We start from the raw sequence: 576,716 nt of genomic DNA, 5'->3' as shown, positions 1-576,716 counted from the left end.
GGAAGGAGATCAGGGTGACTGAGCCTATCAACGAGGTCTGCAGAGGAGGCAAACGGCCATGGCAGTCAGCATCAGGGTTAGGAGTAGAGCGTGTGTTAGTTTCCTAGAGCTGCCATAGCAAAGTACCACAAACTTGCTGCCTTAAAACAACAGAAATGTACTCTTTCACAATTCTGGAGGCTGGAAGTCTGAAATGAATATGCTGGCAGGGCCGTGCTCTCTCTGAAGGCTCTAGGAGATCCGTATGTGCTTCTTCGTAGCTTCCTTGGCATTCCTTGGCTTGTAGATGCCTGACCCCCATCTCTGCCTCCCTCATCACACAGAGGTCTTCCTGCGTGTGTCTGTTATCTCTTCTTATAAGGACGCCCGTCATTGGATCAGGGCCCACCCATCTTAATTAATTACATCTGCAAAGATCCTATTTCCAAATAAAGCCCCGTTCACAGTCCTGGGGGTTAGGACTTGAATGTATCTTTTCGGGGAACAAAATTCAGCCCACAATAGAGTGCTCTTTCTATCTTTCGTGTTTGTCAGCAGAAGAATCTGCCGAAATGATCTGGCAGCTAGGACAGAAGGTGACCGAAGTGACTGAAGGAAGGTGAACTTGTGAGGAGGCAATGTCCACATTTCTGAAAATGGGGCAATGGAGGCTTTGTGAGCCAACTGAACCTTTAATATCCTCCCCCATCCCTGGCATAGGCAGATTTTCAAAACTGCCATCTGAAGTATAGGATACTTGCTAGTCTTCATCTGACCCGTAACTTCAAAATAAATCCTGGCAAAGTGGCCCCTTCATCATTCATAAGGTGCAGTTTCACCAGCTAGTTAACATTCCCTTCCCAAGTAGACGTGTGTGTAATTCATTCCAGTATTTGAGAGAGATCTCCCAGAATTCTGCTCAGATTTATTGTCAAATAACTGTTCGGTAAAACTGCGTCTTTTGCTGACTCGGGCCTGGCAGGAAGAGTTGCCACAAGCACGGAGCTCTGGCATCGATTTGTGACTTCCCCGTGGGAGAACCTCAGGGGTAGAAGCCCATAGGCTTGATTGCCTTCTTAGATTAATATTTAATAGGATGACCGCCCCCATCCACCCTGCCAGCCCGGATCAGTGCCACAAGTCAAGGCTTGGCCTTGCTGTGCACAAGGGCTGTGAGGAAGATCTGGCAAAATTTTAATTAACTGAAGATAAACATACATAGGGAGCGTTAGTCCATTAGCTGGCACCACCACCCAGAGAGAAAAGGCCTCACTAATCACATGCCACAGCAGGTGAAATGACCTGCAGACCTGCAGCGTCCATTTGCTTTCAAATTAAAAAACATATTTTCGAAATAAAATACTCATGGGGCCCTGCTCATCATGTCGTTTCCCCTGAAAAGCAGGAAATCTGGGATGCTAATGAGCAACGCTTTCAATATTTTCGCCCAAGAAAGCTGAAAACACAAGTGCAGCAAAACAAGGCTGGGATTGCCCTTCCTTTGGAGGAGGGAGGAAAGTTGGACAGGAAACCAAGGAAAGGCAATCAGAAATGGAGGACTCAGCCCTGTGGAAAAATACAAATAATATAGTCGGCCTAGGAAGAAGTAACTGGATCTAGAAATCAGGTGTGGCAGAGGTACCCATTTGCTCAGAGGCAAGGAATCAGCAAAGTTAGATCGTAGAATAAGTCCGTAATTCACCAACCTTTGGATTGCAAGATGGCCAAGAAATAAGGATAGAGCTTGAGTTTACAATATTCTAGAAGGAAAATTTTATACAATTTGGTCAGAAAGTGGGTACTTCATTTGCTCATTAGGCTATATATTCATCACTTAATATGTAACAAGTGCCATTTCAGGTCTGGGGAGGTAGCAGTGCAGGAGACTTCACAAGTCTCTGTTGTCATGTGGCTTACTTTCTAGTACAGGGAGACAGACAATACATACCCAAGAAAATATCAGGTGGCATTTAAGTCAGAGACCCGAACGGTGAGAAAGCTCTGGCCATGCAGAGATCAGGGGAGGGCATTCTAGGGAATAGCAAGTACAAAGGCCCTAAGGAAGGTAAGAGCTCGGCCTGTTGAAGGAATGAAGTGTGGCTGGCGCTCAGTGAGAAAGGAGAAGAGGAGAAGAAAAGAATAAGTGGGGCAAGGTACAGGATATTGGCTTTTATTCCAAGTGCACTTATTCATATGAAACTTGTCATTCCCACTAGATTACAAGCTTCAAGAGAGCCGCGACTCTCTCTTACTCACTCAACACCTAGTCTGCATTCCAGGGCATCTACTAGCTGCCTTCTCTTTTTCTTTGAGGCTGGTCTTCTTCTGGCCCTTCTATAGTATGGTGAGCCAGCCTCCAAGATGACTGCCAATGACCCTTGCCTCCTTTTGTAATCCCCTTTCACATTGAATCAGGGCTGGACCTTTGTGGCCAGTAAAAGAGGGTAGAATTGATAGTGTATGATGTTCAAGGCTAGGCTATAAAAGTCATTCCAGCACCCACCTTGGTCTCTTGGATTTCTTGTTCTGGGGGAGGCCAGCTGCCATGGGAACACTCAGGCAGCAATGTGGAGAGTCCCACATGGAGAGGAACTGAGTCCCTGGACAAGAGCCAGCAACCAATTTGTCATTCATGTGTATGAGCCACCTTGGAAGTGGATCCTCCTATCCTAGTAAAGCCTTCAGATGATTGTAGCCCCAGCTGATATATTATTGCAAGTGCATGAGAGACCTTGAGCCAGAACTGCCCAGCGGAGACCTCCTTAAATTCCTGAACAGCAGAAACCATGAGAGATAGTAAATTATTATGTTAAGCTGTTAAATTTTGGGTGATTTGTTACACATCCTTAAGAACCCAGAACGCATAGTATAAGGTCATGTATGAAGTAATGGGATGAAAACGACTATGAGAAACTGCTTAAAAGGGATCCTTTTCATATGGGACAGATCAGGGAACTCCTAAGACAAGGGGTGGGCTCACATCATTCCTTGGGGACATCTAAGAGTCAGGTCTGAATGAAAGATCATTGGTGAGGTCATTTAAAAATAAATGTGGCCCTTTCCCCTGGCTGGCAGTGCAGAGGCCACACCATGCCTAGAGTTACTGTAAAAGACGTGCACCAGCAGGAGTTCGTCAGAGCTCTGGCAGCCTTTCTCAAAAAGTTCAGGAAGCTGAAAGTCCCCGAATGGGTGGCCAAGCACAAAGAGCTTGCTCCCTGTGATGAGAACTGGTTCTGCACACGAGCTGCTTCCACAGCGCGGCACCTGTACCTCCGGGGTGGTGCTGGGGTTGACTCCATGACCAAGATCAATGGCGGACGTCAAAGAAATGGCGCCATGCCCAGTCACTTCAGCCAAGGCTCCAAGAGTGTGGCCCACCGGGTCCTCTAAGCCCTGGAGGGGCTGAAAATGGTGGAAAAGGGCCAAGATGGAGGCTGCCAACTGACACCTCGGGGACAGAGAGATGTGGACAGAATTGCCGGAGAGGTGGCAGTTGCCAACAGGAAGCATTAGAACAAACCATGCCAGGTTAAATAAATTGCCTCGTTTGTAAAAATAAATAATAAATAAATAAATAAATAAATAAATGTGGAGGGCAGAATTTATCCATTATTATCCCTTGTGAAGGAGACAAAGCCAGGGGATTCAAAGTATGTAAGAACCTAGAACCTGTGTAACTTCCCTAGGTTTGTTGTTTCTGTTACCCCGGTCTAGTTATCCAGGGTGAAAAGCTCTTGAATGTTTGTCTGGGGTAACAAAGAAAAGGGGAGAGGGTTTAGGAAATAGGAATTGCCCCACTCCAAAGCTGCTTCAGCGGGTAGCTACTGGAAGAGGAAAGTAGGCCTTGGGACTTGCTGAGGGAATCAAGTTGAAGACAGAGAGCCTGACTGGGCCTGAGGCAGGCCCCCAGGCTAAGAGTTGAAAGGCCACTGCCCAGTGTGTTGAATAAATTGAGCCAGGTTCAGTCATTTCCTGGGGCATAGGCATATCTGCCACCTTCCAAATCTGTCTTCTCCAAGAGAATCTTCCTCTTGTCGGAGCTGGTACCTTGCAGGTGAAAATGTGAAATAATCTCCAACAGCTGTGGGAGGTGAATGTCTAGAAAAGTATTTATCGTCAAACAACCCCCTCCTGGAACATTTGTCTGGCTATGTATTTCTGTAATTAATTGATGTTGTTCAGTTAAAGTCTATTAAATTCTTGTATGAAAATAAATGTTATCTAGAACTCCATGTGTTAAAACAATAAAAGCAGTGCTGTTCCAGTTAAGGTGGGAACGGGAAAGGGGTGCTGAGTCCCGCTTCCCCTCAGCTTTGCCTCATCCACCCACCCCACTTAGTATCCCCAAGGCCTTTCCTAGGAGCCCCAGCATTCTGAAAATCATAGTTTGAAAACAACAGATTGAGGATATTATGGCACCTGCTACATCGTTTTATAATAATCTGCTATTTATGATTATTTATGCCACTGTTTTCTTCCACTACTGCAAATAAACAGATTCATCTTCCTCAGATACCATCTCATCATGTATTTCTCATGCTTAAGGCCTCTAGGAAGATTCTACTTCTCAGAAGTTGAAGTCAGAGGGGCTTAAAGATGGCTGGTACTTGCCTCCTCCATAAAGAAGAACCTAAATAGTGAGTAGATAATCACATTTCAAATAGGTCAACCAAAAAAGAATGCTGGAATTCAACAGACAAGTGTCAGGAAACACCTAAGGCAAGGAATAAAAGGGAAGCAAGGCAGTCTCCTCAGCCAGGATCAGCTAGGCGTCTGTAGAGACTCCCCAGTATGGGGAAAAGGACAGTGAGAGATGCCTCATGGTCCATATTCTTACCATGGACTCCTGCAGTCCTAGCCATGGTACAGCCCCTGACCCACGGGGGCCCTGAGACTAAAACAGAGAGCTTCCTGGAGACCACACAATGGCGCTGCCCCAGAGAGGGAGTTCACACTGGATTCCACACACCCCTAAGGCATCAGCAGCTCCTGTAAGGTGCTATTTTGTGAGCCCAACACCAGGCAAATGGCACTCTCCCTGGGGCCCAGCAATGCCTGCATCTCCATGGCCCTAGTGCCCACTGAGATTCCCCACCTGCAGCTACCACCACAGCTGGCTGCTGCCACTGAGGCTGAAGTGCAGGCCACTGGCTGTGACCCCACTCCCTCCAGAAGCAGAGCCACTGCATATTTTCACACCCCCAGACAGAATCCTTTGCCCATAGCTGTTGTTACTACGCTGCTGGGGCTAAAGTGTGAGTGAAAGGGTTGCTGCCATTAGGTCTGAAGCATAAGCCAAGCTCGCCTACATATAACTACTGCCACTGAAAACAACTTCGCCCTTCCCAGGAGCAGGGCCATAATGCAGTTGCTGCTGCCCCCAACCTAAGCATTCTGCTGGGGGTCTGGGGATCACTCTGTTTCTGCCTACCACACCAGTGCCAGTATGCACCATTGTTGTGGGGAGCTGACTACAAGCCTGCTCAGGCTGGCTTTCCCCTAATCCATGCCAGAGCACACTGTCTGTGGGCCTCAGGTTCATCCAGCCCAGTCCACTAGTGTCAGCACCTGAACACTCCTCCTGGGGGCCTGAGGTTGGCCCCACCCACCCTTCCACTACCACCACAGCTGGCACTTACTTGCACACAACACCTGCAGACCTGGAGACTAGACTGCCCAGCCCATTGCAGCCACTGCCAACACCACTGCATACTGCTTGGGACCCAGAGAATTGTCTCACCACTGCCACTGCCACCACTCACAACATGCCTACTGTCCAGGTTCCTGAGAAGCCTGGCAGCCAACCAGTGCCAAGAGCATACGAACAAGCCACCTGGAAGCCCAAGAATCAGCATGCTTGGACCTGCTAACATTGGTGCCAGCATATGCCACCTTGGGGCTTAAGGACAGACACACTCAGCCTACCACTGTCACCATTAGGTCCCAAAGACTGGCCCACCTGGGGTCCCAGTCCCCAGCAATTCGTCACCACAGCCTCCACTAATGACCTCATCCTAAGCCACTGAAGAAACGACAGACACCACTAACACTGCCTACAGTCACAGAAATCATACACAGACTACATTACTGAACACACCCCCAAAGTTCCCTACACACATAGATACATATTCAGGAAAAAGTCCTCCCCTATGAAAGCAAATTCAAAAACTGGAAGAAGCAACTGTTACACCAAATGCACAGATGTCAATATAAGTACACAGGAAACATGAAAAAGCCAGGAAATATGACACTTCCAAAGGAAAATAATAATTCTCCAGTAACATATAAAAGAAATTTATAAAATCCTAAAAAAATTCAAAATATTGATTTTAAAGAGGCTCAGTGAGATACACGAGAATACTGAAAAATACAAAGAAATCAAAAACAATTCAAAGTATGAATGAGAAGTTTACCAAAGAGATAGTTATCATAAAAGAACCAACCAGAAATTATGAAACTAAAGAATTCATTGAATGAAATATAAACTACAGTTGAAAACTTCAACAATAGACTACATCAAGGAGAAGAAAGGAGCTTCAAATTTGAAGACGGGTCTTTTGAAATAAACCAGTCAGACAAAAATAAAGAAAAAAATAATTTTAAAACATGAGCAAAGCTTATGTGACATACAGGACACCATAAAGTGACCAAATAGTCAAAATTTCAGAGTCCTAGAAGGTGAAGAGAAATTGAAAGTTATTTAACAAAATAATAGATGAAAACTGTCCAAGTCTAGCAAGAAAGTTAGACATCCAGATACAAGAGACTAAGAAATTCCCAAATAGATACAATGCAAAAAGGTATTCTCCACAGCACATTACAGTAGAACTGTCAAAAGTTAAAGACAAATAAAGAATTCTAAAAACAGCAAAAGCATCTAGTCACTTGTTGGGAACAGCCCCCCCCCCCCCAATCTGGCCATAAACTGGCCCCAAAACTGGCCATAAACAAAATCTCTGCAGCACTGTGACATGTTCGTGATGGCCATGACATCCATGCTGGAAGGTTGTGGGTTTACGGGAATGAGGGCAAGGAACACCTGGCCCACCCAGGGAAGAAAACCCGCTTAAAGGCATTCTTAAACCACAAACAATAGCATGAATGATTTGTGCCTTAAGGACATGCTCCTGCTGCAGACAACTAGCCAAACCCAACCCTTTATTTCGGCCCATCCCTTTGTTTCCCATAAGGAATACTTTTAGTTAATCTATATTCTATAGAAACAATGCTTATCACTGGCTTGCTGTTAATAAATATGTAGGTGAATCTCTGTTCGAGGCTCTCATCTCTGAAGGCTGTGAGACCCCTGGTTGCCCACTCCACACCTCTATATTTCTATGTGTGTGTCTTTAATTTCTCTAGTGCTGCTAAGTTAGGGTCTCCCCAACCGAGGTCGTCTGGGCAGTCACTTATAAAGGAACTCCCATCAGACTAACAGCAGATTTTTGGCAAAAACCTTACAGGCCAGGAGAGAATGGGATGATATATTTAAAGTGCTGAAAGAAAAAAAAAAAAAGGTCAGTGAAGGATACTATAACCAGCAAAGTTATCCTTCATAAGTGAAGTAAAAATAAAGTCTTTCCCAGACAAGCAAAAGTTTAGGGAATTCATCACTAGATCAGTCATAAAAGAAATGCTTAAGGAAATTCTACACTCAGTAGTGAAAGAACTATATCTACCATCATGAAAACACATAAAAATATAAAACCCACAGATAGAGTAAACTCAAACAAGAAAAAGACTCAAATGTTATCGCTACAGAAAAACCACCAAACCACAGTGATAAACAATAAAAGAGAAATAAAGGAACAAAGGATACACAGAATAACCAGAAATATATTAATGACAGAAATAAGTCCCCACATATCAAAAATAACTTTGAATGTAAATGAATTAAACTTTTCACTGAAAAGATATAGACTGACTGAATGGAGAAAAAAACATGACCCAACTACATGCTGCCTAAAAGAAATTCATCTCACACACAGACACATGTAGACTAAAAGTAAAGGAATGAAAAAAGATATCCTATACAAATGGAAACCAAAAGTGAGCAGAAGTAGCTATACTTATATCAGATAAAACAGACTTTAAGTCAAAAACAGTCAATAAAGACAAAGAAGATCACTGTATAATAATAGAGGGATCAGTTAAGCAAGAAGATATAACAATTCTAAACATATATGCACCCAACACTGGAACACCCAGATATAAAAACAAATATTATTAGATTTAAAGGGAGAGAGAGATTCTAATACAATGATAGTTGGGGATTTCAACACTTCATTCTCAGCATTAAACAGATCATCTAGGCAGACGATTAACAGAAAAAAAATTTAAACTACATACTAGATCAAATGGACTGCCGGATATTTACAGAACATTTCCCCCAATAACTACAGAATACATATTCTTCTCAACAGCACACAGAACATTTTTTCAGGATAGATGATATGTTAAGACATAAAACAAGTATTGAACATTGTTTCTTTTTTTTATTGAGACAGAGTCGTAATCTGTCACCCAGGCTGGAATGCAGTGGTGTGATCTCGACTCACTGCAACCTCCGCCTTCCCGGTTCACGCCATTCTCCTGCCGAGTAGCTGGGACTACAGGCGCCTGCCACAACGCCTGGCTGATTTTTTGTGTTTTTGGTAGAGACAGGGTTTCACCATGTTAGCCAGGATGGTCTAGATCTCCTGACCTCGTGATCCGCCCGCCTCAGCCTCCCAAAGTGCTGGGATTACAGGCATGAGCCACTGCGCCCAGCCCGAAAAATTTTTAAACTTCGAAATTATATGAAGTGTCTTCTCAGACCACAAAGGAATAAAAGTAGAAATTAATAACAAGAGGAACTTTGGAAACTGAACAAATACATGGAAATTAAACAATATGCCCCTGAATGACAACTGGGCCAGGGAAGAAATAAAAACATTTCTTGAAACAAATGAAAATAGAAACACACACAATATACCAAAACCTGTGGAATATAGCAAAAGCAGTGCTAAGAGGGAAGATTATAGCAATAAGTGCCTATAGCAAATAAGTAGAAAGATTTCAAATAAATAATCTTATAATGCACCTCAAGGACTAGAAAAGCAAGGACAAACCGAATCCAAAATTAGTAGAAGGAAAGACATAATAAAGATCAAAGCAGAACTAAACACAATAGACACAAAAACAAAACAAAACAAACAAAAACCCAAAACACCAAAGGATCAATGAAACAAAAGTTGTGTTTTTGAAAATATAAACAAAATTGATAAATCACTTGCTGAACTAACCAAGAAAAAAGACAGAAGATCCAAATAAACAAAATCAGAAATGAAAAAGAAGACATTACAACTGATAAGACAGAAATACAAAAGGTAATCAGAGACTATTATGAATAATGATATACTATCAAACTGGAAAACTAAGAGTAAATGGACATATTCCTGGGACACATATAGCCTACTAAGAATTGAATCAGAAATGTTAAAAGAGAAACTTCAGCCGAATTAAATTTAAAGGAGTTTAATTGAACAATGAACAATTTGCAAATCAGGCAGCCCCCATAATCACAGCAGATTCAGGAGACTCCAGGGATGCCTTTTGGTCAGAACAAATTTATAGACAGAACAGGCACAGTGGCTCATGCTTGTAATCCTAGCACTTTGGGAGGCCAAGGTGGGAGGATCATTTGAGGTCAGGAGATTGAGACCACCCTGACCAACATGGTGAAACCCCGTCTCTACTAAAAAAAAAAAAAAAATTAGCTGGGCATGGTGGTGGGCACCTGTAATCCCAGCTACTCAGGAGGCTGAGGCAGGAGAACCACTTGAACCCAGGAGGCAGAGGTTGCAGTGAGCCGAGATTGTGCCACTGCACTCCAGCCTGGGCAACAGAGGAAGACTGTGTCTCAAAAAACAACAACAACAACAACAAACAACGTACAGACACAAAAAGGGAAATGACATACAGAAATTGGAAGTGAGGTACAGAAGCAACTGGATTGGTTACAGGTTGGCATTTGCCTTATTGGAACACAGTATGAACACTTAGCAGTCTATGAGTGGTTGAAATATGTCCACTGGGATTGGCCAAGACTCAGCTATTGTTACAGGCACATACTCCTAAGTTAAGTTTTCAATCTTGTCTGCCTATTAAGCTAGGTTACAGTTCATCCACAAGGACTCAAATATAGAAGTACGGAGTCCTTTTCAGGCCATAGTTTGCTTTAACAGGAAGAAATAGAAAATCCTGAAGAGATTAATAACAAGTAATGAAGTCAAGGCAGTAATAAAAACTCTCCCCACAAAAGAAAAAGGCTCTGGACTGAATGGCTTCACTGCTGAATTCTACTAAACCTTCGAACAGAAATTAACACCAATTCTCCAAACTATTTCAGAAAATTGAAAAGGAGAAACCTCTCCCAACTAATTCTATGAATCCAGCATCACCCTATTACCAAAACCAGACAAAGACGCAACAAAATTAAAAAAAAGAAGAAAAGGAAACTATGGGCCAATATATCTGATGAATACAGATGCAAAAATCTTCAACAAAATATTAGCAAATTGAATCCAAAAGCACATTTTAAAAAACACACTATGACAAAATGGGATTTATCCCAGGGATGCAAGTATGGTTCAACAAATGCAAATCAATAAATGTGATACACGACATCTAGAGTGAAGGATAAAAGCCATATGATCATCTCAATATATGCAGAAAAAACATTTGATACAAATTCAATATCTTTTCATGATAAAAACTCTCAACAAAATAGGCACAGAAGGAACATACCTCAACAAATTAAAGGCCATATATGACAAACTCACAACTAACATTACACAGAACAGGGAAAAGCTGAAGGCCTTTCCTCTAGGAACTGAAGTAAGATGAGGATGCCCACTCTCACCACGCCTATTCAGCGTGGGAGTGAGAGTCCTAGCCAGAGCAATCAGGCAAGAGAAAGAAATAAAAGGCAACCAAATTGGAAAAGGGAAGTCAAATAGTCCCTCTTTTGTAATGATACGATCTTATACCTAGAAAAACATAAAGACTCCATCAAAAAACTCTTAGATATGATAAATTCGGTAAAGTTGCAGGATACAAAATCAACACACAGAAATCAGCAGCATTTCTATACAACATTAATGAACAGCCAAGAAGAAATCAAGAAGGCAATTCTATTTAAGATAACTAGAAAAAATAAATAAAATACCTAGAAATACATTTAACCAAGAAAGTGAAAGATCTCTACGAGGAAAACTACAAAATACTGATGAAAGAAATTGAAGAGGATTGAGAAGAACAAGATAGCTGACAAGATGCAGCCAGGAAATGCCTCTCCCACTGAGAGAAACCAAAATATTGACTAATCCATCATACTTCAAACAGATCTTTTGAGAGAAAATACAGAAAATCAATAGAGAGGCGACACAGACACTAAGGTTGAAGAGGGAGGAAGCTGGGAATACTTCACAGAGTCGCTGAGCATCAGTACCAGCTCCTGGCCCTAAGCAGGTCCTAAGGAAGAAATTTAACTACAAGAGATTCCATGACCCCCATAGACATTTGAATTGGCAGGGGAACAGCCTGGAAAGTAGGCAGAGGCAGAACTCCAACCTGTGCTAAGCCCAAAAGGTTTTGCATGGGGGACAACTGCAGCAAAATATGACCATAGGTGTCCATCCTCCAAGGCTCTCCATTTTGCTCTGAGTGACTCTAGCCCTTGCTGACTGCCAGGCTGGAAGAGAGCAGAGCTGTCTTTCCTGCAGTACTAGGGTGCATCTGATCTGCACACCCCGCTATCCACTGGCTCCTCCTAAGGCCCCTGCCTGGCTGCTTGAGCAAGAGCTTGCACACAGCACAACCTCCACTGCCCCACCTGATTGCTTTGCTGGTGGCCTCGGAACAATTCAGCCTCCCCCATCCCTCAGCACAGCCAGTGCTCAATCCCAAGGAGCCAAAGGACAAAGCCATGGGCCAGGTCCCAACTCCCCAGGGTTTGAGCACATAGCTCAGGGGTATCGAGCTCAGATCTGTGGCCTAAGCTCAAGCAGGTGAGGAGCCCCTACTCTCAGAACATCTCAGAAGAGTGAGGTGGAGGTTCATGCACTAATGGAATGGGATTTGGGCATGCCTCCCTCCACACGAATCAGTCTGGGAAAGGTGTATCCTGTTTAACAGCCCACAGCCTCTGCCCAAGGGAGCCCCACAGCCCAGAACACCTAACAGCCCAGCAATCTGGGCACAGAAGGCTTAGAACAAAACTAGCTGTTTGGGCCTGCTATGGGGGCAGACACCAGAAGGCGACTCAGTCAGGCGAGCACAAGCTGGGTAGTCCCCACAGTTTTCTGCTGAGCAAAACACCCCAGTCATGGGTGCTGCACCAGCTGTGCACCCTTGACGACACCGCCCTGCCTGAGGATCCTCCAGTCTTGGCCCACTGCATCTAGAGACCATCTGCAGACATACTCCATAACCCACTCTCTCTATGTCAAACACAGAGGACCAGTGGGTCTCAGGGGAGCTGTGGGTCTCCTGGCAACCCAACTGTTGGCTCTGGCCACCCAAGAGAGGTGGGAGTGTAGCCTGACAGGGGCCCTCTTGAGGCTAAGGAAATGCAGGCATGATGCCAATGATTAGAGGATGCTCCTCCAAGGCCTAGAAACAAACTTGGGATTGTCTCTCACCCCCGACATCTCTCCCTCCACAGAGCACTGCTATGAATGCCCTGAAATATAAAAGAGGCACATAGCTGAGTGACAGCCTATTTGCTGGCCTTTACTCTTAAGCTCCATCTACTGGAATGCAGCCTGAGTTAAACCACCAATTAAAAATTCTTTAGCACACATTGACTGTGAAACTCAGTATAGGAATCTAGCCACAACTCAATAACCCATACAGAGCCTTGGCCCTCTGAAAACACCCAGAAATTAAGCCAATCAACTATACACAATAAGCACCACAGTCAAAGCCTCAAGAGAACAAAAGCATATATATATATATATATATATATATATAAAATTAAAAAGCCCCATCCAAATAAAAGCAACTTCAAAAGGATAAACACCAGCCCTCTCAGATAAGAAAAAATCAACACAAGAACTCCAGCAATCAAGAAGGAGTGTTTCCTTACCTCCAAATGGTTGCACTGGCTCCCCAGCAATGGACCCTAATCAGATTGAAATGTGGCTGAATTGACAGATACAGAATTGAGAACCTGAATGGCAAAGAAACTCAATGGTATTCAGGAGAAAGTTGAAATCCAATCCAATGAAGCCAGTAAAGTGATACAAGAGTTGAAATAGTCATTTTAAGAAAGAACCAAACTGAACTTCTGGAATAGAAAAATTCACTATAGGAATTTCAAAATTCAGCTGGAAGCATGAACAACAGATTAGACCAAGCTGAGGAAAGAATCTCAGAGCTTGAGGACCAGTGCTTTGGATCAACCCAGTCAGACAAAAATAAAGTAAAAACAATTTTACAAAATGAACAAAACAACTGAGAAATGTTAGATTATGTACAGAGACCAAACCTACAACTCATTGGCGTTTCTGAGAGAGAAAAAGAGAGAATAAGCAACTCAGAAAACGTTTGAGGATATGGTCCATGAAAATTTCCCTCCCCAACCTTGCTAGAGAGGTTGACATGAAATTCAAGAAATTCAGAGAACCCCTGTGAGATACTATGCAAGATGACCATCCCTAAGACACATAGTCATTGCACTTTCCAATGTGAAAGAGAAATACCTTAAAGGTAGCTATAAAGAAGGGGCAGATCATGTACAAAGGGAATGCTAACAGGCTAAGAGCGAACTTCTCAGCAGAAACCTTGCACGTCAAAAGAAATTGGGGGCCTATTTTCAGCATCCTTAAAGAAAAGAAATTCCCATCAAGAATTTTATATTCTGCCAATCTAAGCTTCATAAGCAAAGGAGAAATAAAATCTTTTTCAGAGAAGCAAACATTAAAGAGATTTTAGGTCTTTAAGGGAATTCTAAACATGGAAATGAAAGAATGATACCTGTGACCACAAAGCACACTTAAATACATAGCCCATAGACCCTATAAAGCAATTAACTACACAATCAAGTTTGCCAAACAACAGCTAACAGCAGAATGACAGGATCAAAACCTCACATATCAATATTAATATTGAATGTAAATGGTCTAAACACCCCACTTCAAAGGCACGGAGTGGCAAGTTGGATTAAAAAAACAAGACTCAACTGTCTGCTGTCTTCAAGGGGGTGTCTCACATGTAAAGACACCCGCAGGATCAAAGTAAAGGGATCTATCATGCAAACAGAAAACAAAAAATAACAGGGGTCACTATTCTTATATCATATAAAACAGACTTTAAATCAACAACAGTTAAATAGACAAAGAAGGGCATTACATAATGATAAAAGTTTAATTCAACAAGAAAACTTAACTATCCTAAATGTATATGTACCCAACATTGGAGTACCCAGATTCATAAAACAAGTACTTCTAAACCTACAAAAGACTTAGACAGTCAGATAATAATGGGGGGGGGACTTCATCACCCCACTGACAGCATTAGACAGATCATTGAAGTAGAAAACTAACAAAGAAATTCTGGATTTAAACTCAACTCTTGATCAACTGGACCTAACAGACATCTATAGAATACTCCACCAACAACCATAGAATACACATTCTTCTCACATGCACACCAAACATACTCTAAGATGACCACATGGTCAGCCATAAAGCAAGTCTCAATACATTAAAAAAAAATGTAAATCATACCAAGCATATTCTCAAACCATGGTGGAATAAAAATAGAAATCAATACCAAGAAGATATCTCAAAACCACACAATCACATGGAAATTAAGCACTTACTCCTGAATGACAGATAATGAAATCAAGGCAGAAATAAAAAAAATTCTTTGAAATTAATAAAAACAGAGACATAACATACCAAAGTCACTGAGCTGCAGTAAAAGTAGTGTTAAAAGGAAGTTTATAGCACTAAATCAGAGCAGAACTGAATGAAACTGAGATGCAAAAAATTCTTACAAAGGACCAACAAAACCAAAAGTTTGTTTTTGAAAGGATAAACAAGATTGATAGACCACCAGCTAGATTAACAACAACAAAAAGAGACAAGATCCAAATAAGCACAATCAGAAATTACAAAGATGACATTACAACCAATCCCACAGAAACACAAAAGATCCTCAGAGACTATTTGAACACCTCTAGGCAAACAAACTAGAAAATACAGAAGAAATGAATAAATTCCTGGAAATACACAACCTCCCAAGACTGAACCAGGAAGAAACTGGAACAGGCCAATATCGAGTTCCAAAATTGAAGCAGTAATAAAAAACCTACCAACCAAAAAAAACCCTGCACCAGATGGATTCACAGCTGAATTCTACCAGACATACAAAGAAGAGCTGGTACCAATCCTACAGAAACTATTCCAAAAAATCAAGGAGGAGGGACTCCTCCCTAACTCATTCTATGAAGCCAGCATCATCCTGATACCAAAATCTGGCAATGACACAATGAGAAAAGAAAACTACAGGTCAATATCCCTGATGAACATAGATTCAAAAATCCTTAACAAAATACTAGCAAACTGAATCCAGCAGCACATCAAAAAGTTAATTCACCACAATCAAATAGGTTTTATTCCTGGGACGCAAGTTTGGTTCAATATACACAAATCAATAAATGTGATCCACCACATAAACCGAATTAAAAACAAAAACCATATGATCATCTCAATAGACACAAAAAGCTTTTGATAAGATCCAGCACCCTTTATAATAAAAACTCTCAAAAAACTAGGCATTGAAGGAACACACCTCAAAATAATAAGAGCCATTTATGACAAACCCATGACCAACATCATACTAAATGCACAAAAGCTGGAAGCATTCCCCTTGAGAACTGGAACAAGACAAGGATGCCCACTCTCACCACATAGTACTGAAAGTCCTAACCAGACCAATCAGGCAAGAGAAAGAAATAAAAGGCATCCAAATAGGAAAAGAAATCCAACGATCTCTCTTTACCAATGATATGATGTTATACCTAGAAAACCCTAAAGGCTCCACCAAAAGGCTCCTAGAACTAATAAACCTCTTCACTATCGTTTTAGTATACTTTAAATCAATGTACAAAAAAAATCAGTATTATTATTATTTTTTTGATGTAGTCTCACTTTGTCACCCAGGCTGGAGTACAGTGGTGTGATCTCGGCTCACTGCAACCTCTGCCCCCCAGGTTCAGATGATTCTCCTGCCTCAGCCTCCTGAGTAACTGAGGTGCCCACCACCACGCCCAGCTAATTTTTGTATTTTTTGTAGAGACAGGGTTTCACCATGTTGGCCAGGCTGGTCTCAAACTCCTGACCTCAAGTGATTCACCCGCCTTGGCCTCCCAAAGTGCTGGGATTACAGGCGTGAGCCACTGCACCTGGCCTAAAAATCAGTAGTATTCTATATACCAATAATGTTCAAGCTAAGAGTCAAATCAAGAATGCAATCCCATTTACAATAGCCATAAAAAATACCTCAAAATACATCTAGCCAAGGAGGTGAAAGATCTTTACAAAGAGAGCTATTGAACACTGCTGAAAGAAATCAGAGATGACACAAACAAATAGAAAAACATTTCATGCTCATGGATTGGAAGAATCAATATCATTAAAATGGCCATAATGCCCAAAGCAATTTATAGATTCAACACTATTCCTATCAAACTACCGACATCATTTTTCACAGAATTAGAAAAGAGTATTCTAACACTCATATGGAACCACAAAAAAAGCCTGAATAGCCAAAGCAATCCAAAGCAAAAGGAACAAAGCCAGAGGCATCACATTACCTGACTTCAAGGTAATATACTACAAGACTACAGTAACCAAAACAGCATGGTACTGGTGCAAAAACAGACACATAGACCAATGGAACAGAATAGAGAACCCAGAAATAAAGCTGCACACCTATAGCCATCAGATCTTCAACAAAGTCAACAAAAATAAGCAATGGGGAAAGGACTCCCTATTCAATAAATGGTACTGGGATAACTGGCTACCCGTATGCAGAAGAATGAAACTGGACCCATCACCATGTACAAAAATTAATTTATGATGGATTAAAGACTTAAATGTGAGACCTCAAACTATAAAAATCCTAGAAGCAAGCCTTGGAAATATACTTCTCAATATTGGCCTTGGCAAATAATGTATGGCTAAGTCCTCAAAAGCAATCGCAACAAAAACAAAAATTGGTAAGTGGGACCTAGTTAAAGGGCATCTGCACAGCAAAAGAAACTTTCAACAGAGTAAACAGACAACCTACAGAATAGGAGAAAATATTTGCAAACTATGCATCCAACAAAAGTCTAATGTCCAGAATCTAATGCGAACTTAAATCAACAAGCAAAAAGCAAACAACCCCATTAAAAAGTGGGCAAAGGATAAGAACAGGCACTTCTCAAAAGAAGACATACTCACAGCCAAAAGACATATTAAAAAATGCTCATCATCACTAATCATCAGAGAAATGCAAATCAAAGCCACAATGATATACCATCTCACATCAGTCAGAGTGGCTTTTACTAAAAAGTAAAAAAAATAACAGATTTTGGTGGTGCTGCAGAGAAAAGGGAATGCTTGTACACTGTTGGTGGGAATGTAAATTAGTTCAGCCACTGTGGAAAGATGTTTGGAGATTTATCAAAGAATTAAAAATAGAACCATTATTAAATCCAGTAATCTCATTATTAGGTACATACCCAAGGGAAAATAAATTGTTCTACCAAAAAGACACATGCACGTGTATGTTCACTGCAGACATATTCATAATAGCAAAGACATGGAACTAACTCACACGTCCATCATTGGTGGACTGGTTAAAGAAAATGTGGTACATATACACTGTGGAATACTACACAGCCACAAGAAAGAATGATTTGATAGCACAAGGGGGAACTATTAGTCAATAATAATTTATTGTACACTTGAAAATAACTGAAAGAGTATAACTGGATTGTTTGTAACACAAAGGATAAATGCTTGAGGGGACAAATACCAAATTTTCAATGATGTGATTATTATGCATTGCATGCCTGTACCAAAATATCTATGTACCCCATAAATATATATGCCTACTATGTATCACAAAAATTAAAAATAAAAAAATGTAAAAAAGAGGTAAATGAAGAAGAAGAAATAACAAACTTATGTCTTTTGTAGCAAGACAGATGGAGTTGGAGGCCATTAACCTGAGTGAACTAATGCAGAAAGAGAAAATCAAATACTGCATGTTCTTGTCTATAAGTGGGAGCTAAACAGTACACATGGACATAAAGATGGGAAAAACAGACACTGGGGACTACTAGATGGGGGAGAGAGTGAGGGAGGCAAAGGCTGAAAAACTACCTATTGAGTACTATGCTTGATACCTGGGTGACAAGCTTCAATCATACTCCAAACCTAAGCAGCATGGTTTGTAACAAACCTGCACATGGACCCCCATATATAAAAGTTGAGAAAAAAGCCAAAAACAAAAAAGAAATTGAAAAGCACACAAACAAAGGGTAAGACATCCATGTGCATGGATTGGAAGAATTAATATCACGAAAACGACTATACTTCCCAACGAAATCTACAGATTCATGCAATTCTTGTCAAAATACCAACATCAATTTTCCAGAATTAGAATGAACAATCCTAAAATTTATATGGGGAAAAAAAAAAAAAAAGCCTGAATAGCCAAAGCAATCCTGAGCAAAAGAACAAAACTGGAGGCATCATAGTATCTGACTTCAAAATATATTACAAGGCTGTAATAACCAAAACAGCATGGTATTAGTATAAAAAGAGACATATAGACAATGGAACAGAAGAGAGAATCCAGAAATAAATTCAAGTATTTACAGTCAACTGATTTTTGACAAAAGTGCCAATAATATACACTGGGGAAAGGACACCCTCTTCAATAAATGATGCTGAGAAAATTGGATATCTATATGCAGAAGAATGAAATTTCACTCCTAACTCTCAATATATACAAAAAATAAAGACTTCAATGTAAGACCTCAAATTATAAAACTATCAGAAGAAAACACAGGGAAAACACTTCAGAACGTTGGTCTAGCAAAGATTTTATGGCCAAGACCTCAAAAGCACAGACAAAATGTACAAATGGGACTATGTTAAACCAAAGAGATTCTGCACAGCAAAGGAAACCATCAAGAGAGTGAAGAGACCACCTGTTGAATGGGAGAACACATTTGCAAGCTATTCATCCAACAAGAGACTAACATCCAGAATACACAAGGAACTCAAACAACTCAACAGTAAAAATAAAAACAATCTCATCAAAAAGTAGGCAAAGGACATGAATAGACATTTCTCAAAAGAAGATGTATAAGTGGCCAACAGGTATATGAAAAAATATTCAACATTACTAATCATCAGAGAAATGCAAATCAAACCACAGTGAGATATCTCACTCCAGTTAGAATGGCTATTATTAGAAACAGAAAAAGTAGCAGATGCTGCTGAGGATGTGGAGAAAAGAGAACTCTTATACACTGTTGGTAGGAATGTAAATTAGTATAGTCATTACGAGAAACAGTATGCATATCTCTCAAAAAACTAGAAATGGGCTGGGTGTGATGGCCTATAATCATACCTATAATCCCAGCACTTTGGGAGGCTGAAGTGGGAGGATCACTTGAGTCCAGGAGTTGGAGACCAGCCTGGGCAACATAGGGAGACCCTGTCACTACAAAAAATTTAAGTTAAATTAAAAAACTAAGAATAGAACTACCATATGATCCAGCAATCCCATTACTGTGTATTTACCCAAAGCAAAATAAATCAGTGTATCAGAGGGTTACCTGCACAAACATGTTTATTGCAGCACTATTCACAATAGCACAGATATGGAATCAACCTAAGTGCCCATCAACAGACGAATGGATAAAGAAAATGTAGTATATATACACAGTGGAATACTACTCAGTTATAAAACGAATGCAATCCTGTCATTTCGGCCGGGCGCGGTGGCTCAAGCCTGTAATCCCAGCACTTTGGGAGGCCGAGACGGGCGGATCACAAGGTCAGGAGATCGAGACCATCCTGGCTAACACGGTGAAACCCTGTCTCTACTAAAAAAATACAAAAAAAAACTAGCCGGGCGAGGTGGCGGGCGCCTGTAGTCCCAGCTACTTGGGAGGCTGAGACAGGAGAATGGCGTAAACCCGGGAGGTGGAACTTGCAGTGAGCTGAGATCTGGCCACTGCACTCCAGCCTGGGTGACAGAGCAAGACTCTGTCTCAAAAAAAAAAAAAAAAAAAAAGACATCCTGTCATTTGCAGCAACATGGATGGAACTAGAGGTCATGATGCTACATGAAAGCCAGGCACAAAAAGACAGATATTATATGTTCTGACTCATGTGGGAGCTAAAAAAGTTGATCTCATGCAGGTGGAAGGCAGAATGATGGATACCAGAGGCAAGGAAGGGCATGCGGGTGGGAGAGGGGTAAGAAGAGAGGTTGGTTAAAGGGTACAAACATACCGTTAGATAGAAGTTATAATGTTCCACAACAGAGGAGAGTAATTAGCAACAATGTGTTATATATTAAATATTTGAAAGTAGCTAGAAGAGAGGACTTGAAATGTTCTTAACATGTAGAAATGATTAATGCTAGGCCGGGCACGGTGGCTCACGCCTGTAATCCCAGCATACTGGGAGGCCAAGGTGGACGGATCACCTGAAGTCTGGTGTTCCAGATCAGCCTGGCCAACATGGTGAAACCCTGTCTCTCTACTACAAAAAGTACAAAAATTAGCTGGGTGTGATGGCATGCACCTGTAATCCCAGCTACTTGGGAGGCTGAGGCAGCAGAATTGCTTGAATCCAGGAGGCGGAGGTCGCAGTGAGCCAAGATCGCACCACTGCACCCCAATCTGGGCAACAGAGCAAGACACCGTCTTAAAAAAAAAAAAAAAAAAAAAAGGATTAATCCTCAAGGTGATGGATATCCCAAATGCCCTGACTGGATCATTACACATTCTATTCATATAACAAACCAGGCAAGTCTAGCTTTGGTGTTTACAGCAGTGCATCTCTGAGCAAGTCACTTAGTCTCTCTGAATGTTGACCTTCTGGTCTGTAAAATCAGGAAAATACAAGGATTGGGAAAATGTATGTAAGGCATTTGGTATATATAGGCACCCAATAAATGGTTGTTATTTTGCAAAAATCACATCACTCATTTGTTTCCATTTTATTGTAAATTTTTCAAACACACAGCAAAGTAGAATTTTACCTTGAATAGCTGCATACTAACCACCTAGATTCTACCATTAGCATTTTACTAAAATTGCTTCTTCACTTATCTGTCCATCTCTCCATTCTTCTATTTACCCATTAATCTATCCTATTTTAGTGATTCATTTTAAAGTAGACTGCAAGCATCAGTACATTTTCCCCTAAATACTTTAGCATGCATATCATTAACTACAGTTCAGTATTTCGTTAGCTTTTTCATTTCATGTAAAATTTAGATACAATGAAATGCATGAATCTTAAGAATACATTTGCTGAGTTTTGATGAATATAAACACCTGTGTAATCCAAACACCCATCAAGAAATATACAACATTTGTATCACCACCGAAAGTTCCCTCATGCTGCTATAGCAAGATGTCCTAGACTGGGTGAAAAGGAGAAAAGAAAGAACGTTCCCTCATGATCCTTCCCAGTCCTTTCCTCTTTCACCCCTAGAAGTGACCATTGCTCGGATTTGTCCCTCTGTTGATGACTTATTATAGAATGTCATTTAAGTAGGATCGCATGCAGGACAGCTGTTCAGGTGGCCTCGGACTGAGCCTGTTATTCCCCTTTTCTTGCTTGTAGTGCTCAAGGATAACTGTAGAATATGCTGCAAATGCAACATCTTGACATAAGGGGAAGCTGGCCAGAACAACCTGGGCTTTGTGCCTGTTCCCCACTATCCAGAAATAGGATTCCTTCAATACTCTGGCCCAGTGTGTCACAGTACCCCTGGGTCTAAAACCCAGAGCAGGCTGCTTGCTGCCTTCAGCTGCAGTGCAAGTAAGGCATTCACAGTCAAACTCATCCACCCCAGGCAGTTTTCTGAGCCTTGTGGGACTGCATCACAACGAATCCTAGGCTTCTGTTATCTGTGCTGGGTTATCTGTAAGGAATAAACCCACTTTGTGTAATTTGTATGTGTGGCTCTTCTGTCTTACCAGACTCAGACAAGCAGTGTACAGTGAACTTGCTTCTCATGATATAGTCTGTACTCTTATGTAAGGCTCCTTTCACTCAGCATGATGTTTTTGAAACTCATGTGATTAGTGTCCTTTTTTTTTTAATTGCTAAGTAGTATTCTATTGTATGAACATGCCACCATTTGGCCATTATCTTGCTATTCATTTTAAATAAATACCGGTTACCTTCCTTTCCTGATGGTGGATCATCATGAACAGTATCAACTGCCACGAAACTCAACCAGAAGGGAATCGGCATCCCTGAGAAAAAACACTGAGCTAGTGGGGGACAACACTCCTTACACTGTAAGATCTTCGGTTAGTTCTTTAGATATAGCATGATCAGAAATAGATTAGATTTTAATTTCCTCCAGGGAGATCCCTCACTTTGTCTTATTTTTATTCAGTGCATTTCCCCAGCTTCCTCCACCATGAAATGACTTGGAGCCAATTAAGAGCCTTCTGCTTCCTCATCAGTAATATTTACGACTATGGAAATGTTTATGATGCATGGACAGAGCTTGGGTCAGGTAGGAGATCTTGCTGTCCTTGTAAATGGGACTTGTCTCCTGCTTGTTTTTGCCAGAGTTGTAAAATGGAAGAGTGCACATAGTATAGTCTAGGGTTGCTTTTTTTTTCCCCCCATCTAACCTTTGCATTCAGGCTGTGGATTATTACTGATCTTTGTGCTTGGAATGAAGGAGGCATTTTGGTTTTCTGGAGACTTTGGTTGTGTCACCCCCTTTTTCTGGGCCTGCCACCAAACTCCCTGTCCAGGCTAGAGCTGTAACATGCTAGGGGAAGACCTTTTCAAATCCAGTAACAGAAATTTCTGCAATCTGTATGAGGCTTAGGGGCTGCTGGAAGCCACCTAAATGCATAAATGTGGAACGGCTAGAGTCATTTTGTGTTTCTGGTAAAATTGCCAGGGAAGCAATTCTCTCACCCCAGTATCCATTTTTCTTTATCCTCCCTGCATGCCTTTATTCCCATCTCTCAGGAATTTCCTTTCTCCAAGTCTAAGGCCTCCACCTGGACTGGAAACCCATCCTCTGCTACTCAGACCTGGCCCATCTCTGTTGCTAAGAACTCCATTGTAAATGTGGCTTCTCCCTTCCCCCTTCCCCCACCGCCCCCAAACACTGTTTGCATCTCTCCTGTAATACTAAAATATGTTTATAAAAATAAACATTTGTATCAGGAACTCATGTATCCAAACAGATCTATTTAGGAATGCCTCCTATGTGCCAAGTCGCCCTTTCACATGACTGCCCTCTTCTCTTCGCTTCTGGAAGTCTTGAAACCTGCACGCTCTGCCGTAGTTTCCCCACTCCTTAGTCCTTCGCAGCCTTGTCCATTCTTACCACTCTACTGACAGAGTCCCAAAGGTTGCCATTGGCTTCTCAGCTGGCAGACAGTGCAGGCTGTCCTCAGTCTTGCCTCCTTCTGGTCTCGATAACCCTGTCACCTTCTGAGATGCAGCAATATCCCATCACTTCCCACAACCCTACCATTCTGCCTTTTCCTTTATTGGATTTTATTTTTCCTCCCACATCCTAAAGGTGGTCATTTCTCAAAGTGATGCCCTTGAACCGATGTCATCCCTTCTCCAACCACAATTTCAGCTCTCCCTGTGGGCAGCTGCATCCTGAGTCTGTGTCTAGCTCTAACCTCCCCTTGGATTTCAGACCCTAATTCCAAGTTGCTTTCTAGACAACTCTTTCTGAGTCACTTTACCCCTAAAACCAATCTTCTCTCCTAAGTGAAGAGGTATAAAACATGGCTTCTGCCCCCAGGAGCTCATAATTTAGTCAGAGAGACACACATGCAGATTTTGAAATGTTCTGTAACAAACCCTGAGAGCTAATTAACATGAAAGGTGATGTTATAATGAGAGTCATGCCACATGACAAAATGTTAAGGAGTGGTACTATCACCCTGTTCTTACTCACAGTAGAGAGAAGTTGTGGGCTCCATTGCCCAGGAATGGTCTTCTAGAATCTGGGTCCCATCAGTGAGGAGGAACACAAAGGGGTGTTCATTCCAGAGATGCACGGGAAGGAAGGACCTTTCAAAGAACGTTCTTTTAACCTACATTCAGCCACACTGGGCATGATGCTTCTTGACCTGAGGTAGAACTGCTCCCTTAGGGAGATTTTGGAGGCCCTTTTGTTGTTAATTGTTACAACGACTGGGGGGATGCTAACAGCATTTAGCGCCTGGAACTCAGAAATGATAAATGTCCTGCAATGAGCGGGTTAGTCCCATGTCCAGCCAGTAGTGCCTAGGTTGAAAAACAACACATGTGGGGTAATGGGAAATTGACTCTTCCCTGTCCTCTCCATGCTCCCAAGAACTCCATTCTGGCTTGTGAAAAACCAGTCATGGAATTACCCATATATGAAAGTAACTAATGCCCAACAGACAAACCAAACAGTTGCCTAGGGCACTGGCAAACTGAGAGACAGAAAGCAGGGTAAGTTCAGCTGTAATGAGCTTATTCACAATTTTGCAGGCAGAAAATCTAGAAAGTCGCTTTTTAAAATTTTAGCATAAACTTTAATGTTAAACCAAAAAATAAAATTTTATTTTGAATTTCATGTGCTGTAAAATTGTATTTTGAATTTCATGTGCGAGTCCCTGTAAACTTGTCAGTGCTTAGGGCAATAAAGACATTAATCAGGTTGTAGGAGTATCCCATAAAAAAGCTATAAATGTGTGATTGAGGAGTTGCTGGAAATATTCACGATGCTGACGAGGCTCATCTCAGGAAGGCAAGACCGAAAAGGAGTGTAATTAGGAAATCTAACCAGGGGAGCTCTATGTTGTCTGGGGGAAGACAGTAAACAGATGATGAGAGACCAGTCACTGGTCTGTTGGTCAACAAATAATTATCCACTAACTACGGTGTCCCAGGCGCTGGGCTGGGCACGGGGATACAGTGGAGAACAAGACAAGTCCCACCCTTCAGTGTGTTTATATTCTGGGGTGGGGGAGGGGAAACAGACAAAAATACCACAGACACAGACCCATTCATACACACCCAGACAGACATGCAGATGATCACAGGTCAGCAGAAAGCCTAGAGAACAGTGAGTCAGAACCATTTTGCAGGTTTTTCCATTCCTCTCAGGGGAGGTCAGTGGCCACTTGATGATGGGATCCCTAGGTCTCAGCAGGGTTGGTGGAAAGGAACCTTGAGGCTACCTACCTTCCCTTGTCCCTGCACACCGGGTCCTAGCCCAAGGCGCTGAACTTGGCAGCGTCATTCTGTGTGGGACAGCATGGTGGGGGGCACCCAGCGCTAGGAAAATCCCCAGGGTCAGAGCTGGGAAATCTGAGCCCTACTCAAGTCTGGGTGGCTAGGAGCAGAACTTGACCAGGGAGACGAGGCCTAGGAAGATCCTGACTGCTCACCAGGTAAATGGCTGGAGCATGTGTTCTTGCCTTATTAGCTGTTGGGCTTGCAGGGGTGTGGTCTGATTTAAAGGAACTGGGAACTATTTTATGAACAATTCAGCCTGGTGTCAGGTGTGTGACTCACAGTCCCAACAGGAAACAGATGTCATACTCATTAGAGTAACTCAAGGAGGGTGAGCTGAACAAAGGTGCGGGTGAAGTGGTGGGAACCAGAAGGGGTGTTGGGGTGTTTCTGCACCCCGTAAGCTGAGCTGTAACCACTCCAGGCCCAAGTGAAAGGGGAGGGAGTGGACATTGAAATGAGGAAGTAAAAGAGTCATGTAGAGGAAGGTAGAGATGACAGGGTTACCTTGAGAGAGACTGAGGGGCAAAGCTAGCCTTGGGCCTCCTCATGGGGAGGAAGGTCCTCATGGGGGACCTTGTTCCTCTGCTCCGCAGTATTCATGGGCTTCCCATTGGCCAAGCCCAGTGAGAAGTCAGAGGACAGAGTGAGCAGAAAATAAGCAGCGCATGGTGACCAGTAGCCAAGGGTGCAGACAGTCCGGTAACACCATCCATTGTAAACCAGGAACCCAGTCTCCCAAGAGGTTGGCTAGCTTTAGGAAGAAAGAGAAACTATGCACCAGCCTGGCACCTGCCCTGATGTGACTCTATCTTGCTTACCTAACTTCATTAGGTACACAGTGTTCCCCTTTGGAGCTGTCTACTTCTTTCTCTCCATACCACACTACCTGTGGCCCCCACCTTCTCTAACAGCTTTGCCATCTCATCCAGTAGTCTCTTGACGATGCAACCACATCTTTCCAACGTGCTGGCCTGGGCCTATCATTTCCTTCCCTAACACCACCTCACCACAGCATCCAAATGAAATCCACACAGCTTACCATGGCTTATGAGGTCCTTCATGGTCTCGCTCTGGTTTACATTTCCAGCCTCATTTCTTGCCAATTCTCAATCTCCCCTCAACAAATGCCCCTCCTCAAATCCATCCCACTATGGTCCAGCCATACAGAACTGCTCGCTGATCTCTCTTTGACTCCAGGGCCTTTGCACATGGTATTTCTCCTCCTGAAAGTCAGGAAGTCGATTCTAATCTAACTCTTTCTCATTCCTCATTCCTCATTCCTCTGTTGCTGGTTGGGCTAGACAAGGGTTCTGTGCTGTTCTTATATGCTCTCAAAGCACCCTGGCCCTGCTCAAATAATAATTTTTAAAAATTAATTCAATAGATATTTACTGAGTACCTGTAATGCACCAAGCCCTTCCCACCTCAGGGCCTACTCCCATGCTGTTTTTCCGCTTGCACATTCATCCTTTTACTCTTCATCTAGGTAACTCTTACATATTCTTTGAGTCCCTGCTGAAACGTTATTTCCTGCAAGAGGTCCCCACCCCTTTTCTCTCCCACAGCATCCTGTATGACTTCGTTTATTTGATGTCTGTCTCTTTCTCTCCACATGGGAAGGGGCCAGCTCTGTTTTATCCATGATTGTGTTCCCATCCCGAGCTCAGAACCTGGCATGCAGCAGGCACTGGTTACATACGTGGTAAAGGAGGGAGGCAACAGGGTTCGCCCATAGACCATGACAAGGAATAAAGAATTGTATGTTCCAGGGGTGAACTCAGGTTTTGCGGAGCCTGAAGCTTAGACAATTTGAGGGTTCTCTTTCAAGAAAAATACAAAATTACAAAAACAAAATTAGGCAGAAAAGTGGACCTTTATGTAGATTGGGGAAAGAAATAATAAATTGTAAAGCCTTTAAAGTGGAAAAATACTTCAAGTATCACAAAATACAGAAAAATAATGTTTTTGTTAACTGCCTAGCACACTGCAATAAGTCTTTCTCCACATTTGTTGGCTGAATACTACTCTTTTATTGCCTCTCATATGCAACGATTCTGTAATATTTTCTATATAGAGAATGGAATGAGAATTAAGTCCTCTGGCACAATGATAATTATATTTATGATTGACGCGATGCATAAACACATGGGTGGCCACAGCCAGACATATTTGTTGTTTGCAGGACCACTACAGTTTGTATCCTATAAACACAGGAATTCTGATAAATTATATTCGGCATTTTAAAAAGGGGAAAAAAAGGACAGCACGTAATTGTATCACCGCAGTACTCTCTCTCTATATATACCTAAGGTATATGACTATGTATCAGTGAGAACTGGATTCTGCACTTACAATCTTACACATCTGATGATTGGAAGAATTTCCTACAGACTAGCTTTTGGCTCTATACAGTTCAAATCCTGTTTCTCCTCTATTACCCACATGCTTCCAGGGCCAGGTTGCATAGGACACTCGCAAATCTCATATGGTCTTTGGCCCTGCATTTGAGTGTCATAATGCCAGGTAAGTTGGCACCATGGGCAGTGAGCGTGTTTCTGGGAGCCATTTCTGCACTGAGACGGCTAGCAAAAACCAACTCTACACAAAAGTGACTGCAAACCACCTAGATATGTCCCATGAAACAACTGTATCCCCAACTTAACTTCTCCCTAGCCAGATCGCAAAAATGTCCACGGCCACTTCAGTTCTGGGCAACATGAGGGGGAGTGTGACAGAGGGGAAGTCTGAGTGGAAAGGGATAGCAGTCTTAACTGAGTGTGGTTCAAATAGCTGACTTCGGCAAGTTTCACAAAACATGTGATCGCCACAAACACATTACTAGGGTCCCCTTCAGAACTTGTCCTAACGGGCGGTCCTAAAGCTTAAGTTTTATTAACTTCATGGTAAATTTGCCGCTGCCTGTATCGTATTATTATGTGTGACCCCTGGCACCACATCTGGCACATAATAGTTGCTTAATGAATATATGCTGAGTAAGGAAAAGTGTTGCTTGGCCTCATTACCCAGGAGATAGTCTCTTCCCCCAGTAGATCTCATCCCTTTATTGAAAGCTGGTGCTCAGAATAGTTGATAGACTTACTGGAGGCACTGGGAGGAGAAAGAAAGGGACCTCTTGGTGGGATAGGCTTTCCCATCTCCCCATCACCAGGCAAATAAACTGACTGACACCAACACATCAGCTGCCCTCATCAGCAGCGAAGCGGCCCTGGCTGCCCTCTTGGGGTCATTCTAATTGGCTCTAATCAGGGAAAGCCAGGTCTGGGCTTTATAAAGTGACAGCAGCTCTACTGTTAGAAGAGCAGGTAGAAAGATCACACTGGAAACACCATTTCCAAGCACAGAGTAATTACAACTCATTCTGGCTTTCGCAGCTATGCTGAGGAATCTTTATTTGTCTAGCCCTGCTGATAGTGGTCTTCCGGCTTCCTGCTTCCATTTTCTTCCTTGTTGTGAGGCAACAAGGGATCCCACACACTTTTCTTCATGGCCTTGGGTCTAGCAAGAAGTCTGGATTCCTAAGGGGATGACTCTAGGGGTCTCCGGTGCTGAAGAATTAGAGTCTAAAATTCTAGGGTAAGGAGAGTAGGCTATGTTCCAGACAGGCGAGACTCTTCGGAGGACCGTGGTTTAAATGTGTTGGTGACTGAGAAGCAAATATACTTCCTACTCTAGCAGCCGCTTGGCATGTCCACATTGTATGCTGCACTCTCAGCAAAACCTTCCCGGACCCCTGGGCAGTGAGCCACTCCTCTGGGCTCCCACAACATTGGGCCCATGTCTCTATTACACGATTCACTGCATTGTCTTTCATTTACTAGCTTAGCCATCTGTCTTCCAAGATGGACTGCCAGCTCCTCAAGGGCACTAACCAAGCCTCATTCATATTTATATTTTTGGTTTATTCCCTCGCACAGAGCCTAGCACTTGGGACATATTGACTGACTCCTCAAAGGAAGGGAATGGAAGACACTGGTAGTAAGATGAACCAGGAGCTTCCAGATAGCTGAACACATGGAGGGTGGTGCACCCGGAGAGGACACAGAAGCTCCATGCTCCTACTCCCAAATCACGCTCTGTGTCTCTTCATCTGTATCCTTTATAATAAACCAGTAAACATAAGGTCTATAAGAAAGTAATAGGGTTAAGTGAGGTCATAAGGGCAAGGCCTTATCCCGAAGGACTGTTGTCCTCATGAGAAGAGGACAAGACACCAGGGAACCTTCTCTCCACACAAGCATAGCCAAGAGGCCATATGAAGACGCAGCCAGAAGGCAGCCAACCACCATGAGGGAAGACAGCCCTCATCAGAAACCAACCCCAGTGGCGTATTGATATTGGATATAGCCTCCAGCAGTGTAAGAATTTTTTTTTTTTTTTTTTTTTTTTTTTTTTAAAGACGAACTGGTGTGGGCATAGAGTTTTACAGTAGAAATAGCAGGTCAAAGAGGTTAAGTTTGGTCTTGGGAGTAAACTGGTTCAAATTCCAGTTCCACCACTATTTTAATGAGGATTAGGTTTGGCTATAAATGACAAACCCCAAAACAATAAGCAGCTTAAGCAAGTTAGATGTTTACTTTTCTCTTTCATGTAAAATTTTGGAGGTGGCCAACTCAAGATTCCCAAGTTAGCTCCAGCGTGTCCTCAGGGACCAAGGCTCCTACTCCCCTGCGGCTCTGCTGTTGATGGCCTTGATCACATCATGGCACTGGCTGGCACCCTCTAGCTCAAGCTGTCATGTCTGCATTTCAGCAGCGGAGAGAAGGCTGAGAGTTCCAGGAAGCTGCACATTCCGCTTTTGCTTATATCCTATTGCCCACGATTTAGTCACAAGGACACCTAGCTTCAACAGTCTGGAGAATGTAGTCATAACTCCAGAAGGCCACATGCTCAGCTAAAAATGAGGGTCTATTACTGTACAAGAAGGAGAAATTAGATTTTAGAGGAAAATAGTCTCTCTCATACTAGCTGTGTGACTTTGGGGAAATGAATGAATCTCTCTGATTCAGTTTCCTTATTCAAGAGTTAGAATAATGCAAGCAAACACCTTAGCAAAGTGCCTTGCATTGATGAAGGGTTGAGCTATTATTTTCCTTTGGTTGTGGCTAGGCTGGCAGGTGGCAGGATCCCTCACAGGGAGCGTGTACACGTAAGCCTGCCCAAATCTGAGTTTTTATTCGTGCCACTTACCAGCTCTGTGACTTGGGGTTACTTGACCTTTCTGAACCTTAGTTTTCTCATTTATAGAATGGAGGCAGCAATAATCCTTTATAGGGTTCTTGTGAGGATTATTTGAGATATCATATGTAAAGCATTTCGTAGAGTACTAAGCAAGAAAGACTCTATAAGTGCTGGCTTCTTTTATTATTACTAGTCAAGATAAGCCCTGAGTGACCTTGAGATTGACCATGAAGAGGATGCTGGAGAAGGTTCCATAGGATTCTGCCTGGCCACCAGACTCCAAAATTCAACTCAGTCAAAGGGGTGGGACTGAGGCTGTAACCAGGAGGCAATAAATTAACGTGGCCTCCAGTGACTGTATTAGGACGCTTGCATTCTGAATTCTCTCCAAACACAGCTGACCTTAAACGCAACGGGAACATCCTCTGCCTTCCTGCACGTTTTCACTCCCTCAAACTGTCAGCAATTCTCATCTACAGGGTGCCTTTCCCAAAGGGCTCAGGCAAGAAGCACCAGGATGAGGAGTCCTAAAGCCAGAAGGAATTTCTGGTCCCAGTAGGACCCGGGGGGCTGTGCCCAGGCTGTGTATAGGCTGGGACTGCCTGTCCCCTCAGGCAGAAGTTGCAGAGGAGCAGAAAATAAGCCTGGATCAGGTGACCCAGACTTCAGCTTGATGAAACAAGCAAAACACACTATTTCTTTTTAGCTCGGCTCCTGGGATTAGCGGTTAGGTCCCCAGAGTATACTGGGTGTTTATTCTCGGAGACACGAAGCTCCAAGGAGTAGCAAGAGTCGGAGGCACAGGGCCTCCCCAGGTAGCTCACTGTTCTACTTCTTGCAGAAGCCAAATTGGGATCATCTGCCATATACCCTTCATGTTCACACGCTGCTTCTCAATTCAGCACCAGCTGAGCAACTGCCAGGGGTCCCTGAGAGATAGGAAAGACTGGGTGGGAAATGGACGACTGCGGCCCTGCTGGCTCCCAGGCTTCCAGGCTCCCAGGGCACCCTTCCCACTCAGTCCTACTGACCACCATAGTGACTGCTCCATCAGTTACCATGGCCGCTCGGCAACTTACCTGTAAACGAAGCCACTGTTTGATCCCAGAAAACTCCCAGTTAAATCACAAATCTGCTGTTTTTCTGCAGTCTGCGAAGAGGATGTATCACCTGAAGCGAAAAATTGTAAACAACCTAAATGACTAAGGGAAAGGGATTGGTCGCACAAACGATGATTCCATCATTTCAAGTAATATTAGGTGGCCATTAAAAAATATACCTCATTTTTCTGAGGATCCAGCAAGATGGCAGAGGTACAGCAGAAGAAGCGGACCTTCCACAAGTTCACGTACTGCGACGTGGACCTCGAGCAGCTAACACAGCTGTGCAGTGCGCCCAGCGGCTGCGGCTGAAACCTGGCCTGCGGCGGAAGCAGCATTCGCTGCTAAAACGCCTGCGCAAGGCCAAGAAGGCGGGACCGCCCATGGAGAAGCCGGAAGTGGTGAAGACTCACCTGCGGGTCATGATCATCCTGCCCGAGATGGTGGGCAGCATGGTGGGCGTCTACAACGGACCTTCAACCAGGTGGAGATCAAGCCGGAGATGATCAGCCACTACCTAGGCGAGTTCTCCATCACCTACAAGCCCGTGAAACACAGCCGGCCCGGCTTCAGGGCCACCCACTCCTCCTGCTTCACCCCCTCAAGTAGTGGCTCAGCTAATAAACGCACACATGTCTCTAAATAAATAAATAAATAAATAAATAAAATATATAATCATGAGGATATATATATAATTATGAGGAGATATATATATAAAAATTCATGAAGATTATGTGGTTACTTGGAAATATGGTTATATTATGATGTTCAGTGAAAATATAAAATCTCATCTCTGCCATGAGTGCAGTGGTAAAAACTATGTGTACATCTGGATAAAGAAAAACACACCAAAAAAGGGAAAAAATGGGGTGGGAGGATGGTGGGTACAATTTCCTCTCTCATGTATTTTGGTATCTATTCCTGATGTTTGTGCACTAAATAAGAAAATCGTTTTAAAATCTTGCTCACTAACCTATCATGCACTTTCACTTTCCCCCAAAGAGGAAAAAGCCTCATTCACTGAAATGTGCTAGTGTAGCTCCTTTGCTTATTTTGATATCAACTTTTCAATCAGTATTCTCAGGAAAAGATATGACTATGTTAAGTTGAAAGCAAACCACAGATGAACTCAGTTCCCTGGTCAATTCTCCTCCCAGTAGGTGGTGACAGTTAAAAGCAGCTCCTTAAGGGTCAAAAACAGCTCCTTAAGAGCCAAACCCTGCAGTGTGGCCAGTAAACAACTTAGATTCTTCAGGTGCTCTCAGCGTTTGAATTCCTGGATCACCTGCGGCAGGCTCACCTGAAGTAGACATTAGAGGTGGGGCTGTTCTGCACCAGGAACAAAGCTACTCAAAAATTCTTGGCTCTTTGAATTTGGCTGAGTGAACAGGAAAAATAAGAAATCATCACTTTAAAATGACCCAGAATTTCAGGAGCCACTTTAATGCCATTCCTGCCACCAACTCATTGTGTAAGCCTAAGCACATCACTCAGCCACTCTCCAGACTAAGGGAACAGATTGTAGCCTGCCTGTAAATGGCTGATGGACAGAAAAACATGAAAATGATGGTGCTAAGCACTTTGCAAATAGGAAACAGAGTCCATTTGAAAGAACCTGGGATCTGGAGTCAGAAAGTCTCCAAGCCAAGCCAAGATCTGCCACGCATGAACACTGGGATGTTAGGCTATTCGTTTCTGAGTCTGTTTCCTCAGTAAAATGGGGATAATACTCTATGCAACTAGATTGTTTTGACATTTAAGTGAGTTTATGAGAAAAAGCTTTGTAAATTGTAAAGCACATGTATTAGTTTTTAGGACTGCCATAATAAAATTCCACAGACTGTGTGGTTTAAACAACAGAAATTATTTTTTTTTTCACAATTCATGAGGCCAGAAGCCTGAGATGACGGTGTCAGCAGGGTTGGTTTCTTGTGAGGCCTCTCTCTTTGGCTTACAGACAGCCGCCTTCTCTCTGTGTCTTCCCATGATCTTTCTTGATGTGTGTCCGTGTCCTAGTCTCCTCTTCCTGTAAGGACACCAGTCATATGGAATTAGGTTCCACCCAAATGACCTCATTTTAACTTCATTACCTCTTAGAAGACCCTATCTCCACATACAGACATATTTTATTTGTATTATTTTACTTGGCTTTATTATGCTTCACAGAAACTGCTTTTTTCATAAATTGAGGGTTTGTGGCAACCAGCATTGAGCAAGTCTATTGGCATCATTTTTCCAAATACATGTGCTCACTTCATGGCTTTGTGTCACATTTTGGTAATTCTCATAATATTTCAGACTTGTTCATTATTATTTCTGTTATAATCTGTGATAAGTGATACTTGATATTACTATTATAATTGTTTTGGGGTGCCATGGACTGTACCTATATAAAATGGCAAACTTAATTGATGAATTTGTGTGTTCTGATTGCTCCACTGATTGGCTGTTCCCCAGTCTCTCCCTCTCCTTGGGCCTCCCTGTTCCCTGAGACACAATATTATTGAAACTAGGCCAATTAGTAATCCTAATATGATCTCTAAGTGTTCAAGTGAAAGGAAGAGTTGCATGTCTCTTTCCACCAAAAGCTAGAAATGATTAAGCTTACTGAGGAAGGCATGTCAAAAGCTGAGATAGGCCAAAAGCTAGGCCTCTTGTGCCAAACAGTTAACCAAGTTGTGAGTACAAAGGAAAAGTTCTTGAAGGAAATTAAAAGTGCTACTCCAGTGAACACACAAATTATAAGAAAGCAAAACAGCCGCCGGGTGTGGTGGCTCACACCTGTAATCCCAGCATTTTGGGAGGCTGAGGTGGGTGGATCACGAGGTTAGGAGTTCAAGACCAGCCTGGCCAACATGGTGAAACTCTGTCTCTACTAAAAATACAAAAAAATTAGCTGGGCACAATGGCAGGTCAGGAGTTCGAGACCAGCCTGACCAACATGGAGAAACTCCATCTCTACTAAAAATACGAAATTAGCTGGGCGTGGTGGCACATGCCTGTAATCCCAGCTACTTAGGAGTCTGAGGCAGGAGAATCACTTGAACCCGGGTAGAGGAGGTTGCAGTGAGCCAAGATCGCGCCACTGCACTCCAGCCTGGGCAACAGAGTGAGACTCCATCTCAAAAAAAAAAAAAAAAAAAAAAGCCAAACAGCCTTATTGCTGATATGGAGAAAGTTTGAGGGGCCTGCATAGAGGATCAAACCAGCTACAACATTCCCTTAAGCCAAAGCCTAATGTACAGCAAAGTCCTAACTCTCTTCCATTCTGTGAAGGCTAAGAGAGCTGAGGAAGATGCAGAAGAAAAGTCTGAAGCTAGCAGAGGTTGTTTCATGAGATTTCAGGAAGGAAGCCATCTCTAAAACATGAAAGTTCAAGGTGAAGCAGCAAGTGCTGATGTAGAAGTTGCAGCAACTTATCCAGAAGATCTGGCTAAGATTATTGATGAAGGAGCCTGGGTTAAACAACAGATTTTCAATATAGATGAAACAGTCTTGTATTAGAAGATGCCATCTAGAACTTTCATAGCTGGAAAGGAGAAGTCAATGCCTGGCTTCAAAGTTTCAAAGGACAGGCTGATTCTATTGTTAAGCCCTTAATGACTAAGCAGCTAGTGACTTTAAGTTAAAGCCAATGCTTATTTACCATTCCAGAAGTCCTAGGGCCTTTGAGAATTATGCTATTCTACTCGGCCTATGCTCTAGAAATTGGACAACAAAGCCTGGATGACAGCATATTTATTTATAGCATGGTTTACTGAATACAGTTGACCCATGAACAATCCAGAGGTTAGGGACACTGACCCCCACCACAGTCAAAATTTGTGGATAACTTTTGACTCCCCCAAACTTAAGTACTAATAGTTTACTGTTGACCAGAAGTCTTACCAATAATATAAACAGTCAATAATACATATTTTGTATGTTATATGTGTTATATACTGCATTCTTACAACAGAGCAAGCTAGAGAAAATAAAATGTTAGTAAGAACATAATAAGAAAGAGAAAATGTGTTTATTATTCATAAAGATGGAAGTGGATCATCATAAAGGTCTTCATCCTTGTTGTCTTCATTTTAAGTAGGCTGAGGAGGAGGAAGAGGAAAGGTTGATCTTGCTGTCTCAGAGGTGGCAAAGGTGGAAGAGGTGGCAGAGGTGGAAAGTGAGGCAGAAGAGGCAGGCACGCTCAGTGTAACTTTTACTGAAAAAAATCCATGGATAAGTGAACCTGCATAGTTCAAATCTGTGTTGTTCAAGGGCCAGTTGTATATTAAGCCCACTGTTACGACCTACTGCTCAGAAAAAAAAGATTTCTTTCCAAATATTACCATTTATTGACAGTGTACTTTGACATTCAAGATCTCTGATAGAGATGTACAAGGAGATTAATGTTTTTATGTCTGCTAACACAACATCCATTCTGCAGCCCATTGATCAAGGAGTAATTTTGAATTTCAAGTCTTGTAATTTAAGAAATACATTTTGTAAGGCTATAGCTGCCCCAGATAGTGATTCCTCTGATGGACCTGGGCAAAGTAAAATTGAAAATCTTCTGAAAAGGATTCACCATTCTAGATGTCACTAAGGACATTTGTGATTCATGGGAGGAGGTCAAAATATCAACATTAGCAGGAGTTTGGAAGAAGTTGATTCCAACCCTCATGGCTGACATTGAGGAGCTTAAGACTTCAGTGGAAGAAGTAATTGCAGATATGGTAGAAACAGCAAGAAAACTAGAATTAGAAGTGGAACCTGAAGATGTAACTTGAGAAAAGAAAAACAGCTCAGACCAGAAAGACTTACACCTACCCATGCCTGGGGGTAATTGTTGAAAGACATTTGTTTCTGAGCAGCTGCCTCACCCATGATCTTCTTGTTCCTGGAATTTGTGATACAAAGGACAATGTATAGCCAATGAATAGCTTATGTTATTTTAATGTAAATTCTTGGTAAACACCTTTGGAACTTGCTCTTCTTTTTTCCTTTAAAAACCCACTTATACCTGCTGCTAATTAGAGCATATGTTCACGGCAACTTGATTCTATGCTCCCGTGTTGCAATCCTCAAACTTGACCCAAATAAACTCTCTACTTATACTAATTTTGCCTCATTTTTTTCCTCCAGGTTGACATTTTGAATTGCTGCAATTTTATGATAAAACTTGAATGGATGAGGAGTTGCTTATCATGGGTGAGCCAAGAAAGTGTTTTTTCATTTTTTTTTAGATGAAGTTCACTCCTGGTGAAGATGCTGTGACCATTGTTAAAATGACCACAAAGGTTTTAGAATATTACATAAACCTAAAGCACTGACAGGGTTTGAGAGGACTGTGTCCAATTTTTTTTTTCCATCTGTGGGATATGATGAGGTTTCTCTTCAAATAATCTGATCGATCTTTTATTCTTTAATTCATAGTTACACCCCCCCTTTTTTTTCTCCTTTTTTCTCCTTTTTTCCTTTTTGCCTTTGTTAGGTACACAGGCATGCCACAGTACCAATCGTTATCAGTACCAGCTCACATTCCTTTCCTTATTTGGAAAGAGGACTAACTTTCTAGCTCATTACAGACATCCTTTCCCTTCCTCTCTACTTTCTTTTACGTGCCCTTCCTATCTAAAAAAAATCAAATGTTTAGCCAACCGGGATTAGTTTAGATTGGACGACCCGACCCCGGCCAATGAGGAAAGGGCACAGGGGCAGGACTTGCATCAGGAATAAAGGCTCTCGTGACCCTTTGTTCAGGTGTGCTTTCATGGCAACTGGCCAAGGAGGCACCCCTCTGCACAGAAGTAAAATTGCTTTGCTAAGAATCCTTTGTTTGAGTATTCGATTTCCTTAGGATTTTAAGCCTTATTCCTAACACATGCCCTCAAGAATTTATCCTTTGAATTATAAAAACAATCCAATAACACTCTTTACGTTATTTAAAAATGTACAGTTCAGCCGGGCACAGTGGCTCATGCCTATAATCCCAACACTTTGGGAGGCTGAGGCAGGTGGATCACCTGAGGTCAGGAGTTCTAGACCAGCCTGACCAACATGGAGAAACCCTATCTCTACTAAAAATACAAAATTAGCTGGGCATGGTGGCGCATGCCTGTAATCCCAGCTACTTGGGAGGCTGAGGCAGGAGAATCACTTGAACCCAGGAGGCAGAAGTTGCAGTGAGCCAAGATCACGCCATTACACTCCAGCCTGGGTAACAAGAGTGAAACTCTGTCTCAAAATAAATAAATAAATAAAAATTTTAAAAATGTACAATTAAGTTATTATTGACTATTCTCATCCTATGGTGCTATAAAATAGTAAGTCTTATTCATTCTGTTTTTTGTATCAAATACTTATCAACCATCTGCACCTCCCCTCGAGTTTCCTAACACCCTTCCCAGCTAGTAACCATCCTACTCTCTGTGTCCATGAGTTCAATCGTTTTGATTTTTAGACCCCACAGATAAGTGAGAAGATATAATGTTTGTCTTTCTGTGCCTGGCTGATTTCACTTAACATAATAATCTCCAGTTCTATCCATATTATTGCAAACGACTGGATCTCACTCTTTTCTTTTATGGCTGAAGAGTACTCTATATGTATATGTACCACATTTATTATTTATTTTTTATTTTTTTGAGATAGTCTTTCTCTGTCACCCACGCTAGAGTGCAGTGGCATGATCTTGGTTCACTGAAACCTCTCCCTCCTGGGTTCAAGCAATTCTCTGCCTCAGCCTTCCAAGTAGCTGGGATTACAGGCATCCGTCACCATGCCTGGTTAATTTTTTTGTAATTTCAGTACGGACAGGGTTTCACTATCTTGGCCAGGCTGGTCTTGAACTCCTGACCTCATGATCCGCCTGCCTCGGCCTCCCAAAGTGCTGGGATTACAGGCATGAGCCACTGTGCCCAGCCCCACATTTTCTTTATTCATTCATCTGTTGATGGACACTTAGGTTGCTTCTAAATCTCAGCTATCATAAACAGTGCTGCAACAAACATAGGAGTGCAGATATCTCTTCAACGTACTGATTTCCTTTCTTTGGGGTTTACTTTCAATAGGATTGCTGGATCATATGATAGCTAAATTTTTAGTTTTTTCAGGAACCTCCAAACTGTTCTCCATGGTGGTTGTACTTACATTCCCATCAACAGCATATAGGGTTCCCTTTTCTCCATGTCCTTGTCAGCATTTGTTATTGCCTTCTTTTGGATATAAACCATTTTAACTGGGGTGAGAGGATATCTCATTGTAGTTTTGATTTGCATTTCTCTGATACTCAGTGATGTTGAGCACCTTTTCATATGCCTGTTTGCCATTTGTATGTCTTCTTTTGAGAAATGTCTATTCAGATCTTTGGCTCACTTTTTATTGGATTGTAAGTTTTTTTCCCTATAGAGTTATTTGAGCTCCTTAGGTATTCTGGTTATTAATCCCTTGTGGGATGGGTAGTTTGCAAATATTTTCTCCTATTCTGTGGGTTGTCTCTTCACTTCGTTGACTGTATTTGCTCTGCAGAAGCTTTTTAACTTGATGTGATCCTACTTGTCCATTTTTGCTTTGGTTGCCTGAGTTTGTGGGATATTGCTCAAGGAATTTTTGCTCAGACCAACGTCCTGGAGATTTTCCCCAATGTTTTCCTATAGTAGTTTCATAGTTTGAGGTCTTAAATTTAAACCTTTAATCCATTTTGATTTGATTTGATTGGTGGATATGGTGAGAGATAAGGGTCTAGTTTCATTCGTCTGCATATGGATATCTACTTTTTGCAGCATCATTTATGGAAGAGCCTGTCTTTTCCCCAGTATATGTTCTTGGCATCTTGTCAAAAACGAGTTCACTGTAGGTGTGTGGATTTGTTTCTGGGTTCTCTATTCTGTTCCATTGGTCTATGTGTCTGTTTTTATGCCAGTACCTTGCTGTTTTGGTTACTATAGCTCTGTAGTATAATTTGAAGTCAGGTAGTATGATTCCTTTAGTTTTATTCTTTTTGCTTAGGATAGCTTTGGCTATTCTGGGTCTTTTGTAGTTCAATATATTTAGGATTTTTTTTTTTCTATTTCTGTAAAGAATGCCATTGGTATTTTGGTAGGAATTGCATTGAATCTGTAGATTTTTGGGGGTAGTATGGACATTTTAACAATATTGATTCTTCCAATCCATGAACATGGAATATTTTTTCCATTATTTTTGGTGTCTTCCTCAATTTCTTTCAATTGAGACCAATTTTGAAAGACGTTCTGGTTAAACTGGTATCAAAGCCCGGTGTGGTGGCTCACGCCTGTAATCCCAGCACTTTGGGAGGCCAAGGTGGGCGGATCACAAGGTCAGGAGTTCGAGACCAGCCTGGCCAACATAGCAAAACCCTGTCTCTACTAAAAATACAAAAATTAGCCGGGTGTGCTGGTATGTGCCTGTAGTGCCAGCTACTCCGGAGGCTGAGGCAGGAGAATCACCTGAACCTGGAAGTGGAGGTTGCGGTGAGCCAAGATCGCACCATTGCACTCTAGCCTGGGCGACAGAGTGAGACATTGTCTCCAAAAAATAAAATAAAATGGTATCAAACAGCATCTCATGCTACAGAGAAAACTTTCGTGAAAGGAAGAGTCAATCAATGAGACAAACTTCACTGTCTTATTTTAAGAAATTGTTACAGCCCAGCTTTCAGCAACTATGACTGCGATCAGTCAGCAGTCATCAATATCGTGGCAAGATCTTCCACCAGCAAAAAGATTACAACTCCCTGACAGCTCAGATGATCATTAGCAGTTTTTAGTAATAAAGTATCTTTTAATTAAGGTATGTTCATTTTTTTCTAGACATAATGCTGTTGCACACATAGTAAACTACAGCATAATATAAACATAACCTTTACATGCACTGCAAAACCAAAAAAAAAAAAAAGTATGTGACTGGCTTCATGGTGATATTTGTTTTATTGCAGTGGCTGAAACTGAACCAACAATATTTCCAAGGTAGGCCTGTTGAGTCATGTTCTGACATATTGGGGTTTAGGACTTCAATATATGAATTTGGAGACACAATTCAGCCATAACAACACAATATAAATATTTTTCTGGACTTACCTGGGACTTCTCATGATGGGCATTTAGGACACAGTAGGAAACAGCTTTGTTGACCATTTTTCCACTACACCATCATGGCAAGAGGCACCAGGAGAGAACTGACAGCACTCTGAGCTTACTCTCTAGCTGCTGTGGGGCCAGGATCTTCTGCGACTGTGGGCCTCCAGTCCCACTCAGCAAATAAATGAGCCATATTCCCTTTGGGTTTGGAATGCTTTTCTGTAGGAAAGGAGTAATCAAATACTTAACAGCTACTAACTGTTAAGTATTAACATGGGGAAACAGGTGTGCATGGGCTGTGGGCATTTGTCTCTGTTTACATTTGTGAGTGTCTTCTGGAACAGCCCAACCAGGCCTTTTAAGGAGCTTTCACCAGCTAAAGGAAAAAGCTACCAAAGGGGAGGCCAGGTCATTTTCTTCCAAATTCTTCCCAAATTATTTACTTTCATCTGCTGGGAAAAGACCTCAACAAACATTTATCAAGGACCTCTTTTGTGCCTGAGGCTGTGCTGGGTCTGGAAGGAATGTACTGCTTCACTGGGCCTGTTTAGTAAATACAGACATTGCTCAACCCACAAGGAGGAAAGAGAGCCCGTGGGTTCAGGAGCTGGGAATGCACTTGTGCCAGCAGAATGGAGGAGGGCCCTGGTCAGGAAGATAGGCTATTTAGTGCTGCTATGTTACTTTTTATTTTGCCTCTTTACGGATGTAAGGAAGAGACATAGCCACGTTACCTGCGAGCCATCCCTCCGTGTCACAGAATCCCATCCTCCCAACATTGCTGCGTCCCAATGCTTCCAAGGTGGTGGGGGTGAGGAGAGGGTTCAGTGCTTTTCATGGAATCTGGATTTCAACTTAAGGCCAATAGATTTGCCCTCTTTCTGAATGTCTAGAATTTATCCTAGCAGAGAGAGGATCTGTGTCAATTTATCCCTCTCCAAAACGGAGCTCTCCTATCTGCCAGAAGCAAAGGACATTTGTTGTTTTTGCCTGCCCAGCTTACCTCCCACTTCTCTTGGAAATAAAACCATACTTTCCTTCCTCGAACCCATTCTGTGTGGTTCAGGTGGGGCCGACCTCACCTCCCGCAATGCAGGGAGGGTGCCCTGTCTTTAGTCTAGCCAACAGGAGTAGTCCTCTAGCCCTTGTCACAGTGATCGGCACAGAGCTGGGCACATGACTCAAGCACAGCCAATCAGAGCCTGCTTCAGGCATTGATGTGGCAGCCGGAGGAGAGCAGTTCTGCCCTCCTCTTGGATAATATGCTCTAAGGATGGCTTGGAGCTGCTCGCAGCCATCTTCTCCAGTGGTACAGGGGCACAGAGGACACTTTCATCATCTGGAGAAAATGAAGTCAATGTACAAAGAGAAATCGCAGAGAGATGGAAAGCTAAAGGCAACCTTAAAGACAATGTTTGAGTCCCTGGATCCATCTCTTCTCAGGAGCTAATACATTTCCTATGTTGCTTATATCCCTTTGAGCTGGGTTTCTGTCACTGGGATTGGAAAACTGACTGTCGCAGCAGCAGGGTTTTGTACTGAGCCTCCTCGGAGACAGTCAGCATTTCTCATGCTCGGCACATGGTGTTTACCCTTGGCTGGAGCCCTGATTCTCATTAAACTAATTATGGGCAGAGTATGGGGACTACATTCACTCAGAGATCAGGGCACAAAGCATTGCAACTTTATGCAGAAATTACTACTGAGGACCACTCCCCTTGGAAGTAAGCTGTGGACTAGAGAGTCATTTCACAGTTAAACCCTTGCCTCTTTGTCTTTGGCCTTTAAACTCTGGTTTCTATTCTTTACTTTCTGAGTGTGTATTTTCAAATCACCCCTCTGTGGGGAGGTCTCAGGAACATCCCAGACTCCATATCAAATGCAGGAAGGTATTTAACTTGCATGACGGTTTCCTATGGTTTGGACTGCAGAGGAGTACTGCACTGCAAGCATGAGCGTGGATGGTGGGGTCAGATGGAATGAAGATCTTTGGCTTTGAGGCAGTGTAACCTGTCTGCCTTCCTCTGTCATTGTGAGTTCCTCAATTCACGTTACTGTCAACCTCGCGCTATGTCTCCAGATTACCCTGTGGTCCATTGGCCGTTTTATATGCATGTCATTCTAGCCTCAGAACATACCAGCTCCCTTCCCCTAATGTCTTATTGTCTCTATGAATCTAAACTTGAGGGAGTCTACTGGATTATCTTACCCGTGACCATAGCAGTTTTCTTGTTTTGTTTTGTTTTGTCTTTTTTGTTTTTGTTTTTGTTTGAGGCAGAGTCTCACACTGTTGCCTAGCTGGTGTGGTGTGCAATGACGTGATCTTGGCTCACTGCAACCTCTGTCTCCTGGGTTCCAGCGATTCTCCTGCCTCAGCCTCTGTAGCTGGGATTACAGGTGCCTGCCACCATGCCTGGCTAACTTTTTTGTATTTTTAGTAGAGATGGGGTTTCACTATGTTAGCCAGGCTGGTCTCGAACTCCTGACCTTGTGATCTGCCCACCTCAGCCTCCCAAAGTGCTGGGATTACAGGCGTGAGCCACCGCGCCCGGCCGACCACAGCAATTTACATGTGAGTTTGGTTTGGGATTGAGGGTCAAGATCCACTGAGGGACATGGCTTCTCTTCCAGTATTTACTTTTGTTTGCAAATGAGTACATATTCTGACTCCGACTCCGAAGTCTTATAAAGCTTTTCTAACTCAGTTTTCAGAGGTAACAATAGACACAATAGACTCAACCTGAACATTTGATTGGCAGTATCCTCTGCTTCCTTTTGCACAGGATACCTGTGTCGTTTCTCCTCCGCTAAGTAATTGCAGCAGCTTTGGTTTCTCTCTGCTATGTGACACAGCATGAAGGTTTGGACAGGAGTTTAACTATTACCCTTTAATGTTTTTGTTGTGTTACTGTCAAATTCTGTCTTCTTAAAGGTTACTTCCTGTCCTGTCTTAGGAGCAGGAGAAAAAAGTGTCTGTGTGCCTTATGCCCTATCCGTATAAAATGCCTTTCATTATTGATAAAGATACACTATTCCAGGAGACTCACCTATTTAACCAGGTCAAGAGCTGGAAACCTTTCGCCAGTCTGTGTTCAGCCTCTAGCCCCACAGTGATGTGAATACAAAGCAGTCTTCCTTGCAGGTGTTCAGCACACAGGCCATAAGCCAAGAGCAGTGGATGGCACGCAGAAGGAAGAGGCTCCCTTTCTGCTTTATCATTTGGGATTCGAGCGGACCCAGAGAAGGAACGCCAAGGAGAGGACCTAGACTCGTAACCCCCACATGCCACCCTTTTGTTTCTCCTAAGATTAAAAATGCTTATCACTATGTGAGGTTCTGTTAATGTGCCAGATACTTCCAGTGCTTGAGATATGTTATCTAAACCTTAAAATAATTTTATGAGGTAGAGAATATGATTCCCATTTTATACATAAACAAACTCAAAGATGTTGAGAGAATACCTGAAGAAGTTAAAAGGCTGTCATGCAGCCAGAGGTGACCCTGGGCTTTTGAGGGCTGGCAGGTGGCAAGCACCCAGGTGAGAGCTGTGGGGTGGCCTGCAGACCCCGAGGAGTTAGAAACAGAGACCTTGGGACAGGCTCCAGGAAGGTGGCCTGTGTGAGAACCTCTCTAGTCCCCAGTGCTCCTGGGAGAGGCAGCTCAAGTGCAAAGCCAGAGGCACCCCCCAGTGGGGTGAGAGACGGGCATAGATCACCTTCCAGAAACAGCTGCCAAGTGGATGTTAAATTTTGTAGGTTTTCTTGATTCCATTTGTTAATATAATCTTGTGCTCATGGGTGTTAAAAGACGTGGGCCTGGCCGGGCGCGGTGGCTCAAGCCTGTAATCCCAGCACTTTGGGAGGCCGAGACGGGCGGATCACGAGGTCAGGAGATCGAGACCATCCTGGCTAACCTGGTGAAACCCCGTCTCTACTAAAAAATACAAAAAACTAGACGGGCGAGGTGGGGGGTCCTTGTAGTCCCAGTTGCTCGGGAGGCTGAGGCAGGAGAATGGCGTAAACCCGGGAGGCGGAGCATGCAGTGAGCTGAGGTCCGGCCACTGCACTCCAGTCTGGGCGACAGAGCGAGACTCCATCTCAAAAAAAAAAAATAAATAAATAAAAAAAGACGTGGGCCTGAGGTAACACTCATTTGGTTTATTGTAATAGTTACTGCTGGGGATTACACATGCTAAACGAAGCAAAATATTCACCAAGCTCTCAATCTGAGCTCCTTGGGTCAGTAAGCAGAGGTCACCATCTTTTCCTAGTCCCACTGGTGAGTTAAATTCTGGAATGGCTCTGAATTATCAATATGTCAATAAAATGTCAGTAAGCCAGGGCGACATGCTGTTGCAGTATTGACTGTCGGATCCTAAAGCAAAAACATGTTTTAATTGTTTTTTGCCAAGTGTAGGGAAGCCAGTAAGTAGAGACCCGGATTGAGAGGGTTAGAGATTGCCACCGATCTTTATTTTTCAGTTTTGAGAGTCTTGTAGCGTTGTGGAATCCATTTCTCATTTTCACCCACAGAATTTATATCAGAGTCAGAAACAGGAATGTGCAAAGGGAAATATCCGAGAAAACAGGCTGTTCCAGGCTTACCTGGTAGGGTAGGGCTGGTGCCCAGGTACAATCATTGGCCAGTGTAAACATATTTGAGTCAGCTAGTGGTGATGACTTTGAAGCATGGGAGGAGGAGATGGGTGCCGACTTAACCTCCATAAGCATTTGCTTTACCTGATTAGATTCTCCAGGTACAGTGTGGTGAGGAATGAGACTAACTGCAGCCAGACTGCAAAGCTGTGGGTGTGGTATGTCTTCTGGAAAGACCTCCTTATCTTTCCCCATAGAGCAACAATGGTTCCCCTTTTTCTTTGCTTTAGCCCAAAGGTGGGTCTCATCTTGGAAGTCACTTAGGGTTCTCTTTCTCCTGAGGGACACACATGGGCAAATATTTGAATACGTCTGCGCCCAGGGGCTTTTCCATCCTAAGGACCTTGTCACCCTTTGTGCTTTGCCTTGTTTCTCTTTTTCTTTTCATTCTACTCTTTTTTCTTTCTTTTTTTTTTTTTTTTTTTTTTTTTTTGAGATGAAGCCTTGCTCTGTTGCCCAGTCTGGAGTGCAGTGGCACGATCTTGGCTCACTGCAGCCTCCACCTCCTGGATTCAAGTGATTTTCCTGCCTCAGCCTCCCAAGTAGCTGGGACTACAGGCGTACACCACCACACTCAGCTAATTTTTTTTTTTTTGTATTTTTAGTAGAAGCGGGGTTTCACCACGCTGCCCAGGCTGGTCTCCAGCTCCTGACCTCAAGTGGCCTCAAGAGGCCCCCCTCGGCCTCCCTAAGTGGTGGGATTACAGGCACGAGCCACTGCATCTGGCCATCTTTTCATTCTATTCTTAACTCTCACCCTAACCCACAGGAGATCTTATGTGAACTGGAAAAAGAACGCCTCTCTGGGCAGGGGTAGCCTGTACCAGGCTGCATGGCTGGGTGGGCAGATGATGGGCTGGATTTGGGCCCCCAATTTTCCCCTCAGTGGGTGTTCTTGTGCAGTGAACACTGCATAGCTGAATGTGGTGGCCCTGTTAATGCTCACCATTTTCTTACCTTACACTACAAAGGTAAGCTGCAGAGCCCTTTTGGGGCAAGGCAGGTGTAAATGAATTAAGTATTAATGCGAAATAGCTGAGTAGGCTATTCCCCCACTGTTAACTTGGGAGGGTAGTACCAGGTGGGGTCCCACACACCTGGTGGGGGAGTGGTGGTCACCTCTGGAGGAGGCTTCTTTAGAAATACAGATATGCTTTGTGGGGTGAGCTGAATGGAAACTGCAGCCACTACTGGGGAGTAAGGGTGAGTCTAGGCACAGGCAGGAATCAGCATGGATTTTGAGAGGCATAGATGGAACGATTCTGGAGTAGAAACAGTGATGTGATTTGATGCTGTCAGATGGCAGCTGAAAGAGACAGCAAAAGCTGTCATTAACTGGTCAGAGCCAATTGCAGGAAGAAGATAAGAGAAGAGAGGAAAGCAGAGCAGCACAGAGGAAAGAAGAGAAGCGGAGGAGAAGAGAGAGAAGACAGAGAGGGGAGATGGGGGGAGAGGAGATGAGGGGAGGGAAGATGGGGGGAGGGGAGAAGACAGGAGAGGAAGTGGAGAGAAGAGGAGAAGGGAAGGGAGAGGAGCATAATAACATTTCCAAGGTCTGAGGGATTCAGTTTTACTCATGCTCACTCTGTTACAATTTATTACCTCCTCCATTCAGTACACATTTATCAAGCTTCTTCTCTATGCCAGGTACTATGACAGAGAGATGAGCACACAGTCCAGTGGGGAACACAAACATTGAAAGCAACAATTACTGCTTGCTAGGCTCTAATGGATGATGTTATGGCAGTACAGAGTGGGCTTAGGAGTTAATAATGGGGAAAAGTGCAGGATGGCACCACATTTCTGTTTTAAGCGACTGCATGGATGGGAGTGCTCCTGGCTAAGATATGAACATAGGTGCCATGAACTGGGATAAAGAACATGAAAGAAGCAAGTGTGGTGGATGTAAGAATATGAGCCCAACATTCGACATGTTGCATCTGGGGTGGGATGACACCGACTGATGACCGGGTAGATAGATAAGCCACTGGAAGGCAAGCTCCAGGGTGACAGGGCTTTCAGCCTACTCCACCTAATACTGCATCCCGAGGACCTGCAAGAATGCCTGGCGCACATGAGGTGCTCAGTACATATTTGTGGAGTGGGTGCGTAGCTCGGATGTGGAGGCACCCCTGTGGAAGTCCTCACTGGTTGCCCACATTCATCTTGCTGCTGCACTTAGTTAGCATTTTATTGCACACCCTGCCACCCCCAACCCCAAAACAAAGCTAATATCCACAATGCATCAATGAATTGTGCCTGTCACATAGGAAGTGCTCAATAAATATTTATCAATGATAACTCTCATATTAATGTTAATTCAGGATCGACAATTATATTAACATAGAAGATATTATAATAATAAATGTAGATTATATAGAGATGTATAGATAACAAATAATATGCCACAGTTCTCGAGGGGAGTTTGGGAATAATAATGACATTGCCCAGCAGATAGCAGAAACCTAAATATGTCTTCTCTCCTGCCAGTCATCTTGGCTCTCCTCCTCTTTCTTTATGTGACCTCTGAACTCTCCATTAACTGAACTGTTCATCTTTGACTCTTGGCCTGCATGCCCCTGGGAGCATAACAAAAGCCTGGCATTCACTCAGCAGTGTCTTGCAGCCTTCTCTTTGCGGGTACTTCATTCATCCTACCACCAATGATCTGAAGCTCAGGCAGCATCTAGGAATGCAGATTTGGGGGCCAAGGGAGTGAGTGAGGAGGTAGAGTGTGAGGGAAAGAGGCTGAGGTGAAGCCCCTGTGAAACACTGAAGACTGAGAGATGGGGAGAAAGAGGAGTCTCTGCAGAGACAGGAGCTTGTGCATCCGCATCCAGCTTCCAGCCGGCTTACCTGTCTAGCTTCACAGCAGGGTGTGTCCAGCCCATCACTGCAAGAGTCAGCTGGTCATGCACTATCAGGAACAAAGTTTGCAATAAATAGTTTTTGAATGAAGAAAGTTCCTGCCACTCTCACAAAAATGGACTCTCTGCTCTAGTAATTCCAAAATAACTTCAGTTCTCAGAACACGCCCTGTTCTTTTCAATCTATTTTTAGCCATCCATTCACTCATCCATTTGTTCACTTAACAGGCCCATTTCCAAAACCATTTTCCCATTTTAGGTTTTCGTTATGGCAGCACCCCATTTCTAGGGTGCTAGGCCTGTACCAGCTCCCCAGACGACCACTCTCACCCTAGTACCATGATACATTTTCAGACAATTTAGCCAAGTTGGCAGCTAAAGAAGCAGCATCATTGCAAGGAGGTGAAGGTCAGAAACAAAGGGAAAAATAATGGCTCCATGCAAATCTTGTAAGGAATTTAAAAGGATACAGGAAAAGGTTTCAGGAAAGACTCCTTCAGGAGCTCAGAACCAGGCCCAGGATTCTCATCCAGATGCTGTTTTTTAAAAAACAGCATAATTTCACTCTTGACAACTCTATGAGCCCATTCTTGCATTGCTATAAAGAAATACCTGAGACTGGGTAAAGTATAAAGAAAAAAAGGTATAATTGTCTCACAGTTCTGCTGGCTTTGCAAGAAGCATGGCACTGGCATCTACTTGGCTTTTAAGGAGGTCTCAGGGAGCTTACAATCAGGTGAAGGATGAGCAGGATGCCACATAGTGAAAGCAGGAGCAAACCAGGGGTGGGGAGATGCCACACACTCTTAAATGACCAGATCTTGTAAGAACTCACTATCACAAAAACAGCATCAAGCCATGAGGGGCCCACCTCCATGATCCAAACACCTCCCACCAGGCCCCACCTCCAGCACTGGGGATTACAATTCCACATGAGATTTGGGCAGGGACAAATATCCAAACTACATAATTCCAGCCTGGCTCCTCCCAAATCTTGTATTCTTCTTACATACAATCATGCCTTCCCAACAGTCTCCCAAAGTCTTAACTCATTCCACATTAATTCAGAAGTCCAAAGTCACATCTGAGACAAGGCAAATCCCTTCCACCAATGAGCCTGTAAAATAAAAAAACAAGTTAGTTACTTCCAAGATATAATGAAGGTACAGGCATTGGGTAAACATTGCCATTCCAGAAGTGAGAAATCGTCAGAAAGAAAGGGGCTACAGGCCCTAGGCAAGTTCAAAATTTAGCAGAGCAGTCATTAAATCTTAAATCTCCAAAATAATCTCCTTTGACTCCATGCCCCACATTCAGGGTACACTGGTGCAAGGGGTAAGCTCCCAAGGCCTTGGGCAGCTCTGCTCCTATGGCTTTGCAGAGTTCAGGCCCTGCAGCTGCTCTCACAGGCTGGAGTTGAATGACTGCTTCTTTTCAAGGTGCAGGTACAAGCTGCCAATGGATCTACTATTCTTGGATCTGGAGGATGGTGGCCCCTTTTCACAGCTCCACTAGGCACTGACCCAGTGGGGAATCTGTGTGGGGCCTCCAACCCCACATTTCCCCTCCACGCTGCCCTAGTAGAGGCTCTCTATGAGGTCTCTGTCCCTGCAGCAGGCTTCTGCCTGAACACCCAGTCTTTTCCATATGTCCTCTGAAATCTAGGTGTAGGCTGTCACACCTCCTTCACTTTTGCATTCTATGTGTCTGCAGGCTTAACACTACATGGAAGCTGCCAAGGCTTATAGCTTGTATTCTCTGAAGCAGCAACCTGAGCTGTATCTGGGGCACTTTGAGCAAAGCTGGAGCTGGAATGGGTGATGCAGGCAGCAGTGTCCCAAGGCTGCCCAGGTAGTCCCAAGACTGCCTCAGGCACTGGGGCCCTGGGCCTGGCCCCCACAACCATTCTTTCCCCCTAGGCCTCTGGCCCTGTGATGGGAGAGGCTGCATGAAGGTCTCTGAAATGCCTCTGAGGCCATTTCCCCCATTGTCTTCGATTATTAGCACTTAGCTCCCTTCTAGTTATGCAAATTTCTCCAGCAAGTGGTTGCTCCACAGTCAGCTTGAATTCCTCTCCCGAAAAAGTATTTTCTTTCTCTGCTACGCAGTCAGAGAATTTTCTAAACTTTTACACTCTGCTTCCTAATGAATTTCCAACTTTAAGTCATTTTTTTTTTCCTGCATCAAAGTGTAGGCTATTAGAAGCAGCTATGCCACTTCTTGAACACTTTGAGGCTTAGACATTTCTTCTGCCAGATACTCTAGATCATCACTCTTTAGTTCAAACTTCCACAGATCCCTAGGGCATAAACAGAATGCATCCAAGCTCTTTGCTAAAGCATAATACATGAGCTTTTGCTATAGTTCCTGATAAGTTCTTCATTTTCATCTGAGGCCTCGAAAGCCTGGACTTCACTGTCCATATCACTATCAGCATTTCGGTCACAATCATTTAACCAGTCTCTAAAAAGTTTCAAACTTTCCCTCATCTTCCTGTCTTCTTCTGAGCCTTCCAAACTCTTCCAACCTCTGTCCATTACCCAGTTCCAAAGCTGCTTCCACATTTCCTGGTATCTGTATGGCAATGCCCCACTCCTCAGTACCAATTTTCTGTATTAGTCCATTCTTGCATTGCTATAAAGAACTGTCTGAGACTGGTTAATTTACAAAGAAAAGAGGTTTAATTGGCTTACAGTTCTGCAGGCTTTACAGGAAGCAGGTGCTGACTTAGCTTCTAGGGAGGCCTCAGGAAGCTTACAGTCATGACGAAGGGGAGCAGGCATGTCACATGACGAAAGCAGGAGTAAGCAAGAGAGAGTGACAGGGAGGTGCCATATACTTTTAAATGACCGAATCTCATGAGAACTCACTATCATGAAGACTGAGCACCAAGCCATGAGGAATCCACCTCCATGACCCAAACACCTCTCACCAGGCCCCACCTCTGGCATTGCGGATTACAAGTCAACACAAGATCTAGGTGGGAACAAATATCCAAACTATATTAGCAACTGTCCATCCAGTGGAATTTTGGTGGCTTCATGGGGAAGACATTCCATCCCTCTTCTTTTCCCATACCTTCCTTCAGATGACCTATTCCATTACCTTCAAAGAACTGCACAGTCACAAAGTTATTCCTTAGGCATAAGACTCTTTGGCTCCGGGAAAATAGAGAATCTCTGGAAGGGATGGTCTAGGTCTTATCAGAGTCAGGGAGAATTGGTGTATGCAGTCCTCTGCTGGGGGCAGGCTTATATGAGAACAAAAGAAGAGGAAGCCACTGTGAGGCTGTTCAGAGAAGAGGGTAGAGAAGATGGTGGTGAAAGGGGAACAGTAGGACCAAGGAGCAAAGACAACCAGTAATTTGGGGATTTCAGAAACTCTGACATCCTGTCCTTTATAATTCTGGGGGTGCTGCTGAGCCCTGCTGCCTGCTCTGGAGTTTCTTGGCATTTGCTTTGCCTGTTTGCTCATTTACTATCAGCAAAATAGCCGGACATTTCACCAGTTATCAAGGACTGTGCTAGGTCGGGCAGCAGCAGAGGCTACGGACACACAGCCTCAGCTGCAAGGGCCAAACATCATCACTCCAGAGATAGAGGTCAAGCTCCAAGCTGGCCTCACCCGCGGCTGCCTGAAGATTGGGAAATGCACAGGCTTTCTAGTGGGAGAAAGCTGAGTTCAAACCTGGCCCCGCTCCTCTAGCTGTGTGGCGGAGGGCGTTTATTACCCTTTCGGAAGCATAGCTTTACCATGTGTAAAGTGAAGATCATCATACCCAACCCAGAGGGTTGTTAGGAGAAAACATGAAAGAAGTTTTGTAACATACCTAATGCAGGGTCTGGGACACAGCAATTGCTCAAAAACAGTTGTCCCCATCCACTTCCCTCTTGGCTCTGTCTTCCTGCATTTCATTAGTCAGATCTCTATGGTTTTCCTAGAACATCTCTGACTGCAAACCATCAACTACTGAAAACCCTCGAGGAGAGGTAAAATGGATAATAGGAATTTCTAGGGACATAAAAGCGATATCATGTTTGTATGTGTAACTATCAATCAGTTTCAGAGAAAAGCAGGCTTGCGTAGCTGAGCAGACACCACCAGCTTCCTTCTGCTTCTGCAGATTGAATTTTATTTTATTAACAGCAGAACAATGGGCCTGATTTTCTTCTTTGGATACTAAAGAAGACAAATTAGCCCAAAGGAAATTCTGCTGAAACTGTATTTAGTATTTGAGATCCTAAGCCCCAAGACAGAGCCTCTGTGTGACCTTGAGGAGCTGTGTGCATGCTCACTGCTGGATCCCAGCATGATGTGGCCCTGGCTGGGTCAGGAGCACAGGAGGCTCGAGGCCAGTCCAGGCCCTGGTCAACAGAGCAGCACATGCAAAATCAAAGTGACCCTGGGTCTTGATGAGGGACACGCTGCCTTCCTGAGCAGTGCATGCTGCATGAGTGTAACTGACTACCACATTTTTAAAATAAAAAAAATGAATTTTCTTAACCTTTTTCCTTTTCCCCCACCTCCTACTTAGCTCTTTAGGAATGCAATTATAACCTTTACCTTCTCTCCACCAGACACTCCCTGCACGGCAAGCTTATCTAACTATGTGTTTACTTAGAAGTTCCAGAGGCTGAACCTTGAAACACAGTAGGCACTTCTGGAACTCTCTCCTGCCCGGAGATTGCCTCAAGATAACAGTTAATTTTCAACCTAAATTTTGCCCTAGGCAAAATTAAAATCGTCAATTTACAACATGGCTCTGCCCACAATGGTGCTAGCCAGACCACTTGATAGATAAGACACAGGAAGCAAGTCACGTGGGCCCCACACCTCCTCCCCTACCTCCTACGTGAGGTTCACCCCAAGTCCCCCTTTAAAAGCCCATGCTTTCTGCCCTGAAAGCTGAAGTAATACCCTTAAGGCAGGAGCCTGTACTTCTTCCTCTCAGCTAAGCTCTGGAATAAAAGTCACTTTCTTTCCACCACAACTCCTTCTTATTAATTGGACTCTGCAAGCCATGAGCAGCTGGATCTGTGGGACTCACTGTCACAACTGGTTGTGGGGACCGTCCCCCACACTGGCAAGTTCAAGTCAACAAACTATGCCAGGCAGTGTTAGAGGTAGAGGGTGAAAAGGGACTACAATATGGTCTCCACCCTCCTGAAATATCAAACACAAGCTAGGCCAGGGAGTCTTAACTTTTTTGGTGTCATTGGAAATCGGAAGTATAGACCCCTTCTCAGAATAATGTCTTTAAATGTGTGAAATGAAATGAGATCACAAATGAAACCAACTCGATTGGAGCACACAAGGTCTCATGCACACATGGAGGGATGTGTTATTGCTAATTTAGAGGTATGAGCAGATCATAATGGTCAGAGGGTGTCTGAAAACTTTATGGATGAGCCGTTCAAGACTTCTACACAGAGAAATGGGGGAAGGCATTTCATGAGCAGGGAACAGCATGAACAATCGCTTGGAAACAAAGACTTGCAGATGCATTAAGGGAACAGAATAATCAGGTGAGGCTGGGGCTTTGCAGGAAGCACCCAGTGCTTATGTCTGGGTCCTCTCTCTGTCTCTTAGAGTCCTAGCCAGTGTGAAAGGAAAATAAATCTTGGGGTCCCCAAATCACTAAGCTAAAGGGAAAAGTGAAACTGGGAACTGCTTAGAGCCAACCTGCCTCCCACTCTATTCAGTCACCCCATATGCCCACTGAGATTAATGCATATCTGATTGCTCCTTTGGAGAGGCTAATCAGAAACTCAAAAGAAGGTAACCATTTGTCTCTTATCCACCCGTGACCTGGAAACCCCCTCCCCACCTTTGCTTCAAGTTGTCCTGCCTTTCTAGACCGAACCGATGTTCATCTTACATATGTTGATTGATGTCTCATGTCTCCCTACAATGTATAAAACCAAACTGTGCTCTGACCACCTTGGCACATGTCAACAGGACCTCCTGAGGCTGTGTCACAGGCATGTGTCCTCAACTTTTGCAAAATAAACTTTCTAAATTAACTGCGACATGCCTCAGATTTTCGGGGTTCACACAGGTAACAGATGTGGACCGAGCTTGCACTTGAATTGCCCGTGCTTCTGTCAGTCAGGCCACCGGCAATGGAAAGGTGAGCCTTTGGCATCTGTCCACTCAGCAGTGATCTGCTAGGAAGGTCAGAAAAGCAGGTGCGGGTGAGGGAGACAAAAAACAGCCCAGGAAGAGGGTGCTTCACAGTAGCTCTGTTTTGCCCCAGGAGGACAGCCACACTGGGAGTTGGACCTGCAGGGGCAGACACCATCAGCCACTGACAACCCACGTAGGCAATGCTCACTCCTCTGCCAGCCACTCTGTTACTCTGTTGGGACAAGTTTCGGGCAGAATTGTACTCAGGAAAAAATTTAATTCGACATTTATTCTATGAACGTGTCAGTCCTGTGTGTTTTTGTGTTTTTTTGTGTTTTGTTTTTGTTTTTGTTTTTGTTTTAGGTTCTACAGGACACCCAGCTTAAGCTCCTGATTAAATTTGTGCCTAAATTGGGGCCATCCTAGAATCCAGGCCCAGAGTGACCACAGGCCTGGTGGGAGGTGGGCCTACCAGGGTTTATGGAGCTGACTGGGGAAAATGTACCTCAGAGGCAGGAGTCCAGCACACCAGTTTCGTCCAGACACAATGGCCTAGTCAACAGGAGAGGGTGATTTTGACATCTTCCCTTAGGTGGGCCTCTGAGGCCAGGCTGAGGGGCTGCAGTCAAAAGAGCAGGCGAGAGCAGCCACAGCAATAGCTCACGTTCATGAAGCACGCATGCAGCACTCCGCACTGCGCTAAGCACTCTTCACGCACTCAGTCATTAAATGGGTAACCCTGCCAGCTATGGACTGGTGAGATCTCCTTTATTCAGATAAGAAGACAAGCTTACAGGGGTTAAGCTGCTTGTGCAGAGCCAGGTCAGTGCCTGGCCCCCTCTGCCGGACTCCAAGTGTCAGTAGACATGAGTACGGGAAAATAAAATATAAAGAAACTGGCCAGGTGCAGTGGCTCATTCCTGTAATTCCAGCACTTTGGGAGACCAAGGCAGGTGGATCACTTGAGCCTCAGAGTTTGAGACCAGGAACATGGTGAAACCTTATCTCTACTAAAAATACAAAAATTAGCTGGGTGTGGTGGTGCGCACCTGTGGTCTCAGCTACTCAGGAGGCTGATATAGGAGGATTGCTTAAGCCCAAGTGATCGAGGCTGTAGTGAGCTGTGATCACAACGCTGCACTCCAGCTTGGGGGACAGAGCGAGACCCTGTCTCAAAAAAATAAAAATAATAAAATGTAAAGAAACAAAATACGAAACATGAGTGTCACCGGAGCCAGCAGCTTCTAGTGGTCAGGTTTTGCAGTGAGGGAAGAAGTCAGGACTCCGGTAGCCTTGGTCAAGGCAAAAGGTGACCACCCTGGACTCTGAGCACTGGCAACAGTAACCAGGTGCTCCCCACAGTGCATCTGAGCATGGAGAAGGGACCATGCAGATGCCTCACAGCAGCCGAGAGGAAGCATCTGCACCTGCAGTGGGCAGACCATTTGAGACACCACCAAAGGATGTCCAGGACCGCATGGAAACTTATGCTGGGTAAGCCCTCCTATAATCAAAGATGTGTGTATTGGAGAAAGCTTGTAGGTGTAGGGGAAAGGTCATGCAAGGCTGCTTGATCAGGTGGGAGTGATTTCCAGTAGATCACTGAATCTGAGTCTGTTCTCTCACCTATAAAAGGAGCATAACAATGTTGACTTCACCTGTTGACTCTAAGGATGAAACGAAGTGACATAATAAAGCAGTCCAGTATGGGACTTGACAAACCATGGGGGTTCAATAAATATATGTTTTCCTCCCTTCTCCTTCAGAAGAATTTTTAGAGGCTGTGTAGGCTTTTTGAAGCTTTATGTAAATTTATGTGAAGTGACATTCAGTGAAATCACTCATCTGTATGATCCCTTTAATCCTACCTGCAGCTTCAGTAAAATTGAAATTTAAATCATACATTTTATTTAATGGCACAACTTAGATGCCTGGGGAGGGGGGTGGGGAGGAAGGAGAGAGAGGAAAGAAAAAAACCTGTATTAGAAAGAAAAGACCTTGGCACTAAAAATATTCCAGGGGTGAAAGAGCTTTTGTTAAATGGACTCTTACCTTTTTTAAAAAAAGGTCAAATTTTAATCCAAAGATTTAGATTCAAATCAGGCTTTGAAAAAACAAGGGCCTCCATATGAAGTTTGCCCTTTCAAATTAAAATCCATTCTTTTTGTCTTGTGATTTTTTTTCCCCTGCTATTCCTCATGCATCTTACTTTTTTAGTTGGTCTTGTCTTACTACATGAATACATTAAAGGCTATGTATAATGATAAATACTACAAAGCAGAATCAGTGGACAATTCTGGAAACATTATTTTGGGCTTTAGATTTTAAGCACTAAAAAAAGATGCCCATCCACATTTTTTTAAAAGCAGGTTTTAAAAAACTGACAATGAATTTAATGTATTAAAAATACTTACTGTAAAGAGATAAAAATTATAGAAAACTATAAAGAAAAAATTAAAATTGTCCCAAATTCTACTACTCAATGATAGCCAAATTTTATAAATTTGTAAAAGCTTTTGGTATATTGAGGATATTAACCATATGCAGGTTTTATACGTATATGTGTGTGTGTACATATATGTATATTCATAATGTGTCCTCTATCATTCAAACCTTTAAATGGTAGTTTTTTGGTGAGAAAATTTAATTTTTATATTGCAAGATGTACCAATAATTTCTTTCTTTTTCTTTCTTTTTTTTTTTTTTGAGACAGGGTCTTTCTCTGTCACCCAGGTTGAAGTGTGGTGGCATGATGAGGCCTCACTGCTACCTCTGCCTCTCAGGCTCAAGAGATCTTCCCACCTCAGCCTTCCAAGTAGCTGGGATTACAGGTGTGTGCCACCATGCCCCGCTAATTTTCGTATTTTTACTAGAGACAGGGTTTTGCTATGGTGCCCAGGCTGGTCTTGAACAACTGACCTCAAGTGATCGGCCCGCCTTGGCCTCCCAAAGTGCTGGAATTATAGGCGTGAGCCACTGCGCCCAGCCTTTACCAGTACTTTCTATCTAAATTTTTTTGTTAGAAAGATTTTTCCATCCAAAAATTATGAAAATTTTCACTTATTTTTCTACCACTTTCACAGTTTCATTTTTACATACACTTTTGGTGATAATTCTGGATTTTACTTTGATATAAAAATTAAGGCTTGGATCCAGGCTTACTTCTTCCAAATGGCTAGCCAGTGTTTTTCACCATCATTTCTTGAATTGCCTATGTGTCTGTACTGGTTTGAAATGTTACTTCTCTAATGTACCTATACTTGGCACTATATGAGTATTATAGTCTCTTCCATGATCTGTTCATCTAATTTCATTGCTTTGGTGACTAGGACTTTTAAAGACATTTTAAATATCTGATAAGATAGTTGTTCATACTATTTTTGGGGAAAAATCAACATTTTTAATGAACAGAGCACTTTATAAAACAATATTTAAAAAGTCAAAAATAACAGATGCTGGCAAGGTTGTGAAGAAAAAGAAACACTTATACACTTACACACTGTTGGTGGGAGTGTAAATTCATCCAACCATAGTGGAAAGCAAATCCTTTTGGGACGATACGAACATTCTAAAATCGGATTGAGGTGATGGGAAAACTGTGTGAATTTACTAAAATTATTGAATTGTACATGTAAAAAGTGATAAATTTGTGGTAAGTAAATTTACTTCAATAAAGCTGGTTTATAATACCAAAAAATATTTAAAAATCAAATACTGTACACATGAAGAAAGAGAGAGAGGGAGAGAGGGAGGAAGAAAAGAAGGAAGAGAGGAAAGGAGGGAGGGAGGAAGGAGGGAAAAGGAAGGAAGGAGAGAGCAAAGGAGAAAGAAGGAAGAGAAGAAAAAGGAGGAAAGGAGAAAGAATATTTCTTTTTGTATGATGAAAACAATGAATGTTAAAAATACTGCCTTTAGCTATTCTATATCAGAATTAGTAAACGAAACTAGCTCAAAGCAAAATCAAAACAAGGGAAGAAAGACAAAAGTCGTGTAAGTTGAAATATAATGTTGAGGAATTACCACAATTCTTTCCAGAAGAAAATTGTCACCTCTGAAAATGAAGGATCCAAGTCTCTGTAAGAGTGGAAGATAAACAAATAAATAAGATTACACCACAAAGGAGAGTCATTTAAGAGGTCAGTCTCTTTCCCGGGGTCTCACGCCTGGGACTCTCTGGACTGATGGCACTTCTGTTACTCCTTGCCCAGCCCTGGGTGTGTGAACGGAAATCTCATTCTGTGCAGCTGCCTGTGGAAAGCCTCACAGCACTGCAGGCCCATGTGGAGCGGGTCACCCCCAGCCCACACCATGGAGACCTGAGCTTGCGCAAGCTCCTAGAAGCTAAGTGCATCCAGCTCTGATCCCCTGGGTGTGGGAAACAGCCAAGACTTAGGCCTGCAGTTCTGTTAGCGTGGCCAGAGAGTATTGAACTCCATATTTGAATAATTAACTCAGCAAGCAGCCTCGAACGCTAGTTTATCTTCTCAAATAACGGATGATAATCTTTCCTCTCTAACTCATTTACTTTTAACTCAAAAATGTCAAAACGGGACCCGGCACGGCAGCTCACGCCTGTAATCCCAACACTTTGGGAGGCCGAGGTGGGCGGATTACGAGGTCAGGAGTTCAAGATCAGCCCGGCCAATATAGTGAAACCCTGTCTCTACTAAAAATACAAAAATTAGCCAGGCATGGTGGCGCGCGCCTGTAATCCCAGCTACTCAGGAGGCTGAGGCAAAGAATCGCTTGAACCTGGGAGGCAGAGGTTACTGTGAGCCAAGATCGTGCCATTGCACTCCAGCCTGGGTGACAGAGCAAGACTGTCTCAAAAAAAAAAAAGAGTCAAAACTGAATGCAACATTTTCCTTCTGTGTGAAATGGAAAGGCTTCATAGCGTGTGTTTGGATGCAAATGAGGTCTCTGGTTGGGGCATGCTCATGATTCCCTGGCAATTGTTAACAGGAAGATGTGCTGATGGCAAGAGCTTCCCATTTGAACTCTAAAGACCTCTGTCTACACCCTCATGGACATGACAGGCTAGTAGGAAAGGCAGATGGTAAGTGAGTAACTAGAGATGAGATGGGAGCAGAATTACGAGGGAGGTACAAGGTCCTGGAAAGCATACAATTTTATAGAAATCAAAAGCGTGCAAATGGCAAAAAGTTCCACATGAATAGACAACAAACTGTTAACAACTATCTATGAGGTAGAATAACAAAGGCCTTTAACTTTCTCAGGTATATGTTTACGTATTATCCAAATGTTTTACAACCAGAGTATACTACTTTTGTATTTATTAAAAAAAAGATATTAAAAATTAAATTAATTTTTAAAATGTGTTTACAGGTTCTTAAGAATATGAAACTATTGGATTTTTCTTTTCTTTTTTTTTTTGAGATGGAGTCTCACTCTGTTGCCCAGGCTGGAGTGCAGTGGCGAAATCTCAGCTCACTGCAGCCTCTGCCTCCCAGGTTTAAGCAATTCTCTGCCTCAGTCTCCCAAGTAGCTGGGACTACAGGCGTGCGCCACCACTCCTGGCTACTTTTTGTAATTTTAATAGAGACAGGGTTTCACCATGTTGGCCAGGTTGGTCTCGAACTCCTGACCTCATGATCCACCCACCTCAGCCTCCCAAAGTGCTGGGATTACAGGCGTGAGCTACCACGCCCAGCCTTGAAACTATTGGATTTTGATGTTTTGTTTTGTTTTGTTTTGTTTTTGAGACAGGGTCTTGCTCTATTGCCCATGCTGGAGTGTAGTGATGCAATCTCTGCTCACTGCAGCCTTGACTTCCAGGGCTCAAGTGATCCTCCCATCTCAGCCTCCCAAGCAGCTGGGACTACAGGCATGCACCACCACACCTGGATAATTAAAAAAATTTTTTTCAACCAGGCTCGGTAGCTCATGTCTGTAATCCCAGCACTTTGGGAGGCCGAGGCAGGTGGATCACCTGAGGTCAGGAGTTCAAGACCAGCCTAGCCAACATGGTGAAACTCTGTCTTTACTAAAAATAACAAAAATCAGTCAGGCATAGTGGCAGGCACCTGTAATCCTAGTGACTTGGGAGGCTGAAGCAGGAGAATCGCTTGAACCAGGAGGTGGAGGTTGCAGTGAGCCAAGATTGTGTCATTGCACTTCAGCCTGGGCAACAAGTGCGAAACTCTGTCACAAAAAAATTTTTTTTTCTAGAGATGAGGTCTATGTTGCCCAGGCTAGTCTCAAATTCTTGAGCTCAAGGGATCTTCCCACCTCAGCCTCCCAAGTTGCTGGGATGACAGGCATAAGCCACCACATCTGGACTGAAACTATTTTATTTTGAACCTGGACTTTCATGTTGTAATTTATTTTTTGCTGTGGTGACTTGAGTGAGGAAGGTAAAGATGAAGCATTTCAGCAGGAACCATGAGTGGGCAGCCCATAGTTTAGGATCTGCTAGTCTACAACAGCAAATGTGAGTCTTCCCTTATGCAGCAAGGGTAGCCCTGTGGATTGAAGTGTCCACTGAAAACCGCACGGCATCTTTCCACATAGTCCTGAACCAAGACTGGTGAGGCCCGACACAGCAGGAATAACAAGCAGTTAAATAGAGCCAGTAAGGAGAGGGCATTGACGAAGCAGGCAATGGAACACAAATCAAATGGCCATTTTCCATGGAGAACTGGTGCCAACTTAAAGGGAATGACTTGGAGCCTCCTTCCCTGTTCAGTAAATGGCTTTTCTTTATCCGTAGCAAAGTTCTGCAAGGTCACCGTGTGCAATGTGGAACTCTTCCCGTCCTCCGTTCCCAGTCAGTGCCCGCTGCCCACGGTCAGCTTTTGTCAAAGGCGTGGTGGAGTTCGCAAGCCGCAGCTCTTTGTTTTAAAATGAGTAAGCCAGGGCTTTCCCCCTCCTTCGTTTTCTTTTCCTGGCTCTGAATAGGTCTGTTCGTACACAGCAGATGGCTTTCTGACGAGGCCCAAATTCATCCAGTCTTTGGGGAAAAAAACTACAGCAAGAGGGACTGTTATTCCAATCTGATAAAGTTTTCTATTTTCAGTTAGAAAAATGAGTCTCCGTAAGTAGAAAAGGAAAAAAAATAATAGGAAAGTGAAAGGAACAAAAGCAGTCGATACTTCACATGAGAGATGGATTTGGGGAGTTTTCAATTATGTAGATCCTATCTATCTCCAGACACCATTCTCGCCTGTGGCTCAGAAGCTCCAGGGAAGACAGCTCCAAATAGTAAAGGCCTGTGTGTAAAACATACACCAGAAGGTGGGAAGGTCATACACCAGCTTCCATACAGTGGCTGTCTCTGGAGAGAGCTGGAAGGGATCAGAAATAAGAAGAGCTTAAAAGGGGGTTTCAACTTCTTAATTCTTTTTTTTTCCAGACAGAGTTTCACTCTTGCTGCCCAGGCTGGAGTGCAATGGCGTGATCTTGGCTCACTTCAACCTCCACCTCCCAGGTTCAAGCAATTCTCCTGCCTCAGCCTCCCGAGTAGCTGGGATTACAGGCATGCACCACCATGCCCGGCTAATTCAACTTCTTAATTTTTTAAAAAATTTTGTTTTCTTTAAACAGTAAACACAGGTAGTAGTGGGTACCTGGGCATTGTTGGTTGTGAAGAGCAAGGACTATGGAACCACCCTGCTAGGGTTAGGATACCAGCTCTGCTATTTACAAGTTGTATAACCTTAGCAAGTTACCCAACTCTGTGCCTCAATTTTCTCATCTTTAAGATGGGGATAATAATAGAAGATATTGTATGGGGCTATGGTAAAGATCAAATGACCTCACTTATTCATTCCCTAAGTATTCCTGAGGGCCACTATGTACCAGGTACTGTCCTAGGTGCCAGGGACACAGCAATGATCAAAGCACACAAAGGTATCTGTTCTGAAAAAGCAAATATTCTGGAGAGAGAGCAATAAGAAGCTAGATAATGAAAAACAGCATGTTAGATAGAGAGGAACAATACGCAGAAAAAAATAAAGCAAAGATAAGATGGGTCAAAGAGGCTGGCATTTTAGGGAGGGTGGTCAGGGAAGGCCTCATTGAGAAGGTACATTATGACAAATGAGTAAAGCTCGAAGGAGGTAATATTTACTGCAGAGCTCCTAGAAGAGTGCCTGGCACTCAATAAATGTTAGTTGTTTTTTTATTATCTATGTTTGAACTGTATCTTATTTTTCTATTAATAAGAAAACATTTTAATGACCAAGAAGAAAAAGAGTACATGGACATATAGAAACGCCTGGAATCAGTAGCAGAATCACCACAGCACAGTGTTTTGGAAACACTGGTCAAGGAATGCTTAGTTGTGTCAAGAAACCTTGCCACCCAGTGATACAGACCTACAGAGGGACAAAAACGTAGCCAAGAGACAAATAATTCAAAAGTAATTTATATTTTAAAGACAAAGACACAAAAGACTTCAGTCATCTTTCTTTAAAAATGAGAACAGAAAACTATTGAATTCAGTAAGACTGAGAATGAGCAACTATTCAAAATACAGAGCAAAAATGTAAATGGTAGAAGAATTCTGTAGTATAGCCTTATTAAAGAAGAGAGAAGGGTAGAAACACCATGAGATGAAGCAATGAAAAGGAGAATGAAAGAGATACATCGAGTGAACAATAGAAATGGACAAGCTGACACACATCCAAAAACAGGCACAGAAAGAAAATATAAAAAGACAGAAACACAAAAAGATACAGCAAGGAAAAGACACTGAGTGAATTTCATGGAATCTAATCCCATCTTTTGGCTTCTGTGATGTTATCATTAAAAAATAAAATTAATACTTTGTGTTTTGTGACTTCAGGCATTATGGGGTACAGTATTGGTGGTGAATTCTTTGCTAGAAGAATAAATGGAATCAAGAAGGGACCCCTGCTCTTGGGAAGGCACTCAGGCCCTTATCTATAGTCAGGGTAAGCTAGAATGTCCTCAGGAATTCTTCATGCTGTCTGGAGCTAGGAGAGGGTGAGCCCAAACTGCCCAAGAACCTCCTCCCTCATTGCCAAAATATACTCAAGCCAATAAATTTAGACTGAAAATTTTAGCAGCTTGAAAAATAAGAGTATTTATTGCAAAATGCTGCAAAAAATTCACATAACTTGTCTAGATTTTGAACTTGTCAAGCTCTCTTTTTATTGAGAGCAGACCAGTGAAATCATAGGCAGATTTAGTCATGCAATTGCCTAAGAGATTCTGAGATACAAATAAGACTCAAGGCACAAATCTTTACTCTACCAAAAAGTAGATGAACAGAGAAAAGATCACAGCCTAAGCTGCAGAGGTAACGGCTAAAAAGCAAAGGACTAGCATCCCGATGAAGGTTCCTATTCAGAAGAGCCAAAATGGAAATTCAGGCTAATGCAAAATGCAAAACAATATTGGAAAGGAGCCCTGAAAAGTGTTTCAGAGTACATTTTGATCCTGGTGAGGTGAGCTCAGAGCAAGAAGCTGATTCCCCAAAGCCTGGAGGAGCTGTGTGGGAAACAGCAGCCAAAGAGAAGCACAATCAAACAGAATTGAGGATGATTGTTCAAGGAGAAATGATCTAAAAGAAAGGGGAGCATCGGGGGGATGGCAGACTCATGGGGAGAGGGACGGGTACACCACCATAACTGTCTGGGGTGACATAAGATGGACGACCTTTCAATTTGTACAAGTACCTACGAAGAGTCTTTAAATTGTTCATATTCTTAGGTTCAACAAGTCTGTATTTAATGTTTTATCTTAAGGAAATAAATAGTATAGGCAAAACATACCTAAACAAAAAGGCTAGATAAATCACGTCACATCCATATACAAGAGTTCATGCCGGGCACAGTAGCTCATGCCTGTAATTCTAGCATTTTGGCAGGCCAAGGTGGGAGGATTGCTTGAACTTACAAGTTTTAGGTTACAGTGAGCTATGATTGTGCCACAGCACTCCAGCCTGGGTGACACAGCAAGACCCTGTCTCTAAAGAAGAAAGAGAAGGAGGAAGAAGAACAGGAGGAGGAGGAGAAGAAGAGTTACTATGCAATCATTAAGAATATTGTAAAATATTTCAAATAGTGTATGACCAGGTATATGGGCACTCCTTCGTTAAAGATGGCAAGTTGAATCCATATATTTACCTCTGCCTGCTAGGAAAACCCTACAAAATTACATTAACAGGATCACAAAGGAGAAAGCTCCTAAGGCTTAAAGAACAGGAGTGCAGACAGCTGCATATTAGATATGTCAACACAATTTTAGAAGCTTGAAAGCAAACAGATGAGCATTCACCAGCTTGCCACACCAAAAGATGGCCTCTGAGGCATGGCGGCGCAAGCCTGTAGTCCCAGCTACTCAAGAGGCTGATGTAGGAAAATCGCTTGAGCCCAGGAGTTCAAGTCCAGCCTGAGCAACACAGTGAGACTCCTGACTCTTTACAAAAAAAAAAAAAAAAGAAGGTGACTGCTAAATGCCTGAGGGCAGGGGGCGGTTGGGGAACTAGGAGGCCAGCCAGTTTGCTCCTCAGAAGCCTAGAAAGTCTCAGGAAGATGAGCGTAGGAACGGGCAAGGCTGAAAACAATGGATTGCTTGAGAGACTATGAGAAGCATCTAGACCTCAAGATGCCTTTCCCCCACCATGGGTCCCTTCCTTCCCCACTCTTCTGCCCCACAGGAGCCTGGAGGGTCCCTCTCTGGAGGAGTATGCGGCGGCCACCCCATGAAGCATGGCTCACTAGGCACTGCCAAGCACAGAACTGTCTTCTGCGTTTTCCCTTTTCTTTTCATTTTCCTTGTTTTTCAAATTATCTACAATAAACATATGCTACTGGTAATCAGAAAAAATATTTTAAAAATTACAGCAGTAACTTATGCTTAAAAGAAGATTTGAATAATGCAGAAGAAAGCAAAGTTAAAGGCCCCTTCCTGCTCACCCCTACCTCCACAGAGATAACCCCAATTTAGAGTTGCTTTGTATATCCTTACAGAAAAAAATCATAAAAATACAATGAAAGCAAAATGGAAAGAAAAATAAAAAGAAGTAAAGTGAAGACCAGGAGACCACAATTTTGCTAAAACTCAGAAAAAGGGGCAGAGATGAACACTTCCCTGGAGAATCCAAGAGGCTCCTAAGCACAGAGGAAGAGTAGGCAGGGGAAGAAAAGGAGAGAGGAAAAGAATTGTGTTATCTTTAAAGATGTTGGCTAGCATAAAAGGGCCTAAATTCTCTTAATTTAACAACATGGTTCTATCATTAATAAAACAACTTTTGGCACAAAAATAAAATTAAGGAATTAATGAGTAGTTCATCTCTTCCCTATGATTCATATATTTTCCCATTAGGCTCTAACTGCCTCAGATTTTTTGTTTGTTTTTTAGAAACAGGGTCTCACTCTGTGGCGAGATCATAGCTCACTGCAGCCTCAAACACCTGGGCTCAACGATCCTCCTGCGTCAGCCTCCCAAGCAGCTGGTACTATAGGTGCATGCCACCACTCCTGGCTAATTATTTTATGTTTTGTAGAGATGGGGTCACGCTATGTTGCTCAGGCTAGTCTCCAACTCCTGGCCTCAAGTGATCCTCCCGTCTCGGCCTCCCAAAGTGCTGGGATTACAGGTGTGAGCCACCACACTGTCTTTTCCCGGGATTTAAAATAAAAACTCTGAATGTTTCAGTAGAACCATGTACTTTGTTAACAATTTGTCTGTGTAACTGGCTAATGTCACAGGGAGAGAGAGAGATCCTAACATGCTTTAAAAAATTTTTCAATTTATGATAAAAAAAATTGTGCTGTCTCTATTTCTAATAATTAAATTTTGGAATTGTATCCAGCCCATGTTCTGCCTCCACAGTAAAATCACAGCTCTTCTTGCCTTATGCAAATACATAGATTTGCTTTCATCTGTGCACTAGCTATCCGCACAGCAGTATTGTGCCAAGGTGAATAATCTTGATTACATTAAGCATTTCCAAGGTCTTTTATGTACTTAAGGAAATATACCACATATTAAGTGGAGGTTTGATATGTCTTCTACATAGGTTACCCAGGCTATTTCTTAAATCAAATTAACAAATTTAAAATGCTTTATTATGCCAAAGGATTCCCAGGGACTTCTGTACTTGAATCATGACATTTTGTTACGAGGAACTATTGGACAGACGTAGAAGAAAAAATCCTATTATATGCTGAGCTGTACTTTAAAAGATCATTTTTCTTATAATGTTCTTGGGAAGTGTTTTAATATACTCAAGAACCTTGAGAGATTATGGAAGATAGAGAATGCGAGGCTTACCTGAAATTGCATTAATGGCTTTGCTGTTGAATGTAAAACAAATCCAGCCAGGGGAATCTGGGGGCCCGTTAAACATGTTTGTGTTTTACCAGAAGGCAGAAAATCCACTCACAGAAAATCTGCAACAGAAAATCACCGAGAATGCTCTGTGGTTTACTTCGTGTGTTTTTGTCTCAGAATTTCTGAGGTGATGAGGTTTATTGCCGGCCAATACACTGGATTTTAAAGCTCTTCTCTTCAGAATTTATTGCACAGACACATGCTTTTGAGAGTCCACACACACTCGCATGCACGTGCAAGGCGGAAGCCAGGGCCCTGCCGGTGAGCTGGGGGGATGGTGGGCGCGCACTTCACTGACCCCAAAGGTGGTCCACACAGGGTCCTGCTTTACCTCAGGAGACACGGGTGCACTGCCAGCTGCTCCTCCTGCAGATGTGAGAGCTCTCCTCCCTTCCACCCCCAAACATTGCTTCTTTAATCCCTTTTACACAGTTTGGTAAAACTTCCTCCCCACTCTTTTCCTGGTACCTAAGAGAAGGCTGCTTTTTGTAAACTACCCCAAGTCTGGGAAGGAGATTAGGGCCTCTTTGGTCTAGAGAGGTTTGAAAGAATCAGAATGAGGTTAGACTTAGCAATGAGTTCGGTTTGCTTGTCTTTTAAGTACTCCATTCTGGAGCCAGATCTCTGTGATGGCCTCTACCCTGCCTGCTTCCAGCTTTACCATCTGAAGCTCCCTTACATCCCCCCTCCCCATCCAGCTGCAGCATTAGAATTTGTTAAAAATGCCAATAACTGGGGTGAGAGCCTGGGTGGAGGCGGGGGACAAAGGGGCTACAAATATCTAAGAGTTTGGAAGAGGGAAAGGTGAGAGAGTGGTAATGAAAGGGTGTGGCCATGAATAAGGGATGACCCTGTGGTGTCCACCAAGAGTATAGAGCTGGAGTCCTGCCCCTGTGTACAAAGGGAGGGCCCAGATTAAGATGCACAGGAGCCACTAAAAGGCCCCCAGTACCACCCTGTACAGACTGTGTCAGTTGGAGAGGTGTATAGGACTGACTGTATGTTCCCCAGGATTCCATGTACATGCTCAAGCAACTAAAAGTGAGACCTTTTTTTTTTTTTTCTCAACTGTATGCCCTTCTTTCTCTTTCCATGATAAAGGATATAGTAATGATGGCATAACACCAGTAATACAAGTTACCTGCAGCAAAGTCAGAAAACACAGGTGAGCAACAACAACAACAAACCATATTCTGAAATCTCAGTATCCTGTGAAAAAACCACAATTTAAGACTTTGGTGTGTAGCTTAGTAGATCTTTCCTATGCAAATGGGTACAGAATCAGCCTAGAGGATAGCAAGTACAGATTGGAGCTAGAGGGCAGAGTTCTAGCAGAGATGTCACTTAAAAAAATAGTAACTGATGAGTTTCCTAATGTGGTCAACTGCACTGAGAAGGGATTTATAGTTCTGACATTGTTGGAAAGAATTGGTACTAGGTAAAAAGCAAACCAAAGCAAATAAAATGTGAGGGAATTTTTAAATCTAAGGGAAAAATGTCACACAAGAAAGGAAATGTGATGATCATACTCTATGTGGCTCAGCTGTGAGCTGTTTTTCAACTTCATAATGTAAACACTAAATATTGGCTTTTTAAAATGTTTGTTTGGAAATAATTATAGATTCACAGGAAGTTGCAAAGATAGTACAGAGAGGTCCCATGTACCCTTCCCCCAGTGGTTACATCTTATATACCGAAAAAAAATACCAAGCAGGAAATTGACACTGGTACAATGTGTGCAAGTTCTATGCCATTTTACCACATGTGTAGATCCACGTGACCATGACCATCGAGGCAGAACCATTCCATTACCACAAAGATGTCCCTTTGCTACTCCCTTATAGCCGCATGCTCCTCTCCACCATCCCTAATGTTACCCTGGCAACCACTAATCTGTTCTTCATCTCTCTAATTTTGTCATTTCAAGAATGTTATATAAATGGATTCATAAATAACGTGGCCCTTTGAGTTTTATTTTTTTATTTTTTATTTTTTTGGAGATGGAGTTTCACTTGTGTTGCCTATGCTGGAGTGCAATGGCGTGAACTTGACTCACTGCCACCTCTGCCTCTCGGGTTCAAGCGAGTCTTCTGCCTCAGCCTCCTGAGTAGTTGGGATTACAGGCATGCGCCACCACGCCTGGCTAGTTTTGTATTTTTAGTAGAGATGGGATTTCTCCATGTTGGTCAGGCTGGTCTTGAACTCCCGACCTCAGGTGATCTGCCCACCTCGGCCTCCCAAAGTGCTGGGATTACAGGCGTAAGCCAGCATGCCCAGCCTGAGATTTTTTTTCACTCAGCAAATGCCATTGAGATCCACCTAGTTGTTGCTTACATCAAGAGTTTCTTCCTTTTTATTGTTGAGTGATATTCCAACTAAATATTCTGTTAAACAAAAATTGCAATACAACACATGACCAACTGTGACCAGAATCTGGTCATAGCTCTAATAATGATAGCAGTTAACAATTCTTGAGTCCTTAAGATTTGCCAGACACTGTGCTTGGTGCTTTTCCTACCCTATCTCATTCAATCCCCACCACAACAACTTTCATTATCTCATTTTATTGATAAGGAAACTGAGGCTCACAGAGGTTAAGTACTTTCTCAGGGTTAAGCAGCTACCAGGTTGATCCTGATCCACCGCCTAAGCTCTTAACATGCACATGTGCTGAGGAAACAGGACACCATTTTATTCATAGGCCTCAAAGGGAGAAAAGCCATAGGCTAAGTCCCTTCATGAATGTCGTCTCCCTGGAGGCCACACTAGCTGTCCAACCCCTCTTTTAAAGAAAGGTTGAAGAGCACAGACTCTTTCTAAATACTCAGAAACTCAACTGCTGGTGTTAAGTCACTCAAATAAGATTTTACCTTTACAACGGAATTAGATTAACTTACAACTGGCTTCTTGTTTTTATAACTTCTACCAGCGACTCCAGTATCTTCCACTCAGTAGAAACCATTAAGAGAATGTAAGTGACAATATAAGGATTTAATATGCACAGAAATACAGAAATCAGACTGAGAGCCAATTTTGAGATGAATGCCTTTAGGCCCTAAATATGCCTGAGTGATTTTTATAAAGCCTTATAAAATTATGTTCATTGTAAATGAGCAACCAACTGTTCTGACAATAGGGTTAAATTAATTTACTGACTTGCCAAAACCAAAGGAAGAGTAAATATGTAGCTAATAGGAGTTTCCAAAGAAAGGACATCTTGGATCAGAGCTGTTGCTCAAAGGGCACCACGGAATCCTTTCTGTGTCCAACATTCTTCCCTGGGAGGACGGGACTGCCCAGGCCTCCACAGGCCTCTGGCACTTGCCTTGCTGTGACTCCCATGGCTGACTCCTGTGGGTCTTCCCAGGGCCCTCTCTGCAGAGCAGATTGTTGATTACTGTCATAAGCATCAGAAAAAAGCTCTATGCAGAGGGATGACTATCTTTTTTGGGAACAGCTCCACTGATGGCTGCAATAAGCCTGTGGTAATGACAAGTGATAAAAACCCAAACCCTGCTCAGCCTCCTTGTGATGTGTTCTCTGGGCGCCGGTTGAAAAATCCTCACTCTAACAATGAAAATAAGGATACCAGTTCACCTCCATGAAAGGCTTACATGTCAGGCCCCTGCCATGTGTTATTTCCTTTAATCTTTATAACAATTCGGAGTTGGGTCATATGATCATTCCCATTGTATAAATGGGAAAACAAATTCAGAAGGATTGGATGATTTGCCCACAGTCACGCAGCTAGCTGATGGTGCTCCTGGGGTCAGCCGGGCAGGCTGACTTTCCTACACGAACTAAGCCTCAGGGTCACCAAAGAGCTGACAAAAGAAGTTTCCCTTCATAGGAGTATTGCAGCTAGTACATGAAAGAGGAATGATATCACCATTTTGCAACTCTCTACTGAATTAGTAGAAGTGATCGTTAAGCAATGATCATGAATAGTTTCTAACATTATAAAACTAGAACCTGAACCAGATCAAACATTTAGATGTGATTACCAATGTACTGGAAATAAAAGGGACAGAATAACAGGTAAAGAAACTATGGCGTGCAATCAGCAAAATCCAAAATGTGGGAAATTCTATAGGGTAAACAGTCCAGTTTCTTCAACAGAAGAATGGCAGGAAAAAGAAAAAAAGGGAGAGAGAATCTATAAGTTAAAAGACACTTTAGAGACATATGAAGCAGTAGCAACGTATGAACTTCTTTTAGAGCCTGATTGAGACAAATAAACTATTTTTAAAAGCTATTTATTATCAGACAATTGGGGATGTGTGAACACTGATTTGATGCTATTAAAGAGTTGTTGTATTGGGGGAGTGTGGTTGGGTAAATTGAGGTTCTGATTTTATAGACAGAGTCTTGCAAAAACACACAATGAAATTCTAACCGCTGAAACGATGACTGGGATTTACTTCACAATCCTCTGGGAGCAGGGAGGTGGGGTGGGGGATGTCTAGGGCAACTGAGATAGGCCACAAGGAGATCATTGTCAGAGATTTGGGACAGATATGTAGGCCTTCATTGTACTATTTTCTCTGCTTTTATGAATGTTCGGAGTTTTCCATAATACATTTTTTTTAAAGGACTCTCAGAAAGAGCAGCTATAATGAAAGAAGAGGGGAAAACCCAGGCAAGTGTCATATCCCTGGATGCAAGGAAAGAAATGCCTCTAAAAGGAGGGCGTGGCCAGGTGGATGAGATGCCGCTTAAGCACTGAGCCTGTCACCCGGTGTCTCCAGGGAGGGACCCACATCCCTCTGGCCCCTCTCACTTCAAGGTGTGCTCCCTGCCACCCAGGAAATGCTCCTGGGCCAGGGATCTCCTTGTTCTCCTCACTTCCCAGCGTCATCCTTCGTTACTCTGGAACATTAGCAATTTTGCAAGTAGGACTCAGAGCCTCTGAGGATGGCAGGGAGGTTATTCTGCTTCCCTTTCTAATTTATGCTGTGCCAGGGTTCCGTTTTAAAAGATTTGTTGACACAGCGTTCCAGGGGGAATTAGTGAAGCTACCAGCATGATGCAAATTTAGTTTCCAGAATCTAGACCAAAGGTTACTGACTTGTTAATTATGACCTCATGAAACCCTCTTGTTGTTTCGCAAAGATCACCTCAATCATTTTGTAGGTTTTGGTAGTGATTTGGTTTTGCCATAAGAAGGGAGGAAGTTTTCCGGGGAAGATATTAACTGCTTGGGCCACAGTTTGTCAACTCTAGCTGTACTCTTAAATGATCTCTCTCTCTCCCCGTCCCTCTGCCCACCTTTGTCTCACCCATTCCACATCCTCTTCTCTTTCTCCTTACCCTTTTATCTCTCTCCCCTACCTACCTACTGTAGGCAAGGAATATGGTGTCTGGAAGTTACTGGTTTTCAGCCCCCTCTGCCTGGCTTCTCTGGGTGAGCCAGGCAGCAGCCTCCCAGCATGGGCTTTCTGTATTCCAGGTACTGCCTGAAGAACACGGCCCTGGATACTCAGAGTGATGTGTGACTCTCACCTCTCCTCGCCATCAGCCTTGCTACTTGTTTTGTTTATCATCTTCCCAACCCTTCAGATTTGATCCTTTCTCTTTAGTTGCCAGTGATAACAAAGGCCTGGTTTCCTTTCAGACTGGCCTGCCTCTGCCTCTCTGTTCCAGCAATTACGCCCTTGGAATGTGGGCCATCATCTGGATGGATGGCAGCTCCACCTGCCTCTCCCCAGCCTTAGGTGTGAGGCCAGGACAATTGCTGAGAAACCCCTGGAGGCCAGAGATTTTTCAGTGATGTGTGGTGCATAGCGAAGGTGTGTGTCCACCATTTTCTGACCTTAGGTGGAGTCCCTGATGGTGTGAAACAGTGTTCAGAGCTCCTCCAGTGGGCCTCACTCACCTCTGTAGCGGAAACAAGGCATCCGTGGAGCTGCATTCTCCAGAGCCATCAAGAATGGTTAAGAAATGAGTCTTGGTCTCTTGTTTGGCTAATTTTTGTTACTGTCTGCCTCTAGCTCCCATGGGAGCACCTGTCTAGCTGTGCCTCTTCATCAGGCTGTTGTAGGACCTCACGGGAATGATTCCATCCCCCTCCCCAGGATGATCACACACACACACACACATACAACCGGAAGTTGTATGCCTGTTGTAATTGCTTAATTAAAAAGGAAACTTAGCAGGACTCAAGGGCTTTCTTCTGATTGTTTCACATTTTCATTGAGTGGATTCTTCATCTTTGCTTCTGTGTTGGTGGATTGATTATTCAAGCTATAATAGGATGTGGGTCCTGTATTTCACCATCACTATCAACTATTGTCCTTTTTCTCATGCACACTTATCTTTTGTGTTAAATGCGAGTCTAAGTGTCTTCATTTCAATATCCATTATTTCTCTTGTATAGTTAAATTGCTGGTGTTTTTTTGCTTTCATAGGGTCCAGAAAATATAGGAAGTTACACTAACAACACGGCTCTCAAAAAATTAATTTTTATAGTTAGTTTCTTTCCCGTGGCGGACACAGAGACTCACTCAAGTTGCCTAAGAAAAATGGTGTCTAGAGTGAAGATGCACATGGACAAATCTCAGCATTCTCTCCTCTCCATGTCGGCCTCTGCCTCAGAGCATTGCTGCCTCTCTCTGTGCATTTGCTTCCTTCTCTTTCGTCTACCAGCTTTCTTAGAGAGTCTGCTTCTTCAGCACTTCAGATGGCCCATGCTACGGCGTGGCCTTATGGGACACAATTCAATTCTACTTGTGAACGTTCTCTTTCAAAACCAGCCCTAACCACTTTGCCTTGTTTCCCAATTCACATTCTCCAGAGTTAGGATCAGCTAAGTACAGCTTGTCTTTTTATCATGGTCACTGGCCAGTCTGGTTGGCCTGGGGTCAGGTGCTGCACTCATTCTACCACATATGGCGCGTGTGATGTGGTGGATCGTGGTTAAACAGGGCAAAACATGGCCACCAAAGAAGTAGGGGCTGTGGTAGCTAGACAGTTTCCCTCAAAGGGGGTTGTGGGCAGGCAGGTACCAATGGATATTGCTAGTGCACTGGTTAACTAACAATCTCATTAACTATTGGCCTAGAGAATCAGAAAGTTAAAATGGATGTTATAAATTCCATTCACAAAAACCCATGTTTCCTTCTCACAAGAAATCTTCTCAGCCATTTGATGAGTATTTACTCTTTTTTTCAGGCAAAATATGCCTGAATATCTGGGTTTCACACCCACCACAGGTTATAAATAGCAAAACTAAGGGGGCAAAGAAGCACTAATACAGACAGACACTAATAGCATTGAGAGTCAATAACTGAGAGGCTGACAGCATGGCAGAAAATCTATGAGAAGCAGACATAAGAACTCAAATAGCACAGTAGTCTGGGACCACTTAAAATATAGGTTAAAAACAGTCCTGTGTACTTCAACAGTCCCCGAAGGCATTGCTGTCTTACAGCCTCGTTCACTGTAGCTAATGTTCATGTTGGTGAACCTTGAGTATATAAGGAAAGGCTAGAGGCTAAATTATGTTTAGACTATCCAGCTTAAGAAGGCAAAAAAATTACATAATACACTTAAGAAAAATTTCCATACACATTTAAAAATTGGTGTTTAAATGAGTAAACCCTAAGCTTTCCAAAGCAAGTCATTTGCTAAGTGTTCCAGAATAGCCACAGTCGTAACCACGTGCTCTGAGTTTTAATGTTGGCTATCAGGAACCAGGGTGGTAAAATGTCCTTGCTCCTGCAAGCTGCTCAGGGAAGATCACCCTGTTAAATCTCCCAAACCTCTCTCAGGAGGCAGAGAGGCATGGCAGCTGAGAGCATGTGCTCTGCAGTCAAGTCAGTCTGGGTTTGAATCCTGGGTTCCTGAGCAGTCTCTTGACAGGCCTAAGCCTTCATTTCCACATCAGGAAAATGGACACAATAATATGTATCACACAGAGTTGTGAGAACTTACTGTTCATAGATTTTTTTTTTTACCTTATTTGGAATTTTTAATTTTTATATAGTCTTCTAAATAAACAAATATAATCCACTTGCTTTGAATTTATATGGTTCTCAATTATTATTTTTTTCCTATGGGGCAGTGGCTCCTAGTAGGAAAAGACTAAAATAACACCTCAGCTTGAATCAGTTTATCGGATTAGCCAAGGAGTCATGCAGTTTTTCTAGAAGGGTGGGATAGAGAAGTCCTAGAAGGGACTGGGGAGGAAAAGGATGGCTTCAGTGTCTACACATGAAGACAAAGGGTTGCTTGCAGGGAAAGGAAGTGAGAGGACAGTGGGATGTTTGAAAGGGAGAAGGGGCCACAGGACAGCAAGCAGAGAGGTGCAGAAGAGAATTATAGTTACCTCTACGACATTCCCAGGATTATTCCTTGGTTAAACTATGCTTTTAAAATGTTCTAAAAAGGACAATTAGAGAATTTCGGTCACTGTGACTTTTTCTTTCTCTCTCCACCGCACCCCTTTTCTACAGGTAATTTGCTTGAAAGCTGAAAAGGCCACCATGAAAGAATAGATAGATGAGTGTGAGGTCTGCAGAAACCTTGCAATCTTGGGTTAAAAACTATCTCAGTCATGTGGTCTGCCTGCCTGCCCAGGAATTCAATCGCCTCAGTCATTTTCTTCAAATAACCGTTATTACATTCCTTTTAAAAATAAACAACTTTAGGCTTCCCAGAATCCCTTATAGATGAGAGACGAAGTTTAGCTGTCAGTTGTAGGTGAAGACATCAAATTCACAAACAGAAAACTGAAAAAGAGAGGGCATATTCACTTCATGTTCTTTCCTAGACCTGTTAAAATAATGTGCATTGAACAAACATCAAAAATAATATAGCCAGGCGCAGTGGCTCACTCCTGTAATCCCAGCACTTTGGGAGGCCGAGGCAGATCGCGAGGTCAAGAGGTTGAGGCCATCCTGACCAACATGGTGAAACCTCGTCTCTATAAAAATACAAAAATTAGCTGAGCGTGGTGGCAGGCACCTGCAGTCCCAGCTACTCGGGAGGCTGAGGTGGGAGAATTGCTTGAACCCAGGAGGCGGAGGTTGCAGTGAGCTGAGACCATGCCATTGTACTCCATCCTGGGTGACAGAGTGAGACTCCATCTCAATAATAATGAATAATAAATAATAATAGTAATAATAATACATGTACCAATGGGCCCTTTCACTGTGTGTTCACCTCATCAAACCGAAATCGAAGACCCTGCCTCTGAACTATCCCACAAAGCTGGCAATCTTCAATCACCGACTGGACTGTGGGTTCATCTCATCATAATTATCTTTTTGTTTTTTTTTTTTTAAGAGATTCTTCCCTGTTTTTTTTTTTTAAGGGGTTAAACATTTTTCTTATATACCAGGGATTTGGGTTTATCTGTTTTTAATAAAAGTGGTTCTTGGCATCTACAGATTGCTATTGTTGTTTTATGGCCAAATTCTCAAAAACCATGATAAAAGCATGTCCACCGTGTTCATCTATGAACCTAATACAACAAAATTTTTGCAAACAGGTTCTGCAAAGCCATACATTCTTTTGTGTGCACCTGATTAAACAATAGTTAAATCCTTCTGTCTGGGGATGAGCCAGTGAAAACCAGTCTCAACTCTTGCAGAGAACACTGGGGTTGGCAAAGTTATTTCACATTGTGTGCCAGCCCTGATCACTTGGTTTTCATGTTTTGCTGGGAGCTTTACTGAGAAGCATTTTAAGGCAGGATTCTTGCTCATTCGGAAAAGTTCTATCATTAGTGATGTCTGCTTAGGTGCAGAGTAGGAGAGTCATGCATGTTTGCCACTTACTTACCATTTTTATAGAAAATCTTTGACATTAAAAAATTCAGACTTTGTGGTTTTGACCACTTTTCAGCTGTCCCGAAAGTCCATGATGTATGGGCACAGGGAGAGGAACATCACACACTGGGGTCTGTCAGGGGGTGGGGGGCTAGGGGAGGGATAGCATTAGGAGAAATACCTAATGTAGATGACGGGTTGATGGGTGCCCCAAACCACCATGGCACGTGTATACCTATGTAACAAACTTGCATGTTCTGCACATGTATCCCAAAACTTAAAGTATAATAAAAAAAGATTTAAAGTAAAAAAAAAAGAAAGTCCATGATGTATAGTAATTTGGAAGTTTTATTGCAGATATTTATTTATATACACATAACATATACATAACATATATCTAACAGATAACATTTATATATAATGTTTTATATATATAACAGATAATGTGATAGCTATATATATATGTGTGTGTGTGTATATATTTGAGGGAGAGTTCCTATTCCATGTGTATCTTGATGCATAACAATTACTACAAATTGTGTTGCTTAAAACAATAATTTTTTAAAAACATTATTTATTTTATTATACTTTAAGTCCTGGGATACATGTGCAGAATGTGCGGGTTTGTTGCATAGGTCTACGTGTGCCATGGTGGTGTGCTGCACCTGTCAACCTGTCATCTACATTAGGTATTTCTCCTAATGCCGATAATTTTATTATACTTAGAGATTCCATAGGTCAGGAATTTGGAAAGAGCAAGTTGGGGACAGCTTGTCTGTGCTCCACAAAGTCTGGGGCCTTCTTTAAAAAGACTCAAAGGCTGCGGGTGACCCGACGGTTGAGGGCAGAGCCATCTAAAGGCTTGTCACGACTCACATGTCTGGCAATTAACGCTGAGGACCTAACGATGGGACTTCAACGCCTCATGGGGGACTTTGGCCAGAACATCTACATGCAGCTGCTTGTGCTTCCCGATGTTCCAAGAAAACCACAAGGAAGAGGAAGTTATATGCCTTTTGTGGCCTTGCCTCAGAAGTCACATAGTGTGCCATGGCCATAAAAACCTGCCAGATTCAGCTGGAGGGAACATAGGCCCCACCCTTCAATGGGAGGAATGCCAAAGTCACATTCGATAAGAGCATGGAGGAGGAGGATACTGATGCATCCACTTTCAGAAAATACAGTCTGCCACAGTCACTGGGTGAATGAGCCAGTCATTTCATTTCAATACACTTTGTAGTTTTTTCTGTTCCCGCAGTAATTACTTGCCTAGATTAATAAAAACTTGATTTTTGTGTGAAAAATGGTTAACAGTAAGAAATCAAAATCAAACTTCAAGGAAAAGTTCAAAAGTCTTAAATTATGGTATGAAAACCTGTGTAGTAAACCACTGATAAGGAAATAAAATTCAGAAGAAAGTCATTTGCCTTTATATTCATTTTAATCTTTACAAATATGAGGTTTTGCTAATGGTTTGTTTCCCTGAATAACACCGTAATGGTGACAGACCAGATATATCCATCTAACTTAGGGCTTCTCAACCTTGGCACTATGATTCTTTGTTGTCTGGGGCTGTCCTGTGTTACTGCAGAATATTTAGCAGCATCTCTGGTTTGTATCCCTTCCCCCCGTCGTGGAAACTGAAAATGTCTTCAAACATCGCCAAATGTCCCCTGGGGTGCAAAATCTTCTTCAGCTGAGAATTGCTGATATATGAGGCTGCAAATATATTCTCCAAAATTTGTTTCCTAGGACACTCTTAAGAGGTTTGCATAATATATTTTTTGAAAGTTTGCGTTGCCTGATGCTATAGGAACCTCTATAGTTCATAATCATTTAACATGTGCCATTCGTTCAAGATACTAAGTCTCTAGTAAACTGAGTCTTTTTCCTGTTAACAACATTCATTCTGCAGGGCAGAGGCCCCTCCTTTACTGATAAGACTGGAGGATTAAGTCAGGCAGAATAATTTAAGTGAAAGAATAATGAGGATATTAATGTCTTGGCTCATCCTACCTGAGAATGCGTGGGTGTGCCTTTGGGGCGAGTCGCGGGTGCACACACTCTTCCCCATCACCCACCCATCACAACCTACCCCTCCCACTTTCCAAGAAGAAGGTGTGAGTGGAAATAAAAAGCAGTGCGGTGATCACTTTATTTCTTGCATTCACAATTTGCTAGGGGCTGAGAGTGAACACTGAGAAGGTGTGAAAACAAGGAACAATTTCTGCACTGGGGTGTTACAACATTCAAGCTGCAAGGTGCAGGGTAGAGTGCAGAATCACTGCATGGACCTTAGGTGGAAACCAAACCCTTTCCTGTAGACTCACAGGTACTTAAACTGGTTGGAATTTCAGGATTGAGTGGCAATAGGGATGGCATGGATAGGCAGTTCTCAGTTTATAGATAAGTGGATTCTGAAAGTGGCTTAGTTGAAATCAGTAATGCATGTTGCATAGGAAAGTAATGTTATAATATGCTAGTTATACCCCTAGACCAGTTGAGAAAATCCTGCTTAACTTCTTTGGGGCAGTGCTGTGGGTCTAAAGAACATAATCACCACGTCTAACAGTGCTTCTCAGGACAGTTGCATTCAGATTTCTAACATGGGATGCCAGAAGTTGGAGAGAGAACCTGCTGACTGGCCTGCAGCCCATGCTCATTGCAGCCAGCGCTCATGGCAGGCCAGAGCTCCCTGCAGGCCAGTCAGCAGGCTCTCTCTCCAACTTCTCTTCAATTCAGCAAGCTTTACCTGAAAAAAAATAATGTGCCAGGCAGGCTATAGGTGTTGGGGGTTACAAAAAATGTATTCCTGTTTTTAAGAGGCTGAACTGCCAGCCTGTGCCATTCTTCCTTCTTGTACACACGAGAAAACAAACTCCCTTTCAAACCTGGAGGTGACCTCCAAGACAGCCTGGAAGGTTGGAGCTCTTACAGAAGGAGGTAGTGAGGGACATGGATCTGGGGACTTCTGCTTTTATTTTCTGTTGTTTGTCAGGGCCTCTGACTAGTGTTCCTGTCCTTCCTAACAACCAGCTACTGCAGAACAGAAGGTAACTTCACAGTTTCTCCCAGTCCTCTAGTTCCTGAAAAGTATAAATATTTGTGGAAAGCTGTTTTACCAACCCAGGGATGGGGTAGATTTTGATCCTCATTGTCTCCATTCCCTGCTGCCTACTGAGAATAAGCAAGAGGTGGCTTAAGGTTCAGGAAAGTGTCATTGCAAAGCTGATGCCAAGTTTTTAGGCATTGTAGTGTGGAAATTCCCTTATGTAATGGTACTCTTCAAGTACACCACCAGGTAAGCTATTCCAAGGGTCATAGAAGGGAAAGACTCACAGGTCAAATTAAGATGATTCAATAACGGGGTTTATTAAATCCATTTAAAACTTACAGCAAGAAGCAAGAGGAAAGAAATGAGAGGTTAACACTCAGGGTGGGGTACACGTGGGTAGGACCACACTATCTCATTCCTGGGTTGTGCGATGCTTCTGCCTTCTGTCTCTTTTGCAGCAACATCAGACTTGCCTGATAATGGGGAGGTTAGAGAACTACAGTTGAGAGAGGCTAGTGATAGTTAATCACATGGGCCAACTTGGTTAGGCCACAGTACCCAGATGTCTGCTCAAATACTATCCAAGATATTTCTGTGAAGGTATTTTTGGATGGGATTAAGATTCAAATCAGTAGACTTTGAGTGAAGTAGTTTGCCTTCCATACTGTGGGTAGGCCTCATCCATTCGATTGAACGGAGTCCAGAGTCAGTCATTCAGGTAGAATGCCCTATCTCTGAAGCGAGCTCTGACAGCAGACTGACTTTGGATACTTCCCTGGGTCTCCAGCCTGCTGGCCTACTCTGCAGATTTTAGGCTTGTACAAAGCCTCCACAATCATGTGAACTGATTCCTTAAATTCCCTCTCTCCCTCTCTCTTTCTCCACATTCTCCACATTCTGTGGGTTTCCCTCTGGTGTCACAATTCTCTCATTTAGGTAGGTCTGACATCAAGTACTCTTCATGCAGTCATGGTGGCAGGGTGGAGCGTTAACAGTCATGGTGGTAGGGTGGAGCATTAAGGAACAGGACAGAAAGGAAAGGGCAGCCTGCCTTCCATCACCCACTGGGAGAGGGAGAGATATCCTCTCAAGGGGTCTCTGCCCAGGAGATCTAGGCACAGATGTGGGCAGAGACATGAGTGGCAGAAGAGGCACCTGCCAGGTGGATGATTCGGGGGTCATCCCTGGGATAAAGGGAGACAAATGTCCTCAGTCTCAGAAACAACAAACCTGACTATATTAGTAACACATTTTGAGTTTCTCCTGAAGCTAGTTTACTTCCTTTTTGCTTCCACCTCTGCTATGGTTTGATGTGTCCCTCAAAGTTCATGTGTTAGAAGATTAATCCCCAGTGCAACAGTGTTTGGAGGCGGAGCCTAGTAAGAGGTGATTAGTCATGAGGGCTCTAGACTTCATGGATGGATTAACAACGTTGTCACAGGAGTAGGTTAGTAATCAGAAAAGTAGGGTGGTTATAAAGTGAGTTTGGCTCCCCTTCCTGTCTTGCTCTCAAGTGCTCTCTTGTTCTTCTGCCTTCTGCCATGGGTCGATGCAGCACAAAGGCCCTTATCAGATGCCGACCCCATGCTCTTGCACTTCCCAGCCTCTAGAACTAAATACATTTCTGTTCATTATAATTTACCCAGTCTGTGGTATTCTGTTATAGTGGCAAAAAAAAAAATAGACCAGACTAAGACAACCTCCCAGAACCTGCAAGAAAAAGGAAAAAACACAAAGCTAATAATAGTTGGTCTTAGACTATACAGAGGGCTAGAGTGAGATTCATCTGAATATTTGAGGAAAGTTCAAACTCAATGAGGCTTCAACGCATTTTTGGCACAGAAACAAAATGAGGCCTCACCTTGGTGGCCTTCCCCTCCCCTCTTGCTGCACAGGTCCTGTCTCAGGTGACCCAGGCCCCACTAGTTCCCTCCCCTCTGCTGGAGTAGAACCCTATGCTGGTTTCCTTTATCACATGCTGTCACTGCCTGAATCCTTAGGTGCCTCCCCCACTGCATTGTAGTTTATTGAAGTCAAGGAGCAGGACTTTTGCACCATTGAGCACAATGCTTAGCACATAGTCAGCACTGAAAAGAAATTTGTTTAATGAATAATTGACCCAGCACCAGACCAATCTAGAATGAGATGGGAAGCAGGACCTAAGGATGGGAGCCCCAGGCAGACTGAAAGTCAGCTGTCAGGTAAGGAACAAAGAGAAAAACATCACTGTTGGAGACAGCTGAGGCCACGCAGCTGAACAGCTAGTTTCCGTGAAGGTAACAGGCATATAAAGTAGGGGGCAACCTTTATTAGAAAAGAAAAATTTCTAACTCGTATGCAGAGAGGCAGACAATCTTATCAAACAACCAAATGTCAGATCTCAAATATTTACACACTATCTTGCCATGGAACATGTTTTTCCACCAGGGAAACTGGTGAAACTCCATTCTACTGTGTGCTGTTGCCAGAGTAATATTCCCAAAACCTGCTCAAGAGCCTTTCATGCAGTGTTTGCTTACTGTTCGTGGTCACAACATTTTTGAGAATCTGATGAAAGCTATGGTCTTCCTAGAAAAACATACCCAAATTTGCATTCAATGATAGGGGGCGGTGGTTTAGCCCACCCCCCTTCTGGTGATCTCCCATTTCCTCGAATAAAATCTATCCCTTGCCACTCTGCCTCTTCCCCACCCGGCTTTGGAGTGACACTGTCCCATCCACTCTGCTCTTTTTCCCACGCCCCAAACACACCATGTGGCTTTCCCACCTTTGAACTTGGAGTCAAACGTCCTAAAGTTATTTTAAGGTGCCCTGGGGACAGGAGCTGGGCCCCCACAGCCCACTCACGGCCAGGGCAATAAAAGTAAAGGGAACAGTCATAACCTGTTCTGTAGCACAGTCCTGGCTGGCCCCACCCATCTTTCTGTGACTCTGGGCAGTGCAGGCTTCCAACTTGCTGTGGTCTTTTGGCCTCTCTGACTCAGATCTGTCCCTGGACTTGCAAATCCTGCTGCTTCCAGAGACTCCCTAATGGCTCAAACTCCTAGAAATTCCTGATACAGAGCCTACCAGATTTGACCCCAGGAGAGTGCTCATGCTTTCCACCTACTCATTCAATAAACAATCAATCCAGTATCCATGCTGTGTCATGGAGTGCTCCGGAAAGCTGTGGGAGTATAGCTAGACCCAGTTCCTGCCTCAGGAGCTCAGTCTTAGAGGGGCGGCAGCTACACACAGAAAGGCCTCCACAGGGATGTCATAGAGAAACAATCACCCCTGGTGTTAGCAGGAAGGAGGTGACTGCTAAGATGAGGCCTGAGGAACAAGGCCTGACATGTTCCAGGAAAAAGAAAAACATTCAAGGCCAGAAGAAAGAGAGGATGGTGTGGGAACTGCAAGTTTTTTGGGATGTGTGGACTCTGGAGTCCCTGGAGGGAGTGATGAGGCTGGGCAGGTCCGGAGGGCCAGGGAGATGAGGGGCCCTTGTGAGTAGGATTAAAGAGACCCCACACTACCCCGAGGGTGGGGGAAGCCATGGAAGCGGGGTCTGGATCAAATGGTCTCTCTCAGGCTGGGGCAGTTCTCTTGCTCCAGTTGCCCTGGGCTTGTTAATGCTGCCACCTCCTACTCTGTCCCTTAGGGCTTTTCTGAGTCTGAGCATTACAGAACCACAAATATGACACACACTTTCATCTCATTCCTCTTTTTTGCCATTGAACTTCAACCAGCACCTCAAAAACAGCTGGTCCAAGATGGAACTCAGGGTTCCTGTGAAGCCCCTCATCCTCAGGCCTGCTCCCATGGCACTGAGAATAGGACACAGCCCTCCTTTCTCCCTCTGCCCCTGCCAGTGAGGACACAAGTCCTTATGATTTCAGGGGTTGGTGTTTATTTTTTAAACTGTTAATCCCTAAAAGGAGCCAGAAATGGATATCATAATAACCTGAGGTATGGATGGGGCCTGTGGTGGAGTGGGAAAGGTTCCAGCACCTTCCAGTACCTTCCATTCAGTCTCTATCCTTAGTCCTGACTCCCTTGGTCATAAAAGTACTCCCTTGTGTTTTGTTCTTTGGATGGGCTTAATAAACACTCATTATACCTCAATCTTCCCTACACTTGAGTAGTGGCTCATATACTTCTTTGACCACTAACCATAGAAAGAAAGACACTTTATATCATGAACCAGCACACACACACATGTAAAACAAATTTCCTGAAATAATATTATACTTTCTACAAATGATGCCCTCTGGTATTTTAGTCCAGTCTTTCCCTCCCTCCCTCCCTCCCTCCCTCCTTCCCTCCTTCCTTCCTTCTTTTTTTCTTTCCTGGTCACAGCCCACCAAACTGATTTCAATATCCAACTAATGGGATGCAACTTCAGTTGGAAAAGCACTGCTCAGCAGAACATGCAGAGACCTTCCCTAAGAGTACCTGTCTCCAGCCAAGGCAATCCAGATGAAGTCAAAAGTGCCCCCTATCTTAAAGGTTCTTTTGAGTTTTGAGCTGCTTCCTGGGCCTCGGTTAACTTAGAAATGTTCCCTTTTGGTAACTACCTTAAAGAGTATGGATCCTAGAAGAGTGTTAGGTCTGTGTGTTGTTCCACCCACAGTCTGCTGGCAAGTGAGAATGACAGAGGGAAAAGGAGCAGAACATGTTGTCAGTGTCTGGTGATAATAACAGCAATGATAATACCAACAGCTATCGATCTTGGCCAGACACTGTGCTGGGCTTTGTCTCACTCAGTCCGCACCACAACCTCTGAGTTCAACATTACCCCCATTTTACAGAGCGTCAAAGGGAGGTGCAGAGGATTCACCCAGGTAGGTACTAGCAGAAGACCAAGTTGGGATTCGCCCAGGTCTGCGGGACACCAAAGCCAGGGTCTCGACAAACCTGAGTGTTCTGGGTGTACTCCGTGGTCTAAAGGTGCTGGGGAGATTGGTCACCTCTAATTTCACATAGAGTGTGTGTGTTCCATATGTTGCCCTGTCTCAGGGATTCCTCATTGGAGTTGGTTTCATTCCCAGAAGTTTCATGAGCCCTTGAAATGGTGAAACAAGACTTTGAATGCACATTTTTCTGGCTACCCTCTCAAAGCAGTCCTTGACTCACTGACCCATCTGGCTGAGCTAAATGATCTGAATATAATTACAGTCAGCTCTTTGTATCCACGGGTTCTGCATCTGTGAATTCAACCAACCACAGACAGAAAATATTTGATAAAAAATTGTGGTTGTACTGAACATGTGCAGACTTTTTTTCTCGTCACAATTCCCTAAACAAAATAGTATAACAGCTATTAACATAGCATTTACATGCATTAGGTGGTATAACTAATCTAGAGATGATTGAAAGTATAGGGGTGGCTGTGCATTAGTAATATGCAAATACTACACCACTTTATATCAGGGACTTGAACATCCATGGATTTTGGTATCCACGAGGAAGTCCTGGAACCAGTTTCCCCACTGGTATCGAGGGACGACTGTACATTTTGGCAGCAACGATCGATTCAAGTATGTGTATGGTTGGGAGGGGCCTGGCTGTTGGCGATCAGTACAATAAGAGAGATTGTCTATTTGTAGGTCCCTGTGGGACAGGAAATTCATGTGGGAAGGAGATGCATGCAACTGAAGTGGGTGGGTGTTGGGGATGTTCCTGCCCAGAAAAGGGGAGTGGAGGCTGGTGAGAGCACAGCTTCCTGGTCTATAAATGAGGGATTGTTCTAGACTAGGTTTCTGAGAGCCCCGCAGAGTCTGCAGAGATGCCTTGAGGTTGAGGCTCTTCTGCTATTACCTTAGGCTTTAACCACAGCTATTCCCTCTTTCTGTTTGAGGGAGAAGGAGGCCACCTCTGCTACTTTTAAAAGGAGGGGAAGGAGAGAATCTCAGACAAATCCCAACTGAGGAACGTCATACAAAATGCTCAGCCAGCATGCCCCGAAACTGTCAAGGTCATCCAAAACAAGGAAAGCCTGAGAAAACACGACCGTCTAGAGGAGCCTAATGAGACATGATGCCTAAATGTGGCCCTTAGTCAATAATGTATCAAAATTGGTTCATTAATTGTGATAAATATACCAGTACAAGATGGTAATCATAGGAGAAGCTGAGCATTGGGGACACGGGAACTCTGTACTCTCTTTGCAACTTTTCTGTGAATGTAAATCCATTTTAAAATTTAAAACTATTAAAAGAAGGGGGTGCTAATGACTAGTTGACCTCTGAGGTCCTTCCCAGCTCTGACAATCCCTGAGTAGTCTGTGCAGTGGCCTGGGCTGGGGCCCTGGGGGAGAGGGGGTTTTCCAGAGGTGCTGAGCATGGAATCCAGGGGTGTGAGCTGCATCTGAGCACCCAGATGTTTTGGGGGAATAGAATTTCAGCTTGAGCCTGGGTCTTGCCCTTTGTGTCTGGCTAGAAAGCTGGCAACCTTTGCGTCCCAGAGCCATAGATGTGACCCACACTTTGATGTCTTTCCTCCTTTTTGCTCTTGAACATCAACAGTACCTCAGAGACATCTTGGTCCAAAACTGAGCTCAGGGCCCCCCGCCCTGCTCACTGCTCACCCCTAGGTCTGCTTCTCTTCATGTGTCCTGGGCACAGCACCACTCTTCTCCAGTCACTCGTGCAGTGACCAGCAAGTCATCCTCAACGTCTCTCTTCCCTCCTGCCATGCTCAGCCAGTCATAACCCCCTAAGGATCCCTGTCCCTGGTATGGTGGGTATACACAGACCCTCCTCATCCTCACTGCTACGGTCTTAGCTCAGCCTCTCCCCACTGGTCTAGCTGGTGTCCAGCCACCAATGCTTCTAATCTACTCTTTTTAAAATATTATGATGAAATGTTTCAGGCAAACCAAAGGATGCAGGTAGTAAATGAACCTACTACCAAGCATAAGAAAGACAATCTTACTGATGCAATTAAGGCTCCCTGCATTCCCTGTCTCATTCCCCACCCTCCAACCTATTTCTTCCCATTCTCAGACCTCTTATGTTGTTCCTTCTCAACATGGTCTACTCTGACCACTCAATTTAACATTGCAATCCAGAGCTCAGCTTTCTCAGCACCACAATCTCTTTTACCTCTGCTCTTTTTTTTAAAAAATGCATTTGATCACTTTTTTCAGGTTAAGGAAGTTCTCTTCTATTTTTAGTTTTTATCATGGAAAAAGTTTGAATTTTGTTGAATGCTTTCTGTGCATCAGCTGAGATGCTCATGCGCTTCTTCTCCTTTAATCTGTTAGCACGGTGTTTTGTAGAACTAGATATGCTGGCGTTCCTGGGATAACAGTTCAAGGTTTTCATCAGGTGATTAACATGATCTGCTTTTCATTCTAACAAGTTCACACTGGCTGCTGTGTGGAGAATGCATTGTGGGGAGCGAGGGTGAACGAAGGGAGATTAGCCAGGCGGCTAGGACAATCGTCTGGGCCAGAGAGGATGGGAAAGTGGCAATGGAGATAAGTGGGAGGATTAGGAAGATGTTTTGGAGATAAAACTGACAGAGCTCACAGATGGATTAGAGGAAAAGGGAAGAGCTGAGAATGATGATTAGGTTTCGGTGGAGCAGCGAGGTGGTCCCACTTTTCTTAATGGAGAGCACAGGGAAAGTCAAAGCAGGGAGGGCAGGAATCAAGGTTCTTTTCTAGATTTGTTAGGATTCAGATACCTGTTAGACTCCCAAGGGGAGGTATGAGCAGGTGGTTGGGTATTTGAGTGTGCAACTCAGTAGCAAGAGAGTTATCAGTGTACAGGTGGTGTTTAAAGCCACAGTCACTGATGCGATCCCCAAGAGGGAGAGGGAGACAGAGAGGATGAGGCGCAAGGCCAAGCACAGGGCTTTCTAGCACCAGTCAGGTAGCTAGTAAGGGCCAGCGAAGGAGACTGGATAAAGGAGGCTGCAAGTGGGAAGAGAAACCCAGAGAGGAGGAAGGTGAAGGCAGGGCTAGCCAGCCATGCAAATGCTGTTGAGAAGTAGAGGAGGGTGAGGGCAGAGAAGTGTCCAGTGGTGACCAATGAACTTCATTAACTTAACATTCCTGAGTTTTGTTATTTTCTGTGCTCAGTTATGTGAGGAAAACACCAAGGACCATTTATTTGCACGCGGTACTGAATAAAAGCAAACATATCCTCAGCCCTCTTTCAGACGTTTTAGGGACAGGAAGGTGACTTTTCTGAATGTCTTCTTCTCAAAAGACCAGCTCTGGATTTGCCTCTGGTCAGCAGCTCCCAGTGTTTTTGTAGCTGTGACACTCCACGTTGAGTTTGATGTTGCTGTCTCCTAAGCTTGACTCACAGAGCTATAAATACAACTGTTTCCACACACACACTGAACTCATTCTCCACATAAAGCACCCTAAAGGGCTGTGGAGTTCACAGAGAGGAGCACTGCCTCACCCCTGCCCTGAAGGTCCATTAAAAAAATGAAACTGAATTTAAATTACCTTCATTTAGGCAGTTTCATCACACACCCTTTGAGATAACATTTACACATAACACTGGGACTCCTTGCAGTAAGATGTCAAAACAATTGTGGCTGGGGTTTAAGGTATGCATGTAGGTTCCCAGAGTCTGGAAAGACAGCCTTACCTTAACCCGGTGGCATTCAAGTTTAAAGTTTCCACCTTGGGATTTATGTTTGGCCAATAAAGTGGTAAGGGCCTCCTCTTAGCCATCCTCATTTAGTCGTTCCTATTTCAACAAGCCTTCCCTTTCTTAAACAACCAAGATTCTTCTCAACAAAGGTAATTTTCTGCTTCTCTGGTTCAATTCAATTTATCTTTAAAAAAGTAATTAGTATCCCTTTAGAGTTCCTTTATGCCCGACTAATTGCACCTTAGTTCAGGAGTTAAAGCTTCTCTCTATCCATTTAGGCAACTACAACAATATCTAGTTAAAGTCCAGGCCAGACAAAAATGCCGATTTTGGATAACACAGTCTCCTTAGCTTTCTAAGTATTTAAATTTCCACCAGTCGGGGAGAGGTAGGGGATCCATTTATATTGTAAGGCATTCCTGAGAAGGAGGTATTTCCAATTAACTGAGCATGGGAGGAATTGGAAACTAGCACAACTAGAGGACTTAAACATGCATTAAGAAAAATTCCACTACTCATTTGAAACTAGTTGGTAGGCCGTAAGTATCAGCAACACCGTGTAGCTTGTATTTTTCCTTTGTAAACCAACACTACTTGTTTACTTAAGCCTGGTAAGTCAATCTGGACTTAACCAACACAGCGACCCGATTAGACAGATCTTTTTACAGGGTAGATAGCTTTAGAGAAGTGCCAGGTGTTACAGAAAAACAGGTGGCCCTGCTATGTTCTTTGTTTCCAGGAGAGAGACCAGTTGAAAGAGAATCATAGAATTTTAGAGCTCAAATCATCTTAGAATAGAGTCATTCAAGATTTTTAGTCCAACAAATTTATTAATGGCACTGGCAGGATTTGAAAATTGTTAATTTTATTCCCAGCCCTTTGGTCTTTCCACTAGAGAGGTGGTTCTTGACTGTGCAACATACTGGAATCAACAGGGAAATTAAAGCAAGTGAAGACACAAGAAAAAGCCTTCCACAGAGATGGAGATTTAACTGATCTGGGGAGCTCTCTGGGCATTGGGATTTTTTTTTTTTTTTTTTTTTTTTTTTTTGAGACAGAGTCTCCATCTGTTGCCCAGGCTGGGGTGCAGTGGTGGGATCACGGCTCACCACAGCCTTGACCTCCCTGGCTTAAACGATCCTCCTGCTTCAGCCTCCTGAGTAGCTGAGACTACAGGCACATGCCACCACGTCTGGCTAATTTTTGTACTTTTTTGTAGAGATGGAATTTTGCCTTGTTTCCCAGACTGATCTCAAACTCCTGGGTCAAGTGATCCACCTGCCTTGGCCTCCCAGAGTGCTACGGTTACAGGCATGAGCCACTGCACCCAGCCAATATTGAGATTTTAAAATACTCCTTCTCCCACCCTCCCACCCCCCTGCACCCCACCTGCTCTGGGTACTAGAGGGAGCAGAAAAGGCACCTGAGTTGCAAGACACGTACTATACATTTGCAAGGTGTTTACTGTAATCCATCTGACCTCACCTACCACTGGCATGAACTTCTGAATTAAAAAAGCCTCTTTTTGAAATTCAACCCCCAGACTTTCTTTTTGATTTACAATATATAGCATTATTTTCTTCTTCAGTGGAGAGGGCCAGGAACAGATTTCCATTTGGCTCCTGGACTGGTGTATTTATTTGGTAAATAGAAAATGGCCTTGCAGAAATATAGAGGTTGTGGGAGCCAAAAGAATCATTTCATCTCCTAGGAACCAATTAGGATCCTTAAATGGCAAAACTCCCATTAAAAAAAAAAAAATTACAAAGCCCTCCGAAGAGGCTCACTATTAGAATTACCCCGGAAAGTTTCCATTAAACTGGCAAAGGAGCGAGGCTCTGGGACACTTTGGTAGAAAGTTAGGCAGCAGTTTGACACAAAGCAATTAGGCAAGGACACGGAGTGTCAAACCTGCGGCAGGCAGACATACAAACAAACATGATGTATCGATTTTGGCAGTGGTTCCCATGGCTTTTGTCAGAAGCCAGCCACATTGAAAAACCATTGGCAGCCTAGGTCAAAAGCTGAACTGAGAGCTGGGGTCCAGTGGGCCTCTGCTCAATTCTGTAGCCTTGCATCTGTTTTGGGGGCCTCATGTCTAGCTGAAAAGATGCTACAGCCGTGAAACCTAAGCCCAAGTTGCTAACCTTTCTCAACAATCCCAAGTAAACCATTCACCTAATGAAGCTGAAAGTTTCGTCTGTTCAACTGAGTGGTAAGAAATAAAAGGGAACTCCCTTAACCTGCCCAACTGGTTCTGAGGCTTGAACTGGGTCCAGCACCTTTATATAACATAGAACCCAGGACGCGAGTTCCAACTCCACTCCGACTCTGATCACAGCAACACCCCAAAACCTACCATATACACCACCTCCCCGTACAGATTTCCCTCTCTGTAACAAATCCTAAAAATTTAAGTGTCACGCATTTGTCTTGAGGATCCACAGGAAGGCAAATAATTTTAAGAGAAGCATTTTGTGGTAACAAAGAAGAGGGAAGAATGCCTGAGTGAATGACAATCGTAGAAACAGCCAATTAACTGGTAAATCCCTGTGGTCTGCAAGCTGAACCAGGAACAAGTGCGGGAGGAGGAAAAGCAGCTGCAGCCCAATTAAACTCAGTAGCTCAGATACCTCAGGAGGATTCTTACTACTGGTTTACCTAGACAGACCTGCTTTCTCAGAGATCTTAGGAGACTGCTATACAGAAGCACAGACTCTGATGATTTCCTTCTTTATTATCGTGGGCAACTGAGCTAAAATATGCATATAAGCAAATTAAGAAGATGAGAGGGTCACAAGCCTCAGAAAACATACTTTTCTTGTATTGGGTAGAAGAGAGAATGCTAGACCCTGCAATAAACCGGATTAAAGCAACTGTATACACGCACAGTCCAACAGCTGGAGGAAATAATTTCAGAACTGGCATCCATTTAGTAAGTCTTTGAGAATCCAACTGATCCTTCAATTAATAAGTTCAGAGAATCCAGAAGACCCTGTTTTGAAATGGGCTCTCACAGAAAGACGATGTTATAAAACCCTAGGGGTTGGGCTTCCTGGTCAGGCCCATGAAATATTCTCTTTGCCTGTTTTTATCATGTTTCTTTTTTCCCCATATTTCTTTCATACGGACAGAATTTTCCAGCTTCAATTCCTGACTGAAATACAGACTTCATCTTCATTCAATAAATCCCTATGAAGAGCTTGCCTCCTACCCAGAGCACTGTTCAACTAGGGCAGATTCTGTCAGTCTGGTCCTGGACTATTTGAGTCCAGGGCTGAATTAAGCCACGTGGGCTCCTTGCTTAAACGACCCCTAACCTAGAATTAAACCAAAACACATGTGCTAATCTTTTTTTTTGAGATAGAGTCTCACTCTGTCACCCAAGCTGAAGTGTAGCAGTGTGATCACAACTCACTGCAACCTCGACCTCCCGAAGCTCAGGTGATTCTCCCGCCTCAGTCTCCTGAGTAGCTGGGACTACAGGTACACGCCAGCACGCCCAGTTAATTTTCTGTATTTTATGTAGAGATGGGGTTTCACTATGTTGCCCAGGCTGGTCTCGAACTCCTAGGCTCAAGCGATCTGCCTGCCTTGGCCTCCCAAAGTGCCGGCATTATAGGCATGAGCCACTGTGCCCGGCATTGTACCTATTTTTTAAAATAAAAAAAAAGTTTTTTACTATTTATCATGAATGTGTTTAACCATTAGAGAGACTAGTATATTATCTATTAGAGAGAATAGTATAAAGAACCTCATGCACCCATCATTCATAACTATCAACATCCTGTTATTCTTGTTTCAATTCTACCCAGCTGTACCACTTTTTTGGACGCAAGAGTACTAGAGTATTTGAAAGTGAATTCCTGACTCTCATCCTCTTATCCTTTCATCCATTAGTTCTTCAGTGCATTTCTGTAGCAGATAAAAACTTTTTTTTAAACATAATCGCAATGCCAGCATCATACCCAATATTAACTATATTTCTTAATATTAATTATCAAATTCTCAGTCTGTGATCAGTTTTCCATAGTAGTCTCAAAATGTCTTTTTGCATTTGGTTTATTCAAATCAGGATTCAAAATGATCCATACATTGTGTTTGTTTGGGATGTCTCTTAATTTATAATATTTCCATTATTTTAGTGTCATTTATTTGTTGAGGAAACTGTATCATTCCTCCTGCAGAATTTCCCGCTTTCTGGATTTGACTGATTATATCTTCGCAGTGCTGTTTTTAACATGTTTCCCTATCTCTCTTATTTCCTGTAAGCTGATGGTTAGAAGTTTGATTAGATTCAATTTTTTTTGCAAGAATATTCCACAGGTGGAGGAACATTATGCCTGGCTGTTTCACTTTTAGTTAAGGTTGATCAGTGGGTTCAAGTGTGGTCAGCCTGATCCATCCACTATAAAGTTCTCCATTAACATTTTATTTAATGGCTCCGGCAGGCAATTTGATCACCGCCTGGTTCTACTATTTCATTGATTTTCTAGTTCTGTCTCTCATCTTGCATTTATTAGCTATGATTCTTCTAGAGAGAAGAAATTTCCTTGATAAAATATTTGGTTACCAAGAAATTCAGTCTGTACAGGAAAGGCAAGATAAAAGCTTTATTTTTTTCCTTTTATTTATCATTTTCATATTTATCCAAATGATTGATGCCCCAGTATTCCCCAAAGACGACTGATGAAGTTTTCTTTCTTATAGGGGAGAGACATTATGAGCTCATAATTTTAACATACTTGATGTGTTTTAATCTATTACAGTCATTACTCTTTTTCATGTTCAAACTTGGCCAATGGGGGCCACTTCAAGTTGGCTTCTCTGTTTGTCTTTTTAACATGAACTCATAATCTCCATGATTTTCTTGCTTTCAGATATGGAAAGATGTTCCAGGCTCATCTATTGCAGATCTGTAAGTAGCCATTTCTCCAAAGAACCCTGATTCTGTTTAGTGGGTCATGGTCCTTAGAGATTATAATCTGGGCTCTAGGGGTGCTCACTGCTCATCAATCCTGGACATTTTCATTGGATAGAGCTAGGAAATATGCACTATTTTAAAAGAGAAAAAGTAAATTATGAGTTTATACTTATATTTCCAATTCAAATAAAGATTATATTTTTATATACTTTGGTTTTATATTTTTATTCCTTTTCTCTTATGCTGAAAAGCTTGGCTCCTAATGATATTAACATAGTTATGTATTTTCTCTCTTTCTCTTTCTCCAAATTGGTACAAAATACCAATATTGAAACTGGCATAATAGTACTGAAGGGAATACAAAATTTCTTTGTGTGTCTATTTGTCCTCAAAATATATATGTGTGCATATTTGTTTCAAAATCACTTAAAATAATTCTGTTTATGTTTATAGAATCAACTTGATATACAGCTAGGTTTATTTGCTTTAGATTTTATTATAAACTTTTTATTTCATATGTACAGAAAAATGATGAGGATAATACAAAGAGTTCCCATCTATCTCACACCCAGTTTACCCTATTATTTACATCTTATATGAATGTGGTGCTTTTGCCACAATTAATGAACCAATATTGATACATTACTGAAGTCCACACTTTATTCAGATTTTTTTAGTTTTTACCTAACGTCCTTTTTCTGTTTGACATTTGGAAATCATGTCTGCTTAGGCTTTCCTTGGCTGTGACGGTTTCTCAGACTTTGTTTTTGATAACCTTGACAGTTTGAGGAGTAGTGGTCTGGTATTTTGTCAAATGTCCGTCAATTGGTATTTATCTGATATTTTTCTCATGATGACACTGGAATTACTTGGTTTTGGGAGGAAGACAACAGAGATAAAGTGTTATTTTCATAACATATCAAAGGCACGTAGTATCAACATGACTTATCACAGTTGATGTTGACGTTGGTCACCTGGCTGAGGTAGTGTTGGTCAGGTTTCTCCACTGTAAAGTTACTCTTTTTTCCCACCCTTTCCATATTTTTTTTTTTGCGGGGGGTGAAGAAAGTCACTATGCACAGCGCACACATAAGGAATAGGGAATTATGCTCCATCTCCTTGAAGGTGGATATTTACATACATTATTTGGAATTCTTTTGCATGTGAGATTTGTCTCTTATTTATTTAAAAATTTATTTATATCAGTATGGACTCAGATATTTACTTAATACTTTGAGTTATAACCCAATTCTATTTTTATTTATTTTATTGCTCAAATTGGTCCAGCATTAGCCATTGGGGCTCTTCAATCGACTTTTGTGTTCTTTATAGACATGCCCCCTTAATTTTTTTTTCTTTTTGAGCACTGTCTTACTTTCTGGTACTACAAGATGCTCCAGGCTTATCTTGTAGTTTTTCTGACCCAATCCTAAAATCAGCCATTTCTATAGGGAGCTCTGGTTCCCCTCATTGGATAATGGTATTAGAAACTAAGATCTGGGCACTAGATGTGTTTGTTGCTACTGGGGTGTCATTGCTTCTAGCTCCTCTCAGCTGACAGGCCAAGGAAATATATGCATGTAGACTAACCTGTGCATATATGCGTCTCTCTAAGTATTTCTATGTGTAAGCATCTGTGTCTATATTCAGCTAAACACGAGTTCATACTAATGTCTCCAACTCTAATCCATTGCTGTGTGGCTCACTCTCTTGCTTATCGGTAACCTCCCACCCCAGCAGTAGAAACCTGGCTGCCAATCATTTACTTGATTGTTTAATGCCAGCATACATACACAGCTGTTTCCATTTGTTTTTAATGTTTTCTTTTGATTAATTTTGTTTTTGATTTATGTAAAATACTTGGTTCCAAAGTCAAAACATAAACCAAGATACATTCAGGGAGGTCCATTTTGACCCCAGTTCCCTCCTCACTGATTTCCCCTCCATCATAGACAGCAATTTTTGTTGGTTTTCAGTTTAATCTTTCATTGTTTCCTTTGGAAAACACAAGCAAAAGTATAAATAGTCATATTCCCTCCTTTCTTGCATAAATTGTAGCATATCACACACATTTTTCGTTGTTTTTGGTTTTAATTATACTTTAAGTTCTAGGGTACATGTGCACAACATGCAGGTCTGTTACATATGTATATATGTGCCATGTTGGTGTGCTGCACCCGTTAACTCATCATTTACATAGCATATCTTCTAATGCTATCCCTCCCCCCTCCCCACGACAGGCCCCAATGTGTGATGTTCCCCTTCCTGTGTCCAAGGGTTCTCATTGATTCAATTCCCACCTATGAGTGAGAACATGCGGCATTCGGTTTTCTGTCCTTGTGATAGTTTGCTGAGAATGATGGTTTCTAGCTTCATCCATGTCCCTACAAAGGACATGAACTCATCCTTTTTTATGACTGCATAGTATTCCATGTGTATGTGTCACATTTTCTTAATCCAGTATATCATTGATGGACATTTGGGTTGGTTCCAAGTCTTTGCTATTGTGAATAGTGCTGCAATAAACATCATACGTGTGCATGTGTCTTTATAACAGCATGATTTATAATCATTTGGGTATATACCCAGTAATGGGATGGCTGGGTCAAATGGTATTTCTAGTTCTAGATCCTTGAGGAATCGCCACACTGTCTTCCACAATGGCTGAACTAGTTTACAGTCCCACCAACAGTGTGAAGTGTTCCTATTTCTCCACATCCTCTCCAGCACCTGTTGTTTCCTGACTTTTTAATGATCACCATTCTAACTCGCTCACACACATTTTTCTTCACCTCACTGTGTTTACTTACCAATAGATCCTGGAGATCATCCGGAACAGCCTGTAGTGATCTTTCCTCATCCCTGCACCGTCCTCTTTTATATGGATGTACCACAGTTAACCAGGCCTGTACTGATTGACATTGACATATTTTCCAGTCTTGCACTTTTATAAATAGTAAAAATAGTAAAGAATAGCTTTGAACACACAGCATTTCAGATTTTTGCCTGTGTATCTTCAGGATAGATTCCCCAAACTGAGACTTCTGGGTCCAAAAGAGTGTACATACAACATTGCTGGATGCTGCCAAATTCCTTTCCTTAAGTGATGTATCATTTTGCATTCTCACCAGTGATGTATGAGAGGTCCTTTTTCCCTATAGCTTTGTCATCAGACTTTTTTTTCCTCAGATTTTTGCTTATCTGGGTGGTGATAGTCAGTCAGTGAGATGGTGCATGTCTCTTATTCTAATGAGGTCTAGCATCTTTTAGAACATTTAAGCGTCATGTACAGTTCTTATTTTGCAAACTGTCTGTTTCTACCTATGTGCACTAAAGTTTGAGAGCCACTGCCCTGGTGAATATAAGAAGAGCATGGAACATACACCCTTATTCTGGAAGGAACGTACATGGGCTTGCCCAAATCACATGCCCAAAATGACAATAGAGAAACACACATCATGACTTTAACTTTTGAAGTCCTTGACACAGATGAAATGTTTTGAGAGTTCAGAGAATAGAGATAACTGTAGAAATTAAGGAAGGCTTCATAGAAGAGGAGGCATTTGAGCAGATCTGAAAGATATCTGGGATGGCATAAACAGAAGACAGGGAGGCAGGAAGACATGCCAAAAGTAGGCTGAGAGCAAAGAATATATTAATACAAGGAGAGGAAGCAGTATGCTTTGCTCTGGAGTCAGACTTCCTGGATTCCAATCACAGCCTCTCCATTTTATTAGCTGGTTTCAGACTCTGCATCTGTAAAATGAGGGTAATAATAGTACCAATCTCAAAAGGTTGTTGTGAGGATTAAATGAAAAACAAAAAACAAAAAACAAAAAACAAAAAACGCCTAGCACGAAAACACAGAGGACCACCTGACTGGAGTCAAATGTTCTCTTTTTGGAATTGTGTTGAAAAATATAGACGAGCTCAGATAATAGAGGACATCAAACTCTATGCTCAGGAGTCTGGATTTCATGTAAAAGTGAAGAGAGAGGCACTGAAGGGAGCTTTTAAAGCAAGAGACTGACAAAGTGAAGGTGTCTTCAGCTGTGTATAACCAGAATGTTGAACAAGGAGGACTCAGTAATCAGAAAGAGACTTTATTTTGGACTTCCACTGCATCTAAAATGGGGCAAGTTCTTTCCCAGCTCATCGTTTTAATTCAATAGTTAATAGTGTGCAGGGCCAACATAATGATCAGAATTCAAAGCTAGGCCGGGCACGGTGGCTCAGGCCTATCATCCTAGCACTTTGGGAGGCTGAAGGAGATGGATCACTTGAGCTCAGGAGTTTGAGACCAGCCTGGCCAACACGCCACAACCCTGTCTCTCCAAAAAAACACAAAAATTAGCTGGGTGTGGTGGTGCATGCCTGTAGTCTCAGCTAATTGGGAGGCTGAGGCAAAGAATCAATTGAACCCGGAAGGTGGAGGTTGCAGTGAGCCAGGATCTTGCCACTGCACTATAGCCTGGATGACAAAGTGAGACTTTGTCTCAAAAAAATAAAATAAATTGAAAGCTAAACCTTATTCTATTCTCTATTAGGTCTTTCTGCAGGTGGGAGGAAAAGGAAGGCTGCAGCTTCTCTCTCACTTGCCTGGCACATCCCCTCTCCTCAACCTTCTAGCCAATGGGGATTTCTGTCCTCCCTGTGGCTGAAGAGGGGGAAAGAAGAAAGCAGGAAAGTTCTTATTTGACTAGTACTATCCCAATACTGCTTCACAATTTGGACACCTATTTTAAAGCTGACCTATGGGCTTTTCTGTACGTTCTTGGGAGGCTCCACTGGTAACTTTCAGCAGCATTTCCTGTGACGCAGTTTCCTCTGAATGACACCCTCCTCAGCCCCAGTTTCCCAGCAGCCCTCTCTATGCAGCAGCCTTCTTTATGCAGACCTCCAGGTGGTTCTGACAGGCCGACTTCAAAATGGCTCCAGGCCAGCTCTCATCCTGACATGATCCACATCCATTCCATGAGAATTATCATCACATTGTTTTGTCTCCACAAACTGCGTGTGCGGGCTTCCCAGTGCAAACTATGCTCCTCCACCCTGGCCATCAGAACAACTAGCCAGCCCATCTCTACCTTTTGGATTTTCTAGTCCAGAGTCAGACACCAGTCTATGAGGTCTCCCCAACTGCTGGTGCCACACATCAAGCTCCCCACATGATCCCCCTGAAACCCATCTCTATTGACTTGAGGAGAAAAGGGAAGCAGCCCTCCCCTACGCTTGGGAGGAACGGCATTCACAGCCGGGTCACACATTATCTTTGCTCCTGTCTCACTATCTCCAGTCTCAGGTCTTTTATATTACAGTGGAGTCTTATTGGGCATTTAAGGATCTCCTTGGCCAATCACTTTGAAATTTTTGCATGGTAGCGTTTTTAAAATGTAGCACCTATTGTCTGCTTGTTTTAGCAAAACGGAGATAGAAGAGTCTAATTTTAGAACTCTGTTAACGTATCTTTCTCCAGTACACGGCAGTGCCTAGCCCTTGGTGAGTAGTGCCTGGTGCACTAGGAGGATGACTCTAGCTCAAGTTCATATGATAGATGAGTGCATGGTAGAAGGAAGACCAGTTTGAATCTGCTGGGATCCAGAAATAAGACAAAATTTGTGTAGATTAGGGATATTTCACCCAGAAAAGAATACTTAGAGGGGCATAGTAATTCTCAACCTAGGTAAAGAAAATGACAGTCATGTAGGAAGGAGGAAAGACAATTTCATTTTATTGAAAAGGAGGAGTTAAGACAATTGGGTAAATGTGGACAGAAACAGAATTGAATTCAATACAAGACTTTTCTGATATCAATGGCATCATAGCCTGTCCTTGTAGTGAGTGTCCCGTCATTAAAAGTGTGCAAGCAGAGATTTGATTTTCTATTTCCAACAACCTATCCCACCCCAGACTATTCCACCTCAGGAAATAACATCACTATCCACCCATTGCTTGAGCCAAAATCTAGGAGTCACTCTTTTTTTTTTTTTTTTTTTTTTGAGAGGGAGTCTTGCTCTGTCGCCCAGGCTGGAGTGCAGTGGCCGGATCTCAGCTCACTGCAAGCTCCGCCTCCCGGGTTCAGGCCATTCTCCTGCCTCAGCCTCCGGAGTAGCTGGGACTACAGGGCCCGCCACCTCGCCCGGCTAGTTTTTTGTATTTTTTAGTAGAGACGGGGTTTCACCGTGTTAGCCAGGATGGTAGGAGTCATTCTTAATTCCTCTTTTTCCTTTATCCCCATGTCCAATCCATCAACAAATCCTATCATTTATACCTCAAAAATATTTTAACGTACATTTGTCCACTTGTGTCCACTTACACTATGCTCAGCCATCCAGGCTGCCGTCATCCCTCAGCTGGACCCCTACCTGCCCTCCCTGCATCTTCTCATGAGCTGCAGGATTCATTCTCCATGCACTAAGCAGCTAAAGTGATCTCATGAAAATGCAAAGCAGGCCAGGTGAGGTGGCTAAGGCCTGTAATCCCAGCACTCTGGGGGGCCGAGGCAGGCAGATCACTTGAAGTCAGGAGTTTGAGACCAGCCTGGCCAACATGGTGAAACTCCGTGTCTACTGAAAATACAAAAATTAGCCGTGTGTGGTGGCACGCACCTGTAATCCCAGTTACTCGGGAGGCTGAGGCAGGAGAATCACTAGAACCTGGGAAATGAAGGTTGCAGTGAGCCGAGATCACGCCATTGCACTCCAGCCTGAGTGACAAGAGTGAAACTCCATCTCAAAAAACAAACAAACAAACAAACAAAAAAACAAAATGCAAAGCAAATCGTATCACTGTCTTGCTTAAAACCCTCCTATGGCTTCTCTTTGAATTTAGGATAAAACTCTGATCCCTCAGCCTAGCTGAAAAAGCCCCATGTGGTTTGGCCACAGCTGCCTCTGGAAACCCATCTTTTACTGTTATCCCCTTAGCTCACTGCATTCATAATATACCCATCTTTCTTGATTTCCCAAACAAAGCCAGGTTCATTTCCACATAAGGTCCTTCACACCAGATGTCCCTTGCCTGGTGTACCCTTGGAGCCTGGCATGATTGTCTCCTTCTGTTCATCTGGGTCTGAACTAAATGTCACTTTCTCAGAAAGAACTTCTCTGACTACTCAATTTAACAAAGATTCCATCCTACCCCCTCAACCATCTCTTTCCATGACATTATCATATGTTGTGCCTACCAGTTTTTGCTATCTGAAGTTATTTTATTTATTTTCATATTTGTTGTCTCTCTGAGTATAATATTCACTTCATGAGAGCAAGGACTTTGTCTTCTTTGTACAGCACTCTATTCCCAATATACTTAATAGGTACTCAGTAAATATTTGTTGAATGAATAAGTGATGGAATGATCTTGGCTGGGGACATTAGAGAGGGAATTCTAGTCATCAGAAGAAGATGAGGCTAGACCTTTGAGGTCACTTCAAAGTCTGTATGTTGGGTGGATGAGTCAACAGGAATGAAGGAGGACTGTATCTGAGATGAGCTCATCACTGAAAAAGTGATGACATATTATAGGAGGAGGCTGAGAGCTGAGGATAAGAAAAATTAACTCCACAGTTGGAATTATGGTGGACTCAAGAATGGTAATACTCACAGAAGTTTGGAACCTGAGAAGGGGTCTTTGCAGAAACATTTTTAAGCTTGTTTTTGGACATGGATGATTTTAGGTTGGAAATATGACAACAGAGTCTGAGGAGAGAAGTTTGGGCTAAAGGCGTGACTGGGGAGTCATACACTGATAGTTGAGATTTAAGCTAGAAGACCACATAAATTTGGGAATAGTTGATGGCAGGAAAAGTAGACAAGCTCCGTGAGGACCAGGCCAGGCAGCGAGCAGGAGCTGAGTCTCAGTCAGTGCTCACGATGAGGGACTAAGAGAAGAAAAAAGAGCTGCAGAGAGAGGAAAGAGCATGGTGGCCACAGAGATAGAAAGAGACTCATGAGCCCTCAGTGTTCAGCAAATTCAGAACAAGAGTTTCAAATGAGAGGTGAAGGCAAGATAAGGAAGAAGCTCTTGCTGGTTACATATACACACACAGAGATTCTAACAAGAAGGATAGGGCAGAAATGATGGGTGACCTTTAAGGGAAATTTCAAATAATGTGATGCAACAAAAATCATATGGCAAGACATTCGGGAGGGAACACGTGGTGAGAATACGGATGAGCAGACGCAGAAAGTGCCACTCACTGAAAGGTATATATAGGAGAAGAGACATAGGAAAATGGCTGGAACAGCTGCATCACACAGCATTTTAAGGTTTAAAATTGGAGATCTGTGCATATTTAAGGAGAACAGGAAGGAGAGTGGGGTTCAGTGTGGCAGATCCTTCAGGAAATGGTAAAAAATGGGGCCTACAACTTAACTGCTGAGGTTACTTTTAGAAAGGAGAAGGGTTTCCCACCAAAGCCGGGCCATCTGTGCTGCCAGAATCCTTCTCTGTTCTTGTCCCAAGGCATCCTGTTCCTCTCAAAAGATGTTCTAAACCTTCTCTCCTCTCCTCAGATCCCCTTGCCCAGCCATCCCTCATTCTCAGCACATGGCTTTGTTTCTCACTGCACTGAGGGTGATGAAGGCCTTGAACTCTTCCCCTTCAGCTCACTCCTTCTTGCTTCCCCCCACACCCAGTTTCTCCTGAGGTCTCAGTGTTGACAGCTCACCTCTCCACTTGGGCTCACAGCATTCTTGCCTCTTCCCTTCTTATAGTGCCAGTGTTCAAGCCTGTCACTGCCTTCATTAAGGGCCACCCAATCCCTTCAACAACCAGATGGGATAAGAATGAGTTAATACATTAATAAACTGAAAGTAAGTCTCACCATCTCCAAAAAATTAGCCTTTACAAATCTAAATCTGATGGTATATTTTTCTACTTAAAACTGTCCACAGCTTCCATCTAGGCTGGAAGCAAACCTCTTTTTCGTGACCTATAAAGCCCCGCGTGATCCTGCCCCTGGCTCCAGCTCCAGCCTCCTCTCCCACCACCTCCCACTTGCTGGCCACACTTCAGCTGCACCAGCCTTCGGGCTGCTCCTCCAACACGTCAAGCATGTTCCAGCCTGAGGGCCTCAGCACTTAATGTTTCCTCTGCTTGGTGTGCTGACACCCACATCTTCCCTCCATTCAGATCTGTGCTCAAATGTCCCCTCCTCCGAGGGGCAGGACCGGCTGCAAAGTTTGCAGAGCCCAGTGCACAGTGAAAATGCAGGGCAGGACCCCTTGTTCAAAAAGCAGGAAGAAAAGCTTTTTCCTTTCTTCTGTGGTCTCTCTCCATCCATAATGGTGTGTTTTATTTGTCATTTTATATCATGCCCCCTTGGGCACAGGGATACTCATAAGTGCAGACCTTCATAGATGCCCCCACACTGGGATTTGGCCCACAGGGTGCGTGCATCCCACCCTGACTCTCCCTTTGCCCACACCCAGAGCCCCACTGGGGCTGACAGTGGCAGAAATTGCTTGAGTGGTCTGGGAGCGGCCAGCCAAGAGCCCAGTGGAAGTGGGACCACATACACGCTGAGGCTCCGAGCTCCTAGCCCATCAGGCTTCACTTACAAATCACAGACTCAGAAAATTTGAAGATGACTGCAGAGCATTAAACCCCAATCACAGGGTCACCTTCTGAATGTGGTGGCTTGTGGGACTGCACTGGTCATACACTCACTCATGAAGCTGGCCCTGTAGAGGGGACGTTTTGACCACTATATCCTAATAGGATCTCTCTATCCTCATTCTTATCTTTTCCACCTGAATCCACTTTATTTTCCTATAGCACTTACAACTACCTAAAATTATATGTGTTTATTCTCTCTCTCTCCTATTAGAGTGGAAGGTCCGTGAGGATAAGGACTTTGTCTGCTTCACTTGCTGCTGTAGGCCAGGCATGTAGCAGATGCTCAATAAATAGTTGTCAAATTAATGCATGAACAGTTCACAGAATCAGTTCACACATTTGGCCTACTTTCAGTCACCCATGGCATCACCTCATAAAATCATAATGCTTTGCTTATAAAATTCACCTTGGCATATTTTGCTGCACTTGAGCTAAAGATGAATTTTTAAATTTTCAGATCTAAAATATGTTGCATCTTTCCCAAGCCCTCATTTTCACCTTTCAAAAGAGAGATGAAAAACTAAAATCTTGTTTAAGAGAGGAAATAATAACAAGGACGATCACATTATTTTTTGTTTACTGAGCAGTGACGCCCCTCTCCGCAGACAAGTCAAGAAGAATGATTCTCTCTTGCTCCATGACATTGCCTTGCTCAGTTTTGCTTTTCCCTACACCACAGCCAGGGGCTCAGGGTCAGGCTCGAGAGGACTCACCCTGCTGGAATCCATCCACAGTCCCACAACACATTGTCGCCATTATAGCACATCCCATCTAGCTAGGATCAGACGACTCATTCGTGTTTCTGGCTCCCTGCTCTAGTGGGAGCATTTGGAGGGAGAGACCAGAGCTGCCTCCCACCTCCCAGTGCAACCCCATCCTCACTTAGCTAACTCTGATTTATCCTTTGGTTCTCTCCTTAAACATTACTTCCTCAGGGAAGCCTTCTTCAAGTGCTCAGAGCAGACCTTCACCACACTTTCTCATAGCACCTGGACATCTCCATCAATTTACACGATATCAATGAATTACTTAATTGTGTGATTATTTGTGTAATGACTGTCTCCCTTACAGTCTACAAGTTCTATGAGGGACGGGATCGTCTCACCTAGCACCTAGCCTACCGCCTGACAAAGGGCAGACACTCAGCAAATATATGGTGAATGAACATGCATCTCCTAGTGCCTCGTGGTGGTGTTCAACAGAAGTCTGACAGGTGTTTGTTGAGTTGTATTGGAGAAATTTTTTTTATCTCACCAATATGACTTGCTGAGTTGTTTTTCCTTATTATCAAAATAAAAGACAGCTTGTATAATTAAGCCATTTTCCAAAGAATGGTCTTTCCTTACTAGAAAACCAGGCAACTAAACCATTTAGAGGTAATAAATGAGCAACTCCTTGGAAACATACAAAACTCAAGGGTGGACTCAGGTGAGGGCATTTCTCTTTCTCTTATTTGTATCATCATGGACTTTCTTTTCTCTGCTTCCAGGCACAGCCAATTGCATACTATATTTAAACCTATTATCTATGGCCAAGCTTTGTATCCTTTAAAATCATTATGTTCTGGCTCTTCGAGCTATTTGATACTAAAAGTAATTATAGGCAGACTTGCGGACAAAAACCTAACTCCTTTATGGTTTCTCCTATCATAATAAAGACTCTAGAGGTAAGGATTCAAATAAGACTGAAGGTTGCAAATTGTATTGCGAGGAAGGATAAATCATTCTTTGTCAAGGCAGTGGAGCTCATCCTCCTTCACAGGCAGAATCAATAGTGACAAATGGCGAGGCCGGAAACAAATGCTTTGCTCCAGTGGCCAGGAATCATGGTAAGTCCTAGTAGAAGATTTAGCTTTATTTGGTGATTGTTATTTCTGTGAGTCTTTTATGTTTTAATCCATTGATTCTCTATTTACAAATAATGGAACACGAGACTGATAAATATGTCAACAATATTCAGAACAGAGGTTAACATTTTTCTGAAGTGTTGGATAGGTCTTTTTTAAAAAATAAGCAAAGCAGGTGTTGTCCACCAGTCCTGAAGTCTGAGGGTCCTGGCCCCTTAGGGCCAATACTGCAGAGGCTGCTGTCACCATTGTCCCTGTGTCTCATTTGCTGCCGCTTCTCCCTGCCATCCCTCCCACCGCCATCTCACCTCTGTCATGCTTCCCTGGTGTGACATTAATCACAGCATGCCTAGTGGCTTTGTGGAGAAACCACATTCTATGAAATGTAATTTATGACCTTAATACTGTTAACTGCATGGCATCTTTTATATTATTACAACTGATTAGGCAGTAGCCATAATGAAACTGTATATAAATTTAAAATATACATAACATATATATACATTTAAAAATATATCTTAAATATATATAAATTTAAAATATATATACATAAATATGGTGTGTGTGTGTGTGTGTGAGAATCATTTTTTTTTTTTTTTTTTGAGACGGAATTTCGCTCTTGTTGCCCAGGCTGGAGTGCAATGGCGCGATCTCGGCTCACCGCAACCTCCGCCTCCCGGGTTCAAGCAATTCTCCTGCCTCAGCCTCCTAAGTAGCTGGGATTACAGGCATGTGCCACAGGCCTGGCTAATTTTGTATTTTTAGTATAGACGGGGTTTCTCCATTTTGGTCAGGCTGGTCTCGAACTCCTGACCTCAGGGGATCCGCCTGTTTCAGCCTCCCAAAGTGTTGGGGTTGATTACAGGTGTGAGCCACTGCGTCCAGCCAGAATAACTTATTCTCATTTGAGTTTCCCTTTTATCAAGGCAAAATGATCACTGCCTTCCTCAAATGCAATTATGTTCTTTTTTTTGAGACAGGGTCTCACTCAGTCACCCAAGCTGGAGTGCAGAGATGTGATCACAGCTCACTGCAGCCTCTACGTCCTGGGCTCAGGTGTGTGCCACCACACTTGGCTAATTTTTCTGTATACTTTTGTAGAAATGGGGTTCTACCATGTTGCCCAGGCTGGTCTTGAGTTCCTGAGCTCCACCAATCCACCTGCCTCAGCCTCCCAGAGTGCTGGGATTACATGCATGAGCCACCCTGCTCAGCCAATATGTTTTTTTCTTTAAGACATCTAATCAAATTTTCTTCCCTCTAAAAGTCTCATTTAATAGTTTTCCTCTGACTCAATATCCAAATAATGAATCCAGAGCTGAAAGGCTCAAGGACCTCGGAGATGGTGGTTGGTGATGAGAGAGATTGAATCTAAGCTCACATCAGCCTATTACGAGAACCAGAAGACTTCAGTAAACATCATTAGCTTTGTTTTATCTGTTCCCTGAAGGTGACAGTAGAGGCAGTTGACAACAAGAATGTAATGCAGTCTGGGCTGGAACAGGATCCTAAATGAAAAGCATTGATGTGAAAACAGGTGATGCTAAGTCCTGTTTAGAAATCAGGTTCAGGTTTAAAGAACCCTCTTCCCCACTGTAATAGACTTAGGCTGAGCACATCCTTGAAGCCTTGGTCCAGACACCATTCATAGTGCAGATGACAGTCAGTTTTTCCACTATGCTTATTAGCACTTACCATCTCAAACTGTACTCATTTGTGTTTGCAGTCACTCTGCTCCCACTAACCTTTGATATCTGGGAAGGCACAACCCCATTGACCATAACTTTATAGCCTAGTTTAAAGCCTGGTATACAAGGTGCTCACATAGAAGCCACATGTTTTATTGGTGAGCAGATAAGTAACTCAGCAGGGTTTCCTAGAAGATTTAACCTTCTTTTACATTTTTTTCCTCATTAAGAGAAAGCTTTGGCTGGGCATGGTGGCTCATGCCTGTAATCCCAGCACTTTGGGAGGCTGAGGTGGGCAGATCACAAGGTCAGGAGTTCGAGACCAGCCTGGCCAAGATAGTGAAACCCCGTCTCTACTAAAAATACAAAAATTAGCCAGGTGTGGTGGCAGATGCCTGTAATCCCAGCTAATCAGGAGGCTGAAGTGGGAGAATCGCTTGAACCTAGGAGGCAGAGGTTGCAGTGAGCTGAGATTGCACCCTTGCACTCTAGCCTGGGGGACAAGAGCGAGACTTCATCTCAAAAAAAAAAAAAAAAAAAGAAAAAAAAGAAAGCTTTTTTATTATGGAGAATTTTGAAAATACACAAACATAGATTATTATAATACATGCCAATTTACACATCCACCAAGGCTAAGCCTGACCAATCCACATCCCATCTTCTTCCTCCCTCACATTGCTTTTTTCCCCATAAGTTACTGGGGTACAGGTAGTGTCTGCTTACGTGAGTAAGTTCTTTAGTGGTGATTTGTGAGATTTTGGTACACCCATCACCTAAGCAGTATACACTGCACTACATTTGTAGTCTTTTATCCCTTGACCCCCTCCCACTCTTCCCCCCAAGTCCCCAAAGTCCAATGCATCATTCTTATGCCTATGTGTCCTGATAGCTTAGCCCCCACATATCAGTGAGAACATACAATGTTTGGCTTTCCATTCCTGAGTTACTTCACTTAGAATAATAGTCTTCAATCTCATCCAGGTCTTTGCAAATGCTGTTAATTCATTCTTTTATATGACTGAGTAATATTCCATCATATATATTTTTCTTTATCCACTCATTGATTGATGGTCATTTGGGTTAGTTCCACGATTTTGCAACTGTGAATTGCCTCTCATTGCTTTTTATTTTTATTTTTTTGAAGCAGGGTCTCACTCTGTCACCTAGGCTGGAGTGTAGTGGCACAATCACAGCTCACTGCAGCCTCTATCTACTGAGCTTAAGCGATCCTCCTGCGTCAGCCTCCTTAGTAGCTGGGACTACAGGGATGCACAACTACGCCCAGCTAGTTTTTTTTTTTTTTTTTTTTTTTTTAACTGTATTTTTTGCACAGATGGGGTCTTGTCACGTTGTTCAGGCTGGTCTCTAACTCCTGGACTTAAGTGATTCTCCCACCTTGGCCTCCCAAAGTGCTGGGATTACAGGCATGATAAGCCACTGCACCTGGTCTGTTCACATTGTTTTGAAGCACTTACAGATACAATATGACTTCATCTCTAAATATTTTGGTTTGGGTCTCCAAAAGATAAGGACAGGTTTTAAAAAATGGCCACAATAACCTCCATCATCACATCTTAAAAAAAAAAACCCTACAATTTTTTAATAGCATCAACTATTGAGCCAGTGTTGAAATCTGTAGTGTCCTGTGTTTTTGTAGTTTGAATCAGGATCCCAATAAGATGCACAAATTGCAATCTTTTCTATTTATTTTATTTTTTAACTCTTTGAGATAATTGTAGGTTCACATGCAGTTGTAAAAACGAATGCAGAGAGATCCCTATGCCTTTCACCCACTTTCTTTCAGTGTTAATACCTTGCCAATAAAAGTACAATATCACAACCAGGAAATTGACATTGATACAATCTTCCAACCTTACTCACATTTCAACAGTTCTACACATGCTAATTTGTATGTGTATTTAGTTCTATGCATTTCTAATCATGTGCAGATTTGTGTGACCACTACCACATCAAGATACAGAACAGTTCCATCACAAAGGTCCCTCCTGCATAGCCACCTTCTTCCTGCCTCTCCTTCCTAACCCATTCACCTGTTCCCCATCTCTATAATTTTGTCATTTCAAGAATGTCATATACATGGAATCATGCAGTAATCTTTCAAGATGGACCTTTTTCATTCAGCATAATTCCTTGAGATCTATCCAAGTTACAGCATGTATTAACCGCTTGTTCCATTTGATTGCTAAGTAGTATTCCACGGAATAGGTGTATCACAGTTAAACAGTCAACCATTCACTCACTGAAGGACATCTAGGTTGTTTCTAGTTTGGGGCTGTTATTAACAAAGCTGCTATGAACATTCATGCATAGGTTCTTGTGTGAACATAAGTTATTATTTCTCTGGGATAAATGCCCAACAGTGCAGTTGCCGGGTTGTTTGATAAGTACGTATGTTGTAAGAAATTGCCATATTCTCTTCTGAATGGGTGTACCATTTTATATTCCCACTAGTAATAGATGAGTGATTCAGTTTCTCTGCATCCTTACCAGCGTTTGGTTTTAGTATTTTTTAGTTTAGCTATTTTGGTAGGTGAGTAGTGATATCTTGTTGTAGTTTTTTTAATTTTTAGTTTTAGTATAAAAGCTCACTTTTGTCCTAATAGAAAAGCTTATTATAAAAAACATAGATAACAAGACAATCATAAAAAGGAAAATAAAAATCATCCATAATTCTCTCCATTCAGATATAACTACAGTTAATATGTTAGTACATATTTTTCTAGTATTTTTCTGCAGACTTATCTATTCATCTAGCTATTAACATTTGATAAAACTAGAAACATAAGATACAATTTTGCATTCTATTCTTTCTCATAATGTCATGTGGGGAATATTCTTATGTATCATATGGAATATTATTTGAAAACATGTTTTTAATGGCTGTATGATACTCTATTTTATGGGGCTAATTTTTAACTATTATTTTTGGACATTTATGTTATTTTCAATTTTGATATTATAAATATTTCTTTGAATGTCATACATATACGTGGATTTTTACTACGCTCTTTATAATAGATTGTTAGTTCTTTATAATAGATTGTATAACTGGGATCACAGGTCAAAGCATATAAACATTTTTAAGACTTTTGGCACATGTATACACATATCCAAAGTGCTTTCCAGGAAGATTACATTTTTTACTCACCAGAGTGCATATCTCACCAGATCTTCAATAACAGTGAACATTTTTTAACTTTGTTTTTGTCTTTTTAATTTTTGTTTTTAATCTTTTTATCTTTGCCAAGTTGATAAATTAATCTGCATCGTTTGTTAGTAAATGAAGTTGAAATCTGTTCATAAATTTTCTTAGATATTTGTATTTCTTCTTCCTTCATTATCAGTGTTTGCCCTTGGCCTGGTTTTCACTGGTATGTTCATCTTTTTCTTATTAATTTGAAAAAAAGTCTTTATATATTATGGATAGTAATTATTCTTTTCTTGTATTTGTAGAAAATATTTTTCTTTTTTGGTCAGTTCCTATTTTTTTTGACTGTGAGATTTTTTCACTCATTTCTTTATTCTAGAAGCATTTATTAGATGTATTTTATATGTCAAAGAGTGTGCTAGTAATGGAATTTTTTTTAAAACATTGAATATCAAAGTTCACATCCTCAGGGAATTCAGAATTCCCTGAGAAACACACACATATAAATAAATGTTTTCATTATGCCTATTTCAAAAGGAATAGATATGGAATTCCATGGGACACAGAAAAAGGAAATATAACTGGGCAGGCTTCTTAGAGGAGGGAATATTTCAGTTGGACCCAAAGAATGAGCAGGAACTGGCTAAGTGCAGAGGTGGGAGAGGAAGTCCCAGGCAGGAGGAGCATATGCATAAAAGCACAGAGTCAAGATGGTGCCTGGTGGAAGCAGTGTAGCTGGAGCAGGGATGGGAAGTGAGATAATGAAAAAACTCATCTTGTTTCTGAAAATACAGAAACTAAACATATTGGAGCAAAACAGGAAGTTATTCCACATCAAGGATCTAGTCAGGGTCTGTGTTTTTCATCTGTGGAGTAACAAGCCCAAGGGAGACTTATTGCCCAGGAATAACCCACTTCTGCACTTACCCACACACCCCACCTTAGCCAAGGGGGTCAAGGGCTGAAAAGCCCCAAAAGATGTTGCTAAAATCACAGCAATAGGCTCTGCTGCATGGCCTTCTGTTTCTCTCATGGTTAAGGGATTTGGGATAGACTGGAAGATGGATAATGGGAAGGTGAAATGGAATCTGGCTATGGGTTTCTTCTCGAATGTTCCTACTCTTGGCCACACACCTGCCTTGAACTCAGGCTGAAGAACCCTAGAGGTCGCTGATCTTCATAAATGCAATGAGTGGCAGACATGCTCTTTCTCTGGTGACAGCTGAGACTGTAAGCAGCTAGGCTGTCTTAATCCTCATTCCATGGTGAAGCATTCTGGAGAAGGCAGGACATCTGAGGGGCGTGACATCCTTGCCTGCTTGTAGCCTGAAGCTCAAATAGGTAGCCTGATACCGAAGATGTCAGCATTCCCTCTTTCCTCTAAATTCCTTTATAAATCAAGATGTAGCAGGTTCACATTGGCAGAAACAAAAACTACACTGACCTGAGGTTGTTATTCTATATGACCAAACATAAAGGGTATATTCAAAGTATTAAATACATACAGTATCTATCTCTGCTCATTTCATGCCTTTGTCCTCTGTACTCAGAGATGTCAATAGTGACAGCATTCAGAATGTTAATTAAGAGAGCCAGGAGAGGAAAAGGTGGATCAACTCTCAACAATCCACATGTTAGAATCAACAGTCCTTTCCTGACCTCCTTGTCTCATCTACCTTTTAAAAATCTTCAGGATTCACCCAATCCACTATCCCAGATTTGAAGGTGATTTTTTAAAAGTTTTATTTTTAAAGTTGCCCTTTCTATGCTTTTTAGACATCCAAGTAGCTGCAACTGCTTCTCTGGTGATTTTTTTTTTTTCCTGTGGCAGTGGTCACACACTGATAGACTGGTTCTTGAGTGGGCAGATTGCTGAGTGGTATTTACCTGCCTGGTGGATGATTCTAATGTATTTTGCACGTACGTCCCTTGGGAATCTGGAACTCAATGTATCTATCAGTGAAATAGGCTAGGGGAGGGGAGCATAATCTCTAAACTCACCCCCGCACACCCCCAGCTTCCCCAGTTCTAACCATTCTCAGAATCTGTGAGTCTCAGTGATGGCTTTTTCTGGGAACTTTTGGAAACATAATGCTATCTCACAAAAGCCTCCAGGGATGCCTATTGGAGCTCCTTCACTTCAAAGGAGAGGTCCTTGGTCATTTTGATAACAGACAGTTGAAAAAGCACACACCCAGCAGTTTCAGGCTTTTCTCCTTTATGGTAGTTATGTTTTTAGATCACTATCCTTCTCAGAAATTTAAACGCAGGATGGTGGAATAGAAAGACAGCTGCATTGAAATCTGGGGTTTGAAAAATAATCTAAGGTCTTTCTCTCTCTCTCTCTCTCTCTTTTTTTATGTATTTGAATTTTCCCCTGAGAAACCTTGGCTTTTGAAAATAAGGCTCCTCCCATGGAACGTTGCTTCATAGGTGGGATGCAGCCCTTATGATTCTTCACTGAAAACATGGAAAGCAAATAAGACAGTCCCAACAGCTCTGAATTGGAAACAAGAATTCAATGTGTTGGTATTTCTGAAGCTTATGAGAAAGAAAATCTAGGCTGAAGGAAGAAAAGAAATAGGATGAAAATAATGGTAAAAAGTGGGGGAAGAACTATCCGCCAGTTACTTCACACCAATTATTTCTGTTTTCCTTAACATCCTAGGAGGCAGGAGTGATCCCCATTCCACAGAGGAAGAAACCAAGGTTCCAAGAGGAAAACTTGCTCAGCATCACACAGCTGGAAAGTGTTGAAGTACGCCTGGAACCAGTCTAATTAACACCACAGTCTCTTTCCATTTCTCTCTGTTATCTGTTTAACAACACCACATCCAAAACTCTGATCTGAGGAAAGCTATTTTTTGCATATGTGGCTGCGAAAGCCTAGGAGCACGCTTGTGAGTGCGCTCTCTCTTTTCTCCCCACCGTCACTGTGAATTTGTCATCAAATTATCCTGGTAGGGATGCTATGAATACTTGAATCTGTTTTTATTTTTCTCTAGATTTCCTGATTTATTTATTTTTTTTTGGCTGGAGTGCAGCAGCATGGTCATGCCTCACTGTAACCTCAAACTTCTGGGCTCAAGCGATCCTCTCATCCCAGCCTCCCGAGTAGCTGGGATTACAAGTGCACACCACCATGCCTGGCTAATTTTTTTTTTTTTTTTTTTGTAGAGATGAGGTCTCACCATGTTGCCCAGGTTGGTCTTAAACTCCTGGCTTCATATGATCCTCCTACCTTGGATTCCCAATTCCTGATTTTCTTACCCTGATGGAGACAAACTATTTCACTTCTGTTCCTCTCAACAACAACAAAAAATCCTGAAGACTAAGAAGAGGGCCCCAGCAATTTCCCCCTAACTGTAATATCTGTAACTATTCCCCCTAACTGTAATAACTATAATGTAATGTCAGGGAAAGGTACCTGTCAAAGCTAAGCCACTTTTATTTGCCCTAAGCTATTTTGGGGACCATGTGATTGGTTTACTGTTAACTTTAACTATAAAAGAGCAATTAACTGTAGATATTTATAATCTTTTCATCTTCAAAGCACTTTACAGTATTAATTAATTAAATCTTAGCAACAACTTTGATGAACTCCTTTTCATGGATGTGGGAAAAGTGGCATGGAAATAATAGAAAATGCCCTTGGCCATGATGGAATCAGCATTCTAAGGTAGGATTAGAATTCAAAATTTTCTGTCTCCACCTTTCATGATAAAACCAACAGATCAGTCTCCTGTTCTGATGCCTTAGTGGAAGAACATGATTTGACCAACTCATTCTTTACATTATTTTAAGAAAATAACTTTCTGTATTTTTTTTTTTTTTCTGAAACAGAGTCTCGCACTGTCGCCCAGGCTGCAGTGCAGTGGCGATCTCAGGTCACTGCAAACTCCGCTTCCCTGGTTCACGCCATTTCTCGTGCTTCAGCCTCCTGAGTAGCTGGGACTACAGGCGCCCGCCACCTCCCCCGGCTAATTTTTTGTATTTGTAGTAGAGATGGGGTTTCACCGTGTTAGCCCAGGATGGTCTCGATCTCCTGACCTCGTGACCCGCCTGCCTTGGCCTCCCAGAGCGCTGGGATTATAGATGTGAGCCACCGCGCCTGGCTGAAAAGAACTTTCTTAAAAGTGCCTATCACCTCTCCAGTGCTCTTTCCTATTAATTCTCCATGGCACTGTGCCATAACTTTATTCACTTCTTAAATCAAAGGCGTTACTGGAAAAAGTGAACAATATGCCCAATTCTTATGGTTCCACTGAGCTCCCTTGTGTCTCCCCTTGGAGTCTATTCTTAGACATACTGTTTGTTCAGGAATCCAAAGTAAGCCAACTTTATCTGGCAACGTCCCCAAAGATTTCTTCCTTCTGTATGTCCAGACAGAAAGCTAAGCAATAATTCAAAGACAGAAAGGGGTCAGCAATAACCATTTTCACAGCTACCAGGCAGAAACTCATCATCAATTTCACCTTCAGCACAATTTCCCCATCTTTTTAATGTTGGAAGAATTACTTGAAATGTGAGATTTATGGGCAGCTGTTCCAGCCGGGTGAGAGTCTTGCAGACAGGTATCAGACTGTTATTAGCATCTTGTGTTCTAAATTAAAGGAGATGACTTGTCTCTGAATATATCCTAGATCCTTGGCAGGTTGGTAGGGATGGAGTGGGCATTGGAGTGCCTACCCTCAGCAAAAACTTGGCAGAGTCTAAATAACCTTTAATGACCCCCTTCTCTAAAAAGTTCTTATTCTTTGCTGAACTTGATAGCTTTGGTATATTTCAGTTAAGATTATCATTGTGACAATAAGAACCTTATGTCAAAACCCAGTCCCAAAATTTGGTGGTGCTAGACGGTTGTACGCTAGACACCCTTTTTCCTCCAAAGTAAATCAGACTCAGCAAGTTAAAAAGAATAACATGGAAGATTTGGCTTGGAAAACCTGGATTTGAATTTTGGTTCTCCTTCCTACTTGTTATGTGATCAATTAACCTTGTTGAGCTATGGTTTCCTCACTCTAAAATGGAATGGTAATAGCATTACTTGCATTACATAATTGTTGGAAAAATTAAATGAAAATATTTTCTGCACTCTAAAAATTGTTATCAGTTTTAGTTGTTAATACTAATGGCCAATATTTATTGAACCCTTACCATGTGCCAGACACTGTGTGTGAGGGATGCTTTTATGTGCATTATCTCCTTTATCATCTCAACAACACTATGAGATAAGGACTGTAATTATGCCCCTCTTACGGATGCAGCAACAGAGGCCTAAAATCACCTGTCTCATAACTGGTGTAACCAGGATTCACACCCAGTCTGGTTAGAGACCCATGTTCTTGATCACAACACAATATGGTCTGTAATCTCCAGTTCCCTGCTAGACATTTCCTTTCAGATATCCTGCAGTTGTCTCAAATGTAACCAGTCTCAAACAAAATTCACTATCTCCTCTCAAATTACAGTCTTCTCAAATTACAGTCTTTTCATTGACTTTCTTATTTGCAAAAGTTATCTTTTTTTTCCTCCCTGGTTTGAAATCTCTGGGTCAACTGTGTCTGTGTCTCTCTCGTTTTAGCTGAGGAGTCGCTCTGGTTATTCAGTTCCACTCTTGAGACAGCACTCTACCCATTCCCTCTAATTCCTTTTGTCACCACCATGGATGAGAGCTCATCCCCCGAAGCATGCATTATGCAATAACTTCCTAACTTGTTTTTCTACCTTCTAACCTTTAGTTTATCTTGTATACTACCTGCTAATTAATCCTAAAATATCATTTTCAATAGTTACCTCCTTGATCAAAAACTTTCAGTTGCCTATGGGAGAAAGTCCACGTTCTGACGTTCTTGGCCCTCCACAGCCTGGTCCCAGCACACCTTCCATCCCTGAGCACGCCCTGCACTTTCTTACCTTTGCACTTTAGTTAATAATGTTTCTCTTCTCCTTCCTCCTCCCCTTCTCTACCTACTGAATGGCAAACTCTCAAGATCCAAATCACTTTGTTGACTTTGCCATTCCCAAATATTTATTTCTCCCAAATCAGTAAGACTATACCACTCACCAACCTGTTTACTACTACCCGTTGCTAGTTAATTTTTCACAAATAATGTGTATATCTTATCTTACCTTTCTGATGGGAGGGGGAGGATAGGAAATGTGCTTTATATTTCTTTACCTTCCATACAACACCAAGTATCTACTGTAAAGCCAAGTGCTATGTTGCACACTTGGGATACTGAGAAGAACAAGATATATTAAGGTGCTCACAGGCTAATAGTATAGATCGACATGTAGATAAATAGTCACAACTGGGTATGAAACAGCTAGTAAAGATATGCCTTGAGGACTCTGGGAATACAGAGAAGAGCATGGACAACCAACTAGAGAAATCAGGGAAAGCTTCACAAATGGAACTTCGAGCTGACTCTTGAAGGTTGAGTAGGAAATAAAAGCTCTTTAGGTAGAGAAGTAGAGAAGAGCTTTTGAGGAACAGAGAACACCATGTTCAAAGGTCCAGAGGCATGTATGGTATGTGTGAAGCCTGGTGAGATAAGAGCAAAATGTAGGAAAGAACACCAGGAGAGGAGCCTGGAACAATAGGCAGCTTCCAGATTATAAGCACCTTTTCATGCAAAGAATATGGGAATTGATCCTACAAGGTAGGTAGGAAGCCAAGGGAGGTTTGTAACTAAGGAAGTGACATGGTCAGATTCATATTTTAGAAAATTAACTCTGGCAGCAGCATGTAAATAAATGGCAGCTGGAGACACTTGAGGGAGAGACACCAAGAGAGTTTAGGTGTCTGGACAAAGGCTAGGCTAATGGGGATAGAGAGGTCTGTTTACCTGAGGTATATTAAGGGGAGCATAAATAGACTTAGTCTACCACTGGATATGGTGAGTGAGGGAGAGAATGGGAGACTATGGATCACTAAGGTTTTTAGGTTAAGAGACTAGTAGTGTATGCATGACCCTATTCAACAAGGTAGAAAATACAGAGGTGAAAGACTGGGTTGTTTTGGCTATTGCCGCTGTTGTTGTCATTTCTATCGTTTGGGTGGGGTAAGTAATGAGGTTACTGGTAGATATGTTAAGTTAAAGGCACTTGCAGACTATTGACAAGGAGATGTTGAGTAGCAGGTAAATTTTTCTTGCGCCTATCTCAGAGCCTGGCACAGAGTGTGTACTTAACAAATGTTTGCGTACAAACAAAATGAGAACCACCCAGAGTAGGCATGTAAGCAATACATGAATTGACTAATTACCCATGTAAAATCATACCCTTATTTTCATGGCAAGGAATATAATATGTACTAGTTCTTCTAGTGATAAGAGATCACACAAAAGTCATCTGAGAGTCCTCAAGTAGGTCAATGCCATGGCCTGGTTAGCACAGACACTTTGCCTTCTCTGGCAGACATCATCTGAGGGACAGCATGAACCAGGGAACCTCAGAGTACAGTGACATTGACGTATGAACACACAAACCTTGCACAAGGCCTGTAAAATTTCTCTTAAGGACACAGAAAACAATGGATTTCAAGGTCCATAAATGTTGACTTCATATGAATTTTTAAAATGAGACATGGATATTTAGTACTTTTTTTAAACCTAAGAAATCTGAAATAAATCCTGATAAATCACATCCTATTCCATATGTATAACCCTTTTTCTAGTGTCTTATAAATAACATTCTCAATTAATCCCAGAAAAATGGGGGTGAGCTAGGGAAAAAGGTTGGAGAGAGGGAAAATAGAAATGGAAGAGAGAGGGAAAATGGAAACGGGAGAGAGAGGGAAACAGAAGCCCAACAGAGAGAGACTTGAGAAACGGCCTGATGCACCCAGCAGATTCCAGGCCATTCAGCTTCAGTCAGCAGATATAAGTGATGTCCTGGGACATGCAATTTTAAATATTAGTGGACATGTTTCAGTAGTACAGCACAAGACCATTAATTTCTTTGGCATTTTCAGCACTTCATTGCTGCTAAGCATTCCCAGTATGTTCAAGTTAATAGAAAATTTGCAAACCAAGGATATTTTATGCCTGCATAACTCTAGTTAAAAACACAGTATTGGCCAATATTTATAAAAGGTATAGACAGTGTTCACACAGGTCCAACAAATGCTATTTAAAAGATGATAATGCACTTGTCTCACTTTAATTGCTTTTTCTGCTACTAGATGCTAATCACAATAGCAATATCATGCTCAAGGGCACGTTTCTATCCGTGATATAATGGCAGTCAGTGTGATAATATACATTTACCTTTCATGGTGATGCAGAAAGAAAGAAATCACATGGGCTTAAAGTACAGTTGGCACTCAATAAATTGTTTTGAACCGATTACAAACATGGGAAGCAGTTTCTCTGGAAACACCTGTTTTGCTTCAGAATACTACAAGGCTCTTCCTCCACCATTCTTCTCTTAAAGTCAGAATTATAGGCTGTGGATTTATGATAACTTCCAGCAGAATTCCCCCATTTTCATAGATGAAAAATGTGATAAAGATGCATAGTTAGTACTCTCTTGGTAGCAAGTGACAGAAAACATAACATCAATCAATTTAAGCAAAAAAATTGATTGTATTGTCCTGTGTAGATGAAACGTCCAGAGGGTAAGCATAGTTTCAGATGCGGCTGGATTCAGAGCTCTGTGTTCCACCTTATATGGCTGTCTTTCACCACATTTTTGGCTGTCATCCCAGAATCTAAGTGCCCCTGATAGAAAATGGCGGTGCCAGCCCTCAGCTTCTGGTAGAGCAAAAGTGTCTGTCTCAGTCCCAGAAACCTATGGCATTTCATTGGCTCCAGTGGGGTCACGTGCCCCTCCTTGGGCAGCTAAAAGGCGCCAGTGGTGGCTTAATCTAGGTCATGTGCCTGCTCCGGGGAACCAATGTCTTGCTGTAAGGGCACTGGCTTCCTGGAGAAGAGGGGTAGCTGTCTCTGTGCAGAATTGAAGTATACGATAACACCATGAGAAGGCAGAGTGAATCCTGGGGTGGCGAACCAATAAGTGACCTTGCAACCTTATGTAATACTTAAATTAAGATTTAAAAACAGCCTTCACATCCCAGGGTAAAATCTTCCTCCATCTTAAAGAAGAGTCCCCGTTAGGGGAAAAAAATATATATATAGCGGTTGTTTGAGGGCAGCTGAATGAAGCTGCTTCTCCCATTTGTGTCTCTTCCTCCACCTTCCATTCTTCTCTTTGTTACCACCAGCATCAGTCACAATCCCCAGAGTGTCTTCTCCTCCAGAACAAAGTATTCAACAAATATTCATTTCTGATTCCTGTGAGAAATGTTAATTGAGTCCGGGCTTCTCCACTGAATCCTGAAAATTTCAGTGTATGTCCCCAACTTCCCCACCCACAATCCTGACAGTTTTGGTGCTACCTTAATCTAAGAACCCAACCTAATCTTCCAAGTCCGCTTGCATTTTGTTTGTTTGGGGAAGTTAACGAGTATTAACAGCTGTTTATTTGGACCTGGATGGGTCAAAGGCCCTGGATGTGGGCCAGAACCACATAGAAGTCAGAGGCTTTAGTAATATCCCTCTGCTCTGAATGCATCCATTTCTTTTGTTTCTCATTATTATTTTGAATCCTTCAGATTCTTTCAGAGTTCATTTTCCATTCCCATCCTTGTCATAAATATACATTGTACAGGCATTTTCTTTTTAACTGTGTCCCCCAGATTTTACTTGACCACTTGGCTGTATCCATTTGCCAGATGAAAGTCTATGTTCTTCAAAAACTGCTGAAAATGCCAGTGTAGTCATGCATGCTAAGTGTCAGGAGGAAGAATTGGTGCTGCAACACACAAGATGATGTCAGAGAGTTATTCCTAGGAGCACAGCATGTCCTTGCTGCCAGCAAATCTCTCTCCTGCCATTCAGAAATTCTCACTTTATTCAGGTGAAGGTTCTGTTGCAACACTTTTTTGAAAATTGCACAGACTCCACTTCACTTCTCATTTATCCAAAATCAACTAAAATGAATAAGTGGGCTTTCTGGATTTGCCACAAATGAATCTCATCTTTTATACAGTAAAATGTCTTTGCTAGAAATACAGAAAAGGGGAGGACAAAAATAACTGCCACTGTATCTATAAATTTTAATTTTAATTGCATTAGTTATCTATTGCTTTGACCATCCCACCACTTAATGTCTTAAAACAACAACTACTTTATATGTTCATTATTCTATAGGTCAACAGTTGGGGCTGAACTCAGCTGGTCTCTGCTGATCTCTTCTGGGGCTATTTTTACCTGAAGCCATTAATGTGGTTGCAATCATCTAACAAGTCAGATAGGATCAGATAGTCTGAGATAGCCAGACTCATATGGATGGGGGTTGATGCTGGCTGTTGGCTAGGTCATTGTTTCCAGCAGGCTGGCTTGGGTTTCTTCACATGGTCCCAGAAAAATTTTCGGCAACAAGAGAGAGAGTCAAGCCCAATGGGCAAACATGCTTCAAGCCTCTGCCTCTGTCAAATTTGCTAATGTCGCATCAGCCGAATCTAGTCATATGGCCAAGCCCAAGTCAATGTGGGAGGGCAATACTCAAATGCATGGGTTTGAGGTGGTGGAATCCATTGACAACCATTATTATAAAAATCTATCACATTAAGTTAAACATCTACATCTTTTTTTTTCCTGAAAAATGAGATTTACTTGGGAAGATGTCAAGGCAAACTCATTACCAGGAAGAATATCTGTCAGAGATTTACAGATACAGAGCAGAGATACAAACCTTTTATAGATTTATTAGCACCAGTGAAGTATAATCTGTGCACTGAGGCATTACCCCAATTGTAAAACCAAATCCACTTCAAAAATAGGAGTATAGGCCCTGAACAGTGGCTCATGCCTGTAATCCCAGCACTTTGGGAGGCTGAGGTGGGAGGATCGCTTGAGTCCAAGAGTTTGAGACCAGCCTGGGCAACATGGTGGGCCCTATTTCTACAAAAAATTGTAAAACTTGCCAGGCATGGTGGCATGTATCTGTGGTTCCAGCTACTCAGGAGGTAGGACAATCACTTGAGCCCAGGAGGTCGAGGCTGCGGTGAGCCATGTTGGCACCACTACATGCTAGCCTGGACAACAGGGTGATACCCTATCTCCAAATAAAACAAAATTTAAAAATATACTTAAGGTTGGGCGCGGTGGCTCACGCCTGTAATCCCGGCACTTTGGGAGGCCGAGGCGGGTGGATAACCTGACGTCAGGAGTTTGAGACCAGCCTGGCCAACATGGTGAAACCCCGTCTCTACTAAAAATACAAAAATTAGCTGAGTGTGGTGGTGGGCACCTGTAATCCCAACTACTTGAGAGGCTGAGGCAGGAGAATCACTTGAACCTGGGAGGTAGAAGTTGCAGTGAGCCAAGATCACGCCATTGCACTCCAGCCCGGGCAACAAGAGCGAGATTCCATCTCAAAAACAAAACAAAACAAAACAAAATTTAAAAAACAGAAGTCTAGGCCTGCATATTGATTCTGCCTAGATATTTAATATACAGTTGCATTTAAGGTCCTTTCAAAGGACTTCTACAATGGGGAATGGTGAGACATTCATTGGGTTAGATAAATCAAATTAGTCATCCCAGTTCTGGTAACAGGGAGAGAATAAGACAACTCTGACAGTTAATAGTAACTAGCATTTCCTGAACACTTATTTTCAGCTACTGTGTGTGGTTTACTTTCTTTAAGGCTTGAACAGTTCTGTCATGCGGGTAGTAATCTTACATCCATTCCACAAATGTGGAAACTGAGGTCTAGAAAGTTTAACTTACCCAAGCACACACAGCTTAAATAGAAAGGTTGTGACTTGAACTCTGTCTGTAGAGCCTCAGTAATTGTCCACTAAGTCATGCTACTTATTCCATCACATGGGAAAAATGGATGGGGTCCATGAAATGATGTCTGTCCCAGGCCCAACACTTCAAATGTATGGTCCTGTTGCATGTTGCTCCTTCACGGAATGCTTCCCTTCTGGTAAGACCTCTGGACTTCCAAGTCATAAACAGGGAGTCCCAGAGGGCCTGAGGGAGGGAAATGGCTTCCATACAACATAAGAATTGATTATAGGATTGATTGTTTCCTACTTGGATTATACTGGGATCCTTTCCCAGTATAATTACTCCTCCAGAGCACTTTCACATTGCTGTGACTATTGTGTGAGAGAAGTCAAACCTTTCTCTCTTGACTCTCTTGACCAGCTCTCAGTCAACATCCCTTATGTTTCTCAGTGAAGTAGCTGCTGAGCCCAGCATATCTGGGCTTAAAGATGTAAATGATCCTCTGTTTATGCCAGCACCTTCTCATCAAATAGCATTATTGAAAATCAGAGATTTAGGAGAATGACTGCCCTCCAACACATCTTAATGGAGTTATTCCAATAATATCAATAAGTACAGATGATGATTAGAATGTAATGAGGGAGGAGAAATACTATTCTGGGATTAAGTCAGTTTTCTCATAAACATTTTCATAAAATCATAAATAAATTTAGGCTCTGTCCTTTTGTGGTCTATTCCCAAGTCTCTACCTCTACCTCCAGGAAACTTGGCCTCCATTCTTTCATGTTTGCTTCTACACACCTTGAGCATCATAGAGATTTTAAATTAGGTTTTGTGAAATGAGGCCCCACAGATTTTTTACCACTGTCCAGTCATATGCCTTTTGGCAAAGAGGAGCTAAGAAGCAATAGCATGTGTCAGAGAAGTGTCCTTACATCTGCCTTTGCAGGCAGATTGATTTAGCAGAAGAGAAGGCAGTGTTTAGCTAATTTTGAAGAAGAATAAATGCATTAGATGGTATTCAGTGGAGCATGATTTGCATAGCATATAAATTATATAGAATTGCAGTGCAGAAAACTCAGAGCTTTCCAGTAGTGAATGGGTCTAATTTGTAGCTATTTCTAGGGACTAAAACATTCTGAAATAATAACTGGAAGATTCACTTTCCATTTCACAATTTGTGGAAAACACAGAATAGGTTAAGGTCTTTTTTTATGTCGTTGTTTTCAAGTAAACCTCTTGACTAATTCATTTTGATTTTAAAAACATAATGCACTGGTTTTTCCCTAATTCTGCACTGAGGTTGTACACATATTATCTGCCTCAATTTCCAAGCTTCAGTTCATATTTATGTATTTATAAAGTTTGCTGTTCTCAAAATGGAAGAAACCCTAGAAAAATTAATTATTTAATGAATTTCAATATTCAAATTTGTGAGTTTTCACTTAGAAATAGAATATACATTTGGAGGCACATTCAAAATTTAAGCATAGCTTGACACAAATTAATATCCGCATGAGCAGTGTGAAGTCAGATGAAAAAGAGATAAGAAGAAGGTCTTCAAAGAAGATAGGACAAAGAATCTCTTTCCCTGTGAAGCTTGTTGTTTTGACTCAGTGATGTAACGAAGGTACACTGCAGGAAAAAGACATTGATTCTGATCCCAAATCCAGCCATTCAAGTGCTGCTCAGAAGAAGAAATAGGGAATAGGGAAACTGGAATTCCATTCAACTAGAATTTTCTGGGCATTAGAATGTTTCCAAGTATGTAGATGAAACTGACATAGATATTGGCTTTAAGAAATGAACCGTCCAGTATGATAGACAAACAAACATCTATCAAATGGGAGGTAAAATGTGCTATAAGTTTGGATCTTGGTAGAGGAGTTGGTTGTACATTAGGAATGTGCTAAATGCCACTGAATTCTATACTTTAAAATGGTTAATTTTATGTTATATGAATGTCACCTCAATATTTCAAAAAATGTACTGTGAAGAGGCACAAAAGGAGAAAGGAAGAACCCCACTTCCTTGGGAATCTTTTCCTATCATCTCTGAAGAAAAGAAGGCTTGCACATGGAAGGTGGGGAGCATTTGGGGGCTTGAAGTACCTGAGTATCTCAGTTCTGTTTTTGTTTTACCAGTGGGCATCTGGTATTTTGAAAACTCTGCTGTTGTCTGGCCATTCTGGTTAGAACATAAGTTCCATGAAGAGTAGGTCCATTGGAAATGTATTTGTCTACCTGGTGAGAGTTGGGGACCACAGAAGTGACCCAAATACCAGTGAACTGGGGAAAGGACCTTAGATTTTAAAACTAACTCTGCCCCTACTTGCTCTGTGGCCTTGGGCAAGTTAATCAACCTCTCTGAAATTCTGTTTCCTCACTAGCAGATTAGGGGGCATGAAAACTCTCTCAGATGGTTTTGGAAAATATTAATACCGTAATGCAAAGTATATTGCACAGAAGAGACACTAATACATGTTAACAGTTTCCCTTTCTTTCCCATCTCCCAGCCCCCTCACCTCGCCCCTATGATTTCACTTGATGCTCTCATCATAGAAGTCATTTCCTACGAAGCAGCAACAACAGTGGCCCGAAAAATTACCCTCGTTAGGTTACAATTACACTGGAGGAACTCCTTTCTCTCAACTTCATATTTTCTTATGAAACAGCTTCCACTAGGGCAGGGATCTGCAAACCAGATCTAGCCACCACTTGATTTTGGACAGCCCACAAGCTACAAAATGATTTTTAACATTTTTAAATGGTTGAAAATCAGTCATAAGTAGGCTGTTGTATGGAACATGAAAATTCCAATTTCAGCATTCATAAATAAAGTTTTATTGGAACACAGTCACATTCATTCATGTATGTTCTGCTTATGGCTGCTCTTGCACTACAATGGCAGAACTGTGTAGTGTGACAGAGACCCAGTGGCCTGCATAGGACACAATTCTTATTTTCTGGCTTTTTATGGGAAATGTTTGTGACCCCTGCCCTAGCATGTCATTCCTGGCCCTTCGCTCCCCTCTCCACTTACTTCCCATTGACACATGAATCTCTCGGCTGGGTGGGGCCAATCTGTTAAAGACTACAAGATTTCATCTCCTTTTCTTTCTATTCTGTCATCCACCAGTGGGAAGCACCGATCCTGAGTGACAATATCTACTCTACAGGGCTGTTCCAAGGCCTAGGCTGGGAGAGGGGGAATAGGAGGGTCCCAAGAGTTTGAGCTGACTCCCTAGATTTCTAGCAATCCATTTCTCCCCAACGCTAGGTCCTTAGTTTGAACCCTCATCGTCTCTCATCTGGATCACTAAAACATCCTCCTACATGGCCTTGCTGCCTCCAGCATCATCTTCTTCCAACACAGAGCAGCCAATATGATCTTCTTAAAACAAAAATCTGATCTTATTTCTTCTCTAACTGTGAAGATTAACGGCATGAATGGCCCAATCTTTCATGCCTCTCTGTACCCACACCCAAGGTGGTGCCTTCCCACACCAATTCCAGGCTCAAGCATGTAAACTGCTTCAGCTAAGGGAATAATAGAAAACTTGACACAGAAGAGGCTTGAAAAAGCACTTTCATGCTTCCTCCTCTCTTGGATCCCCACTAGTGCCACAAGAACATGCCCACACTAGCCTGCTGGAGGGATGTGGGAGACACGTGGAAGAGAGGCGAGTTGTCCCAGTCAAGGGCGTCCTAGATGAGCCAGGTCCCAACCAACCTGCTAGCTGCCTGAAAATGCATAATGAGTCTAAACCAGAGAAGCAGAACTGTCTAGCCAACCAGTAGATTTGTGAAAAACGATTGAAGATTGTCAGTTTAAGTTTCTAAGTTTTGGTGTGGCTTGTTATTCAGCAATAGCTAACTGATAGAACTACTTTAAACTCTTCAATGCCTTTAATTGCCTCTGCAAAAAGCCCAAACTCCTTACCTTAATAACATAGAAGGTCCTTCATCATCGTGCTGAGCTCCATACCTTTAGGTAACCAGCCCTTTCCAGTGATGTGCAGCTATCATTGTAAGAACAGGCTCCCAACACCCTTGCCTCGTTCTCTCTTTACTGAACGGTTCCTGCTTTCCCCTGCTTAGATTGCCCCTCACACTGAGTTGATCTTAGATTCCCTTTTTGACTATAACTTATGCTCGCCCTATAAATCAAGGTGTTTTCCAAACTTTGAGTTGATCCACTGGGTTATGAGATAAGTTTAGAGAGTTACGACTAGCATTTTTTTAAAGATGATATTGAAAAAAAAAAAAAAAGAAACAGGCAGGATAAAATAGAAAAATATCAGAGTGAATTCTAGGTAGTACATTTTCAATGTGCGCGCATTGGTTTGCTATGCAATATGTGTATATTTTTTCTGCTGGCCATGATAAAAAAAAAATGGTTGAAAACACACTGCTTTAGAACATTACTTCTAGCTACTCTGCATGAATGCTGCCCCAATCTGCCTGTCCTCACACCCAACCGGTGATGGCCCCCAGTAGGCAGCTTTCCCCAGGGCCTGCCCTGTCTCACCTTCCCTCACCAGCCTCTCTGCCCACATCACCCTCCACTCCCCAACAGACCCTGTCATACAATGAAGCAGCAGCTTCCCTGCACAATTAGCACCCTCTCATGCCTGTGTGCCTTTGCAATTTTGTTTTTCCTCTGCCAATAAAAACCTTTCCTGCCTCATTCGGCTGGAAAATTCCTATTTGTTAGGAATGGTGTAAGTGCATCCTCCATGATTCAATCTTCAAGATATAGCACATTCTCTGGGAAGCTGCTTCTTCCCCTCCCTTCTCTTACACACCAAAGCTTACAATACATCAAACTTAAAAGCATTGTTTTTAAATTTTAACTTCGATTTCCCATGTTTTTTACTGGAGAATCATCTGTTTTTCTATGTGCTCCCATACGCTCCTGTGCAGGCAGCTGGCATACCCTTAGCAATTACAGATTTATAGTTGTTGCATCTGTGTGCATATTTTCCATACAAGGTTGGAAACTCCTTGAGGTTAAGGACTGAGTCTTGTTTATCTTTGTATCACCAGCACCTAGAGCAGGGCCTGGCATCAATACAAGTTGGCATTCAACTCGAGTTAAAATTGTCCCCTGGTATGTTTTGGGAAGCACGAGTGGCCTGTGGGGATGAGATACAGGGCCACTTGGCCTCAGTGGGAAGACGATGGCCCAAGGAAACAGACAGGAGAGGGCACGCTCCAGTGCTGGGGTTCCTTCAGAGGAAAAGGGTGAGCTCCCATGAAGCCCATTCAGCTTCCTTAGTAATTCATCCAGCCATGTTCCCAAGCACTTGAAAAACAAAGCGAAAGAAGCCCAAGCCCGCACAATGTGAAGAAGCAGGAAAACACTCCACAGCCTCTTCTAGAGGGTTTTGCGTGCTGCGACACAGGAGATGAATAAAGGAGCACACAAAGTAATCAGAGATAAGAAAAATCCCATGAAAGGCACAGAAACCTCAGGACTGGGGACGGATGGGGCCGTTTACAGACTGTAAAGAGGAAGAAAGAAGATAAGAGCTGAAGCTGAGACTGACATGAAGATGGGCATGCAAGGGGCCCTGACAAGTCAAAAGGAAAACGTTTCTCACGGATTATATAAAGGAACAGAAGTGAACCGGGAAGTAACGACAGCTTCAGAGAGACCAGGGGGAATAATTTAGTTACTCAAAAAGTACACTCTGTGGAGAATTCACACGAATTCTTTGCTCCATGTTGCACTTGCACTGTACTGTTGTGGGATTTTTCCACAGACTGCTTGTCCCAGTTACCAGGTTTCTGATAAAGGGCTCTGTTGTGGCCATGGTTAATTAATTACAGGTACAACGAATGGTTGCAGCGTACCAAATGGAGAAAGTTAGTACAGGAGGCTTTGAAAATTTAACCCTAACTTACACAAGTTATAAAAGGGGGATTGACTTACCCTTGGGTGTTTATAAATAATTCCAGCACCTAGCACAGTGCCTGGCACACTCGTAGGAGGAAACAGCTGAAGAGGAGTCAATGAATCATTTTATAGCTCTTTTACCCTTGCTAAAGCAACCAAACCACTTTGGTTTGTAAGAATAGCAGTTCCTAAAATAGACAACATGTCTCTAGAAGACTGTGCTAACTGGGCAATGAGGAGTAGAGAGAGGAAAGGGCGGAGGGGGAGGAGGGGAAAAGGGAGAGAAGGAAAACAAGTTTCTCTCTCTTTCAGGCCATACAGGCCAATTTCAAGGAGAAAATGTTCTGTATGAGCATTTGATTCAACCAACTCAATCAGATTCAAAGGGAAATAAAGTAAGGCAGGTGAAACCCAAAGTCAGGAAGAGTGGAAGTGACTTTGGACTCAGAGTTCATGATGAGATAAGTCTAAAAGAACATAACATAACTGTCCATTTCTTATAGCAGCGACAGCTTCCTGGTTTTTTAAATGACTTATATCATCAACCTGGGGGATTTGAACCAGGTGATGAATCAATTACCTCAATGAGATAAAATGCCTAAACTCCATTAATGCATCTGGGAACAACAGAAACAACAACAACAAAATACTGTCAGGTGTCTCCTGCAAAGCAGATTGAGCAAATCTTCTGATGTTGGTCTCTTAGACTGAGTCCAGGTGTTACAAGCTATTCATCCCCACGGTGAACTCCAAGCAGTGCCTACAATAGGTTATTGGGGCGAATACCTCACTGCCCTTGGGAATAACAATAAGAAAAGAGATGGCAGGGAGAAACCGAGAAGGAAAGGGGTGACTTAAGTAACCAGGGGTTAGACAAGGCAACCTAGGACACAAAAGGAAGGAAGAAATGGAACTAATAAGAAATAATTTGAGTATAGTCAGTTGGAGCTTCCACCTACATGGGCTGCTGAAAAAAACAAACAACTTCATGTCAGTTATTTATTGACTACTGCCTTCAAAGGCAATCCATAATATCCCCAGCTATCCCCTAGGAAAAAAGTTCTCGAGCAATTCAGGCAGCTGGAAAAAACACACAAATACTCCAGGACAACAATTTTAGAATAGGAAAGCACCAACAGAGAGAGAAGAGATCTTTAGATTCTGAGTCACAGTGTTTGTACCTTTAACACAGTTTGATATATAAAAATTACCACTATATATGAGCTAAATTTCTCTCTCTCTCTCTCTCCCCCCCCCCCCCCCCCCCACACACACACACGGACTGGTATACCCAAGGCACTCTATAGTCTGTGCCTGGTTCCTACCTCTTCTGCTGGTCTCTACCCAGATAGCTAGGCCATTTGGATCCCTACCTATAAACTAAGCCCTTGCTCTCATTTTTGTGACCAGCCTGGACTTCAAACAGTAGGAATTTCTGGGGCTACAACTGAGTCTTATGGAGCAAACCATCAGGTCATCCAGCTAGAAATCCAGCCCTGGTCTGTGCCCCCAGTTGGATAACTGGTTTTCTGTAACCATCACAACACTCACCATCTCCTTGTACAGCAGGATTGCCAATGGGCTTCTATCTTGAGGACCCTCTGCCTGAGATCTTGTTTCGATAACTTGCCTACTACTTTCACTAGGACTGAGGCCTAACAAGCCCCAGTCACGTCGTTTTGTTCCAATCACAAACAGGCATAGAGTCCCAGGCATTATGGTCCTCAGCAACCAGGACAGAACCAATAGGGAGGAGGAACCAGGCAACAGCTGCCAGACGCTCCCTCACCAGGGAAAGAATCACCTCATCTCACCAGGCTGGGGCAGAGGAAAGCATGGAGTGTGTGGAGGGAAACTGGGTGATGCGATCAGAGCTTTAGGTCTCGCTTTAGAGTCACAGGGAATGCAGGGGGAGAGCAGTATAGGGGAGATATGTAGGGAGGTGGCATGCTTAGAAGTTTTACTCACGTGCACCAGTGCTCTAGACACCAGGCTGGATCTCAGAGACAAAAACTAGTCCCAGAGCACGGGTCTGGAAAGAATATACAAAGTGGCAGTCAGTGGGTTCTTGTCCTAGGAAGAGGAGCTGATATCCTAGGCAGCACAGCTGAGCGCTAAGAAGACCTGTAGATCAGGGCCAGGCACGGTGGCTCACTCCTGTAATCCTAGCATTTTGGGAGGCTGAGGCAGGTGGATCATTTGAGGTCAGGAGTTCGAGACCAGCCTGGCCAACATGGTGAAACCCTGTCTCTACTACAGATACAAAAATTAGCTAGGCGGTAGTGGCACATGCCTGTAATCCCAGCTACTCGGGAGGCTGAGGCAGGAGAGTGACTTGAACCCAGGAGGTGGAGGCTGTAGTGAGCCGAGATCATGCCACTGAACTCCAGCCTGGGCGACAGAGTGAGACCCTGTCCCAGAGTAGAGGGGAAAAAAAGAAGAAGAAGACCTGTAGATCAGGAAATGCCTCCCCGAGAAGAAACACGTGAGACAGACACATGAGGATAAGTAAGGTGTCACTGTCTCGTAGTCCTTTCGCTGCCTCCAATCTTGCTCCTTTCCCCTCTGCCCTGCCTCTCACATTCAGGTGGGATTTCCTAAAACACACCTTTTGTCAGGTCATTCCTATTCAGGATCTTGGCCAAATGCTTGCTTATCACCAGATACCTGTGTTTTCAGCTGTCCAACCTGGTAGCTGTCATGAGTTCTCCAAGACAGGACAGTGTGGCACCACCAAAGCCAAGGTCAGAGGTGTGCTGCAGAAAAGGTTATAAGGCAAGAATTTGAAAATAGATAGCTGTAGTTTGGGCGTGGAGGACTTGCTGAGACTTTTAAGTGGAGCACTTTTAGTGTAGTTTTGAGAATGGATGACCGATTATAGGGATGGGTGAAGAGAAGATAGTAGGAACTGGGTTTTTGATCAGCTGAAGAAAAAAAGACTAATGCTTAGTGCTTGTTGGAGTGAAGTCACATGTGATCAGTGTATTTTTTTCACACCTTAATTTGTGTGCCCAAGATTTATTCATTTATTCTACATATATTTGTCGAGGACTTATTCTGTCTGGGCCCGGTACAAACAGTAGGGGATACAGTGCTAAACAAGATGTACATGGTTCTCAGGGGCAAGGGTTGAGGGTGAGGAGACATTGGTCAAAGGATACAAAAATTTCATTTAGGAGGAATAAGTTCAAGAGATCTACTGTATAACACGGTGACTATAGTTGATAACAATGTGTTGTATTTTTGAAAAATGCTAGGAGAGTGAAAGTTCAGTGTACTCACCACACAAATGATAATCATGTGAGGTAATACATATATTCATTAGGTAGATTTGATCATTCCACAATATATATATATTTCAAAACGTCATGTCATATACCATAAATACATATAATTTTATCAGTCAATTTTTAAAAATCAGATTTCCGAGCAGACCAAAAGTTTTATTTTTCTCGAGACAGATTCTCACTCTTGCCCAGGCTGGAGTGCAGTGGCGCGATCTCAGCTTGCTTCAACCTCTGCCTTCCAGGTTCATGTGATTCTCCTGCCTCAGCCTCCCCAGTAGCTGGGATTACAGGTGTGCACCACCAGACCTGGCTAGTTTTTGCATTTTTAGTAAAGACAGGGTTTTACCATGTTGGCCAGGCTGGTCTCGAACTCCTGACCTCAGGTGATCCACCTGCTTTGGCCTCCCAAAGTGCTGGGATTACAGGCGTGAGCCACCATGCCCCACCCAGACCAAAAGTTTTAAAAGCAATAGAAAGTCCTTCTTATATAGAGATCTAAGGTGCAACATGAGTAATGTAATTATAACATTGTATTGTATACTAGATATTTGCTAAGAGAGTAGATTGTAGAAATAACTATGTGAGATGATGAATATGCTAATTTGCTTGACTATAGTAACCGTTTCACTATGTACCAAAACATCATACTGTACACCTTAACCAAATGTTAAAACGAAAATGGTAACATTTTTGTTTTAAAGATATACAGGGTTCTGCCTTCAGGCAATTGTAAAGGGAGGATGGATGTGATGAGAGGGGATGTGTAGACTGTTCCAGAAACACATGCGAGGGGCATCAACACTGGCTTGGGGATCCCCTAGTCTCAACTGCCGTGGTTCTCCTTAGCCAGATTGGTTTTCTCCTATTTTCTTGCACACGTCCTACGTATTCTTGACTTCGACTCTGGGATTATAGTTTCAGCCAGCCTACTCAGGACCTATTAATTCTTTAAGACCTAGCCTGCGTCTCAAATTCCACTTAAAGAGACTTCTGTTCAAGGTGGCATACATATTTACACGTTTAGGTCCACACCCTGTCCCTCAGCTCCAAACACATAACAATGGTAGATAAAAATGTTTTTAAAGAAATCTAAACACAAATGGCCATGCTAAAAAAAAATTCTTTTTTTATGAACCAGAAACAAAGCAAAAACCCAGTACCATAAGCAAGGCTACTAGGGATGAAAGGAGGCACAGGCTGCGAAATGCTAATACCTGGTATGCAAAGCAGGTCAGAGAGAGCCAATTTCATTGAGTGAAACCAGTACTTTTGCAGACTCTCTCACCCATGAAAGGAGGATGAAAAAAAAGTTGCAGTGGGTCTTTACCCAGAGCAATGGAGTATATGAAGTTGAGTATCTTGAAAGATAGGAAATAATGGATCTCATCTTGAAGCAAGAATATGGGCCAAGCAGCCCACTGGGTTAGTAACCTGTACCTTTTTCAATTTCAGTAGGACAGGAGCTTCTGAACTGCTGGAGGGAAAAAGCTGGTATCTACACACACAATTGTCAGAGTCTGAGGGAACAAAGAGAGAGAAAACAATAAAGCCTCCTATTCACAATGAGCCTTCAAACCAAAATTCCAAAACACATGGAGAAAACGAAGACAACAGAGATAAATAAGTAGGGATATACTTATTACCGAGAAATCAAAATAATAGATTAATATGAAAATGTCTTCAAAATAGGTGAGTTGAAGATCCTCAAAGAGATAAAGGAAGGACCATCACTTACTAAAAAACCAGAATTCTGAAACAAAATAGTCAGATGAGACAAGAACAAGTAGATATAAAACATAACCAATTGAAAGTCCTAGGAATGTAAAAAATGCAGTCACTGAAATAAAAACCATAATAAATAGGATACGCTCTAGAACAGACATATTGGACAGATAATTAAAGAATTGGAAAATAGTATTGAGAAACTCACCCAGAATGCAGCACAGAATGATAGAGATTAAAACTACAAAATGTCAGGTAGAAAATATAGAAAACAGATGGAATGACTCCAGCGTGGCTCTTACAGGAATTCTCTTTTTTAAGAGAATAGAGAGAGTAGCAGATAAGATATATTTGTAGAGATGATGGCTGAGAATGTTCTGGACTTGAAGACAGATGAAAGTATACAACTTGTGCTGAGCAGGAGACATTTTTTAAAATGCCTTAGGTTCCCTGGCTCTACCTACCTCCATGACATCATCTCTACCTCTTTGCTCCTCTCTCCCATTGATTAGCCATCCTGGCCTCCTTGCTTAGTCCTTGAACAAAACAAGGCACTCCTACCTCAGAGCATTTGCACTGCCTCTTACTCTGTTGAAATGCTTTTCCCCAGGATAATCTGTATGCTTTTTTTTTTTTAAATAGATTTCTCTTCAAATATGACCTAATTGGTGGAATCTTCCCTGTGATATAAACAAATAAATATTTGCTTAGGAAATGAATGACTGAATGGGTGGATAGAAGCATACTATCTTTTCTCCATCTCAAAACCTCACCCACCCTCACATGTCTGGTACAGTGGTGGGTACATGGATATATGTCTAATTTAGTTCTGCTAAATTCAATGAAAGTCCCAATCTATGTCCTAAAACTTGCCATTACTACATGTGCATATGAATTAATATTTAATGACGGATGTGCTCAATCTATTTCCCCCAAAAGTTTATCGTTCTTTACAACAGAAGAATGAAATCATGGAATTATAAAGTTAAAAGGGGTGTTTAGAGCTTACTAACTTCACGTTCTACATTTTACCCTTGAGAAACTAAGGCCAAGAAAGGTGAAGTGGACACACAGTCAAGCGATGTAACAGAGCCAGGACCAGAAATCAGTCTCTTGACTCTGAGCCTAGTGTTCTTTCTACCATACTTCATGTCTCCTGTATCCTACCTGCATTCAGAGAGAAACGAGGTCATAAATCTGTCCCTTAAACGAACATCTTAACCTCTCCGTACGTGTGCATTGTTCCTAGGTAACAACAGAGTACCCTTACTTGCTTCGGAGAAGTTGAGGTTTCCAGGTGCCACTTCATTAAAAATGTAATTTTAACGTGTTTTTATTTCTACAGCTTCTTGTCATTAAGAGCCTATAATTAAAATAATTAGAAGAAGAACCTTGCCTGTTAATCAGTCTACATTTCAATAAAACATTTTAAAATTCTCAGTCCAAAGCTGTTACCTTATTATTTAAGCATGAGTTCTATTATATAAATTGTCACCACAGCACTGCCAACCAGTTATTTATAGAAAAAAATCTGTTAGCTTTTCCTTGGTAAACCAATGTCACTCTATGCTGAAGTTATTGAAGAAATTACAGGGAGATGGAAGATGGGTGGGTTTGCATCCCCTCAGCGTAACTGGGCCCTGGAAGGTTTCCAAAATCTTTTTTGGATGCAGTGTACGTCAAGAGGGTTGAGAAGGAACACCATTTTTTTGCAGCAGTGAGAATTCACGGTGCTAAATTTTGGGTGTCATGCATACATATATATATATACACACAGACATATGTATGTGGTGATAGTGATGAAAAGATTTTTTAAGCTGCTATAATTCAGGCAGGCTACATTCCACTGGTGCAGTGGGGTTTGAGACACTAAAAAGCAATAAAAATGATAACCTCTAAAACCAATTTCTCATTGTAAGTGTTCTGTTCTGTTTGCTGTAAGCCTGCACTGCCAGAAGCCTTGTGCTAGAGAGTTTCTGTAGGACACAGAAAACAGTTTGCATTTCACCCGGAGGGAACCTCTGTTTGACCCAGGAGAGTCTTGGTTGAAAGGCCACTAGAGCTCATTCACAGGGTGTGGAACTCATGCCATCTATTCATTTCATGACCCTGCTAACTTCATTAAATACCCACTTCCCTGGGGTCCTATATGCAATGAGCTTATTTCCAGAAACAAGGTGATCATGCAACTAATAAGAATCAGGGTCCAAGTCTTAAGAAATAATAAATAATATTTTAAGAAACTACTATAAGATAAATATCCCAGTGGGATTTTAAAATATTTTGAAAAATAATTGTGAACCTTTCTCTCTTCCTGGACAGGGAGCTTTAGGATAAGTTTATGGAATTAGAAGAAATATAAAGGAAAAACATGGAATATTTGACATAACTCCCTGTGGCATATAGACCCTAAGATGTCCACCCCCCCACCCCCCGTCTCCTATTAGCCACATCTTTATACAATCCACATCTTTATACAATCCTTTCCTCTCAAATGTGGGCAGGACTGGTGACTTGCCTCTAAGCAATAGAAGACTGTAAAGGTGGTGGAATGTCACTGTCATGATTATGTTATATAAGATCGTAATGTCCATCTTGCTAGCAGACTTTCTCCCCTGACAGCTTTGATGAAATAAGCTACCATGTAGAGATGCCCACACAGCAAGGAACCAAGGGTGTCCTCCAGGTGACAGACAGCAAGGAACTAAGGCCTTCAGTTCAGCAACCTGCAAGGAATGAAACACTGCCAAAAACCATGTGAGTGTGGAAGCCAATCCTTCCCCAGTCGAGCCTTGGAGGAGACCCCAATGCTGGCTGACACCTTGATTGCAATGCTTTGAGAGACTCTGAAGCAGATGACCCAGCTGAGTTGTGCCCACATTCATGTCCTACAGATAATAAGTTGGCATTTTTAAAGCCACTAAGTTGGTGGCAATTTGTTATGGAGCAATAGCTAACTAATACATTGTTTATTGATAAAAGTGGGGTCACATTCCTAAGAAAGGAAATGTTATATGAAATGGAAACGAGCATAGACTTGGATAACAGAGTCCCTGCTGTGCCATTTAGCATCTGGTTAGTTTCATATCTTTTCTAAACCTTGGTTGCTCTGTTTCTAATATGAAGATAATAGTTCCTGCCTCATGGTACTGTTTGCAGGGGTAAATCAGATACAGTATTTAGTAGCATGTCTGGCCGATATGAACTATTTAGTAGATGCTATTCGTTGCTACTATATGATGTAGACATCATCCACTGGAACAATTACAGCCTTCACTCAGGGACCTTAGCATGATATAGCTATCCAGGTTGGTTTTGCTAGCTTTTTTGTTTCCTCTTGTCAGGACTTTATGTTTCAGGGAGATTGAGTAACCTTCCATTCAGCCCTGAAAGGTTTTACTCTCATGGGTATTATAAATGTTCTCCTCTTGGTATGTGACATGATTATCTAATTCTTTTTGTCTGAAGTAAAACTAGGGAAATATAGAAGTGATGAGTTATTAAGAATCCTTTTTCAAATAAGGAAACAGATGAAATTCCCTCAGTGGTATGAATATATGACCTCAGTCTTGGCACACAAGGTGGCTCTGCATTCGGGAGAGACTTCATTATCTCCCTGAGAACACTGAGCTGTCAGTCACAAATTTTCAGCAGCCTTTTGCTTTTTTCGTTGGCATTACCACATTAGAAATTGTGAAATTTTTATCTTCCACTTGAATGGTGTCAGTCAATGCAACAGTAAAAAAACTTCAATCTATAATGCAAAGCCTTCTTAGACCCTGACCAGGCTACACCTACAGTTAAAAAGAAACTATAATTTCATTTGAATGCCCTGCCTTTGTGATTTAAAAAAAATTAGTGAAACTTTATATTTAAAAGCTGTCCAGCTTGGAAACCCAAGAAATAAGAGATCTGTTTTGCAGTCATGTGATGGCTATCTGCATGCTAGGAGAGATGGGTTGACCTTTTTTCAAGGAGAACCCATTCTATTCCTTCATGGAGAATTATAGGAAGGTGAGTTTTTTTTCTATTCCTCCTCCACCTCACCCCTAAACCTGCCTTTCCACTTTTTACAACAGCCATATAAAGCAAAAACATATTCCTGTCATCACTTTGTGTATCTATTGATTGTTTAGAAGACCTGGGTTCAATTCTTGGCTCTGCCACTTACTAGTTTTGTCTCTTGGGCAAAGCATTTCCTCTCTCAAAGTCTTAGTTTCCTCATTAGTCAAATGAAGAAAATAATAATAATAATCTCAAAGGGTGGATATAAAGATGCAATGAGATATGTGAAAAGGCCAGACTCAATAATTTTGTTCTCTATACATACTTTAGGGGACAGCATTAATTTCAGGGAAAAAAAATAATGCTTCTATTTTTCTATATACACTAAATTTTTCTTTTTTTTTTTTTTTTTTCCTTGAGACGGAGTCTCGCTCTGTCGCCCAGGCTGGAGTGCAGTGGCCGGATCTCAGCTCACTGCAAGCTCCGCCTCCCGGGTTCACGCCATTCTCCTGCCTCAGTCTCCCGAGTAGCTGGGACTACAGGCGCCGCCACCACGCCCGGCTAGATTTTTGTATTTTTTAGTAGAGACGGGGTTTCACCGTGTTAGCCAGGATGGTCTCGATCTCTTCACCTCGTGATGCGCCCGTCTCGGCCTCCCAAAGTGCTGGGATTACAGGCTTGAGCCACCGCGCCCGGCCTTAAATTTTTCTTATGTCTGAGCAATAAGCTATCTAGTACACTGTTCATAAATGTCCATTGTATTCTAAGGTATATTGCAGGTCAAAATATTTGCTTATGATTCATTTTAATGGAGATAATATCTAATGTTTAATTAAGCACTTGCTATTGGCAAGTATGTCACATGTGTAATTCAATCAATTCTCATAGTAGCTCCATGAAGGAACTGAAACTCAGAGAGGTTGAATAACCTGCTAAGAGTCACGCAGCTTGATGGAGTTAGGAATCAAACCTAGTTATCTGAATCAATAACCCGCACTACAGCTGACCCTGCAACGCTTCCACACCCCTTGTGCAAGTATTAACTCTGTTGGGGACTTAACCTCTAAACCAGTAGAACCAAAGAAACAGGGAGCAGCCGGGCGCGGTGGCTCAAGCCTGTAATCCTAGCACTTTGGGAGGCCGTAGACGGGCGGATCACGAGGTCAGGAGATCGAGACCATCCTAACATGGGCTAACATGGTGAAACCCCGTCTCCACTAAAAAAAATACAAAAAACTAGCCGGGCATGGTGGCGGGTGCCTGTAGTCCCAGCTACTTGGGAGGCTGAGGCAGGAGAATGGCATAAACCCAGGAGGCGGAGCTTGCAGTGAGCTGAGATCGGGCCACTGCACTCCAGCCTGGGCGACAGAGTGAGACTCTGTCTCAAAAAAAAAAAAAAAAGAAAAAAAAAAAGAAACAGGGAGCAGAAAGTTTTGCAAGTGGGGTATTAGATGCAGCTGGGGTTTACGCTGCAGACACTGCCAGCCTTAGTTCCTTGAGACAAGTATTCCGATTTGGGGAGAAAAAGCCGCATGTATTGTAGGTCCCTGGTTGCCACGTATAGCAAGACGGCAGTTGCAGTAAACATTACGCAGAGCTCTTTGATTTTGCAACCTAACTGAAACCTTCAAAGGTGAGTGTGTTATTAGTAGAAAGTGACGATTTTAATTCCTGTTTATTATAAGTATATGCTAATGAAAATTATATAATCAATGATAAAAGAAACTATTTAAATGGCATTGCCTCTAAATAGCTTTACCTCCACCAGCTTCTGCCTGTTAGAGCAGCATTATAAATAAGCAGCTTTATATAGTTGTATTTTCTTATTTTCTTTTAGAATCACTGTGATCCATGAGCCTTCCAAAGCCTACCCTATCCAAAGCATCAGTAATAAATCATAAATATTTATAGCATTTAATCATGAGGCAGCCAAAGAACTAAAGAAGTGTTATATTATTCAGCAACTCATTAAGCACCCAGCATGCTTATAATCCAATGGTGAGGCCTGTGAATGGTTTCCTCTATCACCAGCTTTCTTCTCCCTCTACTTTAGGAAAAAAATTCATTAATGCTTGCATATGTTTAAGTTGCAGCAGGTGTGAACCAAAGTCAATTAGACAACACCATCCCTGATGTCCTAGAGATGTGTAATTTACCAAAACAACAGAATGTATTCTCCTTGCCATCCCATTACAGAGGAAAGAAGGGAAAGATGAAAGGGGGGGGAGCAGAAGGGAGAGAAACAATTACTGAGCCCTCCTGTGAGCTAGGCAATAATAGCTGGAACATCACATTTACATTATTAATGACGCGATTTCATTTCCATAGCCATATTCCCTTTATTATTTCTGAAGGGAAAATATTAGATATGTTACTCAGTGTACAGGACACACAAACAATAAGAACCATTCAAATGTGGAACAGGGCCTCCCTTCAGAGACAAAAGTCTTATCACCGGCAGTGTTCATACAGAAGCGGGATGCCCCCTAGCAGGGGTTTTGAAGAGGGGATTTCCATCAGAAAAGATGACCAGAATCACTTCTTCAGCACACAAAGATGCAAACCTCCTTTTTCTTTTTCTACAACAGAGGTTTAAATTCTAAAATACTCACTTTCCCAGACTCAATTGTAGGTGGGAGTGGCCACATGACCCTGTTCTGGCCAATGAGATGTTAGCAGGAGTCCTGGGGCAGAGTGAGGGAGGCTTTTGAGAAAAGCTTTTAGAAGAGACAGACACATCGGAACCCTCTTACACTGCTGGCAGGATTGTAAAATGGTGCAGCTGCTTTCGACAACGGTTGGCAGTTCCTCAAAAAGCCAAAACAGAGTTGCCGTATGACTGAGCACACTCATAGCTATATACCCAAGAGAAGTGAAAACATATGTCTACGTAAAGACTCATACACAACTATTCATAACAGCGTTATTCTTAATAACCAAAAACTGGAAACAGCACAAATATTCATTTACCAATGTGCTATATACAGATAAGGGAATATTATTCAGTCATAAAAAAGGATGCAGCACTGATACTTCCATTCAATGGATGAACCTTAAAAACATCATGCAGGCCGGGCGCGGTGGCTCAAGCCTGTAATCCCAGCACTTTGGGAGGCCGAGACGGGTGGATCACGAGGTCAGGAGATCGAGACCATCCTGGCTAACACGGTGAAACCCCGTCTCTACTAAAAAATACAAAAAACTAGCCGGGCGAGGTGGCGGGCGCCTGTAGTCCCAGCTACTCGGGAGGCTGAGGCAGGAGAATGGCGTGAACCCGGGAGGCGGAGCTTGCAGTGAGCCGAGATCCGGCCACTGCACTCCAGCCTCGGCGACAGAGCAAGACTCCGTCTCAAAAAAAAAAAAAAAAAAAAAAAAAAAAAAAAAAAAAAATCATGCAAAGGGGAAGACACAACAGGCCACATATTGTATGATTCCATATATATGAAATGTTCGGAATTGGCAGATCCATAGAGACAGAAAGTAGATTAGTGATTGCCAGGGTTTGGGGAGGGGGAAAGGGGGAATGAGTGCCAGCTGCTGATGGGTACAGATTTATTTTGAGGATGATGGAAATGTTCTGGAATTAGACAGTGGTAATGATTGCACCACCTTGTGAACATAAGAGGTGAATTTTATGGTACGGGAATTATGTCTCAATTTTTTAAAGAGACAGATTCAGCTGGCCTAACAGTAATTGCTCTTGCATTGCCCTTTACCCATAACCTTATTTTCCTTGCTGGAATGAAGATGGAAGAGCTGAAGTGCAGTGGCCATGTTATGATTGTGAAGACAAAGGCCATTTGCTGACGAGGATGAACAGAAGTAGTCAGGGCCCATTAAACCTCTTACTTAAGCTGCTGTCTGTCAAGTTTTCTGCTGCTGGCAGCTGAATGCAATCCTAATATACCTCCCAACTTCAAGATTTTATGAAAAGCCAATTACTCTTAAAATGAGAAGAATCGAGTTATGAAATGCAATACCTAGAGAGGTGCAGAAAAATAGTTTTTGAGAAAGTACCATTTAAAGAGGATTTCACATTTTTAGAGATATTTAGTACTTGTATTGTAACAAGAAGTGGTTTGATATTTAAGTTTATGATGCTGCATTATGACACAGAGTAATAAAATGTGAAATATATATTTTAAGGCATCTTTAAGAAAAATATAATAAACATGAATAATTACCATTATAACTATTTTATTAAGACATGCTATGTAAAGATGAACAGTCCATTTTTGGCTTGTTTCCAAAATGCCTGAAAGAAAAACTTCTATGGTGTATTTTTGTTACATCTCTAGATAATACTGAAGATAGTAAAAAACTACAATTTTAGTAAGAAATAGCCATAATTTGAGTAAAAGGGGAGCCATCATGAGTAAAGACAGTATGAAATACGCTGACATTTATTGTCTTCTGAGATATTAGCGTGTGCCAGTGCCATTTTAAACCAAAGTTTCTGAAATCTATACTCATAAATTCTCTGGTTAGTCTCATGTTTTTGTATTTAATAAACAGATATCTTAAGATCCCTCTGTTACTGATTTCTTGCCTGGTCCCAATGTTATAAAATTCTGGGATTCTAAATTTTAAAGTTGTTGACTAGATGAATGTATACTGGCTGGATTTACTTAACCTGGCTCTAGAAAACTGAAATGAAGTTTGATTCCTGTGCATGATCATTTTCAGAAATCATTCATTCATGTGGAAGGAAGTGTGGTCCCAATATCTTTGACTCATCAGGCATTTTAAATACCAAAGATTTTGTTCAAAGACTGAAAAATCAAATTAATCACACAGTTATCTGAGCAAATAACTGACAATTATATTATGAATTTAATAACACAGGTAAAGTTAACAACAGTGTGAATTCAAATCACACACAGGCCAAGATACTCTTTCCCTTCGTATTATCAGCTGGGGGAAGAAACAGACAGAATATGATCGTCTGCTTAATAAGTCCCTAGATCTCTGCTTCATTTCGCTCCTGAAGACCTTATGTTAGTGTTTGTTTTACGGTGGTGCGAACAATTCAAAATTTGGAAAACTGGACTGTTCTTCACAGGTCACATATTGAGCAATATGATTTCCAGCTATGCTCATTTGGTCTCAAATTCAATTGGTATGATCACTCCCAGATCCTGTGAAGAGCAAACAAGAATGTGGGTGTGTGAAAGCTCTTTGAAAAGTATGAAGAGGCAGGGCGCGGTGGCTCAAGTCTGCAATCCCATCACTTTGGGAGGCCGAGACGGGCAGATCACGAGGTCAAGAGATCAAGACCATCCTGGCTAACACGGTGAAACCCCGTCTCTACTAAAAAATACAAAAAACTAGCCGGGCGAAGTGGCGGGCGCCCGTAGTCCCAGCTACTCGGGAGGCTGAGGCAGGAGAAGGGCGTGAACCCGGGAGGCGGAGCTTGCAGTGAGCTGCGATCCGGCCACTGCACTCCAGCCTGGGCGACAGAGCGAGACTCCATCTCCAAAAAAAAGAAAGAAAGAAAGAAAGTATGAATAATTATAGGAATTTAAGGACTTATTATTATATTATAAATGATATATCTTAATTCTTCTAATCTTTCATTCTTTCTACTACTGTGGGTGTGGCAGCTCCAATAACTCTCTTCTGTAACTTCTTCGGATACATGCTCAGTAAAGTGGCCACATTTGATATTAATCCGAAAAATTGTAGACAGTAATTTTTCAGATACTACAGATAACTTTTTTTAAACCTACAATTTCTACACCTACTATCTCCTTCTATTGAAATGATGTGTCAGCTCATTATATTAAATTCGAGCTTATTGGCCACTGGCTATATGCACAGTTATTGAACGGGGTCCTCAAAAGGCCAGGTGAGAATATGGTCAACATGGGAGCTGACTATTCTCATTAAGCCCCAGCTGGCTTTCTTGAGCAGATACAAAGAGAGAAATATGTGTCACAGAAAGAAGAGCAATGGGAAAAAGGTGGTTCACCATTTGTGGAAACATATGAGAGCACACTGCTTCAGTATAGGTAGAAAACATATGGAATTCCTCCAAAGCTTGAAATACTTTTTAGGGATGAAAAGAGAAAATAAATATATTTAACTCTAAAGGAAACTTTGCTGGTGAAAATAATCACAATAATTAGTCATTGCATCAAAAATGTAGTGTGAAAAGTAGCTCAGCTGGAACAATTACTATTCTTTCCACCCCACTGACCTTTTAAGAAGCTTGATCTTGCAGTTACATTTCACATTCATCCCCCACACCATAACCTCAACTACTTTCAAGGGATCAGTTGTGACGCACGTTTCTACGCTAAGTTTATAAATATACACAGATGTGATAACAGGAAAGTCATTAGATTCACATTCAAATGCTGCAGCTACCTTAAAATAGCAGAGCATTTCTGTTACATACTCTTCAATCAGTGTGATGTGTTGTTATTTCTTTCTTTATTTTTGTGTGATTTGTTTTTAGCTTTTCTAAGAGGCACTGATGTTGTAAAGGCACTCAGTATGTGGAAAACCAGTGTAGTCATATTCTCCCTTATCTGCAGGGAATACCTTCCAAATCCCCCAGTGGTGGCCTGAAATCTCAAACAGTACCAAACCTTCTATATACTATCATTTTTCCTGTACATACATACCTATAATAAAGTTTAATTTCTAAATTAGGCCCTATAAGAAAGTCACAACAATAAGAATGAGTATAAGAATATACGTCAATAAGAGTTACGGGAATGCGATCTCTATCTCTCAAATTATCTTCTTGTTCTGTACTTACCTATTTTTGGAATGTGGTTGACCACCTGTAACTAAAACCACTGAGTGCACAACTGTGGGATAAGCGAGGATTTCTGGAACTTCTAGCTTGTAGTAGGAGTCAGGACCTGATCCCTGAGGTACTTGAGATAAACTGTCTTCTCACCTTCCAGGCTCACACACCCTAATCACCAGTTCAACCCAAGTGATCCTAAGGGGAAGTAGAAGACTAATTCTCCTACAAAGGACTTTACGTTCCTCAAACTGAAAGGTCACTCAAGTAATATTAACAAAATCAAGGCTCATAATGGTTACTTTAATGGCAAGTCAAACTTTAATATTTTAAAGAAATTACCCTAATATTAAGATTAAGATGTAGGGCCACATTAAGGGAACAGAACTGTTACAAAATTCTGAAGGAAATTGACTTTTTAGAAGAAAAGATCACCTTTGGCAAATGCCATGTGACTTCCGTGTTCTTTTTTCATTGGTTGAAGGATAGAAAAAATTTCTCTTCCTTGTTAAATCCTGAAGAGTTAGTCAACTCTTATTCGATCACAGAGTTATTAGGAAACATCTAAAGCTTATAGTGGTGCGACTTGCAAAGTGATTTCCTAATACACTAACTTCAAAGGAACTTTGAAATCTCAGAATGTAAGAGCCAGCCCAGTGTTAATCCACCAAAGCACCACATAGTAGTCTGTTCGGTTTGTTTTGATAGGTCTTTAACAAGCAGTCAAGCATTGAAGGTAGCATTCTGAAAAACACATTTCCCTGTGCTATTCCTCTAATCTTTCTCTATGAAGGTGTCATGTTTTATAACATGGAGAGCACAGTGAAACTACCATTTTCATCTATACCTGCCAGCACATACCATCTTTAGCTTAATTTCCTGCTCTTTTAGGATCACAGCATAGAGATTCAGATCTTTCCCTCCAGCCAGGAAGGACTCTAGCCACAAACCTTGCTAGGGGGAAGAGATGATGTGGACACTTTTCTCCCGACCTATTACTCTTTCTTACGCCTCAATAGAAGAAAGAGTGGCAGAACAGGTGGCAAAATGAGACAACTGCTACAAATCCCACTCCCCATACTTAGGCATCTGGGCTGGGAAGAATGATTATGCCCGCTTCAAAGGGAATGTACCTCTTATTACCTCGCTGAAGAGCCGTGAGTGAGTAATGATGTAATTGTTGTGGTTTCTTTATGGCCATACCCCATCTGGGCCACGTACCCTTTGAAGGTATGTATACATGGATAAGGATGTAGGTGTTGGGTGTGTGTGTGTGTGTGTGTGTGTATGAGAGACAGAGAGAGATTGATTTTGTCTTTCCTCCCCTGCAAGAAAGACATTTCTTTAACAACTCTGCTCTCATATGTAGGTAAAATCTCCTAACTAGAAAATATCAGCCATTAAATTGCTCAAGGTCCCTTATTAAAAAATTTCTCTTCCTTTATTTAAATAAACCCTGTGACAAATTATTTTCAGAGTCCAGTGTCAGAAAGGGATTGTTTCTCATGAATAATTGGCCTGTTTGCTTCTATTGAAAAAATGTTATATAACTTATTTATACAACTTATATAAAAATAAGTTATATAACTCATCATATTTTCCTCTTTGCCTTGGTTACTAGGAGGCTAACTTTTGTGTACAAACACTATAGCTTTTTTTCCACGTTTTTGCTAAAATATAATTTTCAACTTTCTTTCCCTTGCCTGTTTTTACTTTGAGTAAATCTGATAGATCTGAATGTTACTGAAAACCAAAATTTGCACAGTTTATAACAAATTAACAGAAACTGCTCACATATAATGTTCTATAATGTTAACGTGTAGTTTGCAGTATAGCCTTCTTATTTTTTCATAATACCTGCCCCATCCCCTTCCATCCCACACCTCTTTTTTTTTTTTTCCCCCCTTGAGATGCAGTCTCACCGTGTTGTTCAGGTGGGAGTGCAGTGGCACCATCTGGGCTCACTGCCACCTCCATGTCCCAAGTTCAAGCAATTCTCCTGCCTCAGCCTCCCAAGTACCTGGGACTACAGGTGCGTGCCACCAGGCCTAGCTAATTTTTGTATTTTAGTAGATATGGGGTTCCACCATGTTGGCCAAGCTAGTCTCCAACTCCTAACCTCTGGTGATCCACCATCTCGGCTCATCCCAAAGGGGGATGAGCCACTGCACCTGACCCCAAACCTCTTTTTTAAAACTACAACAAATCAGAAGAAGTAATGCCTTCTTTGGACCATTCGATTCAGAAGGGTTACTTTGAGGGAAATTCTAAGAGATTCCCTTGATGATAAAGGGGTGTTTCCTTTTCAGCCTTCTTTTTCTCATTTTAATTTACTAAACAGCACATTTGCCTCATTAAAAGTTGTGTTTTCACTAATAATCAAGTTACATATTATTTTCTGCATTTGAAGTTGGACTCTACTTCTCAAAATTGGGCATTTGTGGGCTATCTATCATAACTATCATATCCATAAACCCTTGTTTATCTCAGACTTTCTACATTTCAAATATTTTGATTTTTTCCTATAGTAAGAAGGTCACAGAAATGTTAGTAACGTGGTGTCCACAATACATCACACAAAATATCTCTTATTGTTGATTACAAGACAAAAATCCCAGGTCAAACTGTATATCCTTGTTTGGTGTCTAGAAAATGTGACCAATAGAACCCCAAGTTTTTAAAGGGGCATACTTAGAGGAGCTTGGAGAATGCAAACTGTTGTAAGAAAATAGCCACGACCTACAGTAGGGTCAACTATAATAATAACAGAATCTAGGGATCAGGAGGCAGAGCAAGATGACCAAACAGAAGCCTCCACTGATCATCCTCCCTGCAGGAACACGGAGTTGAACAATTTTCAACACACAAAAGCACTTTCATAAGAACCAAAAATCAGGTGGGCATCATAGTACCCGGTTTTAAATTTATATCACTGAAAGAGGCACGAAAGAGAGTAGGAGAGACAGTTTTGAAATGCCAAAGTCACCCACCCCCATCCCCTGGCAGTAGCCTCATGGCACAGGGAGAAAATCTGGGTCCTTGGGGGAGGGAGAGCACAGGGATTGTGGGGCTTTGTATTGGAACTCAGTGCTGCCCTGTCACAGAAAAAAACAAACAAAACACCAGATGGATCTCAGCTGGCACCCATGGAGAGAACACTTCAACCAGCCCTAACCACAGGGGAACTGCCCATCCCAAAAGTTGGAACTTGAATTCCAGCCACCCTTGATACCATGGGCTAAAATGTTATGGAGTTCTCAATAAACTCGAAAGTCACTCTAGGACACAAGGACTGCAATTCCTGGGCAAGTCCTGGTGCTGTGTGGACTTGGGGTGCATGTAACCTAGTGAGACACAACCTGGGGTGGCCAAGAGAATGGTTGTGTCATGCCTACCCTAACCCCAGGCAGCTCAGCTCACAAGTCTGAAAGAGACTCCTTCCTTCTACTTGAGGAGAGGAGAAGGAAGAATAAAGAAGACTTTGTCTTGTAACATGGATACCAGCTCAGCCACAATAGGATAGGGCACCAGGCAGAGTCGTCAAGGTGCTCATTTCAAGCCTTGGCACTCACATATTTCTAGACACACCCTGGGCCAGGAGGAAACCTGCTGCCTTGAAGGGAAGGACCCAGTCCTGGCAGAATTTATTAACTGCTGACTGAAGAACCCTTGGGCCCTGAATAATCAGCAGCGGGTAGTGAGGCAGCATTTGTCATGACCCTTGCGTGAGACTCAGAGACGTGCTAGCTTCAAGTGTGACCCAGCACATTCACAGATCTAGGGGCTACATGGAAGGACTCCTCCTGCTTGAAAACAAGCAGAGGGAAGAGTAGAGGAGTCTTTGACTGGAGCTTAGGTACCAGATTGGTCACAGTGGGGAAGGGCACCAAGCAGGCTCTTACGGCCCCCAATTCCAGGCCTTGGCTCTTGGATGTCAGTTGTGGACTTTCCCTGGACCGGAAGGGAGCCCATTGCCCTGAAGGGAGAGTCCTAGGCCTGGTGGCATTTACCAAAAGCTGCCTGAAGAGCCCTTGGGCCTTGAGTGAGCATTGGTGGTAGCTAGGCAGCATTTGCCACAGGCCTGGGGCAGCAGTAGCCATGTGGGGAGACTCCTCTGCTTGTGGAAATGGGAGATAAGAGGGGGAAGGATGCCTGTAATCCCAGGAATTTGGGAGGCCGAGGCAAGGGGATTACCTGAGTTCAGGAGTTCGAGACCAGCCTGGCCAACATGATAAAACCCTGTCTCTACTAAAAATACAAAAATTAGCTGGGCATGGTGGCAGGCGTCTGTAATCCCACCCACTTGGGAGGCTGAGGCAGAAGAATTGCTTGAGCCCAGAAGGCGGAGGTTGCAGTGAGCCGAGATCGAGCCACTGCACTCCAGACTGGGCAACAGAGTGAGACTGTATCTCGGAAAAAAAAAGGTGGGGGGGGGGGGGTGGGGGAAGGACTTGCCTTGTGGCTTGGGTGCCAGCTCAGCCACAGAACAATAGAGCACTAGGTAGATCTCTAAGGTTTCCAACTCTAAGTCCCGGCCTCCATACAGTGTCTCTGCACCAGTCTGGAGAGTGAGAAACTCGCCACCCTAAAGGGAAGGACACAAGCCTGGCTGATTTCACTACCTGCTGACTGTAGAGTCCTAGGGCCTTGAGTGAATGTGGGTAGTAGTCAGGCAGTAGTTATGGTGGTCTTTTGGTGAGACCTTAGTGCTGTGCTAGCTTCAGGTCTGACCTAACACAGTCTCAGTGGTTGTGGCCACAGGAGTGCTTGTGTCACCCCTCCCACAGCTTCAGGCAGCTCAGCACAGAGAGATACTCTATTTGCTTGGGTGAAAGTAAGGGAGGAGTCTCTGCCTGGTAATTCAGAGAATTCTTCAAGATCTTATCCAAGACCACCAAGACAGTACCTCTATGAGTCTGCAAGAACCACAGTGTTACTAGGCTTGGGGTACTTCCTAATGCAGATATGGCTATAGTGATAAAAAACTTAGATCACCAAACCAAGTGTTATAACTTTCTAGTTATAACACTCTAGAAAGCCTTTCCAAGAAGGATGGGTACAAACAAGCCCAGATTACAAAGACTGCAATAACTACCTAATTCTTCAAAGCCTGGACATTGACAAGCATCCATAAGCATCAAAATCATCCAAGAAAACATGACCTCACCACACTAAATAAGGCCACAGAGACCAATCCCAGAGAGACAGAGATATGTGACCTTTCAGACAGAGAATGCCAAATAGCTGTTTTGACAAAACTCAAAGAAATTCAAGATAACACAGAAAAGAAATTCAGAATCCTGTCAGATAAATTTAACAAAGAAATGGAAACAAAAAGAATCAAGAGGAAATTCTAGAGTTGAAAAATGCAATCAACATACTGAAAAATGCATCAGAGCCTGTTAAAGAGCAGAATTGATCAAGCAGAAGAAAGAATTAGTGAGCTTGAAGACAGACCATTTGAAAATACACTGTCAGAGGAGACAAAGGAAAAAAGAATGAAAAAGAATGAAGCATGCCTACAAGATCTAGAAAACAGCCTCAGAAAGGCAAGTCTAAGAGGTATTGACCTTGAAGAAGAGGTAGAGAGAGAGAGAGAGATAGGGGTAGAAAGCTTATTGAAAGGATAACAGAGAGGTTATCCCAAATCTAGAGAGAGATATTAATATTCAAGTACAGAAAAGTTATAGAAAACCAAGCAGATTAAACTCAAAGAAGGCCACCTCAAGGCATTTAATAATCAAATTCCCAAAGGTTAAGCATAAAGAAAGGATTCTAAAAGAAGCAAGAGAAAAGAAACAAATAATATACAATGGAGCTCCAATACATCTGGCAGCATACTTTTCAGTAGAAGCCTTACAGGCCAGGGGAGAGTGGTATGACATATTTAAAGCGCTAAAGGGAAAACACTTTTACCCCAGAATAGAATACCTGGCAAAAATATCCTTCAAATATGAAGGAGAAATACAGGCTTTCCCACACAAACAAAAGCTGAGGAATTTCATTAATACCAGAACTGTCCCACAAGAAATGCTAAAGGGAGTTCTTTAATCAGAAAGAACACAACTTTAGTGAGCAATGAGAAATCATCTGAAGGTACAAAACTCAATGGTAATAGTAAGTGCACAGAAAAACACAGACTATTATAACACTGTAATTGTGGTGTGTAAACTACTCATATCTTAAGTAGAAAGACAGAAAGATAATAAAAAACAACTTTTCAAGACTTAGACAGTACAGTAAGATGGCCAGGCACAGTGGCTCACACCTGTAATCCCAACACTTTGGGAGGCCAATACAGGCAGATCATGAGGTCCAGAGTTTGAGACCAGCCTGGCCAACATGGTGAAACCCCATCTCTACTAAAAATACAAAAATTAGCTGGGCGTGTGGCATGTGCCTGTAATCTCAGCTACTCGGGAGGCTGAGGCAGGAGAATTGCTTGAACCTGTGAGGCGGAGGTTGCAGTGAGCCCAGATCGTGCCGCCACCACACTCTAGCCTGGGCAACAGAGCAAGACTCCATCTTGAGGAAAAAAACAAAAACTAAAACAAAGCCAGACAGTACGATAAGCTATGAGTAAAAACAAGAAAAAGTAAAACCATAGGCAGACAAAGATAAAGTGTAGGGCCAGGCATGGTGGCTCACACCTATAATCCCAGCACTTTGGAAGGCCAAAGTGGGTGAATCACCTGAGGTCAGGAGTTTGAGACCAGCCTGACCAACATGGTGAAATCCCATCTCTACTAAAAATACAAAATTAACTGGGCATGGTGGTGCATGCATGTAATCCCAGCTACTCGGGAGGATGAGACAGGAGAATCTCTTGAACCCAGGAGGTGGAGGTTGCAGTGAGCCAAGATTGCACCATTGCACTCCAGCCTGGGCAACAAGAGCGTAACTCCATCTCAAAAAAAAAAAAAAAAAAAAAAAAGGTTAAAATGTAGAGTTTTTATTAGTTTTCTTTTTGCTTGTTTCTCAGTTTGTTTATGCTATCAGAGTTAAGTTGTCATCATTTTAAAATAATGGATAAGATGTTATTTACAAGCTTCATGGTAACTCAAATAAAAAAATATACAAAGGATACACAAAAAACATGAAGCAAAAAGCTAAAGCATCCCACCAGAGAAAGTTACCCTCACTAAAAGGAAGACAGGAAGGAAGGAAGGAAAGAAGGAAGAGAAGACCACAAAACAGACAGAAAACAGAAAACCAAATCACAGGAGAAAGTATTTAATTATCAATAATAACATTAAAAGTAAATGGACTAAACTCTCAAAAGACATACAGTGAATTTTAAAAACAAGTGGATTTAAATCTGAATGGATTTAAAAAACAGGACTCAATGATCTGTTGCCTACAAGAAACACATGTCATCTGTAAAGACCTAAATAGACTGAAAACAAAGGGATGAAAAAAGACTGTATTCAAAGGAAACCAAAAAAACAGAAGTAGTTTTATTTATATCAATCAAAATAGATTTCAAGACAAAAACTATAAAAAGAGACAAATATGAAGGAATCTCATTTATAATAGCTACAAATGAAATTAAATACCTAGGAATTAATCAAAGAAGTGAAAGATCTCTACAATAAAAAATATAAAGTATTGATGCAAGAAATTGAGGAGGACATGAAAAATAGAGGGATATTTCATGTTCATGAATTGGAAGAATCAATATTGTTAAAATGTCCACGCTTTCCAAAGCAATCTACAGATTCACTGCAATCTGTAAAAAAGATAACCCACAGAATGGGAGAAAATCTTTGCAAATGATCGATCTCACAAGGTGCTAATCATAACCAGAATATATAAGGAGATAAAACAACTCTATAGAGAAAAAAACCTAACAATCCAATTTAAGAATGGGCAAGAGATCTGAACAGACATTTCTCAAAAGAAGTCATACAAATGGCAAACAGGTATATGAAAAGGTGCTAAAAATTGCTGAGCATCAGAGGAATGCAAATCAAAACTACAATGAGATATCCTCTCACCCATTAAAATGGCTCTTATCCAAAAGACAGGCAATAATAAATGCTGGAGAGAATATGGAGAAAAGAGAACCATACATACAAAGAGAACATACACCGTTGTTGGGAATGTAAATTAGTACAACCACTGTGTAAAACAGTTTGGAGTTTCCTCAAGAAACTAAAAATAGAGTTACCATATGATCCATCAATCCCACTGCTAGGTATATACCCCAAAGAAAGGAAATTAGTGTACAAAGAGCTATCTGCAGTGCCTTGTTTACTGCAGCACTATTCACAATACCCAATATTGGGAAGCAAACAAGTGTCCATCAGCAGACGAATATCTCAAGAAAATGTGGTACTTCCACTGACTTTCTTCACAGAATTGCAAGAAACTACTTTAAATTTCACATGGAACCAAAAAAGAGCTTGCATAGCCAAGACAATCCTAAGCAAAAAGAAGAAAGCTGGAGGCAGCATGCTACCTAACTTCAAACTATACTACAAGGCTACAGTAACCAAAACAGCATGATACTGGTACCAAAACAGATATATAGACCAATGCAATAGAACAGAGACCTCAGAAATAACACCACACATCTACAACCATCTAATCTTTGACAAAAACAAGCAATGGGGAATGAATTCCCTACGTAATAAGTGGTGCTGGGAAAAACTGGCTAGCCATACATAGAAAGCTGAAACTGGATCCCTTCCTTACACCATATGCAAAAATTAACTCAAGATGGATTAAAGACTTAAATTTAAGGCCTAAAACCATAAAAACCCTAGAAGAAAACCTAGGCAATATGATTCAGGACATAGGCATGGGCAGACTTCATGACTAAAACACCAAAAGCAATGGCAACAAAAGCCAAAATTGACAAATGGGATCTAATTAAACTAAAGCGCTTCTGCACAGCAAAAGAAACTATCATCAGAGTGAACAGGCTACCTACAGAATGGGAGAAAATTTTTGCAATCTATCCATCTGACAAAGGGCTAATATCCAGAATCTACAAAGAACTTAAACAAATTTACAAGAAAAAAAAAATCAAAAAGTGGGCAAAGAATATGAACAGACACTTCTCAAAAGAAGAAATTTATGCAGCTGACAGACATATGCAAAAATCATTATCACTGGTCATCAGAGAAATGCAAATCAAAACCACAATGAGATACCATCTCACACCAGTTAGAATGGTGATCATTAAAAAGTCAGGAAACAACAGGTGCTGGAGAGGATGTGGAGAAATAGGAACACTTCTACACTGTTGGTGGGAGTGTAAATTAGTTCAACCATTGTGGAAGACAGTGTGGCAATTCCTCAAGGATCTAGAACTAGAAATACCATTTGATCCAGCAATCACATTACTGGGTATATACCCAAAGGATTATAAATCATGCTACTATAAAGAGACATGCACACATATGTTTGTTGCAGCACTTGTCACAATAGCAAAGACTTCGAACTATCCCAAATGTCTATCAATAATAGACTGGATAAAGAAAAGTAGCACATATACACCATGGAATACTATGCAGCCATAAAAAAGGATGAGTTCATGTCCTTTGCAGGGACATGGACAAAGCTGGAAACCATCATTCTCAGCAAAATATCACAAGGACAGCAAGTCAAATACTGCATGTTCTCACTCATAAGTGGGAGTTGAACTATGAGAACACATGGACACAGGGAGGGGAACATCAAACACTGGGGCCTGTTGGGGGCTGGGGGACTTGGGGAGAGATAGGGTTAGGAGAAATACCTAATGTAAACGATGAGTTGATGGGTGCAGCAAACCAACATGGTACATGTATACCTATGTAACAAACCTGCACATTGTGTACATGTACCCTAGAATTTAAAATATAATTTTAAAAAAGTGGTACTTATACACAATGGAGTAATATTCAGCTGATAAAAAAGGATGACATCCTGTCATTTGCAACAACATAGATGGAACTGGAAGTCATTATGTTAAGTGAAGTAAGCCAGGCACAGAAATACAAGTTTTGCAAGTTCTCACCTATTTGTGGGAGCAAAAAGTTAAAACCACTGGACTCATGGAGATAGAGAGTAGAATGATGGTTACCAGAAGCTGGGAAGGGTAGTTGCGGGGAGGGAGGGGGAAAGCATAATGGGCACAAAAATACAGTTAGATAGAATGAATAAGATCTAGTATTTGATAGCACAATAGGATAACTACAGTCAACAATAATTTATTGTATATTTTTGAATAACTAAAAGAGTATAAATGGATTGTTACAAAGAAGGGATAAATTATTGAGAGGATGGATATTCCATTTACCCTGATGTGATTATTATGCATTGTGTGCCTGTATCAAAATATCTCATGTACCCCATAAATAAATATAACTACTACGTAAACAGAAAAATTAAAAATAAAAAATTTTTTAAAAATGAAATCTTGGTATTCATAATTATTGACTCAATATTTTCTCACTAAGACCATTACTGAGTAACGACCACACTTTTTTCCAGACATAGAATTGTTCCAAGGAAGTCTAGGGTCTAATATAAATCAAGGTATTCTATAATAGCATAATAATAATCCTGTCTGTGCTATCCATTTGTAATTATTCAGAATCATGATCTTAAAATAATTTCATCTAGTAGGATATATATATATAAACATATGAATTTATATATTTATAAAATTGAAATACATATATATGTGTCTATAAAATGGAAATACGTACATATTTATCCTGTCATTTTCAACAATATGGATGGAACTGGAGGTCATCATGTTAAGTGAAATAAACCAGGCACAGAAAGACAAACTCTGCAGGTTCTCACTCATTTGTGGGAGCTAGAAATTAAAACTATTGAACTCCTGGAGATGGAGAGTAGAATGACGGTTACCAGAAGCTGGAAAGAATAGTGTGGGGAGGGAGTGGGGAAGGTTAATGGTACAAACTGGTACAAACATATAGTTAGATAGAATGGAAATACATACATATTTCCTTTTTGTAGACAGAAAAAAACAAGCTCAGAGTTGTCCAGCAGCCTGTCCCAGGTTGCTTGGTGAAGCGTTTTTTACAATTCCTTTGCCAGTGCTCTGCCTCTCTTATGTAAACAAATACAAGGTGGTATTTATATTATCACTTGCTATGCAGCCTGTAATGGTTAGCTAGATTAATCAGTCGTAAGTGATTCAGAAGCACTGGGTAAACATGGGTGTGTATACATAAATGAGCAGTCACATACCAAATAGCTTTTAGCCTAGATATATTTGAAGAAGGGGTGCTCTAGGAAGAATTTTTAAAAGCTAAGCTTCAGAAGTGAAGGTTTTTATGCAACACTGATATTAATATTCTATAAAACTATTTAAAATTGATTAGGTTGCTATATCACTAAAACACCAGGGGGAACTAATAATTTTGACCAAATAATGACCCCAGGCAACCCCTGAAGCAAACAGTGAATACTGCTTTAGGATTTCAGTGTAGTTATTAATATTATACATCTACACAAAGAACACAAAATAGAGAGGAGAGAGGAGAGCTATGGTCTGCCTAGTTGATATGATCGGTATTGATAATTAGAGGAGATAAAGAACTTCACAAGTAACAGATTTTGAGATTTTTGTTTGAATTGTCTGAATAATTGTCTAAGTTGTTTGTGTGTGTTTGTATGTGTGTGTGTGTGTGTCTGTGTGTAGATTCAGAGGTGAAAATGAATTTCAATTTTTAAAAATCCATTCCTCATAATTGGTCCTAATGCCTAATGATAGCATTTTTCAAAATAGAAGTTCATCTGATGTTTTCGTTAGTAGAGGCAAAGGGAAAGAGAGTCTCTGCTTCCTGGAAAGCTAGCAGCATGGGCATTGGCTCATTGTAAGTATCAGTGGTGCGTACTGTGCTCCTCTTGCCCCCTTTTCTTTGTTCTCACTCGTTATCTTCAGGATCTCACACCTATTGTTAAGTAAGAAACCCCCCTTTTCTCTCTTTCTTAGAGTTCTTATGAAGAATTTCTGCTCTTGCTCAGCGCTGTTGTTCTTCCAATGCTTTCATGTGAGAGAATAAGAATTATTTGCAAATCAAATTCCAGGGATTTGCATGGTAGACTTGAAGCTCTTGCTGCCTTTTGTTGGATAACCAAGATTGGTTTGTATCTTGTACAAACATTCTTCTCATTCATTAAAGGAAATGTCATAGTCTATTTAGGCATGCAATTCCTTCACTTCTCCAAACATATGACCTGTTTGCCTCTTCAGAAGAAGCCAGAGAGCTGGATCAACCTCTTTTGGCTGCTAAGTTACTGCACTTGTTTCTATTACCCTTGGCCCATGTGTGTTGCCAGGAACAAGAGATTCCTCTTGAGCTTCAAACATTTGATTCTTAACCCCATATATCATTCTTAAAATTATCAAGATGACTTTGTTAAGCAACTGTCAAGCTAACTCATAGGTATTGCCAATGGCAGACACTCTTTATCTATAGGAAAAATATTAAATAGTAAAGTACTCAGATCCTTGGAACAATTTTTTTTTTCTTTACAAAGTGATAATGACCTCCATACTTGACCTCCCAAATAAGAGTGTATTTTAAGGAAACTGCTAAATGTTCATAATTAGGCAATAGAAAGACCTATTTGAGAAGTAGAAAGCAAGTTTCCCATCTGTGAAGACTTTGTTACCTACACGGAACAAAGATAACAGAAAAATGTTAAGTGAACAATTACATATGGAATTCTAGGAACTCTGGAAGGGAGGAAGAACCAGAGGAGTCTTCTAGATCAAGGATCAACAAACTCTTCCTGTAAAGAGCCAGAAAAGAGATATTTTAGGCTTTGCAGGCCATATGTTCTTTGTTGCAACTATTCAGCTCTGCTTTGTAGTGCAAACGTAGCCATAGACAATAACAAGTATAATTGTATTTCAATAAAACTTTACTTATAAAAACAGATGGTGGGCCAGATTTGGACCATAGATTGCTGATTCCTGTTCTAGACCAAACCCCTCCCAATACAGAAATCTCATCTTTAGCACCTAGACCATTCTATATTTGGACAGTTGTAATAACTGGAGGTTTTTCTTATACAAAGTTACATCGTGTCTCTCTGAAACTCTCACCCACTGCTACCACCACTGTCTCTGACCTAGACCATGATAGTAGCCTCCTAACTCCTCTCTCTGGTTCTACCTTGTCCTTCCTACAATCAATTCTCCATAGAAGCCCCTTAACTAGTCCTTATAAAATGTAAGCCAAATGATGTCATTCTCTGGCTCAAGGTCCTCTGATAGTTTTCTATAACATTTATAATAAATCAAAATGCTTTACCTCATCCTATAATTATAGGCCTGAAATACCTGGTTTCATGACTGTTTCTCTGATCTCATTTCCTACTACTCACTGCTCTCCGACCACACTAGCTTCTCACTGTTTTCCAACATACTATGTGCATTCCCATCTCAGGGCCTTTGTACTGGTTTTTATTTGTCTGGAATTTCTTCTCCCAAATGCCTGCTGGGCTTGCTCCTTCTTTTCATTCAAGTCTCTGCTCAAATGTTACCATCTCAGAGAGGTCTTCTCCATCTGCGTTATCTATCCTGCTCCATGCTTGACTGTATATTTTACCCTGCTCTATTTTATTTCATTTCACCTAACACTAGCATTATATTACGCATATGTATGTGTAATTCTTTTTATCATTTACTCCCCCAGTACATGCCAGTTTTACATGGTGGAAATTTATGTGCTTCGTTCACTGTTGTATTTCCACTGCCTAGAGCAGGAACTAGTATATATCAGTTACTTAGTAGACACTTGCTGGATACATGATAAATGTGGCTTTGCCCAATGCAGTTTCCAAAAATACATATGGTTACTCTTCCATATGACAACACTTCTACACATGAAGGCAAGCTCTATATTCTTCCTAAATCTCCTAGTATCCATGGGTATGTAGCATTCACTCCTGTAATATTTACATTATTCCCTTAGGCCCAATAACTGGTCATACTCCTTAAGTTTTGACCTTGGCTTCTACCTACACTTGATCATCAGGTTACATCTGCCCCTGTTCACCCTGGGTACCTACTTTACCAGATCTAGTTTGACTTTTGGGGCCTCTACTCCCTAAGGTTTGCCCAGGCACTTGTGAAAAGGAATCAGACACTAGTGTGTGGACATTTGTCATTCCTTTTAGCTGCTCAGCAACTGAACTCCCCCTGGGTTTGAGGAATCTCCTCCCCACTTTATGAGACAAAGACTTCTATTCAGCAAAGAATCTGAAATTTCCATCTATTCACTTTCCTAACCACCTTTACAGTAAGAACGCTGTCACATGATCTAGGCTTCACCAATCAGATACTCTAGTCCTAAATTCTGTGGTAAGAGCCAGTGAGGTTAAGCAGCAGCAACTGGTCAAAATCCATTCTGGTGGGACTGTGACAAAGGCAGCCACGACGTTCTGTTTCAGAGGCAGCAAAAGCAGAGGTTCTAGTGCATCCAGAGCTTATCTTCTTCTGACTTACTTGTGTACTATGATTTATTATGTATTATGTTTATTGTTAATTGTGTTAGAATGTTAGCTCCATAGGGGCAGGAATTTTGTTTTATTCAGTTGTGTGTCCCAGGCATCTAGCACAGGGCCTGGCACAAAGTAGGAGCTCAATAAACATTTATGAATGAGTGTGCACCGAGATGACTTTTTGTTGTTGTTGTTGTTGTTGAGAGGGAGTCTTGCTCTGTCGCCCAGGCTAAAGTGCAGTGGCATCATCTTTGCTCACTGCAGCCTCTGCCTCCCGGGTTCCAGTGATTCTCCTGCCTCAGCCTCCCAGGTAGCTGGGATTACAGGCATGTGCCACCACACCCTGCTAATTTTTGTATTTTCAATAGAGATGGGGTTTCACCATGTTGGCCAGGCTGGTCTTGAACTCCTGACCTCAGGTGATCTGCCTGCATCAGCCTCCCAAAGTGCTGGGATTATAGGCGTGAGGCACTGCACCTGGCTGGAGATGACATTTTTTCATCTATCAGATTGATAAAAAAGGCTTATCTGTGAGAGTGTGAGAGAATAAACATTGCTGGTGAGATTGTAAATTGCTGCAAACATTTTAAAATCTAAGATTGAAGATAATTTCCTATCCAGGAATTATGCTGCACAAGTACACTGAGATCTTAATTCAGAGATGTTTATTGCAGGATTCTTTGCAATAGCAAAATACTGAAAATAAACAAAATATCAATCCATAGGGGACTGGATAAATAAGTTTGTATATATTCATAGAGTAGAACTACATGCACTGACATGGAAAGGTTTCCAGACCCAGAACCCTCTGATATAAATAGTACCTAGTACTGTTTTAGAAACTTTAATAAACAATTTTTTTCAAAGATATTCACAAGTTAAGTTTTTTGTGGTAGTTACTTTGGGTTAGGGGGTAGGTTTTGGGGTTGGGGAAGTGGGGAGATTTTTGCTTTCTCATTTTATGCCTTTTTACACTATTTTACTTTCTCCTGTATGTGTGTTTTGTTCATATTTGTAAAAACAAAGAAAATGAAACGAGTTGACTTTTATCCCCCTACTCTGTCGCCCAGACTGGAGTGCAGGGTGTGATCACAGCTCACCGCAGCCTCCACCTCCCAGAGGAGGGTATCCTTCCACCTCAGCCTCCTAAGTAGCAGGGACTACAGGCCCATGCCACCATGCCCAGCTAATTTTTAAAATTATCTGTAGAGACAAAATTATTTGTAGAGACAAAGTGTCATTGCCCGGGCTGGTCTCAAACTCCTGGGCTGGAGTAATCCTCCTGTCCTGCTCTCCCAGAGTGCTGGGATTACAGGTGTGGGTCACCATGCTTGGTCATGAGTTGGCATTTTTACTAATCGAATTAGCAAAGTGTTTTGGTTTTGTTTTGTTGTTTTTAATGATGATTTTCTGCAGGAAAAGATATTGTGAAATGGATAACCTTACAATACCAGTGGCGTTATAAGTTGTTACAATCCTTTTTGAAAGAGGTTTGATAACATGTAAAAAAAGGTTTTAAACATTTGTATCTTTTGATACTGTAAACATTTTTAAGAAATCTGTCCCATATATGGAAAGGACTTTATATATAAAGATATCAATGAAATTATTATTTTAAATATCCCAACATTGGAAACAAATATCCCATAAAATATGAATTAAAGCACATCCATAGACAGTCAATATTATTATTTAAAATAATATTTACAAAGATTTTGTTACAAAATAAATACGTTTGAGGTATAACGTTAAGAGAAAAAAAATCACACACTGTTAGACTTAGTGGACAGAATGATCACAGCTGTGTTAAAGGATCTTAGAAAAATACTGATGGGAATGTTAATTAGTGGGTAGCAGAAGTTTTTCTTATCCTAGCTTTCTACAATTTCCAAGTTTTCTAAAATAAGCATTTATTATTTTATATTGGAAAAATAACTACTCTGTAAAGAGGAAATGGGACATATTTGGTATGATTTGTTCACAGTTAATGTATTCTGATGCTAAATTAATCTACCATTTTAATTTTTACATGAAATGTTCATTTACTGTTTCTAAAAATTGGCTATAGCATTTTGCCAAGGATCAATCATCAAACCTGCCAATTTTTATTATCCAAAGACACTAATTACTCATCACCAAGTGCTGCTAATTTTGTCTTCTAAATATTTATTGACCTCACCCCTCTTCTCTATCCTCACTTTTTGCACTAGTTAAGGCCTTTATTCTGACCGCACTCCCAGCTTCCTTGTGATTTCCGTCCATTTCACTCTATACTCTGCCATGACAGCAGTCTTTTTCCAACACTGATACACCACATCATTCATTTGCCAAAACCTTCCCATAGCTCTTATGGCCCCAGGGCCACAGGGTTCTTGGTGAACCCACCAGGCTCTCCTGACCCTAGCCCTGTCTGCATCTCCCCATCTCACTTCAACTGAGAATACAGAGGTGCTCACGGTTCTCTGAGCTCACCCTGCCACTTTACAACTCCTTGGCTTTGTTCATACCATTGCTTCAATCTAGAACCTTCTTCATTTGCTAACTCTCTGCCTTCCTCGTGCCTCAGGTCCAACATCTGCTCCTCCAGGAAGACGTCTCTGACCCACCAGGCTGGGCCACAAAAGTGAACAAACCAATACTGCTTGTTATGTTTTCAGAGTATTTGCGTATAGAATAACACATCTAGCCCTCGTAATAACCCTGTGAAAATGGCAAGAAACACATTATCCACACTTTACGGGTAAGAAAGGTAAGATTCCGACAATATACTTGGTTGCAATCATGTGGCTCATAGGGTGGAGCCAGGACTGGTACCCAGGTATACCTGGTATACTTGACCTTAAATACAACGTTTGGTTTTTGTTTTGTTTTGTTTCGTTTCATGTTTGCTTTCTGAGCTGCTAAGATTAGAGAGGTGAACCTATAGAGGCTGAGGAGTTGTTCAGGAGAAGGGGAATCTAGCTAATAGAGAATCTTGACAACATTTTTCAGTATGTCAATTGCCTTTTTCAACTCCAGAATTTCTTTCTGATTCTTTGTAATTATTTCAATTTCTTTGTTAAATTTATCTGATAGAATTCTTAATTCTTTCTCTGTGTTATCTTGAATTTGAGTTTTGTTCAAACAGCTATTTGGAATTCTTTGTCTGAAAGGTCACATCTCTCTGTCTCTCTGGGGTTGTTCTGGTGCCTTATTTAGTTTGTTTGGTGAGGCCATGTTTTTCTGAATGGTCTTAATGCTTATAGATATTTGTTGGTGCCTCGGCTTTGAAGAGTTATTCATAATCTGGGCTTGTTTGGACCTGTCCTTCTTGGAAAGGCTTTCCAGGTATTTGAAAGGATTTGGGTTTGGTGACCTAAGTTTTTGATCACTGCAGCCATGTCTGCTTTAGGAAGTACTCCAAGCCCAGTAACACTGGTTCTTGCAGACTCATAGAGGTACCACCATGGAACCTTGGATAAGATCTGGGAGAATTCTCTGGATTTCCAGGCAAAGACTCTTGTTCTCTTTTCTTACTTTCTCCCAAACAAATGGAGTCTCTCTCTCTCTCTCTCTCTCTCTCTGTGTTGAGCTGCCTGGAACTGAGAGAGGGGTGACACAAGCATCCCTGTGACCAGCACCTCTGAGACTACACTGGGTCAGACCTGAAGCCAGCACAGCACTGGGTCCCGCCCAGGCCTGCTGTAACTACTCCCTTGCTACTGCCTGTGTTCACTCAAGGCCCTGGGGCTCTACAATCAGCAGGTAGTGAAGCCAGTCATGCTTGTGTCCCTCCCTTAAGGGCAGCAATTCCTCTGGCTCCCAGGCAGGTCCAGAGATGCTGTTCTGGAGCCAGGGCCTGGAGGCAGAAACTATAGAAGTCTACCTGATGCTCTAGTCTAATGTGGCTGAGCTGTCACCAAAACCACCAGACAAAGTCCTTCTCAGTCTTCCCTCTCCTTTCCCCAGGTCGAGGAGTCTCTCCGCATGTCCACCACCACCATAAGTTCATGGAGAGTACTGCCAGGGTTAAGGCCCAAGGGCTCTTCAGTTAGCTTTTGGTCAATGCTGCCAGGCCTGGGACTCACTCTTCAGGGAAGTGGGCTCCCCTCTGGACCAGGGTAGGTCCAAAGATGCTGTCCAGGAGCCAACGCCTGGAATCAGGGACCCCAAGAGCCTGCTGGCTGTACTTTTCCACTTTGGCCAAGCTGGTACCTACGCCCAAGTCAAAGTCTCCTTTACTCTTCCCTCTTCTTCTCTCAGGAAGAAGGGGTCTCTCCTCATAGCCACCACGGCTGTGAGTGTGCTGGGTCACACCTGAAGCCAGCACATTCTGAGTCTCACCCAAGGCCCATGGTGTCTACTACCTGGTTACTGCTGCTGATTATTTAGGCCCAAGAGCTTTTTAGTCAGCAGTTGAGGAATTCTGCCAGGAATGGGTTCTCCCCTTCAAGGCAGCAGGTTCCCTTCTGGCTCAGAAATTTTGTCTAGAAATGTTGTTCAGGAGCTAGTCCTGGAATTGTGGCCTTATGACTCTGTCCAGTGCCCTCTCCTACATTGGCTGAGCTGGTATCCACATTGCAAGACTAAGTCCTCTTTATTCTTTTCTCTACTCTCCTCAAGCAGAAGGAAGGGGTCTCTTTTGGAGCTGTGAGCTGTGCTGCCTGAGGTTGTGGGAGAGGTGGTGTAAGGTGGTCTTAGCCCTGCCCAGCTGGTGTTTCATTACGTCATGCACCCACAAAGTCCACTGGATCTAAGCCCTGCGTCTTGCCTAGGAGTTACAGTCCTTGTGGCCTAGGGTGCCTTTCAAGTTTATTTAGAACCCCACAGCACTTTAGCCTGTGGGTGAGGCTTGTTGAAACCTAAGTTCCAACTGCCAGGATGGGCAATTCTCCTCTGGCAAGGGTTGGTCTAAATGCTCCCTCTTGTGAGTACCAGCTAAGTTCTGCCTGGGTTGGCAGCACTGTGTTCCAATGCAAATTCCCACAATTACTGCACTCTCCCTCTCCCAAGAACATATAATTCTCTCACCATGCCATTTGGCCATCCACTGCCAGGAGGATGGGGGAGGGGTGGTGTTGGCAATTCAAGACTATCTTTCCTCTTCTTCGGTGCCTCCATCAGAGATATGAAGTTAAAACCAGGTACTGTGATTGCTCACTCCATTATTGGTTCTTATGAAGGAGCCTTTTGTATAGTTGTTAAATTTTGTGTTCCTGTGGTGAGGATGACTGGTGGAGGCTTCTGTTCAGCTATCTTGCTCCACCTCTTCTCTCCTACCTGCGTTTGAATCTCTGTCAAAATGCAAATGATGGTGGCTGACTCCATTGCAAGCTCAGAATAAATAGTCTTTGCTTTTCTCGTTTGGTTGATCTTTATTTTGGCACTTGAGAAATAAATGAAGAACTTTTTATTATTCCAGAAATAATAGGAAGACTCTTGGTATTAAAGTATCAACATAAGATACTTTACCTTTGATATCAGTAGCAATTGTGGATGAATGATTCCAAATGACTATTAGAACAGAGCAGGGTAGGTGCAGGGAGGGTGAAAAACAGAAACGTATAATTTGTATAAAAAGTAGCCACATTGGAAGAGGTATCAAATATGTGATTTCTCTTTCCAACCATATTCCTCTTTTTTCCTTGAGAACAAGTTGCATATGTATCACTGTTAGTCATGAAAAGGGACATTACCATTGAAGCGAATCCTCTGTTCTCACCTTCCTCTGTCTCTTTTGGTTCCTGGTATTGACTTCTTTCTTCAGTTGGCTTGATATAAGCCTTTTGCTTTAAACAAAAGCATCTTCTTCATCAAATATTTCACTAAGTCATGAGACCAGCTATGTAATTTGTGGGCCTAGCACAGAATGAAAATGTGAGGCCCCTGGCTCAAAAATTATGAACAACTTTTAGATGGTGACAGTAGAGCATTATTAATTCAAGCATGAGGCCCTCCTGAGTTGCTTCTAAGACCCACACAGGTTACACACCTAGAAAGCCAGCCCTGTTAGGCTGAAAAGTAAGCAAATACATCTTAGGAAACATTTCCTCCTCTTTCTCTGCTTCATTTTCTCTTTGCTTTGCTAAGGCAATAATCTCTGGGAAATGCCATTCTTTTTATAACAATAAAACAGAAAGAAGATGAGCAGAATTTTCCCCTGACCTTTCTATCACAGTTAACCCCGGTTTATATTTTGGAGGTACTATGCTCCCAGGGAGGAAAAAGTCTGCCTCCATACTCTCTTTGGTCTTCATCAACAGTACTTTATCAACTCTGAGACCTAAGATCCTACAAACTAAGCATGTGGGACCATCAAATGGACTTTTCTAGGCTGGGAGTCCACATAAAAGCAAGACTAAGGCATTCCTTTTATGAAAGAACAGAAATCTTTCAGTGATAGATAAAAATTAGATACTGAAAATTCATAAACTGGGTTAAGTGAATCATTAGATAGTCCTGTTATTTGCTAAAAATAATAAAAACACACACTGAATAGCAAATGGCCATGAATATTTAACCATCATGGATTCCTTTTTTATGTGCAGTGCATTGCAGCTGTTCTAATGTACAACAAAGAAGGAACAGCGGGAAAGTGCTGTAGACATGATGGGGATTTTTGTTGTCTTCTTACCGTAAAGAAATGAACCTCTCTTGTCATGTGGTTTCAAAATACCAATCTTTGGCAACTAAGACCAGATGATGCTTGTAAATATGATAATCAGACAACAAATCCATTATTCATCCTCCCCTGGAAAATTTATTGGCATAAAGTTTAGGCAGTATAATTTCAGACAAAACCTGAAAAATTTTCAGAACAGGATTTAACTAGGACTATGTTTTATAAAACTGAAAGCTTACATTAAATTACATAACATACAAAACCCAAGCACCTTGAATTCCAACATGACTTTTCCACCATCACCAACATGAGTTTTCTGGTCTTCCAAAAAAGTTAGGGCATTTAGTACAGTTGTCTCTTGGTATTTGGGGGATTGGTTCCAGGACCCCCATAGTTATCAAAATATGTGGATGCTCAAGTCCCTGATATAAAATGGCATGATATTTGCATATAACATACATACATCTTCACATACACTTCAAATAATCTCTAGATTACTGAGGCCAGGCAGGGTGGCTTACACCTGTAATCCCGGCACTTGGCCTTGGAAGACCAAAGTGGGTGGACTGCTTGAGCCCAGAAGTTCAAGACCAGCCTGGGCAACACGGTGAGACCCTAAATCTATCAAAAATACAAAAATTAGCCAAGCATGCTGATGCATGCCTGTAGTCCCAGCTACTCGGGAGGCTGAAGTCAGAAAATCACCTGAGTCAGGAAGGTTGAGGCTGCAGTGAGCCGTAATCATAATTACACTCCAGCCTAGGCAACGGAGTGAGACCCTATTTCAAAAGAAGTAAATAAATAGATTACTGACAATGCTTAATACCACATGCATGCTATGTAAAGAGTTGTTATATAGTATTTTATATTATTTTAAAAATTTTTAAGTATTTTGATCTATATTTGGTTGGATACACAGATGCAGAACCCAGACATGTAGAGGGTCCTCTCTACATCTCTATTTTTTCTTTGTTCAGGATCTTGGGCCTCTAGAGATTAAGGCATTAACAGGACTAGTCACCAGGTTGGTTATGTCTTCCTTCAGTCCCATGTTCATATAGCATTTGTGCTGGTAGACATTTCCTGGGAATCGTTCAAGCCAGTGTACTCATCACTCCCATCACCTAAGATCCTTTTAATTTCCTTCCCCTCCCTTCATCTGTCATGCTTTAGAAATGTTTATCTACCAAAACCTATTTACTAAATGTAGGCTTAATGTGGGAAACTGTTCTTTCCATTAGGCCTTATGAATTAATTAAAATAATTAAAGGATTTCCCCCTTAATAATAATAACTAAGGTTTACTATGCCAGGCACTGTTCAATCATATTGTATCTTATCGTCTCCGTGTAAACCCCATAATAAGCCTATGATCCTTATATTCACTGATAAGAAAACTAAGCCTTAGAGAGGTTGGGGAACGTGCTCAAGATCACAGAGCTCTTACCCCATTTGCCCATGCCCACAAAACTCATTGCTGTCAAGTCAGGACTAGAACACACATCTTCTGAATACTAGTTCTCTGGTCTTTTCTAGCGGAACAAATATTTACCGAGCTGCAACTATGTGCAAGACAATGTGCTGGGTTCCAAGGGAATATTGAGTTGTAAAGGCCCTTTTTAAAATTATTTCCAGACCAGGAGCAGTGGCTCATGCCTGTAATCCCAGCACTTTCGGAGGCCAAGACTGGCAGATCACTTGAGGTCAGGAGTTTGAGACCAGCCTGGTAACATGGTGAAATCCTATCTCTACTGAAAACACAAAATATTAGCTGGGTGTGGTGGCGTAAACTGTAATCCCAGCTAGTAGGGAGGCTGAGGCAGGAGAATTGCTTGAGCCCAGGAGGCAGAGGCTGCAGTGAGCCAGAGCCAAGATTGCACCACTGCACTCCAGCTTGGGCGACAAAGTGAAAAAAAAAAGTATGTCCAAAATGCTGACCACTCTTAGGTCCTTCTAATCCATACTGCACACTGACACACCATGAAAATAATTTTCTTAAAGTCTTTTTGGATCAAAGTATTTTCAGTCATTCTCTATTTCATAAAGAACCAGTTCAAGTCCCTTGCAAGACACTTAAAGGAGCTGGTACGGTAGAAAGAGGAAGGATGTGCTGACAGGTGCTGTCTGCTTACTACCTGCTGAACATGGTTACACAATCCTTCCTTTTCTTAAACATTCCTCTTGGTCTAGAGGGCCCTCCTCCCTATTGTTCCCCAGTCTAGCTAAATCTTTCTTACCCTCCAAGACCCAGCTCAAGCCTACCTGCTTCTTTACAGCCCTCCCAACAGAACACATTCTCTCATGTTTTCTCAAAGCACTATTGTCTGGTTATAGATTCAGTACCCTACACTGTCATTAAATTTTTCATGCTTGTCTTGTTTCTCCAAAGGTGCTGTGAGCTGCTTGGGGGCAAGGGCAGGGCCTTCGTTTCTTTGTATCTCCCACAGAGATGATTGCAGTGTGACACCCATGACAAGTGTTCAATAATCACATGCTAAGTGTGTGAATGAGTACTGCATCATATTGCATTTTGTTAAATTATATGTGTATGCCTGGGAGTTGAAATGTGAGAAAATGACACTGCTATTTCTCCTCCTAATGTAGATTGCTTTTTAAAATATTATCTATCCAATCTGTTTTCTCTTACTTATAGTATTTTTTTCTCCAACATTTCAATACACCACTTAAAATCCAACCTAAAAAAGAAAGTATTAAAGTATGTGTTTCAAATGGGGGGAAAAATCCAGCAGCTATGACTAATGTCTTCAATTTATAGTATATCCAATTTGGAGAAGACCATGCTTTTTCATAAAGTTGCATAACTGCTAACAAAAACATTTTCAGCCACAGGATGTGTTTTTGGAAGAATGTAGCCCTTCGCTAGACGAGGAAAAATGTAAAAACCAAGGGCACAGCTTTCCTTGATGCACATCTTATCCAATACAGATAAGGCGCTCAAATACTTGTCAAATTGAATGTCCTCTCCTTATGTAATGTATGATGTTGGGCAGAAGTAGGTTGTCACTTTCTTGATATTAATAGTTCATTCTAATTCTACACAGCTTTTCCTTGTGAACTATGTAGGTATTGACAACTATTGAGTACCATCATCAGAAATGATGAAAGGGAAGGATGAGGATGATGTCATGTATTTCTACATCTACCTCTTCTGGATTAAATAATCAAAACAAAGAGGCCTGTATATTACCCACTTTCTAATATTTGTTGTTATAGCCCTTTGGAGGTGAAATAATAGTGAATAGTCTTTAAAATGAATCACAAGTACTAGAGCTCCAGTTAACTTGTTGACTGCAGTCATGTAAGAAAGTAAGACCCCAAGGTGGATAACAGGTTAGACTGGTGAATACCTGAATTTAACACTGTACTTTGGCAGTCTTTTTCACCCTTATATATGAGAATATACAATCTGGGTCAGAACCAAGATGTGTAAGTCTGACTTGAGAATAAACGGAACACAATCTCTTTAAAATACACAAAAGTAAAGTTTTTAAAACTCACAAACTATAACTTAATAGTCCAATAGAAAAGTTTCAACTCTTAGTTGCATAACGATTCATATTTTTATTTTTAAGTGTGCAAAAAAAAAAAGTTGAAAGCAGCAACATCTCACCCTGTTGTCTATATCAAGCTAATAATAACAGGTTTTAAATTCTAAGCTCTTATTTTGTTTTTCACCTTGAGTATTCATTTTGCTGCTGAAGTAGAAGATGTGAAAATTAAGATTTATAGAACACAGTTTTGAATCAATCATCAAAAGCAAAAAAAAAAAAAATTGTTTTCAAGGATGGGAATGAATTCTGACATTTTAATTACAAGCTCAGTAGAAAGTTTTCTAGTAGTCTGTGGGCTTTGAAAATCATTATTATGTTGTCATTACAAATTAATGACTATAAAAGAAATCAGTTTTGAATGCTAATGGTAAATTACAGAGAAAAACTTATGGAACTGCTTTCTATCTCCTGATGTACTAAGAGTATCCATCATAATTTATTTGATTAAAAAACCCAAACAGTGGAAAAATACAGACATAGATTTTTGAAATGGTATTATATAAATATAAGCCAGCTTTTTCTTAGCAATTCAAAAGATGCTCATCATAACACATTTGTAATATCAAAAAACTAGAAGCAACCTAAATGTTCAGCAACATGAGAATGAGTAAGTAATTACAGTACATCCAAATTGGTAGATTATGCAATTATTGAAAGTTATAAATGTAACTTATATATATATCAGATTGAAAAATGTAAGTACAGGCATACCTCGGAGACACTGTGGTTCAATTCAAGATTGCTACAATGGGCCGGGCGCGGTGGCTCAAGCCTGTAATCCCAGCACTTTGGGAGGCCGAGACGGGTGGATCACGAGGTCAGGAGATCGAGACCATCCTGGCTAACACGGTGAAACCCTGTCTCTACTAAAAATACAAAAAAAAACTAGCCGGGCGAGGTGGCGGGCGCCTGTAGTCCCAGCTACTCGGGAGGCTGAGGCAGGAGAATGGCGTGAACCCGGGAGGCGGAGCTTGCAGTGAGCTGAGATCTGGCCACTGCACTCCAGCCTGGGTGACAGAGCAAGACTCCGTCTCAAAAAAAAAAAAAAAAAAAAAAGATTGCTACAATGAAGCAGGTACCACAAGAAAGCGAGTCACACAAATTTTTTGGTTTCCCATGCATATAAAAGCTATGTTTATGCTATACTGTTGTCTGTTAAGTGTACAATAGCATTACGTCTAAAGAAATGTACGTATCTTAATTTTAAGATACTTCATTGGTAAAAAAAATGCTAATGATCGATTCAGCCTTCAACAAATCATAGTCATTCGGCTGGTGGAGAGTCTTGCCTCAATGTTAATGGCTGCTGACTGACCACAGTGGTAGTTATTGAAGGCTGAAGTGGCTGTGGCAATTAAAAAAAATAAGACAGCAATGAAGTTTGCCACATTGATTGACTTTTCCTTTCACAAAATAATTTCAGTAACATGTGATGCTGTTTTTTACCCACAATGGAACTTCTTTCGCAATTGGACTCAATCCTTTCAAACCCTGCCACCACTTTATTAAGTTTATTTAATAATCTAAATCCTTTGTTGTCATTTCAACAATGTTCACAGTATCTACACCAGGAGTAGTTTCCATCCCAAGAAAACACTTTCTTTGCTGATCCATAAGAAGCAACTTATATGTTCAAGTTTTGTCATGAGACTGCAGCCATTCAGTCCTGTCTTCAGGCTATACTTTTAATTCTTGCTATTTCCACCACATCTGCAGTTACTTCCTCCCCTGAAGCCTTGAACCTCTCAAAGATATCCATGAGGGTTGGAATCAACTTCTTCCAAACTCTTGTTAATGTTGGTATTTGGACCTCCTCCCATGAATCACAAGTTTTGTTTGTTTTTGAGACGGAGTTTTGCTCTTGTTGCCCAGGCTGAAGTGCAATGGCATGATCTCGGCTCACTGCAACCTCCGCCTCCAGGGTTCAAGCAATCCTCCTGCCTCAGCCTCCTGAGTAGCTGGGATTACAGGCATGTGCCACCATGCCTGGTTAATTTTATATTTTTAGTAGAGACAGGGTTTCTCCATGTTGGTCAGGCTAGTCTCAAACTCCTGACCTCAGGTGATCCGCCCGCCTCGGCCTCCCAAAGTGTTGGTATTACAGGCATGAGCCACCGCACCTGGCCACAAGTGTTCTTAATGCCATCTACAATGATGAATCCTTTTCAGAAAGATTTTCAATTTATTTTGCCCAGATCCATCAGAGAAATTGCTATCTATGGTAGCCATAGGCTTACAAAGTGTATTTCTTAAATAATAAGACCTGGAAGCCCAAATTACTCCTTAATCCATGGGCTATGGAATGGATACTGTGTTAGCAGGCATATAAATAACATTCATCTTCTTGTACATCTCCATCAGAGTTCCTGGGTAACTAGGTGCATTGACAATGAGAAGTAATATTTTGAAAAGAATTTTTTTTTTTTTTTTTTTTGAGCAGTAGGTCTCAACAGTGAGCTTAAAATATTTAGCAAACCATGCTCTAAACAGATATTCTGTCATCCAGCCTTTGTTGTTCCATTTATGGAGTGCAGGGAGAGTAAATTTAGCATAACTCTTAAGAGCTCTAGGATTTTCAGAAGGGTAAATGAGTATTGGTTTCACCTTAAAGTCACCAGTTGCTTGAGCACCTAACAGGAGATTCAGACTGTCCTTTGAAGACCTGAAGCCAGGCATTGACTTCTTCTGTCTAACTATGAAAGTCTTAGATGGTATCTTCTTCCAACATAAGGCTGTTTCATCTATGTTGAAAATCTGTTGTTTATGCAGGCACCTTAATCAATGATCTTAGCCAGATCTTCTGGATAACTTGCTGCAGCTTCTACATAGTACTTACTGCTTTATCTTACACTTTTATGTTATGGAGAATGGCATCTTTCCCTAAATCTCATGAACCAACCTCTGCTAACTTCAAACTTTTTCTTTGGCAGCTTCCTTGCTTCTCTCAGCCTTCATAGAATGGAAAGAAAGTTTGGGCCTTGCTCTGGATTAGGGTTTAGCTTAAGGGAATGTTGGGGCTGGTTTGATCTTCTATCCAGACCACTAAAGCTTTCTCCACATCAGTAACAAGGCTGTTTTGCTTTCTTATCATTTATGTGTTCACTGGAATAGCACTTTTAATTTCCTTCAAGAACTTTTCCTTTGCAATTCACAGCTGGGCTAACTGTTTGGCACAAGATGCTTTGCTTTTCGCCTGTCTTGGCTTTCGACATACCTTCTTCACTAAGCTTAATCATTTCTAACTTTCAATTTAAAGTGAGAGAATGTAACTCCTTCTTTCACTTGAGCACATAGAGGCCATCATAGGGTTGTTAACTGCCCTAATTTCAATATTGTTCTGTCTCAGGAAACAAGAAGGCTCAAGGGGAGGAAGAGAGACAGGGAATGGCTGGTCAGTGGAGCAGTTAGAACATATACATTTATTAAGTTCACCATCTTACATGAGTACCGTTCAAGGCACCCAAAAGCAATGACAATAGTAACATCGACAATCACTAATCGCAGATCACCATAACGGATATAATAATAATGAAAACATCCAAAATACTGTGAGAATTACCAAAATGTCACACAGAGACATGAAGTGAGCACACGCTGCTGGAAAAATGATGCCACTAGACTTGGCTTGATGCAAGGTTGCTACAATCCTTCAATTTGTAAAAAATGCAGTCTCTGTGAAGCTAAATACAATGAAGTGCTATAAAACAAGGTATGCCTGTAAAGTTTTCATTTTACATATGCAAATATTTATGCATGCTGTGAGTACACCATGTAAAACTATGCACAAGAGACAATAATAGAACAGAGAGTACAGAAATTGTTATAGAATTTATATTTGTGTGATGAGATTATGGATTTTTCTTTTCAAATCTCATGTATGTTTAAATTCTATTTATAATTTTTTTTTTTGTTTGAGATGGAGTTTCACTCTTGTTGTCCAGGCTGGAATGCAATGGCACGATCTCGACTCACCACAACCTCCGCCTCCCGGGTTTAAGCGATTCTCCTGCCTCAGCCTCCCTAGTAGCTGGGATTACAGGCATGCGCTACCACGCCCAGCCAATCTTGTATTTTTTTTAGTAGAGACAGGGTTTCTCCGTGTTGGTCAGGCTGGTCTTGAACTCTTGACCTTAGGTGATCCACCTGCCTTGGCCTCCCGAAGTGCTGGGATTACAGGCATGAGTCACCACATCTGGCCTCTATTTATACTTTTTAAAGATTAATTTTCACTTTTGAAGACCTATCATATGATGAAGTATATTCATTAAATTCAACTGTAAAATTGTCAATTTCATGTAGGTCAATCATCTTTGACCTACAGAAATTGCAGTGTATACTTCATTCTAATACTGTATTACCATTTTCAACTAACAAAATGAATCTGTTTTGGAATAAAAGTTGCTAGCTCCTATTCTAAAATGTTCCTTAAGCTTCAAAATAAGTCTAACTTTTGGAAAATTGTTAGTGAAATAAATTACCTGAAAATCACATTTGAAAACTATGACTCCAACATAATCAAAACACAATGGAGGTTTTTGATTTTGAAGAAAATAAACTCAGGTCAAACTGTTTTGAGCTGATGTAGAGCTATTGCCATTGTATTTTTTTTTTTTTTTTTACATCTTTGAAATTAACTGTCATGTTCATTTTTAATTATTCAACAGCCAGTTTAAAGTAAAACATTAATAATTTAATAAGTAAATTTGCTTCTAACCTGTGCTGGGAATGACATTTAAATTGCTTCATACTCTATGATTACTCAGAGATAATTAGGCTTCTAAATATTACTGTAATGAAGACCATGGGTTTAATGAATCATACATATTCAAACCAAATAGAATCTTTACTGAATATTTAAGTTCAGCATAAAAATTGTTTAATAATTGGTTAGAATTCAAAAAATTGTTTAAGGCAAGCCAGGCCATGAAAATGTAAAGTGAAATTAAATGTATTCATAGGAATATTGAAACAACAGTTCTAGAAAAAAGAAGTTGATCATCCTGGGTTTGAAGTGAAAATACACTTCACCTTTGCTATACAATAGTTATTGTGTTTGACATTATGGATCAGTGTTTCTGAATTTCAGTGAAGCATTTTACAATCTTTTATATTCGTTACTGAAGCACATAAATGTGGATTCCTTGGAGGAAGAGACAGGAGGGTGTGTGTGTGTGTGTTCACATCATCTGTATCATAAGCACCAAGCATAGTGCCTGGCACATGATAGATGACAAGTAAAAGTTTAATGAATAAATACCTGGGTTGGTTGAACAGGTATATGTTTTTTAAAAGTATGCACTCCAGCCTGGGTGACAGAACAAGACCGTGTCTCAAAAACAGACAAATCATGTATCTGATAAGAGATTAATATCCAGGATATATGAAGAACTCCTACAACTCAACAACAACAAAACAAAAACCCAATTTTAAAATGAGCAAAAGACTAAAATAGGCATTTCTCTAAAGAAAAGAAAATATACATATGGCCATAAGCGGATGAAAAGATGCTCAACATCTCTAATAATCAGGGAAATGCAAATCAAAGCTGCAATAAGGTATCTCCTCACACCCACCAGGATACCTACTATTTTGAAAAAGACAAACAGAAAATAATGAGTGTTAGGAAGGATGTGGAGAAATTGGAACTCTTGTGCACTGTCAGTGGGAATATAAAATGGTGTTGCTACTATAACAAACAGTATAAAATTTCCTCAAAAAATTAAAAATAGAATTACTGTACAATCCAGCAATTTCACCTCTGAATATATACCCAAAGAACTGAAAGCAAGATCTCAAAGAGATATTTGCACACTCATGTTCATTGTAGCATTGTTCACAATAGCCAAGAGGTGGAAGCAAGCTGAGTGTCCATCAGTGGATGAATGGATAAAGATGATGTGGTATGTACATACAATGGAATATTAGCCTCAGAAAAGAAGGAAATCCTTTCACATGCTACAACATGGAGGAATCTTGAGGACATAGTGCTAAGTGAAACAAGCCAGTTGCAAAAAGAGAATCTGCTTGCATGGAGTATGTAAAAAAGTCAAATTCTTAGAAAGTAGAATGAACATTGCCAGGGGAGGAAGCGGGAAGTTGTTCAATGGATGCAGAGTTTTAGTTTTGCAAGATGAAAAGGTCTTAGGGATCTATTGCACAGCAATGTGCATGTAGTTAACACTACTGAACCATATACTGAAAAGGGGTTAAGATTGCAAAAATCAATCTTAGGCAATTAGATTTTTCAAGACACAGACATCTTCAAATGTTATTATTGAAGAAACCAATGCATCATTACAGATTATGCCTTTGGTAGTGTCTCCAGGTGAAAGGAATAACAGAAATAAAAGTCATTATGATGTGTGAACCTCAGAGCTTTGGGAAGACTCATATACCAGGTCTGAAGTGACCTAATAGGAAGTAGCTGTTATTTACAGTCAATGCCATATTAATGAAGAGAATGAACAACCTCAAAATTGTCTAATATCATGATTTATCTAACTGTATCTAAATACACAATAGCAATTTGCTTTCCTTTTTAGGTTTACATGTAATAAAAGTATTTAACAATCAGCCTCTTTAGTCTCTACCAAGAATTCATAGATTTTTTTTTATATAGGGACAACATTTTATACACTAGTTTTAAAAGTTTAGAATTTCACATAGTTTGAAAGAGGAACTCCTTCAATATTTAGTAACTACATTTCAGCATTTGGATCATTTGCAGCTTTCTTTACCTCCTCAATTTAATTGCAAACACCTTCAACAGAGCGTCAGCAAACTAATTAGCAATTCCTTTTCCTTAAAAAATACTCCTAATCAAGGAAGATAATCATTTTTGATTAAACAACAACCAGAGTTATCAAATGTAAATTTGCAGTTGATTACAGAACAAAATATAGTGTGTGCTTTCCCTCTTAATAACAGTAAGCGTTATTTTTTTCCACTCAGTTATATTTAGTTTCCCAGATTAATTTAGGCTGATCCATCTCCTTTGATGGTGTACTCCCTAAGAATGCCTATATTACTTCCCAGGAGAATTATCCCTGAGCAAATAAAATATCCAGATGCAAAGTATGCATATGGTAAAAAGGAATCTGGCAGTTCCCAAGTATTTTAACAATTTGGATACTACCTACCTATTATAAATCACTCTTTCAAATTTGTCAGGGAATAGTAAGGTCATGAGAAACAATATTTAGTGAGAAAAGATACAAAGCTACTGTCTAGAATGACTGTGTCTTCTTAGGAGTGCCTACTGTATAGTCCAAATACCAACCAAGGTCCTGGGAATCTATGTGGACAAGACATAGTTTCGGCCCTCAGCAAGTTTACAAGCTGATTGGGAAGACAGGCAAGTTAAGAGGCAATCACAAATCAGCACGACATGTGCTACCAATGGGAAATAAGCAGGGAGATATAAAAGGGATTCCTGACATTGGGGGAGTTTGGGAGGCAAGAAAGAGATGCAGCGTGAGAATAGTCCTGAAGGACTAGTAGAGGTTAGATAGGTAAGGAAAAATTGACATGTGCAGTTGCAGAAGTGAGAAAGATCTTGTCTTTGAGAAAGAAGTTTAGTTTGTCTATAATTGAAGTGAGAGGAGAAAATGGTGAGAAAAGAGACTACAGTGATAAAGAAGGACCATTTTATGAAGAACAACAGTATGCACGTTCTGAAGAAATTTACTTGCTATTCTTTTTTTTTTTTTTTTTGCTTGCTATTCTAAAAGCAATATTGTAAGGTCTATTTTAATTAACTTTTTATATCAGGAAAATGTAAATTTATCTTTTATCTCCCATATGAACTATACCAGGTTGCAAACCAGATCTCTGGGTTCAGAAAATCCGTTTTTTGTTTTTTTTTTTTTGAGATGGAGTCTCGCCCTGTCACACAGGGCGACTGTATGATCAATGAGGAGTGCAATGGCACGATCTCGGCTCACTGCAAACTCTGTCTCCCGGATTCAAAAGATTCTCCTGCCTCAGCCTCCCGAGTAGCTGGAATTACAGGCACCCGCCACCACACCCAGCCAATTTTTGTATTTTTAGTAGAGACGAGGTTTCACTATGTTGGCCAGGCTAGTCTTGGATTCCTGACCTCATGATCTGCCTTCCTTGGCCTCCCAAAGTGCTGGGATTAGAGGCATGAGCCACCATGAAGGCAGTTAAATATTATTCTTCTTTAAGTTACACTTCAGGTTTTTTTATTTTTAATTATTTGATACAGTATCTTGCTCTGTTGTCCAGGCTGGAGTACAGAGGCACGATCATGTTTCATTGCATCCTTGAGCTGCCAGCCTCAAGCAGTCCTCCCACTTCAGCCTCCCAAGTAGCTGGGACCATAGGCGTGTACCACCACACCCAGCTAATTAAAAAAAAAATTTTTTTTGGTAGAGATGGAGTCTTACTTTGTTGCACAGGCTGGTCTCCAACTCCTAGGCTCAAACAATCCTCTAGCCTTCTGCCTCCCAAAGTGTTGGGATTACAGGTGGGAGCCACCATGCCCAGCTTAACTTCAGTTTTATACAAATAGGCACATGACGATATAAGAGTGATGACTGCAAGGTAACCTCCAAGCTTGAACTTGCCTTCTGAAATGTAATAGGAAAAATGACAAATAAAATCAACTGTTTGCATTAATCCTTATCAAAGGTACAGTCTAAGCAAAGTTAAAAGATACTCCCCTTGGACAAGTGGTAGGATATTTTATCTATGTCAAAAACAAAACAAGAAAAAAAATCTTAAATTACCAATAAGCAGCTAAATTGTTTTGGAAAACCACAAATTCTAATTCCAGTGGCCAGAAAGTATTGTCAAAACAGCAGGACTGTATTTGTAGGCAACAAAATGGCTAGACAATGATTTTGTGATACAATGTAGCATATTGGTTAAGAACTATGGCATTTACATCAAGTACACCTTGATTTAAATCCTGATTCTGCCACTTACTGTCACTTTCGCCTCTTATTCCTCACGCCTGGTTTTTCCCCGGTGCTGTTGAGTGAGAAACAAGCTGTCTTCACATTAGATTTTATAAGAAGTGAGACTTCAAAAAAGCAACTGGTGACATGAATCTTTTGATTATATGTAAGGAAATAAATAGTTTATTATTTTAGTGAACAAAAAATTTCTTGAGTATAGAGCATATAGTTTGTACACAAATAGCAACTGTAAAAATGAGGTTCAGATGCCTACAACATTCCGAGAAAGATGATCTGGGAAAGGATTTTGTCAGTTTCTTCCGTACAAATAACCCGGTGTATTAGTGGATAATGGATGGATGGATGGATGGATGGATGGATATTAACTCAGTGCAATAACCATGTAATAAATGCCTACTATGTCCAAAGGTAATACAAAAGGCAGTAAGTAACATGTGGTAGGTAAGCTTCAGTAGGGCAGCAACCATATTCTATTGTTAATTTGGCTTTTGAAAAGCTGAAGCAAAGCATCTATGATACTGTAAAAGTACAGAGGAGGAGTGATGCCTTTTGGTCAGAGAGATGAAAAATGGTTTCATAAAGGAAAGTGCATTTGAGATGGTTTTGGGGGGTTATGATTAATTTTGATGAATAAAGAGTAGTACATTTCAAACAAAGAAGGGAGCATGAGCTTTGGAGACAGATGGGCTTCAAATCTGGATCTGCCATTTTCTAAATGTGATTTGGGGAGTCTCTGTAACTCCCTGTAACAATGTTTTCATCTGTTAAAATGGGATAATAGTTGCTACCTTACATGTTGCTGAGTTGATTAAATATGAAGTGCTTAATTGCAATGTCTGGAATATCATGCTGGATTAAATTGCAAGTATTACTACCATTATGAAAAGCAGAAAATCCCACAGGGCAGGAAAAACACACAGGATAGGCCGGTTGAAGAGGAGGACGCTGAAAGATAAAGCTGGAGTTAAATGTTGGAGCCATATTGTAGGGAGTCTTGGATGCCACACTGAGTTTGGGCTTTATTCAGTAAGCAAATCTTTGATTTTTTTTGTTTAGAAAACTAGATCAAAATTAACATTTTAGTGTAAATAAGCAGCATGTTGGATGGACAGTAGGTTAAGAGTAGAAGGCGAGGCTGGCATCAAAGTGACTAGTTGGAATGTCATAAAAACAGTTTGGGTAGTTTATTTTTTATTTTATTTTTATTATTTATTTATTTATTTTTTGACAAGGAGTCTCGCTCTGTCACCCAGGCTGGAGTGCAGTGGTGCGACTTTGGCTCACTGCAAGCTCTGCCTCCCACGTTTACACCAGTCTCCTGCCTCAGCCTCCCGAGTAGCTGGGACTACAGGAGCCCACCACCAGGCCTGGCTAATTTTTGTATTTTTAGTAGAGACGGGGTTTCACCGTGTTAGCCAGAATGGTCTCAATCTCCTGACCTTGTGATCCGCTCACCTCGGCCTCCCAAAGTGCTGGGATTACAGGCGTGAGCCACTGCACCTGGCCTAGTTTGGGTAGTTTTTGAGTATTCATGGTAGCAGTGAGAAAGGACAAGAGCTATAGAGACATAATCCATAGACTGACATAGAAAAAGAGTTGCTTTTGAGCCTTTGAAATACTGAGCATGATGAGGCACAAGTTGGATGAACAATGGTCTAGAAAAGGATATGCAGGGTGGAGTACATGGACCTCCTCTTCTCAGCCCCGTGCATCAGCAGGAGTTACAAAAGGAGCTTTATCCATCACAAAGAATTAGAAGGGAAGCCTTGACATACACCACCGAGTAGATTTTTCCACAAAACAGGGTTGGTTGCAAACAAAAAAAGCAGGAAAAAGAAAAAAATCTACAGTGAAAAGTACTGGGGATAAGGGAGAAGGGAGCAAGTGCAAGGAACCTGGACACGGTGCTGAACTGGAAATGGATAAGTTAGTAGAAGGGAAAATGAGGAGGGGTTATGCTCTACAAAAGTGAAGCACAAACATCAACACTGAGATTATTGGAAAAGGTATGTTGGAACTGGGAAGTGTTACTGTTTACATAGTGGAATTTAGTTGACAGAGAAGCTTGCAACTAACCGGTCTTAAAATTCCAATTGGTTTATTTGTACCTATAGAATTCCTTCCATGGAGGTGAATGGTATACATGACCTAATAGTTGGTTCACAATTTTGGCTGGTTCAAGTATCTTTGCTGAATCCCTTCACCGGAGTCACTTTAACCACCGGTGTAACTCCTTTCAATTCTCTAAAAGCGGCCATTGGTTTTCTACTTCTCCTGCAAATGAGGTCAGGAATAGAAGCAACTAGACACCTCAAAAACATGAGAAGTCTGACATGAAATGGCCCTCAGAAAAGTTGGACAGTGGATAACAGACACCAAAAGGTCATAGATATTTGGTGTAGAATCGGGTCATTTGTAAGAACCCATGCATGTCAAGCCAACAGGAAAAAAAAAATTGGGGAAGTTTGCTCATAACTTTGGAGAACCTATTAATGATGTATGCAGTACCCTTGACACTCACACAATTGATCCAAAGGGTGAACCTTCAATTCTGGTGTCACTATGGTGACACACATCAATAGAAAGAAAGAAGAAAATGATTTTTTCTACATTTTAAATAGCAAGAATGAAACATATTTTATGTGCCAAGCACTGTGCTAGGCTCTAGAGATACGAATATTAGTAAGTAAGAAGGAGTCTCCACTCTTAGTTTCCATTCTGGTGGCCTTCCTTGGCAAATGCTTAGTCAGGGCAGAAAATGCAGCACAGTCAAAATGGGCAAAAATAGATAAAAGCATCAGAAAGCAGACTACTGAAAAATATGGATCCTATAAAGGTCCACGCCCTGAATCAAATATAGTTCAAGGAATACTAGCTTCAGAGTAAAGTAAAACTGCTCTCTCAGAAGCAGAAATGTTTTTTATGTAAAGGAAATTATCTACGTGGAAAGTTGTTTTTTAAGTGACACAAATGTTTTTTAATGTAAGGAAAATCATGCACATCTTGTTGGTGACAGAAATTATTTGGCATTTCAATAACAGAAACATTGGAATATATAACATTCTTTTCCTGTATAATGTAACAATGCAAATATTGCAATTCCCTGTATGAAGTACCACAGATGTTCTACAGCCCATTCCAAAGAGCAGAGCCAGCAATACCAATGAGTTCAAGTCTTTGAGGTTAGCCTTCTGAGCAGTCTTGCCTTGATATCCAGGGCACAGGAGAGGGAAATAAGAAAATTAAGGAAAGATGGTAGGCTTTCTTCCTTTCTCCTTGCTCTTCAGAAGTGGTCCCCCTCTCCCACCAAGGTCCCATTGAACTTAAGTACTCAGGAAGAAAGCCCTGGGAAAGCAAACACAGCCACAGTCTTTCTGCACCTCCATCTCACCACGAGTCAGGGACATAGAATCCTGATGTTGTGACATTCTGTACTCCCATCTCATTGTCATTGCTCTTCCTATTCCAAAGATACTTTGCTTTCATTCTATTTCTACACTGAAAAGCATGTAACATTTATTACTGGGATTCACAGGAAAATAAGACTTGATAGGCAACGTTTTACCTAATGGCAAACTCTACCAGAACACAGTTTCTAAATTATAGGAGATATCTATAATCATCTCAGCACGATGAAGAATGAATCTTTCAATAACGGATTTGATATGAAGGCATTTGCCTAGATGCATATGCAGAAAATACAGTAGTTCTCGTAATATTCCCTTTGGAAGGAACATATGGGTTAACTAATCATGTTAGCATTTGCAATGTATAACAAGAATTAAAATCTGTTAAGAGTGTGGTAAAAGGTAAACTGATAATAAGAAGCAAAAATTGCTTATTTAGATCAAGAGTAAATTTTACAATGAGAATATAAACTAGCCTCCCAAGTCAATAATAAAATTATATTATTGTAAATACAATAATCTCTCCTTAGCTACAGTTTTGCTTTCTACAGCTTCACTTACCTATGGACAATTGCAGTCCAAAAATATTGAATGCAAAATTCTAGAAATGAACAATTCATAATTAAAAAATTTTTCTGTTTATCTATTATTTTTCTATTTTATTATTAGTTATTGTTAACCTCTTATTGTATCTAATTTATAAATTAAACTTTATCACTAGTATGTATGTATAGAAAAAAAAGTGCAGTTTATATAGGGTTTGATGTTACTTGCAGTTTCAGTCATCCACTGGGGGTCTTGGAACATTGACCCCAAAGATAAAGGGGGACTAGTGTATTTAAGAACAGCTAGGCATGGTCATCATGAATATTCAGCAATGATAATCTGCCACTGAGGGAACAAAGGTGGGGCGACAAATGCTATGTCCTGGTCCACTTTCATCAATTTTAGGATTATATGAGTTTTAAAAATGGTATTTCCCTTTGTTCACATTTAAACAAAGCCAGCAGCCAAATTCTAGGGTTTATTATTATTATTATTAAGAACTTGAAATGCTCAGATATTCTCCCAGGGGGTGCATATAGGCTGCAACGTTGTTACACCCAATCCAACAAAACATAGCTCTCCCCTGACGGTAATAGCAGCTTAGGAGTCTATGCTGTGATAACAGAAGGACAGGATCTTTTCTCAGAAAAGCATAAACATAGAGATTACTTGTATTTCAATGGACTTACAATACAGTGGAAGTGAATTTTTATTACCTTGGCTCCTTTGTGGTTGTATGTAAAAAGTAAAACAAATTTTTTAAAAATGTAATATTATACATTGTTTCCAAAGCTTTTTGATTTTCTTTAAGCTTCCCCACGTCCTTTCTTTAAATTGCTTTCTCCTATCCATTTTCTTATCCATTTCACTCAAAACCATTGTCAACCAAGTGCTCCTGGAATGATAATATAACTTCTGATAATGGCAGACAGTGGGCATATGTCTGCTGTACAGTGTTTCTTTTTAAGTAAACTTTTATTTTGTAACAATTTTAGATTTACCAAAAAGTTGAAAAGGTACTACCCAGAGTTCTCATACTCTCACCCAGTTTCACCTATTGTTAACATCTTACATTACCATAGTACATTTATTAAAACTAAGAAACCAACATTGGCATATAACTATAAACTAAACTCCAGACTTTATTTGAATTTCACAGCTTTCCCCAATAATGTCCTCTTTCTGATTCAGGGTCCAATCCAGTGTACCACATTGCATTTAGTTGTTATGTCTCCTTAATGTCCTCTGGTTGTGACAATTTCTCAGTCTTCCCTTGTTTTTCATGACCTTGACAATTTTGAAGAGCTTGGCCGGGTATTTTATAGAGTGTCCCTCAGTTTCGGTTTGTCTTATGTTTTTCTCATGATGAGCTGGGGTTTATCGGTTTTCGGAAAGAATGCCAGAGATGAAGTGTCCTTCTCCTCTCATACATCAGAGGGATATGACATGCATATGACATCACCAGTGATGTTAACCTTCATCACTTGGATGAAGTGGCGTGTGCCAGCTTTCTTCATTGTAAGGTTACTGTTTTTCCCTTCCCACACTCTATTCTTTGGAAATGAGACATTGAGCCCAGCCCACACTCAAGGGGTGAAGGGGGTGATTTGCTTTTAAGATAACTTTTACACAAAATGTGAATGTATAATAAAGCTCCTGTCTTCCATACAAATTCAGTTCAATAAACTTTTAGGTTATCAGGAAGAGAAATATTTTGGAGATTTGTAGTGCAACAATTGTAATCTCTAGAAGTATCTGTGTGTATTACCATCATATGGAAAGACACAAACCTTAATCCTTACAATGATTATAGATACTCAGAGTCTAAGAGATGGTTATCTTTACCTTACCTGAGCTGTCATTAAAACGACTGCTTATTTTTCTAAGCTCTTTTTAACATCTGATGAAATCCCTGGATGAATTTTCTTCTGAGACTGAACATGCTACAATGCGCATTATATGCAAGCTAAAAATTCATCTTCATGTAGCTGTACTATGGGGTCACACAACATTTAAATGCACATTGCCAAGAATACTGTTTGCAGAATCATAAATGCACAAATGAATTATTCTTTCAATGGTCATGTGATTATACATTTTCTCAAAGGCTTTCAACTTTGTAAACAGCTTACTACCTTACATGTAAGGGCATTTCAGTTTATCATTTTCATTAGAATCTCTAGTGTCATGGTATCTTTTTACATTTTGTTATTTTCAATTAGATTTTTTGTTTTTTCATTCTACTGGCTTTCCTTAAAATTTTTTCCTTAAATTTTGCTTAACATTTTATTTGGCATACTTACATAGCAGGCAACAAGATGTAAATATGTTCTTTTCAATTTAGAGAAATTAAGTGTTGCGGATCTGTAATTAAGGTCTTGATTAGTTACACTTTCTTAATTTGGTGATTCACATCTCTCTTTGTCCTGATCAAATTATGTCATCATAAAGAGTTGTAGTAGTTAGAAATGCCTGTCAAGGCCAGGCATGGTGGCTCATGCCTATAATCCCAGCACTTTGGGAAGCTGAGGCAGGAGGATCGCTCAATCTCAGGAGTTTAAGACCAGCCTGGGCAACATGGTGCAACCCGGTCTCTAAAAATATAAAAAATTAGCCGGTGTGGTGGTGCGTGCCTGTAGTTCCAGCTGTTTGGGGGTGCTGAGGCAGAAGGATTGCTTGAGCCTGGGAGGTTGGGACTGCAGTGAGCTGTGATTGTGCCACTGCACTCCAACCTGGGTGACAAAGTGAGAGCCTGTCTCAGAAAAGAAAAGAAAAGAAAAAGAAATGCTAAATGCCTAACAAGATTATTTTCTTCTAAGATTTTATTTACTTCTTTTACTTTTCTTTTCTTTTTTTTTCTTTTTCTTTTTTTTTTTTCCTTTGACAAAATCTCACTCTGTTGCCCCCAGGCTGGAGTGCGGTGGTGAAGTCCAGCCTGGGCTCACTGCGGCTTTGACCTCCTAGGCTCAAGTGACCCTCCCACTTCTGCCTCCCAAGTAGCTAGGTCTTCTGGTGCACACACCACCAAGCCCAGTACATCTTTTTTTTTCTTTTTTTGTAGAGACAGGGTCTTGCTGTGCTGCCCAGGCTGGTCTTAAACTCCTGGCCTCAAGCCATCCTCCCTCCTAAGCCTCCCAAAGTGCTAGGATTATAAGCACAAGCCACTGTACCTGGCCTACTTACTTCTTTTTGTTCAACATTCACTGATATTTTAGGAGAATGTGCTAGGTTCTGTGGAAAAAACAATGCCAGGAACATACTTACTAGTAGAGATGCTCCAATATATACAAAATTTATTATACTGTGAAATAGAAAACATTGACAAAAAAGAGGTACAAATAAAATGTATCAAAAATATAAAGTAGTAAGAAGCCACTAAAGGTTTTTAAGCAGGCAAATGACAAGACCAGAGCTGTACTTTAGAAAAATTAATCCTGCAGCACTGTGTTGGGTAGATTATGGTGGTAGAAGAGAAGGCAAGGAGGATGGAAAGAGGAGAGAGGAAAAAGAGGCGAATGAAAAACTATTAATATTAAAGAAGTAACGTGAAGTAGGGTATTGGCAGTAGAAACAGGTAAAAGATCTGGATCTAAGAAATAAGGCTATGGTGAAACTAATAGGTCATGGCTACCAATTGAATATGAGGAATGAGGGATGGGAAAGATTCAAATGAAACACTGATACTTCAAGAAAGAAAATGTTGTGCCACTAATAAAAATGTAGAAGGAGCATTTTCTATTCTTATTTATTTATATTTCTTTTCAATATTTTTTACAACGTGTTTTATATGCATTGAGAGCTAGCCCATTGCATTAGAAGATTTCTTATGTTTCTCTTATGATTCACTAGTTACAGCAGCCTCTATTCCTTTCTGGAATAAGTTGCAGTATAAATAAATGAATATGCATTCATTCTGTTTCATTACATAATTGTGCTTCTCTCTCAGCAAATGTCATCTCAAGGTAATAATGTCATGGCGTCTGTTCATAACTACAATCCAGGTTGTTTTTTTAAGGGATGTTTTTAAGCTATATTGTGTTTGTTATACATTTTATGACATTTGTTATATTTCTTGGCAATAAGTAGTAGCTTTTACAGAAAGAAACTTTCTCATTTTAATTTGGGATCAGGTAAACTAATAATCTATTTTCCCTTAAGTAGGTATTCATGCCATTTTATAGTAAACAAACCATTGTTAATACTTATCCCTTCAGAATCAAATTGCTCCTCATTCTTTGTTAACATGATATAAACTTTTTAGTAACAATTATAACAACAACAATCACAGCCAATAATTACTAAACATTTATTATATTTAAGGCATTGTTCTAAGTGCCATTTACATATAATCCTCATAACTCTTTGAAGTAGGTACTATTAGAATCTAATGTCACAGATGAGACAGAGAAAGTAAGTAACTTGCACACTGTCACACAGCTAGTAACTGTTGGAACCAGAACTGAACTCATGCAGTCTGGTTCCAGAGTCCACGTTCCTGGCAACTGTGTCCTCAAACACTTTGGCCATACGTAAGACAGTTGCGTTAGACCAGCCTTGTACTTAAGAGAGTGCATTTCTCTGCTATCTAACTAAAAATTTGCCTTAAGTGGGGTCTATTTTAATAGAGAAAAGGATAAACTTCTCATGCCCATTTGGTATTCTCAGAAGACTTAATCATCAAGAGTCTGCAAAAGTATAATTCCCTACACACCAAAACATTTGATTGGTAATTTAAAAATACTCACTTCCTGTAGATAGTTGTAGGAAAGAAGAGTTATTTGTATTTAAGCTGAAAGTAGTAAAAGAAAAAAAAGGATAATGAATAAAGTTGAGTTGATTTTCAGTCAGTAAAGCCAATCAATTTCAGTCAATAAAGTCAGATGTCTGTTCATTATAACAGTGAAGTGGAATTCAAGGGAGGGTGTGAGTCCATTGCTGGGAGTGAGGTGCTTATGGGCAAGAAAAGGAAGCTTTATGGAGACAGTGATGTTTACAAAGGTTTTCTGAAGAGGAGGTGTTGACAGCTCTCCTCATGGATGCCTATAAGAAACGTAAATCTTTTATGTAATTCCAAAATCTGAAAGGACTGAATTATTTCCGAAGATACTGAAGTCTAAAAGTACATTTCATCGAAAACTAATTTGCCAAATGCCTTTATGGAAAATATCTTCATAGATCACATACACTGAAAAGATTACCTAACATTATCTCAAAAATTCATCAAATGCATGGGCCCTGAATCATGGAATCATCATCCTTTATGCTGTTTAGTTACCTTGTGCACTTTCATGAGTTTGAACCACAAAACCAAGCAAGCCTCACACACACACACACACACACACTCTCTCTCTCTCTCTCACACACACTTTATCTTTCTGCATCTTAAGCAGTATTAAGACATCTAAGACAAAATGATTTTCCCAGAGGAACAGTATAAGATTAAAATTTTTAATCCTATTTTTATTTTCAATTTAAAATATCCCCCCATACGAAATTAAGTACGTCTGACATGGTATCCTCCTGTTTGCCAAAAGCTAAATGACTTTAAATGCAAATCATATTTTATTGAGAAACTCACAAATATATATACTATATTTGTCACAAATATACATATGTGTGACAAAAAATAAATTTCTCTGCCTTTTAAATCTTAAGGTAGTATAGGCAGGAGAAAAAAAGCACTGCTTTTGCTATTTCTTGTCTAGAATCAATCTTATTTTGAGGCTTCTAATACTTTGAAGTTTTATACAAACACTGCACCATTTTGAAACTAGATTTTCTGGCTGGGCACAGTGGCTAACACCTGTAATCCCAGCACTTTGAGGCTGAGATGGGAGGATCCCTTGAGCCCAGGATTTTAAGACCAGCCTGAGAAACATAATGAGACCTCATGTCTACCTAAATAAATAAATAAATAAGCCAGGCTTGCTGGTACATGCCTCTAGTCTCGGCTACCTGGGAGGCTGAGGTAGTAGGATTGCTTGAGCCCAGGAGGTCAAGGCTGCAGTGAGCCATGTTTGTGCGACTGCACTCCAGTCCGGGTAACAGAGCAAGACCTTGTCTCAAAAAAAAAAAAAAAAAAAAAAAATGCACTCCAGCCTGGGTGACAGAGTAAGAACTTGTCTCAACAACAACAACAACAACAACAACAACAACAACAGTCCAGGTGCGGTTGTTCACGCCTATAATCCCAGCTCTTTGGGAGGCCAAGGTGGGTGGATCACCTGAGGTCAGGAGTTCGAGACCAGCCTGGCCAACATGGTGAAACTTCGTCTCTACTAAAAATACAAAAAATAGCCAGGCGTGGTGGTGGGAGCCTGTAATCTGAGCTACTCGGGAAGTTGAGGCAGGAGAATTGCTTGAACCTGGGAAGTGGAGGTTGCAGTGAGCCAAGATCGTACCATTGAACTCCAGCCTGGGTAACAACAGTGAAACTTCATCTCAAAAAAAGAAAAAAACAAAAACAAAAACAAAACAAAACAAAAAAAAGGAAAAGAAAAGGAGAGTAGATTTTTCATCTCAAGCTGCTGAAAGATTTTATCCCAAGATAGTATTCTCTAGGTCCCCAAACCTGCCATTGTCCACTTTTCTCAAAGAAAGGGGTATGAAGATATGACACACTGGAGGCATGTATATTTTAGAAATTGCTTCAAAATTGGCGGAATCAAGAAGAATTATATAACCAGTGAAGTGTCTCTTAGAGTCTTGTCGTAGGACACAGTGGATCTCAAAAGCTGGTCCCTGCCTTGCTCAGGAACTTAGAAATGAAAATTCGGACACTCTAGACCTTCTGAATCAGAAAGTCTCTTGGAGTAGAGCCCAACAGTCTCTGGTTTATCCACCCTTCTGGCTGATTCTGATAGTGCTGAAGTTTTAGAATCATGCCACTAAAATTTTGGAATTACTAGAGTCACCTGGGAGGTGGGTGGGCTTACTGCAGATTAAAGAGTCCTACTCCACACCAAAATCTCTAAGGGTGAAACCCAGAAATCTCTGATTTCAACAAGCTTTTCAAGTGATTCTTATGCACACTGAAGCAGTAGATTCATCAATTAATCAATCTGTGATGGGAAGGAAGCAGTCTCAAACAACTTTCTCTGGAGGCAGTTTCACGGGGTGGAAAGAGCACTGGCTTTAGAGTCATCCTGACTTGGGTTTGAATTCCAGCTATGTCTCATTACTGCTTATGTGACCTTCAACCAATTGTGCCAACTCTGTTAGTCTCATCTTTCTTATCTATACAACGGGCATAATAATACTTAGCTTATTCCATTCTGAGAGGACCCAATAAAATGGGGTATCTACTCAGTATAACATCTTTTACACTCAAACACCATTCATCTCTTTTACACTTTCCTAGCCCATTCCTGTCACAGTGCCTGGCACTTTGCTCAGTAAGTATTTGCTGAATAAACATAGAGTCCAGTACAACATTTTGGGGTTAGAGCCCTCCTTCCACTTCCTACTAGCTGTGAGACCATGAGCGTTCAAGTTACTTGACCTCTCTGTGCTTCAATTTCAGCATCTTTACAATAGGGATAATAATAGCCTTAACCTCTAGGCTTATAGTGAGGGTTAACTAAGTTAATAGTAAAGCACTTGAAAACAGTGTCTGGAACACTGTAATTCCCTATAAATGTTATTGAAAAACAAAAATTCATTACAAATATACTTCTAAACTTCAGAATGGCCTAATTCTCAAAGAAAGATATGCAATATATTTATTACTTTTCCCACAAAACATATTCATAAATAAAATACATTTATTACAATATTGCTGGTTCTGTGTGAGGTCTTGGGGACACGCAGCCTCTGTTCTCCTAGAGCACACAGTCCAGAGGGAGAGGAAGACATTAATCACATAATCATATAAATGAGTAGTACGTCATGACAAAATGAGAAACAGGTGCTGAAGGAAAGAACGGTTTATGTGGCTGGAGCTCAGGGAGCAAAGGGGAGAAAGAAGGAACAAGGTGAGATGTGGGGTGAGAGAAGTGAATGGAGGCCAGACAAGCAAGGCCAGCACATATTTTGGTCTATTTCCAGAAGCAACAGAAAGCCTTTGAAGAGTTGAAGCCAGAGGTGACATGTTCAGATCTGTGTTTCTGAGGGTATGGTAAATACTGAAGCAGGCCCAGAGCAGAAGATCAGTTAAAAGGTTTTCACAACAGTCTAGGGGAGAGATGACGGTAGGTAAGACTAGAGTGGAGGCAGTGGAAATGGAACCATTTAGAATTTTAGAACTATGTAAGAGTGGAGCCGGGCGCCGTGGCTCACGCCTGTAATCCCAGCACTTTGGGAGGCCAAGGCGGGCGCGGATCACGAGGTCAAGATATCAAGACCATGCTGGCTAACATGGTGAAACCCCGTCTCTACTAAAAATACAAAAAAAAATTAGCTGGGCGTGGCGGCGGGCGCCTGTAGTCCCAGCTACTCGGAGGCTGAGGCAGGAGAATGCCGTGAACCCGGGAGGCGGAGCTTGCAGTGAGCCGAGATGGCACCACTGCACTCCAACCTGGGCGACGAAGCGAGACTCCATCTCAAAAAAAAAAAAAAGAGTGGAAGTGGACAGGATTCAGGGATGAATTGGAAACAGAAGAGAAGGGAGCAGGAGGTGTAAAGTGTGACTATCATCCCCTAACTGCACTGGGAAACGACTGGATTGGAGGGAGAAGATAGTAAATGTGGCCCTAAGCATATTTAGTTTGATGTTGGGATGAGAGATGTCCAAATGGAGGTATCAAGAAGCAGTTGGATATATTGCTCTGGGGCTCAGTGTAGGGGTCTAGGCCAGAGAAACAAATCAGGGAGTCATAGGCTTATGGATGGCAACTACAGCCAGGAAAGCAGATGAAATTGCCTGGGGAGAAAACAGAGTGGGAGCTTAGGGAACCCCGATGCTGGATGATCAGTGGGAAGAAGATGAGCCTGCAGACGAGGCTCATGTGACAGGATTGTCTATGGAATATTAATTATTGTTTTTTATCACTCTTATTTTTCCCTTTTCTCTCATTTTAAACTGATAGCCTGGTTTTATTTTCCTGGCTTCAGGGGTCTTGGTAGGGCCTAAAGCAAAAGAATCCTGAAGGTAAACTTCTTGTAATTTTTGGTAAGTGTCAAGAAGTCACAGAGAAGCTCTAAGGCAGGTTGAACTGTGAAGATCCACGGGTGGCTCAAGCCCTCAATCTGAACATCCTGGGGCCTGTCAGAGTCCTTAGATGCAGCAGAACCTCTGGGCCTGAAGGCCCCAAGTAGATCTGGGTGAGTGTATTCTGCAGATAAAGAGAGTCTATGACCACTGGTCAGAGGGTTCTCTCAGTGCCCTGGTGATATGTATGGCTTGCAAATCTTTGCCCAGCTCTAGGATGGGAAGCTAAAAAATAACTGAAGTTAAAGTTCTCACCATGCTGGTGGGACAGTAACAAAAAGTCTGCACTTTGCTTTAAAAATTAGAATTAAAATGCCATTATTTTCAACAGTTCCATGATGTGCCATATGGATGTCTAAGGTGAAAGGAAACATGTGCCACTGGCTTTCATGGGAGCAAACTCATCAATAAAATTTTCATTACTGGCAGGGAGCGGTGGCTCACGCCTGTAATCCTAGCACTTTGGGAGGCTGAGGCAGGCAAATTGCCTGAGCACAGGAGTTCCAGACCAGCCTGGGCAACACGTTGAAACCTCATCTCTACTAAAATACAAAAAATTAGCCGGGCATGGCGGCGTGCACCTGTAGTCCCAGCTACTCAGGAGGCTGAGGCAGGAGAATTGCTTGAACTCAGGAGGCGGAGGTTGCATTGAGCCGAGATTGCGCCACTGCACTCTAGCCTGGGCGACAGAGCAAGACTGTGTCTCAAAAAAAAAAAAAAAAAAAAAAAGGAAAAAATTATCTTCACCAAGTGATGATCTAAATAAATTTTCATTAAATTGAAGTAAAATCAGAATTCCTTTTGGTACAGATAAAATATATTTAAACAATGTGGTAATATACCTACTCTTCAATTTTTCAATATTTTTCTACCTATGTTAATGTTCAGGCAACAAATTGACCATTACAAACCACATAAAAACATGTATACAGAGGCATACATTTTTCCATTTGCCTTAGGCTCCAATCTGAACCAGACAGCACTGGTTTTCATTTAACATTTTGATATTTTGTTCAATGTGAATTTTTTACATTAATTGGATTTTTAAAAACTTATTGCATTAAAATATTATTCACCTTGTTTACTGAGTTTGTGCGCCCCCTTAATTTTACATCCAAGGTGAATGCTTCACTCAATTCACTCCAGTTCTAGTTTTATTTGTTGAACATGTAACTATGGACTGAGAATCATCCCCACTATATGGAGAAGTAGCCAGAGGTGTAATAGAAAATCCAGGAGTATAGTGTCATCAGAGTATTTCCAAAAGAGAGACTCATAAAGGGTATCAAATGTTGCTGAGAAGTCAACTAAAGCTAAAACTAAAACATATACTTGTTGAGTGATCTGAAGGTCGTTGGGAACATATTGTGAAAAGCCTGAGTGTGGTGTTGGGGTGGAATTGGGCCAAAATGGATGAAAAGCAAGCAGGGAAATCAAAACTCTGACTATGGACAACTCTTCTGAGAAATCTGGCTCTGAAGAAGAGGACAGGGATAGATAAGGCAGTAGCTAGAGAGAGAAGTCAAGGGGGTGGGGAGGAGGGTTAATTGTATTTTTATGGGATCCAGATGTAAGGAAGAAACTTTAATATCCAAGAGGGAAACTAGGGTCAATAGTAGAGTCCTGAGAAGACTGAAAGGAGATGAGATCCTAGCCAGAGGGGAAAGGATCGGCATTCAACAGCAGGTAGAAAGTGTCCTGTATTGCAGCCTGTGAAAAGAGGGTAGGCATAGATGTAGGTGGTTTTTTATATTCGATAGCAACAAATCAAGGAAGCTCCTTCTGAAGCTCTCAATTTTTTCTTCTTAGAGGGAGACAAATCCCTGAAGATAGGTGGGTAGGAATTGGGCACTCATGTTTTCAGGCAGGGGAAAGGGTTTGAAAGCTGTAGTTAGGGACTTGAGTTTGGTAGGCAGAGCACTCATCAAAGCTCCTCTACCTTCTGAGTCAATAAACAATGGTACCTCTCCTCTATGGAATTCTGTACAGTTACATAAAACATGAGGAAGCACTCTAAAGAGGAAATGATCTCCAGGATATACTGTTAAGTGACAAAAACAAGATGTAGTCAGCTAGTATAATACCTTTTAGATAAGAAAAAGGGAAAATAAGAATATATCATGCTAGCTTATATTTTTACATGAAGAAACAGGAAAGAATACAGGCATTCCTCATTTCATAGCACATTGCTTTATTGTACTTTGCAGATATTGCATTTTTTACAAATGAAGGTTTGTGGCAACCCTGCCTCACCCAAATGTATTTGGTGTCATTTTTCAAGAGCATATGCTCACTTTGTGTCTCTGTGTCACATTTTGGTAATTCTCACAATATTTCAAAGTTTTTCATTATTATTGTATCTGTTATAATGATCTGTAATCAGTGATCTTTATGTTACTATTGTTTGGGGGAGCTGCATACCACACCCATATCAGACAGAACATTTAATAAATTGCCAGTCTTTTGACTGCTCCATTGACTGACCATTCTTCCTGCTCTTTCTCTCATCTTGGGCCTCTCTATGTGTTCAACACACAACAAACTAGGCCAATTAATAACCCTGCAATGGCATATAAGTGTTCACATCAAAGGAAGAGTCTCGTGTCCCTCACTTCAAAAAGCTAGAAATGATTAAGCTTAGTGAGGAAGGCATGTCCAAATCTAAGAGAGGCCAGAAGCTAGGCTTCTTGTACCAGTTAGCCAATTTGTGAATGCAAAGGAAAGGTTCTTAAAAATATTACTTCAGTAAACACATAAATGATAAGAAAGCAAAAAGCCTTATTGCTGATGTGGAGAAAGCTTTAGTGGTCTGGACAGAAGATCAAACCACCCTCAATATTCCCTTAAGCCAGAGCCTAATCCAGAGCAAGGTTCTAACTCTCTTTTGTTCTATTAAGGCTAAGAGAGGTGAGGAAGCTGCAGAAGAAAAGTTTGAAGCTAACCAAGGTTGGTTCATAAGGTTTACGGAAAGAAGCCATCTCCAAAATAGAAAAGTGCAACTGCTGAGGTAGAAGCTGCCTCAGGTGATCTGGAAGATCTAGCTAAGATAGTTGATGAAGGTGGTGACACTGAACAACAGATTTTCAATGTAGACCAAACAGCCTTCTATTGGAAGAAGGCGCCATCTAAGACTTTCATAGCTAGAGAGGAGAAGTCAATGCCTAATTTCAAAGCTTCAAAGGACAGGCTGGCTCTCCTCTTAGGGGATCCAGCTGGTGATAATGCTGGTGATAGTGCAACAGCTGAAGCCAATGCTTATTTGACATTCTGAAAATCCTGGGGTCTACAGAATTATCTCTGATGGAGATGTACAAGGAGATGAATGTTGTTTTCATACCTACTAACACAATATCCATTCTGCAGCCCATGGGTTGGGGAGTAATTTAGGCTTTTAAGTCTTATTATTTAAGAAATACATTTGGTAAGGCTATAGCTACCGCAGATAGTGATTTTTTTCTATGGATCTGGGCAAAGCAAATTGAAAACCTTCTGGAAAAGATTCATCATTCTAAATGACATTACGAACATTCATAATTCATGGGGAAGAAGTCAAAATATCAACATTAATAACAATTTGGAAGAATTTGATTCCAACTCTCATGGGTGACTTTGAGAGGCTCAAGACTTCATTAGAGGCAGTAACTGCAGATGTGGTGAAAATAACAAGAGAACTAGAATTAGAAGTGGAGCCTGAAGATGGGACTGAATGGCTGCAATCTCGTGATAAGACTTGAACAGATCAAGAGTCCCTTCTTATGGATGAGCAAAGAAAGTAGATTCTTGAATAGAAACTACTCCTGGTGTAGATGCTATGAACATTGTTAAATGACAACAAAAGATTTAGAGTATTACATAAACTTAGTTGATAAAGCAGTGGCAGGGTTTGAAAGGATTAACTATAATTTTGAAAGAAGTTCTAATGTGGGCAAAAGCATCAAACAGCATCACATGCTACAGAGAAATCTTTAGTGAAAGGAAGAGTCAAAGTGGCAAACTTCACTGTTATCTTATTTTAAGAAATTGCTACAGCCACCGACCTTCAACAACCACCACTGTGTTAGTCAGCAACCATCCACATCAAGGCAAGACCCTCCACCAGCAAAAAGATTAGGAGTCGCTGAAAGCTCAGATGTTTGTTAGGATATTTTAGCAATAAAGCATTTAAAAAATAATGTATGTGTATTGGTCTTAAAGACATAATGCTATTGCACACTTAATAGACTAAAGAATAGTGTAAACATAACTTTTAGATGTACTGGGAAACAAAATTTTGTGTGACTCACTTTATTGTGATACTTGCTTTATTGTGATTGCCTGAAACTGAACCCACAATATCTTCAAGATATACCTGTATATTTTACAAGCAATTTATAGGAAATGGTACTATAAAAAGAGGAGGATGAGAGGCCGGGCGCGGTGGCTCACGCCTGTAATCCCAGCACTTTGGGAGGCCGAGGCGGGCGGATCACAAGGTCAGGAGATCGAGACCATGGTGAAACCCCGTCTCTACTAAAAATAGAAAAAATTAGCCGGGCGCAGTGGTGGGTGCCTGTAGTCCCAGCTACTCGGGAGGCTGAGGCAGGAGAATGGCGGGAACCCGGGAGGCGGAGCTTGCAGTGAGCCGAGATTGCGCCACTGCACTCCAGCCTGGGCGACAGAGCGAGACTCCGTCTCAAAAAAAAAAAAAAAAGAGGAGGATGAGAAATAAGGTAAGTGGGACAGGTGGAAAAGCTACTCTCAATGTGTATCTTTTTATTTTTATTTTTACTTTTTGAATTATGTCAATGCATTGCCTATTAAAAAATAAAACTAAAAAATTAGAAAAATTAAGTTCCTATACATATAGGTATGCATAATTTACTCAGAATCTATTTCCAAGACAAGTCCAAGTTGTCAAGTACCCTGACAATGTTTTTAAATGACTGCCCCATCAGTAGGATTATAACATTTCTACATCTTCTGGAAGGGAAATGTTGAGTTTAAGGTGTCAACAGGGCCTGATGGTTGTTAGGAGGATCTGAGTCATAAGAAAAATTATTACTTTCACTCTCGAAGTGTTCTTTTACTCACTGTTTGGAGTAGACAGAAGTCTCCCAGGGTCTGCCTTTAATGCTCATTCCCCATCTACTTCTCCTCAGTTAGCAATCTCATTCACTCTCCCTATTTCACCTGGACTCCATAATCTATATTTCCAATCCTAATCTCTCTTCCAAATTCTAGACCTGAAATCCAAATGGCCAGACCAACACGGTATATCACTCAACGTCTCAACAGGAAGCAGAAGGCACATTTAAATTGGGATAATTCAGAGAGGGTTTGTTTGCAAAGAGTCTACTTACAAAGATTTAGGCGAGAGGAGAACCATGAGGGGCTACTGTGAGCTGGGCTTTTACTAGCCCTGAATCTGAAAGGATAAGAAGAGGGAGAAATTACCAGAACCAAGAAGGAGAGAAAGTTGGGAAGAGTAGGCTGCTTTGAGAGAACTGTGATTTCCTCTCAGGGGATGCAGCCAGCCTGACGGTGGTCTCGTTGGGAAGAAACCAGAGAAATAAATACCCCGGCTCCATTCTTACCCCTCCTTATTTCCTACTAGGCTCCCCATTAGCTAAACTCAAACAGAAGCCAGAGGCACAGGAGGCTATGGCTGTAGCCCTTCAGATCGGTACTCCTGAGGCCCAGGGCAGAGTGGGGAAGGATGGAAAGCAGATCTGGAGGGGAAAACTGAATATAGGTGACAAGCATGGTTTCACTGATGTCCTGCTAGCACCTTAAACTTAACATCTTCCTAACCAACCACAGTATCCTTTCTTCACTAACCCAACTGTCCTCCTGAGTTCCTTAGTTACCTTGGTTAAAGGCACCACTACCTTTCAGTGCCATCCTCAAGGCCACCTCCCCAGTCCTGCACATGCACACATGCACATACACACATCAAGTCTTTCTCTTCCCCTGGATCGTGAACCCCTGTAGGTAGGGCCCATGAGCCTGGACTCAGCAAATGTCTAATGAATTATAACAGATAACATTTATCAGGCACTGCTGTATCTGGCATAATGTTCAGTATTTCATTTGGATTGTCTTATTTCTTCTCTCAACCTAATAGCACCTACTCCATGAAGTAGGTCCTATTATTATCCCCATTTTACAGATTAATAAACTGAGGCTAGGAAAGATTAAATAACTCACCCAATGTCACATTCTCAAAAGAGGGTATCTGACATGGGAGCCTACCCTCCACCACTATGACCTTTGTATGTCCTCATTCAGGGTTGAATGAACCATACACTGTGATAGCACAGTGCTTTGCTTATTGAAAAAAAGAGTCAGATGTTGGTCAAACGATATAATTCAGAAAAAGCAAGGGTTGGAACTAGGGTTTGAACTTGTTGCTGAATTTTAAATGATACAGGGGGAAAAGAGGGCATGCCAGGCAAGAAGGCCAAGGAATAGCTAGCAGGGATTATAGTTTGTTTGTGGGCTTGTGTAGAAAAGGCCTTAACCACATCAGAGAATAAATATTCAGAACCAATGAGATAAAATTGAGGCCAGGCACAGTGGCTCACACCTGTAATCCCAACACTTTGGGAGGCCGAGGCAGGCGGATCACCTGAGGTCAGGAGTTCGAGACCAGCCTGACCAACATGGTGAAACCCTGTTTCTACTAAAAATACAAAAATTAGCTGGGCTTGGTGGCAGTCGCCTGTAATCCCAGCTACTTGAGAGGCTGAGGCAGGAGAATTGCTTGAACCCAGGTGGCAGAGGTTGCAGTGAGCCGAGACTCTGCCATTGTCCTCCAGCCTGGGCGACAAAAGCAAAACTCTGTCTTGGAAAAAAAAAATGTATATTGAGGAGGACATAAGGGAAAACAGATCACGGAGGGTCTTGAAGTCCATGAGCTGTTGAGCCTCCCTGTAGAGGAAAGTGAAAGTTGTGTTTAGGGTAGAATAATTTGCCATTTACAAAGTATATAAGATGGATTAAAAGTGGACGATTATGTGCCGCTAGAAGGACAAGCTGGAAAGTTGTTCTAATGGTCCAGAAACAAATCAGAGGAGGTCTGGATTAGAGTGAGGCAATGAAAATGAAGAATAAACATCAGATTCCAGAAATACTTCAAAGCAAAATTACCTACAGCACATACAGACTGATTGCCATGGGAATGAAAGAGGCTTGGACTTCGGTTAAGATGACTTCAATTTCTAGCCTTTGCTGGGTAGTCTGGCCATTATTGACTGAGAATTTGGAGTTAGATGGGAAAGAAAGGATTAGCAAAAGTTCAATTTTAGATATATTGAGTTTGAGGTGAGGGCCTAAGTGACCTGTTTGTCATTCCCAATTTTGTCAATTTAGAGATCTAGTCTTACTATACTAAAAGACGCAATAGTTGGGGGTCATATTATGGTTTTCCACATTTTTACCTTATACAAAACTTTTGTTTCTTAAGTTTTTGGCTTTTCAGTTCTTCTATTAATTTTCAGTACACATCTAGCCTCTGAATACATCCCTTCCTGCTGTGATGTGTGTGCTGGGGCAGGGAGCAGGGTAGAGCTTGGATATCATAACACACCAGGGTACTGAAGCCCTGTGATTCAGGACTAACATACTGTGCCTCTAATTGATAATATTTTCTGCTTCACAGTAGCTGAGCTGAATTGCACAGACTTGGAGAAGTAAATGGAACAAATGTTTTATGGAACACCAGGCAAACCATTTAAATCTATACTATGCTATGTTTTTTGCTTCCTTGTCGACGATGGAATGTAAGTGGTGTCTGGGAGCTACAGTGATTTCCTTTCATGTTTGCAAATAATACCACAAATGATATTACATCCTTGCTCTGACTTATAAGAGACCTAACAGGCTGAGTTGACAAAACAGGAAAGTTAAATCATTTATAAGGATGTAAACAGCCAGATTTTCACCATCAACACTATCTTCAAAATGCTAGAATAAAAAAGGAGTTCATAGAAACCATAAATGTTGGCCTTTCGATCAGAGACAAAAATTGGAAGATAAAACCCCCTTTTTTTTTTTTTTTTTTTTTTTTACTAGAAAGAATACCTCTCTGGCTTGGTCTACAAAGTTTTGCCACCTTTAAAATATGTAGATGATCCCAAAGTTTAGAAAACCTTAAAAATTGGAATTACACATAAAAGAGCTTCTAGAGTTTGACCATGAAAATACTGTATAGTATTTACAGTTTACTTTAAAATTTTATCTAAAGAACAAAGACTAAATGTTTAGGTAGATATCTGCAGATACTTATGTTGTTTAAAACAGCAGTGTAAATAAAGGACTTAAGAGATGGCAGGAAAAGTTTTTACTGAGAAGTCATAAAAATAGGTAAAGAGGCCAGGTGCGGTGGCTCACGCCTGTAATCCCTGCACTTTGGGAGGCTAAAGCAGGGGGAATGTTTGAGCCTGGGAGTTTGAGACCAGCCTGGGCAGCATGGCAAGACCCTCTCTCTAAAAATATTAAAACTTAGCTGGGCATAGTGGCACGTACCTATAGTTCTAGATGCTTGGGAGGATGAGGTGGGAGGATCACTTTAACCTGGGAAGTGGAGGTTGCAGTGAGCTCTGATCTTGCCACTGCACTCCAGCCTAGGCAACAGAGCGAGACTGTCAAAAAAAAAAAGAAAAAAGAAAAAAGAAAAAAGAAAAAAGGGTAATGAGAAAGGAACTGCAGGTATATGTGACAAATTTATGCTATAAAATAGCATAGCATTTTTTTTTTTTAAATGTGGTACAATAACACCTTCACACATTACCGTGCCTTGGGACTCAGTATTTTTGTTCAGTTCTGGTTTATGCAGCAAAACTGTTCAAATAAAAAGGGTGGCTGTCCTAGTGTAATTAGTACTAGTATCCTCTTTCATTTGTGTCCAGATTTTGGTAAAAAGGAATTTGAGGAACAATAACAAAAACAAAACAAAAAATTTTAAGTGTCCAAATTTAGACAACATGTGGTCATCTGCACACAGGTATCGTGATGCAATATGCATGATTTTCAAAATCCAGTGCTTTATCAACTTTAGTTCATTCAAAAAGTATTCATTTTATATGTTATTTACCTCCTATCTACGAGGAATGATTGAGATACAAAGATGAAAGTATTGTTCCTGCCCACATGGAGTTTACATAATGCAATGTGAAAACTGCACCTGTAAACAATAAACACATTTTAGTCCTTTCCTGGGTAAAAACTATACAACTGTTAACTGAATGATTGGGTTAGCCTGACGATATAATGGTGACGGCACCTTGTTTTTGTTTTGTTTTGTTTTCGCTTTTAAAATGAAGGACTCTGGTATTTCACTCTTAAACAGTAATTTCTCTGTAGCTGTGGTTTTGAGATTCAGGGTTTTTCTATTTGTTAGGGAGAAAAAAGAGCCCTGAGCGAGTTTGATGCCAGATTGCCTGGATTCAAATTCTGACTGTGTCATGTCATAGACGACTGGTCTTGGGCTTCCTATTTATTCACCCTTTATTCCTCAGTGTCCTTATTTATAAAAATTAAGGCAATCGGTGTCTGCTTCATAGTTTTTTTTTCAGGATTAAAAGTGTTAACATATGAAAAGGATTTAAGAATAGCACCTGGCGCATGGTACACTTCTCATGCTTTAGCTATTACTATTTAAACATGTATGTTTATACATTGTCTTAGTGAGCTCTGGCTGCTATAACAAAACGCCATACACTGGTTACCTTAAACAGACGTTTATTGTTTATAGTTATGGAGGCTGGAAGTCCGAGACCGGGGTGGAGACAGGGTTGGGCTTTATTTGTTTAGGCTAAACTAGAGAATGAAAACTGTTCTAAACAGTAAGGAGAAGGTATTAGATGTTACTTAGCATTTTGCTAAGAGTTATGAAAACGAAATGAAGGTGCTTGTTTAAAAGATGCTAGATTTTATCTGGCAAGAGCAGGCTTAAAACTTTTATTCAAAAGATCACAAAGAAGCTAAATATTTCTTAAATTGAAGAAATCAACTCAGGAGCAGGGTTACCTACAAGGTAAGTTTTTAATGCTGACAAACGTTTTGTTTTAAAGCAGATTCATTTTAGTATGTTTATTAAAGTGAATTTACTCTTATTTATTTTATGCTATTTTAATTATTTTCTCTACCACAGGAGGATAATACCCATAATTGTTCAGGGATCACCTCCGTGTAAGATTTCTGTTAGCTTATACCTTTGTTTCTTAAAACAATTTTCAACCCACTGAGAGGACACAGAGGACCTTGAAAGATGGACTGATTTCAGGGCTGTGGCAGGAAATTAAGAGGAGTCTGGGACATCTCGCTGTGCTGAAAAGCAAGATTCAGGAACAGGGGCAAGACACTGGTAAAGAAACAAAAAGAAAGAAAGAAAAAGGAGAGAAAGAAAATACAGCAAAATCTTGATAATTGTTTAATCTGGGTGACAGGTGTATGGGGTTCATTTCATTCTTTTCTTTTGTATTTGTTTGAATTTTTCAATTAGAAAATAAATGTTTACCTAATTTAGGACTTCTTTAAAGCAAAGCAACACAAAGTCATACATTCTCAATGAAAGTAGACAACACAGATAAACACAAAGCAGTGATAATTCTATCGCTCAGGAGATAATTACTCAACTACTGGTAAAAATTCGTAATGCTTTCCTGACATCATTCATTACATATACAATTTCTTAAAAAATGATTTCTTCTCTTTCAATTGCTCATATCTTTCCTGGCCTAAAAGCACTGCTTTGATTACGCTATTATTCTATTCTATAATGCACCAGGGCATTCCATAATTACCAAATACAGTCCAAGTTTCTTCCAACCTTCTTTTCATAATCCTTTCTGTGACCTTCTGTCTCCGTAGACGTCTCTGCTCCAGCCACACTGGATATCCTTGGATTCAATCCAGATTGGTTTCTGCACAAATGTCACAATTTATAATCTGAATGAACACTCAAGACCTTTAGAATAATGTATTTTGGGGTTTCAAAGTTTAGAATTATGTATACAACTAGCAACTTGTCCTAGCACAGAGTTTAATTTTTGTGAAAAGGCCAAGCTGTTACATAAGCATTTTGCCGAGATCCATGAAAAGAAATCAAGAGAATGCATTTCTGCCTCTAAGGGATGACATGAAAACTAAAAGAAGGTGGGAGAATGTCTCTACAGGTCACAATGCTTCCGCAGTATTTGTTTCTGCTCTGGTGGTGATGGAAGCAGCAACAGCATGCTTCCGGTTTAGCTGAGTACAGGCAGTATAAAGTCCCCAAAGGTCTGGGCATCACATTCTTCTAGAACTGGGAATTTTGGCCCCTTAAATAAGCTTGTTCTTTGTTCAACTATGCTGCATTCGCTGCACACTACTTTTACAACTAGGAAAGGTTGTAATTTTGGTTATAAAAATATAACTACATTGTTGTTTCTAAACTTCAACAAATCTATATGTCAATTGTTTATACTCTTGTTTTTCTACTCTTACGACTAGAAGGAATCTTATTCATGATAGAGGAGTATTTTTCTCATGTTTTTTACCAAACCTTTAAAAATCAGCCAACTTGACACATACATTCAAAACTGAATTCCTGATAATTTCCCAAGTCTTACTTCCTATTTATATTGGCTGTTGCTTTATTAATATTCTGTAAAACTTTGTTAAGATTCACGTTAAAACAACTTCCTTTTGATATAGATTAACCTCCTAGATCAAGATAAACATGGGCTAGAACCTCCTCTGCAAGCCACCTGAAACCTAGAAATCAGTTGAATCCCAAATCTCTCCAAAACCAACGTTGATGGAATTTCTGCTAATAGGTCTTTTTCTAGTAAGTTCAACAGGTGCATTTTTAGCTTCAGATAGGTAGCATGCTGCTTTGGTGTGATCATGTTTTTCCATCCCTGTTGATTTATCCTTCATCTTCTCTAAAGCCAGTTACACGAGGTAAACTCTAGTATCTTACCAGCATAAACTACCTCTAAGAAACAGAGAATTCCCTAGCCTGAGTATCTCATATCCAAAATAGTCTGATTTTAAAAGGTTAATCTATGTTAAACACATTGAACTAAGGCTTGGACGAGATTCAAGACTAGTAGATTTGGGAGTTTTATTTATTCAGCACACTATCTGTAAGACACAGGGCTAGGTAATGCGGGGACATGTAGAAGTGGAGGTATTGATTATTTTTCTTTTTCCTCTACCACCTGCTCTTCCCTCTCCTCCAACTCCTCCCTTTCACTCCACTTCCCCCTCTTTCTTGAACATAATGTTTTCAGTTTCATGTAACATATACATACTTAGTGAAAATACTACTACTAATACTACTAATAATAATTCACAGTGCAAAGGGCATTTTGTGAAAAAATATTTCTCCTTTTCAGTCTCCTAGTCACTTTGCCCAGAGACAACTACAGCCATTAGTTCTTATACATCCTTCAGAGGAACATGGGCATGTACATGCAAATATGTATATCCACTATTTTCCCCTTTTTATTCCAAATAAGAGCAAAAAGTTCTGTACCTTAAAAATATATTTTAGGAAATCTTTCCACATCAGCATGTGAAGCTCTACTTCATTCTACATATTAGTCCATTGAATGTATACATCACAGTGCATTTAACCAGCCTCTATTCTAGACATTCTCTACTACATGCAGTGCTACAATGTGCATGCTAGTATGTAAGTCTTTGAAAATTCCTAGTAGTGAAACTGCAATGAAAATTTAAAAATTTTAATGCTGGCATGTTGCCCACCAAAGAACTATACTGATTTATAGTCTCATTTCAGCAACATATTGTCAAACTTTTTGATCCTTGCTAATATGTTAGGTAAAAAATGGAATTTTATTATTATTTTAAAATGAGGCTTTTTTATATGTTTAAAATCAGTTTTTTTCTGTAATCTCATTTAGCCTGTTTTTCCACTGGATTTTTTTTTTGTTTTGCTTGCTTATTGATTTATAAGGGTTCCTTGTATAAGAAGAAAATTGCCTCTGTCAACAAATATTATAAATATTTGTTCCAAGATTGTCATTTTTACTTATTTATTTCATAGGTCCAAGAAATAAAATGTATGTCACTTATTACCATAAACTTTGTTTATGGTAATTATTTGGCCACATATACATTTAAATTTTTTGTAATCAAATTTAATAAACTTTCCTTAAGATTATCCTGGTTCTGTATCTTGATCAGAAAGACTTCCTTCCTCCAATATTACAAATTAATTTTATCATCTTTTTTCTAGTACTCTTTGGGTTTTTTATATTTAAATATTTGATCATCTAAAATTTATTTTTAAGTAAGAAATATGGTAGGAATCAAGGATCAACATTTTTTTTCATGGCTAACCAGGTGTTCTGTAATCATTCAATCCATTATTTCTTCATTTCAAAACTCATTTAAAACATTTTAAAATACTATTCATTTTAAAAACTCTCTCCATTGGTATATATATCTACATATACATCTTATGTAGTAAAGTGTATAATCTTAAGTGTACAACCAGATTAATTTCCACATACGTTTATACATCTGTAAAACACACCCAGATCAGATATAGAACACTGTCAGAACCCTAGGAAGGTCCCTTGTGCCCCCTTCAATCAATACTCCGTCAAAGGAAATCATTACTCTGACCTGAATCACCATTTACTAGCTTTGCCCATTCTTGAAATTCATATCCATGGAATCACATAGTGATCTTTGTTTCAGGTTTCTTTTGCTTAAAAATTATGCCTGTGATAGTTATCTTTTTGTTTTGAAACAGGGTCTCACTCTGTAACCTAGGCTGCAGTGCAGTGGCGTGATCATGGCTCACTGGAGCCTCAACCTCCTGGGCTCAGGTGATCCGCCCATCTCATCCTCCCAAGTAGCTGAGACTACAGGCACGCCCCACAATACCCGGCAAATTTTTTTGTATTTTTGTAGAGATTGGGTTTTACCAGGTTGCCCAGTCTGGTCTCGAATTCTTGGGCTCAAGTGATCTGCCTGCCTTGGCCCCCCACCGTGCTAGGATATTTGTCCATTTTATTACGTGCAGATTAATTTTTTCTTACCTTACTGTGTGGTATAGTATATACTATTGTAAGAATATCCCAAGATTTATTTAACCATTCTAGTCATAATGAACACTTGGACTGCTTCCAGGTTCAGGCTATTATAATTCTCGTATAGATGTTTTAGAGGATCTACGTATTCATTGTTGCTGGATAGATACCCAGGAATAGAATTGATGGGTCATAGAGTACACATATGCTAACTTTAGTAGAATCCACCAGTTTACCAAAGTGGTTGAACCATGTTATATTCTTACTGTATGGGATTTTCCAAGTCTACATTTTTTGCTAACACTTAACAGGGTCAGTCCTTTTAATTGTAACCATTTTGATGCAGTTGTAATGGTGATCATTGTTTCTTAACCTGGGTATTTTGACAATACAATTACCATGATAGAGGAAAGAAAGCTAAATGAGAAGCAAAAACATCTGAATTCAAGTTTTGATTCACAATTAATATTGAGAAACCTGTGACTATAGTAAACTTTCTGACCCATTACAAGTAGGCATATAATGATTACCTCATAGGATTATAGATTGAATTATTTAAAAATCATGAAGTTTCAATTACCTAGTACAGCTAAAATGTCTTAAAATACTTGTGTAAACAAGTATTTATTGAGATCCTTGTATGATCTAGGAACTCTTCTAGACATCAGGAACAAATCAGTGAACAAAACACAGACCCCTTCCGTCTTGAAACTTACATTCTAGAGTAGAAACAGACAAAATAATAGTTGTAGTGTGTCCAGAATTGGTGGGTTCTTGGTCTCACTGACTTCAAGAATGAAGCCACAGACCCTCGCCGTGAGTGTTACACTTCTTAATGATGGTGTGTCCGGAGTTTGTTCCTTCAGACGTTCAGATGTGTCTGGAGCTTCTTCTTTCTGGTAGGTTCATGGTTTTGCTGTCAGGAGCAAAGCTAGAGACCTTCCTGGTGAGTGTTACAGCTCTTAAAGGCAGCGCATCTGGAGTTGTCCCTTCTTCCCGGGTTTGTGGTCTCGCTGGCCTCAGGAGTAAAGCTGCAAACCTTCCCGGTGAGTGTTGCAGCTCATAAAGGCAGCATGGACCAGAAGAATAAGCAGCAGCAAGATTTATTGCAAAGAGCAAAAGAACAAAGCTTCCACAGTGTGGAAAGAGACCTGAGCGTGGCTGGGGCAGCCTGCTTTTATTCCCTTATCTGGCCCCACCCACATCTTGCTGATTGGTCCATTTTACAGAGAGCTGATTGGTCCACTTTACAGAGAGCTGATTGGTCCGTTTTGACAGAGTGCTGATTGGTGCGTTTACAAACCTTGAGCTAGACACCGAGTACTCATCAGTGTATTCACAATCCTTGAGCTAGACACAGAGTCACAGAGTGCTGATTGGTGCACATACAATCCTCCAGCTAGATATAAAGGTTCTCCAAGTCCCCATCTGGTTCAGGAACACAGTTACCTTCACGCAGTGGATCCTCCATCAGGGCGGCAGGCCAAGCTGCGCCAGTCCCAAGCCACGCCTGCACTCTTCAGCCCTTGAGCTGTGGATGGGACTGGGCTCCACGGAGCAGGGGGCGGTGCCAGTTGGGGAGGCTCAGGCCACCTCAGGGGGAGGAGCTCAGACACTGCCGGTCTGCAGGTCCCCAGGCCTGCCCTTCCGGGAGGCAGCCAAACCCCTCGAGAATTTGAGTGCAGCTTCGGCAGGCAGGCACTGCTGGGGGACCAGGCACAACCGCTGCAGCTGCTGGCCCGAGTGCTAAACCCCTCACTGCCCTGGGGCGGAGGTGCCAGCCGGCCGTTCCATGTGCAGGGCCAGCTGAACCTGTGCCCCCAGAACTCACACTGGCCTGTGAGCGCATCCCCGGTTCCCACCCGCGCCTCCCTCCACACCTCCCCGCAAGCCAGAGGGAGGAGGCTCCCGTCCCAGCCATCCCAGAGAGGGGCTCCCACGGTGCCGTGGCAGGCTGAAGGGCTCCTCAAGCACCGCCAAAGTGCACGCTGAGGCCGAGGAGGGGCTGAGAGTGGTGGCTGCCAACACTTCGTCACCTATCAGTAGCACGTGAAATGTACAGTACATTAGAAAGGGGTAAATGCTGTGGACAAAGAAAAGAAAAGCTAGAGAGGGCTGTACAAGGAGGGTTAAGGGTTGGGAGAATGCTGCATTTTGAAATAGGAAGGTCAGAGTACAGGCCATGGAGAAGTGACAACTGATCAAAGAGTTGGAGGTGAGGGAATGGGCCATGCAGATATTTGGGGGAAGAGCACTCCAGGCAGAGGGAGAGCTTAGGCAGAAGCATGCCTGCATGTAGCATGAATTATGAGAAGGCCAGGATAGCTGGGCTGGAGTCAGGTGGGAGAATAGGGGGCAGTAATGAATGAAATCAGAGATAAATGGATAATGGCTGGGGATGAAAATGGTCCACATCAGGTAGGGCCTGTTGGTCATTGTAGGAACAATGGCTTTTTCTCAGAGTGAAATGGTAATACAATGCAGTGTTAAGCAAAGACAGACAAGATCTCACTCATTATTTGGAAACGATCACTGTAACTACTTGTGTCTTAGCTCAGGCTGCCATAAAAAAAAAAAAACCGTGGACTAAACGGCTGACATGACAGAAATTTATTTTCTCACAGTTTTGGAGGCTGGAAGTCTGAGATCAGGGCAGCGGCATGGCCAGTTTTTGGTGATGGCTGTCGTCCTGGCTTGCAGACAGCTGCCTTTTTCTCTGTGTCATCTCATGGTGGGAGGAAGAGAGCGGGGAAAGAGATGAGATTAGAACTCCACCCTTATCAGCTAATTTAACCTTAATAACCTCCCCAAAACCCTATCTCCACATTGGAGGTCAGGGCTTTATGAATCTGGAGAGGATGCAATTCAGTCCATAGCAGCTTGCAACTTGAAAATTTCAATTTCTTAACTCTTAAACATTCTCAAACACACCAAGGCTGAAAAGGCAAACTTGAAAATTAACCATGTATCGTTTGTATGAATGGTTCTGAAGGCCTGCTGTTGATATCATCTGTCACTTTCTTTGTCCAAGTTGTGCCTGTCAGACTGTGGCTGGACAGTTATTGTATATTTAAATCCGCTAAGATTAATTTTGGGTTCTAAGCATAGAAGCACCTCATCAGAACCCACGTTAGCTAGAATGTTACCCTGATTCTGGACTGAAATTCATCTCCCTCCCTCATCCCAAACTCAGAAAGATCACTTTCTATTAAAAGAGATTACTGAATTTCAACAAGTTGTAATTACATATATTTATGGGGTACAAAGTGATGTTATATGTGTGTGTGTATATATATATACAATATGTATATAACACACACAGACACACACATTGGAATTATTGAATCAACCTAATTAACATATCCATCACCTCAAATACTTATAATTTATTTCCTGTCTAACTGAAACAGTGTATCATTTGGCCAACATCTCCCCATTCTCCCCACCCCCCAGACTTTGGTAAACATCATTCTGCTTTCTGACTCTATGAGTTTGATTGTTTTATATTCCACATATAAATGAGAACACGTGGTATTTGTTTTTCTGTGCCTGGCTTATTTCACTTAGTATAATGTTCTACAGGTTCATCCATGTCACAAAGGACAGAATTTCCCTCTTTTTACTTTTTAAGGCTGAATAGTATTATCCCATTATATATATATATATAGGTATATATATATCACATTTTCTTTATCCATTCATCTACTGATGAACACTTAGGTTGATTCCACATCTTGACTATTGTGAACATTGCTGTAACAAACAAGAGAGTGCAGATATTTCAAATCCTTTGGATATATACTCAGAAGTGGGATTGGTGGATCATATGGTATCATATGGTAATTCTATTTTTCATTTTTTTTGAGGAATCTCCATACTGTCTCCATAGTGGCTATACTAATTTACATTCCTATCAACAGTCTACAAGGGTTTTCTTTACATCCTTATCACCAACATTTACTACCTTTCATCTTTTTTTTTTTTTTTTTTTTTTTTTTTCCAGATAGGATCTCGCTCTGTCTCCTAGACTGGAGAGCAGTGGCACAATCATGGCTCACTGCAGCTTTGACCTCTTGGGCTCAAATGATCCTCTCACCTCAGCCTCCTGAGTAGCTGGGACTACAGGCTCATGCCACAATGACTGGCTAATTTTTAAAATTGTTTTTTGTAGAGACAGGGTCTAACTATGTTGCCAGGTTGGTCTTGAACTCCTGGGCTCAAGTGATCCTCCCACCGTGGCCACCGAAAGTGCTGGGATTATGGGCATGAGCCACTGCGCCCAGCCTCATTTTTTTGATAATAGCCATTCTGACAGGTGTGAGGTGATATCTCATTGTGATTTTAGTTTGCGCTTCTCTGATGATTAATGATATTGAGCATTTTTTCACGTAGCTGTTGAGCACATATGTGTCTTCTTTTGGATTACTCTTTATTTTTGAATGAAGGCAAATTCAGTACAGACCTTACTTTGATTCCTTTGTAAGTACAGATGCTCCTTGACTTATGATGGGGTTACATCCTGGTTAAACCCATTGTAATTTGAAAATACAGTAAATTGAAAATGCTTTTAATACACTGAACCTACCAAACATCATAAGCTTAGCATACCCTACCTTAAACATGCTCAGAGCAGTTATATTACCCTACAATTGGGCAAAATCATCTAACCCAAAGCCTATTTTACAATAAAGTGTTGAATATTTCATGTAATTTATTGAATACTGTACTGAAAGTGAAAACTATATGGTTGTATGGTACTTGAATTATGGTTTCTACTGAATGCATATTGCTTTTGCATCACTGTAAAGCTGAAAAATCATACGTGGAGCCATTGTTAGTGTAGAGTAATTGTTAGTGTAGGAAAGACCACAGTATCCTGTCTTTGAATGGCGTGTGTTTATTTTAAGCTCATGTGGTGTTTTTCCAATCATATTTACGTGAAATTTTGTGAATGTGTGTCTGGAAGCACTACACCTAAGTTTAGCCAAGTAAATGAGAATTTTCCTTCTGTTGAAGTAAAGGAGCCTCAGTTTGTGCTTTGTATTGGAATCTGCCACTGGCACTGTTGGCTTCCAGTCTACAGCGGGAAAATAAGACTCAAAAATTTGAAGTGTTCTAACTAGTCAAATAACCTAAATGATTTTTATGGTGTCAGAGCTGTTTTAAAAAACAAGGCTCGCGAGTTTGTTTATAATTTAAGAAACAAATTCTACTTCATATAATACGTTCTATAGATTAAAGGAACAATAAATGTTGTTTCATAAACTTTAAGTCATCATGCGCTTTGAGTGGATGTTACTTTCTTAAGAGATTAAACAAAAACCTTGAAATTAACATTACATCTCTCTGGAAGCTCTTCTGAATAAACATAATAAAAGAAAGAACCTGTATAAATTTAAACTTAATTAAGAACTTTTCCTCACTTTTTACTTTCTAGTGTCCTCCTCCTTATCTTATGGGGAAAGGACATTTCGACAAAACAATTACATTCCACAAAATTCCTTATTAAGTACAATTGTAATGTATGTTTATTTAGCTATGATCAGTCTAGAAAATTAAAGCTATAATTTCTGGTTTCCACAGTGCCTTCAACAGATTTTCATCTGCATTATTTCTACCCTGGTCTAAGCCACCGTCATCTCTCAGTGGGTTCTCATTCTAGGTTTCTGTCTGCCTTCTCTGTTTCCACTGTCACCCCCACCCATCCTTTTCAGCATAGCAATCAGAATCATAGCAATTAGGCCTAAAATGTAAACCAGATTGTGCCATTTCTCTCTTTAAAACTTCTCACTGTGCTCAGAATAAGTTCCAAATTCCTTACTTTGACCTAAAAAGCTTTATGTGATCTGGCCTACCTCTCTGATTTCATTTCCTACCACTCTCTCCTCCACAACCCCACTCCAACACTCTTTCTGTTCCTTACATTCATTCAGACAAAGGCCTACCTAAGGTCTTCGTGTAGCTCTGGAATGTGCTGGACTTATATCTTCATATGGCTCACTTTTCGTTGTCATTCAGGTCTCATCACAACTGTTACTTTCCCTGAAGCCCTCTCTCTAAGCCCTCTATCTAATGAAGCCTGTGTCTACTTTTAACCACTCAATCACTTACACTTATTCTGTTTCATTTATATTTATTACTACCGGAAATTATCTTTTTTTTTTTGAGATGGGGTTTCACGCTGTCACCCAGGCTGAAGTGCAGTGGCCTGATGACACCTCACTGCAGCCTCGACCGCCTATGGCTCAGGTGATCCTCCCACCTCAGCCACCTGAGTAGCTGGGACCATAGGCATGAGCCACCATGCCTGGCTAATTTTTGTATTTTTTGTAGAGATGGGGTTTCGCCATCTTGCCTAGGTTGGTCTTAAACTCCTGGGTTCAAGTGATCCACCTGCCTTGGCATGAGCCATCATGCCCGGCCACCTACCTGAAATTATCTTGATAATTTACTTGTTTCAGGTTTACTGTCTTCTTCCCTATGAAAGGAAGGGCCTTGTAAATCTGTTCATTGCTATAAATGAATGTGTGCTAACCGCACCAAAGACAAAGCACCCAGCTCAATGAGAGATACACAAATGAATCAAAAAGAGATCTTGTCCTCAGGGATCTTGAGGTCTACTGGAAAAGATAAAACACATAGATAGAAACAACATTGGAGAAGGAAGAGATGACATTCACCTATAGGAAATCCAGGCCAGCTTTGGGGAAAAGGTGGCTTTTAATTAGAAAGATGGGCATTTTGGCATTTTCTATTTCTTTCAATGTTCTCTTTGTCCTGTTTTGTTAGACAAACGTGACATCTAACTGCTTAACTAACTCCCCTTTCCAAAAGATGTTGGCGCTGAAACTGATTTTTTGTTGGTTTGTTTGTTTTTGAGATGGAGTCTGGCTCTGTTGCCCAGGATACAGTGCAATGGCAGGATCTCGGTTCACTGCAACCTCCGCCTCCTGGGTTCAAGCGATTCTTCTGCCTCAGCCTGCCAAGTAGCTGGGATTACAGGTGCCCGCCACTACGTCCAGCTAATTTTTGTATTTTTAGTAGAGATAGGGTTTCACCATGTTAGTCAGGCTGGTCTTGAACTCCTGACCTAAGGTGATCTGCCCACCTCAGCTTCCCAAAGTGTTGGGATTACAGGCGTGAGCCACCGCACCCGGCCAAAACTGATTTTTAATGTTCCTGTTGTTCTCTGAATTTGGGTTGGATTCATTTGGTCATTTGCAGGTAAGTGCATCTATGGGTAAAAATGCATGTTTAAGTGAGAAACACAGTAATACTGATTTTAAACAATAAATTAGTTTATTTAACTGAAATAAAAATTTCCATGTTATTGCTTTTGTAATTGAGCATACTTTAGCATTGGCATACAAATTGGCACATAACCTAGGCAAATAAAAACACTAACAAAATATAAAGTACAATAGAACATTAATACTGAATTTGGCTAGGCTATTAATATTGGACTACATTACATATATTATTTCCATTATATGTGTAAATATAAACATTTTCTAAGCCAGCGAAAGATTTTGTGGATCAGAATTTTAACAACTCAAGATGATTTTATTATAAAAATCTGTCGGAAAAAAAACAGGACACATTTTCTTACATTCTGTATAGAAGGCGCATATTTGTTCTATCTGTCCACTCCCCCTTTTCCCCACTGTCTGCCACCTCAATAGTTGAGAATGACTTCATCTAAATAATGACGGTTTGATTTATTGTTACTAGAAATTCAGTTTTCCATGAAACTAGTGAGAATATAAATGTAAACAAAATCTAACATTTCCCCCTCCATTTGTCTTGCTTTGGAACAGAGCCATGAATAGCTCCAGGGCACTACTCACATAGACTCTGCATTGCACCACCATGAGGCATCCCTGATTGTACAAAGAAGTAACTAAGTATGGGTCACTTTCAAAAATGGGAAATTTATACCTCCATTCTGAAGTTTTCTACTTAAAAGAGTGGGATTTGTTTTTTGTTTTTTGTTTTTTGTTTTTTTTTTGAGACGGAGTTTTGTTCCTGTTGCCCAGGCTGGAGTGCAATGGCACGATCTCGGCTCACCGCAACCTCCGCCTCCCGGGTTCAAGCGATTCTCCTGCCTCAGGCTCTCGAGTAGCTGGGATTACAGGCATGCGCCACCACGCCCAGCTAATTTTGTATTTTTAGTAGAGATGGGGTTTCTCCATGGTGATCAGGCTGGTCTCGAACTCCCGACCTCAGGTGATCCACCTGCCTCGGCCTCCCAAAGTGCTAGGATTACAGGTATGAGCCACTGCGCCCGGCCAAGAGTGGGTTTTTTGAGACAAAGCCTTGCTGCAACGCCTAGGCTGGAGTGCAATGGTGTAATCTTGGCTCGCTGCAACCTCTGCTTCCCCGGTTCAAGTGATTCTTCCACCTCAGCCTCCTGAGTAGCTGGGATTACAGGTAGCTCCTACCATGCTGGGCTAATTTTTGTAGTTTTAATAGAGACGGGGTTTCACCATATTGGCCAGGCTGGTCTTGAACTCCTGACCTCAAGTGATCCGCCCGCCTTGGCCTCCCAAAGTGCTGGGATTACAGGCCTAAGCCTCTGCGCCGGGTCAGGAGTGGGTTTATGTAACTGTCATTAGAAACATTAGGCACAATATTATGAAACAAAACAAACTTTTCACCTTGCAAAAAAAAAAAAAAAATTATTAGAAGGAAATCAAAGCAGTGGACACGTGGCAGACAATGTGGGTTGCTTACCCAAAAGCTAATGTCCTCTCCCTATATTTACTAAGAGACCCCTTCCCCCAAGTTTTGTCCCTATATTGTGCAGCCGAAGAAGCTGGGCCCCCTTCAGAGTACCAGAGGTGATATTGGAGGAGTAATAGCATATTTTATTACCCTTGGCAAAGATTCATTTAGTAAAGTAAATTCGGGAAACTGTGGCCAAGAAGCTGGAGGAGAAGACTTCCTGGAGGCCTTTGGGGGAAAGGCTTCCTTGATCTACAAAAAGGAAATGAGGAAAGGAAATATCCTCTTCTCTCCTTTCAGTCTTTAGACATTATTGTGTGAGGATGTGATACTTGGAGCTTCTGCAGCCATCTTGGGACTGAACTTGTAAGTTTCCATAGTGAAACATATTGATATGTTTTGGCTAGTTGTCCGCTCCAAATCTCATGTTGAAATGTGATCCCCAGTGTTGGAGGTGGGGCCTGGTGGGAACTGTTTGGATCATGGGGACAGGACGGATCCCTCATGTATGGCTTAGTGCTGTCTTCTTGGCGATGAGTGAGTTCACACCAGACCTGGTTGTTTAAAAGTGTGTGGCACCTCCACCCTCTCTTGCTCCCACTTTCACCATGTGATGTGCCTGCCACTGCTGCGCCTTTCACCATGAGTGAATCCTACCTGAGGCCTCACCAGGAAGCCAAGCAGATACCAGCGCCATGCTTGTACAGCCTGCAGAACTGTGAGTCAACTAAACCTCTTTTCTTTATAAATTACCCAGCCTCAGGTATTTCTTTATCATGACACAAAAATAGCCTAACACACATAGCTATCTCTATCTCTATAGATTAGACAGAGATAGCCCAAAGAAACCTTGGAGATCATCAAATTCAATTGCCTCATTTATTTTTATTATTTTTGTTCCATGTTGTTTGGCTTATTAATATTCCCTAATGGAAATCACAACTATTAAACCAATCATTAGGTTTGGAAAGTAGTGATAAACATGGATACAATATGATGATTTAATCAGGTGCCATTTTAGAGACAGAAGCTTATGATATGACCCCTTTATGTAATACTTGCCAAAATAATATCCTACTAGAATTAATTCAATAGCATGGGTAGCTTATTTCTAGAATATTTAAAAAATTGAACCAAAGCTTACTAAGATGGGTGAATTTAATATGATGTTTTTAGCTTTGTCACAGATAGTACAATTTAGCACAAACTAAAATAAAAATGTACTGTTTGCTCTATGCTGCACCCTATATTATCAAATAGCTTGACTCAAATTACTTGACTCAAATAGCTTCATACAATTCTCACAACAGCTCAGGTAAATACTGTCATCAAACCCATTTTGTGGATGAGGAAATTGAGGATAGGCAAGGTTAAATAACTTGCTTAAGATCACAGAGCTACTAAGTAGAAAGGCTGGGATTTGCAGTCTGACACAAAAGCTCAAGCTCTGAACCACTGCAGTTTTCTGCCCAAGAATGAATATAACTTATTCATGGTTGAGGCATGTGGCAAACACTGTTGGATGCCTACTTAGCAACTATTTCCCCTTTTCTCTCCATCAGAACACTCATTTTGTTTAGGGATGACTTGTGATCAATTTAATGAACTGTGGCAAATCCTCTCTTTTTGCCAGTGACTGGTCTGATGTTGCATGTGACCATCTTCTGGACAATAAGGAAGATTCTAAAGTCTGGGAAATATTTTTCTCCTTCATAAAAATGGTGGACAGCACTTCCTTTTCTTCCCTTCCTGCTCTGTGTAATGACCTCTATGGATGTGATGTCTGGAGCTATGGCAGTCACATTGCAATTAAGAGGTGACGGCTGCTAACACACATGTGAGGGCAGAGAGCAAACACAAAAAAGAGCTCGGGTCCTTGATGACATGATTGTGCTGCTCAACTAACCCTGAAACTATCTGCACTTGAAACTTATATTAAAGATATAATTAATGACCTCATGTTTAAAGCTACTGTCAAATATTCTGTTCCTTGAGGCCAAAGGCATTCTAACAGATGCAATCTAGACAGAGAAAGATGTTTTCTCAGAGTTTCAGCAAAAACAGATGATGTGTAGGTTATGAAGATTTTATCCAGGAATCCATTAGTATAGGTAGTAGTTTAGAAAAAAAAAATACTCCAAGCTTCGTCTCAGATATGGGTAAATCTGAGCCACCCACATGGTGTCTGTGCTGAATATTTTCCCCTCAGATGCACTGTTTCCTTTTCTGAAACTGACTGATATGAACTATATCAAAAGCCTCCCTTGCCCTCTGGCTTCTGGTTGGACTTGGCCATTGACCTACACCACCAGGAGACTGGAGGTGGGTAGTGAGTTAGACATAAATCCCCCAGGTCCTTTGCTGGGTGTTTACTTAGGCTGACTTCATCCGTTGACTGAAGGTCAGACTCCTGTCAGGTGGCCCTCCGTGTCTGGATTTTTCGACAACTGTTCTTTCCCCTGATTGGACAGATCTAGGAGTTGTAGCCTCAGGGTTCCAGGCTTCTCTTGTGGTTTCCCACACCCTGCCCACATCTTTGCAAAATGCCATTTGTTTCCTGCCAGGACCCTGACTGATACAGTGATGTCAACCAAATCACTGCAGCTATTGAAGTTTGGTCCAGTCTATCCGAGGTGTGGTGAGATTCTGTGGAGTTAAATAAGGGCTTTCACCTACTATTGAAGGGAGACAGGAGACTACACAAATAAATGGCATGCTGCAGAAGTGAAACAAAGATCATAGCTCAGAGAAAACATTTTCCACTTGAGGGCAAGAAATCAGAGAAAGCTACCTGGAAGAGCTAGCATTTGGGATGATGACGGATAGGAGTTTTAAAAGAGATGGTTTGAAGGGCATTCCAAAGACAGGGAAGAGTGTGAGTCAAGCCCGGGAAGAGAGAAAGCTGAAGTGAAGTTTCCGAAAAATTAGAGCTGGAAGGGATCTCCGGTATCTTTTATTTAATGTTCGTTCTCCCTTCACCTCGTTTAACTGAGATTTGGCCAAGGTCAAACAGCAAGTCAGTAGGACGTCAAGACTCCAACCAGGTCTGCTGGCTACCAGGCTAGTTCTTAATAATCCACCTTCTACCTCCACCCCGCCCCCTCACCTCAGGCAGTCTGCTTACTTCTCAGTCTCTCCCACTAGACTGTAACCTCCTCAATGGCGGGGCTTCTTCACCCTTGAATCTCAGTACCTAGCACAGTATCTAACACAAAATCGTCATCGTCATCATCATCATCATCAGCAGCAGCAGCTACCAAACTTTAAGAGGCATCCACACACTGTCAGGCACTATGCAGTTATTTTATACATCTTCTGTAATCTTCACTTTTCATTGAGGACGCTGCGGCTCAGAGAGGTTGTCTAATTTGTCTGAGGTCACACAGCAGTTAAGTGCTGGACTCTATTTTATAATATCTTTCATCAACCGGACTCCGAAGCCCTGCCTCAATGGGCGTTCATTCAACATTTGTTGAATGAACGAATGAACAAGAACTATCCACTCAATGCAAACTATTGGCTGTAACAGGCCACCCTAGAGGCCCCGGAACCTTGGCAGGGTCAGGACTCCGCACGTTGTCTTCCAATCTAAGCACACCGGCCCCTCTCGGCGCCCCGCACAGACTCGGAGGCTTCGCCCGCGTCTCCGCCTAACTCGCCGGCCACGCCCCCATATCGGGGAGTTCGGTCACTCTCGGATTCGCGTTTTCCTCGGCTCCAGCAGCCTCGCAGAGGGCCTCTCCCGGCCCTGCGACCTGAAGCCCATTCCACTCCCCTGCCCCTCCTCTGCGCCCTCCCTCACTCTCCAAACTTCTTTTTTCCACCCTCTCTAAACTTCAGTCATTCTAGTGCCCGCCTCCTCCACTCGCACCGACCAACCAGTGGTCCTTATTCTCGTTGGCGGTCCGCCCCCTGCCCGCCGGGGGCCAATCCCTGGCGCGAGAGTCCGGGGCCGGGGCTCGTTCCCAAGCGCCGGGCCTGTGACGGCAGCGCGCCGGGCGCCGCGCGGCAGGAGGGGGCGGGGCTCTGGATGAGAGATGGGCGAGGGCGGGGGGAAGGGAAAAGGGAGGAGGAGGAGGTTGCGGCGGGTTTGAAAGCGGCAGTTTCCTGGCAGCTTGGGCAGGCGTTGGTCTCCGCGCTACAGCTCCGCAGCGGGCACGATCGATCCCGCGACGGGTCTACGCGCGCTTCTGCGCGCCCCCGACGGATTTTTCCCGTTCCGGGCTCTTCCCCCTTCACCTCACCGCCCCCCCGCCTCAGCCTTTCCCGCCGCTCGGGCGCTGAGCCCGGGGACCAGCCGGCGGCAGTGACCCCGCCCGAAGCCCCTTCTGGAACCGCCTGGGGACAATTCCCTTTTCCTTTCTTCAGCCTAACCCGCGGTGGCCCTCGCGGAGTCTGGTCAGCCCCGGGGAGCGCAGCTGGGAGGGGCGTCCAAGAGGCGTCTCGGGTCTGGGAGCGGCCGGGCCCCCAGCGGGCTGTGGTCACCGGGTGGGGGCCGGAGCGGCGAGGCCCCCCTGACCCGGCTGCGCGGGCCGCCCAGGGCCCCCGGGCTGAGACGGGGCCGGAGCGGCGCCCCGGCCGCCCGCGCGGGGTCTCCCCCATGGTGCAGCGGGGTTCGGGATGTCGAAGACGCTGAAGAAGAAGAAGCACTGGCTCAGCAAGGTGCAGGAGTGCGCCGTGTCCTGGGCCGGGGCCCCGGGCGACTTCGGCGCGGAGATCCGCGGTGGCGCGGAGCGTGGCGAGTTCCCCTACCTGGGGCGGCTCCGCGAGGAGCCCGGCGGGGGCACCTGCTGCGTCGTCTCCGGCAAGGCGCCCAGCCCAGGCGATGTGCTGCTGGAGGTAAACGGGACGCCTGTCAGCGGGCTCACCAACCGGGACACCCTGGCTGTCATCCGCCACTTCCGCGAGCCCATCCGTCTCAAGACTGTGAAACCAGGTACGCCGGCCCTGCGTATCTGCCGCGGGGTGTTGGGTACAGGGGCACCAGGGTGGGCGTCCTAGGAGCGACGGCACCTCCCCACCGCGTATGGTCCCGGGTAACCTTAGACCTCTAGGGTGTGCCTGACTCCTTGACGAGGGGGAGGGGTGGCGTTGGTGAGTCCCATTTTGCCGATGGGAAAACTGAGCTCTGGCTTGGCGAGGTTGCTCTGCTAGCTGTGTTAGCTGTCACAGAATTGCGACTAGAAGCTGAGTTTCCTATATTTGTAGCTCCATCTCCCCCCGCAGACAAGAGTTTTTGACTAGAGAAGGCCAGCCTTTTCCGCTGTCTGTTGTGCAAAAAGGTCCTTAGGATTGTAGCATTTTCTTTGGAACGATCTTACGCATCTTCTAACAGGGAAAAAGGGTCTTTACTATAGAAGTACTTGGTGCCAAGGTTACCACCTAGTGTACCTGGAAGGGCTTAGCTGCTTCAGTGTTTCTTGCACACTAGCAGACATCTCGGAGCTGTCAGCCTAACTCTGTCAGTCCAGGTGGTTCAGGTGTCTGAGTACCGATGAGGGTACAATATGTGATATGTGGCCGACTGGTGTGTTCTTGCAGGGAGCTGTTGAAGAGAGTCTGGGTTTTGAAGCAAGACTTAGGTGCCTAGCGGAGTGAAAGCTTCTGTAACGCTTTTGATTTTACAGAATTTTGTTGAAGTGGTAAGTTAAAGGAGCCTCTTTTGCCCTGGTATCTTTTATGCTAGTAAAATTTGCTGCAAAGCACGTTACGTTTATGGCATACTCGTCAGTTTCAAAGCATTGATCAGAGACAGCATACAGTGAGATCTGATAGTATGTAGTAGTTCTTATGAATTTGTTATAGACAGCATTGTTGGTTTTGTTTCAGCATAGATAGAATGTGGTTCTGTCGTCTTAGATGTTTGTGGGAGAGAGAATGGTGATTGTAACGTTATTAGAAACCAAACTGTTTTTCCTGAATGTGCTCTACTGAGTATATGGTGCATCAAAATATAATGAGCTGCTTAATTGTTACCTGGGCTAGGTAGCAGTCCATCCCTTGAGGGCAAAATGCTAGAAAATTCTGGAGAAAAATTTAATATGTTATCTCCTTCTGATTTCTTTCTCAGCAGCTCGCTTTGGAAATATTAATATATCTTTAATAGTCCTTGAGCTTAATAGGGCTTGATAGTTTGTGGTGCAGTTTACATATGTCTGTGTATTGTGGATATATATACACACAGACTCACATGCTCCTGAGATCATAATTAAGATTTTCTTTCTATAGCCTATTCCATCGCATTCATTTTAAGTGTAAGAGTTTATGTGGTGAGGTTTTCTTTTTATTGTTGTTAATTTTTTAAAACTTTGGCAGACTTTAAACAGCTTTTTCTGTATAGTTTTGAGAATTTGTAAAATCTTTTCTTAACGCTAACTTTTACAGTGTGTGAAAGGCAGAGGAAAGACTTTTGGGGCTGTAATTCAGCCAGTCACGCACTGTGTGTAATGTGCAAAAGACTATATAGACAGCATTTACTAGTCTAGGTGCCAAATCTTAGTTCAAATCCCATGAGTCAGTGAATAATGAGAACATCTGCATCATTGCTTTGTGTTTTGTTTTGAGTAGTTGGGGCATAGATTAGAATATAACTTATTTTTAGAAATTTTAAAGTTGATATATTGACATGGAAGCTGGTGTATTCTAAATTATTGTGACTTTTTTTTAGAAGACTGAAGAGATGGCTATTTCACATTAGTCTAATCTACCTGTTATACATTTTCTCAACCTTTATATTATATTTAACAATAATTCAAGATTTAGAGTATTAGTCATATTAACTGTGTTGGATAAGCATCCTATGCCCCAGTATGTAGTTGACATTATTAGAGTAATACAGTTTTGCCCTCTTGATAGCCATAGACACTGTTCTATTTTAAAGGTTTAGCCAAAATAAAGGGAATAACATATTAATGGTCGCAGAACATTTTGTAGTCATTAGTAGTAAAGTTCTGAATACTACACTTATTTTTTAAAGAGACACTTTGAGTCAGTAATTTCTCAAGATATCATTATGTCTGTGTTATCTGAGATTAATATGTTTCTAAGCAGGTTGTAATTTAAAAATTTTAATCTCTTTTAAAAATAGTATTCTTAGCTTCTTAATAGCCTCATGTTAGGTATTATATTAAATGGCTTTCTTAAATGGCTTTGCTTAAAAGCAACATTTGTTATAAAATAGCAAGATTTTTACAAGTTAAAGACAAGACTTTAAATACTAGAAGTCAACACTTGAATAGGTTATCTGTATAACTTTGAGTTTGATTAAAAACAAATATTATTTTCAGAAGAGACGAAGATTCTTTATTGTTGGGATTCATTTTGGAAAGGGTGAAAATAGAGTAAGGGAATTTAAAAAGAAACGTGCCATAAACATTGTTTTATTTTTTCCCTTTTCTCTAAACTTTGTGACAGAAATTGATTTTTCAAGTTAATAAGGTATTGTAAAGTGTACTTAGCCCTCTGTTGTCTTCACTAGTTGCTTTTTATTAAACCATATTCATAACATGACATTTAGAGACTAGCACAGTGAAAGAGTAAAATTTAACTATTTCTGTAAGATGTAATACTAATTGGAAATGGTCTCGTATTGTCTTCTGAGAAAGTCCATGGCAGAAAGATAAGCTGGGTTGTAGGACATGGCTTTTGTAGCGCTGATTCTTCCTAGCCTTCTTTTCACTTAGGTGCTAAGGGTCGCCCTCCCAAAGCCTGTACCAAAAGCCAGGTGACTTAACATCTTTCTGGCACCTACTGTCTTTAGCTGTGATTTTTTTCCCCCTTTTTTGGTTATAATCTTTAATAGAGAATTGAAGGTTACTCTTTAAAATGCGGTTTCTAATCTAAAACTTTTCCTGAATCAATTAGGTAATTTCTTACTGTTTTAGTATTAGTGTAGTACTTAGTAGTCAGTACTTTGCCTGCTTCTAGAAGAATCATTGGTTTCACCTGTTGCTTGGCCCACTTAGTTACCTGTTTCTTAATTATGACCCTGTTGTTTATTTTTCCGCAAAGAGAAAAGTTGTCATTTGAGTTTGAACTTTGTCTTTGCCCAGTAGTAAAGTTGAACTTTGGACCCCTGGTGAAATTGTTTTGTGATATAGTACTATGACTAGGTTTAGTTTCTTTGATTTTACTATAGAGTATATAGTCTTAAACCATTTCTCTCCTGATTAATATACAAGTAGTTAATTTTGTTCTAAAATTCCCCAGACTCTAATTGTGCAGAGTTTTATGCTTCTTTATACACCTTTAAGCTCGTATTTCAGCAGTTTGCTTTCAGTAAATTTCGGTAAATTATGTGTATTTTATTCCAGAGATTAAGTATTGGTACAATAAATACATTAAATCATTGTCTACTGCCATATCATGCACACATTACATTCAACTACCCTAAGCAAGTAGTGTATCCAGGGATGAAAATCATAGGAAACAATGTTATAGTTTGTTTAAATAAAAACCAAGGTGAAACAGTTCCTGGGTAATGTTAAATGTAGGTAAAAGTCTTCACTGCTGACTCTTTGGGACATCAAATTTGTAAGGGAGTTTTATTAAAATGGGCTAATTTCCTAGATATACACTTCCTGTGAGTGAAGAAAGTTACTGGATGCTTTAAAATAAGAAATATTTGTGTTATTTAAATAAAAATAATGCTGTGCCTTTCTTCTCTATTGAATCTTTTTGTTAGTTTTGTTTTATTTATTTAGTGGGTAATTTGGGATTTTTGATGAGTTTTGTTGAGGTGGTTGTAATATTTGAAGACGGGAAAGGTAAGAGAATTTAGAGTTAATTGTTAGCCTCCCAGATTTACAATACATTTCTTCGTATGTTTTTTAAAACAAGAAAATCTAGAGACCTAGAGAGTGTTTTAGAAACAATAGAAAAAGAAGCAAGCCAAGCCCCCTTTGCTAGGGAAAGTAGCATTACATTTTGATAAACCTTGAAGTCGAAAATTTCCTACTATTTCAGATTTTGGTAGATTTTTTCTTTTTTCTTTTCTTTTCCCCCTCCCCCCGCCGCCGCCCCCCGCCGAAGCTCTTAATAACTCAAGGGTTCAGGTTTTGGATTCTGTTCATTGACACTTTCAATTCATATGAGTAATGGGCTTACACCTTAGCGATTGCAAACTGATTTGCTTGCGTGATATTTGGTGACTCTTATTATATCATTAACATCTTTGTACTTAAAAACGTTTTCTCTCCATCGTTTTCTAGGAATATTACATCCAAATATCTCAGTATGTATATATGTGTGTGTATATATACGTATGCATATATGCATACGTATATATACACAAACTTTTGTTAACTTTTCTCGTATATCATGTTCTAGTATATCATTTTGGGTACTTTATTGATCCTGCCCTTACCCCTAGACTTTTTAAAAAATTTAGTTTATAAAGCTTTATTTTCCTAGGTTGAGGCATTTTAACAATTCTTTAATTTCTTGCTATCTTACTGGTACAAACAAATACTTAACATTTGGCCATTTGATTTTAGATGATTTTAAATTTTGTTCAGTTTATTGCTAAAACTGATTTTCATGTAATATAACTCTGTGTTCCTGGGACATATACATTATTTTTCCTCTGAGATCCTGGGATATACTTTATAAAACCTTTTGTTATGAGAGATAAATTTTCGTGATTTTTTTTTTCTGCTAATTTATGTAAACTGGCAGCAAAACAAATCTTTTAAATTCATTCAAGTGTCTGACTTACGAAGTCAGTGCCTAATCTTCTCAAGTGATAGTTTCATATGGTCTTTACTCTGTAACCCCTAAGTGCTTTGTAATTTTTGGGGGGACTTAGTGTTTTGGGAGTATGTTGAAAGAGAATCTTGTTTTAATGGGTTACTTCAATATTATTTACCAATTTCAAAATCTGTGAATGTCAGGGTTGTGTGTGTGTGTGTGTGTGTGTGTGTGTGTGATTTGACAAAAGATAAGTGTTTTACTGTTGAAGACTAGAACTGTTTTGCCTTTAATAAATTATTTTTTGTCTTCTGAAATTTTGAGAAATAATTTTCTTGAAATATTACATTTTGGTAGACAGAATGAATGCCCTGAATATAAAACTATTGCCAAAAGTATGAGTTTCAGAAACTTAGAAGCTGGTGTTATGAGACATGTTTGTAGGGAAAGAGGCAACTCCATTCATTGCTCTTCTAGCTAATTTTGCTAACAATATATCTTGTTATTATTTTGTTTTTGAAGAACAACTATTATTCAGAATGTTTTCCAAGAAAAGATGCTTATTTTATTTAATACAGAAAAAATAAGAAGTCCTATTACTGGCATACATTCATTTCCTCAGCAAGCACTTAGTGGTGCACCCATCAAGTGCCAGCATGGAGCTAGCACTGGCGATATAAACATGAGTCAGAAGTTGTGTGTCTTCAAGAAGCTGGCAATTTAGTAGGAGCTTAGTGACTCATTGGTAAGGAATACCTATAGTAAGGGTTTTGCCTTTTTCACTTTTCTGCCAGTGTTTAAAACTCTTTAGGTAGGTCTTAATATGAATTTTGGTGAAAACGAGACTAATTAACTGGCTGCATAGTGTGCTATTCAAAAAAGTTGTGGAGCTGCATTTTAGAAAGGATTTGGGTTCTCAAGTCATTACAAAAAGAGAGAAATCAAATATAAGCAAAACTGTCTTTTCAAAAAGTCCTTAAATTGTTCATAAAATACTATATTATACTGTTTGTAGGATGAGTCCTACTTGCCACTTTTCCACCCATGTTGGAACCAATTGCAGTTTTTTGGTCGAATACCAGATGAAGTAATTTGCTTGCATTAAAAAGACATGTTTTACAAAAAAATCTTTTAATTCTAAGAAATTGTCCTCATCTAGGTATGTATAGTGAATTTATGGACATTAAATGCGTACATGAAGTGAAAGAACGATTTTTTTTCTTTTTTTCTTTTTTTTTTAATATCTTGGTAGGATCCACACTATCTGCCCTTGTTTTCTGACTTGAGTGGTTGAGGAATGAATTGTGAATAATTTTGAACTTACTTTGGTTTTGAAAGATGACAGGTTTTGGTTGAGTGGAATTAGGATCTTTCCAGTAGTAGGTAAGAAGCAGAGGAGGAGAGAAACACAGGGCAAAAACATTCCATACAGAAAGGTTTACAGTGTGGTCCATCTCAATAATGTTGTGTGTATTTGTGTATAAAAAACTTTATTTTGTACAAGGGCACAAAATCCACATTGTAGAATAATTAGAAAATAGAGGGACGATCATATTAATTGTTTAAATGGCTAGGTAGTTCCATTATGAATAGTCTTCCATAAGTTTTTTTTTTTTTAATGTGTTATCTCCTCGAGATAATGCTGTAAGATGCTTAATGCTATTTCTGCCTTCAGCCTCATTCCACTCATAATGTAATACTATGAATATTTTTATGTAACCCTTAATGTACCATTAGTTCTGTTCTTTATGGTTAATAGCCCTATTTGGGTTGTTTTGGAAGTCTAGCCAGTTTTATGGGAAAACACAATTTGCTGGCCTAGGAAAAAGGGAACTGAAAAATATATTTTCATCTTAATCCTGCCTTCCCTTTTGTTATAGTCACAGCCGATTGACTTCCAGTGAGAAGGGGGGCATCATTATATCTCCATTCTTCCTTGAACCCAAGTAATTTATCGTGATGCAGCCACTCAGCTGCATTGCAGTGGTTCCCAGGAGCAACCCACTTACTTGCAGCCCCCACCCATTTTGGTCATCCCAACATGGCCAGGGGAACATAGATTACATTTTGAGGACCATAATTTGACTTATGACGTATATAAATACCTGAGAAAGGACACGCTGTCCTTATAGGTGATTAGGTACTTGTTTTATTAACACATACTGAGAGATATTGTTTTAGAGACTCTGTATGGGTTATAAAGGGTTAAACTTTCTTGCTATAATTTATTTTGAGTTTAGGGTTTGGTTTTAAAAAATATCATGCAGTGATAATTGGAAAAATTTTGTTTCAAATTTGTTAATAATTAAGATCTTTTCTATTTGGAGGCTTCCCTTTTTATTGTCTTGGGTATGCAATGTGAAAGGTAACCTATCTACTTAATTAAAACTTTCTGGCATTTTAGCCTCTTTGCTTTTGCTGTTTTTTTTGCACAGAATTTGAAACATATAATTATTATTTTCTGGCTTCAGGGAAGTTTGTGAGAGGCAAGCCTGTATCTCATTGTTGTTCTGATTGGGAATTACACATGACTATGAAAAATGGGATTTTACTATACATAATGGCATTTAGCAGAAGTAGTTTTATGAAAGGAAAATACCCTACAAGGTAGGAAAAAAACAAGTGTTAATGCTTCCTTTTCTGAACTTAAATAGAATTAAGCTAGATTGGCTTTGCTTTTCTTCCAGTAAAATAACTTTTAAAAATTCACTTTAATGGAATAGTTCTAGAGGTATGTTACTCTTTGGATATGGTTATCTAGTTTGCAGCAAGTATCTTGTGATATATAGCTTAGATCTCAGTAGGAAAGAAAAAAATCTTAATTTACATATCAGTTTCTGTATTTGTAAGAATTCTGTAGCAAGTGACAGAAATGCTATTGAGATTAATTTAGGCTAAGAAGAAATTTATTGACTTACATACATTAAAATCCAGGCATAGATCAGTAACAGCTAACTTCATGTTCTCAAATGTTGGTCATTAGAATTATTATTTGGTTCTCTTTTCTTCCAGGTTGGATTTTTTCTCAGCTAGACTCTGTCAGTGTAGCAGTGAAGGTAGCTCTGAACCCCCAAGTCATACAGGGTCCTTAAAGCTTCTCATCTTTTTGGAGTCTAATAACAAATCTCATGCAGAGACTTTGGCCCTGTGCTGATCTCTTGGACCAATTACTGTGGAGAGAGGAGAGGACAATGAAGTGCCATGATTGGTCAGGCGTGGGGACATGTCTACCCTTGCAGCTGGATATAAATAGCATAATATGATTAACAACTGTAGCAGAACCCCAAGACATAAGGGAGGGGGAGTTCCTGAAAGGGTGGGATGCCGAGGAATCAATACTCCAGGAAATGATCTCTTTTAAAACATTTAATCTCTCTTACTTTGAAGCCAGCAGTAGTATACAGTTGTCATAAAACTATCATTTTTAGAAAAACAGATATTGGCTGTAAACCAAAACTTATTTGATTTCTAGGCACTGCTTTTGCTCAGATATTATCATATTTAACTTTTTTAATAAAAAATTGCTTTTATTTAGAAGTTACTTCTTTAAAAAATTGAAATACTGATACCTTAATGTGTATAATTTAAAAGTATTTCTTGTAATTTTTATTTAATTTTCTTTGATTGAAAAAAATCAAGATTCTCTAAGTCAATGCTGTTGATTTTTAGGGAGATGGAATACTTTGGAAGATTAACAGTCTTCAGCACTGAGAAAAAGATTATTAGCCTAGTTAAGCAATTACGTTTTTAAAACAATTTTATTCTACCCTTTTGAAAATGAAATTCTAAACGAATTATTTTCCAAGGTGTTTTGGTTTTAAAACAATGGTCCTTTTAAACACAAATTGAGACAACATCGTTATTGTAGTATTTCTGAGGGGTCCCTAATAAAACTTTTTAACCATGATTTCGTGGAAATTATGTGAAAGGAACTGCTTCACTGACACATATAAAATGGGTATATAAGTTTTGAAACATTACTTAAGTATGGTGTAATGTCGTACCTGTTTAATTACCAAAAATGTTATTTGGCAGATATTGCAGGATAAAATCTGATCCCCTTTTTAAGGTTTTTTACAGCCTCCACTGGGAGAACAGAGGTACCCAGAGCAGGCGTAGACAGTTGAAAGAGAGGGGTGGGTGCTCCAAATAACATTTCATACTATTTTTATATTCTAATTACTGTATCAATGTCTTCAGCTTTGGTGCCATAAAAATAATAATTTTAGTAATAACTTTGAGTTTACATATGCCATACACTGTAGGAGTTTTGTAGTTTTGCCAAGTGTCTTCTGGTAGTTGGATCTTTAGTGAATTTTAAATGTTGGTAGATTATTGGTGAATGTACTTATTGTACATAAAAATGAACATTCTTGGAATTGGGTGTGATTTGCCAATAAGAATCATCATAGCAAGTACTTTGTATTGTTAGATTAGTTTGGGCACCCTTTGGATGCCTTCAGACCATATTTGGAAAATTACTGCTTCTACTCCAAAAGCCTGTAATGATTAGAGTTCTCCAATATTAATTCCATATATTGATTAATTAAGCCATGAAATCTAGTAAAATGATATAGTCTTTATTACCTCTGTTCACAGAATTGTATCTTAATCCAACTTGGTAGCTTTCAGCAGAACTCGTTGTCAAAATATCATTAATTTTAGCTAAGAATTCTATTCACTAATTTCAGTGTTTAGGTTAGAATGCACAAGCTAATGGAAATTTTAATTTCCTTTGAATAGAGTTAGATTTGCTAACTAGAGCAATCTCACAATGTAATGCTGATGACTGAAATGATATACTTCAGCCTCCCTTTGGTGACAACCCTAAGTTTAGACAACCTTACTCTAATAGGAATATTGGGGACTTGTCACAATATACTAGCTGTCATTTAGAGTAATAACTCCCATGTCAGGGCATTTTATACCTGTCTCATTTGGTTTATAAGGATGTATGTATTAGCATTCATGTTTTCTTAAAGAACTTTATATATTTTTATTCTCTATGAGTCAGATGTTACCGTCTTCCTTTACAGATGAGAAAATTGAGTTTAAGAGAGAGATTAACACATGAAAGTTCACACAGACTCACAGGAAGAATTATGAACTGAAACAGTGTTTAGTCTTTACTTTTTGGATAGAATATTAGTTCCTTATATCCAAAAAACCTGTCTTCCTTTCTCTAGTAAAGGGAAAAACCACAATTCTGAATTGTTTGCATGGGTGTTAAATGCAGTAAAATACTGGGCAAGTACTTACAATAAAGGCTTCATTGCTTGGTTCTGTTTCAGAACAGAGTTTGTGGCAGCGCAGTTTAATCTGTACAACTAAGCTGCGTGATAAGTAGTTATTTCCAAGAATTGCTAATCAAGCAGAAAGTTAGTATTCTTGCTACATTTGTAAGACAATATTTTCAGCAGATTATTTTTATTGCTGAAAATATTCTCTGTAATATGTAAAAGCCCAGATAAATATATTAGATACATATTTTGGGATAAATATATTTGGGAAAATTGTATATTTGATACTGGAAATAATATTTTGTCGTTGTGTTTCCTTTCTTCTACTTCTGTAATTCACTCACCAGGAAGGTGTTAGCATACTTACCTGAGACAGAGCCTAGAAAATGTTCTGGTGAATGTAGAAAGGAATGTATTTTAGAATTAGGGATCTTTTATAAGTATGCAGACCCTTCTCAGAAAAGTACGCTTTGCTTAAATAAAATTTAGCTAAGCTAGATAAAAGAATAACTCATTGCATTTAAGTAGACCTTTCTCCTTCTAGGCTTCAAGTATTGCACACCTAAGATGGATCCTTTGAAGAGTCAGGTAAAGCAGATTGTGGATTGTTGGCACCTCTTATTCTTTAAGTATTTGTGCTGTTATGTTTTCTCTCTGGGCTAAAGTCAGTCCCTTGAGTGGAAGGAAGCACAGTAATCCAACCTTAGTGTATAGATAAACAAGTCAAGGCTTAGCAGTGGCAGAAGTCATAGCATAAACACGGTAGAGCAGAGACTAGAACTCACATTGTTTGGTTCCTTTCATTGTTCTAGTTTCTGACATAAGAATTTGTGTAGAAAATTGGTGAAAAAAGGACTTGTTAAACATACTCTTTTGTTTATGAAATCTCTAGTCTCTTGGAATTAAGTGTAATGTGCTAGACTCAGTTTGTTAGGCCATCAGCATGCATGAATGAGATTAGAGGCAGTGGTATCCCGAAACTTGCAGCACAGGAAAGAATTTTAATCATTATATGCCATGGATTTTCAGGGCATTTTAAGCCTTTATAATGGTGTAACTTATGATTAAGATTTATGCAGTCAAAATTGTTAGCTGGTATAATAGCTGAATAGTTAAGTATTTATTCTGGTTAGTTGCTTTAGCTTTGAAAAATCATTTTTCCTATCGGAGATTCTTCACAATGCTTTCAGTAAAATGTTTCTGAATAGTTCTTGCTATGTGGTAGACTGCTAACACTGTTTCTTGCTCTCTCTGTGGGGCTGATGCTGCAAGTCTTATTTAGAGTCAGCTATACTTCTATTTTTTTCCTTGACTGACTAGGAGATGCATTGGGGGAAGATAAATTTTAGGGCAAGGGGACACTCAGGGTTGTGGGAGATGAACTGTCAAGGATACCTTTGGCTCACTGTCCTCAAGCTTGTTCGGCTGTAGTGATGGCATAACTGAGAAGAGGGATTGTGCTCTTGCTGGGGGTGGGACAGGAAGATATCTCAGGCCATGTCAAGCTGGCCACAGCAGAGGACAAGCTACTCCCTGTGAGGCAAAACTGAAGAAAGGGGATTGAGGTGGCCGTTCTGGGGAAACTATCTTTATTGGGTAAGACTAATGGGAATGGTAGAGTCTTGCTTGGATTCTTTGTAGGTCTGTGGAAGAACAGCATGAGTGTAGACATGAAAAAATCTTTCTGCAATCCTTACTCCTTTGCAGTATCAGTCAGGGTTCAGTGCAGGAAACAGAAAGGGGTGTAATGCAGGGAATTAGTTGCTTAGGGAATCTTTTGAAAGGGCTGGAGGGCTGGGCTCTAGGCTGAGCCTCTGAGAATGATTTTTTCCAGGACACCTTGAAACAGTCCACAGTGGGAGCTGCCACCTCTGCTAGTCAGGAAAGTGGCCATCAGGAGGTTGCTACTGAAACAGTGGCAAGAAAATGCTGCTGTAGCTGCGATCAAGGTGATCACAACAGCCACTGCTGTTAACATTGTAACTGCTGGAAGTCTGGAATGTAGCATCTGGCCATTACTGTGACAGCTTCTCCTTGATGCCCGTGAACTGGTGACTAGATACTGTTATGATGAATCTGGTCCCTGCTGCCTCTGCCACTGTCTATAAAATAATTAGAAAATGATTAATTCTGTTTTTAATATAATTTAATTGTAATTTTATACAACTAAATTCTTAATAGTGGCTGTGTTTGACAACTGTTTTGTAAAATTCATAAAAATTTAATAATTGGCCTTGCAAGAGAATACAGCCAACTCCATTGCATCACTGTAAAACCTCCTAACTGACGCTTCTACTCCTTAATTGGAAATTCTCTCTTTTTTGTTTTAGTTCAAAGCTAGAGACTGGATACTGACATGTTCATGACCTTGTGTACAAGCTGACAGCTGCTAAAAGCTACAGGCCAATGGGGCTTTGCTTTACTTCTGCCTTCCATATCTTGTGTCCTGCATCTTAATGGTGGAATCAGATTTGCATCCAGAATACTGGCTATAAAGGAGTCTGGAAGATACAGTTTTTAGTTTTGCAACTTCTGCATTTCAGGAAGGCATACTACAAGGAGGAAGTCCCCGAGTGATAGCTGATCCTTTCCCAGGCACTCATCTTCTTAAACATAGTATTTTAATTACAATTTAGCCCATTCTTGATGACTCATTGTCATTTCTGTAAGCTTCTCTTTTCATTATGGCCTGTAGTTGGAATGATCATAGGGCCAAGGGATTTTAACATCTGTAGTAACTTTTTGTTCTAGATTAGCTTGTATCTCTCCCACTTCCCATATCTGCTGCTGACATCTATGTTTGACATCATTTGATGTCAACCTCCCCTGCAAGCCACAGGCAGGGAGAGCACCTCACCCAAAGCAAGCAATTTATTGGCTGGTCAGCAACCTGTGATTTCTGTAGCTTAAAAAGATAAGTGGGGCTTATCTTTTGAACTAAGACAAAAAGGAAAGAATTTCCAATTAAGTGTGGGAGCTTCAACTGAGAGGTTTTGAAGTGAGTTGGCTGTATTCTTTTGCAAGACCAATTGTTAAATTTTCAAGAATTCTGCGAGTTGTCAAACAGCCATTTTTAAGAATTAAGTTGAATAACATTTTAATAAAAACAAAGATAATACTCAAAAGAAATTATTTCCTAATTATTTGCCCACATTTTAGAATTATCTGTGCTCTTGAATTTCTTTATATCTTCTATATCTGTATGGTAGAAACACTATATAGTGGTTTGCTACTGTACATATCTTCCCAGCTCCCTTTTCACTGTTGTCACAGTTGACTGTGGTGGTAGTTGTTGGCATTTCCTGAACACATCACACTGATTGTGGGGGCGGGGAGGGAGAGTCACAGTTGGAGAGGCCATGAGAAACCATGTACAAACTAAAATTATGGGAGAAGAAACTATGAGTGAAACGATGAGAAAAAACTAATGCATGATGTAGATCTGGGTGGTGTTAATAGCAGAACACTGGAGGGAAGGGCCACAAACTCTTCATCCCAAGGTCTAGAATCATTCTAGAATCATCCTACAAGCCTAGTTTTCATCAGATTCAGCCCTATTTTATTTCTTGCTCTTGGAATTATAAGAAATTATGAATTTCTGTGTGTTGCTAGCTTTAATAGAATACCCTGGAATTTTATTTACTTTTAATTTTGTTTATTTATTTATGCTTTTGTGCCACCTTCTCGTGAAAAAGAGGCAGTATGTTGAAAGTTTGAGTTCAGATTTTCTGATGTAGATAAACAAGCTAAAGAAGATAGGCAGAAGTATGATATATGAGAATTTCCAGAGCAGGGTATTTGTAACTTGTAAATATGTAGTCCACGTTCCCTCCCCTAACACATTTTACACTAGAATAAGATTGAAAGGCTGGACGTCGTGGCTCACGCCTGAAATCACTTTGTGGGGACAAGGCAGGTGGATTGCTTGAGCCCAGGAGTTCAAGACCAGCCTGGGCTACATGGCAAAACCCGATCTCTACCAAAAAAAAAGGTAACTGGGCATGGTGGTGTGGGTCTGTATTCCCAGATACGTGGGAGGCTGAGATGGGAGGATCGGTTGAGCCCAGGGAGGTTGAGGCTGCAGTGAGCCATGCTTGCACCTGAATACTGGCCGGGAGATAGAGTGAAACTCTGTCTCAAAAAAAAAAAAAGACTAAAAGCTCTGTTGAGGAATGCCGCTTATAAATACATTTTTAAAAATTCAGTAATATTTTTCATGTATAAACATTGTGGAGTCTATTGTAGTTGCTTGTACAATACTGGGGCATAGGTGATATTTGTCTCTTTACTGTTGTAGCTTCGGCCTACGCCTTTAGTAACTGCTAAGGTGCAGACTGTAGATCTGGACTGTCTGTGTCTGTAGTTCACAACCTCAACTTCTCTGCTGCCTTTGATTTGCTCCCTCTGCAGTTTTGTTTTCTCTGTACTGATTGCTTCTCCCATGCTTCTCTGCTTTCCATAGAAAAAACTGACCATGTATAGATCCTGTCAGCTGATTGCAATTCTCTTAACTTCTCCATTGTGGGTTGTATAGTCTGAGGGGTTAGGTATAAACCCAGAGTGGTATTCTTTTTTCTGATGTGTTTGTTTTTGCTTACATATTCAGGAGCTGCTCTTTAACCCCAGAACATCAGTATATATGTTTTTTTCTGTTTCCAGATTTAAAAATATTCCAGAAGCCTGGCCTCAACACAGATAATATTTTACTTTTAATTTGGTGCCCATGTTTTAGAGATTTGAACTGGATTGCATTTAGTAAACCAAACCCCATCTTTAAAAAAACATAGTGGGCCGGACATGATGGCTCACATCTGTAAATCTCAGTACTTTGGGAGACTGAGGTGGGAGGATTGCTTGAGCCCAGGAGTTTGAGGCCAGCCTGGGCAACATAGTGAGACCTTGTCTCTACAGAAAAAAAAAAAAAAAAAAAAAAAAATTAGCCAGGTGTGGTGGCACATGCCTATAGTTCCAGCTACTCAGGAGGCTGAGATAAGAGGATCACATGAGCCCAGGAGTTGGAGGCTGCAGTAAATTCTGATCATGCTACTGCACTCCAGCCTGGGTGACAGAGCAAGACCCTATCTCTAAGAAAAAAAAAAGGAAAAAAATAGTGGTTGAAATTGGATTTTTCTCTTCTTTCATAAGATGATAAATGAAAAAAAAAATAAAAAGAAAATAGATTTTTGAAAAGCAAATAATCTCTTAGGATTTCTTATTAAAGAATAAAAAATTATCTAATTGAGGCATGTTAATTGAATGTGTAAGTATTAAAGGCTGGGTGTGGTAGAACAGGCCTATAGTCCCAGCTACTCATGAGATTTGAGACCAGGTGAACTGCTTGAGTTCAAGACCAGCCTGAGCAACATAGTGAGACCCTGTCTGGAAAAAGAAGTACATAAAAGAAAATTTCCTCCGATTACAGGAGATAGGTAGAAAAAATATATTACAGTGCAGATGAGAATTTCCTTAGCACTTTAATGTGAAGATTATTTAGACTGGGTGGCCAGGGAAAGTGTCCCTGAGGAGGGGATGTGTCCTCTGTGAGTTGAATGACTGGGAGGAAGGCATCTGCCCTCCAAAATTTTTCAGTCAGAGAGAATTGTAAAACACAAAGGCCTCAATATGAGAACCTGGTTCGGTATAGGAATAGAAAGGCTGATGTGGCTGGCACCAACTAAATGAGGGGTGAAAGTGAGAGAGAACAGATTGAAGAAGTAGACAGGGACCAGTGGGGGTCTGTTAGCCACAGTAAGGGGTTTGGGTTTTATTTATTGTTAATGCCACTGGAAAGCATAAAGTTGGGGGATTACTGGTATGTATTTCAAAAAGTCATTGTTTGTGATGTGGAAGGAGGGCCAGAGTGGAAGAAGGAAAACCCTTTAGTTTGGATGAAAATAAATGATGGCTTGGACTACTATAAGAATAGTGGCAGTGAAATGAAGTGGATAGAGATATGTTTTGAAAGAGGAACTAAGTAAGACTTACTGATTGATTGCAGGTAAGAAAGGGAGCAGACTTCAGGAGAACCTCTAGGTTTTTGCTTTGAGTAACTGGTGATGGTACTATTTCCAGGAATAGGAAGGACAGGATATTGGGTGGAGTGATCAGATTTTTTGTGTGAAGGAGATATATCTACCACCAAGATTATTTTCTTTTTACTCTAGTTGCTTTATTATACATTAACCCATTCCTCCATCCGTCAATCTATCTTGTTTTTTATGCCTTTCAATGTAAATTGCAATGCATTTCCACAAGAAAGACTTTTAAATGCCCAGTTTTTCTCATTTTACAGATGAGAAAGCTAAAGCTTGGAGAAAAATATGTTCAAGGTTGTATAGCTAGTTACTGGTGAATCTAGGGTCAGCATGCAGGTTACCATTAGTCCAGGACTCTAATTTGATTATATTTTAACTTGTAAGAATAAAAGTGAATTTTGGAAATTGGACAAGTTTTCCCACCAACTTGTTGATGTGCTATAATCTCTTAGAACCAAATTTCTAAGACAAAAATGCAAAAGATGTAGTACTGCAGTTGCATTTGACTGAACTACAATGTTAGCACGGCACTTAGGACTTGTTGGAAAGTACCTTCTAATGTTGTAGAATTGGAACATTTTCAGATGTTTAGTTCAGAAAAGTAGGTTGGGATTCTTCCAAGCATTAATCCTCTTGTTGGCAAGGCATTTGCATTTTAATTAGCAAATGTGCCTTGCATACCTACTGTGCACTAAGCCCCATGCAAGGCCCAGATACCATAAAAGGGAATGATTCAAGTTCCATACTTTCTTTTTTTTTTTTTTTTTTAATTATACTTTAAGTTCTAGGGTACATGTGCACAACGTGCAGGTTTGTTACATATGTATACATGTGCCATGTTGGTGTGCTGCACCCATTAACTTGTCCTTTACCTTAGTATATCTCCTAATGCTATCCCGCCACCCCGCCACCCCGACAATAGGACCCGGTGCGTGATGTTCCCCTTCCTGTGTCCAGGTGATCTCATTGTTCAATTCCCACCTATGAGTGAGAACATGCGGTGTTTGGTTTTCTGTTCTTGCAATAGTTTGCTGAGAATGATGGTTTCCAGCTGCATCCATGTCCCTACAAAGGACACAAACTCATCCTTTTTTATGGCTGCATAGTATTCCATGGTGTGTATGTGTCACATTTTCTTAATTCAGTCTGTCACTGATGGACATTTGGGTTGATTCCAAGTCATTGCTGTTGTGAATAGTGCCGCAATAAACATATGTGTGCATGTGTCTTTATAGCAGCATGACTTATAATCCTTTGGGTATATACCCAGTAATGGGATGGCTGGGTCAAATGGTATTTCTAGTTCTAGATCCTTGAGGAATCGCCACGCTGTTTTCCACAATGATTGAACTAGTTGACAGTCCCACCAACAGTGTAAAAGTGTTCCTGTTTCTCCACATCCTCTCCAGCACCTGTTGTTTCCTGATTTTTTTTAATGATTGCCATTCTAACTGGTGTGAGATGGTATCTCATTGTGGTTTTGATTTACATTTCTCTGATGGCCAGTGATGATGAGCATTTTTTCATGTGTCTGTTGGCTGTATGAATGTCTTCTTTTGAGAAGTGTCTGTTCAAATCCTTTGCCCACTTTTTGATGGGGTTGTTTGCTTTTTTCTTGTCAATTTGATTGAGTTCTTTATAGGTTCTGGATATTAGCCCTTTGTCAGATGAGTAGATTGCAAAAATTTTCTCCCATTTTGTAGGTTGCCTGTTCACCATGATGGTAGTTTCTTTTGCTGTGCAGAAGCTCTTTAGTTTAATTAGATCTCATTTGTCAATTTTGACTTTTGTTGCTGTTGCTTTTGGTGTTTTAGACATGAAGTCCTTGCCCATGCCTGTGTCCTGAATGGTATTACCTAGGTTTTCTTCTAGGGTTTTTATGGTTTTAGGTCTAACATTTAAATCTCTAATCCATCTTGAATTAATTTTCGTATAAAGAGTAAGGAAAGGATCCAGTTTCAGCTTTCTACTTATGGCTAGCCAATTTTCCCAGCACCATTTATTAAATAGGGAATCCTTTCCCCATTTCTTGTTTTTGTCAGGTTTGTCAAAGATCAGATGGCTGTAGATGTGTGGTATTATTTCTGAGGGCTCTGTTCTGTTCCATTGGTCTATATCTCTGTTTTGGTACCAGTACCATGCTGTTTTGGTTACTGAAGCCTTGTAGTATAGTTTCAAGTCAGGCAGTGTGATGCCTCCAGCTTTGTTCTTTTGGGTTAGGATTGTCTTGGCAATGCGGGGTCTTTTTTGGTTCCATATAAACTTTAAAGCAGTTTTTTCTAATTCTGTGAACAAAGTCATTGGTAGCTTAATGGGGATGGCATTGAATCTGTAAATTACCTTGGGCAGTTGGCCATTTTCACAATACTGATTCTTCCTGTACATGATCATGGTATGTTCTTCCATTTGTTTGTGTCCTCTTTGATTTCACTGAGCAGTGGTTTGTAGTTCTCCTTGAAGAGGTCCTTTACATCCCTTGTAAGTTGGATTCCTAAGTATTTTATTCTCTTTGAAGCTATTGTGAATGAGAGTTCATTCATGATTTGGCTCTCTGTTTGTCTGTTACTGGTGTATAAGAATGCTTGTGATTTTTGCACATTAATTTTGTATCCTGAGACTTTGCTGAAGTTGCTTATCAGCTTAAGGAGATTTTGGGCTGAGACGATGGGGTTTTCTAAATATACAATCATGTCATCTGCAAACAGGGACAATTTAACTTCTTCTTTTCCTAACTGAATACCCTTTATTTCTTTCTCTTGCCTGATTGCCCTAGCCAGAACTTCCAACACTATATTGAATAGGAGTGGTGAGAGAGGGCATCCCTGTCTTGTACCAGTTTTCAAAGGGAATGCTTCCAGTTTTTGCCCATTCAGTATGATATTGGCTGTGGGTTTGTCATAAATAGCTCTTATTATTTTGAGATACGTTCCATGAATACCTAGTTTATTGAGAGTTTTTAGCATGAAGGGCTATTGAATTTTGTCAAAGGCCTTTTCTGCATCTATTGAGATAATCATGTGGTTTTTGTCTTTGGTTCTGTTTATATGCTGGATTACGTTTATTGATTTGCGTGTGTTGAACCAGCCTTACATCGCAGGGATGAAGCCCACTTGATCATAGTGGATAAGCTTTTCGATGTGCTGCTGGATTTGGTTTGCCAGTATTTTATTTAGGATTTTTGCATCGATGTTCATCAGGGATACTGGTCTAAAATTCTCTTTTTTTGTTGTATCTCTGTCAGCCTTTAGTATCAGGCCTTGTAAAATGAGTTAGGGAGGATTCCCTCTTTTTCTATTGATTGGAATAGTTTCAGAAGGAATGGTACCAACTCCTCCTTGTACCTCTGATAGAATTCGGCTGTGAATCCGTCTGGTCCTGAACTTTTTTTGGTTGGTAGGCTGTTAATTATTGCCTCAATTTCAGAGCCTGCTATTGATCTATTCAGGGATTCAACTTCTTCCTGGTTTAGTCTTGGGAGAGTGTAAGTATCCAGGAAATTATCCATTTCTTCTAGGTTTTCTAGTTTATTTGCGTAGAGGTGTTTATAGTATTCTCTGATGGTAGCTTGTATTTCTGTGGGGTCGGTGGTAATATCCCCTTTATCATTTTTTATTGCATCTATTTGATTCTTCTTTCTTTTCTTCTTTATTAGTCTTGCTAGCGGTCTCTCAATTTTGTTGATCTTTTCAAAAAACCAACTCCTGGATTCATTGATTTTTTTGGAGGGTTTTTAAGTTCCATACTTTCAAGGAATTCAGCCTTTGACTTCTGTGTCAGTTTTCTGAAATTTCTCTTTCTTTGCCGTATGTTTGTTTAAAAATATAATAAAAACTGAAGTTCAAAAAGGTAGAGAAGCTTCAAAAAAAGCAAAACTTTCAAAAGCAAAACTTCAGCCTCTTTGGTAAAATTATATGCATATGACTGACATAGGCTACAGAATTGAATCAATTGCTAGTAGTGTGAAGGGCAGATTTTTCATTTGCTTTGTGTAAGCACCTTATTTTCCAAGGAGTGAAAATATGCTATTTTAGTTTCTATCATATGCAATTAACTAGCTAGGTTATCAGTTAAGTCAGTATCCAACCTGGAAGTTAATAATGACTTAAGTTGGTACAGAAATGTGAGACCTGTTTGTCTTTAAAAGTTAAACTAATTGTCTCATATTGATGTTATTTTTATGCTTTCTTGTAAAATAAACATTTTTCACTATTGAGTTCTGAGAATTTGGATTTTAAGGAAATTAACCCAATAGAGCATTGTGTTCTTTCCTTGAAGTGGTCATTCTCTGTTCCAAAATTTAATATCCTCCAACAACTCTCTCAGCTCATATCTTCCCAAACTCATTTCCCATTAGTACCCAATATGAATACTCAGTTACAGCCAATGTATTTGTTATACATCTTCAAAATCCAGTCCTAAATTTGTTTCCTTTGGAGATTTTTCTAGGATTAATTTCTTACTTTTTATTTCTGTATTTTTCAACCCCAGGATACCTAAATAGTTCTGTACTTTGCCATATATTATTATTAATTTTGTAGCTATTTAGTGCAGTAATTTAGAACCACCCAGCAGACTATAGTGATAAAATTGGTCTATTTATTACTGATACTGAAAAAAACTTATCAAATTTAAGTTAATCTGTAAACACTTTCTATACTGGAAGGCATCTTTATACCTTTGACAAGAAGAGTTTCTCTTTGGTGGAAAGTTTCAAGAGGAACACACATGGATTAAAAAAGGGATCTGTTCTTTTTTTTTTTTTTTTTTTCCCAGTTCACTCTCCCAAATTTGACAAGGAAAAAGAGAAATGGAATGGAATTTAGTTCCTTGTTAGTAAGAATTAGAAAAGTATAGAGGGAGAGGAGACCAAAATTGACATCGATTTGAACTTATTTGGGATTTAGCTTTCAACTGGAAGTTTACTTTTAAAAAAGTTTACTTTTTGGCTGGGTGTGGTGGTTCATACCTGTAATCCCAGCACTTTGGGAGGCAAACAGGAGGATCGCTTGAGTCCAGAAGTTTAATACTAGCCAGGGCAACATGGTGAGACCTTGTCTCTACAAAAAATAAAAAAATTAACCAGGTGTGGTGGTGCATACCTTTGGTTTCAGCTACATGGGAGGCTGAGGCAAGAGAGTCACTTGGGCCCAGGAGGTCAATGCTCCAGTGAGACATGTTTGACATAGGCAAGATTGTGAAGTGAAATTAACATTTGGTACCTTGTTACTTTTTTTCTCCTATCCCATTCTCATTTTTACTTCTTGGTATTACTTTTCTGTGTCTGCACATTGTCTCCTGACTGTCTAGTCTCAGCACCGTTTCTTTTTTTTTTTTTTTTTTGAGACGGAGTCTCGCTTTGTCTCCCGGGCTGGAGTGCAGTGGCGCGATCTCAGCTCACTGCAAGCTCCGCCTCCCGGGTTTACGCCATTCTCCTGCCTCAGCCTCCCGAGTAGCTGGGACTACAGGCACCCGCCACCTCGCCCAGCTAGTTTTTTGTATTTTTTCAGTAGAGATGGGGTTTCACCGTGTTAGCCAGGATGGTCTCGATCTCCTGACCTCGTGATCCGCCCGTCTCGGCCTCCCAAAGTGCTGGGATTACAGGCTTGAGCCACCGCGCCCGGCCAGCACCGTTTCTTATTGGCACTCACTATCATTTGGCATTTTTCCATTGTGTAATAGGTAGGTGTCAGGAAAGTTATTTGATTAATCTGTTCTATACTAGGTTATACTAAACTGATGTGAGGAATTGTCACTGCTAAACTCACTCAGGGATATTTTCCTCTTAACTTCCTGTGTGACCCCAAATAACAGAATTGCAAGCAAGGCTGTAGGAACTTTTCCGCAAGTCACGCCGTTAAATGTATTCTGCCTAATGTAACTGATTCTGGAAAGTATGAGGAAGACGTCTGTGGTTCCTAGCCCCCTCTTTTATCATCACGTTTCTTCAGGCAGCTCCACTTCTCTTGCCTGAGGATGGTCTTTCTCCATGTGTTGTTTTTCTCTGCCTTCTTATCAGAGTCCTCTGTAACAGTATTTTGTTGTTCAAAATAAATTAATTAAGGAGTACCCTACATTTTGAGATTCTTTGTATGTACTGAAATATAAGCTTCATCTTTTCTGAGTGACAATTCTTTTGGGGCATTGAGAAGCCTCTTTTATTACAAGAAGGTCTAGAGCCTGGATTTTGGTTCTTAGTCCTAAATTTGAATCCTAGGTCTGCCACAGTTCTGTATTCAAAAGTTCCATAAAGAATCAGGACAAAAAATTGCTACTAACCATTTACTACCCGGAAGCCATAATAATAATTAATTTTCTTTTTCTTTTACTATTTTAAATTATTTTGGCCATGACCATCCTAGATGTGTGATTACATGGTCAAAAAATGTGAACTTTTTGGGAGATCTTGATAATGTTACATTGTATCTTTCTGGCTCTACAGCTCTTACATTTTTCATACTAAATTGTCCCAGTCTTTGAGGCTTTATTATTATTATTTTTTATTAGGCATCGTTAGATCTTGTAGCCAAAAAAGATTTCTTTTTCCTCTTTTGGTTCCAAATAGTCATCTGTTATTTTGGATTATTTGCTGGATTGTTAACTATACAGGAAACTTCCAGGCCTCATCTCACAGCAATGACTGTCATGTTGATAAACAATTATGATATCCCGGGTTATGTTAACCCTGCCTAAGTAGTTACATGGCAGAGTGAGGATGCTTAGTAGCTATTGGTGATTGTTTCCATTTTGTCTCCTACACCTAAAATTTTGCCGTAGGTAACTGCTTTGATCAGCATAGGATAGTGTCCTTTTATTCTGTATGTAAAAAAGTACTGTATGTAAAAAAGGAACTTAACTCCTCACTACCCTGTTTCTGTCCTCTAGATAGCCAGATGGATCTTGTGTAAAAGTAGAAGTACTCTTGGCCATAGAACAAGAACTGTTGATATTTCCATTTTAAAAAGTTGAGTCAGTCTTAAGTTTGAGTTGATAAGTAAAACAAAACCACAACCAAACCTGGGATAAGCTACCAGTAAGTTACCAAAGTATTTAAAAACTTGACAGATGTAAAACATTAATATATAATTTATTCTTAGCAACTTAATCTCTTTATTGAGTAGCAGTGTTTCAGTAATAAAGCTGAGCTATTTGGATACACTGACCTTAATCTAGTGGAAAACAGTAGGCTTTTAAATTGGCACATACACAAATCATCTTAGTATCCATAAAATGCCTTGTTGTTAAATTACTGTTTTTTTAAGTCTTACGTTTTCTCTGACTATTTCTGATAGTATAAGTAGGCATCTCTTACTGTATCTTTTTTCAGAGGGCAAATTTAGGCCGTTTTTATAAGGTGAATATAGGCAGATTTTCATATGTATTCTCGTATATTGGGAATTACTGCCACTGATTACTTCCCAGATAATCCATTCTAACCATCGAGTATCTAGAAATGATATGTTTTAAGTCACGATGACTCTTAAAAAAACTGCTGAATTAAATAAGCTACACATTTTGCTGGAAATTAAACAAAACTTACTTGCTTCTTTGAAGGGAATTGATTTATTCCTTGAATCTTCTCTGAATCTTGAATACAATTTTTTTTTTTTCCCGTAAAAGTCAACTTGGAGACCAGTATAGCACAATATAAAGCAAGGAAAGTTAAAATCAATTGAGAATGCTTTGTTTAAAAAGAGAGAAGACAGAAAATGTACAATTTGTTTGTGAAAGAATTCCATAGAAATAACTTTATTTATTTTATTATACTTTAAGTTCTAGGGTACATGTGCACAGTGTGTGCAGGTTTGATACATAGGTATAAATGTGCCATGTTGGTTTGCTGCACCCATCAACTCGTCATTTACGTTAGGTGTTTCTCCTAATGCTATCCCTCCCCCAGCCCCTCACCCCCTGACAGGCCCCGGTATGTGATGTTCCCTGCTCTGTGTCCAAGTGATCTCATTGTTCAGTTCCCACCTATGAGTGAGAACATGCAGTGTTTGGTTTTCTGTCCTTGTGATAGTTTGCTGAGAATGATGGTTTCCAGCTTCATCCATCTCCCTGCAAAGGCAATGCACTCATCCTTTTTTATGGCTGCATAGTATTCTGTGGTGTGTATGTGCCACATTTTCTTAATCCAGTCTATCATTGGTGGATATTTGGGTTGGTTCCCAGTCTTTGCTGTTGTGAGTAGTGCCACAATAAACATACATGTGCATGTGTCTTTATAGTAGCGTGATTTATAATCCTTTGGGTATATACCCAGTAATGGGATTGCTGGGTCAAATGGTAATTCTAGTCCTAGATCCTTGAGGAATCGCCACACTGTTTTCCACAATAGTTGAACCAATTTACACTCCCACCAATATTGTAAAAGCGTTCCTATTTCTCCACATCCTCTCCCGCATCTGTTTCCTGACTTTTTAATGATTGCCATTCTAACAGGCGTGAGATGGTATCTCATTGTGGTTTTGATTTGCATTTCTCTGATGATCAGTGATGATGAGCACTTTTTTCATGTGTCTGTTGGCTGCATAGATGTCTTCTTTTGAGACTTGTCTGTTCATATCCTTTGCCCACTTTTTGGTGTTTTTTTTTTTTTTTTTTTCCTTGTAAATTTGTTTGCGTTCTTTGTAGATTCTGGATATTAGCTATTTGTCAGATGGGTAGATTGCAAAAATGTTCTCCCATTCTGTAGGTTACCTGTTCATTCTGATAGTAGTTTCTTTTGCCGCGCAGAAGCTCTTTAGTTTAATTAGATCCCATTTGTCTATTTTGTCTTTTGTTGCCATTGCTTTTGGTGTTTTAGTCATGAAGTCCTTACCCATGCCTATGTCCTGAATGGTACTGCCTAGGTTTTCTTCTAGGGTTTTTATGGTTTTAGGTCTAACATTTAAGTCTTTAATCCATCTTGAATTAAGTTTTGTATAAGGTGTAAGGAAGGGATCCAGTTTTAACGTCCTACATATGGCTAGCCAGTTTTCCCAGCACCATTTATTACATAGAGAATCCTTTCCCCATTTCTTGTTTTCGTCAGGTTTGTCAAAGATCAGATAGTTGTGGATGTGCGGTGTTATTTCTGAGGCCTCTGTTCTATTCCATTGGTCTATATATCTGTTTTGGTACCAGTACCATGCTGTTTTGGTTACCATAGCCTTGTTGTATAGTTTGAAGTCAGGTAGCATGATGCCTCCAGTTTTGTTCTTTTTGCTTAGGATTGTCTTGGCAATGCGGGCTTTTTTATGGTTCCATATAAACTTTAAAGTAGTTTTTTCCAATTCTGTGAAGAAAGTCATTGGTAGCTTGATGGGGATGGCATTGAATCTATAAATTACTTTGGGCAGTATGGCCATTTTCACAATATTGACTCTTCCTATCCATGAGCATGGGATATTCTTCCATTTGTTTATGTCCTCTTTTATTTCCTTGAGCAGTGGTTTGTGTCTCTCCTGGAAGAGGTCCTTCACATCCCTTGTAAGCTGGATTCCTAGGTATTTTATTCCTTTGTAGCAATTGTGAATGGGAGTTCACTTATGATTTGGCTCCCTGTTTGTCTGTTGATGGTGTATAGGAACGCTTGTGATTTTTGCACATGGATTTTGTATCCTGAGACTTTGCGGAAGTTGCTTATCAGCTTAAGGAGATTTTGGGCTGAGACGATGGGGTTTTCTAAATATACAATCATGTCATCTGCAAACAGGGACAATTTGACTTCCTCATTTCCTAATTGAATACGCTTTATTTCTTTCTCTTGCCTGATTGTCCTGGCCAGAACTTCCAACACTATGTTTAATAGGTGTGGTGTGAGAGGGCATCCCTGTCTTGTGCCAGTTTTCAAAGGGATACTTCCAATTTTTGCCCACTTAGTATAATATTGGCTGTGGGTTTGTCATAAATAGCTCTTATTATTTTGAGATACGTTCCATGAATACCTAGTTTATTGAGAGCTTTTAGCATGAAGGCTGTTGCGTTTTGTCGAAGGCCTTTTCTGCATCTATTGAGATAATCATGTGGTTTTTGTTATTGGTTCTGTTTATGTGATGTATTATGTTTATTGATTCGTGTATGTTGAACCAGCCTTGCATCCTGGGGATGAAGCCGACTTGATCGTGGTGCGTAAGCTTTTTAATGTGCTGCTGGATTTGGTTTGTCAGTATTTTATTGAGGATTTTGCATCGATGTTCATCAGGGATATTGGTCTAAAATTCTCTTTTTTTGTTGTATCACTGCCAAGCTTTGGTGTCAGGATGATGTTGGCTTCATAAAATGAGTTAGGGAGGATTCTCTCTTTTTCTATTGATTGGAATAGTTTCAGAAGGAATGGTATCAGCTCCTCTTTGTACCTCTGGTAGAATTTGGCTGTGAATCCGTCTGGTCCTGGACTTTTTTTGGTTGGTAGGCTATTAATTATGGCCTCAATTTCAGAGTCTGTTATTGGTCTATTCAGAGATTCAACTTCTTCCTGGTTTAGTCTTGGGAGAGTGTATGTGTCCAGGAATTTGTCTGTTTTTTCTAGATTTTCTAGTTTATTTGGATAGAGGTGTTTATAGTATTCTATGATGGTAGTTTGGAATACAAATTAAGTTTTAAAGAAAGTTGAATCTTCTATTTTATTTTATAAAAATTACAAAGCATTATATAAAAATAAAAAATTAATAGTTACATTTACTATTTAGTATTAATAGTAAAACTTTGGTGAATTAGTTTATTTCAATCAAAGCTAACATATATTACTAAAGCAGATTTAAATAAATGTTGCTTATGTGTAAGACACTGCTGGATATTATAAAAGACTTTAGAGTTCCTTTTATACCTGTAACACTAATTCCAATTATTATGTGAAATTTGGTGTATAATTTTCCTAATGAGATGACATTATTATCATTACAACTTTCACAGTATTTGTGTAAATGTGTTACTAGACGAAATAGTGTAAATCTGAGGCAAATCTGAGGCAAATCTTTGCATTTGTAGAAACTAGAGCAACTTTAAATCCCGGATCCTCTTCCCTGTAATGTTTTTAGTAGCTTTCTTCTAAGTGCTTTGCCAGTAGGACCTTTAGTAGCAGAAGTAATACTAATAAAGTAAGCAATTAAGTTCAAGCAGTCTTTCTGCCAAAAGTTCATTCCCATTTAAAGGGAAGTAGGAATGTTGGGTGTTTTTGAATTGTCTATGCTATTGCTTTCCAGACTGATTAAAACTGGCAGAAATTACTCAGATACTGTGAGGGTTAATTTTGTAACCATCCCCATTCCCCACACCTGATAGGACATCTAACACTAATTGGCTATTTTCAGAGGTTTGTGTATAACATCAATAGTTGAGAATGAATAGTTTCTCCTTTTTTTTCCTATCACTTTCTGCCTAGATTACTTTGTAATGGTTGTGATCTTCCTTTGCCTCTCTTTTCTGTTTCTCCCCTCCTATTACATCCCATACTCCAGCCCCAATATGATTCTTGAGCATCACTTTTGTTTATTTTTTTCTTCAAATCCATGATGATGTCTCCTTTTGCCAACTAAAATCTTCAGTTTAGCATGCAGATCTTACAAGTGTGGACTCAGCCTACTCTTCCAGCCTCACATGCAGTTATTCTCTCCTGTACCAATGACATTGGTCTGTTTCTCACCAGAATATGCTTTGTACTTCTTTTTAAGCTTCAAAAGTTTTAGTATGTTATCTCCTTACCCCCTCTCCCAGTAGCTGCACCTTTTGTAGACTTTAAATGAGTGCATTTTATATTTATAAAGTCGTACTGTGTATATAGGATTAGGTGTGATTATGGAGGATTTGAAAGCTAGTCAGATAAGTTGGTATGTTATCCTAAAGCCAATGAAAGTAGCCAAATGTTTTTGAGCAGGGATATATATAATTAATAAAGGAATATATGATTAATCTGGCACTGATGTGTAAGAGATACTGGAAGAGTTAAAGATTAGCATGGAAACTGTTAAAGAAAGAGTCAAATTTCTCAGGATAGGTAGAACTGATGCCTGGGGTGAGGAAGAGATATCAGGTATCAAAGTTAACAAATCTTGAGATACAGATAATGACAGAATAAGGGAGATTATGAAGGAGAGCTGGTTTTAAGGAGGAGTATGATATAGATTTTAAATAGGTTTGGTTGCAATGATGATATAAATTTGGACTTCAGATTAGAACCTGAGCATTAAGACTTGCTTTTCAAATTCAGGATGGAATGTTTAGAGTTCTATTCAAATGAATATGACAAAATTACATATTTATTAAGAAAGTATATGCTGCTGACAGAGTGGTTATAAATAAAGTACTATAAATAGTAAGGGTGATATTAGCATATACTTTGTTTCTAATATAATATTAAGTAACTATTGAATCACCTTTAACTGCCATTGAATTAGCAATTAGTAATTGATTTTTTTTTTTTTTTTTTTTTTTTTTTGAGACAGAGTCTCGCTCTGTCGCCCAGGCTGGAGTGCAGTGGCCGGATCTCAGCTCACTGCAAGCTCCGCCTCCCGGGTTCACGCCATTCTCCTGCCTCAGTCTCCTGAGTAGCTGGGACTACAGGCGCTCGCCACCTCGCCCAGCTAGTTTTTTGTATTTTTTAGTAGAGACGGGGTTTCACCGGGTTAGCCAGGATGGTCTCAATCTCCTGACCTCGTGATCTGCCCGCCTCGGCCTCCCAAAGTGCTGGGATTACAGGCATGAGCCACCGCGCCCGGCCCAGTAATTGATTTTTAAAAAAACTTTTATTTTTAAAATTTTATTTATTTTCTTTTTTTCACTTCTCCATTGTTCTTATAGACCTTTTTTATAGTGTAAGATTTATCGTGGTATAATTTACATACAATAAAATTCACCCATTTTAGGCATATGGTTCTATTAGTTTTGATGAATGTATAGAGTCATGTAATCACTATCACAATCAAAATACAGATTTAAAAAATCCCCCATAAAATTCCCTGGTTCTCCCCTGTAGATTGGTGATCTTTTGAGAATGCAATTTCACCTTATAATGTATTTCATCAAAATAAAAGTTTTTAGTTTTAAACAATCAAATTATTATAGAAATGGATTTTGGAGTATAGCCAGGTCTTAAATTGGGGACCACATTTATTGATTTCTGATAGATTAATTTTTATTTTCAGAGACAGGGTCTTGCTTTGTTACCCAGGCTGGAGTGCAGTGGTGATATCACAGCTCACTGTGGTCTTGAACTCCTGGGCTCATGATAGCTTAATTTGAATTTCTTGTATTTAACTGAGCAATTTAAGAACGGGACTTAATGTAAATGTATACTTTTACTTTCCTGCTTACTGCTCCCCTGTCCTTTTTCCCGTTTAATTTTCTTCCTAAAAGCAGTTTCTTCTCATGATCTCTGTGTTGGACTATGTATTCCTCCTATATGCATTTCTTCCCTCTTTCATAGCATTCATCACACTATTATAACTGATAGTTACTTGTCTGTCCTGTTAGTCTGTAAGTCTCACTGAGGTGCTTCATTGTCTTGATCATTATTTGATCCCTATCATCTAACTAAGTGATTGGCATAGTAGGTAAAATATTTTCTGAATGTGTTTTTCTTGTCACCTAGACTCAAATACTTTAAAATAATATTAGACTCTTTAAAGCCTCCTCCTAAAAGAAAGAAAACCTAATTACCAAGTTGTATCAATTTTTCTTTCTTTATAATTTTTTTCATATCCTCATCCATTCATTTTTATTTTCATATTCACTTCCTTGTCTGGGCTTTTCTGACCGAAGACCTGTGGTCCTTGGTTTCAATCTTTTGTTTTTGTTTTTTACCTTGTAAACTACTGCTATTTCAGTTTTGTGTAAATTGTTATCTTATTCAGAAAGCTCAGTGGGTTCTGTGTTGTTTACCACAGCAAATGTAAACTTATGTGTCTAGCATTCAAGACCTTTATCATTTATTTAAAAGGTTTTAGCATCTGATAGTATCAAATACACTGTGATGGGTGATTTGTTAGGCTGTGTAATTTGTCCCCAACCCACTTTTCCTGTTATCTTTTTCTACTTCCCTACTTAAAATTCTCCATAGTGTCTAATTTGGTTGCTTACTTTTCTCTGAACATGCTTTTGGCTTTCCAGCCATTACTTGTACTATTTCACTAATCTGGTATGTTCTACTTTTCCATTTCTTTCTGAGTCTTACCCAAATTGAGTCCCACCTTCAACATCTTTGACCATTCTAGTCCATAGCGCACTCCCTTTTGACCTTGTTTAGGGGATTTAACTATCTATGGTATTCATTTGTGATATTGCCTTGTATTATTCTTCTTTCTCTTTTTATTTATAAATATGCCATCTTCTTACACAAGATAGAAAGCACATGGAGTTTGAGGACCATTTCTTACATGTACTTGAATCTCCTGCTGTCTTTAACATAGGGCTTGTGCCTAGTGGTCCTCAATAAATATATATTTGATTAGAGTATTTAGACACCTGGTTGCACTTATGCATAGAAACTTAATGAGAGAATATGATAGTGAATCACTTTATATCTAATACAATTCTAAAATTGTATTTTGGAATTCTAATACAATTCCAAAATATAATGTACACTAAACTTTAGCATCTATGAACAGAAGTGTTATAGAACAACTTTAAAGATTTTAAAGTGAATTTTACAGGAACAATATATATTACAGTGCATTTGTCAAAAACTTATTTTTTTGCTACATCATTGTTTTGCTGGAAGAAATTAATGTTGGCAGATAAAGCTATTATATAACTAAATATTCTGTAAAAACATTTGACTTAACTAATATAGTACTTAATTGATTTTTGATTTTTATAATACTTATGTAAACTATTTACATGATAAGTAAAAGTAAATGTAGAGTTCAGGGGGCCCATTTTTAGGAAATTTTAATCATACACATTATATAGGGATTTTCTACTTTTATCTTCAATTTCCACATTAGCTTTATTAATTAAGAAGTCATATGACAGAAAGTCTCAACTGAGAAGTCATTTATCGAATCTGCATTCTATACTCTTAAATCCTTATAGATGGGAAGAACCTGGGGACTCTACAGGTTAACTTATATTTTTATTACTCAGTTTGGGAGGAATAGAGGAATAAGGCCTTTTTATCTTTTAGAAGATCAGAACTGTTCAGAGTTCTGAACAGTTGTTTCATTTCAACTTCATATTTAGCAGTGAACTCAGTGATTATGCTTGGTAAGGGTAAGTGAACCAAATGGATAGGGCTTTAGGCATCTTTGTTGGAGAGAAAGTGTAAGAGACTCTTTTGGGCCTAGGGTGTAGAGTGCAGGGCTAGGAGGAATGGAAAGCATCGAGTTTTAGAAAAAAGAAAGATTGGGAATATCCCAAGGGCAAGACCTGTATTTTTGGAGAGTGGTTGAAGACATCTTTTTCTTTTTGGTTTGCAAAGAGAATGATTGGTTTCCATGACTGCTGTAACAGATTCCCACAAATTTAGTGGCATAAAAGAACATAGGTTTATTATCTAACAGTTCTGGAGCTCAGAGTTCTAAGTGGGTATGGAGGGCTGCATTCCTTCTGCAGGCGCTAGGGAAGAATCCATTTTCTTGCCTTTTTTAGTTTCTAGAGCCTGCCTGCATTCCTTCGCTCATGGCCTCTTCTTCCATCTTCAGAGCGTATCAATTTAGCCTCTGCTTCCGTGGTCACATGTCCTTCTCTCACTTTGACCCTCCTACTACCCTCTTGAAGGATCTTTGTGAGGATACTGGGCGCGTAGGACCAATCCAGGCTAATCCCCTACCTCAAGACCCTTAATTTAATCACACCCACAAAGTCCCTTTTGCCATATAATATGTAGATTCTGGGGATTAGGATGTCAACATCTTTAGGGGGATATTATTCAGCCTACCACAATGATTATGAGAGACTCAATAAGCATCTTCAAATATGTGAAGGAAGGGCTGACATGTGAAAGATGGAAGAAATTATTAGTCTTTTTTCTGTGCGGTCCACAGCGATAGAATTAGAATTCGTGGGTGGAAATTACAGAGACAGATTTGTACTCACTTTAAGAGAGAACTTTCTAACCGTCAGCTGTAAGGATGGAGTGGGCAGTCTCAGAAAGCAGCAGCATGTCCTAGACAATGGCAGTGTTGAACAGAGGATGAACGACCTCTTCCCGAAATTGTTGTAGATAGGATCTGTAAACATTGGCGGGGCTACATGAGCCTTAGACCCTTGCCAAACCTGAGATCAAGTGATTCTCTATGCATAGCTCAGTGCTATTATAATTTGGATATGAAACATAATCCCTGCCTTAAGGAATTCAACTTTTACTCCATTAGTTGCTGTATTGCTTTATTGTCCGCCTTTCAATACAGCAGTAAACATGAGGCCTAAAAGAAAGATTGAAAACAAGGGCTGTAGATTTAGGAACCTACTGCTTAAGCAGTGACCTACTTTTGTTTGGTGCAGTTCTTTTGGGTTAAATATATTTTCACTTGTTTTGAAGGACTCATTCTTCCATTCAGGTGAAAAATACTCAGACTTTTTAACAATTTGAATGGATGGCATTCCTAAAAAGTTATGTGGAAAGGAGTTTGAATATTTAATCTTAAATTTTTCCAAATAGGAGAAAAATTTTTTTTTGGAATTTAATAGGCCTTTGTGAAGTCTTTAGGTGAGGAACATAGCATCTGTTCATCTGTGTTGAATATTTCATGGTTTCGATTATAACCAACCAGTTTGAACCAATTTCAGTAGTTTTAGTTGAGAGATCTAGTTAGTAGTTCACTTTCAGTCAATATTCATTGACTACCAGCTTATACCTGGTAGTCAGTGAATATTGCATTGGGAGAGCTGAAAACATTTTTGTACTTTCAGATATCTCATAATGTATTATGTAGCAAATTTGTTTTCTCCATACATTTTTAATGACCTTATAGATTAAAACCTTTTTTTTTTTTTTTTTTTTTTGAGAGGGCTAACTGTATATTTTTCTTGGAAGGTATTTTTGCTGAAACAGAGTGAAATTGAACATACTTTCTAACCAGTCTGGCATAGTGCAGCATCATGGTATTTACCTTTTTTCCCTGAGGCTGCTGTGCCTCATGTTTTCTATTTAAGTATGACTTACTAATGATACACAAAAAATTTCCATGGCTTCTGTAGCTGCTTCCTTATACTTCAAGCCTGTACCATATGGTAAATATGCTTAAGGGTCCTCTTAGATAAATCCAATGTCAAACTAAAAATTTTGTGCTACTCATTTGACAGTGAAAAAGAGAGAGTCTCATTTGAGGATATGACCAGAATATAAATCATTAAGTAATAGTATTAGAAAGGGCTTTGACAAGTTTTCTCATCTAACCCTCTGCTTTAAAGAGGCAAATGACTTAATTCATTAGTTTCCTCAAAATGCAGACTCTAAACCAAGGTTTCATAAAATCCAGGCTTTAGAGTCTTCAAGAACCCTCTGAAGCTGCATGCAAAATTTCTGTGATTGTGTCTTTTTATGGAATGAGGGTCCATCAACTTTTATTTATTCATTCATGAATTATTCCCTCCCTTTCTTCAGTACTTTAATAAATGTTATGTGAAGTTTTTACCAGGTACTTGGGCTGTACTCTTAATATATGATTCTTCATAAACTTGATCTTTTGTTTTATCTATAGCCAATAGGAAGTAGCCAATCTTAAAACAGGGAACCAGATACAGGGGACTATGACTCTGTAATTACTTCTGTATTTGCTTTGAAGTGTATTTCTGGACTGCTCTTGGATTCTTGTTATACTCTAATGTCTGAAACCACCTTTATTTTATTTTTTTAATCTATATGTGTTTGGATTTGGTTTTGCTCACTGATTATCTGATGTGGAATTTGATGACCTGGATGCTGAACTGAGTGCTTTCTTAGAATTCATGTTGTTTTTGGAATTTCACCTCTCATCATTAGTGTGAACTAACTTTAAAGCTGTATGTAAAACATGCCCTGCCCATGTCTCTCTGTTTACCCTTTCATTGACTGTAAGGGAGTAAGCTTAGATAGCAATTCTTGTTTTTTATTTAATTGGAACTTTTATTGAGATAACTAAATTCACATGTAGTTACAAGAAATAATAGAAATCTTGTGTACCTTTCCCTTAGTTTGCACCAGTGGTAACATCTTACAAAACTACAGTATAATATCACAGTCAGGATATTGACATTGATACCACCAATCTTAACAGATTTCCCTAGTTTTACTTCTACTCATTTGTGCATGTGTGTGTGTCACAGCATCCTTAGGATGTTGCTTCACTGGCCGGAAACTTCTGTGCCGGTGGCACCTCTACTTGAGTTTTGCTCACACCTGCTGGGCTCATTCTGCCCACTTGCCCTGGCAGGCTGCATTTGGCTCGTGATGCCTGCCTGGATCCCATGCCTGCCAAGGGTGAGCCAGGACAGAGCGGTGAGGGGCGTGTGAGTAAGCGAGTGCGGGGTCTGGCCACTGCACAGAGAAGCCTGCCAGTTGCTGCGGGGGTGGGGGTGGGGTTGGGGGGGGGAAGGCAGCTCCAGGTGCTGGCACAGGCGCCTGCTCCATGCAAGGGTGCATCTATACCAGACATACCGCAATCAGCTTCTGCTGTCGGCACTACTGTCTGGATAAGGGAATGTGGTGGTGCCTGAAAGCTGGGAGATACCAGGAACAGCAGAGCCCCATTGCCCACAGTGCAGTGAGTGGGGGAGGCGTGTTTCTTGGGGCATGTTTTGGCCCATTTGTGTTATAGCTCTTTCAGTCTCACTACTCAGCTCTGGCATGTAGCTCCTGGGCTGGTCCGGCCCCACTGCTGCTTCCCATCACATGTGGGGCTGCCTGGTGCTGGTGGAGGGTGGGAGGGCTATAGTGTTACAGAAACTCTGGCTTGGGGAATCCTGAGGTCTGGGCCCCAGAAGGGTTGCCACCCTTCACTCCTGCAGTCTGAGAGTATGTCACTGCTCACAGCTTGGTGAGCTGACCAGGAATGTGTTACATGCCCCTTTAGCTCCTGCCATTCAGTAGGTCCTGAGTTCTTGTCCCACATCCAGGAAGAATGAGATTATGTGGACAACTGGAGGATGAGCAAGGCAGAGAAGAGCTTTATTGAGCAACAGAACAGCTCTCAGTGGAGAAGAGACCCAAAGTGGGTAGTTCCTATCTGCAGGCAGGCTGACCTGGCAAGTATCTGGTTTTTTTTTTTCTTTCTTTGAGACGTAGTCTTGCACTTTCGCCCCAGTCTGGGGTGCAGTGGCACAATCTCAGCTCACTGCAAGTTCCACCTCCTGGGTTCACGCCATTCTCCTGCCTCAGCCTCCCCAGTAGTTGGGACTACAGGCGCCCGCCACCACTCCTGGCTAATTTTTTGTATTTTTAGTAGAGACAGCGTTTCACTGTGTTAGCCAGGGTGGTCTTGATCTCCTGACCTCGTGATCCACCCTCCACAGCCTCCCAAAGTGCTTGGATTACAGGCATGAGCCACTGGGCCCTGCCGAGTCTGGGGGTTTTTGTAGGCATAGAAGGGAGGAAGTGTGTGCTGATTGGTCCATGCGCAGCCATGGGTAGGCCTGGAAAAAGCACCATTCCATTGGAAAAAGCACCATCCCATTGGCCAAAAGGCATCAAAGAAGTTGTTACTCCTAGTCCCGGACTCCACCTGATACTGGCAGCCCGGCCTCCAGGCTTCAGGTCTTCCCTTGCTTGAAGGTGAGGTTTCACCAGGGACCATCCCTTTCCCACCTGAGAATCTGTCTGCCAGGAGCCTCCCTGCTATGCTTGTTTGCACCCAAAGTTTCAGCCTCAGAAGCAGTTTCTGGAGGGGACTGAGGTGGTAGGTGGGGTAGGCGCAGGTCTGGTGTGTCAGTGCCACCTGAAGTGCTTACACACCTGGCCTAGTTGTGAGCCCGGGCAGGGAGAAGCCAGGGAGCAGGTGCAGGCATTTCTGAGCCTGCAGGGACAGGGGACTTCCCTCTCTGCTAGAGTACAAGGATACCCAGTCTGGAGCTGCTGCTGGGTGACTGCACCTGCGCTCGAGAGTGCAGGCTCCCACTTCGCCAACTCAGTAGGGGGCGGGGCTCCTGCTGGGATCACCTGTTCCTAGCTTCTGCCAGCCCTGAGGAGTGTGCAGCTCCAGCCACCCCCCCCAACCCCGCTTCCTTCCCACCCTCCCCTCCCCCTCGCTGGAGCTGGCATCCTTGCAGTGACTACTCCACACGGGCCACCGCTGACATCATATGTGCATTTAGCTCTATACAATGTTATCATTTTTGTAGGTTTGTGTATCTAGCACCACAGACAAGATGCAGAACACTTCTATAACTGAAAGTATCCCTCTTATTGCTCTTTTAGAACCATACTCACCTCTTTGCCACCCCTCCTTCCTACCCCACATCCAGGAAGAATGAGATTATGTGGACAACAAGAGCAGTCCAGAAATACACCTCAAAGCAACCACTAATCTGTTTTCTATTTCTGTAAGTTTGTCATTTCAAAACTTATCTCAATGGAATTATGTGATATATAACCTTTTGGGAATGGCATAATCTCCTTGACGTTCATCCAAGTTGTTGCATGTAGCAATTATACCAATTTTTCATTACTGAGTAGTATTTTTGTTTAACTACTCACTTGTTGAAAGACATAGACTGATTCCAGTTTTTGGCTATTATGAATAAAGTTGGTATGAGCATTCATATACAGGTTTTAATGTTACCATAAATTAAAAGGTAATATTGGCTCGTGAGTTGGGAAATGTTCCCTTTTTTTCTATTTTCTAGAAGAGATGAACACATTATGTAAATCTGGGGCCAGGCGCGGTGGCTCACGCCTGTAATCCCAACACTTTGGGAGGCCGAGGCAGGTGGATCACCTGAGGTCAGGAGTTTAAGACCAGCCTGACCAACGTGGTGAAACCCCGTCTCTACTGAAAATACAAATAAAATAAATAAATAAATAAATAAATAGCCGGGTGTGGTGGCAGGTGCCTGTAATCCTAGCTACTTGGGAGACTGAGGCAGGAGAATCACTTGAACCTGGGAGATGGAGGTTGCAGTGAGCAGAGATTGCTCCATTGCACTCTAGCCTGGGCAACAAGAGCAAAACTCCGTCTCAAAACAAAGAAACAAACAAAAAACTGGTATTAATTTTTGTTTACATGTTTGGTAAAGTTATCCAGTGAAATAGTCTAGCCCTGGAGATTTCTTTTTTCAAAGTCTTTAAATTACAAATTCAATTTTTTTTTTTTTTTTTTTTTTTTGAGACGGAGGCTCGCTCTGTCACCCAGGCTGGAGTGCAGTGGCGCGACCTCGGCTCACTGCAAGCTCCACCTCCGGGTTCACGCCATTCTCCTGCCTCAGCCTCCCGAGTAGCTGGGACTACAGGCACCCGTCACCATGCCCGGCTAGTTTTTTTTGTATTTTTCAGTAGAGACGGGATTTCACTGTTTTAGCCAGGATAGTCTTGATCTCCTGACCTCGTGATCTGCCCACCTCAGCCTCCCAAAGTGCTGGGATTACAGGTGTGAGCCACTGCGCCCAACCTACAATTTCAATTTTTAAAATGTTTGTAGGACTATTCAGGTTTTCTTCATCTTGGTTGAGTGGTTTTTGAGGAATTGTCCATTTCTTCAAAATTATTGAATTTATGAGTATAAAATTGTTCATAATATTCCCTTGTTATCCTTTAAATGGCTGCAGAATAAGTAGTAATAGACCCTGTTTCATTCCTGACATTGGTGATTTGTATTTTCTTTATTTTTATCTCTATTTAGTCTTCCTATATTTAGGTTACTAAATTTTGATGTTTTTAAAAACCTTCCAAAGAACCAGCTTTTTGTTTGATTTCCTTTTTTTATTTCCAATATCATTAATTTTGCTTTTATCTTTATTTTCTTTCTATGCTTTTTGGGTTTATTTAGCTCTTCCTTTTCTAGTTTCTTGAGGTAATAACTTATTGATTTGAGACCTCTTCTTGTTTCTACTATAAATTTTTAGTGCTATAAATTTTCCTGTCAGCACTGCTTTAGCTACGTTCCACATATTTTGATTTTATATTTTCATTTTCATTCAATTCTGTGTATTTTTTAAATGTTCCTTTGAGACTTCCTGTTTGTCATATGGATTATTTACAAGTATGTTGATTAATTTTCATATGTTTAGAGATTATCCTATTGTCTTTCTGTCATTGACTTTTATTTGGATTCCATTATGGTCAGAGAACACAATCTATGATTTCAATTTAAAAAAATTTGCTGAGGTTTGTTTTCAGGCCCAATGTATGGCCTTTCTTGATGAATTTTCTATTGGTGTTTAAAAAAAGGTGTATTCTGCTGTTGTTGGGTGGGGTGTTCTATTTATGTCAATTAAATTGTTTGTTGATTTTGCTGTTCAAAATAACCTTGCTGATTTTCCTTCTAGTAGTTTTATCAGTTGATGAGTGCAGCATGTTGAAGTCCCCAACTATAATTGTGGACTTGTCTGTGTCTCCTTTCCAATCTGTCAGGTTTTGCTTCGTGTATTTTGAGGCTCTGTTATTTGGTACATACACATTTAGAATTATGCTTTCCTAGTAGATTGACCCTTTTATCACTGTGTAATATTCTTGTTTGTCTCTAATAATTTTCTTTGCTCTGAAATCTACTTTAGCAGATGTTGATATAGCTAATTCTGCTTTTTAAAATGTTTACATAGTATAATTTTTTTTTAATCCTTTCACTTTTAGCTTCCTTAATGTTGAATTTGGACCAAGTTCTTGTAGACAGCCTATAGTTTGGTCATGTATTTTGTATGCATGCTGCTAATTTTAGTCTTTTGATGAGTGTATTTAGGCCATTGACATTTAAGGTAATTATTAATATGTTAGAGCTTAACTCTGCCCTTTTATTACTCTCTCTCTCTCTCTCTCTGTGTGTGTGTGTATATATGATCATATATATGTCTCTCTCCCCTCTCTCTTTATATATTTGTGTATATATACATATATTACTTGTTACAGACAGTCATCCTGTTTAGGTTTAGCATGAAATCCTGCCACATTTTGTGGGCTGTGATTTCAGTGATGGGTAAGTCCCAGAGTCTTTGTGATGTTATTTTGATCTATGAAGTTTATCTGATACCACCGAGGCTCCCATGGTTCCCTGTTGGTACTGCCAGAGGAGGCACAAGGGTTTTGCCCAGGCTGGGCCACCTCATGTTTCTGGGTGAAAAGGGAGTCTCAGGCCTTTGAGGCCAAAGATGTATCTCAGGAGAGACACTTTTGAAGGAATCCCTCTTGCCGGTGCCATCTGGCCCCCAACCCAGTCTCCTTTTGTGGGACAAGAGAATCTCAGACCTTGTGGGAGAAGGAGATTGCTTCCCCTGGCTGCTTCTTATTAGCAAGCTTCCCAGTCATATACCCTCTTGCCTTTGGTTTGTCAGGTTTACCTGGTGTTGTTGAAAGTATTCCTGTTCAGGCCGGGTGTGGTGGTTCACGCCTGTAATCCCAGCACTTTGGGAGGCTGTGGTGGGCGGATCATGAGGTCAGGAGATCAAGACCATCCTGGCTAACACCGTGAAACACCGTCTCTACTGAAAACACAAAAAAATTAGCCGGGCGTGGTGGCGGGTGCCTGTAGTCCCAGCTACTTGAGAGGCTGAGGCAGGAGAATGGCATGAACTCTGGAGGTGGAGCTTGCAGTGAGCGGAGATCACGCCACAGCACTCCAGCCTGGGCGAGACTCCGTCTCAAAAAAAAAAAAAAAAAAAAAAAGAGAAAGTATTCCTGTTCAATCCTGGGGAGGAATGGGCCTACCTGGACTGCCTTCTGTACCAAATTGGGGGTTGGGTCATGCTGAGACTGGCTGTCTTTCTTCTGTTGAGTAGAGGGCACATATAGTCCTGAAATCCCAAACAAGTTTGCTGTCCTCTTACTACCCTACCTTCCAAAGTTTTCTTTTGGCTGTCTCTTGCAGTATATCTTGGGTTTATAGTTGTACATACAAGAGAAGAACAAGAGAAATCAGTCTAAGCTAGCTTGTCAGGACTGAAAGTCTCAATCATGTTTTAAAGTATTTTATTAATTTTAATTTGAGGGTAACTGTTTCCAACACTGCCTTTGTTTTTTGAGGATAACTAAACAACAAGAAATATATGTATATAACTATTTTAAAAATGAATCAAAATTGGCTAAAATTTTGTTTCTTGAGTGGGTAAACTTTAGTTACTTGAACTTTTTCTTAAGTGGAACATATTAACAGGAAAATAATAGTCAAATATTGAGGCATTGAAGTATATACAATGAATGTGTTCTCTGTGTGTGTGTGTGTGTATGTGTGTCCCCGTTCCTCATATTCTCCCTTTTTTGTGCTTTCTCTGCTCTAATGGCTTTTCTCCCCACTCTGGCTTGCCTTTTCACTCTCTCAATGTTATCTTTTGATGAAGGGAAGTTCTTAATTTTAGTGTAGTTCAACTTATTAATTGTTAAAAATGATGAATACTTTCTGATTTCTGCTTAGAAATATTTGGCAAGCCCAAGGTAATGAAGATACTCTTTGTTTTCTTCTAACAGCTTTATTGCTTTGACTTTCACATTTAGATACACAGTCTATCTGGAATTGATTTTTATTTATTATGTGAGGGCTCAAGATTCATTTTTTTTCCCCATATGGATTTTTAGTTCATTCAACTCTATTTATTGAAAAGACATCCTTTCCTCACTACATTTGCAGTATTGCCTTTCTTATAAATCAGGTCTCTATATGTGGAACTCTTTCTGGACTCACTAGGTCAGTGACAACTGGTCCAACTCTTTCTGGACCACTATACTGTTCGGTAGAAATATAATGCAAGCCACAAATGTGAGCCGTATGTGTAACTTTAAATTTTCCAGTGACCATATCTTAAAAAGTAAGAAGAAATTTATGAATTTTATTTTAATATCATGTTTTATTGAACCCTACCTCTGAAAATATTATCTTAACATGTAATCAATAGGAAATTGTTAATGAGATATTTTACATTTTTTGGTACTGTATCTTTGAAATTGGGCATAAATTTAACACGTGTGGCACATCTCAAGTTAGACTCTAAATTTTAATCAGAAATACTTGATCTGTATTTAAGTTTCATACAATTCACAGTTGAATAAGTAGGTTCATGTGCCTAAGTTTGTCCAAATCATACTTCAGAGTTTTCCAATAACTGAATCACTTATCAGTTCTTGAATTTAAATTAATTAAAAATTTAAAAGTTACAAATTCAGTTCCTTAATTACGCTAGCTACATTTTAGGTGCTCAGCACTCACATGTGTCTTGTGGCTATTATTTTGGACGGTGCAGCTCTATTCTATTCTATTGTCAGTCTTTAGAGCATACTTTTGTAATTACTGTCACTTTATAATAAATCAGAGTGGTAGTATAAGTCCTCCAACTTTGTTTTTGGCTATTGCCTCAGCTATTACAAATCCTTTAAATTTTCATATAAATTTTAGAATCACCTTGTCAATGTCCACTAACATTTTTTCATCACAGTTTACTACTGTTTACATTGTTAGCTGCATATATGACAACAAGAAATCCAAAGTGATATTGAGCTATTGTTACCGGTGGAGGGTGCCCAGTAACATTTTCAACAAAGAATTGGGCAAAATGCACACACAAAGCAACGGAAGAATGAAGCAACTAAAGCATATAGTTATTGAAATGAAAGTACATCCCACAGAGTGGGAATGGGCTCTAGCCGAAGGCTCAAGAGTCCCTGTTACAGAATTTTCTGGGATTTAACTACTCTCTAGAGGTTTCCCATTGGTTACTTGGTTTACACCCTATGTAAATGAAGTAGTGGCCCACAATCTGATTGCTTGTGAAGGTGACCCATCAGAGGCTGAAGTGAAGTTACAAAGTTACACCTTATGCAAATGTGTGATTGGTTCCGGAAAGTGACCAGAGACTGAAGTGAAGTTACAGAGCTATACTCTATGCAAATGAAGATTGGGCCCGTGACCAGTTTGGTTACAGGAAAAGACCAGTCAGAGGTACTTTCGTTTTTCATCTGTAACTGCAGAAAAAGTGGGGGTATTACAAAGGGAGTAGCCTCTGATCCCTTTGTTACTTGGATGTGGAGAGGTGGGGTGTTCTTTTTATTTCAGTTCTGGGAAGTCAACGTGAATTGGCCTTAGGTTGCCTGCCTCCAGACCCTATTCTCCTGTGTCGCCATGAAGGTTGGATAGTTGACTTGGTTCTTTTCCTAACTAAACAACTGGTTCTGAAACACAAGCCTTAGTGTTCCTGCCGTTCCTTTATCTGCACCTCTGCAAATAAACTTTTCCAGATCATTCTGAATATCAGTTATTCAGGCCACAAATGCAAACCACAGGGTAGGATTTTAACATATAATATAGAAGTAAGGAGAAAAGCGTGAATAAATAAATTTCTTTTTTTCGTCTTATTTTATCAGGGAGTGGAGTCTATGAAGGTGTTAGGACCAGAGAAGAGGTTGGAATAGCTGCTGATTTTGGAAATTATATACTGCTTTATAATTTCTAGTACTTAGCACAAGGCCTTGCACATACTAGGTATTCAAATCTTTGGCTAAATAAATGGAAGCATTATACTTAGAAGAACTCATTGATCAGATATGGAGGCATTGTTCTTGTAGTTCATGAGTGAGGCCCTCTATTAGTGTAAACTGAGATTTTTTGGCTGTAATATTATACAAAGTAATATATGGTATTTGGCTTTGTGACTTTTTTTTAGAATGTAAAAAGAGGTGTTTGGGGACATAATTACAATATAATTACTGTATAATTTAGTATAACTCATGATGCATGATATATGACTAGAAAGTTAATTGTTCTGATTTAAATAGAACACTATTGAAGTAAATCATGTCATGTTTTTAAAGTAGTTCTCAAAATGTATTCATACTAGAACAGTTGTCTGGCTGATTGTTATAATAGAAGTATCTCTACATTTAAATGTCTTTGGTTTCTTCATCAACCAAATGAACTGACTTATTAAATTCTTGTTCTAAAGGAATTTTCCTGTTGGAATACACTATCCTAAAGTAACTTCTACAACAGTTGTTTTAAACTAGGACATGTTCAAAAGCTTCATATGACTTATGGCATTAGGTTGAACAGTCAAGAAAGCATTAATTGGATTTATTTTTCTGATAATATGGCTCGCTGAATCAGTTATAAAACATTTAAAACATATTTGAATTTTAAAAAAAGGCATGACAACCAAAGATCATTTTTAATGAATACATAAGTCTACAAAAAGGAATGAGCAGGAGACAAGGAAAGCAAGAGCTTTGAAACCACTGGATAACCTGGGGACATACACAGTCCTAGTAGGTAACCTGGAACCTTGGAGTAAAAAGGGGCTGGGGACTGAGCAATGGAGTGGGCATCTCTACAAAAAAATTTAAAAAAACCCATTAACTTGGCATGGTGGTGTATGCATGTAGTGCTAGCAACTCAGGAGACTAAAGCTGGAGCATTGCTTGAGCCCAAGAGTTCAAAGTTACGGTAAGCTATGTTCATGCCACTGTACTACAGCCTGGGTAACAGACGAGACCTTTTTTTTTTTTTTTTAAACAAACAAACAAACAAAAAACAAGGACGCTTTCTTATGTTGAAATCCACCAGAAACCTATAGCAAGCCTACTATTCCATACTCAGTATGGAATAGTAGAAGCATCATTTTCTTAAAAAGAAAAAACAACAAATCAGAGACATAACAAGGATACTTGCCTTCACTGTTTCTATTTTATATTAGACATTAATATATAACTTATTTGTAAGTTATTTAAAATAAATATTCAGTTGGAAATTCTAGCCAGTGTAATGACACAGGACAGATAGATGAAAGGTATAAGAGTTGGAAAGGGGGAAAGAAGGTGGTATTATTTATAGATGATACTATTGTCTACGTAGAAAAGTCCAAGGAGTGTACAGAAAAATCAGTAGTTTGGCTTAGTTGTTGGATATAAGGTAATGATTAAAAATAAATAGTATTTAAGTAGACCTAAAACCAAAATCTATTTTAAAAAGGTAATATTTATAATTTCACAAAAGGATATCGAGATGTAAGTGTGAATAGACATGTGTAAGATCTTTTCAGAGAAGGTAATAAGACTTTATTGAGTGAAAATTAAAAATCTTTAATGGAGAGAAAAATATTTTCAGATACGGTGACTGAATATCATAATTATGTCATTTATTCACAAAATGATTTGTAAATTCATGCAATTTCTTGCACAATTCCTATGGTTTTTAAAAATGAAATTTGGAAACTTATTTTAAAATTTGCAGAGGATAAGTTATCCTGGAAACTTGGAGAACAAGTTAGGGGGCATGCATTTGATCTACACTATGTAGTATTATATTACTGATACCAATAATATATAATTTTGTGGAATGGTAGCTTCACAGAGATTGATAAATAGACCAATGAAGCAGAATATAGGCACAGAAGCAGACCTTTATGGAAACTTAATGTATGTCAGAGTGACATTGTACATTTATGGAAAAAGAATAAACTGTTCACTATATCTTGCTGGGACAATTGGTTATCTGCATGGGAAATAATGAAGTGGAATTTCTACCTCACACCCTATACAAAAATCCATTTCAGGCAAATTAAAGGCTTAATAAAAACAGCCAACATTTAATGCTGTGCATATCATATTATTGATGTTGTTCTAGCACTTTATATACATTTACTCTTTTTATCATGTCAGTTACCTTCATTTTTTAAAATAAGGAAACTGAGGCAAGCACAGAGAAGTCAAGTAATTTGCCTAGGATCACAGTAGCAGAGCCACATTTTAACCAGGTAGTTTGGCTCCAGTGTCTATGCTCTTAACCACTATGCTATACTTCTTCACTTAAATGGGTGGAACAAAACTACAATTTTCAATATAAGGGCATTTGTTTATGACTGTAGGATAGGGAAGAGTTGTTTTTAAATTTTTGTTAATTTATTATTACTATTTTTTAAGAAATTGGGTCTTTATATGTTGCCCAGACAGGACTCAAACTCCCTGCCTTCAAGTCATTTTCCTAAGTAGCTGGGACTATAGGCTGTTTCTTTTTTTAAGGGAAGAATTTTATGTTTATCATGAAGGAAAAAAATAAATTTGGCTAACTTAAAGCACTTCTATTTATCAGGAGACACTATTAAAAAAAAAGCAAATCAGAAATTTGGAGAAAATATTTTTAATTCTTAGAATAAGACAGGATTGTACCCTGTAACCATAAATATATAGAATTTCTACCATATCAATAAGGTATAAGTTTCTGTTGCTCCACATCATCTTGCACGGTTGGTATTTTAGACTTTTAAAATTCTTCTGCCAAGCACGGTGCCTCACGTCTGTAATCCTAGCATTTTGGGAGGCCAAGGCAGGGGGATCACTTGAGTCCAGGAGTTCAAGACCAGCCTAGGGAACACAGTGAGACTCCATCTCTGCAAATAATAATAATAATAATAAAAACATTATTATTATTATTCTGATTCTGGTGGCCATAGAATGGTATATGTATGGTTTTAACTTGCATCCCTTGATTTTTAATGAGGGTAAGCATAATTTCCTCTATTAATGGCCATTTGTGATACTTTCTTCAGTGAAGAACCTGTAGGAGATGGAACATGGGGCTGACAGTTGGCACTATGTTGAACTTGTGAGAGGTGATGTGATTCTACCTTCAGGTACTACTGCGTCTGTGCATTCTAGAATACCAGAGAAGCAACTATGATCAGATCTCCTGCTCTGGCTGATTTTTTATTTCTAGGAGATTATTCGTTTATTTGTTTTCATTTGGAGCTGTGCTCCTGAGTCATTAAATAGAACACTATAAATTTGCTGGTGCAGTTCATAACATTTGAAAGGATTAACATTTGGTTTATTCTCTCTAAATCCATAGCTATTAGGAAATAACCTAAAACTTCAGGATTTACTTTGCAGAAATGATTTCCTTCTAATGTATGCTCTCTCAAAGGAATTCAGAATCCTGTTACATAAGAGGCTATACAGCTTTAATCCCATTCATTGATATTTAGTGACCAGTTAAACTTCAAAAATTTTAAATAAAATTTTCCTAATTTAAAAAGTAATAATAATTGTGTGAAAAAATTTTGGAAAATACAAACTCATAGATGATAACAAACCATTTAGAGAACTGTGACTTAACACGCTATATTCTTTTGTTGTCCTTTTTTTTGTTACCTTTGTGTACATAGTTGAGAATACCAGCCCCATTTTAAAAGAAGAGCTTTAAATTCTTATTATGCCCCATAAAAACCCCACAGGTAATCATAATTATTTAGAAATTTAATTACACAGAAGTTGAGTCACAATTTGTGATTTAATTTGATTATTTATGTATTTTCTTATTTTTATTCTTATTTCTTTCCTGGGTGTGATTTTTAAAAAGTTGTGGCCACTTTAAATTCTTTTGAGAAATGAAATGGGAGCATGTGCCAGTTACCGATTAATTGCCTCTCAGCTCCAAATTCATCCTTCATTGCCCTGATTTATGATATTAGAGCTGTACCCTGGTAGCTGTACTGTGCCACCCGAAGATACCAGATTATCTTCTGACCACGAATGCATAAATTATCCCAGGCAAAACCAAAAGAACCATTCGCTGAATCTAGTACAAATTGTCAACATGAGCTACATGGTGTTTGTTGTTTGCCACTGCATTTGAGGGTTGTGAGTTAATCATTAAAAGCGCACTGATAAGCCAGGCAAAGTGGCCTGTAATCCCAACAGTTTGGGAGGCTAAGGTGGGAGGATGGCTTGAGCTCAGGAGTTTGAGATCAGCCTGGACAACATGGCGAGACCCTATTTCCACCACCACTACCAAAAAAAAAAAAAAAAAAAAAATGCTAGTTATACTATACTCTATTTTCAGTGCTTAGAACAACACCTGTTACTTAGTAGGCATTCACTAAATAATTAGTGAATAAAACAAATCAATTCAGCCAAAATTCAAGGGATGGAATAAGACCATTCAGTTTTTACAGCTGCTTTCCTTAGTGAGAGAACCTCCTCTGTCCTCTATGCTTTATAACACACTATTATAGCACTGGTTAATGTTGAATTGTGATTAAAAATTTATCTCCTTAGTAAGGTGTTTGAAGACAAGGATCAATTTCTTATTTATCTGTTGCTGTTCAACAAATATTTATTGTATGCCTACTGTTTCAGTCACTGCTGAAGTAAACAGAACAGACAAGGAAGGTTCTTGCATTCATGAAACTTACTGCAAGTGCAGTATTTTTAATCATACTGATTTTTAGCAAGTTTAGTGTTGTTCTGCTTTTTAGCAAGGCCTTGTTTTTTCATTTTGGCCCCAAACCATTTTTATCCATGAGTCTTTTAATGTTATATTCTTGCAAAATTTTTATCTTTAGTAATCACTTTTGATTTTTATAGTTACTTATTTAGTTGTTAAGCAATATGTAAGTTTTACATACCAAGTATGTTTAAGTTAATATACTATTTTCCTGAGTAGTTAACTCTTTTCTTGGTTATTCACTTTTGTCCCCCGTTAGCAGTATGTCTTACATATTTTAAGATTCAGAGTTGAAATTCTAAATTCCTTTTATCAAGGGAAGTTAGATTTTAGTGTTTCGTACAATGCCAAATACATAACGGACACTTAATAAGCGTTTGTTTGTAGTAATAGCCTCTTTGGTTTTCTATTGCATAGAATTTCACCAAAGATTATTATTTTTGACTGACTTTTAAATGGCTACATGAATTCTCGACCCTCAGCATAAGTAAATTTTTTCATTGTGGTTCACAATGATACCCACTTTCTCTTTTCCTTCTTCATTTTACTCTTAAAAAATATTAATGTGTAAATTTGGAAGTCAGTTTCACAATTGCTAACCTACTTGAAGTGTTTTGAAAAATGAAATCAAGGAAAACTGAGAGAAGTGATTTATTACCTTAAAAGAATTAATAGTAAGATTCTTCTTAATATGTTATTTCATAGTCGTATTATTTATTTATTTACTCATTCATTCTTGGTTCAGCCAGTCATCCATTTAATAAACGTGTTTCAGTGCTTATCGTATGTTCAAGGTGCCAGTATTATGAAGAAGAGTTAAACATAGCTGATATGTGGAGGGATATCTTTAATTTGTATTTAAATCTCTGTGTAAGATTTGAAATATTACAGAAGGCTAGAATATAAATCAGGTAGAAAAAGGGACAGCAAAGAACTGCAAAGATCTTAACCTTTTCTAGCATCTGGCTTGACCATTCTATAAAATATATTTAGCAAATAATATTCTGATATTTTGGTTTGGAAGCATGAGTCTGTAGATCTTTCATAAATGAAAGATTTTTAGAGGTACTTACAGCATCTGCTTATTAATCTAAATCTTTGTGTCCTATATCATTGCAGTGAGTTTGTGAGGATTGAATTCAGTATTTAGAAATAATGATTATTGAAAAACATGAATACAAACGTGCATCTTAGGAAAGTTATGTTAGATGAATTGGTTAATACCTGAATAGTTCAAAATGATGAATAATTGTTAGAATTATAGCATATTATAAATTATCTTGACTACAGATTTAGGGATGTTATAATTTGATAATTCAGAAAAGGGCTGAATAACAGTCATTCTCCCATTAATCTCTTTACCTTTCCAGTGTGTTTTGTAAGAAATACTTTTCCATGAGTGAAATAATATAATTGCCTTCTCTCTCTCTCTATGTATATATATTTTGTATATAGATGACCAAATTAAGACATGAAAACATTAGTGAGATAAAAAAACAAAGATTTCTCTAATGGGCAGTTGGTTTGTAAAAATGATGGAGATGGTACATAGTAGCTCATATATTTACATGCCTAAGTGAATTTTATTCTGTGTTTTTATTTAAACATGAATAATAAATGAATCTGTAGATCAGCAAGGAGGTTTAAAGTATTCAAAAAGCAAAAGTTAGGCCATTTGGGGTTTAATTTTTTCATTTACTTAAAATGGAAAGGATATTATTTAACCATTGAGCTGGGTAATGTTAATAGTTCACGGAGGATGCAGAATGATTCTTTTTTTCTCTTTTGGTGCTCCTTTAATGATTAAACATTTTTTTTAATATATTGTCGAAGCACCTTGGAGAATGGAATTGTAGCTGCACAACTTGTATTAAAGTGAAGTTACTCTTACAATTCTGTTTTCTTTTTTTCCCCCAAATTTTATTTTAAAGACAGTCTTAACAAAGTCATTTATAAGATCCATTCCATTTTGCACCTTAGGGATTCCTACATTCAAAACTATTCCTTGGAAAGGCAATAATTATGTATTGTTCTGCCTATTTACGCTTACTAGGTAAATTAGATTCTATGTTTTATATAGATTCTATTCCCAAAATAAAAGATATATGTCTATATTTATCATAATGTGAAGAAAAGTAAATAGGTCCTCTTTTTACTCTCTAAAACATTCCAACTTTTATGAAGATGCGTATCTATTAATAGAGTTGTTTGAACAGGACATTAATAGAGAAGATGTCAAGTAAGAATAAAATCAGTATTGTACCAAATATTTTAAGGCTGTTTTAAAATGAGATAATTAAAAGTAACAATTTTAGAAAAAAAAAAAATATATATATATATATTTTTTGAGACGGAATCTCCCTCTGTCGCCCAGGCTGGAGTGCAGTGGCACGATCTTGGCTTACTGCACGTTCCGCCTCCCGGGTTCACACCATTCTCCTGCCTCAGCCTCCCAAGTAGCTGAGACTACAGGCACCCACAACCACGCCTGGCTAATTTTTTTTGTATTTTTAGTAGAGATGGGGTTTCACCGTGTTAGCCGGGATGGTCTCGATCTCCTGAGCTTGTGATCTGCCCGCTGAGGCCTCCCAAAGTGCTGGGATTACAGGCATGAGCCACCGCACCAAGCCTTGAAAATATTTTTTTATCTCCCTTTATTTCTTTGATTATCTGCCCACTCCCATGCTTAGCCTAATTTTTACATGCTTTTATTTAATATTAATATTTTATAAGTTTTAATATTTATTTTTAGTCTTTTCTTTCCCCTTCCCCCCTGAAACAGGCTTGGAACTAAACTCATCTTTGTCTATTAATGTTAAATGAGAATAGTAAAGTTGGAATTAGAGCAAGTGCGTGTTATTTTTAAACTGATTACTGCTTCAGTAATTCATAACTAATTAAGTGTCTTTATTTTTCTAGACCCTTATTCCCCTCCTTTTTTCTTTCTTGTCCATCTCATTCTCTTATGAGTAATTTGTGTTTTTAAGTTTTTTTCTCCCTAGATAATAGAAAGGGAAAGAAAGTAGAACATAAATAAGGATTACTTAATAATTTTTCATTCACTTATTTAGCTATGTTTGCCACTGGCAAAAATATTTCTCTACTATCTTTGTATATATTGAATAATACATTACTTTTAAACTGTATATATCAGTTACTCTTTTCAGTCCAAAAGCTTATAGAATTAATCCTCCTCCTTCTTTTCCTTCTCCTCTTCTTCTTCCTCCTCCTTCTTTCTTCTTCCTTCTTCCTTTCTTCTTCTTCTTCGTTTTTCTTTCTTCTTCTTCCCGCTTTCTTCTTCTTTCCTCCTCCTCCTCCATCTCCTGCTCCTCCTCCTCCTCCTCTTCCTCCTCATTCTCTTCTTCTCTCTTCTCTTTTCTTTCTAATATATAGAGACAGGGATCTCTCTGTGTTGCCCAGGCTGGTCTTGAATTCCTGGGCTCAACTGACCCTCTCACCTCAGCCTCCTGAGTATCTGGAACTACAGGCATGAGGCACTGTGCCTGGCTCTGCAAGACTGATGTAGCAATCTTTTTGTTTGGTGCTGGGGGGACAGGGTTGTTGCTATGTTGCCCAGGCTGGCCTCAAATTGCTGGGCTTAAGCAACAAGCCCCCTTCTCTTATCACTCCCCATTACTAGCTCCAACTGTTCCTATTTACTTACAGTCCTGAAATACAGTAGTCCCCCCATATCCTGAAGGCATAGGTTCCAAGACCCCCATTGCATGCCTGAAACTGTGCATAATAATAAATTCGACTGCTGGCAATCAGAACATGTTTCTGTTCACATCTTCTACCCGTAAATTTAATACCTTTTCCATCTTAACTGAGCACTTATCACATACTATTGCTGTAACTTTTGCAGTTTGAGGTGCTATATTAGTCCATTTTGTGTTGCTATAAAGGAATACCTGAGGCTGGGTAATTTATAAAGGAAAGAGACTTATTTGGCTCACAGTTTGGCAGGCTGTACAGCAAGCATGGTACCAGCACCTGCTTCTGGTGAGGACCTCAGGAAACTCTCAGTCATGGTGGAAGGCAAAGGGGGAGCAGGTGTGTTGCCGGGTGAGAGAGAGATCAAGAGTTGCCAGCCTCTTTAAGGCAACCAGCTCTCACGTAAACTAATACAGTGATAACTCACTCGTTACTCATCACCTCCCACTAGGTTCCACCTCCCACATTGAGGGTCACATTTCAACATGAAATTTGGAGGAGACAAACATCTAAACTCTATCAGGTGCAGTTGCAGAATTAGTACAAATATCTTTTTCCTTCTTCACAATCTCACAGATAGAATACTCATTGTTACTGTAGATCTTGGCAACCTCAGCATTCAATTTTTTTTCCGTTGTTAAGTTGAGAACTTTTACGTTTTCACTTATGAGGAAGTGCTTTATGGCTTCCCTTTGGCATATTCAAATTGCCAGCATCACTATTCTTGAGCTTTGGGGACATTATTAAATAAAATGAGGGTTACTTGAACACAGGCACTGTGATACCATGAATCTGATAAGAGAGCAGGCTACTAAGTAACTAATGAGTGAGGAACATATACAGCATGGACATGCCAGACAAAGGGATGATTCACATCCCGGGTGGGATAGAGTGGGACAGCACGAGATTGCTACTCTGAGCAGTGTGCAAGTTAAAATTTATGCATTGTTTATTTCTAGAATTTTCCATTTAATATTTTTGGACCAATATTGACTTCAGGATAACGAATTGGTAAACAAAATCGTGGATAAGCAGGGACTACTGTATTTCTAGGTTTCTTTTCCCTCTGTGCCTTTGTACATACTGTTTCCTCTACTGAGAGCATATTTCTGTTATTGCTCTTCCCTTCCTCATCACCTGGCAAGCTCTTTTTAGCCTGCTCAGAGGTTATTTCCTGAAGGCAGTTTATTACGCTTCCTCCTTTTCTGTATTCTTTCTATAGCATCTGATGTATGCCTTTAAGATGACTATACTGTAGTGCTTTATCACCTCACATGACTTTGATCTCTGTGAGAACATAAATGGATTCTTTCACCTCTCTTCATGATTTGGACAGTAACACTCAATTGTTAGACTGGAAAGGTGAAAGGAGACTAAAGTTTGAGTGTCTCTTATGTGCCAGGGAGTGTGCTTAATTGTGTTGTTTTAGACACAATTGAATAAATTCAATTGCCACAATAAATTTTGTAAGAACATATTATCATAATTAGTATATATTTTTATTACATATTATCTCCATCTTACAGTTCAGAAAACTGAAATTAATTAATTTCCCCAGTTACTAAATACTAGAGCCAGGACTCGAACCAAGGCCTGTTTTGACTCTACGGTCTCCGGTTATTTCATTTTACCATGCTGTTTCTTTACTACTCGTGTAATAACTGATGATGTGATCTAGTGTAATGTAAAGAACATGGACTTGGACATTATACAGACCTGGATTTGAGTTCTAGTTTACCATTTAACTAACATTGACAAGTGTCTTAATCTCTATAAATCTCTGTTTCCCTCCCTTTAAAAAATGTGGTTGTTATCATTTTTACTTTAGAGGATTATTGTGAGAATTACATGAAATAATGTATTAGAGGGTTTTGTGCAGTGTTGGGCACATGATACATGCTTTATAGGTGGCAGTTGTATCTTATCTGATCAACAGATAAGTTGATCAACAGGTAGTTGATCTTATTATCATAGCCACAAGCAACAGAAAAACATACAGTGGCTTACAGTGGCTTAGCAAAAAAATTTTTAAATGGCTTCACGTAATAAAAAGTTTAGAGATAGTCTTCAATGACTTAAGTTTCTTTCTTTCTTTCTTCTTTCTTTCTTTCTTTCTTTCTTTCTTTCTTTCTTTCTTTCTTTCTCATAGTCTTAGGAAATCTGTGAAGTTGCAGGTGTTACATTTAAAGCAGGAAAAGTAATGGTATCATCTGTGTCTATATCTTTTATTAGAAAAGAAAAAACCCTTTCCAGATGTTTCCTTTATATCTCACTGGCTGGAGTTGATTACATGGACTACTGTAATGGCTTAGCTGCTCTCCTAACTCCAGTCTTGCCATTATCTAAGCTGTGAAAAATACTGGAAAAGTGGAGAACAAGTTGGTTGTGATTAGATCAACAGTTCTTCTTCTTCTAGGGATGAGCACATTGCTCCCTCATATAAAGTTACGGAAGTGTCTTGTACAGTTCTGGTGGTGGTGGTGGTGATGATGCTATGTGATGAAATAGCACTGAAAACCATTGCAAGGTATGCTTACCATTTCATTAGTCTGAAGCAGTTAATAAGTAAGCATTGTGCATTGTTTTAATCCATATCACGTAAACACTAAGTGTAGATCAGCAATGTCCTTATATTTAAGTGCTAACATTTTACAAAATTGGCTTACAGGCATTTTCTTATCTCATTGGTTTAAGAATGCTTTAAAAAAATGCTGTTTCTGTTACTTCTGATTGTTCCTACCTTCCTGACACACACGTCAAACAACAAAACCAAGTGGACAACCACCACTACCAGATATACAACAATGAAACACCGTAACATTGCTGGAGTCCCTCTGATAGTTTCTTGGCTGCTGCTCTTTTTGGAGATCTATAGCTTCAATGTCAACTTTCGGAAGATGATAGTATTCTTAAGGCCACTTTTTCTACCCCTAATATCTCATGTTGGGATTTCCCCTTTCACTCTTACCAGACTCAGTGAAAACAGTGGGATCTTCTATAGTTCTGCCTTGTACCACCCAGCTTCCTATTATTGGAGCCTTCCACAATTATTAGATCTCTTTCTGCCTTCTCACCCTCTTGATTTTTGGCTGATTGGGAGAGAAGAGGAAAACTGAACTGTGAAGCTCTTGCTGCTTTGCCAGTGATTGGGAGGATATGTTACCCAAATGCTCACTTGGATTCTGGAATGAACTTTGCTATAGAAACTGGTATAATGGATGTTTGGGTTGTGTATTATTATTGCTTATCTAGTTCAACTACATTTTGGCTTTTGAGGACTGGCCTGAGATCTATAAAATACCATTATATATGATTCCTTTAGGGAAATACTTTCTGACTGCCAACCGATTTGAAAACAAACATTCAGAGTAGAATATATTAATATCATGAGTTGAATGACCTATGTTTGGGTTTTGACCATTCTGTACTTTGATAGGATGCTAGACTAATACATACTCATACCCAGTAAAAAGGCAGAAGCTAAGGACATGGATAATTAGTTGCCTGATTAGTCTCTCTATAATAAAAAAGTTAAGAATGTGGAAAATCTGTCTTGGTTGCAGAGTGAAGTATGTTCTTTCCTATGGGTACTTCATATGTATTAATTTTCTTTTTAATATTTACATTTTGAAGCAGTTATTTTTCCATTAGGTCTTTACTCAGAGAGCTTAGAGATCTATATGTGTAGAGAATTAACATCTGATTATTGCATGATTTCATTCTTTGGCTTAACTAAATTGTTTTACAAATTGAATAATTGTTTACTTTTGTTTTTAAAAATTTTCTTCCAGTGTTTTGTCATGCAAATCAATGTTAATGCCAGATTTTCTAGATCCTTAGATTTACTAGATGGTTTTTAGTGATTCAGAAGTCACTTATAATTTAGTAGAGTAATAAACCTAATAATGATTATCAGTTTCAGCTTCCAAATATTTGAGAGGGAGCATATATCCTTTACTGTGACAACTTTTAGAAACTGTTTTGAGATAGATGAAGAAAAGGCAGAAGATACGTTGAGAAGCAGATGTTGTATGACTAAAGTACCCAGCTGTGCACTAACAAAATGAATCTCATGCCGATAAGTTAACAATTCTTTGGCAGTCAGAGACATATGTAAAGCAGTGAACACAGCATGGGGAAATAAAAAAAAAGTTAAAAGCATTTATTAAGCCTAAAACATTGGCAGTATCTAGTCTACCGTATGTGTTACTGAAGAATTGATTTTATTGTGGATAAGTCATACCAAGGTCACTTGCAAAAAAAATTGGTTAACCCTTTAGAGTCTTCACTCTCAAAAAAAAAAAATATATGATCATTATATATGTCATATATAATGTACGGAGATATATGTAATGTATACAATTATCACATATATAATGACCATAGCAGTGAGATTATATATGTATTATATCCCATATATATATGTGTAACTCCTGGGTTCAAGGGATCCTTGCACCTCAGCCTCTCTAGTAGCTAGGATTACAAGCTACTGTGACTGGCTCCATAGCCTTAGTTTAGAGTCTTCATCATCCTTATCTTGACTATTGTGTTAGCCTCACAGCTAATCTCTCCATGCCTAGTTTTGTCTGACACAGTAGATAGTTTAGATTGTTTAATGGTTTCTTCATAGCATACATGTTAAAGTATAAGATCCTCAAAATTTATAATTTGCCCTCAGTTTATATTAGCTGAGCATTTTCATCTTGTATTATATTGTAAATTCTTTGAATGGAGCCTAACATCTTTTTATTCATCACTATGTTGTGGACATAGTAACTACTCAGCTAATAGTTATCAACTTAATGAGGTAGACCTAGGCAGATTCTTGACTTAGCAATTCAGTATGCCTTGCTCAAATTAAAACGAATTATTCTGTGTAGTAGGAATAATAACATTATTTTAATATATTAATAATTCACACATAATTTTACAGTAGTAACTTATACAGCCTGCTGGTTCTGTTAATTTGAATTGGTAAGATGTTAAGCTATTATGTGTAATGGTTCTGAGTTCCAGTAGTTCTGATTAGAGTTGAAAATTTTTAATGCGTAGAATATAGTAATGTCTACCTTCTTGAAGACTAGCAGGAAGCTTTGTTTTGGTTAGAATTACTTTCTTTTTCCTAGAAGGGAATTAATGGAATTGAGACATAACAAGAGCATATACTAGGTTTTGGATATTTATTGTGGTACAGAGTAAAAATTAGCAGATGACTCCTCATTAGAAGTTTTACTCTTAATCAGAAGTTTATAAAGCTTATTTTAAAAGTTTATAAACTTTGCCTTGTATAAATAAGTCTTTAACCAGGATCATTTATGATGCTTAGAATGTACTAGTGATTCGTTACTTACCCTAATGGAATATTGTGAGTAACTGGTACAATCCCATCTGTAGTTTTTGTTTTAGTTTGCAACTTTTTAAAGTCCCTTTTAACCTAAAGTTGTGGTTAGTACATTGAAATGTGATAAAATTGTTGGTTACCAATTGTGACATTGTTTTTAAGAAAAATGTTTACATCGTGAAAACAAGTTTCTTACAGACTATATGTTTTGTATATTTATTCATTTTGTAAAAATTGAGTTGTAATTTACATACTGTAAAATTTACCCTTTTATAGTATGCAATTCAGTGGTTTTTAGTATATTCACAAAGTTACGCAACTATCAGAAGAGGATTTTGGTAAGATGGAGTGGGAAGCATCAGAAAGTCTTACTTCCCCTAGACAACAATTGCACTGGCAGAATCTGTCTGATACAACTATTTGGATCTCTGGAGTCTACTGAAGGCTTTCACTTTCCAGGGAGAAGGTTTGGATCTAATTGTGGTTATTTTTGGTCAGTTTCAGCTCTTTGCATGGTAGCAGCTACCTATCCCCTACCCCAGCCCCATGGCAGGCAGTTGTGCCGACAGGTGTTCCAGAAGCAGTTTTCACACAGCTTGTGGGAGCTAGAGTGGGCAAAAAGCACCTTGTCCTCCAGATATTGGGGATCTGTGCTCTGATTGCTACTTCTGCTCCCAGAGGTGCAGAGAGAGGGTGGCAACCTTTGTTGTATACCTACCCCCATTGTTGCAGTCCCCTCCCCCTTCAGCTGAAGTGATTTCTAGGGGATTTGAAGGGCTAGTACCTTTACCTCCTCATTTTTCTCTTTTTGGGAGCAGACATTAAAGGCTAGGATATTCGAAAACAATGGCATATGTGAGGAAAAATTAGAAAGTGACGTGCATGCCCAGGGAAAGGCACAGATTTGGAAAAGACCTGGGAAAACCTTAAGTTTACATTTCAGGCTACTCATTGGCACAAAGACAGCCTATACCAATCAAGACAAAAACAATAAATAGAAACAATAACAAAACCCAGCAAACCCTGAGGAAAGAGGAGAATCTGATTTCCAGAGTAACCATATTATTAGATTCTAGTTTTCAACATAAAAATTACAAGGCATACAAAGAAACAGAAAAGTGTGGCTCATTCCAAGGAAAAAGCCAAATCAACAGAAACTGTTCCTGAAAAAGACCTCATGACAGATCTACTTGACAAAGACTTTAAACAACTGTCTTAAAGATGCTTAGGGAACTAAAGGAAGATGTGGGGAAAGTCAAGAACATAATGTATGAACAAAGTGGAAATCTCAGTAAACAAATAGAAAACCTAAAAAGAAACCGAAAAGAAATTCTGGAGCTAGAAAATACAGTAATTAAAATGAAAAATCCACTAGTGGAATTTAAAGGCATATTTGAGCAGGCAGAAGAATGAATCAGCAAACTTGAAGAGAGGATAATGGAAATTATTGAGTCTGAGGAACAGAAAGAAAAAAATATTGAAGAAAAATAAACAGAGCTTAAAGAATCTGTGTGATACTATCAAGTGGACCAACATATACATTGTTGGAGTCCCAGAAGGAGAAGAGGGAGAGAAAGGGGAAGAGGGAATATTTGAAGGCTTAATGCTGAAAACTTTTCAAAACTGATGAAAGACATGAATATAAACATCCAAGAAGTTCAATGAACTCCAAGTAGTGTGAACCCAAAGAGACCCACACCGAGACTCATAATCATACTTTGAGAGCCAGGTGTGGTGGTTTGTACCTACAATCCCAGCTATTCAGGGGGCTGAGGTGAGAGGATCATTTGAGGCCAGGAATTCAAGGTCAGCCTGGGTAACATAGTGAGAACCCACCTCTCTAAAAAATAATAATAAAAAAAATGAGTCAGGTGTGTTGGCATGCACCTGTAGTCCCAGTTACTCAGGATACTTGGGAGGCTGAGATGGGAGATTGCTTGAGCCTGGGAGTTTGAGGCTGCAGTTTGCTGTGATTATGGCACCACACTCCAGCCTGGGCAACAGAGCAAGACCCTATCTCTTTAAAAAAATCATATTTTTGAATGACAAAGAATCTTGAAAGCCATGAAAGAAGAAACTTATCACATACCAGGGATGCTTAATATTATTATTGGCAGATTTCTCATCAGAAACTTTGGAAGCCAAAAGGCTGTGGGCTGGCATATTCAAAATACTAAAAGAAATAAACTATCAACCAGTAATTCTATGTCTGGCAAAACTGTCCTGCCAAAGCAAGGGAGAGATTAAGACATTCTCAGATAAACAAAAGATGAGGGATTTCATTACTACTGGATCTGTCCTGCAAGAAATGCTTAAGGGAGTACTGCAGGGTGTAATGAAAGAAGACTAGGCAGTAACAGCTGTATGAAAGAATAAAGATCTCAATAAAGGTATATACATGGGTAATTATGAGAGCAAGTATTTTTGTAACAACAGTTTGTAACCCCACTTTTTTGTTTTCTTCATGATTTAAGAGATTAATACATTAAGAAAAACAATCATTAGTCTAAAAGCTAGTATTATTGTCACTTTGGTTTGTAACTCCACATTTTTTTTTCTGCATAATTTAAGAAACTCACATTTAAAATAATTATTAGTTTTTGTTTTTGGGCACACAGTGTCTAAAGATGTAATTTTGTGACATCAACAGCCAAAAGGGGAGGAAATGGAGGTGTTATGGGAACAGAGTTTTAGTATGTTGTTGAAGTTAAGCTGGTAATAATTTAAATTAGAATGTTTTAACTTTAGCATGTTAAATGTAATCCCTATAGTAACCACAAAGAAAATAGCCATAGAATATACATAAAAGGAAATAAGAAAGGAATTTAAACATTTTACTACAACAAAGTCAACTAAATACAAAGAAGGCAGTAATGCAGGAAATGATGGACAAAAATGTATGAAGCATATAGAAAACAAATAGCAAAATGACAGAAGTATATATCAATAAATGCTTTAAATTTAAATGCATTAAACACTTCAACCAAAAGACAGAGATGGCAGAATGGATTAATCAAGAAAAACATGATTCACTTATATCCTGTCTATAGGAGACTCACTTTAGATCCAGAGACACAAATAGATTGAAAGTGAAAGGATTGAGAAAGATATTCTCTGCAATAGTAACCAAAAGAGAGCAAGAGTGGCTATACTGATGTAAGACAAAATAGACTTTAAATTGAAATGTTATAAGAGACAAAGAAGGTCATTGTATATTAATAAGTGGTTCAGTACAGCAAGAGGATACAACAATTAAAATCTGACATATGCCACAACATGGATAAATCTTCAGAACATTATGCTGAGATGAGTCTGTCACAGAAAGACAAATACTATATGGTTCTACTTATGCGGTATACAGTGTAGTCAGAAATCATAGAGACAGAAAGTAGTATGGTGGTTGCCAGGAGTACGGGGGAGGATGGAATGCAGAATTAGTATTTAATGGGTACAGAGTTTCATTTTGGTGTGATAAAAATGTTTTGGAGATGGATAGTGATGATGGTTGCATGACAGTGTGAATGTATTTAATACTGAACTGTACACTTAAAAATGATTAAGATGTTAACTTTATGTTATGTGTATTTTACAACCATGTTGGTCTATTTTGTGCTGCTGTAACAGAAAACCTGAGATTAGGTCATTTATAATGAATGGAAATTTATTCTTACAGTTTTAGAAACTGGGAAGTCCAAGTCAGGGACTGGCATCTCCCATAGTAAAAGGGCAAAGAGAGGGCAAGGGAAAGGAAAGGGGACCAAATTCATCTTTTATAAGAAACCTACTTCTGAGACAATAGCATTAAATCATTCGTAAGGGCATAGCCCTCATGGACCGGTCACCTCTTAAAGATATCACTTCTTAATACAATTACAATGGCAATTAAACTTCAACATAACTTTGGAAGGGGATAAATATTAAAAACATAGCAATCACAATAAAACTGGGAAATTAAAAAAAAAAATTGTGCGGCCAGGCGCGGTGGCTCATGCCTGTAATCCCAGCACTTTGGGATGCTGAGGCGGGTAAATCACCTGAGGTCAGGAGTTGCAGACCAGCCTGGCCAAAATTGTGAAATCCTGTCTCTACTAAAAATACAAAAATTAACCATGCATGGTGGCATGTGCCTGTAGTTCTAGCTACTCGGGAGGCAGAGACAGGAAAATTGCTTGAATCTGGGAGGTGGACGTTGCAGTGGAGCCGAGATCACGCCACTGCACTCTAGCCTGGGCAACAGAAAGAGACTGTGTCTCGAAGAAAAAAAAAAAAAATTGTGCAACTATCATCAGCATATATATAATTCCAGAACATTTTTATCACCCCAAAGGACACCCATATTCATTAGCAGTTACTTTTCTGCTTAGCCCCTGGCAGCCACTAAATGACTAAAAATAAAAGCTGAAGCTATAATAGGAATATATCTTATTCTAATTTTGGTAATATTCACTATATTTTAGGTAGATGTAAACAATGAGCAAATAATGCTTTTAATTATTTTCTTTAACCCATCTTAGAGCCAAGAAACTTCTTTTAAGGCAAGTAGTACATGGTGGAGGCTATCAGAGTTTCTAGAATAATTATCTAGGCTGAAAGTCGTATCTGGGCTTTTTGGTGATCTTTCTATGTGAGCATGTACAGCTAATTTGGCTAATTCTCTTCAAATATTTCTTGAAAATGTATGTTACAAGGCTTAAGTTATAATATTAGAACAGGCCTTCTCTTTTGAGTGGAGTAATAGGATTATTCTAGTAAAGATCCTTTTTTCACCGAGGCTACTGTTTGGGAGTTGAAGTAACTGGGAAATTTCAACCTACCCTTCTCCTTTCACATTATTATCACCATTATAAGAGCAGAATTGTCAGATATTCTCTTACATATTGAATACAAAATGTTTTTTAATGGATAAATAATTTGTGTGTGGCAGTATTTCTGTATTCTTGTCCTGTAAGAGTTCTTTGGTTGCTGTGACATGCCTCCTCAGATTAATAGTGAGATTTCTTCATGTAGGTAACCCTAATTTGTTTTAAAGCAATGATTTATGGTATTATGATCTAAATGCCTTTTTTTTTTTTGAAAAAACAGATGGGATCTCACCATGTTGCCCAGGCTGAGCTCAAGCTATCCTCCCGCCTCACCTTGGCTTCCCAAAGTGCTGGGATTACAGGCATGAGCCACCATGCCGGACCCTCGATGCATTTTTAATGTTACATTAGTTGCTAAAAAAAAAAAGAGGCCGGGCCCAGCCGTTCATGCCTGTAATCCCAGCACTTTAGAGGCCGAAGGGGGCAGATCACCTGAGGTCGGAAGTTCAAGAGTAGCATGACCAACATGGAGAAACCCTGTCTCTACTAAAAATACAAAATTAGCCGTGCGTGGTGGCGCGTGCCTGTAATCTCAGCTACTTGAGAGGCTGACGCAGGAGAATTGCTTGAACCTGGGATGCCGAGGTTGCGATGAGCTGAGATCATGCTATTGCACTCCAGCCTGGGCAACAAGAGCGAAACTTCGTCTCAAAAAAAAAAAGAATATTTTGCAGTATCAAGGGGCAATAATGTGATATACTGGATAGTAAAAGGTTAATGAGGACACAGATGCCTAGTCTAAGCAAAACAGATAAGAAGTTGATGATCGTAATTGACAATGAGAGTGACATCACAGTGGAATAGCAGATAATGCATGAGTAGTGAATTTCCTCATTTAGTCTTACATTGAGGCAGCAAATAAATCCTTTGTAAGTGTTGTATTACATTTGTGGGGTGTGTGTGTGTGTGTGTGTGAGACAGAGAAAGAGAGGCTTCAATCCTTAAATCATGTAATATTAAGAAAAAGCAAATGAATTCACTTAGAAGATTTGGGACTGGGTCTGTATTTTTTCATCATTGTAACATTTGAGGGCTAAAATTTCTAGACTGTTGGAGAGGACATCCATCCAGAACAGAGTAGGTCCTGGAGATTCTGGATAAATTATCTGCAAATGCATTTTTTTCCCCCAATAGATTGAGTTTATTATCAACATTCAGTTTGCTGATTAAGAAATTTTTCAGTATATCTGCATAAATGAAATTGGTCCATCATGTGTATTAGAGGAAGCTATCCTTACTCAGTTTGTTATCAGGATTATGTTAGCCTGAAGAATGGACTGATAAACTTTCTGTAAGGCTTATGATAGGCTTTAACCTGTAAAATTGATCTCACTGTAAACAGCTTTGAGAGTATATAGATAGTTTACTATTTTTCTTCTCTGGTTTTTTCAGATACTCTTCATCATCTTGGATTTGTTTTAATAATTTATATATGTTAAAGAAAATAATCAAAACTGTGCAGATTTATAAATCTTTAAAATTGTACACAATATTGTATATTTTAAAACTCCCTACATACGCAGTTATATCATCCTTCTCATTTATGGTACACCATAAGACTCACTTTTTGATGCCAAGTCTTCTTGAAAATGTCCTAAGGAAGATCATTGCTGGAACAATGTTATTTTTCAGATTTTTGTTCCTTATAAGGAAAAAGACATCAATTAAGGAGGGTTTTTTTTTTGGAGATGAAAACGGGTAGTACGGTCAAGCAGCTATATGTATATTTCCCTGGGGAATACAGCATTAAGAAGAGAAAATAATCCCAACTATTAATAATTTCATCTGTGTGGTGGTTTTTATTCTGTAACATTGTCTTTTCTATTTTTGTACATGTTTTCTAGAAAAGGTAAACGTAGTAGAAATAAACATGATGTTAATTGCTATGGCAGTGTGTCTGTACACATTAATATTTTTCTGTCTATCTACCTTCCATTGGCATCACCCAACTGGTTAAGTAAATGAGGGTGGATGGATAATAAATGTTTCTTCACGATTACTTCCTTAGCTCTCAAAAGGGCTTCTGAAGCATTCCATTGTAAGTGCTGTTTACAGACATGTTGAAATGACCACTGTTTGCTCTGGAGGGATATTCTTTGTTTAATGAAGAACAAGAGATCACAGTATCTTTCTTTCCTGAGCAGAAGCAGGGTAAACTGTTGATTCCTTTTTGTTTTTTTCCTGCAAAGAAAGGACCTTGCTTATGTCAGCCAACTTCCCCTTTCAGGAAGAAGTAATTTCTAGTAAGTCAAGGTATGTAGTAGCCATAACGTCTTCTGTTTAGGATTAAGGTTCGGTAAAGTCTTTTGGCATTTATTTATTTTTGGAGTTTTGATCCGAAAGCTGTTTATTGCAGATTTTTAGTCTGAATTATGTTCTAAAGATTGATGACCTCTCTATGGGACTTCACTGTAACTATCCCATTAGGACATCAGATTTAGCCAAGTATTTATGTGTTAATTTTGTTGGATTAACTTATGTGCATAGACACACACACACGCGCGCACACACACACACTGAAGCATCATTGTTCCCTTAAATTTTAATTTTTATTTGATATCTTTTCATAATCTATTTAGGAAAGTTACAATGGAAATGCAGTATTGTGAGTTTGCACTGACAATTATGGTTGATCCACGACAGCCTCTTAGAAACAACTACTTTAAAATATTTTATAGTGGGAAAAAACCCACAAATGCAGTTGTTGTTTGTGTACTTTTTTCTCTGTTGACTTGAATAGGATTAAATAACCTCTTGAGTGATTTGCCCATTCAGCAAAGTGGCACAGGCCAAAAAAGTAAGGAGATTAAAGTAGGATGAGGGAAAAACAAGGAAAATATGACAAAGGAAAACCCAAGATTAGAAAGACTCAGTGAAGAAATTTTACTCAAAGAAATAAAGAGTTTTTTTTCTTCCTTCACCATCCCCAAAGCAATATAGCAGGAAATCTTACTTTGATTATTCATCATCAAGCAAGAGTGGAATTAATAGTTGACCAGCAAATTGATACATTCCACTGTGCACACAAAAGTCAGACCCTTTAAGTAAGCAATTGTATGATATACTTTGTAAGTATATAGGCATATATGTTATAGGTTCTTCATGGGAAAGCAGACCAGCTCAGCCTAGCCTGAATGCCACCTAGTGTTCTGTCATATGTATAGGATATGAGTGGAGCCAATGGTTGATTAATTGAAAATGATAGTTAAGGTAGGGAATTACATAAACTGATATAAATTTTCAAGAGCATTTGATTTTTAACTTAAAGCATATACTGACTGGAGACTGCTATTATCTTTCTTGCATAAACAACCTATAATGCTTATCTCCTGTTTCCAATTCCAATTTCTGTAAAGTAGAACAAGAGCTTAGCAAACTGAGTATGGAATCCTACTTGATTTTTACATTTTTTATCCCAATTTTTCTTTTCTAACATTTTGAGATTTACCTTTCCAAAGCTTTCAGTGTTTTCCCAAAACATGTATCTGTTTTCATAGAAACACCCTTTTTGTACTCATATTTCATAATATTTAATTAAATATTAAATTGCATAATCAAATTGGCATAAAAGCAGTGAGAATGAACATAACTTGGTAAAACAGAATGTGAAGGCATGCTGCTATTGGAGTAGTCTGTTTGATTTAGCTTGCCTGTGGGCAGCTGCATGTTTTAGAGAAGAAATGTAGAGCTAGCCCTTACATAGTGGAGATTAGCCCATTTGGGGAGTTTCTGCTCTGTTTGATTTAGCTAATGCCTGTATTCTTCTTTAGGGATAATTAGCTATGATAGGCCTTTATGGCTAAGACTTTTAACAATAATACTTGGTGAAGTGAGTTGTTAGGAAGCTAAATATACACATTAGTATGAGAAGAGAGCAACAGGCAATCTGATTTCAGAGCTGGTGCACTTAACCGTCATGTTATCTACTGCTTCCCCTTGTGGGAAGTATTAGCATGCCACTCTATGTCCATAATACAACAAATAGATAAGAAATCGTGCATAGGAAATAATATAATTATGCCGACCCTTTTCTATTTTAAACATTATTCTCAAAAAACAGAGCATATACCTCAGATATCTCTAGAAGAGTTACCAAAACTGGTGTTCTATTAGGATAACAATATGCCACTAAATGAGTAAGAACAGAAATTATGCAAGCCATTTATGTAGATGAAATTCAAATAGAATTATAAATAGCAAAACTGAAAAAGCCATTTGGTTGATAGTTATTATTTGGGATGCATATTTTGCTTGTTTTAAATTAGTTTTCAGGGTCTTCTTCCTTTAGAGGTAGCTCAGCTCAGTCTTTAGCCTGATTCGGTTCAAGAGAAGAAAGGGTAACTACTTTTTATCCATAAGAGGCAGTGCAGCTTACTCTCTGGAGTCAAGCTAGCAAGTATGACCAGTCCGTACATTTTAATCTCACTTAGCAGCTGTGTGACCTTGGGCAAGTTACCTAACCTCTCTTGTCTCAATTACCTCATTGTAAAATAGGGATTAGTATCTATTAAACAGAATTTCTTTTATTTATTTATTTTATTATTATACGTTAAGTTCTGGGATACATGTGCAGAATGTGCAGGTTTGTTACATAGGTATACACGTGTCATGGTGGTTTGCTGCACCCATCAACCCATCTCTACATTAGGTATTTCTCCTAATGCTATCCCTCTCCTAGTTCCCCATCCCTTGACAGGCCCTGGTATGTGATGTTCCCCTCCCTGTGTCCATGTGTTCTCATTGTTCAACTCCCACTTATGAGTGAGAACATGCGCTATTTGATTTTCTGTTCTTGTATTATACAGAATTTCAATGAGGATTAAATAGATTCATATGAAGTTCTTATGGCAGTGCCTGGTGTATAGTAAATGCTCAGTAAGTGATAGTCATCATCATCCTTATAAACCTTAAAAAAGGGAGATAGTGATATTATTGTTGAAAATATACCCAGAAACATGAATCTGAAGTATGTAGTATTGGAGATTAGGTACAGAATAAACAAGAAGTAGGAGAACCAGAGAAGGCGTACGTCAAAAATTAATGTGTGGTCCAGAATAGTTGTCATAGTTCTGGGCTTTACCTCTCATTCATTAAAAGATAAATAGTGGGTCAGGGTGGAAATAAAAAAAAAAAATAAGGTGGAGAAAGGAAATAATAAAAATGACATAGAAATACAGTAGGATAAATTTGAGAAGTGGACTTTCTGAAAAATCCCAATAACATATCAGAACCTACAGCAAATCTAATTGGGGACGGGGGGGAAGAAATGGTTTAAAAAGTTAAAAAGAGGATCAGGAGGAGATCCTAAACAGTATGAGAGACTGCTATGCAGAGTTTTGCAGTAATATATTTGGAAATCTTGATGAAATCTAAAATTTCCTAGCAGATATAAAAATCAACTAGAGAAATAGAAGACTATGATTATGTCATTCTTCTGCTTGAAATTCCCCTAAATAGCTTCCCATTGTTCTCAAGATAAAGATAGATACTTTCAACTTGTTTTCTAGTCCTCTGTGATCTGACCTGTTTCTTGCCATCCAGCCTTGCGTTCTTTCCCCTTGGGCTCCTGCACTCTGGCCATATTGATCTTTCTGTTCATCTAATACTGTTCTCTTTTGCACCAGGACCTTTGCACATCCTGTTTGTTTTGCCTGTTTTGAACACTTAATTTCTATTAATCCTTAGATTTCTACTCAAGTTTCATGTCATGAGGAAACTGAACCTTACTCTTCATAGACTAGGTTCGGGTCCCTGTGCCATCTGCTCTCATAGCTCCTTATACTTTGTTTTCATACTTAACACTGTTAACAGTTATTTCTGGGTATTTATGTCTCTTTCTCCCCAAGTAGACCCTAGTTTCTTTGCTGGTAGAATTGATGACTGTTTTGCTCATTCTTGCCTAGCACAGAGAGAAGTACTTAGTATTTTCTGATTAAGGACTTGCATAGTCAAATAACCTTTTCCATTTTTTCTTTAATAGTGAGATTTAGAAACCCATCCTCTCTCTCTCTGTCCCTCTCAAACACAAAAAACAACCTAAGTGGTTTCATGGACACATTCTTGTAAGCTTTCTAGGAAATAATTTTCTGTATCAAACTGTTTTGTAACATACCCATATGCATATAGAAAGCTATCCAGTTCATTTTATTTCAATCTCAAATTGATAAAGTACCAAAAAGTAGTAATACAGACCTAGTTCAGTCATGAATATGGATGGGAAAAGCCAATATAAAATTCTAGCAAATCAGATTCAGCAGGATATTAAAAGAACATTTCATAGCATAAGTTAGACATTGAATTTAAAAAGTGGGTGAATATTAGGTTAAAAATGAACAACCACATGGTGATCTTAATGCCACAAAAGAGTTTGATAAAACTCAATATGCATTCTTTATGAAGTATTTAATGGTTTGGATGAAGACTTCTTCAGTTAAAGGAAAACAAAGAACTTTAGTGGTAATTGTCATGGATTTTCTTTTGTCAATTAAATGACCAATATTTGAGTACCTTTTAAGTACTAGTTCCTGTTCTTTAACTTCTTCAGTTAAAGAAAAACAAATTTCTGTCCAAACCAATATCCCAGTATCATGCTATATAATGAAATGGTTGAGTCATTTCTGTGAAAATAGGATAAAATAAAGAGGCTTGCTGATACAGCACCATTAGTTCCCCCCCTTTTTTTTGCTGAGTTCTAGACAATGCAATAAAACATAACAGGAATTAGAAGCAGGGCTTTTGGAAAAAAGGAGATATAGTTCCCATTGTTTGCAGGCAGATTGGTTATACCTAGAAACCAAACAGAGAATTAAAAACTATTGGAATTAGTAAGAATAGGTATGAATTAATATGAGAATTGAGATTGGATACACGTTTTTGAGCTGATTCATGCAAAGGCTTTCCAAGCTCCCTTGTGTCTTACTAGGTTGTGCTTGCTTAAAGTTGGCTCGCTAGTATGCAGTCGTGAGTCAGGGGAAGAGAAGGAGCCTGACTGGCTCCTATGTTGTTCTGAGCCATATTTCTTTTTTTCAGTGCTATTAAATCAACATGATTGTTGAAAGAGATCAAAATTTGGCAGGTTTTCATTTGCTTGATATTTGTAAACAGACTTTTCTTTCAGGAAAGGAATTCGGAGGAGGGCAGAGACATCATTACCTCTTTTTTACAAATCTACAGTTTCCCATTTGACCCTTACAATTAATCTGAAAGTCAGTTTGCGTTTGAGATTATACGACAGTAACAGGTTGATAAGCAGACATTTCTATGTCTTATTTGGTAAGAAATACTGAATTAAGTTTGATAATGGAGGTCATGTGCTGCCCCATACACTTCTCATCTTGTCCTCAGCAAGGACTGTATGGTAATTTTGATGGATTTTCTTTTGTCAATTAAATGACCAATATTTGAGTACCTTTTAAGTACTAGTTCCTGTTCTTGGTGTTAGGATTGCAGTAGTGAAGAAGATATTTTCTGTTCTTAAGAAGATTACTTTGCAGAGGGGATAGATAATAAAGTGTATATAAATGAGATAAATTTAATTATAAATAATACTGATAAATATAGAGAAGATAAAATAGGTATTGACCAATTATGAATGGCATACTGTATGGCAAGAGCTTTTTAGATGGAGTCAAAGAAGTCTTTGCTGAAAAGGTGATATTTGAATTGAGTCATGAAGGATGAGGAAGAGGAAGCCATAAGGGCACCTGTTCTAAGAGCATTTCCCAGCAGAAAGAACTATGTGGTGACAATAAATTCAAGGACAGAAAGGAGGCCAATGTGGCTGAAGAACAGTGAACTAAGAGGGAGAGTAAGGAGAGGTAATGCTGGAGAAGTAGCCAAAAACCAGGTCACTTAGGAACTTGTGGGCCATAAGAAGGAGTTTGGATTTTTGGAAATGTGATGGAAAACCTTTAGATAGTTTGTTTGTTTTTCAAAGTGAGATGTTTATGATCTGTGTGGAAGACAGACAAGAAGAAAGCAAAAGTGGGAGTAGAAAGACCAGGTAGGACATCATTGCTTGTGCTGGTGGCTTGGAGCCAGGTGGGTGCAATGGAGATTCAGGGCAGCAGGTAGAATTTGACTGATGGATTGGAGTGGTATGAAAGAAAGAGTCGAGTATGACCATAATTTTTTGATCTGAATAATAAAGTGTATAATGATGCTGTTTGCTGAAATGGGCAACTCTTGAGATTGGAAGTGAAGCTATGAGTTGAGAGCATTCTCTCTGTTTGGCTGTATTAACTCTCAGTATCCCAAGGAAGTCATTATTATCATTTGCCATCTGAATCCATTGCACCCTGTTTACTTTCAATTTTTATGTTTTTATTTTTATATTATTTTAGAGACAGTGTGTCACTCTGTTGCTCAGACTGGAATGCAGTGGCATGATCATAGCTCACTGCAGCCTTGAACTCTTGGGCTCAAGTGATCCTTCCACTCTAGGCTCCCAGGTAGCAGCTAGGACTACAGGAGTGAGCCACTTCACCCAGCTAATTTTAAATTTTTTTATTGTTTTGTAGATACGAGGTCTTACTATGTTGCCTAGGCTGGAATGCAGTGGCACAATTATAGCTCACTGCAGCCTTGAACTCCTGGGCTCAAGTGAACTCCTGTCTTGGCCTCCCAAAGTGGTGGTATTATAGGTGTGAGTCACTGTGCCTGTTCATTTTTTAAGTTATTTTATAAATAATTAACATAAGTAAACATACAGGAATAATGAAAAACAACCTTATTAGAAACTTTAATAATGATTTAAACATATCAAACCCAATTTTTTTTTATCCTGTAAATTCCTGGTTTTGAAGACACATGCATATTCAAAATCAATTACTATATGCAAGCCTGTAAAATATATGTTATATAAATACTGATTTCCAGATTTAAAATGAATCTCTTAATATGTTCTGGGCTTATCATTACTTCTGGTTTTTGCATTTTATTATCAAAAGGCAGTATTTTTGAAAACTTTGATGGCTAAGATTTTGTTGAAGAAAGGATAAACACTTCCAATTGAGAAGCATTTTTGTTTTTTAGATTTATCAACTAATGAGAATGATCGATTTAATGAAATTTGTTATTTCTACATCAGCTATTTTTTCTCCACGCTTTTTGTATAGATACTTAGCATTTGTCTACCTATGAACTTCATCAAGTAAATTTAGCTTCATAAACATCATAAAAAGATCAACGAATGCTACCACATGTTCTTTTAACTAAATGGGATGGTCTAGGATCTTGTAACATATTGTACAATGAAGTTTCCTGTTGACTGACTGACTGGCTAAAAGTACCATAGTTCCTTCTTGTCCTTAAAAATCATATTGTACATTCATTCCTTCTTAAGTTTCATTGAAAATTTATCTAGGATATCATCATCTGAAGATTCATAACCTGAGATTTCACTACTACCTGCCTCTTTACATTCACCATCTAATAATTGTGAAGTATCTTTCTCTGTCAGTTTTCTTCTCTTTGTCATTATGGGTAGAAAATGAAATATTCTGAATTTTCAACCATGTTTACTGGAACTCTCAAAAATACAAAGATAGGATTTCCAGACTTCTTTTCAAAAGATGAGACAATACCACCAACCAAAAAAAGCCTGGGACCTGATGAATTCACAGCCAGATTCTACCAGATGTACAAACAAGAGCTGGCACCATTCCTACAGAAACAATTCCAAAAAACTGAGGAGAAAGGACTCCTCCACAACTCATTCCATGAGGCCAGCATCATTTTGATATCAAAACCTGGCAGAGACACAACAGAGAAAGAAAACTTCAGGCCAATATCCTTGATGAATATTGATGTACAAATCCTCAACAGAATACTTGCAAACTGAATCCAACAGCACATCAAAAAGATAATCCATCATGATCAAGTAGGCTTCATCCCTGGGATGCAAGGTTGGTTCAACATACACAAATCAATAATTGTGATTCATCACATAAACAGAACTAAAGACCAAAAACTACATGATTATCTCAATAGATGCAGACAAGACTTTTAATAAAATTCAACATCCCTTAAGGTAAAAAACTCTCAATAAACTAGGTATTGAAGGAACATACCTCAAAATAATAAGAGCCATCTATGACAAACCCACAACCAACATTAAACTGAATGGGCAAAAGCTGGAAACATTCCCCTTGAAAACCGGCATGAGACAAGGATGTCCTCTCTTACCACTTCTATTCAACATAGTACTGGAAGTTCTTACCAGAGCAGTCATGCAAGAGAAAGAAATAAAGGGCGCCCAGACAGGAAGAAAGGAAGTCTTCTCTGTTTGCAGATAACATGATTGTATATCTAGAAAACCCCATAGTCTCAGCCGGGTGCAGTGGCTCACACCTGTAATCTCAGCACTTTGGTATTATCTCATCACCCAGGTATTAAGCCCAGTTCCCAATAGTTATCTTTTCTGCTCCTCTTGCTCCTTCCACCCTCCCCGTCAAGTAGCCCCCAGTGTCTGTTGTTTCCTTCTTTCTGGTTGTAAGTTATCATTCAGCTCCTATTTGTAAGTGTGAACATGTGGTATTTGGTTTTCTGTTCCTGCGTTAGTCTGTTAAGGATAATAGCCTCCACATCCATCCATGTTCTCACAAAAGACATGATTTTGTTCTTTTATGGCTGCATAGTATTCCAAATTTATGTGCCACATTTTCTTTATCCAATCTGTCACTGATGGGCATTTAGGTTGATTCCATGTCTTTGCTATTGTGAATACTGCTGCAATAAACATTGGCATGGATGTGTCTTTACAGTAGAATGATTTATATTTGTCTGGGTATATACCCAGTAATGGGATTGCTGGGTCAAATGGTAGTTCTGCTTTTAGGTCTCTGAGGAATCATCATACAGCTTTCCACAATGATTGAACTAATTTACGCTCCCATCAACAGTGTATAAGTGTTTCCTTTTCTCTGCAATCTCACCAGCATGTTATTTTTTGACTAATGATAGCCATTCTGACTGGTATGAGATGGTATCTAATTTTAATTTGCATTTGCATTATGAGATTTTAATTTGAAATGAGATTAGGATATTTTAATTTTAATGAAAAATGAGATTTTAATTTGCATTTCTGCAATGATCAGTGATATTAAGATTTTTTTCATATGCTTGTTGGCCTCATGTATGCCTTCTTTTGGGAAGTGTCTGTTCATGTCGTTTGCCCACTTTTTAAATGGATTTTTTTCTACCCTAAATTTATTTAGATTCCTTATAGATGCTGGATATTAGACCTTTGTCAGATGCATAATTTGTAAATATTTTCTCCCATTCTGTAGATTGTCTGTTTATTCTGTTGATAGTTTCTTTTGCTATGCAGAAGCTTTTAAGTTTAATTAGATCTCGCTTGTCAATTTTTGCTTTTGTTGTGATTGCTTTTGGTGTCTTTGTCATAAAATCTTTGCCAGTTCTATGTCCAGGATGGTATTACGTTGGTTGTCTTCCAGGGTTTTTACAGTTTTGAGTTTTACATTTAAGCCTTTGATCCATCTTGAGTTGACTTTTATATATGGTGTAAGGAAGAGATCCAGCTTCAATCTTCTGCATATGGCTAGCCAGTTATCCCAGCACCATTTATTGAATAGGCAGTCTTTTCCCCATTGCTTGGTTTTGTCAGCATTGTTGATGATCAGATGTGTGGCCTGATTTCTAGGCTCCCTCTTCTGTTCCATTGGTTTATGTGCCTGTTTTTGCACCTGTACCATGCTGTTTTGGTTACTGTAACCTTGTAGTATAGTTGGAAGTTGGGTAACATGATGCCTCCAACTTGTTCTTTTTGCTTGGGATTCCCTTGGCTATTCAGGCTCTTTTTTGGTTTCATAAGGGTTTTAAACTAGTTTTGTCTGTTTCTGTGAATAATGTTGTTGGTAGTTTGATAGAAATAGCACTGAATCTGTACATTGCTTTGGGCAGTACAGACATTTTAATGATATAGATTCTTCCTATCCATGAGCATGGAATGCTTCTCCATTTGTCTTCTCTGATTTCTTTGAGGAGTGTTTTGTAATTCTCATTGTAGAGATCTTTCACCTCCCTGGCTAGCTGTATTCCCAGGTATTTTATTCTTTTTGTGGCAACTGTGAATGGGACTGCCTTTCTGATTTGGCCCTTAAGTTTGGCTGTTGTTGATGTATAGGAATGCTAGTGATTTCTGTACATTGATTTTGTATCCTACAACTTCGCTGAAGCTGTGTACCAGCTGGAAGAGCTTTCAGGCTGAGACTATGGGGTTTTTTGTTTTTTGTTTTTTTGAGACAAAGTGTCACTCTGACACCCAGGCTAGAGTGCAGTGGTGCGATCTCGGCTCACTGCAAGCACGGCCTCCTGGGTTCATGCCATTCTCCTGCCTCAGCCTCCTGAGTAGCTGGGACTGCAGGCACCCACCACCACGCCCGGCTAATTTTTTGTATTTTTAGTAGTGACGGGGTTTCACCATGTTAGCCAGGATGGTCTTGCTCTGCTGACCTCATGATCCGCCTGCCTTGGCCTCCGAAAGATAACTATTGGGAACTGGGCTTAATACCTGGGTGATGAGATAATATGTACAACAAACTGCCTTGAACCATGTTTACCTATGTAACCTTCACTTGTACCCCAAAACCTAAAATAAAAGGTGAAAAACAAAAGATGAGGCAATACTTTGAGTAATGCAATAAGAAAACTGAAGGAGGGTATAGTAGTACAGTATCCTTTTAGGCAATTCTATTATTCTTATAATTTTAGATTTTTAAAAAGATAGTTGGGAATAACTGATAAATAATGATGAAATAATTTTCAGGATGATGGATTACCAAAAGATTTAAAATATAGGAAAAATAAGATCACTGAGGCCCCATAATATAGCTCAGATTTATAAAAGAGTCCAATGGGCCCATATGGTAATTGCAAGACAAAATAGGTGTCTGTTTTAAAAACAAGTAAGAGTTCTGTTTGCTCTTGAATACCTCTAAGAAAGAATAAAGTCACGAAATATCAATCCTTACAAATAGAACTGCCCGGAAACAAATTTAAAAATCAAATCTGCAGTCCAGTGGTCCCAGATAATACCAAGGGATAAGTTTGAAGTGTATATTAAATATCCCAGTGGAGAGGTAGAGTAGTGGTTGTCTCCAGAAAACTAAACCTCAGAAGAGAGGTCTAGACTAGAGGTTTCTGTCTGAGAGTCATCAACCATTTGAAGCTTTGGATCTAGATGAGATCACCCAGGAAAGAGAGGATAAATTGAAAAGAGAAGAGGGCCAAGAATAGAGTCCTGTGGCACACTAGATTTTAGAAATTTCATTTAGGAAAAAGATACTGAGAGGGTACAACCAGTGAGGTAGGAACCTGTGATATCACTTGGAGAATAATGTTTTAAGTGGGGAGAAGTCAGTTGGATCAAAAGATAAGAGTAATTTTTTAAAAAGGAAGGTCAGAGAAGTTTGATCATTGACTTTTTTTTTTTTTCTTTTGAGACGGAGTCTCACTCTGTTGCCCAGGCTGGAGTGCAGTGGCACGATCTCGGCTCACTGCAAGCTCCGCCCCCACGAGTTCACACCATTCTCCTGCCTCATCCTCCCGAGTAGCTGGGACTACAGACGCCCGCCACCTCGCCTGGCTAGTTTTTTGTATTTTTTAGTAGAGACGGGGTTTCACCGTGTTAGCCAGGATGGTCTCGATCTCCTGACCTCGTGATCCACCCGTCTCGGCCTCCCCAAGTGCTGGGATTAGAGGCTTGAGCCACCGTGCCCGGCTGATCATTGACTTTTTTAACAAAAGGGATCTTTAATGACCTTTAAGGGAGCTGTTTCATTGAAGTGATGATGCTGAAAGCCTGTGATGGATTAAAATGAGGAAGTAGAGATAAGGAATAGAGGCAAATTTTACAATAGATTTTGCTGTGAAGGCGGGGGAGAGATGGTAGTTGGTGAGAGTTTCTTCTAACCCACTTTAGAAGATTGAGAGGAATTGGTAGAGTACCTGGAATTGGGGATGTGAGTCAGGGGGATATTGGTACTTTAAATTAATATATTAAGGCTTGACATTAATACTCTCACATTAATACTGTCTAGAATAGAGCAGAACATCCCCTGTTCAATTCTTCTGTCTCCCTTTCTCTTTTATGGATGTATAATAGAGGTACATAGTTTGCGGATACATGTGAAAATATGTTCCTATAACTTACGAAGATCCAATCAGTGTTCTTGGGATATTCATCACCTTAAATATTTGTCTCTTCTTTATGCTAGAAACATTCAAATTATGCTATTTCAAAATGTACAATAGATTAAGCCATAGTCACCCTACTGATCTATCAAAGACTAGGTCTTATTTCTTCTATCATACTATGTATTTGTACGTATTAGTCAACCTCTCTTCATCTTTTCCTTGCCCATATCCTTCTTGGCCTCTGTTAACCACCAATCTGTATCTTTATGAGATCCACTTTTTTTGGCTCCCACATATGAGTGAGAACAAGCAATATTTGTCTTTTACTGCTTTGATTATTTCTTTCTTTTTTTTTTTTTTTTGAGACAGTCTCGCTCTGTCGCCCAGGCTGGAGTGCAGTGGCCAGATCTCCGCTCACTGCAAGCTCCGCCTCCCATAATTACCTCCAGTTTCATCCACATTGCTACTTATGACAGGATTTCCTTCTTTTTTGTAGCTGAGCAGTATTTCATTGTGTATATATACTACATTTTCTTTGTCCATTCATCTGTTAATGAACACTTAGGTTGATTTGTATCTTGGCAATTGTAGATAGTGCTGCAATAAACATGAGGGTGCAGATATATCTTTGATATATTGGTTTACTTTCATTTGGATATATACCCAGTAGTGGAATTGCTTTATCATATGGTAGTTCTATTTTTTGTTTCTTCAGGAACTTCCATACTATTCTCTGTAATGATTGTACTTACTTACATTCCCACCAACAATATATGAGGGTTTGCCTTTCTTTCCATCCTCACCAGCATTGTTATTGCCTGTCTTTTTGATAAAAGCCATTTTAACTAGGGTGAGATGGTATCTCATTGTGGTTTTGATTTGCATTTTTCTGATGATTACTAACAAGGAGCATTTGCTCACTTACTTGTTGGTCATTTGTATGTTTTATTTTCAGGAATGTTTGTTTAGATATTTCGCCCATTTTTAAACCAGATTCTTTGGCTTTTTGCTGTTGTGTTTGAGCTCCATAAATATTCTGATTATTAATCCCTTGTCAGATGGATAATTTGCAAAGATTTTCTTTCATTCTATGGGTTGTCTCTTTGCTTTGTGATTGTTTCCTTTGCTGTCCAGAGCTTTTCACTTGATATAATCCCATTTGTCTATTTTTGCTTTGTGACCTGTGCTTTTGACATCCTACACAGAAAGTCTTGGCCCAGAGCAGTGCCCTGGAGCATCTCCCCAGTGTTTTCTTCTAGAAGTTTTTCATCAGTTGTTTGAGGTCTTAGATTTAAATATTTTATCCATTTTGCTTTGATTTTTGTGTTTGGTGAGAGATAGTGGTGCAGTTTCATTCTTCTGCATATAGTTAATCCAGTTTCCCCAGCAGCATTTACTGAAAATACTGTCTTTCCCCATTGTATGTTCTTGGTGTGTCCGGAATTGGTGGGTTCTTGGTCTCACTGACTTCAAGAATGAAGCCGTGGACCCTCGCAGTGAGTGTTACAGTTCTTAAAGATGGTGTGTCCGGAGTTTGTTCCTTCAGACGTTCAGATGTGTCTGGAGCGTCTTCCTGCTGGTGGGTTCGTGGTCTCGCTGTCAGGAGTGAAGCTGCAGATCTTCGTGGTGAGTGTTACAACTCTTAAAGGCAGTACGTCTGGAGTTGTTCGTTCTTCCCAGTGGGTTCATGGTCTTGTTGGCCTCAGGAGTGAAGCTGCAGACCTTCGCAGTGAGTGTCGCAGCTCATAAAGGCAGCATGGACCCGAAGAGTGAGCAGCAGCAAGATTTATTGCAAAGAGCGAAAGAACAAAGCTTCCACAGCGTGGAAGGGGAACTGAGCGTGGCTGGCTGGGGCAGCCTGCTTTTATTCCCTTATCTGGCCCTACCCACATCCTGCTGATTGGTCCATTTTACAGGGAGCTGATTGGTCTACTTTACAGAGAGCTGATTAGTCTGTTTTGACAGAGTGCTGACTGGTGCATTTACAATCCTTGAGCTAGTCACAGAATCACAGAGTGCTAGTTAGCTAAATACAGAGTTAGCTAGATACAGAGTACCAATTGGTGTATTCACAAACCCTGAGCTAGACACAGAGTGCTGATTGATGTATTTACAAACCCTGAGCTAGACACAGAGTGCTGATTGGTGGATTTACAATCCTAGAGCCACACAGAGTCACAGAGTGCTAGTCCTCCAAGTCTCCACTAGGTTAGCTAGATAGAGAGTACCAACTGGTGTATTCACAAACCTTGAGCTAGACACAGAGTACTGATTGGTGTATTTACAAACCCTGAGTTAGACACAGAGTGCTGATTGGTGCATTTACAATCCTTGAACTAGACACAGAGTGCAAGACGGAAAAGTTCTCCAAGTCCCCACTAGGTTAGCTAGATACAGAGTGCTGATTGGTGCACATACGATCTTCTGGCTAGATATAAAAGTTCTCCAAGTCCCCATCCAGTTCAGGAGCCCAGCTGGCTTCACCCAGTGGATCCTGCACCAGGGCTGCAGGCGGAGCTGCCCGCCAGTCCCGAGCCAGGCCTGCATTCCTCAGCCCTTGGGCTGACGATGGGGGTACCTCTCATTGGTACCTTTGTCGAAGATGAGTAAATGCATGGATTTATATCTGTGTTCTTTATTCTGTTCCATTGGTCTATGTGTCTGTTTTTATACCAGTACCATGTTGATTTGGTGACTATAGCTTTGTAGTAAATTTTGAAGTCAGGTAGTGTTGAGCAGTGACAATGTGCTAGCAGCCCTCACTCTCAGTGCCTCTTTGGCCTCCGCGTCCACTCTGGCGGTGCCTGAAGAGCCCTTCAGCCCACCACTGCACTGTGGGAGCCCCTCTCTGGGCTGGTGGAGGTCAGAGCCGGCTCCCTCTGCTTGCTGGGGAGGTGTGGAGGGAGAGGCGCAGGCGGGAACCGGGGCGCGAGCAGTACTCACAAGCCAGCGGGAGTTCTGGCGGGAGTTCTGGTGGGTGCGGGCTCCGCGGGCCCCACACTTGGAGTGGTGGGCTGACGCTGCCTGCCTGGGCAGTGAGGGGCTTAGCACCTGGGCCAGCAATTGCAGAGGGTGCGCTGGTCCCCCAGCAGTGCCAGGCCGCCTGTGCTGTGCTCAAATTCTTGCGAGGCCTCAGCTGCCTCCCTAGGGGGCAGGGCTTGGGACCTGCAGCCCGCTATGTCTGAGCCTCCTCCTCCCTGGTGGGCTCCTGCGTGTCTGAGCCTCCTGACGGGCTCCGCCCCCTGCTCCGTAGGCCCAGTCCCATCCACCGCCCAAGAGCTGAGGAGTGCAGGCGCTGCTCGGGACTTGCAGGCAGCTCCCCCTGCAGCCCCTGTGCGGGATCCACTACATGAAGCCCCCTGGGTTCCTGAGTATAGTGGGGACTTGTAGAACTTTTATGTCTAGCTAAGGGATCACAAATGCACCAGTCAGCACTCTGTGTCTAGCTCAATTTTATAAATACACCAATGGGTACTCTGTATCTAGCTAACCTAGTGGGGACTTGGAGAACTTTTATGTCTGGCACTCTGTGTCTAGTTCGGGGATTGTAAACACACCAATCAGTGCTCTGTAAAATGGACCAATGAGCGCCCTGTAAAATGGACCAATCAGTAGGATGTGGGTGGGGCCAGATAAGGGAATAAAAGCAGACTGCCTGAGCCAGCCGGGCGCAAGCCACATGGTGAAGGTTTGTTCTATCCTTCTTTGCAATATATCTTGCTGCTGCTGACTCTTTGGTCCATGCTGCCTTTATGACCTGTAACACTCACTGCGAAGGTCTGCAGCTTCACTCCTGTCAGTGAGACCACGAGCCCACCAGAAGGAAGAAACTGGGGACACATCTGAACATCTGAAGGAATAAACTCCAGACTACCATCTTTAAGAACTGTAACACTCACTGAGAAGGTCCGCAGCTTCATTCTTGAAGTCAGTGAGACCAAGAACCCACCAATTCCGGACACAGTGTGACCCTTCCAGCTTTGTTCTTTTTGCCCAGCATTTCTTTGGCTATTTGGGGTCTTTTGTGATTCCATATAAATGTTAAGATTTTTTCTTTCTTTCTATTTTTGTGAAGAGCGTTACTGGTATTTTGTTAGAGATGGCATGAAATCTATAGATTGCTTAGGGTAGTATGGACATATTAACAGTATTCTTTTACTCAAAAAACTTCGAATATCTTTCAATTTTTTTTGGTGCCCTCTTCAGTATCTTTCATCAGTGTTATATAGATTTCAACAGAGATCTTTCAGTTCTTTGGTTGATTCCCAGGATTTCATATTCATTGTAGGTATTGTAAATGGGATTGCTTTCTTGATTTCTTTTTCACTTTGTTTGCTGTTGGTGTGTATAGAGACTACTGATTTTTGTATGTTCAGTTTGTATTTTGCAATTTTACTGAATTTGTTTTTCTGTTTTAATAGTTTTTTCAGTGGAGTCTTTAGTTTTTTCTGAGTATAAGATCATGTTGTCTGCAAACAAGACTAATTTGACTTCTTTTCCAGCTTGGATGTATATCCTTTATTTCTCTTGCCTAGTTGCTTTGGCCAGGACTTCCAAGATAAAGTGGTATAAAAGTGGCGAAAATGGATATCCTTGTCTTGTTTTAGATCTTAGAGGAAAGACCTTCAATATTTCCCCTTCGAGTGCAGTGTTAGCTGGGAGTTTGTCATATATGGCCTTTATGATTTTGAGGTGTGTTCCTTTTATACCCTTTGTGTTGAGGGTTTTATCATAAAGGGATGTTGAATTTTATCAAATGCTTATTTTATCTGTTGAAATAGTCGTGGGGTTTTTGTAGCGGTTCTGTTAATTATCACGTTTATTGATTTGCATACATTGAACCATCTTTGCATCCCTGGGATGAATCCCACTTAATCATGGTGAATGATCTTTTTAATGTGTTGGTGAATTTGGTTTGCTAGTATTTTGTTGAGGATTTTTGCGTCTATGTTCATCAGTGATATTGGCCTGTAGTCTTCATTTTTTGTTGTGTCCTTATCTGTTTTTGGTATCAGGGTAATGCTGGCCTCATAAAAGGAGTTTGAATATATTCCCTCCTCTTCGATTTTTTTGGTAGAATTGGTATTTGTTAATCCTTAAATGTCTGGTAGAATCATCAATAGAGTCATAAGGTTCCACACTTTTCTTCGATGGGGGTCTTTTGATTACAGCTGCAATCGTGTTACTTGTTACTGGTTTGTTGAGGTTTTCTATTTCTTCATGGGTCAGTATTGGTAGGTTTTATATGTGCAAGAATTTACTCTTTTTTTTTGCAGGTTTTTCAATTTGTTGGCATGTAGTTGTAATAGTCTCTAATTATTCTATTTCTGTGGTCTCAGTTGTTGTTACATCTTTTCATTTCTGATTTTATTTGGGTCGTTTTTTCTTAGTCTAGTTAAAGATTTGTCAATTTTGTTTGTCTTTTACAAAACCAACTCTTTGTTTCATTGATCTGTATTTTTTTTTTAGGTTTCAATTTCATGTATTTTTGCTATAATCATTATTGTTTGTTTCCTTATACTAATTTTGGGTTTGATTTATTTTTGCTTTTTCTGGTACCTTAAGATGTATCATTAGGTTGTTTATTTGAAGTATTTCTACTTTTTGGATATAGACGTTTATTGCTATAAACTTCCCTCTTAATACTGCTTTTATTGTATCCCAGAGATTTTGTTATGTTGTATTTCCATTTTATTTACTTCAAGAAATTTAAAATTTTTTTCTTCTTAATTTCGTCATTGATCCTTTGGTCATTCCAGAGTATATTGTTTAATTTCCATGTGTTTATGCAGTTTCTGAGGTTCCTCTTGTTGTTGATTTTTAGTTTTATTACATTGTGGTCAGAAAAGATACTTCATATGATTTCTGCTTTTCTAAATTTGTTCAGAGTTGTTTTGTGGCCTAAGATACGGTCTCTTCTGGAGAATGTTCCATGTGCTGATGAGAAGAATGTATTCTGCTTCTATTAGGTGAAATGTTCTATTAGTTAGACCTAGTGTGTAGTTTAACTCTGATGTTTCTTTGTTGGTTTTCTCTCTGAATGATCTATTACTGAGAGTAGAGTGTTAAAGTTCCCTACTATTTTTTCTTTTTAGAGACAGTGTTTCACTCTCTCACTCAGGCTGGAACACAGTGGTATGTTCATAGGTCTCTGCAGCTTCAACCTCCTGGATTCAAGTGATCCTCTTGCCTCAGCCTCCCAAGTAGCTGGGATTACAGGTGCATGCCACTCTATATGGCTAATTTTTAAACTTTTTTTAGTAGAGACAGGACCTTGTTATGTTGCCCAGGCTGGTCTTGAACTCCTGGCTTCAAACAATCCTCCTGTCCTGTCCTCCCAACATGCTGGTATTGCAGGCATGAGCCATCACACCTGGCCCCTACTATTATTGTATTGCCATTCATCTTTCCCTTTAGATCTGTTAATGTTTGCATATATACTTAGGAGCCCTATTGTTGTATATAAATATTTATAATTGCTATATCCTCTTGCTAAAATGACCTTTCTCATTATATAGTGACCTTGTCTCATTTTATAGTCTTTGATTTGTAGTTTATTGTATCTGATATAGGTATAGCTGTTCTTATTCTGTTTTGGTTTCCAGTTGTATGAAGTATCTTTTCCACCCTTTCACTTTCAGTCTTTGTGTTTCTTTATAGGTGCTAAGTTTCTTATAGGCAGCATAAAGTTGAGTCTTGTTTCTTCTTTATCTGTTCAGCCACTCTTTGCCTTTTAATTGGAGAATTGAGTTCATTTACATTCAGTGTTAATATGTAGGGACTTACTACCATTTTGTTGCTTGTTTTGTAATTCCTCTCTTCCTTTTTTACTGTTTTCCTTTGTGGTTATTTTCTTTGGTAGTATGTTTTAATTTATTGCTTTTTATTTTTGGTGAATCTATTACAGGTTTTTTTGCATTGTGGTCACCATGAGGCTTACACAAAACATCTTATATCAAGGTATTTTAAAGAGATGACAACTTATCTTAGATCACAAAGAAAAGAATAGAAACAGAAAAAAAGAAAAAAAACTTAAATACTTTAACTTTATTCTCTCCATATTTAGACTCTTAGTTTTCTCAATTTACATTTTTTCTGTTACCTATTTCTTAACAGGTTGCCGTAGGTATTACTGTGTTTGATAGATTTGTCTTTTGGGCTTCATACTAGAGTTGTGGGTGAATTGTACACCGCAGTTATAGTATTCAAGTATTCTGGGGTTTGTCTGTGTATTCAATTTTAGCCTGTCGGTTTTATACCTTCAGATGTTTTCTTTTTGTACATTAGTGTGGTTTTTTTCCACTTTCATACTGAAGAACTCCCTTTAGCATTTCTTGTGAGATGGGTCTGGTGATGGTGAATACTTTCTTATAGTTTGGGGAAGACTTTATTTCTTTTTCATATTTGAAGGATAACTTTGCTGACTTGGTCCATTCTATTGTTGAGAGTTTCCAATGAATTTTTCAGTTCAGTAAATGTATTTCTCAGTTCTAAAATTTCTTTTGGATTTTTGAAAAGATGTCAATGTCTTTGTTAAATTTCTCTGATAAATTTCTGAATTGGTTTTCTGTGTTATCTTGGAGATCACTGAGTCTCCTTAAAACTGTTGTTTTGAATTCTTGGGAAGAGAGTTCAGATATTGCTGTCTTGTTACTATTAGTCACTGGTTTCTTGCTTTGTCTGGGAAGATTGTGGTTGCCTGTTTGCTGTTGTTTCTTCTGGATATACATCTGTGTCTTTGCATTGAAGAATTCGTTTTTTATTCCAGTCTTCTGGAATATGTGACTTGCTTTGTTTTTGTTGGATATATTTGTAAACAGATTCTTTACCACTAGTTTGCTGCCTTCTTGTGGGGTCGAGGTGGCACTTTAAGCCTGGGTTCACCTTGGCTCTAGTACATGATCAGAGTCCTTCCCATTCGAAATGGGGGAGGTCCCAAAGGGAATATTCTGGCAGTGTGAGAAGGACAGCTAAGGGTTAATGCCCATCCTAACCTGTGGAATGTAACTCCTACAGAATGGTGCTGCTTAATAGCAACTCTGATTTGGCATCTCCTTTGGCTGGATTATAAAGCAGTTATCAGGGGTGGGAATGGTAGTCACACCTCCCCTTCTGGTCTCTGGCTCTCCTTGAATATTTCTCCCTTCTGGCACTTGTGGTGCTTCTTATCGTTTAAGGCAGGAACAGGTCTCCTGCCAGGAAATCCAGTATGGTGGGGAAGCTGGTTGTCCACCTCAATCTCACTTTTTCTAGAGTAGAAACTGATTTTGGGGGACATTTTTTGCATGCTTGGTGTCAAGCAGAATGGTGAAAGGGACACCACAGATGTAGAAATCTGATTTGCTTGTCATCTGCTTGGAGTTTTTTTCACTTCTGTGGCTCTGGGAACTGTCTCATCATCATATTTAAGTTCTGGCATATTGCTGGTGATAATCTCAGCACTGTGTATTTGGTTTTGGTTTTCTGTTGTGGGGAGTGAAGCCAGCTTGCTTCTATGTTACCATTTTGGAATCAGAAATCTCTCTCTCCCCCCCTTTTTGGATGTTAAAAAATTGTTAGGATTTTTACTTGCCTTTTGCTTATCAGAAACATAAAACACTGAGTATTGTCTTGCCTAATTTTTAATGAAAATCAACAGGAAAAATCTTCATTAGGCAAAGTTTTCTAGGATACATTTAATACTTTTAAGTTAAATGTATCTGCTAGCTAGATTTTTGGGGCTTGTATGTGCTATAATAATTGCTATCTAAATGATAAGATGAATTGAAATAGCATTTAATTTAGAATAGTCTGAATTTAGCCTATTATTTTCTCATACAAGTGTCACTTAGGATTATGAAAAGCATACGTTCTGAAAGATATTTTGTGTTTTGAGTTACAAATAATTAAAATACAGGAAATGTCTTGAAAATCTTTATTGTAGAAGCTGACTTACGAAGTATTTATTGAAAGGGCCAGTTTGGAGCAGTCAGAACTTGTAAAACACTATTTTGGATATTCCTCCATTCTTTAAAAATAATGTTTCTTTAGAGCGTGTAAGGGTTATATCCAATGAGCTTGACTCTGATCATTTATGATATTTATTGCTTTATCTTTGGAAAATAATTTTAAAACATTTTAATCATTTGGGTTATGTAGTTGTGCTGACCTTATTATTTTGTAATCTAAAGGAATCAAAATATCTTCTTTACAATTTTCATCTTTATTCTACTTACTTTGTGTTAGACTCTTAATCCTTCTGTGTTACATGTGATAGCTCAATATTGTAAGCCTGCCTAGATAATAAGACTTTCTAGAAAATTCTAAGTACATTCCTGGAACTCAATGGCAGTTAAACAATACAGATGTCATTGGGTTCTTGAAATTTTCATGATTGGCTTCCATTAAATGAGATTGTTGGATGCAGATTGTTGGTATCATCTTCAAGAGTTCTTCTAGAATAAATTTAAAACCTAATTTGTAAAAGCTGTCTATAGAAGCAAGATCTCAAAATTTCTTAAATTTGACTATTTAAAATGAAGTTCTTTGGTAGTGATAATGGCAAAATGGTCAGTTAAACTTATTTGAGGTGTTTGCCAAACTATTATTTTACATATTTATGCTCATAAATCTTATTTTAACATTTAGCATTTAGGATTGGAGATATAGCTTCTTTGATTCTTCCCTTCTTCCTCCCATTTCAACAATAACTTCTTCCTTCCTTAGTTTTGCCATAAGTGTAGGTAGGAAAGGCTTCCTTGTCAACAAATCTTTAGTATCCTACAATGTTACCTCATGGGCTATAAAACATTTTAGGATTTGGTCCTTGCCCAAGCCTTGGCCAGTTTCATGTATGTCTTCAGTAATCGTGAGCTATTTATAGTTTTTTTTTTTTTTTTGAGATGGAGTCTTGCCGTGTCACCCAGGCTAGAGTGCAGTGGAGTGAGCTTGGCTCACTGCAAGCTCTGTCTCCTGGGTTCACGCCATTCTCCTGCCTCAGCCTCCCAAGTAGCTGGGACTACAGGCGCCTGCCATCATGCCTGGCTAATTTTTTGTATTTTAGGTAGAGACGGGGTTTCACCGTGTTAGCCAGGATGGTCTCGATTTCCTGACCTCGTGATCCGCCTGCGTGGGCCTCCCAAAGTGCTAGGATTACAGGCATGGGCCACTGCGCCCGGCCTGTTTATACTTTTCCCAGTAAACTCACTGAAACTCCTGGACCTTGTCTCGTGGTTTTGTTCCTAAACACTGTCTCCCAATTTGTTTGTCTGGCAAATTCTCACTTATTCTTTACATTTCTGCTGTGTTTTCCTTGGGCACAGATTGTTTCTACCTTTTTAATGCTCCTACTATACTTGACAGATAATCCCACTGTAGAAATTATCTAAATGTAATTGTTGCACATTTGTCTTCCCTCTAGACCTGCAGTGTTCAGTATAGTTAGTAGCCATTAGCCATATGTGGCTATAGAACACTTTAAAATGTGGCTACTCTCACTGGGGAACTGAAGTTTTAATTTTATTTAGTATAAGTTAAATGTAAGTAGCCACACATGACAAGTGGATACTGTATTGGACAGGACAGCTCACCGCTTTTGTCATGTGCCAGTAGGTGAAGAAGGGAAAAATTGGGTAGATCAGAGTATTTCCAGTAGCATCTGCATTGAGATGTGCCTAAGTGTAAAACACATGCTGAATTTCAAAGATATAGAAAAGAATTAATTTGTCATTAATAATTTTAATTATTGATTACCCATTGCAATGATGTAATATGAGTATGTTTGGTTAAATAAATAATTAAAATACTTTCACCTATTTTAGTTTACATTTATTTATTTATTTATTTATTTATTTATTTATTTATTTATTTTGAGACGGAGTCTTGCTCTGTTGCCCAGGCTGGAGTGCCGTGGCCGGATCTCAGCTCACTGCAAGCTCCGCCTCCCGGGTTTACGCCATTCTCCTGCCTCAGCCTCCCGAGTAGCTGGGACTACAGACGCCCACCACCTTGCCTGGCTAATTTTTTTGTATTTTTTAGTAGAGACGGGGTTTCACTGTGTTAGCCAGGATGGTCTCGATCTCCTGACCTCGTGATCCGCCCGTCTTGGCCTCCCAAAGTGCTGGGATTACAGGCTTGAGCCACCGCGCCCGGCCTTAGTTCACATTTATATAGCCACTAGAAAGTTTAAAATTGTACATGTGGCTCACATTTGTAGATCTCATTATATTTCTATAGGACAGTGCTGTTCTGACAGTGAGCTCCTTGTGGGGAAGGACCCTTTTCATTTTAATCTTGACTATTACTGTGTCTTTAATATAGTAGATACTTAATAGTTGTTGAATGAATAACATAGTCTCTGGAAATTGTAACCATAAGCCTTTTGAAGAATTGAGGCTTTGAATTAAAGCATATATATGATAGATACATACATAAACAAGCTTGTACATAGAGGAAAAAACCTATACCTAGGAATACAGGAGTAATAGCACTTGTTTTGAGCCAAATTCTATTAATAATTGAATAATTAAGTTCTCATAACAGCATCTGTAAGCAAAATTCTATTAATATTCCTCATTTACAGGAAATGGAGACAGGGACATTAAATAACAAAATGACACAGAAATATTAAGTGATGGAAATAATTTGAATTCAGGCAGTCTGGCTTTGTAGTTTGTACCTTTAACCAGTATGCTAAAGAAATGTCATGTAATTTTGGTCATCCATAATTATCACTTTCAAAATTGTGAAAGTATGTGTGTGAACGAATCCTGGGCAGTATTGGACTTGGGGGACTTTCTGATGCCTCTTTTGCTTTCCTGGAATGAAGAAAGTTTACTTAGGCCTCACAATCTGCTTTTAATTGCTTTAAGATTTATTAAAGTTCAGCAAGCAAAGTCTTTTTTTTTTTTTCTGTTCAGCATCAGCTTTTATGTTTATACTTCCAGTAATATTTTTTTCAGCTCTAGGAAAAGTATAAAGAAAGTGTTGCCACTGGTAGTGTATGAATGAAAAATTAACATTTGACTTTTGGGAAAATGAAATGGTTATTTATATAATGGTCCCAGGAATCAACTTCTCTCTTATATTATTAATAGGAGAGATTTCTGCTTGGTAACACATTTATAATACTTTACTTTTGGGGATGAAGCAAAAAGGCAAGAATATAAGTTTATTTCCTTTCAGCTTTCTGTTAACATTTCCCACAGAAAGTTTTATTTCATATCTAATTGTAAATCCAGTATGCTATTACTCTGAATAAATCTTTTACAAATGAATAGTTATAAAACAGGAGGGTATAACGTTCAAGGGAAAAGATGTATTCTTTTTCATTTTTAATATGCTGCCACAATTTCCCATATATGCTAAGTTTATCTGTTTTTTTTCTGTTCACATGATTCTTTTCAGTGGTGACATACCTTTTGCGAATTCATACACATTTGTAAGGGTATTCAGGAAAACTTAGCTTAAAAATATGCCATCAAAAGATTGAGGTGGATTCTAGGTAAAAAAAAAAATGAATTTATTTGTAGACATTATCATTTTGCATGCAAAAAATAGTCTTTTTTTTTGTTTTTGTCTCCCTTGCTTGCTCAGTCTGAGCTAACAGGCAGTTCTGAATATTGGGCAGCTCTGTTTCACACTGCCATCCAGAGACCTTGTTTTGTTTCTTCTCTTTTGTTCTACCATTCCCTAAGGTGTTGCATGTCGGCAGAGATGAGTCTAAATTGCCACCACCACCACATTCAATTCTAGTTTGTCGAAAAAAGGGAAGAAAACAAGTGGAAAGCAAGCAGCTTTAGAAAAAGTATGTGACTTCATAGTTACACACAGCACTTCATGCTATATCCTATTGACCAGAACTTAATCACATGGACAAATCTATCTGCAAGAGAGGCCATCACCTCACATGGTAACTATGTTTAAAAAAAAAATTGAAAACATTTAAGATATACTCACTTAGCAAATTTTAAGTTTACAATGCAGAATTATTAACTATGGTCATCATGCTGTCCATTAGATTTCTAGAATTTATTCATTGTGTAACTGAAACTTAGAATCCTGTAAACAACGTTTCCCCATCCCCTGCTGTCACTCAATCCCTTTCAACCACCACTCTACTCTCCGCTTCTGAGTTTGAAAATATTCCATATATAAGTGAGATGGAGTATTTGTATTTCTATGCTAGGCTTATTTCACTTAGTATAATACCCTCTAGGCTCATTCATGTTGTTTCAAATGACAAGAATTTCTTCTTTTTAAAAGCCAAATAATAATCCATAGTATATAGCCTTTTAGTTTGATGCAATCCTATTTGTTCATTTTTGCTTTTGTTGTGTGTGCTTTGAGCATCATATCCAAAAAACTCATTGCCCAGACCAAGGTAAAAAAAGCTTTTCCCTATGTTTTCTTCTGGTAATCTTACAGGTCTTACCTTTACGTCTTTAGTCCATTTGAGTTGGTTTTTGTTTATGGTCTGAGATGAGGGTCTAATACCACAGACCAAATGGACCTACCAGATATATAAAGAACATTCCAGCTGATAGCAGAAAATACATTCTTTTGAAGAGCACATGGAACATTTTCCAGGAGGGATCACGTGTTAGGGCACAAAACAAGTTTTAACAAATTCAAGAAGATTGAAATCATATCAGATATTGTTTTCACCCACAGTGGTATGAAACCGGAATCACTAACAGGAAGAAAATTGAAAAATTCACAAATATGTGGAAATTAAACAACATACTCCTGAACAACCAGTGGGTCAATGGAGAAATCAAAATGAAAGTTTTTAAGAATTGTAAAGAAAAATGAAACACAGCATACTAAAACTTAAGGGATGCATCAGAAGCCTTTCTAAAGGGGAAGTTCATAGCAGTAAATACCTACATCAAAAAAGACTACAGGAAGACCTGCTTCAGGCTGTTTTACAGTTACCATTTTTTTTTACAAGTAGAAGGAGTACACTCTAAAAACAATGATAAAAGTATAGTATAGTAGATACATAAACCAGTAACATAGTTTTTATTTTCATTATCAAGTATTACTTACTGTATATAATTGTATGTGCTATACTTTTGTATGACTGGCAATACATTAGGTTTTTTTAATACCAGCATCACCACCCACACCTTAGTAATGTGTTACAATGTCTACAACATCATTTTGCTATAGGAATTCTTCAGCTCCATTATAATCTTATGGGACCACTGTTGTATATGTAGTCTGTTGTTGACCAAAACATTATTATGCAGTTCATGACTGTATTGCATTGCTGTTTCTCCTTTCACTTCTGTTAATATGTGCTTCGTTTATTAATATTTACATGTTCTGGTGCATATGTTGGGTGCATATATTTTTACAGTTGTTATATCCTTTTGATGAATTGACTCCTTTATTATTACGTAATGACCTCTGTCTCTTGTGATAATTTTTGACTAAAATTCTATTTTGTCTGATGTAAGAACAACTACCTCTCTTCTCTTTTAGTTACCATTTGCTTGGAATATCTTTTCCCATTGGTTCCCTTCAGCCTGTATGTGTACTTAAAGCTAAGGTTTCTTGTAGGCAGCATACAGATAGATCTTGTTTTTTTAAGCCTTCGGCCATTCTGTCTTTTAATTGGATAATTTAATCCCTTTACATTTAAAATAATTATTGACAGGTAAGTACTTACCATTGCCATTTTGTTAATTGATTTCTGAATGTTCTGTAGTTTGTTTCCTCCTCTCTTTCTGTCTTCCTTTGGGATTTGATAGTTTTTTTTATAATGGTTTGTTCTGATTCCTTCTTCTTTATGTTACTTTGTATGTACTACAGGTATGTGTGTGTTTACCATGAGGCTTACTAAAAACATCTTCTAACAGTCTATTTTAAACTGATAACAACTTGACTTCAACTACCTACAAAACCTTTTACACTTTAACTTTTCCTCCTACCACATTTTATGTAATTAATGTCACAGTTTACGTCTTTTGTATTGTATATCCATTCACAAATTATTATAGCTAAGTTGTCTTAATATATTTTAAACTTTTATAGTAGAGTTGTGAATTTGAATTTATAGTAACTTTTTAAAATTAATGTGTTTTCATGTTGTTAATTAGCATTCTTTCATTTTAAGTTGAAGAACTCATTTTAGCATTTCTTGTAAGGCAGGTTCAGTGATTACAAACTCCCTCAGCTTTTGTGTTTTTCTGGGAAAGTCTTTATCTCTCCTTTATTTCTGAAGGGCATCTTTGCTAGGTATAGTATTCTTGGTTGACACATTTTTTTCTTCCAGTACTTAATTTATATTTTATTATGCTTTAAGTTCTAGGGTACACGTGCACAACATGCAGGTTTGATACATAGGTATACATGTCCCATGTTGGTTTGCTGCACCCATCAACTAGCTCATCATTTACATTAGGTATTTCTTCTAATGCTGTCTCTCACCCAGCACCCTGATCCCCTGACAGGCCCCAGTGTGTGATCTTTTCTGCCCTGTGTCCAAGTGATCTCGTTGTTCAGTTCCCACCTATGAGTGAGAACATGTGGTGTTTGGTTTTCTCTTCTTGTGATAGTTTGCTGAGAATGATGGTTTCCAGCTTCATCCATGTCCCTGCAAAGGCAATGAACTCATCCCTTTTTATGGCTGCATAGTATTCCATGGTGTATATTTGCCACATTTTCTTAATCCAGTCTATCATTGATGGATATTTGGGTTGGTTCCCAGTCGTTGCTATTGTGAATAGTGCTGCAATAAACATACGTGTGCATGTGTCTTTTTAGTAGCATGATGTATAATCCTTTGGTTATATGCCTAGTAATGGGATTTCTGGGTCAAATGGTAATTCTAGTTCTAGATCCTTGAAGAGTCGCCACACTGTCTTCACAATGGTTGAACTAATTTCCATTCCCACCAACAGTGTAAAATTATTCCGATTTCTCCACATCCTCTCCACCATCTGTTGCTTCCTGACTTTTTAATGATCGCCATTCTAATTGGTGTGAGATGGTATCTCATTGTGGTTTTGATTTGCATTTCTCTGATGACCAGTGATGATGAGCATTTTTCCATGTGTCTGTTGACTGCATAGATGTCTTCTTTTGGGAAGTGTCTGTTCGTATCCTTTGCCTACTATTTGATGGGGTTGTTCGTTTTTTTCTTATAAATTTGTTTGAGTTCTTTGTAGATTCTGGATATTAGCCCTTTGTCAGATGGGTAGATTGCAAAAATGTTCTCCCATTCTGTAGTTTGCCTGTTCACTCTGATGGTAGTTTCTTTTGCCACGCAGAAGCTCTTTAGTTTAATTAGAGCCCATTTGTCTATTTCAGCTTTTGTTGCCATTGCTTTTGGTGTTTTAGTCATGAAGTCCTTACCCATGCCTATGTCCTGAATGGTACTGCCTAGGTTTTCTTCTAGGGTTTTTATGGTTTTAGGTCTAACATTTCAGTCTTTAATCCATCTTGAATTAAGTTTTGTATAAGGTATAAAGAAGGAATCCAGTTTCAACTTCCTACATATGGCTAGCCAGTTTTCCCAGCACCATTTATTACATAGAGAATCCTTTCTCCATTTCTTGTTTTTGTCAGGTTTGTCAAAGATCAGATAGTTGTGGATGTGTGGTGTTATTTCTGAGGCCTCTGTTCTGTTCCATTGGTCTATATATCTGTTTTGATACCATTACTATGCTGTTTTGGTTAAGTCAGGTAGCATGATGCCTCCAGCTTTGTTCTTTTTGCTTAGGATTGTCTTGGCAGTGCGGACTCTTTTTTGGTTCCGTATGAACTTTAAAGTAGTTTTTTCCGATTCTGTGAAGAAAGTCGTTGGTAGCTTGATGGGGATAGCATTGAATCTATAAATTATTTGGGCAGTATGGCCATTTTCACAACATTGATTCTTCCTGTCCATGAGCATGGAATATTCTTCCATTTATTTGTGTCCTCTTTTATTTTGTTGAGCAGTGGTTTGTAGTTCTCCTTAAAGAGAGGTCCTTCACATCCCTTGTAAGTTGGATTCCTAGGTATTTTATTCCTTTGTAGCAATTGTGAATGGGAGTTCACTCATGATTTCGCTCTGTCTGTCTGTTAATGATGTATAGGAATGCTTGTGATTTTTGCACATTGATTTTGTATCCTGAAACTTTGCTGAAGTTGCTTATCAGCTTAAGGAGATTTTGTGTTGAGATGATGGGGTTTTCTAAATATATAATCATGTTGTCTGCAAACAGGGACAATTTGACTTCCTCATTTCCTAATTGAATACCCTTTATTTCTTTCTCTTGCCTGATTGCCCTGGCCAGAATTTCCAACACTATGTTGAATAGGAGTGGTGAGAGAATGCATCCCTGTCTTGTGCTGGTTTTCAAAGGGAATGCTTCCAGTTTTTGCCCATTCAGTATGATATTGGCTGTGGGTTTGTCATAAATAGTTCTTATTATTTTGAGATACAGTCCATGAATACCTAGTTTTTTGGGAGTTTTTAGCATGAAGGCTGTTGAGTTTTGTCAAAGGCCTTTTCTTCATCTATTGAGATAATCATGTGGTTTTTGTCATTGGTTTGTTTATGTGATGGATTACGTTTATTGATTTGAATATGTTAAACCAGCCTTGAATCCCAGGGATGAAGCTTACTTGATCATTGTGGATAAGCTTTTTGATGTACTTCTGGATTCAGTTTGCCAGTATTTTTAGGATATTCGCATTGATGTTCATCAGGGATATTGGTCTAAAATTCTCTTTTTTTGTTGTGTCTCTGCCAGGCTTTGGTATTAATATGATGCTGGCCTCATAAAATGAGTTAGGGAAGATTCCCTCTTTTTCGATTGATCGGAATAGTTTCAGAAGGAATGGTATCAGCTCCTTTTTCTATCTCTGGTAGAATTCAGCTGTGAATCCGTCTGGTCCTCAACTTTTTTTGGTTGGTAGGCTATTAATTAATGCCTCAATTTCAGAGTCTGTTATTGGTCTATTCAGAGATTCACCTTCTTCCTAGTTTAGTCTTGGGAGGGTGTATGTGTCCAGGAATTTATCCATTTCTTCTAGATTTTCTAGTTTATTTGCATAGAGGTGTTTATAGTATTCTCTGATGGTAGGTGGTTGGTATTTCTGTGGGAGTGGTGGTGATATCCCCTTTAACATTTTTTATTGCGTCTATTTGATTCTTCTCTCTTTTCTTCTTTATTAGTCTTGCTAGCGGTCTATCAATTTTGTTGATCTTTTCAAAAAACCAGCTCTTAGATACCTTGATTTTTTGGAGGTTTTTTTGTGTCCCTATCTTTTTCAGTTCTGCTCTGATCTTAGTTATTTCTTGTCTTCTCCTAGCTTTTGAATTTGTTTGCTCTTGCTTCTCTAGTTCTTTTAATTGTGATGTTAGGGTGTCGATTTTAGATCTTTCCTGCTTTCTCTTGTGGGCATTTAGTGCTATAAATTTCCCTCTACACACTGCTTTAAATGTGTCCCAGAGATTCTGGTAAGTTGTATCTTTGTTCTCATCGGTTTCAAAGAGCATCTTTATTTCTGCCTTCATTTCGTTATTTACCCAGTAGTCACCACTGCTGTCTTCAGAGCTGTCAGACAGGGACGTTTAAGTCTGCAGAAGCTGTCTGCTTCCTTTTGTTCAGCTATGCCCTGCCCACAGAGGAGTCTAGAGGCAGTAGGCCTTGTTGAGCTGAGGTGGGTTCTGCCCTGTTCAAGCTTCCCTGGGTCACTTTGTTTACTTAAGCCTCAGCAATGGCAGACGCCCCTCCCCAGCCAGGCTGCAATCTCACAGATCAATCTCAGACTGCTAAGCTAGCAGTGAGCAAGGCTTCGTGGGCATCGGAGCCACCGAGCCAGGCATGGGAGAGAATCACCTTGTCTGCCGGTTGCTAAGACCTTGGGAAAAGCACAGTATTTGGGCAGGAGTGTCCTGTTTTTCCAGGTTGTCTGTCATGGCTTCCCTTGGCTAGGAAAGGGAAATTCCCTGACCCCTTGTGCTTCCTGGGTGAGGTGACGCCTTGCCTTGCTTCAGCTTACCCTCTGTGGGCTGCACCCATTGTTCCACCAGTCCCAATGGGATGAACCAGGTACCTCAGTTGGAAATGCAGAAATCACCCATCTTCTGCATTGATCACACTGGGAGCTGCAGGCTGGAGCTGTTCCTATTCGGCCATCTTGGAATACCCCCGCCCCCCCTCCCCCACGGCTTCCTCTTCTTCCAGTACTTTAAATATATCATCTCATTCTCTCCTGGCATGCAAAGTTTCTGCTGAGAAATGTACTCATAGTCTTAAAATGGTTCCCCTGTATGCAACTAGTCATTTGCTGCTTTCAAAATTCAGTCCTTACCTTTGACATTTGAGAATTTGATTAAAATGTGTCTTGGTAAAGATCTTTTTATTATTAATCTATTTCAGGTTCTTTGGGCTTCATGGATTTGGATGTTCATTTTTTCCCTCCAGATTTGGGATGGTTTTCATCATTATTTCTTTAAGTAAACTTTATGCCCCTTTCTCTTTCTCTTTTATTTCTGTAATACATATATTGGTTCTTTTGATATTCCGTAAGTGCCATAGACTATCTTCACTCTTTTTAACTCCCTTTGCTTTTGGTGCCTCTGACTGGGTAATTTTAAATGACCCATCTTAGAACTTGCTGAATCTTTTTTCTGCTTGATCAAGTGTACTGTTGAAAGCTCTCTATGGAATTTTTCAGTTCATTCATTGTATTCTTCAGTTCTAGAATTTCTATTTGTTTCTTTTTTGTGGTTTGTATTTCTTTTTTAATTTTTTTTTTATTTTTTCATACATTTTTTTCCTGACTTCATTTAGTTTTCTCTCTGGATTCTCTTGTAGCTCACTGAGCTTCATTAAGATGTTTGTTTTGAATTCCTTGTCAGGTAATTTGTAGATCTGTATTTCTTTAGGGTCAGTAACTGGTGCTTCATTTTGTGCCTTTGTGGTGTCATATTTCCCTGATGATTCATGATCTTTGTGGCCTTGCATTAGTGTCTGCTCATTTGAAGAAGTAGGCACCTCTTGCAGTCTTTACAGACCAGCTTTGGCAGGGAATGCCCTGCAACAGTCAACTGTTTACAGATTCTGGTTAGGCCATTTTGCAGGGCCCATAGGGAGGGCTTGCCTAGTGCCTGGGTCTGTGGGGGCTGGCCTGGTACTGAGAGGTCTACAGTTAAGGGCTCTCTGGCCGAGTGCCTGGGTCCACAGGGGCAGGCCAGGAGCCTGAGGCCATGAGAGCTGGTGTGGCAGTGGAATGGCCCTGGAATCTGGGTCCGCAGGGGTTGACCTTGATGTTAGCTCTGTAGGAGTGGACTTGGAGTCTGAGGCTATAGGCACTGACCTGGTGCTAAGGTCTGTGGTGAACTCATATGCTCACTTTACTCTCCTTCCCCCACACAAAGGGTATTTCTCTTTACACTGTGCTATGCAGGGTAGGAATGAATGATACAGGTAGTGTTAAACTGTCCTTCCTCCCCTCTTTAATGTGCCTTCTTATTTCTGTGCTTCACTGAGGTGCTGTACTTTCTCATCTGGATTTCTCAGCTCTTGTGAAGGTTTTTTTGTGCATGGATTGTTGTTCAAATTGATGTTTCTATGAGGGGACAAGGGCTGGAAACTCCTACTCTGCCATCTTACTGATGGCACTCTAGTGTGACTTTTGAATCCACCAGTAGGAAACCTTTTATCATCCTAAGAAGCACAGATATGTTTAGCTATTTTATTTGAGTTTGGAAGGATAGTCAGGAGTACCTGGTCCACAAAAGACAGAAGAAGGGACTTGATTCTCAATATACTACTATTTAATGAAGTCATAATTGGAAAGCTTACAGATTCCTATTTCATATTATCACTACCTCCATATTATACTATGCATCTCTCTTCTTTCCTTTTCTAGAAGCATTCTTTCTAAAGACTTGCTTGCTTTTTGTTTTGTCCCTAATTTCCCTAATTTTCTTCAAAAATTTTCTGCCATTTAGTAATGCATACTGCTTTTCTAGAATTATGCATCTCAGCAAAGATTACATGAAGATTCAGATATACTTTTTAGCATTACTTCTATTTCTTTTATACCCCAAATCTTATCAACCTAGTTAGGTCTGCCTTTGTCGTTCACTGTCTAAATCTATTTTCATATATTTTGATTGTTCAGGTAAAGGTTTTATTCTAAAATAGTGAACACCATACATTGAAAGAAACAAATGGATGAATTTCACCAGAGTTACTACTTTCAATTATGTTAGCAATCTAATTCACTAGATAAAGCTTGTAGCTTTGAACTAATTAGGGTTGTAGATTTTTAGCTTTTTTTTTTTTTTGAAAAAGAAGCAAGCTTCTGTCTTGATCTTATTTCTTTAATTTAGTGCAACTGTAACTGGTGGCATGAATTCGTTATTAGTACTGGCAAATTTCTAAATTTTATAACCCATATTGCTCATTCTATTTTTTTCAGATCAAAGCTAGTGTTTACCATGCAATCCCATAAAAACTAAACAATAAACTTAATTCTATTTCTTTATTTGTTTTTAGTTGATGCTGTAACAAATTACCACACATTTAGTGACTTGAACAAGACAAATTTCTTAAATTATGGTTCTGCATGTCAGAAGTCCGACATGGATCTCACGGGGCCAAAGTCAAGATATCACAGGACTATATTCCTTTCTGGAGATATTAGGGGAAAACTCATTTCCCTGCTCAAAGTTTAGACAAGCTCTTTCTCATTTCTCTTTCATTCTCTCTTTTTTTCCAACTGTTTCAATATGATTGTAATCCCATGAAACATAGTTCAGAATTTAGGAAGAAACAAACTTAAACTATGTAATAGTCTTTAATTTATATAATAAACTTAATATAAAATTAAATTTAAATATTTAATATTATAACTAGTTTCATCTAACTCACAGTATTCCAATTTTCTAATTATTTCTTTAATTGTGATACTCAGAAGACAAGAGAGAGAAACTTTACTGTTGGTGGTAATGGTGATGGCTGTTATGATGTTGAACCTTTGAGGGTCTTAGTTTCCCTTTTATACACATGAAAGTCATCTGGTAGTCTTTGGATAGTTGTCTTAGTTATTAAGATATTTGAGAGTTTCCTATTTAATTCAGTTTGTTCAGCCTATTTTTTTTTTCATTGAGACAGGGTCTCACTCTGTAACTCAGGCTGCCACAGCCTCAATCTGCCAGGCTCGAGTGATCCTTGATCCTCCTCAGCCTCCTAAGTAGCTGGGACTACAGGTATGCATCACCACACCTGGCTATTTTATTTTTTATAGAGGCGAGGTCTCACAGTGTTGCCCAGGCTGGTGTTGAACTCCTAAGCTCAAGCAATCCTCTTGGCTCAGCCTCCCAAAGTGCTGGGCTTAAAAGTGTGAGCCACTGCACCAGGCCTCAGCCTACTCTTTTTTTTTTTTTTTTTTTTTTACAACTGGAGATCTTGCTTTCTGACTAAATCTAATAATTTTTTATGGAAAATGTAAATACATTTATGATTTGAGAGTAGGGTTAAAGGCATGGTGCCCTTTGGAATCGCTTTGTTAACATCACAAACAATATCTAAGATGCTTTTTTTTTTTTTTTTTTTGAGACAGGATCTCTCTCTGTTGCCCAGTTCGGAGTGCAGTGGCATGATCTTGGCTCACTGCAGCCTTAACCTCCTGGGGTCAAGCCATCCTCCCACCTCAGCCTCCTGAGTAGCTGGGACCACAGGCATGCACTGCCATGGCCAACTAGTTTTTTGTATATTTTGTAGAGACATGGTTTCACCATATTGCCCCGTTCTGGTCTCGAACTTCTGAACTCAAGAGATCTACTCACTTCGGCCTCCCAGAATACTGGGATTACAGGTGTGAGCCAATGCACCTAGGCAGATCCTTTTCTTACCTTTTAAAAGATTACTGGAAAATTTGAACATACCTCAACATTTTAACATATGTGAATGCCATTTTGATATGAATGCAAACTGGTTTTGATATTACATATGGGATCTATCCCTACTAACTGACTTTTGATGCTCTTTCTTTTTAGATGTTGCTATGAATTGAATGTTTGTATCTCCCCACAATCCCTATATTGAAACCTAATCCCCAATATGATGATATTTGGGGATTGAGGCTTTGGGAAGTAATCAGGTAATGAGGGTAAAGCCCTCATGATGGGCTTAGTGCTATTATAAAGAGAGACCCAAGAGAGCTTGATTTCTCTGTCTGTCCTCTGGCATGTGAGGGCACAGCAGGAAGACAGCAAACCAGGAGGAGAGCATCACCAATTGTGACCATGCTGGTACTGATTTTAAAGTTTCCAGCCTCCATAACTGTGAAAAATAAGTTTCTGTTTAAGCAACCCAATCTGTGGCATCCTGTTATAGTAGCTCAAACTAAGACAGAGATGTTTAAATTTTATTATGCTATTAAATAAAAGTACCAGTGCCGCAGAGCCCTGTTGTTTAGATCTAAAAGATCTAAAGGTGTGAAATGAATATTGTTGAGGCAGGATGAGTTGGCTTGGATTTATTTTTCTCCAACTTTCATTGTGAAAAATTTCATACCTCAGAAGAGTTGCAAGAATAGAACAATATGGTACAATAGTACCTGTGTGTCTTAATTATTATTTTGCTGCAAAAGCACACTTGTACTCTCTTTTTCTCTCTAATGTGATTTTGTGTGTGTGTGTGTGTGTGTGTGTGTGTATCTGTTTTCTTCCCTGACCCATTTGAGAGTGAGTTGCAGATATTTTACCTCCAAATATTTTAGCATTTAGGAAGTTTAACATTGATACAATATTGTGTATTATATCGTTCATATGCAAGTTTCTCCAGTTTTCAGATTTAGAAATAGCAAATGATTCTAAAAGGGCATAATTACTTTGAAAAATTGAAAATCACTTTGAAAAATCTGGAGTTTTAAAGATGATTTACCATATGGGAAACAGGCAAATTTTAAATGAATATCCTTGAAGTATGGTTCTAATCGAGATTGAATTCAAGCTGTGAATTTTTGTTTTATTTTCTAAATTTTTTTATTTCAGTAGATTTTTGGGGGAATATTGGTGTTTGGTTACATGAATAAGTTCTTTAGTAGTGATTTCTGAGATTTTGGTGCACCCATCATCCAAGCAGTGTACACTGTACCCAGTGTGTAGTCATTTATCCCTTGCCACCCCTCGCCCCTTACCACCAGTCCCCAAAGTTCAGTATATCATTGTTACGCCTTTGCATCCTCATAGCTTAGCTCCCACATATAAGTGAGAACATACGATGTTTGGTTTTCCATTCCTGGGTTACTTCACTTAAAATAATAGTCTCCAGTTCCATCCAGGTTGTTTCAGATACCATTATTTCATTCTTTTTCATGGCTGAGTAGTGTTCTATGATATATATACACACACACACACATATACACACACACACATATAACACACACGCACACATATATATAAACACACACGCACACACACACCTTTCATTCATTCATTCGTTCGTTTCTTTTGAGGGAGCCTCACTCTGTCGCCAGGCTAGAGTGCAGCGGTGCGATCTCGTCTCACTGCAACCTCTGCCTTCCAGGTTCAAGCAATTCTTTGGCCTCAGCCTCCCCAGTAGCTGGGACTACAGGCATGTGCCACCATGCCTAGCTAATTTTTTTTTTTTTTTTGTATTTTTAGTAGAGATGGGGTTTCACCATGTTGGCCAGGATGGTCTTGATCTCTTGACCTTGTGATCTGCCAGCCTTGGCCTCCCAAAGTACTGGGATTACAGGTGTGAGCCACTGCACCCAGCCCATATATACCATATTTTCTTTATCCACTCATTGATTGATGGGCATTTGGGCTGGTGCCATATTTCTGCAGTTGCAAATTGTGCTGCTATAAACATGCATATGCAAGTATCTTTTTCTTATAATGACTTCTTTTCCTCTGGATAGATACCTAGTAGTGGGATTGCTGGATCAAATGGTAGATCTACTTTTAGTTCTTTAAGGAATCTTCACACTCGTTTCCATAGTGGTTATACTTGTTTACATTCCCACTAACAATGTAAAAGTGCTCCTTTTTCACTGTATCCATGCCAACATCTGTTATTTTTTGATTTGTTTGATTATGGCCATTCTTTCAGGAGTGAAGTGATATCACATTGTGGTTTTGATTTGCATTTCCCTGATACTTAGTGATGTTGAACATTTTTCCATATGCTTGTTGGCCATTTGTATATCTTCTTTTGAGAATTGTCTATTCATGTCCTTAGCCCACTTTTTTTTGATGGGATTGTTTGTTTGTTTGTTTTCTTGCTAATTTGTTTGAGTTATTTGTAGATTCTGGATATTAGTCCTTTATCAAATGTATAGACTGTGAAGACTTTCTTTCACTCTGTGGGTTGTCAGTTAACTCCGCTGATTATTTCTTTTGCTTTGCAGAAGCTTTATCGTTTAAGTTTCATCTACTTATCTTTGTTTTTGTTGCATTTACTTTTGGGTTCTTAGTCATGAAGTCTTTGCTTAAGCCAATGTCTAGAAGAGTTTTTCCAATGTTATCTTCTAGAATCTTTATGATTTCAGGGCTTAGATTTAAGTCTTTGATCCATCTTGAGTTGATTTTTGTGTAAGGTAAGAGATGAAGATTCAGTTTCATTTTTCTACATGTGACTTGCCAATTACCCCAGCACCATTTGTTGAATAGGGTGTCCTTTCCCCACTGTATGTTTTTGTTTGCTTTGTCAAAGATCAGTTGGCTTTAAATATTTGACTTTATTTCTGGGTTCTCTATTCTGTTCCATTGGTCGATGTGCCTATTTTTATACCAGTACCATGCTGTTTTGATGACTGTGGCCTTATAGTATAGTTTGAAGTCAGGTAATGTGATGTCTCCAGATTTGTTCTTTTTGCTTAGTCTTGCTTTGGCTATGCGGGCTCTTTTTTGGTTCCATATGAATTTTAGGATTGTTTTTTATGGTGCTGTGAAGAATGATGGTAGTATTTTGATAATGCATTGATACTGTGAATTGCATTGAATTTGTAGATTGCTTTTGGCAGGATGGTCATTTTCACAATATTGATTCTACCCATCTATGAGCATGGGATGTGTTTCCATTTGTTTTTGTCATCTGTGATTTCTTCTTCCTTTTGTAGTTCTCTTTGTAGAGGTCTTTTACCTCTGGTTAGGTATATTCCTAAATTTGTTTGTTTGTTTGTTTTGCAGCTATTGTGAAAGGGGCTGAGTTCTTGATTTGATTCTCAGTCAAGCTGTGAATTTTCAATATATTTTTGGGCGTGAAACTATCTCTAAATGGTGTGAGGACTTACTATGTATATTTTGATGTTTTCTTATAGTTTATATACTTTCTTGTGAAGACAAAAACAGGGTCTTCCAAGTCTTTTTTTTTTTTTTTTTTGAGACAGGGCTTTGTGTTTTCACCCAATCTAGAGTGAAATGACATGATCATAGCTCACTATAACCCTGACCTCCTGGGCTTGAGTGATCCTCCCACCCCAGCCTCCTGAGTGACTAGGACTATGGTCGTGTGCCACCACATGGCTTTATTTTTTATTTTTTCATGGAGACAGGATCTTGCTATGTTGTGCCACCACATGGCTAATTTTTAATTTTTTTTTTGTGGCAACAGAGTCTTGCTATGTTGCCCAGGCTGGTTTCAAACTCTTGGCCTCAACCAAACCTCCTGCCTTGACTTTCCAAAGTGCTAGGATTACAGGCATCACCCACTGCCCCCAGCCTACAAAGTCTTGAGATATGAATTAGGGGAAGGTTTCTTGTCAAGTTTTCTTTTAACTCTAAAATTCTATGGCTTTTAATAATTTGACAGATATTTTAACTATTAAATATGTAACATTGTATTGGGTGCTCTAGGAAATGTGGATCATCCTTGATCACCAAGAATTCAAGGAAATTAAGAAAGTATATATAAATAAATACATGAAAGTAAACTGTATATGAAGAGTAGTAAGAAATATTTTAACAGAGTGCAGTGAAAATTCAGAGACAGAAGAAACTTAACTGGGTGGTAAGAAGAGAACAGATAAGCTTCATTGGATTGTAAATACTTGTTAACAGAAATCCAGGGTCTCTACTATAATTTTGCTGTGTATACAATACTTTTAACTGGAATAATTGTATTAACCCATTTATGCCAGAGGTTGCAAATTTTTGTGCGTGAAAAATCAGATATTGGTGATAACGTTGAGCAGTAGGATAAAAATAACTCCCACAAGCTCAGTGTTCCAGTAATGGAACACTAGGCATAAATGTATTAATAAGTATGAGGTATACATAATTCAATTAGATTAACCAAAAATAGGGGAATACTTTCGTTTGTGATATATTGCAAATAAAAATTATTGAAAATAATACATTATAACAAATTTCAGTGTAGTAAAGTAGAAAGTAAAAAGAAAAATGTCATCTATAGCCACCTAATTCATAGATAATATCTATTGACATCTCTTTATTTTTTCATTTTTTCTATATTATGTGAGTGCTTATATATTCGATGTTGCATTCTTCTTCAAATTAGTTGATGAAATAATTTTTTTTTCACTTTAGTACCACACTTTTGCAAACATCATTTTTAATGGCTGCATAATATTATATTGAGTAGTTGTGGCATGATTTACTAAAATATTTTTCTATTGTTTAACAAAATAATTATTTGTAGGAACAAGCAACTATAGAAATGATAAAGTTATGATAAAGAACAAACTTGTTCCAAAATCCCTTGGAAGGATCTACCTTCATTTTTTTATCCTGACAATTTAATACACCAGATGTTTTACATGATTTTTTTCTTGCTTATTTTTGATTACTATTTTAACTTACTATTATTAAATTATTTACGCATTTCATTACATCTAGCTTAGAAAATTTAGTGTTTCATTGATTATTTGGAAAGATTATTCTGTATATGCTCAGAGAAGTGGTAGAAGCATCAAGCAACTGATATGGAGCCCAGAGGGTTTGGTGCAAGAACATCTGTAGTGGTGCATGGCCAGGGACAGCCATCCCCATAGGCTCAACTTGCTTCTATAGGAGACTTTAGTACTAGGGGAACTGTCAGTCCTCAACTCTGCAGGATGGTCTTGCCCATCAGTTGAGGCTGGTCCAACCTGAGCACCCCACTGGTCTGATGACCCCTCTCAGGCCCCAAGTTGGCCATGCCTGCTTACAGGGCAGCCTTAGGTGCCCTGGGGGGCCTGCACTATAGCTTCTTTGCTGGTAGACCATGCCTGATCAGCGGAGAACTTCAGCAGGGCAGTTTCTGTGGGCATGCACCAGCCTGCATACTCCCTCCCTATGTTGCAGCTTCCCCTAACCCATGGCAACTCACTTGGCTGGCATGTATCTGTGTGGCTGAGTTTTGCTTTCCTTTGCCACACTAGTGTGAGGGAGTACAGTCCTACCCCTCCACCCGCAAACTGCCATTGCAGACAGAGCCGTGGCAGGCACAGCCAGCCTTCCCCAACCAGCACCCTGCCCTTGCGCTAACACTGCTGTGGGAGTCAAACTAGGCACAGAGAACAACAGATCCTCCCCAGCCCTGAGTGACAACTCCTGCTTGCAGGGCACAGAGAAGGCACCCAGACCTGCACCTGCCAGTACCCCAGCCCTGAGCCAACACAACTTCTAGCATGACTGTGCACACAGTCACTTGCAGGGGCCCCCTGCACTCTGCTCCAACTGCATTTCCTTCACCACTCTGGTGAACACCCACAGGGAGACAGGCACCCTGGCACCTACTAGCACTCTGCCATAGTTGCTGCTACCACTGCTGCTGGCACGTGCAAATGAGGATGGATCCTGCTGTCATTGCACTATGAAATGCTTTCATTCATACCACCTATCAGAGTGTAGTGACCAGCAGTCTGGGAACACCTTAGGCCCCCCACCCCAGCACAGTGGATTTCTAACCTTGAGGAGCCAGAGAACAAAGAGCCCAATACAAGTCTGCCAGAGTTAGAGCACACAGTCCAGGAGTTGGGAGCTGAGCAGTGGCCCTCTAACACCTTCCAGAAATGAAGCCAGTCTGCTGAATTCACCTATACCACAGTCAAACTCTTACTGTCATCAAATAGGATAAAAGGAAAAAACAAACACCCAAACACCCAAAGGTCAGCAACCTCAAAGATTGAAGGAAGATGAGCCCACAAAGATGAGAAAGAATCAGCGCAAGAACCCTGACAACTCAAAAAACCAGAGTACCTTCTTTTCTCCAAATGGTCACATCTCCCTTCCAGCAAGGATTCTGAACCGGGCTAAGATGGCTGAAATGACAGAAATAAGATTCAGAATGTGGATAGGAACAAAGCTTATGGAAATACATGAGTATGTTGAAACCCAATCCAGGGAAGCTAAACATCAGGATAAAACAATGCAGAAGCTGACACACAAAATAGCCAGTATAGAAAAGAAGGTTACAACCCAAAAGACCTGAAAAACACACTACAAGAATTTCATAATGCAATTACAACCATTAATAGCAGAGTAGACCAAGCAGAGGAAGGAATCTCAGAGCTTGAAGACTGGCTTTCTGAAATAAGACAGATAAGAATAGAGACAAAAGAATGAAAAGGAAGGAACAAAACCTCCAAGAAATATGGGATTATGTAAAGAGACCAAATTTATGACTCACTGGTGTTCCTGAAAGAGATGGGGAGAATGGAACCAACTTGGAAAGCATATTTCAGGATATCATCCGTGAGAACTTCCCCAATCTACCTAGAGAGGACAACATTCAAATTAAAGAATTGCAGATAACCCAAGTAAAATACTTCACAAAGAAGATCATCCCCAAGACACATACTCAACAGATTCTCCAAGGTCAAAATGAAAGAAAAAAAATGTTAAAAGGAGCTAGAGAGAAAGGTCAGGTCACCTACAAAGGGAAGCCCACCAGACTAACAGCAGACCCCTCAGCAGAAGCCTTATAAGCCAGAGGAGATTGGAGGCCAATATTCAACATTCTTAAAAGAAATCCCAACCCAGAATTTCATATCCAGCCAAACTAAGCTTCAGAAGTGAAGGAGACATAAGATCCTTTTCAGACAAGCAAATGCTGAGAGAATTCATTACTACCAGACCTGCCTTACAAGAGCCCCTGAAGGAAGCACTAAATATGGAAATGAAAGACTGTTACCAGCCACTACAAAACACACTGAAGTACACAGACCAGTGACATTATAAAGCAACCACGTAACAAGTCTGAAAAATAACCAGGGTCTGTGACAGTGTAAAATCCAAACATATTAATACTAACCTTGAATGTAATGAGCTAAATGCCCCAATTAAAAGGCAGAGTGACAAGCTGGATAAAGAATCTAGACCCATTGGTATGCTGTCTTCAAGAGACCAATCTCACATGGAATGACACAGATAGGCTCAAAATAAAGGGATGGCGAAAAATCTACCAAGCAAATGGAAAACAGAAAAAAGCAGGGGTTGTAATCCTAGTTTCAGACAAAACAGACTTTAAACCAACAAAGATCAGAAAGATCAGAAAAGACAAAGAAGGGCACTACATAATGATAAAGGGTTCAATTCAACAAGAAGTGCTATCCTAAATATATAGATATACACCTAACACAGGAGCACTTAGATTCATAAAGCAAGTTCTTAGAGACCTTCAAAGACAGATTCCCACACAATAATAGTGGGAAAGTTTAATACCCCACTGACAATATTAGACAGATAATTGAGCTAGAAAATTAACAAAGATATTCAGGACCTGAACTCAGCACAGGATCAAATGGACCTGATCAACATCCACAGAACTCTCCACCCCAAAACAACAGAATATACATTCTTACCATTGTCACATGGCACATACTCTAAAATTGATCACATAATTGGAAGTAAAACACTCCTCAGTAAATGCAAAAGAACTGAAATCATAACAAACAATATCTTGGACCACAGCACAATCAAATTAGAAGTCAAGAGTAAGAAATTCACTCAGAACCATACAATTACATGGCAATTGAATAACCTGCTCCTGAATAAACTCTTGGATAAATAATGAAATTAAGGCAGAAATAAAAGAAGTTCTTTGAAACTACTGAGAACAAAGAGACAATATACCAGAATCTGTGGGACACAGCCAAGACAGTGTTAAGAGGGAAATTTATAGCACTAAATGCCCACATGAAAAAGTTAAAAAGGCCTCAGCTTAACAACCTAAATCACAACTAAGAGAACTAGTGAAATAAGAGCAAAGAAATCCCAAAGCTAGCAGGAGACAAGAAATAACCAAAATTAGAGTGAAATGAAGGATATTGAGACATGAAAAACCATTCAAAAGATCAGTGAATCCAGGAGCTGTTTTTGTTTTTGTTTTTGTTTTTGAGGAAATTGAAATAAACACAATCAGAAATGACAGGGGTGATATTACCAGTGACCCCATGGAAATATAAATAACCATCAGAGAAAATTATGAAAACCTCTGTGAACATAAACTAGGAAATCTAGAAGAAAATGGATAAATTCCTGGACACACACACCCTCCCAAGACTGAAACAGGAAGAAACTGAATTTCTGAACAGACCAATAACAAGCTCTGAAATTGATTCAGTAATAATTAGCCTACTAACCAAAAAGAGCCCAGGACTAGACAGATTCACAGCTGAATTCTACCAGATGTACAAAGAAGAGTTGATACCATTCCTACTGAAACTCTTCCAATAAATTGAGGAGGAGGAACTGCTCTCTAACTTATTCTATGAGGCCAGCATCATCCTGACCAAAACCTAGCAGAGACACAACAAAAAAAGAAAACTTCAGGCCAATATCCTTGATGAACACTGCAGCAGAAATCCTCAAGAAAATACTGACAAATCAAATCCAGCATAACATCAAAAAGCTTATCCACCATGATCAAGTAGGTTTTATCCCCGAGATGCAAGGTTGGTGTAACATATGCAAATCAATAAATGTGATTCATCACATAAACAGAACTAAAGACAAAAACCACACGATTATCTCAACAGTTGCACAAAAGGCTCTCAATAAAATTCAATACTCCTTCATGTTAAAAACGCTCAATAAAGTAGATATCAAAGAAATATACCTCAAAATAGTGAGAACCATCTATGACAAACCCATAGTGAACATCATACTGAATGGGCAAAAGCTGGAAGCATTTCCCTTGAAAACTTGCACAAGAAAAGGATGCCCTCTCTTGGCATCCTTTTTCCAGTCTCTTGGAAAAGAATACCACTCGTTTTCAACATGGTTTTGAAAGTCCTGGTCAGAGCAATCAGGCACGAGAAAGAAAGAGCATCCAAATAGGAAGAGAGGAAGTTAAATTATCTCTTTTTGCAGATGACATAATCCTATACCTAGAAAACACCCCAGTCTCAGTCCAAAAGCTCCTCCACCCGATACACAAGTTCAAGAAGGTCTCAGGATACAAAATCAATGTGCAAAAATCACTAACTTTCTTATATACCAACAACAGTACAGCTGAGAGCCAAATCAGGAATGTAATCCCATTCACAATTGCTACAAAAAGAATAAATACCTAGAAATACAGCTAACCAGGGAGGTGAAAGATCTCTATAAAGAGAACTAAAGAATATTGGTTAAAGAAATCAGAGATGACACAAACAAATGGAAAAGCATTTTATGCTCATGGATAGGAAGAATATTGCTAAAATGGCCATACTGCCCAAAGCAATGTATAGATCCAATGCTATTCCTATTAAACTACCATTTACATTTTTCATATAACTAGAAAAAACTTTTAAAATTCATATGAAACCAAAAAAGAGTCCAAATAGCCAAGGTGGTCCTAATCAAAAAGAACAAAGCTAGAGGCATTATGCTACCTGACTTAAAACCATACTACAGGGCTACAGTAACCAAAACAACATGGTACTGGTACAAAAGCAGACACATAGACCAATGGAATGGATTAGAGAACCCAGAAATAAGGCCATACACCTACAACTATCTGATCTTCAAGAAATCTGACACAAGCAATGGGGAAAGGATTCCCTAGTTAATAAATGGTACTAGATAACTGACTAGAGATAAGTGGAAAATTGAAACTGCATGCCTTCCTTACACCACATAAAAAAATTAAGCTGGATTAAAGCATTAAATGTAAAATCCCAAACTATAAAAACCCTGGAAGACAACGTAGGCAATACCATTCTGGGCATAGGAGTGGTCAAATTTTCATGACGAAGATACCAAAAACAACTGCAATAGAAGCAAAAATTGGCAAATGGGATCTGATTAAACAAAAGAGCTTCTACATAGCAAAGGAAACTATCAACAGACTGAACAGACAACCTACAGAGTGGTAGAAAATATTTGCAAATGATACATCTGTCAAAGATCAAATATCTAGCATCTATAAGGAACTTAAATGTACAAGAAAAAGCAACCCCATTAAAAAGTGGGCGAAGAGCATGAACACTTTTCAAAAGCAGACATACATGCAGTCAACAATCATGAAGAAAGGCTCAACATCACTAATCATTAGAGAAGTGCAAATTAAAACCACAGTGAGATACTATCCCACACCAGTCAGAATGCTATTATTAAAAAGTCAAAAAACAACAGATGCTGGTGAGGTTGGAGAGAAAAAAGGAACACTTACATGCTGTTGATGGGAATGAGTGTGAATCAGTTCAACCATTGTGGAAGACAGTGTGGCAATTCCTCAGAGACCTAAAAACAGAAATGCCATTTGACTCATCAATTTCATGACTGGGTATATATCCAAAGATTTATAAATCATTCTATTATAAAGACACATGCACTTATATGTTTATTGCAGCACTATTCACAATAGTTCTGAAAGACATGGACTCAACCCAGATGCCCAATGATAGACTGGATAAAGAAAATATACACCATGGCATCGTAAGCAGCCATCAAGAAGAATGAGATCACTTCCTTTGCAGGAACGTGGATGGAGCTGGAGGCCATTATCCTTAGCAAACAAACACAGGAACAGAAAACCAAATACCACACGTTCTCACTTACAAGTGGGAGCTAAGTAATGAGAACACATGGACACAGGGAGAGAAACAACACACGCTGGGGCCTATCAGAGGATGAAGTGTGGGAAGAGGGAGAGGATCAGGAGAAATAACTATGTGTACTAGACTTAATACTTGGGTTACTAAATAATCTGTACAACAAACCCCTATGATACGAGTGTACTATATAACAAACCTGCATGTGTACCTTTGAACTTAAATTTTTAAAAAGTTTATTAAGGTGAAAATGGTTATTGAAAAATCTTAATCTCTGAATTAGTAACAGTTCCCACATGCTAAATGATGTATCACAATATCTCTTTATTTAAAATATAAAACTAGGCAGAAACTGAAATTATTTTCTAGTAGTAGAGTCTTTTAAAAGGTGGGATTCATAAGTATTGTTTACATATTATGCATGAGTCACTGACAATCAATGTGTCTATAAACAACTCTGTTGTACTTAGGGCTCTTTTCCCTTTCGAATTTTGATCGCTCAGCCAAGGGTTCTTTGTTGATAGCTGGTTTGAGTACTTTTATATACTATTCTTAATTTAGATTAATGAGCTTTGTTAATACTGATTTAAACTAGCTAGATTTATTTGTTTACTTGTTTTATTTTTAAGAATGACCAATTCCAGATTTATGGTAATTTAAATATGTCCTCAAAAAGGGGGCACACATTTGAAAAAAAAACCAAAACATACATTTATGTTGGAAAAATCTTCTTGGTTCATTGTTAGGTTTTCATAGAAATTAATGCTTTCAAAGCACCTCTTAGACTATGTTGTCAGCAGCTAGATCGATGCTCCATTTACTTCAAGAAATGCAACAAAATTGAAGCCAGTTTAACTACTAAGTGATTTGAAGTAATGCAAAGTACATGGACTACTAAATCATAAAGGATCTAATTTTTTTTAAAAACCCATTTGTCAAGCTCTCATATAAATATAACACTTAAAACAATAAGCACATATACCGTTACATAATTCAAGAAGATTTTTTAATTTGTAGACTTCCAAAGAATATGGCATTTTGTTTTAGTTTTTGAAGTACCTTTCTCTCTCTCTTTTTTTTTTATTTCAGTAGGTTTTTGGGGAATGAATGTTGTTTGGTTACATGAATAACTTTAATGGTGATTTCTGAAATTTTGGTGCGCCCATCACCTGAGCAGTGTACACTGTACCCAATGTATAGTCTTTTATCCCTAACTCCCCTTCCACCCTTTCCCCCCGAGTCCCCAAAGTTCATTGTATGAAGATACTGTACCTTTCTTTTAATGCCAGTTTATAATGCATGTTTGAACTTTTAGCTTCATTAAGTCTGTGAAGGTAAGGTATACATAGTAAGAACTAAACCTGCTAAAGATCATCCTGTTTATGCAACATCGTTAATTTAACAAATAAGCAGAGTAACACATTTAGGACTAAAGTTTATGTTCGTCATTAGGGATATAAAGTCTGTTATCCCTAGGATCTTAGAGACTAAGAGAGCGGTATAAACAAATATTTATAGTAACCTCTATAATTACTGTAGAAAATATCACAGAAGCACAACAACTGAGCTAACTCTGCCGTATTAAAGTAGAGCAGTATTATGACTGCATAAATCAAAAAAGCTGACATCATTAGACCTGCTGTGATTGATAAGAGGTTTTTCTCTTTGACAAGTGGTTATGATATATGTAAGAATTTCTAGTTTTTCTTTAATATGATAGATAAACCTAATGATTTTGAAGCATTTAGTGGTTGAAATCTTTCTGTGAGCTGTTTATCTTTTATTTTTAGCCTGATAGTCTGATAAAGGAACTGTGCTTTAATTTGCTTCTTTTTTGCTTGTTGCTAATGCTTTTTATGATTTTCAAATATTTCTACTTCATTGTTGAAAATGAACATATTTTCAGGTAGCTATCATATATATTTTTTTTTTTTTTGAGATGGAGTCTGGCTCTGTCGTCCAGGCTGGAGTGCAGTGGCCAGATCTCAGCTCACTGCAAGCTCCGCCTCCCGGGTTTACGCCATTCTCCTGCCTCAGCCTCCCGAGTAGCTGGGACTACAGGCGCCCGCCACCTCGCCTGGCTAGTTTTTTGTATTTTTTAGTAGAGACGGGGTTTCACCGTATTAGCCAGGATGGTCTCGATCTCCTGACCTCGTGATTCGCCCGTCTCGGCCTCCCAAAGTGCTGGGATTACAGGCTTGAGCCACCGCGCCCGGCCAGCTATTATATTTTAATTGTTTACAACTTAGATTTTGAATTTGCTGAAATTTTTCTTTGCCAAGGGTAAGGTTTCTGGTCAATATAAAATAGAATCATCATGTGTTTTTGTCCCCAGAAAATTAGCTTCATGTTTTCTGAATTTGAGGTTTGAATTAATAATTGGGAATGCCAGTTGATTGATGGATGGATAAATGCTTATGATAGCTCACTATCTATGAAATTCTACATGTGTTTGTTAAATGTGACTGTCAGCACTAAGTAAATCAGTAAATAGATTACTTTTCCACCCTAAGGATTTGCAGAGTCTCTTAGAATTTCACAAAAGGAGCAAACGTCTACCTTGGTAGAATAAACTTTGATAATCAGTTTCTTGTTTGTTTCTAGCATTTTGTTTATCTGTTTATCGATCTATTTCTTAGTATAATTATGATTGCATTTTATATTGGACTTTTTTTTTTTAACCTTTTAAAAAACCACACTGAACCAGTTTTCAATTGTTTAAACTTTCAGGATGTTTAAATATTTGTGTTTATAATTTTCAGAATTTTTGCTCAGTTTTGAGATAGAACTGATTACCAAAGGTAAACCTGACCCTTAATGAGCAAGTAAATTTGTAGGCTGGATACATTTTTTTTTAAGTAATTATTATCTAGGCCAAATTAGCCTTCAAGATACATTATCTATTGACTGAGGCTCCTTAGATCTCTTATAAAATGCATTATATTGCCTGACTTGAATATTATATTATCTAGGTAAAGCAATGTAATTAAAGCTTAATTGAGGCCATGGGTGGTAGCTCACACCTGTAGTCCCAGCACTTTGGGAGGCGAAGGCAGGCAGATCACTTGAGGTCAGGTGTTCAAAACCAACCTGGGCAACATGGAGAGAGCCTGTCTCTACAAAAATACAAAAATTAGCCAGGCGTGGTGGTGCGTGCCTGTAAGTCCCAGCTACTTGGAGGCTGAGGTGTATGGATCACTTGAGCCCAGGAGGTGGGGGTTGCAGTGAGCTAAGATCACACCACTCCAGCCTGGGTGTCAAAGCGAGACCCTGTCTCAGGAAAGAAAAAAAAAAAAAGAGCTTAATTGACTGAACCAGATTCAAGAAAACAGTGCTAAATTATAATTTTCTCAACACTGTAAATATCTTTTTCAATCTTCAGCTTCATTAACTTCTATAATTTGAAATTATCCCAATTATTACCTGACGTGTACTAAAATTCCCTAAAATGGATCTTCAGTAGCATTTTCACAGTACGGTAATTTTCTCTCTGTATATATATTTATATAGTCACATATATGCACATACATTATACAAGCATTACTTTTCTATAACTGTAAGGACAGAATTTGAAGTTGTGTTTTCTTTATCTTTTTATTTCCAATACTTGGCATCAAGTTGATATTCTTTGGAAGTAAAGGAGGAAGGAAATGAATAATCTTCAGATGCTAAGAACATTACACATAAATTATTATTAAATCTAATTTGCATTCTCATATTTGGTTAGCTTGGTTATTTTAACAAGAATATAAAAATATATGTGACTGGGAATGATATGAATAGAAACTTCTGGAAAATGGAATGGTAAGGTCTAGAGAAGTGGTAAATATCTCATCACTGGAAATGAGCAAGCGGAGGTTAGGTTATTCTTTGACACTGATATTGAAGCAGAGAATCCCTATAATGGATAGAAAGTTCAAAGTGACCTTTAGGATCTTTTATCTTCAGATTTTTATGAAAAGTATATTTACTTTAATAATAAGGTTAAGATGTTGGAGTACGCAGAGTAAAAAACTAGAAAAGAACCATATGTTAGAAAGGAGATTTCTTTCTTTTTTTTTTTTTTTGATGCACTGACAGAAGAATTTATTTTATTTTATTTTATTTTTCCTGGGAGTTTCCTTTTCTTTTTTTTTTTTTTTTTTAAATTATTATACTTTAAGTTCTAGGGTACATGTGCATAACGTACAGGTTTGTTACATATGTATACTTGTGCCATGTTGGTGTGCTGCACCCATCAACTCGTCAGCACCCATCAACTCGTCATTTACATCAGGTATAACTCCCAATGCCATCCCTCCCCCCTCCCCCCTCAGGCCCCGGTATGTGATGTTCCCCTTCCCGAGTCCAAATGATCTCATTAATCAGTTCCCACCTATGAGTGAGAACATGCGGTGTTTGGTTTTCTGTTCTTGTGATAGTTTGCTGAGAATGATGGTTTCCAGCTGCATCCATGTCCCTACAAAGGACACAGACTCATCCTTTTTTATGGCTGCATAGTATTCCATGGTGTATATGTGCCACATTTTCTTAATCCAGTCTGTCACTGATGGACATTTGGGTTGATTCCGAGTCTTTGCTATTGTGAATAGTGCCGCAATAAACATACGTGTGCATGTGTCTTTAGAGCAGCATGATTTATAATCCTTTGGGTATATACCCAGTAATGGGATGGCTGGGTCATATGGTACTTCTAGTTCTAGATCCTTGAGGAATCGCCATACTGTTTTCCATAATGGTTGAACTAGTTTACAATCCCACCAACAGTGTAAAAGTGTTCCTATTTCTCCACATCCTCTCCAGCACCTGTTGTTTCCTGACTTTTTAATGATTGGCGTTCTAATTGGTGTGAGATGGTATCTCATTGTGGTTTTGATTTGCATTTCTCTGATGGCCAGTGATGATGAGCATTTTTTCATGTGTCTGTTGGCTGTATGAATGTCTTCTTTTGAGAAATGTCTGTTCATATCAGAAAGGAGATTTCTTAACAAAATACAGTTAAAGAGGATTTCTCGTATTTTATATGGGAAGAAGGAACTTTGATATTTAAGTAGGAACCATCCTCTAGGGGACCCTGTTGATTAAACAGGAAATCTAGGAACTAGACAAAGAAAAAAAGAATTTGACTATATGAAAGTTAAAACTTATATTGCAAAAGAGAACATAAACAAAAGTAATAGTACAAATAAAATTCAGGAAATAAAATATTTGTAACAGAGATGCCAGATAACAAATTTGTGTCTATAATATGGAAACAACTCTTATAATTTGTTTAGAAGACAAACAACCCAATGGATAATGGGCAAAGGATATGAATAGGCAATTTTGGAAGATCAAATTTAGATGGTCAGTAATGTTTCAAAAGATGCTCAGACTTATTAACTGTTAGTGATATGCAAATTAAAATAACACCAAACTATCATTTTACTTGCACAAGTTTGTCAAAGATTAAAATGGTCAAAACACTTATTACTTTGGCATGGGGATATGGGAAATTATTTGAATACATTGCTGTTGGAAATGTGAGAGTTATTTTATCTCTTTTTTGGAAGGCAATCTGGCAATATGTATTACAATGGAAAATACACATACTCTATGCTCCAGTAATTCCACTTCAGGAAATATATCCCTAAGAAATAAAAGTACTGGTATGTACAAGGATATTTATTTCAGTACTGTTTGTAGTATAAAAAATTACAAACAAAATAATGCTTGTTAATGGAATGGATAAATAAATTATAGTATATTGCAGCACAAATCATTATATTACTATCACAAAAAGCACTGTATGAATTAGAGGGACTTTCTGTGAGGTACTATTGAATGAGGAAAGAAAGATATACAGAAGTATGTATTAATACATCTAATTCTTTTGTAGAACAGTGACCAAAATCCTTTGTGTGAGTTTATGTATGAGTATGTGAGCCTACACATTTATATGTTCATATGGCAGGGCAGTATATAGCAAAAGAGAAGAATTCATACTCAGTGGTTAACATGTTTTTAGAGAGTTATAATAATACAACAGGAGTAGGAAGGGAAAGGGAGGTAGGCCCATACCAGGTAATTAGATGTGAGAATGGAACTCAAAGAACAAGTCAAGACTCAACATTTAAATTTAAGAGTGAACTATAGAGGCAATATTAGATGCTAACAAAAACCAGATGTAATAGCTAACCCTTTAACATCTATCTGTATTTTTTGTCATATATTTTAATCAGTTTCTGCTTCACCTTGATCAGCAAAAGCTCAGCAATAGGTTTTGTAATATTTTCTGCTTTAACTAGCTCAAATAAACATATTAATTGAAAACTTGTAACAGCTTTTATTTATTCAACCGATGTTTATTGATCACCTGCTTTCTGGCAGGCATCGTTATGGCCCCTACAATGACACATAAGACATACAAGGTCCCTACATAATAAATAAATAAATATATAATGTCAGATCACATAAAAGCTATGGAGAAAAAGCATTTTTTCAGCAGATAAAAAGGGACAGAACAGGGAAGGGAAAAGGAGAGGAGGTTTAATTGGATAGGGTAGTGAGGAAAAGTTTTTCTTTCAGAAGGTGAATTTGACAAAAAATCTGAATGAAATGAAGAATCAGGCCAACTGTATATCTGGGAGAAGAACCTTTCAGTCATATAGAACAAGTAAGAAGACCTTGAGGCCTTGACTTATTCTAGAAACTTGAAGACCGGAGTGACTAAAACATAGGGACATGGAGTGTGAATAGATGAGTTCGAAAAGGTGGGTAGGGCCTGATCTTGTAGGGCATTGTTACACTTGTAAAGAGATATGATTTTATTCTGGTTGTGGTGGGAAGCTATGGAGGGTTATAAGCACTGGAAGATTATGGACATTGGAAGCTGTGCTAATTTGGATTTAAGAAAGCTCACTCTGATTGCTCTGTAGAAAATTGGTTCTAGGGGATAAGAGGAGAAGCAAGAAAGACTATTGATCTAGAGTAGGCAAGAGATGATGGTGACCCTATTAATTAGTAGAAGTAGTGAGAAAGGGGTCAGATTTCAGATACATTTTGAAGGTTAAGGGAGGAGTGCTTGAAGATCATGAGAGAAAGGACTGATCGATTTTAGTTGGGTCCACTTTGGAATCACACAAAACTATTTTTAATTTTGAATATACTTTAGTGCCCCCAGCATTAATTATGTAGAACGTTTTAGGCTGTTTAAAAGCAAAGCAGATAAATTAAAAGGGGGTTAGTGATTAAAACTTCTCTTTCCTATAAATCTCAAAGCAATCACAAGACCCCTCCAAATCTCATACCCTTTTTTTTTTTTTGCTAATGGTTGTAGATCACACCAGTGTTCATATTCATATTCTCTCAGAACTTGCTTTGGCTCTCAATGTCATTCTGTTGTAATGATAATTAAAGTTAAGGTAACAAAAACCACTTATTGTTTACCGTGTGAAAAGTATTCATTTAAGTGCTTTTGCTATGTTAAATCCTTTTATCCTCAAAACAACCCTATTTTAACAAAAAACCAAGTTCAGTAGCTTGCCACTCACAGAGTCCAATTAACAAGAGCAAGGTCTAGTATAAAGACAGCTGCTTTTTATTCCAAAGGTAGCTTATAGGAAGAAGTATAGGCTTCCTGCCTTAAGGGTGCCACTTCCCTTTTGGAGCAGAAAGCGGGTGCTTTTAAAGGGGTTGCCTGGCATACTGGCATGAATGGCATTCAGGGGAGAAAGCAAGCAGGTGGGGAGTCCGTGTACTAGCTTTGGTGCCTTATCTACTGGGTAGTCGAGCTGGTGACTGCTGGTGCCTTCTTGGGCAGGCCTAGGTTGTAAAAAGCATCCCAAAACTCTCCAGATGGGAGAAAGTTTCATAATGGGCATGCTTTGGGTTGTAGATGGACTGTTGTCTCTTGAGGCAACCTCCTGATGGGTGAGAGTTCTGCTCTGGAGCTTTTAAGTACATAGTTAGATGAACTTGCCCTATAGGAAATGTCTTGTAAAGAGGAAGTAAAATAGAGCTAAGTAAAAAGTGGGGGAAAGGAGGGAAGAGAAAAGAAGAGAGAGAAAAAATAATTAAACTATCTCTTGGAAAATTGGGATACACTATGAGGTAGCTGCTATAGCTGTTTTACATGTGAGGAAACTACTAGTATATATGTACTGTAAGTGGCATTAGATAAACTCAGCACCTAAGCCTGTTCAGCGTGGCATATTATATTTTATAGTGTCGTCTCCCCTACTTGTAAGGGGATAGCATTTATGTTACTTCACTAATCTTTTATATTCTTCTGTTTTACATTATATTGAAAAGCTGTAAGTAGAAGGTTTGAGGGAATAGATAATGCTTTAAAATTTTGGCATCTGTAAATCTGACCTTTTTCTCTTATACTTCCAAGTTTGAATATCCTGTTGATTTTTTTCTTAGACCACCCAAATATCTTGAAAGTTACCATGCTTTTGAACCTAAACAGTGTCTCTCAGATAACATTTCACCTCTAGAAGTTACACAAAAATCTTTCAACAGATAATGTCTTGATTTTTGATTCACAGAATATGGTCATTGTATTACTTTATCTTTGTATCCTCAGTGCCCACACAGCACTTGGCACACAGAAAATGCTTAGTGAATGTTTACTGAATGACTGAATGGAGAGAACAGTTTCTCTGTGTAATATGATCTCATTTTTACCTCCTAAAGAAAGACAGGTTTGCTCTCTAAGATGGGAAAATATGATCACTGACTGTCCCAGATTAGACACCCCAGTGGAAAGAGAGAGGTTCTGTCTTCCAGTATTCATGTCAGCCTTACTGAAGAATTCTGGCCCTTTTGGGGGTCATGTGCCTACCGTTTGGACCAATCATTACTGCCAAAAACATGAGATAGTACAACTGGCTAAGCCTAGGTCAAGTTTTCCTTTTAATGGCCACGGAGGTATATTGCATTACTGAAAGGAAAGCTATGTGGAGCTTGAGCAAACAAAGAATGGCAGCTGTAATTATCCACAACAAAAATTATATAGAATTTAAATTTCCAAACAAGTCTCAACTCTTGTTTGCAAATTTATGAAAATTATAAATTTATGAAAAAGTGCAAGTTGAAAAGAAGAAACATGGTATGTAAACATGGGAACATTTTAGTATTTTTGTTAAGGGGAAAGAGAGAAGCAGAGGTGAACTCTGTGAAGTGATTGAAAATAGAAATCTTAAGGGTAGGCACCTCTCTTTTCAACTTTCCATACAGAGATTTTAATTCCTCTGGTCAAAAGGCTGCAATTCAAGTTGTTTTTGCAGACCTGGCTCATTTTCCTACTGTTTTCCTCATGGGCTCAAAGGTCCATTGAAGTGGTAAATAAATGTACTTTGAAGCTATCAGAACTCACCTTGTGTAGTTGAACTTGCTTAGGGGCTGTTATCACAGTTCCTAGTAAGCCAAGCTTGTTTCTGATAGCTATGGAGGGTGTGAGAAAGAACAGAATTGGATAGAGAACCATTTGGGAAATGGGAGAGGTGTGAGTGCTGACATGCTTTCCCCTCCATCGCTAATAAACTTCTAGTGCGATTCCTTGTTCTTTTAAATGTACCTATAGCACATTTTGCTCTATGCAGGAAGTATTCCCTAATGAAAGAATGGAGTCAGAGCAAAAGGAAACATCCAAGCTTTATTGATCTGTGCTTATCTTACATTGCTGCTCTCTGCTGAGAAATTGATTGATGTTTTTTGAAAAAAACTTTCAGGAGCCTTTGTTGGATGTTGCCATTGCTGTTGCAAAATAGGAAAACAATTATGCATAAATTATGTGGAGAAAATATTTTCCTTGATTTTTTTTCTTCTAAAAATGTGTGGGAAGAAATTACACAAAGTGAGTAAATGGTGGTATTATTTAGAAACAATTCTATTTTCACTTAGGCAACCCTAACATTAAGCAAGAGGATCTTTGTGGGGAAGTTATTGTTACATTGTTTGCATATTTACCCAAACAGTTTGATACAAGGTGTTTTTTTTTTGTTCTTAAATTACCATTTTGAGATCTAGAAATTTTTCCCAGCCCAAGTAACAACAAAATCGTATACTCATTTTAAAACATTATTATTTAAAAAACCCCACTAACAACCCCTAAAATGAATGACTCCATAGTTATTTTTACCTTCTTTTTATGAATTCCCTCAGCTGAAATTAGGATGTTTATTTTTTTCGTCACTATTGAATACTATTCAATTATCTTTTCATAGAAATGATGTCATGGTTATAGACGTACAGTTTCTGTGGCATTGAAATGAGCATGACACCATAAAAATAATTCTTAAAGATTGTCATTGTAGTGTTTTCTATATCATTGTTTATGAGAGTTATGGTTTCTATTGTTCTTAGTGTGTAAACAATGCAATTTTAAAGTATTTTTTAAAATCAAACATTTGTAAACCATAATCTCCTACATATCGTTCGTATTGTAAGTGCTACTTAGGTAACAGAAACTTTATAAGTATTTGATAAGATGCTTCTTTCTAAACATTATACATAAGAACAGTAAGCATCTATGATAAACAGAAGTGTAAAATACATTTAATCCTAGGCCTTGACTAATTTTTTTTTTAACGTTCTGGATGATATTATCTACCCCCATGACATTTCAAGTGGATTTACTTGTGTAAATGTGCACATGATTCAAAGCACCAAATATCTGTTTGGTCTTATCAATAATTCTTCTTGGGTAGCTGTCCCTTCTGCTAATAACTTTATCTTTCATCAAGAGTAAAAATAAACTTTTGAGATATCTCCCTTAAGTTTTTCTCTACTTAGACTGTTTCTCTTTCATGCTGTTGCCAGATTATCTTTCCAAAGGCAAAATCTTGGTCATATCACATTCCTGCTGAAATATCTCCAACATCTTATGTTGTTTGGAGGAGAAATTCTAAACTCTACCATGAGCTTACAGGCCATCAACAATCTGTCCTTAGCCTAATTTTACTAATTTTGTAGTTTGCCCAGTGATCCTTCTCTAACCACCATATTATTAAGCCACATTTAACTGCATGCTGTTTCCACACCTGCCTTTGTGAATCCATCTTCACACTCACTGTTTGCCCTGAGTATCCTTATTTTGCTGCTCAAATGTCCTTTGATTTCTCTAGGATTCTGCATCCTTATAACACTGTGCCTAGATCACTATAACATTAATACATTACATTATAATTAATTGTTGATGCCTTTCTCACTAGACTAGGGACCCTTTAAAAGCATGAACTTGCCAATATTTTTGTAAATCCCATATCCTGTGCCCATTGTGGGGCCTTGACATGTGGTAGGTGTTGGATATGCCTTTATATATTGCATTGGGTACAGATGCAGGGTTTAAACATTTTCTCCCTCTGAAAGAACTTGTTTGAACTATAAAAGTGCCTAAGGAATATAATACCTTTTTCCCCCATCACATTCTTCCAAAGTAGGACCTGTTAAGGGTATTCTGGTAATTTAGTTGTGGGTAGGGAAAGGTAACCTTAAAGTATGAAATATAAAATCTTGTTATAATTTACTTGACAGTAAATATTTAAAACTGAGTTAAATAGCCCGAGAGAGTTATCTATACTAACACAAGTTAGGAAAGAATGAAAAGATGGTTGTTAGAAACAAATGCTCTGTGCTGCAAAGAAGTATCAGCACGCTGGCAAAAAGCTTTCTCAGCAAGGCAATTTACTTTTGCAGAAGGGTGCCACTCAAACCTGGTGTGGTTGCAAGAGCACATCGAGCAGGGTGTGGCAGGGGTTTCTATCCCTAACAAAGTTCTTAGCACTTCTGTGTCCTTTGCACATTGGCTAGGGTTGGACCTCACAATCTAAGCTAACTTGATTGGCTAAGGTTTAAAATTGAATACAGTTAATTTCTTAAGAAAGCCATGTATTAACTTTCTAGACAGCCTTGAACAGATCCTTGTACAATTAAAAGATTGGGTCAGATCATCTGGCAGATTTCTTATTGGGTAGTTACAAATGACTAGATAAATAGTAGTTCCATAAAATTTAATTTATAAGATAGGACATTAAATGAATTTACTGAAGTCGATATTGGGCTGTAACTTAAATGGTTTTGACTCACTGAAAGTTGAGTTAATGAAGGAAAAAGTCACCTTTCAGGAGCATTTGCTCCCAGGGGTGGCAAATTAAATAGCATTATTGTGATTATGATCTTCACATCTTCCCCTAAACTCCCTTATATAACCAAAGGTTTCCTCTTAGGTCTTCCTTATTTCTCTTTAAATGTAGAGGTCATTTAGTTCTTTAAGGGGGAGAAGACAATAATTTGAAAACATTCAAATGGCAACATTTTTTTCACATTTAAAATCAGTAAAATAATTATTCTTAGGGCAAGACAAAATGGGTAAAAATGACTCATATATATTTGCACGAATAAGGGAGTCATAATAAAGCAAAACATTTTTTCTTTATGTCCAGTGTTAGATTTATAAAATCAAAGTCATTCAAAGACAGATGTTTAAGCACATTAATCTTCTGTTATAAAAACTAAATGACTTAAGGAAATTTTTAAACCTCTCTTAGCTTGGCTTTAATTGTAAAATCACAGGCCTTGAAGAGAGAATAATTAACTCTATTACTGCAGCAACCACTTAAAGATCTAAATATTTTGGAATGTTCTATTTGAAAATTAGAGGGAGAACTAGTCACTTCCAAACCATCTACAGATCTTTGTGTTCTTTTTATTCTTTCTCCTCAACATGTAGTTTGTTGCATTTGTGAGGGAGAGAAATAAAAATATGTTTTTGGGCATAAATTTTAAGATTTTCAAAGCCTTTTCTTTTCATTCTGTCTTCTTCAGAGTGGTCTGCTGACTGATGAGGCAAAACATTTGTACCCTTGTAGTTTTCTTAAACCACAAATCCAAATTCCAAACCTAGACTGTAACTCCAGGATATGAAAGATGGCAAAGAATAATATTACAGTGTAAAATTTGAAGAATTCCTCTTAGGAGAGGAATTTTCATTACTTCACTAAATTCTCACATCTAGTAGTTCTGGGTCAGTGCACTTATTGCCAACCCTTAGCTGACATTTAAGGCATATATTGTGCATGTTTGTAAGTAAATCCGTGTGGATACAATATAGCTTTTCAATAGATGTTGATTTTGGTTTCTGAATAAAAGTTTCTCTTCTGATGAACCTCATAGTGGCAAAATGAAGATATGAGGAGAAAACCATTTCTTGAGTAAAAATGGTAAAAAAAAAAAAAAAAAAATTGACATCAAGGCAGCAAACCTCCAAAGGCCTTTGTTGTTTGCCATTTTATTGTGATCGTTGACTATCTATAATGTTTGGGACTATTGAGTTTTTGTGATTTGACATTTGTTGTATTGGAATCTGATCTGTAAAGTAGTAGCATGGCTTGATGTAAAGCTTTGACTAAAGAGAATGAGAGAATGAAGGCTAAGAAATAAATTTTTACTATCTCTTCTCTAATGTTTGTCTAAAATTAGTCAGGAACTTCATTTCATTAAAGAAGTTAAGGTTTTTTTATTTATATATGACCTCCAAAAATGACTGAATTTTTTTGAATACAAACTCTGTGCCAGTCAGCGCACCAGTTTTTACATGATTATCTCATTTAATCCTTAAAACAACCTTATGGAATAGATGTTATCTTCCTTTACAGATAAGGAACGTTGGGTTCAGAGAGAGAAGTATTTTGTTCAGGACCATTTTCTCAGTTAGTAAATAAATGACAGAGGTAGGACTCAAAATTCAGGTTTTGTCTGATTCCAAAGCCTGTGCGCTTAGTCACTATTACAAAAACAAACTCATAGTTCTTGAGTGAGGGAATTATTTAAGGCTTAAGTTACATTTACCTTTTAGTTTAAAAGACAGTATATGTAGTGACTGTTTATCATGATGACCTGTGGTACTGATTATTGAAATCATTCCATAGAGGTAGGTATATGCAGGTTGTTGAGTTGTGCTATTATGGATCAGTTGTGCCTGGCACTGTTAACATTTTGAACTCAGTAATTAATTTGTTGTGGAGGACTGTCCTGTGTACCATAGGATGTTTAGCAGCATCTCTGGCTACACTCACTAGATGCTTATACCACTCCCTTGTGACAATGAAAAATTGTCACAGCTTTCAGAAAAATCGTCATCTTTCTGTCTGCAACAGAAGGATTAACTCATGTTTAACTTCGTATAGGTACAGATGGAATATTTATCAATATGTATATAGTACATAGATTAATAGACACATATATTTCCTTGTTCTGTCAGCTGACAGGGTCTAGAAGCCGTGACTAGTCAGTAGCAATGAGCAGACCTTACATTCAAATCTTGGTTTCTGATATTCTCCAACACAAGGAACCAGGACTCCTTTTAGAAATGGCAGATTCTAGGACTGTGTTGGAAAAAACTATAAGATGAGCCTGGAGCATTTTGTAATGCCAGAAACTAAGGAAGTGCTAAAAAAAAAAAAAAGGGCAAAATCCCCCACAATTATAAGGGTGTGCCAAAGGGACATAGAAACTAACAGGAGAACTCTCAACTGCCAAATCTGGAACAATTTATGCAAAAAAATAAATAGAATAGTATTGGATTATAACCCAAAGTATAAAACAAATTTCCATGAACCCATATTGATGTAAATAAATGATCTCATAAATTAATAAATTGGAGTGAAGTAGACAGATCTCCTGTGAGGAATTCCAAATAATTTATATAACTACCTGCCCCCAAGGTGTGGGACATAATTCCCCACTCCTTAGGTATGAGCTACCCATAGTGACTTCCTTCCAAAGAGCACAATCAGTATTGAAGGAGAGGGAAAAATAATGCTCCAGAAGAGAAATCTGATGAATACTACCTTAGCCAGGTATTCAAACTTAACTTCAGCAATTATAAATCATATTGATAGTGCATGTATCCTTAACATGAAGTAATAAGAATGGTACTTTACCTTACTCGTCTTCCTCTCAAAAACATGTAACCCCAGTGTCATCATGAAAAAAACATGAGACAAACTACAGTTGAAGGGTATTCTACAGAATACCTGTTTACTGCTCCTCAAAATTTTCAAGGTCATCAAAAACAAGGAAAGTCTAAGAAACTGTCACAGATAAGGGAAGCCTAAGGAAATATGAAAGTAAATGTAATGTGGTATTCTGGATGCGATCCTGGAAAAGGGGGGAAAAAATTTAGGTAAAAAATTAGGAAATTTGAGTAAAATATGAACTTTAGTCAATAGTGTATCTATATTGGTTCATTAATTGTGACAAATATACCATAGTAATATAATATATTGATAATAGGGGGAATTGGTATAGCATATGGGAACTTTGTATTATCTTTACGATTTTTCTGTAAATCTAAAACTGTTGTAAAATGAAAGTTTTATTTTATTTTTTTTTTAAAAGGCCTCAAAACATTGCCATATGTCTCCTAGGGAGCAAAATTGCACCTAGTTGAGAAAATCACCAGTATAGATAATACCATAGAGGAAAAAAAGTGTATTTCATTTTTGTTTATGTTGAGTCTCTAGTGAAGAAATAACATTAATGGAAATGCCTAGGATAGGCACAAAGGAGCAACGTACATATTTACTTACCTTTTCTAATCTCTTTCCCCTTCACCCTTAAAATTTTAGTGTCCTTGAGGGTTTTGTACTTTTGCTTTTGTTCTCATTCTGGTAGCTGTCTTGGATTACCTCATTCGTGCCTGTAGCTTCACATATCATCTACATGTTGATACTCCCAATTCAAAATCTTTAGGCTGATCTTAGCTTCTAAGTCTAGCTTCAGAGTAAGCATCTATCTATACTTTTATGTCCTATAACATGTCAAATTCACTAGATTTGAGTCACAAAACCTGGTATCTCCTGCATTCTCTGTCTTGTTCCCCCAGCTGAATATGTGGGAGTCATCCTAGATTCCCTCTACCTTAAGGCCTGAATTATTGTACCCTCCTTCTCCCACTGTGTCTTTCACATCTATGGGTTTAAAACAAATTTGATCCTCCTAATACCCTTTCTCTTAATCTTGTAATGGTTCCTCATTGCATGTAAGAAACTTTTTTCTCTACTGTCATATACTTCAATATCTCTAAAATTAACCCCTTCCTGTTTTGAGCCCTTAAGTCTATTTTACTGGTTTCTGTGGCAATACAAATAACACACCACTGACATTGCTGACCTGTTTCCCCTTCTACTCCACCTAAGCTCCTAGACTACGAAGAGTCTGTCTTTCTGTTCCCATGGTGGTTCATTTATGACGACTGAATGAGTGAATGTGGTTTCAGATTTATGGTTATGGATTTTATTCAGTGTGTTCAACTTGACTGGTTTCCTGTGTTTTGATATTTCTCTGAGTATGGCTTTATAAATTCAATAGTAGTAATGAGATGTTTTTGTTTATATTAGCAATGGCTTTCCATTGAATATTATGATTTATCTCATCCTTAATTCCTTATATACGTTTTAGGAGTTGGGAAAAGCAAGGTAGTTAAAATCGTATCAGAAAGGAGCCTTACTGTTTTTTTGTGTCTACATATAGTACAATAAAAGCATAATTTTTAATATCTTTAATATAGATACATGATTAGATATTGAAGCCTTTCAACTGTAATTAGATTAACAGATCTCCTGCTTCATTCTCATTCCCATTTATTAGTTGCTTCCTTTCAGACTGTGATGTAGGAGGGAAATAAAAGGGGACACTGTTGCTTTCTGATATCGCCCTAATTCTGTCTATGAAAGCAGAAACCAAAGCCTCAAGAATTTGGGCTATTAAAATGTAATATTTGAGCTCCAGAAACCTGTTCTTGGAAGTATTCTGATTGGGATTTATATGAACTTGGGGTTGGGGGAAGAGGGGTGGAAATGAGATTTCTTAAGAATAATTCCATTACGTTTGAGGCTGAGACCTAGTTCATAGCTTTAAAGTATGATTGGGTTTCTCATAATTAATTATCTTTTTGATTTCTTGCCCCATGAGGGAAGTCTATAGTAACTATTGGATAGAAGCAATTATTTTAGAACACAGTTCAAAGTCAAAATCTTCATGACTCCTATTAAATTTCTTTTTGATATGACTTTTTATGGAAATCTGTTAAATGTTTGATAATTTTCATTATCCCCAAATAATGAGACTATTATCTGATACAGCATACTGTGTCAGAGGTCTCCAAGACCACTTCCAGGTGTGGTGATTTGTTAGGATAACTGAGAGGGCTCAGTGCATAGTCCTACTAATAGCTCTGATTTATAGCAACAAAAGGAAAAGGCACACAGTGCAAAGACCAAGGAATCCGAGCTCAAGATCCCAGTGGAGTCACACAGGATGCCCTTACCTCCTCCAGTATTGAGTTGTGACAACACATATGAAATGTCATATGCCAGGGAAGCTCATTAGTGAGTCAATGGCCAGGATTTTTATGGAGGCTTGTCACATGGGCAGCCTTAGCCTAGCACATACCAGATTTCCAGACTCCCAGAGGAAAAGTAAACCACATTGTTTGCACAATTTAGGCAAAATGAGATATTCTTATCACGGAATAGTAGGAACTCTCCCAAAATCCAGAATCCCAGGGGCTAGCCAAGGGCTAATCTTGCAAGGAAGCTTTTCTAAGGATAGCGTCTCAGCCGTGTTTTATTGTCTTTTCACTGCATGTGCAATATAACTTGAATGCTTATAGGTAAAGTTTATCTATCATAATTACTGCAGTTTTGGAAGGTGGTAATAAATCCATGCCCGTTTGTGATGGCTAATATCCATGGTTTGAAATAAATATAAACATGGTCAGTTCAGACTTCAACACATCAAGCATGTTAACTTTTGGAACAGATGCTATTTTTTTAAATAGAAATTAAAAACTGTGTGTTACAAAATGATCACAATAGGAATGAATATATTGAGACTTTTCTTTTTTAGTTCTTCATGTGTAAGTTCTATAAGTGTGTTTAAATTCAGCAAACATTTGAGCGCCCACTGTACACCTATTTCTGTTTTAGATACTAGGGACATAGACATGAACCAGGCATGATTCCTGCCATGAAGAAGCCCATATTCTAAGAAAGATGACAGGAATGTAAATAAATATATGTTTACAAATTAGTATAAGGAACATTATTTTGTCAAATTGTATTTTATAAGAGGTTTTAAAATAAACTTACTTATACTACTATTTATGTGTCTGTGTATATTCTGTGGACACTGCTGTGTAATCTTAGGGCTTTTTTAAACAAAAAACATTTTTTAGTGTCCTGTCTGCCTGCCTGCCTGTCTGCCTGCCTTCCTTCCTGCCTTCCTTCCTGCCTGCCTTCCTTCCTTCCTTCCTTCCTTCCTTCTTTCCCTTTTTTCCTTTTTTTAATGAGACGGAGTCTCACTCTGTTGCCCAGGCTGGAGTACAATGGCGCAATCAGCTCACCACAACATCTGTCTCTTCAGTTCCAGTGATTCTCCTGACTCAGTCTCCCAGGTAGCTGGGATTACAGGCATAAGCCACCACACCTGGCTAATTTTCATCTTTTTAGTAGAGATGGTGTTTCACCGTATTGGCCAGGCTGGTCTCGAACTCCTGACCTCAGGTGATCCACCCGCCACAGCCTCCCAAAGTGCTGGGATTACAGGCATGAGCCATTGCACCTGGCATAGTGTTCTGTTTTCTTCAATTCTTTTGATTTTTGTGCTAGAGAAAGTGAGAGAGGGCATGCTTAATTATAAAGTGGTTTATCACAGTAAGCCACTGTGCTGGAACCTTTTTAGGCTCTCCCTACATAAAGCCACCACAAACATTTTAGTAACTGCCTTTAAGAAAAATTTTGCAGAGGCCGGGCGCGGTGGCTCAAGCCTGTAATCCCAGCACTTTGGGAGGCCGAGACGGGCGGATCATGAGGTCAGGAGATCAAGACCATCCTGGCTAACACAGTGAAACCCCGTCTCTACTAAAAAATACAAAAAACTAGCCGGGCGAGGTGGTGGGCACCTGTTGTCCCAGCTACTCGGGAGGCTGAGGCAGGAGAATCACTTGAACCCGGGAGGCGGAGCTTGCAGTGAGCTGAGATCCAGCCATTGCACTCCAGCCTGGGCGACAGAGTGAGACTCCATCTCAAAAAAAAATAAAAATAAAAAATAAAAAAAATAAATAAATAAAAATAAAAAAATTTTGCAGTTAGTGCTATTCTTTTTTGTTTTTGAGATGAAGTTTCGCTCTATCGCCCAGGCTGGAGTGCAGTGGCACAATCTTGGCTCACTGCAACCTCTGCTTCCCGGATTCAAGTGGTCCTCCTGCCTCAGCCTCCTGAGTAGCTGGGATTACAGGTGCCTACCACCACACTCGGCTAATTTTTATATTTTTAGTAGAGACAGGGTTTCACCATGTTGGCCAGGCTGGTCTTGAACTTCTGACCTCAAATGATCCACCTGGCTAGTCTTCCCAAAGAGCTGGTATTACAGGTGTGAGCCACCACTCCTGGCCAGTTAGTACTGTTCTTTTTTTTTTTTTTTAAAGACAGGGTCTCGCTCTGTCACCCAGGTTGTAGTGCAGTGGCGTGATCTCGGCTCACTGCAAGCTCTGCCTCCCTGGTTCATGCTATTCTCCTGCCTCAGCCTCCCAAGTAGCTGCGACTACAGGCACCCGCCACCATGCCCAGCTAATTTTTTTGTATTTTTAATAGAGACGGGGTTTCACCATGTTAGCCAAGATGGTCTCGATCTCCTGACCTCGTGATCCACCCACCTCGGCCTCCCAAAGTGCTGGGATTACAGGCGTGAGCCACCGTGCCTGGCCACGGTTAGTGCTATTCTTAATGTCCAGTACTTGTAGTAGTCATATTATGAATTTTATATAAAGCTTTATACAGAAAGAAATCAATTATCATCACTTCCTGTTTTACCCATGCAAACTGCCTTTTTATTCCTGCCTTTTCTCCTGAAGTAACTGAATTATTAGTCAGTTTTGCTTTCTTTCATTTCTCTTTTTGATATGACTTCCTTAATATAATGAGCTTAGAATTTGCCTTAGGTGGTTGTTCAGTCTATCTTCTAACCATGTATCAGAGTCTTCTATCATGCCCACAGCTCCACGAAATAACTCAAGAACCTGAGCTCTGGGTGTGGAGCTTTACTAACTCTTCTTCTCCTTTGCTTTAAATTTTTACACTAACACATGCGTCTTTTTTGGTTTGTCATATATTTCTTTCTTTCTTTTTTGAGACAGGGTGTCGCTTTGTCACCCAGGCAAGTTCAGTGGCATGATCTCAATTCACTGCAACCTCTGACTCCAGTTTCAAGTGAGTCTTATGCCTCAGACTCCCAAGTAGCTGGGATTACAGGCGTGTGCCACATGCCCAGCTAATTTTTGTATTTTTAGTAGAGATAGGGTTTCACCATGTTGGCCAGGCTGGCCTTGAACTCCTGGCTTCAAGTGACCTGCCCGCCTCAATCTCCCAAACTGCTGTGATTACAGGCATGAGCCATTACACCTGGCCTGTCATATACTTTTTTATAATTACTCATGTGCTTATCTTTGCCTTCTCAGAGGGCATGCTTTGTCCTCTCAGAAGCTATGCTTTTTTACCACAATTTATACAACCAGCTGTGTGACTTTGGGTAAGTAACCTAACCTCTTAATGCCTCTGGCTACTCACCTATAAAACAGAGATAATAATAATACCTCACAGGGACCTTGTAAGGATTGCATTAATATATGCAAATATCTTAGAATGGTGTCTCAAGCCCACTTGATAAATGTTATCTTCCCCAACGTTTTTTAAAAATTCAAACCTTCAAAAATGGTAAGAGTGAATGAGTATCCACATACCCTTTGCTTGAACTACTTTTTTACTTAATGCCAAATTTTCCTTCTTTCTGTAAGTGTGTGTGTAATTTTTTAAGCGAAACTGCTTGAAGGTAAACTGCATATATCATGATACTCCAGCACATATCTACTAAGAGTAAGGACATTTTCCTATACAAGCACACCCAGGAAATGTAAGAAGGAGACAATAAAACTATTTAATATGCAGTCTGATATGGTTTGGCTGTGGCCCCACCAAAATCTCATCTTGAAATGTAACTACTACAATTCCCATGTGTTGTGGAGGAAACTGAATCATGGGAGTGGGTCTTTCCCATGCTCTTCTCATGATAGTGAATAAGTCTCACGAGATCTGATGGTTTTATAAAGGGAAGTTTCCCTACACAAGCTCTCTTTTCTTTTCTGCCACCATGTGAGATGTGCCTTTCACCTTCTGCCATGACTGTGAGGCCTCCCCAGCCATGTGGAACTGTAAGTCCATTAAATCTCTTTCTTTTGTAAATTGCCTATTCTCTGGTATGTCTTTATCAAGAGCACGAAAATGGACTAATACAGTAAATTGATTCTGGTAGAGTGGAGCACTGCTGAAAAGATAACCAAAAATGTGGAGGCGACGGTGGAACTAGGTAGAGGCCGGAACAGTTTGGAGGGCTCGGAAGAAGACAGGAAAATCTGGGAAAGTTTGGAACTCTCTAGAAACTTGTTGAATGGCTTTGATCAAGATGCTGGTAATGATATGGACACTGAAATACAGGCTGAGGTGGTCTCAGAGGGAGATGAGGAACTTGTTGGGAACTGGAGCAAAGGTGACTCTTGTTATGTTTTAGCAAAGAGACTGGCAACATTTTGCCCCTGCCCTAGAGATTCGTGGAACTTTGAACTTAAGAGAGATGATTTGGGGTATCTGGTGGAAGAAATCTCTAAGTAGTGAAGCATTCAAGGGGTGACTTGGGTGCTGTTAAAGGTAATCAGTTTCAAAAGGGGAACAGAGCATAAAAGTTTGGAAAATTTGCAGCCTGACAATGTGATAGAAAAGAAAATCCCATTTTCTGAGGAGGAATTCAAGCTGGCAGCAGAAATTTTATTAAGTAACGAGGAGCCAAATGTTAATCCCCAAGTCAGTGGGGAAAATGTCTCCAGGGCATGTCAGAGACCATTGCGGCAGCCCCTTCCATCACAGGCCTGGAGACCTAGGAGGAAAAAATGGTTCAGTGGGCTGGGCCCGGGATCCCTCTGCTGTTTGCAGTCTAGGGACTTGGTGCCCTGTGTCCCAGCCACTCCAGTTGTGACTAAAAGGGGCCAAGGTACAGCCTGGGCCATGACTTCAGAGGATGCAGGCCCTAAGCCATGTGGTGTTGAGCCTGCAGATGCACAGAAGTCAAGAATTGAGATTTGGAAACCTCTGCCTAGATTTCAGAGGATTTATGGAAATGCTTGGATGTCCAAGCAGAAGTTTGCTGCAGGGATGGGGCACTCATGGAGAACCTTTGCTAAGGCAGTGCCAAAGCAAAATGCGGGGTGGGCACCCCCGCACAGAGTCCCCACTGGGGAGCCAGCCTGGTGGAGATGTGAGAAGAGGCCCACCATCCTCCAGACCCCAGAATGGTAGATCCACTGACAGCTTGCACCAGAAAAGCCACAGACACTCAATGCCAGCCCATGAAAACAGCCAGGAAGGAGGCTGTACCCTGCAAAGCCACAGGGACAGAGCTGCCCAAGACCATGGGAACCCACCTCTTGCATCAGCATGACCTGGATGTGAGACATGGAGTTTAAGGGGATAATTTGGGAACTTGAAGATTTGACTGCCCTACTAGATTTTGGACTTGCATGGGGCCTTTAGCCCCTTTGTTTAGCCAATTTCTCCCATTTGGAATGGGTGTATTTATCCAATGCCTGTACCCCCATTGTGTCTAGGAAGTTACTAACTTGCTTTTGATTTTACAGGCTTATAGGCAGAAGGGACTTGCCTTGTCTCAGATGAGACATTTGACTGTGAACTTTTGAGTTTATGCTGAAATGAGTTAAGACTTCAGGGGACTGTTGGAAGACGTGATTGGTTTTGAAATGTGAAGAGATGAGATTTGGGAGGGACCAGGGGCAGAATGATATGGTTTGGCTGTGTCCCCACCCAAATCTCATCTTGAATTGTAACTGCTACAATTCCCATGTGTTGTGGGAGAGATCCAGTGGGAGGAAATTGAATCATGGGGGTGGGTCTTTCCCATGCTATTCTCATGATAGTAAGTCTCATGAGATCCAATGGTTTTATAAAGGGGAGTTTTCTTGCATAAGCTCTCTTCTCTTGTCTGCCACTGTGTGAGATATGCCTTTCACCTTCTACCATGATTGTGAGGCCTTCCCAGCCACGTGGAACTGTGAGTCCATTAAACCTCTTTCTTTTGTAAATTGTCCAGTTTCAGGTATGTCTTTATCAGCAATGTGAAAATGGACTAATACGCAGGCTATGTTCATAATTTCCCAATTGTTCCTAAAGTTTCCTTTATAGTTTTCTTCCTTTTTTCTTTCTCTCTCTCTTTAAAAACATCTAGGAACTAAACAAGAATCACATTTGCTTTAGTTGTCCTGACTCTTCAGTCTGTTGATTTAGACCAGTCTTCCTTCCTTTTTCCCTGTCTTCTTATGACATTGACATTTTAGAAGACTATAGAGCAGTAGCTTGCTTTGTAACATGTTCTTTTGAAAACTGCACATAGAGATTGAAAGATAACCGACTTTGTTAAATTATGTTTCCTCTCTGTGGTCTTCATTGAACTAAATAATTAAATGATAATGAAATGTAACCTTCATGTAATAGTTAAATTGTTTAACCATTATATGAAATAATTTACTAAATGAAGGCTACATTTTATTATCATTTAATTATTTAATAACTAATGTGGTTTAATTATTTAATTAAACTTTAAAGTTTTGAGAAGATAAATAAATAATGGAGATAATTTGGGTTATGTGAAAGATCATTAAAAATAAAATACATATTGGCCAGGTATGGTGGCTCATGCCTGTAATCCCAGAGCTTTGGGAGGCTGAGGCAGGCAGATCACGAGGTCAGGAGATTGAGACCATTCTGGCGAACATGGTGAAACCCCATCTCTACTAAAAATACAAAAATTAGCTGGGTGTGGTGGCGCATGCCTGTAATCCCAGTTACTCAGGAGGCTGTCGCAGGATAATTGCTTGAACTTGGGAGGCAGAGACTGCAGTGAGCCAAGATTGCGCCACTGCACTCCAGCCTGATGACAGAGTGAGACTCTGTCTTAAAAAAAAAAAAAACAAAAACAAACATGTTTTGAGTAGAATATTCCAAAAGATTGGGTTTATAAAGAAAAACAAATAGACCAAAAAAGTTGTTTTATTTGAAAAAGGCTTAAAAAGTATTTCAGTCTCATTTTATTAATTCTTTAATATTTATTGAGCTCTTGCTAAGTTGTTCCTGTTCTCCTAATGTTTGCAATCCAGGGAGTGAGACAAGCTGTTAGGAAGCTGTAGTACAGTGTAATAAGACATGTGAGTATATGTGATGAGGAGATTACAGGGTCCTAGGGGAGCAAATAAGAAGAGCAGCTAACTTAGAACCTCCTGGGAGATTAGAGACACCTCTCCAAAGATATAGTATCTATGTATAGACATATTAATGTAGGTATAAAGGTTCTGTGAGACAACCAGACAAGGGGTTAGGGGAAGAGTGTTCCAGAGAAAAGGAACATCACATCCCAAGCTCTGCATATGAGAGAGAGAGAACCTAACATTTGAGGAATGTGAGAATGACGGTGGGTGTGGAGTATGGAGAGGGAACTACAGAGTGGCAGGATAAGAGGCTGAAAGGGAATGCTGGAGGTCTTATAAACCACATTAAGGGATTTGAGTGCTATTCTTAGCTCAATTGGAAGGTTATGTAGAAAAGTAGAAGTATGATATAAGCAGATTTGTACTTTAGGAAAATTGGAAAACAAAGCTGGTAGCAGGGAGTCCAGTTAGGAAGCTGTTGGCTTAATCAGGTTAAAGATGTTGGTGACCTGGATTAAGGTAGTAGTAGTCATTGAAATGGAGAGAACTGAATGAGTTTGAGAAATATTTGGGAGATGGTATCAACAGTATTTGGTGATTGAAGAGGAGGTATAATGTATTAGTTAAGAAAAAGATTGTAGAGCCCAGACATCTGGGTTCAATTCCTAAGTCTGTCACTTAGTAGCTTTGTAAATTTGGGGCAGTTATTACACCTCCCTATGCCTCATTCTCCCCATCTATAAAATGGGAAGAAAAACAATACTTATTTTATAGGATTGTTGTGAGAATTAAATGAATTAATATGTGTACGGAGTTTAGAACAGGTGCCAGGTACATAGTAAATACCATATAAGTGTTAGTTCTATAGTAGTTATTGTTGGAATTTGTTAATATTATTATTACTGATTAGACATGTCAGTGAGAGGGAGAAAAAGAGCCAAGGCTAACTCATAGATTTTTAAAATGGCAGTTGAGGTGAATTATGGCAGATTTTATATGTGTCGGGGGGTGGGAGGCTGGGGGCAGGGAGGTGTGATGAATTCACATTTGGATTTGCTGAGTTTGAGGGGCTTTTCCAGTTGGCATCACTCAATAGGCACGTGAATTTGGAAGTAGGGAGAAAGAGTTGAGGATATCAGTTTGAAAATTACTAGAATATATGTGATAATTAAGCTGTGGAAATTGAATGAATTCAGCCAAATGAAGAACTAGTTAAATAAGGGGAAAGGCATATAAAAGATTATGTTATCTTTAAGAATTTATCATTTAGGCCAGAAGCCAAAATATAAAACTTGGTGCCAAATGGAAAGTTTAGAAAACTTTCAGCATTCAGTACAACTTCATTTACATTAGGCTGGTATTCAGAAGATATTGAGCTGAGTAAAATGGGCAGCTAGATGAAAGAAAATCATTGGCCTGTTGAGGAAACTGCAGAGAAGTCACTTTGCTATCACAGGAAAGATGTTGCTGATTATTTTCTGTTTTGGATCTGACTTAAGGAAAAAAGATAAAAGATTGATTCCTAATTGGCAGAATAGCAAAGAATAAGTTCTTAAGTCTTTCTATAAATTATTCATCTTCAGTACCTATTGCTAGAATTAATTAATATTGTATTTACTAAGGAATTCTATAGTTTTTCAACTTACTATTATGAAAAATTTCAAGCATACAGAAAATTAGAAAGAACAGGACAATGAATACCCATATAACCACCACCTAGATTCCATACCCACCTGTCTATAAATATGTGTGTGTATTTGTACATGTCTGTTTAGTGAAACTATTTCAAAGTAAATTGCAAATTTTGTGACACTTTAATCCTAAAATATTTAGCATGTATTCCATATTATACCTCACAACATCACTATCACATCTAAGAAAACTGACAATAATATCTTAATAGCTACTATCCAGTTTATAGTCAGATTTTCCTAGTTATCACAAAAATATTTTTTATGGTTTTTTTTAGGATCCTTCCTAAACAGGATCCAACTAAAGTTCACATATTGCCTTTAGGTGTTATACCTCTTTAGTCTCTTTTGTTTGAAAATCTTCACCTCCCCCCACCTTTTTTTTTTTTTTTTTGAAGGGAGGACAGACTTTTTAAGAGAGCAGAATGCTCTAAATTCTAAATTTGTCTGATTGCTTCTTCATGGTATCATTTGTCTTGTTTCTCTATTCTTTGTAATTCCTATAAACTGGAATGTAAATCAAGTTGATTCTATTCAGATTAAGTGTTTTGGCAAAAATACTTCATAGATGACACTGTAAACTTCATATTGTATTGCGTAAAATGGCTATCAGATTAGCAATAATAAATTTGATCTTTTTTGTGTAATAAAATACTTTTCCCCTTTGAGATTAGCAGGAAATCAGTGGGAACAATCTCATACTAAATGGCTTATCATTTATTGATGATTCTTGCCTGAGTCAGTTATTTCATCGGGAGTTGCTAATTCTATCATTCCTTGTACATTGTTAGCTGGCATTCTTAGGTAAATAAGAATTTTGCAGCTGGAAATGAACAACATAATTACTTATTTGCTTTATCCTACAGTACACAAAAATAGGTTTAAAATTACAAAACCCAATGTTAATACTATAAGCATAATGTGAGGTTAAATGTTTTAATAGTTTTTATTGTCCTTAGTATATATGCCAGTAAGAATGTAAGTCAGAATACTGTGTTCAAAAGTGACTTGAAATATTTTTTGTTCTCATATGGTTATGTTACTAATTTGACAAGCAATTAAGTTCATTTGTTTCTACTTGTTTTCAGTCAGAGTTTGCTTATTTAGATCTTATATTTAGTTTTATTCTCTTGAATTTATAAAACTTTTGTTGGTTCAGAAGTCACACTATATTATAAAGTATAGTTGGAGAAGTTTGGCTTCTATTTTGTATATCTACCCTCTGCCTCCGTCCTTTTACCACCCTGTCATAGGTAACCATTTTTATTCATTTCTAGTTTAGCCTCCTAGTGTGTTTCTATTTGTTATGATACAACTGTGTAACTCCTTGTTAATTAGTGTTACTATAATGAAAATTCCATAGACTGAGTGGTTCAAACAACAAATATTTATTTCTCACAGTTCTGGATCCTGGGAAGTACTAGGTTGAAGGTGCCAGCAGATTTGAGGCCTGATGAGGCTCAATTCCTAGTTCAAAAATGGCCATCGTTTTGCTGTGTCCTCATGAGGCAGAAGGGTAAAGGAGCCTGGTTTCTCTTTTATTGTACATTATTCCCATTGATGTAGGCTCTGTCCTCATGATCTAATCACCTCTGAAAGGCCCCACCTCCTCATACCATTACACTGGGGATTAGGTTTCAGCATATGAATTTTGGGGGAACATAAACAGTTAGTCTCTGGCAGTACTACAACTCTAACTATCCTTATTTTTTCTTCTATACTGGATGTATCATCTTGTACTCCATAGTGGCATGCCTAGTATATTTGATGCCTAAAGCAGATAACTTTTTAATATATACCTCTCCTATATGACAAAATTATTTCCAAAAATCACCATGAAATAAAACAAAATATAATAATGGGTAGAAATGAGATATAAACATTAAATTATTTGATCAAATGTTGACTATATAATCATGCCAATAAAAATAAATTAAAAATAAAATAAATATTACAGTACAGAAAATGTTTATTAAAATATTTTCACCAGAAAATTCATCTTAAGTTTTTCTATTTGGTTTTTTAAAAAACTTCTAAAAGTTTTTCTTGTTCTGGAAAATGCAGAGAAAATGACTGTGTGATAGTGGACATTGATGCTATTTAACCCACTAGTTTGTAACTGTGCATTCAAATAAACAGTGCCATTTGGTTTCCTCTAGTAATGTAAAAGCAGCATCTTTTGTTGTTTCCCTTAGCATTCTTCACATTTTTGTTCTTTTCTCAATATAAATGTCCATTTCCTCACATTTTATTTTTGCGTAATGTCCATAGCCACAGTTTCCATGTACTGTTCTTTAAATAACAGTTTTAAAGCTTTGTGTTTTATTGTCCATTGTTCAAATTTGATTCCAGCTGTCTGCAAACATTTTTGTGTCTGATTAGCTCATCTAAAACTTCCTACCAGAAAGGAAAAAGAAAAAAAAAGAGACAATTTACACAGGAACAGAAAACCAAATGTCGTATTTTCTCCTAAGTGGGAGCTAAACAAGAATACATGGACACAAAAAGGGCAACAACAGACACCAGGGCCTACTTGAGGGTAGAGGGTGGGAGGAGGGAGAGAATTAAAAAAAAATTACCTGCTGGGCACTATGCTTATTACCTGGGTGACCAAATAATTTGTACACCAAGCCCCCATGACATGCAGTTTACTTGTATAACAATACTGCACATGTACTCAGAAACCTAAAATAAAAGTTAAAAAAAAAAAAAAAAAGACAACTTAGAGAAGAGAAACAAGGCCAGGTGCGGTGGCCTTATGCCTGTAATCCCAGTACTTTGGGAGGCTGAGGCAGGAGGATTGCATGAGCCCAGGAGTTCAAGACCAGCTTGGGCAACATAGTGAAACCCTATCTCTACAAAAAATACAAAAATTAGCCCTGGTGGTGTGCACCTGTAGTCCCAGCTACTCACGAAGCTGAGGTGGGAGGATTGCTTGAGCCTAGGGGGTCAAGGCTGCAGTAAGCCGTGATTGTAACACTGCACCCCAGCCTGGGCAACAGAGCAAGCCCCTGTCTCAAAAAAAGAAAAGGAAAGAAAAGAGAGAAAGAGAAACAGCATACACTGATCGTTATTTATTTGGAATATATTATTTAAGTGCAGAAATATTTGGTGTCATAGGGGCTAGAGACATAAATGGTACTCAGAGGGAGCTTGAATAATTTTGAAACATTACAAAATTAACTTCTGAAATAAATGTAACAGTCAATGTGTATCCGGCTAAACTGGGAGTTCTCCACTTTTTTTTTTTTTTGTGACGGAGTCTCGCTCTGTCGCCCAGGCTGGGGTGCAGTGGCCGGATCTCAGCTCACTGCAAGCTCTGCCTCCCAGGTTTACGCCATTCTCCTGCCTCAGCCTCCCAAGTAGGTAGCTGGGACTACAGGCGCCCGCCACCTCGCCCGTCTAGTTTTTTGCACTTTTTAGTAGAGACGGGGTTTCACTGTGTTAGCCAGGATGGTCTCGATCTCCTGACCTCGTGATCCGCCCGTCTCGGCCTCCCAAAGTGCTGGGATTACAGGCTTGAGCCACCGCGCCTGGCCCGTTTTCTTTTTAAGTTAATTTTCATATCTAATTCAGTGTTTATTGAGAAATAAGTAATAAAAATCTGCTAATTTAAAGCTTACATACAGGTTATTAAAACTGAGCAGTCACTGGAACAATTATTTAGAATTTAGAACACAAATTGTTTTTCAGGGAGTATTTTTATCGCTGACATTGTTTAGAATTGCTGGCACGTGATGATAAAAAGCAGAACAATTTTTAGTTAGGTTCAATTTTTAAGTTCTCTATGTAGAATGCACCCTCTTGTTGTGGGCCTCAAGGGTGATCTGCTTCTACCACCCCACCTGTGGTATGCCGCTGTATCCACTAGCAAAGTATGAGAATATCTGTTTCTTCCCAACCTCACCAACAGAGTGTTGTTGAATGTTTCATCAGTCTGATGGTGAGAAATCATATTGTTTTAGTTAGCATTCATCTTATGAGTGAAGGCTTTTTAAGTTTAAAGGTCATGCATTTCTTTTTCTGTAAACTACGTAGCCATTTGTTTTGGTGGTAGTGTTTCCCCGACTCTATGTTTGAACATAAGTGGTATTGCGGGCAGGGCGGGGGAAAAAAAACAGGGTACCTTTCTCGAAACCTTAGTACTCAACATGATACACAACAGAAATCACCATGTCTCCCTTTAAGGTGTCTTATGCATACTGCAGCCATGCTAAGGAACCAAAACAACTTCATATGTATAAGCCTAGGAAACTGTTGAAGTAGAGCTTTTCAAATTGGACTCACAGTTTCATCTGTTTTTATCCATTGGAATTTCTTACACAGTTTCTTTAAAGATGTAATTCAGTTCTTAAATTTCTTTAAATCACTGCTATAAAGTGAGAACAAACATCAGTGGTTCTTTTAAATTTTATAATATGCCATAATACAATAAGAGCTACATAATTGGAAATCAGTAATTTAACCAATGAAATCAGTTAAATTGGTTTCTTCACTGATTTGAGTTAGGTAATTTAATTAAAATAATTCTCGCATAAATATAGCCTTACTGCTTAAAGATTATTCATACTTTGTTAAGAAAGAAAAATTGTATATTCATTTTATAGAGTCAAATGCGAATCTATCTGTATTGCAGTTATTAAACTTTTATATTATATATAAACAGCTTCCCAGAAACAGAACTGAACATTAAACTTTATTTCCATGTCTGCAAATTCCCTTTCAGTCAGTATTTATATATATGTATAACCTTTGTCTTTATAGTATTACCTACATGTTTGTATTGGACCTTTTCTACTTTTTTTTTTTTAAAAATTGGAAAAATAGTAACAACATTAAGACAAAAATGTAAAAACAGGGCATAGCCACTCATAATCTTATCACTAACAGCATTTTAATTATTTGTCAGTTGTCTTATTTTTTAAGGTCTCTTCTAAATTGTCACATCTGTTTCTTTACAAATCCTGATCTCTAAGAATAATTTCCTCTCAGTGGCGCTTTTTGCCTACTGGTCCCTTTTTTAAATACAATAGTATTCTTCAAGATCAACAAAAGTGTACTTGGTTTTAATTTTGAATTTAAAATTTAACAAAGTATCTCATGTTTACTGAGGTTAAGGTACTTGTGAATTATTTATTAGAGAGTTTGGAAAATGTTAATTCTAAGTGTGTGTATTGTAAATCTGTCTCATCATGTCAATAACAAGGTAATAGAATCATAATATATGAAAATGTATGTTATTGAAGAGCTACAAAGAAGAATTGATGTTAGTGCTTACTTGAACTTAACAACAGACATTTTCCAACTGAATTGTGATGAATTTACATCTCTCTAGAAAGCAGTAACTTTTGACATCCATTCATTTTGACCATGAAAAATAAGGTGGTGTGTGGATTGTACCTCCCCGCTCTATCTATTAGTCTTGTTACCTGTGTGCCTTGTTTTTTCTCATGTGACACCTGTTTATTTTTTCATCACAGTAGCTAAATAACATAGTATTAATGTTTGCCTACAGCAGCTCTTAAGTTATATGGTTTTCTTTTAGCTTTAGTCATAGAGCTCCGGATTATTACTCCTTTTCTCTCTGAAGAAAAAAATCAAAGAAAATATGGTACATATACACCATGGAATACTATGCAGCCATAAAATGAACAAAATCATGTCCTCTGCAGCAACATCAGTGCAGCTGGAGGCCATTACATTAAATGAATTAACACAGGAACAGATAACCAAATCCACATGTTTTCCTTTATAAATGGTAGCTAAACATGGAGTACCCATGGACAGAAAGAGGAGAGCAATAAGACACTGGGGTCTCCTTCAGGGTGAAGGGTGGGAGGAAAGTGAGAGTAAGAAAACTACTTATTGGGTAGTATGCTCACTATCTGGGTGACAAGATCATTTGTATACCATACTCCAGCATCACTCAGTTTACCCATGTAACAAACCTGCGCATGTATCCCCCGAACCTCAAGTAAAAGTTGAAAAATAAAGATAAAAAGATAGATGAAATTTATCTATTTATCTATTAATTTTAAACTACCATTACCACCACAACTCAGAAAGACCTTGTTGCCATGCAAACAGAATACAGATAACACATTGTGTCTTTCATCACAGAGTTTCGTCTTAATTTCCCTTGATTTGATTTGGACTGTTTAAATATCTTTTCTTTTCTTTTTTTTTTTTTTTGGAATCAGATTCCCCGTCCCCATAGCTAAAGAATTTAAATTTGTCTTTATGATGTTGTTGTTTTTTCCTTTTTCTTGGGTGAATATTAATATTCTCGTTTCAAATGTAATTTCTTTTTAATTTTTGAGTTTTCTTCAACTGTGCTCCTTGTTTATTAAACATTTAGTTCATTCTCTTTTCTCCTGCAGGGACACCTATAATTTGAAGTTTGAATCACAGCACTTCCCCTGCACATCTGTGAGCATTCATTCACTTCACATCTCAGCTAATTTTCTATGTTTAGTGTGTTTCTTGACTCTGCCTCCTATTTTGCCAATACAATTTTCTGCTGCATTGATTCTTCTAATACTACTTCTACTGCCAGTATTAATTGGTTTGCAGCTAAATTTATCCTGTGCTGGTGTTAGTGCCCTCCAACTGTTCTGCTTTTCCCATAGTCACATTGTTGCCAGAATGATCCATCTAAAACACAAGTCTGGCTGTGTCATGAATCCTGGTAAAATATTTAGTGACTTCACCACAGAGTAATGCTCTAATCCTTTAAGGTCATGAGTTAGATCCTTCTTTCATCTGAGCTTCCCGCCTATCACTCTAGTCATATAATCCCTTGCCGCCTTGCTTTTCCTTCCATGCCATTCAGCATGCCCTTTCTCCTGCCTGGAATGCCCACTGTGCTCCCTCTATCCATCCTCTCCATTCATTCTTCCAGTCTATGTTGCCTGGCTTCCCCTACCAGTTACAATTATTTTCTCTTGGGTACATACTCCTGTGTACCTTGTACATGCTTCTTAACTGGGTTTTGTAGTTATTTGTTTAGACTGGTTTGTGATACTATAACACTGGGGTGGCCATTATGACACCAAAGACAGGTATTACTTTGTGATTTTTATATCCCCAATGTCTAGCATAGTGCTTGGTATTTTGTTTTATTACCCTTCTGTCCTCTTGGTTTTATATATTTTAAGGGAAGAGTAATGATCATCTCTATCATGTGATTTTTTTTTCTTTTTTATGGGAAGTATTTTTATTGGAATCAGACTAATTGTTTTTCTCCTGTCCATGTTTTCTTGTACATAATTTACTAATCCCTAAGATGTGGTCTTACAGTAAATTGCCTTAAATCACCATATGGTATTCAATCACTGGGTCAGAGTGGAGGAACCAGTTCTGTAAGTGGCCTGTCAGTATTCATTTCAGTAATCAAATTACAGGCTTAGGTCAACCAGGACTGACTTCTCTAGCTTAATTGTTTGGTCTGAAGCCTGGGATGGTGCTCAGCTTTGACAGTGTGTTCCTAGTTATGCAGCTCTGAAATTTGAAAGCAAGGTGTACTTAGCCGGGGTGGTCGTCTTCTCTTGTTTTTCTTGTTTGCCTCAAAGATTGTATTTGCTCTAATTCTTAAGCATTTAAGAGAATGGGGGAATAAACAGAAGCTTTATAGATTTCTAAAAAATGGTGCACTTTTGTTGTTCGCTTAAAAAAAAAAGCCTCTCGATAGAAAGTTATGAAGAGGAGGATAAAAATTCCTCAATGTCTTGCCACTGAGAAATAAGCACATTTTAGAATATGTTTTGCATACATATATAAGAAATGTGTACCAATTTCATAAATATTGTATACTAAATGCTATTCTGCACTATCCTCTTTTTTTTTACTCAATATATTTAAACATTATAAATCAGTAGTTGAAGATATGTTTCATTATTAATGATGTACTTATCAGTTCCCTATAGTTGGACACTTTTTTTTTTACATTTGTATTTGAATATTACCTTAGTAGATCTTTCTGTAAGAGGATATGCAAGTATATGTTAATAGATATTGCCATAATGCCTTTCAGAAAGGTTGTGCAACTATATACCCTCATTAATAGTACATGAAAGTACTTATTGCCGCACATCTCTTTCAAAGCTAGATTATTGTCAGTTACTCTCTGTGAGGTAAAGTCTTCCAGTTTCCAGCTCTAAATTCAGATCTCTTCTCTGAATTCCACATAGTTATATCCAACAACCTACTTGATATTTCTACAAGGTGTCCGTCTTACCAGCATATCAAAACAGCATGCCCAAAACCAACCTGATTTCCTGCCTCAATTCTGAAACCTGTTCTTCTCCTTTCTATTTTTCTTTAAATAGAACTTAAATTTACCTGGTTTCTCAAATGAGAAACGTGGAGTCATTATTATTTTTGTCTCTCCCTGAATCTTCCTGTCAAATGTACTACCAAGGATTATGACTTCTACCCACAGTCCCATGTATATCCAAATACAAGAAGAGCCTGTTCTTAAGCTATCCACAATTACTAGAAGACATGTGTTTTGTTTGTTTGTTTGTTTGTTTTCTTTTTGGAAGATACCTTTTTATTTTTATTTAGTATTTCAGGTAATACCACCAACATTTGGAAATTATATGATTCTTTTATCATGTATATATTAAACCACCTAAGAAAATGTACAGATGTTCGTGTGTCACCCTTTGCTTTCACACTGATTGAATTTTTCGTATTCCTATATACAGGTGTGCTGTTCAGCTTGTTAGTTTGGAGATTACCCCAATAATTTTGTAAACTGTGCTTCATCTCAGATTCAGGTAGATAGTAATTTAGTTAAATAAGTCTATTAAAACATTACTGTATCAAATTGTTTAAGGTTATTTTATGATATAGCACTTGGTAATTTTATTTTATGGAAATACTTCATAAAACTTCCAAAAAATCAAGTATACAATTTCTCTAGCTATTGCCTTTGTTGCATGTGTTTGCTGTAGAAGACGTGTTTTTTTTAAAAAAATCTTTTGATTAGACAGTATGAATCTAACTTTTAGGGATATAATCAAATTTCTACTTCTAATATTTACTTTAATTATATATATATTTAAACTCACAATTTAGAGATACTGGTTTTGCCACTGTGTCATACAAAAATTTTGTTGGTGCTTTGTCAACACTGGAATGAGTGATCTAACACAGTTTTCCAGATCATTTCCTCCTCCCTTCCATCTAAGTTGTTTGAGATAATGTATTTTTTGAATCTGTGTATAATGCTGTCTCAGTTCCAAGTACAATTAGGGCAGAATTTCCCCCCTACTTTTTCTGTTGGCATATATTCCTGATCCTGTAACCTAAGCATGGACTGAATCACTTTTTTCAAATGATCATTGAAATACTGCTTAATGGTGACATCTAACACACACAGCAGGGAGGTAATACGTCATGGAGTAATTACTAAATCTTCTTACTTTGCTTATTTTTTTCTTTTTTCTTTTCTTTTCTTTTTTTTTTTTTTTTACCAGTTGTGTCAAATTATCTCTTGAAGCAATTGTTGTTGATTCAGGCTAACCTGCCTGTTCCAGACAGTACTTTGTGATTTTTCAGAACAAAATAATTTATATGTCAGTCTATAATCTGAAATATTCTAAGGTTCAAAATAAGATTATTTCCTCTTCTAAGGATAGTTTTTGATATTGAAAAACTCTTCATATGTATGGGTATGTACAGTGAATCTCAAATCCATCTCCTTTTCTCCTTCACTACAACTGTAAATCAAAACCATCTCTCACCTGGACAATGACCCTCACTGTTTAATTACATGCCCCATAGCTATTCTTGCCCCCCTGTACATTCTCCACACAAAGTTACTTTTTCAATATGCCAGTCTAATTTTCTTACTTCTTCACGTAAAGCCCATTAGTGCTATTTCTTGACTACCTTTTCAGTTTACCTTGGTATCACTTGGCTCTTACCATTAGCACATGAAGTCTTCAGCTTGATATAGATGGCAGATAACCTCTATTTAGCTATTAAAATGCCTGCATTGGTAGTAGTGGGTAAGGAGGGAGCTAGATCCAAGGGAACATTTTGGTAGCTTTGTGTCCATTTCTCTCTGAATTTTTGTCTTTTGCTCCTATGCATTGGGAATTTTTGCCTTTCCCTTGTTGGGAGTAGGCGTGGTGGCTTCATTTGGTTCCCTCTGCTTCAAGGTGAACTAATGGTGAATTAGAAGGTACTCTGCCACAGCTCACACCCCTTTTGTCATGTACCATTCCACTCTCAAGTCACTGTCATCTGCAGCTTTGAAGTAAGTTTGCCTACTGACATCACACCTCCCAGTTAAGAACCTTGTACAGAAGAAAAATGACCAGTGAGTTTGGCCAGTGAGTTCCACCTTCAGTCCTGCCATGCTTTCTGATAGCTCATGTAAACTGGGGATGTCAGTGGAGACCTTCCGGATATTTTCTATTCAGAGTTTTCAAAACGTGCTGTGCTTATGAGCTAGAGAATTGCTTGTCAGCTTCTGGCATTCCCTCAGTGTAGTCCAAATTGTTTTGCATTTTCTGGAGTTGATAACGTTTTTAAGAGATTACATTTTTTCTTTCTATTTTTGATTATTTTTCTCATTTTCTGTGTTGAAAAGAGGGATTTCTGTGGAAGTGACTTATATTGTCATGTTGCCTGGAAGACACTTCCATTGTTGAACTGACATTTTACATTTTGAAGGATCATTGAAAAAATATTCTAAATGTGTTATTGATTAAAGAGAGATTAGAAATGGAAATTGAAAATACTTAAATAATTTTGTTTGTTGAATGTATGTTGACTCTCTCTGGAGTCAGATTACTTTCGATGTGTAATAGAATTTTGGGGATCTTTAACCATTTACTGTAGAAAAGTTCTGAGGGTCAGTATATATTTTTAAAAGCTATCAGAGAAAAGGAGACTATTAAATTTTTCCTTTAATATTGGTTAATTATATCAGCCTACTGCCTGAATCCAGAGGTTCAAATTGTTTACAATAATGAAGTCTCTTAAAATACACTATGAATTCTCTAATTATCTTTTTTGGGTCAGTATTCCCTTTCAGCTGTCTCTTTATCAGCTGTTGTAATGAAATATCAGTAACAGATCTTCCACCTCAAGTCCTGGACATTCTGTTGAAGCACATAACTTTGATTTGTAAAGACTACTAAACCCAGTTACTCTGTTTGCAGTGAAAATGACAGTACATAATAGATGGCTTTGTACCCTCCTGTCAAAAGGATGAAGCATATAATATGACTCAGTTATTGGTATGCCAGCCAGGCATTGGTTATCTGGCATTATGACAGGTTTGCTAATGATTCCTGATGTGAGTGTCACAAAGAAAAAGTTGTAAATAGCCTAAGGATAACACTTCTAAAATGCTGTTTTTCTTTTAAGTACTAAATGTTCATAATACCATAAAAAGTTTGGAAAAGAAAAGGACCCAGTTTTGATTATTTAGTTTTTTACTTTTTCTACTGTGTTCCGCTGGGAAGGTCCCATTTTACTTTGCCCTTCCTGATATATGACCTTTTAAGGGCAGGTTGTGGTGATTTTGTTGTGTCTTGTCTAGAATGATGATTTCCATCTTATTTTTCAAACATAGGTTTTAGTTCTTTAGTTTATCCGTTGACTGAGAGTTTCAGTTAAAAGAGAAATGATTGCAATTTATCCTAGGAATGGTGAAAATGATACTTATTTTGAAGACAGCTGACTAAAGAAAAACCTACACAAATAGTCTCAGCTTTCATGTAGAACTTGCAAGTTTTTTGTCATAACGGTCCACTACATTAGGCCTCCTTTTCCATTAATGACCTTTAAAAGGCACAATTTTTCAAAATTTGGTTTCTAGTTTGTAAAACTTTTTTTTCATTATAGTAACATATTTTCACTGCAGAAAATTTGAAAAACAAAAACTATGAAGAAAAACATTTTTAAAGAAAAAAGTTTATTTAAGGCTGGGAGCGGTGGCTCACTCCTGTAATCCCAGCACTTTGGGAGGCTGAGATGGGTGGATCAGGAGGTCAAGAGATCGAGACCATCCTGGCCAACATGGTGAAACCCCATCTCTACTAAAAATACAAAAATTAGCTGGGTGTGGTGGTGCACGTCTGTAGTCCCAGCTGCTCGGGAGGCTGAAGCAGGAGAATCGCTTGAACCCAGGAGGTGGAGGTTACAGTGAGCCGAGATCGCGCCACTGCACTCCAGCCTGGCGAGACTCCATCTCAGGAAAAAAAAAAAAAAAGGCGAAAAGTTTATTTAAAATGCTTTTCAAGATCACAAGGTAATTACATCCTTTGATAATACTCTTAAGTATTGTTAAGTGTTTAAGTGTGAGTTTGTTTTATGTGTGTCCCTTACATTTTTATTTGCATATCTTCAGTTATCTTTAATTTGGATTCATACCAAATATTTTATTTTGTAACTCGCTTTTTTTCATTTAAAATATATCTTGAGCATTTGACTGCATTGTCATATATTGAAGCATTACTTTTTTTTTTTTTTTTGAGACAGGATCTCATTCTGTTCTCCATGCTGGAGACACAAAACTGAAACCAGTAGAGAAAACAATTGGGTATGGAGATTAGAAGGGTAGAGCTGGGTGTTGACAGACTGGTGTAGTTGCCTCAGAAGTGAGAATATAGATATAGATGCAATATCATTTTCCTCTGGGGAACCACCTCTTTTTCTTTACATCTCAGATCCCTGGCCATGTGTCTGAGAGTTTTTTAGAGATATGATTGTTATTTGTAAATATATCATACACAGAAACATTTGCTTTTTTAAGCAAATAAAAATCATATAAACAAAAAAATGTCCACAGCATGATGGGTTTTAGTTACACATAATTTGAATATAATAGAGCAATTTTGATGGTGCATTAATATGGAATTCTACATGTGATAAACAGTATTAGACTTTTAGGAATATATAGTTTTAGTTTGGTAGAGCTCATGGATTTTCCAGATGTATAGGCTACTTAAGCCAAAGAGTTCTTTCTCTAGCTATGATTATAATTCTTCTGATTATAAACACATTAAAAAATAATAAAGGGAAGAAGAAGAGGAGGAATGTAAGAAATAAGAAAGGAGGGAGAGAGAAAAGAAAACCTTTCTGGGCACGTGTAGGGAAAGCAGCAGGCTTGACCTTCAAATGCCAGTGACATGTAGGACTCAGGGCAGCATATGAAATCTGACCAATATATTTGTGATGGCCCCTTCCAGGAACCTATGCAAAGTGGACACTCCTATTTTAACGTTTACTATTGCCATAATTCATAATATAGACAAAGAATGTGACCTCTGTTAGCAGGAGCCTTTCTTGTGACTGCTGAAGTGGTGGTTCTGTTATGTAGAAGATAATAACATTGCTTCATTGCTTTAGTCTGTGTTTCTTCAAACTGTATCTTGAAAAACTGACTAGTTTTAAAAATGGAAATGGCTCAGGAGACTCTGGAGTATTTAATGCTTTTCACACTTGGGACTGGAGAGGAATTTATTTATATAAATTATTTTAAAAATTCATTAAGTTCCTGCTTGCCTGTAGTGAGAGTGGCATACTTAGAGAAATGTGTAGATATAGACCTTCTGAGTTTAAAACCTTGGATTTATTCTTTTAAGCAGAAGACAGACTAGAAATAATGAGAAAGCATTTGAACACAGATGTGGAATATAGAGGTGACTAGAAAGAATATGTTCATAGTTGTTAGCTTATGGGAATTACAAAGGGTTTTAGTGTCAGACCTGAGTTAGTAGATGTTCTTTTAAATTTTTGTTACAAGGTTCTGCGTAACCTACTGGTTTCTGGAACTCTTATCGCAGATTGTGTGGACTCTTCCTCACTTTCTAAGAGCCAGCAACACTGGATTTCTCTCAGTTCCTCTAACCACTATGTTCTTCCCCAGCTCAACTAAGTGCTGTTGCATGTCTTGTTTCCTCTACCAACATTTCCCCCACTGCCCTTTTTGCCTTGCTGGCTCCTATTTATCTTTCAGGTTTCAGCTACAATGGCACTTAGTGAAGTCTTCCCATAACCCCCAGATTTAGGATCTAAGTTGTAAATTCACACAATACTCTGTATAGTAGTCCCCCCTTATTCTTGGGGGATATGTACCGGATCCTATATATACTATGTTTTTTGATCTAATAACCCAGACAGCTACTAAGATAGCTACTGAGTAACTAATGTGTGGGTAGCATATATGGCATGGATATAGGGATGATACAGCAGGACAAAGGGATGACTCACATCCCAGGCGGGATGGAATAGGATGGTATGGGAGTTCATCTCAGCACTCAGAATGGTGTGCAATCTAAAACTTATTAATTGTTTATTTCTGGAATTTTCCATTTAATACTTTCAGACCAAGGCTGACTGTGGGTAACAAACCATGGAAAACAAAACGTCAGATAAAGAGGAACTCCTGTACTTCTCTTTTATGTTTCCACGTTTGAAATTTCTTCTTCAATGTTTATGTTCCCTGTAAGACTTTAAGTTCCCTTTGGGCTCACTCTCATTCACTACGTTTAGCCCTAAGTACCTACTCCTCAGAACTCAGAAATGACTAGACTGTGTCATGGAAAAGTAGGCTCTTATGAATCAGGAAACCTATACTCTATAAGCTTATGCAAAATAAGAAATTCATCAAAAGGGACCGTGTCTCTTACACATACATACGCATGTGCGCGCGCACACACACACACACAGAAAGAGAGAGAAAGAAACAGGGATATTCTAGGACAGCGCTTACAGTGTTTACAGTGTCGGCTCTGAAGACAGATTGACTGTGTTCACATCCCAAGTCTGTCACTTACTAGCAGTGTAACCTTGGCCAAGTTACTTAACTTCTCAAAACTTTAGCTTCTTATCTATAAAATGGGAATAATTATAACACCTACTTCAAAGGTTATCATGAAGAGTGAGTTAAAACATATAGCATATAATATAATAAATGTAATTAATATGTATATAGTAATGATAATAATTCTAAAATAACAGCCCTAGTCATTAGTGTTTCCATTTCTTGTTCTTGTCTCATTCCTATGCCTCTTCCACAGAAAGAAGGGTTTTTGGCTTTTCCTGCTGTAGACTTGTTATACCCAATGGAGCCAGAAGATAATAGATTCAAATGGTTAGCTTAGCCTTATTTTATATTTTAGTCCAGATACCATTTTGTGAATATGTTTTAAAATGTTAATAAGTTAAGAACAGAATTTGAGGAATTGACATATAAACTATAATTAAAACCTACTTATAAAGACTCATAGAGCTTGCTGCTTTAATGAAGAATTGAAGAAATTGGTGAAGAATTTATTTTAGTGATTTGACAGAGCCAAAATAAAATCAGTTTCATTTTTAAAAAAACACAATTTAACATAAAGTTGTAGACAGACTGTTAAAGAGTGCTGTATCAGTTAAGAGAGTACTGTCTTCTAAAATTTCATGTATTCAAGGATGGAGAGGGTCAAATGAATAGTTAAAAATACAAATTAAGGCCAGGCATAGTGGCTTACACCTGTAATCCAGCCAGCACTTTGGGAGGCCAAGGCAGGTGGATCACTTGAGCTCAGGAGTTTGACACCAGTCTGGGCAACATGACAAACCCCTGTCTCTACCAAAAATACAAAAATTAACCTGGCCTGGTGGCATGTGCCTGTGGTCCCAGCTACTTGGGAGGCTGAGGTGGGAGGACTACTGGAGCCCCCGAGGTCGAGGTTGCAGTGAGCCGAGATTGCACCTCTTCACTCCAGCCTGGTTGACAGAGTGTAAGACCCCATCTAAAAAAAGAAAAAAAAAAAAAAAAGCTGATTCACTTATTCTGTTTTCTAGATACACACTAAATCTATAAAAACTAAATGAAATCTATAAACTAAATCAATAAAAAATAAACCATGGCCTTCGCCTTTAGATAGCTGACAATTTATGTTTAACAATATATATGGTATTTTTGAACAGCTTTTGTGCCATAGAATGAATATGTTTTACTATGAAATGTATAGATACTGACTATCTAGGAAAGCATTGTAAATACTCTTTGTTTTTACGAACAAGTAGACAGTTTGATTTATTATTTCTTTAGGGATCCTCTTCCTTGAGCCAGGGAGCCAGTCTGGCATTAGGCTAATCTCACTACTTTCATGGAGTCTTCCCTTACTGCTATAGATTTCATGAGGTAGAAGAAATAATAAGATGGACTGCTATTCTGAGTCTTGGTCTAATGGAAAAGGACTAGTTTGTAACATTGGTTGTGTGTTGACATGGTTGTATTGAACAGTTTATTGAGAAAGTCACCAAGTTGTCTTGCAGACATCATTGTAAAGAAGAGAACTGAAACATGATTATGCCCATCCTTTGCCTTTAAGGAAAACAGATATTTGCAAGATTATAGCATCTATGGGTGTGATTTCAAGACTAGGGAGTTCTAAAAGAAAAATTATTAGAAGAAATTATTATGGGTGTACAAAATGCCCTGAACAGCTCAGGTTTCTTAAAGGATGTGCATGATTAATAGATGAAAGGAACATATAATCATCACACAGTTATACAGTGCTAAGATTTTAAGAAATAAACATTTAAGAATTTTCAAAGACCAAAATTTAAAACGAGCTGAGATGCCTCAGAGTGCACAAAGAACTTTTAAGATTGTCTTTGGAGCAAGAGCAACAAGAGGGAAGGGATAGCTCACTGTCTGAAGAAGATATTCTTAATGTTTCTTTACAGGTAAAAATCAGACCTGTACAATTCTTACTTTGCTTCTGTAATCCTGCAGTAGCAGAAATCCTTTTCCCATAGTAAAAGGTAAAACAAACAACCCGAAACAGAGGAAATTAAACAAACAAACAAAAAATATGAGAAGATGGAGTATCATTCACTTTAAATGAATTTAAATTTTCAAGACCCAAATGAATTGCCTCCCAGGAGTTGATAGACTCAGGTATAATCTTAAGGTTATTGTCAGTATTTTTTTATTTTTTTAGCAAAATCAGTAAGAATATGGGATAAATACTTGGAGACAGGAGAGAGACAAATGTCCCAGTTTCCGAAAAGGAATAAAGAGTATATTGCAAAAACCCAAGACCAGTTCCCTACTTTAAACTGTGGTAAAATTGGAAGAGATTGTAAAAAAATGAAATATTGTGTTTAGAAGAGAATGAGATGATCACTATGAATCAATATGAATTTATAAGAATGAGACATGCCAAACTGACCTCATTTTTTTTTTTTTGGCTTTATTTTCAGTTTTATAATTGCTACTGAATTAGAGAATAGTAAAGACATGTTGTATCTTGACTTTAGCCAAGTGGTTGACAATGTTTCCTTATCTATCCTTGTGGAAACATGATGAAATTAGATTGTAATTAGATTGATTTACAGCTGCTTGCCTGGCCATCCCCATGCCAGCATGCCCAGGGTTTAGTTAAATAATAGTTACTTTATATACTGGTTCCTCACAGAGAACTGGTGGTGAACATTAATTTGCATATATTCAGAAAGTTTGGATTTGTAGTTATTAGTTTTTTTAAGGATTTGTATGTTGAAACTTGAGTACCTAGATTTATTCATATGATTGAGGTTTCTGTTAGGGACTTTTTTCCGACCGAGCTGTATTTGTAAGATATATAAATCTGTTTTTAATTTATATATGTAACCTTGACTTATAAATTACTTAGAAGTCAAGGCATAATATTAACATTTAGAGCAAAGTCTGACTATGTTAAGAATGCTAACATTATGAGGAATCTTTTCTTTGTTCAGTAACAACTATATTAAGCTCACTTGGATGTTTTTCATACCTTTGAAATGTCATTCCTGTGAACTATCCCTAAATAAAAGGCAGATGTTCATACACAACTTGATAGTACAGATATACTCAGCAGTGTCTTTTTGAGTCAATGTGTCTGTTGGCCTTCTGGTAATCCCACAGTCAGCTGCCTGTTCAAGATATTTACATATTTTTAAAAACAATACAAATTCCCTGGAATCATATCAAAGAGGGAGCCATATATTTTGTCCCCTTAGGAAGTTCTTTTGGCAGTCCATGATAACTGCTACATCCAATTTTTTTAAAATTAATTGTTACTTTTAGAGAATGCAAACCCATAGTTAACTTATTAAACTTTCATAATTGATATTTCTTTCATGCTTGTAATATTTTGCCTCTAGCCTCAAAAAAGTGTGATGACTTTTTTGAATACTTGCAGATGTTTACATAAAATATCACAATTATTTATTTATTTGTTTATTTTTGAGACAGAATCTCATTCTGTTGCCCAGGCTGAAGTGCAGCAGGGCGATCTTGTCTCACTGCGACCTCTGCCTCCCAGGTTCAAGCGATTCTCCTGCCTCAGCCTCTGGAGTAGCTGGGATTACAGGCACATATCACCATATCCTGCTAATTTTTGTATTTTTAGTAGAGATGGGGTTTAACCATGTTGGCTAGGCTGGTCTCGATCTCCTGACCTCAAGTAATCCAACTGCCTTGGCCTCCCAAAGTGCTGGGACTACAGGCATGAGCACCCGGCCAAAATATCACACTTACAAAATTGTCCCTCACACTTTTCTTTGCAACTGTTCATCTCGGTGTTACGTCTAGAATCCCAGTAGAAGTGAAGGGTGAAAAAAAGAGTGCAATTCCAGCCTTGGCCTCTCAGTCTTAAGATCTTGTAGGCCCTTGAAAGAAGAATTGAGGCCCTGCGCGGTGACTCAAGCCTGTAATCCCAGCACTTTGGGAGGCCGAGGTGGGCGGATCATGAGGTCAGGAGATTGAGACCAACCTGGCTAACAGGGTGAAACCCATTTCTACTAAAAATACAAAAAATTAGCCGGGCATGGTGGCAGGCGCCTGTAGTCCCAGCTACTCGGGAGGCTGACGCAGGAGAATGGGGTGAACCCAGGAGGCGGCGCTTGCAGTGAGCCGAGATCGTGCCACCACACTCCAGTCTGGGCGACAGCACGAGACTCCGTCTCAAAAAACAAAACAAAACAAAACAAAACAAAAATTGAGTTGTTTCAATTATTTTGCCTTAAGAGACCCATTATGCTGTATTTCTGATTTTATTCTGGCTTTGTCCTTAATTATATCGAATTTAATGGTTGTTATTGTATAGACTAAAATACAATCTGAGTTTTTAGCATTTTATAGTTATCTTTGTAAGTTATACCATATCTGACAGTAAAGCTTCAAATTTAAAAAAAAGGAAATCGTGAGTTAATAAAACACAATATTGAGTCAGATTGTCTTTTTAAATTATTCATGTATTATCTTTTATCCAAATTAAAATTGTTGTGTACTTTATACAAAATATGTTGTACAGCAGATTTTTAGATATCAGAGCCTACATTATGTTATTTTTAAGTGGGGAAAAAACAATGATGCATTCTCTGTCCATTCAAAAACTCTAACCAAACTTCCCCAAGTATCACAAAACACCTTTAGGCAACTATATAGCGATTTGCCAAAACTTTTTAATGACATTTACAAAGCATTTGAGACATCTCTTACCTGATTTTAAAAATACTTAATGAATTCATTATTTGGTATATTTTTGTTCAATAAGCAATGAGACTATGCAATATTGATTATACATTAGCATTTTATTCTATCCAGTGATGAATAGTATACTGTACTATTCTGTATTATAAATTTTAAAAATGAAATAATATTATTTTTATCTAAATAATACTTGGGTTAGTGGGATCCCTAAATGCTTAATAGAAACAATCTCTGGGACCAGAGATTATTCTGTGTTCATCCTGGTAAATATCTTTCAGGTTTATTAAAATCACAAAGGCTCCCCCTTGCTCAGCATCTATTTTTGGCAAGACAAAAGAAGGATTTTTTTAAGGTTTGTGTTTATTAGTTTAGGGTCTGAATATGTTTGCTGAACTTTTGACACACACTGATTTCCTGCTTATATTAACACTGTCTTGCATAGGTTATGTTCATTTATACATATGAGAAGAGCAAAAGAGGGAATTAGAAATGTAATATTGTGGAGTGATAGTTAAAAGAATTAGCTGATCTATAGTATTTGGTTTATCTAACCTTGTCATAAGTGTGTTGCTCTAAATAAAATAGTATACTTTAATCAACTGTTCTTATTAGTAAAATAATCTATTTTGCTTTAGCATTGATTTTTTTCTAATTATCTGAAGCCTTGTCTAATGAACAGTGGTTTGGACTACTTGGAGTTTCATTTTAAGTTCAACCCTTAGTATAAATTCATTGCTATCAGATTTCTGCAATCCTGTTTTTTCTGCTTAATATTTCTTTGAGAGCCCTTATATTTCTCTATTTATTTCCCATTTTCCCCACAAATAATAGAAAATCTTTGACTTTCTTAATTATTCACATTGTATCTAGGAGTCAAGCAAGTGGACAGAAAATGCCTGTTCAATCTAGTGATAGGCAGAAGACCCTAAGGTGGGGCCAGTTTGCCCTTTTTGAAGATCAGAAAGATGACCAAGCATAGGTGGAGCAGTGTTTGACAGTGGGAAGAGTGACCAAATTAGGATCAGAGATGGCTGGAGCCAGAACATGTAGGGCCTTCTAGTCCCTGTTCAGGATTTTAGATTTTGATGCAAGTACAAGATATCTTGGGGGACCCTAAACAGAGTAGTAATTATCAGATTTATGTTTTAAATCTCACTCTGGCTGCTAAGTGGTGGGCGGCAGAAAGGAGACAAGAATAGATGCCGATTAGAAGGCTGAGACAGAATTCCAGATGAGGAATCAGTGGGGGCTTAGATTAGGGTGGTGGCAAAGGAAATGAAGAAAAGTCAAGTATGTCTTGGAATTAGAACCAACAAAAGTTGCTAATGGGTTGGATCTGGATGGGTAGAATGAAAAGGAGAAATCAAGGATGATTTCTAGATATTGAGATTGTTTTGCAAGCTGATGGTGCCTTCTACAATAGGGAAAATGTTGGGGAGGAAACATTGGGGGCAGATGGAATTAAAAGTTCTGTTTTGGCTATCTGAAACTTGAGGTGTTTATTTGACTTCCAAATATATCTGCAATATATATGGATCAGTTTGATGAGTTTAGAGCTTGGCAGAGGTAGATCAAGGATGGAGACATGATATGAATGTGGAAGTTATCATTATATAGATAGCATTTAAAGCCATGGGACTAAATGAAATTACTCTGAATATTTTTGTCATCCTCTCTGACCTGTACCTTCCCCCTCCCTTACCATGTAAAATTATTCCCACATTATGTTGCAGGTACATATTTTAATTATAGTACCTATAAATAATTTGGTTTTATTTTCTTTTTAGTAAAATATTCTGATTCCTTTATCCTGTTCATAGCTAACTGGTTTAAGAATATTCAGTTACTAGCTTCTATATTTAAGTGAATGTCTAAAAATTATGCATTTATTTTCTGTTTTTTTGTCTTTGCTCCAGGCAAAGTCATTAATAAAGATTTGCGGCATTACCTAAGTCTTCAGTTTCAAAAAGGATCAATTGACCACAAACTGCAGCAAGTGATCAGAGATAATCTCTACTTGAGAACCATTCCATGTAAGTATGTGATGGAATAAAAGAACTGAAGCAGAAATGTCCTTTCTTAACTAATTAAACATCTATAGATAGTTTGATAGAGTATTTCACATGAAATTGTGAAGACTGAATTGGGAGCAAAAATGAACAAAATTGGATAAGAAGAAAAATTTTCAGAGAACTTGAGAGGTTTTGTTTTTAAAAGTAGAAAAACTGGGCTGGGTGCAGTGACTCACACCTATAATCCCAGCACTTTTTGAGGCCAAGGCAGGTGGATCACTTGAGTTCAGGAGTTCGAGACCAGCCTGGCCAACATGGTGAAACCTCGTCTCTACTAAAAACACAAAAATTAGTCCAGTGTGGTGGCAGGCACCTGTAATCCCAGCTACTTTGAAGACTGAGGCAGGAGAATCACTTGAACCCAGGAAGTGGAGGTTGCAGTGAGCCGAGATCATGCCACTGCACTCCAGCCTGGACGACAGAGCAAGATTCTGCCTCAAAAAAAAAAAAAAAAAAAAGTATAAAGTAGAAAAACTAGAAGATTCTATATTGTGACTTTTAAAAAGTGATGACTAGAATTTAAGACTATGTAATCCAAGCACTTTGGGAGGCTGAGGTGGGCAGATCACCTGAGGTCATGAGTTTGAGACTAGCCTGGCCAACATGGTGAAACCCTGTCTCTACTAACAACACAAAAATTAGCCAAACATGGTGGCAGGCACCTGTAATCCCAGCTACTTGGGAGGTTGTGGCAGGAGAATCGCTTGAACCCAAGAGGCAGAGGTTGCAGTGAGCCAAGATCACGCCATTGCACTCCCGCCTGGGCGATAACAGCAAGACCCCCATCTCAAAAAAAAGAAAAAAAGGAAATCAAAAAAGAATATATATTTACATGTTGTTAACTAGATTTTATTCCTGTAAATCGATTTGTAAAGCCTTATGTAGTAAGAAGACTTTTTAGCTCCCAATGCCTTGTATACCAAGAACAAGTATTTTATTAGAACGTTATTTTAAAATAATTTTAAAATCTGCCCCTTCCCCAACATGAAAAAAATGAAAAAAAAAAAAAAAAAAAAAAAGAAGAAGAAGAAAAGAAGGAAAGGAACTCTCTCTTACTTGGAATAATTTTTTTTCCCTCCCTCCCTGGCTTCCTCCCTTCCTACCTTGACTATGTAGTGGCAAAGAGCTAAGTAAAGTTGAGTTCAAAATCTTTACTCTAGAATCTTACTGGCTACTTTACTTGGGCAAGTTACTTAATGTTCCTGGTCCTCAGAAACTCTCTATATAGAATTAAAATAACAAGACTTACCTCATGTAGCTGTCACTAGGATTTAAAATGAGAGCATGTATGTAAAACTGCTTGGCCTAGAGTAGGCACTCAAGTAGTGTTTGTCCCCTTCTCCCATTCTAACTGGATCTCCTGCCTCTCATTTCACCTCATTTCAATCGATTTTTAAAGTGCACATTTCTCAGCACTATAGGAAAGGGAAAAAAATTTAAAAATAAAGTGGACATCCGATTCTTGTCCATCTATAGTTTATCCTTCAAAGATTTCCACTGACAAATCAAGTTCAGACTCCTTAGCATCGCATAAAATATTTTTTTTTTTTTTAATCTGCCTCCTTATCTATGATTTCCTCCTACAAATCTGCCTTGTAGCTGCAGATCGCAACTTCTGCCTTTATTTCAATTTGTATTTGCCTGATGTGTCTTTGTCCATCTTGTTATTCTTAAAGTCTCTGAATCTCTGTTTTACAAATAGTTCTGGACTTTACTCAGTAGCCAGTGTGAAACTTTTTACATTTTTATTGATGTGATCAATATCTTTAGCCTCAGTTCTGTCATGGTTTTTATATTTACCATATATAAGCCTTTTGTATGAAAATCCTTTCACTAGGTAGTCATCTCTCTCTTTTTAGAAAGGTTTGTAGGGATCTTTTTTTTTAATGGTTACCTTGATACCTTTATATAATAATCTTTGTTCCTCCCTCCCTCTTTTTTTGCTTCTGTCTCTACTATGAGTAATATTTAAATTACTTAGTCATCTCTTCTTTTTCCTTCCTTCTCTCCCATCATCTGACTTGAAGTAATACCTTTTTATTCCTACCAAATATAAGGTGATCAGTAAGCTTATTCCACTTTGCATATGCTTTCGTCATTCTTACCTTATTATTATTATTTTTTAATAGTTGGGCTGTATCTACATTGGCTAAGCAAATAGCCATTACATTACTGTAATTTCTTCCTTTATAATTATCATTTATCTTTTATTCTGTGGGTAAATACATATTTAATATAACCACCAATCCTTATGTTGTTATTTTGTCACTAACTGTAGTTATCTAAAGCTTTTTCTTTACCTGATTTCCCAGCAAAGGCTCACAGGATCATCTTAGGATTTTATTTGTGGCCTTTATACTTTGATGTTTGTTTGGATGGATATAAAATTTTTGACTCATTTTCTTTCCTTGACTATCTTAAATATATTAGTCAACTGTCTAACTGTTTTTGGCATAAAGCATTGCTCTTAAAGAGTTTGGTAGCAATCTAATTTTCATTTCTTTGTAAGTAACTTGATATTTTTCCTGCATGGGATGTCTCATTTTTAGTTTCATAGCTCTAGAGTTTCCTCTTCCGTTGTTAAAACAAGATAATAAAAATATGTACTTGTACTTTCTAAGATAGGTCTTTTTTTTTTTTACTGCCCTCTGCCACTTTCACTTGAGTTTTTCTTTTAATTTTATTGTTCTAGTTTTGCAGTTTCCTCACTGTGAGGTTTTTATCCTTGAAGGGAGCTAAAATTTATTTTGTTTCATTTCATAGGGTCCAAGCAGCTGTAGCCCTTTTAGATCTCAGTAGGCCCTCTTAACTTACACACAAATTGAAGTGTCCAAAGCTCCCTCTAGGAACCTAGACACAATGCCACATCAGTAGCAGTTAGCATACTGAAGGGTCACATCTGGTCTCTAAATATCATACTTTCCTAAAAAGTTTGAGGTCTCCTTGGAGATAGTTCTGATTCTAGGTCTGGGGCAAGGAAAGTACACGATGAGCTTTGGAGCATGTAAGTGTATCAGAAAGTATATAGTGCTTAAAAAATTATAGAGACTTACCAGGAGGACATAGAAGCCACCTAAAAGGAGGCTTACTCCAAAAATCTGAGACAATTTGAGCAACAGTGTTGAAAAAAGAGAGAGGGCACTTCTATTGTCAGATATTGAGCTGTAGGTGGAATGGGACTGTAATCCCTGAGAGAAGAATAAAGGAGACCACACACAGAGGAATCCTATAATTTCCTCAAGTTTCTACTTAAAGGCACTTTCTGGACCACAGCACAAGGAGGGAGAGCCCAGGCAGAGTACAATGGACTCTGAGTTGAAGGGACAGAAATCTGAGTTCAAGAAGCCTGAAGTATCTGGAATTTGCAGGACAGAATGTCACAGAGGAGACAGCTATGAAGAAAAAGAGCTCAAGCAATCTGTAAAGGCACCCCCCTTGACTCTCTGGCTGAATACTAAGCTGAGAATATGTAGGACGAGACTCTTCAAGGTTAAACCAAAAAATCTCTTGGAGTTGTAAGTTTAACAATTCCCAGAGCTTACCCAGGGCCAGGAGACATTTGAGTTCTAATCAGCTTGGTGGAAGAATCCCATAAGACTCCTGCCTTACTAGCAGGGCTAAAATAGCCACAGATAAAGCTCCTCTAGGCCTGCTTTAACAAAGCTTAATTAAGCAAGACCCCAAAGGATCAAGTAAATATGCATGCAACTTAACTGCTCGCAAAAAAGGAAGAGAGAAGGAAAGAAGTAAATCAACACTCTTTAAAGAAAGACATTGGCCAGGCTCAGTGGCTCACGCCTGTAATCCCAGCACTTTGGGAGGCTGAGGCAGGCGGATCATGGTTAAGAGATCGAGACCATCCTGGCCTACATGGTGAAACCTCGTGCCTACTAAAAATACAAAAATTAGCTGGGCATAGTGGTGTGTGCCTGTAGTCCCAGCTACTTGGGAGACTGAAGCAGGAGAATCTCTTGAACCCAGGAGGTGGAGGTTGCAGTGAGCCGAGATCGTGCCACTGCATTCCAGCCTGGCGACACAGTGAGACTCTGTCTCAAACAAACAAACAAACAAAAAAATAGAAAGACAGCAAAATGGAAACATTGTGTAACAGAATATTCAAAGTGTCCAGCATCTAATAAAAAATTACTAGACCTGCAAAAAGCAGGAAAATGTGACCCATAATCAAAAGAAAAGTCAGCTGATAGAAAAAAGAAATGGAAATGACACATGATGGCAGGACTATACCAGCAGTTTTAGTTATGAGAAATATGCTCAAAGATTTAAAGAACAATATCAACATAGTGAAGAGAAAAATTATATATAAATATTCGTGTGTATGTGTGTGTGTGTGTGTGTGTGTGTATATGAATTAAGTGGAACCTTAAAAATTCACTGAATGGACTTAACAGAAGATTCAAAACTGGAGAAGAAAAGATCAGTGAACCTGAACACATAGCAATATAAACTAATGAAACTGAAGCACAGAGAAGAAAATGACTGAGAAAGTGAAAACTTTTTTTTTTTGAGCAACCAGATGACAATGGGGAGGGGAGAGATTTCTACTTCTGCCATGAAGTACCAGTACCATAACTAGTACTAGATTTACCCTGTTGTCATAGACAACTAGAAATTGGATGAGGAATATGTAACAGCTGTTTTCAGACATTTAAATATAGGCAGAACAGGACTACGATGCATTTATATTTACCCATGGCAAACTATCAAGCCAAAGTGGAGGAAGGAGAAAAATACTTAAAGAAATAGTGACTGAAATTTTTCCAAATTTGATGAAAATAATAAGCATACAGATCAAAGAAACTCAATAGACCCGAAACGGAAGAAACATGAAGAAAACCCTATCAAAGGACATCATAATTAGATTATAAAAAACCATTGATAAAAAGAAAATGATGCTGGGCATGCTGGCATGTGCCTGTAATCTCAACTCAGCAGGAAGCTGAGGTGGGTGGATCACTTGAGCCCAGGAGTTCAAATCCAGCCTGGGCAGCATAGTGAGATCCCATCTCTAAATAAAGTGAAATAAAATAAAAATTTTTGAAAAAGAAAATGCAAAAACAGGAAAAAAAGATAAATTACATACAAGGGAACAAAGAATGATTGCAGAATCCACAGAAACAGTATAAGCCAGAGTCCATCAAATAACATCTTTAACATGCTGCAAGGAAAAAAAAATGCCAACCTGGATTTCTATATACAACAAAAATATCCTTCAAATATGAAAGAGAAATAAAGAATTTTCAGACAAACAAAAAGGTGAAAGAAGCTTTCAGCAGCAGATATTAATATTTCTTACACTGTAAGAAATATTAAAGATTGGACAAAATGCACAAACAACAAACAAAACGAAATATTAAAGGAAATTCTTCAGGTAGAAGGGAAATGATACCAGAGCAATAGAACTGAAAGGAAAATACACAGCTTGATAATTACAGTTCAAGATTTCAACATCCCCTTTTAGTAGTAAATTTTAAAATTAAGCAAAAAATCTGTAAGGTAATAGAAAACATGAACAGCATTTTCAACCAGCTTGACCTAGTTACTATTTATTAGAAGATGCCACCCAACAGCAGCAGAATACACATGCTTTTCTAGTGTAGATGATACATTCACAAATATAGACCATATTCTGCACCACAAGGCAAGAACCGATACGTTTAAGAGGATTTAGACTTAAATCATATAAAACATGTTATCTGGCCATCATGAAATTAAATTAGAAATTATTAACGATGATGGGAGGATTGCTTGAGGCTAGGAGTTTGAGACCAGCCTGGGCAACGTATCAAGACCCCATCTCTACAAAAAAAACCTTTTTTAAACGAGGCAGGCAAGATGGCATGTACCTATAGTCCTAGCTACTTGAGAGGCTGAGGTGGGAGGATCCCTTGAGCCCAGGAGTTTGAGGCTATAGTGAGCTATAATCACATCAAGAGTGAGACCCTGTCTCTTAAAAAAAAAATAGAGAAAGTACTAACAGAAAGATATTCAGAAATTAATCATTAATAGCATACTTCTAAATAAACTGAGTTGAATAAATCACAAAGGAGATTACAAAATATTACACATATCAACCAACAAATTGAAATGTATCAGACGCAATATATGAAAATTTGTAGGATGTAGCTAGAGTAGTATTTAGATGGAAACTTACAGTATTAAATACTTATATTAGAAAATAATGAAGATTTCAAGTTAGTGATCTAAACTTCTACCTTAAGAATCTTAAAAAGGAGAAAAATACTTATTTTAAGTAGAAGGAAGAAAACATAAAGAGTAGAAACCAGTGAAATAGAAAATAGAAAAAAATCAATGAAACCCAAAGCTCATACTTTGAGATCAATAAAAGTGATAAACCTCTAGCTAGACTGCTTAGGAAGAAATTAAACACAAATTAATGCTATCAGGAGGTTGGGTGCAGTGGCTCATGCCTGTAATCCCAGTGCTTTGGGAGGCTGAGGCAGGAGGATTGCTTGAGTCCAGGAGTTTGAGATAAGCCTGGGCAAATAGTGACTCTGTTACTACAAAGCAAAACAATATCAGGAATGAGAGAGGTGACATCACTGAAAATCCTATAGATGTTAACTGTGTAAGTGTATGATAAATAATTTTTTTTTTTTTTAAGACAATCTCACTCTGTCACCCAGGTCCTGGAATTCATTGGTGTGATTATAGCTGAACTTCCATTTCTTCCATCTCCTGAGCTCAAGTTATCCTCTTGCCTCAACCTCCTTAGTTGCTGGAACTACAGATGTGTGCCACCATGCCCAGCTAATTTTTTTTTTTTTTAATTTATTTATTATTATTAAACTTTAAGTTGTAGGGTACATGTGCACAATGTGCAGGTTTGCTACATATGTATACTTGTGCCATGTTGGTGTGCTGCACCCATCAACTCGTCATTTACATCAGGTATAACTCCCAATGCAATCCCTCCCCCCTCCCCCCTCCCCATGATAGGCCCCGGTGTGTGATGTTCCCCTTCCCAAGTCCAAGTGATCTCATTGTTCAGTTCCCGCCTATGAGTGAGAACATGCGGTGTTTGGTTTTCTGTTCTTGTGATAGTTTGCTAAGAATGATGGTTTCCAGCTGCATCCATGTCCCTACAAAGGACACAAACTCATCCTTTTTTATGGCTGCATAGTATTCCATGGTGTATATGTGCCACATTTTCTTAATCCAGTCTGTCACTGATGGACATTTGGGTTGATTCCAAGTCTTTGCTATTGTGAATAGTGCTGCAATAAACATACGTGTGCATGTGTCTTTATAGCAGCATAATTTATAATCCTTTGGGTATATACCCAGTAATGGGATGGCTGGGTCATATGGTACATCTAGTTCTAGATCCTTGAGGAATCGCCATACTGTTTTCCATAATGGTTGAACTAGTTTACACTCCCACCAACAGTGTAAAAGTGTTCCTATTTCTCCACATCCTCTCCAGCACCTGTTGTTTCCTGACTTTTGAATGATCGCCATTCTAACTGGTGTGAGATGGTATCTCATTGTGGTTTTGATTTGTTTTTTTTTTTTTTTAGTAGAGATGAGGTCTTGCTATGTTGCCTAGGCTGGTCTCAAACTCTTGAGCTCAAGTGATCCTCTGGCCTTGGCCTCCCAAAGTGTTGGAATTACAGATGTGAGACCCCACACCTGGCCTAATAAGGAATATTCTGAATAACGTTATGCTAGTAAACTCAACAACTTAGATAAAATGGACAAATTCTTCAGAAGACAAAAACTACCAATGCTCACTCATGAAGAAATAGGTGAGCTGAAAAACCCTCTATCTATTAAAGAAATTGAATTTTAGTTTTTAGCTTTCCTATAAAGAAAACTTTAAGGGGAGAGGGGTAGGCACCATCTCTGCTGTTTGGTCGACTCAGCCATTCCAGCATGCGGGCTTCGGAGAGTCCAAAAGGTCCGGACACAACACAGTGGCTTTGCCAGATCGTGGCCAGACTGCTGCTTTAAGCAGTCTGGATCACATCCTCCTCACTGGGTAGGACCTCCCAGCTGGGCCCTCTAGCCGTGCCCACTGGCACATACTATGAACAGAGCTCTGATCTCTCCCTGGGATGGAGTGCCCCGGGGAGGGGAGGGATGCCACCTGAGTTAGATGGATGACTTAACTGTTACAGCCTACAGGCTTTGGAGAGTCCAAGTTGATGGGCAGAAGCGGTTCTCCACCAGGACACAGCTGTTTTGTTGAGGCGTGGCCAGACTGTTTCTTTAAGCCAGACTCTGATCCACTCCTTGTCTCAGCTGGTCCTCCCAGCTGGCTCTTCTCAGCCAGGGCCTCCAGCCACCACCCATGTTCTATGGAACTGACAGAGCTCCAATTTCTCCCTGGGACAGAGTGCCTGAGGGGCAGACAAGCTGCTACCTTGGCCATTTGGGCTCATCAATGAGTCCATCCTGTGGGCCTTGGAGAACCCAGACCAATCGGGAGCTGAAGGAATCCCCAACACAACACAGCTCCTCTACCAAAAAGCAGCCACACTGATCCCGTTCATCCTCACTGGGTGAGACCTCCCAACTGGGGTCTCCAACCACCTCCTCCAGGTACATTTGGGCTGGCAATAGGTCAGTACCCACCTGGGACAGAGCTTCCAGAGGAAGGAGCAAGCTGCCATCTTTGCTGTTTTGCAGCCTTCACTGGCGATACCTCCAGGTACAGTACGAACCAAAACAACTAGAGTCTGGAGCAGACCCCCAGCACACTGCAGCAGCCCTGCAGAAGAGTGGCCAGACTGTTAAAAGAAAAACAAATAAACAGAAAACAACAACAAAGAAAAACCACAAAAACCCTGTCCAAAGATCAGCAACCTCAAAGATCAAAGGTACATAAGCCCATAATGATGAGAAAGAATCAATGCAAAAAAAGCTGAAAACTCAAAAACCTAGCATGTCCCCTTTCCTCCAAATGACCACAACACCTCTCCAGCAAGGTCTCAGAAGCAGGCTGAGGCTGAGGTGGCTGAAATGACAGAAGTAGGCTTCAGAAGATGGGTAATAATGAACTTCACTGAGCTAAAGGAGCACATTGTAACCCCATGCAAAGAAGCTAAGAATCATCATAGAACAATACAGGAACTGACAGCTAAAGCCATTTTAGAGAGGAACATAACTCCCTGTTAGAGCTGAAAACACACTACAAGAACTTCACAATGCAATCATAAGTATTAATAGCAGAATAAACCAAGCGGGGGAAAGAATCTAAGAGCTGGAAGACTGGCTTTCTGAATTAAGACAGTCAGACAAGAATAAAGAAAAAAGAATGAAAATGAATGAACGAAACCTCCGAGAAATAGGGAGGTTTATAGAGACCAAATCTACGACTGATTGGGGTACCTGGAAATGATGGGGAAAATGGAACCAAGTTGGAAAACATACTTCAGGATATAATCCAGGAGAACTTCCCCAACCTAGCAAGACAGGCCAAGCCAACATTCAAATTCAGGAAATGCAGAGAACTCCAGTAAGATACTCCATGAGAAGATCATCCCCAAGACAATTAATAATCAGATTCTTTAAGGTTGAAATGGAAGAAAAAATGTTAAGCACAGCTGGAGAGAAAGGCCAGGTCACATACAAAGGGAAGCCACCAGATAAAAATGCTGGACCTCTCAGTGGAAACCCTGCAAGCCAGAAGAGATTGGGGCCAATAATCAACATTACCAACCCAGAATTTTATATCTGGCCAAACCAAGCTTCATAAGCAAAGGAGAATTAGTATTCTTTACAGAGAAGCAAATGCTAAGGGAATTCATTACCACTACACCTGCCTTGCAAAAGCACCTGAAGGAAGCACTAAATATGAAAAGGAAAAACCAGCATTACCAGCCACCACAAAAACACACTGTGGTGCACAGACCAGTGACATTATGAAGCAACCACCATAAACAAGTCTGCAAAATAACCAGCTAGCATCATGATGACAGTATCAAATCCACACATAACCATGGTGTCCTTAAATATAAATGGGCTAAATGCCCCAATTAAAAGACAAAGAATAGCAAGCTGTATAAAGAATCAAGATCCATCAATATACTGTTTTCAAGAGACCCATCTCACATGCAAAGACACACATAGGCTCAAAATGAAGGGATGGAGGAAAATTTATCAAGCCAATGGAAAAAAGCAATTCTAGTTTCAGACAAAATACACTTTAACCAACAGACTTTAAAATAGACTTTAAACCAACAAAGATCAAAAAAGTCAAAGAAGGGCATTACATAATGGTAAAGGGTTCAATTCAACGGTAAGAGCCAACTACCCTAAATACATATGCTCCCAATACAGGAGCACCCAGATTCATAAAGTTCTTTATTTATTTATTTTTTTTGAGACGGAGTCTCACTCTGTCTCCCAGGCTGAAGTGCAGTGGTGCGATCTTGGCTCACTGCAGCGTCTGCCTCCTGGGATCAAGCAATTCTCCTGCCTCAGCCTTCTGAGTAACTGAGACAGTAGGTGCCCACCACCACACCTGGCAATTTTTTGTATTTTTTTAGTAGAGACAGAGTTTCACCATGTTGGCCAGGCTGGTCTCGAATTCCTGACCTCAAGTGATCTACTCATCTCAGTCTCCCAAAGTCCTGTGATTACAGGCATAAGCCACTGTGCCTGGCCATAAAGCAAGTTCTTAGGGACCTTCAAAGTGACTTAGACTCCCACACAATAATCGTGGGAGACTTTAACACCTACTGACAATATTAGGCAGATCATTGAGACAGAAAATTAACGAAGATATTCAGGACCTGAACTCAGCTCTGGATCAAGAAGATCTGATAGATATCTACAAAACTCTCCACCCCAAAACAACAGAATATACGTTCTTCTCATCACTGCACGGTACTTACTCTAAAACTGATCACATAATAGGAAGTAAAACACTCCTCAGCAAATGCAAAAGAACTGAAATAACAATCTCTCAGACCACAGTGTAATCAAATTAGAAATCAAGATTAAGAAATTCACTCAAAAATTAGTTGAGTATGGTGGCACACTCCTGTAGTCCTAGCTACTCACGGGGCTGAGGCAGGAGAATCGCTTGAACCGGGAGGTGGAGGTTGCAGTGAGCTGATATTGCACCACTGCACTCCTGTCTGAGCCACAGAGTGAGACTCCATCTAAAAAAGAAAAAGGAAGAAAGGAAGAAAGAAAGAAAAGAAGAAGAAAGAAGGAAAGAAAGAAAGAAAGAGAAAGAAAGAATTTCACTCAAAACCACACAACTACATGGAAATTGGACAACCTGCTCTTGAATGACTCTTGGGTGAATAATGAAATTGAGACAGAAATCAAGAAGTTCTTTGAAACCAATGAGAAGAAAGAGACAACATATCAGAATCTCTGAGATACAGTGAAAGCAGTGTTAAGAGGAAAGTTTATAGTACTAAATGCCCACATCAAAAGGCTAGAAAGATCTCAAGTTAACAACCTAACATCACAACTAAAAGACCTGGAGAACCAAGAGCAAACAAACCCCAAAGCTAGAAGAAGAAGACAAGAAATAACCAAGATCAGAGCTGAACTAAAGGAGGTAGAGACATGAAAAACCCTTCAAAAAAAAATCAACAAATCCAGGAGCTGGGTTTTTGAAAAAAATAATAAAATAGACTGCTAGCTAGACTAATAAAGAAGAAGAGACAGAAGATTCAGACAAACACAATCAGAAATGATAAGGGGGAATATCACCACTGACCCCTCAGAAATACAAACAACCATCAGAGAATACTATAAACACCTCTATGCAAATAAACTAGAAAATCTAGAAGAAAACGGATAAATTCCTGGACATATACACCCTCTCAAGGCTGAACCAGAAAGAAGTTGATTCCCTGAAGAGACCAATAGCCAATTCTGAAATTGAGGCAGTAACAAATAGCCTACCAACCAAAAAAAAGCCCAGGACCAGATGGATTTACAGCTGAATTCTACCAGAGGTACAAAGAGGAGCTGGTACCATTTCTTCTGAAGCTATTCCAAATAATTGAAAAGGAGGGACCCCTCCTTTACCCATTTTATGAGGCCAGCATCATCCTGATACCAAAACCTGGCAGAGATACAACAAAAAAAGAAAACTTCAGGCCAGTATCCCTAATGAACATCAATGAAAAAACCCTCAGTAAAATACTGGCAAACCGAATCCAACAGCATATCAAAAAGCTCATCCACCACAATCAAGTCAGCTTCATCCCCAGGATGCAAGGCTGGTTCAACATACACAAATCAATAAACATAATTCACCACATAAACAGAACTAAAGACAAAAGCCACATGATTATCTCAGTAGATGCCGAAAAAGCCTTCGATAAAATTCAACAATGCTTCATGTTAAAAATTCTCAATAAGCTAGATATTGAAGGAACATATCTCAAAATAAGACCCACAGCCAATATCATACTGAATGGACAAAAGCTAGAACCATCGCCCTTGAAAACCAGCACAAGACAAGGATGCCCTCTTTCGCCACTCCTGTTCAATATAGTTTTGGAAGTTCTGACCAGGGCAATCAAGAAAGAGAAAGAAAGAGCATATTCACATAGGAAGAGGAAGTGAAACTATCCCTGTTTGCCGATGACATGATCTCCTATATCTAGAAAATTCCATCGTTTCTGCCCAAAAGCTTCTTAAACTGATAGGCAACTTCAGCAAAATCTCAGGGTACAAAATCAATGTGCAAAAATTGCTAGCATTCCTATATATCAATAACAGGCAAGCTGAGAGCCAAAATCCAGAATGAACTCCCATTCACAATTGCCACAAAAAAGAATAAAATACCTAGGAATACAGCTAACAAGGGAAGTAAATGACCTCTTCAAGAACTACAAACTACTGCTCAAAGAAATCAGAGATGATGACACAAATAAATGGAAAAACGTTCTATGCTTATGAATAGGAAGAATCAGTATCATCAAAATGGCCATACTGCCCATAGTAATTTATAGATTCAATGCTATTCCCATTAAACTATCATTGACATTCTTCACAGAATTAGGGGGGAAAAAAACAAACTATTTTACAATTCATTTGGAACAGAAAATCAAATGTTCTCACTTATAATTGGGAGCTGAGTGATGAGAACACATGGACACATGGTGGGGAACAACACACGCTGGGGCCTGTTGGAGGGTGGGAGGAAGGACAGCATCAGTAAGAATAGCTAATGGATGCTGGGCTTAATACGTAGATGATAGGATGATCTGTGCAGCTAATTACCATGGCACACATTTATGTAGCAAACCTGCACATGTACCCCTGAACTTAGAATAAAAGTTGGAAAAAAGAAAGAAAACTTTAGGCCTGCGTGATACTGGTAAATTGTTCTGAACATTTAAGAAAGAAATAATACCAATTCTACACAAACTCTTCTAGAAAATATAGGAGGGAACATTTCCCAACTCATTCTGTGTTGTGAACATGATTCTGATTCTAAAATTAAAAAAAAAAAAAAAAAGGTTAGGCTAAAATTTTTCTTGAATGTAGACTCAGAAATTCTTAACAGTATTTTAGCAAGTCAATATATATATAGCAATATGTAAAAGGATAATACATTATGATCAAGTGGAGTTTGTTTCAGGAATGCCAGGTTGGTATAACATTTCAAAATTAATATAGTAATATTAGAAAACAAAACCCAATGATCTTTTCAATAGATGCAGAAAAATTATTTGGCAAAATTCAACTCCCATTTATGATAGAATCTCTCAGAAAACTAGTCTGCCATTTATTACCCATATTGCCTCTTAGCTGTAAATCTGCTTTCTTGCCTGGTTGTGATACTGTAACATTTGTCTCCTGTCCATTGGCACAGTGTTAAGCTTTCAATAGAGGGCACAGGAAGGATACTGGACAAAGAAGAGAGTTCTTTTCCTGGTTCCAGTGTATCTTTTTCTTTTTGCTCCTGCTATCCAAAAAGACACCCAGCAAGTTTCAGCAGTACCCTAGCAGTCAGCTTCTCAGTGACAAGTTCAGTGGCACACCTGCAGGAGACTTCCTTACAGCAAGTTCAGCAACACCCTCACAGGTGATTTCATGAGTACCAGCAGTGTACCAGCTGACTTCTTAGCAGTTTCCTGGTGAGTTCTGTGACATCCCATTTGGTCCCCCAGTTTTCAGCAACATCCTCTGCAGCCAGTTTTCCTATGGATTACTGGCAAGTCCAGCCAGTGTCTTAGCTGGTTTTCTATTTACAAACCCCACTCACCACCAGAGGTAGCTTGCTGGTGAATTTCATTGGTACCCCATGCAGTTCCCTGCCTATAATCCTTGACCCACTAACTGTAAACTAGCTCTGTCCTCAGGCAACCCAGCAAAATTCCCCACCATCCACTGGGCTGTTACCACACCCTCTTCAATGAGGTCTGAATCCCAGACTTTGGGAGAGTCCCTCCCTTCCAAGTTTGTTCCTTATTTAACTATTCTACCTCAGCTTTAGGGTGATATTCTTTAGAGTCCTTGTTTATTCCTACTTAGTTAATTCCCTGTAAACAGTTAACAATTCTATATACTAAACTGTCTCTGTTCAGACTGCCATGTGGTTTCTGTCTCCTGTCTGGATCTTGATACAGAATTAGTACAAGTAGTGCTCCCAGGAGACAGAACCTCCAAGAAGGGATTTCAGAATTGGTTTTGGTTGTCTTGGCTGATCTTACGTGGAGTGCCAAGTTTCTTCCAATGAGAGGTGGGATGCTGATAATTCATGAGAAGTCATGGCATCACAATTTAATTACAGTATCACCTACAGTTGATTGTGAAGAAATGACAAATGAACCCAGTACCTTGAGAGCCCAAATGACTGCTGCACTTGACTGTTATGGCAGTAGTTATGGCTACGAACACTGTAGTATAGGATGGATTCTCCTGTGTGGCAAGCGCTTACAGAGAGAAACTGGCAAGATAAAATCAAATGGTTTACTATTATTATTATTATGAACTAATAAAATAAGATTTTGTTACTATTTTTCAGTGATCTCTACTTGATACAGATGTTTGATAACAGAAAAAATTATAAGAAGGAGACATTGGTTGGGCATGGTGGCTCACATCTGTAGTCCTAGCACTTTGGGAGGCTGAGGCAGAAGGAAATCTTGAAGCCAGGAATTCAAGATCAGCCTGGGCAACATAGCAAGACTGCATCTCTAAAATGATGAATGAATGAATGGAGGCATTAACACAAAATAAATACCAAATAAAAATCATTTAGAATTTGAAAGATAATCACATACATATTTAGCATTTGAATTTTTCACACCTAAAATTTTATTTATTTATTTTTGATTGATTGATTGATTTTTGAGACAGAGTCTTGCTCTGTTTGTTGACCAGTCTAGAGTACAGTGGCACGATCTCAGCTCATCACAACCTCCACCTCCCAGGTTCAAGTGATTCTCCTGCCTCAGTCTCCTGAGTGGCTGGGATTACAGGTGCGCGCCACCACACTCGGCAAATTTTTGTGTTTTTAGTAGAGGGGGGGTTTCACCATGTTGGCCAGGCTGGTCTCAAACTCCTGACCTCAGGTGATCCGCCCGCCTCAGCGTCCCAAAGTGCTGGGATTACAGGTGTGAGCTGCCAAGCCCAACCCTAAAATGAAATTTTAAAGCACAAAGTATCAATTGTTTTATCTGATGATCTTGATCTTTATTTGGTGATAAATATGCCAGACAAGTATGCCAGAAAAAATTGTATTTCATTTTGCACTGACATTCATCAAATTTATTAAGAATGTATCAAAAAAAATCCTCATATTGGGCATTACAAAGTATGTTGTTTCATATAATCTCATTTTCTTTTTTAATTGTGAAAGCATTTTGTCTGCTTCTCCTGATTTTGATTTTGCCATTGAAATCTATTAAATATATTACTTTTATTTCAGATTTTAGATCTGTTTCTAATTTCACGTTGGAACGTTCCACGGTAGCATTCACTTTCTCTCTTTGCATTTCTTCTGTTAAATATTTACAAAGCACTGAAGCTTGTAACAAATAATCAGTGAAAAATGCCAGAAAATATTATTGGATAGTATTCAAATAACCTAATATTTAGATTTCCCAGCATGGTTAACAGCATTACACAGAGTTGTGTGTTGAAACTGCCAATTTAAGGACTTAGCCTCCAAACTTGTTATTTCTTGGAACACAACTCGTAGGATTTATGTAAAGTATAATACACATATCATCTTATTAGTATTGTTTTATGTAAGAAAGACCCACCACTAGCAGATATGGCCATGAACACACACTTGTGGGAACAGCTGCAAAGAAGACTGACTTGAGTATGTTGTGACTGCTACTCTCCCACATGCTTCTGTCCTGGTTCCTGGCAATGTCAACCTTAACCTTTGATTCTGCTTTTCAGTGTTTCCTGCTCTTGCTTTCAGTTGATATCAGCGGATTTCTTAAAGCCAGATGTCTCTATGTCAAATTGTTAAACTTTAATTTGTGCAAGAGAATTAGAACTTTTTTTTCATTTTTCCTGGCAACTAATTTGTTGTAAGATTTAGAGAAAACAAATTACCCAAGAAACTCCAGAAAGCATTCCTACTTAGAAACAGTAACGTAAATCAACTGCAGCTCTCATATATTGCAGGTGGAAATGCAAAGACATCTACTTTGGAAAATAATGTGATGTTTTCTTATTGAATTAAACATACACTTACCACAATACCTAGTAATTTCACTCCTAGGTATTAACTCAACATACATTTAAATATATGTCTATCCAAAGTCATGTAAGTTAATAGCAGCTTTATTTATTATAGCCCAAATCTGGAAACAACCCAAATGTCCATCATTGTGAATGGATAATTAGTTTTGATATATCCATACAGTGGAATACCAACTGAATAAAACAAGACAAAAGATCAATGAGGAAACAGAGGACTTTAACAATATGAGACCAAATGGACCTAACGGACATACAGAACATTTCATCCAATAACAGCAGAATATACATTCTTATCTAGCATGCATGGAAGATTCTCTATGATAAACCATGTTAGGCCACAAAACAAGTCTTAATGAATTTAAGATTTAAATTATGTAAAGTATCTTCTCTCAATGGAATGAAACTAAAATTAGTTAGCAGAAAGAAAACAGGAAAATTTGCAAATACATGGAAAGTAAACAGTGTGTTCTTAAACAACCAGTGGATTATGAGAGAGTTTCAGAAATACCTGGAGATACATTTTTTTAAGAGATACATTTTTTTAAATGATACAACATATTAAAACTTATGGAAGGTAGTAAAAGCAATACCAAGAGGGAAGTTTACAGCAGTAAACACATTAAAAGAGAAGAAAAATCTCAAGTCACCAACCTAATCTTATACCTTAAGGAATTAGACAAATAAGAATGAACTAAACCCAAAGTCAGCAGAAGGAAGGAAATAATAAAGACTAGAGGAGATAAACTCAATAGAAAACATAAAAGAAAAAAATCAACCAAACCAGGAGTTGTTTTAAAAAAAAAAAAAAAATCACTAAAATTGATAAACCCTTACTTCCTTACTTAGATTAAGAAAAAAAAAAGACTTAAATTTCTAAAATTAGAAATGAAAGGGGAGATACTATAACTGATGTCACAGAAGTGAAAAGAATTATAAAGACTACTGTAGTGAAAAGTTAGATGCCAACAAATTGGATGATCTAGAAGAAATGGATAAAGTTTTAGAAATATAAACCTACCAAGACTGAATCATAAAGAGATTCAGAAGAGTCCTATAACAAGTGTGGAGATTAAAGCAGTAATCAAAAACCTCCCAACAAAGAAAAACCTAGAACCTGGTGGCTCCCCTGGAGAATTCTACCGAACAGTTAATAACAGTCCTTCTCAAATTCTTCCAAAGAACGGAAGAGAAAGGGACACTCCCAAACTCATTTAAACTCGTTACCCTGATAACAAAACCAGACAAAGACACAATAAAGGACAGCTACAGGCCAATATCCCTGATGGATATTTGACACAAAAATTCTAAAGAAAATACTAGCAAACCAAATTATATTGCACATTAAAAAGATCATACATCTTGACCAGCTAAAATTTATGCCTGGAATGCAAGGATGGTTCAACATATAAGAATCAGTTAATATATTATACTACATTAACATCTCAATACAGAAAAAGCAAAATTCAGTACCCTATCAGGATTTTAAAAAATACTCAACAAATCAGGAGTAGAAGGAAACTACCTCAACATAATAAGCGCTAACATTATGCTCAACAGGGAAAGACAGAAGACTTTTCCTGTAAGATCCCGCAATAAAGCAAGGATGCCCACTCTTGCCATTACTATTCAACATAGTACTGAAAATTCTAGCCAGAGTAATAAGACAGGAAAAAGAAATAAAAGGCATTCAACTTAGAAAAGACTTAAAATGATCTTTCTTTGCAGATGACATCTTAAATGTAAAAAGAATTTGAACAACCTTGGTGAATCTCAAAAGCATCAGGCTAAGTAAAAGAAGCCAGACAACTACTGGAATCAAATTAATGTATGATTCCATTTATATTAAATTATATTAAAGGCAAAACTCTACTGATAGTAGGTCAGTAACTGCCCACAGTGGAGGACTGCAAAGAGGCCCAAGGAAACTTTGGGGGATAATGGTTTCCAAAGTTCACTTAATTGTACTGTTAGAATTAGTGCATTCTATTGTAGATAAATTACTTCTTTCATACTATCAATATTTAGAAAATAAAAGTTTATGAAAATATTACTTACAATGGCATATAAGTTTTTTTTTAAATACCTAGAAATTAACCTCTAATGAAACGTAAGACCTCCATAGGGTGAAATTAAGGGATGCTAAAGAAGATCTAAATATGCTGACAGAGATTTATTATTCATGAATTAAAGACGGTATGGCAAAGATATCAGTTCTGCTCAAATGGATTGGTAGATTCAATGTAAATTCCATAAAAATTTCAGCCTTTTTAGCCTGTTTATCTGATTCTAGAATATATATGGACAGGCTATGAATACAAAAAGCAAGATAGGTGAACTTGCTATACTGTATATCTAGATTTATTAGGAAAATAGAATAATTATAACACTGATAATGATACCGGAATGGTCAATAGGTAGAAGGCCTAGTAGTAGACACCCAAGCTTATATAGACATTGCTATGAAGGAAGTGTTGTGGCTGATCAGAAAGGAAATTAAGACTTTCAATAAATTTTGAGTAGTCATTTGGAAAAAATGGAAATTGGACTGGTACTTCTCACCAGCTCACCCATCCCCACCACTGTGTTAAAGTCCTAGGTGTGAAAGGCAAACCTGTAGTGCTTTTTAAAAAGAATATAGAATATCTCCATAGCCTTAGGAAAGGAATTTTTTTTTTTTTTTTTTTTTTTTTTTTTTTTTTTTTTTCCTGGACAGTTTGCTTTATGCATTCAGACAATTGAGGCTTGCTTTCCAGGTGCAACCCAGTGCCCTGGATGTCATCAGCACAGGCTGGGATTTTTTTCAACTAGACACAAAAACCATTAGCTGTAAAGGAAAAGATTGATACATTTGACTACATTAAAATTAAGAACTTCTGTCATCAAAATACAATTTTTTAAAAAGGTGAAAAAATCGGAATGTGACAAGATACTCTCTGTTCCTCTACATGTATTTCTGCAGTACAAATAGTTTACATGTGATTGGCACATATGTAGAAAATGACATAAATTTAACTGAAGTTATACTAGTTTCTATGCCATTTTCCTCAGCAAGCTAATTTTTTTTTATCATCAAATAACCACAAGTAAATAGAATCAACGAACACAACTGAATATTGCAGCTGACGAAGAATATGGCAGTGTATATGATGCCTGTATACTTCAATGTGGCATCTTTTCTGTTTGACTTTGTGTTCTGTTTTTAAAATCTTTATTGCACTATTTGCCCTATCTTCATTATTTAGTAGGCTAACCCTTTCTTATTGCCCCTTTCTGTCAAGCCACCTTTTCTCTTCATTTCTTTCATTTTCTTAGAAGACACAGTATTTTGTTTATTATTTTTAATTGGGAATTTAACATGTCTTTTAAACTGTATTAATATTTTAAATTAGAACCATTATTTATTTTGTTAGTGTTCTGGTTACAAAGTTGCAAAGGTTTTGAGAAGTCAACCATGACTCTGTTTTCTCCATAATCTCTGTTATTTTGGGTGCATGATTTTTCAGAAAGTGCTGTTTCAAGAAAACATATTTCACAGAAATCCCCCATTTGCAATACATATGTCTGACAATGGACCACAGAACTTCATCAATACCAAGGCAGTTATTTCACATTTTAACATCTCTACAGTTGGGATGCATCTTAGAATAGATGAAATCTTTCCATTGTAATTGCCAGGTTATTTTCTTTCTTAGAGATAAAATAATGATGCAGTTTAGAAGGGGTTGGTTACTTAGATTTGATGATTTAATATAATATTCAGAATATAAAGAATTACAAATCAATTTTATTTTTTATTATACTTTAAGTTCTGAAATACATGTGCAGAACGTGTAGGTTTGTTACATAGGTATGCATGTGCCATGGTGGTTTGCTGCACCCATCAACCCAACATCTAGGTTTTAAGCCTCATATGCATTAGGTATTTGTCCTAGTGCTCTTTCACCCCTTGCCTCCCACACCCTGACAGACCCCAGTGTGTGATGTACCCCTCCATGTGTCCATGCGTTCTCATTGTTCAACTCCCGCTTATTAGTGAGAACATGTGGTGTTTGGTTTTCCATTCCTGTGTTACTTTGCTGAGAATGATGGTTTCCAGCTTCAACCATGTCCCTGCAAAGGACATGAACTCATTCTTTTTTATGGCTGCATAGTATTCCATGATGTATATGTGCCACATTTTCTTTAACCATTCTATTATTTATGGGCATTTGGGTTGGTTCAAAGTCTTTGCTATTGTAAATAGTGCTGCAGTAAACATATGTGTGCATGTGTCTTCATAGTAGAATGATTTATAATCTTTTGAGTATATACCCAGTAATAGGATTGCTGGGTCAAATGGTATTTCTAGTTCTAGATCCTTGAGGAATTGCCACACTATCTTCCACAATGGTTGAACTAATTTACACTCCCACTAACTGTAAAAACGTTCCTATTTCTCCACATCCTCTCCAGCATCTGTCATTTCCTGACTTTTTAATATTTGCCATTCTAACTGATATGAGATAGTATCTCATTGTGGTTTTGATTTGCATTTCTCTAATGACCAGTGATGATGAGCTTTTTTTCATATGTTTGTTGGTCACATAAATGTCTTCTTTTGAGAAGTGTCTGTTCATATCTTTTGCCCACTTTTTGATGGGGTAGTTTGTTTTTTTTCATGTAAATTTGTTTAAGTTCCTTGTAGATTCTGGATATCAGACCTTTGTCAGATGGATAGATTGCAAAAATTTTCTCCCATTCTGTAGGTTGCCTGTTCACTCTGATGATAGTTTCTTTTGCTGTACAGAAGCTCTTTAGTTTAATTAGATCCCATTTGTCAATTTTGGCTTTTGTTGCTATTGCTTTTGGTGTTTTAGTCATGAAGTCTTTGCCCGTGCCTACGTCCTGAATGGGATTGCCTGGGTTTTCTTCTAGGGTTTTTATGGTTTTAGGTGTTATGTTTAAGTCTTTAATCCATCTTGCATTAATTTTTGTATAAGGTGTAAGGAAGGGGTCCAGTTTCAGCTTTCTGCATATGGCTAGCCAGTTTTCACAACACCGTTTATTAAATAGGGAATCCTTTCCCCATTGCTTGTTTTTGTCAGATTTGTTGAAGATGAGATGGTTATAGATGTGTGGTGTCATGTCTGAGGCCTCTGTTCTATTCCATTGTTCTATGTATCAATTTTGGTACCAGTACCGTATTGTTTTGGTTACTGTACCCTTGTAGTATAGTTTGAAGTCAGGTGATGTGACGCCTCCAGCTTTGTTCCTTTTCCTTAGGATTGTCTTGGCTATATGGGGTCTTTTTTGATTCCATATGAAATTTATAGTAGTTTTTTCTAGTTATGTGAAGAAAGTTATTGGTAGCTTGATGGGGATAGCATTTAATCTGTAAATTACTTTGGGGAGTGTGGCCATTTTGATGATATTGATTATTCCTATTCATGAGCATGGAATGTTTTTCCATTTGTTTGTGTCCTCTCGTATTTCCTTGAGCAGTGATTTGTAGCTCTCCTTGAAGAGGTCCTTCATGTCTCTTGTAAGTTGGATTCCTGGGTATTTTATTCTCTTTGTAGCAGTTGTACATGGGAGTTCACTCATGATTTGGCTCTCTGTTTGCCTATCATTGGTGTATAGGAATGCTTGTGATTTTTGCACATTGATTTTATATTCTGAGACTGCTGAAGTTGCTTATCAGTTTAAGGAGTTTTGGGGCTGAGAAGATGGGGTTTTCTAAATATACAACCGTGTCATCTGCAAACAGAGACAAATTGACTTCCTCTCTTCCTGTTTGAATACCCTTTATTTCTTTCTCTTGCCTGATTGCCCTGGCCAGAACTTCCAATACTATATTGAATAGAAGTGGTGAGAGAGGGCATCCTTGTCTTGTGCCAGTTTTCAAAGGGAATGCTTCCAGTGTTTTCCCATTCGGTATGATATTGGCTGTGGGTTTATCATAAATAGCTCTTAATATTTTGAGATACATTCCATCAGTGCCCAGTTTATTGAGAGTTTTTAGCATGAAGGTATGTTGAATTTTATTGAAGGCCTTTTCTGTATCTATTGAGATAATCATGTGGTTTTTGTCATTGGTTCTGTTTATGTGATGGATTACGTTTATTGATTTGCGTATGTTGAACCAGCGTTGCATCCCAGGGATGAAGGCAACTGGATCGTGGTGGATAAGCTTTTCAATGTGCTGCTGGATTCAGTTTGCCAGTATTTTACTGAGGATTTTCGCATCAATGTTCATCAGGGATATTGGCCTGAAACTTTTTTGTTGTTGTTGTGTCTCTGCCAAGTTTTGGTATCAGGATGATGCTGGTCTCAAAATGAGTTAGGGAGGAGTCCCTCTTTTTCTATTGTTTGGAATAGTTTCAAAAGGAATGGTAGCAGCTCCTCTTTGTACCTCTGGTAGAATTCAGCTGTAAATCCCTCTGATCCTGGGTTTTTTTTGGTTGGTAGGCTATTAATTACTCCTTCAATTTCAGAACTTGTTATTGGTCTATTCAGGAATTCGACTTCTTCCTGGTTTAGTCTTGGGAGGGTGTATGTGTCCAGGAATTTATCCATTTCTTCTAGATTTTTTAGTTTTTTTTTTTTTTTTTTTTTTTTTTTTTTTTTTTTTTTTTTTTTTTGTATAGAGGCGTTTATAGTATTATCTAATGGTAGTTTGTATTTCTGTGGGATCAGTGGTGATATTCCCTTTATCATTTTTATTGTGTTTATTTGATTCTTCTCTCTTTTTTTCTTTTTTATTCTGGCTAGTGGTCTGTTTTGTTAGTCTTTTCAAAAAAACAGCTCCTGGATTCATTGATTTTTTGGAGGGTGTTTCATATCTCTATAATCTTCAGTTCTGCTTTGATCTTGGTTATTTCTTCTGTTCTGCTAGGTTTTTTTTTTTTTTTTGATCCAGAGTCTTGCTCTGTCACCCAGGCTGGAGTGCAGTGGCATGATCTCAGCTCACTGCAAGCTCTGCCTCCCGGGTTCACGCCATTCTCCTGCCTCAGCCTCCCAAGTAGCTGGGACTACAGGCGCCCACCACCTCGCCCGGCTAGTTTTTTGTATTTTTAGTAGAGATGGGGTTTCACCACGTAAGCCAGGATGGTCTCAATTTCCTGACCTCGTGATCCGCCCCCATTGACCTCCCAAAGTGCTGGGATTATAGGCGTGAACCACCACGCCCAGCCCTGTTCTGCTAACTTTTGAATTTATTTGCTGTTGCTTCTCTAGTTCTTTTAATTGTGATATTAGGGTGTCTGTTTTAGATCTTTCCCATTTTCTGATGTGGGCATTCAGTGCTATAAGCTTCCATCTAAACACTGCTTTAGCTGTGTCCCAGAGATTCTGGTACATTGTATCTTTGTTCTCATTGGTTTCAAAGAAGTTATTTATTTCTTCCTTAATTTTGTTATTTACCCTAGTCATTCGGGAGCAAGTTGTTGAGTTTCCAAGTAGTTGTGCGATTTTGGGTGAGTTTCTTAATCCTGAGTTTTAATTTGATTGCACTGTGGTCCGAGAGAATGTTTGTTATGATTTCCGTTCTTTTGCATTTGCTGAGGAGTGTTTTATTTCCAATTATGTGGTTGATTTTAGAATAAGTGCTATGTGGCACCGAGAAGAATGTATATTCTGTTGATTTGGGGGGAAGGGTTCAGTAGATGTCTATTAGGTCTACTTGGTCCAGAGCTGAGTTCAAGTCCTGAATATCCTTGTTAATTTTCTGTCTCATTGATCTGCCTAATATTGACAGTGGGGTGTTAAAGTCTCCCAGTATTATTGTGTGGGAATCTAAGTCTCTTTGTAGGTCTCTAAGAACTTGCTTTATGAATCTGGGTGCTCCTGTGTTGGGGTGCATGTATATTTGGGATAGTTAGCACTTGTTGCGTTGATCCCTTTACCATTATGTAATGCCTTTCTTTGTCTCTTTTGATCTTTGTTGGTTTTAAGTCTGTTTTATCAGAGACTAGGATTGGGGTGGGGGGAGGGCTTTCCATTTGCTTGGTAAATATTCCTCCATCCCTTTATTTTGAGCCCATGTGTGTCTTTGCACATGAGATGGGTCTCCTGAATATAGCACACCAAAAAGTCTTGACTCTTTTATCCAATTTGCCAGTCTGTGTCTTTTAATTGGGGCATTCAGCGCATTTACATTTAAGGTTAATTTTGTTATGTATTAATTGTATCCTGTCCTCATGATGCTAGCTGGTTATTTTGCACATTAGTTGATGCAATTTCTTCATAGGGTTGTTGGTCTTTATATTTTGGTATGTCTTTGCAGTGGCTGGTACCAGTTTTTCCTTTCCATATTTAGTGCTTCCTCCAGGAGTAAGGCAGGTCTGTTGGTGACAGAATCCCTCAGCATTTGCTCGCCTGTAAAGGATTTTATTTCTCCCTCGCTTATGAAGGTTAGTTTGGATAGATTTGAAATTCTGGGTTGAAAATCCTTTTCTTTAAGAATGTTGAATATTGGCCCCCCACCCTCTTCTGGCTTGTAGGGTTTCTGCAGAGAGATCCGCTGTGAGTCTGATGGGCTTCCCTTTGTAAGTAATATGACCTTTCTCTTTGGCTGCCCTTAACATTTTTTCCTTTGTTTCAACCTTGGAGAATCTGAAGGTCTTGTGTGATTGCTTTTCCCAAGGAGTGTCTTAGTGGTGGTCTCTGTTTTTCCTGAATCTGAATGTTGGCCTGTCTTGCCAGGTTGGGGAAGTTCTCCTGGATAATATCCTGAAGTGTGTATTCCAACTTGGTCCCATTCTCCCTGTCACTTTCAGGTACACCAATCAGTCATAGGTTTGGCCTTTTCACATAGTCTTATATTTCTTGGAAGCTTTGTTCCTTTTCATTCTTTTTTCTCTGTTTTCGTCTTTAAGCTTTATTTCATTGAGTTGATCTTCAATCTCTGATATCCTTTCTTCCACTTGATCAATTTGGCTATTGATACTTGGTGTATGCTTCACAAAGTTCTCATGCTGTGTTTTTTAACTCCATCAGGTCATTTATGTTTTTCTCTAAACTGGTTATTCTAGTTAGCAGTTCCTGTAACCTTTTATCAAGGTTCTTAGCTTCCTTGCATTGGGTTAGAACATGCCCCTTTGTCTCAGAGGAGTTTGTTATTACCCACCTCCTGAAGCTTACTTCTCTCAATTCATCAAACTCATTCCCTGTCCAGTTTTGTGCCCTTGTCAGAGAGGAGTTGTGATCATTTGGAGGAGAAGCAGCATTCTGGTTTTTGGAATTTTCAGCATTTTTGTGCTGGTTTTTCCTTATCTTTGTGGATTTATCTACCTTTGATCTTCAACGCTGATGGCCTTTGGATGGGGTTTTTGTGTGAGCATCCTTTTGGTTAATGTTGATGTTATTGCTTTCTGTTAGTTTTCCTTCTAATAGTCAGGCCCCTCTTCTGCAGGTCTGCTGGAGTTTGCTAGAGGTCCACTCCAGACCCTGTTTGCCTGGGTATCACCAGCAGAGGCTGCAGAACAGCAAAGATTGCTGCCTGCTCCTTCCTCGGGAAACTTTGTCCCAGAGGGGCACCTGCCTGATGCCAGCCAGAGCTCTCCTGTATGAGGTGTCTGTTGACACCTGCTGGGAGGTGTCTCCCAGTCAGGAGGCACGGGGGTCAGGGACCCACTTGAGGAGGCAGTCTGTCCCATAGCAGAGCTCGAGCACTGTGCTAGGAGATCTGCTACTGTCTTCAGAGCCGGCAGGCAGGAACATTTAAGTCTGCTGAAGCTGCGCCCATAGCTGCCCCTTTCCCCAGGTGCTCTGTCCCAGGGAGATGGGAGTTTTATCTATAAGCCTCTGACTGGGGCTGCTGCCTTTCTTTCAGAGATGCCCTGCCCAGTGAGGAGGAATCCAGAGAGGCAGTCTGGCCACAGCCGCTTTGCTGTGCTGCAGTGAGTTCTGCACAGTCCAAACTTCCTGGCGGCTTCCTTAACACTCTAAGGGGAAAAACTACCTACTCAAGTCTCTGCAATGGTGGATGCCCCTCCCCTTACCAAGCTCGATCATTCCAGGTCAACTTCAGACTGCTGTGCCGGCAGCAAGAATTTCAAGCCAGTGGTTCTTAGCTTGCTGGGCTCTGTGGGAGTGGGACCCACTGACCAAGACCACTTGGCTCCCTGGCTTCAGCCCCCTTTGTGGGGAAGTGAACAGTTCTGTCTTGCTGGGGAACAAAAAAAAACTCTTGCAGCTAGCTCAGTGTCTGGCCAAATAGCCACCTCGTTTTGTGCTTGAAACCCAGGACCCTGTTGGTGTAGGCACACGAGGGAATCTCGGTCTGCAGGTTGCAAAAACATGGTAAAAGCGTAATATTTGGGCCAGATAGCACAGTCCCCCATGGCTTCCCTTGGCTAGGGGAGGGAGTTCCCAGGCTCCTTGTGCTTCCTGGGTGAGGCACTGCCCCACCCTGCTTCTGCTCACCCTCTATGGGCTGCACCCACTGTCTAACTAGTCCTAATGAGATGAACTGGGTACCTCAGTTGGAAATGCAGAAATCACCCACCTTCTGTGTTAGTCTCACTGGGAGCTGCAGACTAGAGCTGTTCCTATTTGGGCATCTTGCCAGCTCCCACAAATCCATTTTAAAGACATAAACCCAACAGAAAAATGGGGAAAGACTTGAATAACCACTTCACAACAGAGGAAATCTATATGGCTTCTAAATGTATTAAAAAGTGTTTAATCTCATAAAGCAATTGCATATTAAATACACAGTGAGGTGACTTTACACACCCAGGATATTGGATAAAGTTTAAAAGCCTCATGATAAGTATTGGTGTGGACAGAAGAGGATGCATGTTATGTGATTCCATTCATATGAGGTTGCAAAAGTGGCAAAACTAAGCTATGTTGCTTTAAAATGCACTATTTAGTTGGTACAATCATCAAAAAGGAAAGGAAATCATCATCACAGATGTCAAGATGATAGTCACTTTTGAGGAGAGATTTATCATCAGAGACACCCAAGAAGGTTTTTGAGGTCCTGGTAATGTTCCGTTTCTTTGCTTGGGTTGATTTGCTTATAACTAAACAGAAAGGGTAAATGAGTTATGTCAAATGTTATTCATAGGTCAATTAAGATGAGTGTAAGACTTGGCCATTGAGTTCAGCAAAGTGGAGACTATTGTTGAAACAGCACTTTGTCTCAGTGAATGGTTAGGGAAAAGATTGTATTTGAATAGGCTCAAGAGACGGTGAGAGGAGAATTGGAGACTGTATGGCTCCAAAGAACTCTTCCTCTTCCTGGAGGAATTTTTGTGTATAAAGGAGAACTGTGGTGAGAACTGGGGGTGAATGGGGATGTAGAAAGCTTTATATAAAATATATAGTATTAAGAGAATATAAAGATAAATTTTATGGAATGCCAAAAGCAATGGGGTAAAGGAAGGAAGATAACTTTATGTGTATTGGGTTGTATGGTTTTGTGGAGGGAGTTAAAATTTATAATACTTTGTAAAGAGAATTAACATTAAAACTATTTTCTAGTCTTAGAAATATATGGTAGAATTACACGTAACATTCATATCTGTCAGTGAAAAGAATCATGGACAACATCCTGCTCAACGCCACTTTGCAGAAAGAGAAAGCCAAAAGAGATTAACTACTTGATCTAAATTGTGCCATTAATAATAATCCCAGACCAAAACAGAGTTCCTCCTGCCCCTTGGATCAGTGCTGTTTTTATAGTATTATCTATAATATGGCTTGCTTTTTAAATTGTTTTTTAGTCATTATATTTTATAGTAGAGTTTATTTGGATATCTCAGTTAGCCTTTGCTGTATAACAGACTACCCCAAAACTTAGTGACTTAGAATAGTGGTGTGTATTTCTCATGATTTCATGAGTTGGGCTCAGTTGGGACCATTCATATGGCTGTAGTCATTGACAGCTCAGCTGGAACTGGAGGGGTTAAGATGGTCTAATTCATGTGTCTGGGGCCTTGCTGCTTTTTGTTGGCTTGGGCTCTCTTATCATTCAGTAGTCTAGCCTGGACTTCCTTGCATAGTAGCAGGAGCGTTCCAAGAGGGTGAAGATGGAAGTCTAGATCCCTAAACTTGGACAGCATCACAGCCTTCACATTAAATTAATCGCAGCATATCATCAATCCAGTCCAAATTCAAGGGATGAGGCAACAGGCCCCACCTCTTAAGAGGTACAAAATATTGTCATCATATTTTTTCCATTTGTCATAGATAATTACAAATTATAATTTTAATCATTGAATTTACTTTTTTTTTTTTTTTTTAAGAGGAAGACTTTGTAAAATGTGTTGTTATAGAATCTGGATTTTATACCAAGGATCATGGGAAGCCATTGATGGGTTTAGAGAGATTTTCTTTGTTTCCTCAGACTGTGTTTTAGAAAGTCACTGACTGCAGTTTGGCGGGGTACTAGGAGTGTAGCTGGGAAGAGGTAAAGGTTGACCTGGGAGTACCAACAATACAGGTCCTAGATAATGATATGAATTCAGTGATTATGGGAATGAAAAGAAGTATTTAGAGATACTTATGAGGTAGATTTGGTGACTGGATGTGGAGTAGAGGAAGGAGCCCAAGACGACTGACTCTCAGATTTCCTACCTGGAGTGCTATTACTGAATAGAGGCCTAAGTGGAGAAACAGGTTTAAGAAGGAAAGTGTTCTTGTCCTAGACTTGCAGCCAAATCCCAGACTCTATTCCCAGTGAGAATCCTGGATCTCTTTGTATTACGTAGTGTTTGAAATGGCATTTCATAAAAGTGACTCTTGTTTAGTAAAATGTAGCAATGCTGCCATAACCTGAATTTGTACCTTGAAGCTGAAAGAAAGTTTGTACTTTAGCATTTAGTGATCTGTTACTGCAGTTAATTTTATGAAACAATTTACTTACTTAATTTTTTAAAATTACTTGAAGAAAATAAAAGCTAAGAAGCCATATGTGAATACCTATCTTAAGCATTTTATGCACTTATAAAGTAACTTTATAACCAGTGTTTGTCCGTTTTAAAAATAAAGTTCATTAAAATAACTTATAAAAATTATTATTTTTTTGTCTTTCATGACTCTAGTAAGTAGAATGTTTACATTTATGCTAGAGATGAAAAAAATACGTAGGATAACTACTTTAAAATAAGTCTATCTTTCGCCAGGTGTGCACATATATCAAAACATGTTGTATGCTATAAATGTATACAATTTTGTCTGTGAATTTTACCTTAATAAAGTTGGGGCAGGGAAATGACGTATCTCTAAAGTGTTCTCTATAGATGAAATATTCTATTACTTTGAATATTTTGGAAGTTTAAAAGTAGTTTACAACCTACTTTTTTTTTTCTTTTTTCTTAGGCACTACAAGGGCCCCCAGGGATGGGGAAGTACCAGGAGTGGATTATAATTTCATTTCCGTTGAGCAGTTCAAAGCACTGGAAGAGAGTGGAGCATTGTTAGAAAGTGGAACGTATGATGGTATGTCCCCAAATAACACCACCACCCCCCACCCAAAAAAACTATCTGAACGACTGGAATTATTTCAGAGGGAATTTGACCAGCAAAGTACCACTTTTTGGAAAAGTTTTTTCTGCTCTGTTTTTGGGAAAATGTTCTTTTGATGGGGAGATTTGTAATTTACTAATTACAAATGGGATTAAATAATAAACCAAAAAAGTCTGTCATATTTTAAAGTTGATTGTGAACAATGTACTAAAAATCAGTCAAACTGGCCAGTTTATATATTTCATAGTAATTCACATTCATCATGTGAACTCAATGAGTATTTGTTGATTGCTTTCTATTTGTGGTTGGGAATTCAAAATCTGTACTCTTAAAAAACTTGTATGTACCTTGACTATCCTGGACAAAAGAGAGTATAAAATATGGGGAGAAAACAACAAAAACAGAATAATTGGTTTTCTTTTCGTTTCTGTTTCCTCTACCCACTTGATTCCATTGATACTTGATATTTGAGATCAATTTCCATTTTTAAATGATTCTGTTAGATCTATTTTTCCCCTTATATAGCATACTTTTCCCTGGCAAGCTTATCCACTTCCATAGCACCTATGCTATGGTCCATCATTGCTTTTTCATACTATTATAATTGCCTCTTTACAAGCTCTGTGATAGTAATGGTCATGTCTTTCATACTTGATATTATCTTCAGTGCCTAAAGATAGTGTTCAATAAATATCTAACCTGGAATTCAGCATATTCAAATATGCATTTGTGTTCTATCCAAAAGAGTAATTCTTCATCATTTCTCTCTTTAGCAGCACCATGATCTCAGAACAGTGAAATCATTATTTACTTTCTCCTTTTTCTCACATTTCACATCCATTTGCCAAATCTCATCATTCTTCTTTTGTAGCTGCATTCACAATGCTCTTCTTTCACCTTCACCACCTCCTTGTAGGCCTACTAGAAGAGCTCATGTGTGGACTATTGCTGTTGATCTCATTTATTCCAATTTCTTCCACCCTGCCCATTGCTACCATGCTAGTCTTCTTCAAGAGCAGCTCTATCATGTCTCTCCTATGCAGAACCTTCAGTGATTTCCTTTCATCTGCTAAGTTTAACCTAACTACCTTTTCTGGGCTTAGCACTCATGACTCATTCATTTGTTCATTTGTTTTATCCTGTTTTATTCATTAAACAACCATTTATTAAGTACCTACTATGTGCTAAGCTCTATAAGAGGATCTAGGAATACTGCGATGAACAAGGTTAAAGTGCTTTTGAAGTTTTGGTTTTTTTGTTTTTTTTTTAAAGAAGCCCTCTCCCCTTGAATGATGAAGACATTCTACATTTTGTTCCATTAAATATAAGAGCTTGATATGGACGAAGTGGCATATTATATATTATTTATTGCTGTGTGCTCAATTCAAAGAAAATGCATCATTTCATTTCACATCCAGAGATTGGCAACAATTTTACAGTCTGATAATTGAAAGAAATGGAAACTCCCATACATTGCTGGTGAGAATATAAAATAGTATAATCCTTTTGGAGAACATTGTGGCAGTGGCTAGTAAATTTGAAGATATACGTAACTCTGACCCAGCAATGCTCCCCTCTAGACATCTACTCAGGAAAAACCGTTGTGCATATGCATATATAGACACGTATGGGAATATTTGTTATAGTGTGAAACAGTGACAGAATGGAAACAACTCTCCTTTAGTAGAATGAATAACATACATTTTAATTTGTTCATAAAAATGGACTGCTATACAGCAGTTCAATGCACTAGATTTATAGGTATCAACATTAATAAGTGTTAAGTGGCATAAAAAGTATAAAATTGTATAAAGGTATAAAATTGTATAAAAAGTTACAAAACGATATTTATATTATACTATTTATGAAAAAATATGTGAAATGTTAGGAAAATATTCTCTGAAGCTTTTATGAAAACAATAGTGTTTACATGTTATAAATGCATATATACGTATCTTAGATGTATATTCAGGAGGAAAGACACATACCAACTTCAGGACAGCTCAGGGAGGGAGTGGCTATACGGACAGGAAGTTAGAGCTTTAATTGTAGATGTGACCATGTATATATATCCTTAAAGAGAAAAAAAAGGGAGATTTGAAGGCAATCTAGCAATAATATCTAGATGATGTGTATATAAATAAATTGATAATGTACACATATTTATATAAGTAAATTTTATACATAGATATTTCTAATACTATTCTGATACTACAGTCTGTAATTTTATATATATTTGAAATATTGAATAGTTGGCAGTTCTATAAAAATGAAAAAGCCTTCAGAAAATAAAAAAACTTCAAAACAGCTCTAAAACAATGAAAAACTTTCTCTGTCAGTAACTATAGTTAGAGTTCACAACCCTTGGAATTGTATACTGTATCTGAAAACTTGATATTTACCAACAACTCAAGAAAAATAGATCTAATTTATTTATAAACAATTCTAGTTTTCTTTTTTAATCTAAGCCCCGTAATTATCTTTTTTAACAAGGAAACTGCCCCAAATTATTATGAAGTCCTAAAATCTTTTCAGTGATTATGGATGGCAGTCATCATATCCAGCATTTTTATATTTTCCCCTTAGAAAAAGGTTAAACTTTCTCAAGTTAGATAATAATTACCAAGAATTCTCAGTAAGATGTGTTTCTAGTAATACTACTACCTTATTTAGAAAAAGTGGACTTTTTATTTCTGTCATGGTATATCCAGTTTCCTTGATACTGTGATTAATAGGCATAATTCAGGAAAAAGAGAGACCCTCGAACCTCCTAATCCCCAGCCAAATCTCTGTTTGGTGTATTTCTGTGCCAGCTACCCCAGAGAAGCGTGACTGGCTTTTTCATTGGTTCTTTGCTTTACTTCTGAGCTAGAAAGTTTGCAGAAAGTTTAGTCTGTTTTCATACAAACCTCTGCATCCATCTGTACGATTGGAGTAACTCCATTTCAAATATGGATTTGGAAACAAGGGAGTAGGTGAGTAGGGAGAGACAGGATGTCGCTGAAAAGTTTTTTAGTTTGATTTTATTGTTTTGTCTTCATTATTTTAATGACAATTCCTGCTGAAAGTCAAACTTCCAAAGAATTCATGCTAAATGTTTTCCCCCTCAAAACATGCACAAGTTAAGGTAAACTATGTAATATCTAGATTTGTTTCAGCATTATGGGGAAGAACCTATGCTACTTTCCGTCTAGGAAAAAACAGTCAATTATCTACCTCATTAATTTACGTTAGGTGAATGAGCATCTTAATTACTTCCTTAGGGGCCAAAGAATTTGATTAGAAAATATGAATTTAGAAGAATCATGAGTATTTTACTCTCTCATCATATATATATTTCTCTAACATTAGCATAATGATTAATAGAATGTCAAAAGTAGTAGGAACCACAAACTGTTAATGTTGGCTTGACCTGTTGAGTGCTTTCCCATATTATTTGGCAGCCTAGTGGGAACTGCATGACAAATTGAGAAGATACTCAATTGTTTTCATTCTTTTCTGGAACATTTATTTTTACTGCAAAAATTATAGATTCTCAAGAGAAAATTAAAGTATTTCTTGCTTTCCTGAGAGTAAGCCAATACTGAATGATCCTGCTAATGTCTCTATTTGTTCAATAAATTATCAGATAAAATAATAGAATGCTCAGAAAAACTTTAAAAAATTACCCTTATATAAACATCCTACATTTTTATCTGATCTGGTTAGTTCTTAGCTTAACCTTTACCCACTTACTTCCTCATTTTACCAAAATAGTTCATTATGTTACACATTAGAACAAAATTATTTCAGTTAGTTTTATCCTCATTTACTCCCACCTTTTGTGCCAATTAGTCTTACATGACAGCATCAGTGCATTTAAATTCACAAATTGTGTCCTAATTTAGAACCCATGTAAAGCAATCCCTGTAGGAATGAATAATCTACATACATACAGTCAATTTCCTGGCCTTAAACAAATAGTATGAAAATACTAGATAGTATATGGTGAAGAGCACTTGAGAAATTAGTTCTTTCCCCTATTTCTGCTCTCTCTTCTCCTAAGATGAGTGCTTTGGCCTCCTTTTGGCCAATGGTATATATTTTAATTTTGTTTAATTTACTTTTTATTTTTTTGAGGCAGAGTCTTACTCTGTCACCCAGGCTGGAGTGTAGTGGTACAATCTCAGCTCACTGGAACCTCTGCTTCCTAGATTCAAATGATTTTCCTGCCTCAGTCTCCTGTGTAACTGGGATTCACAGGCATGTGCCACCTTACCTGGCTAATTTTTGTATTTTTAGTAGAGTTGGGTTTCGCCACGTTGGCCAAGCTGATCTCAAACTCTTGACCGCAAATGATTCGCCCGTCTCAGCCTCCCAAAGTGCTGGGATTACAAGTGTGAGCCACCGTGCCCAGCCCTTTGGTAGATATTTCAAAACTCCTTTGTGAAAAACAGGGCAGAGACATACACTAAGTCAAATTGCTCTGACTCTCACTTAAACATTAGTAATTTCAGCTGCTATTTTACTCACTTCAGGAAACTTCTATGGAACTCCCAAGCCTCCAGCAGAACCCAGCCCTTTTCAGCCAGATCCAGTTGATCAAGTCCTCTTTGATAATGAGTTTGATGCAGAATCTCAAAGAAAACGAACTACATCTGTCAGCAAGATGGAAAGAATGGATAGCTCTCTTCCTGAAGAGGAAGAAGATGAGGACAAGGAAGCTATTAATGGCAGTGGAAACGCAGGTTTGTAATAGATGAACAACTTTTAACTGATCTTCTAGATTGATTTTACTATTACATTGAATTAAAACCACTAAAATTTTCTACAAAGCATATGAAGAGCAAGTGATGGGATTTTAATTTTTTTGTAAAGGTTGTATGTGGAACAAAGTGTATTTCTGTAGACCATCCTATAAGCTAAAGTGAATTTTTCCAATTTGGATAAATTAATGAAAAGCTATCATTAGTAATAAAATATATGCAATTACCCTGCTGTTTAAAATATTTGAGATTTGCCTCTGATGTTGCAATATGGGAATCTTGTTGGTCTATGTCTTCCTTTAGGATGTAAACAATATATGGATGTTTTAGAATGTAGACTTCAACCTAAACAAAGTAAATAGGGTTTGAAAGTATGCTGGTAAAAATTATCTAAAAGGTTGGTTTATAATTTAAATTTTAAATTTAAATTTTAGATTCACTCAAATTTTCAAATATGAGTCCCTTCATTAAATGTAAAACCAGCAGAAATTCAGTGGGGAAGAATCTGCTTATTTTGAGTAGCCCTAATTAATGTGGTGATTGCTTAGAGGGTTATTAGACTTGTAACTGAGAGTATAACTAGGAAACCATAAAATCACAGCTGAGCTTATTCAGTGGTACCCACTGCAAAAATTCCATTCAGAACACTAGAATGTAAACTTCATAGGGCTGAAGTTTTGCTTTTTTTGTTTACTGTTCTGTCCCTTCCATCAAAAACAGTGCCTGGCATGTAATAGGAACTAAAATCCTCAAATTTGCAGAACACATGTCCTTATCATTTTCCCAAAGCACCCTTATCTTTTTCTTCATCAATTATTAAAATTTGATATGTATATGAATGTATTAAACAATGAGTTAATACATTCATTGTTTATGTCCCACTCCAGAGTGTGAGTTCGGTTTTATAGTCCTAACTTTTTACGTAGTTATGCAACATAGTGTGTTTAATGTTAAATGGATTACCCCAATGTATTTAAATGTAAATACTAAAAACAGGTTTTAAAAGGTTTAGGTGAATTCACATCTAATTTTTAGGAGTTACGAAGGGAAGTCATAACACCATTGAGCCTTTTAGTGTTGATACCAGCTCTGCTATCCCACAAAATTAAGTCTGTTAACATTTAAAAATGCTAAACAGCAGGATTGGAGACCATGAATCTTTCCCAATATAGGAATTTATATGTTCTTGATTTAAGGGAAAATAAAATGTTGTTTTTTTACTTCCTAATACAGAGCCTTTAAGTGATCACTGCAGTTCTTTTAGAGGTAAACTTGTTTGTAATCTCTATAGTTTATGCTTCATGTAAGTCACTTGTTAAACTGTCGTTATATACTCTTTGATATTAATATTTAAAGGGAGTATATCCAAGGGTGTGTGGGAGGCAGTTCATATACTACCTCTTATGTATAGATACCATAGGACACTTACATTGAATTATATATTTCTTTGTAATAGAAAATATATAGGACATTTAAGTGAAAAAATACAAAGCACCTGCCTACAAACAGAATTCACCTTCTGAATAAGTATGAACTGTAGTTGTTAGTTAACTAATCAAAGTTGGGGAAATGTGCTTTGTGTATTGCTTTTGTTGTTCTTTGTTTCTTTGTTTGGTTGGTTGGTTGTTTTGAGACAGAGTCTCCCTCAGCTGCTCAAGCAGGAGTGCAGTGGTGCGACCTTGGCTCACTGCAGTCTGTCTCCCGGGCTCAAGCAATTCTCATGTCTCAGCCTCCTAAGTAGCTGGGATTATAGGCATGTGCCACCCTGCCCAGATAATTTTTGTATTTTCAGTAGAGACGGGGTTTCACCAAGTTGGCCAAGCTGGTCTCGAACTCCTGGCCTCTGGTGATCCGCCTGCCTTGGCCTCCCAGAGTGCTGGGATTACAGGCGTGAGCCACCGTGCCTGGCCTGTGTATCGTTTTTGAATCCCTGCCTTGAAAAATCAGAAAATTGTTTGGGAGCAGAAATGAGAAGTTAGGTAGAGGTTTATTTGTGCACACCAGTATGTTTATTATTTTATATCTTGCTGAAGAAATAACCCAAAAGAATGCTAAAATGGCCTTGTACAATAATATATGTTATGTAATAATTATAATTTTTTTCTAAGAAATGGTTTTATATAAAGAACATCTTCACAAGTCATTGGCTATTAAGCAAACTCCTTTATTCAATCACTTGGAACTTTATTAAGAAAAATATTATAGATTATATATTTGCTTTTGCTTTTCTCCAACATGGTTAGTTGCCAAGAATGTAACTCCTTTCCTGATTGATTTATACATTAGGTACCTTTTGATTTCTGTCATTTTTTCTGCATACAAAATAAATCATGTGCTTGATTCATTTATTTATTCAACAAGTATGTAGTGAGCACTTACTAGAATACTAAATGCCATTGTGCTAAATGCTAGAAATAAAGCAGTGAGCAAAACAGACAAAAACCTGTCATGAACTATACTTTCTGGTGGGAGAGACAGAACTTGCCAACTTAAATGAATAACATACATAGTGTGTTAGATGGTGCTACAGAGAAAAACAAAGCAGAGCAGGAGGTGGTAAGATATGGTGGTCAAGGTTTGCAATTTTAGATAGTGTGGAAGAAAAGACTTGAAAGAATCGAGTGAGTAAACTCAGGATATCTGGGAGAGGAGCATTCTAGACAGACAGAACTGGAGATACAAATGTCCGGAGATGGAAACATACCTAGTATATTCAGTCAATAGCAAGGAAACCAGAGTGGTTGGATACAATGTGGACAATGCATTCTATTGGAGTGATTGGATCTGGGTGATGGAAGGAAATAGAATAGAATAGTAACCAATAAGATCATTTAGATAATGATGGGTATGAAGAGGGAGGAATGCATATCATACAGGATCTTGTAGGTCATTGGAAGAATTTTAGTTTTTATTCTGAAATGAGAAACCATTATGGGATTTTGATTCAAAGAGTAACATGGTACAACAGTTTTTAACAGGCTTATTCTGACTACTGTATTGCAAATAGGCAGAAGGAGGACATGGGCAAAATAGGGATACCAGTTAGGAGGTTACTGAATGTGCAAGGAAGAAAGTGATCAGATGCTGCTGATAACTAAAGTAGGATGGAACTGAGGAATGATCATTGGATATAGCAATGTAGAGATTATTGATGACCTCGATAAGAATAGTTTAATGATAGGAATTTAAAAGCCTTGTTGGAGTGAGGTCCAGAGGAACTGGAAGAGCGGAAGAGGAGGTAGCAAATATAAACTATTTCAAGGTGGCTTGGTGTAAAGAGGAGAGAAATAGGTTGGCTGCCAAGGAGTAAAGACAATTATTTTCTTTTTTTTTTTTTTGGAGACGGAGTCTCGCTCTGTCGCCCAGGCTGGAGTGCAGTGGTGCGTTCTCGGCTCACTACAAGTTCCGCCTCCCATGTTCACGCCATTCTCCTGCCTCAGTCTCCCGAGTAGCTGGGACTACAGGCACCCGCCACCATGCCCAGCTAATTTTTTTTGTATTTTTAGTAGAGACAGGGGTTTCACCGTGTTAGCCAGGATGGTCTCAATCTGCTGACCTCGTGATCTGCCCGCCTCAGCCTTCCAAAGGCCTGGGATTACAGGCGTGAGCCACTGCACCGGGCTAGAGAATTATTTTCTTTTTACTGAACTGGGAACATGTTTTTGTGTGGATGGATATGATCTAATAGATAAAGAAGATTGGTGATGCAGGAAGGAGAGTGAAAGAATTGCTGTAAGCAGAGAAGATGGGATATAATTTATAATTGGAGGGTTAGCCATAGCTAGGAGTACACGCAGTTCTTCCATAGTAACAGATGGTGGAGTCAGTGGGCACAGTTGCTGTGTAGATGTGATGGTGGGAGTTTGTGGAAGTTTTCTTATGCTTGCTTCTATTTTCTTAGTGAAATAAGACACAAGGTCATCAAATGAGATGAGGGATAAGGGAAAAGTAGTGGATGGTTTAAGGAGAAAGAAGGTATGAAATAATTATCTTGGAGAGTGTCAGAGTGAATCAACTAAAGAAATATGCTGTGATCACCATGATCATTAAATGCCCACTTAAAGTTAGTGATCATGAATTTAAAGTAAACTTGTCAGCATTGCCTGTATTCAGCTGCATATGCTGACATGGAGTAGGTAGAGAGTAGGATTTAAGCAGAGTTCTGATTTAGCCAGGCAGTATTATGAAGTAAGGTTAGGGCAAAGGAATCAGGAATATTTACAAGGGAATAATTATAATGGTTCATCATGGAATTTAAGTTGGGTTAGCAGGGCCATGGGGAAATGGGTAGAGGATAAAGAATAGTGAAAGGTAGTAAGTAGTAGCGCATGGTTAGATAAAGGATGGTTGGAGCTGAAATACTATAGAGAAGGATATCTCAGGATATATAAGATCTCTCTCAGATTCTCTGAATCTGGCCATTGCCTGCAATTTGAAGTTGTCGTAGTGATGTAACATAGCATCGTTTAAGTTTTAGAAACAAGTTATAAGTATACGAATTGTGAACTCCCTAGACAGTACCCAAATTTTAGTATTCTTACCTACATTATGGGCCTTGGGACTCTAAAAGGATTTTAATATTACTAAACGGAATTATATTTAACAACAGGAACTCTATTGAGTGTAATTTTTAAAAATTACTATTATTTAAAGGCCAGTGTTAAATGTGTACAAAGCAGCTTAGTATAGCAGGTAAGAGCATGGACCACTTAGATTCAACTCATGGCTTTGCTGTTTATTGGCAGTGTAATTATGACTAAGTTAACCTCTCTGTGCCTTAGTTTTCTGAGTCTGTAAAACAGGGAGTTTAATAATGGATACTCACAGGGTTGCTGTGATGATTATGAGTTAATTTATAGAAAGCACTTAAAATAGAGCCTGACACATAAAAGGACTACATTAGTGCTGCTGTAGCTGCTGTGGCTTATTAGGATTTATACTGAATTAATTCTAGTGTTGTTTTTTGCTTCTTTCCCAGACTAGCATCAGAGGTGCTATACAGAGTTAGTTGTCAATGAGTAGGGGAAAAGAGTTGAATATGTTGGTTATTTTAAAATTTATAGCAGAATGTGGACATAATAGACAAGAAATTTGCAATATTTACGTATTTGGAATTTTTTTAGAAATGAAAGGTGCTGTTTGAAGAAAAATGTAACTTTACCTACTTTTCACACTGTTCTGTTTTGAACAATGGCAGAAAACAGAGAGAGGCATTCTGAGTCATCTGACTGGATGAAGACTGTTCCAAGTTACAACCAAACAAATAGCTCCATGGACTTTAGAAATTATATGATGAGAGATGAGACTCTGGAACCACTGCCCAAAAACTGGGAAATGGCCTACACTGACACAGGGATGATCTACTTCATTGAGTAAGCAAATGTCTCTATCTCTTCTAATGTGCCCTAACACCTTGAGGATTGCCTAAGATTTTTTTAAACCCCATTTTGGACACAAACCTTTTTCAGAAGACTCATTTCTTTTTCTTTCTTTAAAAATAGTTTTCATAAAACTGACAGTTGATTTTTAATCTGATTTAATCTGACACTTCATTTTTATTTGACTTGAATAAAGGAATAGTGTATTTGACTTCTGGTTTTATAAGAGCAGGAGGATTAAAAACAGTTCATCACGAATGGTGAAAAATGTAAAGAATAAAGGGTATTTTGCTTTGCTTATTAAAAAACTTTTAGGTAGATTGTCCAGCTTAACGAGGATTTTGAGAATTGTCATCATGAGTAGGAACATATTATTATCTGAATTAAATATTTTCAGTCCTAGAGTTTGAGTTTGATGTGTTCAGGCAATATAGTTGAATGATGTAGAAAGAAAATATCACTTGATGTCAGAGTAATTGGTACAAACTGAAGTTCACAAAAAACACTACTTTTATGAGAAAGCACTATTAATATAGTATTTATAGAGATACTGATTACCACATGTATTAGATCAACCTAAAATTGTATGTTGTTTGTACTAGAGAATAATATTATGCAAATAATTATTGGAAGTTTTATCATGAAGAATTTTTATGTTCTCATGTAGCTGTAATTCTCATCTTAAAGTAATTTGCCCAAAGGTAGAATATTAATATAGTAAAGTTACAGAATATAACAATTAAATAGCGGTTAAAATATTTGGGTCTGGGTACTACACTTAAAGAACATATACTCAGAAATGAATTTGTAGTGGGGATCTTGAATCTGTTTCCTCAGATATTCGCAATTCCATCCCCTTCCAAAAGAGTGAGTGTCTTGCTATACCAAATAGGATTCTAGTTTTTAAAAGACTTTGGATGTGTAGCGTTCTTTTTACTATAGATTGCACATTATTGATGAGGTTATACATTTATATAAACATTCATGACCACAATGATGTAAAACAAGTACAACCAGGTGGTATATTCTTTACTGACAACTTTAAGGGGTTTGTTAAGGGAAATTTAGACTTTTGACCTTCATGCTGACTTTAGAGCTAAACCCCAAAATAAGGTGTAGAGTCGTTAGAAGTAGCTAAAATATCTTTAAAAACAGATTATGAGACATTTAATCTGATAGTACTTCACCTTGCAAACAGGGCTAAGTTAGTAAAGTAAAGGGGAGAAGAATTTATAAAAAGAAATCTTTTTATAGTTAAATATATTTAAATGGATTAAAGATCTAAACATAAGACCTGAAACTATAAAAAGGAAGAAAACACAGGGAAAAAGCTTTACGACATTGGATTTGTCAAGGACTTCTTAGATATAACACCAAAAGCACAGGAAACAAAAGCAAAAGTAGACACAAATGGACTACATCAAACTTTAAAATTTCTGCATAGCAAAGCAAACAATCAACAGATTGAAAAAGCAATATATAGAATAGGAGAAAATATTTATAAACCTTATATAATAAAGGGTTAATGTGTAGAATATAGTTAAATATTTGCTGCTAGATAAAGCTGTTTTGTTTGGTATAACCAATATGGTTGATCTGTATTACTGCTGCTGTTGAAAAATGCAACTGTAGGAAAATAATGTTCATGTAGAATAGCCCCTATGGATATTTCTTTTCATTAGAAAATGTTGGGTAAAATTTTAGCATATTGCCTACATCTGCTAATTTAGCAATAAAATTTTGGATCATCGGAACCTAAGTTAAGCTTTTCTCAAGTAGCAGTTTTTAGTTTGATTTAGCGAGGTATTTTTGTGTTGTTGTTATTGTTGTTGTTTCCTGACAATCTGTGTGGCTCCTAGGCCCCTGAGTTCTCATCCCTTTCATTTTTAAAATTTTTTCTCAGCAAAAAACTTTTAAGTTTGGGGAGATTATTTCTCTAATAGCATGAGTAATATAGACTTTCTAGAAACAATCTCACTTTTTTTTTACAGAAGTTAGCTATTATTCAGCATAGTTAAAAAGTGTTCTGGCCGGGTGCAGTGGCTCATGCCTGTAATCCCAGCACTTTGGGAGGCCAAGGAGGGCGGAGCATGAGGTCAGGAGATCGAGACCATCCTGCCTAACACAGCGAAACCTCGTCTCTACTAAAAATACAGAAAATTAGCTGGACGTGGTGGTGGGCACCTGTAGTCCCAGCTACTGGGGAGGCTGAGGCAGGAGAATGATGTGAATGCGAGAGGCGGAGCTTGCAGTGAGCCGAGATCGGGCCACTGCACTTCAGCCTGGGTGACAGAACGAGACTCCATCTCAAAAAATAAAAATAAATAAAAATAAAAAAAGTGTTTCTATTATATTCTACCAGCTAATATTATACCTGGCAATGGCTGCATAGCTCTGTAAGTAGCTCAGCAGTTAGAAAAGGTATAGAAGATATGATTAATTCCCTGAAACCTTATTGGCTTCATTTTCTAAGAGTGGTCAAGGTACAGATTAGTGAGTTTATCTCACGTTAAACACACTCAGGAAAAATAACTTGTTTACGTTCATTGTTACTAATTAATAACAGTTAATTACTTCAGTTAAGTATGACATTGTATTCCAATAATAACTTTAGACAAGAGAATCACTTGAGCCCAGGAGTTCAAGGCCAGCATGGCAACATAGCAAGGCCTCTCTACAAAAAAAATTTTTTCAGTTGTTGGGCATCGTGGCCCACCCCTGTAGTCACAGCTACTTGGAAGGCTGAAGCAGGAGGATCACTTGAGCCCGGGAAGTCAAGGCTGCAGTGAGCTGTGATTATGCCACTGCACTCCAGCCTGTGCAACAGAGCAAGACTCTATCTCAAAATAATAATAATAATAACAATAACTTTAATTTATGTTTTATTCCCTTCCTTTGTGTTTTCTTCCATGACTTTTTCTTTCTTTAATATCCTTGTATTTCAGATATTTAAACTAACACTGTTTGTCCACTGAGCAATGAGATAGTTTTGTTTTTTGTTTGGGCATTAGTATCTGCTGCATGGTGACCTGGTCTGAAACTAACTGACTATGACATTTAATGAAATTAAACAGATACTGCTCTCTAAAGTCATCTTTGGCCTATATCATAAAATGAAGCCAGGAGCAGGATATTTTTATTCTTCCCTTTTTTCCCTGTGTGGATCATGCTGATGAAAACTTAGTTTTGTAGAGCAGAATTTATACCTGTTGCTTTTACTTGCATGTGGCAGAAACAGCCACTTTAAAACTCTTTATTTTATTCTCTTTTATTTTAAAGAGTCCCTGATGGCTGGGGCTCTATCTGATTGTTTATTTATCTTTATATTCCAACTCCCAGCACAGTACCTACATATCACAGGCATGCAAGAAATATAGTACTTTTTGAAGGGAAGGAGGAAGGAGTTCAGCCAGTGAGCAAACAAGGTTCAGTGCAGTATTGTTGGCTAGATAATGCACAGTATGTGGCTGTGCGCCCACCTTTTGAAACATTTTTAACTGCTTAAATAGTGTCTGTTATTCCATACTTGGCATTTTAGGCCTTCTCTAAAGTCTTGATTCTCAAGTTAGTGCCTTAACATTACCATTCCTTTATGGAAATTTTGAAGTAGACTGAGAACAATAGGGTTAATGAATGAATCTGAGGAATACAAATGGTGCTCTAGGAGATTAATGTTCAACCATCATATACCTTTTAGTCACTTTTAATCTTTACTTTTGAAATAATTTTCTCCTCCTTTATTTTACTGTTTCTAATTAAAATTTTTATTCCACAGCCACAATACCAAGACCACCACCTGGTTGGATCCTCGTCTTTGTAAGAAAGCCAAAGCCCCTGAAGACTGTGAAGATGGAGGTAGAGATTCAGAAACTTATTCTATCATACTTATTCTCTTAATCCTTTCTTGCTCTTCTTGCTCCAGTAGTGGGTTTTCCAAAACCCTAAACAAACCATAATGTACACAAGCAAAAAAGCAGTGGGTGGATATCATAATCAACTGACTGTGGTAATTACATCATTACATCTAACTTTATGAGAGATTTCATTTCTTTTTCAGGATTACGTAACTCTCTATAAAAACAACAACAACAACAACAACAATAAAATACATTTGCCCTTTCGTTGACATCTGTCCTGAAGACAGACTTTTAAAATTCTAAATAAATATTTAAAAATTAGGCACATCCTCAACCATAAGCTAGGTTTATCATGTCTTTTGAAGTTTTTAAAGTATACTTAATTTAGTATACATTACAGTAGATATGCAAGTATCTATAGCTATTCCTTAGCCATTTACAGCAGCAGTAGAAATTCAATGAAAGTCTTTAATATAGGCCCCACACATTTACACACTTACTTTTTACTGCTTAAAGGAAAAATTATTTCTCTAAGAATCATCAGATAATAGTACTTATCTGTCTTATATATTATAGATTACATTTAACAGTATAGTTTTGAGCTGGGTGTGGTGGCACATACCTGTAGTCCTAGCTATATGGGGAGCTGAAATGGGAGGATTGCTTGAGCCCAAGAGTTTGAGATCACAGTGAGCTGTGATCATGCCGCTGCACTCCAGCCTGGGCAACAGAGAGACCCTGTCTCTGAAAATTCATAAATAAACAAAGTTTTAAAAAGAGTAGAGTTCTGTAAATAAGTATAGAATTTATTCCTCCAAAATTATTTGCGATGTCTTTACTTTTGCAAATGAATAAAATTTGCATTTGTTTTGTATTACTAATCAGAAACTACATATTAATTGGTTTTTTAAAATAAGTGGCATAAAATGAGGCTCACAATAGTCCTCCTTGTATTGAAGTCCAATTTATAAAAAGAAATTAAACAAAATTTCCACATATATTGTTCAGCATGATTATAAGGGTTATTAAGAGTTTTCTAGGAAGAAGCAATCGGAAAATGGAATTGTTTAAAATTCTCTCTACAGTGGCATCAAAAAAGTTAGATAGCTTGGAACAAATCTTCTGAACAGTGTGCAAGCTCTCAACACTAAAAACTACAAAACATAATTGAAAGACTTTAAGGAAGACAAAATAATTGATAAGAGGCTGGTGACATGGTGGCTCATGCCTGTAATCACAGGCATGGTGGATGGATCACTTGAGCCCAGGAGTTCAAGACTAGCCTGGGCAACAGGGTGAAACCTGTCTCTACGAAAAATACAAAAACTCACTGGGTGTCGTAGCATGCACCTGTAGTCCCAGCTACTCGGGAGGCTTGAGGTGAGAAGATCGCTTGAGCCCAGGAGGTTGAGGCTGCTGTAAGCCGTGATCACGCCACTGCACTCCAGCCTGGGTGACAGAGTGAGACCCCGTCTCAAAATACTAATAATAACAATAATAATAATAATAATAATAATAATAATAATTGACAAGATATATTATGTTCATTAGCCAAAGAACCTTAAAAGAAAAATACAAAGTTGGAAGACATAGGGTACCAGATTTGAAGACTTATTTTAGAGCTACAGTGATAAAGACAGTTTGGCATTAGCATAAGGATAGATAAATAGATCAGTGGAAGAAAATAGAGAGTCTAGAAATCAAAACACATGTATATAGTCACTTTATTTTCAACCAAGGTGCCAACTGATATGGAAAAATGAACGTCAACTATACCTCACTTCATACAAACAGTTAATTTCAGATGAATCAAAGACCTAAGCATAAAAGCTATAACCACAAAGCTTTTGGAAGAAAATATAGGAGAGTGTCTTCATGATGTCAGAATTGGCAAAGACTGCTTAAGCAGGCCACAAAAAATATGAACCATAGAAGAAAAAATTAATATTTTGCATGTAATATAAACTTTAAATTTCTCTTCATCAAAAGATACCATTGAAAAATGAATAGACAAAGTCACAGACTTTGCAATATATATTTGCCAAAGGAATTAAATTCCGAATTTATAAGAACTGTTTACAATTCAATAATATTGCCAAATTTTAAAATGGGCAAAATATTTTAATAAACATTTTACCAAAGAAAATATGTAAACAGCCCATAAAAACATGAAAAGATATGAAAAATTATTAGTCATTAGGTGTTTTGCAAATTAAAACCACAGTAATCTACTGCTTTACACCCACTAGAATGCCTATAACAAAAAAAAAAAAACCAGATGGTAACTAATCTAACTAATCTTGGGGAGGATATGGAGAAACAGTAACCCTTGTACATTGCTGTGCCATTGAAAAATGGTATAGCCAGTTTGGAGAACAGTTTGGCAGTTTCTTAAAAGGTTAAATATAAATTTACCATATGACCTAGTAATTTTTCTCCTGGGTATCTACCCAAGAGGATGAAAATAAAAGTCCTCATAAAGACTTGCATGCAAATATTCATAGCAGCACTATTCATAATAGCCAAAAAGTGGAAACAACCCAACTGTCCATTAACCAATGAGTAGATAAATAAAATGTGCTCTAACCTACAATGGAATACTATTGAGCAATAAAAAGAAACAAAATACTATACATGCTATATGTGTGAACCTCAAAAACCTGCTAAGTGAAAGAAATTAGACAAAATAGGCTACATATTATATGGTTCTATTTGTATGAAATGTCCGGAATAGGCAAATCTGTGGAAACAGAAAATAGGTTGGTGGTTGCCTTGGGCTAAGGGTAAAAATAGAGATTTAACTGTTAACAGCATGAGGAATCTTATTGGAGTTATGAAGACATTTTAAAACTGGATTGTGGTAACGGTTGTACAACTCCGTAAATTATTAAAAATTATTGAACTGTATACTTAAAACAGATGAATCGTGTATGTAAATTATACCTCAATAAAGTGGTTTTTATAATGGCCAAAGGATTTATGCACTTCACAAAAGAAAATAAAAGAAGAGTCAAGAAGAACATGAAGAGGTGCTTATCATTAGTTATCACTACAATGAGATACCATCAACACCCACTACAAGGGCTAGAAATACCATCTACATCCTTTAGAAAGACTAAAGTACACTGACGCTCAGCAGAAACCTTACATGCCAGAAGGGATTGGAGTCCTATCTTTAACCACCTTAAACAGAGTAAGTGTCAGCCAAGAATTTTGTATCCAGCAATACTGAGTTTCATAAATGAAGGAGAAATAAAGTATTTTTCAGACAAGTAAATGTTGAGGGAATTTTACACTACCAGATCAGCCCTACAAGATATGGTAAAAGGAGTTCTAAATCTTGAAACAAAAAGTTGATATGCACCAGAATAGAACCTCTTGAAAGCATAAAACTCACAGGACTGCCGGACACACACAGTGGCTCACGCCTGTAATCCCAGCACTTTAAGAGGCTGTGGTGGGTGGATAATGAGTTCAGGAGTTCGAGACCACCCTTACCAACGTGGTGAAACCCCGTCTCTACTAAAAATACAAAAGTTAACCTGGCATGGTGGCGGGCACCTGTACTCCCAGCTACTCAGGAGGCTGAGGCAGGAGAATTGCTTGAACCTAGGAGGTGGAGGTTGCAGTTAGCCGAGATTGCACCACTGCACTCCAGCCTGGGTGATAGAGCAAGACTCTACCCACCACCCCCCACGCCCCACCCCAAAAAATATACAGGACCTATAAAACAATAGCCCAGTGAAGAAAACAAAGTACTAGGTAACCGTCAACATGATGACTGTAATAGTACCTTGTATCTCAATATTAATGTTGAATGTAAATGGTCTAAATGCTCACTTGAAAGAAAAAATCGGCAGAATGGATAAAAATTCACAAACCAAATAGCTGCTGTCTTCAAGAGATTCATCTAACACGTAAGGATTCCTATAGACTCAAGGTAAAATAGTGGAAAAGATATTTCACACAAATGGAAACCCAAAGTGAGCAGGAGTAGCTATTGGTATGTCAGGGAAAACAGATTTTAAAGCAAAAACAGTTAAAAAAAAGACAAGGTCATTATACAATGATAAAATGATCAATTTAACAAGAAGGTATTGAAATACTAAATATATATACACCTAACTCTAGAGCCCCCCGATTCATGAAACAATTGCTATTAGACCTAAGAAAGGAGATACCAACACAATAATAGTAGGAGACTTCAATACTTCACTGACATCACTAGATAGATAATTGGAGCAGTAAATCAGCAAACACTGGACTTAAACTACTCTCTAGAACAAATAAACCTGACAGATATTTACAGAACATTCTACCTAAGAACTGCAGAATATATATTCTTCTCATCAGCACATGGAACATTCTGCAAAATAGACCATATGATAGGCCACAAAACAAGTCTCAATAAATTTTTAAAACTCAAAATCATATAAAGTATCTTCTCAGACCACAGTGGAATAAAACTAGAAATCAACTCCTAAAGGAACCCTAAAAACTATACAAATGCATGGAAATTCAACAGTCTGCTCCTAAGTGATTTCTGGGTTAAGAATGAAATCAAGATGGAAGTGTTAAAATTATTTGAAATGAGTGATATTAGTGACATAAGTTATCAAAACCTCTGAGATACAGCAAGGCAGTGCTGAGAGGAAAGTTTATAGCACAAATTGCTACATCAAAAAGTCTGAAATATCACAAATTGACAACGTAGTATCACACCTCAAGGAACTAGAGAAACAAAAACAAACCCAAAGTTAGTGGAATAAAAGAAATAACAAAAGATCAGAGCAGAATTAAATGAAACTGAAACAAACAAAAACAGTGGGCCAGATACAGTGGCTCATGTCTGTAATCCTAGCACTTTAGGAGGCCAAGGCAGGTAGATTACTTGGGAGTTTGAGATCAGCCTAAACAACATGGTGAAACCCTATTTCTACAAAAAATACACAAATTAACCAGGTATGTTGGTACCCACCTGTGGTCCCAGCTACTCCAGAGGCTGAGGTAGGAGGATTACTTGAGCCCAGGAGGCAGAGGTTGCAGTTAGACGAGACTGTCCCACTGCACTCCAGTCTGGGAAGCAGAATGAGATTGTCTCAAAAAATAAAAGAAAAGTCGAAGTGTGTGTGTGTGTGTGTGTGTGTGTGTGTGTGTGTGTGTGTATACACATATATATACATGTACACATACATAGAAGATCAAAGAGACAAAAAGCTGGTTATTTGAAAAAGATATACAAAATTTGTAGACCATTAGCTAGATTAACCAAGAAGAGAAAAAATTCAAATAAGCTCAGTGAAAATGGAGACATTACAACAAACACCACAGAAATACAAAAGATAATTTGAGGCTACTATGAATACCTCTATGCATACAAAGTAGAAAATCTAGAGGACTAGATAAATTCATGGAAACATACAACCCTCCTAGCTTAAATCAGGAATAAACAGAAATCCTGAACCAATAACTAGCAGTGAGATTGAATCAGTAATTTTAAAATTGCCAACAACAACAACAACAAAAAGCCCGAGGCCAAATGGATTTACAGCCAAATTCTACCAGACATTCAAAGAATAATTGGTATCAATCCTACTGAAACTATTCCAAAAGATTGAGAAAGAGGGAATCCTGTCTAACTCTTTCTATGAAGCCAGTATCACCATGATACCAAAACCAGGGAAGGACATAACAAAAAAATAAAACTACAGACCAGTATCCCTGATGAACATGGAAAGAAAGACCCCGGAAGCAAGTGCAACAAAAACAAAAATAAATGGGGCCTAATTAAACAAAAAAGCTTCTACGCAGCAAAAGAAATAATCATAAGAGGAAACTGACAACCTTCAGAATGGGAGAAAATATTTGCAAATTATGCATCTGACAAAGGACCAATATCCAGAATCTACAAGGAACTTAAATCAGAAAAATTAATAAATAAAACCCACCAAATAATGCCACCAAAAAGTAAAAAGTAGACAAATTACATGAATTGACATATCTCAAAAGAAGATATACAAATGGCCAACAAACATATGAAAAAAAAATGCTCAGCATCACTAATCATCAGAGAAATGTAAATTTAAACCACAATGAGATACCACCTTATTCCAGCCAGAGTGGCTATCATTAAAAAGTCAAAAAGCAATAGATGTTGGCATGGGTGTGGTGAAAAGAGAATACTTATACACTGCTGGTTGGAATGTAAATTAGTACAGCCTCTATGGAAAACAGTATGGAGCATTCTTAAAGAACTAAAATTAGATCTGCCATTTGATCTGGGAATCCCACTCCTGGGTACCTATCTGAAGAAAAAGAAGTCATTATATCAAAAACTCACCTGCTTATGTATGTCTATCATAGCATAATTCATAATTGCAAACATATGGAACCAACTTAGGAACCAACCTAAGTACCCATCAAATGATGAGTGGATAAATAAAATGTGGTATTGCCAGATGTGGTGGCTCACACCTGGAATCCCAATACTTTGGGAGGCTGAGGTGGGCAGATCACAAGGTCAAGAGATCAAGACCATCCTGCCCAACATGGTGAAACCCCATCTCTACTAAAAATACAAAAATTTGCTGGGCATGGTGGTGCACACCTGTAATCCCAGCTACTCGGGAGGCTGGGGCAGGAGAATCACTTGAACTTGGGAGGTGGAGGTTGCGGTGAGCCGAGGTCATATCACTGCACTCCAGCCTGGTGACAGAGTGAGGCTCCATCTCAAAAAAAACAAAAAGGAAAATGTGGTGTGTATATATATATATACACACACACACACCCCCCACGAAATACTACTCAGCCATGAAAAAGAATGAAATAATGTCTTTTGCAGCAACTTGGATGGAGCTGGAGGCCATTATTCTAAGTGACTCAGTAATGGAAAACCAAATACTATATGTTCTCACTTATAAGTGGGAGCTAAGCTATGGGTACACAAGTATGTACCAAGTGTGGGTACACCCATTACTTGGGTGATGGGTGCACTAAAATCTCAGACTTCACCACTATACAGTTCATCCATGTAACTAAAAACCACTTATACCCCAATATAAATATACATATAATATATATATTATATATGTAATATTATTTTTATATATAGTAAAATAAATATGCTGACAATACCGAAGATTAATGAGATTTTAGAGCAACTAGTGTTTTCATGTATTGTGAGTGGGGGCACAAAATTACCTGAACATTTTTTAGAACTTTTGACGGTTTCCTATGAAGTAATATCTAAAGAGAAATGAAAACATATGTTCCCCAAAAGACTTAACTAGAATGATTATGACAGCCTTTCTCTTAATAGCTCAAACCTGGAAACATCCCAAATATCTATCAAGAAGAGAATGGATAAACCATTTGTGGTATATTCATGCAATAAAACACTACTCATGAGTCAAAAGAAAAAAGTGTTGATAACAATCAACAACATGGATGAGTTTCAGAAACATGTTGTAAAAGAAGCCAGACACAAAAGAGTAGGTTCTTAATTATTCATTATTTAAAGCTTGAGAACAGACAAAACTCATGTGTGGTAATAGAAATCAGAAAATGATTGGGGAGAGTAGAAGTGGGGTAAAGTGAGATAATTCCCTGGAATGCTGTATTCTCCATCTCAATTGAGGTGACAGTTACACAGGCATATCCAATTGCCAAAACCCACTTTTTATAATTGAACAAGCACTCGATTTTTTTTCTTTCCCCAAGACGGGGTTGTGCTCTGTCACCCAGGCTGGAGTGCAGTGGCGCGATCTTGGCTCACTGCAACCTCTGCCTCCTAGTTTCAAGTAATTCTTCTGCCTCAACCTCCCAAGTAGCTGGGACTATTGGCAGGTGCCACCGTGCCCAGCTAATTTTTGTATTTCTAGTAGAGACGGGGTTTCACCATATTGGCCAGGCTGATCTTGAACTCCTGACCTCGTGATCCGCCTGCCTCGGCCTCCCACAGTTCTAAGATTATAGGCATTAGCCACTGCACCCAGTCAGATTTTTTTTTTACCATTAAAAGGGCACTTAAGAGTTGTGCATTTTATTGTTTGTAAATTATACCTCAATTATTATTCTTTTTTTGAGACGGAGTCTGTCTCTGTCGCCCAGGCTGGAGTGCAGTGGCGCAATCTTTGCTCACTGCAGCCTCTTCCTCCTGGGTCCATAGTAAGTCCCTTCTTATGGTGAAATCAGCCATTCTAAAGGCAAACTAGAATATATAATACTATAGAAGTTGACTTTTTTGATTGTGAGCATGGTATTTGTCTTCTAGAGCATGTCCCTTTTACTGGCTTCCATTCTTTTTCCTGGTCCCTAATTGTTTCAGTTCAGCCTTTTCTTGTTTTCTTTTGTAGAAAGTATTTATTCTCATAGCTTTATCAGTTTACTATAGCCTGCTCCATTATCAAAATCTCTAGTATCGTCCTTTGTTCTGAATTATATTTCTGTTTCCTCTTGCTTTTGAGTCTTTGTTTTGATTTCCCTACTAATACTTCAAATAAGCTTATTTAAAACTAAATTGACATCTTTCTCCTAACACCACCCCGTCCCTCTTTCTGTCATATAGGTACCATTCTCATAATGATCTATGCCAAAATCTTTGCAATTATTTTTACCTGTTCCTCTCTTCTTACTCTACTTCCTGATTTAGTTTTCATGTCCTCTTGCTTTTTCTTTTTTCTCTTTTTGCCAATATATTACTATGCAAAAGTTTCAACATATAGGAAAATGAAAAGAATCTTACAGTGAACATACATATGCCCACCACTAGGATATTACAATTAACATTTTGCTACATTTGCTTCTTCACATGATTATTTATTTATTCTTTCTCTATCTGTGCTTTTTCTTTTATATCTTCCTTTCCATTCTTCTAATCACTACACACTTGGATTATTCTTGGTCTTTCTTCCTCCAGTTATTTCTCTCTGTTTAATATATCTTTTATGCCAGTGGTTTCCAAAATGATCATACTCAAACTATCTACTGGTAACCAGTAGAAAATATTAGAACTAATTTTTCATAATGTTGTTACTGAAAGAAAAAGAAACAAACTAAGCTTCACTACTATTTTACATACAGATTGGTAATGGCATTCTTACTGATTCCATATGTCGGATTATCGCAGACTCTAACCAGAGTGCCTTGAGGGAGGAATGGGTGTGACACCTTTGCTCTTTTTTCAAGGACACTGTGAAATTTTACAGTTGATTTGTGCCCAGTTAAGTGGATTTATAGACTTGTTATATAGTTTTTAAACTAATCTCACATAAAATGGAAATGCCACTTTAAAAGATTTCTACAAAAACACTACTGATTGAAGATAATACAAATATGCAAACCCAGACTAATAGCAAGAAAGTGGAAGAGCTGATACTGTTTGTGTGCCATATATGACCGTATATGAACTTTTTTCAACTTCATCAAGGTAAAATCATAATTGTTTATTTAATCACCTCCTTTAAAAACATCTATTTTTGTATATGTTTTATTATATACATATTAGAAGAGGGGCAGATGTCAGATTTTTTACTAAAAAGGCTGCATGATCAAAAAACTTTGGAGATACTATGTAAGACCAAATTAATCTTTCTAAAACTAATTTTCTAACTGTCTCTCCCTTACTGTCCATTGTCAGCAGAATAAAGTCCAGACTTCTTGGTTAAGTATTAAAGATTTTTTATAATTGAATCATATTCCATATTTATTTTTCAAAGTATTCTCATGTCATAAATCTGACATATTTTTGTCTTTGCCATATACCCATTTCTTCTGCCAGGAACCAGTCTTGTTTCCAGTGTCTCCCTGGCTCATACCTATTATCCTTCTAAGCTCCAGTCTAAACTATAATTTCTTTGTAGCCCCTTCTGTCATTTTCTTGCAAGTCAGAAGTAGATGTTGTCTCTTCTGTGCTCAGTAGTACTATATGACATGTCTCTCTTGTAGCACTTATATTGCATTGTAACTAGATACCATACTCAGAGTAGTGATTTTTGACACATTCATCTGTATATATCTTTTCAGTAGAGACTTGAATGTTTGAAAAGAGGGAATAGAGGAAAGGAGGGAAGAAGGGAAAAGGAAGAGAAAGAAAGAGAAAAAAGGAAAGAAGCTACTCTATCCTCCAGATTATTTTGGTCGCCCTTTTGGAAATACTTTTTAATCTCTATGAGGCTTTGAGGGGCCAATAAATAATAAGCCTGTCTTCATTCACCAGTTTGTAGTCAATAGAGAAATAAGACACCAGAGACAGATAGATTAAGTCAGAATGCCAGTGAATGAATGTTAGCCCTGCATGTACATGGCCTTGCTGTTGTTTTATCCCTGCAGAGGGAGACATAAATACTTAGTCTTTGGCCTGTGTGTTCAACTGCAAGCCTACTCCCAATGGGCAGACATGGCAGAGAACAGACTAGAATACACCTCTGCAGGCAGGCTGTTAACCAAAACTAAGAGAACTCAAGAGTCCCTGAGGCAAGCATATTGAGTACATTGCGTAAAACTCCCCAGTCAGATAAGACGTTCTTTCTTCCTTGGGGAAGAAAGTGAGGGGGCTCCGAGAAACTGGAAACGTTCCTCCCATTCTTTATTCTCTAAGGAATTTGAATAATTGGGTGAACATTTCCCCCTAGTGCTCTTTACATTAAGGCTGAACATGTGTCTTGGTTGACCCAGGACTAACCCAGCTTATTCCTGTTGTCCCAGCATAATTATTAATAGTATCACCTTTTATTCTCAAAAGTGGACAGTACATTTTATGATGATCCTAAGTATATTTTTCTTAAAATAGAACGATCAAAATTGCATTTGGTATTCTAGGAATGTTTGAAACTCTTTAATAAGGGCTATTCTCCCATCTACACACTGGGTGCACCTTTTTAACATTGCCTATACTGATCTTGGAGGGAGCCTGCAATTTAGAACTTCGAGTCTATTTGTTTTATGCTCAGCCAGACTTTACCACTTTCTCTCTACAGTTTGTCTCCCCACTCAGTAGGGGGAAAATAGCCCCACAGAAGACTATTTTCAGGATGAACTATATCTGATTCATATTAGTATTCTCTGCAGTGCTTTGCACAGAGTAGATGCTGAAAATAGAAGAATAATATTTTAAATGTAGGTTTTATAGTTTAAGATATTGTTTATAGTCAGGTAGCGTGATGCTTCCAGCTTTGTTCTTTTGACTTAGGATTTTCTTGGAGATGTGGGCTCTTTTTTGGTTCCATATGAACTTTAAAGCAGTTTTTTCCAATTCTGTGAAGAAACTCATTGGTAGCTTGATGGGGATGGCATTGAATCTATAAATAACCTTGGGCAGTATGGCCATTTTCACGATATTGATTCTTCCTATCCATGAGCATGGTATGTTCTTCCATTTGTTTGTGTCCTCTTTGATTTCACTGAGCAGTGGTTTGTAGTTCTCCTTGAAGAGGTCCTTTACATCCCTTGTAAGTTGGATTCCTAGGTATTTTATTCTCTTTGAAGCAATTGTGAATGGAAGTTCATTCATGATTTGGTTCTCTGTTTGTCTGTTACTGGTGTATAAGAATGCTTGTGATTTTTGCACATTAATTTTGTATCCTGAGACTTTGCTGAAGTTTCTTATCAGCTTAAGGAGATTTTGGGCTGAGACAATGGGGTTTTCTAAATATACAATCATGTCACCTGCGAAGAGGGACAATTTGACTTCTTCTTTTCCTAACTGAATCCCCTTGATTTCTTTCTCTTGCCTGATTGCCCTAGCCAGAACTTCCAACACTATGTTGAATAGGAGTGGTGAGAGAGGGCATCCCTGTCTTGTGCCAGTTTTCAAAGGGAATTTTTCCAGTTTTTGCCCATTGAGTATGATATTGGCTGTGGGTTTGTCATAAATAGCTCTTATTATTTTGAGGTACGTTCCATCAATACCGAATTTATTGAGCGTTTTTAGCATGAAGGGCTGTTGAATTTTGTCAAAAGCCTTTTCAAACTATACTACAAGGCTACAGTAACCAAAACAGCATGGTACTGGTACCAAAACAGAGATATAGACCAATGGAACAGAACCGAGTCCTCAGAAATAATACCACACATCTACAGCCATCTGATCTTTGACAAACCTGACAAAAACAAGAAATGGGGAAAGGATTCCCTATTTAATAAATGGTGCTGGGAAAATTGGCTAGCCATAAGTAGAAAGCTGAAACTGGATCCTTTCCTTACTCCTTATACGAAAATTAATTCAAGATGGATTAGAGACTTAAATGTTAGACCTAATACCATAAAAACCCTAGAGGAAAACCTAGGTAGTACCATTCAGGACATAGGCATGGGCAAAGACTTCATGTCTAAAACACCAAAAGCAACGGCAGCAAAAGCCAAAATTGACAAATGGGATCTAATTAAACTAAAGAGCTTCTGCACAGCAAAAGAAACTACCATCAGAGTGAACAGGCAACCTACAGAATGGGAGAAAATTTTTGCAATCTACTCATCTGACAAAGGGCTAATATCCAGAACCTACAAAGAACTCAAACAAATTTACAAGAAAAAAGACAAACAACCCCATCAAAAAGTGGGCAAAAGATATGAACAGACATTTCTCAAAAGAAGACATTCATACAGCCAACAGACACATGAAAAAATGCTCATCATCACTGGCCATCAGAGAAATGCAAATCAAAACCACAATGAGATACCATCTCACACCAGTTAGAATGGCGATCATTCAAAAGTCAGGAAACAAGAGGTGCTAGAGAGGATGTGGAGAAATAGGAACACTTTTACACTGTTGGTGGGATTGTAAACTAGTTCAACCATTATGGAAAACAGTATGGCAATTCCTCAAGGATCTAGAACTAGATGTACCATATGACCCAGCCATCCCATTACTGGGTATATACCCAAAGGATTATAAATCATGCTGCTCTAAAGACACATGCACACGTATGTTTATTGCGGCACTATTCACAATAGCAAAGACTTGGAATCAACCCAAATGTCCATCAGTGACAGACTGGATTAAGAAAATGTGGCACATATACACCATGGAATACTATGCAGCCATAAAAAAGGATGAGTTTGTGTCCTTTGTAGGGACATGGATGCAGCTGGAAACCATCATTCTTAGCAAACTATCACAAGAACAGAAAACCAAACACCGCATGTTCTCACTTATAGGTGGGAACTGAACAATGAGATCACTTGGGCTCGGGAAGGGGGACATCACACACCGGGGCCTATCATGGGGAGTGGGGAGAGGGGAGGGATTGCATTGGGAGTTATACCTGATGTAAATGACGAGTTGATGGGTGCTGATGAGTTGATGGGTGCAGCACACCAACATGGCACAAGTATACATATGTAACAAACCTGCACGTTATGCACATGTACCCTAGAACTTAAAGTATAATAATAAATAAATTTTAAAAATAAAAATAAATAAATAAAAAGATACTGTTTACATTCTGCTGAACATTTAAGATCTTCTAGAAAGACCTTACAGTTTCTAAAACATGTCCTTTTCTTCCCAGTCTTCTGATATTCTGAACCCAGCTGTGTATTCAAATACAGTGTAAGGACACAGCTTGAACAGCTTGGTTTAATTGATGTACATTTTATCTTCTATTCAAATAAAATAGTGTTTTGGTTAGGTAGTTGTCTTGAAAATACAACATTAGGAATCCATTTTACCCTCAACCCATCCCATTTCTCTTATGATGAAAGAAAGGTTAAATTTTTGCTAAAGGCAGCTTAGAAATGTATTGAATGTTGATATTTCAGAGCTTAGAAAGTGATAAAAAAAATTATCAACTGAATAGAGCTCCACCATGAGAAAACAATTGTAATTCTTACATTTAAACAAGAAGAATCCTATTTTGGGAAGAGGAAAGAAAGATAAATTCATGGGATTTAGAACCAACCAGCTGCTTGATATGCCCAAAATAGTTTTGTCTTTTGAAATAGCTTTTTAGGGGAATACTTTGGCTTCATACACAGGAAAAGATGGTTAGGTTAGGTCTTTCCTGTATCAAAAATAAACATATTTTCTCTTGGCCCTAACCCTACCCATAGTTTTTATACTATCTTTTTCACAAGCAAATTTTTGTTTTAAGTCATGTATTCTTAAGGACTCTACCTCTTATTTTTCTCTCCAGTTATTACAATATTCTGACTTTTGCCTCTTACCTTTTCAGGGTTACCGGTAAGCTACTGATTTTTACAGACTCTTTTTAGCCCTTATCTTTATGCCTAACAGCTTTACAAAGCATTTTTTAATGCTGACCATGCCCTTCCTCTTCTGTCTTCTTTTATACCATTCCCCCTGATGATTCTTACTTTCTCCATCTGCCCCTTAAAATGTCAGTGCGCCTAAGATTCTGTTCTTCACCTTTCTCTGCTCAGTTTATCTAGGTAATCATGTCTGCTGTCATAGCTTTTACTACAATGTCTCTCAAATCTTTATCTTCTTTTATTTCTCTTTTGAGTGCCAGGTTCATATGGCCAAGAGCTTGTTATTTATCTCTACCAGGATATTCTACAGATCACTCAAATGTAACACCTTCCCTTCCTGCCTTCAACAGATGATATGACATACCCCTAGCTGCTTGAGCCAAAAACTGGTTGTCATCCTCACCCTTTCCTCACTCCTCTTTGTTGCAGTTAACTACCAAGTTCTATCAATTCTGACTTTTAAAAACCTGCCATTCGGGCAGATCACAAGGTCAGGAGACCAAGACTGTCCTGGCCGACATGGTAAAATCCTGTCTCTACTAAAATACAAAAAATTAGCCAGGCATGGTGCCACGGGCCTGTAGTCCTAGGTACCCGGGAGACTGAGGCAGGGGAATCACTTGAACCGGGGAGGCGGAGGTTGCAGTGAGCCTAGATCGCGCCACTGCACTCCAGCCTGGCGGCAGAGCAAGACTCCATCTCAAAAATAAATAAATAAATAAAAGCCTGCCATTTCTTGAGTGTCCATTGGTGGTAGACACATTACTAGGCACTTTTTACATATCATCTGTCTTGTAAATTCCTCTGAATCCACATTAATTCCTAATTTCTATTCCCACAGCCATTTTCGTAATTTTTTTTTTTTTTGACAGACTCTCACTCTGTTGCCCAGGCTGGAGTGTGGTGATGAGATCTCAACTCACTGCAACCTCCACTTCCCAGGTTCGAGTAATTCTCCTGCCTCAGCCTCCTGAGTAGCTGAGATTACAGGAACCCACCACCACACCCGGCTAATTTTTATATTTTTAGTAGAGATGGGGGTTTCACCATGTTGCTCAGGCTGGTCTAAAACTCCTGACCTCAAATGATTCACCCACATCGGCCTCCCAAAGTGCTGGAATTACAGGTGTGTGTCACTGCACTGGCCTATTTTCATAATTATTCAATAAATGTTTGATAATGTATCACTTTCATGCTACAAGAGCCAGAAACCTGGGAATCATCTTTGCCTCTTTCCTCCCTTCCCTTCCTCAATCCTCATGATAGTCATTAAGTTCTATTACTTTACCTTCTTTGTCTTATTATCCATTCTGCTATCCCTGCCTTAGTTCCAGTCTTCACAAGTTCTTAGGCAGTCTATTAGTGTTTATCTTGTCTGCCTTTATTCTCATTGCACACCATCTATTTCGTCCTTTGTTACCGCTGCCCATAATCTTTTTCAAATATAAATTAAATTATGTCACAGTTCACCTTAATCAATTCTCCACCATCATCAAAATAAAGATCGAACTTCTCAAAACAGCACTCTAAGAATGTTGTAATTTGGTGCTTGTTCATAAAATTCATTTCTATCACCAGGCTGGAGTGCAGTGGCACGATCTTGGCTCACTGCAACCTCTGCCTCCTGGGTTCAAGTGATTCTCCGGCCTCAGCCTCCCGAGTAGCTGGGACTACAGGTGTGTACCACCACACCCAGCTAATTTTTGTATTTTTAGTAGAGACAGGGTTTCACCATGTTGGCCAGGATGATCTTGATCTCTTGACCTCGTGATCCACCTGCCTCAGCCTCCCAAAGTGCTGGGATTACAGGTGTGAGCCAACTTATGTTTAAAGACTGCTTAAACGTCACCTTTTAGAAGGCTTTCCTGATAGCAATCTTACGAGGCAATTGGTGTCATTCCTCTGTACTCCCCAAAAAAGATTATGTTTATCTTCATCTTATCATTTATCTCTTCCGTCTTCCTGTCTAGACTGTAAACTCCTTGAAGTCAAGAACTGGGTTATATTTCTAATTTTTATTTCTGCATAAGGATGATGGGGAGAGAAGGATGAGAAGGGAGAAAGGAAAAAAGAAATAAAATGAATGGATGAATTGATCCACTAAATAGTGTATAAAATTGCTAGGTATTTTAGTCTTGATTTTTATTACCTTCATTTTAAATGAGCAAATAATAACCACTTCTTTATCTGTATTAATTTTCCCTGCATGCAAAAAAAAAAAAAACAAAAAAAACTTGCTAATGGTGTCAGTGGTAAAGGTTTAAAATTAATAAAATAACCCAGAAGATAGATGGCTGCATTTGTTTACCCTCCTAAAGAAAGGACTGTTAATCTTAGTTGCTAATTATCTTGAGTCTTAACTAAAATGCTAAATTAACTTTCAAGTTAACATTAAAATATATTTATGCTGATCTTTTATCCTTATTAACTATTAATACATCCCTTTTAGTGAATTTTTCAGGTATCAAATGGGCTATTTCAGCTATTTCTATAGACCTTAATTTCTCCAAACTTCTCTAAAGACAAAACGTAGGTCTAATTGTGGTACATCTGTAGAATTCATTGTTACTCAGCTCTATTCAGTTCCCATGCTATTTCAAGAAAATTTCTTTTAAAGAAAAAAAAAAATATTTTTCATGGAAGATCCATAACTGTTATAGTGCAGTTTTACAGATATATTCCAAAAAAAATACTCTTATCCATGAAACAGTTGTTTGATGATAAAATGTTATATCTATTTGATAGATTTGCTTCATAGCTGAGGAGGATTAAAGTGAACTAAAGTACATCTCAGTTCTTTTTAATGTTTTGTTCTCTTCTCACATATTTCAACTATTTTAATATTTCATTTGTTCTCATCTTTCCCACCTCAGATATTTCAACCAGGTCCTTCAAAGGAAAAACACAAAAACTCATCAAACTTTGAAACCACCAATCAATATATATGCAGAAAAGAATGGTGGAGAAATGGGGTAGGGGAAATTTGGAGGTTTTCACCAGGAGGCTAGTCATCTGTTCTTTTCTTATATTCTGAATGCAGAACAATAATTTTTCTTAGAGTAAAACAGTATAGCTTGTCAAGTTTATTGTAATGGAATTTTTACTTACAAAGTTGGTATGTCATAACTGAGGCTAAATGTTATAAAACTAATAAATCTCGTGATACTTTCTAAACGTGTTTGCTGTCCAGCGTACTTTTTGTGTGTGCGTCTTCCAGCATAGCAGAAGCACTCTTAAGAGAAATTGAAAATGAAAGCATGGGACATCATAGTGTACAACTGTGTACTTAAAAAAAAATTCTGTTTTGCTCAACTGCTATATAAAATGGATAGGACTAGAACCACCTGCTAGGAACATTCCTCTCAACTTAATCCATGTTTTCCTAATAAGATGGTTCTTCAGAAACCTTAACTTTACAAGGAATGCAGACAAAGTGGGAGGGAAAAGATTCACATTCACATTGAAAAGCTCAGGTCAGTTCACGTTGAAAAGGCTAGAGATTTTTTTTAACTTCCAGAAATTCAGCTACCTTCAGTATTTCCGGTTATATTTTATTGCTCAATTACCGAGATTTAGTAATATATAAAAATGCTATGTAAGATATTTGTTATTCACAAATACAGATTACATAAAGCACTGTGGTAGTTAGATTAGTGTTCCTTCAGATACTCAGATCCTGTTCACCAACAGAAAGCAGGTACTTTTGTAGGTTTTAAGCAAATCTAGATTGCTCTCTTGAAATGGCAAAAGTCTAAGACTAGGGTTGCCGTTGAGAAGTGGGTCCAAACATAGCATCAAAAATGACTATGTATAATAGTAAAAAACTGAACAGGCACCTGCTTCTTGTGTTGGACTACAGGGTACGTATGTCTCATGTCAGCATGATCAAGGTTTTTAAATGAAAGAAATATACAGTAATTTGTATTAGCATTTTTATGGCTTGTGGTTCATATAAACACCTTTTTGTTTAATGCCATCTTCTGTTCTGGGCTTCTAATGCTTGCTGAAATTCTCACTGGCTGGGGAAAAAGCCACTCAGACTTAAATTGTATTTGTTCCTTGGAAGTGAGCCCTCAGCTTTCTGACTCCCAAATATTAGTATAATTAAATAATAAATTCACTCACTGGTGAATTATTTTCTGTCAATTTTGAATCTGGCATTTCACTCAATTTTCTTTATTTACAGAGCTTCCTTATGGCTGGGAGAAAATAGAGGACCCTCAGTATGGGACATACTATGTTGAGTAAGTTTGTTACCTCAGTTAATATTCTCCCAGATGTTTTCCTTTCAGCATATAGCTTTAGAGAATACTGGATACAGCACTTTATGCTTCTGTGATCCAGCTGTTGAGTTTTTCAACTAGGGGTGTGAAAAGGTAGAGGCAGTGAGCATTTACTACATTGACCCTGGGCTTCCTGGAAGTTGGCTTTGAATTCCTAAATATAGAAAATAAGGGGGAAGTTGCCTAGAGGATTAATAGCTGGAGATACTGTTGTTACTAATACAGCCTCTAAAGAGAAAGTCAGTTGATAGAAAACTGAAATGAGGGCAACGGACTAGATTAATTATCAAGGTAATTTCCAGCACTACCCCTGTATGCTTCTGAAAGCAGTGGAAGAACTTTAGGGCATTATAACATAATTACCTAAAGTTTTGAAGCATACACCTAAAGGTGTACTCTCTTTTAAGGAGTTATTCCAGGAAAACTTAGTATTCTTTTTAGGGGTGAAAGTTGCTTCTTAGGCAGGTGTTACAGTTAATTTTAAACATAAATATATATTGGAGAGGAGTGCCAGACCCCTGCCTATGTTAGCCAGAGAAATTAAGCTAATGTCAATGTCTAATTTTGCCTTCTCTTTTCTTTATCTAATTGCTACATTGTTATGACCATTGGGATTGCTTTCTTTCCAGATGCTAAACATTGAATTTGACCTCCAGCGTCTAGCAGCAGGCAAATAATTGTATCAGAAACATTACTATTTACCTGGAGACTAGGAGTTAAACCTGCCGCCTAGGTAGCAAAGACAAAATGTTATTATTACCTGAAAAAGTAACAAACACAAGCATCTTTAATTTTATGATTGTTGCTTAATGTTTCAACACTTACAGGCATAAACCAATGACATTTCCTGGTAATTATCCCTAAAGTAAGCATCTCTGACTCCTGTTGCAACTGTAGTCTTTATTCTATTGTGCAGGTTGTTACTTGAGTCACTGTGGTTAGAGGGATTTTTGGAATGACTTCTTATAATTAAAGGTGTCTCCTAAGGAAATGACTCAATTAGATTGACACTTAAGTATATAACTTCAGAATTTCAATATCTTGGTTCCTTTGAAAGCTATGCTAATTTTGTTTCCATTGTGTTACTTAATATCTTACTGATACTGTGATATAAAAAGTATACAGCAGCTCTTTTATTATTTTTTTCCTAAGTCATATTTTGTTAAAGGAAGAAACGACCATTTTTCACATTAAAGGAATATTTGGGGGCCAACTGAAAAGGTTTTGCAGGATTTTTTTCTTCCCCTCAAAGTTTAGTCTCTTTAAATTGGGCTCTAATCAGCTATTATTTGCCATTGACACTGCTGAACATTTCTGAGATAATGATTCTCATTCTCTTTATTACCCATTCCAAGTGAATTTGAATACATGGTCAAAAGGTGAAAGTCATTTGCCTGTTATAAAACCTTGAGCTGAATGATCTGGTGCCCATTATGCAAAGATGTAATATTAAAGCAACTTTAGGGCAAATCCTGAAGCGACCTGCTCCTAGTTGTCAGGGAGGTACATGAAATAGCCTGAATTAGAAGCAGCAGCAGCAGCGACATGATTTTGTATGATTGTTCCCAGAATGAGCTCATTTTACAGGAGGGTTTTGTATTAGATTAAGAAGGAGCAGACTGTACTCAAGATGCACATTAGTATGGAGTCAGCTGAGCTATGGAGTGTGGCTTGATTCCCAGATTAGTTAGGTTTTGAATCTCGACCATGGTAATCTGCAGTGAGTTTACTGATGGAGATAAAAAGCTGTTACTTGAATGGCTACTCTTTGGCTCTCTTAGTTTGTCAAACCAGATGGCACGATGATTGCTCTTGGCAGGAGCCTTATAGTAGTAACACCAACTGCAATGGTAGTTTTTCTTTGTATTTATTTTAGAGGATGGGATTCTGATGGATGAATTTATTTTTTAAAATAAAATTGTTCCAAAAATATAATATGCTTGTAATATGCATAAATATAAATATGCATAAGCTATAAATATGCTTATATATTTAGAAATGTGGTCTTGATTGTATTGCATTACATGTCTTTTTTAAATTAACATATAATATACACATTTTGGGGGTGCATAGTGATGTTTCAGTACACATAATATATAGTGATTAGATCAGGATAACGAGCATTAAATGTCTTGATGCATCTAGGTGACAAAGTCAAAATATATACTTGCTTTCACAACTAAAACTTTTTTTTTTTTTTTTTGAGACAGAACTTTATGCTTGTCGCCCAGGCTAGAGCACAGCAGCACGATCTTGGCTCACTGCAACCTCCACCTCCCAGGTTGAAGCAATTCTCGTACCTCAGCCCCTTAGTAGCTGAGATTATAGGCATGTGCCACTACACCCAGCTAATTTTGTATTTTTAGTAGAGATGGGTTTTCCCCATGTTGGTCAGGCTGGTCTTAAGCTCCTGACCTCAAGTGATCCATCCGCCTCGGCCTCCCAAAGTGCTGGGATCACAGGTGTGAGCCGCCATTCCCAGCCATCTAAAATTCTTTATGAAAGAATATTTCGTTGAGATAAATTTTTAAATCCAGATATTAGACATAAAATTTTAATACAGATAATGTGCCACATTGTGTACTAATATTTAATCATTCTTGTTTGCAATCTTTTTTTCTTTCTGATAATCTATAATATTTTCCTCTCTTATTTCCCATAGCTGGTTATATGGAAAACAAAATTTGTTGTATCTTAATAATAGTGTAGGTATAAGTAACTAAATGAAAAGGACAGTATTCTCACTTCTTTATTTTTTGATTTTTTTTTTTTTTTTTGAGTGGCATTTTAGTCTAGATAGTCTAAGATAATGAAGATAATAACTTCCTTCAGTAAATCTTATATTGTGTTGTCAAATTTTTAGGAAAAGGATTACTCATTTGCATACTTCTACTCTCCTCTCCCACACATTACAAAGGGTATAAATACAAATTACTACTTTTTATGTTCTAATGCCTGGGTGGCAAAAGTGAGTCATTCTAGCCAATGATATGAAAGTGAAAGTGAGCCAAGCTTCTTTCTGAACAGGTTTATTCTTTTCTGAGTGTCAATTTTTAGTTGTTTTTCAAAAGAATATGTAAAATATCAGTTCTTAAATAAATTTTTTAAAGTAGTTCCTAAGATTTTTATTTTCACAGAGTTAAACAGTTAACTCAATGGACAGGGTGTCCCCCTCATATTATGAAGCAAAAGCATACTTGAGTGTTAGTGAAATTAGAACCCAAAGAATGTCCAGTGGCACTTACCATATTTAGATCTCTTAAACTATTTAATAAGTAACCACATCTGTTGTGGAACTAATATGCACTAGTAGCCTAAGTGACATGGAGAAAGCTAACATTCCTTTTTTTGAAGGTGGTTTTTAAAATTTTAATTTTAGTCCCTGCTGCCCATTTCTCTACCACCACTCTTAATGTTTGCAAATGGCAAAGCTCCAGTGTGGACAACATAGTAAGACCCCATCTCTACAAAAAAAAAATTTTTTTTTTAATTTACTGGGCCTTGTGGCACACACTTGTGGTCACAGCTACTCAGAAGACTGAGGTGGGAATATCGCTTGAGCCTAAGAGGTTGAGGCTGCAGTGAGCTGTGATCAGACCACTGCATTCCAGCCTGGGTGACAGAATGAGAGCCAGTCTCGAAAAAAAGTAAAATAAATAAATAAAAAGGCAAAATAAATGTTCAACTTGTGTGACTATTTATATGTACATTTTGTAATATTCAGCCTACCTAAAGACAATCATGTTCTGAAATTCTCATGATTTGGTATTTAATTGTTGGTGTTCACTCGTGTTACCACTTTTTATTTATTTATTTATTTTGTGACGGAGTTTCACTCTTGTCACCTGAGCTAGAGTGCAATGGCACGATCTCGGCTCACTGCAACCTCTGCCTCTCGGGTTCAAGTGACCCTCCTACCTCAGCCTCCCAAGTAGCTGGGATTACAGCCATGCGCTACCACACCCAGCTTATTTTTGTATTTTTAGTAGAGACGGGATTTCACCGTGTTGGCCAGGATGGTCTCTATCTCTTGACCTGGTGATCTGCCTGCCTTGGCCTCCTAAAGTGCTGAGATTATAGGCGTGAGCCACTGCACCTGACCTCACTTCTTATTAAAGTGGAAAACTGTAGCATATGCTGAAATATATTTGTACTATGGAAGTGTTAGAATATGATTTCCATTGCTTCTGAATTAGACCTATTCAAGGTCCTTAACAACTTTTTTACAGCAGTTGCTTTCTTAACCAACTTCCACTTACCTGGCTTGCCAGAAGAACAGTGATCTTTTTCTTCTGTAAAACATACTATTGCCCATAGCGTATTGAATAGTTTTGGCTAATCTCCTAGCGGCTAGTCTCCTCAGGTTTCCTGCTTTCTCTCACAGAGTTGTATGCATTCCAAGAGTCAGTAGTGAATGTTCCCAAATCATAAATGTCAGTTGAGCCTATGTTATAATTATTCATTTAATTATGATATAATTATGAAGAAATTTAAGTGTGAAAGAGTTACTCTGTACTATAATTGATAAAAGCAAGTCATTTTCTTAGTTGCTACTGAACAGATATAGGTGAGTCAGTGGAAAAGTAGTAGTAATATAATTTAAAAAGGATTCTGTACACAGATTTCTTTGAAAGTGTCTTTACAGCTTGCTTTATTTTGGAGAAACTTAAATTAAAACCTTTCTATCATTAACTGCCTTTTTTAAAAAAAATTAAATTACCAGGAACAAGTACTTCTGATTGCATCAGATAAGAAGGCTATAGTTTTGAAAACCGTTATTGGCTATATTGGGTAGGTTTATGAAGAAGCTATAGTAAATGTAATATCAAAAGCTTCACAGCTTGGCATCTTCTACAGGACTTTATTTAGCTGACAGAAAGCCCCACTGCTATCATCTGTCAGTCTCTCTGTGTTCCATAGCCTAAAGATACATTATTTGTCCCCTAATGTATGAGGATGGAATGGTATGATAGACTATTTAAGAATATGTTACTGTTTTATTTTAAACTGAAATGTATATTTTTCTGCATTCTATAGTCATCTTAACCAGAAAACCCAGTTTGAAAATCCAGTGGAGGAAGCGAAAAGGAAAAAGCAGTTAGGACAGGCTGAAATTGGGTCTTCAAAACCAGGTAGGCATTCTTCTCAATCTTTTCTTGAAAGAATAACTTGTGAAATTTGTATGCTGAGTTAATAAAAGTGAGTTTGAACTTTTTATTTCTATGGCTTTGACACTAGACAAGAATGTCTAATATTTGTTACTGTAAAGATATGAATAATCTTAATAAAACATCTGAACATTATGAGAATAGTGAGATTTTTCTCAGGAGTATATACAAAGCATGAAGTTGTTGGGAGAAGGGATTTGGGTAGCTTTTTTGTGAATTTGAGATTTTGTTTTGAAGATTGGAATGTTTCCTTATATGTTTAAGGCGAGACCAATATTAGGTCTCTAGTTCATCATTAGCTTTTCCCAAGTTAATTGCTTAAGTATGGTATCTGTAACCATTGAGGATTCTTCATTAACCAATATTAATAAATAATAAATATATCAAATTATTTACCTACATCATCGAGTCTCAAGTGGGATGGTAGGTATTAGTAACATCAGACTCACTTAGGGAGCATTTTTAAAAAATACAGATCCGGAAATTTCAATGAGCCTAGTCATGTGTATTTTGAAAACACTGCTCAGGAAGTTCTTACATTCTACTTATCCCTCCCCATCCCTTTTCCAGTCCTCATTTGTCATTAATAACCAGGGGTATATATGGTCATATTGTAGTAATCCACTAGATTCTCCACTTCAGTTGCCCATGAGAGAAATAGTTCTTTCTTATAGTTACTCTTCAAAAACATCATCCTCCTCCTAAAGTTTTGCATTTCGTTTAGCAAACATTTTGAGTTTAACAAATACTTTTGAGCACTGACTGTATCCCCAGTGCTTTGCTAGGCACTAGGTATTCAAAAATGACTAAGAGTAAGACAGGGCTTGCCCTCAAGAGTTCACAGTCTAATATAGGAAACTGATGGTTATAATATATGGAGATAGGTGCCATCCTAGAATAGTAATTATAAGGGTAAGCTGAGGAGCAGGTTTGAATCCCAGCTGTGTAACCTTGGGTACATTTCCTAAATCTCTAAATGCCCCTATTTCTTCATATATAAAATAGGAATAATAATGGTACCCACCTCTTAAGGTGGTTATGAGTATGTAAAATAACAGATGTAAAGTACCTGCAATGGTATTAAGCATGCGTTGGCTAATAAATGATAATAGTTTCATTGTTATTAATAGAGATGTACAAGGTACAGTGGTGGCATAACGAAGGGAGTACCCAACTCTGCTTTGGTGGAGATTATCAAGGGGGCAGGAGAAATTTAAAAGCAGAAGAGATATGAACTAGGTCTTGAAAAGTCAGGAAAAGTTAAAGCAGGCAGACAAAAATTTTAAAGGAGTAAGAAAGCATACCAAGTAGAAGGAACAGAATGTTTAAAATCATAGAAGCATGAATTGGTGTGCTGAACGGCCAGAAGGCAAGTAGGCGTGGTTACAGCATAGGGTATTTGTAGGGTAGTAACAAGCAATGAGTTTATAGGGATAGGCAGCCATGAGAAGAGGTTGAGTATGTCACATGTTGCTGGAATTTCAAGGAAGTTGAAGATTGAAAAATATATGTTGGATTTGACAGTAGGGAGGTCATTAGTCACTCTAGCAAGAGCAAGTAGAGAGTGAAATAAAATTGCAATAGAATGAAGAAGGTATGGGAGGTGAAGACGTGGAGACAATGAGTATAACCAACTATTTTCATAACTTTGACCATGAAAGATTATAGATAGAAGACATGAACTGAAGAGCAACTTGAATCCCTAATTTATACATAAGGAAATGGAGACTTTAATAAAGATTAAGCCTCTTGCTTAGAATAACAGTGAGTGTCAAGCCAGAATTTGAACTTAGTTTTACTGACTTTAAATTCAAAGTTCTTTGTATTATAATATATAGTCCCTGAATTCATGGCACATTTCAAGGGAGATCTTTCCTCCCTTTATAAACTCTAATTTCCCTGAAGTCAGGTACCATATGTTTTATTGATTTAGATACCCAGGCTCTCTCCTATAAGCTAGGGATTAAAAGAAGAGTAAACACTCAACACCTGGCCAGGTATAGTATTTCACACCTGTAATCCCAGCACTTTGGGAAGCCAAGGCAAATGGATTGCTTGAGCCCAAGGGTTTGAGACCAGCCTGGGCAACATGGCAAAACTCCATCTCTACAAAAAATACAAAAATCTGGCCTGGTGTGGTGGCACACACCTGTAGTACCAGCTACTCAGGAGGCTAAGGTGGGAGGATCACCTTAGCCCAGAAGGTCAAGTCTGCAGTGAGCAGTGATCACACCACTACACTCCAGCCTGGGTGACAGAATGAGACCCTGTCTCAAAAAAAAAAAAAAAAGAAAAGGAAAACAAACAAACAGAAATATTCAACACCTGTCTTTCAGGAGCTCCCAACTTAGCCAGGGAAATACACATATAATTTTAGTATAGTATGATAAGGAAGATATAAACAATAGTGGTAGACAAAAGGGAGAAATTAAATCTGAATGTAGAAGGGCAAGAAAGACTTCCTTGATGTTATTGAAGTTATGCTAGTCCTTACGGAATAACAGCTGCCATTTGTTGAGATATTGAGTCACATATAGATTTGGATACTTTGTATAATTATATCGTTTAAGTCTCAAAATAGCTCTGCAAGTTATTGATATTATTATCCCCGTTTAGAGGCTTTGATGGCATTAAGTTAAAATTGTCTGATTCATCTATCCCAAGGTTATCCTTTCCACAGAGTCAGAAGCACTCAAGTTTGTGAGCCATGGAACCTCCTTCCTTGAACAGTATATAAGAGTTTGTGCTCATCTACATTGATTGTGCAGTTACCATTTGTCAAGCACCGCTTCCTCTGCTTTCTGTGTGTCACATAGTTTAATCTCTGTGACAATCCCATGAATTTTAGGTACGACTAGCCCCATTTTAGAGACAAGACAGCTGAGGATTACAAGTTTTAAACAACATACCCAGGATCACTCAACTAAATTACAAATCTTGGATTTAAAGTTGAGACCGTTGATCTCAAAGACAGTTTCTTTGTGCCTTTATGATTTTCACTTTTCTAAGCTTAATTTTGATAAGACTTACTTCTCACCAACTTTCAGTTGGCTTTGGCTGTTTTGTTAATACTTTCTAAAATTAGGTGTTATTTTTCGTTCCTCTTATTGTTTGTACAACTTGGATGTCATTTATTGTATGCCAGTTTTCAAGTTTTGCCCTCAGAAGCCAATCTTATTCTAGTATCCCTGGGGATTAGGGCATGGGATAGCTAACCAGAAACATCTCAGTGTTTGACATAAAAATGAAAACGGTACATTTTATATTATCATCAAGTACCTGTCCAAGTACTCAGTCATTAGAGAAATATTCTTATCTACAGTCTGGTAGGCAACACTAGTGGACGGTGTTAGTTAACTTCTGTAATTGAACGGGTATTGCATATGTCAATTAAATAATTTTTAAAAGTAATATTTTGTTCAGAGACTGAACAAAATTCAAAGTTGCTACTTTGAATGTGAGAAGCTCAATAATACAGAGGTGTCACCATAAGTAGGCTGACTGGCCATCCTCTGAGAGGCCTCACAAAATGGCATTTACTATGATCAATGCACTGCTGTCTGGAGTCTACTTCTCTACTTTGAGAAGCCCAAAAGAGCTGGATTTTTCGTTTGTTTGTATCATGTGCTTTTTGCAAATAAAAGCAAATCTGGGAATAACATATCAAATAAGGTAGCTCCTACTTTCCACCCCGAACCTGCCACTGTCACTATTGCCAGGGCAGGCCTACCTCTTGAGAAAGCTGTTTACATACTGCATAATCTGCAAACCATATAGAACAGCACCAAGAATCGCTCTTTTTTGTGATAAGTTTTAATATATACCTGTTAGAACACTCTGCTAAGAGGGGCAGCAGCAAATACACATAAGTAACTCTGGGCGTGATACTAGTGCTAAGTGTGAAACAAGCTACCATTATTAATTCAAGTTAACAGGGAAACGCACAACAAAACCACAGTGAGAAACCACTCCATGTCCGCTAGAATGGGTACAACCAAAAGGACAGACAGGACAACTGTTGGCAAGTATGTGGAGAAATTGAGGCCCTCCTATGTTGCTTGTGGAAATGTAAAATGGCAAGGCTGCTTTGGAAAAGTTTGGAAGTTTATCAAAATGATAAACATAATTACGATATATTCATAGTAACTGCTGGAATTCCACTCACAGTATATACCCAAGATGAATGAAAATATGTCCACACAAAAACTTGTATGTGAGTGTTCATATCAACATTATTCATAATAGCCAAAAAGCGGAAATAACCCGATGTCCGTCAACTAATGAATGGATAAACAAAATGTGATATTTATCCATACAGTGGTATATTATTTGGCAATAATGTAATAAATTTATCTTTAGTAAATACATATTTAATTTAATATTTATTATATATTAATAATAAAGAGCAATAAAGTACTGACATATGCTACAATACAGATGAACCTCAAAAACACTGTCAATTGAAAGAAACCATTCAAAACACCACATATCATCTGATTCTGTTTTTATGAAATGCCTGTATTGGGCACGTCTATACGTGGATAGTAGATTTGTGGCTTCCTAAGGCTGGGATATGGACGTGGGTTGGGGAGAAATTGGATAATGACTGCTAATGGGCATGGGGATTTCCTTTGAGGAGGGAAGAAAATGTTCTACAATTAGATTATGCTGATAGTGGGATGACATTGAATTGTATACTTGAAAGAGCTGAATTCTATGTTATGTGAATGATATCTCAATAAATTTATTAAAAAATAGATGATGGCAGAACATTTAAAATGTGTTTTTTTTTACAGTTAATTTAATACTTAGTAAATTATAAACCTGTACAGTTTGATTCTCTCAGTTTTTGTCACTTCCCTAATGGCACGCATGGTTGAGGAGAAGAGAGAAGAAGTTCTGGAAGGAGGTTGTTATTTGCAGATATGAATCACTAGGGTCATCTAACCCCTAAAAATGGGCATTTCAAAAGAAGTATGTGTTTTTCTTCCTAAATTATCTACTAAACACGAGTGAAAGGGATAGAAATATGAAGCTATTTACTGATAGTAAAAAGATTCACTCCTTCCATCAGTTATAAATTAAAGACTGCAGAAAGCCTGAACTGTGAATTATAAAAATTCTCAATATACTCTCTTTCATAAGTTTGTGACACTTGGCCTTATCCTCCTGGTGTCGTACTTTGCACATAAAACTCAGTAGATGCTGAGTTTTATAGTACAGCTGAATAGTATCTAAACTTTCAGCAATTGAGTACTAAAGGTTGTGTCATTTTAATTTCATATAATGGACTCTGGGTTGAAAGTAAGTGCAGACAAGGCAATGAGAAAGAGATAAAGTTGAGAATAACATTAAATTATATAAAAAAAGATTGAGTGCTATATTCATTGTAATTATTTTTGTTCTCAAACCCACTTCTCATTTTGGCACAGATATGGAAAAATCACACTTCACAAGAGATCCATCCCAACTTAAAGGTGTCCTTGTTCGAGCATCACTGAAAAAAAGCACAATGGGATTTGGTTTTACCATTATTGGCGGAGATAGACCTGATGAGTTCCTACAAGTGAAAAATGTGCTGAAAGATGGTCCCGCAGCTCAGGATGGGAAAATTGCACCAGGTAACAAATTTTTCCTAATTGTTTGAAGAGTAGTGATGCTATAACAAAAATTATAGTGAAGAGATTTTATATACATAGAGAGAAAGAATTAAATTATATAACTAAAGAGAGAGATTCCGGTATTAAAATAGCTTATCCTCTAATTAAAAAAAAAAAAGTTGTATGGGTACATAGTAGGTATATATATTTATGGGATACATGAGATATTATACTTTGATACAGGCATGCAATAAGTAATAACCACATCATAGAAAATGGGGTATACATCTCCTCAAGCATTTATCTTTTGTGTTAAAAACAACCCATTTATACTCTTTTAGTTATAAAATGTACAATTAAGTTATTACTGACTGTAGTCACCCTATTGTGTTATCAAAAACTAGGTCTTACTCATTCTTTCTAACTATATATTTTTTATACTCCGTAAGCATCTCCACTTCCCTCTCACCCCCCGCCAACCCCAACTACCCTTCCCAGCCTCTGGTAATCATCCTTCTACTCTCTATCTCCATTAGTTCAGTTGTTTTAATTTTAGTATCTGCAAAGAAATGGGAACATGCAAAGTTTGTGTTTCTTTGCCTGACTTATTTCACTTAACATAATGATCTTCATTTCCATCTGTGTCATTGCAGATGACAAGATCTCATTCTTTTTATGGCTGAATAGTACTCCATTGTGTATATGTACCATATTTTCTTTATCTAATTATCTGTTGATGGACATTTAGGTGGCTTCTAAATCTTCGCTATTGTGAAAAGTGCTGTAACAATCATGGGAGTGCAGATATCTCTTCAATATACTGATTTCCTTTCTTGTGGGTATATACTAAGCAGTGGGATTGCTAGATTGTATGGTATCTCTATTTTTAGTGTTTTGAGAATCCTCCAAATTGTTTTCCGTAGTGGTTGTACAAATTTACATTCCCAACAACAGTGTATGAGGGTTCCCTTTCACCACACCCTCTCCAGCATTTGTTATTGCCTGTCTTTTTGGATAAAAGTCATTTTTAACTAGGGCAAGATGATATCTCATTGTACTTTTGATTTGTATTTCTCTGATGGTCAATGACCTGAGCACCTATTCATATACCTGTTTCTATGTCTTCTATGTCTTCTTCATGAGAAATGTCTGTTCCAATGTTTTGCCCATTTTTTATGAGATTATTAGATTTTTCCTATAGAGTTGTTTGAGCCCCTTATGTATTCTAGTTGCTAATCTCTTGTGAGATAGTTTGCAAAGATTTTCTCCCATTCTGTAGGTTGTCTCTTCACTTGACTGACTGTTTCCTTTGCTATACCGAAGCTTTTTAACTTGATGTGATCCCATTTTTGCTTTAGTTGCCTGGGCTTGTGGAGTATCACTGAAGAAATTTTTGCCCAGACCAATGTCCTGGAGAGTTTCCCCCATGTTTTCTTTTTCTAGTTTTATAGTTTGAAGTCTTAGATTTAAGTCTTTAATTCACCTTGTTTCGATTTTTGTATATAGCAGAGATAGAAGTCAGCGAGAGATAGAAGTCAAGTTTCATTCTTCTATATGTGGATATCCAGTTTTCCTAGAACCATTGAAGAGACTGTCTTTTCTCCAATGTATGTTCTTGGCACCTTTCTTGAAAATGAGTTCATTGTAGGTGTATGGATTTCTCTATTCTATTTCATTGGTCTGTGTGTCTGTTTTTATGCCAATACCATCTTCCTTTAGTTACTACAGCTCTGTAGTATAATTTAAAGTCAGGTAATGTGATTCCTCCAGTTGTGTGTACTTTTTCCTCAGGCTAGCTTTGGCTGTTCTGGGTCTTTTGTGATTCCATATAAATTTCAGGATTGTTTTTTCTATTTCTGTGAAGAATGTCATTGGTATTTGGATAGAGATTTGATAGAGATTGCATTGAATCTCTAGATTGCTTTGGGTAGTATTGAGAAGAATATTGATTCTTCCAACTATGAACATGAAATATCTTTTCATTTTTTGTGTCTTCTTCAGTTTCTTGCATCGGTATTTTATAATTTTTGATGTAGAGATCTTTCGCTTCTTTAGTTAATTCCTAGGTATTTAATCTTATTTGTGGCTGTTGTGAATAGGATTACTTTTTTTATTTCTTTTTCAGATTGTTCACTGGCATATAGAAATGCTACTGATTTTTGTATGTCGATTTTGTATCCTGCAACTTTACTGAATTTGTTTATCAGTTCTAATAGTTTTTTTTTTTTTTATGTGTGGAGTTGTTAAGTTTTTCCAAATATAAGATCCTATCATCTAAAAACAAGGATAATTTGACTTCTCCCTTTCCAATTTGTATGCCTGTTATTTCTTTCTCTTGCTGATTGCTTTAGCTAGAACTTCCAGTCTTGTGTTGAGTAACAATGGTGAAAGTGGGCATCTTCATTTTCCAGATCTCAGAGGAAGTGCTTTCAGTTTTTCCCCCATTCAGTATGATACTAGCTGTGGCTCTGTTGTATATATGGCTTTTATTATATTGAGGTATGTTTCTTATATACCCAGTTTTTTTAGAGTTTTATCATAAAGGGGTGTTGAATTTTATCAAATTTTTTTCAGCATCAGTTGAAATGAATATAGTCTTTGTTGTTGTTGTTTTTGTTTTGTTTTGTTTTTTAGACCGAGTCTCTGTCACCGAGGCTGTAGTGCAGTGGCATGATCTCGGCTCACTGCAACCCCTACCTCCTGGGTTCAAGTGATTCTCCTGCCTCAGCCTCCTGAGTAGCTGGGATTACAGGCACTCACCAGCATGCCCGGCTAATTTTGTATTTTTAGTAGAGATGGGGTTTCACCATGTTAGCCAGGCTGGTCTCGAACTCTTGACCTCAGGTGATTGACCCGCCTCAAATGATTATAGTTTTTATTCTTCATTCTGTTGATACCATGTATCACACTAATTATTTGCATATGTTGTACCATCCTTGCATTCATGGGATAAATCCCACTTGGTCATGATGAATGATCTTTTTAATGTATTGTCAAATTTGATTGCTAATATTTTGTTGAGGAGTTTTACATCAGTGTTTATCAGAAATACTGGTCTGTAGTTTTCTTTTTTTGGTATGTCTTTGGTTTGGATATCAGGGTAATACTGGCATCATAGAATGAGTTTTGAAATATTCTTCCCTTTGTTTTTCAGAATAGTTTGAGTAGGAATTGTATTACTCCTTCTTTAAATGCTTGGTAGAATTCAGCAGTAAAGCCATCAGATCCTGGGCTTTTCTTTACTGGGAGACTTTTTATTATGGCTTCAATCTTGTCACTTGTCATTGGTCTGTTCAGGTTTTAGATTTCTTTGTGGTTTGATCTCGGTAAGTTGTGTGTGTCTAGGAATTTATCCATTTCTTCTAGGTTTTCCAACTTGTTGGCATATAGTTGCTTATAATAGTTTCTAACAATCCTTTGAATTTCTGTATCAGTTGTAATGTCTGCTGTTTCATCTCTGATTTTATTTATTTGGATCTTCTCTCTTTTTTTCTGTTAGTCTAAGGTTTGTTAATTGTATCTTTTCAGAAAACCAACTTTTTGTTTCATTGATCTTTTGTGTTGTTTTCTTCATTTCAAATTCATTTATTTCTACTCTTTCTGCTTTTCTTCTATTAATCTAGAGTTTAATTTGCTCTTTCCTATTTCTTTAAGATGCATCATTAGGTTATTTATTTGAAGTTTTTCTTTTTTTATATCTATAGGCACTTATAGCTATAAATTTCCGTCTTAGTACTGCTTTTGCTGTATCCCATAGGTTTTGGTGTGTTTTGTTTCCATTATTATTTGTTTCAAGAAATTTTTCCAATTTCCTTCTTAATTCCTTTATTGACTCACTGGTCATTCAGGAACCTGTTGTTTAATTTCCATGTGTTTGTATAGTTTCCAAAATTCCCCTTGTTATTAATTTCTGATTTTATTCCATAGCAGTCAGAGAAGATACTTGATATAATTTTAATTTTTTGGAATGTTTTAAGACTTCTTCTGTAACCTAACATATGATCTATCCTTGAGAATGATGCTGTGCTGAGAAGAATATATATTCTGCAGCCATTGGATGAAATATTCTATAAATATCTATTAGGTCCATTTGGTCTATAGTGCAGATTAGGTCTGATGTTTCCTTGTTGATTTTTCTGTCTGGAAGACCTAATGCTGAAAGTGGAATGTTGAAGTCTCCTGCTATTATTGTGTTGAGGTATATTTCTCTCTCTTTAGTTCTAATAATACATATCATATATTACGTAATAAATATATATAATATATAATTGTAATATATAATAAAATACCTCTCTCTTTAGCTCTAGTAAAGCAAATAACACTTGCTTTTATGTATCTGGGTACTCCAGTGTTGGATGCATATATATTTACAATTGTTATATCCTCTTGCTGAATTTACCCCTTTATTATTATATAATGACCTTTTTGTCTCTTCTTGCAGTTTTTGTCTTGTAATCTATTTTGTCTGATATAAATGTAGCTACTCCTACTGTTTTTGGTTTTCACTGGCATGGAATGTCTTTTTCTAGTCCTTTATTTGGAGTCTATGTGTACCTTTACAGGTGCCGTGTTTCTTCTAGGCAATAGATCATCAGGTCTTGCATTTTTTATTCACTCATCCTCTCTGTGTCTTTTGATTGGAGAGTTTAGTCCATATGGATTCAATGTTAATGATGATCAATAAGGACTTATTCCTGCTATTTTGTTATTTGTTTTCTGATTGTTTTGTGATCTTCTCTTCCTTCTTTCCTTCCTTCCTATCTCCCTTTTAGTGAAGGTGATTTTATCTGTGGTATGATTTAATTTCTTGCTTTTTATTTTTGGTGTATCCATTGTGTGTTTTTTTTATTTGAGGTTACCAGGAGGATTGAAAATCTATATTATAACTCATAATTACAAACTGATGACAAATTAACACTGATTGTATAAACAAAGAAGCAAACAAGCAAAAAGAAAATGAATAAAAAGTCTACAGTTTAACTTCATCCCTTCCTTTTTAATTTTTTGTTGTTTCTCTTTATGTCTTATTGTACCGTCTTTGTCTTGAAAATTTGTTCTAGTTATTATTTTGATTGGTTTATTGTTTAGTCTTTCTACTTAAGAGTATTTTGCACACCACAATTACAGTTTAATATTTTGTGTTTTTCTGTGTGCTATTAACAGTGAGTTTTGTACCTTCAGATGATTTCTTATTGCTCATTAATGTCCTTTTCTTTCATATTGAAGAACCCCCTTTAGCATTTCTTATAGGGCAGATCTAGTGTTCATGAAATCCCTTAGCTTTTGTTGTCTGGAAGGTCTTTATTTCTCCTTCATGCTTAAAGGATATTTTTGCCAGATATACTATTACAGGGGTAAAAGGTTTCTTCCTTAAGCATTTTAAATATGTCTTGCCACTCTCTCCTGCCCTGTAAGGTTTCCACTGAAAAGTCTGCTCTTAGACATATTGGAACTCCTTTGTATGTTATTTGTTTCTTTTCTTTTACTGCTCTTAGGATCCTTTCTTTATCTGTGACCTTTGGGAGTTTGATTTTTAAATGCCTTGAGGTAGTCCTCTTTGGGTTGGTGCTCTATCTGCTTGGTGCTCTATAACCTTCATGGGCTTGGTATCTTTCTCTAGGTTTGGGAAGTCCTCTGATATTATCCTTTTGAATAAACTTTTTACCCCATTTTTTCTGTACCTCCTCTTTTGGGCCGATAACTCTTAGAATTGCCCTTTTGAAGCTATTTTTTAGATACTGTAGGTGTGCTTTATTGTTTTTTATTCTTTTTTTTTGTCTCCTTTGACTGTATATTTTCAAATAGGCTGTCTTCAAGCTCACTAATTCTTCTGCTTGATCGATTCTACTGTTAAGAGACTCTGATGCATTGTTTAGCATGTCAGTTGTATTTTTCAACTCTAGATTTCTGTTTGATTTGTTTTAATTATTTCAGTCTCTGTTAAATTTATGGGACAGGATTCTGAATTTCTTCTGTTATCTTGATTTTTGTTGTTGTTGTTGTTGTTTTCTCAAAACAACTATTTTTAATTTTCTATCTGAAAGGTCATGTATCTCTGTGTCTCAAGGATTGGTCCCTAGTGCCTTATTTGGGTCATTTGGTGAGGTCATGTTTTCCTGGATGGTCTTGATGCTTGTAGATGTTTGTTGGTGTCTGGGCATTGAAGAGTTAGCCATTTATTGTAGTCTTTGCAGGCTGGGTTTGTTTGTGCCCATCCTTGTTGGGAAGGCTTTCCAGGTATTCAAAGGAACTTGGGTCCTAAACCCAGTAACACTGTGGTTCCTGCAGACTCATATAAGGACCACCTTGGTATTCTTGGATACGATCCAGAAGAATTATCTGGATTAATAGGCAGAGACTCTTGTTCTTTTCCCTTACATTCTTCCAAACAAACAAAGTCTCTCTTTCTCTCTCTCTCTCTCTCTCTCTCTCTCTCTCTCTCTCTCACTCTCTGTTTCTCTCTTTCTTTCTCTCTGTGCTGAGCCTCCTGGAACTGGGGGTTGGGGGACATAAACATCCCTGTGGCCACCATCACTGGGACTATGCTGAGTGAGACATGAAACCAGCACAGCACTGGATCTTGCCCACAGTCAGCTGTAACCACTACCTGGCTGCCACCTAAATTCACTGAAGACCTTGGGGCCCTGTGATCAGCTGGTGGCAAAGTGAGCTAGGTTCGTGTCCCTCTCTTCAGGATGGTGAGCTCCCCCAAGCCCTGGGTGGATTCAGAGATACTGTCTGGGAGCCAGGGACTGAAGTCAAAAACCTTAGAAATTTACCTGGTATTCTATTCTACTGTGGGTAAGCTGGCATTCAAACCACAAGACAGAATTCTTCCCATTCTTCACTTTCCACAGACAGAGGAACCTCTCCCTGTGGCCACCAACACTGGCCTATGTGGGGGTGTGGGGGTGTTGCCAGGCCACTGCTAATGTTCACCTAAAGCACAACCACTCTTCAGTCAGTTTGTGATGGGTGCTGTCAGGGCTGGGACTCACCCTTAAGGGCAGTGGGCTTTTCTCTGATCCAGGCCAGGTCCAGAAGTGCTGAGCCAGGGCCTAGGCCTGGACTCAGGGACCTCAAGAACCTGCTTGGTGGTCTACCCTACTGTGGTTGAGCTGGTACCTAAGCTGCAAGACAGAGTCACCTTTACCTTTCCCCCTACTTTTCTCAAGCAGCAGTGTTTCACCATAGTTACCACAGCAGGGAATGTGCTGGGTCACGCCTAAAGCCAGCATGTCTCAGAGCCCAGTGTCCGTGGTGTATTTATTACCTGGGTATTGTTATTGGTTATTCAGGGCCCAGGGGCTCTTGAGTAGGCAGGTGGTGAAATCTGCCAGGTCTCTGCTGTGACAGGGCAGCACTGAGTTCAATGAAGAGTCCCTCAGCCACTGTACTCTCCCTTTCCCAAGCGCGTAGATTTCTCCATACCAGGTGGCCGCTGCCAGGAGGTAAGGGAGAGGTGGCATAAGCACTGCCTTAGCTGCCCTGGCTGGCGTCTCATAGGTTGCAGTCAGGTGTCTCTGATCCCAGCTCAGCACTCGGACTTGCCTAGGAATTGCAGTCCTTGTGGCCTAGACTGCCCCTCTTCACTCAGGGCCCCAGAGCACTACAGCCCCCAGTGGAGAGGCTTGCCGGAACTCAGTCTCCAACCACTGGGATGGGCAGTTCCTCTCTGACTAGGGCCGGCCCAAATGTTCCCTTTGTTGGCATATATCAGCTGATTACAGCCTGGTTCTGCTTTCCACTGTGACAGGGCAGCACTGAGTTCAATGCAAATCCTCACAATTGCTGTGCTCACCCTCTCCCAAGCATACAGATTCTCTCCGCCACTGCAGGGAGGATGGGGGAGGGGTAGCACTGGCAATTCCAGACTGCCTTTCCTATCCTCTTCAGTGTCTCTTTCAGTGATACAAAGTCCAAACCAGACACTGTGATTGCTCACCTGCTTTTTGTCTCTTGTAACAGTACTTTTAGTATGTAGTTAGTTGTTAAAATTTGGTGTTTCTGTGGGGGCAGAGGGATGAGTCGTGTAGGCTTCTATCCCACCACCTTACTCTGCCCTCCGTCACCATCTATCCTCTAAACTAAATGCCTATTATCTTTGATGGTGGGCCATTTTACAAACAGGTGAAAACTGTGGGAGAAAATATTAAGTTCATTAATATTTTGAAATATTTTATGTAATTTTGAGATAATCCTTTTACTGTATAAAACTAAAGATTTATTAATCATCTCAGAAAACTATTAGTTTGATTTTCTTGAATTATAAAGGATACTTTTGGAGTTAGCATTTACCTATAATCTAATTTGAAAAAAGGTCATTTGTGGTATTTATCATGGTATCAAATTGTTCAATCTTGCAGTTTTTCCCAAGTTTGTTTTTTTCCTTAATCTTACTGGTTATTAAATTGAACTCTTATGTTAAGAATTATAGACATAAATATTACCATTTTTACAAAGTTGTGTAAACTTGTCTTTTCTGTAGTTTCCCAAAGCCTTTACTTGGTAATTGCTGGATATTTTAATATGGCTGGCAGTGTTTGTGGCTCAGGCACTTGGAGAAAGTTGAAGACTAATTTCTGATTGCGGGGGGAAGTTTAAGCATTGTTTTCCAGAAAGATTCTAGTATTATACTGAGGTTGCTTTTTTCAGTGTTTGCTAGACTTCTCTAATCCTCTCGTATTTCACATACCATGAAAATATGGACCAACATTCGGATGGTTGAATTGTCATAGTATTTTTTAATCTCTCATATTATGCTTTCCCATTGAGGTAACAAAAACTTAAAACAAGAAAACTTAAAATAATCAAAAGTTATACTTGTGAAGAAAATTATTTTTATTCTACTTTATTACTTTATAAAGTTAACAAACTTTAGAGATTAAAATTAATAGTAAGGTTCTTTTGTCTTCAGTTTTGACCTTTTCAACATTTTGTCCATGAAACACGTGTTAGCTATTGTGTATGCTGTCAGGATTTCAAAATATAGTTTCATATTTGTCTAATATGCTTATCTAATTTGCATGACAATACAATATTTCCATGAAAATTCTGGGAGCTTTAATACCAGATTGAGTTTCTTAAAAACCATCAGAACAAATTAAAGCACTTTTATTTGGCAATAACCTTTTAAATAATCATATTCAAATAAAAGCAAATTGATGACACAACAGGGGTCAAATTTTAAGTCAAGACTGTGTTAAAAAATACCCAACTGATGACCGTCGAGTGGTAATGATTCTACAAACAAATGTTCATACTAATGTAAAATCAGGAAAGCAAAACCAACTTTTAGAGGGATTTATTAAGCTGACTTTTCAGTGTCTTCAATAATGCATTGTTTGCTTCTGTTGAATTTTTTGTTGCTTGTTTCACCTTTTGAAATCTGATTTATAAATCATTCAAAACTGCTGCAAAAAAAGGATACTATGAGAAAATACATTCATAAATTAACATCATTCTAATCTTCAGTTCAATATTTCTCAAAGTAGAATGAATTTTTAAGGTATATTGTAATCAATGGCTTTTGTTTTGTTTAATTTTTTTTTGTTTTTTTTTTTGAGACCGAGTCTCACTCTTGTCGCCCAGGCTGGAGTGCGATGGCAGAATCTCGACTCATTGCAACCTCCGCCTCCTGGGTTCAAGTGATACTCCTGCCTCAGCCTCCCAAGTAGCTGGGATTACAGGCGCACGCCACCATGCCTGGCTAATTTTTTTTTTTTTTTTTTTTGAGATGGAGTTTTACTCTTGTTGCCCAGGCTGGAGTGCAGTGGCATGATCTTGGCTCACTGCAACCTCTGCCTCCCGAGTTCAAGCTATTCTCCTGCCTCAGCCTTCTGAGTAGCTGGGATTATAGGCGTGCACCACCACACCCAACTAATTTTTTGTATTTTTAGTAGAGACAGGGTTTCATCATGTTGGCCAGGCTGGTCTCAAACTCCTGACCTCAGGTGATCCACCTACCTCGGCCTCCCAAAGTGCAGGGATTACAGGTGTGAGCCACCGCATCTGGCCTAATTTTTTAATATTTTAGTAGAGATGGGGTTTCGCCAGACTGGTCTCGAATTCCTGACCTCAGGTGATCCACCTGCCTTGACCTCCCAAAATGCTGGGATTACAGATGTGAGCCACCACGCCTGGCCTGAGCTACCACGCCCAGCCAATGGCTTCTTAAACTCAAGAAATAAGGTGGTATTTAAAGATAGACTGTTTGACCCCCATCAAAAAGAGAACAAAGGATATGAACAGATTCTTCTCAAAAAAAGGCATTTATGCGGCTAACGAACATATGAAAAAAAGCTCAACATCACTGATTATTAAAGAAATGCAAATTGAAACCACAGTGAGATATCATCTCATGCCAGTCAGAATGGTGATTATTAAAAAGTCAAGAAACAATAGATACTGGCAAGGCTGTGGAGAAACAGGAACACTTTTACACTGTTGGTGGGAGTGTAAATTAGTTCAATGAATGTGGAAGACAGTGTAGTGATTCCTTAAGGATCTAGAACCAGAAATATCATTTGACCCAGCAATCCCATTACTGGGTACATACCCAAAGGAATATAAGTCATTCTACTGTAAAGACACATGCATACGTATGTTTATTGGCAGCACTATTTACAATAGCAAAGACAGGAACCAACCCAAATGCCCATCAATGATAGATTGGATAAGGAAAATGGGGTATACACCATGGAACACTATGCAGCCATAAAAAGGAATGAGATCACGTCCTTTGCAGGGACATGGATGAAGCTGGAAGCCATCATCCTCAGTAAAGTAACACAGGAACGGAAAACCAAACACTTCATGTTCTCATACTGGGAGTTGAACAATGAGAACACGTGGACACAGGGAGGTGAACAACAAACAACAAACACCAGGGCCAGCTGGGGGTTGGGGGACAAGGAGAGGGAGAGCATTAAGACAAATAGCTAATGCATGTGGGGCTTAAAACCTAGATGATGGGTTGATAGGTGCAGCAAACCACCATGGCACACGTATTCCTATGTAACAAATCTACATCTTCTGCACTTGTATCCTGGAACTTAAAGTAAAATTAAAACATTATATATATATATATATATATATATATATATATATATATATATGTGTGTGTGTGTGTGTGTGTGTGTGTGTGTATGTATCGGGGTGAAGGAGGATTTCTGGCTATTATAGGGATGTGACAGGATTCTTGCTGAATGCAGGCTGAGGCGATCAGATAATCACCTGGAGAATGGTGGGGAGTGAGGACTTAGACCATATATCAAGACTGGGTGATTCTGGCTAAACTAACTTAGCAGAATTCTTGCTAAAGCTGGGCTCTGGAGGACATGCCAAGGATGAGGCCTGCTGAAAAAAGAGCTCAGAGGAGCCTGTCTGGAGTTTAGTTAAGGATAGCATCTTTGTCAGTGTATGTATATATACATACATACAAACATACATACACATATATAAATAAAATTAATGTATTCAAAAAATATAATACAGTTTGTACAAGTAGTCAGTGGAGTTATTTGCTCCTGTACTAAATACCTACTACAATGTGCATAGCTTTGCATGGCTACTTAGATACGACTCAGAGGGTATACTAATAATGATAATATAAATTATCAGGGTTTTTTTTAATGATTCACTTGAGCTTGAAGTGAAAATTCTTTGCTACTGAAATAAGTAGGATTTTAGACATACATACTTTTTAGAGAGGAGTTAGAAAAGGGAGAATGTCTGTGTTAGAAATCTGTCTTTTCAGCAGTTAATAGAGGTTTCCAAGATTCAAATTTTGTTACTAAATTGTAGTTATTTTTGCCCCTCTAGCAAACATTTAACTTATTTGTTGATTTTAATATTTTTAATATGATTATGTTTTACCAGGTGATGTTATTGTAGACATCAATGGCAACTGCGTCCTCGGTCATACTCATGCAGATGTTGTCCAGATGTTTCAATTGGTACCTGTCAATCAGTATGTAAACCTCACTTTATGTCGTGGTTATCCACTTCCTGATGACAGTGAAGATCCTGTCATGGATATTGTTGCTGCTACCCCTGTCATCAATGGACAGTCATTAACCAAGGGAGAGACTTGCATGAATCCTCAGGATTTTAAGCCAGGAACAATGGTTCTGGAGCAGAATGGAAAATCGGGACACACTTTGACTGGTGATGGTCTCAATGGACCATCAGATACAAGTGAGCAGAGAGTATCCATGGCATCGTCAGGCAGCTCCCAGCCTGAACTAGTGACTATCCCTTTGATTAAGGGCCCTAAAGGGTTTGGGTTTGCAATTGCCGACAGCCCTACTGGACAGAAGGTGAAAATGATACTGGATAGTCAGTGGTGTCAAGGCCTTCAGAAAGGAGATATAATTAAGGAAATTTACCATCAAAATGTGCAGAATTTAACACATCTCCAAGTGGTAGAGGTGCTAAAGCAGTTTCCAGTAGGTGCCGATGTACCATTGCTTATCTTAAGAGGAGGTAAGTAAAAGCACAACATAGAAAAAGTTTCAGTGTTCAAGCATTTATATCCATTGATTGTCCTTCCTTACAGTTTAGAATATGTTTTCCCAGCAGACTTAACTAGTAATTAGTGTACATTTTCCTTAAGGTTCTGTCTGATTGTTTCCATAAGCAGTATCTTTTTCAGCAGTTTTTAAAAAGTTATTAGTGGTTTCGTTCATGTCCATTATGGATTTATTTCCCTCTGTATTCTTTTGAAAATCTGATTCTTGGCTTTAATGATTAGAGAGAGTCACAGCATTGTGATACTTCAAATGAAATACATCCTCTTAATTTCATTTCTCTGTTGATGACAGTAATAGAAATTGACTCTTTCAACCAATGGTGCGTCATCTGGACCTCTGTAATGCACCAAAGATGTTTTGAAAGAGCTAGCATCTCTGTGGATAAGTAAAATGTTGGATGGTGTGCTAATCTGTTCTGCAGAGGCAATCATGATAGCTTGTGCTCATAAAGCTTTTATCTTAAGCTCTAGTATCTGTCTGTAGATGTTAATTAAACTGCACAGTGCTTATGTGAGAGAAATAGAATTTTTATTTTTCAAGGTCATCAGCTGACATGAACTGCTCCCAGACATTTACAAATCCAGTTCCAAGGAATAATCACAAAGTTTAATTTTAATAGGCTTTCTTAAATCCATACTTATAAGTGACTAGTATCTTAAAGAATAAAAGTTAACCACTTACTCTTTTATCTCTCTGGATTTTACTTTTCACTATTGAGACAAATGAGCACTTCAGCTTCTTTGGGAGTTTTTTCTTATTCTCATTTCTTTGATTCATATGGGTTTCTTCTCTGAGTGATGGTGGAATGTGCTCCGAGTAAGGTAGAAATCTCTATGTGAGTGCTTGAGAGTAAGCCAGGGCTTCAACAAGTGTAACAAAGATACCAAAATTCCATGTCATACAGGTTTGATGTCAGTCTCCTGCCTTGCCACTTACTGGTTCTTTGGTATAGGAAAGAATCTTAGTTTACCTTCTCTATGAGATGGTCATAACATTTGTGCCTTCAGATTGTTATAAAAATGAAATGAGATAACATATGTATAATACCTGCTACATAGGAAGTTAGACACAGAATTTACTAGCCTACTAAAAGCTGAAGCTAGTTTTATCATAAACATCAGCAGTATTTGTGATCTGGGAATGCATCCTCTGGTTTTAAACTTTGGCTCATTTTTTTTTAAGGTCCTCCTTCACCAACCAAAATTACCAAAATGGTGAGTATCCACTGGTCCTCAAATCCTTTCCCCAACACACTGAGAGAGATGCCACATTCCCCTCTGTAAGAGGGGCTCACTATGGTGATGATTATCGACCGGGAGAAGTTAGGAGGCATGCTGCCCTTGGCTTGTATTTATCAGAAACTAGGGAAGCATTTGAAAAAGCCCCCTAGTGAGGAGATGTGCTCCACTGGGTAAGTATTGCAACTGGCGGACTGCTGAAGGCCTATTGTACCAACAATCCTGTTCTCTAAGTTATAAAATGTGAACACATCAAAGAACCAACCTAGAGGTCTTTTTACTTTTGTGTTTCAGAGAAACAAGGTAGGAAGGACCTAAACATTAAGACAGATGATAAATTATTACATTGTCTTGCCCCTGCCTAAAGAGAAGATGTAGTAGTTCACATAATTTTGTGGGGACTATAAATGTGCATGCACCTTTAGATAATCTTCTTACTTTTAAGACTAAATTAGGCTTCTTTTTATTATTATTTATTTATTTATTTATTTATTTATTTATTTATTTATTTTGAGACAGTGTCTTGCTCTGTCGCCCGGGCTGGAGTGCAGTGGCGCCGTCTCGGCTCACTGCAACCTCCGTCTCCCGGGTTCAAGCAATTCTCCTGCGTCAGCCTCCCAAGTAGCTAGGACTACAGGTGCACACCACCACGCCCAGCTAATTTTTTGCATTTTTAGTAGAGACAGGGTTTCACCATGTTGGCCAGGATGATCTCAATCTCTTGACCTCATGATCTGCCTGCCTCAGCCTCCCAAAGTGCTGGGATTACAGGCGTGAACCACCACATCCTGCTAACTGAACAAGACTTCTAGAGTAACTGTGGCCTTCTGTGCTAAATGTGCTTGTTGTCAAAGTGAAAGACTTGAAATAGTGTCTTCTTTGGTGTTCTTCTGAATAACCACGTAGCCTATTTAAGGACCTGTGCAGAAAGTAAGAACTTTAAAAGGGGTGCATCAAATACTGCTTTGTGGAAGAAACTCTACGAGGTGCACATTTGTAGCTATTTAAATATCCGCGATGTTTTGGGTATAAAGACAATTTTATTTAAAATTTTAATTTAGTTCTAGTTTGCTCATTTGGAGTCTTTTATCTCAAAATCAAAAGATGGCCTTCCATAACCATAAACTATAGATGGTTATATTAAATGAATTAGTTATTCCTAGCCCACCAAGTAGGAATCCTCTGCAAATTTGCTGTTTTATGGATTAAAAAGAATCACTCAGCTTCTGGGCCTTTTTTTTTTTTTTTTTTTTTTGAGACAGAGTCTCACTCCATCACTTAGGCTGGAGTGCAGTGGTGTGATCTTGGCTCACTGCAACCTCTGCCACCTAGGTTCAAGCAATTCTTGTGCCTTAGCCTCCCAGTAGCTGGAATTACAGGTACACGCACCACACATGGCTAATTTTTATATTTTTAGTAGAGATGGAGTTTCACTACATTGGCTAGGCTGGCCTCAAATTCCTGATCTCAGATGATCTGCCCACCTCGGCCTCCTAAAATTCTGGGATTACAAGCATGAGCCACCATGCCTGGCCAACTTCTGCCCTTTTCATTGACTGCTTATACTACTTGGGTCTAGTGTGAACAGAAATTGTTTTTGTCCATTCAGTTCAAATTGCACATATTCTGCATTTCTCTGGTTCCTCTAGTAATCATTTTTAATTCCTGTGCCACCATATCTATTTCATAATGGATGTCACTGCAGCCACAGTGGCCCTAATGCTTTATAATTGATGGAAGGGTCTGATGAACTTTAACCGCTTCTGACAGAATGCTAAGATGTGTGAGGAAATGGTGGGAGACTACCTTTAGCTTCTCTCCCTTTTCACTGGGTCCGGGAAATTGAAGGGTCCCCTCTAGGCCAACACTTTGTAGTGGCTGACCCCTGATTACTCCCTGACAAGCCGGTGCCCCTGCATTCTAGTCATTGTTAATGATCACAAACATCCATAATCTCCCTCTCCTAACAATAATCCAGGAAAACAAACTGGTCTCAAAACCATATTCCTTGGGCTATTTATTGGATTTCATTGTTAACATTTTATTAAATAAGTCATTTTGCTTGACTATTATCTTGGGAAAGTGCTATCTGAATAGGAAAAATATCAAAATATGCAACTGTGTTTTGCCTTATCTAATTGTCTTGCATGGTACATTTTCTCTTAATATGTATGAATTGGCCAGGCAGGGTTTTCACAGTGCCATCTTTATAACCTAAATTAGAGTTAACCTCTCCTGTTTTCTTAGAAAGAGTATTATCTTAAACATCTTCCTTAGAAATTAAACTCAGTGAATGGGAAGTGGGCCGGGCCAAGAATTTTATGAAGATACTCTCTGAATCTTCCTCTACTTTACTTAGAAGTGCTGTATTGTGTTGTATTTTTATTTATCTTCATCTCAAAGTCAATTTATGTCTTGGTGGTGGAGAAAAGGGCAAAATTGTTTAAACATAGGACTAACTAAGGCTCTTCAGTTGATATTACTGTAAACTTTTTTCTAATTTAAGTTAAATACGTTTCAAATACACCTTGCTATGAAAATGAATTCCTGTAACTGTAGATTTGCTGTGTCTTTGATCCTGCCACCTTTACAACTATAATCAGTTGACATATCCATTTCAGATATCAGTTTTATGAATTAATCAACCATCTGATTTTTTAAAAATACTAAGTAAGGCCCTTTTCCATTTCAGAAAACAGATAAAAAGGAAAATTCAGGAAGTTTGGAGGCCATAAATGAGCCTATTCCTCAGCCTATGCCTTTTCCACCCAGCATTATCAGGTCAGGATCCCCAAAATTGGATCCTTCTGAGGTCTACCTGAAATCTAAGACTTTATATGAAGATAAACGTAAGTAGTTGTGGAATACTTCAGGAAAGCATGTAACAAGATAAATTTGGATTTGTTTTAGACTAGGGCCTTCCCGTCTTTCAGAAGCATATTGAAAAGTTATTCCTTCATTACCATTTTAATAGAACTCTGGACTTCTTCCATGTATATTCAACATTCACACATTCATTTTTTTCAAAATCATGTTTTAAGTGCTAGTTATCTACCAGATGCCATACTAGGTAACTAGAATACAGAGATAAATAGGTTACACAGGACCTGCACCCAAAAATATTATTAGAACTAAATGGAAAAAGGCAAATACGTAATCAAATAGTATACAAATAAGTACACGTAATAAGCCTAACAGGTACAGTGATAGAAAGATGAAATGGATAAATTGGGATCCAAAGAAGGAATACTCAGTTTTATCAGCATGGGCAGTAGGAAGTGTGAGGAAAAGCTTCATACTAGAAGCAAAGCTAAGTCATCAGGGATGAAAAAGTGTCTATCAGGAAGATAAAAGGGAAAGACAGAAGGAATAGCACATGCACACTGGTCTTGCATGACTTGGGTTCTGCAAGTAATTCACTTTCGCTGGGTGCAGTTGGCAAGGAAAGTCACAGAGGAGAGCAGGAACAGATGGAGAAAGGCCAGTTATGCCCCTCAAGGGGAGCTGGAGTTGGTCATACAAATAACAGAGAACCACAGAATGCCTTTAACTGTAAGGAAGACATAGTTTTGTGTTTTAGAAAGGTTTCTCTGGCAGGAGTATGAAGGATGAATCAGAGGTGAATGCAATTTGAGGAAGAGTGTGCAATTTGAAGAGGAAACTAAAGAATTGACTCCTTAAAGGAGTACAGCTGAGAGATAAAAAGAGAGACCACATAAGGCAGAAATTCATGCATGTTCCTACTAATTCACTTACTAATGATAAATCTTTTCCAAAGTAAAATTGCAGATTTAAGTAGGTATAATTTTTTTAAATTTGTTTGTTCTTAGAAATAGACGTAAATCTACTTTGGAAAAGATATGTACAAGTGGAATATATGTGTAATTGACTTAATGCTTATTTAATTAATTGCAGAACTACATCTTGATAATACCAATCCATATTCAGAAAGATAAAAACCAGTTGTATGCATAGCAATCATTTCAATTAGCATAACTATGTAGAATCCCTTTCTTCATACTTTCCATTCATAGCCTGATACATTGTTAGTACTGGTATAAACTCTGCAGTCCCATCAGGCTTCACTCATAAAATAAGTGAGTTGAACTCATGACTCTTTTTTTTTTTCCCGAGACAGAGTCTTGCTCTGTCACCTGGAGCTGGAGTGGCAACTAGAGTTGGCTCACTGCAACCTCTGCCTCCTAGGTTCAAGCAATTCTCCTACCTCAGCCTCCCGAGTAGCTGGGACTACAGGTGTGTGCCACCCCGCCTGGCTAATTTTTGCATTTTTAGTAGAGACGGGGTTTCACCATGTTGGTCAAGCTGGTCTCAAACTCTTGACCTCGTGATCCACCTGCCTCGGCTTCCCAAAGTGGACTCTTTTAATCTCTAAAGTTCTACAATTTTAATAGGAAGTATGTATCAAAAGATATTGCTTCTATAGAATATTATCAGAAATTGACTAATCTCACTTTTTATATAGTTCCCTGACATGTTTATTTCTTTTCTCTTTATAGTAAATACTTCTTACCTATAAATAACATTAATATTTTCCCAATGAAAAAATTTTAGTCATGAAATAGATTTTTGTGACTTAATATTCTTTTTTTTTTTGAGATGGAGTCTCACTCTGTTGCCCAAGCTGGAATGCAGTGGCACTATCTCAGTTCACTGCAACCTCCGCCTCCCAGGTTCAAGCAATCCTCCTGCTTAATATTCTAAGGAATACAACCTACCCTTTCAGAGTAGGATAGTATGGGTTAGGAGATTAGACCCTGGAAATCAACCTGGATTTAAATCTTAGCTTCACCACTTGCTGTGTGACAATGGCCAACTTACTTAGACCCTGTTTTCCCACCTAGAAAACAGGGCTAATAATAAATGTTAGTTCTTAATTATTTTCATTTAAAATGCTATCATTTTGCAAAACCAGGCTAGGTAAGTAGTTCATATGGAATACTTTTCTGAGAGAAAGGTATCAGCTTGAGAGCAGGAATAAGGTATTTTATAGGCACTCTTTTCCTAGGATTTAATGTACCTTACCCAAGTGTTAAGTTAGGTCATTTGCACCTGTCAAATATCAAACTCAAGTTTGATCATTCTGAATTCAACATTGTTATATTGATTGGACAGCATTAGAAGTTAATGACAGTGTAATACTGAGTATATGGAAGTGAGAGTAAATGCTTCTAAACAGTCTTGATACAGTTTTGCTTAGAGCTCAAAACAAGGATTTATAGTTGAATTGTGTGTGTCTGTGTTACACTCCTGTGCAAATTTTCACATATTAAAAAGTTCTGAGATTATACTTTATTGTCTTACTCTATAATATCCTACTAAATATTGAACTTTGTTTTGTTTTAGTCCTTTTAAAATAAATCAAAATATTTATATTTTCTGATTTTCTTTAGCACCAAACACCAAAGATTTGGATGTTTTTCTTCGAAAACAAGAGTCAGGGTTTGGCTTCAGGGTGCTAGGAGGAGATGGACCTGACCAGTCTGTAAGTGTCACTTCTTTGGAACATGGCTGTTTCCTGTTCAAACGTTTTGAGTGGTGATTTGGTGGATTATGGTGTGTTTTGTTTTGTGTTTTAAGTTTTTTTTTCCTCTAACAGTTTCATTAGTATGAGGAAGAACTGCATTTCTATTAGTATCATAGTCCCTCAGTTATTGGGGTGTAGCTGAGGCTAAAAACTGTGAGTAAAAACTGAATATGTCAGCTGCAAATTAGACAGTGATTAATTTATTTACTCCTCTCTGTTAATAACTACATAAAGCTTATTTTAAGTTTGTATTTTCCTTTGCCCTCATTAAACAGAGTCTAAGACATTTTCCTTCTCTAAGAAACCTATAATCCCATGTCCTCCTTCCCACTATTACTTCTGCTGAATGTTCCAAAAATGGTTGGCATGAGCCTGTGTATATTGTTTCACCTCATTTTATTAGTAAGTTGGCATTTTCATGCTCAGTACTTTGCATGTCATTTCATCTGTTACTTTGAAACTAGAGGAATATAAAATAATTAATATTTTTGTCCAGAGGCATAAGGGTTATATTTGCAAAGCGTTTGAAGTCTAGGATTTTGTTTACATATGATACTCACATAAACTTGTTTTAGAGAACAAATGTAGTGGGTTTTGTTTCTAAGTTTTTCTCTTGGTTTGAATAACAAAGAAGTAATGTGTTCTATAGAATTTTTAAGAACATATTTGCATTTTCCTTTATATAATATCAAAAAAGACTATATTATGGTTGGAAGTTAGGTGAAGAACAATAATCTTTAAAAATTACAGGCTTCTTATTTCTGAATAGAACATTTGATTTATGTAATATAAATTTGTTCTAATTGGTCATATTGGTTACAGTTACAACAGTCATTGGAGACACATAAAGCTTAAGGCAGGTTGCCCTCTGTAGAACAAGTAGTAGATACTTTAATTGTTCTTGGTGGTATTTGTATTTTTGTTTTATTGCTTCCTATTTTGTTGATACTCATAATGTTCACTTAGACATTTTAAGAATTTGTCTCAAACAACTTAGAAGAAACCTTTCTTTTCTCTTGAATGTCAGATTTTAGCAGCTCTGAAACTAGCCCAAACATTCAGAATTGCCTAATTAATAGGATTCTAATGCTGGTGAGCAAAGTGAACCAGATTTGTTCACTTAGATACAAGTGAGCTTCAGGCCACTCTGTTCCCATTGAGATTTAGAAAGAAGAAATGTCTCTGTGCTGTGTATATTGAACTTGTACTGTTAGTCTTATGTGATGGGAGTACCATTGAGAATGATCTCAGTTGCTGTGAACAGTATGTAGAAAATCTTGCCTGATGACATTGAACAGACTTTTAATAGCTACTATGCAGATTTATATTTTCTGAGTTTAGTGTTTTGTTTCATTGTAATGATGGGGATAATGGTGGTGCATTTTGAGTTATTGAACAACTTTGTGTTTTCTATTTCCTTTGTACACAGCCCTGAGGATCTATAAGGGATTACATAATACAGTGTGGTTATTTGAAGTGCCATTTTGGAGAATGGGCACTTTCCCAGATAATACCTTTCTAGAATATGACTGTTTTCATAGTTGAACTGCAAAAATCTGTTGGTTTGCACAATGCTAAGTTAGGAATTCCTTAACTCTTCCGCTAAACTTTACACGGTGGACCAAACTATACGTTGTTATCTTATCAGATATATATCGGGGCTATTATTCCCCTGGGAGCAGCTGAGAAAGATGGTCGGCTCCGTGCAGCTGATGAACTAATGTGCATTGATGGAATTCCTGTTAAAGGGAAATCACACAAACAAGTCTTGGACCTCATGACGACTGCAGCTCGAAATGGCCATGTGTTACTAACTGTCAGACGAAAGATCTTCTATGGAGGTATGTGAACTTGTTCCTGCTCTGGAAAGTTAAAAAAGAAACAAAGACACTAATCTACCTCTTGTGTAGTTTTGTTATTTTATTACATTCAGTAGTATCTGAGATAACTCATTTGATGTGATCCAGGCCTCACTGTGGAAGGCCATGCAAAGACAAAAGGATTCAGAAATAATACTACTATAAAAAAATACATTTTGGGTTTCTATATTAAGATTATTTTCATATATTGATGCATTTCGCAAATGTGGTATTATAGGTGGGAGTATTGATTTAAATCCGGTTTTGTTTTGTTTTGTTGAGGCAGAGTCTCACTCTGTCACCCAGGCTAGAGTGCAGTGGTATGAGCTCAGCTCACTGCAGCCTCCACCTCCCAGGTTCAAGCAATTCTCCTGCCTCAGCCTCCTGAGTAGCATACCACCACATGGCTAATTTTTGTATTTTTAGCAGAGATGGGGTTTTACCACATTGGCTAGGCTGGTCTTGAACTCTTGACCTCAAATGATCCACCTGTCTCAGCCTCCCAAAGTGCTGGAATTACAGGCGTGAGCCACCATGCCTGGCCTAAATTTTTTTTTTTAATAGCAAATAAAAAGTTATTTAGTCATACCAAGATATCCCACTAGCTGAATGTACAAAGATTTTTGGATCCCAATGAAATCTGAACTACTAAGGGAAAGTGGGATGTTTCTACTTGGGAAGTTTTAGTATAATTTAACATTTATTGAGTGCTTACTATGTCATAGATGCATGAATTATTTTATTTAATCTTCACAACACTATGAGGTCATTGTCTAGTTCTATGACTACTCAGAGAAAGGTTGAGAAACAAATAACTGGTAAGAGGTAGGGCCTGGATTAAAACTTGCAGTTTAATTCAGAGATCAGGGTTTAAACTATAACATTAGGATATGAATATCTCTTATAGTTTCTCATCAGTAGCTTTATGAATAATTAGGAAGTTTTATAAGTGAATTCTTGCCACTTTAAAATTAGAAAAATACAACTCTGTAGCACAAGAATATAAGCCTCATGAAGCTATGATTTTTTATTTGTTTAGTTATCTCCTGTATCCTCAGCACCTAGAAGAGTGCCTGTCTGGTACAAAGTGGACATTAATAAATTGTTAATTGGATGAATATTTACCTCACTCTCAAAAATGAGGCACTGTATTTGTTATTGCAACATTCAAAGTAAAGGCCTGCCTCCTTTGGTAAATATCAGCCTTTTAGAGATGCATACAGATTTTGTAAGGCAGTACTGCCTCAATTTGGTTGTGTTGGAGGCCAAATGTAACTACTTACAGTAAAATTGTGATGTTATACAACCTACAAATTGGCTCTTCCCTGGAAAGAATCATGAAGAAGTTTCATAGTAGTGTGGTATTGTTGGAGACATTTTAGCTAATACATTCTAACCATGCATTTTGAAAAAAAAGAAAAGGAAAAAACATATTATTAAAACCATGTGAATTTTCAGCCAAAAAGAGACCTTATAAATATGTACACGACTGCAGTGTGTTGTGGTTATTATTAACAATGGTTTGTACCAAATTATGGCAAAAAAAAAATGCCCTTTTTAAAAAATCAATTAGGACTTTGTGCCATTCTCAAGTTCTGATAAAAGAGCAGAAAAAGGTATAGGTTAATTGGCCATTTATCAGGAATTTCATATGACCCTGTCTATGCCTAGAAGTGTTTGCTGTTCATGTGGACAGCTTGTTATGTGTCCCAGCAAGTTGGGGGGTGGGGGTTGGGGAGGTGGAAGGCTGAGAACTGCTAATGATGAACTCATCTTATATCATCATTCAGGAAACTGCAATTGCAAAACACATCATATGAGACAAATCCTATACAGGTAGCAAACTGTTACAATGGGGCAACATTTCTGCCCTGATGCTTTAACCTCTAAGACAGACATCAATGAGTATCAGTCACTGAACTAAATTATATTTATAATTGATTTTAAAAGGAAGTTCATTGTGTCATTCCTCATTATGTGTTTCGTTAAAATTATTGGTCCATGTTATAAACCTTGATGGAACTAGAACAGTTTTAAGAAGAAGTTTTTACTATCAAATCTCACAGAAGCTTTTAAAAGCTTCCTTTAAAATGAGATCACAAGGTCAGGAGTTCAAGATGAGCCTGGACAATATGGTGAAACCCATCTCTGCTAAAAATACAAAACTTAGCCGGACATGATAGTGGGCACCTATAATCCCGCCTACTCGGAAGGCTGAGGCAGGAGAATTGCTTGAACCCCGGAGGCAGAGGTTGCAGTGAGCCGAGATCGCGCCACTGCACTCCAGCCTGGGTGACAGAGCAAGACTCCATCTCGGCGGGGCGGGGGGAAGAAAAATGACAACTTGAGATTGTATGTATTTTTCAGTAATCCACTCTGAGTATCTGGAAAGTCGGATGGACTGCTGTTGCCTAAATCTGCACTCGGATTACACCCGAAGCTCACATGTGGGGCTGCTTTTCTATTCTTTATGTTATTAGAAACTGAATTTTTCTGTGAGGGGCTTAGCATAAAAACACTTTAGTCACCAGAAATTATGATGTTCCAGAAATATCAAAACTGATCATGTTTATTATAGAAAAACAACCTGAGGACGACAGCTCTCAGGCCTTCATTTCAACACAGAATGGATCTCCCCGCCTGAACCGGGCAGAGGTCCCAGCCAGGCCTGCACCCCAGGAGCCCTATGATGTTGTCTTGCAACGAAAAGAAAATGAAGGATTTGGCTTTGTCATCCTCACCTCCAAAAACAAACCACCTCCAGGAGGTAAGGGATATTGTATCTTATTGTCTCTCCCTGCAAGTCCAGTTTTCTGAGGCTCCCACTGGAGTTTATGAAATAATTAGGAACTACGTATAAAATGCCTTAGGTACTTATCTTTTTAAGAATGGTGAATACTTTCCTTATTTTCAAAATTAGGTAATCTGAACCAAACCTTCTAGGCTTCAGGTTTATCTATTATCTCACATTCTATAAAATATTTACTAAGTCTCAGTAGCTCCATTTGCATCAAGGTTATACTGAAGATAATATGTAATAGATATGGATTTAATGAAAGGTATAATGCTGACTTTTAAAAAAATGGGGGCTCATGTTCTCACTCATAGATGGGAATTGAACAATGAGAACACTTGGACACAGGAAGGGGAACATGACACACCGGGGCCTGTTGTGAGGTGGGGGGAGGGGGGAGGGATAGCATTAGGAGATATATCTAATGTAAATAACGAGTTAATGGCTGTAGCACACCAACATGGCACATGTATATGTATGTAACAAACCTACATGTTGTGCACATGTACCCTAGAACTTAAAGTATAATAAAAAAATAAAAATAAAAAAATGGGGGCATAGGTTTTGAAAATTAGGATTAATCATGTATATAGAAAAGAATTAAAGACTAGAAGCAATTGAGAACAAGCAAAGCAGATTAATAGAAAAATCTTGACCCAAATATGTCTTTATTTAATGTTATTATTTAATAATAATTGCCGTAGTCCGGCTATAAATTACCCTTGTGAATAAGAGGCATACTTTTTATAAATGTTTCATTGAAAGGTAAAAATTTTGTCAACAATTAGAAAATGAATCTAAATATCTTGAACCGAATTTAACAGAATATTCTAATCCAGAAGATGAATGTATTTATATCAGTTCCATGATCAAAGGAGGAATTACATCTGATATATTCAGGGCTGTTACGATTCAGCAAATGAAATATTTGTCTTGATGTTTCTATAAAATAATAATTTTTAATATAAAATCCAGTTGAATATAAGAACCCAGCCCCAAGTCAAATAATAAAAATCTCTGACTACATGAAAATGTGCCCTTGCCTTTACAAGTCAGTTTGATTATATTTTGAATAGTGAGATCCTTTTAGACCAAGTGGTTGCTAAAACCTTAGTTTAAAAAAAAGAAAACAGTTTTAGGAAAGTGTTGTGAGCCAAAGCAATTTGCAAAAATCTTGCTAAAATTAATGGAAGTGTATAAGGGAAAAAGAGTCCATGACATGGATGAGTTATCGCTATAGTATTAGGTCACTGCTCACTGATACTAGTTTCCATTTTCCCAAAGCAGTTGCCATGGAAACACTTGGAACTGGAACTGTCACTGATGCTGTGAGGATGATAATATGGCCTGTGTTAGAAAAATGAAAGGAAAGCAGCTTTTAGGTGGTTTTCATGTTATGTCATTGGAATCAGTGTTTCTAAAAACAGATAACCATTTAGGATAATGATATTGTCATTCTCGTAACATATGATAACCCCAGGCATTCAGATTAACCAAAACAGTGAAAGAGTATTACTCTAGTAGATAGATGCTAACCATTTTCTGTATTGAAGATATTCCCTTTCTAGCACTACAGAAATTTGGGGAGAATCTGATGTTCACCATAAAACTAAGCTATACAGAGAAATTCAGTAAAATAAGTTTCATTGCTTAAATATGTTTGAGCATATTTTTACATTTGTTTATATTTAAAATTTGTTATATTAAATTTTAATAATATTAAAATTTAATTAAGTATTAAATGTAATTAAGTATTAAAATTTAATTAAGTATTTTTATTTGTATATATTTTATTGGTAAATTTTTAAAAATTTAAAAATCTTTAAGTAGTTTTATATTTCCTTGTTTCAATCATTTTTTACTATTTTGATGGTTTTACCTATGGAGCTACTTCATCTCTGTATAAGATAGTGTCATTAAGGGTTGGGTTTTGTAATCCAACAAACTTGGATTCAAGTCCTGCTTATATCTTTTAATAGCTGTCTGATCTTGGGCAACTTATTTTCCCTCCAAGAGCTCCAGTTTCTTCCGTAAAATGAGGATGATAGAGACACTCCCTGTCTCACGAATGTGAGGATTAAAGGAGACAGCGTATGTGAAGCCCTTAGCCAAGGCCTTCAGTAAATGTTAGCTGCTGTTGCTTGTTGTAGCTTCTGCTGCCGTTGCTATCATCATCATTATTATTTAGAAAATTGTAACCATCTCTTAATTTTTCTTTTAAAAAACTTTTAAAAATTCGTCAATACTTAGTAATGAGATAGGAAAGAAAGCCCAATTAAAATGTAAGACTGAGGCAGCAGCTCACGTGTGGCAGGAAATGAGTAATTGCAGCTCATTAATTATCAGGCTGAATGGTAAATTAGGCTCAGGTTGTTGATGAATTTTATGTAAAGTACTTGAGATTTTCAGTCCTAGTGTAAAACCAGAATTAATCATTTCACTGAAATGCTAGTTAATAATCTCATAAAATGTTGAGGCCTGAGAGTATTCTTGTTAGAATTTTATTTTCTAACATTCTCAGGGGAAAGCTCAAATGAGGAGCTTTCACTCACAGAGACTGAATACTTGCTGCAAACTGTATGATAGAGAAGGTTTGCTTCAGAAAGGAGTTAGCACAGGTGGAAAGGCAGGAAACCTGTCTGTCAGAATAGATCTTTTTTTTTTTTTTTTTTTTTTTTTTTTTTTTTGCTTTGAGACAGTCTTTCTCTGTTTCCCAGGCTGGAGTGGAGTGGCGCGATCTCGGTTCACTGCAACCTCTGCCTCCCAGGTTCAAGTGATTCTCGTGCGTTAGCCTCTCGATTAGCTGGGATTACAGGCATGTGCCAACACACCTGGCTAATGTTTTCTGTATTTTTAGTAGAGACAGGGTTTTGCCATGTTGGCCAGGCTGGTCTCGAACTCCCGACCTCAGGTGATCCACCCACCTTGGCCTCCCAGAGTGCTGGGATTATAGGCGTGAGCCACTGTGCCTGGCCAGATCATTCTTTATGGACCTTGTCTCAGGTATTTTCTGATGACGTATGTCTCAAGAAGAGTTCCTAGTAGCATCTGTGGTACCAGTTATGGAATTCTGAGTTTCTCTACTGTTGACTTTTTCAAAGATCAGGGATCCAGGTCCAGCATCTTCAGAATTTGTCTAAGTGCTGAATGAATGGAGTATTTAGAAAAGGCCTCTATTTAAGATTAAAAAGACATGGCTAGTTTTTGCTTTACCAGTACTTCAGAGCTTTTAGTGTTACTCCTTCTTATCATATAGTTTTCAGTTCTGGTTGCAAAGGATTTCTTTGAAAAGGGAACATTTCCAATTACTGTTCTTTGTTTTCCTGAAAAGAAATGTTTTAAGAGCACTAAAGTGATCTCAGGATCTGGACAAGCCAGGCTATGAGACAGATTTAGGCCAAAGATGAATGAAGATGGGTAAGTTGGCTTTATGGCAAATGCCTGTAGACTTTGGGTATCAACAAAAATCAGGCAGGACTGAAGGCTTTTCCCTAGCTATGTGAACTCTAAGGGGTTACCTTGAACAGTTTCCCAGTCTGTTTAGAAAATGTTCAGAAGTTACCTTTCTACGGGTCTGTTTGCTATTTTTAACTGTTCTAGTGATACTGCTATAAATACTAAGACAGTAACAATCTGACTACTTTTACCTTCCCTGATCCAGATAACCAGCCCTTTAGGAAGTTGTATACCACCATGCACCAATTCTTTTTACCACATTGCTCAGAGGCTGAGAAAATCTCTAAGATTTCAGAGATTAATTCTATTTAATGCTTTCCCAAGTCTGAACAAACTCCTTTTAGTGAGCCAAGGAACTGAATGATTTTCTTCTCAGGGGATCTAGAAAGAACACTATGTTTAAGTAAATCTTTTGTAAAAAGGAGAATAACTGAGATACTGATTTAGAAGGTCACCACAGGGCCACCATAGGACCTGCCATATGTTTCTGGTGTGCCACCTGTTGTAGAATTAGTGAATCAACTCATAATGCCTGGCATATGACATGGCCCTTTCTGCACTGGCATTTCTCTAATTACATTGTTTGTAAGGAAAATAGAATAATAAGTGCTTGACATAATTCAGAGCTAAAAGGCACTTCCTTCCAACACTGACTTACTCTATTTTAAGATAAAATCTCCCACTGTGTATTCCTAGAAGAGCCAGGACACTGTCTGTAGGGAAATAAATTATCATCAAGAATAACTTTTCTAGTCCAAAAGAAGGTCTATTAAAATGTCCCTTACATACTCCTAGATATGATTCAGACATACTAGTAAGGAGCGGGTTTTACTATGGAAATTAAACATCATTCACAGTGCCATTCAAAAATATGAAGTATCCCTATTCAAATCAGTCAGCAGTCAGCAGGAGCCCACATATCTGATAAGTTTAAAGTTGACTGACCTAGGCTAGGAAATTCTCAGAGAACACAGAAGGAACATTTGTTTCCTAATAGAAATGCTGCCTGTTGCATGGTGGAAAATATTTTGTTTGACAAGATTTCCTGAATATATGAGAACTCATTTCAAGCTACAATTATAGCAGAATGTCTTAATAGTTAGTCCAGGAAGGCCCTTAGCATTATAAGCTAGAGATACAGTAGAGCTGCACAGAGCATCTTTGCAATTGTATGAGACTCAGCTTTGTGTATTTGGTTTAGAATTTGATCCATGAGTCAAGTAGTCTTAACACTTAACATTTAATGTTCTAATTCCACTCAGCTTTTCAAATTTTAAAAAGAACCAAAGGCATAAATAAGAGGAATTAATTTACCTGTGGAATTAAGTATGATTCATTTTAATTGTCAGTCATTTCACTGTACCTGAATTTCTGACCAGTAACTACTGAGTGCTAAACCTGAGTTTGACCTGCATTTATTTACAAGGTTCCTTATGGGAGCAAGTGCTCCTTTAACAGAAGCAAAGATTATCTTATCGTAGCAGTTTTTAAAATAGCTAAAAACTTGATGCAGCTTAAATGATTAACAATAAACAATGAGACATCTGATCAGTCAGGTGGTATCAGCGAGATTAATAACTCTTAGAACAGTTAGGACGATAATGTAAAAATTAGAACAAGGTTTCTGGTAGGTAGAAGATAGCAAAGAGGTTTATATACTATGATTACAACTGTGTAAGAGTATGTATGTGGGCAAAAGTGAGAAGTACGAAAATACTTGCGTTTGGATGGGGTGATGACGTGTGGTACTTTTCTGTTATGTTTTTAAACATTTTTCTTTGATGTTATGTTGAATTTTTAAATGATGATGATTATAAATCTAACACTAGCAGAAATCTTAAATAATTGAAAACCTGGTTTTTTGTTTTTTGGTTTTTTTTCCCATAGTTATTCCTCATAAAATTGGTCGAGTCATAGAAGGAAGTCCAGCTGACCGCTGTGGAAAACTGAAAGTTGGAGATCATATCTCTGCAGTGAATGGGCAGTCCATTGTTGAACTGTCTCATGATAACATTGTTCAGCTGATCAAAGATGCTGGTATCACCGTCACACTAACGGTCATTGCTGAAGAAGGTAAGGAGCCAGTAGACCCGCCTGCCCCAAGCTGATCTGAGAGGCGCAAAACCTGTGGGAGGCAGTAGCCTCCTCCAGCACTGCCAGAATCACTGCAGGGATAGAACTGTGTATGCACGCTGGAGTCTCATTCTTCGCCTTTTCCATTTAATGAACTTAAAAGACAACTTATTATAAAATTATCAGCAGCTCAAGAAAAATAATCCAGCTAGTGAGTGTGGACCATTTATTTATGTGCTAGAGAAGCAAGCACCCAGAAGTGAAAGAGACTGGTAATACTTTTCAGATCTTATTTTCTTAAAATAATGTCTTAAGTCTTGGCTTGAGTGAGAGAAAATCCTTTAAACAGTTCAAAGAAAGTCACTGTTGATATCAAGTCTTTTATGTCAGGCCGATGCCACCGTGTGCCTTTCCTTGGGGGCAGGGCTTTGTTCTGGGCAGCCGCTTTGTAAACAGGGTAAAAGAGTGTGTGGGAATGGCTAGTAAGTGGGGCATAAAACACATACTGGCAGCCCTGGAGTCTTACAAACATGTTTAATGTCTTGCCTTGCTGTAAAGCTGCCTTTTGATCATTAAGAATTTCTAATTAGGAACCATCTTTAACCAGTTCATATTTTTTGTGAATTACAACATAACCACTATGTAATGCTCTCATTTTTCCTGATTTTGCAAAACAAGAAGCCAAAAACAGAATTATGAAGGGTCAGTCTTTGATGTTAAAATTCCTCATACTATAATGTGTATTCATGTTCCATTTTCCCCCATGACCCTCTGATCTAGTTGGTTTCCAAGTCTTTTATACTTCCCGGTTCTACCTTTTGTTTCTGTTCCTACCACACCACTCTCATCCATTTATTTCTAAGGTATTACATAAATCTGTTCAAGATGCTGTAGGGGGTATTTCTGCGTGGACCTGAATTGACTTTACTGCTCCCTTAGGTCCTGTCGAATTCTGGGCAGGATTCCAAGATGCTGTGACATCCCTGCCTTTGTTCTTTCCCTTCTCCATTCCGTTCCTACCCTCTTCTCAGACTCTGCTGATTCTTTTTTAAAATAATCCCTTGTAGAAGCTCCACTGCTTCCCCACTCTCTGCCCAGAAAGTGTTCTGTGATTTTGCTCTCAGCCTGCCTTTTAAATGTACTTCTCGGTATTCTCTCCACACCCTCTCTGAGCTGGGCCTCACTGGCCTCTGTGTACATGGCCTCTGCCCGACCCCAACTCCCATGGCACCTCCTGTCTCTGCACTTCATTGGACATCATTCTTATATAACTATATCCCTGTTTAAATGGTCTGCTCTTTATAAACAAAAAACATATTGGTTGACTATGATACTAGATGCTCAGCATTTTTTTTTTTTTTTTTTTTGAGACAGGGTCTCACTCTGTTGCCCAGGCTAGAGTGCAGTAGCACAGTCGTGGCTCACTGCAGTTTCAACCTCCTGGGCTCAAGTGATCCTTTTACCTCAATATGCTGAGTAGCTAGGACTGCATCATTTTTTATTTCTTTTTTTTTTTGAGATGGGGTCGCACTGTGTTGCCTAGTCTGGTCTCGAACTCCTGGGCTCAAGCGATCTTCCTGCCTCAGCCTCCCACAGTGCTAGTATTACAGGGGTGAGCCACTGTGCCTTGCCAGCAAATACGTTTTGAATGAAAGAGGAGTAAACAAATGAGTGAACAAAGTAAAAGTTAGGAGATTTTAGTTCTGAGGCCTTCTATCCCATTACCTAAGCAGAGGCGATTTAAACCCAATAAAAGAAGTAAGGCTTTTGACAAAGGTCACAGATATCTATTAGCTAGTTATATGACAAAAAAGCTACCTAATATTTCTAATCTTCACTTTTTTAACTGTAGAATTGGAGTAGTAATATCTATTTCAGGATCATCATCAGGGGTTAAAGGTGAAAATATACAGAAACTACATAAATACTCTAGGGTGCTCATCTAATATCATTATTTTACCTACATGACTGGCTCCCTCATTCAGGTCTCTGTTTAAATCTCACTTCCCAAGGAAATAATAATAGTATTTAATAAGGGTGTACTATGTGACAGACATTGTCCTAACTGCTTTATGTGTATTAACTAATACAATAATCCTAGGCAGGCACTATGGTTTTCCTCTCATAGATGAGGAGACTGAGTCACAGAGCAGTTAGATGAATTGCCTGTGGTTAAAAAATGTTCTAAATGCTTACTCTCAATATCTATGTATCTCGTCTGTGAACCACACTTTGGGTAGCCTTGGGATAGATTGTTAGAAAAAAAACTACTTCTTTCTCCAGTAACTTTTCCCCAAAAATTACTGTTTACTGTTGATGGTGTTTTCTCTGAGAGATTATCCAAGATTGTTCATAATTTTTCTTAGAATGAAAGTTCACTTTCACATTCTGGCCCAAACACTTGTGGACTGACACTTGAGATTTCCTGTATAACGTCAGTTCGTGTTCAGAGAAAAGAGAGAAGGGTGGAGGGAAGCTCCCTAGCAGATATATACTTAAAGTATATTTCATATGCAGCCACAGCCTCTTAAAATACAGTCACATTTTATATGTTAAATCACATTGCAGTGATCACACATTATTTTATTATACTCTAGGTTTTTTTAAACTATGAAAACATTCAGAATCTCTTATTTTTCTTAGGAAAAACCAGAAAATCTTCCTTCTGTCTATAAAGATTTCATTCATGGAGTTTGTAAGCCTTCCAGGTTTCTCATAAAATTCAGTATAAAATCTATCAACTGCACTAAAGAGTCAAATGAATATTTATAACTCTAAAGCTATTTTCAGAAACCACACATTCAGATCAATACCTCAGGGCAGCAGAGCTTCCCATCTGGTACTTCTCCCCTTCTCTCCGTCAGCCATTTCCCGTTAACAGGTAAAGACAGTTGCCTAGAAAAAGAACAACTCTTGGTCCGTCCATCCTTTTTATCCCCCTTTGCTAGATGCTGTTTAATATTTGTGCCTATGTTGCAAAGGAAATTGTAAGGCAAGTGTCATATTTCATAAAAGACTTCCAAACTGTAGCCAGGACTTGAGACTGTTCTCTATCATATGGCATTCCCCACAACACTACCGCCTCTTCCTCCGCCATGGTATCTTGTTTTAAAATATGGAACATAAATTTACTATGTCTGATAGTTCCTGCTTACTGTAAAAAATATATATATATATAATTTTTCAAAATTAATTTCTAATTTTTTGTCAGGTCTTGTTAATTTTAAGAGTGAACATGACTTACCAAAGGCTACCAAGCACTCCTATTGGAATGATTCTGGTAGTGTTGCAATACTTTTGTTTTGTTTTCAATTTATTTATCTGTTTATTCCCATTTGTCTCCATTTTCCATTCTCATTTCTCTCACTGTTCCCATTGGCAAACATTCTAGTATGTTTTATGTACTGCATTTTATTTGTACATCTTTTAAAATACATTTTTTGTTGTGTGTTGGCATTTATTTTTGAGTTATGTAAATGTTATAGATTTTACACTGGGTTTTTCTCAGAACCATGTTGTTGTTGTTGTTTTCTTTTAATGCCATTTTACTGAACAGGATCCAATCCAGGATTCCTCGTGGCATTTAGTTGTTGTGTCTTTTTTTTTCTTTTTAATTGGGATAGAATTCATATACTATAAAAGTCATTATTCTAAAATATACAGCTCAGCCTGGCACAGTGGCTCATGCCTGTAATCCCAGCACTTTGGGAGGCCAAGGCGGGCAGATCACCTGAGGTCGGGAGTTCGAGACCAACCTGACCAACATGGAGAAACCCCACCTCTACTAAAAATACAAAATTAGCTGGGCATGATGGCATGTGCCTGTAGTCCCAGCTACTCAGGTGGCTGAGGCAAGAGAATCACTTGAACCGAGGAGGCAGAGGTTGCAGTGAGCTGAGATCGAGCCATTGCACTCCAGCCTGGGCAACAAGAGCGAAACTCCATCTCAAAAAAAAAAAAAAAAAAAAAAAAATATATATATATATATATATGCAATTCAGTGGTTTTTAGTATATTCACAGGATTTTGCAATCATTACCACTAGTTCCACATTTTAATGCCCCCAAAAGAAACTTCATACCCATTAGAAATCACTTCCCATTCTCTTGAAACCCCCATCCCTAGGCAACCACTAATCCACTTTCTGTCTCTGTGGATTTGCTGGGTATTTCATATAAATAGAATCGTACAGTATGTGGCCTTTTGTGTCTAGCTTCTTTCACTTGGCAAAATGTTTTCAAGGTGCATCCTAGTTATAGCATGTATCAGTACTTCATTCCTTTTTATGACTAATGAATAGTATTTCATTATGCATACATATATTTTGCTTACCTATTAATCATTTGATAGACATTTGAGTTGTTTCTACTACTGTGAATAATGCCACTACAAACGTTGTTTGTTTGGTTTTTTTTTTTTTTTTTTTTAATTCTTTTTTTTGAGACGGAGTCTCGCTCTGTCGCCCAGGCTGGAGTGCAGTGGCCGGATCTCGGCTTACAGCAAGCTCCGCCTCCCGGGTTCACGCCATTCTCCTGCCTTAGCCTCCCGAGTAGCTGGGACTACAGACGCCCGCCACCTCGCCCGGCTAGTTTTTTGTATTTTTTTTTAGTAGAGACGGGGTTTCACCGTGTTAGCCAGGATGGTCTCGATCTCCTGACCTCGTGATCCGCCTGTCTCGGCCTCCCAAAGTGCTGGGATTACAGGCTTGAGCCACCGCGCCCGGCCTACAAACGTTGTTTTATAGGTTTTTGTGTTGACGTATGATTTCACTTTTCTTGGTTGTATACCTAGGAGTGGAATTGTTGGGTCACATGGTAACTATGTTTAGCTTTTTGAAGAACTTCAAAACGGTTTTCCACAACAGCTGCACCCTTTTATATTCCCACCAGCAATATATGAGGCTTCCATTTCCCCATAACCTTGCCAACACTTATTTTCTGTTTCGGGGGTTTGTTTTCTAGCCATCCTAGTGGGTGTGAAATGGTATTTCATTGTGGTTTTGACTGGCATTTTGCTGATGAGTAATGATGTTGAACATCTTTTCATGTGCTTATTGACTATTTGTAAATCTTCTTTACATAAATGTCTATTTAAATCCTTTGCCATTTATAACTCAGTTATTTGTCTTTTTTATTGTTGAATTGTTTTCTGAATACTAGACCTTTATCAGATACATGGTTTGCAAGTATTTTTCTCCCAGTCTCCATTCGTGTTTTTACTTTCTTGATACTATCCTTTGATGGACAAAAGTTTTAATGCTGAAGAAGTCTAATTCATCTATTTGCAGGGCGGTGCTTGTGCTTTGGTATCATAGCATCATATGCTTTTAAGATTTATCTGCATTGCTGGGTGAACATAATTGATTGCTTTTAACTGCTTGATAGTTTTCCATGAATATTTACAACAAATAACCTGTCCACTTCCCTATAGACAGTCACATTGCCTACAACACTACAGTCTTACAAACAATTCTATAATACACATCTTCACATATCTATGTTACAAAACAGTGTGAGAAGCCAGGCATTGATGGCACATGCTTGTAGTCCCAGCTACACAGGAGGATCACTTGAGCCCAGAAGTTTAGGCCAGCCTAGATAACATAGCAAGACCTTATCTCTTAAAAAATAAAAAACAGTGTGAGAATTTCTGGGAGTGAAATTACTTGATCAGAAGGTATACATGCGCTTGATTTGATACTGTCAGATTGTTGCATCCATCTATTCCCATCAGCAAAACATTGAGGATTTTTATGCCTTTACTTCCCCACCAGTACTTGTTATTATCAGCTTTTGAATTTGCTAGCCAAAAGCATGAAGGTATTGTCTCATTATTTAATTTGTATTTCTCTGATTGCCCATGAATTTCAGCATCTCTTCATATGCTTGAGTTCTTTTCTTGTGGGATTTCTTCTTGTTGATATTTAGTGGTTGCTCATGAATTATATGGACTTCAGTAGTACAGCTTTGTTGTGACTATAAATATCTTTTTCTGCTATCTGTATGTTCTTTGACCGTGGTACCCTTTATTATACAGAAATTCTTAATTTAGATGTAATCAAATTTGTCACTTTTTACCTACAGCTTAAACTATTGAGGTTTTATTTAAGATAAGTCATTTTTCCCCACATCACAGAGATCTTTCTTTTATATGATCTAATACCAGATTTGTAATTTTGATTTTTGTACCTAGGTCTTTAATCCATCTGGAGCCTACCTTTGTATGTAGTTTTAGGAGGGATGTAGTTTTATTTTTATTCTTAACATGAGCCAGTTTTCCCAACACCAGCTATTAGACAGCACTTCTTTGCCTTATTTATTTGTGATGTCATCTCTCCTAAATATCAACTTCCCCTTTAAACATGAGTCTCCAAATTCTCTATTCTGTTCTATTAGTTTATTTGTTCTTGGGCTGATGATATATGTGTGCGTATTTTTAATTTTTTTTTATCTGTGATATATCCTAATATATCTGCCTATTAGGGCAAACCTGTCTCTCTGTTTCTCGAAATTGACTATATATTCATGGAACTTTTCTATATAAAATTTTAGAGCAAATTATTAAGCTCCTCCAAAAAAGTCAAAGTGCAGTTTTTTGGGGATATATTGTGTCTATGTGTATATAAATATACATGTGTGTATGTATATATATTTTTTTGGTGGGGGGAGAATATCTGTACATATTAAGTCATCCCACCAAAGATCATGGACTGTCTTTCCAATTACTCAGATTATCTTTTATGTCCTTTAATAAGAGTTTTAGAATGTTGTCTCATAGGGTTCTTATTTACTCTTGGTAAGGTGGTTCTCAATAGATTATAATGTTTATTGCTGTAGTTTAATTGTGGATTTTGTTTTTATCTTTTGAATATACACTTTCTCTTAAGTGTATTATGATAGGCATACCTTGGAGATACTGCAGGTTCAGTTATAGGGCCACTGCCATTAGGTAGTGAATACTGCAATAAAGTGAATCACATGAACTTTTTTGTTTTCTAGTGCATATAGAAGTTATATTTACACTATTCTATAGTCTCTTAAGTGTGCAATAGCAGTATATCTTAAAAAACAACATACATACCTTAATGAAAATATACTTTATTGCTAAGAAATGCTAATGATCATCTGGGCCTTTAGTAAGTCTGAATCTTTATGCTGGTGGAGGGTCTTGCCTCGATGTTGATGGTTGCTGACTGATTTGGGTGGTGGTTGCTGAAGGTTGAGGTGGCTGTAGCAATTTCTTAAAATAAGACAACAATAAAGTCTGCTACATTGATTGACTCTTTCTTTCACTAAAGATCTCTCTGTAGCATGTGATGCTGTTTGATAGCATTTTACCCACAGTAAAACTTCTTTCAAAATTGGACTTCATCCTCTCAAACTTTGCTACTACTTTATCAACTAAGGTTATGTACTATTCTAAATCCTTTGTGGTCATTTCAATAATGTTCACAGCATCTTCACCAGGAGTAGATTTCATCTCAAGAAACTATTTCTTTGCTTATCCGTAGGAAGAAAATCCTCACCTGTTCAAGTTTTGTCATGAGATTACAGCAATTCAGTCCCATCATCAGGCTCTACTTCTAATTCTGTTCTCTTGCTATTTCTACCACATCTGCAGTTACTTCCTCCACTGAAGTCTTGAACCTGTCAAAGTCATCCATGGGAACTAGAATTAAGTTATTCCAAATTCCTGTTAATGTTGATATTTTTTACCTCTACCCCATGAATCACGAATGTTCTTAATATAATCTAGAACAGTGAATCCTTTCTGGGTTTTCAAGTTGCTTTGCCCAGACCCATAGAAAAATCATGATCTGTGGCTTACCAAATGTATTTCTTAAATACTAAGACTTGAAAGTCAAAATTACTCTTCGATCCATGGGCTACAGAATGAATGTTGTATTGGAAGGCATGAAAATAACATTTATCTCCTTGTATTTCTCCATCAGATCTCTTGAGTGACTAGGTGCATTGTCAGTAAGCAGTAATATTTTGAAAGGAATCTTTTTTTCTGAGCAGTAGGTCTCAACAGTGGGATTAAATTATTCAGTAAATCGTGTTGTAAACAGATGTGCTATCATCCAGGCTTTATTGTTCCATTTTTAGAGCATAGGCAGAGTAGATTTAGCAAAATTCTTAAGGGCCCTAAGGTTTTTGGAGTGTAATTAGAGCACATGAATTCACCAGCTGCATTAGCCCCTAACGAGAGTTAGCCCGTCCTTTGAAGCTTTGAAGCTAGGCATTGACTTCTCCTTTCTAGCTGTGAAAGTCCTAGATGGCATCTTTTTCTAATAAGAGGCTGTTTTGTCTACCTTGAAAATCTGTTGTTTACTGTAGCCACCTTCACCAAAGATATTAGCTGAATCTTCTGGAAAAGTTGCTGCAGCTTCTATATCAGCACTTGCTGCTTCACCTTACAGTTTTATGTTATGGAGATGACTTCTTTCCTTAAACCTAATGAACCAGCCTCTTCTAGCTTCACACTTTTCTTCTGCAGCTTCCTCAGCTCTCAGAATGGAAGAGAGTTAGGGCCTTGCTCTGGATTAGGTTTTTACTTATGGAAATATTGTGACTGGTTTGATCTTCTATCCAGACCACTAAAACTTTCTCCATATCCAGCAATAAGGCTGTTTCATTTTCTTATCATTCATTTGTGCACTGGCGTAATATTTACAGTTTCCTTCAAGAACTTTTCTTTTGCATTCACAACTTGGCTAACTGGTACAAGAGGCCTAGCTTTCAGTCTGTCTCGGGTCTCAACATGCCTTCCTCACTAAGCTTAATCATGTCTAGCTTTTGATGTAAAATGAGAGATGTGCAACTCTTTCTTTCACCTGAATACATAGAGGTCATTGTAGGGTTATTAATTGGCATGATTTCAATATTGTGTGTCTCAGGGAATAGAGAGGCCTGAGGAGAGGGAGAAAGATGGGGAAAGGCTAGTTGATGGAGCAGTCAGCACACACATATATATCGATTATGTTTGCCATTTTATATGGGTGTGGTTCATGGCACCCAAAAACAATTAGAGACAAGTAACTTGAAATTGACATACCCATTAAGCGAAGGTGGAAGACCTGGGAATTTCCAGTGGGTACAAGAATATAAATATCAAAGATCACTGACCACAGATCACCATAACAGATATAATAATAATGAAAAAGTTGGAAATATTGGAAGAATTACTGAAATGTGACACAGAGACATGAAAGTGAGCACATGCTGTTGGAAAAAATGGCTCCAATAGACTCGCCCAATACAGGGTTGCCACAAACTTTCAATTTATAAAAAATGCAATACAGCGAAGTGCACTAAAATAAGGCATACCTATACTTACAGACAGAAAGCCCAGCAAAAGTTTAATTCTCATCAAGGGAGAGATATACTTAACCCATTGCTTTACTTTTTTAAGAATTTTCAAATAAAATTCAGAGAGAAGATAGGCCTGTTTGACATGATGGAATAAATATTTGACTTTGTGAAGTAAAATAGCTTATAACAGAAAAAAATGGAGAAGCCACGTAGCATGTAGCACGGGTTGAAGGACTAAAAATGAAAAGAATCCCAGTGATAGGAAGTTTTACTTAAATTTGATGAAGACAACAAAAAACATGTAACTTTAAAAGTAAATGTACCAATTTGTGGTACATTTTGTCTAAAACTGAAATGTCTCATCTAGAGTGGAAGGTAGAGGAAAACTTGAAATTGATCAGATTACTTCTAGTGTCCTGCTCTGATGTTATACACTCATTACAATAGCCAAGCTAGTAATGCTGATAAATTATCTCTCTTGGCCACATGCAAAGGTACAAGTATCTCCCAGTCATCTTGTTGGCAGATGGAATTTTCCCCATCATTCTCCATTCCCTCAATATTAACCATGAATTTACAGTGACCGAAAAGAATCCAACTCTATACTGGGCAGTAAAGTTTAGAGACAGGTACCTTGAAATTGACATACCCAGGAAGCAAATGTGGAAGAACTTCTGGAAATTTCTAGTAAGTACAGGAATACTGAGATAACTGAGGTGTGATTCTTGCAATCAAGGAGTTCAGAGTATGGTAGGAGAGACAGGTGTTCTGTCAGCTCTGACACAATGTGGGAAATGCTGTGAGAACATTGTGATCACAGTGTGCTTAAGGAGCCAGGTAGGATTTCACAGAGGAGGTGAAATTTTCAACACGAGGTGAAATGGAAAGGCAGGAGTGCCCAGGTGACAAGGTTGGATAGTATCTTATGAGCAAGAAAACGTCACCATAGGTTGTTTTTGTTTTTGTTTGAGATAGAATCTTGCTGTGTCACCTAGGCTGGAGTGCAGTGGCATGATCTCGGCTCACTGCAACCTCCACCTCCTGGGTTCAAACGATTCTCCTGCCTCAGCCTCCCAAGTAGCTGGGACTACAGGCGCATGCCACCACATCCAGCTAATTTTTGTATTTTTAGTAGAGACAGAGTTTCACCATGTTGGCCAGGCTGGTCTCAAACTCCTGACCTCAGGTGATCTGCCTGCCTTGGCCTCCCGAAGTGCTGGGATTACAGGTGTGAGCCACCACACCCAGCCCGCCATAGTTTTTTTACACAAGACAGTGGCATATTTCAACTTGTGTGTTAAAACTGGAGTCTTCAGTGGGAAAGAGAGCAGTTAGGAGGTCAGTATAAGCAACTTGTTAAAGTTACTTAGGAAAAATAAAATTCATGATAGCAATATAAAAGAGCAACCAATGTCTAGGTCTCCCAAAAAAAAAAGTTCATAGCCCACCCCACCCCCACCCTCCCTTCCTGGAATACTTGACTTTAAAGAGGAAACACAACCCTCTGGATAAGTTCTGGTCCAGAGGTTGGTTCTGCATCTCCAGGTCTGGTACACGTTGTTAAATCCATGTTCACACCTAAGCCTAGCAGCCAGAGGGCGTAGAAATCCTCAGGGGCCACCTGGCTTGGCCATATACCATTTCTTCCTCCTGCCACTTTCTACTCTCTGGCCTGTGTTTTTAGAGTACTCTCTAGCTACAAGAAGTTTTTCAATAAAAATAAGCAATTTATCTGTGTTTTTAGTCTCACAGAACTTTGGAAAGTAGCAACTTAATCCAAGCCATAAAATAGTGATGCATGTATTGTAGTGAAGCCTGAAGTTTCAGCTTTCTCAATGGAAACTGCTTCTTAATATTTGTATCTTTTATCTTTAATGTGAGATTTTCTCTATTGTATTCTAAGATTCAGGTTATATCAGCTTCCACATGGTTTTCTAACTTAAAATATCCTCTACATTTAACATTTTTGTAAAGCAAGGTAAAGATTTCAGAATATATGCTTAAGGAGACATGCAATACCAAGTGAGAGAGATTATTTTGATGATGATGAAAATGATGATAGTTATAACAGAAACTGTTATATTGTGACTGTTACATGCCAGGCACTATTCTAAGCATGTGCATTTATAAGCTCCTTTGATACTATAACCCAATGAGATAACTGCATTTCCGCTTTCATAGACAAGATGATTCAAAGCACAGAGAACATAACAGATTTGCTCAAGAACACACAGCTAGTAAATGATGCGGTCAGGCTTAAACTCTGTCCATCTTGCTCAGAGTTCATGCTCTTAATCATTAAGCTGTGCTTGCTCTCTCTGATACTTTAAATATCCTATGCTTTTATATTTAAACATAATAAAATGTGCAAAAGTTTCAACTTCAAAAATATGAGTCTGCCAGCCTTAGGCATCTCGTTTAATTGTCCCCTCCTTGCCATCTAGTTCTAGGTGCAGGCAGTCACTATGCTTAGCTGTGAAAGCTACCTTCAAGGAACAGCAGGGAATCCAGAGCTGTTAGGAATGATACGGAAACAAATGTAATGTTTTTCACCTATATTGGTGTTCTGAGAAAATAGAAGCAGTAGAGTATTTATAAACATTTGTTAGCACTCAGGATTCTATAAGTTTGTCTTTGGTTCTCGGTGTCAGGCAAAATAACTGCTCCTATATTGAGGATGCAGGTTCAAAGGTGTGAGTTTGGTTTGCAGACTGGCCTCCGTGTTCCAGCATTCCTGAGACCCGACTTTGTTATCTAGAATGGGTTACCACTTATCAGGTGTGTGCTCTGGAAACTCATAGAATAGGAAACAGTGTAGTTCCTGGAGCTCTGTCTTCTGGATAAATATTATATTCATTTCTGAATTTTATGTTCTATGGATGACTAAAACAAAGGTGAAAATGGGGACATGATATGATTCCTGTTCTCCTGACACATAAACTTTAATCAAAAGCCACAGGGAAAAAAGATGTTAATGTGCCAGTTCCAGACAGCTGACAATAGTGCTGCTCATGCTAAAGCCACTAAAGTCAGTACAGCAGTAACCATCTGTTATTGTCTCACTTTCACAGATCCACTTGGTCTTCACATTTTTATGTACAAATTCTTATTTCTTTTGTCTTCTCATTTGAACAGAGCATCATGGTCCACCATCAGGAACAAACTCAGCCAGGCAAAGCCCAGCCCTGCAGCACAGGCCCATGGGACAGTCACAGGCCAACCACATACCTGGGGACAGGTGGGGCTATTCTCAGGTTTTTTGTTTTTGTTTTCCTTATTCTGTCCTTATTGCTCTGCTATTCATAACCCCACTCCCCCATCATCCACCCCCATACAGTAATGCAGATGCCAGCTGTTGAGGTCAAAATGACAACTCTTGCCTGTTCCTCAAATACCGTCCCCATTGCTTCCACCCACCCATTCAGTACCTTCGTCCCTCTTCCAGCCTCCATCCTAGGCACAGCATAATTATCCAATCTTGCCTGACATGTGAGGATTAGAAAGAAATGACAGTAGCATCTGGCTCTGCTACTCTTGGTCCTCCTAGTTTTCATAGGGAAACTGCAGACCCATATGGATTGCTATCGTATCAGGCCACCTGAGCAGAGCAGGTTTTTGTGTGTATTTCTGTCCTCTTTCATTGAAAATATTAGCCATGAAACAAAAACTAGATTTCCAGAAATCCAGCATCTTCATGGGCATTGGTGCTGCAGGAGAGCCATTTTTCACTGAGACAGGGTCAGCTTAACTGCCCTCTGGTGTAGTTATTTGGTTGCAGTTTCCTTTGATATAAACTGCTCTGAGATGTCCTTAAAAAAATTGGGGATATTGACAGACTTCAAGATATGTTGGAATTAATGGCCAGGTTTCTCCTAGCAGCCCTCTGATTTTATATATAGTCTGTCTTCACAGTGGTTTGTCAGAGGGAAAAATGGCAAGGTTGAGCTTTTAAAAGAAAAGAAATTAATCTGCCTTTAGACTGCTTTTCATTTTCTCAGTTCAGAGAGTGACTTGATTTCTCTCTCTTGTAGAAGTGCCCTAGAAGGTGAAATTGGAAAAGATGTCTCCACTTCTTACAGACATTCTTGGTCAGACCACAAGCACCTTGCACAGCCTGACACCGCAGTCATTTCAGTTGTAGGCAGTCGGCACAATCAGGTAAACAAACATTCCCCCAGACGGGGAGTGATATTTTGAGTTGCCATACCACTGGCATTGGTGAATTTTCATTACAAATCAGTTCAGATAAATTTGTTTGCAAAACTAATAATTCTCGAAGACCTGCCATGTGTTTGGCATTCTGCTGGCATCCCCGGGAGACTGTCAGGTGTGAAAGAAAAGTTTCCCCTATAGCAGGAGAACTTTGAACCCTTGGTTAAGTACTTAGAAGTAAATAGTATTTTATATAATCAAATTAGGGTTTTTTGTTTGTTGTTTGTTTTTCAGGAAAATTAGTCAAATGCTACTTAAAGGAAGCACTTTCCAAAATTCTGTTCTCTGTTCCATTGCACATTGACCAACTAGAAAGGACATGTAACCTTCAGATTAGTTTAGGCCACATTTATAAAAATTAAGGAGCCCTTTAGCGAAAACCTACATTCCTTCTTTACAATATAGAAATGCACATTGAGAGTATAAATCATTTCCCCTAGCTATAGAAGTAATCTTTCTTCAAAATGTAAATAAACAGTCCGTGAGAACTTGCTTTTCTTATACTTCTTTCTCTCTAGAGCCTTGGTTGTTACCCAGTAGAGCTGGAGAGAGGCCCCCGGGGCTTTGGATTCAGCCTCCGAGGGGGGAAGGAGTACAACATGGGGCTGTTCATCCTTCGTCTTGCTGAAGATGGTCCTGCCATCAAAGATGGCAGAATTCATGTGAGTTGGTTTCTGTCTGTAACCTTAGGTTCAGGCTCTAGACTAGAAACTTCAAAAGATATTAATAATTGATTTAAAGGGAATGCAGGAACCTCCTACATCTAAAAAGCAGGATTTGTCATAACTGATACCTCAAAAAGGCAAGTGCTTGTCATTTTGCTTTTCTAACGCCCTGATGATTTCATTTCTTCTCTTCAGTGTGCTAAACCGCATTACAGTTATGCTACTTTGCCTTCTTGACCTTGGTCAATAAGAAAATTCATTTCTTATTCACATAGTCAACATCTGAGGGTAAATGAATTAATAAATACACTTTTCATCTTAATAAGAGTCTTGAGAAAGCAAGGATCAAATAGAATCTTTAACTTCTTCCAGGAAACAATAGGTCCAGGATTTTTACCCCCGTCTTAGCTATCTGGAGAGGTAACTAGAGGCTGAAAAGCGTGGCTCTCAACATTTCTTACTGTTTGAAGGACTAGAATTCACATCAGTAGTATTCCATCACAGATGATCTCACTCTGAAACACTGTGACTTCATATAGGGCATTGCAGACCAAGTTGTTTCTAGATCTGCATAAGATAGTTTTTCCCTCTTCTCTGGTTGTTAATTAAAGAAGAATCTTACGTAGAAGACATTTGCTGCCAGGTGTGGTGGCTCACACCTGTAATCCCAGCACTTTGGGAGGCCGAGGCGGGCAAATCACCTGAGGTTGGGAGTTCAAGACCAGCCTGACCAACGTGGAGAAACCCTGTCTCTACTAAAGATACAAAAATTAGCCAGCTGTGATGGCACATGCCTGTAATCCCAGCTACTCGGGAGGCTGAGGCAAGAGAGTTGCTTGAACCCAGGAGGCGGAGGTTGCAGTGAGCCGAGATCGCACCACTGCACTCCAGCCTGGGCAGCAAGAGCAAAACTCCATCTAAAAAAAAAAAAAAAAAAAAAAAAGACATTTGCTGTCCTTGATTTAAAAAAAAAAAAAAATAGTTAATTCACTGGTATTCAATTAGGTGATATACTAAAAATTTTTAATTCCTAGATACCCTTCCCCCTACTAACTCAAAAAAAGTTTGGATTTCCTTTCTCTGCCACCAGTAAGCATCAGGGAAAAGGAACTTTTTTTTTTTTTAAACTTTAAGTAATTCAGTGAGAAAGGCAAATGACCCTGGTAATTATTAGCTGGTATATTCTAGTGATGATTAGAAAAGGTGCTTCTGGGTGATTTTGCAGTTTTGCATTTTTCATTTCACTCCCATTACTCATTTCATAAACACATACTGAGTGTTTGCATTACCCAAAGCCTTGTGTGCGCTACTGAATTAGCTGGGAGAGACAGTGACCCAAAACAAATAAGATACTATCCTCCCTCAGAATGACCAGACACATGCACAAGTTCAAAGGGGTGAATAGAGAAGATTTCACAGAATAGGTGGCATTGACTGACAGGTGCACAGGATTTCAATAGGGAGAAATTGAGGAGAGAAAACATTCCAGGCTGAATAAATGAGCAATGGGGTAAAACTAAGGAAGTATAAGTCATGTACAGGGAACTTCAAATGGTTGAGTTTACTTAGATTTTATTTAGAAAATACGTAGAGGAACAGAGGAGATGAGAATATAAAAGCATATGGGTCACAGGCATAAAAGTCCTAGACAGTGGGAAGCCACGGGAGGCTTTTTAGCCAGGAATTTCCCCTTGGAGCAATCTGCTGATAAAAATCTGTTAGTGGTGTGCAGGATGGATGAAGGAATCCAGGTAGCTGTAATTTATGCATACAGTGGTAGTGGTGGGAGTACAACTTGGTAACGCTTTGGATGGAAGATAAGAGATGCCTATAAGTTCAACTGTCAGTGAAGAAAAGACCAGACTAGATGACCAACAAGTATCCTTTAAATGGGGGATGAAGGAAAAGAAAGAGTAAAGGATGACTCAGAAGCCTCGCCCCATCTGTACTACGAAAACCATTCGGGAGGCCAAGGGGAGAAAGGATATGGCGAAGACTGATGGTGTAGTCAGTTTGAGTCATGTTGCGGTGAAGGGAACAGCTAGTAGAGCAGGTGTAAATGTTCAGCAGGCAATTACTACTAGTGGTGGAAGCCCAGATTGTGACATTACTGAGAAGTGATGATGGAAACCTTTGTGGTAGATAAGATCACTAAAGAAGAATATTTAGCGAGTAGTGAGCCAAGGGCAGAGCTCTGAGCAAGGCGTGTAGTTAGATAAGATAAAGGAAATGGCAAGGCAGAGCATGCAGAGCCACAGAGCCAAAGCTGCAGTGTTTATGACAAGGAGGGACTGATGGCCAAGTGCTGTTAGTACAGCTTGTCAAGAACTCAAGAACTCCTGGATCTACTTTCTCGTAGAGACAGTTTCATATGGTGACAAGAACATGGGTTTGGAAATCATACAGGACAAGAATCTTCTCCTAACCTGAGTTTCCTCGTCTGCAAAATGCAGAACTATATGTAAAATACATGGTCCAAGTAAACTTCTTAAAGTCTTAATAAGAGCATCCTGAGACACTGTTTACAGAGCATGGCATATTTATTCCTGGTTTTCTTGGTCCTTTCCCCTCCCCTCCTATCTTCTCTCTCTCTCTTTTCTCTCTGTCTCTCTCTCACAAACACACAACCTCTTCAGTTACTTTACATCTGTGTTTTTAACACTTCCATTGTATATATTGTCACCAAAATCCTATTTACATGATAAATTAGGATAACATTGTTTTAAATGTTGGTTCCAAATATAACCCTCAGATCCACTAATGTCAGTAAACAAAAGGCAAACAGGCCTTAAAGCAGATAAAGTCTAGTTCTAAATATGTCATTCTTAGCCAGGAGTGGTGGCACGTGCTTATAATCCCAGCTACTTGGGAGGCTGAGGTGGGAGGGTCACTTGAGCCCAGGAGTTCAATACCAGTCTGGGCAATACAGCAAAACATCCTCAGTTAAAAAATGACAACATGACATGCTTTATGAATGAGCAGAAACTTTAGAATCTAATGATGAAATCAGCTTTTATTTCAAGAATAAACTCTGAAAAACAAACGCAAATAAGCAATTAACTGTTAGATCCTAGTGTGCTCTAACCTGTAAGAAAATGTCAGCTTTTCAGAGAAGTCACTTTTTGGGCTATTAAGTTATCAAAATCTTGACTTGATAAAGCTCATGAGGGCTTTGCATATAACTAGTGCTCAATAATATGTTATTGATGACAACTTTCTCTGGTGGCCACTGTCCAAATGATAAGAGTTTATCTCCAGCTGACACTCGCACCACGGAGCTGCCTGAGTGCCCCCTGTGCCTCCCCCGCTTGCCTCTCCTCTTCTCCCTTTATTAGGGTGACCACTGTGCTTTGTGTGCTATACCTCTTACTCTGTATTTCCAGCACCTGATACAGTACCTTGAATATTCATAGCACCTGATGCAGTGCCTTGAATATTCACAGCAGGTGCTCCATAGGTATTTGTTGAAAGAGTAAAATGGATGGATCATTCTAGATACTGAGAGAATTACTGTGTTTTGTTTGTTTGTTTTTTAATATCAGTTCCCAGCACGTATTACTGGGTGAACAGGAGTGGGGATATATGAAGTAATTAGCAACAATCTTAGTGTCATTAAGAAAACAAGAAAATGTTAACTTGTAACATAGATGGAAGAGTATTGAGAATCATTGAGAGGTTTTTCCTTTCAGTCTGGTTAAAATTTAGAGAGGAGGGAGAAAAAAGTGTTCTAGGATAAGGAACTGAGAAATAGCTGAATGGAAAAGGTTCATATTAGCGAATAGTGTCAAACTTAAATATTTAACATAGAACAGAATCAGATTTAGAAAATATTAAGAGTTTGCTGTCTTTGAGGCAATATGTGTTTTCCTACACGTGTGTTTTTACTTACATTAGTTTTATAGTCTCTCAGAAACTCTGAGATAGGTGACATTATCCCCACTTACAGATTTAAAACTGAGGCTCAAGGAGACCTAGTCACTTGCAGAGATCACTCAGCCTGTGAAGGCCACAGTGTGACCCAGGTGTGATCCTGGTCCGTCATCCTCGAAGCTCGGTCCATGTCCTTTCCGCTATGTCAGGTCTTGGCTTGTGTCCAGTTTGGATTGGATTTCATTGAGAGGCAGATAGTTTCTTAACAGGTTGTGAGATAATATAAGCCATGTGGTAGAAATATTTTGTCATTTTAATACATTTATAGTGGATGTTGTTTTTAAAACGACAAGACTGCCTAAAAAGATAGTGATTTGTTTAAAAAAGGGAACATTCTTTTTCTCTATTCTTCCTACTTCTTTTCTTTTGGTTCTATTTTTTTTTTCTCTCTTTTCTTTCCTCTCTCTCCTCTGTCCCCATAATTATTTTTCAATAATACAAAACCAAACTTAAATGTTTGTTCTATTTATCAAAAGATGTTTTCTCCAAATTATTTTTTATCACATTTTTAAAGTGACTCAAAATGTTAAAAGGATGTTTACTGGGTGAATTTACTTCTCTGAATTTCCCTCTCAGGAGAGTCTTTTGCATCTGTAGTTTTGTGTATGTAGGTCTCTGCAGAATTTCTCCTGCTCTTAGGGGCCTACCATAAATCTTAAAGCAATGGCTCCCCCTCCTTCCCCTCATTCAGTTTTAAAGTTAAACAGAAATGACACCTGGTGGCAAGTCTGTTCAATTACAAGTTTTGTTTTGTTTTGTTTTTTGTTTTTTTGCAGTTTATTGCAGTAAAAGAATAAAAGAGTGTTACAGGTTTGGAGAGCTTAAGATAAAAAATGTGACTGAAATAAATTATAACCTCAAACACGTTTTACAAGATATACCCAAAGCAGTGCCCAAATACTACTTTAATTTTCTTTAGTTATCAGCAGGATTATATATCTAGTGCTAATTTATTACCTACATTGCCTCATGAAAATGATTCTTCTTCCATCACTTATCAAGGGAAATCTAAGAACTGGCTTTTGTTTCACTTATATATTCTGGATAGTAAGGGGTTTCAAATTACTCTCCATCCTATTGTCTTACTTTGGTTTTATTAAGGTGTTTTCATCTTACATATTAAATCCATCAATCTTGTTTCTGATATCTGCCATTTCTTCAAGAGTAAGCCTCCCTTGTTTAAAATAAGTATGCAATAAGACCCTTAGTCTATTTCGTAGTTGACTTGAATTTCTTTTTGCATTGTATAGAATGGAGTACAGTCTACAGTTAAATCTTCATAATGATACACTTGAAAATAGCTTGAAAACTAATATTTGTACTTGGTATATAATCATGTTTTATCTTAAGTCCTCCCAGAACCCCACGAAGTAGGTACTAATATTATCCTCATTTAACAGATGAGGAAAATGAGACCACAACACTAGAAAGAGGTGGAGCACAAGATGGGAACCACGGCCTCCTGACCACCTGTGCCGTGCTGTGTCTGTAGAAAGTGTTGACCCACTGACCTTTGTTAAATATTGAGTCCTTCTGTTTTGTTACTTCTGGATTGGCTTTTTTTTTTTTTTTATTCTTTAGTCACCTTGCAGCTAGCTAGGTTCAACTCAAAGGAACTTCTGGATTGCTTTAGTAAGCTCTTACAAACATTTGAGTATTTGCTTTTAGGAATTTCACTAATATGCCATTGTTTAATTTTTCTGTTTTGAAGCCAGTATCCTTCATTTACATGTCACCTTGAAATAGTTTTCAACTTTTTTAATACATTCAGGGGGGTACATGTACAGGTTTTTACACAGGTATATTGCATGATTCTGACGCTTAGAATATGAATGAGTTCCCATCTCCCAGGTAGTGGGCATAGTACCCAATAGGCAGTTTTTTAGCCCTTGACCCTCTCCTTCCCTCCCCCATCTTGTATTCCCATGTCTGTTATTCTCATCTTTGTGCCCATGTGTACTCAGTGTTTAGCTCCCACTTACAAGTGAGAACATGATGTGTTTGGTTTTCTGTTTCTGCATTAGTTTGCTTAGGATAATGGCCTCCAGCTCCATCCTTGTTGCTGCAAGGGGACATGATTTCGCTCTTTTTTTGGCTGCATAGTATTCTATGGTGTATATGTACCACATTTTCTTTATCCAATCTGGCATTCATCAACATGTGTTTGCTTGAAATAGATTTAAAATCAGTACCATCATTATCTTTAATTAGGTCTGTTCCAAGGTTATACTTGACTTTTACATATTTTCCCTTTTTCTTTTAAAGTAACTCAGACATTTCTAGTAAATCACAGTGGTACTAAGGTAGATCTTATTCTGATCCCTAGTTTTATGTTTATTTTCCTGAGAAATGATTTTATTTTTTTATTTTTATTTTTTTGAGACAGAGTTTCGCTCATTGCCCAGACTGGAGTGCAATGGCGTGATCTCGGCTCACCACAACCTCCACCTCCTGGGTTCAAGTGATTCTCTTGCCTCAGCCTCCGGAGTAGCTGGGATTACAGGCATGCGCCACCACGCCTGGCCAATTTTGTATTTTTAGTAGAGACAGGGTTTCTCCATGTTGGTGAGGCTGGTCTCAAACTCCCAACCTCAGGTGATTTGCCCGCCTCGGCCTCCCAAAGTGCTGGGATTACAGGTGGGAGCCACTGCCTCTGGCCCTGAGAAATGATTTTACACTAACATCATTAAGTTTAACATCACTAAGTTACTGGTTTTAAATAACTGTTCATATTAATCTATTCTCCAAGCTTAAATTTTTAAGAATTTTAATCTATAAAGATGTCATTTATTCAAATGCCTCATGTATGTACAGGACATAGCAGCAGCTCAAAGGAATGAGCAGTTCTCCCTGGAGGCCAGAAAGGCTTCAAAGATAAGGAGCCCTCCGCCCAGGTTTTAGGAGATACATTTCGGGTTCAGCTCAACTTTGAAAGTACCCTTCACATTCAGACATAACTCTGTAGTATCATTTGGATTGCTGTTTTTAAAATGCCTAACGTGTACCCAGTGCTCTCTTGTGTGAGCTGATAAGAGGACAGATGGCAGCAACAGGAAGAGACAATGTCCAGGTTTACTCACGTATAAAAACCCTACACAAGAAGTGCCCAGGTTTACTTATGAAAATCCTACACAGGGCCGGGCATGGTGGCTCACACCTGTAATCCCAGCACTTTCGGAGGCCAAAGCAGGTAGATCACGAGGTCAGGAGGTCGAGACCATCCTGGCTAACATGTTGAAACCCCGTCTCTACTAAAAATACAAAAAAATAGCCGGGCGTGGTGGCGGGCGCCTGCATAGTCCCAGCTACTCGGGAGGCTGAGGCAGGAGGATGACGTGAACGCGAGAGGCGGAGCTTGCAGTGAGCCGAGATCGCACCACTGCACTCCAGCCTGGGCCACAGAATGAGACTCCCTCTCAAAAACAACAAAAAGAAAAAAAGAAAACCCTACACAGGAAAGTTTTATATGGCTATTAAAGATCTGGGCATCTTCAAATCAAGAACCAAATTCTAGAATTTGATTAACATTCTAAATTTGATTTTTATAAATTTAGAAAATTCCAAATCTGATTCTAGAACTTGATTCTTGACTTCAAGATGTCCAGATCTTAGTTACTAGCCATATAAAACTTTCCTGTGTAGGATTTTTTGTGAGTAAACCTGGACATTGCCGCTTCCTGTTGTTTGTTATCATCTGTCCTCTCATCGACTCTCGCAGGGCAGCACTGGGTACACGTTAGGTATTTTACAGACGAAAGAATCACTTAGCAAGGTTGAATGGCTCAAGAGCTGACAAAAGCAGAATTTACAAAGGATGCATAGTTTCATGTTGTTCCTGTGAATGTTCTCTGTCTAGGTTGGTGACCAGATTGTTGAAATCAATGGGGAACCTACACAAGGAATCACACATACTCGAGCAATTGAGCTCATTCAGGCTGGCGGAAATAAAGTTCTTCTTCTTTTGAGGCCAGGAACTGGCTTGATACCTGACCATGGTAAGTAAAGTAGCCCACTAGTAGCTGAAAAGTTGTATATTATGGAGGGGGGCAGAAGAAAAATGAATATATATTTGCAGAGGATATTTTACTAGTTAATTCAGAGATGAATGCTAGAACCATGAAAAGCTAGTTACATAGCAGAGTTATCATAAATAGTATTAGAAAACAAGTGACTTAGGCAGGACTTTCGTTGGAATGGAATGTATTTTAAATTTAATCAGAAAAAACAGTCGTTTTTGTAGAGAAATGTGCCTATAAAAAAGTGTATTAGAGGCAAACAATTTAAATATCATAAAAAACATTTTAAATCTCTGCAAAATATCCTAGCTTTTCCCCTTACTTAGCTAATTACACATTACCAACCAATATTTTTATTTCTGTAAAGCAAGATAAGTTTATATTATAATGAATACGTAGCATGAAAACTTCAGGCTTTTCTGGTGACTCGGCAAAAACAAGTTGCTATCACCCTACCTGGAGACACGGAGTTGGACCTGAGACCATGTCTGTCTTGTATTAATGTTAAACTTCCTAGGTTTCCATTGCATGTTTTGAAATATCATGGTATTTGAAAGTCACTGTTTTTTGAGTGCACTATTCTAGAAATAAAGGCAGTACGACACCCACACAGTACTTGCCTCATCTAGCTCCCCACTCCCTGCCCTACCCCACCCCACCACTTTTGAGGGATAAGTGTAGACATAACCTCCTACAGTAGCCTTCCAGCTTATGATTCTCTGACTGTATTATCTTCCACCATCTGCTTGTAAATCATACGTTCCCAGTGACATCTTTGCTAACTGCACTGATTTTTTTTTCACATAGTCCTAGGCTTTTTCTCTTCCCTCTTCAGGTTTGGCTCCTTCCGGTCTGTGCTCCTACGTGAAACCCGAGCAACATTAAGGCTTTCAGGGCTTTTCTTGGTCTTTCCTTAAAAAGACTTGGTAAATTTGCATGTCTTGTAAATCACTTTCTTCTTTTGTTTTCTTTTAAATTAAAAATGATGCTATTAAATACATCTATTTCTATCTTCTGCACTTTTCAGTCTCCTTTTGACATTAAATTTGACAGCTTAATGCAAGAAAATTATTTACAAATGCCCATGAGCCTCATTCTGGTTACCACAGTTTGGTTTCCTTTATTAATTAGTGATTTTGCCATATCCTAAACTACATCAATTCATAATAATTAGTGAGCTTCTTGGGCCAGGTAATTTGGTTCAACTTTATAACTTGTAAGTTCTAATTGGGCTTTACTAATAGAGAATTTACAGAACATATATTATCTCACTAATTATATGTAATTGGAAAAAAATGAATATTATTTTATGTATATAAACAACCTATCCTTCATGTATGAACAGATGTTTATACACATCTGCCTATATTTGTAGAGAGATATGTTGTAAACATACACAAACTGTATAAAATACAGGCTTTTTAAGCAGTTAGTACAATTCAAATGGCTGTCAAAGTTCAAACGTACTGTTCCTATTTGTAATTCTAAAACTTAATAATGTTCCATTCAAATCACTTTTTTAGGTGATTGGGATATTAATAATCCTTCATCGTCAAAAGTGATTTATGATGAACAGTCACCATTACCCCCATCTTCACATTCTGCTTCCATATTTGAAGAGTCTCACATGCCAGTAATTGAAGAATCTTTAATGAGAGTTCAGATATGTGAAAAGGCAGAAGAATTAAAGGACATTGTGCCTGAAAAGAAAAGCACTTTAAATGAAAATCAACCTGAGATAAAGCACCAGTCTCTTCTCCAGAAAAATGTGAGTAAGAGGGATCCACTCAGCAGTCATGGGCACAGTAACAAGAAAAATCTATTAAAAGTAGAAAATGGTGTTACACGAAGAGGTAGATCGGTTAGTCCCAAAAAGCCAGCCAGTCAACATTCAGAGGAACATTTGGATAAGATTCCTAGTCCTCTAAAAAATGACCCCAAAAGAAGACCCAGAGATCGATCCCTCAGCCCCAGCAAAGGGGAAAATAAAAGTTGCCAGGTCAGCACCAAGGCAGGTTCTGGACAAGATCAGTGCAGAAAAAGCAGAGGTCGCTCTGCCAGTCCAAAAAAGCAGCAAAAAATTGAAGGAAGCAAGGCTCCATCAAATGCTGAGGCCAAATTGGTAGAGGGTAAGAGTCGAAGAATAGCAGGCCATACAGGCAATAATGCTGAGCAGATCCCAGATGGGAAGGAAAAATCAGACGTCATCAGGAAAGATGCAAAGCAGAATCAGGTGGAAAAAAGCAGAACAAGGTCTCCAGAGAAAAAAAGCAAAAGAATGGTTGAGAAATCTCTTCCATCCAAAAAGACTAATAAGACTACAAGTAAAGAAGTATCTGAAAATGAAAAAGGAAAGAAAGTAACCACAGGAGAAACAAGTTCTAGTAATGATAAAATAGCAGAAAATATCCAGCTATCAGAAAAGAGGCTGAAGCAAGAACCTGAAGAGAAGGTAGTTTCAAACAAAACAGAAGATCACAAAGGGAAAGAACTAGAGGCAGCTGACAAAAACAGAGAGACTGGAAGGTTCAAACCTGAAAGTAGTTCTCCAGTTAAGAAAACACCGATAACTCCAGGGCCCTGGAAGGTGCCAAGTGGAAATAAAGTCACAGGCACTATTGGTATGGCTGAGAAACGGCAGTAACCTTTAGTATAAAACAAAAACAAGTTGTAATCTTTTCTTACAGCAGCATTTTTCCAGAAAAAGCCTTTTTTTTTTCAGATATTCTGAAACAGATAAGTACATGTTAATGTGAGCATCAAGTTACCTAGGCTGCATGAAGGGCCTTTAGGATTGCTAAGAACCAACTGTCCCCCTGGCCGGCTGCCCTCCCTCGCACTCAGGAAGGAGCTGCATCCACACGCTCATCTGACCCGCCCTGCTCAGGCTGCCCAGCTCATCTTCACGAGTGTCTGAACAAATGACATATGTTGATATTAACAGTGTGGTCACAACTCACTTTGTATTTGTGCCAAGTTATCTACTGTATCATGTCTGTTTTTATCCTTCTTGTTCAGCTATTTCCACAGTAATGAAAAAGTTAGGTTTGGCTTGGAAGTTGATGTTCTCAATAGCATGTTGCATGTTTACAGAGAGAAATATGTGAGTCCTTGCAGAAGACGAGACTGTTAACTCATCGTTAAAGATGGCAGTTGTCGTCTAACAGCTACTGATGATGTCCCACTTTAAAAATAAAACCCCCAAACATCACTACTTTAAGGAGAAAAATGTAGTCCAATACTGATGCTTTCTTACAGCTTTTTATTTTAATTTGGCTGGATAAGTTATTTCAAGTAACTGTTAAAAGATATTACTTACAATTGAATGTTCAAAATGAGAAAGTACTTTAAGCAATAGAGTTCATCTCTTGCTGTGTTATCCAACCTCGATGTATACTTACAGCATCTCAGGTCACGCTTTTTATTTCACTTAATTAATTATGAAACCATAAAGAAGCATGTGGAAATAGTGTTTATTGCTCTTTGAAGAAAAACCACCAACTATTTCTGGATATTTTGGCTGTACCTACTACTAAAGTCATTAGTCTTTAATACATAATACATATTTGAAAAGTAAAATTATTCTATAGATTATGTGAGGGACTTAATCATGAAACCAGTTTCACAGTCCAGGTACCAACTCTTCTGGTAGCAGGTGCACAAGCTTGGGTGTTTAGAAACAACCTGTGTAGGGTATGCTGCCCAGCAAGTGAGGACAAATGTGTAGACAGTACTTACTGGATCTTATTTAACTTTTAGCTACATTAACTTTCTTATTTAAAAACAAGAAAGGGAGACTAAACATCTGCTTAGCTTGTACACATTTTCAGAATTCTTTTTAAAAGTCTAGTTAAAGATGTTTCTTAGAAGTTGGAGACTGTTAACTTCCATAAAATAGATCCAGGTTTTTCAGTTCCCTGAAGCAGCATTCAGTAGCATCTATATAAATAAAGGCACCTTCGGAGAATAGAACTGTTCCATGGAGTGTGTGAACACACTTGTTATGTCACCTGGGTTCATCTTGTTGTGAAGCACATTATGTCCAGGTCCTTCCCTCTGGGAGTCTGACTGTGAAACTCTTTAACCCAACAACTGTATTAGCCCCTGTAGATAAGACATGCTTCCCAGAGTGAGATTTTTGAAATCCCCTTTTCATCCAGAACTATATTTACCCACCTATTGTAACTATTCAAATAGAGCAAAATTAGGAGGCTTGATAAATGCTAAGAATTTAGTACCACAGAAATTATTTATTTCCCTGTAGTCCACAATTAGTGATAACAAATCTTATTTTTGTTAACTGTGACATAACTTTGATGTCATATGTTGTCCTATGTGGTTCTTCCTTTCTAAGTAACCTCTGTCCTGATTATATACTGACTTAGCAATGTGGCCTTGGAATGCTGAGCAAAATGTGGATGTACTGGTTGTAAATGTTTATATATTGTACAGTACCTTTATATATACACTTGAGGTTCTGATTAGAGAAAGATCTGTAAATTGCTCGTTATTTTTTATATAGATATTAAAAAAAAAAAAAAAAAAAAAAAACGGTTCCTGGCCTGCATTTCTGTGACTGTCACATTGGTTCAATGTTGCTTTCTACTGGTAGAGTGAGGTTCCATCATAGTCTGAGTCCGCAGACAGATTTTGTCCCTCCAAGTAACAAACATTCAAAGTCCTAAAATCAGGAAGATTCTTATAATAATGATTTTACCTGTATAGCTACACTTCTTTTATTTACACATAGAGTTTGAAATTGTTTAGAGTTGAATATCATTATACCCATTTTTCATCTTTCATTGTAAAGAAAATAGCTTTGGATAAATAATTTGCTACTAAAAATCCTTTCTTACACTGTTGGGGAGAGAAGAAAGTTTCTTACTGGAAATTCAGCTACTAGACATTTATAACGCCTATAGTAACATAAGTCCAGTTACCACAAGGTCACAAAATTCCATTTCAGCAGACTAACGATCCACATTATCTTTAAAGGTCATTTATTTAGTTTTATACTTACTTTTAGAATGAAGTGTTTTGATTTAACTCGGTATGAAAAGTGCCTAAAACCTACTTCAAGACCATGGTAAATTTTATACTCTTAAGGTGAAATATAAATTCCCACCTACCATTGCAAGAACTCATACTAAAAGTAAACCCACGGCCGGGCACAGTGGCTCATGCCTGTAATCCCAACATTTTGGGAGGCCAATGCAGGCGGATCATTTGAGGTCAGGAGTTCGAGAGCAGCCTGGCCAACATGGCAAAACCCTGTCTCTACTAAAAATACAAAAATTAGCCGGGTATGGTGGCGGGTGCCTGTAATCCCAGCTACTCAGGAGGCTGAGGCAGGAGAATCGTTTGAACCCAGGAGGCGGAGGTTGCAGTGAGGCAAGATCACACCACTGCACTCCAGCCTGGCTGACAGACGAGACTCCATCTCAAAAAACAACAACAACAACAAAAGTAAACCCAAACTTCTAGTTCCCAGACACCACAGTGAAGATGTGCCATAGCAGAGGCTGCGGAAACTGGCAGTAAAATCGTTTTGTTGTTTTAGTGAACATATTTCCTTACTGGTCACAACAGGGAGAAAAGCTTTGAGATACTATTACATTGTCTCACTAGTGAGATGAGAAGGCTAAGATCCTATGATACTGTCTTCTAGTTACATCAGTCTTGGACCAGGTAGCTTTTGAACAGGGTCAACTCTTATTTCAGAAGTCTTGGACCCAGAAAGGCACTTGGCTTTTTACTCAACATAAGAATACCTTGTTATTTCCCTTTTTAATAGCAAGATTTAAAAGAGAAGCAAATGTAATCATGTAGAAGCCAAATGCTTTTAAACATGTAGACAAAGAATTTTATGTTTAATATGTCCACTATTCAAAGAGTAAGGATTTAATAAGGCAAGGAGTATTCAGATTAAACTGTATAACAGTCTCACTAATGACTTCCAGGAAGCTGTATTTGACACTTAGTCCACAGTGGAGCTAAGGAACATTGATATAAATAAACTTGTTACAAAATGTGACATTTCAGTCTGGTAAGACAAATTCATCAGAGCAACTTATTACATCATCATGGCATGCTCCAAGGCCTAAAAACTATTTGTGCTTTTGAAACAATAACCTTTATTTATTCAGGTGGCTCTTTTCTGGTTCTATTAGAGTTTATCGGGAATATGATGACTTGTTTAAAGCATGTCATTATTACATGGAATCTATAATCTTTGCTTTTAGTTAGCTGAATTACAACATTGATAGGCAAGTAGCCTTAAGAATTATAAAGCCAGGCATGGTAGTATACACCTGTAGTCCAAACTACTCAGGAGGCTGAGCTGAGAGGATCACTTGAGCCCAGAAGTTTGAGTCCAGACTGGATGACACAGTGAGACCCCATCTCAAAAAAATTTTTTTTCCCTTGAGATGGGGTCTCACTCTGCCACCCAGGCTGGAGTGCAGTGGTGCGATCTTGGCTCACTGCAACCTCTGCCTTCTGGGTTCAAGCAATTCTCCCACCTCAGCCTCCCCAGTAGCTAGGACTACAGGTGCGCGCTACCACACCTGACTAATTTTTGTACTTCTTGGTAGAGATGGGTTTTCACCATGTTGGCCAGGCTGGTCTCAAGCCCCTGACCTCATGTGATCCGCCCACCTCAGCTTACCAAAGTGCAGGGATTACAGGTGTGAGCCACTGCACCCAGCCAAAAAAGAATTTTTTTTTTTTCAGTAGTATAAGAAGGGAGTATGAAGGCTTATAAAGAGAATTCTGGACAGGCGCAGCGACTCACACCTGTAATTCCAGCACTTTGGGAGGCTCAGGTGGGTGGATCAGGAGATCAAGAGATCAAGACCATCTTGGTCAACATGGTGAAACCCCGTTTCTACTAAAATACAAAAAATTATCCAGGTGTGGTGGTGCATGCCTGTAATCCCAGCTACTTGGGAGGCTGAGGCAGGGGAATCGCTTGAACCCAGGAGGCAGAGGTTGCAGTGAGCTGAGATTGTGGCGCTGCACTCCAGCCTGGTGACAGAGCAAGACTCTGTCTTAAAAAAAAAAAAAAAAAAAAAAAAAAAGAATTCTATTTAATAGAAAACCCTGAATCTTTCTCATTTATACATTAAAATAGGAAAACATAGCCAAGAGCTTTAATTTAGCCTAAACCTATATTTTGACAAATTATCCTGTGGGTATTTTGCAATATTGCATTCAAGTAAAGCTTAACTATTAGCAAATACACAAATCAAGAGACATATTTTGCCATTAATAAAAGATAACTGGCTGGGCATGGTGGCTCACGCCTGTAATCCCAACACTTTGGGAGGCCAAGGCGGGTGGATCACGAGGTCAGGAGATCGAGACCATCCTGGCTAACACAGTGAAACCCTGTCTCTACTAAAAACACAAAAAATTAGCCAAGCGTGGTTGCACACACCTGTAGTCACAGTTACTCAGGAGGCTGAGGCAGGAGAATCGCTTGAACCTGGGAGGTGGAGGTTGCAGTGAGCCAAGATTGCGCCATTGCACTCCAGCCTGGGTGACAGAGTGAGACTCCGTCTCAAAAAAATTAAAAAAAAAAAAAAAAAATAGAAAAATAAAAGACAACCATTTATTAACTAGAGTAATACCCTATTATACCTTATAGGCTCAGGATATGCTGCAGGAAAGGTACAGAATTATTGCACATTTGTGAAACTCACACTTCACTATTCAACATGGGTCCCCATAACTGCAGGGAGTAACAGATTACTAAACTAGCCAGTACATGAATAGATTAGGTTTAATGAATTAACTTGATATTCCCAAGTGACACACTGTATTTGGGAGAGAAGCTCATCTAGCCTATTATAAGTGTGTAGATCTAAAAGTTTTCAAACATAAATTTCATTAATTTGAAAGGTTATTTTTATATTGCATAAGTCCCCTTGCCTCTAAATAAAATGAACCTAAAATAAAAACAAACTCATACTTTGTGAGACATCCTGGTATTTAGAATTTTTCTACCTGTCTCTGAAAGTCAGAACCATACTCCAGTGAGGCAAGTATTTGGTTATTTAACTTCTCAAAGTGTTTATATTATACACAGATCATATTGTACATATTTAGAAAGTCTGTAGATCAGTGGTCCCCAACCTTTTTGGCACCAGAGAGTGATTTCACGGGAAGCAATTTTTCCACGGACCTGGGGGCAGGGGGAGGGGGTGCAGGGAGGGGATGGTTTCAGGATGATTCAAGTGCATTACATTTACTGTGCACTTTATTTCTATTATCATTTCATTGTAATATATAATGAAATAATTATACAACTCACCATAATGTAGAATCAGTGGTAGCCCCGAGCTTGTTTTCTTGCAACTAGACGTCCCATCTGGAAGTGACGGGAGACAGTGACAGATCATCAGGCATTAGATTCTCATAAGGAACACGCAGCCTAGATCCTCACATGCACAGTCCACAATAGGGCTCGCGCTCCTCTAAGAATCCAGTGCTGCTGCTGATCTGACAGAGATGGAGCTCAGGTGGTAATGCAAGCAGTGTGAGCAGCTGTAAATACAGATGAAGCTTCACTCTCCTCTGCAGCTTACCTCCTGCTGTTTGGCCAGTGGGGGGTGTGGGTGGCTGGGGACCCCTGCTGCATATTATACACCCAACTTTCAGAGAGAGAATTTTTCCCAACTGCAGATTATAAAATTAAGTCAACAGGTATTTTTCTTACCCTTCTATGGTTATTACTATTCCAACTAAATGTGTGAATGGCCTAATCTAATTGTTTTTACATCTTGGTTTAATTTCTCAGTAACAAGTAATTAACACCAAAATCTCATTTCTTTTTTGAAATCAAAACAAAAGCCCAAGTTCCTAGAAATTACTATACAGGGATAAACGAAGCACTGAAGGTGGCAGAACCATGAAATTACAGTCAATTCTTGGACAACACGGGTTTGAACGGTGTGGGTCCACTTATATACAGGTTTTTTTTCTGTAAGTATATTGGAAAATTTTTTTGAGATTTATGACAATTTGAAAAAAGAAACCATGTAGCCTAGAAATACAGAAAAATTAAAATGGTATGTAGCTACTAGCCTATTTTATCATTTACTATAAAATACACACATCTATTATAAGAAGTTAAAATTTATAAAAAACATACAAACACAAACTGTACATGGCACCATTCACAGTTGAGAGAAATGTAAACAAAGATACAGCATTAAATCATAACTGCATAAAATTAACTGTAGTACATGCTAAGCTACAATAATTATTTTGTAGTTACCTCCTGTTGCTATTGTAGTGAACTCAAGTGTCGAAAGGTCTGTTTAAAACACCATGTGATGCTAACCATCTCTGTGTGGGCAGTTCATCTCTTCATAAACTGTGGATCACAGTAAAAAGTGATCCCTTGCGGTTCTTGCATATTTTTCGTGGTTAGTGCAATACTGTAAACCTTGAGGACATAAAAACTGCAAGACCCATATGAAGTACCACCAGTGATAGAAGTGCTCCCAAGAAGCACAGAAGAGTCACAACATTAGAAGAAAAAGTTGAATTGCTTACATACCGTAGATTGGGGTCTGTGGTTGCCCACCATTTCAAGATAAATGAGTCCAGCATAAGGATCATTGTAAAAAAAGAAAGAAGGAAAAAGAAAGGAAAGCAAAAAGAAAGGAAAACTCATGAAGCTTTTGCTGCAGTTATGCCACCAGGCATGAAAGCCTTGCATTTTTTGTGAAATAGCTTTTTAACTTGCATTTTAAATGCAGCTTCATGTGAGTACAGGAGTGCTCTAAGGCAGATCTATAGATCCCAATGTGATTCAAGAAAAAGCAAAGTCATATGACAATTTAAAGCAAAAGGAAAGTAGCTTTGCTAAGAAGCAGCAGACAAGTTCACAGATGCCATTCAGAAGATAAATGAGAAGAAAAGAAATCTGCCTTAACAGGTTTTTAATGCAGTAGAAAGTGCCTATTCTGGGAAACAATGCCACAAAGGAAATTTATTAGAAAGAGAAGCAAGCACCATGATTTAGGCAGGAAAGGGTAAGCTAACACTGTGCAAATGCTTTGTGTTTGCCATCAGGACTACACATATCTGTAAAGCTGCTAACCCCCAAGCCTTGAAGAAAAAATAAAAATAAAAAAAAAAAACCACCAGCTGCCAGTCTTTTGGTTGTATACCAAGAAGTCCTAGACAATGAGAACCCTTTTTCTGGATTGGTTCTGTCAATGCTTTGTCCCTAAAGTCAGGAAGTACCTTGCTAGTAAGACACTACTTTTAAAGTTCTTTTGATACTAGAGAATGTCCCTGACCACCTAAAACCCCATAAATTCAACACCAAGGCAATGAAATGGTCTCTGTGCTCCCAAACACAACATCTTTAATTCAGGAATAAGGGGGTCATAAGGACTTTTTACATCTATTACACACAGTACTCTGGAAAGGACTGTCACTGCTGTGAAAGAGAAGCCCAAGAGAGAACATTATGCAAGTCTGGAAGGAATGATTATGCCATGTCACTGAAGATGCCATCATCAAGCCCAAACACTAAATTCTGGCTGGAGAAAACTATGCAGATATTGTCATAACTTCATAAGATGTACAAAAGAGTCAGTCAAGGAAGTCATGAAAGAGATTGTGGATGTGGCAAAAAGGTGGGGTGTGAAGGGTTTCAAGAGAAATTCAAGAGCTAATAAACACCACACCACAGGAATTAACAGATGACTTTTTGATGGAGATGAGTGATTCCAAAGCAGTGCAAGATGATAAGGAAGAAAACTTAGAAGCAATGCCAAAGAACAAGCTGATGTAAGACAATCTGGCAGAAGGGTTCCAATTATTCAAGGCTGCTTTTGACTTCTTTTACAACATGGACTCTTCTATGATATGGACACTGAAACTAAAGCAAACAGTAGAAGGATTGGTACCATATAGAAACATTTTTAGAGAAATGAAAAAAGCAAAAAGTCAGACAGATTAAAATGTATTTCTGTGGAGTTAGACCAAGTGTGACTGCCTCTTGTGCATCCCCTTCCACCTCTGCCACCCCGAGTCAGCAAGACCAACCCCTTCTCCTCCTCCTCAGTCTACTCAATGTGAAGATGACAAAGAGGAAGACTTTCATGATGATCCACTTCTACTTAGTGAAGAGGAAATACGTTTTCTCTTTCTTAGGATTTTCTTTATAACATTTACCTTTTTTCTAGCTCACTTTAAGAATACAGTATATAATACAAATAACATACAAAATGTGTTGGTTGTTTGTGTTACTGGCAAGACTCCCAGTCAACTGTACGCTATTAAGTTTTGGGGGCATCAAAGTTATACATGAATTTTCGACAGGACAGGAGGATGATGCCCCTAACCCCTGCATTGTTCAAGAATCAAATGTACAACTCTCTATCCTAACAGAAAAAAAACTACATGAATGGTAAATTACTTGAGGTCTATTCTTCATTCAACACATTTTTATTGAACACCTATTATATGTTCTGGGGACAAGAAAAAGTCTCTGCCTTCAAGGGACTTACACTCTAGTGGGAAAGGAGACAGACAGTCAAAAAATAATCACGATAAAATTGTGGTAAGTGCCATGAAGGAAATTAACAAGGCGGTATAACTGATAATGGATAAAATGGGTAACTACTTTAATTAGGGTCATGAGAGAAGGCCCTCTAAGGAACTGACAGCTGACAGCTGAGAGATAAGCAGCAGCCAGCCAGAGATGAACCTAAGAAAATACATTCCAGGCAGATGAAACAAGCTTGCACAAGCCTGATATGAGAAAGAATAATAGAAGAGCAGAATAATAGAATAATTGGACTAATAGAAGAGCAGAGGGAGGTCAGTGTGGTGGTGAGGTAAAGGAGTGAGGCTGTAAAGGAGGTGAAGCTGGAAAGCAAGGCAAGCATGATAATGAAGGGCCTTGGAGGCCACCAAAGAGAAAGCCAGGAAAGGTTTAAGTAGGAACAATGTTAGTTTCCAAATTTTGAAGCTCATTCATGTGGCTATGAAAAATCAACTGTAGGAGACAAGAATGGAAACAGACCAGTGGGTCACACAGTAGTCCAGGTGAGAGTGAAGGAGGCTTAACCTAGTAGCTGTGGAAATGCAGAACTGGCATGACATGGTAGTAGATTAGATATGGAGCTTTCGACCTGAGCAACTGGAGAAACTCACTTACTAAAGTAATGAAGAGTTGTTTTACTCTTCAAATTTCAAACAACTGAAAAACAATTTTAAAAATACAAAAAAATGGATTTTAGATATTAGACACCAGGCAGCACAGGATAGTAGAATTAAACAAGGTGAGTCCCATAACCGCTCCAAGATTATTTCATTCAAGCAGTTTTACAAGGAGGCAGTTTCTAGGCTGTGGTGCAAAAAGGGAGAACCCAAAAAGAACCAAGTAGTCTTGCTGAGTTGAGGAGACAGAATTGAGAATTTGGAGAAGGCCTGGGGTCTAGAATTTATAAGTAGGAATACCAGAGAGAATGCAGCTGCACAGAGAAGGGAGGGTTCCAGAGACATGCAGAGGGCTCCTTTCAAGTCTTTAGCTGAATATTGATCAGCACAAGCATATGAGGGAATACCCAAGAACAGGTTAAGAACCTCCAAGAAGCAGGCAGAAAAATTCCAGAAGTTCACACAAGTCTGGGAATAGTTCACGCTACTACAGCCAAAGAAAAAACCTCATAATGAACAGAGCATCAGGTAGAGTACTCAGAAGGATATTGCTTCAGTGAATGGAGAAAAACTAAAGGCTGCTCTTGCCCACCTAACAAAGCTTAAAAGCAAGCCTTGAAATAATGAGACTATTTCCAATAACTTCACAGTGTTCCAAAACAAAGTCTCAAGAGTATTTAAAAGACTACCAAGAAGAATACATACATACACACAAACACCAACAGTATAAAATTCATAGCCAATAAAAAATTACCAGGCATGCAAAACAGCAGGAAAATGACCCAAAATGGGGGGGGGGGGGGAGTGACACAATAACTGTTTTAATATCCTTATATAGTATTCCTATTATAAATGTATTATGTTACATGAGGTAGAGAAAAGAATACTCATGTTAAAGAGAGACATGGAAGATATAAAAAAGACCAAAATCAAACTTCTAGAGATGAAAAATGCATAGGATGGGATTAATAGCAAATTAGTGCAAAAAAAGCAAACTTGAAGGCACAGCAAATGAAATCATCCAAAATTAAAACAAACATAAGGCTGGACAAACATATAAAGCATCAGTGAGTTGAGGAACAACTTCAAGCAGTCTAATATACATGTAAATTTGAGTCCCAGAAGGAAGTAGGTAAGAGTAGACTATAGAAAATTTATTTTAAGGAATAGCAAAAATGTTTCCAAATTTTATATGAAAATAGAAAACTCTATATAAAATAATATGAAAATTACAAACCCACAGATCCAATAAGTTCAACAAACCCCAAGCACAGAACACATGAAGAAAACTAAACCAATGTACACTATAATTGAATTACACAAATTCAATGGTAAAGATAAAAATCTTAAAAGTAGCCAGAGTTAAAAAAAAAAAAAAAAAAAAAAAAAAAAAAGACACTTACAGAGGAGCAAAGATTAGAGTGACTGTAGACTTCTTGTCAGAAACAATGCAACCCAGGAGGTAACAGCACAACCACATCTTTAAACCTAGAATTTTATACCCAGCAAAAGTATCTTTCAAATATGAAGATTCAAAATCTTTCTCAATAGGGTAGGCCTATACACCTTGCTAAAAGAATTTTGGATTTTCATCTTCAAAGTGCTAGTAAGCTACTAATGGATTCTAAATGACGAAACTTACATTTCAGAAAAGACATATTACACTTTTGAGATGAGTGGGTTAGGCATGGGGGAAAGAGGAGTCAAGCATACATAAGAGCAGAGATAGCAGAAACTTGTTCAAAAAACCAAGGATGCTGACTTAAGAGCAATGGCAGTGCGGAGGAAGAAAAAGTGGACTGATCAGAAAGATATCTAGAAGATAATTATTCAAAGACTTGGTGATTGATTGGATGTGAGGTATGAGGAAGAAAAATGAGTCAAGAATCATTCCTAAGTTACTGATATGATTAACTATACTTACATATAATTTTAGCCATCTGAAAAATAATTTAAACCAATATACACCATCAAAACCACAACTGAAGCAATCCACACAAGTGAATTAATATACTCTAAACACTGCTTTTAAACTAAGAATTCACTGTGTAAAAGTTGTACATAAAAATAGAACAGCATTTTTGTAGAAGAAAAAGATGAAGGCATCAGTTTTCATTTGAAATCTGCAGTGAGCTCAATTTTGGATTTGAGATTACTGCTACTGTTCCCTATGGAAAGAGTAAAAGCATGGTTTCTATGAGCCATCTGTTGAGATGCTGAAGTGCTTCTACAGAACACTTCCTTCTAAAGGTAGATCCCTATAATGGAGTTTTACCATTTAAAAAATTATAACTCATGTATAAAAGGTTGCATATTTTTGGTAATCAACTTCTAGTTCAGCAACCTTGCTTTCTATGTTTCTATCTTCACAGGAATTATCAGTGAGATTTTTTTTAAAGGACTTTAAATAGTAACATATTTATTGTAGATTTGCTAAGTATTAAATACTTTACACTGTGCAAGTACCTTACATGATAACCTCATTTAATCTTAACAACCCTATTATGTAGTTATTATCCCCACTTGTAGTTATTATTCACATAAATGGGTTAAGAAGTGAGGAAATTAATATACAAAGAGCTAATAAGTGGCAGGGCCAAAGATTTGAACTCAGAAGTCTGACCTCAATCCCTGGACTCTTCAGAAATCTACCTCTAAAACTCACAAATCTTCCTGCTTATTAGAAAATATGCAACTGATACTCTGATTTTGAATGAATACATGCTTTACATGTAATAACCAAGTTTCTAAATTATGTTTATTTAAAAGTTCACAAAACCTTATCATTAAAATGTTCAAGCTTTCGATTTGCCTCAAGAGATTCTTCAAAATTAGCCAGGTGTGGTGGTGAGCACCTGTAATCCCAGCTACTCAGGAGGCTGAGGCATGAGAATCACTTGAACCCAGGAGGTGGAAGTTGCAGTGAGCCAAGATGGTGGCACTGCACTCCAGCCTGGGCAACACAGTGAAATTCTGTCTCAAAAAAAGGAAAAAAAAAAGAGATTCTTCAAAGCAGGTAACTTAATGAGCAAGAATTATAAGTAGACTATTAGAGCTTCATTAACATATGTATATGCATGTGTATAACAGGATGCTGCATTACAGAATCTATATCATCAGAGGCATGGCATGGTAGACTATAGACACTGAGGACCTGAAAATGTACCGAGGGATTAATACATTAAGTTGCACAACAGATAAACTATCAATGATGCTTGTGATAGGACACATAACACTGTTAGGAACCACAACTCAGATGATCTATATGGAAACCATGATTCCATGACTTCCACATAGAACATGGAAACCATGTTGTATGATGGAAATGGATGAGTAGGCATATACTTAAATTTTTCATGCTGAATTACATGGCATATTGTGTGCATGCATCGTTCACCAACAACTATACAGTTATTAGGATTAACTCAAAATTGTAAACTAACAAAACATTTATCCACAGTTCAACAGAAACTCACAGTTTAAGTTATTTTTCTTCCTTCAACAACAAAGAAAACCTAGAAACTGAAAGTCTCCAGTAAAGTTCTTTTATTTGGATTTAACCTAAAATAGTTTGATCTCTCTTTGATAGAGAAATGAAATCTCCAATTCTATAGACTATAATGTAAAAATATTGAATTTGCATATTTCCAATAAAAGACATTTGCTTCATGCTTTGGGCATCTACCATAGTTGCCCAAAAGACTATGGCCAGTAAACATAACTGTCACAGTACAGAAGTGCACATAATAAATTTACTAACTTACAAAATTGTCCTTGTGTTACCAAAACACACAGTGTCTTTAGTCGGCTGACTATTCATGTTGTTTGAAAAGCATGAAAATACAGGTTTTTAGCATGCACGCCCAGTTGGAAAAGGACTTGTTCCTCTGGAAACACCATTCATTCGCTTTGGCAGAGCTAAGAGCACCTGTGCATGTGAACAAGCAGGTGGGTATCTCACTGGTTTCTGCAGTCATCTCTTTCCTTGATAGGTAAGTTTTGATACCAGTCAGGGGAGAGTCCGGGCATTTAACTCAGCTTATGATTTAATTTTCCACAGCTAAGAAAACAAAATTACCAAAATAAGTTAGTTCTAGGAAAACCAGGTGGGATTTATAGGTACACTTACATGACTATAAACAAAGAATCCTTTATAAAAGAAGAAAAGGTATCAAGTCTGGCAATAGCAACCATAGAACATCATAGAGAAAAAGCATTTAAAACTTCCAGGATCAAAAATAATACAATGCAGTTCATGAACTGGTTTTCATTCATTCTACCTCTGTACATTTCCCAGGATAAGAGTAAGACCGTTACCCAGCTCAGGCTATTAAACTGATGTGAAATTCAAACTTGATTTTTTTTGTTCCATTCAAGAGCACTGTCTGTTATACTTGTGTAAAATGAGAACACCAAAGCTTTGAAAGAAAAGCCTGTGGATCACCAATCAAAATGCCTATTTCTTTACCTCAAGAGTTATTTCCATGCTAGAAACACACACACACATACACACACACACACGTGTGAAGAACACAGACTTCTGTACATAGTAATTTTTAAGACTAAGATGCTACAGAGTGGTGGGGATACTTACTCTTATATTAAATCCTAGAAGATCACTTATAACACCTGAGACAGCAGAAAGGATAACTACTCTTGTGATATTGTAGATTAAGGGATTCATTGTCAGTCCATAGAGTCTAAACGGTGTGTCCAGCTCCTACAAAAAACATCAAAGAATTGAAATGAGATACATGTTTTCTCATAGCTACTCAGTGACTTCTTGCTGTGTTTTGTCTTGGGTATAGATGAATGCTTAAGGCTGCCTTTCCTTAATATTCAAAGAGCTACCTTCAAAACATCCAAAACGCATTCTCACCTACTTTTCTACTAAGATTTTTTTTTAGGTGGATTTGAGCAATATGTCATTTGTGGTTTAAAATATATAAAATATGACAGACATCAGCAATCATCAGAACCCGGATAACAAAATTGGAAATTTTTTCATAGTAGTTATTAACCCAAAATCATCAAGTCAGCATTTTGAATCTACACAGCCTAGCATCTATCTCTACTGGGTTCTGAGAAGTAAAACATTAATTAATTTATTTAAAACAGGCTAACTCACTTTATTTTTCTGGTATAAAACCACCACGTGGTGGCAACAGCTAGAGCCTGGGTCCTCCACATGGAGACTCTGGTATGGGTCTCTAGGCCATAGTCAGTGAATTCCAGATAGGGAGACTTGATGAACATGTCTCTTTCCAGAGGTTGGGGCTGAAATAGCTGTAGGTATTGGAGATGGCACCAAAGGTGCCCTTGGCAAAATTGGTCAGGGTAGCAGCGCAGTCCCCAAAGTGCAGCAATGGTGGGTATCCACCATCAGCAGCAGGTTCTTGGGCACAGGGGCTAAGACGCTACCAATGCCTCTGGAGGCAGGGATGAGGCCACCAGGACAGAGATGCAGGCTGCCAGTCACCTTGCAAGGGCAGTGTGAGTATGGGGCTTGCTAATCTTGTTTCCCCAGTAGCCTCCTCACACAGGGAGGATAAAGAGCTTGACCATGATTATAGCCCCATGGAGGGTGCTGGCTACCTACGTGGAGCACTAACACCCAGAACAACATAGCCACTGTAGTCCTCGATGGTGACAAATGCCTTGAACCTGGTCCTTGATGCACAGGGAGAAGAGGCGTATCTCCTCCAGGGGCTTGATCTTCATGTCCTTGACCAGATGGCCCAACTTGGTGATGGGAAGCCACTCTTTGTCCTTAACCTTGCCTCCAGGAGCTCTGTGACCTCAGCTCTGGTCCTAACCACCACTGTGACCCCTACCCCTGATGCCACTGTGGAAGAGTCCACTTCCAGGACTCCTCCCAACCCAAGGTATCATCTGCCATTTAATGTTTTCTCAGAGAAGAGACTGATTTAACTTAAATGATAGTAAAAGTGTATCACAGCCTATGACTTACTTTCAACAACTTGGTGGACAGCTTTAATACATTGTTTACTAGAGTAAGCTGTTCTTTCTTATTTGGCTTTTTTTCCATCTTAAGATATAAATTAATCTAAGGGAAGGAATAGAAATTAAGGTAAATTTCTTAGGAAAAAAAATATGTATACTGCATAAAATCTGGCATATTTCAAAGGTCATGTTTTCAAGTAAAATAAATTTTGAAATTCCAATAACTATTGATACAGAGAACATACGCCACATACTCTAGCCCCCAGCCCTGATCAGTCTCACTCTGGCAAAGAAAAAGTACTTAGTGATGAAAAAATAATTAATGATGAAGCAATTTAAATATCAAAACAATGAAAAATTTTAATATTACTTGCAATATAACATAATTAGCACATAAGCACCTTGAGTTCAAAACCTATATCTTACTCATCTCACTATCCCCCTAGATAATCTAACATCCTCATTAAACATGGAAGAAGATAGCTCCTGTTACTTTACTAATTCCTTATATTTTGCCTTGTATGAAGAATTCTCCAGTATGATTCTAAGACAAAAAAAAAAAAAGAATGATAAATGTTTTTATTCAAAGTTTATGGAAAAACTTGAAATTAAAAACAAAATTACAAAAAAAACACTTTATACTACTCTGTATTTACAAGAGATATTTCTCAATCTTAGTATCTATTCACATATTGAAAACCAAGTATTTTCCAAACATTGAATAATGTATTTTATGTCTGATACAGAAGAATTCAAGAAGCTTATTATACATGCTAAATAACACGTACTCTAAAGATCTAATACTTGACATAGAGTATGAGATTAAAAGCATGCTCCATTACCACCAATAAAAATCTCTCTATAGTGTACAAAGTCTTTTCAATCCATTAGATCTTAATTCTCATAATCCTGGGAGCAAGAGGAAATATTACATCCATTTTATTAGGGATAAGCAACTACAGAGCAGCAAAATGACTTGTGAGGTCCTTTAGCTAGAATGTGATAGCTAGACAGTGATTAAACCCTGAATCCTCTGCAGGGACCTTACAGTGTATTATGCTACCCCTAACCACTAAACCCAATTGACAGGACTGATCAATACCTGTTCTGTAAGTAATATCGAAACATTGCTGTATTTCTTATTGGTTTCAGATCCCAATGAGGCCAGACGCAATAAGAAAAGTAGTAAAGCTGTTTCCCAGATCAAAAACTCCCAGTTATAAGCATCATTCAGGAAAGTTTTGTGTCCTTGGAGAACCTATACAAAGGATCAAAAAAAGTTAAGTTTTTCATTTACCTTAAAATCATATAATTACTTTTACTCTGTCAATTTAAGAACATTTCCAAAAATCCAGTATTTTAATACTCAAAGCAGAAGAGCTTTAATACCCAAAGTATTACCTATTTATTTAATCATTATATATTTAAGTTTCCTAGATTTTCTCCTATAGCAAGGGTCTAGAAGTAACAAAGAAGGAAAATACCACAAATAAAATAAGACAAATGCATTTGCAACTACTTTAACCATCAGTGTGTCTACTCACAACGATATGGCAACCATTATTCAAAGTAATAACTTTGCATTATGTCAAGTGAGCTCCCTAAAACATGTGGCTCATTCCACTGGTATGACTAGAAAGTCCTAACGATCAGTTCTTTATTCTGTTTTAGGCTCCAAATAACAATAGCAGCAGGAACTATGCATCAAATTTTCTGGTAAAAGGTTTTTGTTTTTGTTTTTAAATTTGTTGATTTAAAAGTAAAGAAATTTACTCAAACAAGCCCAAAATAAGATGGAATTTACTGAAAAACATACAGATAATGCTCACAGAAACCTTGTGAAAAACAGGAAGTCACCAAGCAGCTGCCCTCTGCATCTCGCTTCCCCCAGGGCTACGTAGGCTCCCATCTCCACTCCTCTTAGCCAGCTCCATTGCCTTACAAGACCTTTGTTTTCTGCCTCCCCACTGAGTTTGACTCATATTAGCTTTGGCTTGTCATGGCACCCTAGCAGCAGACTTCTCAAGATAAAATGTGGAAATCAGAAAGCAATAGAATCCTAAAAGTGCTGAAAGGAAATAACTGGCAACCTGGAATTCGATTCCTGGTAAAAAAAAAAATATATTCAAAAGTGAAAGTGATAAAATATATTTTCAAACAAGCAAAAACTGAGGGAATTCATCACCAGCAGACTGTCACTAAAATAAATACTAAAGGAGTTACTCAGGTAGGAGGAAAATAATCCCAGAGAGAAACACAGAAGTTCAGGAAATAATAAAAAGCAATGGAAAAGGTAAATATGTGAGTAAATACAAATGATTAATTACACAAAACAATAATAATTACATCTTGTGGTTTTAAAATATATGTAAAATTAAGGTAAAGGACAATAATACAAAAGGTGAAAAAGTAAATGGGATGAACTGTTCTAAGGGCCTAGCATTATCAAGAGAGTGATAAATTAATCATTTTATTAGACTATAAAAAATTAAGCATGCATGTTGTAATCTCTTTACTACTTAAAACAATAGTAAAAGAATATATAACAAGTTAATAGGATTAAGTGGAATATTTAAAAATATTTGGTTAATAAAAAGATGATAAGAGGAGTGAAAAAGGAAAATTAGCAGGTAGCAAAAGAAAGAACCAAATATATTTGTGGTTATAGTAATAACATTAAGTTTAAATGGGCTAGACACTCCAAAATCTAAGACTGTGAGGATGGATGAAAAAACAAGCAACCAACTGGGAACAGTGTCTCATGCCTATAATCCCAGCACTCTTGGAGGCAGAAGCAGGAGGATCCCTTGAAGTCAGGAGTTGAAGGCCAGCCTGGGGAACAAATCCAGACTCCACTTCTACAAAAAATTAAAAATTAACCAGGCTAGGTAGCACGTGCCTGTAGTCCCAGATACCAAAAAAAAAAAAAAAAAAAAAAGAAGAAGAACGAACGAACGAACACCAAGCAACCATAAGAGGACATGCTGATTATGAGAGACACAACTAAAATATGAGAACAAAAGAATAAAAACAGGTAGACAAAGATATAACATGTAGAAATGAATCAAGACAGCTGGTGCAACGAAATTAACATCAAATCAATAAGAAACATTACAAAGACAGACATTTTGTAGGGTCATGAAAGGCCAAGCCTGACATTTTTCCAGATTAAAGGAGACTAGAGACATGACAATTAAATGCAATATGTAATTCTGAACTGGATCCTGGACTCAGAAAAAAAAAATAAATCACTATAAAGGACATAAAAGTCAATTGCCCAAAAAGATGGATAACAAAACTAAATCTGGTTGTACCCCGTTACACATAAAGCAAACATCGACAGAAGAGGACACATAGACAAATCCACAATCAGACTTGAACACACCTCTATCAATGACTGACAGAATAAGCAGACCAAAAAATTCAGTAAGGATGTAGGTAATTTGATACATATAGGACACTGTCTCAACAATGACACAATATAAATCTTGTCAATGTGCTAATGGAAAATTTAATGAAACTGAATATATGCTGGATAATAAAGTAAACCTCTACATATTTAACAGGACTGAAAATATTCAGAGTATGCTTTGACCACAGTAGAATTACATTAAAATTCAATAAATGCAAAAGTATAAGATAAACCTGTAACTTCTTTTAAAGCAGAAAGCACAGAAGTGCTTTACAAAAAGGAGACCCTATCAAAAGGATAAAGGAGGGGGTTTCTAGGGGCTCCCACTGGCCAAATTTGGGACAATGTAGGCATCAAAGCAAATATAGTAACAGATTTTTTTTTTTTTGTAGAGATGGGTCCTCATTATGTGGCCCAGGTTGGTCTTCAACTCCTGGCCTCACACAATCCTCCCACATTAGCCTCCCAAAGTGCTGGGATTACAGGTGTTAAGCTACTATGCCCAGCCTATAGTAACAGATTTTAACCCACTGTATAAAAATGAGAATACATGATTCCACAGTATAATAAATAAATGAATGAATAAATTAGAGGGAAAGAAATGAAAGATCTACCTTGGAGTGACAACTAATAAATACAGAACGAATAATGTAGTCGGAAAATCAATATTTTACAATCATACAATAGTTTTATATCAATTAATAATTACCAACTAAAATTAGACTGATCTTACAGTTTGAAAGGACTTCAAAATTACTTGTATTCCCATTTTGAAAAGTTAGAAAAATTACCAAATATCCAAAATAGTAAAAAATGTAGATGTACTACAAATACATACTTAAAGACAGTGACCTAAGTCTAAAACAGAAAGTGAATCCTATATTAGAATTTTCATTTTTCCTTAAAGCAGATGTGAAACTTTTACCTGAGCACAACAAATGAAAGCAATCGAAAGTGTCAGTAGGAAGACTGAGGATACAACCACATCAACTGAACGCTGTGGCCCCCGTCTCTGTGGAGTGAGACACGTGTTAATGTTTTAGATTACTGGCAGACAGCAACCGCCCTCACATCATTCACACTCTGAATTGTACTACATTCGTGTGAAAATGTTTATAAGAAGTTTCTGAGATAGGATTTTAACATATTCAGTACATAAAGTCATCAACTTTAAGTACTGAAATCCATGCATTTCCAAATTAAGGGTGACTGATTCATTAACATACTGGAATATTTCCCAAAAAAGCTGGAATATTTCCCAAAAAAGCTGGAATATTTCCCAAAAAAGTCAGAAAAATATACATTAATTATCACTTTGCTCCTAGGAAATTTAGATTTTCTTTTCCCTTTCTAAGCTCTTCTTTACCTACCCCTACCAGCTTTGCAGAGAGATGACATCCAACTTGCTGTCCAGCAAGTTTGTCAGCTGCTGGTATGATCTGCCTGACACCCAGAACTACACTGTCTACTGAGTAACTGCTGCCAGGAGCTTCAGTGAGCATATTCTTGCATATACTCTATTGTTAATCAAATAAAACTCACCTTTAGATAGGAACGCAGTGATAACCATATTTTAATATTCTCCACCTTCTTAAGTCTGAAATGAGGTATTTCATATTTCCTAGCTTTCCTGGCAGAAGTAATATGGCTGAAGAGTTTTGCAAATAAAAATCTCTAGAAGAGGTTTAAAAAAAAATCACAGTGAAATGTATGTATGTGTCTGTGTATTCACATAATTGCCAATGATATTTGCAGAATACAAAAATGTTAAAAAGAATGAAGTTCTAATCAGTGATCACTAAGATGGGCAGTGAAAATTTTCATTAATAGCTCATTACCCTGTTGTTTCCAAAGCACATTACATAGTAATATACTTCTTCACAATGTGGTACACTCAACATTTGCAAGGAATATTCTTTGGAGACCCCCAAAGAATGGTTGGCATTTGTGGATCCACTACTTCACAAACTCAAATGTTTATAGATCATTCTGCCTTATTCCCAAATTAAATTTCTATTCAAAATCACATTTCTGGGGCTGGGCATGGTGGCTCATGGCCTGTAATCCCAGCACTTAGGGAGGAAAGACAGGGGAATCACTTGAGCCCTGGAGTTCAAGACAAGCCTGGGCAACAAAGTAAGACCTCACCTCTACAAAAATACAAAAAATTAGTCGGGTGTGGTGGCGCAGGCCTGTAGTCCCAGCTACTGGGGAGGCTGAGCTGGAAGGACTGCTTGATCCTCAGGAGGTCAAGGCTGGAGTGAGCCGTGATCACACCACTGCACTCCAACCTGGGCAACAGAGCGAGACCCTGTCTCAAAAAAATAAAATAAAATAAATCACACTTCTGCATATCACCAATATTTTAAACCCTCCATCCTTAATTTTTATCAAATTTCAATTTATGTATCTCTCACTTGGCCATTTTTCACAAAAACATTATCACATGTAGATAATTATTTTATTCTATGGATAAAAAACAAAAAAGGGACACTGAGGTACAGAAGCTAAGCAGTCGGCTAGGCTCACTCACTGGCTAAGCCACTTATTCTACACGTGGAGCCTGGCAAAATTTCAGATTACAATGTGTAATACGTAAACAGTCAATAACACAAACAATAAATCCACAAATATCAAAAGTCCACTTATCAATCCTTTATTGCCCACATCAGCTTGAAGAGAGATCAAATCAAGAGAACAAAAACAACTCAATGGAATATCATATACAAAAACAGAGGTAAAAAATTTTACTTATTTCTCCACTGACCTGTTTATATGTTCTCTCTGCCACACACATCATGAAAAAAAACATCCAAGTAAGACACAATCTTTCAAAAAAATTAATTATGGACAAAACAATAATAGGTGTAACAGGTGGTGCCCCACAAAAGAGAGTCAAGATCTCCTCAGCTGAAATGGACTTTAGCTGGTCAAGGCTCTTCTCACGGAAAAGTCGATGTAAGAATGGAAAAAATGCTAATCCAATAGTGACAACATTTCCCAGCATCTGATAACCTACTCCTTGCTGATAGGCATTGACCTGTGAATTATTTACAATTTCTATCATTATTGTGTAGCTAAATGGAGTTACAAAGCAGTATTTATCAAACACTATTCAGACTATTAAAAACACATTCTAAAAGTATAAATACAAATGACATACAGATTTATGACTTTTAAATCTTATTAAAAATTGGGATTCAATGAGATAGGAATATCTGTAGAGCATACCTGAACAGTTGACTATGCTAACAGAGACCAGGTATAACAAATAATATATATATTACCATGTAAAGACTCTGACTACAAAATTACATATATATGTTAATAATATATTACATACAATATAGATGATATATATATATGTGCTTCAAAAGCAGAGTCATACTGTTTTAATCACTAAGAGATTCTTATAAAATAGCTCCGGATCACTTAGTATATTTTTTGAAAAATCTAGAAACATATTCAATCTTACCCTGCTCATGATGATGCCACTTATTTCCAACACAGACATATCCATCTTTTTGCACTCATTCCCCTCCCAGATTATTGCACTAACTCGATCAGAGGAAGGACTTGAATTCTGAAGCCAGAACAAATGATTCTGAGAAGAAAAATATAAAATTGTTTCTATCCATGCTTTATTGCCTCCATTAGTTTTTCTCTCCCAGGCTCCATTCATTTGCCAACACTCTAATAACCGCTTCTATAATGCTGGTCCTTTTTTCCTTTTTCTTTTTTTTTTTTGAGACAGGGTGTCACTATGTTGCACAGGTTGGTCTCAAACTCCTGGGCTCAAGCAATCCTCCCATCTGCCTCCCTCTACACAGCCTTCTGTGTAGCAAGGACCACAATCACATACCACCATGGCCCGCTAGGTCCATTTTTCTTCACTAAGCCATTCTCTTACCTAGGGAGAGACTAAATGTCTTCTGTTATGAGGAGAGATAGCAGTCCATGATCTCCAAGGTTGCTTCCCTCTCTAAAGGTATGGAAGTGAGGATAAGCTTAGTGTAGTCATGGGCTATTAAGAAAGAATTTCTAGAGCTACGAGATTACACTGGGAGTAATAGGAAGTAAAGGAAGATACTAAAAGGCCTTATACATCACATGAATGACTGAGGAGTTAAGTCTGTTTCTGGTCTAACCAGGACACAGAGAATTAGTGAGGCTTAGAAAAGCTCAAGTGGAGACAGTCACAATGAAAACAGCTCCCTCTCCTCCTCTGCCATATCATGTCTCATTCTTTAAATACTAGCTCAAGTCCCATTTCACCACCATGGTCCTCTCTGACAGCCTCAGCCTTACTAACTTTGCCCTCCTCTGAAATGAAAAACTTTTACAGTCTGTATCAGACAAATTAGCATTTTATTATATGGTGCGTTTATGTTGTCCTCTACTTATTTCCTATATAATTATCTTGTTCCCAAACTAAAATATAACCTTCTAGAAAAGGACCATCTGGCATATTTTTTCTCTTTCTACCAAAACGAAATTTTTTCTCTTTCTACCAAAACAAAATTATTTCTACCATAATGCCAACAAGCATTTATTGATTTGAATCACTGATTTGACTGATTCACTGACTTATACAACTCATATTTACTAAGCACCTACTATGTATCATGCCTGTGGATAAAATGGAGAACAAGATAGATGTCCTTGCTACCAAGGAGTTTATAGACTTCTGAAGGAAGTTACTATACAGCATGGTAAGGAAAAGCAAGAGTGCTTTAGGAGTATATAGGAAAGGCTTCCTGAAGGAAGCATCACTCAGGCCAAGATCTGCCTGGAAATAAAAAGGAATGAACCAAAAGAATGGGCATTAGAGAAAATTATGTCCCAGGCAAAGAAACCTGTATGCATATGGGCCCAGAGGCGCATGAGGCCTGGTTACATATGAGAAACAAAGAAGGTTAGTCGAGTCAAGTTCACCATGTGAGGAGCAGGGACAGAATGGTCAGAGATGAAACTGTATTAGAACAAATAAAGGAACAGAAGCAAGCAATCCAGAAAGAAGAAAAAAGGATTTTAAAGGAAGTGGCATTATCAGATTTGTATTTTAGAAGTATCACTCTGGCTGTAGCAAGGAAAATGAAAGGAACAGAGGCAACCCTACAGAAGTTACTGTAATAGCTTCTTATCTTATCCAGTTGAGATAAGATGATGGCCTGCACCAAGCTGGGTGACCACAGAGATGCAGGTATTTAGACAGCTGAATCAAAAGAACATAAGCGATTAAGGGTGGAAAGAATGGGGCCAGCTGGGCATGGCGGCTCATGCCTGTAGTCCCAGCACTTTCAGAGGCTGACGCGAGTGGATCACTTGAGGTCAGGAGTTTGAGACCAGCCTGGCCAACACGGCAAAACCCCATCTCTACTAAAAATACAAAAATTAGCCAGGTGTGGTGGTGGGCAGCAGGCGCCTGTAATCCTAGCTACTCAGGAGGCTGAGGCAGGAGAATCACTTGAGCCTGGAAGACGGAGGTTACAGTGAGCTGAAATTGTCCTACTGTACTCCAGCCCGGGTGACAGAGTAAGACTTCATCTAAAAAAAAAAGGGGGGGGGGTCAAGAATGACTCCAAGCTTTTTGACTTGGGTGGGTAGTATAGTATTAAGAAACACAGGGAATAAAAGAATAATAGGCTAGGTGAACAGGATTGGAAAATGATTTATTGCATTTGACATGGTGAGTTTACCACACTCAATTATTCTTATATATGTCTTAAAATTATACTGCAAATCTCAAAGGAGGGGAGTACTAAGGAGATCAAGATGATCATGATGCTATGCATAACTACTGAAAGCAATGTAATTTAGATGAATCTTCAGACTGAATGCAAAAAATATTTAGCCTCACTGCAAAATCAGAAAAAGTAGCATAAAATTTTAATGAGAGCCAGGTATGGTGGCTCACCCCTGTAATCCCAACACTTTGTGAGGCTAAGGTGGGAGGACTGTTTGAACCCAGAAGTTCAAGACCAGCCTAAGCAAGATAGTGCGACCCTATCTCTACAAAAAACTTAAAAATTAGCCAGGCATGGTGGCTAATCAGGAGGCTGAGGTGGGAGGATCACTTGAGCTGGGGAGGTTAAGGCTACAGTGAGTCATGATTGCACCACTGCACTCCAGCCTGGGCAACAGAGTGAACTCTGTCTCAAAAAGAAAAAAAAAAAAAAAAAAAACTTTAATGAGAAAATTTACATTGTTTCTGGTTCATTTTTTTAAAATTATATACATTTAATGAAGTGATTTTTTAAATGAAAATGTATCATCTAAATCAATGGTATCTTTGAATCAAGAAAATTTGATAATTAAGCAAATATGTATCCATCATTCACTATTTGCAAGTCAATGTGGAAATATTTTGCCTAAAGAACAAAAACCTAAGAATCATAACAATCACTGACATTAAGCAACTGAAAGGTTGATATGAGAACTATTTCTTCATCATTCAATCTATCCAGAAGTGGAATAAGCTGTATCATTAAATAACAAGCACTCCAGCTCCAGAAGTATTTAAGAAGAGGCCAATTGATCATCTGATGGAGACATTAATAATAATGCTAACATTTATTGGGTATTTACTCTTGCCAGGTATTATGCTATGTACTTTATCTTATTAGCTATTTCACACTATTCCTAAGAAGCAGGAACTATTATCACCACACAACAGATGGTAAAAAATTTACACAGATATAGAATGAATCTCTACATTGGTTGGAAGGTTGAAATACCTTCTAATGACTGATTTTATGACATTAATATAAAACCTGAAATTAAAAGCATTATTTATTTTATGCACTACTCAAAAAGCAAGCAGTACCATTTCTTTTTTTTTTTTTTTTTTTTTTTTTTGAGGCAGAGTCTTCACTCTGTCGCCCAGGCTGGAGTGCAGTGGCACCATCTCGGTTCACTGCAAGCTCCGCTCCCGGGTTCGTGCCATTCTCCTGCCTCAGCCTCCCGAGTAGCTGGGACTACAGGCGCCCGCCACCGTGCCCGGCTAATTTTTTGTATTTTAGTAGAGACGGGGTTTCACCGTGTTAGCCAGGATGGTCTCGATCTCCTGACCTCGTGATCCGCCCGCCAATTCATATGTAACACTGTGATGTTCATGAAAATATAAGGTATATTTTCTGTATGCAAACTTTACTCATACAAAATACAAAATACACGTTAAGGACCATTCTAAGGAAAATAATAAGAAAAAGTAATATAAAAAAAATTTAGGTTAGGGTAACTCTAGATTACTTCTCCCTGAATTCTAATCCGAACATCTTCACTTACAGGCTATGCTCAATTTCCTTACCTCTAAACTGGGGATAATAATAGTATCTACCCTACAGGATTATTGTAAAGTTAAATGAGATAACAGAATGCCTGATACACAGTAAGAACACAATAAATACCAGCTATTCTTATCATGCCTGCACAGACCTGCTGAAAAACATCCTCTTTGGGGTCACGTTTGGTCCCTGAGTGAAGGGTATTCACATGAACCCCCTCACTGTCACTGGTGACAGATGACCGGCACTCTGGGCCATGTAGCAGGTCGTCCCATAACATATCCTCAGTCTCTGAGTCATGGCGGGTGCTTTCTGAGTCTCTTCTTGACATGTTGAGGCTTCGAGAGCCACCACTCACACCAGATCTAGAGCCCTTTAAAGGAAAACAAAAAGGAAAAAATTTTCTTCATCTTTAAAAATAATTATATGTGAAATAAAATTAAAACAAGTTATCTACAGCAATGGATTGAAAGCCTTCAAAAGTCAATCACCATGAATTCATTTTTTCACAGGGCTTCACATAACAATAATGCTTTCTTATTTTTTGATACAGGGTCACACTCTGTCACCCAGGCTGGAGTGCAGTGGCATTATCATAGCCCACTGCAACCTCAAACTCTTGGGCTCAAGCGATCCTCCTGCCTCAGCCTCCTGAGTAGCTGGCACTACAGGTGCATACCATCACATCCGTATATATATATATACACACACACACACACACACACACACACACACACACACATATATACTTTTTTTTTTTTTGTAAAGAGGGGGTCTCATTTTGTTGCCCAGGCTGGTCTCAGACTCCTGGTCTCAAGCTATCCACCCACCTCAACCTCTCAAAGTGTTGAGATTATAGGCGTGAGCCACCATGTCTGGCCAATAATAGATTTTAGTATTTAAATGTTAAACTCTGATGTCTCTAGCAAGCAGGACTCCCTCTAAGAAGCTATTGCCAAGTTACAGAACTGTTCGACTAAGGTGTTCTGGGAAGGGAGTGATTCCTATAAGCACACCAAGATGACCAACTCAATTGGCTTAGCTGAGCTTTTTGACACACACAAAATGTCCCCAACTCTAAATATTGTGAACTTCACTACAGACCTACTCAGCTCCAAAATGTTAAAGGATAATCAGGCAAAGAAAAGTACAAACATAAATATGAAAGTTATTCCATGATCACAATTGCCTTGTTAATCAAAACAAAAGAAAAACCACACCACCACCATCTACTCTGCTCACCTCTGACTTACAATTTTCCAAATAATATAATATGCCCTTTAGCTCTCATGATGAGATTTACTACTCCCATCTTTTCAGAACTCCTTTCTCAAAAATCTGTCTTCATCAGTGTCAATCCAATTTATGATGTTTAAAAATAAACCTCATATTCCAAGTGAATATTTAATAATCTCATTATTCAGGGATTAAGTAACCTCTTTCTGGGCATCATCTGTGATACTTTTAAACTCAGAGTCAATGTAGAAAAATATTCTTTCGGCTGGGCGCGGTGGCTCAAACCTGTAATCCCAGCACTTTGGGAGGCCGAGATGGGCGGATCACGAGGTCAGGAGATCGAGACCATCCTGGCTAACACGGTGAAACCCTGTCTCTACTAAAAATACAAAAAACTAGCCGGGCGAGGTGGCGGGCGTCTGTAGTCCCAGCTACTCGGGAGGCTGAGGCAGGAGAATGGCGTGAACCCGGGAGGCGGAGCTTGCAGTGAGCTGAGATCCGGCCACTACACTCCAGCCTGGGCGACAGAGCGAGACTCCGTCTCAAAAAAAAAAAAAAAAGAAAAATATTCTTTCTAGGTATGTAGTCATTAAAAGCTGCCAGATAAGGAGATAGATAATTGGAGACAAGGAAAGGGCTGGCAAATATTAATGTAAACGCAACTTTAGGGCAACCAATAAAAAAAGGAATGGATAAAGTTATTACACTCAAAAATATACCTTGATTTCTCAAAGGGATACTTTACCTGGCTAAAGGCTGCTGATTCAAATTCTGATTCAGCTAGACTATCTGAATCCCGCACAATATGACACCACCTTGTAGTGGTTTTCTTTACCTGCCAAAAATCAAACCAATAAACAATAGGAAGATATGTTAAATGCTTTGTTACTAACTTCAATGATTTAGTCCTATACTTTCATAAACTAAAACAGAAATTACCTGAGAGTTTAGGTGCCTTGAAAGTACTGATTTTCTATTCTTAACTTCACAACCATTGTCACTTGAGGCCCCTTCCACACTCCTACGCAATAATATCATCTGTGTCCGTGCTTCACCATCTTCCTCACTTGACAGGTCATCAGACACCCCATTACCCAAACGCCTAAAAGCCTCCTACAAAGAGAACAGCAATATCTTCACAGGGGACAGCCCAAAATATTGTAATAAGCTGCATGTGTAAAAACAAAAAAATCATACAAACACTACCAAGCAGCAAAAGTAAACTAACCCAAAACTGAATAAATCCATATATTATTAATCTCAATTAAGAAAAATATTAACTTGAAACTAAATATGCTAAATGAAGAGGCAGTGTTATGGAGTATTCAAAAACCAAGACTCAAGTCAAACTCTAAGCCTGAATCACAACTCTTCTACTTACTAGACACATAACCTTGAGCAATTTACTAAATCTGTCTGGAGCTGAGTTTCCTCATCTGAAAAGAAACGATAATAAAAGCGTCTATTTCACAGGTTTGTTGAAAATAAATGAGATAAGTTAGTATACGTAAAGTACTTAGGACAATGCCTGGTTATAGTAATGGCTCAATAATTATTAGACTAAATGCCACGATCTAACCAACAAGAAAACAGTTTAAAACTATCAAGTAAAAGCATATAGCTAGTTTTAGACATAGAGCGGACCATCTCCATCTAAACCTACAAAATAATTTCCCAAACTCTTACTATACTATCACTGCTTCTCCGGAATACAACACAGCCCCCTCTTCACTAATCTGTCTATTAAATCTACCAGCCTGCTGCCAAGGCTGGGTAACTCGCAAAATTAATAACAAGTCTAGTGCTAGAAATTTTAAGACTAAGTTCCAGTCTTCGTGTGATAGCTTCTTTTCATATCCTATGGTTTTACTTGTTAGGACAAATTTACAAACCTGCTAGTATCTATTTTATATCTCTAACAGAGTCTTAACAGGAAAATGTTACATGAGGAAAAAAAGGCTTGTTAAATCCATCTAAATCTTACCCTACGGCACTTTTCTCCATCTGAAAATTTTGCTTTCTCTCTTGTTTGCCACATTCTAATCTCTGGTCGACATTGTCTCTTCTTAATGATAGGACGGACACAACTTGGGTCATTGTCAGTTTCAGTCCCTTTGTTAGATATTAATTTTACTCTTTTAATCCTATTTTTTTTAAAAAAAGGAAAAGAAGATTAGTTTTTTGAAAATAACACCTTTCATGAAACCACTTTCTTCTAAGGAATACGCTATATTATTCTGGAAATCAAGAAAATTCAAGAATCATATTTTTCAGGACTTTAGCTTGCTAAGTAAGGGTGTAGAATGACAAAATATTCAATCACAGACTCAGAATGCGAGTCTATTCTTCAAAGACTCAGGTCAATTAACTGAAAGGAAGCATATACTTTTCAGTGTTGCACAAAAGTAGGTTCATAGTCCTCTCCACATCTTCTCAAACACAATGCAACTCCTACCTTATATCGTCTGTTACTGCCACTCCACTAGCCCAGCAGACTTAGGGTGCACATGACCTACTGAGACACCAGCTGAGTGGCCAGGGAGTGCTTGTGCCACCCCTACTGCAAAGCCAGGCAGTGTTGTTCACAGCCCAGGAAGAGACAGAAGAGTAAAAAGGACCAGCTCAGCCAGAGTAGAACAAGGGACCACAGTCCTGAGGCCCCCATTCCAGGACCTAACTTACATTTCTAGACACACCTTGGACCAAAATGCAATCAGCACATTTGAAGGGAAGGATCCAGTCCCAGCAGGAGTCATCACCTGCTGACCAAAGAGCCCTTGGGCTCAAACAGTGGTAGCCAGGCAGTACTCACTGTGGGTCTTGGGTGAGACTCAGAGCCATACTGGCCTCAGCAGTGACCCAGTATATTCCTAGCTGTGGTGGCTACAAGGAGAGACTCTTTCTGCTTGAGGAAAAGAGGGAAGAGTAAAGGGAACCCTGTCTTATACGCAGGGTACAAGCTCAACCACAGTGGGGTAGAGCACCAAGTGTGCTCTTGAGGTCCCTGATTCTAGGCCATGGCTCCTGGATGGTATTTCTGGACCCACCCCGGGCCAGAGGGGAGCACATTGCCCTGAAGGGAGATACCCAGGCCTATCAGCATTAACCACAAGCTAACCAAAGAGCCCTTGGACCTTGAGTGAATATCAGCAACAGCCATGCAGTACTTGCTGCAGGCCTGGGGCAGTGGTGGCCATGGGGAGAGATTCCTCTGCTTGAGGAAATGGGAGAGAGGAGTGGGGAGTTTGTCTTTTGGTTTGGGTGTGAGCTCAGCTGCCATAGAACACAGCGACAGGTAGATTCCTAAGGTTCTCAATGCCAGGCCCTGACAGCATCTCCAGATCTGCCCAGAGCCAGGGGTAACTTGCTGCCCTAAAAGGAAGGACATAAGCCTGGATGAATTTGCCCTTGGGCTTTGAGTAAACATAGGTGGTAGACAGGCAAGTGGTCACCATGTGGACCTTGGGCAAGACCCAGTGCTGTGCTGGCTTCAGGCCTGCCCCAGGCCAGTCCCAGTATTAAAGGCCACAGGGGTGCTGTGTCACCCCCTCCTGGCTCCAAGCAGCTCAGCAAAGAGAGAGAGAGACTCCATTTGTTTGGGAGAAAGTTAGGGAAGAGAACAAGAGTCTCTGCCTGGTAATCCAGAGAATTCTCCCAGATCTGACCCAAGACCACCAAGGCGGTCACCTCTACAAGTCTACAGCAGCTGTGGCATTACTGGGCTTAGGGTGCCCCCGAATGCAGATACAGCTGCAGTGACCAAAGACTTAGATCACAACACCCAATTCTCCTCAAATACTTGGAAGGACAGGTACAAAGATGCCCAGACTGTGAAGACTACAACAAACATCTAACCACACAAGCGTCAAGACCATGGAAGAAAAAATGACCTCACCAAACCAACTAATAAGATATAATAAGTGACCAATTCTAGAGAGACGGAAATATACAACCTTAGAGACAGAAAATTCAAAATAGCTATTTTTGGCCAGGCACAATGGCTTATGCCTATAATCCTAGCACTTTATGAGGCCAAGGGACAGGTGGATCACTTGAGCTAAGGAGTTCAAAACCAGCCTGGGCAACATGGCAAAACCTCATCTTTACAAAAAATTAAAAAATTAGCTGGGTGCAATGGCATGTGCCTGTAGTCCCAGCTACTTGGGAGGCTGAGGCAGGAGGATCACTTGAGCCTGGGAGGTGGAGACTGCAGTGAGCCGAGATTGCACCATTGAAAAAAAAAAAAAAAAAAAGCCATTTTGAGGAAACTCAAAGAAATTCAAGAATACACAGAAGGAATTCAGAATCCTATCAGATAAATTTAACAAAGAGAGTGAAATAACTAAAAAAAAAAAAAAAAAAAAAGAAAAAAAATCAAACAAATTCTGGAGCTGAAAAATGCAACTGACATACTGAAGAATGCATCAGAGTTTCTTAGCAGCAGAATTAATCAAGCAGAAGAAATAATTAGTGAGCTTGAAGACAGATTATTTAAAAATACAGAAGAGACGAAAGAAAAAATAAAAAAGACTGAACACACCTAAAAATTCTGGAAAATAGCCTCAAAACAGCAAATCTAAGAGTTACTGACCTTAAAGAGGAGGTAGAGAGAGAGACAGGAGTACAAAGTTTATTCAAAGGGATAATAACAGAAAAGTTCCCAAATCTAGAGTAAGATACCAATATTCAAGTACAAGAAGGTCATACAATACCAAACAGATTTAACCCAAAGAAGAATACCTCAAGGCACTTAACAATCAAACCCTCACAGATCAAGGATAAAGAAAGGATCCTGAAAGCAGCAAGAGAAAAGAAACAAATAGCATACAAAGATTCTCCAATATGTCTGGTAGCAGACTTCTCAGTGCAAACTTTATAGGCTAGGAGAGAGTGGTATGACATATTTATTTACTTATTTCTTTTTACTTTTTTTTTTTTAAGATGGGGATCTCAGTTGCCCAGGCTGGAGTTCACTGTCATGACAGCTCACTACCACCTCAACGTCCTTGGCTCAGGTGATCTTCTTGTCTCAACCTCCAGCATAGCTGGAACCACAGGCACATGTCACCACACCCAGCTAATTTTTTATTCTTATTTTTGTCGAGATTGGGTCTCCCTAATGTTGCCCAGGTTGGTCTCGAACTTCTGGCCTCAAGCAATCCTCCCATCTTGGCCTCCCAAAGTGCTGGGATTATAGGCATGAGCCACTAAGTGCAGCCAGTCTGACATATTTAAACTGCTAAAGGAAAAACCTTTTTATCCTAGAATAGTATTATCCAGCAAAAATAAACTTCAAACAAGAAGGAAAAATAAAGATATCCCCAGAAAAAAACAAAAGCTGAAGGATTTTATCAACAACAGACCTGCCTACAAGAAATGCAAAAGAGAGTTCTTCAAATTGAAAGAAAAGACATTAATGAGCAATAAGCAATCATCTGAAGGTAGAAAACTCATTAGTAAGTACACAATAAAGACAGAATATTATAACCCTGTAATTGTCGTGTATAAACTATTCATATCTTCAATAGAGAGACTAAAAGATGAACCAATTTAAAAGAATACTACATTCCAAGACATAGACAGTACAATAAGATATAAATGCAAACAACAAAAAGTTAAAAAGCAAGGGAACAGAATGAAAGTGTACAGTTTTTATTACTTTTCTCTTTGCTGGTTTATGAGTTTGTTTGCTTGTTTATGCAATCAGTGTCATCAGTTTAAAAATAATAGGTTATAAAATATTATTTGCAAGCCTCAATGTAACCCCAAATTTAAAAAAAATAACAGATACACAAAAAAATAAAAAGAAATAAATTTTAAAATACCACTAGAGAAAATCACCTTCACTAAGAGGAAGACGAGAAAGAAAGAAAGAAAAAAGAAAATCACAAATGAACCAGAAAACAACTAACAAAGTGGCAAGAGTAAGTCCTTACTTATCAATAATGGCATGGAATGTAAATGAACTAAACTTTCTAATCAAAAGACATAGAGTGGCTTAATGAATTAAAAAAACAAAATCCATGATCTGTTACCTACAAGAAACAAACTTTACCTATAAACATACACACAGGCTGAAAATAAGGCAATGGAAAAAGTTATTCTATGCCAATAGAAACTAAAAATTAGCAGGAGTAGTATATTAGTCCATTTTCATGCTGCTGATGAAGACATACCCAAGATTGGGAAGAAAAAGAGATTTAACTGGACTTACAGCTCCACATGGCTGAGAAGGCCCCTCAGAATCATGGCGGGAGGTAAAAGGCACTTCTTACATGGTGGTGGCAAGAGAAAATGAGGAAGAAGCAAAAGCGGAAACCCCTGATAAACCCATCAGATCTTGTGAGACTTATTCACTATCACAAGAACAGCATGGGAAAGACCAGCCCCCATGATTCAATTACCCTCCCCGGGGCCCCTCCCACAACCCACTGGAATTCTGGGAGATACAATTCAAGTTGAGATTTGAGTGGAGACACAGCCAAACCATATCATTCTGCTCCTTGCCTCTCCAAAATTCATGTCCTCACATTTCAAAACCAATCATGCCTTCCCAATACTCCCCCAAAGTCTTAACTCATTTCAACATTAACCCAAAAGTCTAGCGTCCAAAATCTCATCTGAGACAAGGCAAGTCCCTTCAACCTATGAGCCTGTAAAATGAAAAGCAGGCTAGTTACTTCCTAGATACAATAGGGGTACAAGTATTGGGAAATACAGACATTCCAAATGGGAGAAATTGGCCAAAACAAAAGGGTTACAGGGCCCTTGCAAGTCCAAAATCCAGTGAGGCAATTGAATTTTAAAGCTCCAAAATGATCTCCTTTGACTCCAGGTCTCACATCCACGTCATGCTGATGCAAAAGGTGGGTTCACACGGTCTTGGGCAGCTCTGTCCTTGTGGCTTTGCAGGGTAAAGCCTCCCTCCTGGCTGCTTTCACAGGCTGGTGTTGAGTGTCTGGGGCTTTTCTAGGAGCACAGTGTAAGCTGTTGGCGGATCTACCATTCTGGGGTCTGGAGGATGGTGGCCTTCTTCTCACAGCTCCACTAGGCGGTGCCCCAGTAGGGACTCTGTGTGGGGGCTCCGACCCACCTTTCCCCTTCCACACTGCCCTCACAGAGGTTCTCCATAAGGGTCCCGCCCCTGCAGCAAACTATTGACTGGGCATCCATCTTCTGAAATCTAGGCAGAGGTTCCCAAACCTCAATTCTTGACTTCTGTGCACCTGCAGACTCAACACCACGTGGAAGCTCAAGGTTTGGAGCTTCTACCCTCTGAAGCCATAGCCTGAGCTGTACATTGGCCCCTTTCAGCCATGGCTGGAGCAACTGGGACACAGGACACCAAGTCCCAAGGCTGCACACAGCATGAGGACCCTGGGTCCAGACCATGAACCACTTTTTCCTCCTAGGCCTCCAGGCCTATGATGGGAGGGGCTATCATAAAAGTGTCTGACATGGCCTGGAAACATTTTCCCCATTGCTTGGGGATTAATGTTGGGCTCCTTGCTACTTATGCAAATTTCTATAGCCAGTTTGAATTTCTCCCCTGAAAATGGGTTTTTCTTTTCTTCTTTTTTTTTTTTTGAGACAGAGTCTCGTTCTGTCGCCCAGGCTGGAGTGCAGTGGCGTGATCTCAGCTCACTGCAAACTCCGCCTCTTTGGTTCAAGCAACTCTCCTACCTCAGCCTTCCAGGTAGCTGGGATTACAGGCACCCACCATCACACCTGGCTAATTTTTGTATTTTTTTAGTAGAGACGGGGTTTCACCATGTTGGCCAGGTTGGTCCTGAACTCCTGACCTCAGGTGATCTGCCCACCTTGGCCTCCCAAAGTGCTGGGATTACAGGCATGAGCCACTGTGCCCGGCCTGGGTTTTCCTTTTCTATTGCACAGTCAGGGTGCAAATTTTCCAAACTTTTATGCTCTGCTTCCCTTATATAACCGAATGCCTTTAGCCACACCCAAATCACCTCTTTAATGCTTTGCTGCTTCAATTTTTTTTCCGCCAGATACCCTAAATCATCTATCTTAAGTTCAAAGTTCCACAAATCCCTAAGGCAAGGGTAAAATGCCACCAGTCTCTTTGCTAAAACATAACAAGAGTCACCTTTTCTTCAGTTCCCAACAAGTTCCTCATCTCCATTTGTTACCACCTCAGCCTGGATCTTATCGTTCATATCACTATCAGCATTTCTGTCAAAGCCATTCAACAAATCTCTAGGAGGTTCCAAACTTTCCCACATTTTCATGTCTTCTTCTGAGCACTCCAAACTGTTCCAACCTTTGCCTGTAACCCAGTTCCAAAGTTGTTTCCACATTTTCAGGTATCTTTCCAGCAATGCCCCACTCTACTGGTACCAATTTACTGTATTAATTCATTTTCATGCTGCTGATAAAGACATACCTGAGACTGAGAAGAAAAGGTTTAACTGGACTTACAGTTCCACAAGGCTGGGGAGGCTTCAGAATCACAGCAGGAGGTGAAAGGCACTTCTTACATGGCGGCAGCAAGAGAAAATGAGGAAGAAGCAAAAAGCGGAAACTCCTGATAAACCCATCAGATCTTGTGAGACTTATTCACTATCACGAGACTAGCACAGGAAAGACCAGCCCCCATGAGTCAATTACCTCCCCCTGGCTCCCTCCCGCAATACATGGGAATTCTGGGAAATATAATTCGAGTTGATATTTGGGTGGAGACACAGCCTAACCATATAAAGTAGCTATACTTATATTGGACAAAATAGATTTTAACTATAAAAAGAGTTAAAGGTCATGATATAATGATAAAGGGGTCAATGCAGCAAGAGGACATAACAATTGTAAATATATATGCACCCAACACTGAAGCACCCAGATACATAAAGCGAATATCAACAAAAAAACATTGGACTTAATCTACACTACAGACCAAATAGACCTGATAGACATTTACTGAACATTTCACCTATTGGCTATGGAATACACATTTTTCTCCTCAGTGCATGAATCATTTTCAGGGATATACCATATTATAGCCACAAAACAAATCTTAAAACATTCCAGAAATTTAAAATGATATCAAGTATCACCAGAAGGGTACAGCATCCCCTGGCTGCTTTCACGGGCTGGTGTTGAGTGTCTGTGGCTTTTCCAGGTGCACAGTGCAACTCCACTAGGCAGTGCCCCAGTGAGGACTCTATGTGGGGGTGCCCATCCCACATTCCACATTCCCCTTCCACACTGCCCTAGCAAAGGTTTGCCATGAGTGCCCTGCCCTGGCAGCAAACTTCTGCCTGGACATCCAAGCATTTCCACACATCCTGTGAAATCTAGGCGGAGGTTCCCAAACCTCAATTTTTGACTTCTGTGCACCTCTACAAAAAATACAAAAAATTAGGGAGGGATGTGGTGGCACATGCCCATGGTCCCAGCTACATGGGGGGCTCACACACAAGAATCACTTGAACTGGGAAGCAGAGGTTGCACTGAGCCAAGATCACACCACTGCACTCAAGCCTGGGCAACAGAGTGAGGCTCTGTCTCAAATATTAATAACAATAAGATAAAATGAAATAAATAAATAAAAAGATCATTCATCATGACCAAGTAGGGTTATACCAGGGATGCAAGGATGGTTCAACATACATACAAATCAATTAACGTGACACATCATACCAACAGAATGAAGGAAAAAACCATATAATCATTTCAAATGATGAAAAAGCATTTGATAAAATTCAATATCCCTTCATGATAATAATTCTCAAAAATCAGGGTACAGACGGAACATACTTCAAAAGAATAAAAGTCACATGACAGACCCCAGCTGGTATCATGCTGAATGAGGAAAAACTGAAAGCCTTTCCTCTAAGATCTGGAAAATGACAAGGATGCCCACTTTCATCACTGTTATTCAATATAGTACTAGAAGTCCTAGCTAGAGCAATCAGACAAGAGACAGAAAAGGCATACAAATTGGAAAAGAAGAATTCAAATTACCTTTGCCTACAGATGATATGATCTTATATTTGGAAAAACCTAAAGATTCCACCAAAAAACTATCAGAACTGATAAATTCATTAAAGTTACAGGATATAAAATCAACATAAAAAATCAATAGCATTTCTACATGCCAACAGCAAACAATTTAAAAAAGAAATCAAGAAAGTGATACGATTTCTAACAGTTACAAATAAACACCGAGCAATTAACTTAACCAAAGAAGTGAAAGATCCCTATAATGAAAACTATAAAACATTGATTTAAGAAATTGAAGAGAATGCAAAAAATATGGAAAGATATTCCATAGTTTATGAACTGGAAGAATCATTATTGTTAAAAATATCCATACTAACCAAAGCAATCTACAGATTCAATGCAATCCCTATAAAAATACCAATGACATTCTTCACAGAAATAGAAAAAACAATCCTAAAACTTATATGGAATTGGCCAGGTGCAGTGGCTCACACCTGTAATCCCAGCACTTTGGGAGGCCAAGGTGGGCAGATCATCTGAGGTCAGGAGTTCGAGACCAGCCTGGCCAACATGGTGAAACCCTGTCTCTACTAAATTAGCCAGGCGTAGTGGTGGGTGCCTGTAATTCCAGCTATTTGGGAGGCTGAAGCAGGAGAATTGCTTGAACCTGGGAGGCAGAGGTTGTAATGAGCTGAGATCACACCATTTGCACTCTGGCCTGGGCAAAAGAAGAAGACTTCGTCTCAAATAATAATAATAATAATAATAATAATAATAATAATAATAATATGGAATCACAAAAGACCCAAAATAACCAAAGATATCCTAAGTAAAAATAACAAAACTGAAGGAATCACATCACCTGACTTCAAATTGTACTACAGCACTATAGTAACCAAAGGAGCACGGTAGTGGCATAAAAACACATAGGCCAACAGAACAGAATTGAGAACCCAGAAATAAATCCATACATCTACAGTGAACTCTTTTTTGTTGTTGTTTTTCTTTGAGACAGGGTCACACTCTGTCATGTAGGCTGGAGTGCAGTGGTGAGATCTTGGCTCGCTGTAACCTCTGCCTCCCAGATTTAAGCGATTCTCCTGCTTCCACCTCCCGAGTAGCTGGGCTTACAGGCGCCCACCACCATGCATGGATTATTCTTGCATTTTTAGTAGAGACATGGTTTGGCCATGTTGGCCAGGCTGAACTCCTGACCTCAAATGATCCCCCCACCTCAGCCTCCCAAAGTGCTGGGATTACAGGCATGAGCCACTGTGCCTAGCCAACAGTGAACTCAGTTTTGACAAAGATGCCAAGAACATACATTGGAGAAAGGACAGTCTCTTCAATAAATGGTGCTGGAAAAACTGAATATCCACATGCAGAAGAATGAAATTACACCCTTATCTCTCACCATATGCAAAAATCAAATAAAAGTGAATTAAAGAACTAAATCTAGGACCCCAAACTACGAAATCACTAAAAGAAAACATTAGGGAAATTCTCCAGATAACAGTCTGGGCAAAGATTTCTTAAATAATACTCCACAAGCACAGGCAAACAAAGCAAAATGGACAAATGAGATCACATCAAGTTAAAAAGCTGCTATATAGCAAAGGAAACAATCAACCAAGTGAAAAGACAACTCACAGAATGAGAGAAAGTCTTTGCAAATTATCCATCTGACAAGGGATTAATAACCAGAATATACAAGGAGCTCAAACAAGTCTATAGGAAAAATCTAATAATCTGATTTTAAAATAGGCAAAAGATCTAAATAGACATTTCTCAAAAGAAGACATACAAATGCCAAACAAGTATATGAAAAGGTGCTCATATCATTGATCACAGAAATGCAAATCAAAACCACAATGAGATATCATCTCACCTCAGTTAAAATGGCTTTTATCCAAAAGACAGGCAATAGCAAATGCTGGAGAGGATATGGAGAAAAGGGAACCCCCGTACACTGTTGGTGGGAATGTAAAGTAGTACAACCACTATGAAGAACAGCTTGGAGGTTCCTCAAATAAAGAAAAATAGAACTACCATATGATCCAGCAGTCCCACTGCTGGGTATATGCCCGAAAGAAAGGAAATCAGGCCAGGTGCGATGGCTCATGCCTGAGGCCTGAGGTCAGGAATTTGAGATCAGCCTGGGCAACATGGCAAAACCCTGTCTCTACTAAAATACAAAAATTAACCGGGTGTGGTGGCAGGCACCTGTAATCCCAGCTACTTGGAAGGCTGAGGCAGGAGAATCGCTTGAACTCAAGAGGCAGAGGTTGCAGTGAGCCAAGATCGTGCCACTGCACTCCAGCCTGGGTGACAGAATGAGACTCCGTTTCAAAAAAAACAAGCAAACAAACAAAAAACAGAATACTTTCATGATAGATTACTGCATTCACAGTTAACAAAACAGACAGTGAAGACAACATTTTGAGTAAGCAAGCCCTCTGATAACCCTTAAAATCACACCAAGATAAGTCTATACTACTTACTCCTATGACCTGATGATACTATACATTCTGTAAACACCATGGGAATACAAAATCAAGTAAAAAAGACTCCCACCTGTTGCCAAAGATAGTCTCCCAAAAACCACCAATAATGGGGACAGATTCCAAAGTTTCTATTCCTCTGACTTTATCAGAGGAGTTATTTCCATTTTCTCGGCTCCCATCACCATTTACAGTTTTTCGCAATTTTCTACAAAAAAAATTTCAATAACTTCAGATTATTCAAGACCCTATTTCTGCCCAAAATATCCCTATAGAAAATTATACTAACAAATTACTACCTAAAATCAAGTATAGTTTAACTTCACATACTGAAGATAAATTATGCAAGAACTTTCTGATTTGAGGGCAAAACCAGATTCCAAACCAAAGTCCTATGCTACCATTTTGTTCATTCATTAAAGAAATAGAACTGCTATTCAGAATCTACTAAAAAAAAATTTCCACTTGTATGACCAAAAGTCTGTTCAGGCACATTCAACACCACTAGCAGAAGGAGCAATTTCTTTAAATATGGACGTTAGGAATCTACCTCTTATGGCACATTTTATAAGGGGAACATAGAATAATAGCAACTGATCACTTTTTATTGATATCCTATATAATTAAAAGATATATACTATATATATCAATAAGACATAGCATAGCATTTTATTTCCTTAGAAAACATTCAATCAATTTAACTGAACTTACAAGAAATCTTTTTTAAAAGTTTTAAAAATAACATTCAAAAATAAGAATACGTTGAAATTCATTGCACCTAATGGAAAATTCTTATTTAGTAATTGCTTACACAGGCAAATATCTACAGATATTCTGAGGGAGGATAACATAACTTTTGGAAGGTAACACTGCATATACCTAAGAACATTTAAACAGTTCCAAAACTCACATATACCATATAATCGATTAAAATATAACATGAATTCAATATGTAAAGAAAAGCCAAATCAATCCTTATTAAAAGTTTAGACAGCTGGGCACAGTGGCTCACGCCTGTAATCCCAGCACTTTGGGAGGCCGAGGTGGGTGGACCACCTGAGGTCAGGAATTCCAAACCAGCCTGACCAACATGGTGAAACCCCGTCTCTACTAAATTCAAAACAAAAAATTAGCCAGGCGTGGTGGCATATGCTTGTAATCCCAGCTACTTGGGAGGCTGAGGCAGGAGAATCGCTTCAACTCGGGAGGTGTAGGTTGCAGTGAGCCAAGATTGCACCATTGCACTCCAGCCTGGGCAACAAGAGCGAAACTCTGTCTCAAAAAAAAAAAAAAGTTTAGACCACTTAGAAGTCAATTCTTATTACACACTTTTGAAAAAAGGTAAAATTTTGGTAGCATTAACCAAATGTACCAAGATCCTTGTTTACAGTGAATTTTCACCAAATTTTGATTAAGAATGAATTTCAAAGAGAATGTTTTCTTTAAAGACAATATATAAGATAAATTTTAATAAAGAATAATATAGTATATAAAATTTCCTTTTAAACAACTGTACTGAATGACAAAAATCCCAAACTGGAACTGAAAGTTTATAACAAAGTTTCTCAGCATCAAGGAGAAAAGTGCAAAGTAATGCATTCATTTCCTAAGCCAAAAAATAATGAAAAAATACACAAAAGAGGGAGATTTTAAATTAACCAAAGACTTTATAAATCTCTATAACACCTCTCCCAGAAAATATACAACTACAGTGTAATTTCTCATCTTACCTTCTTCTTCGATTTCCATTGTTTCCTGATGGTCTTGTTATCTGAGTAGACACAATTTGACAGTGGACAGTTCCCATGAGTAGCATAAGGCACAAGGGTCCAAGTACTTCACTTATGTTCACAATAGGCATCATCAAATATAAGACAATTGCTATAACTGAAAAGAAGAGGTTTTAAGATGTAAAACATTAGATCTCATCTTTAAAATTAATTCTAAAAACTATACAATTTCTATAAAAATCCATCATTTAAAAAAGTACACAAATGAATAATTTCCTACAACACCCATCCAGCTGCACATTAGCGGAGTGAAAACCTGAAGCCCTAGATCCCTCGGCAAGTGAAGAACACTGTGTTAAAAGGATTTACCTTTCTGGCAGCATGATAATTTAGATATTTCAAAAGGGTTTCCACCGCAAAAACAACTAGATGCTGTATATAACACGCATGTTGAAATGTGTTGCTCTAAGGAAGAGTATTTTCCAAGGCTACACAGAAAGCAAAGAGCAAAGATGGAAATTGAATCCAGGTAGTCAGGCTCCAGAGTCCTCACTCTCAACTATGTTGCCTTTTCATTTCATATATAATGAAGAAGAAATACATATACGTGTGTGTGTGTGTGTGTGTGTGTATGAAATGCAAATATAAAAGGTTTAAAGAAGCAAATGAAATGGAAAAATATCAAAAAGTATCTCCATATTTTAACATATTTCAGATTTTCACATAAATAGTAATTCTTGTGCTATACAAACTATTCCTGTGTGGAGAAAAAGAAAGTTACCTATTTCATGCCCTAATAAAATCCCAATACTCAAACACAATAATGAAAGTACCCAGACAATAAACTATAGACCTTGTTGACTTGAGAATGTGAATATAAATTTACCACTAAAAAGTAAGCACCACGAAGACAAGGAGTTTTTTCTGGTTTGTTCACTGCTCTATCTAAAACCAGTACCTGGAGCACAGAATAGACACTCAATATTTGTTGGATAAATGATTGAAATACTATCAAAGTGAATTTAACACTTAAAATTAGAAAATTTATCTCAGCATCTAGAAGAATATTTGGCACAGACACGATAGGCTTAAGTATTTGTTGACTCAACTGAATTAATGTAATAATTTCATACAATGTAATTTTGATCACATCTATACAAATCATCTCAATTTTGACAGTTATGCAGTAAGAATTTGGTTGGCAGCTGGGCATGGTGGCTCACACCTGTAATCTCAGCACCATTTTTTTTTTTTTTTTGAGAAGGAGTCTCGCTCTGTCGCCCAGGTTGGAGTGCAGTGGCATGATCTCAGATCACTGCAAGCTCCGCCTCCCAGGTTCATGCCATTCTCCTGACTCAGCCTCCAGAGTAGCTGGGACTACAGGTGCCCACCACCGTGCCCGGCTAATTTTTTGTATTTTTAGTAGAGACGGGGTTTCACTATGGTCTCGATCTCCTGACCTCGTGATCTGCCCACCTTGGCCTCCCAAAGTGCTGGGATTACAGGCATGAGCCACCGCGCCTGGCCTTCCCAGCACTTTTTGAGGGCTGGTGGGTAGATCACTTGAGCCCAGAAGTTCAAGACCAGCCTGGGCAACATGGCAAAACCCCATCTCTACAAAACTCCAAAAAAATTAGCTGAACATGGTGGCATGCGCACCTGTTGTCCCACTCCCAGTCTACTCAGGAGGCTGAGGTGGGAGGATCACTTGAGCCTAGGAAGTTGAGGCTGTAGTGAGCCAAGATTGTACCACTGCACTCCAGACTGGGCAACACAGTGAGACCTGGTCTCAAAAAAAAAAAAAAATTTTTTTTGGTTGGTGAAGCAAAAATGGACAAATGGGTCACATCAAGTTAAACCAAGATCACGACACTGCACTCCAGCCTGGGCGACAGAGCAAGACTCCATCTCAGGGATGGGGTGGGGGTGGGAGTGGGGAGGTGGGGCAGGGGAAGCTTCTATACAGCAAAGGAAACAATCAACCAAGAGAAGAGACAACTCACAGAATGAGAGAAAGTCTTTGCAAATTATCCATCTGACAAGGGATTAATAACCAGAATATATAAGGAGCTCAAACAAGTCTATAGGAAATAATCTAATAATCTGATTTTAAAATGGGCAAAATATCTGAATAGACATTTCACAAAAGAAGACATACAAATGCCAAACAGGTAAATGAGAAGGTACTCACATCATTGATCACAGAAATGCAAATCAAAACCAAAATGAGATATCATCTTACCTCAGTTAAAATGGCTTTTATCCAAAAGACAGGCGATAGCAAATGCTGGAGAGGATATGGAGAAAAGGGAACCCCCGTACACTGTTGGTGGGAATGTAAAGTAGTACAAACACTATGAAGAACAGCTTGGAGGTTCCTCAAACAAAGAAAAATAGAACTATCATATGATCCAGCAATCCCACTGCTGGGTATATGCCCGAAAGAAAGGAAAATGGTGGCTGGGCACTGTGGCTCATGCCTGTAATCCCAGCACTTTGAGAGGCCAAAGTGGGCGGATCACTTGAGGTGAGGAGTTCAAGACCAGCCTGGGCAACATGGTGAAACCCTGTCTCTACTAAAAATACAAAAATTTGCTAGGCATGGTGGCAGGCACCTGTAATCCCAGCTACTCGGGACGGTGAGGCAGGAGAATCACTTGAACCCAGGAGGCAGAGGGTTGCAGTGAACTGAGATTGTGCCACTGCACTCCAGTCCCTGGGTGACAGAATGAGACTCTGTCTCAAAACAAACAAACAAAAAAGAACAAAAGAAAGGAAGGAAATCAGTATATCAGAGTCACTCCCACACTTGTTGCAGCACTGTTCACAATAGCCAAGATTTGGAAGCAACCTAAGTGTCCATCAGCAGATGAATGGATAAAGAAAATGTGGTACATATACACAACGGAGTACTATTCAGCCATAAAAAAGAGTAAGATTCTGTCACTGGCAACAACATGGATGGGACTAAAGGACATTATGTTAAGTGATAAAAACCAAGCACAGAAAGACAAACTTCACATGTTCTCACTTATTTGTGGGAGCTAAAAATGAAAAAGACTGAACTCAAGGAGACAGAGAGTAGAAGGCTCTGAGGCTGAGAAAGGTAGTGGGGGTGGAGTAGGGGATGTGGGGATGGTTCATGGGACAGAATGAAAAATACCTAGTATTTGACAGCACAACAGGCTGACCTATAGTCAATAATTTAATTGTACATTTAAAATGAACTATAAGAGTATAACTGGATTGTTTGTAACACAAAGGATAAATGCTTGAGAAGATGAACACCCTACTTGCCATGATGTGATTATTATGCATTGCATGCTTGTATCAAAGAATCTCATGTACCTTATAAATATATATACCTACTATATACCCACAAAAATTAAGAAGTTAAAAAATAAAAAGAATTTGGTTGGCATTTGATTCCAGTTCCTCGGAGGTAACCTCTAAACCCTTGAATTTCCTAAGTGACAGAAGTACCTTTGCTATTCATTGTGGGCCCCTTGTGCCAAGCCTGATAGTTTATGCTAACAAGGTACCTAAGGATGGCTGCTGGTCACCCCAAAAAGACCAACTATGTGATTAAAGGCTTGGGTCTTTGAGCCATAGGAGACCTCTGAGGAGTAAAGGGGGATGGAGACTGCGTTCAACCACATGTCAATGATCCCGTCAATCAAGCCTAAATAATAAAGTCTCAATAAAAACTCTACATACCAAAGCTAAGGAGAGCTTCTTCCCTAGCAGGGTGGCAATATTCTGCATATTGCTACCTGAGGACAACGGAAGCATCCTGTTTGGAACTATCCCAAACACTCCTATACCTCTCTTCTCATTTATGTTCTGTTGCTATAATGAAACTATAATTGTAAGTTTAGTACTTTCTGGAGTTCTGAGAGTCATTCCATCCAATCATCAAATCTGAGGGAATGCCTGGGGGACCTAAAACTATAGCTACCCTGGTCAGAAGTGAGAGTGACCCTGGCGACCCCCAAACTTGAGGCTGGTATCTGAAGTGAGAGCAGTCTTGTAGAGGACTGTGCCCTAAACCTGTGAAGTCTGGCCCAACTCCAGGTAACAGTAAAAAAAAAAAAGCATTGTATCAAAAAACACACACACAGCCAGGCGTGGTGGCTCAAGCCTGTAATCCCAGCACTTTGGGAGGCTGAGACGGGCGGATCACGAGGTCAGGAGATCGAGACCATCCTGGCTAACACGGTGAAACCCCGTCTCTACTAAAAAATACAAAAAAAAAGCCGGGCGAGGTGGCGGGCACCTGTAGTCCCAGCTACTCGGGAGGCTGAGGCAGGAGAATGGCATAAACCAGGGAGACAGAGCTTGCAGTGAGCTGAGATCCGGCCACTGCACTCCAGCCTGGGCAACAGAGCGAGACTCCATCTCAAAAACACACACACACACACACACACACACATTTGTTCTTGATTTGTAATTCATCTCAAATGCCCATATTTTCTAAACTATTAAGAATAAAAATATTTCCTTATCATGCTAAAGAATATATAAGTAAAATAAATACACATTATATGTTAGTGAAGATATTCTGAATCAGGAACAAAACAACATGACCACTCACTGTTATCACTTAACATGACTCTGAAATGTTGACTGATTCAGTGAAAGTAAATGAAATGTATATGAAAGGAGAAAACCAAATTTTCATTATTTGCCAACCATATGGTTGTATCATTATAAAATCTAATACAAGCACTGAAAAACTATTAGAATTGATGACAAAGAGTTTAATAAAGCAGCTGGTTATAACAATTTTAATTATAAACCAATAGCTTTCAAATGTGACAGCAAAAACCACTTAAAACTTGTAAAAATAGACTTAAAAAGTCACGTATTTTCAGCAGCAGCAACAAAGACAAACTATTTAAATTTCAGGTGGAAATCTCTAAGTATCTCTCAATAGATGAATGTATAAGCTAAACATGGTATATACATACAATGGAATACAATTCAGCCTTTAAAAGGAAGAATTCTGAAACATTCTACATGGGCAACCTCGAGGATATTATGCTAAGTGAAATAAGCCAGTTGCAAAAGGACAAATATTATATGATTCCGCTTATATGATGTTCCCAGAGTAGTCAAAATCATAGAGACAAGGTAGAATGGTGGTTGCCAGGGACTATGGGTAGGGGAAATAGGGAGTTTAATGGGTACGGAGTTTCAGTTTGGGAAGATGAAAAAATTTCTGGAAATAAACGGTGTTGATGGTTGTATTCCAATATCAATATACTCAATGCCACTGAACTCCACACTGAGAAATGGTTAAGATGGTGTATTTCATGCTGTGTACATTTTACCACAATAACAAAAAAAAAAAACTGAATTTAATAAGATCTAAGGGGGCCTTATAAGAAAAAAATCCAGGGCTGGGTGTGGTGGCTCACACCTGTAACTCCAACACTTGGGAGGCTGAGACAGGAAGATCACTTGATCACTTGACACCAGGAGTTCAAAGACCAGACTGGGCAATATAGTGAGAGCCCATCTCTAAAAATAAAAAATAAAAAACACCAGCTGAGCATGGTGGCACACCCCTACTGTCCCAGCTACTCAACAGGCTGAGGCAGGAGGATTGCCTGGGCTCAAGGCTGTAGTGAAATACCATCAGGCCATTGCACTGCAGCCTGGGAGTAAGAGTGAGACCCTGTCTATATTAAAAAAAAAAAAAAAAGAAAGAAAAAAATCCTGCAAAGCTTTACTGAGGGATAAATAGAAGTCCTGATTAAGGCCAGGCGCTGTGGCTCACGCCTGTAATCTCAGCACTTTGGGAGGCCGAGGTGGGAGGATTACCTGAGATCAGGAGTTCAAGACCAGCCTGGCCAATGCAGCGAAACCCTGTCTCTACTAAAAATACAAAAAAAATTAGCCAGGCATGGTGGCACTCACCTGTAGTCCCAGCTACTCAGGAGGCTGAGGCATGAGAATCGCTTGCACCCAGGAGGCAGAGGTTGCAGTGAGTCGAGATAATGCCACTGCACTCCAGCCTGGGCAACAAGCGAGACTCCATCTCAATTTAAAAAAAAAAAAAAAAAAAAAAAAGGAAGTCCCGATTAAAAGGAGAGCAATATCATATTTCTGTATAGCAAAGAGAATATTGTAAAGAAGTCATATTTTCTGTCCATCCTCCAAAAATATATGTATATATCTATATTTGTGTATGTGTGCTGGGGAAAGGGGATAATCAGAGAATTCCAATCCAAATTCCTATATTGTGGGGTTTTTTGGTTTTAATCATGATAAAATAATGCTAAACTATTTTGGAAAGGATAAACAAGAAAGCATGAGAGAAAATGTGGGAAAACAGAATAATAAAGAAATACTTGGCCAGGCGCAGTGGCTCAGGCCTGTAATCCCAGCACTTTGGGAGGCCAACACAGGTGGATCATGAGGTCAGGAGTTCGAGACCACCATGGTCAACATGGGGAAACCCCATCTCTACTAAAAATACAAAAGTTTGTCAGGCGTAGTGGCACATGCCTGCAATTCCAGCTACTTGGGAGGCTGAGGCAGGAAAATTGCTTGAACCCAGGCAGAGGTTGCAGTGAGCTGAGATCACACCACTGCACTCCAGCCTGGGCAATAGAGTGAGACTCCATCCCAAAAGAAAAAAAAAAAATTTCCTGCTCAATGTTAATCCATATTAAATAGCTGTAGTAATGAAAGCAGTGTGGCATAGATATGAGAATAACCAGAAATTAATGGTACAGAGTATGTAGTCCAGAAACACACCATGGCAAATACGAAAATTTAGTACATGGCACAGATATGAGAATAACCAAAATTATTTATGTGCCATTTAACATATGGCATAGAATAACCAAAACTGACGGTACAGAATATGTAGTCTGGAAACAGACCATGGCATATATGGAAATTTTCTCTATATATGATGCAGTATCTATCAACAAGGAAGGAATAAATAATTTAATAATAAATGTGTGGAAAAAATACCTAAATTTCACCCTTACAAGTGACCAAGGAAATGCATATTCAACAAGCAAAATATTTTTTGCGTGTCAAATTAGGTAACAATTTTTTGTTGCAGATGTGGGCAGAGATGCAATCAGGGTCTTACTCTGTCAGCCAGGCTAGAGTGCAGTGATGAATCATAACTCACTGTAACCTCAAACTCCTGGGGGCTCAAGTGATCCTCCCACCTCAGTCTCATAAGTAGCTGGAACTACAGGCATGCACCACCATGCCCCACTAATTTTTTAAACTTTTTTTTTCCTTTTTTTTTTTTTTAAAGATGGGATCTTGCTATGTTTCCCAAGCTGGTCTCAAACTCCTGGCCTCAAGTCTTCCCACCTCAGCTTCCCAAAGTGCTGGAATTACAGGCTTGAACCACCGCCCCCCACCTAGATAACAATTTTAAAATTATAATAATGCATGGTAAAACAAGTATCCTCATCTATTGCTTTCCAAAAGAACTGTGCCACCAGCAATTTCACTGTATGTACAAAAACCCTTAAATGTCCGCATTCTTTGATCTGTTAATTCTATTTCAAAGAACAAATTCTAAAGAAATAATATAAAATAAGGAAAACTTTGTTCCTGATGGCATTATTAATAGAAAAAACATAGAAACAACCTAAATGCCCACAATATGGGAAGATGCTAGAAAGTATGTCCCCAACAAAATTCATATTGAAATCCTAATCCTTAATGTGACCATATTAGGAGATGGGGCCTTTGGTAGCTGATTAGGTCATGAAGGCAGAGCTCTCATGAATGAGATTAGTAACCTTATTAAAGAGACTCCAGAGAGCTCCTGTGCCCCTTCAGCAACATGAGGACCCAGAAAGAAGCAGACCCTCACCAGACACTGAATCTGCTAGTGCTCTGATCTGAACTTCTCAGCCTCCAGAACTGTGAAAAATAAATTTTTGTTATTTATAAAGCACCTAGGCCATGATATTTTTGTTTTATCAGCCCAAGTGGCATAAGATAGAAATTGGTACTGAGAATGGGGGTCCTACTATAACAAATACCTAAAAATGTGGAAGCAGCTTTAGAAATAGGTAATGGGTAGAGACTAGAAGAATACTGAGGTACACAGTAGAAAAAGCCTGGATTGCCTTAAACCTTTTTAAAAGAGATTCTGGTGAGGAATCAGAAAGAAAAGAGGAGGCCAGGTGCAGTGGTTCACGCCAGTAATCCCAACGCGCTAGGAAGCCATGGCGGGTGGATCACCTAAGGTCAGGACTTTCAGCCTGGTCAACATGGTGAAACCCCATCTCTACTGAAAATACAAAAATTAGTCAGGCATGGTGGCAGGCGCCTGTAATCCCAGCTACTCGGGAGGCTGAGACAGGAGAATCGCTTGAACCCGGGAGGCGGAGGTTGCAGTGAGCCAAGATCGTGCCACTGCACTCCAGCTTGGGCAACAGAGCAAGACTCTGTCTTGAAAAACAAAATAAAACAAACAAAAACAAAGAAAGAAAAGAGGGGAGCTACAGAAAAAGCCTCAGTCTTCTTAGAGAATACCTAAGTAACCATGAACAGAGTATTGGTAAAATACAAGGTAAAGTCCATTCTGATGAGGTCTCAGATAGAAATGAGAAATAATATGTTATTAGAAACTGAAGGAAAAACACTCTGTTACAGAGTGGTAAAGAACTTGCTGAACTGTATTTATGGTCTAGGATTCTGTGGAAAGTGAAACTTGCAAGTGATGAAATTGCATATTTAGCTGGAGCTATTTCTAAGCAAAGTGATAAAGGTACAGCTTGGCTCTTCCTATGTGCTTCTCACAGTAAAATGTGAGAAGAGAGAAATGACTTAAAAGACAGAATTGTTAAGCAAAAAGGAAGGATTAACTTAAAGATTTGAAAAGTTATCAGCCTATGCACATTGTAAAAAGTGAGACAGCATATTAGGGAGGTCCCCAGTCACATATAACCAGTTGGTAAGTTTGGGGATGAGTGCCCTCATGGAAGTGGCCTTATAAAATGACTCCTAAGAGCTCCCTTGCCCCTTTCACCACATAAGGACACAGCAAGAAGACTGACACCAATGAATCAGAAATCAGGTCCTCACCAGATACCACATCTTCTGGCACCTTGATCCTGGACTTCCTAGCCTCCAAAACTGTCAGAAATAAAGTTGTGTTGTTGATAAGCCACCCAGTCTATGATATTTTTCTTATAGCAGCCTGAACAGACTCAGAGAGAAAGGTTACATAAATTACAGTACTCTTACATAATGGACTATTAAAAAGCTATATAGGCCAGGTGTGGTGGTTCATACCTGTAATCCCAGAACTCTGGGAGGCTGAAGCAGGAGGATCACCTGAGGTCAGGAGTTCAAGACCAGCCTAGCCAACATAGTGAAACCCTCTCTCTACTAAAAATACAGAAATTAGCCAGGCGTGGTGGTGTGTGTCTGTAGTTCCAGTTACTTGGGAGGCTGAGGCAAGAGAATCACTTGAACCTGGGAGGCAGAGGTTGCAGTAAGCCAAGACCACACCACTATACTCCAGCCTGGGCAACAGTGAGACTCTGTCTCAAAAAGAAAAAAAAAAAAGGCAGCCATATAAAGATGTTTATAAATCCATATGATACCTATGACTACATATGATAGACTGTACAGACATTAAAATGATAGTTTTAAATGACGGTATGTCCACGTGATGAATGATTATGCAGCCATTAAAATGATGGTTATGAAGACTTAATTTAAATCAAATAAAATTTAAAATTCAGTCTCTTATTGACACTAACTACATTTTGAATACTCAATAGCCACATATGGCTAAGTAGCTACTATACTGGGCAGCACAGATGTGGAACACTTCCATTACAGATATTCTAATAAATGACACTTTCACAACTTAAAAAATATTAAACCTATAAATCTGTAAATATATACATATATTTTTCACTCTATAACTTAAAAATTTTTTAAACTGACACAGATAAAAGAAAAAAAAAACATAATTCTTTCACCTTAACCCAACTTTCTCCCACTCTTTGTTCTAATTCATGCCTTTTTGCGCAGGTGTAACCATAGTACATACTGCCTACTTCCTTGGTAGACAATGGGGATACATTCGTAAAGAGAATACACTGGGTCCCTGTACACAGTTAGAAAACATCAGGTAGTGATGTGTAACCCAGAAATTAAAATTGATTCTTATGATAGTGACTAGAGGGTATTAGGACTACTTAGAAATATAGATAGGAATGGTCTCTTTATGGAATTTACATCCCAGCTGAGATTTAAAGGTGAGAAAAAAGCCAGCCATTTTAAAAGCCTTAAGAATGCTTCAAACAGCCGGGTGCAGTGACTCACACCCGTAATCTCAACACTTTGGGAGGCTGAGGCGGACGGATCACCTGAGGTCAGGAGTTTGAGAACAGCCTGGCCAACATGGTGACACTCCATCTCCACTAAAAATACCAAAAATTAGCTGGACATGGTGGCACACACCTATAATCCCAGCTACTCGGGATGCTGAGGCACGAGAATCACTTAAGCCTAGGAGGCAGAGGTTGCAGTGAGCCGAGATCGCACCATTGCACTCCAGCCTGGGAAAAAACAGCCAAACTCCAAATGCTTCAAACAAAACAAAACAGCTGTGTGTGATGAACAAAAAAAAGGACATTATGCCTAGAGCCAGCACAAACAGAGTGGTAAGAAATAGAGAAGATGATGTCTGAGAGGAGAACAGGGACCAGGTCCTGCAGGGCAGTATAGGCCATGGTAAGAACTTTGGATTTTTATTCTAAGGTCAACAGAAGTCACTACAGGGTTTTAAGCAGGAAAATGACATTATATGGTTTCTGTTTTTAAAAGATTTTGCTAATTGCTGTGGAAAGAATGATTGGTAGAAAGAAGGCTCAGAGTAGATGTTATTCCAGTGGTCTAAGCAAAGAAATGCTGGTGCTGTGGACAATGATCATGGCAGCAGAGACTGAGATAAACAGAGTGACAAATCTGGGGGAAGAACTCACAGACTTGGTGATAGATTACACATGAGAGTTGATGGTAGGGTAGAGTAGGAAGCTTTCATTTTTCACCTGAATACTGGGTGACTGATGGTATCACTTAATGAATTGGAGACACAAATAGGAACAAGTTTACACACACATACACATGTGTGCAGCACACACACACACAAGTCAAGAGTTCCATTTTTTATATAATTAAGTTCAAGATACCATCTGGTATCTTGATACCAGATTTATATAATTAAATCTCCATATGGAAATGTCAAGCAGCCAATTAGATCTGTAAGTCTGAAGTTCAGCAGAGAGATCTGGCCTGAAGATACAGACTTGGGAATTATCTGTATATCAATTATATTTAAAGCAACAGGCCTTAATGAGACTACTTAAAGAACAGAACCTAGGGTGCAAACTTTAGGTAATCCAATATTCAGGCGGAACATGGTGGCTCATACCTGTAATCCCAACACTTTTGAGCCCAAGAGTTCAAGACCAGCCTGGGCAGCATGACAACACCTGGTCTCTACAAAAAAATACAAAAATTAGCCAGGCACAAGGGCATACGCCTGTAGTGCCAGCTATTTGGGAGGCTGAGGTGGAAGGATTGCTTGAGTCTGGGAGGTCAAGGCTGCAGTGAGCTGTGATCATGCCACTGCACTCCAGCCTGGGTGACAGAGAGAGACCCTGTCTCAAAAACAAAAAACACACATACCCAATTTCAAAGGCTCAGAGGTCAGACACAAGAAAAGACAGAAAAGGCCTGGCCAGTGAGACAGGTAGAAAGAAATCCAAGTGAAGAGAAAGAGTTACACAAGTATGTTTGCTCTAATGTAGCAGGTAATTTTAAGATGAACCCCGAATGGCCTATGTCTCTTCACTTCTGCATACTTTAAACCGTCAAGTGAAAGGGTAAATGTAAAAACTGTAGATAATTATTTAATAGCAAAAGCAGCAAAAAGAAACTGTCATTGCTTATTCCAACTCTGCCAATTACCTTGCATGAAATAAAGTAGTAACAGCCAAACAAAGATTCTTAAAGAGGTAACCTGAATCCACCAATTGCTGAACAATGGAAAAAATACAACTCGAACAAGCCCCTTCCGAGTCAGAGATGTCCATGGAATTTCAGGTTTTGCTTTGGCAAATGTTGACCCTTTAAACATACAATAAAACAAAACATCAAACATTTATATACACTGTATTGATGCCCACCTGTAGCACTACATTAAAAACAGGTGAGTGCAAACATCAGCACAAAACCTGTTCAGTTAAAAAAAAAAAAAGAAAAAACCCTCTTAGATGTTTGTTAAATGTAATAACTTCTTGCCTCAATCACTAGGACGGAAGCTCAAAATAAGTCAGGCTTACTTGAATGTTAAACAACCTATTTATCTAATTACACAACAGCAAATCTCTATGTTCATCCCTCTTTTACATGTATGCATGTAATTTATAGAGCCACACAGTATTAAGGCAGAGGTAGAAAAAGTGCTAAAGCCTGAGTGATGAGAGTAAAGTGTTACATTTGGAAATTAAAGTACACCATCATATAGAGAAGATATTAAAAATTAGGCACCACCTGAAATAATATAATAATGTACATAAAAAACAATTTTAGAACTAACCTCTGATTAAGTCAACGTCAATCAAGTCTGGCTTTATGTGGCCCATCTTTTTTGGTTTGTTTTTCAAACCCTAGGATAAAACAAAACAAAAACAAAACCAGAAATAAATAAAAGCCCTTTTATTTACTTTTTCTTTTTTTGAGACGTAGTTTCGCTCTTGTTGCCCAGGCTGGAAAGCAATGGTGTGATCTCGGCTCACTGCAACCTCTGCCTCCCGGGTTCAAGTGATTCTCCTGACTCAGCCCCCTAAGTAGCTGGAATTACAGGTGCCCACCATTAAGCCCGGCTAATTTTTCGTATTTTTAGTAGAGATGGGGTTTCACCATGTTGGCCAGGCTAGTCTCAAACTCCTGACCTCAGGTGATCCACTCACCTCGGCCTCCCAGAAGTGCCGGGATTATAGGTGTGAGCCTCTGTGCCCAGTCAGAAAAGCCCTTTTAAATACAGAAAATAAACTTAAATTTTTTTTTCTGTATATCTGATTCCCTTTTACTAAGGACACTTTAATCCTAAAGCTCCTTAAAGGAACTTGCCATTAATACACATTTTGTTTTAGTTTTTAATCCTCTCCACTAATGCATCCACATACTTTATCACTTTTTAAAATATTCGAATAGTGCCAACAGATCAATACATGAAAAATAATAGCCCCCTGAGCCATCTCTCCTCTCCTCTGAATTTCACTCCTCAAAAACAAATAACTTTCATCTTTTTTTTTGCTCTACTATTTTTAATTGACACGTTATAATTGTGCACATTTATGGGGTAGAATGTGATATTTCAATACATGTATACAATGTATAATGATCAAACTATATCACCTTGAACATTTATCATTTCTTTGTGTTGGGTTCATTCAAAATCCACTCTGCTAGGTTTCTGAAAACATATAATAAATTGTGGTTAATTATAGCCACCTCACAGTGCTACAGAACACTAAACCTTATTCCTATGTAGCTGTACTTTTGTATTTGTTAACCAAGCATTGGCTATCTGTCGTTCCCTCCCTCTTACACTTCCACACCTCTAGTAACTACTATTCTACTCTCTACTTCTATGAGATCAACTTTTTAGCTTCCATGTATGTGTGAGAACACGAAGTATTTATCGTTCTGTGCCTGGCTTATTTCACTCTGCATAATGTTCTCCATTTCCATTCATGTTGCCGTGAATGACACAACTTCATTCTTTCTTACAGCTAAATAATATTCCATTGTGTATATATACCATATTTTCTTTATCCATTCATCTGTTGATGGACACGTATGAATTCCATGTCATGACTATTGTGAATAATGCTGCAATAAACATAGGAATACAGATATTCCTTCGACGTATAGATTATCTTTCCTTTGGATATATACTGAGACTGCTGGATCACATGGTAGTTCTATTTCTAGTTGTTTGAGGAACCGCAATACTGTTTTTCATAGTGGCTGTACTAATTTACATTCACACCACCAGTGTATAAGAATTCCCCTTTCTCTGCATCCTTGCCAGCATTTTTTTTTTTTTTTGTCTTTTTGATAATAGCCATTCTAAACTAGGTTGACATGGTATCTCATTGTGGTTTGATTTGCATTTCCCTAATGACTGGTGATATCGAGCATTTTTTCATATACCTGTTGGCCGTCTGTATTGTCTTCTTTTGAGAGATGTCTCTTCAGCTCAATCGTTCATTTTAAAATTGAAGTATTTGGATTTTTGCTATTGAGTTATTTGAGTTCCTTATATATATTAATCCTTTTTCAGATGAAAAGTTTGCAAATGTTTTCTCTCATTCTGTAGGTTGTCTCTTTAATCTTGATTGTTTCCTTTGCTGTGCGGAAGCTTTCTAGTTTGATACAATCCTATTTGTCTATTTTTGCTTGTTACCTGTGCTTCTGAGGTCTTCTCTATAAAATCTTTACCCAGACCAATGTTCTGAAGCATTTCCCCTATGTTTTCTTCTAGCAGTTTCAGGTCTTACATTTAAATCATTAATCTATTTTGGCTTGGTTTTTGTATACGGTGAGAAATAGTGGCCAGGCACGGTGGCTCACCCCTGTAATCCCAACACTTTGGGAGGGGCCAAGGCGGGAGGATACCTGAGGTCGAGAGTTTAAGACCAGCCTGGCCAACATGGTGAAACTCTGTCTCTACTAAAAATACAAAAAGTGGCTGGGCATGGTGGTGGGTGCCTGTAATCCCAGCTACTCAGGAGGCTGAGGCAGGAGAATCACTTGAACTGGGAACATGGAGGTTGCAGTGAGCTGAGATCATACCACTGCACTCTAACCTGGGCGACAGAGCAAGACCCTGTCCCTTAATTTAGAAAATAATAATAAAATAATTTGTACATGCTAATTCTTAATTACATCTTAAAAATTAGATATTCAATCATTAAAATTAATGCCAAAATTAAAGTTTACAATAATTTGCTATTTACCTATCATGGTCATTGAACCAGTATTGATCTTTAGCTTTGTTTAAACAGATGCAGTCAATTTCTCTTGTGAATCCTATATGTTTCTATTCAACTCACCATAAGCTGTAGATTTTACAGAAAAATATTCTAAAACCTCAAGTGTAATAAAATTAAAGAAGGAATCAAAATTTAAAAATGAGGCAACTCAAGGAAAAAACCCTTTGAAGAAACATGTACACTAATTTTTGAAATATGCATAATTTTCACGAGAATAACAATTATCTTGTATGCTATATTCAAAATCAGAAATTAAAAATTTAAAGGTAAAAATATTACTTTATACCTTTTTGGACATTTGTCCCAGTGCTAAGCTTTCCAGACATTTGTACCAGTGCTATTCCCCATCACTTTAGAGTCAAAATAATCTTTCTACTTTCTTTGCTTTCTAGACTTTTCTCCAATAATGTTACAGCGTTAGAATTAGCATTAACTAGAGGTACAATTATCCAAATCTCCCTTAGCAATAGAAACACATTTATTCATTCACCCAGTCAAAAAATATTCCACAAGTATCTTCTATATGTCAGATACTCTGCTTGAGCTAGGTATAAAACAATAAGTCAAAACATGGCTCTATCTTCAACGAATGTACAGTATAGAAGGGAAGACAAACGATAAGGCCAAATGTACAAGGGTTTCTCAGGAAAATGCCCTCTGAATCTCTCCATTTTTTTAATTCCTAAAGGGACAGAAATCATTAATAAATTTATGACCACTGATCTCAAGGAAGATTAGAAAAGTCACCATATACTGCTGTATATTTTGTACTGAGGGAGAGTAAAAACCACATTCCATACTTTTGTTTTAGAATTCTTCTGCTTTATCTTCCACCGTGCAGGTATGTATAAGAGGAAGTACATGCCAGGCACTATCCTAAGCACTTTCACATATAGTCATGCATCACTTAATGTCAGGGATACATTCTAAGAAATTCATCTTTAAGTGATTTCACTGTTGCCTGAACATAGCTTACTACACACCTAGGCTATATGGCAGCCTATTGCTCCAAGGCTACAAGTCTGTCCAGCATATTACTATACAGAATATTTAGGCAATTTTAAACACAGTGGTATTTGTGTCTAAACCTAGAAAAGGTATAGTAAAAATATGGTATAAAAGATAAAAAATGGGGCTGGGCGTGGTGACTCACCCCTGTAATCCCAGCACTTTGGGAGGCCAAGGCAGGAGGATCACCTGAGGTCAGGAGTTCAAGACCACCCTGGCCAACATGGTGAAACCTCATCTCTACTAAAAATACAAAATTAGCCAGGTGTGGTGGTGGGCGCCTGTAATCCCAGCCACTCAGAAGGCTGAGGCAGGATCGCTTGAACCCGGGAGGCTGAGGTGGCAGTGAGCCAAGATCGTACCATTGCACTTTAGCCTGGGCGACAAGAGTGAAACTCTGTCTCAAAAAAGAAAACTAAAAAATAAAAAATGGTACACCTGTATAGGGCACTTATGAATAGTGCTCTCAGGACTGGGAGTTGCTCTGAGTAAGTCAGTGAGTGAGTGGTCAATGAAAGTAAAAGCTTAGGACACCGCTATAGTACACTATTGTAGACTTCATAAACACCGTAAACATAAGATACACATCACATTTTTTTAAATCTTCCTTTCTACAACAGTAACTTTTTTTTTTCTCTGAGACAGAGTCTTACTCTGTTGCCCATGATATAGTGCAATGGCACGATCACAGCTCACTACAATCTCATTATCCTGGGCTCAAGCAATCCTCCCACCTCAGCCTCCCAAGTTGTTGTTTTTTTTTTTTTTTTTTTGTAGAGAAGGGGTCTTGCTTTGTCAACCACGCTGGTCTCAAACTCCTGGTCTCAAGTGATCCTCCTGCCGTGGCCTCCCAAAGTGCTAGAATTATAGGCATGAGCCACCTCAACCAGTCTGTTCTATAATAACTTAACCTTAGCTTACTGTAATGCTTTTACTTTATAAGCTTTATAGGTTTTTTAAACTTTTTGACTCTTTTGTAATAACAGTTTAAAAACACACATTTTCTTTTCATCTTTATAAGCTTTTTTCTTTCTTCTTTTTTTTACTTTTTAATTAAAAACTAAGATACCAACACACACAGCCAAGGCCTACATAGGGTCAGGATCATCAATATCACTGTCTCCCACCTCCACATCTTGTCCTACTGTAAGGTCTTCAGGGGCAATAACACACAGGGAGCTGTCATCTCCTATGATCACAATGCCTTCTTCTGGAATACCTCCTGAAGGACCTGCCTGAGACTGTTTTACAGTTAACTGATTTTTTTTAAATAAATAGAAGGAGTCCACTCTAAAATAACAATGAAAAGTATAGTACAGTAAATATATAAACCAGTAATATAGTCATTTATTATCATTATCAAGTGTTAGGTACTGTACGTAACTGTATGCTATACTTTTTATGACTGACAGTGCATTTGGTTTGTTTACTCCAGCATCACTCTAAACACATGAGTAATGTGTCATGCTATGACTTTAGGATGGCTACAAAATCACTAGGCAATAGGAATTTTTCAGCTCCATTATAATCTTATGGGACCATATGAGGAGCATCAATGACTGAAACATCATTATGTGGCACATGACTGTACTTAACTTGACTCATTTAGTCCTCACAAATGTCCTATGATATTGGTACCTTTATTATCCTCACTTTACAGATGAGGCAACCAAGGCAGAGATTCCAATCCTGTCATTCTCATTCCAAAGTCTGTGCTCTAACCACTACACAATCCTGCCTTTTGCTATATGACACAAAATGCATCCCTAATCAATGTAGAGAGAGGTTTTGTTAAATCAAACAAGACTGCTTAACTTTGAGAGGTTCAATGGGCATTAGGAGTGGATTTTCCTATTGGCCACAACCTCTACCTCAGCAGTCCAGGAAAAGGTTGTAGGAGAGAATCAGGATAATCACTAGTTGCCAGAATAGTGGTAGGGGAATTCTCTGCACATCCCCAGCTGTAGGCTATACACAGCCCTCTCTATTGTTTGCCCCCAACATAACTGTGCAACATCATCACAAGCTCGGAACCACTTGACAAATGAAGTTCCCACTTTTTGGAAGAGGAACAAAAACACTGGAGGTATTGATGCAATATAATTGGACTTTGTATTAAACAAGGAATAAAAAACAAGTGAAACCCTGTGACAAATCTCTATTTCCTAGTGTGCTGAAATTTTCTATTTTATTACCATCAAAAGAATTGAACTATTTATACAGTCTGGTGCAGAGAGGGAAGTTACCCCTGATTTGGGGCATATGATAAACAACAAAACAACAATTACAAGCAAGTGTAGCACTATAGGAACAACCATAAAGGACACCTTATTCACATTTAAGAAGTCCAAGAAAGATTTCCACAAAGAAAAATAGTATCTAACCTGATACCTGAAGGATGTATAAGAACTTGTAAAGTTGCACATGGGATATAGCAAAATGAGGAATCAAGAAACACGCCTGTAATACCAGCACTTTGGGAGGCTGAGGCAGGCAGATTCCCTGAGCTCAGGGAGACCAGCCTGGGCAACATGGTGAAACCCGTGTCTACTAAAATGCCAAAAATGAGCTGGGAGTGGTGGCATGAGCCTGTAGTCCCAGTCACTCAGGAGGCTGAGGTAAGAGAATTCCTTGAACCAGGGAGGCAGAGGCTGCAGTGAGACGAGATCGTGTCACTGCACTCCAGCCTGCGTGACAGAGCAAGACTATGTCTCCAAAGAAGGGAAAGGAAGGGAAGAGAAGGGGATAGGAGGGGAGAGGCGGGGAGGGGAGGGGAGGGGAGTGGAGGAGAGGGGAGGGGAGGGCAAGAAAGAAAGAAAAGCATATGAGAGGACCCACGAATAAGAGATAGCATGGTAAAAACTAAAGTAAGTTTGAGAAGGCCTAAAGCACACAGTGGAAGTGAAAAGAGGTCAAGACATGGGTAAGAGGTAAACCTGTGAGATGAGAAGTCATAATGTGAAAACTATAATCATGCTAGGAGTATGATTTTATTGTAAGGGTACTAGGAAGTCAGGAAACAGTTTTAAATATGAGAAAAATAATCAAATTTGTATTAAAACAGAAACCAAAAAACAACAACCTGGCTTCATTATAAAGAACAGATGGAGGGTAAGGAGAGATAGGAAGCAAAAGAAAGCAGTTAGAAAGTTAAAAAACCTACTCCAGTAATCTAATCAGGAGTGGATAAAATTTTTCTATAAAGGGCCAGATGGCATTTCAGGCTTTATGGACCATACCAGGGGTCCCCAATACCCAGGGCATGGAATAGTGGTCGGTGGCCTGTTAGGAACCGGTTTGCACAGCAGGAGGTGAGTGGCAGGTGAGAGAACAAGGGAAGTTTCATCTGTATTTATAGCCACTCCCTACTGCTCGAATTACCACCTGAGCGCTACCTCCTGTCAGATCAGAGGTGGCATTAGATTCTCACAGGAGTGCAAACCCCATTGTGAACTGCACATTCAAGGGATCTAGGTTGCGTGCTCCTTATGATAATCTAATGCCTGATGATCTGTCACTGTCTCCCATCATCCTCAGATGGGACTGTTTAGTTGCAGAAAAACAAGCTCAGGGCTACCACTGATTCTACATTATGGTGAGCTGTGTAATTATTTCATTATATATTACAAGGTAATAATAGAAATAAAGTGCACAATAAATGTAATGTGCTTAAATCATTGCAAAACCATCCCCCCAGTCCACAGAAAAACTATCTTCCATGAAACTGGTCTCTGGTGCCAAAAAGATTGGGGACTGCTGGACTATACCATCTCTGTCACAACCACTCAACTTAGCCACTGTAGCCCTACAGCAGACACAGACATTGAATATAAATATGTAAAGCACTACACCTGGCTGGGTTCCAGCTAGATTTGCACATAAGCAATAGTTTGCCAACCAGATGAGTAGACAATAGGTCAGACCAGTAATTAGAAGTGTGAACTGGGAACAGTACTCATATTCAAAAGATATTTAGCAGGTATAATCCAGAAGTATTGGTAACTGAAAATGTGAGATTAGGGTCAAGGTGAAGAACTCTAAACCCTGACTTTAGTATTTTAGCAAGTCACTGAATAGGAAAGGTAAGAAAACAAAAAAAAGTATTGAGTCATGGGAGGAAGGTCACATTCAGCTCACATTCCACTGGCCAAGCAAATTCCATGACTAAGGTGGAAGTCTGTGGGGCCAGGAAGAATTCTCCTCTTATAGGAAGGCACTGCAAGTCACATGACAGTAAGTGCAGCCATATAATCTTCTTACAGGAAAGAATAATTACAGGTAGTGAATAATTAGGAAAATTACTATAATATACAGTTAAGTCCATCTGACTCTAAAGCTCTTGCCTAAATGCTGATGAGATTTGTTCGTTTTGGCACCGGTATAAATAAAGCATATTGGTATAGCCAATATACCTAAATACTCATATACCTCTAAATATAACTATCTCATATGGAAATATATGTATAGCCTATTACTCAGGTAACATCATTTAATATATTATTTGGTTTTGGAGGAAAAATGTTTTAAAATTAAATCTTTATTTGTACTAAAATAATTCTCATATTACAAGGCTAATAAAAAATAACATTCCAGTCTCACCCTTCCTTACCCTTGATTCATATATCCTAGCTATTTTTTATTTGTTAAAAAAAAAAAAAAGTTTACAGTGCTTTAATCAATTTCAGATGTTATCCATTCATTTCTTACTGTTGAAGATGAGGAAATAACTTTCCATTTAGCCTTTCTATGCCTCAATTCCTTCACCTATAAAAAGGGAAAGATAATAGCACATACCTCATAAGATTATCATGAGGATCAATTGTGTGTGTTGCTTAAAATAATGCAAGACACATACTCCACACTATTAATGATCATTACATCACCAAACAATGCTGATGACTCAAAAGATCATTTTATTTTCTTTTTTCTTTTGAGACAGAGTCTCACTTGTCGCCCAGGTCAAAGTGCAGTGTTGCATTCACGGCTCTCTGCACCTTTAAACTCCCAGGCTCAAAGGATCCTTTCACCTCAGCCTTCTGAGTAGCTGCGACTACAGGCACACACCACTACACCCAGATGATTTTTTAATTTTATTGTAGAGATGGGATCTCACTTTGTTGCCCAGGCTGGTCTCAAACTCCTGGGTTCAAGGGATCCTCTTGGCTTAGCCTCCCAAAGTGCTAGGATTACAGGCGTGAGCCACCATGCCCAACCAAAAGATCCTTTTAATCTGGAAATACATATACAGTACTGAATTTCTGGGGCAATTTTTTTTGAATTATTTATTCTTCCTCTCCATGTATTTCCTTTTTCTGGAACATCTATTAGTTGGATATTACATTTCCTGTACGAACTGCACTCACTTTGTTATTTTCTTTTTTGTCATTCTTTTTTATACTACTTTTCTGGGAAATGGTCTCAAATTTATCTTCTAACCTTTCCCCTGAATTTATTTTAATTTCTATTTATTTATGTGTTTATTTTTGAGACAGGGTCCCACTATGTCACCCAGGCTGGAGTGCAGTGGTGCAATCATGGCTCACTGCAGCTTTAACTTCCCAGGCTCAGATGATCTCCCACCTTGACCTCCTAAGTAGCTGGGACTACAGGGGCGCAACACGAAGTCCAGCTAATTGTTTATTTTTTGTAGAGACAGGGTTTCACCATGTTGCCCAGACTAACCTTGAACTCCTGGGCTCAAGCAATCCACTTCGGCCTCCCAAAGTGCTGGGATTACAGGCATGAGCCACTGTACCCAGACACCACTGAATTTATTCTGATTATTTTTATTTTCAAGTCTTCTTACTTTCTCATCTATACTCTATCTTTTAAGCATTCTTTTTTAATTTTTAAATTGACAGATAATATTCTATGTATTCAGTGTGTACAACATATTCTGAAGTAGATATACACTGTAGAATGACTAAATCCAGCAAATTAATATATGCATTACCTCACATGGTTATTATTTGTGTGGTAAGAACATTTAATATCCACTTTCTTAGCATTTTTCAAGAATACAATATACTGTTACTAACTATAGTCACCAATGTTATACAATAGATCTGCTGAAGATATCTCAGTCTTTTTATAGTGTCCAGTTTTTTAAAGGTAGTAACTGTATCTTTAAAAACACTGTTCTTATGATTCCGCATTGCTTCTTTTCTTTTTTCTTCTTTTTCTTTAGGTCTCAAATATTTGATGATCTTTAATTATCCATTTATAGTTAAGAGGCACTAACACACTGAATGCAAGCTCACTGTGCAATGGGTGAAGCATTTTGAATAGTGGGCCTCACTACAGAGGCGTGGCCAGTCATTCACTTTTCAGTATCCTTAGGTTCTCTTTGGTTACTCAGTTTTGACAAAAAGAAATTGCAGTCTTCTGTTTGCAGATTATAAATCTGACCACCAGACTTTCACTTAATCCCCATTGTTAGTGCAGCATCTCACCAGACTCTGATTTGTTTTTGGTCTTCCAGAATCCAGAACTTCTCTGGCTCAGCCTCTCCAGAGAGCAAGCTTCAATCCGGTCTTCTGTCAGAGGAAGATAAGGGTAACTATGTGGCTACATGGAATAAGGAAGATCTGGGGCTAGGTCTATTATCCCTTATACACATGCTCAAATAATCCTGTCTTTATTTCTTCCTCACTCCTACAGATATACCTGATACATCTAATTCCTGAGTCTTGCAGAAGTTAATCACATGGGTTTTACTTGTTTCCTATTGGCTTTCCCTATTGCAGAGACTTAGATGTTTACTTCCTTCATTTTCCAGCCTTCAAAATTGCATTGATAGCTCTCGTTTACTGTAGTCTCTTCTTCCATTCTTTTAGTCCTTGCAGGCTGCCATGTTTTTTTCTTATTTATTGTACTTTTAAAGAGGTTTCAGGAGAGATTAGAGCATGTATTTGAACTATCGTTTTTTGGGTTTTTTTTTTTTTTCCCCCAGGACAGGGTCTTGCTCTGTCACCCAGTCTAGAGTGCAGTGGCACAATCATAGCATACCACAGCCTCAAACTCCTAGGCTCAGGTGATCCCCGCCACCCAGCTTCCCCAGTATCTGGGACTACAGGCGCAAGTCATCACATCCAGCTAATTTTTTTTATCTTTTTGTAGAGCTATGTTGCCCAGGCTGGTCCCAAACTCCTGGCCTCAAGCAAAAACCTCAGCTTCCCAGAGTGCTGGGATTATAGGCCTGAGCCACCACGCCTGGCCTCAAACTGTCATCTTTAATAAGGAGTGTCTGTGTCATCTATCATATGGGCCACCATCATGCTGAAGTAAAACATTACAAACACAGCTGAAGTAGTCTCTGTGTTTCTGATTAGCCTTTTTTATTCTCTAAATACAAAGCCATGCTATCTTCAAACAGTGATTTTTGTTCACTCTAATATTAATTTGTAAAAAGAAAGCATACAAAAAAGATAATATTAATAATGTTAATTAGAATGTTTTGCTCATCTCAGCACATGTATCTCAAACAGCATGCTAAAGAGTAGTAAAAGGGACCAGGCGTGGTGGCTTATGCCTGTAATCCCAGCACTTTGGGAGGCCAAGGTGGGCAGATCACAAAGTCAAGAGATCGAGCCATCCTGGCCAACATGGTGAAACCCCACCTCTACCAAAAATACAAAAATTAGCTGGGCGTGGTGGTGCGTGCCTGTAATCCCAGCCACTCGGGAGCCTGAGGCAGGAGAATTGCTTGAACCCAGGAGGCGGAGGTTGCTATGGGCCGAGATTGCGCCACTGCGCTCCAGCCTTGGTGACAGAGCAAGACTCTGTCTCAAAAAAAAAAAAAAAAAAAAAAAAAAAGAGTAGTAAAAGGGGAGATTCTTATTTTAGTCTTAAAATAAGAACTTGGAGGACTAAGTTACACTCCATCACTGAAAATAATGTTAGACATTAGATTTAATATACACTCTCATTAAAAAAATTTAGGGCTGGGTGTGGTGGCTTACATCTGTAATCCCAGCACTTTGGGAGGCCAGGGAGGCAGAACTGCTTAAGCCCAGGAGTTGAAGACCAGCCTAGGCAACGTGGTGAGACCCTGTCTCTACAAAATATAAAATTTTTTTTAAATTTAGAAAACAATTTTAATTGTGAATATGTATACATTTACATTTTTGGTATACTACATTATTATTTTTCCTACTTTTTTCTATTGGTATAATTTTTAAAGCAGCTTTATTGAGGTATAATTCACATACTATTAAACTAACTCATTTTTACAGATTTAGTAAATTTAGATTTTTAGTACATTTGTAGAGTTGTTCAATCATTATCACACTCAAGTTTTAGAACATTTCCATTACCCCAAAAAGTTCCTTTCTGCCGGTTTGCAGGAAAGCCCTGTTCCCCTCAATCTATAGGCAATCTTTGATCTGTTTTCTATTTCTATAGATTTCTAGAAATTTCATATAAACAATCACACAATATGTTGTGCTTAGCATAACATTTCTTATATTCATCCATAATGCAGTATGTATTAACAGTTTTTATTGCTGAATTGTATTTCATTGTATGACTATAACACATTTGCTTATACCAGTTGATTCACCAGGTGATGGACACGTGGATTTTTCCTACTTCTGGCTATTAAGAACACTGCTGCTACTGCTGCTATGAATATTTGCATGTATTTATGTTTTCACTTCTCTTGGATAGAAAATATTAAATATAGTAGATACCCTAAATATAGGTAGATACCCTAGAAGTGGAAATGCTGGGTCATGTGAGAAGTATATACTTAACATTTTAAGAAACCACCAAACTGTTTTCCATTTTCCATGCCCACCAGCAGTGTAGAAGAGTTGTAGTTCCTCCATCACCTTGCCAACACTTGGTATCGTTAGTCTTTTTAGTTTTGTTCTAACAGATGTATTAGAAATATAGTAATGTAAATCTTCCAACACTATTCTTTTTAAATTTGTTTTGAATATTCTACATCCTTCGTATTACATACATATATTTGAGAAGTAGCTCATCAATCTCTACCAAAAACAAAAGTCTGATGGAATTTTGAGTGGATTACATTGAATATATAGATACATTTGGAGAAAACTAACATTTTAACAATATTGAATCTTCCAGATCATGAAAATGAAAAGTTATTCCATTTATTTAGGCCTTCTTTAATTTCTCTTAGCAATGTTTTATAGTTTTCCATGTATAGGTCTTACACTTTCTATGTCAAACATTCCTAAGAATTGTATTATTTGTTCCTATTATGAATAAAATTGTTTTCTTAATTTTATTTTTGAATTACCCATTGTTGGTATATAGAAATACAACTGATTTTTGTATATTGATCTTGTATTTGAAGACTTTGCCACATTCATTACTGTAGTTTTTTATATGAATTATTAGGATTTTCTAAACATGCGATTATGTTGTCACGAGTAAAGGCAGTTTTCATATTCCTTGTCATCTCAATGCCTTTCATCTCTTTTCCTTTGCTTATTACATTGGTTAGGACTCCCAGGACAATATTAAATAAAAATGGTAAGAGCAGATATCCTTGCTTTTTTCCTGATTTTAGGGGAAAACATTCAGTCTTTAACCATTAAGTGTGAAGTTTGTAGCAGGCTTTTCCTAGACAATCTTTAATAAGTTGAAGAAGTTCCCTTCTATTCCTAGTTTATCGTTAATGGGCATTGAATTTTTTTTTTTTTTTTTTGAGATGGAGTCTCGCTCTGTCACCCAGGCTGTAGTGCAGTGGCGCCATCTCGGCTCACTGCAAGCTCCGCCTCCCAGGTTCAAGTGAGTCTCCTGCCTCAGCCTCCCGAGTAGCTGGGACTACAGGCACCCGCCACCACACCCAGCTAGTTTTTTGTATTTTTAGTAGAGACGGGGTTTCACCATGTTAGCCAGGATGGTCTCGATCTCCTGACCTCGTGATCCACTCGCCTCGGCTTCCCAAAGTGTTGGGATTAAAGGCGTGAGCCATCGCACCCGGCCGGCACTGAATTTTGTTAAATGCTCTTTCTGTATTTACTGAGAAGATCATATGTGATTGTCCTTTATCCTATTAATATGGTATATTACATTACTTTGTTTTCAAATTAATGCATTCCTGGGATAACTCCCACGTGGTCACAGTAGATAAGCCATTTTATGTGTTGTTGGTTTTGTTAATATCTTATTAAAGATTTTCACACATACATTCATAATGAATGTTCTTATGATGCCTTTGTCTGGCTTAGGTTTCAGGGTAATACTAGTCTCATAGAATAAGCTGAGAAGTATATTTCCTTCTCTATTTTCTGAAAAAGTTTGTGTAGAATTAGTATATTTGTTCTTGACATAATTAACTGCTACTCATGCTTCAGATCTCATTTTAAGAATCAATTCCTTAGCAAAAGCTTATCTGAGACCTTCTTAAATAGGTTCTTTTTTTTTTTTTTTTTTTTTTTTTTTTCTGAGATGGAGTCTCGCTCTTATTGCCCAGGCTGGCGTGCAATGCATGATCTCAGCTCACTGCAACCTCTGCCTCCCATGCTCAAGCGACTCTCCTGCCTCAGCCGCCTGAGTAGGTGGGACTACAGGCGCATGCCACCATGCCCAGCTAATTTTTGTATTTTTAGCAGATAAGGGGTTTCACCATGTTGCCCAGGCTAGTCTTGAACTCCTGAGCTCATGCAATCTGCCTGCCTCGGCCTCCCTGCTAGGATTACAGGCATGAGCCACCATGCCCAGCCTTTTTTTTTTTTAGAGGCAGGGTCTCTGTCATCTTGACCTCCAGGCTTAAGCAATCCTCTCATCTCAGCCTCCTGAGTAGCTGGGACCACAAGCAGATGCCATTATGGGCCAGTTAATTTTTATTTTCTGTAGCGAGAGAGTCTCCCTGTGTTGCCCAGGCTAGTGTCAAACTCCTGGCCTCAAACACTCCTCCCACTTTGGCCTCCCAAAGTGCTAGGATTATAGGTATAAGCCACCATGCCCAGCAACCAGGCTCATTTATTTCCCTTATTATAAGTGTAGTAGCTTATAAATAGCCCTCTTCTCAGTATTTGCCTCAAAGTAATTTGCACTTATTAGAAGGATTCTTTTTATTATTCTCACCCACTTTGTCATAAATTCCATGAAAATAAAAATGGTTGGGCAGAGTGTCTCACACCTATAATCCCAGCACTTTGGGAGGCCAAGGTGGAAACGTTGCTTGAGCTCAGGAATTCGAGACCAGCCTGGACAACATGGCAAGACCTTGTCTCTACAAAAAATTTAAAAATTATCCAAGCCTGTTGGTGCATGCCTGTGGTCCCAGTTACTTAGGAGGCTAAGGTGGGAGAATCACTTGAGCCCAGGAGGTTGAGGCTGCAGTGGAGCTGTGTTCATGCCACTGTACTCCAACCTGGGCAACCGGGCCAGATCCTGTCTCAGAAAAAAAAAAAAAAAAAAGATTGAATGTTTTTACTCACCATTATGTAGGCATAGCTAGTGTCTGACACATGGTAGGTAAGCAGTCAACAAATATTTGTTAAATAAATATGTAATGGATGCTTTCATTTTATTTTTGGTATTTCTTTTCCTGTTTTACTTTGGTTGATTACTATTTTCTTTCTCTAGATTATTCAATATTAATATTATTCATTATAAATCTTCCTTCCTAGTCAAACTAGACATTTTTTGTTAATATAGACATTAAGAATAATAAGTATGACTCTGGAAATATTCCATAATTTCATAATTTTATTATAATGTCTATATTTTTATTTCTTTCAAAAACACAGATATGATGTGACTCCTCTACTCAAAAACCATTAAAACCTTTCAATTTTCTACAGAATAGTATCTAAAGTTCTTAGTAAAGCAGTCAAGTAATCTCCAAATAGATTTATGGCCTATCACTCCATCTGTGTACCTTATTCTCCAATCACATTGGGCTACTTACTTGCTCTTACTTTAAACAAGTCTTATACTTCTGTTTGTTAGTACTTGTCCTCTTGTGCTCAGCACCCAACAAAATGCCTTAAACATTGTAGTTCAATAAACACTTATGGAAAAGTTCGTACCATTTTTCATGATCCAAGTTAAGATTTTTAAAATTTATGTCTTTTATAATTCTGAATTATACTTTTACATATATAATTTTTAATTATATAACAGTACTGTGATATGTTAATATTTTTATTTTTTTTTGCTTATTTGTTCTTTTTTTTGTTTTCAAAAAATTGTATTTGTGTTAATGTATTTTTAAATTTAGCATTAATTTTTTTGTATGCTATACTTTGGTCATTTTTTAAGACTTAAGCATATTAAAAAGATATCTTGGCTTTTCTCCCATCACTATTAGACGGTGAAACCCACGAAGGCATCACATTTATCTTTTTCACTGTATTCTCAGCACCTAGTATAAGTGTGGCACATTAGTTGAGTAATTTTTTTTCCAGCTTTCTACTATCACACTGACAGCTCAGTAAATGTTTATAGTTATTTTACATTTCATTCTTTCCACTGCTGCTAAATTCAGAAGCATACATTAAGGCATGATTAGGCAGTTTACCCTATGAGAGAACAATGAGTAAAAATATGCATGATGGATAGGGTTCAATTAACTATAGCAACAGAGTTCTCAGTATGAATCAAGATGTTCTCAGAGTAGGAAACAAACACACTTCCTACCCTTAAGGCCTATGAACACACACAGGTTAACAACTTTCATATGGTGCACTAAAAGGAAGGTATGTTTTAAATGGCATGGAAATAAGAGTGAAGGAAATCAGGCCGGGCGCAATGGCTCACGCCTGTAATCCCAGCACTTTGGGAGGCCAAGGCAGGTGGATCATGAGGTCAGGAGATGGAGACTATCCTGGCCTAAACAGTGAAACCCCATCTCTACTAAAAAAAAATACAAAAAATTAGCCGGGCATGGTGGCGGGTGCCTGTATTCCCAGCTACTCAGGAGGCTAAGACAGGAGTATGGCGTGAACTGGGGAGGTGGAGCTGGCAGTGAGCCGAGATCATGCCACTGCACTCTAGCCAGGGTGACAGAGTGAGACTGTCTCAAAAAAGAAAAAGAAAAAAAGAGTGAAGGAAATCTTTAAATTGGCTAGAAGGTTAGATCACAAGGCTAGAGATCACAAAACAAGATCAGACTCCACTTCTATGCTGTTTCCATTATACCACACTTACTATCAATGATGTTTAGCAGCTCACAAAAAAATAACGGGACAGGATTTAGAGAATTACAAAATAAAATCCGGGGACTTATTCATCCTAATCCCATCTGCCATTAATATAAATAATCAAAGACTATACCAAATTGTGAAAAGTTAGTCGGCTATTTGTCGTTCAAGTAGCTTTCTACTTGATTGGTCTATTTAACACAACAAATATTAAGTTGTATTCACCCAGGTTTTTTAAATTATTAATGAAGGGTCTGCAGCAAAACTTTCTAAAAGATAATCCAAAAACAAGAATCAGCTGGCATTTATCAGTACTTTCCAAGGAAGTGAGGCCCTGAATCCGTAAGATTTAAGTATTAAAGTTGCAGACAGTTACATTCTTTTGAGGACCAAGGATAGATCTTTAGGCTTTTCCACATCTCAAGACTATCCAATTACATTTGGTTACCAAGCAACCATTCCATGACGAATTTGTACCAGCATCCTCAAATGGCTTAACCCCACAACTCTGACCTTGGAATATTAGAAGATGATTTAACCCTCTCCTCCCCTATTATAAGTTAATAAACTGGCATTCTGAATTACATATCAGTTTTTGGTCACTTGGTTAGTATAAAATAAGAATCCTTTCAGTTCTAAGAGCTATGTAGAAAAAAGTTTAAGAATCTGAAAAACTTAAAACCATAGTCTAGGCCAGGCGCGGTGGCTCATGCCTGTAATCCCAGCATTTTGCGAGGCGGAGGCGGGCAGATCACAAGGTCAGGAAATCGAGACCATCTTGGCTAACACGGTGAAACCCCATCTCTACTAAAAATACAAAAAAAAAAAAAAATTAGCCAGGCGTGGTGGTGGGCGCCTGTAGTCCCAGCGACTCGGGAGGTTGAGGCAGGAGAATGGCATGAACCCGGGAGGCAGAGCTTGCAGTGAGCCAAGATCATGCCACTGCACTCCAGCCTGGGCGACAGAGTGAGATTCCGTCTCAAAAACATAACAAAACAAACAAACAAAATCCCATAATCTAAGCTAGTGATTGAATAAAATGGGGGACCATACACTGGATTCAGGCCACAAATGGATTTTATTTGGCTTGCAGAGGAGGAGGAAGAAAAGGAAGAGTCTCTTAAAAATCTGACATAAAATGCACAATATATTTCATATAAAAATGTGTATTTCCAGCTTCTCTTGAAAAATCTGAAACTCTGGCAATATTTGGACCTGCACTGCTATGTAGTAAAAAACTGGCCAGAGCTAAGTAACCCAGCCCTATTTACATGGGACATTTGCTCTCTAATTCATCACAGAACTCACCCCTTTCTGTTTTCCTGATAGTGAGGCCAAAAATCAAGTGTCACTTCTCATTATGCTTGCACTGTTTTTCTTATAACCTTCAAAGATTAAAGAATGTCATACTGGTAGTTAAGTGAGAGTTTACCAGGTAAGTACAATTCCACTCTTCATATTAATGCAGTGAAACATAGGCAGAATCAAAGAAACCAATTTACCTTAATCTGAGTCTGTTCGATTGACTTTTCCCATATCTGCTGATCGTAGGCTCCAATCTGAAAGAGGGAGTAGTGTATTTAAACGATGCAAAGGAAATCCTTACCTAAGTCAAGCCTCACAAAAGTCATGAGCCTATTAAGTATCAATATGCTATGTGGAAAATGTGCTACTCAGGAGTTAGAATAAATTAATACTTCCAAGGACTGTTTCTTTCAAATATCTAAAATAGCTGGACCTAAAAGTAAGTTCAAAAGCAATGCCCAAAACATTTCAAATTAAATATTACCTTAAAAGATATTTCCACTTCTTGGGCGGGCATGGTGGCTAACGCCTGTAATTCTAGCACTTTGGGAGGTGGAGGTGGGTGGATCACCTGAGGTCAGCAGTTCGAGACCAGCCTGAACAACATGGTGAAACCCCGTCTCTACTAAAAATACAAAAAATTAGCCAGGCGTGGTGGTGGGCGCCTGTGATCCCAGCTACTCCGGAGGCTGAGGCAGGAGAACAGCTTGAGCCCGGGAGGCAGATGTTGCAGTGAGCCGAGATCGCGCCATTGCCCTCCAGCCTGGGCAACGAGAGCGAAACTCCATCTCAAAAAAATAAAAAATAAAATCCGCTTATTAAGGAAAACAGCAATAGAAAAACTAGAGAGGAATAAAAGATAAGGAACAGCTCAATAAGACTGTTAATAGTATCAATCTGAGCTGTGCAGATTAAGGTTTCATGTCTTTTTGTTTTTAAGTAGTTTGATCAGAAGCAAACTTTCAAAGCATTGCGGTGGCATTGTGTACGCAGCCTGAAGAAGGGAGGTGGCCTGTAAACCTTATTCCAGGACCTGGAACCGGGTTTAAAAAACATAATGACCTTGTACATCTTTTTTTTTTTTTTCCATTTATGTTGAAGTATACATGAACACCTGGCACTACCAAACTCAGGGGAAAGTAACATACTATTTGTGAGAGCTTTTTGCAGGAAGAATGCGTTAGAAATAAAAAATATATATATTGGTATTACCTTCTTTTGGTACCACGATATAGCATCTCTCTCATTTGAGGCCATCTGTGTCTCCAGCCAGAGAATGGGATTTCACTGAAAATGAAGGAAAACCAGTCGGTGAGTCCAGCTGCTGAAGGTTACTCTCCCAATTTGGGTAGGACTCGAAAACCGCTTCTCTCAGCCTCTCCATGAGCTGCTCTTTCTCCAGCTGTTTGCCAGGGAAAACACAACAAACAAACAAACAAACAAACAAAAACTGGCGCAGCGGCGACCGGAGAAGCCTCTGCAATATTTCGGGCGAGCGTGTTCGTGGGTGCGGGGGAGGGGCAGGGGCGGCCGCTGGAGTCGCCCGGCACCCGCCTCCTTCGCTCCCCGGCGTCCGGCTCTCACCTAGTGCCCGTTGCCCCGCGGGCCGGCGCCCGGGACCTTCGTCCTCAGTGCCCGGGGTCCCACCGTAAGGCCGGGGGCGAGGCGGCGGGCAGGGCAGGCCGCATCTTCGCACCTAGGCGGAAACGCCGGCGAGGCCGTTACCATGGAGACCGCGGAGGCTGCCCCAGCCTCGTAGGCAGCCGGGCTGCCCAGCGCCCTGAGGGCGGCAAATCGATCGCGGGTCCGAGCCCGCCTAGAGGGTCACGGACTGACCAGAAAATAAGCAGAGAATGGATTGGAAAATGAGGGGGATTAAAAGTAAAGGAGGTCTTCGCTAGGCCGCCAGTCGCCACGGCGACAGCAAAAGGCTTTGTGCCCAGCTGGAAAAGACAGGTGCAAAGGCCCGGGACCCCGAGAGCCCGGGAGCCCGAGAGGCGGCCGCGGCGGCGGCGCTCGTCTTTTCCGGGCCGGGCCGGGCGGCAGTGACTCAGCCGTCTGAGAGCTGGGCTAGAGCCGCTTAGCCGACCACCGGGTAGCAGCCTTCGGCTTCCGCTTTCCGGCTTTCGCCTCCGAGGTGGCTCCGCCCCTGGCCCGGGCCTTCCTGGCCCGCGCCTTCCCGCCCCGCCTAGGTCCAGGCTCCCAGTCCAAGGGCCTGGGGAGCCGCGCGGCGATCGGTGGCCAAGAGCAGCTCCCTCAGATCACCCTTCAGCCCTCCGCTTAAAAGTCACTCCCTCACAAACGACTCTCCCATCCAGCGGTCTAAAGGAGGTCGGTCCTGATACTCTAGTAGCTCCCGGCTCATGTCTTTGTAGCACTCATCTTCGTGTTTCATGGCTTAATCTCTGTTCCCCAGTGGGCTGTGGGCTCCATGAGGTCAGAGACTGGGGCCTGGCACGAACATGACACTTAGGTTCCCAATGTTTGTTGAGTGAATGAATGAATGTTTATGTGAATTTACGCTGCCCTGGGAGGAAGGGCCAAGCTGCGGCTTAGTGACTCCCTTCCTCTCCCGCCCCTCAGCAGCTCTGGGTCTGGAGCTTTCTGGGGCTCAAAGGTAGGGGAAAAAGAGGGACAAGTATCGGGCAGTCACAG

General features: G+C 39.0%; 2 protein-coding genes, 1 long non-coding RNA gene and 2 pseudogenes across 17 annotated transcripts; 3 read left to right on the top strand and 2 right to left on the bottom strand.

Annotated features, from left to right (window-relative positions):
* The first annotated feature begins 2,593 nt into the window (after nucleotides 1–2,593).
* LOC140709357 (small ribosomal subunit protein eS19 pseudogene) lies at nucleotides 2,594–3,592 on the top strand (annotated as a pseudogene).
* A 26,417-nt stretch (nucleotides 3,593–30,009) lies between these two features.
* LOC140709356 (uncharacterized) lies at nucleotides 30,010–41,104 on the bottom strand. The gene is made up of 3 exons (XR_012089867.1): nucleotides 40,912–41,104; nucleotides 36,644–36,713; nucleotides 30,010–31,904 (listed from the first exon to the last, which is right to left on the bottom strand). It is a non-coding gene; the product is annotated as an uncharacterized lncRNA (long non-coding RNA).
* LOC119624154 (small ribosomal subunit protein uS19-like) lies at nucleotides 32,039–32,480 on the top strand (annotated as a pseudogene).
* A 175,424-nt stretch (nucleotides 41,105–216,528) lies between the features above and the next one.
* Nucleotides 216,529–503,820, top strand: MAGI3 (membrane associated guanylate kinase, WW and PDZ domain containing 3). 4 transcript variants are annotated; one of them, XM_007977518.3, is made up of 23 exons: nucleotides 216,529–217,412; nucleotides 374,096–374,212; nucleotides 404,246–404,365; nucleotides 408,910–409,119; nucleotides 410,371–410,403; nucleotides 414,335–414,509; nucleotides 418,291–418,370; nucleotides 436,770–436,827; nucleotides 441,904–441,998; nucleotides 447,467–447,655; nucleotides 459,515–460,120; nucleotides 461,350–461,381; nucleotides 464,098–464,254; nucleotides 466,817–466,908; nucleotides 468,599–468,791; nucleotides 471,388–471,576; nucleotides 476,947–477,132; nucleotides 489,582–489,684; nucleotides 490,478–490,604; nucleotides 491,177–491,320; nucleotides 499,110–499,248; nucleotides 500,105–500,195; nucleotides 500,793–500,898. In XM_007977518.3, the coding sequence occupies exons 1-22, from the start codon at nucleotides 217,097–217,099 to the stop codon at nucleotides 500,152–500,154; spliced, it is 3,411 nt and encodes a 1,136-aa protein (XP_007975709.1). In that variant the 5' UTR covers nucleotides 216,529–217,096; the 3' UTR covers nucleotides 500,155–500,195; nucleotides 500,793–500,898. The 4 variants fall into 4 exon arrangements, with proteins under 4 accessions (XP_007975709.1, XP_007975706.3, XP_007975711.1 ...); XM_007977515.3 differs by lacking the exon at nucleotides 500,105–500,195 and having other exon boundaries at nucleotides 500,793–503,820; XM_007977520.3 differs by lacking the exon at nucleotides 410,371–410,403.
* An 11,166-nt stretch (nucleotides 503,821–514,986) lies between these two features.
* Nucleotides 514,987–576,188, bottom strand: PHTF1 (putative homeodomain transcription factor 1). 12 transcript variants are annotated; one of them, XM_037998075.2, is made up of 20 exons: nucleotides 575,646–576,187; nucleotides 575,274–575,348; nucleotides 574,259–574,315; nucleotides 566,082–566,165; nucleotides 556,158–556,227; nucleotides 555,527–555,685; nucleotides 543,548–543,704; nucleotides 541,891–542,025; nucleotides 531,338–531,497; nucleotides 530,293–530,466; nucleotides 530,099–530,188; nucleotides 528,269–528,490; nucleotides 524,307–524,435; nucleotides 523,599–523,871; nucleotides 522,374–522,505; nucleotides 521,757–521,843; nucleotides 518,522–518,677; nucleotides 517,427–517,522; nucleotides 516,050–516,175; nucleotides 514,987–515,515 (listed from the first exon to the last, which is right to left on the bottom strand). In XM_037998075.2, exons 5-20 carry the CDS (start codon nucleotides 556,201–556,203, stop codon nucleotides 515,495–515,497), a joined length of 2,163 nt encoding a protein of 720 aa, XP_037854003.1. In that variant the 5' UTR covers nucleotides 556,204–556,227; nucleotides 566,082–566,165; nucleotides 574,259–574,315; nucleotides 575,274–575,348; nucleotides 575,646–576,187; the 3' UTR covers nucleotides 514,987–515,494. The 12 variants fall into 12 exon arrangements, 9 of the variants coding, with proteins under 9 accessions (XP_037854003.1, XP_072864571.1, XP_037853998.1 ...); XR_012089977.1 differs by lacking the exon at nucleotides 566,082–566,165 and having other exon boundaries at nucleotides 517,427–517,963; nucleotides 575,646–576,188; XM_073008470.1 differs by having other exon boundaries at nucleotides 575,274–576,187.
* Nucleotides 576,189–576,716: the final 528 nt, after the last annotated feature.

This window comes from Chlorocebus sabaeus, chromosome 20 (assembly GCF_047675955.1).
Source record: "Chlorocebus sabaeus isolate Y175 chromosome 20, mChlSab1.0.hap1, whole genome shotgun sequence".
In the NCBI taxonomy this organism is placed as follows: Eukaryota; Metazoa; Chordata; class Mammalia; order Primates; family Cercopithecidae; genus Chlorocebus; species Chlorocebus sabaeus.
The sequence above is the reverse complement of the archived record's forward strand: the minus strand, read 5'-3'. Positions and strand labels throughout refer to the sequence as shown.

Excerpts from the sequence above, each read along its gene's own strand:
- MAGI3 (XM_007977515.3), top strand. The coding sequence starts at position 217,097 with ATGTCGAAGACGCTGAAGAAGAAGAAGCACTGGCTCAGCAAGGTGCAG. Across the intron at positions 409,120-410,370 it reads TAATGGCAGTGGAAACGCAG|AGCCTTTAAGTGATCACTGC; the intron begins GTTTGTAATAGA and ends TTCCTAATACAG. Across the intron at positions 418,371-436,769 it reads TGAAGACTGTGAAGATGGAG|AGCTTCCTTATGGCTGGGAG; the intron begins GTAGAGATTCAG and ends CTTTATTTACAG.
- PHTF1 (XM_037998069.2), bottom strand. The coding sequence starts at position 575,318 with ATGGCCTCAAATGAGAGAGATGCTATATCGTGGTACCAAAAGAAG. Across the intron at positions 574,316-575,273 it reads TATCGTGGTACCAAAAGAAG|ATTGGAGCCTACGATCAGCA; the intron begins GTAATACCAATA and ends TCCCTCTTTCAG. Across the intron at positions 528,491-530,098 it reads AATCAGCAGCCTTTAGCCAG|GGCTCTAGATCTGGTGTGAG; the intron begins GTAAAGTATCCC and ends TTTCCTTTAAAG.